Raw genomic sequence first — 487587 nt, forward strand, 5'->3', positions numbered from 1 at the left:
ATTTATCCCTTAATAGGTATTGAATCTCCCGGTATATTGAACAGACTTTGTGAATCGTCAAATACAGTGAGTCTCAAAACGATCCAACTATTTCAAGAGTGACTGAGAAGCAAACAAGGACCGGGGGAGATATAGCGCAGGGATGGTTCGCTAGCGCGTTCCTCAAATTTTTAGCTGCCATCATGTCGTACACGGGAGAGCAACGCTCGTTTTGCCCGCGCGCCTATTTCGAAAACAATCGATTACTTATTCGAGTTTGATGGTTGTTGTCTGCGCAACATTGCGAAAGCTCCAAGCAATTTTAACTTGTAATCCAGACATTCAATACTACTGGAAACACTATTGGAAACATTCAGTCAGTAGCAGATTCAGATTCAGAGACGAAAGTACAATAATAAAGATACTACATACAAATGATACCGTTTAGAATATGAAAGAGAAATTTGTTAAAGTGTATTATTTCGAAATTTAACGGGATTGTGGGGTGGACGAAAACTTTTGACCGGTAGTGTACATCTATTGCATATTCTTAATAAATTTTTGCTAGTCATGGCTCTAGGTCTACTAACTACTAATATTTTTCAACAGTGATTGGATTTAAGTGAATTGACAACAGCATTATTCAATTTCCAACGAGATTCGTTAAAAAGAATAACAAAAGAAAGATTTTCTTTAAATAGACGTGTCTGTAGACACTCATATAAACAGTCAATTATCAATTGGAATATTTAATAAAATGACCTTCATCTTCGAGACATAAACAGTATATATCTCATGGAACAATAAAACAATTAATTCACCTAAAAATATACAAAGTTTTGAAAATATTTTACTTTCTGCAGGAATTTTTTTTTGGCATGATGCTTCTGCTCGAGCCCCAGGAACTTATACATAGACTATTGATGATACGAGAAATTGATTATCATATCTAATTTATGGGAAAACATTTACTTCCGGAGATACCGGAATTGGCCATTATCTCAGGAAGGCTAACAGATATCGAACCGTGAATAACTTTGTTCGATAGATCTCATCAAGATCAATCTGTATGTAAAAAATGATGCCGATTTACGTTTCTGTGAAAAAGTGTCCAAATGCATCATTTTTATCACAAAACTTGACCTAAACTTACAAAAATTACTAAATTTTCATTGTATCTCTCGATTTTTCGTGAAAATAATGCATTTGCATACTATTTCCAAAGAAACTCTTCTGCACATGCGTAAATCATCATGACTTTTCACACACAGATAAAAGATTTTAATCGATAATTCACCTAATTTGAACGGAATTTTCATAATGATTTGAATTTGCAATGTACATAATTTTTTACTTGAAAAAGGAATTGAAGAAACTGAGAAAAATATTATCCCCATTTCATGGAATGATTTGTAAGTGATTTTCTGCTTTTAATAAACACATGTGAATATTTCCATCGCTTCAATATATTAAACTTGGTACACCATTACACCCAGGAACGAAACTACAGTCTCAACTGAAGAAATTTTGTTGTAGAAATAATGGTATGGCGAATGATAAAGGGAAAAAGAAAAGAAGTCAATGAACTCTTCGAGACAAACCAAATACGAAAGGAAACTTGGGGCAAGTACTTCCAAGAACTGTATCGGAATGAAAACGAAAATAGAAACAAACCAAACACGCCTCAAATAACTACAAACGAAGATCTACAGTTCGAATTTACAGAGGTGCAAATGGCTATCAAACATCTCAAAAACACATAAGGTCAAGTTAACGTAACTAACGAACTACACAAATACGAGGGAGAAACCCTTGCCAAGCAACTAACAACTCTTATTAACAAGATCGAGTCACATCAAAAAATCCCAGACGATTGGTTAACGAGTACTACGATTCTCATGTTCAAAAAAGGAAATTAGAAAATACCATCTAATTATAGAGGAATCAATTTGCTGGGTAGCACTCTGAAATTTACAACAAAAGTCATCATAAACAAAATAAACAGTCTCATCACGATGAGTAACGGGGATTCTATCAAGAAAGAAAGAATGGAACGAACGCATAAGTCGTATGGACAACAATAACAATAGACTGGTCAAGATAGCGCGCTATAAATCCCAATTGGGCCGAAGGAGTACCGGCCGACCCAGAACAAGGTGGAGCGACAACCTTGAAGCAGTATAGGAGGCAAGGATGTCGAAGACTACGTCTAATACACGGAAGAAGAAGAAGAAGAAGAAGAAGAAGAAGAAATGAACCATGAAAATCAATTACCTCCTAAATGTTATCTCTGGAATGCAGAGACACCCCGTACATCTATGAATTGATAACGTTGCTTTTCTTATATGAGAAGGAAACAATTTATCACTGCCCAACTTATCAAAGATTACGTTCCGATGAAAAACGAATATATAAAGAGGAAAAAAATAATTAAGAAAATTGTTCGGTGGCTATGTATCTGAAAATATGTGAAATACTGAAGTGACTTCGTTTTAGTAAGAACCTTCGAGTTAAATCTTCCTCCAAATAAATTTGGAAAACCTTTTATCGCTGTTTACTTTTCATAATGGAAATTGCAGATCGTTCCTTTGTTGGGATCTTACAATTTATCCCCTTGCGTAAATATTTGTTCCTTATTTCAATTTTTACGCCCGATCTAAAGGAGAAAGTAGAAGAGCATATTTTTGAATAAACATATATTTTTTAGATGTTGTCTTATTCATTATTATCGTAATATAGCGTTCATGTTATTCAATCATGAAATAGAGCAATTTCTAAATTCTAAAAACAACTACTACTGTTTAATTCAATGAATCCTAACACTCCAAACGATTCCTCATTCTGAACAAATCCAATACAACGTCAGGCGATTAATTTCTAAGACTAATTTTCACTATTGGAAATGTTAAATTAAACGATTATATATTTTCTGTTATACATAATAAACCTTTTTGGTTTTCCAACTGTACTAGCATGAAATAAATTAGAATCTAAAGATTTTCTTATTCCAAGATTCCGCATTGCTCATTCTACTTTCAATTCTTAAGTTTATCTAAATTTTAACGAAATACATACCTCCTCACTTAAGTATCTACAGTCCATGGATGATCTTGCTGTTTTTAACACCTCCACTCCATAGATCCCTTGTTTTTTCATTCTCTTTAGGTTTTTTTTCTGTGGTCCCTCGTAGAAGTCTTTGTTTTTATATTAAACTCTTCGATAACTAATTCAAAATGCTTCATTCGATGGTATCTACTCTAACATTTCGTAGTCATCCTTTGGTGTGCATTCACTTTACAACCCAACTCGCTTATTGATAGTCATTTCCTTTTGGACCATTCCTTCATCCAGCTTTGATGGCCAATAACTTTTTCTGAGGAAGTTCAGTGGCATCCACGTTAGAATTTCCGATCCCCTTCGTCTTCCTGAATTCTTTTCACGTCCTTAAACTGATTCATTTAATTCCCTTCAATTTTCTAGCTTATTGATATCCATTTCTTTCCGGGTTTTTTTCTTCATCTAGATTTGATCGCCAGTAACTATTTCTGAGGGACTCAGGGGCATCCACATTAATATTTCTAAGTCTCTTCGTTATCCCAAATTCTCTTCATGTCCTTAAACTAAATCATTCACTTCTTTTTGGACCGTTTCGTTTTTTCATCTAGGTTTGATCACCAATAACTATTTCTGAGGGACTCAGGGGCATCCCCATTAGTATTTCTAAGCCTCTTCGTTATCCTGAATTCTCTTCATGTCCTCAAACTAAATCATCTTCTTATTTTTGGGCCGTTTCGTTCCTTCATCTAGGTTTGATCGCCAGTAACTGTTTCTGGGGGATTCAATGGTCTGATCCGCACACATCCACACAGCTTCTGAAGCCATTTGTCATCCTGAATTCTCTTCTCATCCTTAAACCTGTCTTCTTCTACTGTCCTCGCTTATTAATATTCACTATTTTTGGGATTGTTTCGTTTTATTCAGATCCTTGAATGTAATTATTTACCTTTTTCTAATTTCCTCATTTACTGATTTGTTTTGTTTAGTTTTTTCAACTTTTACTTTGTCTTTTTCTTTATAAAATTGATTCTCCTTCAAATTAGTCAAAAACAAGTTCAGCATTTGTTATTTATGAGGGTTAATTGTTATCTCTGTCTATCAAAATATATTTAGGTTTTTCCTTACGGAATAAAAATCCCATAATCCTCTTTAATGCTTGGAGCTTTAGTGCTTTTGACATCAAGTCCTTTTAATGAGTCCTACCAATTTTGCATTTACGTCAAATTATTTAACATGTAATACAATTTTTCTCTATTTATATAAGGATATAGTTGCTTCAAATCTACAAAAAATTGATACAGTTTAATATTTTGTTGAAAAAACTTTTCCTGGACATTTCTTTTACTAATAATCTGATCAGCTGTAGACATCTTAGTTTTAAACCCATATTTAAAAGGGATGATCGCATCCACCTCACTGACTGAGGTGTTAGGGCTAGAAATTGCATGAATTTGTATTATATCAACCCGTAAAAAACCGAACAAGGCGTTCCCACATAAAGCTTGCCGGGTTGATTTTGATCACTGTCCTCAGTCAATACAACTTTTATATTCGGTCCAATATAGATATCCAATTTCCAATCAAACCCTTGTTTCCTTAAAGATTTTCAATCACAAAACTTGAAATAACAAAACTAAAGAAATGAATAAAATTCGAACTGAAAACAAAATATTTTCATTAAGCACTCATTAACATGAAGTGAAATGTTAAAAAATGAATTCAGGTCGATGGATGTTGCGTTCATTCTTCGGACATTCCTTAAATAATTTTCATTTCTTTCACCAGAACATATTCGCTCATTTCCACATCTGTCTTTTGACCAGATAATTCTTCTGAAGACCTTTGGGCAGTGATACTTTTGTGTTTGGGTCTGGCAATCGATGGTCCAGCTTCTCGGTGTGATCCAAATATGTTAGTTTTTGTGTCGTTAATATATTATTATAATTTCAGGATTGCCATTGGGCAATTTTCTTCAAACCTTCTGGGCATTCAGATGATAAATACCAGTTGGATCAATCTCATTCACTAAAATGTGTTTAACGTCACCCCGATTTACAGTATTCAAAATATCATTAAGAATCCTTAAAAAACTTTATCCTTCATGTCCAAATCTGTTCTGAAGGTAATTGAATTTTCTTTTAATGACGTAAAATTTTATAATGTTTCATATCACTTAAGTAGTCAATCAAACTCCAATCCTTTACTCAAGTGTAAACTTCTCTATAGTCTGAGAATGGTTATTGTAACTAACTCTATTTATACAAATTAGAGCAGCTAAGCATTAAGATTGATCGCTAAAAAGTTGGTTAAATATCTAGAAAATCTTCAAATTTAGTTTTTATTAATGTAGGAGACTTCTTTTCATCATTTCTAAATGATACATCAGGTTTTATAAATAACATCGCGTGAATAGCCATACACGACATTCCCTCTATAGACAATAGCTAAATATGACTATAAAATAAAGATAAATACGTCTGGATTCTTTTTATGGGAATTCAAGATGCCATATTTCAATTTTAGCCATCAAAATATCCAGCTTGGTAACTAACAACCGTCCTCACTTAAGCAGATGACAACATTCTTTTGAGTAAATCAAAATAAGTTCAACTGAACAAACTTTATATCAACTTTATGACATTTGAAAGATTTTTTAATTCATTTTGTAATAAAAAATTACGACGAGAATACTTCTGAAAAAGTTGTGTGCATCTACTTATACAGTAGAAAGGGAGAAACTTTCTATATCAGATAATCTGGGTAGGGGTAGGGCAATGGAACTTTTGGGAACCACAAATCAATTTTATTGCACTCTTTTATTTCTTCACAACATTTGCTATTGTTGTCCTATCAAATACTTTCAAGTGTTTCCTGAATTTACTGGAAATACACTTGAATAAGTAACTTTTTTGTTATTATACGAAGATGGTTCCAGAAGTACCTGATCTGACTTAGAGATGGCGGTAGTTACTTAATATCTGTTTATCAACAGTAAAAAATTAAGTAGTAGAGTTTAAACAAGGTCGTACGACCTGCGGAAACCGGTGTTAACGTTGATTGTACTCAGAAAGTGTTGTTATAGATTGCTATTTGAGTTGTTCGCAGTGGTCGTCCAAAATCGGCTGTTGTGCCAGGAAAAATGCTTCACAAGACGTTTGTGAGATCGTGCCAGGCAACGAATCTTGGATGTATACTTAAAATGGGTCTTTCAAGACGAGCCAAATCCAACAGAAGTTGTTCGTTCGTGAAACACTTCGAAGTACATAGTCGCCTGTTTTTCCTGAATTACTGGACATTAGGGCAACGCAGAATGGTGAATTTTGAATGGTACACTAGTCAGAAATGTCCAAAAAAATCATGGTTATTAATCGCAGAAGAAGAATAATTATCCACCACGAGAATGCGAGTTCTCACACGTCACGAAACGTTTTTGAACAGTCAAAATATCGAATTGATTGGTCATCCAACGTACAGTCCTTGTTTGGTACCCAATGATTTCCTCTTATTCCCGCAGTACAAAAATAAATCGAAAGGTCAACGTTTTTACACATCTGAAGTAGCGGTTAATGCCTTCAAATCACATCTCAATTGGAATGGGAAAAATGCTTCGACAATTGGTTCGCAAATTAAGCCATATTTTCTCGTCTCTGTTGTTTTTTTTTCAGCTTGAATCAATCGAATAAATGTTTCCGCATTGTGATATGATAAAGCATTTTCGAAGATTTGAATTATCCATTTTGAACCAGTATGTGACGTCTTAATAGAAAAAAATGCTGAAATTTGATTTTTTATGTGGTGTTATTTCTTATACTTTTCGTTTATAAAATTAGAAAAATTATTCAAGTATATAACATGGCACTCGTATTGAAAAATAGTTTTTGAATAGCCCTTGTATCGAAACCTTTTTGAATTCCATTAATGCGTATTTAGTTCGTTATAATAATTATGCCACAATTTCACTATTTTGAAAATATAAATTTTAATTCTCCATCAACAGTGGGATGTTTGCACAAATTTTTTTTTCATAAACAAAAAATACGTATTTTAATAAAAAGAAATATAGTAGTTGTTGAAAACAGAATTAGTGAGATATTTCCTGAATGCCTTCATCGGATTATTTTCAAATTTATTAAACTATTTTGCCTGTCGCTTAAACCAACATAGCTCTAGAAAGTGGTCGGGAAAGTAAACATAGTTGAACATGAAATATTTTAGAAAAACTTTGATCTTAGATTATCTGGGTATTGAGATCTGAAAGAATAATTAATAACTAGATTAGTCTGGTATTTTGTTTATAACCGAAAAAATATTTTATCTACTCGTATCACATGATCTATAGATCACTTATTAACAGAATATTGGAAAATCATGACAGTTTTTACTCTTGTCAATCGAATAATATTATCAATTCGATTAAATCATATCCAATCTTCATATCAAAAGGCAGCTACAGCTAAGACATTGGTATAAGTAGTTGGCCAACTGATAAATATATTTCTAAGATTCTTAATTTTACACATTTCGTCCATTAAAGTTATGTAAGTTGAAGGTTACACCAATGACAACATAAATAACAAGTTAAAACGAGGAGAAAAAATTCTGGAAGTAATTAACAACGATAAATGTACCATGCGATTATTTTGAGACTTGAAAGAATAAAGAATAATGAGATACGTAGACAGATAAGCATGAGATGCTATTGAATATATTTAGGAAAAGCGATTGTTATGATAAAGATAAATAAAAAGAGTTATCGACTGGATCTCCCTGGATAGAACGTAATGAGGAAGACCTAGAAAATCTTCGCGAGACAGTGTCGATGAAGCAATGAGGAAGGCGATTGGTGTGACAGATATAGATAAAAACACGATTAAGAAAAGCTATATACAGGGTGTCCCACGACGAGTTAAAACTATCTGTATATATGGCGAAATACTTATAGTAAAATCATGAAAATTTCATACAATCTTTTCAAATAAAATATTTTCAAAGACCGTTATTTTGACACGTTGATACAAGCACTAAGAAATAAGAAAGTATTTTTATTTATCTTGTCAAGGTTTGTAAAAAAAATCGAATCAAATTGTATTTGGGGTTTTAAATTATTATTGTATATTTTAATTTTTTATGTATACCTTTAGTAGACTGGGAAATTCTCTGCGAAATATCCAGATAAACCACGACGAAATTCGCATACTGTTAAAAGAATCCTCAACAATTTGAAGCAAAAATTATTCGAATTAAACCAGTTATTGGTAATAATTATGCCGAAAATAAAGTTATTGCTTATTTTACTGCTTATCCAGAAGCATAAATACGTGTTGTCGTAAGTGATCTTGGAGTAAGCATATAGTCGATTCACCGTATTTTACGAAAACATAAAATGCATCTCTATTATTACAATTTGTGTCAAAATTTAAAACCAACCGATTTTATTTAACGAGTAAACTTTAGGTATAGGAAAGTATATATGAGTTTGCCTTATTTTTTATCCTTGAATGTATTAAAATAGGAAAAACCGGGTGGTTCTATTTAAAAAAATAAAGAAATTTGATATTTTTGAAGTTGAACTTTGAACACTTTGTATACACACCCTGTATGAAATGAAAAATTTTTCAACATAGATTCAAATACTTGTACTCTTGCTTAAAGCAACCGAATAGAAACCAATTTCATATCTTTAAGGGTATCCTCGTAAAAAAATAATTTATGGGTCTGCAACGGTCAAATTTTATATAAAAAAATTAAAAACTCAAAAAGTCGGCCATTTTTGAAAATATTTTAGTTAAAAAAAACTTGATTTTACTATGAGTATTTTACCATATACAGATAGTTTTAACTCGTCGAGGGACACCCTGTATATTGGGAGAAGCCATAAATTCCTAAAGAAATTTGGTTGGTGAAATGATTAAGAAAAAAGTAATTTCATGAGATTTTTCTTGAAGCTATTGTTGTTCTTGAGGAAATGAAAATCCTAATTGATAAATTCACTGAGGATCCTGATTTATACTAATAGAAAAAAATCTTTTTCACTTGGTTCAGAGGCGCTGCTATAATTCCAAGTAGTCTATAAAAACAAAAATGATAATTTTCCTCTTTTCCCTGCTTATGTCGAAAGTGGTGTTCCAGCATCAATTGTTGGGAACGTATTCAAGTCATATTTTGTCACCTTTTAACAGTATCGGTTTTATCAATGTTTTCATTGTCCAATGGGAGACTTTTAATTGTGAAAATTCCATTGATTAGCATTTCAAGCACAATCTAAAGCTTCAACTAAACAATTTGTATTTAAATTGGATGCATCGGACCAAAAATGCAAAATAACAGCGCGTCGTTTGATTCGTGGCCTCGTTTTACTCCCGTTGATATCAAGCGCTACATTTTACTTACACAAATAAAGGCCCTTTGTGAAAAAAGCGAAGCCAGAGTTTGTTGGATTTTCATGAATTAAATAAATAAATTCACAAACTTACTTTTTAAAAAAAATTATTTAGCAAACTGAGGATTTAATAATTTAAATAAACAATAATAATTATCAAATTACACATTAATAATAATTAAAGAATAAATAATTGGGGACGATACCTTAATGGGGTTGAATGTTGAATATATAAAACAGACAGGAACAGTAAATACAGGCAATAATAATCGCCATCATTAATTTGAGGAAATTATTTGACTGCATCCAAACCAATTTCTTAGTTCTCCTAAATCGTTTTTTTTTTGTATTCTTTCCTTGTCCCTTATGATCTCATGCATTTTAATTTGAACCAAACCGGATTACACAGGTTATAATTTCCTGTTTCTAGGAATAGTTTCTAACTGATTTTATCAGAACTAGTATTGTTGTTAGAAAGTTCAACGCAATTCGAAATATTATCATCAACGGAATCGGTCCGCTGGAAATGTGTATATGCTGACTGGGAGCTAGTAGAAGTTTTACATAGGTTACCATTTACTGTTTATTTTCAATTGTTATTTCCCCTTTCTGCATATCAAAGTGAATTTCATAGTTTTCCGGTGAATAAAATTCGAATTTACAGTTTTTATTCCTTTCGGAAAAATCTATTTGATATTGCAAATGAGACTATCCGAGAAGGACTCTAAATAACAATTGGTCAAATGGTTTGTGCTTATGATAGACGTTTCAATTAAATTTTTACTACTTCTAGCTCATTCGTAATCAAGTACCAGGAGAATTATAATGACAATACTATCCATATGAAGAATTAAACGATACAACAGTGAAAGATGATAGCGATATGAACATATGAAATTAATGGATAACATATGCCAAATATAGAGGAAAAACCCTTACAAACTCAGCGTAAAAAATTTAAAACGACAGGATAAGAGAAAGGATAGAAGGAAAGTCGACTAGGTCTAACTTCATCTAACCATCAGAGCTACTGATTTGAAAGGAATCATATTAACAAAGCAGTCATTAACTCTAACTTTAATATAATTGAATATGAGAGAGCTTAAAGATAAGAGTGAATCTGAGAAGAGAAGATGAAGATTAATAAAGGAAAAACTAATGCAATACGACCGAGAAAAACTAATGAGAGGAATAGTAATCAAATGACGATAAAACATTGAAAACTAATAAGAGAATACAATCTGTACATAAAGCTTATTATGGATACAAACTATCCGTCTTTCAATTCCCAGTTTCCATCTTTCTCGATCTTCCCAAAGATTTTCTTCCAATCCTTTTTCTTGAATATCCTTCTCGATACCCTCCCTCCAACTTAATCTTGGTCTTCCTCTCTTTCTTCTTCCTCGTGGTGTCCAATTTAAGTTTGGGTATGCGGTCTTCAGACATTCTTTGGACATGTCCGTACCATCTTAATTGATTCACCCTAATGTCTTCTGTAATCTTATGTTGCACTTTCATAATTCTCTCGTTTCTTATTTTTTCACGTCTTGAGGTTCCTGCCGCGCGTCTCCAATAATCCATTTCTGTGGCTTCAGCATTTTTACTGTTTTTTCTTTTAGCGGCCGGACTTCGCTACTATATATGTTGTTATACTTTTTATTATGCTATTGTATATTCGATTTTTGTTTTCCTTGGACATTTGTTCGTCCCACAATACACTATTTAGCTGTCTTACTGCTTGTCTTTCTTGGTTATTTCTTTGTGCGATTGCTTCATCTAATCTTCCATCATTAGTGATGATCATGCCTAGGTATTTGTATTTTGGATACTAACTATAATTGCGAAATAATTAGCTTCAACATGAAAATATATAGAGCATCAATGATTACACATAAGAACATTAAGTGATGATGGATAATATTACTTTTAATTTTCCACGATTTGTAAACTATTCAACCACCCTCCTATCTTTTCCGGTTTATAGCTTATTTTTAACAGTTTCCTACCTAGAATAAAGTTTGTCACTTTTTCTATGCCTAATTATGCAATCTAGTGTGTCGTCCCCAGTATTTGGACACCGAGTAGATGCTCGATAGTATCTTCTCCTTCATCATACTCTGCATTAATTGTCTGTTGTCACTCTTCATTTCTGGACTCTTGTATTAATAATACGATGTCTAGTGATCGCTTGAATGGTGTTCTGGATTGATTCCTTCGTGAATTTCTTTTTCTTTTTCATTTTCTCTTCATTGATCCTTGGTCAAATACCTCAGGATATCTGTTTGACCATATATCCTGATGTTGGACTCTGATTATTGTATTAACATATTTTAACAATGACATCACTAGTAGTGTTACTGTTTTTTCGGCATTCCCTTCCCTCTATAGCAATCCTATCTGCATTGAAGTTATCTTCCACTTCATAGTATCCAGGTGTCCAGCAGAGGTTACGTAACAGCTCATTATCACTTTCAATTATGTTGTTTTTGATTTTTTTCTCATTTTTTTCAGTTTTTCTCTTGTCTGAATGTTTATTTTTATCCTTTCCTTGGAGTCCATAATTGTGATTATATAATGTATCATTCTATAGGCTACAGGATAAGGATTGCTTCTAGTGTTTCTTGAGTAATATTTCCCATGGCTCCGGTGATTTCCAGTGCTACCATTCTCTGTACTTTCGCAAGATTCTTTTTGTTTGTTTGTACTGAGATATGGATTATTATGGACCTTAAGATTTATGTTTACAACCAATTTACTACCCAAACATCTTGGTTTATGATGATGAAGTATCTAGCTTACTTTTATAAGCAAAGTTTTTGTACATTCAATGTTGGTATATTATATTTTCTGGTGAACAAAATTAGTTCAGTCCTTTTAGGATTATTATCCGTATAAGGAGATATCTTCAAATGCCTTTTTCAAGATGTCTCTGATTATTTGTGGACCTCTTCCTAAATGATCACACTACATAGATAGTATATGCAATTTTTTGATTGTTCTTTCCTCTAGAGTTTCTAGAATCTTTTAAATCACTTTTATTATAATAATTGTGATATCAGTTCTCCTTGTGGCGTTCCTCTAATAGTCTTGTGTTCTTTATTATTATTTTGCTTTTTAGCATTATTTTCATCCAGTTTATTACTAAAGGGTTTACTTCTAGGTCTTTTAGTACATCCACTCTTTGAGATAAAAATTTACGGTTCGATTGAAATAAATGAGGAAATTTCTGAACTATAAAACTATGAAGAAAACATTAGAGAAGACACGCTTACTAAGATAGTATGAACACATTCACAAATGAAATGTTTCAGACAGAAGAAACGATAAAAAAATATAAGGAAAGACGAGGTTACCACAAGCTTAAAGTGTTTCAATAGTGAGAAAGTATGAATTAAATGAAAAATGAAGAAATACAGGAGAAGGCTCCATGATCGATAGAATATTCCCTTGACATGGGACTACAATTCCCATTGAAAAGTAGTTGGGTATAAATCAATTACAGCTCATTTCTTTGAGGTTCGTTCTTATAAAATTGAAAATTCTGAGCTGCTTTTATTTGTATTTATGTTTCTTTTAATCTGAAAATTATCTTTTGAAATTAATTCGCTCATTAGTTTCTTTTATTATTTCACTTGTTCCACCATTTTTACGTTCTGAAGGAAAGTGAATCGAATATATCCAGTTTCTGAAAATATTTGTTCGATATTTTCGTCTGGAAAGTTAGTTTTCTCATTTTCTAAATGAGAAACGTAACGATTGGTATGATTGGAAGATATTAAATGGAAGATCTGCCGACTCTCATGGGACCAAAAAGATCCTTTCAGAAGGGGAAAACGTATATTAGTCACTTCAATGATTATTTAAAACCTACAATAGGGAGAAATCCGCAGAAAAAGTTACGATTTCGATGACTTTTTACTCAAAAATTTTGTTTAAATAAAAATATTAGAGAAATTATATCATATTCATTGAAAATGAGCAGGAAAAAAATATTCATTACGTATTTCCATTCGAACTTATTAAGTTATTATGAAGTTTATGTTAATATCTGTTGTTATTGTTATAAAAAAGCTCTAGAAAAGGAGAAAATTGTTTCCCCAGGAAGTGTGGTTTCTTCACCTACAGCCTACAGCTCCAAAATGCAGGAATTTTTGTTTTATGTACGCTAATGTTAATACTTTTGAAACACAATAAAGATACATTGGATTAGTGAAGAGAAACCCCAATAATGTCTTTAAAACTCTCTCAATGTATAATACTATAAACCATCTCAAACCTAATCTTTTAACACACGTACTTTGTACTTAAGTAATAAGGAAACGATCTTTAAGATTGTATAGCCATGGGTTGAGTTAGAGCACAGATATACCTCAAAATACTTACGAGTAACGGTTGACATATCTCTTAGAGTATGAACACCAAGTCTCCTCAGAAAACTGAGCGAATCCTAGTGGACAACTCACTACCTCACTACCAACTGGCACCAGCTCAGTTGTAGTGGACGTACCTCTTAGTAATATCAAGATGTCTCAAATTGAGTCCAATCGAATAATCTTGCCGATATTTTTCTGTTCGGAGAACAAGCGAAGAAAAAAAGTTGAGCGAGTAAGGGCACAGCTGTAATGTGTATATCCACACTAATACTGAAATACACTAAAAGCTTCCCAAAATTATTAGAGTCTGGATTAAATATTTGGAAGCTAAATCATGTCGTTCTAAAGTTTGCAAAACACCATATAACACTCGGAATATGAGAAGTAATGGTTAACGTGGAAGTTTATAAATAGGTTGAGATTAGAAGTTGAGGGCTAATATGTCAAGATGGGGCTATTGTACAAAAAAAAACAAGTTCGTATATTTGGAAATAAGGAGTTGAGAAGACACGAGCTTTGATTGTTCTAAACGTTTTTGTTTGAACTGACGTGTTAAAGCTGGTATTGTCGTACTGGAGAATGATTTGTCTTCTGCGATTGGTTTCTCTGATTTTTTCCAACACTTCTGGTAAACAAATGCTGTTGTACCATTCAGGATTGACCAATCTACGCTGCTCTAATGGATGGGTGGCGATATGTCTTTTGAAAAAACGCGATTGAATCATTTTAACATTTCTCTGCACCAATCGTAACGGTCTGTACTTTGAGCAATTGTCGAATTATGCTGTACCCAACATGATTAAATCTTTTTGACAACATGCGATATTTTACAAATTTCATCCTTCAGCAAAGTGCGATCACGATTGAATTCGGAAAACCAGCAAAACACGATGGATGCTTCATCACCAAAAGTCATAGCGAGTTGATCAGCATCTTGCTGTTGGTTTAATCCACTTCAAAAGTCATCGAAAATTATCGCAGGATTGACTCAATACTTTCTGTGTATGTTCACAATTAAAAATGTCAAAATTTGTGATGACAATGTCATATTTGAAATATTCACATCATTGTTGCCATATCTTAAAACTTAAGCAGCAATATCACTCACGTGTATATCATATCTATCATTAGTATGAGTAGTTTTTCTAAAATGGTTTCGATTCCCGAGTTTGTGTTTTGAAAAATTATCTTGTCTGGCGACATCCGTCCAAATCACAAAAATCAGTAATTTTAGCTAAACAACAAACGTTAAGATACCAATCCTAACCTTGGGAACTCTATTATAGAGTTGATGAAAGTTTTAGTAGCTAATAGCCTTTTATAACCTTTTTACTTCGTTTTCCATAACATAATTCACCTCGTTTTTTATTACATATCGTATTTTCAAATACATTTTCATAAAAATTATGTAATTTAGCATAACATAATCCACTTTCTGGATTCTCTATAGAATGCAGTTGTTGTGAAAGACTAAAAATATCTGTGAATTTCCACTGAAATGTAACTAAGTTATCAAAGAAATTAATTTTAGTTAAATGTCCGTTTTTCGGAACAATTTCTATTTATATTGAGTGACATAATGTTATTTACATTACCATCGAAATTCGTTCTCTCTCTCTGTATCCTATATTTCATTTGTAACCATGTAATTAATATACTTTTCGATGCCAATGATATCAAGCAGAATAATTACAACAAATGGAAATCTGATTATGATCATTTGTTGTTATCTAACTTCTCTTTCGAACATAGGACAGCAAAATGTCTATATTTCTATTCAAACTTCTATGTTGTTATCTTTAATACAGATATTACCTGTATCACTTCGAGAATAACAACTCTCCGGCAGCCTAGTATGGTTAGTTTTGTTGTGAGTTTTATCAAAATATATAAAATCGTATGTTGCTTCTTAAAAACCCTGTTTTCATATTATTAGGTTAATTTATTATCGATAAAAGAAGACTTATAATAAATTTTCACTGACCGAAGTTATTAGCCATCTTAAATTAACTGACATCACAAAGCCACTTTGGAGAAAAGTGGAAGGAGCTACCAGTTCTACAAGGATCTTATCAGGGAAAGTAGTTTCAACAGATCCACAAGGGAATTAAGTTGAACAAAACTTCTATTAAACATCCAGCCACCAAAATAAATGTTATTCATAATCAAACTATTATAGAGGACACATAATTTTGGTAGAAATATTGTATGACTTGTAACTCGAAGAAATCAGTCTGGAAGACAAGTCGCGAATTATTAATTCCTGTGTTGAGAGTTTGGATGGTTTTAAGGAATTGCTAACAACGACGTCCTCATCGTTGACAGTTCTAACACCAATACTTGCCAACTTCGCTATTGCAGATGAATATGTCATCGGTCATGTTGTCTTCAGTAATAAATCGAAATTAGTTTCATATATTAACATCATATTGTACGGACCTTGGACTTGGTAAGGATTGGAAAATCCTTACGGGATTGTATAACGAGACTTTCATAAAATCAATGTTTTTGTCAACCATATGTTTGGGAAAGCTACTGTAATTGTTAAACTACAGTAAAAGATCTTAACCAAGTTGAAAGAAGATATGCAGAATTTTATTTTCCAACAATATGGTGTCCAACTCCTCTGGTATTATCGTCAATATACTTGACAGCTGGATTGGTCAAAAGGATCCTCATAACAGAGCTTGCTTTGTATGTCTTAAACGTTTTCCATATCTTGATAGGTTAAAACATGGCCATGGCCTAAATTAATTTATGTATAAAACATTATTTGTAAACCTTAATGATGCTAACGATCCACGCAGTCTCTAGATTGAACTGGGTACATTTTCCAATTGCATTTATGCTTTAAAAATGCTTGGTGTGTTGCCCAGACTTTTAGAGTGTTTGGTTTTGGGACGAACACTCCTATACCAGTTCTGTATGGTGCCTTAGGTCCGTCCGTATACCATTTAATGGCATCCTGTTCATTTTTTGTATGGTGTTTTGATCCCTCTTAATTCTACAACTTAAACTTCTTCGATGTATTATCCTAAGGCGTGTCTGAGTTTTGGTCTTTATTCAGGGATGGTTTTCGTCTCTGAACATTCTTAGTGATGGTTTATCTTCCACGTTTTCCAAAGTTTTCAAAGTTACACGTGTTTTATACCACGTGCATTTGATTTAAACAAGTACAGTTATGCTGGGTATTAATTTCAACATATTTTGGAAGCAACTGCGACCGATTTGCTTTTGATCATAAAAAAAAATTGAAATAGCGTGTTTAAACATGCTCTTGAAATCCAATTTACCATCTACAATAAGTACAGCAGGCATTGTCCAGAAAAAACCAACAAAACTTCTTGAAGGAATCTCCGTACTTCTTCGAACTCATTTCGCAATAAAACTGAGGTAATGAGGTCTAGAAACCAAAAAATAACTTCACAAAGCAAATAAATCTATACATAGGAAGAATGGGCACAGATGATTTTGACAATTTGTAAGAAATATTCTAATTGTAAAATAAGTTTTATGCTTTAAAAATGTGGATTACAGATTTCAGGTAAAGTCCCATCAATATTGATTAATTTTAATTATATTATAGAGAAAGGAAAGTCATCTAATTTGAAAGAGGTAACACCCATATTTCGTCTAATTGCTCACTCGGTAGATTAACGCGAAGTAATTCCACTAACCCATCGGGTTGATTTACGATTCACACACCCCGCCTAAAATGGGCACTAGAACAATTTGTATTTAAATTGGATGCATCCATCCGTGCAGCATAACAATACAATGTTAAATTGATGACCTCATTTTTCTTGACGCTATCAAAACTTATATATTTCATTCTTGTAAATAAGAGATTTCTTTTAAAAGATATCCTTCCTGAAAAAGCTTAAGTTCGATAACTTCAGAGTAAGATGTCGATCTTTAAGATTATTTAAAATTAGTTTTCTGTTTGATGTCAGTCTCATCTTCAGAGTTTTATTGCGAATTCGACATTGTGAAATGATAAATTTTATAATTGTTTGGAGAAATTATGGCATAGAGAGAAAATTTTGCATACAAAACAATTTAATTTATTTAGTAATGATAGATACTAATGACTTGATTAAGAGGCGCAGTCATTTAGGATTTTATTTCCATATTTCTTTTTCAGCGATACCTGAATTGCTCATTTAATAGAAATAATTCTTTAATAGGCCGTTTTTTTTACAAATCACTCAATATTTTCTATTAAATCATTTGAAAAACATCATGTTGAACGAAAAATATAGAATTTGTTATATTAATTGACCATACGTGTGCAATAATTTATGGGGCGCTTTGACTGTGGATTTGATTGACTTCCAATATACCGATGAACAAAGTACAATACAGAAATATATTTAAAAGTATGACTATATTAAAAATTACTTACATTTATTAATTGAGGATTGCAGTGTATTGAAATTTTTTCTCATGAAAATTTATCAAGTTCATAAGATTTTAAAATCTATATTCAAATTAATTCAAATTAAACCGAATTGTTACTATGGATAAAACTTGCGTACATTTCTACGATTTAGAAAAAAAGCAACAATCGATGAAATGGCGACACTCTGGTTCTCCAAGACCTAAGAAGTTTCGTGTCCAAAAATCTGCTGGAAAAGTTCTTGCTTCAGTTTTTTGGGATTGGCATTGAGTAATCTTGATTAATTTTTTGGATAAGGGTAGAACAATAACAAGAGATTATTATTCGATATTACTGACTACTCTACGCAAAAAAATTAAAGAGAAAAGACTCGGAAAGCTATCCAAAGGTGTTTTGGACAACGCCCCTGCACACAAATATCATGCTGCCATGCAAAAAATTCGTGATTTAGGGTTTGAATTGCTAGAAAACCCCCCTTATTTACCAGATTTGGCTCCGTCCGACTATCATCTCTTTCTGCAACTAAAAAAAAGTTTGAAAGGTCGTAAATTTTCTTCTTACAAGGAAGTAATAGAAGCTGTGGAGGTCTGGCTTGGTACTAAACCGTTCGCGTGACAACAAATGAGTTACAACCAATTAATAGAGGAATCAGTTAAGGACGCATCCTATCTCCAATCTTTTTTAACCTCTACTTTTAAACCATATTGAGGCACTTAAAAATAAAGATACAGATGTTTTAATAGAAGACACTATTGAGGATTTAGAGCTTGATCGACCGACTGAAATGTATTGGTCAAAGGATTGAAGATAAACAACAAGACAAACTTTAGGATAATCAGTAGATGTAAATTCTCTTGTTAGATTGTGGTGCATTGGACTGGGTAATAGTCCAAGTTGTTTAGACGAGGAATGGGAGGTCAGAGAGAGAGATTAACAAATTGGAAGCGTCTGAGATCATAAGAAGAATGGGGAAGAACAGAGAAATTCTTCTGAGTATAGAAAGCTTAGTTGGGTCACACACTCAGAGGCTCACCGAGCAACGGAGAGTCGGGAGAAAGCAAATGTCTTCTCTGAAGAATATAAGTGAGTTCACACAGTGACGGACCGAGAAGCATACGAAAATGTAATCTCCAAAATCTAATAACAGTGGTTAGTTAGCAGAAGAAGGAAAATTAATGGTTGATTGGAGGATTTTTGTCTATGTTTCCATGTTCAACACAATCGAAGCCATTAACGAAATCACAAAAAACCGTATATAATAAAGATATAGGTTCGAATAATGGGGGATCCTAATGTTCATAACGAAAATAGAAAGCTACGTCGATATCTCAAACGGCACTGAAATGATGCCAAAGTTAGAGTGACTTAATCGAGGCGTTTCGTGCTTGAAACTCATTTTGTATTAGAAATTTTTTAACCGAAAAAGCTTCATTACGTTGATGCACACAACTATGATACTCGTAAAACTCGTCCTTTGTAACTCATTGCTCATTATTTAGTTCTAGCATATTATCTAGAATACACAATTTTCAGTTTTATATCACTAGATATGATATAATGACAATAGAGGAAACTAGATGTTTCTAAAGCGTTTCGTGGTCGATATCGTGTTTGAAATATTCAGTTTGTTGTTTCTCTGCCTTCGAGCCATCATCATTTATTGTGAAGTAGCCTGTTCGTTGTCTAATATTGCGGGTAACATATGTGTTGACTCATTGCTTTTTTGTTTGATTTTTATATGCCACATAATGGCCATTCCAAATATTATTCCAGTATAATTTAAATATTCCCTCCAAAAATTTTAATACAAATTTTCGGGGTCTGTTACTAGTGTTTAACTTCAAGCTGTACCTAACAGTAGAGAAAGGTTTGGACAGGCCAAAAGCCTAAGATTATTTTCAAAAAGTACCTATTTGCAAATAAAGCTTAGATTTTTCGTTTTATTTCAATTTTAAGGATCTATTCTCCACCAATTTTATTAAAAATACGATTCTGTTCTAAACTCTAGTGTGATTATATCCCAAAGAATAAATTTATACGAGTTTGATTTTTACAAGAGCTTGTTTCCTCCTGTTTAAATAGAGATTTTTAAAAATCGATATTTTCAAGCTACCTCGACTTTTGCAGTAAAATTTTTCTGTGAGAAGATATCCGTTTGATTAAGACGGCATTCACAGTTGGAAAGATGGTAGTTCAAGTGTAAATGAAGATAATTGGCTCGGAATATCCCTTTGAATAATAGCAGCGAGTTGAAAATGAGTGTTTTTCAGTCAGTTTTCATGAATTTCAATCGAACCTAGCGCCTTAACTGTTGAGGATTATACCCAAAATTGATGAATTAAATTTTGAATTGCTAATTCGCCCGATTTACGTCCCTCGGATTATTTCCTGTTCCCAGATTCGAAAAAATGGCGGTGATGTTGGAAGTTAATTGCTATTTTGAGGAGCTTGATGAATTCTATTATAACAAGGGTATAGAACTTCTTGGAGATGAAAGGATATTAAATTGAAAAATAAATATTTTTTTTCTCGGACCATCCTCGTAGTACAACATTCAGGAAAAAATTCAATTTTTTGGTGCATTTTACGTAAAATGTAGTCATTTTTTTCTAAATAAAACTTGAAAATTTTAAAAAGGTGATAAGAATATCGTTCAGTTAATCTTGTATTGTGTTACATTTGTTTTCTGTAATTGGAAGAATATAGAAACGTGTATGATGATCGTTCGTTACCACGATATCAATTTCATTTTGGATTAGAGATTTTATCATTAGTAAGATGAAACAAAACACAATTGAAAATCTTAACAATACTGAAACCAATATTCTTGTCTTTTAATCCGAAAAACAATCATAGAAAGATGTTACTATAAATAAATTAGTAAATAAATAATGTATTATTCAACACAATCTTATTAATTTTACCTGTATGTTAGTAACCAACTTTTTGGTCTCGATTTTGGCCTACTTTGAGCGATCATATTCAATTTGAACTTTCCACACTTGCTAAAGACTGACGGCAATGCAATAATTCGATAAAAATATCTGATTATTCTTAGATTAGATTTACATATTTCTTTTTGTGTCCTTTTGGCATAAGGTGAAAAAGATAGTGGGCGAACTACGTAAGCGCAGACTCAAAAGATCGAAATGCAACCCTCAACACATCGCTACCGATACCACACATCACCCCAATAAGTCGTATGACTGACTAAGAAAAACACAATTTTTTGATAAAAATCCATTCAATTATAAATGTGATCTACGTCAATTCTACAATTGCTGCTTCATTACCGCCGAGCCTTTTTTTAGATCAGCGAATAGCCAGTAGTCACTGGGGGCTAGATCTGTATTATACGGTGGATGAGGAAGCAATTCGAAGTGCAATTCGTTCAATTTAACCATCGTTGCCATCGACTTGTGAATCGGAGCATTGTTTTGGTGAAACAGCGAGTTTTTCTTCGATATATGAGGGCGTTTTTTCTTGATTTTTGCAATCAAACGGTCCAACAACTCTATGTAGTGTTAACTATTGATGACTTTTCCATTTTGGAGATATTCAATGAACAATATTCCATGCGCATCCCAAAATATTGAAGCTATAACCTTTCCAGCTGACTGTTGTGCCTTTGGACGTTTCGGACGTCGTTAACCGGTTTCAGATGATCGTTTTGATTCCGAAGTGAAGTGAAGGATCCACATTCCATCCATTGTTACATATCGACGCAAAAAATCCAAATAATTATGCTAAAACAAAGCTCAGAATCATCAACACGTTGTTGTTTTTGATCGACTTTGTCTAAATGTGGCTCCCACTTTGAAAAAAGCTTTCTCATGGTCAAATATTCATGCATAATTGTGAACAAACTGCCTTTCTATATCTGGACGGCGTTGTTGACTTTTTTTGATGTTTTCTGGAATAACTACCTCAATTGGACGACCAAAACGTTCACCATCATTAACAGACGAAATTATTTTGAAAATAATCGAAGTAGCTTCACTTAAATTGCTGTCACTTTTTTCTGACTAATCGAAATATCATGAAACTTTACACATAGTATCTTGAAAGCTGGTACTTCATAAACATCCTATGGATTTGAGAATGACTGCGCCATTTGTGTGTCTGTCACACGTATTATTGACTGATATAATGTGACACAAGTAGCCCCGATAAATACGTGGAATATATTTTCAATCCACCACTAGAAGGCTTACTTGAGAATATAGAATTAAAAAAGTATAATTTTGTAAAAAAGTTTCCAATTAAATGGCACTTCATGTACAATAATCGAATTCTTCAACCAATTAAGTGCATTAGTTTGATTATTGCTAGAAATGTATTTGTTTTTTTAGTTTCGTTTTCTTCCTTTATTTCGTTTCATTATAAAGATACGCCTATGATTAAAAACATACCAATAAAGTAGAAAATGAAGGATAATAATCATATTGGAAAATGGTACTTTGGATTTTATGCAATAAAATTTGATTAACGCCGTTTATAAGGGGAATTCGCCACTCTCGGCAGCGACATATTCTGAATCGTTATCGGTTTCAGAACTCGACAAACTCCTACTAAAATATATTCCATTCTAGAAAGTTCGACCTCTATAAATTATTTTCATTGGCAATTAGAATTTTCAGCTGTCTACAGATTTGATTTCATTCTTTTGTACGGATTATTGAGAAAATCTGAATTATTGTAGAAAGAAGAATTCCACAAATAAGAAATATACGTTATGTTTGCTTTTAAAACTCAATTTCGACTAGAAAATGAAGTTTACCAAAGTACTTGAAACTTATTTAATATATGTATCAGTATCTAAAGTCATTAAAGTTCGTAAACATAAAAGTAACGGTAAAAAAATATCTTTGACCTATAAATAAGTTTTTCTTTCATTAACAATCCTGACTGACTCCAAGGAATCTAAGATTGATGCTACAAGAAAAAGATGATGCCAATATATGTGTGATTGTTACCCAGATGATTATGTGAAATGGGAATATCCAGATGGTACTTTTTAGATTTATGTCTAAATCGAAAGTGAAACCGACGAAGAACAGGAAGCAGAAACTGAAATTTACAACCCACAGAAACTTCAAATCCATTCTTGAGAAGAACGAAAATTGCAGCATAGCGCTTCCATGGAAAACAGAGGCCAAGAGAGACGACTGCGGTTAAAAATTTTGTTGTAACATTACCTGGTTTTGAAGTTACAGCATCGATAAACGGAAACATTCTCGGCAGCAGTTCGAACCTTATTGGTTTCATATAATTGTCAGAATTAATCAAATCAAACCATGAGCACTTCAAAGCAACTACAGAAAGAAAAATCGCTGTATAATGTCTCTAACATTCTATCTGAGCCCTATGAATGGTAAAAGGCACCACATTTTACGGTTATAGAATCTCCGTCCACAAGAATTAAGTTAATATGTGCCTTGTAACCTATATCTGCTCAAACCACTGTTGAGTTCATTCTAACAGTAATATTCCATTTAAACAAATAATTCTCTTTGTCTTCTTCAGCTTATTTTGTTACTTTCTGGTGACCTCAATTAAAACCTGGGCTGATTAAATAATCTAATCCAATCTAAGTCCAGTTTTTTTATTCCCTTGCAAATTCAAATCAATGGTTTGGTCTTGTGTATGATAAATTAGCTTTATTCAGTTGTTCACTGTCCACATTCTTACATCCACGTTTCTCACATCGTTCAGGCTATTTACAAATAAAGTTGATGTCTATTTCTTGAACACAAAGAAACAAAAAAGAAGAATGGTGTATGGGTGTTGTTCTTTCTTATTCTGGCTGTCTAATTTAGTTGCCAGTTCGACTGTATCTCTAGATGGTTCTTTGAACTATACAGCCATTTATAGTTGGCACCTCGGTCACGTAATTTTAGCTAAAATCATCTTCTTCGACTTCTACTTAATCCTTAATTTCATATAGTAAATCAAATTTGTTACATTTGTCTTAACAGGTTGCAAAGAAATCGGTTTTTGTTACATTCTGGGCCCGATTTTGATGTCCTACAATTCCTCTACGACGCAACTCGTCATATTTTGGCTACACTACATGTCTCTACTCTGTATAGGTACTTATGAGGGACACCCTGTACATAATCGTCTATATGATATCCATAAATTATTATCCTCAAAGCATTGACCTGAAAGATATTTCAAAATGAAAAATCTTCCTCTTATATCTGCGAATCACTTTCAATTAACAACGGAACGCAAATTTGTATCTGTTCTTTAACAAAAGTCGACAGTATAAGTATTCTAAAATGTATACTGAAAGTATTTAATGAGTTTCAGAATAATTGAATAAGATGATAAGTTCATTAGTCAGAAAAATTTATCAAGTATCTTTTCGATGCACCGAAAATTCACAACCCGCTTATAGAACGACCTTCTACGATAATTAGTAAGTTCTTTTTGCCACGAATCCGGTTTTTTCTTTGGAAGGAATTTAAAAAATTGGAACGTGTTCCATTTCTACTTTAATTAAAGGGAAATGCTCAAGATACTTTTGAAAGCAGATGAAAAAACTAATTACATTTTCGACCAGTCGCATGCTTTCCCAAATTCACCATACCAGATAATTATCTCATAATTCAAATTGCTGGTTAGTTGAATATAATTCCCAAATCGATGAAGATAAAGATAAAATCCTTTATATCAAAAATATCCTCTACAATAAACCGTAACAAACACTTCAAAGTATAAAAACTGGATAGTATATAACGTCTTTTAAATTTAAAACATATATATGCTCTATCTGTATTAACATCATCATTTTCTGAAAGCCAAGCTTTGTCGTTTTTCATCCCTTTCTAACGATAACGGTTTTATATTTGTATTGCTGAAAATACTATTGTCTTGGGACCATCCCTTGACATTTTTTTCAATAATTTTCCATTCCAATTTATTTTTAATGAAACAGTTGTGTTCCATAAAAGTTCCTTATTTTCTTTTCCTGCTTCTTTCAAACTGGAGACTTTGTTTTGTTTCCTAATCATAATACTATTGTTATTTTCCTTAATATCCTCTTAGAGATATAGATTATGTCGAGCAAAATTATAAGAATCGTATTTCCTATCCTAACGACTATTTTTGAAAATTGAAGATTTAAAAACAGCACTAAATAAAGTTTCCAGGTAAAGGAGATGATTTTATCTAGATTACTGTCTAGATAGAGACTGCAACTGATGAATAAGAGGAAGCTGAAAACAGAAACTTCAAAGCAATTCTCAAGTAGAACGGGAATCATAGCAAAACACTTGTCGTCAAGTGATATACTGTGAGTTTGAGGCACACTTGGGCACTAGTTCCATTCAATATTGCATGAAAATTAGGATTAGATTTTTTCGCGTTGGATAGTACACCTGCATTTGTTTGCCAGAACAACTTAGAGAAACCACCACGACAATGCGAGCTCTGACACTTCAGTTCATACAAAAACATTTTGGAAAAGTCTAAACATGGAATTAATACATCACCCGCCTTGTTTTCAGATCAAAATTAAACCGCAAGTCAATGTTTTTCTACACCTGAAGAAGCGGTTGATTCCTTCGAATCACTTGTTTTAGAGGCACCTCAATCGGATTGGAAATAACGCTTCGACAATATTTTGAAAAATAATAAAGGCAGGCCATAATACAAAAGTTTGTTTTTATTTGTTCCAAAATTTGAGTAGCAATCCTCGTACAATCACCTGGTTTAAAAGTAACAGCCTCGCCAAACGGAAACATCTTCGGCAGCATCCAGATCTTTTAAATCCAAAAATAGTTCATTTGTTTATTGGTCTCATGTAATTTTCAGAATTATTCAAATCAGACCATGAGCAATTTGAAGCAACGGATTGTACAGAGAGAGACATCGCTGTACGGGGCCCATTAAATTCTATTTGATCCCTATGAACACTACAAAAGTTACCTTATAGAATCTTTTTCCACAAGAATTAAGCCAGTACGTGCATTGCAAGTTATATCAGCTCAAACCACTGCTAAGTTCATTCTATCAGTAATATTTTATTACGCAAATCGTTCTCCTAGTTTTCCCCAGGGTATTTCGCGATTATCTGGTGACCCCAAATAAAAACTGGACCAATAAGAATCTGCGTTAATTCCTGTTTCACTATTCTGTTGTTTATTCAAGTCGAACGTTGCGATGGCGATGGTTTGGTATTTTGAATGATGAATTAACTTTTTTTAGTCATTGAAGATTGGAATCGATGAAGATCTTCCTTTACAAATCCTCAACAACAACTCCAAAATATGAAAACTCAAAACAGTCTTTATATACTCTTATCATAATTTTCTAATAACTAAGCTTTGTTTTTTAAATTCTTTTTCAACGGTTTTGCTGAAAATGCTTTTTTCTTGAGACCATCCTATGTTTTTTTGATAATCTTCCATTTCAATAGATTTTTTTGTTCTTTTCCTGTTTCTTTTAAATTAGAGGTTTTACTTTCTTTTCTTTTCATAATGCTTTTGTTATTTTCCTCAATGTCCGCTTAAAGATAAAGATTATCCCGAGATAAACTACGAGAATGGTGTTTATTTCGTTGTGGTTCTAGTTTTTTTTTCTGTCTGCCTTCTGATGTTAACAATTTTCATTCAGTATTCACGCAATAGCGGATTTTCCTGTACTTTTTCTCTTCTTAATCGAAATATCTTCTTACTTCCTTAATGTGCGTAATTTACATTTTATCTATACTGAATAGAACTTACTAATGGAGTACAATGAAACTCCAGAAGAGTTTTTCAAGTGTCACCAACAGATATTTGTATAGTATAGAATATATTATTCAGATTTTTTCTACAATTGTTTTTGGAAATCTATTTTTCAAATCTCTTTTTAATTTTAATATTGTATTTGTAGAACTTTGAACAGTCATTTGTTTTTACTACAAAAAATTGAACGAGAAGAGCTGAGGATAAACTAATTTCAATAAACCAGTTTATTTCTGTTGACTTTGTGAAGCCAAATGGATAAATGTTTTTCTAACCTTTTCAAACTACCCTGGATACAAAAATTTATCCCGGGGTCTTCATCAAACTTTATCATTTATTCCATAGAAAATAAACTGGAAGAAAAATTGCAAATTTTCTTTCAATCCACCATAATAATATTATAACAGAATATTCGTTCGATTGAATCTCATAATTATGTATAATCATATACTAAGTATAGAAGCGTTTACCCATCCCTACTTCATCAACTATATCTGCTAAAAGGTTCCAAAGTCATTGTCAGAAATGGAAAACAGGCTTCTGAGCTTGATATGTAACAAATGACTCTCTCCAGGTAATAGAATCATTAATAGAAAAAAATGTAGAATACACCAAGCTTATAGTATTAGTATTCGTCGACTATGATAAGGCATTTGACTTCATAAACCACCATGAATTGTTTAAACTCTTGTAGAATATATGTTTGAGAAGACCGAACTATAGATTACACATAAACGAGAACGGAGGCAAGCTAATCATCTACGTATTGTACTGACTAGACCAGACAAATAAAATGATTTCACAACTATCTACAGTTTCCCAAAAAGTAGGATTAATTATCAATATAGCCAAGACGCATTTCATGACAAATTCAATCCCCAATCGTAACCTACAAGGAAAACCAATCGAATACGTAACACCCCAGAAATATCTGGGAACTAAGAACCAAATTGGAATAGACAAGAAAATTAAACCTGCGAAGTAAACAGAAGGATAGAACTTACTTGGGTTGCATTCGTCAAGCTGAGACCAACGCGTTCTTTCTGTGACTTGTAAAAATGGAGAGGTCAATGTTAGGAGTGCCATTACGAGATGGAATCTGCGCAGAATAAGAAAAGATACGGATGCAATTCAAAGAGTCCCACCTTTGAAATGGAACTGGGCTGGACAAGTAGCAAAATTTTTAGATAAAAGGAGACCATCGCCAACGCGATGGACGGACGGGTCGAAAAGAATCCAAGATGACCAAAACCGAGAGGCTTATAACCAGCAGTGGACGAGACAGGCTGTTAAATAATGATGATGATAATGCTAATTGATTGCCCAGTATCACAGAAAATTGATTCTCAATATATGATTTGTTGGAGCACGAATCTTATCTTATCTTATCACTCTCAATTTCATCAACTTCATCTGTTATTCCATTTTCCTGCATACCAGTTTATCCCTGAACCTATTGGAGGGTAACTTCATTAATATTGTCTAGATAATTTAACTTGTTCAGACATCCAATAAACGGGTTATGATAATGGAGCTCACAGCTCTATTGTCTACTCCCTATCCAACAAGATCATGATGTTTTCCTGTCAACAATAATTCCTTTCCAAATTGAAGTTTTCCTATTGAGTATTTACACTACTATTCCAGCTCTGTCTGCTATTTTGGAACGATTTTCGGTATTTCGTCATGAGGGTATGTCTCAGCTTTGATCATTTTCGGAGAGAAGTCTCGAATTATCCCTGTCTCTTTCTCCAAATATTCAGAGTGAAGTTTTTCCACTATGCTTTCCAGTAATACAAGAGGTGGGACATTTGGGATAACTTAGTACATCCACAGACCAAACCAGAGATTGTCAGTTGTTTGTGGCAAAGTTTCTACACACTATCAGTGCTTTCGTGGCACGAATTGAGCTTGAAAAAAAGTTGCTCTAAAACTAAGATATAGTCTAAATTTCGTGCGTGTGTGTTGTATTTATATTCAACCAATAAAAATTCAACAATTTTGACATCAAAAACATGAATTCAAGCCTGGTAAATGTACTTTATTTCTATGCTTTAGAATTAATCATTTGCATATTATTGTTTCAGCTTGTATACTTCTTATGAATTATACAAGAGCTGCAAAAACATACAAATTTCTGTAAAGTGGATTTTGTCACAATTCATGCGACGAACTCTTATTTGCAACCGGACGATAGATATATTTGCATACCTCTCAGCGTTGCGAAAAATTCATATCACGAAGACTATACACAAATAATTTCGAGACAAAATGAAACCATAACATCTTGACAAAAAAAAACTTTTTCCTCTTATAATTCCCATATATTTAATAAAACAGTTATCAATGCCACTTAGAGAAAAAAAGTCAAATTTTCAGAGAGCCGTTTTCATTCAGGCTGTTGTTTTTGAATAAATCGAAGACATTTAATCATTTTATGATACTAACACTAGCCGGAGAGGACAAATTACTATTCGTACTAAGTTTTTTGGTACATTTTCTTTGTTTTCCAACGCTTATACACATTAATCTAATAGCATACTTTGGATTTTGCCCAAAAATCTTCAAATTAATACTAATTTTTAAGGTTATGTTTTTTGTGATGATATGTTTTGATGCCTTAATGTATCAAGAAATCCAGCTTTTTCGTCACTACCTCCTTGAAATGATGCTAATTTTATTGAACATTTAATAAACATCTACTTTTGAACTGTAGGAAGTTATAGCATCCGAACTAAGAAAACCTCTTGTTTCATATATTTTATGAGTTTACTCTCAAAATAACAGTGAGGCTGAAAAGATTCATGAGTAGTCACAAAGAATCATCAGAAAACTGACTTCCAATCATTAGCTGCTCCATTTTGCGAAGACTGTATTGAAAGGCTTGTCCACAGATATGATAAATGCCTTAATGCAATCATAAAACAGTACTACCAGATGAGGACAATTACTGAACTTTCCCCACAACCCAGAGTGGTGCTATGGACTGCGCGACGTTTTTTATTACAAACTTTCTCCACGGTCCAGGGGTCCATATTTAAATGTACTCTACAGTTTGGTTGGATCGTACTGGATCCTTTAAACATTACATGAAACATAGGACCCCCTTGGCCCTGGGAAAAGTTTTAGCAGTAAACGTGGACCGCACATAAACAACATAATTTCTTGCCACATAAACACAAAAAATTTTTTTGCCCAGAGGAAAGTTCGTTAAGTTTGGTGGAGGCTCAATTAGTTTACAAAATGTTGTAAGGAATATTTAGAAAAATTGAAATCTCCATGTGATAGACTAAGACAACATAATTTGAAAGTTCAGCTTGACAAATCAGAACTTTGAAGAAAACAATTATGAATTTAGGACATATAATCTCACAAAACGGCGTAAAGCCTAACCCAGACAAAATTTTAGCCATAAAAAATTATCCGATCTCAAAAAGCTACACTGGGCATACATTTCGACGCTTTTCGTGGATTCCGGTGGTGATATAATTCAACTAAAGAAGAAGGGTGGGTGGAAATCCAACACAGTTGTGGAGGGTTACGTGGACGACTCAATAAAAAACAACATGGATTCCGCAGTGAAAATGTGTACCAACAACCCAATAAGTACTAATAGACGATGTTATTTCTTTGAACTCGTTAAATTCAAGTACCAATAGTAATGTAACTTCAAATTAATAATGCTTACAGTTGTACTTTTAATATTACTATTGCAAAATATACATTGATAAAAGTCTTGTCGAATTTTTTTAAGTCTACAGACGTAGAAAAACTCGTGAGTGAAGTAACTTTTCTTTGTGGTCAAACCGTCCTGGTATTGAAAAAAAGTATTACTTTACTCACTTGTTGCATAAATAACTATTATTCGACATTTTTTTCTGTTAATATAAATCGAAATATGACCACACTGTATATCGAGATAATGGGGGAATTTTGAATAACAAAAAGAACTTCATTAAGCACTGTCCGTATTCTCAACTAAAGCGTATTGTTGATTTAGGGTTAGATGGATTTCAAGGGTTGCCTGAAGGGTCAAGGACGGACGAGGAAAATTTATTTATGTTGATAAAGGCTATAGCAATTTTAGATTTAAAAAAAAATAGTTTTGGCATAAGCAGCAAAAATTTGTGGAAATTTAAATTGAATATCAATAAAATTTTTTGAAGATGAAGATGAAAAATTGAGGATGATTCACGATTGTGTCGGCTTTTCACTTAAAAAAAAATGAAACTATCGTGAAAGTCGTAATCTTTTTTGATATGTCAATCGCCGGACGAACCAATGCATTTAGTGGACATAGGACTAATATCAGGAATTTCGAATTTTCCCATATTCTTTCTATTTAAGGTATCATTGCCTATCGTGAGTTTTTTTATAATTAAAAATTTCCACATAAGATATATTATTAAAACGACCATGAAACATTTCCTATTTAAAAAAAAAGTACCACAACTATTTTGATGAACCAAAATTAATAAATCATCTTTTTAACGATAATTTAAATATATTATCATAATTTTAGTTTATGCAGCTTAAACTTCATAGAGTATTAAAGTTTTTTTTTTTAATGAAAAACATAAGAAAACTTTAAAACATTCACAAAGAAAATCGCTCAAAGTCGCTCGGAAATCTACCTTCACAAAAATTTACTATGAGGCTTGTAGTTCACTTTCCGTGTCGGTTTTCAAGAGAAAAAAATTTTTATAATTTTTTCCAATTTTTTTCCATTTAGTTCAGCTTTTACATTGGCCTGGGTAAGTCCTTTCAAAACGTTCACTATTGATGGCTGCCAAACAAATACTAAACTACGTGGCGTCTTCAAATTTAAAACATTGAAAACATTCTTGAAAGGTGTTATTTTTCAAGCAACTACCGCCATCTCTGGGTCAGGCCAGGTACTTCTTGGACCTTCCTCGAAATCCTCATGAATTGACGTCAATAAAGAAATAAAATTCACTATCGGGATAAAATTAATGGCAATACGTAAAAAGATTGCGAAGTTTTAAATTTTTTCAAGACAAGCTAAAAATTTATTGTGAATTGAATCGTACCCACCTCTCTTATATGGCAAAGGGGTGTTTTGGTTGCTCCTATCAAAAAAAGTGACCTTAATAAAAGTAGCTGGAAATAGGGTGTGGAATTAACTTATGACGTCAAGTAATAGGGTTCCAATTAAAAAAAATGAAGGATCTAGAGCTCGGCTGTAATTTTTTATTACGAACTCGTCGACAACATGGACTATGGAGCCGGCTCTGTTCGCGTATGATAGAAGTCTAATTTTAACGAATGCGACATCTTTGATATTGTTTTGCTAACATGTTCTTATCACAGTGACGATTTGTTTATATTGTTTTTTTTTTTAACAAATTTCTACGAAGGCATATTTATTCATTTGTTCGTTTGTTTATTTTCTAGAACTCCTTCCTGCTTGTTTAGCAGCGAGAGTCAGTATATAATTGCATGTCATAGTGAACGGGTAGAAATAGTGAATAGTAACTTAAATAAATTATAAAAGTAATGAATATTTGCTTATATAAGTAGTGATAAGTTAATTATTATAGTGTCTAGTGTAAGTGTGTGATTAAATTAAAAAAGTAAAAGGAAAAGTGTTACGTTTAACTTTTTTTCGTACGTCTAGCATTCTGGCTATAAATCTAAAATGTTAAAAAATTTGGAGTTTCGCTACAGTGTACGTTAATTAGAATGTTTGCGGAAAATTTTACATGAAACTTTTAATATACATGTGCAAAACTGGTGCCTAAAATCCTCACGTTCGAAATATTTGTAATGACAGTTTGAAGGCGATTGAATCTTAGATTCTAATTCTAATTCTTTCCTCTGCACTAGAAGTAACAAGAATTGAGTCGATTGACGTTGTGAATGAATTTTAGCAGCGCGCGTCCTCGGGAAATTAACAGAAAATGACTTTCCGCACTATTTCGAACAATGGAAAATTAGCAAAATAAAATATTTTGTATCACCAGTCTCGTTATTTGATAGCCATACCTCGTATCTCATTAAACAGCATATTATATGATTATAAGTGCTTATTAGTCAATATTCTCGTTAAACTGAACTTTTACGATAATGACAGTAATAAAGTGAAATGTATAAGTGATTCCGATCAATTTACGACGAATACATCGTTTTCACACGCAACAAAACGATTATTTCACCTATTTTATGATAGATAAGGTTGAAGTAGCTTTTAATACAAAATTTACTGTTGCTGTTATAGTTTTTATCAAAATGAGAAAGTTGGCTAAAAGTATGATGATTGATTTTCATCATATTTTCCATCTACTTAAGTTTTTTGAGTACATATATTTTGATGTAAGAGAAGCAGATGCGGACAGCGACCACTTAGTGACAAGAAAAATCAAAAGATCGGACGAAAAAGGAGACTACAGATGGGAAAAAGAAAATAGAAGGAACAGATAAAGATAAAAAAGCTGTATGAAGAGCAAAGATAAATAAAGAAGATAACGTGTAGAACAAAGAAGAGCAGAACTAGACGCATTGGAAAAAGTTTTCTAAACAAAGAAATGAAGAATTTCTATAAAGAAAATAAAATACGAAAAGTGGCAAGCTGAGCAAAACACTATTTATATAAAAAATAAGAAAGGGGAAATAATAATAGATGAGACCGAAATGATTCAAAGAAGGGAAGAACATTTCAAAGAAATATTGAACGTACAAAACGGAGGTGGACAATAAGAGTTGCTAAAAAACGGCGAATTCCCGGGAGAGGACGGAATAGAGCCAGAATTAATCAAGTATGGTAAAACTGCACTGAAGACGAGAATATATCATATTGTAACGAAGTCTTTGCCTGTTATACTATGAGCGGTTTCTTATTAGGAACGTGGCAATGAAACACCAAAGTGTCTGGGACTGAAATTATGATCAAATTCAATATAAGAAGTATGCATAAATGTATAAAATATATAAAGATTTCAAATTTCAACAGAATCTTCTTTCAGTTTTTCAATTAGTAACTAGATTAAGTCGTAGACTAGAAAAGCCAAATATTTTTGAATATTTTCAACATGAAACTAGCCGTGAAAATATCAAATATACTTTTCCTGTTTTCCACTAATAATTTGATCTGATTTAAGGCATCACGGAAGTTGAAAGTCGAAAGTTAAGCGGTCGGATTTTGTAGATTTATGTGGGGAAAATAGCTTTTCCTTTAAGAGAATAAATGTTTTGTTCGGAGAGAATAACCGCAAACTCTAGCTGTTACACTAGATATAGGTTTTTGTGTAATTTGGTAATGAAAATTATGGGGAGGAATAGATATAGGTACAATGAATAAAACATTGGTCCATATACTTGTGAATAAGGATAATTTCCAGGATTCTAGTCCCGAAAGGAGATAATTGCCGATGTTATAGCGTAGAATTTAATTTCATTGTTTAATTTATTGCAATATCGTATAGAAAATGATTTAACCTTACTACCATTGCTTTTATATCCACCCCAAAAAGATAAAAAAAATTATTTTTAGTTACGGGGGAGTAATAAAACATACTTTCTAACTCAAACCTAACATAAGCAAAGCTCATTTCGTAGATACTGCAATATTTAGAAGTGGACCATCCACGTGAAAGTTCTTCAAAAAGTACATGGACCCCAAAAAGTAGAACATAATTACAAGATAAGATTAATTGAAATTGTTTCAGTAGAAGTCCAAGATATCCGTGGAAGAGACTTTATCACAGTGATTCCAAGTTAAAACAAGAGGCTAAGAAGTGGTGAGGACTCGGAATTTGAGCTCGAAAGTGAATTAAGGTCCAGACATCCAGCCGGAAACAGTTAGCATCAGTTTTTCTGAATGCAAAAGGAATTTAGCCCAAGATAATCGTAATGGTGAATTTTTGGATCAACTGGATGTGGAAGTTTGTTAAAAAAACTTTTTTAGCACAATGAAAACAACGCTCATCCTCAAACAGCTGAAGAAGCTATTGTAAAAATTAGTGAATCTTTGCACGAACATCCACAGTATTTGCCAGATTTATATATCAAAAAAATTCATGTGTGGACAAAAAATATTGTGTATTTTCCTATAACGTTTACGTTAATTTGTGTTTTTTCTGTGTTAGTTTCTTAAAGATTTTCTTAAATTATTCAATGTATAAGGTGTACAAAAAATGGATGGAAAGGAATTTCGTGTGTTAATAAATCATCGCTTTCTGACGAAAAAAAAGTCCAAGCTCAGCTTAAAAACATTATTCTGACTTTGCCCAATAAAAATCAATTATTGATGAGTGGTGTGCTAAGTTTAAACGAGGCGGAATGAGCACCGAAGATGATGCACGCTGTGGATTTCTTCTGAATCTTCTGAATCCACGGTTTTCTCCAAATTTTGCCTATAGAGACTTCTACGTGTTCTCAAACCTCAAGAAGTTGGCTAGACAGAAATTTGCGCCTATGAAGAGGTTATCGTCCAAACTGATGCCTATTTTGAAGCCAAAGACAAATCGTTCTATGAAAATCGTGTCGAAAAATTGTATGACTGCGATAATCGATGACGGTAGCCACTATATTAGAAAGTACACAATCTATACAGCATATATTTCAAGATTGAAGACGTCACGTTTCTGTTTGACGACGTTTTCAGTGAATTTGTAAACATGAAAAAAATCGTTATTTGACACAATACTTTTATTTGAAAGGCATTAGCTCAATCAATATAAAATCTGAACTAGATTCTACTCTGGATGAGTCTGCTCCGTCGATATTAACAGTAAAATATTGAGTTTAAACGAGGCCTTACGACCTACGAAGACCAGGATTGCAGTGATTAACCAAATGAGATGACTGCTTCAAAAATGTTGAAGAAAATCCACAAAGCGGTACTGGATGATCATCGACTGAAAGTGCGCAAGATAGCAGACATATTAAGCATTTCAAAAAGTGCAGTACACGGCATGTTAACTAAAAATTTAGTCATGAGAAAGCTGTGCGCAGTCCACTTGTTGAATTTTTTCCAGTCATAGTACAACGAAACTATGACTTATTTTAACTGCCAATAATGAAACGCCTGATGTAATAATCAACAACCTAAATGTAAAAAAACTCATTACGTGTCATGTACAAAGTACTTATCTAATATTATTTTAATCAAATATTCGTATAATAAGATAAACATAAAACAAGTTAATGTATCAGTGTACATATAGAAACTGAAAATCGTTCGGTTTTACGTGGGGTGTTGTTGGAAAGACGTTGAAAACAGAAACTCTACGATGGAAACAACCGCTTTATTAGTTCTAAAATCATCCGGATGTCGCTGTTTTGTTTTAATTGTTCAAATAAACGGTCGGTTTATTTCACGTATATATTTGCTTGTTGAAACTTTATGTCCAGTTTGAAACTTAATAGCTTCTCAATAAAAATGAGTAACGATGTCATTAAAAGGATTTCACTCGCGCAATTACCACATTTTGAAATTGAACAAAGATATGAAACTCTGTTTGTTTTTTAAATATATTCGTAAATATAATTCGAACTTAAAAGACGGTAGTAAATTTTTTTGCAATTCTTTTACGATGTAAACACATCAAACTTCTAACAGACATTGATGTGAATTCTTTGTGAACAATAAAGATAATATATACTTTCTGAGCTCAATTCGTCTTTAATTTAATTTTCTGAAGAGCGATCTAGATTCTCCATGAGAGAATGCGAGTACGAGAGTGTGGATGATATAGTCGTCTCCATCAGCCACAAGATGAGTTACAGCACTCAACTGTGCTACATCTGCTGGAGGGGGATAATAGTTTTTACTGTAAATTGTCAATAAAAATACATATGGACAGCATTGTATATTTATTCTCTAGTGCTTTTGTAGCCTCAATATCTTTCGCAGTTGGACGATCTGAGCGCAAAAGATTTTCAAGCGTAAAATCTTCACAATTGAAACGATTAAACCAACTACAGATTGGATGATTGTCAAACTGTTCAAAGAAGTGAATTTAACTGAAAGTGATGGAAAGCAACTGTCTAGCATGGGTTTGTATCATCTCTATCGTAAGAAATATAATTCTACAATTACGCAACAAATATAAGCTTTCGGTCAATTGGAACGAATCTTGAAATTTAATAGTTGCGTACACCCGACCATATGCAGGTTTTGAGACAACTTTTAGGGTGTCAATATACAAGTATTTACAGACTCACAGCTGGGTATCTTGAATTCCGAGATTTTTACCTAATTTAAACTTAAATGACTGGACTATTAGTTTGATGACACAGAGAAATACTAATTAAATATTGTCAATGTTAATGTTTTGTCTCTTTGTTTACTTCCTAGATCATAGCAGTTCACACAAATTTATTCACCATCTTTGTACATCCCATATTACAAATCGAATAAACTTCTTTAAAATTTTGTTTTCTTAACATCGTTATTATTACGCGGTGGAGTAGCAATAATTTTGAATTCAGTTAAATAGCACATGTGTGAAAATTTAATCCAGACGTCCTTAGAAAGTTTGTTGACAAAGACAAACATCACGAACAGAAGACAATAAAGACCTTCATTAAAATTTTCCCGGATTAAATCGAAACACCAACATGTAGCGAATGTATGTGGCTGTTAGTGACAAACATTAATGGGATTAATAGTAGTTGTTGGAGAGTTTGTTGGACTATGAAATTCTACAAGTTTATAAATGCGGAATGAGAATCTACACTAAGTGGTAACGATACGTCAAGATCAATGAAACTGTACGATGCTTTATTGTAAGAGTTGGTATTATTGGAAACTAACTTGAACGAACGGTATCCTTTCGGAAAAAAGTTTTCAAAACTTCAAGCACCGTTGTCAAACAACTGACTGGAACATGCTCTCTGGTGATGTGGACAAAATTCTTTTCCCTTCAGGTGTATTGAAAAAAATTCTCGGATAGTGTCTTCTTCAAAAATTACTTGAAACTATACAGAAAAATTTATCATGAGGCAATAAAAGCTGCCAAAGATATTTATTATAATAGGAGAGTCGCTAATTCTCGTAATGTTTCTAAAGATTGATCTAAGAAAGAAGTTACTTCTCTATACCCGTAGTTTAAGCAAAGTTTCGTAGTAGAATTAATGAAATCAAAAATAAATACTCATCTGGAACTGATGGACTTATATTAAAAATGTTTTGGAGTCTCCCAAACTACACATTAAATCATCTTACCACTTCAATTAACTTCCCACGTTATATGTGATCATGGAAAGTTTGGTCAAAAGAGGTTTACAAATTGCAGTACTACGGTTTTAGGGCAACACCTCTTGCATGATTCAAGTCATACCTTACCAACAAAAGTCAGCTTTTAAGGGTTGATACAACGATGTATAGAATGTAGAGTGCCCCAAGACTCAGTACTAGGCCCTATTTTGTTTCTTCTGTTTATAAATAGACATCAGTGGTAAAATATGTTTATTTTTTAGCTTTTTTTGGAGCAACCTTACACGGAGCTTCATAGTATCATATCTAGTGACCTGATCACCCTTAAATAAAAAAAAAATAAAGCATTTCTCTCTCTTAACAGTAAATTCAATCGTATTTTTCAATATAATGATGGAATATTTTGTAGTTCGAAATTTGAGCAAGGAAAGGCCTTCACTTTGTCACTAGTCGACGAAAAACTAAAATTTATCTTGAATTGCATTCGAAAACACCATATCATCTCCTCGTATTAAGCAACGGTTATCAGACCTAAAAATATGCGTTAAGGGAACTAATATAACCAACAAAAAATTTTTTATCACCAAATCCCCATCAACCATATTGGATAAATCAAGGACAGCTTGCGGACATTTTATTAAGTTTGAATAAACCAATTATTAGAAATATCTGCAACAAACTCACATCCATTTATCACATTGTTTTTTTATTAAAATTTTTGCCACATAAGTTATAGATATCTGAGAACTTGGTGCACCCTTCGGGTAACCACCGATTGTATTTGATCCAGTCTTCTACTTCTTTTGTTACGTTGTAATTTTCATCACATCCTACGCAAATGCTGAATTCATCCTCAAAACTTGAAGAATCATCGTAGATAATTGCATCGTGTGAAGATTCACCAACTTTTTTCTCGAAAATTGCTTTTTTGTTCTTTTGATTTTTCGTATTTACAATTTTTCTCTTTCTTTTGTTTTGAAATCAACTTTTCTGTCTGTTGAAACAGCAGCAAACTGCTTACTACGTTTTCTTGTAGATTGAAAAGCACTGGAAATATTTGGTACAACATTTTTTCTGAGGAAGGTTCTTGAAGGGGCGAAACAAGTGCATACGAACAACTCGGCTGAGGCTTTATAGACTTATCTCTGGTAGTAAAATCAACTGCTGTCTTTGTAGAGGTTTGTACATACAAAAAGCGGCTGTGGTTATTCTTCTGATAGATAAGCATAGTTAGGATCGGACGGAAACGCACTCGTTGCTTTGAAAGATGATACTACGTTTTTTATAGTAGCAGATGTCTTCCATACAGTATCAAGTCCGAATTGGTCCAGGCTGCCAGTAGATTGATTTGAATGAATGACATCTATCTAATGGCTGCAAAAATTGGGTGTTATACTTGCCTTTTACTGGCATTTGTGATTCCTGCAAGGTTTTATTTTTTCTAGATAATGTACGTGAAGTTCGGTCACAAGATATATCTAAGTGATCTTTAAGGATCGTCACAAAAAGTCAAGTATTTTATTCAACGATACTATAGCTCAACAATTCAATTTTTCACATATGCGGGTTTGATTTAAGAGTCATGAATTGTTGTAACCGTCTAATTTGTAACTTATATTTCTAAGTTATTATTATATTTCTTACAATGGTAATTTACACTTCGAAGTTTGTGGTCATTGACTATGATTTTCTTGTATAGTCCGTGAATTTTCAACAGACCAATAACGTGTGCTTTGATGATTAACAAACCCATTCAAACAAATCGTTGCCTTGTCTGAAAATAAAACTTCAACATTGAAACTGTTATTTCTATTATGTTGGTTCAACAATACTGAATCGAACATTAACGGTTATGACAACGAATGAAAAAACAAATAGTAGATAATACCTACAAACAATGAAAATCTAAGTTGTAGTCAAGGGGCAAAGATCACTTCACAATAAGCGTGATCATTTTTTATTAGTTTTCTTATTATTACTTGTTATTCCAACTTACCTTCTCTTTCACGTAGCGATGAAGAAATAATACAGAGTGTTCCGGGACTTGACGCAAAAAATTCGGGAATGAGTAGGTGACGTGAAAATAATGCCGCGACATAAAAAGTTTATCATACGACTCCTCCGTTCTGAGTTATATGTCTACTCTCTGGAAATCGATGTTAATTCTTTGTTTGAATTGTACCGTGAGGATTTTCATCTGCCCATGGCAAGCACGGTTGTGAAAAGTGTGCTCCTGGAGAATCCTATGAAAAGTTATCGTTGATACGTTGAATTTGAGTAAGATTTTGCGTACGGATCAGCGTCAACTGCGTCTAAAGCTGGTGTATATTTCGGTTTTGACCTTCGCCTAACTTTTTGGTAGGACATTTGTCAAAATATCATTTCAAAAAGAAATAATGGAAACTAGTTCACTTAATTTATGTAGACAAACCTGTTTCCCACAAAAGTTTGACAGTCAAGTATAATTCTGCCAGGAAAGCGTTCAGTATACAACCTTCTGGCTTCTGACGAATTACCAGAAGCCAAACCAAACATCAAATTCATTTCGGAATATTCACTAAAGGTAGAATCTACAATATTGAAACTTCAAACACGATGTAATAATGATTGATGACAGGATTTGAAAAGATTGACTGCAAATTGACAAGGTTTTCCTCATGCCAGAAATATATTCTTCGATAGTATTTAGTACAAATGTTTATTTATTTATTCATTAGCTCTCCAAGAAATGATTGATTATGTTTTAATACCTCATGTGAGTATTTTCAATAAATGATTACAATTTATGATAATTTTCTTCAGAATGTCTCTTTATGGCGAACAGTTTCCTTGGCATGTACAACGATCTAAATATCTACATACCTCCTAAACAATAAATTTTATCGAATTAAGCAAAGAGTACATTTTTGTTAAAAAATTGATTAAAAAATTCATTTTTGTTATTTTTAGATTGTACAGGTTGTCCCTGTGAAAGTTACGGATTGCCGACAATTGGGCATGAGACAATTTATTCAGTTAAACATTAATAAAGAAAATATGCTTAAAAATAAGCTCCGATTTCGCAACTTTAAATGTCTATAGCGAGGGATCTTATCAGAAAAAATTTTCATGTGACAGGACTATTTTAACGTCATCAACTCACTCCAGAATTTTTTGCATCAAGTCTCACAACACCCTGTATCGAACTATTTAATGAAGCAAACGTGAACTTATTTGAAAAAAATCTGTGGAAGATTATGGAGATCTTGTTGATTGAATTAAATTAAAAACAAGTTAACTGAAATTTAGGCAATAGCTATGATACAAAACCAATAAAAAAACAATTTACTCTCCTTCTTCCTCGAACCAGCAAATTAACAACAAACGCGAGTTTCCGCAGAACATAAATTAAAATAAATGAACTTTTTATTAAACTCGGAAATCATGATTGAAACACTCGGATAAGTTTTGATTGAAATTGATGTTTGCTTATGTATCAATAGATACTTTTCTCCATGAAACTTTCTTTCCATGCATAGTTCGAATAAAGTATTTCAGTTGAACAGAACAAAACCTTCCGTTTCCGACATTAGTATTCAACTCCATAATGAAGGAAACATTTGCCAAGGATCCTATTTTGAATGCGTAAAAGCGAGGAATTTACTAGAGGATTAGAATTCGATATGTAAATCGCTCAATAAAAGGGGGCCATAGGTTGTCCCTGAACATACCCAACGTGCGTTCCGAGATTTACTTTAGTATTGTATGGAACGCAAGGGGCCTATATTTGGTAAAATCTGACATGCACTGATATAATTTTCTGGTTTAAAGTGAATTGATTTGATAATAGGAACGAAATTGCTTCCGTTTAATATAAAGGATGTCTTACATTTGGATTGGATCAAATTAGAGAATCTTCAGGCATAATGTAGCCATACAGACTATAAGTACTAACCAGTTTTAACGGAACGTGTTATTTAATTGACTAGAACTACACGTTTTTGATTAACCATGAGTTATAAGTTACCTTATTAAGTTTACAATAATATCAATCCAAGTTTCTTGAATAGATATGCTCACAGTGAACTTTTATGCGATTCTTTGTTTCATGATCCATCTTATTCACGTGTGACTTTAAGCTTTTGCAAAATTTTCAATGTATTCAAGTAAAGTAGCATCTTTCAACAATAGTCGATGATCCAAGAGGATATTCCATCATCCTAGATATCGATTTTTCATGACTTAAATTTCTGTTGGAATCTTTTAGCTTGTTCTCCGCAAGATAATTGTGTTCATAGTGAACTTCTTTGTTCATATTCCAATTCCAGATTCCATTATGTTGTTCTATCAGGTTTCGTAGAATTCATGTCAAACATACAATTATGGCACCATTGATAATGATTTGATGGTTCTCTATAAGTATTTTGAACACAAAACTTGAGGCATTCCCGTTTTCCATCTGTCTATTCCAAGAAGTATCCTTGTATTCCGGACTACAAGCTCAAAAGGCTTCTGATCCAAAAAGCCACGATAATCAATCGAAATTAAAGATTGCGGACAGGATTTTAGCGATTTTAGATTTCGTACAACCCGTCAGATCTGTCGGTCTGACCTTTGAGACAACGAAACATGACATGAAAAGAAAACCTAGCCCTTACCTTAATCCTAATCCTAACCAAACCCTATATAAATTTTTTATCGTAAGAGGTAAAACCTTATGTCAAAATTCTAGGTGGGCTGTGAATCCTTATGGAACCCTCATCTCACTAAATTACCCTCATCATTGCAGGCATCTGGGAGGCAATAATAAGGGAAAATCAGTAAGAAGTATTGCCTTCGTACGTCGGATTTTCATTGGAACTTAACCTAACCCTAAATTAACTTAACCTAGTTTAACCTAACCTAACCTTACTCTAATTTGAATTAACCTATTTGTTGTTCAAGTCAAATGTTCCTAGTCAACAGCTAGGCGTTGTAGGCTCTTGGTGATGTACTCTTTCTTCGCCTGTCATATTTCTTGCCTCAAAGGTCAGGCCTTATTTCATCATCGTCAAACATCAATCTGGCGGGGTAAATTCAAGCTGTACGCAATCTTGTTTGCAAAAGTCATCCGCGACAATCCTGGTAAATACAAGTAAGGATATTGGAACCTTCAAGAGACATACGGGGCTGGAAATCGATTATAGTGGTTGATGATACATTATTAATTTGAAAATATATGAATTTAACAAAAAGTTTATTGTGTTGTGAGAAAAAATATTGTACATAACTCGGTGGATACTCACGTTTAGGCACTCGGCCTGCAGCCTTATGCGTAAGCATTCCGACTCGTTTGTTAAATGTCATTTTCCACGCTCGTTACGTAATCTACAATTTCATAATCTTGTTTTGATTTAAAAGTTTTGGGTATCAAACTTTCTTTAGCTTCTTTCATTATTTCTGAGTGTTTTATTGTTAAACTGTGTGTTCTCTTAAGTACAGTACATTATAAGTGGTTAATCGGAGAATGTAATTATAGAAACAGTTGTTTTCATTATTAAATCAAATGTTATCATCACCTGTCATTCAATTATCCTTATTTATTACGAGAAAATGTACGTTTCATTGTAGAAATTATGTGATTTCTCATGTTAGTGACTTAGAATGAAATATAATCATCTAAAATGGAAAAATTTACATTCAATTTTAAACATCTATTACTTTTTTTGATCCTTCTTCGGTTTAACCAGTTACATATTGATAAATACATCAATCTAATCCTGCAATTCATTAAAACATACACCTCAAGCTCTTTAGTAATAATCCCAATGACTGCTTTGATCTACTTTTTCAATGGAATAATGACGGTGATCATTCAACAATGAGTTTCAGATCCGAAAACGGTAAAAATGGCTGGGAACGACGAAACGATCGATGATTATTCGGTGTCGGTTTGATCTTGAAAAACTACTTTCTCTTTCGCTATATTACAACGTGGAGACACGCACACACACACTCTCATGGCCTACTTGACTTCTCTACGCGTTCATTCACAAATAGATTTTTCAATATACCACCACTGTACAAGATTTGTATACAGAAAGAGAAAATTGAATGGGAAATTACCGTCTTCGTCGGCGAAGAAACAGTACCGCCTTAGTCGCAAAATATAAATTGTTCAGAAAATTAAAAAAAAAGAAAAACTGTTTAATATCAACAAAATTTCCGATTTTGAAACAAAAATGGTTTTTGCGCTTTGTGGGATTTATTGTAGTTAGGAAAAATGAATGACAATAAATTTGATTCAGCGGTTTTTTTTATTTCAAATATAAAATATATTGAAAATATAATATTGAATCATTTACTTTGAAAGATTACTGTCTTTAAAAAAGAAAATTTTCCATATTTACACCGCCTTCCTATCAAAGCAACGGAAAATTTTATGCAGGAAACGTCTAAAGTCATATTGATAATAATAATTCATCTTATTAAAGTTCAGAATCAACGGATCAAATCAACCAGCGTCCCATTGTCTGAAGAATCAATTGTTATTGGGGGTGTCCTTCACCCAAAAAAATTTACGTTCGGAAAACCGCACCCATGAAACTCACCAACCAATAGAACCATTGGAAAATCTTTCTCAAATTTCTACGGGACTCTTTTATAATTCTTTTTTGAGCACCAAAAATTGAACTGCAACCAGTCCAAGGTTCGTGTGTTAGAAGAAACATAACCTAACCTAACCTAATCTAACCTTTCGAAGACTTCGAGAATGCCAGAGACGGTTCCGTCAGCAAAACTAATATTGTTAATTTACTGAACATATTTTTTCATGACTTTTTATAAAAATATCTTTGTTATAACGGTTGTTATGAAATTAATTCAATTGCTATAAAAATTATGTGAGTTTATGAAAACAAAACTATTTTTAAAAGTGACAAATTGTTACAAACGACATTTCTATATTGATACTCTATTTTTGTATTAAAATAATAACTTCTTATTATTTCTATTAGTATAAAATTATATTCACGAAGCTATTAAACTATTTTTCAAAATTTATTTCATTATTTTCCTTTTTAATATCCTTCTTTCCTTAAATAGGCCGTATACGGTAAGATATAATATTGTATTCACTATTATAATATTAATATCTATTATTTATTATAATTATTAGTTAATATTAAATCTAAAACAATTATTTTAGGCTTGGAAACTCAATTTTACAAAAATACTGGTGTTTATGTAACAGAGTCTTGAAGTCGGGCGAAACTTCATCGGCGCTGGTGACGTAAGCCAGTCATTGGAGCGTTGCAAGAAGAAATAAGTGCGAAGTAAAAATATTACAGAAAATTTATATCAGCGGGATTATGAGTGCTACAGACGTACTGTAAATTTCAAAATTTATGTTACGGCGTGTCCATTCATTTAAAAATTTAAACCCGACATCGTTTTCAGTCCCGGTATTATTCAAAAAATTCATTCGGTATAGGTATTAGAAGCACCACAAGATACTTTTTAGGAAAAAAAATATTTTTTCGAAAGATAAACAACGATTTGTCAAAAATCTCAAAATTAGCTTCCTCAACGCCATCTAGCATTCCAGTAATGAGTACTGGGTCACGTCAATATCCAATCTAATTGACTGTACCCTCAGATGTTTAGAATTTCTCTATATTTATTGTTATTTTTTTCTGTCATTTTGTACGCAGTATAAAACTATTTGCATTTTTGAGGTTAGGTGCTAATTTTGAGGTTAGATGCTATTAATTATTCTTTTTTAAAAATGCCCCGGAAGCGGAAATCTGGTCTGTACAATTATTAGTCGCGGGCCCGTGCAGAAAAACTTCAAGTACCAAGAATATTCGGTTCGCGCAGAGATTAGAAGATTATAAGAACAGCAGGCAAAGAGACAAAGTGTTTTGAGAGCTGCTGAAACTCGTGTACAGGTACGAGCTTCAGCTGCAAAAACACTTAATGCGCCGACGAATTTCATGCGTAAAGATTGGTCGATGCTAGATTTCAATATGATCCTTGATATCATAATTATCCTTTGATTGTTGGCTCAATGAATAAAAAATGTCACTATCGTGATTATTGCAAATGGAAAAGTGGAACTGTTGGAATGTGTTGTTCCAGTAGTAAATTATCACTTCCGTTGTTCCTAACCTTCAAAAACTTTATTGTCAAGTGTTACAGATGAGTCAAAGTTATTTTTAAACAAATTAACAAAGTATAACTCTTGATTTCAATCACGAAAGAGACTTTTGAGTTTCTTTTGGTGGTAATCCTCTTTTATAACTTTCTATCAAGAACACGTGCTTCCATTTCAGTTTTTCTTTCCATTTAAATTGTGTTTTCGCATCGCTGCATGAAGACCTTAGTTTTCTTATTATTTTTCTTAGTATCAGAATGTGATTAATGGTTAATTGGAAAGATGATATTGGAATCTGTTAGAACAAATTGTGATCAAATGATTCACCAGATGCAGTTTAAATTAATTCGTAAAAAACTTTTTCTATTTCTTAGTTTTATGGCGCAAATTTCGCTCTGTATCTCCTAAACAAACTTAGCTAACAACTAGATGCATAATGATGTTGGAAAAGTTGATAATTGTAGATAATTGAAGCGACGCCGGGATGTACTTTCTCGAAAACACGAGTAACTAAAATGAAACTAACACTAACGAATTTTAATCCCCTTATTTAGCCGTTTAAATTCCACAAATTTCCCGCACTTATCGTTGCAGACATCTTAGCAAAATAATACTCGCGACCTTTACCCTGAAAATGGACTTCTGATGACCTTCCTTTGCCATCCAGACTATGCAACAACGTCCTTCGGGGAAGGAATTAGCAGAAACAAAGATAATATTAATGGGACAAGTTCACATTCAAGTTTAGCAGTTGAATTTATTCAATTATCGAAGATTAGTGTGAATCCACATATAAATTGGCTCTTTTCATGTATAATTCAGTTATCCTTCATGTCATCCTTTATCCTTTTGTTCATACTTTATAGTTCTTTATAGAAATATCTGTGGAGCATTGGAAATCATTTATTTGTGAAATATTTGGACATGTTTTAGTTTAGTAGTTCAGAATGGAGACATTGGGCAAGCTGTATATAAACGAAATACATGTTTATACAAACTACGAACATCCAAGCCTCCATAACACACATTTTTTCAATTGTAATACTAGAAATTTTTATTTTTTAATTTTTGGTAATCTATAAAACTCATCCTTATCTTGTCGCCAATCAAAAAATTCTTTGGGAATTGACAAATGACACTTTGTTTCCTTCCCATTTCTAGCTTCATACCGAGATATTTCGTCTCCTATTCATCCGATGATTTCCTGATTTCCAAATGTCACATTCCCGTCAACTTTCTCCCTTATTATGGAAGTACTGAGAATCACGATTCACCATCTCCACCATCATGTTTCTAAAATCTTTCTATTCAAATATGAATAATATACAAATTTGAAATATTAATTATATGAGGTTCCAAAGAAACGGAATTGAGCTGGCAACATTGTGTCCATCGACTTAAGTTTCGTCTGAGTTTCAATAGAAGCATAGAAGTTGTGGTTGTATAATTAAATTTTGTATACAACTTAATCAAATCGTCCAACAAGAGCTTATACAAATTAATTTGTGAATGCGGAGACAATAACGTAAACATTTCACAGTTGATTTGGATATGCGAAAGATTTGTTTCAAAATACTGCCGAAACAAATAAATTGAAAAAACATGTTGTCGTTGATCTTGTTGAGAAAATAGTCCATAACCAAGAATCCTGATTTGACTTCTGTTGACTTTTTCTTTTCCTTAAGTTAGAACGTGCTTACGAAGGAAATTATCCTTTAGATTTGAAGGATATTCAAAAGATTCTGACTCAATCCATTTGGAGACTTCCTGCGTAAATCTGTACAACTAGAAGTATTGTTGAATAAACAATTAGTCTCATTCATTTTTGAATAAACCACTTACAAATGTTCAAATAATCCAGAGATTTCCGAAGGTGTTATGGAAAAATTTCATTAATGCCTACTACGACGATTTATGAATCTAATTGTGCGAATTTGCCTTGTATCACGTAATTTCCTCTATCTTTGTGTCCATGTGGGAATTCTACCAAGTTATTAACTATCTGGGATTATGGATGGCCGTTTATTAAAACTACGTTGTAGGTTAACATTCCAGCTTCGTATTTTACTTAATATTCTTATATAAAAAAAATATTACATAAGCTATGGAAACACGTTTATTTATTTAGATAGATCCCTATACAATAATTTGTCGCACGGTCATTAGAATTTCGATTTAAGCGACTCACTGGCTTTAGTTAGAAATCTCATCCTCCGTCTTTCTGTCCATGTGGAAATCCCACAAAGTTCTTAGCTGTTTGGGATTGTGTTTGATCAGATAGTTTGAGATTACTATAAAGATAAAATTAGTCATACGTAATAGAGTCATCTATTTTCGTTTCTTCTGCTGTATTAAATAGTTAGTTGCTCTTCTATTCAGAGTATCAGTCATCAATAGCTTGCAAAATATTACATAACTGTAACTACATATTAAAATAGGCTTGTTCTGAACGATATCTTCGACTTTTACGGCTACCAAGACAAGGATGAACGTTGTGAACAGCTCATCGGTGCGGCAGCTGAGGGAAAGGAAGCCAAACTACACGTCAGTTTCGCCAAATCACGCCTAACAGCGTTTCTAACATCTCCAGCGTCTTGGGAAGATTATTTTATGGACAACCCTCGTAATACTACTTACTAAAACATTTTTTTAGTAATATTCTGTTCTCAAAACAAGTTTTACATCGTTAAGCTATTCAATTTGCACTGTTTTCCAAATACTTTCTTCTTCTTAAAAGTTTCCAACACTTTTTTTTAGATTTAATAGATTTATTTGGCCATTGTTCTTGTATGGTGCGATTTAAAGATGAAGTACATAAGTTTATCTGGAAATTCTAAGCGCGTGATAAAGTTTTGATATATCTTAGAATGTAAAACTGGGTGAACAAAAAGCATAATTCACGACATCTACAGAAGAAAATAAAAAAGTTTCGACTCGAAAAATATGTTGTTATAGTTGTTTATATAGGATTATGATAATGTAAAACACGATGTATAAACACATCACTCAGTCCATTTTATTCCGCGTCAAATTTGTCGAATATACGATGTCATCAATATTTTTCTAAATGGAAAGCCAAGATTTTTAAAATTATTTGATGAACTTGTTTTTTTATATATATATAAAAATATGTTTTAAGTAGAGATCATTCCATATCTAATCTGTTCCATCGAGTCTTCCAAAATAGAAGACTCGATGGAAGACAGAATGAAGAGAGGCAAAGAAAACAATGGAGGATGTGACAGAGCAAGAACTAGGAAGATTGGAGAAGATGACAAGAAAAAATGATGACTGCAAACAGGCATTAACAAAAAGCAAGACAGAGAATTTTGAAAGACCCAAAGGACCCAATTGAAACAGGAATAGGCACAGGAAAGGAAGAAAGCATAGAAAATATGCAGAGAGAGGAAATGAAAGCATCCGAAGAACAAGGATATTGTGATGAAAAAAATTATGAATAACGTATTTTTATAGGAATTTATAGATTTCGTAGATATTTTGCAAAAATTGTTATACTTAAAAAGGGGAAAAATATTTCCTGAAAATGCTTCGTTTAAAGTAAAGTAGTGTAGAGAAAAAAATATTTTTGCTCAACATTAGTCATATTACGAGAATTCTCATAACATAGTAACTCCAAATTCGGAATTTAGTGGAGATCATGATTAATTTACTATTTAAACGACGAAAACTAAAATTTTTATGGTTTTTTTTTAAACAGTCCTTGAAGTCTCATGGTAAAGCTGATACCGCCGTTGGATTAATCATTTTCGAAAACTTCTTATAACAGATTTTCAGTCGAATCGCAGATCAATTTCAACGACCCCCCTCATCCGGTCCTGATGAAATTTTCGAACTCAATTTTGACCACTAACACCTGGTTTTGGAAAATTTTCATCAACGGAACTGTTTTTCTGGCGGAAATTTCTTCTACCTCCCCTTCCTAACCTAATCAATTTCCAAGCAAATCGGAGCAACTTGAAAATTTGCCGGTCCTACTTAATGGACAACCTGAGCTGGGTTTTTGAAAGGGAAGGAGATCTCGTAGAAAAAAATTAAAAAGGGGTTTTATAGAGAATCAAAAATGATGGATATTCAGATAGATTTTAACCCCCCAAAAAATCTTGACGGGGAGTTATTCTGTTGCTTACATCGTTATTTCGGGGAGGTCCTCATTTATAGAAAATATGAAGTTAATTTCCTCAAAATTTATCCATTATAAAATAATTCTATACAGTCACAAATACCCAGTATTTTATTTCACTTTTTACAGATTTTTAAATGGGTTAACGAACTCCTTTTGTTTCTGCTTTGATTATCGTTCTTACGGAGGACAAAAGCGCCGTTCTCGCTATAAAATGATAAATGATAGTAGTAGCTGTATATAGTGAGAAAAAGAATGGATATAAATATCTTACCATATCTGCAAATGTGTATAAAAATGGACGTTGCTACGTAATTTCCTAGACTGGTAAAAACTTTACAGTATGAAACAGTTTATTCATCGCTTATCTGGTGTGATTATGAAAATTATGTCCTGAAATATTGTGGGCATGAAAAACTCGATTTTTGGCGTTGCAGATTAACGATTTTTCAAAATTATAAATGAATTTCCACCAGTCAAAACTTTAAATGTGTTTATCTTAATACTTTAAGTTTTTGTTTCCAAAAAAATTGTTACAATTTGTAGACAAAAGCTTGTAAAAACCAGATAACTAAATAAAGATGGAACAAATAGAATACAATTTCAATATATAGAAGTATTTTCTAGTACTTTCCAGTAAATATGCCCTCAAATGATTGCGGAATGTGGGAAAATATGATATCGATTTGATTTCAATTGGCAAGTGATTGTGCATTTTTTTGCATTGTAAAATATTAAGCCATTAACTAATACTGAACTAGGAGTAGGTAGGTAAAGGTCGTGTTCAGCGTTTATAAGTGGAATGCTGTGCAACGACCTTTCTGAAATTGGAAATCTTTTAAAGAAGTCCCTGCAATGAGTACTGCTGTTTAGACCGAGTAAATATTTAACAGATCTCTTTTGTACTTTGGAAAATCGCTAAAATTGAGTCGCACCACAAGTGCATGATAGACTGATTAAATTTTTTAGATTCCCATTTAAAAGGATTATCCACAAGAATTGTAGAGATTCAACGGCGTCAATTGTGATGTTATTTAATAAAAAAGGCTGCAAACTTTGGTCTTAGAAACCTTGAGTCAGAGAAGATTAGAATCGCATCATTATTTAAGGGTTGGCTGGACTCATAACTCAAACAATTTTGAACCAACTAACTTTTGATTATATCTTGGAAAATATAAAATTTTTCGGACATTCGGATAATCTTCGAAATGGGAATTAGACTAAGATTTATCGGTTACAAAACGTAAAATTAGTTTAAAAACATCATAATTTCAGTAAATTTATCCTTATATCAGAATTATTTTTACTTTGAATATTGTTAGAAGTACGGGTTTAGTTTTTGGACTATTGTTACATATTTCAAATCGTTCTAAGCAAACTAAACAGTTCCTAAAGTCACTGTACCTAACCGTGTACAACACGGACTACTAGATTTAAATCAAAATCTTAGTTATCTTCTGTACTATAATGCGGTACATAGGAAGAGCGCGTAGAATACGCTCGTATAACTCAGGAACATAATAATAGATCGTGAACGGGAAGGTAGATGGTTTAATCAAACTGAAGGTTAGCATTTCGTTTATAGATTCAATAATATATGAAATTACATATTTTCTTTTTAATTTTATAGACGACTGAAAAATATATTTGATAGTTTTAAAGTTATGCAGCAATTTTGGTGGAATACGATTTTTTTCTAAAACTTTTTGGAACACACTGTTATATCATATACGTGTTTTGAAAACATCGATTTTACGATCTTGAAATCTACAGAAAACATAATTTTTCTCATGGTACAACAGCTTGAGAATGTTCGCAAGCGAGGAAAGTGTCAAGAATCAGAAAAAATGGAGTTAAATATCTTTTTGCAGGATTTTTTCGGGAGTTCCAGAAAGTTTTGATGTCATTGTTGATAATCAGCTGGAATTCTTTCTCGTGATAAAGGATTGGGGAGAGTAGATTTATTTTGTATAATAAAGAGGGTATAAACTTGAGTTTTTTTGTAGATAAGTCGAAAAGAGGTTTCTTTGAGATTATTATCTGATACTTCTACCAAAAACTTTTTTGGATATTGAAAAATGCTTTCATAATGTAACAGTAGAGGTTTTTATATCGGAAATAAAAATTTTATAAAATTATAAATGTATTTTTAGATGTTATAGTGAAAGAACTTCTCAAATCTTGGAGAAATATGATGAAATTTCAGTTTCTACAGACCATACAAAACAAAATATAAGAAATTAAAACTTCATACCAGAGGTTTGTAGAACATCACATCAAAAAGATATGTAACTGAATTAAATCAAAGTTACTGATTACAAATTGAGTACACAACGTTCGCCATCGATGAATTATATTAATTACTTCAAAGAAGCAACCAAGGTAGATGGATATGGAAGAAAATTTCGAATAATATGTGAAAGAAGTGACTTATAACTCGATACTTTTTACTTGCACACGCAAATAAATACAAATAGGAATCGGGAAGTTATGTCTTATCTTAAATTGAATTGAAACGAATATGTTTCTAATCAATAATAATGGATCATATTAGTTATAAGTCTAAAAATCAATGAAAAACCGACATAAATTCATTAGGTTTTGAGGAAAATATCCCAAGATATAATATTCAACATCATAAAACTTTCCCACCAAGAAAATTTAGCGATTCATAAAAAACGCATTTTCAGTTGACATAGATTTGTTCTCTCGATTCAATTGTCTACCCGTTTTGGCAGTAGTTGGTGTTGATTTATTTCGAGTTCTATATTAACATATATAACGCATTTTTGGTCTACAGTAATAATCCTATCAAAACCTGGTTCTGTTTAATGCCGTTAGAAAAATAAGTTGGATATGATTATTCTGTAGGCCCTATTCTATTATAGAATAGATTGTGAGGGATCTAAACACCTGCTTAGCTCAGTCCAATCTACTACAAATTTTCTTGATTGGTCAATTGAGTCAGATCAAAATTACTAAACCTGAATTTAGAGCTAATGCAATTTGTTGAATGTCGGAAATATTTTTAGTCATATCTGCGCGTAAATAGCCTTGAGAAACTCAAAAACTATACAATTTTCCTGTACGTTTCACCCCCAATTGCAAACATTTCTAATATTCCATGATTTACAGGTGGATAAGTCACAATATCCTTCATGTGTCTTTGACACGACTTCGGAGTACAAAATAAGCTCACAAATGACAATCTTGAGTATTTATAAGCACAAAAACGACATTAGTATTCAATACCCCTGCTTAAATATTATTTTATATTTTTAGAGACTGTCTTTTGTATTAAAAAATCGTCATTTATCTTTAAGTATTGTCTGTTAGATAAAAATATTTCCGCTTTATGTAGAAAACAATAATAAAAATAACTGTCACTCTAAGTTTAGAAGCAAAAACTCATTTTTCAATATTCAAAACCACGTGTGAGAGTCTCTAAAAATTTTATTAGAAATAAGCGTAGTGTACTAAGGCAAGCGCTGCCGCCAAAATTTCAATAGCATCCACCATTTATTAGAATTTCTTGATTTTTAATCTTACTAAACAAACAAATCTCCAATGAATTTTATAAGGAGTAGGCTTTTATTACTTCACACTTATTGTGCAGTATTTCCATGCAAGGATCATCCATTTCATTTTCTAGGGAAAGTTATATCAAATTTTTACAAGGGGAGGTTGTAGTGAGACGCTAGAAGAAAACTGCAGTTTTCTTAGAGATTGGCAAGCTTAAGATGAACCACAGAAATAATCTGTAGGACTATAATGTTTCATGAAAGTTATATGGCAATACTTTTTATTATTTATAATACGTTTTTATTTTATATAACATACCTGGGAACTATATTCGAAGGTTTTTAGATCATTGCACACATGATTTAGTATTCTAATTATTATTATTATTATTCTAATTATTTCATTGTGCCGTTATTCCAATCGTCCTAATATGACTTTTTATTATTATTCTGCGAAAGACTTAAGTACCACTCAGCTTAGAGCCGGTATTATTTACCTATCCCGGATACAAAGTATCAAAGGGATTAGGCTCGGTTCACATAATGAACTTGCGCACTGTGTGTGTCAAATATTCAATATTACAGCCTTCTGGATGCCGGCGAAGGTGTTTTTTGGTAATTCCAGTATCGTGCAGGGTCTTGAACATAACGGACGCCAGTTGCTGACATAATAACTGGGACTATTTCCACATTTTCGCTGTGCTACATCTCAATTGCGAGATCCGCATATTTAGCCAGCTTCTTCTGGTCTTTGTTGAGAACATTATGAGTGTTCAGTATAACCACATCGACAAAAAGTACTGAATTAACTCTTCTATCAACCACCACGATGTCAGGTATCGTAGTAGAGCCTGAAATTGCACCTTCTGCAGTTGTAGTACGGTGTATACGTATTAAAAAGACCGAACCTGTTGGTCAGTTTCTAGTGGATGATGTTCCACACTTGGTTATGACGGTGTATATAGTCGGTATTAGCTAAAACACTACCAGCAGATGTTACGTGTTGAATGGTCTCTGATGTTTATTGGCACTTTCTGCATTTGTTAGATTGAGTGTTCGGATCCTTAATAATATTTTTCTTGTATTTATTCGTGTTGATAACTTGAACTTAGATAGCCTCCTGGAAAGAGATTGCGGCTAGTAAGCCATCTGTTTGAAGCTTCTTTGTCAACATGCGGTTGGTTGAGGTATATCTTGTAGTACCTTTCGTGACCACTGTTCCAGCTTCTCGGTGTCTAATACTATATTTAAGTCAGATTCTGGCGATACGACGTTGAGGGGTAAATAATCCTTATCCGCCGTGGATATTATCCGGTGTAGAGTTGAGATTTTCGGTTTAGTATGAAAGAATTCACGTAGTTTCAATATCTATTGAGAGTGCAGGTTAAAAAGGTCAATCAAGCCTCTTCCATCCTTTTTTTGGGGTAATGTTGTTCTAATAGTAGATGAATTCAAGTGCTAGTTGTTGTTCTTTGTCATCATCTGAATACCTTCTAGCTCTGTTTTCGTCAAAAATCTGCATTTCATCCTGTAAGGATAATCAAATTCATTCCACTAAAACCGATTTTCTCGTAATATGCGGAATAGTAGATCTTTCTCGTCTCGTATTTTTTGTAAATATTATCAGTATTAGTTTGATAGTTTTTCCCAGCTTCTGGAGTTAATCAAACATCGACATCGATTTGTTTAATATTAAAAATTATTTTATAAGGCATTTGCTCTACAATAAAAGTTTTCAGGCAAGTTGTACGTAAATCATTTTGCTAGAAAATAAATTGTCATTTTCAAGAATTATGTCCATAGAGGAATATATATACTTGAACAATAGAAAGATAAAAATGATGGAAGATAGTTTTTTAAAAAAATAAAAACTGATGAATCATCATCAAGTTTCTAGCCGGGAATATTCATGATAGCTGATGAATAATTCGTCCATTTACTATACCAAAAGTTTAAAAACTATTGAGCAGCATAAGTGATTTCATTGTAGTATTGAATTATTTTTAAAACTTGAAAAGTACGCCATAACATAGAAAGTATCTATCATCAAGCAGTTGAATAATTGTACAATGTATATATGAAGGAGGCAGAATTTTTTAAAAATTAAATACTTTTCTACTATTCATTTTGAGTTTCTAGGTGATATAAAATTTAAGAGAAAAATCACACAACGGAAACGAAAATATATAGACTTTCAGCTAAAATCAAGATATTTCATTTAAGTATACTTATACGGAATAGAAAGAAATCAAATTCTGAACCGTTAAATTTCAAAAACTTATTATTAACTATTATCACAACACCCAGAATCGTCTGAACCAAAATAATCATTTGCTGGCTTCATACAAGAATAACGAGACTAGTGATACTATTTTGTTATTATTATTTATTTATTATCACCCCTCGTTTATCCCTACATCGCTCCATGGGGATCTACCTTTGTTCGAAACAGTGCAGGAAGTAGTTTTTGTCAGTACCTTCAGGACGCGCGCCGTTATTTTTTTCACAGCTACAGGAAAAATAATCTAATCTAAATTCAGATAAGGTACTGAAACCTAGAGAAGATGCTTTTAGAAGTAGAGGACGTCCAGAGAGGTAAGAAGTTGAATGACAGTTACTAGAGACCGTGGACAGATTGAGGGAGGCCTAGATCCAGAAGCAGGCGCGACTGGCTGTTTGATGATGATATCCATAGTGTCAATCAAATTAATTATTCTAGCTCCCAAATGAATTTTGACTCTTATTTATTTTGTTCATTTCCAGGGCCAGTCAAACAGTTCACCATTTATTGCTAGAAACCAACCCCGTTGAAATATCTATTATTCACCATTATTATTGGAAAAATAACAGGTCGAGGTCTTCTTTCTTAATGAATACGGTCACGACAGGCTTTGTAATGTATATTAAAGTGCCATCTCTACATTTTATTTTTGAAAACTATTGTAGATCTTCTCTTAAATCGCGCAGTAGTAGCTGAACCCTTTGGGACCATCTAAATTGATTATATTGCCTAAAAGAAATTTTAAAATAGATTATTTGAAGACCATGAAGGAAATTATAGTTGTGCTGTATACTCTGGAAAGCAAACTACGATTTGGCAAGCACTAAAGAAAACGCGTTGATGTTATGAACTTTTTTTTCCATAATTTTTCTAATAGTCTTCCGTAAAATATTTCAACTACATTCCGTAGTTGTGCAGTTAATATTTTTAAGTTATTTTTCCTTCTAGCAACAATTTTCCCATCAAACTTTTCGATATTTTATTTTTAGGCTCGCATTTTCTGTTTTATCTAAAATTCGTCACAACTGTCCATCATCGAGCGATTTTTAATCGATTCAGCTTTGCCTTGTAGAAAATTACATTCAACTCTGCCTTATTTTCAAGCATCCAGGAATATTTTGACATGGAAATATTCTTTTTCCAATTTTCGGTTCTCTCATAGACAGAAACTGTAATCTCAAAAACCTCAAATATGGGAAGTTATGATTCCCCTTTTCAAACAGTACAATCCATTGGATCAATGCATAAGACAGGGACCTTTTGTTCGAAATATACATTTTTTCGCTATTGGATGCACCGGGTCAAGTCTCTATCTGATATAAATCTATATCTCAGAAACCTCCTAAAATTTGATTATCCCAAGTTTGATGTGTGGATGCGTTGATATTACTTTTTGCACATCCCAACCTAACCTGGGAAAAATATATTTTGGTTTAAATTTTCATTACAAATTTCTGTAATTTCGTATTATCTTGGGCCTTTTTTATGAGTTTCTAATTAAATTTCTAATCAGAAGAGACCTAAAATCAAGACAATTTAGCAACAAAAAATATTAATCGCATTGAATAACATATTTTTGAAAAATCAGGTATGTAAATAAGCTTCTCAGTTTATTGAAACTGACGAGTTTGCATTAGTTTTCATATGAAGAACCTTTGTTAAGGTGGGTGTTTGATTGCTTGATACTAATTAAAAGCTCTGTTACAAAAACATGCCACAATAGATGAAATATTATATCCAAGAAACAAAAATAGAGTCGAAACAATGAACTTCATCTGAGAAACGTATTTCCAAAGAAAAAAAAGCATTTTTTCGGCTAATAAGGTCAAGGGAAAAGTATTTTGGGATTCAAAAGGTGTTATCTTATTTGATTTAGAAAAAAGGAAAAAGATAATTGGCTAATATAACTTATTTTTAGACAAGTTCTAATACTACAAAAAACAACGGCAATTGTGTGGGTGAAATAACTTTTTTGTCGCAAAATTCTAGATAACTTTGTTTAATACAATTAAAATACGTTTATTCATTCATTAAGAAATTGTAATTTTATTTCTGCTGAAATGAAAAACGATAAAAGCTCTCCTAGCTTTAACATGCAATTCTGTTTTAATCAAAAAGTGAATCGATGAAAATCCTCTTTAAGGATTTTCTGCGGGATTCATAGAATTACTATTCCATTAATTAAATTCTAGGTACGAAAGTAAGAGCCAGGAAATTAGTCACCCACATATACTTTTGTCAAATATGTAGGGAAAATGGTGTAGCTGAAAGAGAAACTAAGAAAAAAATGATTGAAACTACAATTTGTAAAATGGTGCAACTTGGAAATATTATTATATCGAAAAATGGCTTATTAATTACGCAATATATACAACATGGGAAGAAAGCTTCTGTGACTTAAAAACCTAAAAGGCTCAATAACAACTCAACCATCTTAGATTTACATCCCTGAAGAGCTAAAAGAACTAATAAAGGCTTTCAATGCAGCTTACGTTGAAGCAGGTCTAAAAATGAAACAAGCTAAAACTAAAGTCATGTTCAATGAACTAGTAGATGGACGGGACATCTTACTGAATAATAACAAAACAGGTATAACAAAAAGGGGTCGTGAGAGAATAGAATGGAACGGGAATGGGTAGGATACTTGACAAGAAGGACTACCAATAGATGGACCACAAAAATTACAACATGGTACCCACGAGGCATCAAAACACCCAGAAGAAGACCTAATCTAAGATGGGATCATGGTATAAAGAAGTTGGCAGGAACAACTGGGAATCGACTAATATTTTTTTTGTTGAAACTTAGTATTAAGTATTTAAAAACATGAAATGTATTATTTCTCAAATGTTGATGAATGTTCAACTGCAATCCCATAAAACAAATGCAATAATTTCCAGGAGGTTACGACAGAGTAATATAAAAATTAATTCCACAATACGACGAAGTGGTACTGGTTGCCAATTGAAATTAAAACTTTTTCTTAATCAGGATTTGTCTCATATTTGAAGCAATTAAAATCAAAACTACGTACTGGTGAATAGTTGGATAATATGGATTGGGAGTCAGGTATGAAAAAGGCGAACGGTTCCTACAGTTCTGCATTGAAAATGATATGCCCATCATGAAAACCTTTTATAAACTCCCCAAAAGACGACTTTGGTGATGATAGAGAAGAGGTCCACTGGTTGGCCCAGATATAACAATAGATGGAGTTATTTGCAAATGCAAATAATGTAAAATCTCCCGGGCCTAATGAAATTCCTACAGAATTGCTAAAAACTCTTCAAACCAATTCATTTAGTTTACTAACTAAGCTGTTTAAAGCTATCTGTCACAAAAGCGCAATTCCAACGGATTGGCTAAAGAATGTAAAGATCACACACGATAAGTTTGATGAGTCATGTATTGAAAATATTCCTGCGAATTCTACATCAAAGACTATAGGGAACACATTAGAAGTATTCAATTTGGCTTTCGACAATGTCCATGAACTAGGGAGGGTTTGTTCAGCGTTCAGGTCTTGGTCCTGAGGTATAGAGATGTCAACCGTAAAGTATATTTATGCTTTATAGATTTTGAGACGGCATTCGACAAGCTCCGTCATTATAATCTAACAAATATCCTACAGACAACTGGAATTGATGGTGAAGATATTAATTTTATAGCGAATATTTACTGGAATCAAAAAGCAAATTTACGACTCAAAGATAAATTAACTCCAGATATCAACATTAGGAGAGGAGTCAGACAGGGCTGTATACTGTCACCACTACTTTTCAATATATTTCGAAGGTGTTCTAGAAGGTATAAAAATAAACGGGGTGACGGTACGCCGATGACACTGGCTCAATGGAAGGTTTACAAGATCAAATGGTTGAGAAATGTCAAGAGTACGGAATAAAATTTAATACCAAAAAGACTAAGTACATGATCATCAGTGAAAATTCAGTAAACGATGGTGACCTTATTGATGACAATCAAGCATTAAAACGAACGTAAAAGAGTAATTCTTTGGAAACAACTAATAACGATAAATGGGATCACCCAATAGAAATAAATTGTCGCATTGAGAAAGCTAGAGCAGCATTCAATAGACTAAAAAACATCTTGTGTAGTCAAGATAGATGTTTAAAGCTTCGCGTCAGTGTATTAAGATGTTACGTATTTTATATTCTTTTGTATGGTGTGGAAATATGGACACTGACGGCAGCAACTGTTGAAAAATTCGAAGATTTTAAAATGTGGACATATAGGCATATGCTCCGAGTCAGCTGGCAGGATAGAGTGCTTAATGACGCCGTTATGGTGCAAATGAGGAAGAGATTGTAAGATCTGTTAAAACCAGAAAAGTATCTTACTTTGCACATGTAGTACGCGATCCTGACAATTATATTGCATCTTATCATCCAAGGAAAAATAGAGGGAAAACGTTAGTGGTTCGGTCAGACAACTAGTTCACCGAGCTGCAGTGAACTAAATTATCGCCAACGTCTGATAACGGATTCGGCACTACAAGAAGAAGATGTTGCTTTAAAAAGCTCTACATTCTAAATTTTATGCTCGATTGAAGTTTTAGGAATAATTAAGCTTCAGTTATAAGTATTTGAAATGAATAGTATGTATGTCATTGGTCTTTTCGTAAGAGGAATTCCCTCCCTTTTTTGTCGTGTATATGTATCACTTTTTTTTCTCAAACTACTAAACCGTGCTATTTACAACTCTATCAAAGAAACTCAACACATCTAAGTTATTGTCTCATGTTCCAGCCAATCTCTATCGTTTCTAGTTGGAATATTTCCTCTTATTTATATCGGATTTGTCATTCAACAAAATTGTTCTAAGCAATTTAGCGAACCGGAGAAAGTTTTGTGATATTACTTTACTTTTCCTATAAACATAGAGATCTTCTCGGTCTTATGACATTAATCTGCTCCTTCTTAGAACAGTAAAACTGGAGTCGTGGGTACTTAAAAAAGATATATCGTTTTTTCTTATTCAGTTGTAGATTTTTTTCTATAAAAATAGGAATTCAATACATATCTCGCATATATACGATAAATCCATATAAACTTCCATATCCATATCATTGTTACATCAGGATTAAAAAAGTTAAACCGACATTATGCTTCTTCTCGTGAGATGGCAGTACCGTACAGTTTTGTCGTCGTTTAGCTCGGGGAATTATAGATAAGCAAAGCGGATGAAACTTGGTCCACCTGGATAATTTGTTAAATAATATGTATTCATTTGTTCGTAGGTTAAAAATATTTCACGTTGACCAAAGAAAGATGACACGTACTTATTTTGTCTCATAATCATTAGAAATTCAAGATAATCCAACTAACTAAGAGTACTTTCTAGTTACCAAGGGTTGTAATTAATAATAATTAACATATGATATAACATAAATATTCTGGGTCTGAATACGTGCCTTCCGATGAAGAAGTGAATATGATCAAAATTCCTAGAAGCTGTGTAAAGTTTCTTAGAAGTTTCAATAAATTGTATATTCAAACTGGCCTTTTATTTCATATCCTTCTATATATTTCTTATGGAGTGATTGAGGAAGCGTGGATCGGCATCTACGTTAATTTTATCATATTTTTATAAACAAATATGTATAACAAAGCGAAAATATTCGATAGACTCTAATTAAACTCTGAACTTATTATTTTGTTCAAATTATTTTTTCCTACATGTTTAAAAATAAGCTGTCTGCACAAGAACAAAAAGATAGATGAAGCTAGACACTATTTCTTATTCAATTGATCTGAAATAGAGAAGATTCACTAAGGATGGTCGGTGCTACTATTGGCACTTTCCACAGAAACTTCCGTGGCTCTTAGAGGCACGGAAAAATTCTTATAGGAATCACCACCCTCCACGGAAAAATCCGTGGCCATCATTTTAACCTTACAGACCCGCAAATTGTTATAGAAATGGATCAGAATCTAAATCTTACCATATGATCCAAAATCACAATCCTCCACGGAAAAAGCGGGACTTAATTTTAATCTTAGAAACACGGAAATTTTTAAACTAATCTAACCTAACCTCACCTAACCTAACCTAACCTAAACTAACCTAACCTAACCTAACCCAACCTAATCTAATCTAACCTAATCCCATCCGTATCCAAATGCCTAAAGTTATTCTTACAATAAAATAATTTATTGATAAACTTTTTGTATAACTCGTTCTAAATGAATAAAAAAAATATATTGGGATTAGAAATGGCATAGAAATATGTCAGATTTCATTTGTAGGTGGTATTTATCCGTGGATGATATTTATCCGTGGACAGTATTCATCCGTGATTTAAAACTTATTATTGTAACATCCACGACTGAAATTAGAGATACGGATAAAGCTTCATTCGGGTAATTTCTTTAAAAATTATTACTTTCAAATATAACTAAACTAGATTTTTTTTTTGATAAATTCTTGTGTTTTCGTTTCTACATCGCTGTCCGCTTTCCACGAAACATTTATTTTCATCAACTTCAAGTTAAATCAGGTGCTTCTTTTTCAGCGCCTTCTCCTTGTTGGAGATTTGAGGCCTTAAACCTCACAAGCGACAATAAAATACGGACTGTTATTTATTATATTTTGTTCATTGATGTCAAATAAAGGAAACGTGAAACACAATAAAACCAATATCAGAGTGTTATTTTGTTACGGTCCATATATTTTAAAATACCATCCAGTATGTGGTATAAATTTATTGGATTTTAGTACATTTTCAATATAGCGTGTACGAAGCAGTTTAATTTATGTTGTAGGTATCATTTGATTTAGGGAATACTTCCGGGTATATTTGCACTATTTTACATACGAGCTGTTATTAAAACTTTATGCAAATTCGTCATAGAAATATATTCTACTTCCAGCTATTATTCAAGTAAATGGGGTCATGAAATATGGACAAAACGTACAAATCTACAGATGAGAAATTTCTTGGAAAGACCTAACCTTGAAATGAATTACAAGAAAACTTTTAGAATCAAGTAGGATTCCCAAAGTCAACTGTCAAACACGAATCAGTGCTACCAACCAATCATCTACGTTACGGTGTAATTTTCCTAACAATTTTTCTATAAATAAACTTGTTGACCCGGCAGACTTCTTACTACCTCAATCGGTAAATAAAATACATAAACTTTTGTATTAAATAAAAACATATAATGTTCTTTGTACAAATTGGAGTTTTCCTGAATTACTGGCTATTTATGAGGTTTTAATTTGACATTAACAGACACACACAGTATATTTTTTGTTCTATTTTGTGGTGTGTAAATAAATAAAGATGACGGTTCTCCGACGCGCGAACACACGACGACACACGACAACTGGCCTTGCGATTTATTTATGGTCATCGCAATGGCCAGACGTACTGGAAATTGTAAGCGTTTAAAATCATCGGTATATACGGGATCAAGCCTCCTCTTCTTTGTATTTTCCTTCTATGATTATCGCCTCAGTGACGTTATTCATCACCATCTTTACAACCAGTCTTGATCCATTGCACAGTCCAGGTTGATTAATGTTACTACTTTTAACTGTAAACTGTGAGGTAGTAATCCAGGAAATTCCAGTGAATTTAAGGGAACCAACTGTCCCTGAGGGAAATTCCGATTGATCCCATTGAGATCTTCTACATCTTTACTTTTCGCTGCCAATATTGCTCATTCACCCAGCCAATTATGGTTATGGAACTATTATGCTAAATCTGGGAAAACACGCTGTGATGAATCCGATCGAGATGTCCACTCAGACTTTATTGTTTCCAATGTCCAACAACTGCTTCGCAAATACTTTTGCAGTTTAATCTTGTAGCAAAAATACTTGTATACTAAAGGATCACCGAAGTAAAAAAAGTTCTCGTGCATGTAGTCGTCACTCACAAGGATGCACTCTTTGTCGGAGGTATCGATCGACATAATGGATGGATAGACATATTAGTTGGTTGTCAAATGCCAAATGTCAAATATTATGGTTGCGTCATAAATTTTATTTATGACAGAATATCAAGAAAAAACTAAATTGTTTTATCTAATTTCGAGCATTTTCATATTTAATCACGTTTCAAGTCCAAGTAGTTGATATTTGATGAATATGCTCTTCTACCGACTGGAGTATTTTATTTGCCGTATCACTTTTTTTATCCCAAAATCCTCTACGTAGCTCAATCTTTCCCAAATTGGGGAATAACGCCCCTTTGAGAGCGCTGTAATCCTGCAGGCCTAAAGGGGGGTTGATTGGTTTATAATTTGATGTTTCTAGTACTTTGAGCTTTTTATATGTTTTTTTTGAACCCTCTGAATTTTAGAACTTTTTGATTGAAAAGTAGTTGAAAAAACAGGTAAAATCTGATGTTTTGACTTATTTCGGTCTATATTGAAATATTTTAACTGCGAGTAAGTATTGATATCATTGGAATCATCGAAGCTTTCGTCTGTATCACTATTAATCTTTATTTTCTTCTTATCCATCTGATTTTAAATATTTTGATTTTTCAATTTTTGATTCTACGACAGTTAACATATGTATAACTTTCTTTAATTTCTTATTTCTTAGACCTTCTGACATATTAATGTTTCTAAATGTTCTTGATTTCAGGTCTCTTCTGTTAATAATTTAAAATTTGAAGAAAAATAACGTTTGGGATGTATCAGTAAGATAAAATTTCAAATACTCCTTAACTATTGTTTAAAATTTAACGAAACAATGATTTTTCTGACAATTTTTGTATTTGCTACATTCACCATAAAACATATCAATGATCTAAATCTGTAATTTTCAGAGTGTATTTATAATATTATAGAACCAAAATAAATTATGTAATTGTCTAGATAATAAAAATTATTTGAATTTTTGTGAGGTCTACTATCTTGGTCGTCAGATATTCTACATCAGGAGCTTCGTTTGTGAAATTATTGAGTTTCTAACTACATGTTTCACTTATTGATGATTGATGATCCATGTTCATTCAATTATTTATCTTGAACGTCATTTTTAAGATAATGCCAAAAGTATATTTTCTGTAATTTATTATTCAATATTTGCACTGCCTCATCAAGATCGCTTTCTCATATTTCAACTAATTTTTATTTTTTTGTTATTTGCAGAGATCTCACCAGTAATAACATTTCAACAATCGACGAGAATTCATTCGCTCGCTATACACACCTCGAAGAACTGTAAGTAAATTTTTTTACTCAAATTTAATCATTTAATTACTTATATATAAAACATATTTTTTATGTGACATCCCTTAAATAGTTGGGGTGATAATGGCAAACGATGAAAGAGACGGTCGTTTCCCAAGATCGTTCTCGGGGCCACTCACCTTATTTAAGAACATATCGCAGACACATCACCGAAAATACGGTCCCTGTTTTCCGTCAAGACATTCAATCACTTTATTCAATATTCGCCTCTAGGATATTAGACTAGATTTTCTAGAATACTATTTTTCACATATTAGGCCAAGCAATAGATACATATTTTTGACAAAAAATGCACGGTATCATAATTTAAAAGACTTAATATAGTGCAATTTTGATATTTTTTGAACGAAAAATTGTTTTTCAGTAATTGTTTATGAATATTTAAATAGTTTTTTCTCATAAAAATTCCAGAAAACATAGCAAAAATACACCATATGATTATGCAAGATATTTTACTAACCAAGTCCGACACTTCGAAACGAATTGTGTGATTATGACGTGTAATTTTTTGCCATACTCTATACTCTTTTCCATGTCCTTTGTCTCCGCTGCTTTTCTTACATTTTTCCATCAATGTTTTTCTTTATCTTCCTCTATAATTTTTACCTGCTATTTTCGATTCGAAGGTTCTTTCAGATATTCTGTACACGAGAATCCTGCAAATATGTCCAAACTATCATAATTGTTGTTTATATATTTGATCTCTAACTTGTATTATTTTTATTTTCTCTACATAATCCATTTCTCATTCTATCTTTTCTCTTTTTATTTTCTATTGTCTAGAAAAATCTCATTTCTATTGCATTTGCATGGGATATTTGCTTATGATTCAATGTCCGCGTCTATACATTTTTGGTTTTACTAGCTTTTCCCAGTTTTTCTTTTATTCTGCTTTTACACTAAGCATTTAGGTATCTAACTCGAAAGGTTTCTCGTCGTCTTCAGTCTTTTCTCTAGATCGGTGTTGTCGAGTTGTTTTATGGTTACCTGACATACAGTGTCCATCTATAGGTCTCGATGAGGATCGTTGTTTGGAAAGTAAAAACAACAAGGCTTTTTAGCATTTTATTTTGTAATCTCTAGATTATTTGGATGTTGCTTTGATTGTGTTGTAGATCCATACCGATACTAGAATTTATTTAAATACAACAGTTTTGTATATTATTTAGGAAAGAGTTTGTTCAGTTTGTATTGCAACCAAAGTTTGTCAAATGCCTCAGATACCTCTAAGAAAACAGAGGAGCAGATCTTTATTTCTAATGATGTTTCCACGAAATCGGTTTTTATGTTTTGAGTATTGTTTTTCAATGTTTGGATCATTTTTGCAACTATTCATCTATATCCATAAAAGACTGACTGACTGATTCATTCACTCATCAACGCCCAGCCAAGGCTATTAAAGATAGAGACATGAAATTCTGAGGGTATGTTTGTATCGGTGTGTACAGGTGCGCTAAGAAAGGATTTTGCGAAATTTCGATTTTAAGGGGGTAAAACGGGGTATGTTTGCAAATTCGATTTTTTCGTTATTCTCGGCCGCTAATTGAGATATCAACTTCGTTTTTGCACTAAAACATTCTTCGTACAAATACCTAAAAACAAATTTCTGCGATTTTCAAAATTCGACTTGGAAAGGGTTCAAAGAGTTGAACAAAAATTTTTATTACGGAACCATTGGGTCCCGTGTGAATATCTAAAAACTAATTATTGGAAATTTCTTTTTGATTTCTTTTTACATGATAATGTGTCTTTTCTTTAAAACACTTCAAAATTGAATTAATGCATAGAATACATAAGTAAAACGACTGCATCTGTTGAGGGAAAGAACTCTGTTCCATCACGACAAAGCGCCTGACCTTCGGTATTCCATATTCAAAACTCACTTTGTATAATAATTATTGACGTCCTTCACGTCAGGCTAAAAGACTGAAAGATATAACAAACTCAACAAAATTGAATTACAATGAAACGTTTTTTTTTTAAAAACATTATCTACATCTTGTTGAAAATTTATGTTGGGAGTTACCAACACGCAAACTTTGAAATTTTATTCTATTTGGCATGCAGATCTTGATAGACATATAAAATGCAGTCAGTCTACATTATTTTGTTCATTATTTATCTAAGGGCCGGACAAAATGACAAACCCTTATCAATTTATCATTTTTTATGTCACTCAGTCGGGGAGAAAAGTGAGTGTAGAAAAGGGATTTGCTGGACATAAAACATGATTATAGCAAACATTTTATTAATAAAAGTAAGCGATTTAATATGCGAATTTAGTGAAGAATCAAATCAATTTATAAATAAATTATCAGAGAAATTAGTACAGAATACATATTGGGTTTTTGGACCCTTGTTGGTGGTCTCTTACTTTTGAAGTCCAGCCATCTTCAAAAGCTACGATCACTTTGACTGCTAGCTAAATATTGTAGCAAACAAAATCATTTTGATTAAAATACCTTAAGGGAAACTGATTGAGATAATTAAGCTCTTAAATATATTTAAGGAACATTCCCATATCGTAAGTACGCGAAACCGCGTTCAAATTTGATGCCACGCGAGTTAATCATCAACCAAAAACAAACGAATTGATGATAACAAACAAAAGAAAACAAATACTATATAAATAATATATAAACATATTAAAACACGGATCAGAAGACGTGTCAATTATAACGAAAGTGAGTGATTATTAAGTCGTTGTCAGAAATAAAGCACCATAGACTAAGTAACCTAGTGTAAAACAAAAGTCGCAATGGGATATACAGAAGATATGGAGGTAAACACAGAAATTTAGACAAGGTGAGTCCCTTAGTTCCTTCTTATTTAATTTTACAATGGATAAAATAATAGAAAATCTTTATAAAACAACTGGAAATGGAGATACTGTCTAATTGCCCATACTAGAGGTGATCTTCAAAAGCTACTACATTTTTTTAAACTAAAGTAAAACTGAAATTGCTCATCAGCACCGATAAGAACAAATGCTTAGTGAGGACCGAAGAACCGTTATGACGTAAGTTGGAAATCAATTCAAATACCTGGGAGAGGAAACTTCTTCAAGGAATTCAGAGAACCAAGAATGAAAGCGGCTAGAATTCCGGAATGCCTCGAAGATATCTTATGATAGAGTGAAATATCGAAATTAAAATCAAAATATATAAAACGGCTGTGAGACCAGAAGAGCAGAAGGTTGATGAGAGCATCAGAAATGAAAATACTGAGAAGTATATCTCTCTAAACGACAAAATACAAAATAAAGATATTAAACAGCAAAGTGGAATACAGGACATAGGAAGGTAGGTAAGACAGAGTTTCCAGCTTGTCATTCTTGAGATGTTGACGTCCATGAATCTATCCATCTTTTTGGAGGTCTTCCTAAAGTTTTACGGTGCAATCTTTCGCTGGTCATCCTGTCGATGTGTTAGTTCCAAGCTCTTCTACATTTACGTCCCTATTTGACTACGTCTTCCACCTCACATTCGTGTCTTATGTCTGTGTTTCTCTTTCCGTCTCTTAGTGTGTCCTATGTCTCCGAGTATTTTTATTTCTGTTGTTAGAATGATGTTTTTAGTTCTTTTGTTGTCCGCTATTGTTTCTATAGCATATGACGAAGACAACAGGGAAGATCACCTAAACCATGGCGAGAATACTGAACTTCGTCTTCAGAGGAAGACTTGCTGGTAATAAATTTGTAGTAGCCTACTGATGGGGTAATCCATTTCCAGAAAGAAGTAGAAAACATTACGTTTCTTATTGGTAATTTGATTCTTATACCAAAAATTATTTTTTTAAACTATAATTTTTAACGAATTACATTTGTAAATTAATTTGTTTGAAAACTGTTAATTTTGTACCTTTTTATTTTGCTGGGTTTATTATAAGAAAAGTATAAGGAGGTTCATGGTATTCATTGGGACTTTCAAGTGGAAATTCCTCACACAAATAAAATATATTTTTCACAAACTACTATAGATGATTAGTTGTTCAATCCTTACACCCATACAGCTATAATTGAAGAAGAAAATATCGATCTTTTTATATTTTTATAAAGGAGGAATTTACAACCCATGTTTATAGGAAATTTTTGTCATAAATTTGAACGATAAATGGCCTGGGTTACTTCGGAAACCCTCTTTTATTTTTCTCGATAAAATTTAATTAAAATTGTGACTCGAAAATAATAAAATATGAGGCAAAGATTATTTAATATTATGGAAAATCATTGTTGAATTGTTTTTGTTATACTTTTAGAAGCCGCATTTACATTTGCACGTTTCTTGAGCTACGACGGGGGTTAAATTCTTGTCGTATTAATAAAATTGATACAAAGATCATTCATGTTGAATGTTTCAATTTGAACCATATGTTAAAATAACAAAAAATTACTGGGCGATTGGAATCCCACACGTGACGAGATGTAGCTCTTGTCGTATCGGGAATTGGCTGAACGTGCACATTTTTATTTGACGTGTAATAGTGAAAAAAATTCAAAACTTTAGTCAGTGGCGTAGCGAGAAGGTGTCAAGTATGAGTGAATTTATGGGGTAGGTAAGGAAATACAGTAAAGAATACATTTTTTTTTCAACATCCGAAAGCTTCATGCAGACGCTACGCAGACAGAAGAGAGCGGACATGCGCTGTAGGCGACCGCGAAGCTTTCGCACTACACATTCCGCCATAGTCAGGCGTCAGTCGGCGTTGTGCTACAGCCACGTAAACATGTCCGCCATTATTGATGCACCCGCTAAGTGTGAATTGAATCCATCGGAGAATGAATCATGTATATGGGCAGTAATGATGTGCATGAGGGGGTTAAAAACGAAAATCTGTCGTTTCCGATGACCTGGTTCAAGGAATCGACAGATTGGTTGAAGAAAACGGAATTTCCAAAAGTTTCAAGGTCTGTTTTGTACTCTACTTGAATTCATTGGCGGCAACTTTCTTTGAAGAGAGTATTGAAAAGGTTTTGGTAAAAAAATTATTGCTTTATACGAACTTGTCTTTTATTTATAGTCTATCGGAGCTTGAAAAAAAAAACGGACCACGTATATAGCTCCTAAAGCATAAATTCAACGAAAAGTACTTTTTTGGTAAAAAATCAATTGAAATATTCATTTCTGCTATCTTGATTGTAAAGGTTGTCCCTGTAATAGTTACGGATAGTTAACCATTAGGAATGAGCCGCCTCCGGTCTTCAGATAGTAGTGTGGAATTATTTATTCCGTCATGGAGATACTGTAGATTTTTCCTAACAAAAAAAAGTGTACTCTAAACAAAGATGAACAATAAGTACCAGACGCGTCTTTACTATCAAAATTTTTTATTTTTTGTTTCGTGGTATGACTCCACTCGCTCCGCTTTTTTGCAAACTTTTTCTCTCATAAAATTCTGATTTTTATGTATTTACTGTTTATAAAGAATAAGGGAACTATTCTAACTAATGCTGTATGTACTGATAATAGCAAACAACTTTCAACAATAAATAAACTTGATAGTGAAATCAAGTATCTAACGATAAAATCCAGATAATCAATGTCAAACCTGGTAATAAATAGTTAGATAACGTTCAAAGGTTTCAGCAGGTTTTTCTTCTTCTCTAAAAAAATGTTCATTATCTCTCTATAGAAAAATTACTATCATAAAGTAAACGTTGTCCGTAGACACCGATCAAACAACTTCCATCTTCGTTTTGTATAAACAACCAACATTTTACACGGCATTTTTCTACAAGAACCACTGTAAATGCAAATGCGTACACTCAACAATGCAAGCCGTGCAACTAACAACATAGAATTAGAAATAAAACAGATGTGACTAGTCAACCAATGTACCAATGAAAATATAACATTGTAAAACTCATGTTTCGAAGAATATTTTGAATAATATAGAATATCAATGCAACCACTTGATATTTTCATTATAAATCAAGATACAAGAAAAATACGAGGCGTGCTACTTAAGTTTTGAAATACTGATGTGAACGTACTCGGTATTGCCATACGAGTGCTATTTGAGTTGTTTTAGATACTTCATCTTGGTCAAAAAATGGAATTGATTCGCAAACATTTTAGTGCGATGATTTTCGACGTGGATTAAACCAATCAAATCGCTTCAGCTTTTGGTGATGAAACATCCCCTCGAGCCACGGGGTTTCGGTGGTTTTCCGAATTCAATCGAGGTCGTCCAGAATCGGCTGTTGTACCAAAAAGATCGTCACGTGACATACTATGAGGTTGAGACATATTTGGATATTAATTCCACTTGCAAACATTCAATATTGCATGAACATTTGGCTGTCAAAAATATTTGTTCGCGTTGGATACCGTAAATTTTGACAATGGTTCAAAAAAGGCTCGTGACGATTTATACAAAAGAGATATCACACCGCTTCATTAGAGTAATGTAGACCGGTCAATTCTAAACGGTACACCAGCTTCTGTTTGCCTGAAGTATTCGAAAAAATCAAGGAAACCAATTGCAGTAGACGAATCACTCACTACGACAATGCGAGCAGTGAAAACAACAAATTGGTGGGTAATCCCCCGTACAGTTCTTGTTTGTCACTTAATTATCACTTCTTATTACCGCAGATCAATAATAAATTACGAGGTCCAAGTTTTTCTACACCTAAAGAAGCGGTTGATGCGTTCAAATGACATATACATGCAATTATAAATATTTCTTTTCAAAAGTTAAGTAGCAACCCTGGTAAGTCAATTATACAAACTTATTCCCTCTTGTGTAACTTTCTGGGAGATCAGGAGTCACTGCTTGAAGGAATTTGAAGTCAAATCATGAAGTGCATGGCGAGCTACAGAGTATATGCAAATTTATTAACGTTTTCTAATCGGTCTTAAGCCGGGTATACACCTTTTATTATTTTGCTCCGAGATTCTCTTCGCTGTTAATTGGGTAAAGATACTTTAATATACTTTATCTCGGATCTAACATTAACGACGTCTAGACATATTTTTAGTTTAAATAGGAATCTAGTTTATTTATTGTCTCCTACGTGTAAAATATAGAAAATAATAGACATTAGAATTGAGAATATCACACTATAAAGACCAAAAATAAAGTTAATATATGTTATTTATAATTTAAATAAAAAATGTTACGATGAGGATAAGAATATTTACTTCTACCCAGCTTTCTCATGAGTGGTTTGACAGAAGAATTACCGTATGGAAGTTGACAAACCATTAATATGATTAGGTATTCGGGAGCTGCTATTCAAGTTTTGAGATATGGCAACACTGATGTGAATATGTCAAATCTGACGTTGACATCATAAAGTTTGACATTTTTAATGGTGAACGTATTCATCTTGGTCAAAGAAATGGAATTGAATTTGTTTTTATTTGTTTATTTTAAAACTTAAGTTGCGATCCTCGTGTTGTCAGTTTTCTTTATAAAATATCAAAATCATTTAAATCTGTTAAATTTAAAAGAATTTCGAATATTATTTGCACAACGTGGTTCTGTGGTTTTAAAACTGACCATATGAGCACGGACTGCACGGACGATGATTTTTCGTTGTGATTTATTAACAGACGAAATTTTTCTTTCTCCATTTTTTTGGAACTAACCAGATTTGCATCACACATATTGCCTTAATTCAAAAACTAATTGTACGACAGCAGCACGTGTCTTTTGAAGGATAGTTCTAACTGAGAATCATATGGATTTAATACCAACAGCGTCATCTATACGTCCCCCTTATTAAAATGTGTTTTTACCTACTACCAATATGTAAGATCAAACATTACGATACTAATATGAGTTTCGTAATGAGATACTTTACCGCAACTAGTGGAATGAACTCATGAATAAAAAATTAAACCACATTTATTATAATAATTAAACACAACAACTGTACAGTTAGTGATGTTTATTCCAGCTGACGTGGAGGCAATCAGCGACACTACTGGATTTCCATCCACCAAGTCTCTTCAAAATGTGCATATCAACACCAGCATCAGCAAGTAGGGATGCTGATGATCTTCTAAAACAGTGACCTGTATATTGTGATGGATTTGGTGCTACAGAAACGTTGCTAGTTCTTTTGGAATGCGCCCAAAAGTATTGATACCAATTGGTTGAGAAAAACATTGTTTCAGTTTTACATAAAATAAAAGACCGGTCATGGACTATATATTTTAAGGTCCAAGTCGAACATATTTTCGGACGTTATTCAAGCAGTCAAAACCAGCGATGTTTCTTTTAGTAATAGCAAATTCATTCTCTTCTCATTTCGTAATATGAATCTTTACCATACTTATATCATAAATATCTATTACAGCTTACAAAAATCGCATTATAAATATGAAATACTAGACAATGAAAATAACTATTATCGACTTCACAGTCGAGCAAACATTTCAGTTTTTCATTATCGATTGGTAAAATTGAAGGAAATTTATCTTTCTTCCACTTGATCGACAATTCCGTGAGGTCCGTAGATATATAACAAAACAATATTAAATAGTAATTTAAGCGTCAAAATCATTTAGAAATTGTGATGATGTGTCGTCAGACAGGAAAAAACATTTGACATGACATTAGTTTCGCTACATTACGTGTTGTTTTCTTTGCTGACACGGATTTTCGGTTCATTTCACAAATTGAGCGAGACACTTAGGTATAAAGCGAAAAGATTTAGTAGCTAATACAAAAAAATATACAAGACGTGTCCGATGTTATTGGACCCACTAAAAAAGTTTATCATAAAAACTTTCTTTGACTGTGTGATTCAAAAAATTCATTCAATTAAATTTTTCCAACTATTTTTTCATGATTTCAAATAGCATGTACTATTTTCCTTTCATTGATATAGAGGGAGCATATGATAATACTCTATTTGACTCTATATGAGAAACAGCAAAGGATTCGAAATAGAGAAATCTGTCTTAAACTGGACTAGCTTTTACCCGCGGCTTCGTTCGCATCGAATCCATTAAATAAGTATCAGAAATTATTATAATAGAAAAGAACGAACTCTGTAGCTATATTATTACCTGAGATATAGATCTTTGAATGTAGAAAAATTGCCAAAAACCTACAAAAATCCATAACTCCACATTGAATGTCCGCGCCTAGCTCCTCTCCAACTAAACCGATTTAAGTGTTCAAAAACTCAAAAGAAAGAAGATATTTCAGCGAGTGTTGTTAAACCAAAACAAAGTCTCTATATTGAATAAAACCTTAGATATTGAGGATAGAACGTGAGTATGTGAAAAGCTCCCATAAGTAATGTACAGGGGGAAATCGCATTTGAGTATAACTTGAGAATGGTGAAAATTAGATGAAATCCGATGGTTGATGGCTGATCTGTGCATCAATACCTTTCATTGAAAAAAAAATTAAGGAAATCGGGTGGGTAGAACGCCTGAATGGACTCGGAATGCAAATCATCAATTTTTTTAATATATAAGATTCATTTCCTGAATTTTGTATCAATGTAAAAAGAGGATTCCTTCATGTGTATGATGACTACAGACAATCTGCTAACGTTGCAGTCCTAGTCCAAGGCCTCGACTTGGAAATAACGAGAAATAAGATACCAAAAGCTCTAAATCTTATCGAGGAACCCACAATAACCTTTAAGGCTTCGTACTGTAGACCACCGATCAGCAAAAATCCATTTCATCAGGGCAAAACTTACCCCTCGATGCGTGTGATGATGGGTCAGATTGTTATCTGTTAGAAACTTTTATAGTTATATAGTTTGGAAAATACGATTACAGGGTACAATGTATTTCGCAACTTGTAAAAAACCATGGCATCAACTCAATTAGCGTGGAAACAAGTATAATCTATTTTAATGAATGAGAAACTAATAAAATGATAAAGTCCGGAAAGTGATTTAGTACGGTACGAGATAGATTTTTATGGACGAGGCGACGAAGGAGCCGAGTCAAGTATATCTAATCCAGTACCTTAATAATAACTTCACGAATGTATATCGTAATATGTTTTTTTATACTGTTTTCGGTTTTAAATAAAAAGCAAAATTATATTAAAAAAAGAAAAATAAAAATTAACAGTAACAATAGTTGCACCATTACTGACTATTTCAAATGGATACCGGACTCAAATTGGTACTGTAGAGTCGACTTATCTTTCAAATACATCGATCCAAATGTTTGAGCAGATTTTCTGTGAGAACCCATGACAAGAGCACAGAAAAGACGTAATATCGTATTATCTCCATGCTCAGATCAAAGTTAAGATCATGCAAAGGATTTTTTTGAGTTTCATCAAACATGCTCCCGCCTTGGATATTCTTGTCCGGATCCCTACGCTAGGATTCCGTTTATTGTTTATTTCGGTTTCCGGATACTCACTATTTGATCTATTTCTACGTTATTTACCGTGATTTCTCCTTGGTAACGTTGAAGGATAACGCTTACGTCTTATGCCGAATCCGATGTATACAACTATATACAATCTACACATATTTTGTTTCATGGCGTCTGTCTAATACTAGTAGTAAATAATTAACGTTTTGTTTGATTATACATTTTTTTTGTTTACATAAATTCCTAAACTAACTTTTAAATGTTTAATATTAGGAACGTAGTTTAGTTTTTATCAACCTTGTCCTCGCGTCGGTTGAACTTAGTTCATATTAACTTTTTATGTCCTTCGGGATTAATAACCACCACACCATATATTTATTATTTTTTGTATTAAGTCCATAGCTCTGCCAATATATAAAAAAACAGTCTACAAACCTCTATAGTTCTTCAAACGATCTGCCTAATAAAAGAGTATCGTCAAGGTAACTTATATTGTTGACAAATTTTCCCAGACACCTTCATCAATTCATCAATTATAGAGCAATGAAGATAAAATGCAGCTTTGTCTTACTCCTATTCTTATTTCAACCTCAAAAAAATTTGATGAGCTACGCGAAAACAAGCGTTTTGAAGCCGGTAAAGATTACCTCAAGACACCTCCATAAGTCTATTACAAAACTTCATGGAATACCTCTTCAGAGTACAAATTGATGATAAATGAAATCTTGTCTTACTCCTGATCTTATTTCATCTTCAGGAGAATTTTTTATACATTTTGTTTAGCCACCATGTAACATGAAAAATTATGGATTGTGTGTATAGTGTAGTGGTAGCACTACAATGATGAATCGTTATTGTTCTACCTTCTATTATAAAGCCCGAATTATAGTTGACTTATTGCAGTAAACTGATTATATTACAATGATCTATTGGTCAAGCTAGTTCAAATCCCGGATTCGAGAGCATGTTACTGATATATTATAGATCAAATACTAATTTATTTAATGAAAAACGCTCGCACTAATTTGTACAATCATGTATTCGAAAAGTATTGAATGTTAAATTAAAATTAATGCTTACGCGGTGATAAAAATAATTTCACTGAATACACCTACACTACACCTACACCTACACTAAAAATTTTTTATCCAAACAGTGTGTTCAGTATGGATATCAACAATATTTCCAAAATTCCAGCTTAGTCACAATAATTTCATTGAAATACAGACGTAAATGTGAATGAAGTTACTATTAATTGTTATTTTGATTTCAGGACTCTCTCAGACAACAAATTGGAACACATCGATGAAAATTCGTTTTCCCACAACACATTATTAAAGAGATTGTAAGTATAACTATAATTTCAATGATAAAATCACTCAATAAGTCGTGTGAATAACTAGAAAAACACATTTTTTTGCTAAGAATACATTTCATTTATCAATATAATTTCCTTCAAGAGCAATACAATCATTCCAACGCTTCTCTAACTTCTCGATGCCGTGCCTGTAGAAGGATTTGTCTTTTGCCTCAACATAGGCTTCAGTTTTAGCAATTGCTACGTCATTCTAGCGGGCCAGCATTTTTTGAGTCAATAGTCACTGGGGGCCAGATACGGCTATACGGTGGATGAGGGAGCAATTCGAAGTGTAATTAGTTCAATTTAACATCGTTACCATCAACTTGTGAATCTGTGCATTGTCTTAGTGAAGCAGTGGGTTATTCTTCTTCATATTTTTCCCTTATTTTAGCATTCAAACGATCCAACATGCAGTATTCGCTATTGATTATCTCTCCATTTTGGAGATAGTCTATGAATAATATTACAAGCGCATCCCAATATACTGAAACTATAATCTTCCTATCTGACTATTGCTTTTGGACGCTTCAGACGTGGTTCATCGGCCGCAGTCCACCAAGATGATGATCGTTTTGAATGTTTATTATTTCTTCTTGTTTCCGCAGCGCTGATCATAAATAAATTGCGAGGTCAACGTTTTTCTATACCTGAAGATGCGTACAAATCACATGTTTTGGAAATACCTCAATTGGAATGGATGAACTGCTTCGACAATTGGTTCAAACGCATGCAAATGTGTCTTGTTCCATCTCAAAAGTATTAACCTTTATGTTCCCCAGCATAATGAAGTTCAACAAGTTTCTTTGAAATCTCATACAAGTCGATCTTCACATTACGAATGTCGAGGTCAAGTAACAAATTTTTAACCTGTAGTGTGTTCAATGTCTATCAACTTTTTGAAAACTTAGGCAAACTACGATATTAATGAGATCTATCTTTTTCGTTATGAACCAAAGAAATACAAACGTGTAAAAAACAAGTTGTACTCTCCAATGTCGACCTTTTTTTTTAATATGTTCACCACATAAAGCTCCAGGGATTCAGCGGTAAATCATACTCTCGGGCACTTTTTGTGGCAGTGAAGCGAATTGTGAGAAGTTAAAAAGCAGAGTGGGCTTCGTGAAACATTCATTTTATTAGAAACGTAATCAATCATCAATGATACAACTATGTCTTGACAAAAAACTACGATAATTGAAAACAAATGGGGATGTAAATATATTAAACCCTTTTTTGTACACAAAAAGCTTCACCATGTATTCTGTTTATTAGATATCTGATAACAATCCACACGAAATAAATTTGTGTTTATGTATCTCTCCCCAAATTAAACGATCCATATAAAAACTTGGTTTCGTTGTACAATCACTTTCAGAATCTTCTTGTTCTCTAGTAGTTTTATATCTAAAATTTTATCTATCGCTAAGCTATTCTTCTAATTGTTGGCACGAGGAATCGTTCAAGATTGTTGGCGACATCTAATAATCAGTCTAGAAAGTTCTAAAAACGTTTAGATCGCACATGTCCTCACAGACGATTCAATGGTTTTGATTTTCTTTCGATATTTATATAACAACAACTTATCAAGCAATACATTTAGTGAATTTAATCTTGTCGGATTTTCTTTCGTCTAGCTTTCCGATTTCCCGGATAAATCCCGATTTTCTTGTTATTGAGATATTATAGAGAACGTGTATATCACGTGATTGATTTGCAGAAGTATATCTGCATTGGATTTCAACTGCTTCGTTCGGAAGTTATTACTTGAGAAAGGGGTCATAAATATGCGTTTGCATATAAAACGTGCACGTTTCTAAGGCAATAATTTTCGATATTTAACGGTTCAACACCGTACGTTCGATTCATGCGATTCATGTGATTCATTGTGAGCTCTAATACCATAATTCAGTAAGTTAGACACGTTTGTATAATAGTACACATCCAAGACATTGTATGTTTCGGTGATTGTTGCATTTGATCTTCAAATTGACTAATACAACTAACATTTAATGTCATGCATCTAAATACGGATCAGAAGGAATTCCAAATTTTTTGATTTTTACAATTCGGTAACGTTTTGAGTCAGGAGAGCCAAAAATTACAATTTACCAAATTTTTAAAGAGCCGCAAAGTTGTCAATAATAAAATGTACACGCATAGTTTTTTGGTAAATTTATTTGTACGAAAATAATATTTATTAATTATTTATTTGTAGTGTTTTTTCACAACAAATTAGAAAATGTCACCTATCATTTAAGTACAAAAATAAAACAATCGTTTACATACAACCCTATCTTGAATTTAAATAACAAACAATTGGGCAAACAAAATCAATTGGAGCGTTGGTTTTACACGGTTCTAGGAAGTGTTTGGTAGGATTACAAAGGTTTTGTATTTTTTGAGCTGCATCCAAGGTACCAAATTATAAATTATGATGTTTACTGTCAACAATTAATGAAATTGGATGAAGCAATCAAAGAATAATGGCCAGAATTGTCCAATAGGGAAGGTTTAGTGCTCCACCATGATAATGCAAGGTCTCACACATCTTTAGCAACTCATGGAAAAATGTTGGAGTTTATCTAATTACAATTTCTTTCGAAGTTTGCAGAATTCTTTGAATGGTCAGACTTTTACAAATGACGATGACCTTCAATCGCATCTACTTGTTTTTTGATGGTGAAAGGTCATTGAGCAAAATGGGAAATTCATAATTGATTAAAAATTGTTAAAAAACAAACTGTCGCATTTCATAGTACAAAACCGAAATTACTTCGTCGCCAACCAATAATATAAATGGAAACCAATTTCTCTAGACTAGACTCGTCACTTACAAAGTATAATCCCTCCAATAAATCTTCAGTATGCTCTTATACAAACTTAGTATACATGATTCAATTACCTTCTGATCCGCTATCTCATTTTCTCGTGATAAAATACTGAAAAGGAAAATTTACATACAAGATATTCGCGTTCTATTAGAACAGCGAAGATTGCATCGGAAGCTGTCAAGATTCACCTATATATAGAGGACGATAGCTTCTGAATGCAGGTCATAGTTTGGCCCGTTTACGTGAAGAGGCGACGATAACAGAGTAATTTCATAGTTCGTTCGTTTACGAGGGTTATAGAACAAGTAACTGGTCTGTTACTTCCTCCCCAATTTTGTTATACGAATATGAGAGAACAAGGAAAATAAATATTTTGCAACGTGACATTTTAATGTGCTTAGTGACTTTGAAAGATTGTAATATTGTCGTTTCTTGGTTATATAAAACTCTTGAAACCGTTTTTGCCGACTATTAGATATAGTCTTGACAAAACCCATACTAAAGAAATTTGTATGAAATTTGAATTTTTTTACTTTGGAGTAGGATAATGACATACATATTTCAAATACAGGACTGCAAACATCGGGACTGAGGAATAACCTTATTTTCTTAGAAATTGTTTAGCTTTGGAAATATCTACACAAAAAAGGAATCCACACAAATATCCTTTGACGGCTGGATTAGACATACATTCCAGATTTATCATTTACGTAAACTAAAAAGTTCTGGCAATCTATTTCCTTGATTAGAAACCGCCTTGTTTTTCAATAGAAAGCAGATATGGCACGCAGCCCGTGCATACCAACCATTGAAAAATAAAGTAACTCTCGCTTTAAAACCAATGTTTAATATGTTTCAATTAGTTTCACATGTATGTTTGTAACTTTTGGACGGCTGTTAACCCTAACATAAAATGCGTTTCTTGCCTTGGCCGTTTCTGTAGCGAATGTATCATCACCCAGCTCAAGATTGTTGTAGTTGCATACTGAAGGAAATCATTTTCTTGATGAACATCCCGTCCTTTTCAACTGCATAGTTTAATGTATTTTAAAACACCAAGAAACACGGTTTTAGAATTAGTTATATTGGAAACTGGAATTGCAGTTTGGAAAATCTGAAAAACACGCTTCAAGTTATAATCAAACTTAAAAGTAGGGTGCTTTCTATGATATTTTTAAACTAACTCTGTGTTTCGGAATGAAACTAGTAAATAATTATAACGATGACATTGAGTCCTAAATTTCGATATCACCATTTTGAGTGAGTTAGGAAAATGGAGAATGAAGGGAAAGAAAAATCTACAGCGCTTCTCGTAATATTAAGAATTGAAATGAAATTTATGAAATTAGTACAACGCACTTGTTAATTACATATTTTCAGAGATAGAATTTGTACAACATCCTCGGTAAAAAGTAAATCTTTTGGCTTGGAGCCATTCACTTCATTTTGATCTGGTTATTTATTATGATAAGCGTAGTGCATGTTCCGGTTTCACTAGGTTTAAGTCCTTATGAATTTTAGATTTATATGGATGAAAGTTTACACAAGATGCAAGTAATGTCGAGATTATAAATACGATAGTTTAGTATGAGACGCGACAATGTTTTTAAATTTGAGATTTCCAATAGCGAAACGACAACAAACCGTTCGGATACAATCGAATTTAAATTCATATCGTGAATTTCGAGAATTGAAAACATGTTAGGTTGATAAAATGTAAAGAAATTGTTTGTTGCTGGAATGTTTACAATTACGTAGAAAAGTAGGTTCTATTCGATAAATTTGACGTTAATAATAGACTAGAAAAATTGTTATCAGTTCTTCGAGCTACCTAGATTAGATGAGGGCGTAAAGGTTTACCCTTTGAGTACACCGAACTGTTTATCAATCAGGTAGCAGCGAATTCGCAAAGTGACCTATCTGGAAACTTTTTTATTATATTGGGAAATTCTCAACGAAATTTCTTTCATATTTTTCAACACAGTTGATTTGTAAGCTGTTGAACCTCAATATTTTTTATGGTTTGTCTATAATTTTTACAAAACAGTGTGGATTTTATAATATTTTTTAACGAGCCTTTAGCCTGGTAAAATATATAGTTTGTAAGCTACAGTTATTCAATAGATGTTTAAAAATACAGAGGTTTTCCAAGAATTGTATATGCGCGATTATATTTTATAATAACCTACAAAATTATCATTAGAGCATTAAATTATTTCAAATTTTCACATCGTAGTATAATTATCGATCACAACCAGAAAATGCATATTTTTAAATAATTTATTCACCAATAAATTGAGAAAGAACCACAATTTATTCATAAAATTATACCATAATTCAATAATATGATTTTCTTTATTCAAAGTTTATTGCAAATTTTTAAATTGGTATTAATCGTTGGTATTAAAATAATATATACCACAAATTGGATTTTATTATTAATTTATGACGTAATATTCATATAAAAATTCTCAAGAATATTGTAACATTCTTAATTCTGGTTTAATGTATTTATCGTGAGTTCTTACAAGGCGAATGCAAACTGTGTAAACTGCTCATTTTTAACATAACTTGATTCAAAACAGTTTTTGATCACTTATAAATCACATTATAAAAGTCACGTGATAAATCTGATTTTCTTCACACAATATAAGCCCATTTCCGTTTTATATTGTTGCAACTAAAGAAGAATTGATGTATTACTATTGATGTCGAAGTCCTGTTCTTATCTAAACTATAAATTGTCCTACGTATAAAATCTTAAGTAGCTTTGTGAACTGATTTCAGGGTTTCTTTACATGTTTTTCGGTTTGGTGAATGATCCCCAGCAAACTCTTTCGTGACTACTCGATAAATAGAAAATTTATTCACTCTAGTTAATTCAGCAATTCTTATTATGATTTTATTATCAGATTGTTGCATATTTATGCTTCTAAAGGCTCTTGATTTTAGTTGAATTTTGAAACAGAAGAGACCTAAAATCAAGAATATTGAGAAATATAAACAAATCAAAAGGTCCAAGAAATAAGAAATTTATTTAAATATTTTTTTGTTCCAGAATTCTTCAGGGTTGCGGTTTAAAAGTAATACCTAGCGAAGCCTTGAAGCCTTTGAGCAAACTTATGACTTTGTGAGTACCCAACATACACTTTTAGATATTTTTATGATAGTTTATTTTTAAGAAAATTATTGTAAAAACTAAAATGGCTTCGCAACATTGTTTGGTGGATGTGATAGTACGAAATAATGTACAATATTATTATAGACCTGAAGTATTAGTAATTATTTTTAATTTGTTTTTCCAAAGGGTTTCCAAAATGAATTATTTGATAAAAAATTTTCAAATCCTGGAAATTTTCGGTATTGGACATGGTTATACTACAGCTCAAAATTAATCGAATGATCACCAACGTTTTGTTAGCCACCCCACGACGATCTTCATAAAACTCTATACATAGACTATTGATGAAACGAGAAATCGATTTATCACAACGATTTTATGCGGAGACTTTTACTTCTGGAGATACCTGTGAAAAAAGTATGCGAATGCATCATTTTTATCAAAAAACCTAACCTAACCTCACCTAACCTAACCTAACCTAACCTAACCTAACCTAACCTAATCTTAGAAAAATTACTAAATTTTCATTTTCAATCAAGGTTGTGAAATTAGTCACGTAATTAATAATTATTCGATACCTTTCGATCAAAGAATGAAGTCAATCCTTTGTTTGGTTCATATTTTTTTAATTCTAAAAATAATCAGCTCTGAAATACGATTCAGAAGCTCGGGTTCCATCCACTTTTAACGCATATTTTGGTGCAAATAGAGTTGTTTCTTATTTAAATCCGCAATATATCGCCTCAATAACTTCTTTTCGAAAGTAGTGTACCTTGGAAATATTTTATAGACTGGAAAACTCATTTTGGTCTTCGTTGGTGCTGATCGACCCCTAGAAAACAACTGATTGGACAGCTGTTTGTTCTCTGGTGTGTTGTGGCACAAATATCAACCATATAGTGGTTGGAGAACGTCAAACATTCTTACTAAATTGTCATACGATTGTGTTTGTAGTCGAAAGCAAACCATCTTAAGTAAAGCTTTCGAAGCTCATTGAAAATTTTGAGATATCGAAATAATATACTTTACAATCCTATTCAACATTCCTTTTGAAATTCTTGCCAACATTTTCTTCTCGTTTGGTCGCATTTTGTATTATTAAAACTGGGAGATATTTAAGAAGTCTAATTTGACTTAAGTTGGATATGGGATCTTTCTCTTAACTACGAGGAGGATCCCAGAAGTCCCATATGTTTCAAGTTTGAAGACGCCATTCAATAGTGAATTGTAAACATGGAAAATATTGGTGACCGACAACCAGCATCGCACCGGTCTACCTAATGAGGTGACGACTCCAGAAATGTTGAAGGAAACCCATAAAACGGTAATGGATGATAAAGTACGCGGACTAGCAGACATAGTAGGCATTTCAAAAAGTGCGGTACTGAAAATTTGGACTGCAGAAGGCTGTGCTCACAATTTAATGTTTAGAAATGTTTCACAAAAATAAAGCGGGATTTTTGCGTCGTTCCATATCCATGGAACAATCAAAACAACGGACTGAAAAGGGCAATCCGCTCTAAAGAATGCAAAAACCGTTTCTTGTGCAGGCTTGGTCATGGCGTCGGTTTTTTGGGATGCGCGTGGGATAATTTTCATTGACTATCTTGTGAAAAGAGAGACTATCAACTTACTCCAACGTTTAAGCGAAGAAATCAAGCAAAAACGATCGCATTTAGCTAAGAAGAAAGTGTTGTTTCATCCAAAAAATATATCAGCTCACACATCCGTTATTGCAATGGCCAAAATTAATGAATTTAAGTTTGAATTTATACCTCTTGTACCCTATTTGCCAGATTTAACCCCTCGGATTATTTTCTATTCCCAGACTTTTACAAATGGCTCGGTGGTCAAAGATTTTCTTAAAATGAAGAATTGATGTCGGCAGTTAATGGTTATTTTGAGGAGCTTGACGATTCTTATTATAAAAAGGGTATCGACCTTATTGAACATTACTGGGAAAAGTATATGGAGCTAAAAGGAGGTTACGTCGAAAAATCAATATAGTGGACATCTTGTAGATACGACATTCAGTAAATCACTTATTAACCAAGTAAATCGATGATGCAAGGGTCCCAACGGTATTCATGCTAATTTTCGTGAATAATCAAACAGAAACTACGCAGCTTGTTGATATTTTGATACGTGCAGTTTTGCATTTTCAACAAAGGAAATTTGAATCTCAACAGATTCATAGAACCGCCCTTGTAACAAATCTAAACTCATTAAAAACGGAGAAATAAATAAATTAACTATCTATTTAATACCTCTCTTTAAAACAGTAATGAATACAATATTATAGGTAATATTCTTTTTTATATTTATGTAAAAATATTAAACTTGGAGGAGAAATTATTTGCAATAAACTTATATTCTCGGAGATCTTATTAAAATATCAGGGAAGGTTGAGGCGATAGTAAATAAGGCATAGAATCCTGGTACAAAATAATCTGCAATTCAAATTGGATGATGCTTCGTTTAACGTTTAGTTTTTTTGGCAAATAATTTATACAACTTTGTTATTCGGTATTTTCACTTCGCAACATATACTTTGAATAATGAAAAATTGATTAAAACCTGTTTTGGAATACAATAAATTACCTAAAAATAGTGTCATAAATCTATAGTAGCTGTGTCCAAGTATATGTTAAAAAATCGGCTGGAGTTAAATCATGTTATTTCATCTGTTCTTCCATGATAAAAATTTTTTTTCTTTTATTTAATCATACATATCCCCCCATCAATTACCAAGAGTTATTAGTAGGGGAGACATTTACAACATAGTACCATAATTTATAATAATAAGACATTAGATTTTAGATATCAAATTTGTGTCTTCAGGATAACATACCACTTCGGTTCCGGATGAAGAGAGAATTGATTTCAAATTTTTTACTAGCTTGTAACATCTTCATTTTGAGGACATTCGATTAGTAGATGCTTCACTGTGAGTCTGGTTTGGCCGTTTCTTTTGTTAGAAAATATAAATGTGTGTCCAATTCTTAGACGATTAAGGATTACACGTTCTCTTCTTTTTTTGGGTAGTGGCAGTTTAGTTTTAATTTCGGGTATGATTTGTTTTAAATTTGTTTCGGTTTTTTCCCAGATTGATTGCCATTTTTGCGATCGGCGTGAAGAAATTTTGTAATGAGTGGTACGTTGAGGTTGATTTTAGGACTAAAGAATCTACTTTTTCGTTGCCTTTTATTCCCGTGTATGATGGTACCCACAGAAACAAGATGTTTTCATGTTGTAAGGCATAAAGTTCCATTTTATCGAGTTGATGGATCGGGTGTGATGGGAAAATAATTAACTATTCAAAAATTTGTTAGTCAAATACAGCGAGATGAATAAATTTCAAATTATTTGCATAAAATTTGGTCAAACTAGTATATACAGCTCATATTAATGACTAGAAGTGGAAAAAAAATAAACTTTTGGAAAATTGGAATTAAGGAATTAACAAAAATATTTGCTAGAAGAACTATAAGATCAAGGTAAAACCATTAAAGTAACTTTAGTAATATCAGACAAATATACATAATAATTTTATAAACTTTTTCATGAAGCTTTCTATGAGCTTCATTTGTTGTTTGAAACAATTTTCGAAAAATTAAGAGCTGAAATAGTTGTTTATGCAACAAGTGTGTGTCTTTTTCTACAACTGTGACAATCACACGAGTCGAAAAAAGGCCTTTACACACGGATTGCATACAATATTTTTTCGATTAGCGAAAATTTTATCAAAATACGTTTACGCACTAATGCTTAAAGTAAGTTTACTTTTTCATTAGAATAAACTATAAACCTTTTGTTGATTTCTTATAAAATATATATTTAATTATATATTGAACATTTAAATCAAGATTAGAACAAATTATTGAAACAACAGACGAATTCAGTAATTAATTTAAAGATTTACTTTCTGCGGTTATCAAATTTAATTGTAAATTCTTCTTTTCGGCATGCATAAATGGCAATTATTACTACACAAGTAGAAAAAAAATTGCAATGAGCGCGACTTGAACCTGTGACCTTCCCCATGTAAGCCTTGTACCCTAGTGACTACGCTACGGAGACCTTAATAATGTTAATGTTTACGCACTAGTGCTTAAAATATGTTTCTTCGCACACTAGTGCGTAAAAGTGTGTCTAAAGTTCGTACTTTACAAACGGTGATAAAAAAGATGTTGTTTCCTCATATTAGGGTATATGATCCTTACTAATACCACAAATTGTGGAAGCGTGGATGTTTGTTACACTATCACGCAAAAACTACTTGACGAATCATCATGAAACTTTGTACACATATTCTGGGAGGTACTAGAAGTAACATAGTATACTGTTTATCAAAAAAAAATATTTTTCACAATAACAAAAAAAAATTGTCAACAAATATCAACATTTTACTACTTCAGCGCCATCTAACATGCAGTAAGGAAGTTGAAACCCTAAATACTATATTATCAACGTACTATATTACCGATGGTCTAGTCAACATCTATTTAATCTATACATCCAATTCAATTGACTATAGTTTCAGCAGTTTGGAATTTTTCAGGTCTGTCCGGTTGTTCCTGGACAGCTGCTGATTCAGCAGCAATGTTTTCCATAAACGGATTCGTGAAAAAGTAGGTAAAAAACTGATACGGACTTTGCAGTTCCATTATAGATGAAGGTAACTCTTCAGACCCACCAAATTTTATGTTATTCGCATCAAATAGAAAAGACTGTTCTCTCCACAGCAAATTCACGAGAGATTCAGTCGGTTGTGCTTCCACTCGCTCCAACGAATGTGCGCCTTGCACAAGCTGCTCATCCTGAATCAATGGAGGGTCCATAAAATCTTCTGCATTGTCCTGTCCCGTAAGAACGTCTTCATCGTCCTCTAATTCAGCTGCTAAGGCTCCTACAGATGGGTAATAAGGAATATCTTCTCCATCTCCATGTAATGGAACAAGGCCTCGTATAACAAAATTTTGAATGTTATCATACCTCGGATTCCAATTATTTCAACTGGCCCTCCTTTTCGCGTGTTCACTTGTATCTAATTCCCGGAATTTACACATATTTGCACCCAAAGAAAAAACTTATGATATAGTCTACAAAAATATTCTAGATTGATTGATTTTATCTTTTCAATTGTTAGAATTTAAAACTATTTATTTTTGTTACAGGAAAATATATTTTAACATTTGTTATTGTATGTCAATAAAGCGTGTTTTGAAACTTCATAGTATGTAGTAATTTTGAAAAATCGATAATAGTAACCAAGCAATAAAATTGGTATAATTCTATTATGATGATTTCTGATTTTTTTTGTACAAACAAAAATTAAAGCGATAGAAAAGACTCAAATTTTGAGTAGCCTAGGCCTTATATTATTATATAATTCACGAAAATTATTGAGGTTCCACATATTACCCGTAATGAACAGGATACGCCGTCTCCTAAAAAACTAGTATCTGGTTTTGCTAATGATATAAAATTGAGTATCCAACCCAATTAGATACTAAAATGAAATTATTGTCTCAAAGGTTTAATGCCAATAAAGAGAAGGGAAATATATTAGACCACATCGTTCATTCACATAATTATATTCACAAAAAAATCTTTATAAAATGTCATTTATCAAAATAAAAAAATATATTAAATGTATCACAGACGAGTTTCCTCTTTCAGCACATCATTCTTGCCTCTTTTCAATAACTGTTGGATTTCTTCTAAAGTTTTTCCTTTGGTTTCCGGAATAACGAAAAACGATAATACCCCAGCTAAAGTATTACAAATAGCAAACACGTAAAAAGGTGCGAAGAAACCGAGAAGAGTATTTACGTAATAGAATATGTAGTTCGTGAGAAAACTACCCAAACCGAACGTCAATACCATAAACACCATCGCTTTAGCCTTAATACTGGCTGAAAATAATTCGCTCAACATCAAAGTTGGGATGATTGTGATGCCAACTGAAGCGAAAACTTGATATATAACCATAGTAGAAATAGGAACCCATTTATAAGCGCTTAGATCAATCTTGGTGTAGGAATCGATGTAATAAAACGTAGCCATCACATACAATATTAACGCTGTGCATAATAGAGAAACAATATAAGAGGTTCTTCTACTTAATTTACTAACAACAAATAGCAACACTAAGAAATTCAATCCTACTTGTAAACCAGTGTATATCATAGAACCGACTTCGTGACTGATATCACCACCCGATTTCTGGAAAACATACTGTGTATAAGTTATAAATACGATCATCCCCGACATCTGTTGGCTGAATCTCAAAAATATACCAGCAGTTAAGGCTTTCCGATTACTTTTAATCTTGAATAGATCTTTCCAAGTACCCGATTCCGACATCTGTCTAGCAACGTCAGCTTTTAGTTGCGTAAACGCAGCTTCTATATTAGTAGTTCTTCTAAGGAATATGAGTGATTCTCTAGCTTTTTCTTCTTCCCCGCGCATTAAGTAAAAATATGGCGATTCCGGCATCATCGAAAATAATACTAGAAACATCATCGGTAATGGTATACAAATGAAAGAAGTCGATCTAATTTCACAATAACTACCAATTACATTAATCAAAAACTCCCCTATATAATAGGAAATGGCTAATAGGTTTCCCCAACTACCCCTTACTGCTGGTATGGCGATTTCTCCTACGTATATGGGCATCGCCGCAAAGAAAACCGCGTCGCAAAAACCCGCGAGGATTTTCGCTATATAAAACACGTATACAGATTTTCCGAATCCCAAACACAACCAAGCGATTATTTGAGGAACGGATATCAACAATAATGTCCTTTTCCTTCCAAACGTATCCGGTAACTTCGCAAATAACGGCGATACTAATAGCATAGCCATAGGATGGATGGTATTGAAGTGTGAAGCTTGTTCTTCTGTTATGTTATAATTAACTTTATCTTGAGTGATTTTGATGAGGAAAGGCGAGGCCCAAGAATATAATAAGCCATTCGTTATGCCTGCAAAAGTACCTGAAACAAAATGAAATTTCATAAGTTGATAATTTATCTGATAAAAAGTTGATGGCAGAAAATATTCTAAGGAAGAATATTATAGAGAGAGAGAGAGAAATGTTCTATGTCGATTTGGCAAGTGATTGTGCATTTTTTGCATTGTAAAATATTGAACCCTTAACTAATTCTGAACGTGGAGTAAGTAGATAAAGCTGCGCGTTCCTAAGTGGATAGCCAAGCAACGCTTACGAATTAGGCAAACGGATTCGAAGATGAATAAGGAAGGAAGAGAATTTTTAATCTTTTAAAGAAGTCCCTACAGTAAAGATAGATCGTAAACGTGAAGGTTGGAGTCGTTTGAATTAGTAGATGCTAAACTTGCGAACTGGGCTGTTTCTCTGTGGTTTTATTCTAGTTTTTTCTGCAATCCAGTGAATATATATGTGCCAAGATGTTCGAGGAGAACATTAATGTTGACAGTGAAGTTATAAGCTTCTTTTAGAGGATCATTACGACCGAAAAAGTTTTTTAGAAAAGCCATCTCCAAACTTGATATTGAAAACTTTTCTGATGCAAGATTTTGTTTCATCAGTTATGGATTTGTTTTTCGGGGTAGCTTTGGGTTTTATGAAAGAGGCGATGGAGGGAGGTGAATGTATGTTTAATTTGTAGTACTACGAGACAGAGATCCTTCTGTTTCTTGGCCATTACTGATAGGTTAGGGATGATTGCAGGATTTTGACAGGAATCTGCAGTTTGTCTAATTCGCTTATAGAGTAAGTTTGTCTGAAGTAATGAAGATTCTAAAGCTTGTGTTTTCATATTTCTTGGTACATCAAAGAGTTCATTATCGGGTATTACGAAGATTAGACGTCAAAAACTAAAGGTATAAATAGTGGACATAGGACAGGCAAGCTGTAACTTAAGTCCATTCTTGAGGGCAGTTTCGATAATACAATTAGGGGTAGAAGGACAAACATTGGAAAGTTCCCGATTGTTTTAATGACAACGTTTGGAAGAACATTGCTTCGATTCTGCTAGGAAATTATGTTGGTGCTTAAACTTTCATGGTTACATTTTTAGTTACGGCATCGAAGCTAGATCCTGCTGATAGCGTTTGGTTGATCTTTGACATTATTTGGTGATAATATTTTAGGTATAAAAATATCTGAAGATTTGGCCGGTTCCACTGGCCCATTATTTAGTAGTCTATAAAATTCCAAAATAGTTTGACTCACTAAGTATATTTTAAGTGATAATACTTAAGGAAAAACATACAATAAACATTTACTAATTCGTATTTAATGTTTTTGTGATAAAAAACCGAGTAGGTACGTGTTGACTTGTTGATCAAAAAAATCGTACCGAAAAATTGATTTACTAGTAAAGATTTTGCCAAAAACAAGAACTATATTTAGAATAATGAAATGAAAACAGCACATGATACTTAAATAATTTTATAAATACTTGAAACCATCGATACGTTTTCATTGGTTGATTTAATTAAATACTTACTTATAATTATTGCTACAATTTGTGGCCATTGTTTTTCTTCGTTTTTCTTAGAATTAGGAAGACACAAACTGAATGGAAACGGGATTTCGACAACCATGTTTTCACTACACCAATACTTCTATCACAATTTCCGAATTGAAAGTCTAGTAATTTGAGTTAACAATTCCAATCGTATTTACAGAAATCACCGAGACTTTTATTTCACGCAATTATTTGAATAATGTATCGTTGAGAAATGATTTAATAAGAAAAATTGATTGGAATTATCTTGTGATAAGTACATCGAGTAATTATAAACTTTCGAGAATTTTCTTTTTATGTGTCAACCACTCACAAGACTGATCTTTTCAGGACTGATTGTACTAAACGTAATATATGAATTAAAAATAAACACATAACAGGTTTTCGGGTATACCAGGTGGAAAATACGTATTTCTACGATGTGGAAAAGAGGTTAATTCCCCTCAAGGTATAAAATAGTACTCAATGTGGGTAATTCCAACTTAAATATATTATATTGCACGCGATCGAGAAAAATTTATTTTACATTGTAAATGAGGTGATAGGACAATTATAGTCTTTCAATAGTTTTTTGTATGAAATTGAAGGTTCTCTTGGAAAAAATATGTCAGATAATGAAAACAATTGCATATGTTTTATCGTGCGTCATACCTGATGTAAAACTAAAGTGATAAGACAAAAAATACGTTGAATATTTCAAATATAATTATAGTTTAATACATTTATGTAATCCATTTTATTTCACCTTATTTAGTGAATATTTAGAAGTGCGAATCCACCCCAAACTTACTTCAAAAATTTTTTCGCGTATAAAGGGTTGTTTTTTAGTGCTTTGAAAGTACTTTAAAGGTGAAGGGGACACATATTTTCCGACATATGCATATTTAATGTCAATAATTATTTATTTATATCGATTGTATCAAATTTTGAACTGATTTTTCTGCTGAGAATTTTTCGGCGATTTGTTACTATCGGGGGTACATTCTAAAGAGCCTAACCTTAGGGTGTAGATTTTTTTCTATTTTAGGCAGAATTACCTTACAAAAAATTCAAAAAATCAAGTTTTTGGTTTTTCGATTATAACTTTTATAAAAAACATGTTGTTTCACGAAATTTGGTGGAAACTTACCTTTTTATGTTCCAAATATTCATTTCACCTTATTTTGACTTAGTATCGAAAAAACACCACAGTAGGCAAGTGAGGGGGAGTTTTTTAGGTAAGAAAACAGTTTATCTCGATTTCCATCAAAACTACATGTTCTATGGAAAAAAGGTGAATAGTAAAGTTGTAGGTAATAAAAAGATCTACAACTTTTGTATTCACATTTTTTTCACATAACCTCAAATTATATGGGAAAAATTGAAATAACAAAATTTTTCATTTTTATCATTACATTTTTTTACATGAAATTTGGTGAAAACGTTTTTATGTTTCAAACTGTACTGTAGTTTATTTGATTTGTAATACTTATTTTTTCACTTCGTTTTGAAATCGAAAAGCACTCTAATTTTAAATAGAAAATTCTCCCGTCAAAATATGAGCTTGTTTTAAAAGTCGGTCAGTTTTTTGATCGTTGAAATCTCTACTTTCTGATGGTGTAACAAATATTACCAACACCATGGTAAATTTTCTCAGAATAGGCAAAAAATCCAAAAAAGTCACATCCGAAATTTTTTTTAGATCATTTATAAAATTTTTAATTATTTATTAAAATTTCACACTCTAATTAAACGAAAAACGAAAATTAACATGCTGGTGCGGTTTTTTTGATTTTGTTTTTACTTTTACTTACTTACTGACTTTTTAAGAGAAGTTTATATCTTGACGTGAGAATTCTTGATTTAAAATTAAGGTGCTTTTTCGATTTTATGTTGAAAAAATGAAGTGATAAAATAAATATTACAAATTAAATAAACTACAGTGCCTCTGATACATAAAAACGTAAGTTTTCACCAAATTTCATGAAAAAAAAAATGTTTTTTGTAAGAAATAAAAAATTTCGTTATTTCAATTTCACCTTTATGTGAAATAAATGTGAATGCAAAAGTTGTAGATAGAATTTTATTACCTATTGCTTTACTAATTCCCTTTTTTCCATAGAACATGTAGTTTTGCTGGAAATCGAGATAAACCATTTTTTCCCCTTAAAAACTCACCCCCACTCGCTTTTCCGACCTTAGATCGCCCGTAAATTATTTTTCCATTTATTTTTATCACATTCTCCTCCTTCTCCAATATTATTTTTTTCACTTTTAATCATTTTTAAAATATGAAAATTTGAGTCCGTTTCCGAGATACAAGGAGTTAAATCGTCTCAAACTTCAAGACTAATGGATATTTTCTAAATACTGACGACATATGAATATCTAGGAACTATATTGAATGAGAACAGGAAGACAAAAGCAGAAATAACGAATAGGAAGAATGGATAAACATGTATTACACACTAAGCAAGAACATATAACACTGTTGCCTACCGTCCCGGATTTCCTGGAACAATCTCGATTTCCATTCACTTCTCCCGTGTCATTAGATCTTGCTCTTGAAAAGATTGCCCAAATGCGTTGCAACAACTGCTTAGATTTGGACCAAGATCAACCAGAAACATTTCATCACTCGAAACCGCTGTATATCTTCATTTCCTTGCTAATTATTGCTAGGAAAGAAGAACAATTATTTGGTTCCCATCTGAAGATGGCCAAGAAATTTGCCACAATTTAGATAAGAAGTTTGATTTCAACGACGATCACCTTTTGAAGAAAATATCTTATCTATACATGAGAATTTCTCTATCGAAGGTCACTTAGAAGCTGCAGCTGTACTAGTATAGAGAAAAAATCTTCATAGATCATCTATTCGATGATCATTCTATTATAAAACCAACAGACAAAATCAATTTTGAGAGTTCAGGAGAAACGAGGTTCGATTTTCGCTAGTACCAAAGAAGCGAATTTGAACGACCTAAAAACCATTGTGTCTTGCACACTACAACATTTGTCAATAGGGTACTTTCTCACATGCATTTCAACTGAACGAATTCCAAAAACCACTGCAGCCTGGATTTGATGAGAGTCGAACTTTTTATAATATTAACTTTATAGAGGACTTGTCCTGATTTTCTATCCATTTCTAAGCAAGATAAGAGCTTGATAAATGCTGTGGCTAGAAAAATATCAATGGAAAATGTAGTGACTGATGAAGAATGATAAGAATGCTGCACTTCATCCAGTCTTTTTTTGTTAATTTTCCATTTTATAAAATCTTATTTATTGATTTCTGTGGACCGGAATTGGCAACCTTGCCATACAAAGAGAAAAATCTGGAATAATGAACATGAAGATAATAGACTAATAGCAATACCGAAACACATTAAAAAATAGAAGAAAGAAGGTTAAAAATGAGATTTATGAGATTTATATTGAGTATTGATTCAATTCATTAAATGGATTCATAATACATAAATTGTAATAAAGCATTTGCAATGTTGGAGCATATAAATCGATTCTTCTTTACATTTATATTCTAAGAATAATAAAAAAACTATAGCACGTTTTGGACGGGGAAACACTTTTTATTTATATATGAAAATAAATAATATTTACCAAGAAAATATCCGTAAACAAATCGAATAATCGAGTATCACTCATGGCTTAAAGCCAATTTGGACGGAACTTTTCAATGTCACGACTCAACTTAGAAACAATAACAAAATTAATGGTCAAATATATTTATAACTTATTCAAATAATTATGAAAGTTTTCGATAATAAAAATTATTTAGTTGGTATTTAGCTGGTAAAATAATTTTGAGCTATTTAAAAATATAAAAAATCGAGATCAGAAAAGTTTTCACTTTGATTACATTCACTATAAATTAAATGTACTATAGGTATTCATATGATGAAAAAATTTTTTTATTACACTTGGCTGCCAGTCTTACTTCCAATACACACAGAGCAACTGAAAAGAAACAAAACTCAAATGTAACTGAAGTTACCAACCGGTTGCCAACTAATTAGTGGCATACACCGAAACCTGACTGACTCAGAAGTAAACAATAGTTCACATATTTTCAAATACATAATAAATAATTGCATATTCATTTCATCATTTTAACAAAGTGTCTAGTTTAACAATAAAAAAATAAATTACCTCACGTCGAACCAAACAAACCAGTCGAAATTTCTTTTGCAAATGTAAAAACTACCATATTCGTCCATCTTTGGAATACTGCTCGTACATATGGAGCTCAATCTCCAAGCATACCTTGAAGATGCTCGACTCAATACAGAAGATAGCAATTCGATTTATAAGCGATCCAGAGTTGGACTGACCTAACTGTCCAGCATAATCCCACCTAGAGCAATGTTTGCAAGACCTACGCGACAGGCAGACGTCAAAAATATGGATTTAGCCTGCAGGTACCCAGAACGTCAATTTATCGAATATCCTTTTCGTGGAGAGAAGTATGATTATGGAAGTAGCTACCAAGGCACGTCTATAATCTACAGAAGCTTAAAATCAATATACACTGGCACCTCTACACGGCAGAAACCATTCGAACTACTCGTCTTTAATAGGGTTCACCTACTTGTTTTTTACATAAAAAAATACCAAATATAGATCCAAGAAACAAAAATTAATGAATAAATAGATAAAATGAAGACAGTAATTTTATTAGAATGAGTGATCAGATTGAAGACAAAACAACCTTTGTCCATTGGAACCCTTGAGAGACGGGTGATTCACAATCAAATACAAATGTTTTTCACTCATTACAAACTTGATAAAAATAATAAATAAATATGCACATTTTCTTGTTAATGCTATAAAAAGATTAGTAATTATTAGAACTGTCATCATCTACGTTAAAAAGCATTTTGTACAGAAACTGGGAATTACATGTATCGTTAATTCAGTGAACGACATTGACTTTTCCAAAGAAAACATATAATTACATCGCTTGTAAGCCAAGGTAGATAATTACGTAGCTAGAATTACTGAATAAAATATATTATCATCACTACTAACTTTTGTTATTGAGAAGAAAATAAACGTCAATGAATAAATGTTTATTGAGATTATTGGGATTTATTATGTAAATTAGAACAGTAAGAAATAATGGAGAAATTTTACAGAAATTCAGAGGATAATTATATTTCTAGCTAGATAATTTCAAAAACTGAACGTCTAGATCAACGTTCCCAACGTGGATACCACGCCCCACAGAGAAAAATTTTGATTTTTAAGGGGGGGCAATAGAAAAAAGGGACTCCACACGAGTTCAGCTGGCTTTCGCTCCGGACCATTTGAATGCAAATTCCAATTATCAGGTATAATTTGGCTTGACGAAACCAAAATATCATCTGGGTTTGTTAGGCTCTACAATGTTGTCAGTTTTCCACAAAAATTCAATTCTCGTGACTTTTCACTTTTGAAGCAGTTGATAACGGATCAGAGCAAGCCAATTGTTCTCACTGAATAGAGTTTCGGTCTCTGAAGACGATAACTTGGTTATCGAAACGCGCGTCAGACAGTGTAATTGTCATTACTAGTAAAAAGTTTTTGCCCACCCTATAGTTTGCGCGTTTTATAGCCTCTCTTCGAAATTTCTTCAATTTGTATCAGGTTTCCAGTCGCTTCTCATCCAAAAACATTTTAAAACCATCATTGAGACATCGCCATATTTTACAGTCGGAATTACACATGGATCCCTCTTCTGTTGGAGCTAAAAACCTCCAACTTTGACTCGTCACTCTCTTCCACTCTTCATGTGCTCAATTTTTCTTCACTGCCACTCTTCCAATCTTTTATATTCATTGATCTCTCACCCCGTGAGTCGTCGATCACGTTTACTGATTAATACAATACGTTTATCTTCAGTAATTCGAGGTCGTCCTGAACGTTTTCTATCGTCAAAGCCCCTGGTGGATGCATATTTTTCATATTGTAGAATAATTACGTCGAAATATTTTTAATACGGCGACTATACTATTATGCTGTGCCATTAATGAATGAGCTTCAGTGGATAATTTCTTGGCTTTACCCATTTTAAACTTCACAAGTATGAATTTGTGAGAACGAAATCACAGCACGTTCTTACGTATCACAGGGCTAACTGGGACTAAACTACAATCATAAATACCCAAAAAATAATTATCATTTAAATAATAATAAACGTTAATGTGTATATTTTTTAAATTTAATGAATGGATTATGGAGTGGGCAAAGACTTCTGACTGGTAGTTTATGAATTCAGTCCAGTATCCAGTGCAAATAGAAAGTCATTAAACAACGGTGGTATATTACGAGTTTAATTATTTAAGTATGGTATAAAACTTACATAAAATATTAACTAAAACTACAGAATTGATTTTGTTCAATTATCTGCTTGAAGCAATAGTAAAAAATTAAAATACAAATTACAAAAACTCATACAAAAATTTCTTTCAGCTGTAGACGCTTCCTTTTTTTTTAAAGCTTGTTGAATCTATTTAAGAGAGTTTTCAATTATTGAAGTACAGTACAAAACATACATAAAATATTAAATTAACCAACCACAGAATCGATTTTGTTCAATTATCTGCTTGAAACAATAGTAAAAATTAAAATACAAATTATAAAAACTCATAGAAAAATTGCTTTCAGTTGTAGACGCTTCCGTTTTTTAAAGCTTGTTGAATCTATTTAAGAGAGTTTTCAATTATTGAAGTACAGTACAAAACATACATAAAATATTAAATTAACCAACCACAAAATTGATTTTGTTCAATTATCTGCTTGAAGCAATAGTAAAAAATTAAAATACAAATTACAAAAACTCATACAAGAATTGTTTTCAGTTGTAGACGCTTCCTTTTTTTAAAGCTTGTTGAATCTCTTCAAGAGTTTTACCTTTTGTTTCAGGTATAATATAATAAGACATTACTACACCTATCGTATTACAAATGGCGAAAAAATAAAATGGAGAATAAAACCCGATAGCGCTATTGAGAGCATAAAAAATATAATTATTAAAAAAAGCTCCTAATCCGAAAGTAACTGATAACAGAGCCATAGCCTTAGCTTTAATGCTAGCTGAAAATAATTCACCAAGCATCAAAGTCGGAATTGACGCTATACCAAATGACGAAAATATTTGATACCCTATCATAGTACCTATAGGCATCCATCTAAAATTTGTTAGATCAATATCTTTTCTACCATCTAAATAGTAAAAAGTCCCCATTATATATAGTAATAATCCGGTACCTGCTAACGAACTCATATAGCACAATCTTCTACCGAAACGTTTTACTATAAAAGTTAAAGCTATTATATTTAATAATAACGATAAACCTAAAAATAATATTGAAGCTTGTTCGTGGCTGATATTACCACCGCCTTTTTGAAAAATGAATTGGGTGTATACATAAAATACGTTAAATCCAGCGGATTGTTGTGTGAAACGTATAAATATCCCAGCAATTAGAGCTCTTCTATTGCTCTTTATATTAATCATATCTTTCCAAGACGCAGATTCTGATAACTGTCTCTCCACATCAACTTTTAATCGCATATAATCGTTATCTATATTATCGATTCGTTTCAAAAACCTCAACGTGTCTTTCGCTTTTTCTTCTTCACCTTTCTTTATATAATAATAAGGTGATTCTGGCATAAAATAGAATGTAATTAAAAATAGAATAGATATTGGTAGACAAATATATGATGTCGTCTTTACGTCTGTATAACTACCTATTAAGTTAATTAAAAATTCTCCTGAGTATATTGAGAATGATACTGCGTTTCCCCAAGTACCTCTAACTACAGGACTAGCTATTTCTCCTACGTAAATCGGTAGAGAAGCGAATAAACAACCGTCCGCAAGTCCAGCCAAAGCTCTACCGATATAAAAAACGTAAACACTTTTTGCTAAACAAGCACACAACCAACTTCCAAAGTGCGGTAACACTATTAAAAGTAAAGTTCGTTTCCTTCCAATAGTATCTGTAAGAATAGAAAAAATTGGACAGGAAATGATCATGGAAATGGGTTGTATCACGTTGAAGTACGATGCTTGATCTTCTGTTATATCGTAGTTTTCTTTATCTTGAGTGATTTTTATGAGAAATGGAGAAGCCCAAGCGAATGAAAGACCGTCACATAGACCCGCTATGGTACCTACAAATGTATGTTTACTTATATTAACCACGTTGAATCAAATAAATAAGTTTTAGCTGTGACTTCGATATAATAGTCCTCGTTTTATACTAATCGAGTTTGACAATTAAAAATTAAGAACAATTGTATTTACGTTTGCTATTTTTAATATCAAAATAGTCGCCAAAACCTCCAACGTCACATTCGTATAAAAATAATCACAAAACAAGTTTTAACTTCGAAAAAATGTTATTTATAATATAATTAAAACTATTATTCTACTTACCAATCAAAATTGCGAGAATTTGTGACCATGTTTTTTCTTTTTCTACTTTCTCTGTTCTCAATAAATTCGTGTCCATCATTCAAACACGACTATGAAAATCGTTTCATTCGAATAGTTTTTTGCCAATTATCAACGTCACTGTTTGGCATACAAAAATAAAGCGAATTCTCACAAAAACCATCCAATTCAGAGGCGTTTAATTTGTAGTAAGTTGTCGGTATTAGCAATGTTTCAAAACAATTAATTAAGTTAATCAGTAATTTTGAATGAGGTCACATTCTTACAAGAAACGAAACGTTAAAACGAAATCAAAATTTTGTTTAAAATGTTTTATATCCACCAGATTCCATATTTTTCATTCTTAATTCGTTTTGGTTAAAAAATTTGTCAAAACAAATCCTTTTCTTCCCGGATTTCAATCTTTTTAAATTCTTTTCAGAGGGATGCCTTAAAAACCCAAGTTCTAATGTCAAACCAGTATATGTTCTAGAACTAAAAAACTAGAAATAAGAAATGAATTTACGAGAATTTCACCTCAAGTTGTAAAAAATGAAACAAGTTTTCTTAGAACATTTCCGCATTATCTTTTATTTTCCAATACTAGTTTCTGCAACAGCTTTCTAATGCCACAAATTCTAACTATCCATTGCCTCACGAGAAATTGATTTTCTTAATTTCCATTACAGTCCAGTACTTCCATGGTTGTAAACTACAATATGCGGTGACATCAAAAGAGTTTCTATCGATTACCACTTGTGTTGTGGTTTGACTTCTGAGTTCCTCTTGGTAACGTGGTTTGCGTATTTACCATGTCTCGATGTCATGGTATGACACCGGCGATGTCGCGGCAGTGACATCAAATGTCTCGCTTGTTTCATCGTTTGAACATCGGCCATGGTCACAGTACTGAGAGTGCGATACTACAATACGTATTTTTTGGCGCGTATCTACTGTTTGTCATTCGATCATGTCTTCATTTGATATACTTACATTTCTGGAATGTTACCAGCAACACCCTTGTCTATGGAATAAGTCCATTTCAGCATTTGAGGATAGAATTGAAGGGGATCAAGCGGAAGAAGCTCTTTTGAACAGTTTTAAATTAGAAAATGTGAAAGCATCGAGGGCAAAAATTAGATGTTTCCATTGCATTGTTGCAAATTTTTCTGGAATTTCATCATCTAACAGTGCAAGCTTTTGACAGGCAGCATTATTGAAATTTCTATTGGAGCCATAATTATCAGTGCTTGAGAATGAAGTTGTGGTCTCCTAAAACAATTTTAGCGTACTCTGTATCTTCAACATCAAGTGTTAATCCATAATTTGACTTAGCTGTTTTCCTAATCCAATTATGTAAAGCACGGCACGTCTTCATGATTTTAACAACATTTTCTGGTTCAAGATCTATTGCCCTTAAAAATATCCGGAAACGATTTGTTAACATTTCGAATCCATTCTCGCTTATTCTTCTTTCTCGACACAATCTAGAGTCAAAAACACGTTCCGTAATACTCTGGTTGGGCCGCCTAGGATAAGGTTTCGTCTCCTATTATCTCCAATTCCCTCAGCAGTGTTCCTGATGCACCTAATGTGTTCCAAGGTCTAATCCACTCGTTGGTTACTTCAACCTCGAAATTGCTGGTAAACTCTTGAGATCTGTCATCAGTTGGCCATTCAAAAATTTCTTCGAAAAATTCCCGATGCTCTTCTGGAATTTAGGCTCTTAGTTTTTTAATATCTTCCATCTTTGCAGTTTTTATTGGCACTCGACCTTGGTAAGCCTTTACCGAAGGTGGGGAGAGAGAATCTTCTTTTGTACCATTTATTTTAGGGTAGGCTTTAACACATCCTTTTAACTTAAGATTCATAAAGAGAGTAATAATCTGAAAGTACATTTTATCCTTCTTATCTGTGTTTTCCCCTTTTGTTTCTTGTGATATACACGATGTTTTGTAAAACCAATTTTGCCATATCTTGAAATGTAAAACTATGTCAGTTATTTCATGAAAATCAAAAATGCGGTTATGTTTCTTTAAAGCCTCAGACATTATTTCAAAATCTCTGTCACTCGGAAGGAAACTGTGGCTGCGAACATGGAAATACTGAATGATCTTCTGGAAACGACCTGAATCTGTCAGGTGTAAACAGAACTTTGACATCGCTTGGTTTTAGTTTTGGCCTGAACAGATGAAGCTCAGTGTCTCCTGAACGGGAATTTTACAAATAGAACAACCGAATCCATAGAGGAAGTGGACTTTGCCTTAAAAAAAATTCTTTTGGACTTGCGTTTTTTTAATATAAGCCAAAAAATTGAAATGCTGATTTGACCCATTTCCACTCGTGATAAAATCGCTCTTTTAACAAAAATCGATGTATTTCGATGACTACAAAACCACCAAAACCTAAAAATCGAAAAAAATGGACTTACGTCCGTTTAAAACAAACCGATTCTTATATATTGTTGATCGTAGATTATCTTAGATGATGAATGGGAACAATGAAACACAAGATAGATTTTTTAGTTTATATATTTTCAATTGAGTATTTTCATAACAATTTTTAATTTATAATTTTTAATCCAGAGGAAATACAATATAAAAACAATTTGTAAAAATAGACAAGAATGTTCACCCGTATTTTTTTCAAAAAAAGGTTCAGATTCCAACTGATCTGTGTTTCAGGAACTAAAAACATTATACCACTATTTCTATATATCCAGTTGAAATACGTAAAAACCTTTTTTGCCATTTTTTCAATAACATTTCCATTATACGGCACAGATTAAATTCAGTAGCTTCATTATTTTTTTTAATCCTGAGGCGCATCAATTTCAAAATAACATAATCTCTGATAAAAATGTTATTATCTCATTGTAGACGACAGTTGCAATCAATATTTTCAAATTGGATGTTGCAAGTTTCATTACTGAAATGAACAAGAAAAAATTTACTGAATACAAATTTAAATAGCAAGGAAGAATCGCAGAATGAAATTGAAGACATCTTAAACGAAACTCAGGCGAGTAACCAAGTGGCAAGTACGTCGAATATTGTATAAGACGAGAACAAATTACAGAAATGTTCCCTCTTTCAAAGGCGACAACGATTTTACTGAAAGGAAAAATGGAAAGACTGTTATCATTAGCAGCACGTCAGATATCGATTAAATTAAGTCCATCAAGGAAGCATTAGAAAAAATAAGAGAAGGAAAACATCCAAAGTTGACAGAAGAAAAGTTGTAAAACAAATAAAAGAAGATAGTGATGAGGAAGTTCTGCATGAACAGAGCGATAGTGATCAATCTGATGCAGCAGCGTGTCTGTATTGCACCGAGATCTCCCTATCGTTCTAAAGAATTCTTGCTCAAATGTTAGAGTTGCAACGGTTTTAAGAAAAAATTCATTTCCCTTTCTCTTTTAATAAGTTTGGGTACAATGTTTTAGGTGTAATATGTTTTTATTGCTGTAAACAAATCTAAGTTCTTCATTTTAAGTATGTTAGAAATACATAAATTATTTTAATGCAACTTTTTTAGTTTTAAATGTCTTTTAGTATAAAATTCGACTTTCTATAATTGTTATGAAGGAATTTATTATGCCTATGAGTTAATATAATTTGATAACAAAATTCCTGCTAAAATCTGGTAATTATATTTCAATTAGTTCTAAAGTTATATAAAGAAATAATAAGGGAGGTCATCACAGGTTACTTTCCCCTAATATTGGATGTATTCGACCTTATCGCAGGAATCGTTCTTTTTTGAAAGTTATCTACATCGTCGTTTCGGGTTTATTTATATAGAAAAATCAAATTCGTTTTCCAAACATAGTTGAATACCCGACTAAATTGATCATACATTCATAGAAATAGATTATCAAAATGAAGTTTTTTTATAAAAATCCTCATTTTGTAAGTAGTTCTCGGATTATAAATTGATGTGCCATCAGGGATCATATTTAGAGGTGTAGTGTTCTCAAAATATTTAATCATTATTTGAGATTAAGTTGGGGTTCAAGATTTTGAACTGCTTTAAGAATTGAATATACTTTTTTATATTAAAATATAGTGATCAAATAATAAAAATTTCTAGAGCTGAATTTTAGAGAAGAGTGGATAAGAAATAAGTACCCTAAAGTCGCCATCGATTTCATGTGTGCTATAACAAAGCGATTTAAGATCAATAATACAATTTTTTGGATTTTCATAGTAAAAAGTCGAGTTGTATCAAACAAATAATTCAAACAAAAATTGTAAATTATAAAGTTATTTACGAATACACAATTATGAACATCAATATTTCCATACCTATACCCAAATTTATTGAAACACAATATTTTTTGTAAACCAAAAACATTTTCTTTGTAAATTTCATTATTTGGCATCGTATCTTGCATTTTATCTTTTTCCGCAATGAAGTGAAATTTTTTCTACTCAAGAATTGGTGGACATAATTTGTATACTTGTGAATGTAATAAAAATTGTTAACTTGCATTCAAAATTTGACGTCAAATATTTCAAATCGGAGAAATCCTAACAAAGGAACATTTGATAAACTAATGAATCATATCAATCGCACTGGTGAAGTGAAATACGAAAACAAAAGACAAAAAACAGCGTTAACTAAGGAAACTTCAGTGTGAGAATTGTTTCACAACAGTCATTAGAGATGGCGCTGTTCAAAGAATCCTTAAAAAATATAGAAAATGCATCCTTATATAATTTTACGAGGATGGTTCCGGAAGAACTTGCCATGATCTAGAGATGGCGGTAGTTGCTTGAAAAATACCACTGTAGTAAACAGTGCACAATTTATCCTGCATATGTTTCAAGTTTGAAGACGCCACGTTGTTTGGTATTTGTTTGGCAGCTATCGATAGTGAATTGGTGGAATGGAAACAATTGATCATCCTTATGTGATACAATACTTTTATTTGCAAGGTCTTAGCCAACAAAAATAAATGCTGAACTAGATTCTACTCTGGACGAGACTGCTCCTTCGTTACCAACAGTAAAATTTTGGGTAGCAGAGTTTAAAAGAGGCCGTACGACCAAATGAGGTGACGACTCCAGAAATGTTGAAGAAAATCCAAAAGTGTTACTAGATGATCGTCTACTGAAAGTGCACGAGCTAGTAGATATGATGGGCACTTCAAAAAATACGTTACATCACATATTAACTGAAAATTTGGACATGAGAAAGTTATGTCTTGTTTCGCGTTTGCTTCGTGATGATATCGAGGGTTTGACAATGTTTCACAGAAATAAAGACGTTTCATAATCATGGATGAAATGTTTGTCCATCCGAAACAAAGGAACAATAAAAAAAATCGACGGAATAGGAAGAACCGGCTCCAAAGAACGCGATGATCGTCCTATCTGCAGGCAAAGTCATGGCGTCGGTTTTTTTGGATGCGCATGAGATAATTTTCATTGACTATCTTGAAGAAGAAAAAACTATCAACTGCTAGTAGTGTTGTGTCATCAAGACAATCACATACTCGTCATTGCAATGAGCAAAATTAATGAATTAATGTTTGAATTGCTACCTAATGCACCCTATTCCCCAGATTTAGCCCTCTCAGATTATTTTCTGTTCCCAGACTTAAAAAAATGGGTCGGTGCTCAAAGATTTTTGAACAATGAAGAGGTAAAGCCTGCAGTAAATTGTTATTTTGAAGAGCTTGACGATTCTTTTTATAAAACGATATCGAACTTAAGAACAATGTGTTAACTGAACGTATTCTTAGTTGTTTTTTGAAGAACGGCATTGCATTCTATTCATCTGAAGACGCAATGTCTTATTTAATAACATTTTACCACATAGCTCTATGTATTGCAACCCAAAATTTTGACCTACGACCTTTTTTAGCACACATGGAATAGGTAAGGATTTCTACAAACTTATTTTTTATGATAAACCCACCAAAATTGTGGTTTTGGAAATTTTTGTTATTGAATCCGATAATCTCTGAATTATTTTCTCTTCAATAGCTGCTGAATTTCTTCTAAAGTCTTTCCTTTTGTTTCTGGTATAACATATATTGCAATGAACATAGCAATTGTACAACATATCGCAAAGAAATAGAAAGGAGCGTAAAAACCCACCTTGGCGTTCAAATAATAAAATATGGTGTTCATGATAATATTGCCGATGCCGAATTCGGCCATCAATATAGGCATAGCTTTCGCTTTAATACTAGCCGAAAACAATTCGCTCAACATCAAAGTCGGTATAACAGCGATGCCAAACGATAAAAATACTTGATGAGCTATCATACTAACAATAGGTATCCATTTCCACGAACTCAAATCTACTATATTATGAGAATCTAAATAAAAATAAGTACCCATAAGATAAAGTACTAGAGTAGTCAAAGTAAGTGATACGACGTAACAAGATTTTCTGCCGAATCTTTTCACAATACTGAATAAAGCAATTAAATAACAAACTAAACTAATGGCGAAATAGACGATAGAGGAAGTTTCGTGACTTATATTTCCGCCGGATTTTTGGAAAATGTACTGAGTATATACTAAAAACACACCCATACCAGAAGTTTGTTGGGTGAATCGTAAAAACAAACCCGCGGCTAAAGCTCGTCGGTTACTATTAATTTTAAAAACGTCAGACCAATTACTGGATTCGGAAAGTTGTCTTTCCACGTCGAATTTCAATTGCGCAAATTCGTTATCCAAATTTCTCTTCCGTTTCAAATAATACAAAGATTTCTTGGCTTCTTCGTATCTACCTTTCATAACGTAAAAATACGGAGATTCTGGACAGTAACAGAATAAAATTATAAACAATACACATACTGGTAAACATATAAAAGAAGTAACTTGTACTCCGAAATAGCTACCTATTATATTTATCAATAATTCCCCTAGACACATTGATATAGGAAGAGCGTTTCCCCATGTACCTCTTATACTAGGATGGGAAATTTCTCCCATATATATTGGCAAAACTGAAAAGGAACAAGCGTTGGCTGCGCCAGTTAAAAATCTTGCTACATAAAACGCATACACGCTAGTTGCGAATGCTTTTATGATCCACGCCAAGATATGTGGAACCGAAATCAGTAAGAGAGTTTTCTTTCTTCCGATTCTATCGGCGAGTTTGGAAAAAATCGGACAGCACAACGCCATTGCCAACGGGGTGATGGTATTGAAATACGAAGCTTGTTCTTCAGATATGTCGTAATTTTCTTTATCTTGAGTAATTTTCACTATAAATGGAGAAGGCCATGAGAAATGTAGACCTTCCGTCAGACCGGCTAAGTTGGCTGAAAAACAAGATAGACAAATTAATAAAAGATATACTGTATGTACATAATTCATTATCTATTATATATACAGTGACATAAAAAAATCTCGCAGCTGATCGATTTTTATTAACCTGTTGTTGAGCTAAAATGATTTTGCCAATTTATTATTTACAAAAAAATTGGTGAGAATGAAAGCACATAAATTAAAAAATTCAGTAAAAATGTTTTTTTTAACTTTAAAAACTATTATAGAATGAAAAAATTGCACATTTCCCAGTCAGACTTGAGCCTCCGACCATTTGACTGCAAGGCTACGACCTAACCACGCGACTTTCAACGCATTTTTAATATAAAAACACTTTCTATAATTTAATTCGTGCGAATATTACATCGTTCCAATATTCCCACTAACAATAATTTTTTTTCACTCAAATATGTCGAACTTCGTTCCCGAAAAGTGCTTTTGCGGGGAGTTCATCTTCATTACTTTAATATGAAGGAAAATGCAGCTGAGAAAATGCTCTAGCTGAGCGAACGTGCCAAAAGTAGTTTGCACGATTTAAAATTGGGGATTTTGGCTTGGAGGACGATAAACGTCCTGGGCATCCAAAAAAGTTTGAACATGAAGAACTGGAAGCATTACTCGATGAAGATTGTTGCCAAACACAAGAAGATCTCGCAGAATCTTTGGATGTGACTCAAGCATCCATTTCAAAACGTTTAAGAGCAGCAGGATATATTCGAAAGAAAGAAAATGGGGTTCCACATGAAATCGAGCCGAGAGACGTCGAAAGTCGGTTTTTCATGTCCAAAATGCTGCTCGAACGCCACATTTTTGCATCGGATTGTTACTGATGATGAAAAATGGATCCTTTACAACAACCCCAAGCGTAAAAAATCATATATGAAATCCGGCGAAGCAGCCAAAACCGAATATCCATGGCGCGAGGATAATGCTCTTTATTTGGTGAGATCAGAAGGGTGTGCTGTATTATGAGCTGCTAAATCCGGGTGAAACTATCAGTGGAGAACATGATCGACCACAATTAATCCGTTTAAAGAGAGCAGTAGCCGAAAAATGCCCCACGTTGCTATTCCGGTTAAGAACTAATTGAGAAACAGTGGATTGGAAGTTTTATCTCATCCACCTTATAGCCCAGACCTTAACCCTTCTGACTACCATTTGTTCTGGTCGATGCAGAACGCCCTCACTGTGGAAGGAATCCACAAATTGCCAGTAAGATGGGAAAACTATGAAACTTCTTTTAGAGCTTTCAGAGTATTTATTCTAAACGAGTTTTGATTCGAAATTTCACTCTTTTTTATATTATCTATCAACAAATATTTACCTCTATTTCAGACTAATTAAGTAGATCGTTCAACAAAAGATATGACAATTTTCTTACCTTAATCAATTTGATTTTGTTGTTTTTTTTTTTTAATCAGTTTATTTTCAATCAAATATTCTCAAAATATCCAATCAGGCATCATTCTTTTATTCTAAAACAAATCCTTGCAATCATATATGGTCAAGTGAAATAATGGTACTCAGGTACTCTAAAACAGCACACGGTAAATTATTTGGAGGGGGGCTCATTCATAATATATACCGCGAACAAAAAACAAAACATTGTCAACATTTGAATAATTTTTATATTCAGTGAAAAATTGAACACACCTATTAAAATTGTGGTTATTTGAGGCCAATACTTCTCCTTTTCTGTATCCGGTTCCTTGATTTTTAAACGAACTAGAGTTTTCTCCTCTTCAAACAATACTTGGACTACACCATTGGATTCCATTATATTAGAAAATGTAATATATCTTCTATACTAGATATTTTGCTGCAACAAAAAACTATAGTCACGAAATTATTAACGAAATTATTAACGTACATATCGGTCAAAAGTTTTTGCCATCGCAAAATCCATTTATTAAATTTCAAAATAATACACTTTAACAAATTATTTTTTTTACGTTATTCAAGGCATGTTTATGAGTGGTAGGTAAAAACCGTGAGATATTTCTTCAGTGTTTATGATTGTATTTTAGTCCCAGTTGAACCAGCCAAACGTGCTGTGATTCATAATTTAACGCCAAGATATTTTTTTTTTGAAGATCGTATATGAATTGTTTTCGTTCGCGCAAATTCAGACTTGTAAGTTTTGAAAACTGGTTCTGGTTCTGGCAGAAAATTTATCTTCCAGCGTGACAACAATCACAAGCATTCCTCGAAGTAGTGCATAGAGTTTTTGAAGTAATTGGAAGGGATTTATTTGGACGTCACTTCAACACGATTGTCAGTCAAAATGATCTTACACCGCTTGTTTAATTTCATTCCTTAATTCTGCCCTCAGCTTTGCGAACAAAAAATAATCCGACGGGGCCAGATCAGGGCTATATTATGGGTGTTCACTCTCTGTGAAGTTACGTTCGAGAACAGTAGCAGGACTAAAGCATTGTCATAAACACCTCGGCTGATTCTGTCGCATTTTTTCATTAATTTTTTGACAGAACTGCCTTTCTCACTCAGAGTAATATACCGTGCTCGAGATTGTATTCAATTTCATAAAGTCACCCAAATTATTATAGCCATCACTTTTTTGGTGCTTTTCGTAACCTTCGATTATTTTGGCAAGGGCTCTGCTTCCCGATGCCACTCCATTGAATCTACTTTGGAAGACTATCACCCGTTTTAATTGATCGGATTACAGTTTCTTAGTCCTCGCGGCAAAGCTTTAAAAATCGCTCAAAACATTCTACTTGACCCCGACTATAGAAGGGCGTTGCAGTGAAAAAATTAAGACAGCATAACTTGCATAGATTGTTTTATATAGTCTTAACATCCAACGAGAACGGTAGTCAGATTATTGAAACCACTTTATTTATTTATAATTCAAGTTAATAAATAGTTTTTCAAAGTTGTGAATTCAGTTATTTAATTGGCGCAGTCAGTAGGATTTCGATAATTGTCGCGTATCGAACGTAACGTTTCAACGATTGTTTGGGAATCGAACCCGGTGATTTGTGAGTTGATGCGTTCACAGTGGAGAAGTTCTCAAGAATTCGAAAATTACATCCATAGAGAACCACTACGACTTTTCACAACGTCTATTGTCGAAAGTTGAGACAAATATTGCTCAATCTTTGAAAGAAGTGAACAACCAAGAAAAGGTACTGTTCACCCTTATATTTTAGATGGGGAAATGCTGAAATCGTAAGAAATTTTGAATGAACTTTGTCATTATATGTCTATTGATTGATTCAGTGATTTTGACTTTGATAACTTAATCGATCTTTCTAGATCAGAAAGAAAGCAGTTCTAGATTCAATAAAAGATTAGAAAACAGAAATATTAAATCCAAATATAATTGTAATATTATGGCAAATTTCACACCAGAGTTCGGTGGTAATCCTAATTTTTATAATAGAGAACAACGAAATCATTTTCAGAATTTATATTTGATTAATTCCTTAATTTCTAAACTTCATGGTAATGCCAAACTGATCGTAAATATTCCAAACGTTATTTCTTGTACATCACTTAAGGACACCCTTTTTAGAAATATAGCAAATCTAATATATTTTTTTTTGTCTTTCAAATATGTCGAGCTTTGTTCCTGAAAAAGAGTTTTTGCGGGCAGTCTTCTTCATTACGTTTATATGAAGAAAAATGCTGTCGGAAGTCATCGTATTTTGGTGGATGTTTATGGCGAACATGATCTAGCTGCCAAAAGTACTTTGCACGATTTAAAAGTGGGGATTTTGGCTTGGAAGAAAAAAGTTTGTTCATAAAGAACTGGAAGCATTACTCGATGAAGATTGTTGCCAAACAAAAGAAGATCTCGCAGAATTTTTGTTTGTCACCCAAGCAGCCATTTCAAAACGTTAAGAGCAGCTGGATGTAATCAAAAGCAAGGAAATTAGGTTCCACATGAACACAAGCCGAGAGACGTCGAAAAGCGGTTTTGTATGTGCGAAATGCTGCAGGAACGCCACATTTTTGCATCGGATTGTTACTGGTGATGAAAAAATGGATCCATTACGACAAGACAACACCAAATGCAAAGCCAAATATCCATGGCGCGAGGATAATGCTCTCTATTTGGTGGGATGGGAAGTTTTACCTCACCCGCCTTATAGCTCAGACCTTGCCCCGTTTGACTACCATTTGTTCCGGTCGATGCAGAACGCCCTCACTGGAATACGGTTTACATCGGAGCAAGATATCAAAAATTGGCTTGATTCATTCTTGTCTGCCAAGCCGGCGCAGCTCTTTTGAGATGGAATCCACAAATTACCAGAACGATGGGAAAAGGTCATAGCTTCAAATAATATACTTTGAATAATACTATTGTATAGAAATAAACGTTCAAATTTTGGACAAAACCGCACGAATTAAGTTATAGACCACAATACATGAAACAACACATCATAATAAATTGTTAAAGAAAGACTAAAACAATTTAGCTTTGAAAACCTTCTGGTCAGGTCTCAGAGAACCGCTTGGAACAACAATAGGTTGTATGAAGCCTGACTCTGTAAACTAAGCCTTACCATATGTTTTCGATGAAGATAAAAGGTTCGTTCCAACCTATCAAAAAACCGTCCTTGGTAGGGTGACGATTCTGCGCAATAAAAATTACGTGTTCCAACCGGGCAGTTACCGTTATACGAACGATTCTGTTTTGCGTTCTAGATGACTCATGTATAGTTTGTGAACTGGTGGTTGATAGCAAGTACTGTTACAAGAACCTTGCATATCCGTAGATTGCGCAGAAAATATCTATAAACGCTTCCGATAACCGTTCCAAGTATGGTCCCGATTAGCAGGTTGGAACAAACCTAATATTCAAAACTTTCAAGATAAAAATATAAATAAACAAAACCATGTCATCATCATGTCAATTATAAAAGATACAATTCAACAAATATTTATTAAGAACTGTTTTCGTAATATCATCGAGAGCCTGCCTCAATTAAAAATAACGTGACTTGTTTAATAGCGATTAATTTGGTTGAACAAAAACTTACAATTATATCCAATTAGTTATGCACTTTAACCACACACTACGCGATTAAAACTGTCCGTTATTGCTGCTTATCTTACTGAAGACTAGTAAAAGAATCCGTATCAACTCAACAAGGGGTTGGGAAACGGTGTAATAATCTAAAACAACCATCTCGACTGTTGCCTTCGAGGCGCCGTGCTGTTAAAATGTTTCTGTATACCTACTCGAGATAAAACATATAATCGTAACGATGATGTACGGATTTAAAAATCGAGATACTTTAAAAAATAGGTTGAGTGAAATCGAAGCCAATAAACTGGATCAAGTGTTTTCGATGAATTTAATAAACAATTTTTAAATTAGTCTCACCTACTTTTTGTGCAAATACTTATGTTTCAACACAGTTTTTTCAATTACATTTAAATTTACGACATTAAATATTACGAATCCGCAATAATGAACTTGATTTATGATACAAGAATTAATAAACCCAGCGAGAGAAATATTGTAAAGATTATTGTTTTCTAATAAGTTTAAAACATTTCTTAAGTACTTAAAAATCATGTGGTTAAGTTCAAATATAATAGATATAATGTACATTACCTTCGACAAAATCAACAATACTGTTGAAATATTATATTTATGTTATACATTAAACAATTTTTATAATCTCATCGAGATATAAGTCAATACTTGGTAGTATATAATAACAAGTGAAATCACAATTTCCATTTCAAGAAGCACTTCAATGAATAAATGGTAGACAATACTCGGAGTTTACAAAAGCACTGTTGATACAGACACCATATTAAACAATGATTTACGTTGAATTGTTTATTAATTCATTTAAGCGACCTTCGTTTAAAAGATAACCTCAACGTTTTTTCCACGTAAAACTAAGTACCTATATATATATATAGTATATTTTTATGAATTTCGAACTTTAGCGATGAACTCTGTGGTGCCAAATCCCACTACATCGCGTGTCAAAGCCGCGCCGTTTTATTTTTATCGTTCACGCAAAAACAGTTTCATATTTTGTGTTTATTAATTATTCTTTTCACATACAGTCGACTCAAAACACTTATCGGTAACTGAGGAATTCTTTTTACTTTACATGTTTCACTGGTACATGGAGTAGGATCGATAACTAATAAATTCTACTTAATTGAAAGGTTTTTTCCTCGCCGTTTGTCAAAGGTAATTATTTAGTTGTGTTGGCAGAGGGAAAAACTTGATATCTATGCGAAACTATAACAAACTATCAATGAACTAGAATTATCGTGTAAATCGACCAGATTATAATTGGTCTCCAACAAAAACTAATTGTCTCTAAGCATGACTTTTATTAAGAAACATAAAGGCCATTAAAAAAAACATATCTTGCAAATACTGCTCTAGGTGGGATTATGTGGGACAGTTCAAAAGAAAATTTACCATGGAAGAACAGAATCAAGTCAAGGATCTTGATACTCTAGGCTGTTTCTGGTCTTGAGTCTAGCATCCTCGGTGTATGCTTAGAAGCCAAGCTCCAAACGAGCGAGCAATATTCCAAAGATAGACTAATCTAGAGGACTAGAAGCTGTTGCCTCTTGAAGAGCAAGTTCTTGTAAATCTATCTAAGCAAATTCGGTCACGTAACTATGCCAGGATGTATTGCCTCAATACCCTATAAGCGAATTTGCGGTGATGATGGTATTTTATGTCCAAACAGAACCAAATCCTGAACCGCAATGCTAACCTTTATAAAAACATCAGCCTTGGATCTTTGCTGTATCAAACTCAGATAAAATCAGATAGCTTCCAATCCAGAATGTTTTCAAGATCGGTATTGATGGTGGAGATCTGTTGCTGCCTACGGGAGTTTGTCGAGTTTATCGGATTTGCAGTTTTGTGGAGTAGATCGTTGATATACAAAAAGAAAGAGATTATGGGACAGAATGCATCTCTGAGGAATACCAGCGTTGACCTCAAACCTTTCTGAAGTGCTTTCAGCGATAACCAGCTGGATGGATCCATCTTAAAGAAAGCTACTAAGTCAGTTGATAAGTGGGGACGACAAACCATACGATGTTAAAACTATAACCAGTAAAAATTGGGCAGTAGATCAAAATACATTGTAACACACATATAAATGTTTGGGAAGATCTAAGCTTGCCTGTGATGCCATAATTTATGCTACCACTGAATCTAAATTGGTAACCTTAAAGACCATTCAAAACCCAGCTCTACATGCGCTTATTGTACAATCCCAGATAAAAGCTCACAATGCCAAATAAGGGTACCATATCTAATTTTGCATTGCAAACATTCGTATCCGTACAGAGTATCCAACTTAAAGGAATACCTTCGCAGATCGTTTCCAAAAGACATACAGTACTGCCAGATTGGTGGACAAATAATAATTAGGTTCACAGTCAAGATAGAAGAAAACTATTTACTTCAACAAATGTTGTTTCTTGAATTCGACATCTAAATTATCACCAAACCAGTTCAATATTGGTCTTTGGAATTCCAAAATACTGTGGAAAAACGGTTTTCGTTTTCTTGGAACCACAAACAAAGTCTATCTGATATATTCTTAAGATTTGGTTTCTGCGACTATTGGCTGTATTAAGACCGAGCAAAAATGCCTTAGAAGGAATATCCATCAGAAAAAGTATTCCGAAGGCCTATGTAATCTCAAAAAATTGTCTAATGAAAATGGCAAAGAAAGGACGAAAAATCGAAAATTTAATTAATGTACTGAAAAAACTTTAGAGTAAGAAAATTTTTTTGCATACTTGGTACATAATATATAAGATAAAATCCAAAATTATGCGTTACATTATATAATATTACCGCAAATAATGAGACTGGTTTATTTTCAACAATGATCTGATCAATTATTATTTATTGACAGTATTATTAGCACCAGAATCAACATTTCTATTAATGTTATATTCATCAAATATAGACAACAACATTAAAAATTAAAGCAACGAATATAAATTAGCTATTTACCATAATTGTCTGCGTATTGAATGAACTAGCAAATCAACCAAAGAGAAGACAACACATACTGATCAATTTCAATAAAACTCGCTTAGAGAATATGGTTGATGTCGAGATGGTAGAAGTTAAACTCTTGGAATCTTAATTACGTGAATTTTTACGCCGAAGAATTTGTTAAAAAAATAAAACAAAATTATAAATAAATTGAAACAAACATTTAAAACTTACTCGACGTAAAACACTATAAACGTAGCATATGCTGATCGACTGATAGTAAAAATTTTTTTTTGAAGCCGTAGTTGTAAGATTATGAAAAATAATGTTGGTTTTATACTAAAAACATATAGTTTGAATTATAATATCATGAAACAAAATACACAATTTTTTTTATCTATTTGTGATAATAAAAAATATTTTGATAAAATTATATTAAAAGCATTTAATTCTATTAAAGGTCTACGTCAACCCGTTTTATTCACAATTTTATAATTAACAATAAGAAAAGATGAAGGGCACGAAAATTTCAATCGAGTTTTCATCAATTCTAATTCCATTTTCTTGTAACTTCTTTCAGGATTCAGGCGTAATCGAACATTAAGTAGAATATGATTTGGTAACTGTTATATAAAAACTGGCGCAGCTCTGGCCTCCTTGAAAGTACGATGAACGATGAACTAACTAATCAGTTAATGCCAAACTCGTATCGAAAGAGTGATTACTTTAAATGGAATTGATTTTACCAGTCTAGTGTGCAAAAACCGGTGTTATAGATCCTCTAGTGATGTTTAGACTGCGTCGTATTGTCTGATTTAAAAAAAAATGTTGAGACTAGCACAACGAATTCATACGAACAGAGCTGGCTTTTGGTTGAAAATTATAAATCCCCATGGAATTTGTTATGTTTTATATCTACCAAACAATATTTTAATAAGTTATGAAAAAGTAAAAAAAGGTTTAAAATTATATTATCCATCCAATATACAGATATCCCTCGTTCATACATATCGGGATGATATTTTAGAATCAAGCAAGAAGAAGCTTATTCCGATCTTTAAGAAATGAAGGCTGGAGTGCCCCAAGGATGTGTTCTAGGACCTGTGTACACATGTGATATTCCAGAGTTAGAAGACAACACGTTCATTCTAGCAATAGGAAAGAGCAACGAAGAAGCGTTCAACAAGCTACAAAAAGCTGTCCACCGTATCTATGACTGGACGAAGAAATAAAAAATTGAATGAAATTTAATCAGTAAATAACCTAAATCCATACTCAAACTCAAAAAAATATTTAGGCATTATCTTAGAAGACAAACTTCGGGGGTAAGCTCATGAGAAGAACTTGGACTCAAATACAGAGAAATGTACTGTCTAATGGAATGAAACTCCACCCTGTTTCTAAATAATGAGCTTATGCTTAATAAGCACATACTTAAGCCTGTCTTGACTCATGGTATCGAACTAATAGTGACCTGGAAATGAATACTGTTGACCAGATCATTTAGAAATCAGCCAAGAGTCATGTCATGAAGAAGAGCTCCACTTGATGATACTCAAAGAGGACTCAAGAGTTTGCTCAAGACACCAATAATGTACAAGAAATCTAAAAGTCTCTTTGCAAAAATGATTCGATTTATGTTTAAAATAATCACCTACTTAATAAACTTTTCTTCTCTAGTTCGTGACATCTCTAAATATACAGAGTGACTCTGAATGAACGGTATTAATAAAAATTATTTACCTTTTTACGTACACGATGGATAAACTCACGAAACAACTAAATCAACAACGACGAAAGAATGTTTTAGTTGAAGAGACGATGGAAGTTGAGTAAAATAAAAAGCCACTTTCCAATTCATAGCGACTGCTTACCCGTATGATTAAATATAGTTAAACTTTTTAACTTTTATTAGTGGGACAATTTTAATAATATTATAGGAATCAGTCAAAATTATTGTCGTAGGTAATTGAATATAACATCAAATAAGGGAAAAATACATATACATTTACTAATTGATATTTTCATTGACATAGAAAATGGATATTTATAATAAAAGTAGTAATATTAAAGCATAATTGGACTGTTATTATCTTGTCAATGTAATTACTGGACTAGCCGGTTTTTTTAGATATTAGAATATAGTGAGTTTTGAAAGTTGTCTTACAAAAATTATTCTCATAATGCCCCAATATGTGTCGATTTATAGGAAATCTGCGCAAGTGTAGATACTGCCTAAAATGCCAAACAAGAATAGCCAAAGACACAGGAGAAGTGAATGTAAAGGACAAGATCTTTGCTCTAGTGCTTGAGCTTTAAAAGATCGTTCATCATCAATTAAGCTAACAGTATTTCATTCTTTTTGTTCTGCTTTAGATGCCATCTCCATTTAATGAAGGCTGGCGACTATTTCGGATACTTATTTCGATCCTGAGTGGTGTTCATACCAGTCAAATCGCGTATGTTTTTTAACGAAGAATGATGTCTGCGACCAGGCTCACGTTTTCCTTTAATTTTTCCCACTTAATCGTTAGGTTCATGATATTTTTAGTAGTCTACAAAAGATCCACATTTCAAAAGCCTCGACTCTGTTCATGGTATCTACTTTTAATGTCCATGTTTCTGCTCAAAACAAGAGAACTGAGTGTACGTACGGTTTAAGTTCAAGGCTGCGCTACAGAATAGGTTTTTCCTTTAATGGCTCTAGCTTGTTCTAAACGTGATTTTACTTCGACATCAGGGTCCACATTCGTCGTTATACAGCTGTCAAGATATATAAATCTCTTTAATAAATAAATATCTAAAATATCTAAATTTCTAAATGCGGTTTTCATTTTAGCGTAAAAAAGGTGATTTGTATTAGACTTTATTGCAGAATACGTTTGAAGGGGTGGATCGTTGATATTATAACTGCTCCAGAATAATTAGCAAACATTATGAAACTAAATAAATATCATGGAAATAACAACGTACAAAAAAGTAATAAAAATCAAAAGTTATAAACTGAAAAACTGAGCCCACGTTATAGATACCGATATAAGTAATTAAATATTTTTGTGTGGCCACCAAACAATGTTGAAACCATTTTAGTTTAGTACTACTGTATATATAAGAAACACTTTTTAAGAATTATTATAATTTAGTTGATGAACATAATTTTTGTTATATATTTAAAAAAATAAAACTTCAGGTAGATATGAATATATTTCCCTGTTGGGGTTAAATATAAATATAAGGGTAGAATCTATTCCATGGCATCTTATATATTAATTGGAGTCTAGTCACTTTTTTAGATCGTTAAAAATTCAAAACCATCAAAACCGTTATATCAAATTTCATTAATTTATTATATTTATTTTAAAACAAATATCACTTACCAAAATTTAAGTCTAGCATTCCAGATAATACCCAACTAAAATTATCACCACTACGTGACTATATGGTCAGTCACGTAGTGTATAAAAAAATATTGGAATTTTCGAAATTGTTTCCTTTTAAATCGTTATTTAGTTTTGTTTATCTAATTGATATCATTTATCGAAACCGCTGATAAAGCGAGTTGGTAACAAAATAATTATACATACATAAAAATCTGAATCTATTATAAAAGTTCTATTTGACAATGTGCAATTTAAATCATTTACTGTGTATGGATCCCACAATTTTCTAAAAAGTGCCCTCATACCCTGCGTGTAGTTTTTTTATCGAAATTGATAGGAATTCGATAGAAAATTGCATACCCTTTCAGAAAAAAATTACGCAAGCCAAATTTTTTGACCAAGAGTCAGGCAAGCCCCTTTTTAAAGTGTGTGTGATGAGGGAGAAAATTTCTCCCTCATTACGTGACATTTTTTGTTCTTTTTAATGTCTACTTTAAGATGATCTTGACTCCAAACTCTTTTTCAATAACTAGAATTTTGGCCAATGAAAATAGTCTGAAATAAATGTTTCTCTATGGCTTTCAACAACTTCATTATGTGTAAGTATGAGAAAAAGTATTTTTTGAATATATATATTATGGAACAACAGTCAATGGATTTTAAGCTGGTTTGCTTGACATTTTCGTCCGTTTCTGAGCCGAGAAATTTCTTCCCTCATCGCGCATTTTAAAAAAAGGTTTGCCTGGCTCTTCTGGTCAAAAAAGTTGGTTTGCGTTTCAGCTGCTTCTTCATTATTCCAATGTTGTCATTTAGGATATGTGTGGATGAAAGATCTGTTCTTTTATTCCAGTTGTAGCAGGATTATAAACTTTTGGATGGAAAGGAAACTGTGTTTGTTGGGATTTTGGCAATATCCCCATTTATTGATGAGGAATTCTAAAATATCTCCAATATATCTGCACTATGAGTTAGTGAATTGAAACTAGATTTCTCTGACGTCATTATATTTAAAGAATTTTGTCTAATATTTTTTCGTACACGAAACTGGAGTACTAGTTATTTCAATAATTGATTTGGGATATTTCTAAGGAAAATATGTTTGCAAAAAATTTATCAATTTAAGATCACAGGCTTCTTTGTATACATTTTTGGGTGCATTGGATGCAGGATATTAATTGATATAGAGGTAGCATACGACAATGTTAACCAATTCTTCCTAGAAGATGAAAATTCTTCCAATCCTTTACATTAGGTATCGCTTACCATAGAGACTTTTGAATAGTCAAGTACAAAAAAGAATAAAATAAAAATGTTCATACTTCAAATGTTATTGGTAATCTTATATATATATATATATATATATATATATATATATATATATATATATGAATTGAATCGATGTTGTCTTTAAGTCGATAAAGATGATTGATTCAATAATACCAGACAGACTTTTGAATAGTAATGTATAGAGAAGTCTATAGAAAGGTTGTTACGTCAATTTGTATTGTTAATCTTATAAAATCGAGTATAAAATAATTGTCGATCGAAATTGACAATGACATATAATAGTTTGGAGCCAATTTAATAAAACAAAAACGACCCAAACATCATTCACACTCTTATCATAGGTACATTATTCATTTAACTAACTCTTGTACTAATGTTTGTTGTTGTTTTTGCTATATTGTGACTAAGCTGTATAGTTCACGTTCAAATCAAAACCTCGCTTTGATTGGAGATGATATAATTCAATATTCGTCGCGGCATTAGCTAGTAAGGAAGTTGTTTTCTCCCCAAAGAAAAGACAGACCACGTTTTCGAATTATATAAATTCAAAACAATAAATGGAAAGGTAGTTCAGTTCATCTTAAATTTCTGTTGTAATATTGATGCTTTTTTTCAATATTAGTTCCAAAACATTCAATTTTTCGATCAGCTCGCGTTCTGTTTCTTCTCTCCACCGATGTACACAACCGGTCAAAAACTTTTGCTCATCCCATAATTCATTCATTAAATTTCAAAACATAACTCGATCACTGTATATGAGCGCATCTTCAAATTTTGTTGGTGAGAAGTTAAAGCTTGCAAGTATCGTCTGATTTATTTATTATACATCAGCTTTGAGTTATGTCTTTGGCGTTTATGATTGTAGTTTAGTCCCAGTTAGCCCTTCAAGAAGCAATTAAGTGCTGTGATTTATACTTTCTGAACCAAGACATATTTTTGTAAAGTTCTTGTACTCGCAAATTCAGACTTGTAAGGTTCCAAATGGGTAAGACCAAGGAACTATCAGTCATAGTATAAGCAAAAATAACCGTACGAATGCCGTGGATTTAAAATACTTCGAAGGAACGTGGACTGGTAGACACCAGGAGCTTTGATGACAGAAATTGTTCATAGTGGCTTCGAAAAACCACAACTACTGAAGTTAAACGTATCGTATTGATCAGTAAACATGATCTACGAGTCACTAGCTCAGGAATAGTAGCTCAGATCAATGAACCTTTCAGTACTTCTACAGCAAAAAGGTTATTGAGAGAACCTACCCTTTTTGGAAGGGTGGCAAAGAAGAAACTTCTTAAAAGGCATTAAAATAAAATTGAGAGGTTACAGCGGACTAAAGAACATTGTAACATTTCTGCATGACAACTATCCCAAGCATTTCTTGAAGCTGTGCAAAGAGTATTTGAAAGAATAGGAAAGGAAGAACGTACTGAAGATAATGATTCGGCCCTCACAGTCGCCTGATTTTAACCCGATTGAATTGTTGTGGGATAAATTGGATAGGAAAGTCAAAAAGAATTGTCTCAAAATCGATCGTATTGTTTTTATTTGTTGTGTACCACGCAAACTATAGGGTGGGTAAAAACTTTTGACCGGTAGTGTAGATCTCAATCTTTACACGAACTTTGTGTAAGTATTTGGTATATATGACAGATTTTCTCATAGTATTTCGTAAAAAATGGAAATAACTTGAATTTCATAGAAAAAATTCCATAACAAGATAGGACCTTTGGAATACAATTATGTCGAAAATTTTGTTTCCATTTAATGTTGAAAAGTAAGTAGGTTTAAATATTGACGGAAAAAAACATTTCCTGCTTAAAGAAATATGTTGTTACTGACAAATATCGCTATACCTATTGGGATTTGTCGGGAAAATTATGGTTTTCAATTATAATCAAACAAAAAGCAAATCCCTGAATAATTTCGGTTTTTGAGTGCGATCAGCAATCCAAAAATGATTAAGATTTGTACATAGATTGGTTATTTCTGAAATACCATGAAATCATAATTGTTTTCATAACAAGAAGAAGAAAGAAAAACTGAAAAAACTTTTTATTCATTTATCTCAAACATTCAAGAAAACTAATGATTTTATTAATACTTTCACACTATTTCTCTTGAAAAATATGATGTTTTCTTTCTTCTTCTTTCTTACAGCTGTTCATACATACATACGAGGTGTGATCAAAGAATTATTTTATTGAAAACAAAATCTAAATTCATTATTAAGTATCACTGTCGTTTTCTCAATACTAAAAATGATGTAACAACGCCTATTTTCTAACAAATTATTTCTTCTACTTAAACTGGTGACTTAAACGTATATTTTAAGTCATAACAGATAAAAAGCCCAATCTTCCAGGTCTCCTTTTTGGCGTATCGTTTCGTTTCTAGTATCGGTTTTTGATTTCAAAACACCATCCGAATATTTATGGTTCTTTATTGACTCATTTCATTTTTTAAATACCTTATACCACTTGTAATTTTTTTTCTTTTGTCACCTTTCTCCACATTAGAAGAACAATAATTACAACAACGGTTATAATAGCAAATTAACAAGCTTTAACGGTTTTCAATTGATCTGTATTTTTTAATCACACCTCGTATATGCATTTTCATTTCATTAAACATTATGTTTTCTTTGTTTCTAATTTTGTGCGATGACCGTTATCATTTGTGCCAGGCAAGTTGGCAGTAACGAAATCTGGCGAATGGAAAGAGACACTTTTCAAAACGTAGCTTTGACACTGCGCAGCTTGCGCTTAGACGGCAATCGACTGCGCGCCGTACCTACCGAAGCACTAGCCCTTCTTGCGCACCTAGAGGTCCTGTGAGTATCTTCTCAGGACCTTAGCATGGTAGATGTTTTGATGTCTAGTGTATCTGTTTTATCATCATTATAGTTGAAGTAGCGCTTTCGAAATTTTATATGATTTGTGTCGCGGGACTATAATTTATTTTTCGAAAATCCATCAATATTATAAAAGAAGGATAGTAGGAAATGAAAAATTTAATAACCATAAGCGATGATGTGTCACAGAAAAAATTTAATGAAGCATATATTAACAATAAATGTTTTTGATTAGAAACTTTCAACTTTGAGTACAAATTTTTTTATGCCGGGTATAATTTTTTTACAAATATTACAAGTAAAAAAAGTTACGTCAAAAACAAGGTAATGTCATTTTCATTTGTTTTTTTTATAAATAATTCATGATTTTGGTTATGGTTTTGTGTTCAATTGAATAACATATTGTCACTTTCCTATTGTATACCTAATCACATATTGATAGATTTTTAAATAATTTATTATCTGACTTATTAATATGACATATTAATATACACAATACGTCTAATTTGCTTACTATTTTTCTAATTAGTCGTACGTTTATCACTTATTCACTCAAGCTTTTAAGAGAAACGATAAATTGGTGTTAGGAAGAAATCAATTTTAAATTGACAAATTGGAAAATACTCGAATATAAAGACAAACTACATTATCAACGGATTCTCACAATGTTCTACGCGTTCAAACGATTTTTTAAAATCAATGAAAGCTCTAAAATCTTAAATATGTACACGGGCGGTTGTAAATTCCTTCAGATAGTATGTAGATGACTTCTTGGTGTGGTAAATTCGGCCAGAGAAGTTTGAAATGCAATACATGGAAACTCCGACAGATGTTAAGGTGCCATTTTAAAACATAACCTAACTTAACATAACCCAAAGGTGTTAGGAACATTAACAAAGGATACTATTTTAGAAGAAGGTTATCTAATGTGTAAAAATATAATTTAGGGATATTTATAATTAAATTATTGTATTCCAACGCAAGTACTGATTCAGATCAGAAGAAAGATGTAATTTTATAAATTACGAAAAAGCAACACCATAAACTCGTTCAAATACTGATACTTGACATAGACCAGAAAGAAATACGATGTATTTAAAACTTGTTTTAAAATTCACATGGTGTTAGGTAGGGAATTGGGGAGTGGACCCCACTCCTGCTTAACCTTTATTCGAAAAGCTTCTTTCAAGAAGCCTTCAATGTCCAATAATTGGTTTGAAAGTAAATGGCACATGGATTAACAATATACGATATGCAGATGACACAGTTCTGATAGCAGGTAACTTGAATGACCATAAAAGGCTCCTGGAATACAAAGTCGACTTATTTGAGTCAATATCAACAACAAAAAGACAAAATTCCATCCGCAAATTAGATGAGTTTCTTATTATAGTTAAGAAGGATAACAAAGTTTAATTATATGGAAACTTATGTGAAGACTGGTAATCAGACGTAGAGATTAAGTGCCGGAAATAAAAAGCAAGGAGGTCATTCTTGATAATCAAAAACGTGTTTACGAACTCCGATTTTACGAACTTTGGTCCGTGCATCTGTAGATCGACCGAAAAAAATTCTGAGGATAATAGGAAGATAACGTGAAACGCTGAGCACGATAACAGGAAAACAGCATACCTGGGACATGTGATACGGAACGAGAGGTACCATTAGGTTCAACTCTTGATAGAAGGAAAGATAGAGAGAAGCAGGGATTTGGGAAAAAAGAGGATTTCGTGGTTCCATAATATCAAAACTTGAACAAGGATTAGAACCATAGGAGAATTAATTCATACCACCAGAGACAGGATAAAATGGTCAGAAGAATAGATAGCAGAAGTAGAAGAAGAAGAAGTGAAAATCTTTGTTCCTTTTGTATTTCCGGATACGTAACTGCCTCCTATACTCATGTACCTTTGACACCGAATTTACCAGTGAATTTGGAACAAATGAAATCTTAGATCAGGTATTTAATTTAGCCGAATTTAGCGGGAATTGTCTGGGACACTCTATTTGTCGATATTTTTGCAAAATATTCTGTTTCCTAGGAATATTCCATTTTGAAAAGTTTGTTAATGTTGTAATATCACCAATTTGTCAATTCAAAGTTGGGTTAAGGTCGTAGGACAATAATTCATAGGTTTAGAAGAAGTATTGCATAACCCACTCGTAGAATGTTTGCGTATGTAACAAATTTAACTTACAAATAATGAAATCAATATATTTACATACATAACTTTGGTTTAAAAAGTTTCCAACTTAACCTGAAGATGATAGAACGTATCGCGTTGAGGAATTATCACCAAAATAAATGAGGAATTTTTCTAAACATTGAATCAGTTGAGCATTGAGCTGGTAACGGATATTTGTTTATGATGATCAAAAGCCAATTCTAAGGGACACTTTCCAGACTTAATGACTTGGTTTAAGCAAAATTGGTAGGTACTATCTCTAGAGAAAGTGTATAGAGATGAAAGAAGACTATGTAGAAAAATAAAAATGATTATAACCAAAAAACATTTTTTAGTGTCTAAAAAACTGAAAACCCGGAGAACCGCGGCTCCAGGTGGGATTAACAATGAACAAATGAAGACTTCGAAACATTAGCTTGTGTATTTACAAAATAAATAAATGGTAAAAATATACCTGAAGACTGCAAAACACCTAACATAACATCTATACGTAAAAAGGTCAACAATTATCGGTAACCAGTGCAATAAGCCATGAGGGATTTGATAGAGAAGTACCCTAATTACGAGAAAGAAGAAAAGAGTGAGTTTAGAGCTGGAAGATCCTGTACAGGCTACGTGTTCTCTTTAAAGCAATTGGTAGAGAAGAAAACATAGAGAAATAGACCAGTACAAACAATGTTCATAGATTTACAATAAGCATATCAATATCAAAATTATGGGGAGCTCTTCAGAATACCAAGTCAATACAAAGTAAAAATCGGTCAACAAAAGCCTGAGGCATGGGTGCTGCATCACTCCAACACTTTTCAATATATGTTTCAAAAGCTTTGATAACTTGGAAATCGATATTCAAAGAAATGGGGTTCCAAATCGACGATGAAACCTGGTGTATAACCTCCAATTTGCATTTAATCATGTACTATGTATAAACGACAGAGATAACACGCAAACTAAAGGAAGAATACGGGAGATAGGGACTGCAGATGAACCAAGAAAAGACACACATTTCTATAGGAGAGGAGACACCACTAGAAAACAATGAATTTATAGCGAGATATGAGAACTAAAAATATCTAGGAGTAAAATGTAGAATGAACAAACCATTAACAACAACTAAATGGAAGACTGTGGAATATTTAAATAGGAAAAAAATAGAATGAGCCTGAAATAAACAATTATAGAACATAAAGAGGAAAAGCAGAAAAACTGCAGCGAGAGACAAGAGTGGCAATTAGGCATCGGACTATATCGTAGGAATTTAAATTTTGCCACAATCCCACTACGAAAACGCTCGTAATCTATCTTCGTTCCAATTCCCAATAACTCTTGTTCTTGGTTAAGTCGGAAACATTTCAGACAATGAAATTCCTAAATTGAAATTACTAGAATTTGAAAATAAACTAATAAAATCGGATTAAATACATAAATTCAAATAAAGAGATCAATTATTTTGTAGTATGTATGCATTATATGGACCAAAATTTATCAAATTAAGCTTTTTATAAACAATCGATTCATTCCAAGGTTAAAACTAAGTATAACTGTTTACTCAAACAAAGTGTAGCGCAACAGTTGGGAAATTTTATTAATCTAACTTCACTACTCTAATTACTAACTAATTTCGCATCATATCACAGACAACAAATTACTAACACACTATTTTGTACATTACATTATTTCTCACAGTACACATTTTACAATTGGCATTGAAATATTGTTATCGAAATTATTATTTGGAAAAATTCATCTAATTCGATCGCAAAATTATTATTGGAACAACTTATATTCTAAAAGACGTTAAATTATGTGTGCTGATTTTGTTAATGAATGTGCTTTTAATGATAAAACAACAATATAATAGAATAAAATACGTTTTTGTATGTTTTCAAACTTTAAAAATAGAACTAACGATTTGATATTCTGCAATTTATGTACAACTTTACATTCCCGGTAGAAAAAATCTTCACAATGATAGTTTTTCTATTTAACAATGACCCCATATTCTGTACACGTTATTATATGAAATTTCCGGATAAGAAAATACTAATTGCTGGGTCTGTACAGTTTTAAAAATGAAATTAATTTATGCGAAGTAATAGAATCATAATAAACACTTGTTTTTCTATTTATCGAGTTCTAAAATGTTGGTAATGAGTAATTCCAAAAAAAAAATATCATGTTTCCGAGATAATCTAACCTAAATTAAAGTAAACCTAACCTAATCGAAGCTAAAGTGAACATAACCTAACTTAACCTAACCTAACCAGAATATTTATTTATTCCTGGAAATGATGTACATCAAGATAATATTCTCAATTCGAATGTTGATAAAAAAGACAATTATTTTTGTTTTTTTTCTGCATAACTTTTTTTCTTTAGCCAAGTTCTTTTTTCTTAAAAATTATTTCCCTAAAATGAAATTATAAATTCAGTTTAAAAATCAATTATCAATCATAACAAATCTAAATATTGGTAAAAGTATTAACTTTTGATATCTGAGACCTCGATAAATGGATTCTATTACTTCGAAAACGCTAAGATAAAGTGTTATCTTGTCCTATATCTGAAATATACGCCTAATTGGATGGATAGCAAACTGAAAATGATATTTATCACTAAAAGCACATCATTATCAATTATATATACGTTTCTGTTTCAAAATCTCCAATTTTTTGTTCTTAATTCAAATTATTCCTTCGATTTTGCTACAGTACGTAAATGAATTGTTTTTTATTAAAAATTCATAATTTGATATAAGAAATACAGGGTGGGCCAGAAAGCTTTGCGTATTTAAAAAAATAATAAAAAATCTTAATTTTATTTGAAATATACATCTGGGAAATTAATTCCTTAAAAAGAACATCATCCAGGTGTGCACCATCGCACTGCATTCTTCGAATTTAGTTCTCAAATTGGTCAAAACTCGCTGGCACATTGCGCGGGGAATAGCTGCTATTTCTTCTCGGATGTTGGTACCTATTTCAACTGATTAAACGTGGCTGGGTTATTGCAGTAGACACTACTCTTAGGTATCCCCACATAAAAAATCCGGTGGTGCTAGGTCCGGACTTCTAGGCGGTCATGCAATGTCACCTCGGCGAGATATCAGTTTCCCAGCAAACATCTGGTGTACGACCGCCAAAGAGGTATTCGAAGTATGACATGTCGCGCCATCTGATTGAAACCATATCGTACGATTATAGGCTTCAAATTGTTGATTGAAAGAAAAAATCCCTCAACAGGGCTATGTATCGTTCAGAATTTATAGTGACAGATATGAGAAATAGAGTCCGATAAATCCGTGCGCTAATATGGCCGATTACTTTCAGCAAATGCAGAGGCTTTTGATGTTTTTGGGTTCTTTGCAGCCCAGTAACGGCAATTATGTCTATTGACATGCCCATTTAAGTGAAAATGCGACGCAAAGATGTTCTGGATACCACAAGTTCGATTGATCGCTTGCGAGTCGGTAGACCAGGATAACCGTGAAATGAAGCTTTAGCTGACTTCTGTTATTGTTGATCTTGGGCGTCTCGTAGCTTTCTGATCGAAAGTCGAACCAGTAGCTTCGAACCTTCTGACCCATGATTGAATCACACCTTCCCTTGGACACTGATTTATGTCATGTAACCCAAACTCCGGAGAAGTGATCCATCGCGTCTAAATTTCCGAGAAACGAGCTACTCATCCTCACCACCTGCGCAGCTTCCTCTCATAATGTTCAAACGCAAGAGAGTTTGTAAAATACGCTTTTTTTGGTCCACCCGTTATTATCCAAATACGAAACATTGAATCTCGAAATAAAATTTTCTTGACAAGTTTATGATTTATTCGTTTTTCAGAAACATCGGCAACAACTTTATAACAACTTTAACTTCCGACGCATTTCCTCTGATGGATAATTTGGTTGTGCTGTAAGTATATCTATTGAATAACTTTCTTAAATACAGTGATTTTAATTTCTAAGGATCGATACTCTCTCCAAAGATTTTCTGTGCAAATATTGAATTTTAGAACAATAAATATTTAGTGCAACTTTCTTGCACCAAAAAAACTGGATTGCCTGTTTTATAAAAGAAGTAAAAAATTGAATCTAACTTATTGTAAATCACAAAAAAAACTATTACAGCTTCATTTATATGAGGTTCAGCTCTTAATCTTCTTCTTCAAGTACCATACACTTTTCAGCGTGTAGGTCTAAAACTTGTAATCTACCATCTGAAGGCACCCTCCTCCTGCACGACGAAAAATTGTTGCTGCACCCTGAATGCCACACCAGTCTCTGTTTATACCCTGGTCCTCTCCTTCCATCGATCTTTTCCGTCAGTATGAGCTTGAAAGTTGAATATCCGGTCCACGCAGGAGGTGTCCCAAATAAGATACTTTTCGTTGTTCAGTTCTTAATAATATATCATAATTAATCTTTTTCATCAGCCGTTTTACATTTCCCCTGGACATAGGCCGCTCCAAATGTTTTCATGATTATTCTGTCTTGGTCGTCGGAATCCAATGTCGATCTGCTAGTCTCCGTACCCAGAGTCTTCTCACTTTTATTCTAGTCTATCTTGGTCGCCATGCTGAGATCTTTATATTTCTTTCTCTTTTCTTGTCTTCCAATATGACCAATTATAACTCTCTCCATCACATTATTTGTTGTTTTTAATCAAATTTCTTTTTTTGGTGAGGTAAGATTCTGTCCTTTAAGATATGACCAAGCTTTCGAAATGCTGCCCAAAGTAAACCATTTCTTCTGACAATTTCGGCGGTCCGGATTTCTTTGGACAATTGTAGATTGTTTTGCTCAACTCCCTTTCGACATCAAGAAATCATCATTCTATATAACTTTCATAAAATTAGCCGTTTTCGATGAAAATTCTAATATTTTGACTTTGACCTTGGATAACTTTTGTACTACATATTGGAACATGTATTGGTGTATCCAAGTTCGCTACGAAAACTCGTCCCTGTTGGATATTCTGTTGTTTTCCCACTATTATAATATATTAATTTGACCGGAAAACGCAATGAGAAAATCTCTGATGTCATAAATTCAAGTGTACTAAACAAATTCTGAAGGACGTTTACCTAACCACTAGCAAGTACGATACACCAGATGTTTGAAGCAGTGAACGTATAAATAAGAGATAACGGTATCTCATTATGACGTACATATTTGGTTGCGGATTACTATAATACTATTTGAACTCTGAACGATATGTTGAACTTGATTACATGCCAAATATGAATCGATATTCAAGGAGACCATTAAAATCATAACAAACTGATTAAATGAAGAATGAAACGTTTAAAAGCGGCGTCATCGTGTCTGTTATTTATCATAACAATTAATATTGAATTGATTGTATTCAATATACGGTGTGTAACGAAAAAAGTACAACTCTAGTAGATCAATAAATTTAGAACCTTGTAGAATTTGAATATACAATGAATCTGTGAAGCGATAACTACCACATACAGATTTCGTTTACTTATTTCTTGGTACTTAAACCCGATTTTTCGTACACCCTATAAGAGGGTTGATAACAAAAAAAAATCATACAAAATATTCGAAATTATTCAAACATTAAACTGACCAGACTGTTACCAGGGTTGCTACTTAAGTTTTAAGATATGGCAACACTGAAGTGAATACGTCAAATCTGACGATGACGTCATAAAGTTTAATATTTTTATTGGTGAACGTACCTACAACGTGTTGTCATACAAGTGCTATTTAAGTTGTTTACAGATACTTGAAAAATTCATTTTTGTCATAAAATGGAACGTTTAAACTTTTGATTATGAAGTACCATCTCGGGCTATCGTGTTTCGTTGGTTTTCCGAATTCAATCGTGGTTGCAATTCGCTACGAGATGAATTTCGAGGAAGGTCGTCGATTTGTTCGAGTTGGATACCGCATAGTTCGACAACCAGTGGCGATTTGTGCACAGAAATGCTGAACAAATTCAATCGCAGTGCTTCAAAAGATCGCGACAGGTGTCGAATCATGGATATATGCATATGAACACGATAATAAAGAACAAACAACGGTATGGGTCTTTCAAGACGGGACTTAAATTGTTGGCGCACGAAGCACTTCGAAGCAAATGGTTGAATTTTGTTTGCAAATGACTGGACTTGACGCCACCGTTCCATTAGAACAACAAAGAACGGTATATTCTAAATGGTACACCAATATTCGTTTGCCAGAAGTGTTCGAAAAAAGCAGGGAACCAATTGCAGAAGACGAATCATTTCCACATCGACAACTCGAGCTCTTATATATTAGTTTTTGAACAGTCAAAACATCGAATTTATGGGTCATCCGCCGTGTGGCATTCAATGATTTCCTGTTATTCCCGCAGATGAAAATAAACTGCGTTGTTAACGTTTTTCTACATCGGAAGTAGCGGTTGATGCATTCAAATCACTTGTTTTGGAGGTACCCCAATCGGAATGTATAAAATGCTTTGACAAATTGGTTCAAAAGCATGCAAAAGGATATTAATCTTACTGGAGAATATTTTGAAAAACAATAAAGCCCTATCAAATTACAAATATTTGTTTTTCTTTATTTAAAGGTCTCAAAATTAAAATTAACAACTCTCGTATTGAAGTTTTATTTGTGAAAAGAAAATATTTTCAAAAAGATACTTTGGAAGAAATAAAATTTGAGGTAGATAACTTGATATCCTTTAATACGAAGAAATAGAAATAGTCGATATGGAAACAAATTTGGGTTTTTTGTGAAGAATTAAAGTACATGCTTGGATAGAGAAAGAGAAGCTTTATTGTCAAAAAATTGTTACAATTTGTACACAAAAGTTTGTAGGAGAAGGAGAAGAAACATCTGAAGTAGAGCTTCTTAGAATTTTAGAAGATTGGAATTCACGTTTTTTTTTATTAATTTGCATCGTTTCTTCGGTGAACTAACTTTTTTTTCTTGATATCCTTTCAAGAAAATCCGTTTTGTGTCTAATTAAAAGGCCTGTAGTATTATTATTAGTGATGGAGAGTAATAGTGAAGAAAGTTTTAACTGCACACCAGAAGATGTTGAATCGGCAACTGCAGTGACTATAAATCTTCTCCCTAGGAAATTCAGGGAACAGTATTTGAAGGAATATAATTCTTTTATGGAGTGGCGAACTAAAAAGTCACAGAAAGAGTGTTACTAACTTACTTTGAAACTAAATCCAAAATGTGGAAGTCTTCAACAGTTTATTCCACTTATTAATAACTTAAAGGCGGCCTAATCGTAAATAACGACGTAGACATCAGTAAATACTCGAAACTCATTGCATATTTGTTGCATAAATAACTATTCAAATATTCTTTAGTTTTTTTCATATATATGTATAGATTGAGTCGTTGGATTTAACATGATGCAACTCTTACAAATTTTATTATCTGATCTAATTCTTCTGGACTTTTTCTTTAGGGGTTTGGAGTAATATTTCATTATGGTAATATGACAATTTTCCGTATGACACGGTTTCCTATAAAGATTTTTTATTCGAAAACAAAATTCTAACGTAAAAAATACAGTTCGAAGCAATAAAAACTAACTGTTTTTGTAAGACGACGAAATTTCATAAGATATCTTGAATCGTCGCATATTTTAGAGAAGCAGCCAGCATTTGCACAATATTTACCAACGGACTGGTTTAAGAACCAGTCTGAGCAGTATAAAGTATGTGTATCTGACCCTTCGATTAACTATTTTCCCGTAACTCGATCTACCCACTTAATATTTTTAAAAAGAAATGCTTCTGTTTTATTAATAACAAATATTGGTTCATACACTTGAATTATATTGTGAAAAGTGCAAAAGGTTTTCAAAATTAAAGTTCTTAACCAACACACTCATATAGGTAAGTCTTCTTTTTTAATATTATAATGTATAATTAATATTGTTTAATTAATTTTGATGAAGTTTTCGAGAAGTTTTGATAAACTACAATTTTAAGTGATAATACATCGTAATCAAAAAAATATACTAGAAACTAATCTATAAAAAAATTTATAGTGATGGCAGCCCCGTGTTTCAATGTAAATCTCATACATATATAAAAAATAATCACAATACTAAATAATATTTACAAATGAATAACATATTTCAAAATTATCTACAAACATACAGGGTGTTTCTTAGAAGCGGACCCCAATCAAACTATATTTTATTATATTTTCTTATATGTATGTAGTCGAATCTTTGAACTCGATTTTATTCTTTTTTAAAACGTCAGATTATTTCAAATTTTTGCACATTTGTTAAGTACCGATGAAAATACAATTATTTAATAAATTCATACAATTATCTTTCACAAGTTCACCAGGATATAGATCGATTTTTTACCCAATGTAAACGCTCAGATGAATTAAAAATTTTGCGTGTGAATTTCATCAATTCGTCCATTATCCTTGCTGGGATAACCAGGAGAAAATATGACGGATTCTTTGGACTAGTTTTCAATCCACTCGATGATAATTGCCGATGATAATACACCAATTTAAAAACTCAGTCTTATAGACCTTATAGAGATCATCACTGATAACTATTTTCGTTCAGCAGACTAAGATTGTCTATCATGAGATCTAAAATTATTCGATTGGAAATTGTCTGATTTTAGTATCAACAGTCCACAAGATGCAAGGTTGATTATTTTGTCATTTATTTAGGTTATTGGCGTTTTACTTTTGTGTAAACTTATGTAGTAACACCTAGCCGCGAACTTTAACACGAAAAATTTGGTAGTGGCGTCCCATAATTCCATGAAATATTGAAGAGAATGGTTAGAATGCGAAAAAATGTGATTCAACAAATAAATTATGGTGAATAATACTAAAAACTTGCAATTAATGGGGAAAAAACTAAAAAGTAATAAATAATTCTTATAATAAGAATAAAATTAATTACAAGGTAATTGATATGACTGTTTTAAAAAGGTACGACACTTTTCTTTCAAAACTAATTTTCCATTTTAGAAAAATGATTAATATGAAGTAATTGATTCCTAAAACATTCGAAAAATCAGTATAAAACTATGTTTTCAATGTTTATATTAATGAAAAATAATAAATTTAAATTATGAATTCTATCAAAATATATTTTAGTGATAGGAAGGATGGAAGAAATTGATGAACCTGTATACGGAGTAATAAAATTAGGTTTTGATTATTTATTTTTTCATAATAAGTAAAACAAAATTTTTCTCAACGTAGTTTTCTTTTCTTTCTCTGTATATAGATTAGGAGGTTATATTTTTTGTAAGTTTTTATCGGGGTCATTTTTGTCATAAATTTTTTTCTGCAACTGTACTACAAACAGTTTTTGATATATGATCGAGAGCTAAGAGAAATTGGGACAACCGGTACATAATTATAGAAAATTTAACAAGTCAACGATATAACACTTTGTTTTTTAGAAAAAATGAGTGTTATATTTCCAAGTTAAAAGGAAATATCACACCAACACGTTGAGGAAAGTATATTTTTAAAATTTTAATTTAATTCAGTTTTTTTGGATATTTACAGTTAAGGAATTAACAGATTTTTATCATTTTATATTTTACAATACTGGATAAACATGTAGGCAACCAAATTTACATTAGTAAATATTCGTAACGGTAATCGATTTTTGACATTAATAATCAACGGTCCCCTCCGTGCTAAAGAGAGGTAGGGAATTTTTTTTGAAACTGCAACCCAATTAGTTTCTGAGTGCGATATCAGTTGTTGTTTTTTCGTATTTTCTCGACTTCATTAGAAATTAATAAACGACATAATATTAAATTTGATACTTTTGATGAGATTTTGAATAAATAGGAAACGTTGGATAATCGAATTAAAATCTAAATGTGGACGCTGTCAAAAATGATGGGAATATTGTTTAATTTCAAATTTTTCACCAAGACACAAGAAGAGCGCGAGTGGCCACAAGCGCTGGCCATTGTAACAGGTGAGTCATTCATCAATATATAATTTTTTCAAATCGATATATAATCAAAATTTGATTATTTTAAACGGACACTTTCGAAGACGTTTTAAAAATCATTTTATCACATAATAATTCTTCATATCAACGTCAGCGGGTTTTCATCAGCTCTGATCTATGTGTAATGATGGAAATGATTATAAAGTGACAACTTGGTTAAATTGGGCCTATTGAGGCCAAGGTAACTCTACTGGTTGTCAGCGATATGATTCTTTTTAGTTTTCCTCCAATCTCATTGCTACTATTCATAAAGAAACTCAGATAAATGAACAGTTCTACCACTTGAAGATTATATAGAGCGTGTCTCATAAATAATATCGATTTCCAATGCTCACTTTGTTTATTAAATAATCATAGAAAAAGAAAGCGAAGTATAGCCCATACAAAATCATACATCATACAAAATCATACAAAAAGACAACCTTAATGATACAAATATTTTGTAATCAAACTTGCAGCAAGCTTGTGACATTATGTCATATTTCCACTTGCAGATATGCTTTTTTGAAATGCCCAAGAGCGGTATCTGCAGTAGGAGGTAAAGACAGTGCTTTCAAGCAGTTATTTTTACCAGTTGCTTGTATAAATGAGTTATATCTTAATATATTTGGATCAGCATTTAATATATGATTGGACTTGTTGCATTTATTTTTGAAAACTATGGCAGCCTTCTGTAAGTACAGACGTTTCTCGAAATTTTTTGCTAAATTTTTTTTGCCACGTTGTGAAAAAGTGACTAATACGTCAGCACAATATTCATATGAATCAAATCAATATTTCTGACAATATTCGAAAGATTGCTTTAAACTTTTGTACATTCATCGCAATTCATACTATTTATTACAAAGTTGCACTGCGTCGTCAATAAACAAAGGAAGAATTATTAAAAAACAGTAAATCAATAATACTCTTGAAAGAATTAGATACTGCACATGTTTGAATTGAGACTTGAGAATTTTCACCTACGAAAATCGAAATTATTTAAGAGACGTCCTCTGTACTTGTCCGTTGTCATGTTATATCCTAATTCTTTGTTTGAATTCATGACTTTACTATGATTTCGCTTCCGTTGACCTTTTTAATGGCAGTCCATAATTTTTTATATCCATATTTTGTATTTTCGAGCATCTTTATCCGAAAGAAGCACCATAAAGTCTGGTTTTCATGTTTTTATACCCATGATCATGTTTTATTTCCATAGTAAATTTTTTCTATTAAATCGAAAGGTTTTGTATCAAATTCTAAATTATAGATTAAAATGTCAATTTGTTTAGGAATTCGACGTAATTGTTTTTTAAATTTCGTTCATTTTTTTATATACGCGGTGGTGAAACAGAACGTGCAAATTAGTGAAGCTCCGAGTGCTAATTTCATCAAAATATGTTCAACGTTTAAAGAACAACAGAAAGGTCCTCTAAGAACATCTAGGACCGAAAACACTGATCATAATCTTATGCAGCCTATACAAGAAGATCCAAGATGGTGTACCCGCAAGAAATCGCAACGAAGAAACATAAGAATTGAAATAATGTGACTTTTGAGAAAGTCTCGCATTTGTTAATGAAATGTATCATCGATTTTTTTTTTCTATCGAAAGTGTCGTTACTGAAACAGAAATAAATCCAAATTCAAGCACCAGAAATCACTGCAAAGTCCTAGTTACAGTATGAGCTGCGATCTCGGTCAGAAATCATTTTTTTTTTCGAAAATGTGCGGAACTAAAACTATCACTGCTAATACCGAACGTTATGTTGATTCAAGAACTTGAAACTTCAAAAATTCCAGGACTTTATTTCAACAAGACGGAACTACCAGTCACTCAATGAATAACTTCATGGTAGTTTATGAATCACTTCTTTCCAGGTAGACTGATTTCCAGAAGAGGTCCACCGTCCTCTAGTAGTCTATTTTTGATTGTTTGAAGGGATACTTCAAACAAAGTCTACGATAATAATTCTAGAAGCATCGATATAACTGTGATAAGTTTTCGATAATTTCCGTTCGAGTTTTACTTTAGGAAACCGAGATTAGACTTGATTAGAAATCTCTTGATCTACCATCCGGATTTAGCTTGTTTTGGATTGGATTCTATATCAATTCCTCCGAGTTTGGCAGCTACTTAAAAAACTGAAGAAAATGAAATATACGGCTATACGGATTTGTTTACATTAACAAGAGGCATGGTATTAGCTCTCGTTTAGCACATGATTACTTCTACTGGAGCATAGCTAGTTTTATCAATTTACTTTGAACTACTTGTAGTTTGGAATAATTTATGCAGAGGGTTTTTCGTAATTCTTTCAGTGATGAGGCTCGTTATCATCTTTCAGTTCAACTTTCGTCAAGCTAAAGCCCAAATATCTGTATCCTAAATTATTGATATCGTAATCAAATCTAAATTAACATAAATTTTTGCAAGTTTTTACTGTTTATCATAGCTCATTTTTCCTTCAATTTCAAATTTCGAAAATCTCGAGATATTTTGCTTAAAAAGAGAAACAGAAACTTACTTCTTATTCCATTTTTGTATGGAATTTTCGTTATTCAAAATCAAGGGTGAAAACTGATATAAAAACTCGTAATACTTATGTTTTCCTAGAAATATATATTATAAAGATTGTTATTGAATTTTTTTTCCAGCTAGTATGGCAGCTTTCGTCGCTGGATTATTAACATCGTGGTCATCTCCGTTTCTCATAAAAATCACGAACGACAAAGTGAGTTATAACATATCAGAAAAAGATGCTTCTTATTTCACGATTATCCAACCAACAGCCATGGTTCTAACCTGCGTGATATTTTCAATACTATGTGATAAAATAGGAAGGAAAAGGACCTTGTTGCTTATAACGGTTCCGCATTTATGCTCCTGGATTCTAGCTGCCGTAGCGAAAAATGTTTATGTATTCTACGCTTCCAGATGTTGTGCCGGTATAGGGGACGGTTGCTTATTCGCGGCGTTGCCGATGTATATAGGAGAAGTAGCGTCACCGAAAGTTAGAGGAACTTGGGGAAACTGTTTAGTATCGTCTATGTATTTAGGCGAATTTGTGATACAAGCTATGGGTTATTTTTTAAACGTTAAACAAGCCTCTTACGCATGTATGCCAATAAGTATATTATTTTTCGTTTTATTCTGGTTTATGCCCGAATCTCCTTATTATCTAATAATGCAAGATTGCGACGAAGAAGCGAAACGAGCTTTGGCATTTTTGAATAGGAAGCTAGATGTAGAAGATGATTTTCAGAAATTACGAATGGATGTTAAACGTCAAATGTCTGAAGCTGGTACTTGGAAAGATCTATTCACGATAAAAAGTAATCGAAAAGCTTTAATTTCCGCTATATTTCTAAGATCTTCTCAACAACTAGGAGGAACTACTGTTTTCATCATGAATATTGAATTTATATTCGAGAAATCTAAAGGTGGAGTTAGTCCTCAAGTCTCGTCAATGATTTATTTAGGACTTTGTCTTATATTAAATATATTAGTAATTGTTTTCGTTGTAGAAAGACTTGGTAGGAGATTATGCTACATATTATCGCTTTCTTTAGCATCCATACCGTTATTAGTTCTATCTGTATATTTCTTTATAGAAAAATACGTGTCTGATGTTGATTTGGGATTTTTGAATTGGATACCTATCGTTGCGATGATTTCTTATCAAATTTTTAATTCGTTCGGTATGGCAGTTATACCAACTTTGATGTTGGGAGAATTATTTTCTACCAGCGTCAAATCTAAAGCTATGACCGTACTGATGATAGATTTTGGATTGATGATATTCGTTACGAACAATGTATTGCACGCTTTACAATCTGTTATAGGTTTATGTGGACCTTTTCTACTTTTCGCTGTTTCTAATATAATTTCGGCTTTCATGACTATGTGGTTGGTGCCTGAAACTAGGGGTAAAACCTTGGAACAAATTCAACAATTGTTGAAAAAAGAAGTGGACGAGAAAATTGAAGTAGTACGGATATAATTTGATTAGAAAGACGGAATTGCGATGTTTTATTTGAGCAATGGAACGGCTTTTATACTTTTATTTTCATGGTTACTTACAGGAAACGCAATAATAATGTAAAACATAACATTTGGCGACGAAGATGGGATAAGAAATGACGCCTTTTTCATCACCCTGAGAAATGACATATTGTAGTGTCTAAAACACCCAACCACGTGTCTACAAAACACCACAATATAGATTAAACCATTCTTTTCTCTATTAGTCTTCTCCTAAAGGTTATTCATCATAGTTTTGAGTTAGTAATTCAGCTTTCTACTAGCTCACTTTCTACGTGTTAACTTTTTCCTGTCTTCTTTATTGTGTTTCGGTTTTCCAAACTATTCAACAATAACAACTTCTTTGAATTCTCAGTTCTTAGATTTTTCTTTTGATTAAAACCTAAATTGGTCTATTATTTTGAACTGTCATACATCATAAAATATATGCGGTGCTTAATTTTGGCCTTTATCCCATTTTAATAACCCTTGTATATAAATAAATAGATCACTTGCTACAATAATATCAAAATAAGTACTGCTTCAACCATTCAGAAACAGTTTTATTTAATTATGGTATTAATGATCTTTCAATCCATTTTGTAACTATTGCAGAGTTTGTCCCATGTAACACTTTATTTATAGCTTTTTTTTGTTGTTTTAGATTTCAGACTACAAAAATAATCCTTTATGCATCATTCAAATTCTATACGACGTGTAGCTAAATAAGGAGACTGGTTACGAAAAAAAAATTATTCGAATGCTCTCCTTCAATATACTCCCCTCCCGTCGTCTCACACTCTTCTATACGTTTTTACCATTGATCGAAGCAGTGCTGGAAGTCTTCTATGGTGAGTGCCTTTAGGAGCTCTGCCGTTTTTTGCTTTACCGCTTCCACCGACTTAAATCGGATCCCTTTCAAAGCAAATATTCTTCTAAGCTTTCAGTCAGAGTCAGATTTTTTGGCACCAACTTCGCACAGACTTTTGTCATGTGTAATTCCTCGCGTAAAATTTTTGTAACAGTTTACAGCCTCGGTAAAAATCCGTATGATCATTCGACGATCTGCACGCATAATTTGGTTGATTTTGGTCTCTGTTTCTGGAGTTTCTGGGCGCTGGTCATCTTCAGTGCTTTCTCGGTACTCACTAAAGCGCTTACATCACTCAAAAACACGTGCGTGAGATAGAGAATTGACCCTATAGGCCTATTGCAACAATTTATAGCAGTTAGTCGGAGTTTTTTCAATTTAACGAGATTAGTAAGATTGATACGTTGCTTCTGGTTTTCGCCACACATGGTTTTCAGCACAGTTTCGTTTCAAACTGCTACAACGTGCATAGACAAGATATCTAGACACCCAACGCACTACTTGTTTTTTATCCCACCCGTCTAGGGTGCCCTCTAGGTGCGCAGTCTCGTTATTTAATAGCCAGACCTCGTATTAACTGGAATTATTAGATAACTACTTACCAAGTCTTTCTGTTTGTCTATCAATTATATATCTTTTTTTATAATACTGTTTATGTTTTTGTTGAGAAATTACAAATATCTAACGTAAATCTGATTAATTGTTTCAATAGATTCTCAACACTGAAAAAAATTTTAATTTATTCAACTGACGTATCGAATGAAAAGAATGTTTAAAAATTCACTTTCATTAAATGTTCTTTACCACTACACTAACTAATAATGATAAATAAAAGTATATTAGAGTCTTAAAATTTCATTTGAACATTATTTTAGTTGAATTTAGCACTATTTATGCAGTTGAAATCTTTACTTATATTTTTCTATAAGTAACAATACTAGCGGGTTTTCCAATAAGAGGTGTTATTTTGATATTCAAAGAAAAATGCCATTTTTTGAGATAAATAATCGGATGTTTATTTCATTATAAAGAGGAAGGTATGCCGTTAATAATGGAACACAACATCAGCCAAATGGCCGCCACGACTGCGCTTACAGGACCATATCCTTTTCATGAAATTTTCCGCAACCAAATTGCAAAGCGGCTGCCCTATGTCCTCGATAGCCTCACGAATTCCATCTTTGAGGTCTTGATTCGATTCTGGACTGTTGGCGTAGACCTTATCTTTCAGGGTGGCCAATTGTGATCACCTCTTCGAGAGATAAAACGGTCCGGAAATTTTTCCCGTAAAAGATCGATGGTTTCGTTGCTTGTGTGCGACGTAGCGCCGTCTTGTTGAAAGTAAACGTTGTCCAAATCAATACCATCCAATTACGGCCATAAAAAATCATTAATCATCTCTCGATAGCGCAATCCATTCACCGTAACTGTTGCTCCAGCCTCATTTTCGAAAAAGTAAGGTCCAATGACACCGCCAGACCATAAACCGCACCAAACAGTCACGCGTTGAGGATGGAGAGGATTTTCAACAATAACTCTTGGGTTTTCCGAGGCCCAGATTCGACAATTTTGTTTATTGACGTAACCACCAAGGTGGAAATGGGCCTAATCAGTTAAGATGATTTTTCGATGAAATTCCGAATCATTTTCATGCATTTCAAGGACCCAATCAGCAAAGACTCGACGTTGTTTATGATCGGCCGGCTTGAGTTCTTGTGTTCACTGAACTTTATAGGCCTTAAGACCCAAGTCTTTATGCAAAATACGGTGTAATGACGTTTGTGGAATGGCTAATTCCAAAGAACGACGAGGAATGGACAATCCTGGGTTCTCTTCACCACTTTGGGCTACAGCAGCAATATTCTCAGTTTTTCTTGAGCAACGTGCACGGGTTTCATTCTTCAAATCACTAACTTGTCCCAACAGCTCAAATTTTTCCACCAATTTCTGTATTGCGGTCCGAGAAGGTGCTTCACGTCGACCCAAAAATGTTTTAGTTTTACGAACCGTCTCTGCCAAACTTTCACCATTTTTGTAGCTAATTTTAACAATTTCAATGCGTTGTTGATGCGTGTATCGTTCCATTTTCATTAATGGCGTAGTTTCTACTTGTCAAATGTCAAAAAATGACAGCTTCGAAAGTGACATTTACCGAAATAGCGGGCTGTTCAAAATAACACCTCTTATTGGAAAACCCTTTATTAACATTGAAAAAAAAATTATTATAAAAAAATTGTTATATTAACAATTGATTTATAATGTATCTATACTATTTATCAAATTACAACTGGGCTGAAAATTTTTTAAGGTAGCAATAAAGAAACCTTTTCTTTTTATCGTATAGTACAATTGGTGTTAAGCCTCAAAATAGGCTTAATTTCGACCATTACATCTTCATAAGTGCAAAATTTCTGTCCAGCGATTGTCCTCTACAAATTTGAGAAAAATCTCTGGGGGCTAGATATGAAGAATACTGTGAATGAGTGAACAATTTGAAGTCTAATTCATGCAATTTTTTATTGATTGTCTTGATGATTCGATCCTTTAAAGGCTATGTTATATTGGCTGTATATGATTTATCCCTTTTAAATGTTTATTATACCATGCTCAACTCAAAATACTGATGCCATAACTTTCCCAACCTGTCCACGCTTTGGAATCCACTTCGCCGACTGACAATTGGACTCTGGTGTGAACTGATTATTGTTTATTAACATTGAATAGCTCCAAAGGCTACTCAGAATCATCAATCCGTCGTTGTTTTTAGTCGATTGTAAGCTTGCGCGAAACCTACTTTAAAGAGAGTTTTCGCATATCTAAATATTCATTAACGATACTTCCAATACTTCCAATACTTCCATCACGTTTCCGCTATCTCAATCAGCTTCTGTGAAATCATTTCGGGAACTGATTCGATGTTTTCATCAGAGACAGTCACTTTGAGTCGTCCTCTGCGTGCATCGTCCTTGGTGCCTCCTTCAAACACGGCAAACAACACACCTCAATGGTTAATTTTCCTGAAGCAAAGTCTGAATAATGATTATCAAGCCGAGCTTTGGTTTCAATGTTTTTTTGCCCAAAAGTGATGCTTTATCAACACGCAAAATACGTTTTTATTCATTTTTGGAAACTAAACTTCCTTCACTCCAAAATGCTGTACAATTTATAACGTGTCTTTTAATGATCAAAGCTAAAGAACAATCAATGAATTTAATACTAGTAGCGCCATCTTACATTTTCAGCCCGCATAATATTGTGCAATTTATTTAAGTTTTGTTTTTAGATACATTCTGTAATCTCATACTGATTGTACGATAAACGAATGCTCTAGAATAAATATAAGTTTCACATTTGTATTTTAATTGTATTTATTTTTGATCTATACCTCCAATAGTTCCTGTTTCGTAAAATTTTTGATTCAATTTGTAAAAGTTAATAGAAAAATATATCAAATTTTACTACAAATATAATGATCTTTGCACCCATAAAATTCATCTATTGACATTTTGTGAATAACTCAGATTCCTATGTTTTGATAAATTCTTTGTATACTAACCTTAATTACTACACTAATTACTACTTGAGTGTACCACTTCACTTTATATTTCATTTTGTATCGCCTGCAATGAGCTGTTTCGTACCCCTCGTATATTTAATATTTCTCTAACTAATTTAACTGTGAGCTTTTTAACTTAACTTAACTTAACTGCCTTTTACAAGTTTTGCGATATTCCAAAACATTGTAGAGCTTTTTATGTCTAGTTACATCTACCTTCCTCTCTCAGAAATATTTAGGATAATAGTTCAACGGTTACCAAATAATAGATGGAGCCACGCACTAACTTTTATGGTTCCCATTGCATTAAACTATGACAAACACTGTTAGATAACGTGAGGCTGTGTACCCGTCTCAATACTTGTGACACTTCTGTCGGTTTGCAATCCAATATTTTATAGTGTGCTCCAAAACCCATCAGGAAAAGCAAAACGGAATAAGAACGAATCGAAGAAATTTTATTCTTATTACATTAACTTAACCCAAAAAGTCTTTTCATACTGGACACTGCCCGGTGAATGTCCACTGGAAAAACATGACAAAAACTCCCGATAGCTTTCGTGGTTTCTGAAAGAAAAAAAAAAGGAAAGAACCAAGCCATTTGGTGCAAATCTATTCAGGTGTTTAATTTTTTTATTATTACGATCCGGGCAGGAATAATTTTATCTGACAAAGTTAAACCAATGGTTGGTGTAGTGGTAGAGTTTATTTCTTTCAATAAATTACACTAAGTACATTCAACAGTTTTTTGGTGAATAAAAACAACTCTGATGCGGAAGAAAGTTACGGCTAAACTGATGTGTTTACAGTCACAGAAAGCTTCATGACAATGGGTGGAGGAATTGGTACAAAATAAGAAATTTCATAGATGCAGTACCACCTAACGAAGTTGGAAATTGCTTGTTGAAAATCATCAAAAATCACAACCGTTCTTGGCGTCCTATTTTATTTGTTATTGCTCTGGCATGATTTCATTTTGTAGCTTAGAAAAAATAATTTCGAGTGTTTCCACAGACAGTATATATTTCTTTTATTTTGACGTGGTTTCCGATCAGTGCAATAACAACAATATGTCGATTTCGCGTCCTGTTTAAAGTCGTCTCTTACCAAAAATAGTCTTTAGCCGTATGACATCTTCAATAATTTTGGTAAATAATGTTCAGGAGGATCGGGAGATGCAATAAGAAAAAGGTCACTCCATTAAAAAAATGTTTAATAATCTATTTTATTAACAGCTTTCATGGAGAAAATTTTTTATAATTTATACAATTTTTGAAGTAATTGGATGCGGTTTGCTGCACACATGAGGTTGAAGAAGTTAACATGAGAATAGATTTTGAAGAAGTCGAATCAATTTATGTCAAATAGATAAGAAAAGAGATACTAATAGCAATAGCGAAGGAGTAAGTAGAAGTGAGAGCTGAAGAAAATAGTCTATTCTCATTAAACATGTACATTAATGAAAGCAGATAAAGATAGATGGAAAACAACAAGAGAAATCTATGGAAAAAAGTATATATGAGTGTAAAGAAGAAAACATATACATAAGAAACATAGATATCAAAGAAACAGACGAAGACATGTCAAACAGAGGAGAAAGGATGGTAGCAATAAAAATCTACTGAAGAAAAAAACTCGTATAAGAAGTCAAAAACGAATCCATGTGAAACGGTACCAAAAAGAATATACTGAAGATAGTATTAATGAAAGCTAAAGAAGATAACATATAAAATTGAAACATGGCTAATTAGGAAGGTAGATGAAGACACGTCAAACAGAGGAAGGAAAAATATACCAATGGGAAAAAGTATAGATAAGGGTTGAAGAAGATAGGAAAGAAAAATAACAAATAGAATCTACGGAGGGAAAAGCATAAAGAATTGAAGAAACTTTATTAATTCATAACCTAGTATGTTTATTGAAGAAAAAAGTTGTTGAGAAACTACGAAAAATGAAACGCCTTAATTAAGGTTACAAAAATAACCAATAGATAAAAAGAGTGCGAACAAGAAGGCCCAAAAAATATTCACATTGGCAATTTGATATAACGCTGTGAATAGGAAAGAATGGAAAACCATCGTGTGGACAATTGAGGCTTTACAGTAAATAGAAAAACATTTTGTTTGTTTTTGTTTTATGAAATAAATATATTTATAGGTTATGTATAGTGCTACAAAAATCAATTGTTAGCGAAACGGTCTTAATTGAGAAATAAAAAAGGAATCTGATAGAAACAAGTAACGTTGCAGGTTTATAAAAAACAATCAAGCAAACGAAACTTCTGCGCTGCATTATTCCATAATAATACCACAATATTTGGATATCGTAATCTTGCAATCATTTTATATGACCTTGATCTAGTTTATTTTGCTCTATAATGTATAGTGCGAGTTGTGTCAAAAAATTATCGAAAGAGATGCGGCAAAATCAACCGAGGTGTACGCTTGCTTCATTACAACGCTCCAGTCCACAGTTCTTCGCTTTCCAAGGCTACTCTTTACGTATATTGTTTGACAGAGATTGAACACCCACAATATAGCCCTGATCTGGACCCGTTTAGTTAGCAAATCTGAAACTAAAAGGTCTACGATTATTTTGACTGTATCATATTTTCATAGTGCCATAGAAGATTTAGTCATACGTTGTGGAGATGGAAATTAAGGGAGAATGTAGTGAAAAGCACGATTATTTGAAATAAAGCTATATATATATATTCATTGTCACCGATAGTTTTTAATTATAAATATTGTTTGTTCTAGCTATCTCATGTTTTCTTTAATAAACTATTTGATCCCGTTCGATATCAAAGTAACATCTATGATCGGTTTAGCAAATTTGTTTACTCAGTTTTTTCCTATTTATTCGATCTTGTATGAGATATAGAACATCGCTTCGTATTGTTGGGATCTTAACAATAAACCGATACGATGTCAACTTCTTTACATCAAAATTTTATAGAAACAATCAATTCTCAAATTCTATGTTGATTTAAAATCGGAAACTCCAGAAAACGGTAACATAAATTTGATCATTTTCTCTCGGTAAATTGTTTCTATTCAGATGAAGTTGTAAATCATGATAGAGATACAAACAGAGTGGGACTCAAAACATCGTTTCTTAAGAAGAATTGTACCAACGCTAGTGAATGACTTTTTATTCCGGCAACTTTCAATCTATGAAATTTCAAACTAATATTTATCCTCGAATTATTATGCTGAGTTCCTTGTCTGTTTATATGACGAACATCCATCATATCTACCTGATCTGGCTCTCTCAGATTACTTTCCATTTCCAAACTTCCTAAAAAGTCTTGGTGGAAAGAAATTTCAGACAATTGAAGACATGAAATCAAATATTCCTATCGGAAATTCCATTTCTTAATTAGTCATTATTTTAAGAAAGGGTACTTGGAATTTCCTGGGCCAGGTATCGGTCAGTTAGGGGTGAACCTCTTTTCAGTCCCGAAAATATATTTGTATAGTGGTGTTTATATGTGTGTACGTATGAATGAGTGTGTGTGTTCACGAAAAACCGGCTAAAATTTTACGAAGAAGAACCTCAGTCGTTTGAGCTCAGTTCATCTCTGAACGATACGTTAGAACCTCTTGGGCCAACTATAACACTGACCCAATATATTTGAATATAAAGTTGAACTAGTCTACTGTTTCCCAGCTGTTATTTGGTAAAAGCAATCTGTGGAAACGATGTATTTCCAGTTTTATTAACACGAATTAAACATAGGGAGTCCAAATTTTGTTGGAGTGGAAATGTTTGAAACAATTTTTTGGAAATAACATTATATTATATAATGGTATATGAAGGAATTGATTATGACGAAGAAATCAATTGAAATTCATCATATCCGTATTTTTAGAGCTCTTATACAAGTTCAGAAAAGGTAAATAGAGAGATTTTTATATATATCAGACTTGATTTTTCACGCTTCTCATCTTGGATATTTTTTTAGAGTTGGTAGCTCTATATACAAGGAATATGAAGATCCCTTTCTTATTCATATGTTTATAATGTATCCGTAACAAACTGTTATATATATTATTATATAATTCCAATAACTTAGTTTAGAACTAATAAGGACAATCCTAAACAGAAATAGCTATAATTCATATTATTTCATATATTTGCACAAGTATCTATGAAAAATATCTTTGACGTGAATGACACTTCCAATTAAGAAATCTAAGAAAACAACCGATCTATGTCAAAATGACGGCCGTGGGGTAAACAATCGACTTTCTCCTTTGTATCTGTATTGGCTTTTCATTGTTTTTTGTAGCCAGAGTTTTTGGTTTAGTGATGTTATGAAGTTACTTTTTAGATCTATTTCAGTGAACTAATACAGCTGAAACTGCATATTTTTGAGTTTTTTGTTCGGAAATTAATTTTCACTGTTGAGTTTTTCAAATACTTTTTAATGTTGCAAAGTGATAAACCAGAGGAATCTGAAAGGTACAAAGACAAACTTACAGCTTTAGGTGGAATTTCGTTAGATTAAAATGGCTTTGGTACAGAATCTTTCACACTATATTTACCGCTTATCTACACTAAGCATTTGTTTACCCCACGGCGGCCATTTTTGAATGGATTCATTAAATTGTTCGATTGATGTAAATAAATTTTTTGTTGTAGGTTAATGAAACGCAACCAAATTACGTATATAGCCGAAGATGCCTTCACCAACGTAACTTCATTACGAGTATTGTAAGTGAAAAATTTCTATTAATAAATTAATTTCCAGTTGAGTTTTAATCACAATAACTAATATCTATGTTTCGAACCGCCTCAAACCGATTAAATCTTGATCTTGGTACGGAAAGGCTTCTAAGTTGACCAGAAAGCGATTAGCAGAAAATATAAATTAAAGAAAAAGATAATTTTTAGCAGAAAAAAATATTAATTTGTACAAGGATCAATAGAATGTTGGGCGAAGTGAAGGTGAACTCAAATGATACTGAAAGCTAAGTTCTCATTGAAGGCATGATGAATTCTCTGAAGCACATTAAAATCTTACGCCATTCATAAAAATATTCGTTGAAATATCTCAGCATGACTTGACCTCTTGTCGCAATCTTGGAACGTAAATTAAAAGTGTTTGATTGCTCCGGTAATACCCCAGACCTGAATCCAGTTGAGCACAATTATTGCATACTTTTTTAGAGATGGTTTACACTACAAAAGTGTGATTCCAAAATGGTCGAGTCAAGAATATATGCGTTAAATTCCACTTTTACTATTTCCGTGTTTTGTAAAGAACGACTCTTGAATGTATGTTTCCTTTTCTTCTCTAATAGTACCATTATCTAACAAAGTACAAACCTCATTTTTCTTCAATTTTTTCGTCCAACTGCTAGTCGTGGTACCAAATATTTATTTTATACTGTATATTCTATCAAGAATCTATTCAAGTATATTCTGAATAAAGTTGAGGATAATCATCAACATTTGTTTTTGTATATATACATTTTAAAAGCTTTGATAAAATTTTTACTGATCTATAGATTTTCCACTATTTTTTTTTAAACTGGACGCTTGCTCCTCCATATCAATTAAAGCAGTTTTCGTTTATCTGTTGTCTTCTATCTTGTCCATGCAAAAAAACTGTTTCGAATCAAATATAAATTTCCTTGTACAGTCTAATTTCCTCTGAGAAATTTTGAGCTTAAATGTCTCCGTTGAAATAATGTTCATTATAAACAAGAATTCTTAAAATAGGTCATTTTTTACATGAAATTGATTAAAAACAGTTTACACCCTACTACATAATCTCAAAGTTGTAGTTTCCAGCAATTCGACAATATATTTCAACTATTTTCCAAACCTAATGACCCAAAAACAAAAACTTTTTGTTTCAGAGAACTGGACGATAACTTCCTGACACAAATACCCGCTGCAATCGCAAAGCTGTCCGACCTGCAAGAATTGTAAGTAAAAAAACAACTTTCTTTATCTCCTTTCCCAGTTTTACTGAAATAGAAACACCAGCGGGATCAATGGCGTTGAACTTTTCGAAAAGGGTTATTACATTTTTGAAAAGATACGTTTTTCTATAAATACTATCTTTTGTATTGGTTGTCAATTTTGCTTGTTCAAATTAGATCATAACGTGTGTGAATTGTATTTTATTTAAACGTGACTTAGTATTCAATAATTTTAATTTTTTTTTTTTTTTCAATAAATGCTCTAACTAATGTTTGAAACAAACTGCCCACGCTATCATGGCTAATTTTTTGTTTAGAAAACTAGTAATCTGATCGTCAATAGTATCAATGAAAAATTACAAAAATTTCGGTGTTTTATGTGTTTTGAGAGCCGATAATCAAGACCAAAGAGATGGTACGATAGCTGGAGTTCAGCTTCTCAGTCAGGAAGAGGGCTAAACGTACAGGATTGAATAGTACCTGGTCCTATTGAACAAGAAAAAAGAAGAAGGCAGTCTTACAGTGTCTATCTCTAGGTAGCAAGGAAATTACTTGATTATTGTTTCTACAGGTACATTTAATTCCTGGTTTAAGGATTTTTTCTTATATACTGCCTTTCAAAAGTTTTTGTCCACAAATAATCGCCGTCTATTTGGTTCCACACGATATTTAGGAAATTCCAAAGATGTGAAATGGAAGTAGGATAGTGCTTTGTGACTTCCCAATCCTATTTGTCCCACAACAACTCAACCGGGTTGAGATCGGGCGATTTTGATAGCCAAATCATTACTTCCAGTACATTCTTTCAAATACTCTTTGGCACTCAGACGCTGGCCAAAACTTATAACATTCTCAAGCCACCATCGAACCTTCACGACATTTTGAATTCTAAGTAAACATGGATCCGTTCTTCCTTCAATCTGCGCTCAAATACTTTTCTCTCAGATCCAAAAAGCACAAACTACGACTTATCAATCTATAAAAATCTGTTCCAATCTTCAAGCGTGTATTTTCTATGTTCTTTAACCCACCACAACATCTTTAATTTTAGAATCTAAATTCATTGATATCACTAACAAAGGTATTCAACAGAGGTAATTGAAAAACTTATTTTTCTTTAGTGATTTCAATCATTTAGTCTTCGTTGTTTGTTACGATACAAATTGTGGAAAAAATTATACGTAACCTCTAAACGAGTAACCATGACTTTGTGACTAGTTGCGAAGTTTTCTTTGTCAAATTATTTAATAAAATATTGTGAAGTTGTAAGGGAACTTTTCTCCATGCATTTTTCATATCAGATCTGTGGCGAGAAACTAGTTAAAACTTTTATTTTGTTACAACTTTTGATATAGTATTAGGGTTTCTTAAAGAAGTTTAGTGTCACTATTAGGAGTTGATTTATTAGAATATTCGTAGTTTTACAATTAATTTGAATAGAATTACGATTATTTAGTACTTATTTCAACCAACTACACAGAAATTGCAATGAAATTCATGAAATATTGGTTTTTACGGATAAATTCAATGTTGGTTTGAATCTATTGATTCTTTCCTGATGCCGTGTTTGCTATACATTAATTTCTTAAACAAATCATAGTTAGTTCGGAAAAGTAAGACTGAAAAATTAACCTTAAATAAAATGTTTGACAAACTTTTGGCATCATAAACAAATACACGCTAAATGAAATATGGCGCTCAAACTTCACAAAAATATCAAAAAAAGTTTGTCCTGCCATTCTAAGATTCACTCAGGCAGTTTAAATGCACCAGTGTGGGTCAGAACCATATATAAAGGTTAGAAATTGTCACACAAATACCCAAAACCTTTTCATTTCCAAAGAATTTATAATTTCTAATATGGCGTCATTTTTCGAAGAGCTATTCCTATCTCTAGGTTAGAAAGTTTACTTTTGAAACCACCCAATCATTTTTGAAACAATTATTGTCTGTTGTTGGTAATCTGTCACCAGGAAATAGGGATTTTGGATGCCTAAAGATGAGAAAAGACTAGTAAAAACCCCAATGTCTTTAGAGACATGGTTTTTCAGTTTATTGGAGGCCAAATCCATAATTTGACATAGAGAAGCTTGATTTAACCAGAAATAATTGTTCTAAATGAAAACCTATACCTCGCATCACATAAAATCGATAAGAGTTTCATAATAAATATGAAATGAGGAAGTGGTTGACAGAATTTGGTTCGATAAAAACGACTACATTCGGACATATCGAATTTGAAATCTTTTACTGGAGGAACAGGATGATAAGTCCAGATAGAACAACGAAAGAAGGCAATCTATACGACAGAAGGAGTAATAAAAGGCCCAAAAGTAACCTAAACTGATAAAACCTATACTAACTCAACCTTATCTTACCTTACCTAACTATAAGTTACCTAACCTTAACTAACCTAACCTTACCTATCCTAAACTAACCTAACTTAACCTCACGTAAGCTAACCAAACCTAACCAAATCAAATCAGAATTAACCCGACATTATCTTAGATAAATACTAAATTTTTCTTGTAAATCTTTACTTTCTCCTTTTAATTTTCAATTTAGATTTTTCATTTATACAAGGTGTGACAGTTTATTTATACACATTTCAAGTAATTTGATAAGCTCGTGTGTTGAGACAAGCAGTGGCACTTTGAACCCGTTTCGACTTGTCCATCTGCTCCTTCAAACGATTTAGTGAGATCGTATACATGACAGTACTTTTGAAGTATTATATTGAATCGAATGAAATAATTTCATGCCTTATCACACCTCGTATACTCTAATTGTTCATATAACGTAACATTAAATAAAAATTTTCAATAATCTCCACGAAGAAACAAGCGAAATATGATTGATTACACTTTCAACGGTGTCATAAATTTGATTTCTCGTCATTTTTTAAGCTTCACTTCACTGGAGATACGAAATATTGTGAACCGTCTAAAAAATAAAAGCTCGGCTTTCCCACGTACTTATTTTTAAGTATGTTATGATTGCCTTCACGAGAAGAACCCAATTAAATTGTAACTGAACTCTGAATTGTTTTTACAGCTCGATATCTGGTAACCGCATCAAGTATATTGGAGGAGGGTTGTTGCAGAAAACTCCCGCTCTTGCCCTTTTAGAACTCAAAGGGAATCCTTTGGTTGGAGTTGACGCCCACGCTTTCTCCTTTCTTCCACGACTACGTAAACTGCAAGTATTATATTACTACCATTATAATTGACTATAAATTGGAAATTTACTTAGTAGTATATATAAGAAATTTAATTGGAAATAAAGAATTTACTAAGTAAAACGTTTATTTCCGATAAAAAGGAGTAGTAGTAATTGGCTTTAAATAACTAACTAATTAATTCTATGCAGCTCACAGATTTTTTGGTACTGTTTTGTTGGGTAATACGAGGATGGTTCCAGAAGTACCTGGAAAGACCGTTCCATCTGCAGGCAATGTCATGACATCGGTTTTTTGGACCGCGCGTGAGCTAATTTTTGATTGACTATCTTGTTAAAGAAAAAACTATCAACGACGAGTATTATGCAAGCTTATTGCAACGTTTGAGCAAAGATATCAAGAAAAACGGCCGTATTTGGTTAAGAAGAAAGTATTGTTCAAAATTGATCCAAAATTGATGAATCAAAGTTTGAATTGCTACCTCATGCCCCCTATTCACTAGATTTGGCACCCTCAGATTATTTACTGCAACCAGAATTTTCCGAAAATGAGGAGGCAGTTAATGGCTTTTTTGAGGAGCTTGATGTTTCTGATTATAAAGACGGTATCAAACTCATTGGGAATTGTATGGAGCTAAATATAGATTGAGTCGAAAAATAAACACACTTTTTGGGCCAGGTACTTTTGGGACCGTCCTCGTATAGTATACTCAGTTCAAAATACGTTATAACCTAACCAAACCTAACATTAAAATAAATTTGTTCTCATTATTAAAACCAATTATGATCATTTAAGATATGCACAGCTCAGTAGTTAACGACAATCGCTATTTTCAAAAAACCTAGTTCAAATCATATTAAAATAGATGGATTATCATTTTGAACACAAACTCTGATCGATGGAGCTCAGCAGTTTGTGCCAATCACAACCAATTCTCTTTCATTCATTCGAATAGATGCATGAATTTTATACAACTTACGAGTGTGCTATTTCCAAAAAATCTAGTTCGAAACGCTCGAGGACAAAAGTCTCTACCAAAAAATCTATAGATCTCTGATTTTAGCATCTGAAAGCCAGTTACCCCTAATTAGCATTATTCTAAACAATCATTTAAAGTGTGGTTACCGATCATAACATATTGTTTGACTGTGAGAGCAAAAAACACCTTTAGCTCTGAGATTTCTATTAATTTAAATACTTTTTCGTGTTTAGTTTTTTGAAAATTAATTAAGAAATTTCCAAGGTATCGCCTGAGTCGATTTTTTTGTTCTCGATTCTACTTATAGCTCCGTAGTCGATGCCAATCACACAAATTTTCTTTCTCTTATTCATTTTATAAAGTGCAAATATTTTTCGGAAGGCTATAGCTCTGCCATCCAATTCAAAATATATACAAATAAATCGATTTCCATTTCTATTATACATTATATCAACCGGGTTATTTTTGATTCCAGTCGTACCCTGTATGAATATCAGAAATCCCATATTTGTTAAAACAACTCGTTCATGATAAGCTTCTGCTGTAGACAATTATACGAAGATCCACAAAAGCATTCCTGTTCCTTAACGTAAATTAATTTAATAAAAACTTTCCTTTAATAAAAAAAATCCATACGTTTTTGAAATTAAAAAAAAATCCTTCGTGGCCCTAAATCTTGTCTCGCACAACAATACGAAACAGCAAAAAACAAAGTAATAAATCACCGCAAGAATGTAATAACCATAATAATATCTAATTTGTTTTGATTTACGATTCTTTTTTTTTTCAATTCAGAATCCTTTCGGATGCCAGGGAACTATCCACGTTTCCGAATCTCAACGGAACCAGTGCCCTGGAAATATTGAGATTGGACAGGGCGGGAATAACGTCAGTGCCGGAATCGTTATGTATCACTTGTCCACGCTTAAAAAGTTTGTAAGTTTCTACAAAATATATTTTTATAGGACTCTGATGTGCAAATTCCTTTATTAATTGATTCAAACCCAAACCTAAGGGTAAATTATTTCATTATAGAGGTAAATAATATCCTATATACGATGTTTATACAATGATGTACCTCAGTTGAATCCAAATGGGCTCAATATAAGAATGAACCGACGAAGGTTTCTTAATCGTGCATTTATGTTTCGAAGAAGAATAATCATGAACTGTCACGATGATATTTGCAATTCATCTGTCGAAAATTGGCGTACCCATTATTCTTCTTCGATACATAAATCCACTACGAGTTTGCAACGAAACCAAACGTTCAGTGAAGAAAATGATGAACAATGTTATCGAGGTAACTTTGTTGTGACATCGAAAAACTGCTTTTTGAACGTATCCATTTCTTCAAATAGCACTTCTCTACCATCGACATTAATACCTACGTTCTACAAAAAAAATCAATAGCCGCTTCGGATTGGATATTTATGAGATTCGGATTTCTGATTAACATTTAATACATTCAAACGCATTTTTCACGTCTTTCCCGTACAATTATGCCTGCAAAAATACTTGTTCTTTATTTCGTGTTATGTATAAACTGTTTAATAGATTTGGATGAGAAACGTTACAAAGAATCTAATAATAGTTTAGTATTAACTTTAGTAAAACTTGAGTGAAGTCAATTAATAATTTTCACAATGTAAACGTTAACTTTGACACTCAATTTTCCCAACCGTTTCTGTACCATCTTGAAATGAAATGCCGGAGAAGCGTTAATTTGTTGTTCATATTTTATAGAAGAGAACCTTGAAGATGTACTTATCGTCATTGTAATTTGATCATCATCTGCGCAATCAATCGGCAACTTTATTCTATTCTAAATTACCATAAATACATTAAAACCAATAATTTAGAAGTAGTAATAAATAGGCAATAGGCAAGTAGTGAATGTTATTTCCAAATCGTCTCGATTTTGTATTATTTGTTCAAGCTTTTCTTCACTTCCGTTGGCTCAAAAATTTGTGCAAATCTAGTTGTTCTCAACCCAGCTACCATTGGTGGACTCTGGTTAATGGGCCTCTTTAATCATTTGATCGTCATTTATAGTGGACTTATTCACGAACTTAACTTCAGGACGCACGGCGCTTCTTCTTTCACTGCTTCACCAAACTCAAATAATGTTTTTAGTAATACAGATTTGATTCCGCACGTGTTATTACCTCTCCTAAGTCATATTCAAGAGCTTTTAAAGTGTCAATACAAATATTTTTACGAGCTTTTTGATGTGCAAATTTGAATTGGCAATTTCTTTAGATTCATTATGGACTTTTTTGATGTTTTCATCTGTTTTTAAAAGGCGACCCGAACGTGAATCGTATTCAACATCTTCTCGACCATCTTGAGAAAAATTAAACCACTCAAAAACCCGTGAACGCGACAAATATTCATTACCATACACTTGTTTGAATAAATTATAAATTTCAGTTGTAGTTTTTTCAAGTTTCATGTCAAATTTCACAGTTAATTTGTACGTCGATAAAAAAACAGCCCCCATACAAACGAAAGTCACGGATATACTGGTTTGTCTACAGACATGGTAGTAATACTTGTTAACTTTTGACGCATGCGTTTTTTTTCTGTTTTTAATAATAAATTAAATACAATTTACCAGTTTTCCAATATTCTTTTCCCAACTAGCTTTATTTTTAAGTCTTACTGAGAAATTGATTTATTCTTTTTGAGCATAGTTTGGAAATTATGTTAATCTGTTGACTAAGCTTAGTGGGTTTTTATTTTATATTTTCCCTATTGTTTCCGAATATTGTTTATATCTCAAAGCGAGTTTCTTGAAACAATATCCTAAGGAAATATCGATATTTTCTTTTAAAATCTAAGGTATATAATCATTTTATCGGCTCGCATTGTACACATACAGTAAAAATGGATGTTTTTCTTTTTATTTTCAGAGACTTGAAATCCAACAAACTGAATGTAGTCCCAGATCTGAATAAATGTAAAGATATGAGGGTACTGTAAGTAGTAAAAAACATACGAGAGCGGCTCAATAATTCTGTGACTTTTTGAACGTTACAAGTGGTTAAAATGAAAAAATCATTTCCAAAACTGAAGTTTATTTGTGAGATTATTTCATTGTCGGACTCAATTTACAACGAGTCGTTTTCATAGATGAGAAAGAAATTCGTAGACTGGTTTATTGATGTTTACCACGAAAAATAAAAAAGTGCGCACTTTTACAAATTTCGGGAAGCTTTCTCATACTTAAATGAACATTTAAAATTCAAACTATCGAATCATGTGAGATGCCTAGAGCTTTCACAATCTCTCACACTATAGGTTTGTTCCGCGAGTCAAATTCCCAATCAGTTTAGTGACTGATCACATGCGCACTTTCAAAATTGACGTTCAAGGGTCGCGAATAAAAATTTTGAAAATATGTATGCGATCGGTCACTAAACTGATTTGAAATTTGACCCGCAAAGAAGTCTTGTCATGATATTTTTCAATTATTTCGAGTTCAAAATCTTAAATTAAATTTTGCATCTTCCGTGCTTGCAAATCGTCAATTTCTATTGAAATTGATGGTGCATACTTCCCGTAGTATTTAACTAAGGTCACAGGGGTCCGCTCAAACTGCTTGACAACCTTGTTGAAATTTTGACAGGGGACAAATATTTGCGGTCTTTTGAAATAAGAGGCGGGACATTCAAAAAGTCGCTAATTGACTCGCTCTCTTTGTTCTAATCATTTAATTTTATTTTCTTTGCTATTTTTAGAGATCTAGCTAGTAACAGTATCAAAAGTATTGAAGGAAAACCATTTAGAGGAATGTATCTAATGCATGATTTACTTTTGGCTCACAATTTAATCGAGTACATACCACAGGATGCTTTTTATAATTTATCGAAGCTACAAGTTCTGTAAGTTTGAATATTTATTAGTATTTATAGAAATAATTGAAAAAAAAAATTGTTTCAGAGATCTCGAAGATAACAAAATATCTTACATTCATCCGGATTCATTCATGTCTATTTCAAAAATTGAAGATTTGTAAGTTTTCGTATTATTTTGCTTATAAAATTCAATTATATCATATTTGTTTGTAAATTTTCCTTTATTCGATTATTTACTAGTTTACACTTCGAATTTTAAATTCCATTAAAATACTTGAAGTGCTAAAATTCTGAATATTAAATTAACAACAATTTACTAGTAGTTACCTAATCCAAAATACACAGATAATGAATTATCATTGTATTCTAGGAATTTGGGAAATAATATTTTTCCCCATCTCCCATCGGCGGGTTTAGAACGACTTTTACATTTAAAAACATTCAACAACCCTTATCTTCGAGAGTTTCCACCTCCGGCTGACTTTCCTCGAATTCAAACATTGATACTCGCTTACGCCTATCATTGTTGTGCCTTTTTACCGCTCATACCATCCAATCCACCGCCCGCCAAAGCGAAAGATATCATAGTATTCCCAGACATCGAAGACATCGACATTAATTTTTGGAATAGCTCTGTAGATCTATGGCCGTCACAACGTAAGTATCTATCTGGTTCGGTCCAATTACAATACACAGAGTATCACTTGTTATCAATTAAGTTGTGGAAAACATACAGAAAACAATGAAAATTAATAAACTCGTGTTCGAAATTGATGAACTAGCATAAATTTTGTGAATGTTTGCCAATTAGCTACAGAATACTTGGCGGTCAAACTCAGCTATGAGCTATCACCCATAAATTGTATGAGTGCTCTTGAATGAAGATTTCTAGTTAATTAGTTAGTTAGAAGTTATTCTTATTAACAGGCAATAAAGCCCTTTATTACTAGTAGTTGTTTGATTGACCACGAACCTTAAAAGTAAGTTTATAAAGATGCAATTTAGAGTATCCTACTAACGATTGACTATTTCTGACATTATTAGATGTCTGATAGGCAGAAATATAACGATAAAGTGCTATCTTCATTTTGAGACCCTCCCCAAGGGTTGTTTTTAGATGATTATCTGGTTTTTTCCACATGCCAGTTCTCCCTAAATAGTATTTGTATTTTTCTAACAACGATATATAATATCATTCAATAAAGTCGTGTGACTAACTAAGAAAAACACATTTTTTGCCAAAAATCGACTTGTTATCTCCTTCAAGTGCAATACAATCATTCCAATGCTTCTTTCACTTTTCCATGCCGTGTTTGTAGAAGGATTTGTCTTTTGCCTCAAAATAGGCTTCAGTTTTAACGATTTCCTCTTTATTTGAGCTAAATTTGTTACCGGCAAACATTTTTTTTTAAATCAGCGAATGGTCAATAAACACTGGGATCTAGATCTGGACTATACGGTGGATGAGGAAACAATTCGAAGTGTAATTCATTCAATTTAACAATCGTTACAATCGGCTGATGAATCTCAGACGACCAGATATTGTGGCTGAGATGTAAGAAGAATGAAGAGATAACAATAAGAAGAGTGTGGTGAGGTCATCCAGAAGAGAGGCGCTCACTGGGAAGACCTAGAGCAAGATGGAATGATCTAGTGAATGAAGATATAAGGAGACTTGGTGGAGAAGTAGACATCGCTGAGGATAGAAATTTATGGAGGCAACTTGATGGCGAGGCTAAAAATCAACTTGGATTTGAGTGACCACAATAGTAGTAGTAGTAGTAAATAGTAATAGATTGTATATAGTTATTTTTTCAATGGTATTCTACAGTTGCATTTTCTTATTCTCTGGCTGTCGACTTATACTAAACCCTCTTAAACTTAGATAAAATCTAGATATTCATAAATAATTGCAGTACTCTAAAATGTAGTAACATTCTTTTTTAGAAAATATTACTCAAAAGTTTGGAAAGAAATTTAGTGAAATGTGGGAAAACATTCGATCAGATTTCACTTATCCTGGCAACTTTCCATCGTACATTGAAGAATACGCCGCCGAAGATGATCCCTCGCTTCGTATCCCAGGAGAAATAAATACTGGACAACCGGGAAAAATTCAATGTTTGCCTTTACCTGGACCTTTTTTACCTTGCCAAGACCTTTTCGATTGGTGGACGTTGAGATGTGGTGTATGGATTGTATTCTTATGTGCAATGTTAGGAAATGGAACTGTGGTATTTGTATTGATATTTTCCAGAAGCAAAATGGACGTTCCTAGATTTTTAGTTTGCAATTTGGCTGCTGCGGATTTTTTCATGGGAATATACTTGGGTAAGTGTACTATATCAAAAATGATGATAATGATCTGCTATGCTCGAAATTTGTTTCCGATCCTATGCTTTGGGTAGTTAAGACGTTAAAACTGTGGCATTGAAGTCCCAAAATTACCGGTGCTGATCTTTGGCTTTCCATCAATATAAAAATTTTTCCAAAGCGAATACTAAAAGATGCTTTGTTCAAACCTTGTCTTCACTTCGTATTTTGATACTATAGAACCAATCAAAATTTCAAAATATTTTATTACTCAACATATTCTCCTCTTGATTGGATACATTACTTTAAAAAAATGTTTCTGCTTGTTCTGTAAACCACACCTCCACAGCTTTTATTACCTCCACGTTGGAAGAAAATTTACGACCTTTTGAACTTTTTTTTCAGTTAAGTAAAGAGATGATAGTCGGTCGGAGCCAAATCTGGTGAATAAGGGGGGTGTACTAGTAATTCAAACCCTAAATCACGATTTTTTTTGTATGGCAACATAAGATTTGTGTACAGGGGCGTTATCCTGCAAAAACAAAACACCTTTAGATAGCTTTCCGCGTCTTTTTCCACTAAATTTTTTCCTGTAGAGTGATCAATAATGTTGAATAGTAATTTCCAGTTATTGTTCTACCGTTATCCAAAAAATTAATCATGATTACTCCACGGCAATCCCAAAAAACTGAAGCAGATTTTTGGACACGAAACTTCTTAGTTCTTGGAGAACCAGAGTGTCGCCGTTCCATCGATTGTTGCTTTGTTTCTGGATCGTAGAAATGTATCCAAGTCTCATCCATAGCAACAATTCGGTTTAAGAAGTCTAAAATCGAGTCCAGATCAAACGCGATTCTTCTTCTACCCTTGCACGCTTTTTGTCGACATTCAAACATTTGGGGATACAGTTTGCAGCAAATTTTCTCATGTCCAAATTGACGTGAACTATATGATGAAATATTCAGTGCTTCAGATATCCGTTTTATCCCAAATCGACGGTCTGATAAAATCAAATCATGAACTGCATCGATATTTTCAGGCACTGATCCCGATCATCATCTTCAATGGAAAATTTACCTCTCTTAAAGGTTGCAGTCCAATTTTTCACAGTTGCATACGAAGGACATTGATCATCAAGGGTATTAAGTATAACTAGATATCAATACACCCTCGTAATTCCAATTGATTGAAAATCCCTTTCGAAGTAACCCCCTTCTGCATAATTACATCATCACCAGTGATTTTTGCTGGCAGCTTAGCAATTCTGGAAGTCTGATACCTCTGACTGCACCTAAATTAGAGTTGTTTGCATGTCAATCAACATAAAATTAACTTTTATGACGAGTATTGATGCGATTGATTACTTTCAATCTTCTGCGATTGATATTCTTTTTGCTTTTCCGTTTTCCAAAAACTTTTTGCACAAAACTTTCTCATCCCATCTCATCATTCTATATTATACGAGTATATCTCAAGATTGAATTTTCGTAACGTTGATATATCAAGTGAAAAAAAAAAGTAACCATCACCACTTTACAAAAAAGATATTTTATGAAAAAGGTTACGAATACCAGCTATATATCGAATGCGACAATGTTCCAATAACTTTTTTTTTAATTTTGATTTTATTAAAAGTAAAAGCAAGTAAAGTCGGTTTCAATAAAATCACCATTATTCCGATATATTGATTATGTTTTTTTTTATGTTCAAGGGTTTTTAGCAGTGGTGGACGCATCGACGTTGGGCGAATTCCGCATGTACGCCATACCGTGGCAAATGTCGGCGGCCTGCCAACTCTCCGGTTTCTTGGGAGTTCTTAGCTCGGAGTTATCGGTGTGGACTTTAGCGGTGATTACCCTAGAACGGAACTACGCTATAACGCACGCTATGCATTTAAATAAACGCCTATCGTTGAAACACGCCGGATACATCATGATATTCGGTTGGAGTTTCGCTATCGTGATGGCTATAATGCCGATTTTCAACATTTCCGATTACAGAAAATTCGCGGTGTGTCTCCCGTTCGAAACAAGTGATAGCGTTAGTTTAGCTTACGTGGTGTTTTTGATGTTCATAAATGGTATAGCTTTTTTAATATTGATGGGATGTTATTTAAAAATGTACTGCGCTATTAGAGGTTCGCAAGCGTGGAATTCTAATGATTCGCGTATAGCCAAACGCATGGCGCTATTAGTTTTCACGGATTTTTTATGCTGGTCGCCTATAGCGTTTTTTTCCTTAACAGCAGCGTTCGGACTGCAACTTATCTCATTAGAGCAAGCCAAAGTATTTACGGTTTTCATACTACCGTTAAATTCGTGTTGCAATCCTTTTCTATACGCTATTTTAACAAAACAGTTTAAAAAGGATTGCGTTATGATATGTAAAGCTATAGAGGAAAGTAGAGTTACTAGAGGTATCGGTAGATGTAGGCACAGTTCGAATTTCAGTAACAGACAGACCCCAGCAAATACTAATAGCTTAGCCGATCGATCTTCTAGAGAAAAACAAGAACATCACATTCCGCAATGTACGTGTAATGCAAAGCTACTTGGCGATAATCAAAATCAACCCAAAACTAAAAAAGATAGAAAAACGACGACGAGAGAATGGTTACTTAATAAAGCAAGGTGGTTGTTGTGTGTTAGAAGACCGACCAGGCATCGACCCAGGGATGATCAATACACTTATCAGATAGCTGAAATACAACAGAAACAACATAAGAGAGCGTCGTCGGTATCGTCAAGTGAAAACTTCAGTTCTTCGAGGTAAGTTCTTTATGACATACATACTTAAATTCTACACCAGTAGAGAATTTATATATTTTCCTCCTGTAAGCTATTCATCTTTTATCCGTCTGCCCCTGATCCTTTTTTTTTTTCAAGCAACTAATTTACATTCCATAGTTCTGTTACTGCGAAAGCTCATACATCAATATTAAATTCATCAATAGACAATTTACCGCTTCTTGATATACGTCGCCATAGGCTTCAGCCTACTTAGCCTGCTGGTGAATCCACCACTGTTCTAAACCTTATTAATTATATGAAAGAAACGAGGCAGGAAATGCTGCGATCTAAAAATCGGAGTCGGATTTTTCCTTCCTTAATTAATTGATCTTACTTAAATTGAGGCCCCAATAAAATGAGAACACCTTGGTGATCTTACTAGTATTTGTCCCTGAGTGGCTCTACTCCTTTCGTTTCTAATTATGGGAGGTAGAAAGAAGAAGTACCTGTTATGGGAGAAAAGTTGAACTTCAAAGGAGCTTTTGATATACTGAATACAGCGGAATTATCCTTTCGGGAGTCCGCTTGCATTCACAGCTGCACTCAGCAGTTAGTCCAGTCATTTTAGGTAGATTTAAGCAAGAATTTCGGAAAATCGAGATATACAGCTATAAAGTCGTTTAAACTTGTTCATTTAACATCCTAAAACTCTTCTAAACACTCACATATAATTCGATGTGAGCAACTTCAAAAATCGGAGTCAAAAAAAATCGTTTTTTGCAAATAACTCGTTTCCTATAGGTTTTACGCTATTTGCATGTATTATAAATATTTCAGAGGATTAAATTCTGTACAACTTTTATTTGAAAAATTTTTTCATACGGTTGATCGTTTCTGAGATATAGGGCTAAGCGCGCCCAGTTTGAATCCCGTTTGAAATCAAAAGGTTGTCCCTATCAAAATAACCTCTTATAAAGTTTATAAATTATTGCTAAATATATAATTATAACTAATTTTTATTTTTTATTAACAATTACATTATATTTAAATATTTTTTGCTTGATTATTTATTTCCGATCAACTATAAATTCATTTAATAGCACTTACCTGCTCGTAGAGAGAAAAAAATTAATTATTAATTAAAGAATTCAAACGAGATACACTAAATTATTTTTTACTTAAAATGTAATTAGCATAAACGAGAAAACAATTAAAATGTAGTTAAAGTATGTCCCTCAGTGATTATTCAATGACAGAAATAAATTAGAAGTATTTTTGAATTTATAGATAAGTTCATTACTGAAAAAAATATTTGAATATAATGTAATTGTTGATAAAAAATTAAAATTATTTATAATTATATATTTAAAAATGATTTATAAACGTATTTTGATCAGGACTACCTGTTGATTTCAAACGGGATTCTAACTGCGCGCGCTCAGCCCTCTATCTCAGAAACGATTAACCGTATGAAAAAATTTTTCAAATAAAAGTTGTAGAGAATTTAATGCTCTACAATGTTGATGATACATATAAATAGCGTAAAACCAATAGGAAATGAGTTATTTGCAAAAAATGTGCAAAAAATCGATTTTTTTGACTTTTGACCCCCGATTTTTATTTACACCAACTCTTAACTTAAACATTCATCGCAATTGTTGCAGTTGTTTAGTGTGTGTAGCGATTGCGTACTTTAATTAAGAGCCCGAAATTGAAATAAATTATTCTACCTTCTCAAAATGAACTTTTACGTTTTTTAAAAACTAACCTCAATCAAGATTGTATAATCATTTTAATGGATATTCGCAGATCTGATTCGTGGCGACACAATCATCATTGTGGTATACCACTCCGCCTTCTGGATCCGAAAAGACGAGCTTCCTCCTGGCTAATTACCCGAAAAACTTCGCAAGATTCAAATTTATCCAGCTCGAGAAACGATTCATCTGGATCGGCTACAACAGCCAGTACTAGTACTTGGCGCATATCTAGATCGAGTAATTCTAGTGACCCTCCAAGAGGCAGGGTAAAACCTCGATTGACACGTCAATGTGCTATACAAGACGAATCCGAACCACCAGGTATAATTTCAACGAATTTATGTATAACTATTACTTCAACTACTTCCCATTTAATATCTTATCAATTATTAATTAATTAATATTATTTGTGTTTAGGTTCACCAGGAAGACTGACAGTAAGATTTCTCACCACCATTCCTTCAGCAGCTGAAAACAGCATGCAATTAGAAGATGAACAACCTTCGGTATTAATAAATCCTAGTCCTACAATTCTAGTTAGTCCTGCCAAAGAACGCGAAGGACCTCTTTATGCTATACTGCATTCGACGCCAGTAGCACCGGTCAGACGGCAATCCATCGTTACACTACATCCCCTAGAAAGTATCAGAGATTCCCAGGAGAACGAGAAACTCACTCAGAATAATTCTAGTCAAGCGAATAGCAGCAATTCGATAAACAACAATAATTTTAGATAATAGTCTGTTTCGTAGGTAGCTTCTTACCAAATGACACATCCCAGGTTATGAAGCACTATTTTGAAAAGCTTAGAAAGATTTCAGAAGCATTATCAATGTGTCCTTGAAGACTATAGTGCTTATTATTTTCTTTTCTGTATTCAAATATTCTTAAGGGGATCAGTTTGCTTGTTAGATTGACTAGTTTAATTTGACAAACTGGTTTTCAATTAACTTAGGTCGCAACTCCTTAATTGAGAAGGAAGTTAACTAAACTAAAGGTCAAAATACCACATAACTTCTTCAAACAGTTCGTGAGGTGAAAACTGCAAACAAGTTTTGTGATTTTATTTTCATTGATTCTAATGAAAGCAACTTACGCGTATTTTCACTTCTAGTATTATCAGTATAATAAAGTTTTTGAAGGTTTTTTTTCTGGATGGATGGACTGTGTCAATGTAGATTGTGGTACACAAAGTAAACAAAGCACTATTATATATTTAACCCACAGCTTGCGCTTAAAGGTTCTAAAGACGATGTTGGCTCTTCTTCAAACACTCTGTATACACTTTTTTGAAGTGCATACACTGACTAAACAAATATTTCTTTTGTTCTAAATAGCACTTGTTGTATAAGCGCCAAATGAAACAGTGATATAAGAAAATTGACATTTTTAACAGTGAAATAATGGATTTTCGATCAACGATGAACTAAACTTTACCCACTTAATTCCATAGATGCAAGCAGCTCGATAATTTCACAGTATATTATTTAATGAACTAGTAAAAATAACTATTACTCACGAAGATTATTCTAACACCATTATCGTCGAAATGATGGTGTATTTCATTCGAATTTGCTTCAATGTCACCCAAGACGTAGAAGTAAACGGACAAGGCTCATAAAAAAGAAGTAGAGGAATACCTGAGTAGAATAGAAATCAATAGATAGGAAGGAAACACCAAGAGCAGGTTCGCATAAAGAATACTTACCGATAGATAAATACAAAAAGAAAATGGGGATGCATGACGAAGCTCGACCAAAAAAAAATGCTTGCGCTGAGACAATCTGTATTCTTTTTCTCTTTCCACTTCTATATGTTTTTGGTTTTTGTTGTTTGACATTCTTGTTTGTTATTTTCCGTTCTTAACATCTTTACATCATATATAATCTACCAATTTGTGTTATGACATATATTTAGTTTCTCATTATCTCCATTGAAGTATTCGTATTGTCCATAACCTGACCCCTAAAACAGCTGCGGTTTGTCCAAAATTTGATTATTGCAGATTATATTGCAGAAGTCGATTATGGAGTAGCCAACATACAGTCCTGCCATAAATCTTATAGAACATTTATGGGATGAGCTGAAAAGCAAAATTCCAGCTAGACTTCCTACCCCAAGTCGATCCCAGAGCTTATAGTTGCAATAGAATAAGAATGGATTAACATCCCAACATGTCTAATCGCATGAGAGATGTTATTAGGGCAAATGGAGGTCATACCCATTATTAAGAAACTAAATGTTAAGTTTCAAATTGTCTATAACTCTATTTATGTTAATAAATAAGTTTTCATAAATTAATACTCACATTAAAACATATTAAATTGTGTTTCAAACAGTACATTTGTTTTTTGATCTGATGAATAATTTTAAAAAAATATATAGTTAAAGTCAGAAATTCCTTAGCAAATTTTGAAATAACAAATTTAGATGGAGAACAGATTATATATATAATAAAGTTGTGCTTAGACCTGGGATGTAACTACCAAATCCGTTATAACTTAATTTTATATAAATACGTTGATATTTTTTGTAAGTATATTTATTTATTTGTATATACGATAGGTAAAACATTGCGTGATATGTTTAGATTTAAGTGGAAAAAACTAAATAAAATAAGGTGATAATTTTTAAACTGAAATTATATTAATAAAAATATTTATACAGAAATACGTTCCAAAATTCAACTCATGAAATATAAGTATATGATTTCTTTTAAAATTCCGGTCTTACTACAAAAAAATTAGATGAGATAAGGATATTTTTAAAATTTTTCAAAACATTCCAATTCACTGTCATATTTGAATCATATATTATAGAAATATCCTTTTGCTTTCAAATTATTGTTGGTACAGTGTATCGCAATTAAAATGATGACAGTTATTTGTAAAAATCAATTGAAATTTTTAATTTATACCTGATGTACTATAAGTTGACAAATAAAATTATTATTTCAACCCTATATATTTCCATGACAAAATTCAGTTATTTTATTATTTCGATCTACACACACAATTTTTTTTATTTAATTTGATATTCAGTATGCCTTGAAAAGTAATATTTTAGAATAATAACATTTCAATACCATTAAATGTCAGTCATATTGAATATTCTTGATATCTCATTATTGAATTAAAAAAAATCTACAGGACTTAATGAGAAAATAATCTGTTATTATATATATTTGTGGAAGGATTCAAATCAAAGCAGTTTTCATTTTTAAATTTCTTTGTTTTTCTCTTCTTCTCCCCAAAACTATTTGGCCTTTTATGGAACTACTCCACAGTAACCTCAATTATATTTCAGCTACATTTCAAAGTGATTAAAACATCGAACTTAGCCTACATAGTTCTAAGTATTATTGGTAAATTAAGCTTCGACCATACCCTTTGAATTTATCGTAGTATACAAGTGTTTAACGAGAACTATGAAGAATATTAATCCATCAGAGATGATTCATTCGTTGAAAAACGCTATGTTATATTGTACTTACATAAGTGACAAGAACATAAAAAAGAAGAACGACAGTAACCTTAAGTTCATTTGTTTTGAAAGTAAACTTAACAAAATTATTGCTTTTATTTTGTTCTTTATAAAAGAGTTAAAATAAACATCAAATATGAATAGTATTTATATCTTAGAACCTGAAAAATCAGGAAAAATTAGCTATAACTTTGAAAAAGCAATTAATTAAAAATTTTCTAAAACTTAATATATTTAGTTATTAGACTATATTTACTTCTAATGGGGTTCTATTGTCTCAAAACGGCATGTAACTAAGCCATTGAGTTATTAATTATAAAAACCTCTCAAAAAGTGAATATATGTAGTGGAATTTGAAATTTTGTTTAATGAATCAATGAATGCTGATTATTTAATTTATCAGACAAGTGCTTCGATTTATAGATAAAAAAAAGACTATTGTCTATAGACTATGATAATATATTAAGACTCAGTTCATGTTCGCAAAGACAAGGAAAGAATTTCGCTTCCAGTGAGGTTTTTGCTAGAGCTCTTGAGATCCAGTATCTAAAATACATAGCAGGAAGTTCCATATGTAGACTAACAAGTGAAGGTCCTCGTTTTTCGCACACGTTTCGTAATTGCGAAATCATTGCCAGTACTAAATGAAATCGCTGCTGTCCGAGGCGATTCTTATACTTTCAATATAGATAGGACACTTCTGGGTTCTTTTAAGCTACAAATGGATTACGATTAATGTATAAATGAGCATGGAATCAGCGTTGAGTGGTTGCATGAATACTACTTTGATAAGATACTTTCACAACATTTTGAAGAAGGGAGATTAATAACCATTAATAGAAGCAACTTTCTTGACCTCCCTCTTTTTTCAGAATTAAAAATTTGAATGATTTACACAAAATCTAGATTGAATATTTCAATATTTTTTTATATATATATTCCTTAAGTATTATTTATGATAATGACGATTCATTGGAACCAAATCTAAAATATTAAAATATTGTTTGAAGCTCAAAACATTTTTATTGTGGTAATATTCACCTTAATTCTTTTCTAATTTTCTTGTAGTAATTGTTTACCATATTATTGCTAATATATTGTTTATTGTATACAAATCTACCTCCTAGTTCAATACAAAAATCTTAATAAATACTTTTAAAAAACGTTTGCTTCAATGTAACCTCCATCCATAGTTTTATTACATTATTTTAATAACATCTCAACACAAAATCGTAAGGATTTTTTTAGAATACTCCTGCTAGCATTAACACAATTTACGTTTGAGTAGAATGTAGCTAAAAGCCATTCCTCTTAGTCACTTTCATGAGATATTCGAGAAAGATATGGTGGTACATCCAATACCTATCAACTTACTAATAGCTGGACACTAAGGGTCCTTGTCAGAGGAGGTACCGAAATCAGGGAAAACCCGCTGTAAATCAGCGTTATGTAGTTTAACACTTTTGGGACAATCTATTTACTAGATATGCATATCAGCATTTCTGTTAACCATAAACTAATAGATAAACAAATGAGAAAGCTTGTAGTTACTTCAAGGTAAGTAAGCATTTAAGTTTAAATTGATTTAGACACTAATAGCAGTTTTTTCTCTATGCAGAAAAGTGAATATATGGAAGTACCGTACAATATGTATTTAAACATGTTTTTAGAACATTTGCACGTAATGCAAAACACCAAAAACGAAAATAAACACCATAACGCTATATATTCTCTGAGTTATGATGTGTAAATGAAGCCTATGTGGCGATAGGCGATTAGCTGCCTAGTATAAAAAGATCTGTATGCTACACAGCATCGTAATCAGACTGAGCAGCTACTGGTTGCCGAAACGGGGCAACCAGTGGCTACGCGACTGCCTGCGTGTGATAAGATCCGTAAAAACCAATATCCGGTGACGGGGTGAGTCACTGATTGCACAACTCGGTTCTCTCGTCTAGTAAGGGCCTAAACCTAACGTAACTTCGCTTTTATACGACGAATAATAGAGAAATATGTATCAAAATTGAATTCACGTTCCTCAACAAGCCTTTCGAAATGATCTTCATATACTTATATAGAGAAATGGCATTGGGAAGACTACATAAAAGAAGCTAATGGAAAACACTTGAGGGATTTTTTCACATAACCTCAATTTCTTGAAAGGATTAATAGTTTTTAGGTTATGTTATCCTTACGATTTATGTGAATTTAACGTATACAAAACACAATATTACATGTACATCTAAACTAATTTAGCTTCAATGCAGTACATATATATTTACATAATGATAATTATTGTACTAAAATTACTGAAGCGTTCGTTCTAACTCTATCTAAAATCTGTCGTGAAAGCTGTTAAAAAGATGGCCGCGAAGGCAGCCTACCTATTGATCTGCATGTTTTTAAAGGTACACTAGCTTTTGGATTACTTGAAACTTGATTTGAAGCATCTGTTATTTCTTCGATTTTATCACTTAATATGAAATCAATGTCTCTAGTTTTTTTAAATTCTTCAAACTTCCTATTCATTATCAAACTCAATTCGGATTTTGATGTCGATGAGTCCGGGATGGTTTCTTCCGCTACGTTTTCTTCATCAACTTCCTAAACAATAAAAGAATCAATGAAATTTAACAGGTAGTGTTAAGTACTGAGAAAATTTATGGAAGCATTATCTATCACTAAATCATCACTATCTGTTTTAACGTGATAGTGTTTTCACTTATCTTGATACTAAGACTTTTTCTTTAATTGTGAGATATGTTGAGGGCTAGTCTCAAAATCATTGTTTAATTTTATTTTGAGGAATTCTTTGTTACAAATTTTAATGCTTTAAAATGCTTTCCTGTTATTTTTCAGATGAAGCAGCTTATTTATTATCTAAAATAACTCAATTGTAATCTTTTGGAATAATAAAAAAATTAATATAACATTTCATATTATAAGGTTACCTGAATTTCTGAAAACGTTACTGGTTGAGTACGATATCTATGGGAACCACCTCTCCTCTTCTTCGGGATGACTCGCCTATTTAATCTTGACATAGGTTCTGGATAAACAGTGTCCATAGCTAAAAATAATAGATAAATATTGATATTATAGAAATTCACTCAGCAAATTGACTTTCTAAACGGCGATTCATTTTTAGAAAATGTCATTTTATTATAGACATAGAACAACGCCAATTTGCTGATTATTTACTAAAATTGGGCAACGACAAACTGATCCTTAACACTATGAAAGAAGTTGAATTGCCACAGAACATCATTTGAAGCATCAATCTATCGATTAACAGTTTAGCGAATGGTAATTATGAGGGGATGAAAGACAGAGCAAATATCCATCGAAAGGAGTAGTTGAATTTACAACAGAATTTCTCATTAGTGGCAATAGTTTAGGCAAGAAGTACATATACCAATGATAAACTTTGACTTATCAAAAGGACAACTGGGATGCACCATGTAGCGTCACCAATTTCCCGTTTTGCGTTTGCCATGACAGTCAATCTCAAGGGCACACTTTCGAATCTGTTGGGGTCGCACGCCGCACTTATTAACCTCGCGAAATTTGTAATACTATTTCAAAAGTACCCGCCGAGACGCAGCGCAGCGCATGCACAAAGTGAACAAGGAGGAACGGGCCCGTTTGACATTTATCCACTCGTTGTTATATGTGGCATTTTCTAAAGTTAAGACACCGACTACGCTAAAAGTTTATCTTCCAAATGGAAATCCTCGAGTTACCAGCAATAAAGTATGGAAAGAAGTATTAGATAAAGACCCGATTTCAATATTAAAACTGTGATGATATTGAAGTAAATGCACTCGTGATTTTTCATTCAAATGACCAGTCCATATATTTTTTTTATTATTATGTAGGCAATACAAATACCGAGCAAAGCTTGGTCATCCAGTACTAGTTATTTGAAACTTGTTTATGAAATAAAATATATTATTCAACACTTTCGCTATTTTCAGTTTTTTTAATTTTGTTTCTCGAATTAATGCTTACAAACAAAATCTAGCTCTGTTATTTCCACTCTTCTCCATAGAATAAACATGGTTAGTCCAGACAAGGATATAAAAATATTTTTGAGATAAACACCAACAACTTAACTAGAGCAAAACAAAAACATCTTTTATAGTTTATAGAGACAAAAAAATTCTATTTTAACATACTGTAACAAACAAAAAAAGAAATTAATTAGTTACTTTCATTACTATTTATAATAATTAATAATTTATAAAAGAAAAAAATCAAGGGAGTTATATGGATAGGAATCCTTCTCTATCTTTCGTCCATGAACAATATTTCTTTATGTTACTCGAAAAACGTGCTTTTCAAATAGAAGGGATGGAAAATTCTCCCTCTAGAAATTTCTGGAACCATCCCAAACATTCGAGAACATTCCACAACATTCTGGGATATTGTTTTATCTCCCGTTCTAAATTCTGCCCTGTAGAAATTTCGAGAAGAGTTCAGAATATTCGAGAGCATTCCACAACATTCTGGAATATTATTATTTTTCCAATAACATTTCTACTTGAAGATAATCCTTTTAGAAAGTATCAAAATTCTGCACTATTAAAATTTCTGGAAGATTTCTGAATATTCCAGAGGACTCTTCAACATTCTAATGTCAATGGAGAAGGTTTTCATTTTTACTTGAAAGGTATTGTAAAAGCTGGATGTTTCGTCTTATAGAAATTTTAAGAAGCAACATTTTAAAACATCCGGGAATATACTGAAATATCCCAAATTATTTTAGAACATTACAGAACACTTTCGATTGTTCTGGAATATTTTGGAATATTTTGGACTGTATGGGTCGAGCCAATTATTGATAGAAATATGAATCGTTCCAATTAAATTAAAAAAATCCATTTTTGAAAACATTGAACCCACAAAAGGCCATTTTATGACTAAATTAAATTCTGATTGGACGTTGCTCGTTCCTATTTATTTAAGACCTTTTATGACAAAAAATAACAGATAAACTAATCAATAAAATTCAGTTTAAGTGCAACTGAATTTAAAAATGTAAATTTTTGACCTACCTCAACCTTTTTTGGATAAAATTAAATTCAGAAAATCCTTTCATGTTCCCATTAAATTTTGAGTTTTTAATTTACTAACAAAAACCAATTCTTTACCTGGAAAATCAAGTTTTTGACCACTACTTATACTATTTACTATAATTAAATGAATAGAAGTCAAAACTGAGATTAAAAAAGAAATTGGACATCACTAAGAATAATTTTGAAAATATAAGATTCGACCACAAAAAATTTCTAATAGACACATTCCAGACCATACTGAAATATTGTTGGACACACATTCCCGGACACTCTCGAATATTGTGGCTGTTTCTATATTATTATGGACTTTTTTGTATGATAGGAAACCCATAACGTTCTAGAATATATCGGTTTTCTATATCCCGTATCTGAAAACTATCATTCGTAGGAAAAGTTTCAGAAGTCATGTGTGATATCAATATTTTTTTGTAACTTTTAAAAATCATTTCAATAGAAAACTGAATATTAAACGATGTATCTGTAAGCTTGTTTTCTTTGCAAAAATCCATAAATTTATTTTTGTTTTCAACCTACTGGTGCATTCAATTCAGCTGTTCAATAAAATATGATATTGCCAAAAAATACTTAATCTAGGTTAAACGATTCGCGGTTACTAAAATCACATTTCCTTTTTTTTTTTTTCTAGTCTCTCGAGTTTTTTTATCCAACGATTTGGAAAAACCAGATGTGTTTTTCAGTTTTCATCTTAATTGTGCTATGACTCAGGTCAAAATCCAGCTAAGAAAAACAGTAAAACCAGGAAACAGGACCGGTATGTAAAATATTTCTGACCGGAAAAAAGTGTGACAGCAACCACACCTTAAATTCATCATTTTAACTGAATTTCTGAAAAAACAAAATAAACAAGTTATTGATCGGTAAAACGGTACAATAATTTGAAAAGAATCTAACCATAATTTTGGCAACGAATCGTATTTATCGCCAAAACCACGTGGTAATTTGTTTTTGAAAACAATGAGAAAATTTTACGTTTTATATTTACACTTTCGGAGAATATGAAATCGTTGTACAGCCAATGAACTATGAGCCAGTAATTTTGAAGGATAAGTAACCTACATATACATTTGTTTTTGTTAAAAGCTCATACTCTAAAATATAAATATGGATTCACCGTGAATTGTTCCTAAAAAAAGTTCATCGTTCCTTCGCAAATTCATGGAAACTATTTTTCGTATTTGTGAATTCAGATCAACAGGAAAGTAATTATGAAAAAAGTTAGGTTATTGAAGGTCAAATTTTTCATATTGAAAGGATAAAAAAACGTGTTGATGATTGTGTTTTCGAATAAATATTGTCTAATACTTGTGTATGCAAATAAAACTGAATCATATTCAACAATCATTTCATTAACTTTGTGTTCTGTCGTTCGGTCTCACGCAAGGTTACCAAATAACCAAGAGATATTTATTATAAGAAGCCATAAGTAGCTTAAATAATATTTTGACTGAAATTTTGGGTTACAGAAAGACTAAATGGGTTTCGTATCGACACATTTGGAGAGGTTCAAAACGTCGTTTTATAATTTAAGTTAAAACATTGGTTAGGTTATGAATCAGCTCCACAAGAGTTATATTGCATAAAGAGATCTATTAAACAGAACTTACTGAAGATCTAGGTATTTGGAATATTTATTAAATCAGATACTTGAGAATTGATTTGAATTATTATCCTAATTCATTTCGTATATAATTTTTGGGACGTTAGTTTGACTACGGTCGCGTTTGTTGGAGAAAAGAATTTTGTACCATCACGACAACGTACTATTATTGCAGAAAAATTAGCTACATCTGTTTTATATGATTTCCTCCGAAAATAAATAGTAAGGAAACAAAAGAATACAAAGAAAGTAACGGACGAGTAGAAATAATGAAAACCAGAGGCAATAACATATACTAAATGTGTCCAAATGGAATTAATAAATATGGGAATCATGTCACAAGATTAAAATTTATTATTTATATGTTATATATATAGTTATAGTGATTTATACCTTTTGTCACACTTGAACTATATTTATAAATGAATACCTGATGCCGGTTCTGACCGTAACCTTAATACAAAATTAAAAGTAGCATCGTTAGACTTTGTTTTTCTACGAAATAATTTTTGTGAGCAAATTGTATTAATACGTTATATAAATATTTGTGTGTATGTTTTGTATCAACAATTTATAGATTCCGAAAATAATTTTCGAGCCTAATTATGAAGGATACCCGAAAAAAAAAATGTACGCAATTTTTGCTAGGAGATTTATTTTGGTGATATCATGATTTACGACACTTTTGTTGGGAAATATTGTTACTTACATTGCGTGGGTGATGACAACGATGGCATTTTCCAAACAAAAAATTAATTAAAATCACAAGCACAACGCAATTTTTTTTATTTTATAATATAGAGTTGACACTTTTACGCTTGAGTGAAATTCACAATCGGATTCGATACAGATTAAAATGAGAAGAATTTTATCTAAATTTAAACACTGGAACGAAGTTTTGCTCAAATCGACTTGCCGCGTTGAATGTTTTTTCTTTTCTTTCAGATTTCAGCGACTAGCTTTTTCAGTACAGAGCAGCGTTGTCGGGTTTATTATAAATCTGTTCTTTCCGGAAATAATGATATTTTTTATTATGGCTCAGATTATATTATCCATATTTTTGCCTATTGTACTTTTTTAGATTGGTTCGCATATTGGCATGTGGTCTGCATAATTAGACATATTTTCAAATGTTGACGATTTAATTTGTCCCACTGACCATTAAATTCGTTCAAAGGTGCAATCATACATGGAAGCACTTTCAGATGTTTCCTTGCCTCTAATGTTCGATAAGTTTTATAATAAGAATCGTCAAACTCTTCAAAATAGCCATTTTTTCAAATCTGAGGTGGCTAAATCTGGCGAATAGGGTGCATGACGTCGCAATTCAAACTTTAATTCATTGAAATTGGCATAATACACGCCGTTAATAATTTTTCTCTTTTCCAAAATAATCAATGAAATTTATCTCACGCGCATCCCAAAAAATCGACGCCATGACCTTGCCTACAGATGGAATGGTCTTTGTCTTTTTTGGAGTCGGTTCTCCCTTTTCAGACCATTGTTTTGATTGTTCTTTCCTTTCGATTATGAAGTGATGGACCCAGGTTTCATCCATGGTTATGAAACAGCGCAAAAAATTGGCTTTATTTCTGTAAAACATTGCCAAACACTCAAAGGACTCTTCAGGACGCTGTTTTTGATCTATTTTAAGCAAACACGGCACTTTTTGAAACGCTTACTGTGTCTGTTAACTCGCGCACTTTCAGTCGAGGATCATCGAGTACCACTTTGTGGATTTTCTTCAACATTTATGGAGTCGTCACCTCATTTGATCAACCATTGCGATGCTGGTCTCCGCAGGTCATACAACCTCGTTTAAACTCTGTTATCTAATATTTTACTTTTGATAACGAAAGAGCAGTCTCACCCAGTTCACGTTCACTATTGATGGCTGCCAAAGAAATACTAAACAACGAGACATCTTCAAATTGTATAGATTGTGTACTTTCTAATACAGTGATATTTTTCAAGCAACTACCGTTATCTCCATCTCCAGTTTAAGGTAATTCTGGGACCATCCTCGTATTGGAAAACGAGGAAAATGTAGTGAAAATGGAAGGAAAAATAATTTACCGGCAATCTGTCGTCGGGAATGGGAAGGGGCTGGGTTTTTAATAGTAAAAAACGATTTATCTTGATTTCCAGCAAAACTACAAATCCTATAGAAAAAAAAGATAGCAAAGTTGTAGGTAATGAAAAGATCTACTACTTTTGTATCCACACTTTTATCACATAGCCTCAAAATTTAGGTGACAACTTGAAATAACTCAATTTTTCGTCTTTATTTTCAATTTTTAAAAAAATATTACCTTCACTATTATAAATATCTAAAAATTGTACAGTATGTTTAAATTTTTGATAAATAAATTTGGTCTATTCGGTTTATACAGAACGTAGTTTTTTTATGTACAACTTGTGAAATCGAGAATGTCGAAAAATATAGTTGTAATAGATAAAAATTTGTTTTTAATACTTTACATGTTTATAAATAGGTTAATATTATGAGGGTGAATAAAAAAGATTTAATTTATTGATATTTTGTTCCATTTTGCATATATTGTAGCATATTTTGCCAAAAACTCGTGCATATATTTGCGCATATTTCAAGTAATATCTTTTGATTTAAAATCGAGCCTTATTGACAAAAACAAATACATTACGTACCTATAATTTTCCTTCAGTTTATTCACAAAAATGAACAGGAAGTACTAATGGAATCATAATGAAAAGATAAGTTGAACTTTTTATTTTCAAAGCGTATAGTGGTAGTATATCAATAACCTACTAATTTACATGTTTAACGGGAACTACGATTATAATATAGGGAAATTAAGATAACGAAAATAAACAAATTCTGTACTAGTTAAATCTGTTCTTGAACTCTAAAAAATGTTAAATGCTGTTCCTTAAACTGAAAAAATTCTATCAACATTACATCCTAACGTATACACTGTATTACCGACTTGATCTACCTCAAGTTATCTATCAATGTACGACGAAACAACTTAAAAGTAAATTTCCCTATTTAAAATGGAAAGAACAACATATTTATTAACAACAAGTACAGAATATCCAGCACCAGAATTATGTCACTTGTCACTTGCCATCTGTCGCCTGTGAATAAAACCAGCGTGCGATAGTTCTTCGTCGTTGCCAAAACGTCCACGGGAGGACAGAAGTTTCTTGAGGTACAAGTAAAAAACTACTGGAAGCAACATCAAAACTGACGACCATACAACTCCCAGCTGCTGTGCGTCGTATATAGAAAACCCTTTTCAACAAGCATTACACGCATATTGTTTTAAATGGCACGTCAATATTTCCGCAGTTTTCCACAGTAACTGTCAGCGTTTACTGTGTCACCAAGTCGATGGAATTGAATAAGCAGATTATCCTACCTATCCCAGATTACTGTATACATCAATTTTCAACAAGCACGCCTGTTTGAATCTCGTTCTAGCCGGAAATTCACCAATGCATACAGTTTTTTAAAGAGCAGACGCTTTGTGACAATCCGTTTTCCTAAAGCTTCCGAACAAGCTCAATAAGATCATCATTTATTGGTCGTCCAATCTTCATCAATGACACCATGATGATGCATACACCAGCGACATATCATCTGTTGTTCAGCTCATAAACATGACGATTAATTCCAATAGGCGTAATGATTTCTGTAGTCAAGTATTCTAACACCAGCTGGACCTTGCAGCACAAATAGCCATCAAGAGGCGATTTGCTACTCCCCCCGCATTCGTCAGACACGCAGGTATTCATCTGGAGCTTTATGGCTCTAGTTTAAGAGAACATAACGTTTTCCTATCAATGAGATTGCAGTTTCGTCATAAACTATCAAAAAGTATTATCTAACAATTATATTTTTTGGTAAGTAAAGGTCCTGCTTCATGTTAACGTCTTCAAACGATTTGAAGCAATATCTTCGAGTTAATTTTAAGCATATTGCTGGTAATTTTCTTATTCCTGAGAGTATGTTCTCTTAGAAATCGATGATTAACTTGATTCGTACAACGTTTTCCATCTTGCTCTTGGGTTCGATTATACGATTTCCTTTCATATCGTCCCACCATAAGACTGATGCCGAAACTAATGACAAATTTTCTTCCACAAATGAAATTCTTAGTATATTACAGATTAAACACTATCTAAGATTTTTTTGAATAAATTTTGATACTGGAATTTACTTTTAATTGAACTCTTACAACTCCGATCTTAAAATGAAGTCATAAGCTATTTTGAAATCGATAAATAGAAAATTATAGTTGTGAAAGCCATTTTAATAGTGAATATCTAGTCTGATTCAATAATTTACCAAATTCAAAGGTAATTTTGATTGATGGCTAAATATTTTTTTATCTTTTTTTGAAACTATCATTCAAAGCAATTTAATTATTTTTTAAGAAGATTTCAGCGAAAATTATTGATGAAACGTAAATAAATAGTCCGTATCAAAAGTAGGTTGAGACCATAATTTAACATCGGCAACATCTTATACGTACGTCATAGTTCACATGAATTTTTCATCAAATATAAAGCTCTCGAAATCATTTCATTTCATAGAAATTTTATGTTTAATCCACACCATTTAAAAAGTGATTAAAAACAAAGATATTTACAAGAATTTGGAAATAGAATGACTATTAGAAAATATGTTTTTATATTTTCATTGTCTTCGTATTGAATATTGAAAATTTAGCATTTTTTTGAATTTTGATATAATTAGACATTAATTGTGAGGTACTTAATTGTGTCACACAAGGAAGTAGAAAAAATAACCATTCTAAACGGTACTGTATCAACTAAAAAATATTTTGGCATATGAAAAACTGTAAGTAAACTTCCGTATGATCTGAGAAATTTCATCATTTACCGTATTTATTAATTGGGTTGAATATTTTTAACCTAATAGGTTCAATAGACTTACTGTCGATATGAAAAACAGTCTGAAACGATACTTTAAATAACTCATTGTTTATTGTTATTTTTTTAGAAATTCAACTTCTATTTTCTTCAATTTTATAGTTTTTTATTGTATATTTATGTCTGTTAAAAAATAATGTTCTATTTATTAATTTGGCTGAGCATAAACAAAATCAGGCATTTAAATAGTTATTACGAACGAACGATTTCTCACTAGTATAAAAATCAACTAGAAAATCTAAATAAAAACTCCATTAGATTGACATGTACGTTTATGTCATGACTCATGACCCAAGGAGTCAACCAAATCTGTCAGACTGTCATCTGACGTCACAAATTTAATTCCACAGAACATAGCCTAAGAAGAAATGCAAACTTAGTTGTTATTCAGTGGAAACAACATGGCAGATTTTCGATGCCAGTGCTCTCGATGGTACCTGGCAGAACTAATCTATTTTCGCGGTTCATTTAAATTTACAACAAAGAATATCTACTGTATTCTGTTATTTATTTCCATCCAGTTCCGATATCATACTTTAATGGATTCACGTTAAAACAAACAACCTAGATCTGGGACACGTTTCTTTTCAACATAATATTTACATATATTTTCAAGTAAATTAGTAGACATGATATTACTTTTAAAATAAGAACTGATTTTTCCTTCCAAGTTGTCCAAGATCTACTTATCCTCAAACAGAACTTCTATGCTTTTAATAATGAAAGTCTGTAGACAGAAAAATACACAGTGGCAATCAAGTTCATCCATTTTATTCACTTGGAGCTTGAATTGTTTCATGATAGTATCAGTTTCAATAGGTTTTCTAGACAACATTCCTTTCATTGTTGAAACTGAAGGTAACTGAAAATAATTTGATAAATAATACAACATTGGACTTCTTGTGCACATAGAAAGAATATAGTCCATCGTTTTCCTGTACATTGTCTACGAATATTTCTTGACTGTGAATAAATGAATTCTTTCGTGTCATTATTCAAACTTTCTTCTATACGTACCAGTGTTCCAATTTCACACCTCTTCTTCAACGTTTTTCACTGCTCTTTGTTATTCTTTAGATTTTTTATCAATTTTAATATTTTGGCTATTGTATTTCGATGAACCTGATACATTACCATTTTCCTAGGTTTTAATTTGTTCTTGCTAGTTCCAGCTACAGACAAAAAACCTGATTTTTGTTTCTACTACTAATTTCCTTTGCATCAATGCAATCTGAAAATTTACTTGAAAGGCTCAGATTTCCTTGAAAGGTTGGAAAAAAATCTGCTTTTAAAGTGACTCGATTTGAGTCGATGGAAGCGGTAAAGCAAAAAACGGCAAAGCTCCTAAAGGCGCTCACCGAAGAAGACTTCCAGCACTGCTTCGATCAATGGAATATGTTGAAGGGGAGTATTCGAATGTAAAATTCAGAAATTGATGACGAATGATATATTGACATTGACAGTAATGACACATTTTTATTCCACTAGCGTCACTATTGGTAGGTTGCAGAACTAAATTTGTGTTGCCAAGATTTACATAACAAGTTGACCTTCTTTTTAGTATATTCCGTTTTCACTTCACTATATAGTAAAATGTAAACGAACAATCATAGAAACCATTTTTTCATTTTCGTTTTGGTGACAAAGGAAAATAAAAAAGTCAATTTTTAAATCATATATTTTATTATTAATAAAGTAGTTGTTTTTATTGGGTATCAAATGTTTATACTAAAAAATTATCACTTCTTAAATATTTCACTGAAAATACAAAGAATTGCAATTGTTACAATTTAATAAGTTAGTTATTTAATAGTATTTTTCAGTATAAAGAAATTTAACAATCCCTTTCTCCTGTTTTTACAAAAACATAAGCGCAACATAAAATTTTGACTATTCTCATAGGCCATAGATTTGATAAATGTGCTGTAGAATTAATCAGAAAAAAAAGAAGAAGAAATTGAAAACATAAGGGGGCCGCTAGAACAGCACTACCTGCAGCTCTCGGTTGAATAATCAAAGGTGATGCTATTTCAAAAAAAGGAAATTCCCGATATTAATATCAGAGGTAAAAATTATTGTACGATTTTGGATCCATTTTATTTAACAATGTTTCCCAAAAAACTTGAACTTGACAAAATTTAGTTTAAAGCTCTGCGTGTTCAACTCCAACAAATTCATTTGAAGACGAGTGTGGATTGCAGAAAAATATTCATTAAGCAATTATTCTGAAAGTAGTAAAAGTGTCAAATTTTAGATACCTAAGGATCAAGACGATTTAGAAACAGAAACATTATTACAACAAATGCACTCTAGCAATTGTTGTGGCTTTCAAAAAAAGTATAGAACAGAAAATACTTGAAGTTTTAATTTTAAAGAATTCAAGCAGTGCAATACAAAAAATAAAGATTTAGGCTAGATGCCAATACCGACTTCTCATAGCTAATGGCAAGACAACGTTTATGGGAAGCCAAGCAAATGGGTGTTCACGGAAACACGCTAAGCAAAGTCTTAATGAAAATAATATTAATTTCAATGTAACTATTAAGATTTATTGCCTGTCATCAAAAAAAAACATAAGGCACCTTTAGAATGAGGAATGGACTGAAATTTGCAAAATCTATTTAAATTGAAAAAGAAAATTAATCAAAATTCTTGGTTTTGACCACCAGAATCACCATGATGTACATAATGAGATTTTAGTAATTGAGAGCAACTTTACAAAATTGAAGTGATCGATTTTCCTATGTGTATGTGCAAAGAAGTGGGCAGTTTGAGACATAAACTATTAGAATGCAGCTGCATAGGAAGAGACATTAGAAACAGATTTTATTTCAGTATTCTCAATTGCTTGTTTTATGGCAGTCTGCTTATGTAACTGTAAAATTTGATAATTTCGGATAGCTGCAAAGTCGTGATTATGAGTAAGCCTGACGCAATTTTGGGCAGTTAAATCAAATTACATAAAAATTTAACTTGACTTGGTTGATAGTCTACGGATTGAACCCATCACCACAGAGAAGAAGAAAAAGATCTACAGCTGACAAATAAATTTAAACTTTAGGTTAGTTCTTGGTAGCTGCACTAGAAGTGTACTGAACTGGACCAGTGCAGGCTAGTTTATGAGTGTATAGAATTAGTTCGATCTGATACAAAGAAAGATATAGTGCAGAGAGCAATGGAGCATTTGATTGATGTATTTGAGGATTTAGTACTTTTTGATATTTAAATTCGTCCGATGGCGAAGATGTAGCGCTACCCTTTCCAGATTACACTTATTGTACTGTCTTGCACTGCACTGGCTGAACTGATTCTAGACTCAGTGCAAGCAGTACAGTGAACTAGCGCTGATTCTGCTATAAATAACGCTTTAGTGTACACTTCCTGAACTAGATCTGCCAGTGCAGCTACCAAGAACAAACCTTCTAATAAAACAAATTAATGGAGATGATAGATTAGTCCAATAGATATTAGGGGAAGCTGTAGATGAACAATGGAAGTGTGGATAAGAAATAGTATGACAGAAGTAATACTGAAAAAAAACAATTAATGGTCGAAAGAAATGGAAGCGAAAAGATGAAGGAAATTATATCACAGCACTTACAAGAAAATATTGATAATTTTATTATGAGTATAAAAACTGAAAATGAGTATTTCAAGAGTTAAGGATTGTGTATTGACATACAATTAATTACAAATTTCAATTACGCTCATATTCTAATACCCGGTAGCTATTGTCTCAGATACATACAAAACGGTTTCATTGTACATGACTAGTTTAAGCTTTCACAGTTACGAAATGAAATTTTATACAAAAAAAATCCACAATTTATTTCTTTTTAAAATGTGTATTTTATTAATTATTCTATTTACAAGAATTTAGATCCAATATGTGCCTTTGGCACTGGACTACGTGGCTCTGATTATATTTTGGTAATTATTACATAAAAATAAACCATTCTTTTTGTTATTTATATACACCGAATATGGAAACTTCCTTCACAAAACTTTCGAAGTAATTCTGAAATGTATAAAGGTAGTCATGGAGAGAAGAATATTGGAAAAAAGATTAAAAGAAAACAAAGTTTCAATTTTTTTATTATTAGAAATGGGGTTGAGCATTTTAGAAACATAAATAAGATTGGAATTCTATTTTTTCCACATAGACAAACAAATTGACGCCAGCTGTAGATACTAAATAATAGAAAAGATACAGTTTGTAGAAGTTGTTAATCACAAACTAAACTGGAGAAAATTAAAGCACCACTCATATTTTTCTACATATTCTGTTATACTAAATACTGTCTAACGCGCGTTTCGATAACCAAATTTTCGTCTTCAGAGACAGAGAGTTTACCTTTGATAAGGGAGGAGGCAGTGCGAGCATCGACTGTCCTGAATGAAGGATATTCAATTCGATATGTTGCTGGTTTGTTAGGAAGACATCATTCCAGCATCAGCAACATAATAAAACCGGTTCGTACCATCGGAGACCAGGACAAGTAATACTTTGACGCTCGGAATGGTATGTAGAGAAGAAGAACTTTTGACGGTCCAAAACTGGCTATAAAAGCAATACCCGATAAGAAAGTTGTTGTTGAAAATAGTCATAAATTCAGGTATGAAAAAAGAGAATATTGTCGATCACTTATTTAAAATTTTAGTTCAAAATTCTATTTTGTTAAGAAAGTTTCCTGAACTAATATCAGAACCTATTAAGTTGGAGTAATTTACAGAAACAGAATTTTTCTCTGGGTGCGAATTTATGGATGTATTGGTCATATTAAAATTAAACATACTGTTCACTACAACTACACTGACAATCAAAATTACACTGTCTGGTCTTTCGAGCCGGATCGTGAGGTTCGAAGGACCAAATAGTGTAATTGTGAATGTCAGTTAGTGATAGTAGTAAACAATGTCTTCAGTTCAACTTTTTACATCAACACATTTTCCTTCTTTAAGAAGGGCAGCATATCACTGGCTCAACATAAAAAATTACTCTATTATCTCAGCTGTGATTAAGTGAAGAAATATTTTACGGAAAACAAGCTGTAATTGTTTTCATTTTTAAATAATGAAAGTAGAATTTTGGAGAATATTGGGAGTATTTTTTCAGTTAGTAATATAGCAAACTTTTATGTTGTACATTGAGATGCTAGATAAAAATGGCCTCGAACTCGAACAAATAATAACAAATTTTTATTTACAACTCGCTCATAATAAATATCTCGCTATATATACATTATCCAAACGCTTTTATGGCAAAATATAATGAAAGAAACTTTAAAATCACATTTCAAATTAAATCGCAATTATTTTTACGCTAGGCCAGAATCGACGTGGGTCCTACGTTTGGAATCCGATCTTTGAACGCCGTGATCGGGAGTCGATTTCAAAATATCCGGTTGACTTTGATTCGCTATTGTTTGACTAATGATCGATTGATTAACTGATACCATCGTACCTCTGCTGAGCGTTCCTAACAGCGGAGTACCGGGGTTGTTGATCAATAAATTCATATAATCCGCTATTAATAAAGTCAATTCTAATATTTTCGGTTTACTTAATGAAAATATCAATTTTTGCGAAGGTTGTTGATCGTTTTGTGTAACAACCAACATAAAATCTTCTTGACAACCGCCGAAAGTGAGAACGTTCGTATAAGGGTATTTGACACGTTGTTGCATCGTTGCCAGATCTAGGACCGTTACTGCATCTTCGTTTACCGCCAACCAACTCATAGGTGAATCTGGTTGACGTAACCTCGCCTAAAACAAAATTGCATCGTGGCAGAATATCAAAAAGTCACAATATAATTGGAAGAAATAAAAAAAGAAGAAGATAATGATCAAGAAAGAATATTGGTTATCCCCCCAGAAGGACTAAGATACCGATAATGTTCAACAGATGAAGAGCACTTGGAAAAGATTGCGTAAAAGAGGACGTGGTGAATGCAGAAAATAACTTGAGGCACTACACTATTATGCACCCTATATGTAAGGGTAATGGGTGAAAAAATAGGAAGTACCTGTGTTTCATAGATCTTAAGAAGGCTCTCAAATAGACAGGAACGACTTGTGGAGGATCTTAAAAAAATAGAGGAGTTGACGAACAAAAACTTCTAGGTTAAAAAACGAGGATGAAATAAAGGAGAATTGAAAATCCCTTCCTGACAAAGAAAGAGATATCGAAAGAAATGAAAACAAAATTTTTTATAAAGTGGTCATCTCTATATTCACTTTTGTAGCAGAAATATAGACTATAATGAAAAAACCAAAGAAACAAGATACCGAAGATGGAGATTAGATTTCTGAGGAAGAGATAAGGTAAAATTAGAGTATGGTTGGGATAGAAATTATATATAAATAAACTATAGATAGCAAAATTGCAACTAAGATGGTTTGGGTATGTTAGATAGATGGTAGAAGACAAAATAGTTATAAACAAAAACAGCGATAAAAAAACGAGAAGGGAGGCCTAGAAAACCATAGAATGAAGAAGTTAAAATAGCAAAAAAACGAAAAGAAATACTGAAAGTAATAGATAGAAAATAATAGTTTGGAGATGATAGTACGTTGTAGCTAGACTCTACACACCATTTATACCTGCAAGGATAGAAAGGTTTTAAATTGAATGAGTAATTTATGATATATCAACCTGGAATAGAGTAGCTCCAAAAAATGGCCATTTTCTTGTCGAATTAAGATACGCTCTAACACAATCCCCTTGAGTTTTTCCTTTCAAAGCTATCCATTTCGCTATTAATTTGGTTTGAAGTTCTGCAAATCCCTCTGGACTCAGTTGAATCCTATATCTGAAAAAAATTTTGAATATTAAACAGTGTGTTCGAAGAAGAATTGATAAATCTGTACTGTCGATATAATAATGTGACAGACTCTAAAGAGATTATCAAAGTTCACTGGTGAAATATTTACCTCTGCGGATAAAACTTATCAATGGCACTTAATACTTGGTTGGCAGTATTCAAAGTACTTGAGTTTTGTATGGAACTGCAATGTTGTAAAGAACCAGGAGGACTTAAAGTTCCGTTTCCTGTAGATTTGGGACCCCTATGATGATTGGAAGCACCTTGCTGACTTAAAGTGTTACTAGGACTTTCGTTTGAAATTAATGGACAATCACCTATTTCCATTTGGGCCATTAATGAAGCAAATTCCAAAGCTGCTTCTCTGGTAACAGGAAACCTTCCGTTTACAATCTGTTTATTGGTTTGGTAACAAAGAAGTAATCGTTCCTTTTCGGTTTCTAATTTGGCGCTGTTCTTCCACCAAAGTCTATTAAAAAGATAAAGGATCAAATGCAAATTCACGCACCAAGAAAACAGACATATTATAAGTTGTTTAATTGGTTGTCCATATTATAACCCAATTATCGAATATTCTGTGACGTTCTCTTTGAAGAACCTGCAAGAATATTCGACAGAGAATTGGTTACACAAGCAGTGTATTAAAGGGGAGAAAGAAGGTAACAGATTAATATGAAAAAATCGTTAAAACTTGATGTCTGTTAGTAGATAAAGTAGAATGAATGAAAAGCAAAAATAATAATAAGAGATACGAAAATATACGATGATTTTGATTAATTTAAAAAAAAAAATAAAAACAATACGAACCTATTTTTGTAAGTCAGCGTAATAACTCTACTATTTTCGAATTTTCCCAGTCCTTTTTCTCTCAGAGCAATCTCCCATTTCGATATTAAATCACACAATTTCGCATTCGGATCTAGCGTATGTTCCAAATCTTTTTCGATTGGATCGTCGCTAAAAATTGCGAAACCGTTATTAGTGCGACAACCGATGTCTTGTACTAAACAATCTTGAAATTCCTTTATAGAAGTTGAACCATCAAAACTTATAATGCGATACGTTCCGTTGGCCAGATGAACGGGCATCGAATGAGGCAACGAATGATGTTGAGGATTCTTCAAAAGTATACTGAGTACTTCCATTCTTGATGGTTTCAATTCGCGACCACCTACAAACGGTATCAATTCAGACTTTGAGTTCTAATGGAAACCCCGTGAAGAGTGGGTTGAAATTGGACCTCTGGATTACTATATGTACAGGGGTGATTCATGGGGAACTTTACATACTTCTAGCTTATATATTGGTTTAAACAAATTGTTCAATTCCTGCCATATATTTTTTATTTGTAAATAAAATCGATATTATTGTATAAAAATATACAGTGTGAGTGAAATATTTAACAAATATCTGTTTCTTACCTGCCATAATGGTTCTTTCGAGCGCTCGTTCGCAATACGCCGCATATTTTCCGCATTCGGTTCTATTTTCAGCATTCCTTTGTAGATGTAATTTTAAAAACCACAATAACATGGAATTCTTCGGTACGAATAAACTTACTGCTAACGCTAAAAGTTGCCAGCCTTGCAGGAGTGTATAAATAGGTGGTCCTTTGGGATCTTTATGTTCTTTGTAACAATCTTTATGTTCCTTATATTTTTCTTCTTGCGATGCCTGTAGATTTGACAAGGCGATTTGTTGATCAGAGATGGTGCTATTTATGCTCGGAGTGTTCGTTTCGCAGGTAAATAGGCTTTGCGTTGCGCAAAGCAGCAGTTGCTGAAAAGAGTATTGGTGTTTCTTTCAAGTCTACCGTAAGACTTTAAACGATTTAATTCAACAGGAGGTCGAAGCCGTTTTTGTATTTTATTGTAAAAAATATATGAATCATTGATAGTGTAGTAGAGCAATGAAGGAGTAGCTGTGGATCCAGCGAAATTTGCCTCCATACAGCGATAACCACAACATAGCGATGAACATTAAGTAAGAAGTTTTCTTGGACTTTGCACTTACGATCGAGGATTCATAAGAAAATTCGGAGATATTGCCAATATAATATTTTGATATCAAATACCAGAAAGAAATTTATTCTGTACACGGATGTAAGCAACGTAGGGATTGGGGGAGTGCTCTCACAGATCCAAAGAGTTCTAGGATACTTCAGTAAAGTTCTCTCGAAACCAGAAACGGACCTACTACGCCACGCAAAGAGAACTTTTGATGGTAGTGAAGTCTGTGGAAAACTTTCACCAATATCTTTATGGAAGGATTGACCCTGCAGCACTCAAGCTGTTAATGCAGTTCAAGAATCTCGAAAGCCAGATTCCTAGATGGATTGAACGCCTTCAAGAGTGTAATTTTTATATCCAATATCGAGCCTACTCCCTATCTAGATGACCGTGTCCAACAGACTGCTCCCACTGTAATAAAGCCAAATCGAAGGAAGCCGTAGTTTCCAGAACTACAGTAGTCATCGAGGAATGATCAATGAGATCAGGAGAATGATCCTCACCTAAAGTGAGTGTCAAGTGAAAGAAGTGTCAAGATTTTCACCGGCATTAAAGGCATATTCGGCTCAGTAGGACTCCCTTGTCCTGGAAGAAGACCTTTTACAAAGAATCCTTGAGAAAGATGATGGTTCCGAGAAGAGAAGACAGCTAATCATTCCAAGAACGAAAATAACCGGGGTACTGAAGAAGTTACATGTTAGTCTATCGGGAGGTCATCTGAGAGTGAAGAAAACCCTTCAACAAGTTCGTGAAAGGTTTTATAGGATGAACAGCTCCGACTATATGAAGGAGTAGTGTAAGAAATGTACGAGTCATGGACCACATCACAAGAGAAAGGCACCCATGAAACACTAAAAACTTAGACCTCGATAAATGGATTCTACGGTCTCGAAAACGATAAACTAACGTTTAACTATTTAGAATCTCACTCGATAAAGATCCTTGAGAAAGTATTTTCAGAGAAAGTCGAAAAAATCTGGAAATAGGAGGTGAGATAAATTTCCAAAACAGTAGCTTACAAATTAAAAATTGACTCTATCCTATCAAGATATAAAAGGCTTGTCAATTTTACAATAAAATACGAAAATATAAATTATACGCGATCTTTAATTACTATTTTTGTTGATTTGAGATGATTATGAATTATAAATAATTAAGCGAAAAGTGATATTTGTATGATTTGTTTCTGTGCATGATTTATAAAAAAGATCTGAAGAATCGTGACATGAAATTAGTCATAGTGAGTGTGTGTGAGTTTGTATAATGTTGAATTTAGAACCAGACTTGTTTTTAAGAATAGCTACAATGTAATTTTTGAATGTATAAAAAATTGAGTACATCAATTCTGAGAAAAGGAAACAATGGAAGAAGAAATAATTTTTTACCACAAAAAAATGAGAAACTTGTGATTATTGTTGAAGTGGTGTCTTCAGTATGAATATTCTGATAACATAAGAGATCCTAAGGAGTAGGAATGGGAAAAAAATTGAAAATACTAGTTTGCAAACCAGTAGACAGAAATAAATTTATAACAGAAATAAAAGAAATGATTTTTCTGTCATATTAATGATATCTACTTAACAGTAGAGTTGTTCAAAGTGTTTGCTTACGAAATAAACTATTTGAACGGAAAAAATCGAGTAGTTATTATTTTTGGTGTGAAAACTGTTTCATAGTGGAACTATTTGAAGTTTTTTATGAGAAGATAAATCAATCTACAGTCTAAAAAGTAGGTTTCTGAAGTAGTAAGATAAAAAATAGTACATACACAGGCAAAATCTATTCTAAACTATTTAAAAAAATGAACAAGATTCATTAGGTACGTAAAGAAAATGAGAAAAAAAAAGGAAACACCAACAGTCTCATCAGTTGCAGAGGGGAAAACACCAAATATGAAGTAAATGTGAAGTTAGAAAGCATGCAGAAAGGTCAAATTCAATATTTACAGTAATGATTAGAATAATTAAGCATTAACTACTGTATGATTTAAATATTATACTTAAATGATGTTAAAGTAAAGTTAAAATGTTCATAACATGATACAATTTAATGAAATTAATATTTAAACAAACAATGTAACATTATCTTTGGTATTATCTTGTAAAAATGCGAATAGTAGAATATATACAGTGTGGAACATCAAAATTGAATAAATTCAGTATCAAATTCCTTCTACAGAGAAGTTTATGTTGTTGATTTTTGACATAACATTCAAAATCAAAACAGTTTTAAGTAGAGAACGAAAAAAATTTCACTGTATCACAAGACTCAACTAAAATTTTAAATTTGAAGAGGATATTTTCAATATATATACACGGTGTCACACGTATCCCACAGTATCGGGACACAGTCAAAAAATCAGCCATTATGTTGGATGTACGCAATTAACTCTCCTCAGACTCAACCAATTCACTCAGATTAGATCTCAAATGAAAGGGCTTCATTTACTGAGTGTTCTTAGACCAAAACGAACAACTTTCGTCAATTAGAACTCGAAATATGCAGCAGTGAGTGGAGAAACATCTCAGAAACATTTAAAAGTTGAACGTCCTCGCTTAAATCAACTCAGACTCAACCAATTCACTCATATTAGATCTCAAATGAAAGGGCTTGATATACTGAGTGTAATTAGTCTAAAACGAACAGCTAACCTCAATTAGAACTCAAAATATGGAGCAGTGAGTGGAGAAACATCTCAGAAACATTTAAAAGTTAAACGTCCTCGCTTAACTCAACTCAGATTCAACCAATTCACTCATATTAGATCTGAAGGGCTTGATATACTGAGTGTTCTTAAATCAGAACGAAGAACTAACCTCAATTAGAACTCAAAATATGCAGCAGTGAGTGGAGAGAAACATCTCGAAAAAAATTTAAAACCAATTCACTCATATTAGAATGACTTCGAATGGTTGATGACAAATCTAGGCATAAATACGGCGGTCAAAAAAAAAGAAGGAAATCGGCCGGATAGACCAGCCGGACGGACTACCATTAGATTTTTATAATTCCTGATAGAAGAAAAAAGGATCAATTACTGTCATTTTTTCCAAAGGACAGTATTTTGAAATATAAAATGACAGAGAACTTGTTAATAGCCTGGGAACATCCTCTGCTCTGTAACTTAGTTGTCCATGTATTGGATCTGCGAATAGAGCAAGTTTTGAGTCCTTCAAAGAATCTACAGAGCACATCAGTGGTTCATGCTTCTCCAAATACTTCCAGTGAATTTATTCTGGAGTGTAGTTTCTGAAGAAAATTTACAATATTCCAAAAACATCGAAAAACTTGAGACTTGAATATACAGATATATCTATATTTTAACCTTGAATGATTTCTTCAAAATGCTTTGCTTGGATGAACATTATTTTATTCCTTCATTTTTTTTGTAGCACTTCGTCAAAAAGGGTTGAAAGATATAAATATAAAAGGGCATTTTCGATATTTTGAATCTGATTAGTACAATTCCGTTCTCTAATGGTCTGTACTGTTTGTTTTCATTTTGTACTAGTTTATTTAAGTTCCAAATTCAACTATCAGTTAGTCCTTGTAATTTCGGTAAAAATGAAAAATCTAAGAAATTATAATTGAAGTTGCGTTGTTATGAGCAAAAAAGTAGATATCATTATGATTGTTTGAACAAATTAAACTTTACTTATCCCAAAGGCGATTAAAACTAAATAAAATATTTGTCATACAAACCTTATTGATAAAATTTTTATCAAATAATACGTGCCGAACAAAAGCACCGAGCATGTTAGTAAAAACTAAATATAAAGTAGATCTCATAATAAAATATCACTTTTTTATAGTTTTGAGATTAATGGTATACTTCAATTGACAAATAATTTTGAGTAAAAGGTCAGAAATTATCATCAAGGACGAAATATGTTGATAAATCAATAAGGGGTAGAAACATTTTCATATAAAACAAATGTTAAAAATATCAGTACCTAATTTTCCAAAAATACAAAAAATAATCGTTGTATTGGGTGAATAATAATTTATTAATCAATGGTTAGATAATATTATGAATGATTAATCCCTTAAATTTGTAGGGATAGTTGCGCGTATGTGCTGGGGCCCCCAAATAACATAAAGGTAAAAATTATTAGTTAAATTAATCTGTGGTTTGGTTTTTAAGAAGTCAATGTAATTTTTTACCACAAATAGTAATAGTCTTCAGTTGAATAGGAAACTTGAGAGTATTTAATTTAAAACGAAGCTCACTTGGAGATAAAGACTATTTAATAAAATATTACTAGATGTAAACAGGAACATTGGAATAGCCAATGTTAACTTTGAAAGCTAAACCTCATCAGACGATGGGTTTACATACTTTCTTGAGAATAATCTCCAGCTGGGGACTATAAGGTTACAGTTTAATAAATAATTCCATATATAATATTTTTTATTTGAATCACTATGGTGTTTGTTCTATTGAAAAATTCCTAATAATGATTATTGTATTATAGACATAAATTATTCATTACAAAAATATTTATTCAAAGATCTACATAACAAAAAGTCTTGATTGTTGAATATATAATAGTTTAGACAACAATGAAGACATTTTCAAATCAAATATAAAAACCAAATAAACCAAGCACACTTACGCTCTTTTTTAACAATTTTTGAGTGGATACCTGGACTCCTAGTTTAGGTAAAGGCGCACTCTTACTGGTCTGTTTTACCAAAGCGCAAATCAATTCGGATTGTAATTCTGGCATATCTAAGCATTGTTGTAATGCATTTTGAGCAAGTACTACATGGTAGTCTATACCAGCTTGATCTACGGCTGCCGACATGAACAACTGCAGGCATTTGAACAATTTTATAGCCTCAGCCTAAAAAACAGAACAGCATTTATTAAACATCAGACCAAACCATATTTTAGTATTCATAAGTTTATGAAATTGATAAATATTCTGATCTTTGAAACTGACAACAATGCACGAGTCAAATAGATACTAAATTAGGGTCATAACCCATGAATAACTGCAGACATCCTGAAAAAGCATAACATTAATTGAACATTAGAACAAAACATTTTTTAGTTATCATAATTTTATTAAATTTGTCCCGATGTTGCACTGGTCTTAAATCTTGTCATAAATTTTTATTGTTATTAATATTTTTCAAGCATCACCATTTCCGTGAAAGGATTGAGAAAGACGAAAATTTGATATATTTAAAGAAGCTTGAGGAAAATAGCTGCGATTCAAGACAAAACAATCAAGTTTACACATTGTATGAGTATCTAGAACTTTGAGACTCTAAAATCGACCAGTTTTAAGATAATATGATACCCAATGATTTTTATATGTATATTAATAAAAAAATTTCAAAAATAACAAACAATTCTTACTTGAAGGGCTTCGGTCGGTAAACTTGTTAGTGGAAAATAAGATGGAACGGCTCCATCTTTGGTACAAGGCACGTGTAGTAATAAAGGATGTCTCCATAAGACACAATTTGGATCACCATCAACCTCCATCAATTTGTGTACGAGTTGTTCGTATTGAGTGCCCGTGCTCGGTCCACCTCCGCTTGCAACTGTTAAGTGATACAACCACGCATCTTTTTCCTAAAACAAAATTTTTCTTGGTCATTCAAAGTAAGATAGAAGTTAAAGTTTTATTTTGAAAAGATGGTGCCACACCTAATCGAAGGCTTAACTTATGGCAATATTTTGTGTGAATCGCGGAAACCACATTGTTGATTAGGAATTTCATTTAGAATCGAATTTATTCAATGTATTCGGAGTTTCGAATTAGGACAAAGTACTAATGGGTCGGTAGGAGGATAAATGGATTTGGCTTGAGAACCGCTATAATGTCTGCCATTTTTAGTTATTTGGGCTATGACTGAAGTCCAAGTACACCATTAAATAAATAGTTTAGCATTATGATATCTTTTTTGGAGAGTATCTTTGCTCTTATTTGATCAGGGTCTGGCGATTTTTTGTTATTTAAACGACATTTTCCTTTTTTATTTTGCTTAGGAGTCAACAGCTCTGTCAGCTCTTCAATGTCGTAGTTGTGAGTAGATATTTCATTATGTCTTGGTCATATATATAATAATTAGGTGTGAAAACTTCAGTAAAGTGTAAATCCGCCATCTTGTCGTTGTTCTTTGCCCAGGATCCGGGAGTGGATGTTTGTTTTCGAAAGCGGGGTTTGTAGTGGTTAATTTGATTAAGCGCCTTACAGAATTTTCAAACAGTAGAGATTTATAACATAGTGGTGGAATGGAGCGGTTTGGGATTCTCTTATTTTTCTTCCCAGTTTGTTGATTAATGAGTTTTATCCGTTGGATTGTGGCTTTGATACATTTCGTTCTATCTTTAAGTTTGTCTATTATCAAGTGTTTAATTTCAATACGTATATTTATCTTTTTAATTTCATAAGTGGGGCTTGTTTAGCAGCTTCTTTTAGTGTTAGAATTAGTTAATTCATAAGATTATAAATTATCATGACTAATTGGAGAATGTTTTTCTGTTCTTTCCCAATAATATTATATGGTTATAATCTTATTAGTCGTTTTATGGGAAATACTATAATTTACACTAACCTGTTTACCAGTAAAATGTAGATATGTAGGAGCTTGATTATTAGGAAATATTCCTACTGTGAATTTAGGTTGATCTGAATCCTGTTCTTCTGAATCGGAATCAGATAAATGTTCTATTTCTTCAACTTTGGCATCTCTCATATTTATTTGGCCATGTGGTGTCTGAAACATAAAGAACAGTATTTTCACGCTTTTTTGCAAGTAGATGTTACAAATTTAAAATAAACGTTAATGCTTGAGACTACTGAATCCACTAATGGTAAAAGGTTACTCAGAAATTTATACTAAACATATATTTAACGAAAGTAATGAACGAAGCTTGATGTTTTTACCAAAAGAATTGTTGATTATAATCACAAAAACTTATTAATGGTAAAGTGAGTTGGATTATTTTAGGTTTGTTTAAAAATTTTTGCTTTATTTAAGTCAAAGGAAAATTGCATAGGACCTGCAACACCGACGATTATTATTTTTGAGTGTAACTTTAATGAAAATAGGAAGTATATCTAGTGTCTTATACTTTTGGTGTCGCCCCGGTATCAAGCGTTTCACCTTCACCATCAAAATGTATTGAATATTTTTACTTACTGGATCTGTTGATTTCTTAAAATACAAAAACATTTTTCCAATTAAAACACACCAACATTCTCGAGGAATGCCGTTTTTCACTTTCTTGAGGACACCTTGTAATATAGGTTTATTTTCATCTCTGCTTAATAATAATTTTGTTGCATTTCTTCGTTGAACATTTTGTAAAATTCTAACCTACAATTATAAAATTAGTTCATTCACTATAAATTTATCAACTTAATCTCAATATGCACATTAATATTCATTTTTTGCTGTGTCCATTATAGGATTCCAGGATTTCTAATTGATTATTCAAATTGTATAGAGAAAAAGGATAAAAAGTGGATAAATAAATCAACAGATTCATGAGACTCTGTTTAGCATATGTGGGATAAAACAACTAAACAGTATACAAAGGTTTTACGTCCAAATGTAGAATCAGTTTGTAATAACGAAAATTAAAAAAAAAACTATTAAGAATCCAGTATCCGTGTACAAGCTGCCTTAAATACTAAATCTTATCGTAGACAAAAGCTATATTAAGCATACGATAAAAACTAAATCCTGGTAGACAATATAAGACAAAAATTAGGTAATCAGGGGACTATACTTCAATGGAGGATGAAATAAAGTACAATTTGTTTCACTTAACTATTATTAACAGATCCTATTGGTTCCCGTTAGGAGTGGTGAGATAGTTCAGATCAAAAAAGTTGTCAGCATTGCTTATTTCACATTCTTATATATGAAAGTAGTCAGTATAATATGTAGTAAATTGTTTGTAAAGAAACGAAGATAAGAGATGACCTCCCTGGGTATGGATTAACTTTTTTTTAGAACCAGTAATCAACTAAGATGTCTATTTGAAGAATATTTATCATTTTTTGAGAAAATGTTTATAATTTATGACTGAGAAGTTAGTAGTTAGTGTGAGTATTTTATTTCAACAGTGATATAATACTCATTGGGCCTGTATCTGAGATGGTACTTACCCAATCTTCCATCGCAGTTAGGGAATCAGCTGTTAAATAATAAGTCTTTTTCCCCGTATCAATTTCGAATGTATTAGATCCTTCGGCACGCGTTATTTTACAAATTTCATCTAAAATTATTTGACCTTGAGGTTTTCTATTGATATCATTCTGACTTTTATAATAAGTTAGTACGCCGTTCTTCAGTACGAACCATTTTTTTCTCCACGTCTTCAATTTACCTCCTATAATAACATTCATCAACAAACACGATCACAAGTAAATGAAACTGATGTTCAAAAAATTTCGCTCGCCATTTTGGAATTTATACGATACAAAAAATTGTGCCATAACGTATTTTATCATGCACGGAGAATATTAAAAATGTATTATAAATACTTATAAACAAACAATAAATTTCTGTATTTTGGGTTCAAAGTTGATGACAAAGACAAATTTGTGCTTCTCGACTCTGATTTGTAAGTTGTATTTTGGCACTTGTTCAGTGTATAAAAGTCGAAGAAGGAACTACACGCCATTTGTTGTCACTATGATGAACCCTCAAATCATTTTGATGATTTTGTTTGAAAGAAGACTATTTATTTTAAACTTGGTTTACATGGAAAATAAAAACAGTTCAAAAATGTCTGTTTCGTATGTGTGTTCATTGTTGACTCATTCCCCACCGCTGCCATCTCGTGGATGTCGCTAGATTCTTGAATGGAATCGAAATCAAAGATCGATTACTCTCAGGCCACCAAATGTGGACTGCAATCATAATTAACTACAAAGGCCAATCACTGAGTATAGACAAAGACTGTAACTTCTGAATGTCTTCTGCATTATGACCTGATTTTCTTATAGCATTCTTTAGACTCCTATCGGAGTTTCATAGAAAGCAAGTTCGGTTTGTGTCTGTTCTGATACAGATGGAGTGATAAGGCATCTAGGTATTCACCAAGAACCATCCAAACAAACCATCTTCTATGCCAATTGCTTATTCAATTTATGCGAAAGAAACATTCATAGTTATAGGTTGTTTTTGTCATAAAATGTTGAGCTACATTAGATGACTAAAATGAACATAAAAAACGTCGAAAATTCCAAACATTTTAGGTCACATAAAATCATCTTTGGTTTCGTCTTACCTAATTTCGCTAGAGATCCACATTTTTCTAAACTTTCTATTCTCTTTGGACTATCTAGATATGTAGAAGCTCTAAGAAGCATCGAGGATTCCAAGCTGGTAGTATCACAACTTAGAGCATCCGGTGGAACTGCATAATCATCTGACATTCCCGATTCGAAGGAAGTATCTGAAACACCTTCAAGTCAATCGTTAATGGTTAAAATCAAACTAAGGATTAAATATGAATTCAAATGATATATTGGTGTTAATATATTTGCCAATCAATTACACTAGACAAGAAACGTTTGACTATTTAGAAATTTTTCAGTTTTAAACAAAATTCACAAATATACTTGTCTTAATTTTTAGAATGGGGCAGTTTTTGAATTAAACTCCATCAACATAACCTCTAAAATCTAATTTCTACTTTTTTAAGAACAGACTTAAATATCCAGTGTGTGGCAAATAAACATGAACAAATACTAACATACTAATAAATAATTTGTTTCATTAAATTTTTCATAGAGTCTGTAATTAAACATTAAATAAACTTCTATCAGAATTGATATTTCTCTCTTCACACCTTCCAGTATCAGATCCTTCCGTAGAAAGAAATCTATAGATGCTAAGTTAGGCGATCTTGTTGGCTCTTCCATTGCACGTCTTCTACGAATTCATATCACAGGTTTATATCCTGTGACATCTGGTATAATTCTTGTAAATTCAATGGACAGCACCAAGCATTAGTACCATTTAAAGAAAATTCATTTAAATTTGCAGATTTGATATAGTTTCCTGGCCATATCGCATCATGTTATATAAGGTATAAATAAAAAACGATCGATGAATTATTTTATTCAAAAAATGGCATAAAATTCTAATGAAACTCCTTGAAAGTATTGTCCTTGGATAGAAATGCTCATTTTAACTTTTAAATCAAAACCAGCATCATTTTTCGACTGTTTTATTCAGAATTGTGTTAAAACATTTCCTTTTAAAATATTTTTCAATCATCCAAAAATATTCAAAATCTCATGGTATTAAATCTGGTTAGTAATGAGGATCTGAATAGAGAGAGGGGTGATCAAAAGTGACTCATGGCATGACGCTTTGTTATGCCGTAGGAAACTGCCGTTGAATGACTTTTTGCATGTTTTTTTTTAAATTGAAGGACGTTCTGAACATTCCTCGAACATAACCGACCCATTTACGCTTTAAAATTACTCAACCATTCATAAACAATCTTCAAAGTTATTAAATTATCAGTTTATAACATTTCATCAGCTTCTTTGGCAGTTTTGTTTGCGTTTTCATTGTTTTAAAGCGGCGACAAGATGATTTACATGAAATTTATTATTTTGTGTAACCTGAATTTATTAATTAATATTTGTTATATTCTCAAAATAAAAAAATCAAGTACCTCTAGTTTTACTTTTGCTTGGTGAACCGCTGCTACTGGAAGCCGTTCTTTTTCCCGGACTAGATCCTGATGTATCCCCCGAGCTTCGACTATGTGTATTAGTACCATCGACAGCCTACAAATTCATTCGAATTTCAATTAACGACTATTATAGGATACAGTGAAGACCAATTCCATTTTCACTAATATCATCCATCGATGTTTTATTGATTTAGATGATGATTATCAACATAATATTCACTTACCGTCGTGTTATTCCCTTCACCATCACTGGAATCGTCAGACGAATCACCTGTAAATGGCATAGATCTAATTTGACTAGCTCTTCCCTTAACTGTAGCATAAACAGGTACTGGTATATCTTGGTAACCGGCTTGTTCAGGCCCTAAATCACTTGGTGTGGTATCAGTTAATGTTAGACCGTCGGCAGCTACCTAATAATAGTACAAATGTTAATAATATCATTCGCCAAATAAATATTATGAAATCATTAGAGTATGACAACATTTCCGCTTTTCCAGATCCATTACTACATCTAGAACTCAACTTTTTTCTTTTTTTATATATATAACAGTTTTTGTATAAACAAATTCTACATAATAAACATTTTCTCAACGGTGTCATAATTTTTTCATTCCGTTCTAGATGTGTAAAGTTGGACGAGCCTATAACCAGTTCCGCACTTAATCTCTTGCCTCCAAGTCCTTCTTTGAGATCCTCAATCGTATGAAAATCAAATCACAATAAGTCTGTACTATAAGATGGATGATCAAAGTGTTTTCCAGTTGATTTCCACTAGTTTATGCTGGTGTGAGGCTTGGTGATGTCGTGGAGTAGCAATCTCGTCTTTTGCGTTGATATTGAAGCTCAATTTGATCCTTTGGGCCGCAGTGGTAGGTTGTGTTAATGGTCTGACGACCATGTAAGGAATCTAGCATCAGGATACCCTTCCAATCCCAAAAAAACACTGGTGCAAAGACGACGGGAATGCCCTTTATCCGCGTTACATTTATGACCTAGCAGTCTACGGTAAATTTTGTTCAATATCACGTTTCCCAGAGGAATTTATTATGCGTTGCTCATCAGAGATAGAAACACTCCTCTTATTCATCGTTACTAAATTAAGTATATATACAAACCGACTGATGTGGCTTTCCTACTCTAGATATCCCTATCCCCATCAGATTATTGGGCATAAAGATGGTTACCTGATATATTCGGTCCTCCCAGCTTGGAAACCTATGAAGAGGCGGTGTCGGTGCTCTAGGCCACGTAACTTTTTCTCTGCTAGGCGTATAAATTTCAGCATAGTCGTGTGCTATGTCGGGATCACTGGCACTACTACTAGGTATTCTTCCTATACTAAGATTATCTACAGCTGCTCGTAATTCGTCGGTAAAAGGATCCATACTGGAAGTACTAGTACCGAAGTTGACGGAAGTTACAAGAGTACTAGGTATCACAGGTTCGAAATTGGTGTTAGTTGAAAGACACACCGATTGATGTCTTCGATGTTTTTGAGTTAGCGAACTGCTTGTCGTCGGAGGAAACTAGAAAACAATAATAAAGATAAAAATAGTTAAAATACGGTTGAATTTATTATTAACTTGTCTTCCTTCCGGCGAACTACTTTCTGATCTTCTCCTTTCGGTTAAGGCAAGATGATTTCGTAGCAATTCCAACTGTTGATTGCATTTGATGTTTTGTTCCCGCAGGGTTTGGTTCTGTATTTCTAATTCTTTCAGTTTATTTGTTACCCACTCTTTGATTCGAGCAGCTTTAGCTTCGACTTGTTTAGCGTCGTGTAACCTCAGCTGTCTTTGTTCTTCAACTTCTCCTTCTAGCCGGTTGATCTGGGCGCTGTTGGCGTCACTCTGCACAGACCACGCCAGCTTCTGTTCCATTATTCGTACCTTAATAAAATAAATATTTAGTTTTAATCGAGCTCGTCTTGTGGATTCATCAAACTAGTTTTTCCTCTATTCTAGCAGATATTTATTGTAGTATTCGATAAAATTTCTTATCTTTTTCTAATTTTGTATTAATGGCTCTTATAAAGTCTAAGTAGAAAAACGTATTCGATTTACTTTTAAATTAAATTTATGAGTAATTTGTGGAAAGGATTACAAAGTGAGATCAATACATCTATACATCATGTATGAGGGGTGCTGAAAACACTCCCCTAACTGCTTGAATGACACCGAGGAAATTAATAGGGTCTACTCAGATTTCGGTCCATACCCCTAGGGATGAGTTTGCTTAATATTGTAAGATTTAAGCTCAGTTTAAGTCCCCGTAGACGTGATTCTTTTTTGAAATTTTAAATGGCGTAAAAGATTCAGTACTAAAATATGATTTAACAAATTTTCTGTAACAAAGCTAGTAACAAAGTGTGTTTTTTGTCTTTTGTACTCTATTTTTAGAAAATATATTGACAGAAAGACTCTAAAGATTGCGAAAAAATCGAAAAGATCTTGAAAAAATTTTGCCTAAGACACAACTGCGTGTTCATTGCTTTTAGTCCAGCTCCATGCGTTATACACGGTGGGTAGATGTCATGTAAATAGCTTTTTTCGCTGTCTCGTCGATTTTGATTGAATAACTAAACACTAAAATAGTGTATGATTTTGTGTAATATGGAAGTTGTTTCAACTCAATAAATTCGAAAATTTTTTTTAAATATTCATACATTAAAAAGGTAAAATCGGAAATTTGCTAAATAAAAATTTATTAATAATTTACAGAGTTGATTTTTTTTACAGTTTTTCTCTCCGATACACTCTACACACTTTGGCCACCTCTCCGGAAGCTTTTGGATTTGTTTTGTGTCAAAATTTCTCGATTTGTCAGATACCTAATCGCACCCAAAGTATTCTAACTCCTCATTGCTCTCGAATCTCATTCCGCCAAGTGCCTCTTTTAATAGAGTGAATAAAAAATAGTCGCATGGCGACAAATCGGGACTATATGGAGGGTCTTTCAGGGTTTCCATTTCCCAATTCGTTCAACATTTCCATCGTAATCCAAACTATATGCGGTCTGCCATTGTCTGCAGTGAATGTTCATTTTCATATCGCAGCAGGAAACGACTTTCCGACCATCACAACTTCTATCTCAATTTCATATCGTCAGACAAACTTTTGGCATCATAAACAAACATACAAATTGAGAAATGGTACTCAAAAACATCTAAGTACCAGTCAAATTTGATATGACAATGTATGTGAAACTTCTTCGAAATGGCTTTCATCTGCTCATGAGATAGGAAGATTTCAAATAGACAAAAAATCTATCAAAATTGAGTTGTAGTATGGCGTCGGCAGATTTTTCAAGTCTCTTTTTTCACGCATTATTTCGTAACCGTTCCAACATCTCAATCGCTTCTTTGAACCAACAGATTTGTTCATTTTTTATACATTTTCCTTGGGAATTTGAGATCGAACGACTTCGACCCTAACTCACTCACTTTAAATCGTTCGTACCACTATACATATATCTCATGTTCCAAACTCGAAGTTGTTTCTAAATATACGCAAATTAAGTAAAAAATCAGCAATTTATTCGGTGAAAAATATCTATAAGGACATCAAACACAGATAAAGTATAATAATTTTCGAATATTTTCTCGTAACAATTTTGAATTTTCAAAGTAATTTTTATAATTGTGAACAGATATGTTATGCCTCATCCGGCATCGCTTTCGACATAACCGATCAGTTGTCACCCTCTTTCGGAAGACATCAGCCACAACAGCACTTAAAGAAATTAGAAATAACATTTCTATTTTTACTGAAGCCATCTTCAGCGTTACAACACTTTCCTACTATGAGCACTTAACGACCGTAGACAACTATTTCGGGATATGGTGGAGGAGGGAAGGAAGCTATTATTTTTAAATCATTTCTTTTTATTGCAGAAGATTCTCTAGATTAAACTTGTGTTGAGATAAATTCAATGTTAAGGTTTCATATGATCAAAATATAATTTCACAGAATTGTTTTTTTTTGAATTGATACGGAGATTTAGTATTATAAAACTAAAACATATCGTGCGGGGGATTTGAAAATGAGAGACTTCACTTTGGTGTTTTTTTTATATTCATTAGAATCTAACATCGATGTTGCAACCATTTGGACAATGCTATAGACAATAATATTGATAGCATCCTTTGCAACTATATCTGCTCGGTGGCTACGAGGTACCACGTCCAGTGCTTTTCTGAGCTGAAGAAATAGAAGACATGGGAATGAAATGATTGCTTGAATCGATATCCTGTCTTAGGGAACTGTGCTAAATCGATTGTATTGTAGACATGTGGTACACAGCATCGATGTATATTGGAATGACAATCGGTTTTCGTCGACCTTATTGATATTCATCACTGACGGACGTACAACCATGACGAAATTCTGCGAACCAATTGAAAACAGTCTTCTCTGATGATGCTTCATTACCAAAAGTTGCACGAAACGATTCTAAGTATTATTTTTGAGTAAGGACTTCTTTTAAATCATAAGAAATGATCAAGACTAATAATAATAATAGAAAAGCATGAGTATGGAACAGAACTGAACGCGAGAATTAGAGAGATGCTATCCTTGAGATTTATATTCATTCTTTTGAAAAATTTTTTACATAAATGCTTGCTGTGCGACCTACAAGGATGCTTCAATGTGATTGGTGCGTTCAAGGACAAGTTGCCATTCCCTTCCACAGCAATTCGCATGGATGACGTTCGGTATCTGTCATTCCGTCCATACTCCAGTAGCAACTGAATAAAGATTTGATTGCAATTCTGTCATCTGACTCCCGTGTTGTAGGACCCACGAACAACATCTTAAGCGGCATGTTCTCGAGAAAGATTGGCTGCATAATCTTTTTATAATTCAATAGACAGTGGTCTTAGCTTTATTGAGCATAGGAGGTAACCTCTTTGTTATGTGCTATCGACATTGACCGCAAATTAAATACTTATTCTGTTCGTGGCCTCAAAGAATTGGGAAAACGTGAATTCAAAAAAAAAATAATCATAGAAAAAAAAATAAGAAAGTGCTACTACTAAAAAATGAACATACAGACGCGTTTTTTTATTTTTTTTTAATAGAAATATCGTCTTCAAATATACGAGGTTAATTTAATTGAAAAAGTACTTTTAAAACTTTTGCTATGGTCAGTATATTGTTATTTTTTGACATATTTCTGATGTTATCTTTCAAAATTAGTAATATATGTAGAAAAAATTAATTTCTGGTGTTAATTAAACATTATTTTTTACGTGAAACCAAAAAGAAACTGAGGAAGAGTTAAATGGATATAATTGAAACAAAACAAAATTTGAATGAATGAATAATTAATTATATACCCCATAGAACTGGTGGAATCCCCAAGAATTTAATACCGAAGTAGAGAAATATCACAACCTCGTTTTGCGTATTTGATTTCTAAGAATTTTTTTACTGATTCATTACGAGACTGCCCGTCTCAACAAATGATATCATAGTGAGATGACGTCAATCACTGATAAAGGTCTAATTCCTTAAAATAAAATTATTTCGTTGTTTTACAATTTATTGAATATCTATGATGATTTTGAATGAACAAAAATACGAAATATACAGGTGACAGGTGACTGTTGTCTATATAATTTATATTTTTAAAATTGGTTTAGAATGAAAGTTGAAAAACTTCTTGTTCCAGTGACTGGAAATGTAAACTTTCATAAGGGGTTTCTAACTATAGGAACAAGAAGGAATATTTTCAATATTTATTGATCTAAGAGAAGCCTTCTATATAGTATGAAGAACAAAAGTATGGAAGTCTCTAGAGGAGGATAAAACAAAAACTTGCTTACTATTATAACTATTATTTATATTAGTTAATGGCTTTAATGGCAAGTACCAGAAATAAGTTGCAGAAACTAGTGAATATATGGAATAAAGAAATAGAAAACACGAAAACGGAAGTGCTTATTAAGAAAAATAAAGAATAAAGAAAAAAAATAACAAATAAGTAGAATTAGTCAACGAGTTTATGCCGATACTACTACGGCAGATGCACTTTCGAGCTGTACAACATAATCCGACTTAGAGTGGATCTAATCGACAGGCAGAGTTGGCCTGCAGACGCCCAGAACGTCAATTGTGCAAATCTGTGGAAGCAGCTACCAAGGCACGTCTTTTCTGAACTCTACAACCTACAGATCAGGATCAAGATTTACAGGTATCTCCATCCGGCAGGTTCCACTCGAAATACTCGAATGTAACAGGTTTTATCCTCTTGTGCTTGCTTTTTACATAAAGAAAACATGCTATGCTGCATTCTTAACAGAACCATATTGGCACATAGAAATCCACAATACAATAAAGATTATAGTATGTGTACGTGAAAATTTATTATTGAAAAAGAAGGATGCCAAGATGAACATAATTGAGATGAATCAAATATTATGGAAGTAATGTCAAGAGAAAAAAAGAATATTAATAAGAAAGGGATAAGAAAAGCGTTAGATAAAATGAAAAGATTAACAGCGGACAAGAAAGAGATGAACCGTAGCCTGAAATCTCGTACGAGATATGAAAATTTATTTTAACCAAATCAATTGGTACAAATAAAAACTTTAAAATTAAAGAATGGTTCGAAATAAACACAATTAGACATCGAAAATGATGTCACATCCTACCACCTTTTAATGTTCATGAAACAGTTATCTTTATTTAAATTTGATAATAAAATATTTAAACTTAATTTCAGTCAGTACTTTTTGGGGGAGATACATAGGAAAGGAAAGTGAATTTAATATTGTTAAATACTAGTAATTACCTCTCGAATTTTTTTTAAATAAATTTGAATATTGAGGAACTGAAACATCCCAAATCCTCCTCAAACTTGAAACGCGTACTTAAAATGTATTTTTTCGGTTAAAAAAGCTGACTTTAGCCTCAATCATTAATTATAGCGAATATTGTTTGCGAATTAGGAATATATTCATTAAGTAAACAGAAAAAATGGTAAAATAATGAGCAAAAAATAGTGTATGCATAAGAGCCTAAAAATTTGAAAAAAGCCGCGTTGCAAATGGTTCCACAACTTTCATTTTGAAAATCTAGAATAATAGTCTATTATTATATATGAAACTACATTTTTCCTAATAAAAAAATTCCAAATAATGTATAGTAAACACCATAAAATGTGTTTTTACAACCTACCCATCTTTCCGCTAATGTTATTCACTGTCAACAAAAATAAAACTGACCAGCACCAAGTTGAGTTATTCCACCCGAATGAAAAAAATGAAAATAAAATGAAAATGATGAATAGAAAGAAGTAAACAGAAACTAAAAACGATTCGTATCTGGCGCGATGTCACGTTTTCACTAACTGTTATTGTGTAAGTAGTAGATGCGAGAGTGGTTGGAAACCGTTTTAATCCGTTCATGCAGTGCGGCGTCGGAGGAGGAGACGCGGACGCCGCCGTTATGTCTCGGCGCCTGCCGTCACTAAACTTCCCCAAATGTATATATACGCTATCTGGTGCAGGGATCCACGGTCATCGTCCATGAACTAACAAACGTTATGTCGATTATTATAGAAATCCAATGGCTAATCGGTGATTATGATTTGAACGAATGAATAAATCAAAAAAATCCGGGAGCTTATTTTTCAAACAATAAAAATCATATACAAAAATTTTTACTTCCAAGACTATTTTTATATAGTTTTAATATAAATCGTCTTAACTATAGATAGAAAAATAAATTTTCCCCAAATTTTTTAATCATTATTAGCTTTTTCGTTTGTTTGTATGTGAACCATTTCCAAAGATTCTGTTTTTGTATTTGATTTCGTATCAATAATTGTTAATGCAGTTTAATTTTTTTAAAGTATTAATGATCTTTTAATCTACGTTCGAAATACTGAGATGTCTGTCCTATGTAAATAGCGTCGCAATTATTGCAAGGTTTATGATAAATCACATTTTTTCTTTTTTTTTTGATTGTTTTAGATTATAGTTCAGTGAAATATTTCGATAATGTATTCTGTCTTTTATGACTTACACTAATATCGTATTTATTGAAATAATTAGATAGTTGTTGCGAAAGCCTTTGTACAGATGGTGAGTAAAAATTATATATTTTTCAAGATAATTATTTTCTTTTAATGTAGTTTTTGCTTTTTCAATAGCTAAGCATCTGAATTCAGGATCTGAAACTTATAATCACTGATTTTTTCGTGACAAAGGACGACAAGCATTGAATTTTAAATATCTAGGGGACCAAGTTGGTTTTGTATACCATTCTCTTTTAATGTAATTATTAATTTTATATAATATTACATCAAGAAAATCGATTTTATTTTTTGTCCGATTTCAATTCTGAATTGAAACTTTTTATATTTGAGTTATATTCTCACTTTCATTTTTTTGCAATAATTCAATAATCTAACACATCACTTATAATTCGTGTGAATAACTAAGAAAAACTTTTTTTATTCAAGAGGAATACAATTAATTCAACGCTTCTCTAACTTCTCGATGCCGTGCTTGTAGAAGGATTTGTCTTCTGTCTCAAGAAAGGGTTCAGCTTCAGCAACTGATTCTTTATTTGAGCTGAATTTCTTACCTGCGAGAATTTTTTTAGATCAACGATTAGCCAGAAGCCAGATCTGGACTATACAGTGGATGAGAAAGCAACTAATTCGTTCCATTTAACGTTACCATCGATTTGTGAATCGGTGCATTGTTTTGGAAAGAAAGTGGGTTTTTCTTGAACATATGAGGTTGTTTTTCCTTGATTTTTGGATTCAAACGATTAAACAACTCTATGTAATATTCGATATTGATTATCTCTCCCTTCTGGAGATAGTCTATGAACAATATTCCACGCGCATTCCAAAATACTGAAGCCATAACCTTCCTAGCTGCCAGTTGTGTATTTATACGCTTCGGGCGTGGTTCACTGGCTGCAGATCACTCAGATGATGATCGTTTTGATTCCGGAGTGAAGTGATGGATCCATGTTTCATCAATTATCACATATCGACACATAAAATCTAATTCATTACGTATAAACATAGCCAAACACTGTTCTGAATCATTAACACGTTGTTGTATCTGATCGACTGTGAGTAAACGTGGCACCCACATTGAAAAAGCTTCCTCATGGTCAAATGTATAATGCATAATTGTAAAGACACTGCCTTCTGATATCTTCACGGCCCAAGCTGTCTCACACAATTTTAAGTTACGATTATAAATAACCAATTTGTGGAGTTTTTTGGAGTAACCACCTCAATTGGACGACCAGAACGTTCACCATCATAGGTGACTGTACAACCACATTTCAACTCAACCCACCAATAACACATGGTTCTTTTAGATGAACCAGAGTCTTAATAACACTTTTGGAGCCATTGCTGAGGATGTACAATATTTTTTTTAACAAGAAGCAATGATAAATTAACACGCGAAATTGTTTTACTTAAGTGACTGTCACTTTTTTCTAACTAATCGAAATGTCACGAAATTTGACATATGATATTTTGAAAGTTGGTACTTCATAAACGTCATATGGATTTGACAATGGCAACGCCATCTGTTAGTCTTTATATTAGGTTTGGTTAAGACAATTTTTTGTTATTCTCGATGTAGGTAACCTATTAATTGATATAATTATGCAATTTCAAATCATATTTTGATCGAAATAGGTTCAAACGTCAGTGTTTCTTAACACTGATTCTTCATTAAAAGAGATCTAAAATCGAGACGATTATATACGAGTTATTATAACCTCAAAAGGTCTTCTACGCGACTTGGGGTGTATAAGGAGCGGCTAAATGACAATCAAATATTGATATTTGCAGAATAGACCACTTTCCGGTCCTCCTATAAATTGAAGATATATTATGTATCCACTCTTTAGGAATGCAACTTGATAACTCTGGATAACTTTGCTGGATATTAGAGAACTAGTATGTGATGGAATGCGCTAGAGAATGTGAATGAAGTTGGGCAGATTTGTCGAGAGAATTCCAGAAAACAGACGTGCAAAAAAACAGAAACGAAACGCACTTATATCATTATTAGTATTAGAGCTGGAGCTCAACGTTTCAATAAAAGCTCGGAAGAAGGCTAAATATTTTTTTTAGGTTTTTTGATTTTTATATAGATTTTTTCATGTTTGTACAACAAAATTTACCATGTTTCAGCATTTCTATGGGAACTGTCACACGTACGGCCTTAGTGTAACAAAACAGAACTGTCTTCTTCAGTAACCTGAGTTTCTTCAAAAAATTACTACTAGTAGACACCAATTTTTGTTAATTATTCAACTAAAAAACGTTTTATTATTGATATTCGATCATTTTAAAAAACTCAACATTAAACGTAGTAACAAAACGTTGATATTATTTATTGTTGAATAAAGTGATGATGAGTCATTTAATTCTCAACCCAAATATTTGAAAGGGGAGTTTAGTACGAAGTTACGCACCCCATTTTAGACCTGCTCAATGCCCATTGTTACGATTGACGCATAAAAGAGAAGCAAGACCTACATATTATATATACTGACGGTATATATGCGTAAGCGCAAAAAAGGGAAAAGAATAGTGATTCACTGAACTGTGTCTAATCATCATAAGTGAAACCCTATTCTATTTTGGGATGAATGCGTAATAAACAAAGACAAAAGACACAAAAAGCGCAATGCACGGAAGATTAAAATTTCCATTCAGGGGATTTAAAACAGAAGCTTCGATATTGAATGCTGAACTTTCATAGTTACGAGGGGGTGTTAGCTAATACGAAGACTGTTGACCATTGAGAATATATTGAAATAAAAAAATTTCAGCTTTACCAATACTAGTGTTTGTGTACCAAAAATAGAGCAGGTCTTAAAAGCCTCACTTTCACGAACGTCCCAAGTAAACCTGAATAATATTCTAACGAATCTGTTAGGAGTTATTGGAAACCTTTTTTGAGGTGTTTGTAGCGATTTTGAAGCTATTCTAAATCTTTCTGGAGCCATTTGTAGCTATGGCTCCACTATTGAAAAACTTGTTGAATATAATAGCAGCTAGATATTTTAAGAGGTTAGAAAGCTATCTGTGGATATTTGAAGCTATTGGGAATTTTTTTGGAACTTAACTGTAGCAATATTTTAGTATATTGAAGCTACTGGGGAATTTATGAAGCTATTTCGAGATTCTTAAAGCTACTGGGAAGCTTGAAGAAGCTTATTATATCTATTATGAACTATTTCAAAGTATTAAATAAATGTCTAAGCTATTTGCAGCATTTCGAAAGCAATTTTAAATTATTTACAATCTTTGTAAAGTTATTTTCAGCTGTTATGACTTATTTAAGGGTTGTAGAGAGCTATTTTGTATATTTTCATGATTATATTGAGAAAATTGTTACATGTTACATCTGATTGTAGCTATAAGAACTACTTTAAACAATTGAACGATAATACTGCCTGTTTGAAGCTATTTGAAACTGTTTAAGCTTATCAAGACATTTTTCGAAGCTGTTATACTTGATTTGAAGCGATTATAAGTTAAGAAAAAACTTGTTAAAGCTTATTGTGTTTATTATGAACTATTTAAGGAAATTGTATAACCTTTTGGGTACTATTTGTAGTTAGTGCTAGTACTACTTCTATTTGAGGCTTTTAGAGAGGAATTTTAAGTGACTGCAAATCTTAATGGACTATTTATAGCTATTATAGTTATTTACAGCCAGTAGAAAGCTATTTTGTATATTTTCTGTTATCGAAAAAATTTTTGGAGTGATTTGTGCTTACATTGAGATAATTGAAAGCATGTCACAGCTAATTGTAGCTATAGAGAAAGCTATATATTTTGAAAGATACCTATTTGAAGTTATTTACAACTGTTTAAATGCCAACTGTAGCTATAAGAAGCTATTCAAAGCGTTTGGATAAAATATTGAGGCCTATTTGAAGCTCCTTGAAGCTGTCTAAAGGAAGCAGGAGATTTTCGAAGCTAATTTTAGCTATTATGAGCTTTTTTAAGTTACTTAAAAACTTATTAAAGCTAATTGTACTTATTATTGACCCCATAAAGGGATTGGATAAATTTTTTAAATCTATTTGTAGTGGTAATATTTTCAAAGTATTTGAGTCCCTTTAAATCATTTAAAATTGTTTGAAGCTTTTGAAAAGCATTTTAATTTATCCAGAAACTTTTTGTACCTATTTGTAGCTATTTTGAAGCTATTTGGTAGTATTGGGAACCTTTTGGACAGCCCTGTAGTTATTTTGAGCTATTTGAAAACTTTTTAGAACTAATTGTAGCTTTAATGACGATATCAAGCCAGTTAAAGAGATTCAAAACTATTTGAAGCTCGTGGGAAACTTTTTGAAGCTATTATTATTGATTGGGAGCTATTTGAGATAATGAAGAGCTATTTGAATCTATTTTTTGATGTTATTGCAAAAAATTATTACTTTATTCAAAGCTATTGGAAACTGTGTAAATATTAATTGTAGCTATAAGAAACTATTCAAAGCTTTTGGAAAAAATTACGGCCTATTTGAAGCTACTTGAAATTGTCTAAAGGAAGCAGGAGATTTTTCGAAGCTAATTTTAGCTATTATAAGCTACTAAAAAACTTATTAAAGCTAATTGTACTTATTATTGATCCCAAATTATTTGAGTTCCCTCAAATTATTGTAGCTATTTTGAAGCTATTTGGTGGTATTGGAAACCTTTTGGACAGCCTTGTAGTTATTTTGAGCTATTTGAAAACTTGTTAGAACCAATTGTAGCTCTAATGAACCACGTCAATCACTTAAAGGGATCTGAAACTGTTTGAAGCTTGTGGGAAACTTTTTGAAGCTATTATTATACATATATAAGCTACTTAATATAATGAAAAGCTATTGGAATCTATTTGTCTGATGTTATTGGAAAAAATTATTAATTTATTTGTAGTTATTTGATGAAAAACTGCTTAAAGCTTCTATCAAACTCTGTATAAAACTATTTCTACCCTATTGGACTGAATCTCATTGATCTGGGATCAATTTTCGATCAGAAGTCATTTAGTTTGTGTAAAAACGTTCTAAATAAGAAAAACAGGTGGAAAGACATGCTATTCCACCACAAAAATCTCACCATTCATCTCTTGGATTTGTTTGCATAGAACTAGATGCTCAAATTTGCCAGACTTCTTATTGGATTTAATTTCATCTTTAATTAAATTCAGTATTACATAAAAATGTAGTAGAATATGGTCTAGACAAACAATAAATAAAAGCATATCAAACACAAAAGTTGTTTTGTGAAGTTTTTTTTTTTTATTTTAAAAGGTACGACCCGGATAAAGCTGTCAAGTAAGTTCTGACTTTGTGAAATCTATTGGAATATCGCCAAGCTGAAAACTCAGAGGTTTCTCATTGTTATAATACTTTTATTTCCAAAACGGTAATATTTCTTATGAAATCACAGTGCATGCACGACATAATTCAAAATTAAATTCTGGTAACATTTATTTTCCTTATCATCTAGACATATCATAAGACTTGGAACATTTTATCGCTAGATTGTTCAAATTTTATACGAGTCTTGTGAGAATATGATGGATATGAATTTTAGGAAAATTTTGAATAAGGACAACTACTTAAAATAGAAATTGGAGTCATTTCTAAATTGATTGAGCCACAGATAACAATCAGTCAAGAACGAAATCAACGTGTTTTAATGTCAATCTTAATTGAAAATGCTGTTGCTTCTTAAATCAGATCTGTGATTCGTTTTATAGTTATAAAGAAAGTCAAACCAAGTAAAAATTAATCAGCAAATCTGTCAGTGAGTGATTCAATGGTTAGAAGATTGATCAGACAGATCAAGTACAAGATTGAGAGCGATCTGGACGCTCCTGTTTGGTTACTGATGAATCAGTTTAAGCAATCGAAGAGTAGGTTAAGCAAAACCGTAACTTTACAATTAGTTCTCTTGGAATTTCCGCAAATCCCACGAGGACTAATACATCTATGACGATGATGACGATTTGAAAGAACACGGTTGAAAACAAGGCGACAAAATTGTATGACGAAGACATAAAAAACTTGTGTCATGCTTTAACAAGTGCCTATAATATTCCATATGAAGAAAATCATGTTGCAAAATGGCCAGATGCAGAAGACACTACTGAGCTATAATCTCATTAGGACCCAGCTATTGTATCTCAATATTGCAGACAAACTAGGAAGCTGTTCTGTTCTGTTCTGTTCCAAATCGCGTTTTTTCCCTGCCCCAAGAGCACCAGATACATGATTGAGCTTCATGAGCTTTCAGCACAAAATGTAGGATTGAGGTTATGTAGGCTTTTATTCAGATTTGCCTTGGTGTTTTTAGAACTGCTGCTCAAAAAAATATTTTCTTACATTATTACGTAAATAAACAATCATTGATAACTCTCAGTGTATAAAAACCGTGAAAACTTAATTTAGCGATATCTACAAGATTTCGATTGAATAATTTCCCTTTAAAACTGTAGTATGTTTATTTATTTCGTTACAGTGACATCTGTAGTTAATCTATGCATATGTCGAGTGTCATTAAATATTAATTTTCTAATAAATAATGAAATTTGTCGTTACTTTTTGTTATTATTATTTAATCAAATATGCTAGTTGTCTTCATATAGTATAGATTTCTCTGTTAATATTAAATTGAAGCTGAAACTATAAGATCTAAATGGAATTACTTTGTGACGGGATGCCTTTCTTTGCACATTCTCGAAACTTTTAAATTGTTAATGCAAACATCGATATTTCATCGTATATTATGTACAACTACGTGTTAACTATATAATAAAACTATTTCGAATAAAAAATCTGGTAAATATCAATGGAAAACAAAACTTTTGATTGAAAAACAATCCGATTTAATAAAGCAATTTCTACGAGAGAACATAAACGACTTACATGTTTCAAAAATTGGCCCACCAGAATAATAAACACTGTAATAATTTTTTCATCATAAACACGGTTATAACAAAACAGAGAAAAACAACATAAAAGTAGAAACAAAAATCGCTGGCGCTACTCTTGTTTTTCTGTCAGCTGAAAGACGCCATGACCGCCAGCAGCGTCGAGACGAAAAATAATCAATAAACGCACGATAGCGAAAGTTAGAAACGGTTGCATAGCAACCTCTCAACTCCATGCTCTTTGTCGATTTAACAGGTCTGGATTAGACCATAATAATCTTTTTAAAACAATTTTTTAAAGTACATCAATAAAAAATTCATCTTCAAATCAATGTGTAGTTTATTCATCAATTTGTAAAAGTCATAACGAAAAATGGCTGGACACCAAAGACATGAGAAAGTACACTGAACAAAAAATACAAAGAATAAAAGAGCAAAGTAGAAAAGAAATAACGGGATCCGATATATCAGGTTAAGACATATTTTGGGGAAAGAAGATGTATCGAGGCTTGGAGATTTATTAAAAATGTAAAAACTTATGAAAAACACTCAACAATTTTAGCAGTTAATTCCGACAAAGGAATTGAACACCACACAAACCTTCTAACAGAAGGTTCTAGCAGCAGAACCAGGAAGAGCTACTCAAAAATTGAGCTGAAAAGCTGTGTTCCCCTCTGGATCATCTATTTACAAAATGAAAAATAAACTAGAAGAATGGAAAATGGCCTTTATAACATCGATACCCAAGAAAGGTGACAAATTAGACTGTAACAACTATAGACATAACTAATACCATAAGTAGAATATGTGGAAGAATGATGAAAGATCTATTAGGAACGGAATACAAAAATCAAGAAGAGGTTTTGCCTAAAACAAGCACATAGAGAAAAAACTAGAAAGAAATAGGGCCACACGTTTTTCATTGACTTACAAAAAGCTTACGACAACGTACCATTTACAAAATTAGAGGATCCTTTTATCAGTCTTCTTAACAACATCAACAGACCGTTCCCAATGTTCCCAAACATTGAATAAATAAAAACGTGGACAAAAATGGTAATGACAGTATGTCTTTCTCCTAAAACCATTCACTCCAAATTAAAACTTTTCGTTTCATTCATAATTCTAGTTCAAAAAGTCAAACAAGAAGTCAACCAATTCAATTATTTGTGGCAATTTCCGACATCTGGGAACTTGAATCTCTTGATATTTATCAGGTTAAAAACATCCATACTACACAATATTTCACACACATGAATCATGAAAATAGCGCGCAGAATTTATTCTTATATTCCAGATAACTAATGGTGCCGCAATATATATACAACCTTGAGGACGGAAGAGGGTGTCATGGTTACGGAACGTGAGGCAGTGGACGGGTATACAAGATATTCAGACATTGATCCATATCGCTAGAGATAGAGAAGCCATGAAAAATGTGGTCGCGAACATCCATTAATGGATAAGCATTAAAAGAAGAAGAAGAATGGTGCCGCAAAAGCGTGAATCGGAAGATAGGTGGATTATTTAACTGGGGCGACTTCACTGAGTTTTTAATCAAGCTATTCCAAAGCGACTTGGAAGAATTCCCATTCTCGAAGCTCGGGAAGTTACTGTGCAGATACAATTTGATTATTGTAAGAATTATTCGATTGTTTGTGACATTTTATTTCATAATGTCGTAATTTTTTTGGTCCCACTGGCAGTGGGAATACAGGATCTAATGTCGGTTTCCATTATTCGCTTCGTTTATTTAATAAGCATGCAAAAAGAGCCTTAATATTCGAAGTATAGCCCATCGTATGCATCGTCTGCAAGCTCTTTGATACCTTGGTAAAACCATTCTTTGGGATTAGATGCTCCTTTGGATTCAAATTTTTCTCATGCGATCATGGAAGTAAATAAATAGTAAGCTGACGATGCAAGGTACGGATCAAATGCTTCATGTAGAAGGGCTTCAATACCACCAAGTTCATCGATCCTATTCCGCGCAATTTTCGCAGTATGTAGTTTAGAAGTCTTATTATAAGAGAACCCGCTTTTGGTTTACTAAATCTGAATATTTATGTGATAAAATCTAATAAAGTCGCATCAGATGTCCACTATGTACTCGACCGTCTGAAATGATTTCGAAGTACACTAAACCTTCATAACTCAGCAAGACTTTCAGCTCGAGTCGACCTCTGTTTGCGCCAAGTTCTGGTAATTGTCCTTTGTTTAACTACTGATTTCCTGTTCGGGATAAATCCTTCTTATCACAAGTGAGATTTCGGCTAATAATCATCTTTTGGTAGAACACCTTTAGTCGATGGTTTTTGCTTGAATATAGATCAATTTGTGTGGCACTATTCGACAATTTTCATAAATCTTAAATAATGGTTTTTAGAAGGTCAAAAAAGTTTGATAATTGGCGAATTTTGGTACTAGATTTGTTTTCTATTTCTTTCCTTGTAGCCTCAATATCCCACCCAGGTAGATACCCTTATTAAACCAACGCTGTGCCGTACAATCATTATTGTGTTTTCCCCTTCAATTTCACATATTTTCCTTGCTACCACGGCTGCTTCAAACTTCTGTTTCCAATAATTTCTCACCAATACACGAATTTCATATTTATCGCACTCGATACTATTGAAACTATGAAAACTTATGACCTCAAAGAACGTGTTTATATTATGATCGGAAGTATATTCGAGTGGCTACAAACAAAATCTGAACCATTTTTTAGAGTACGTCAAATATTTTCATACTAAACCACATGAATGAAAAAAAATTTCAGACCGTTACGTATAAAATATATTCCGTTGTTTAGTACTGGAAGCAAAACTAAGGGGTGCATATATTTTAGTATCTAATTTTTAATAAAGGGTATACCGACTCTGTTTATATACTGTTAAAGCAAACAAACTTCATTGCACCGTTGCCAATGTTGTCAATTAGAGCTCATACAACGTTTTGTCTTGTTTTGGGCCAATTAGAACGAGGGATTTGTAAAATTGGGGCGTTTTTTTGAAAATAGAGATTTCTGAGATAGACGACATGTTTTATTTTATTATAAGGCGCAAGAATAAATAAGGCAGATGGTCTTCCGACCCGTGAACATTATTTGTTAAAGGGAATGCAAGATGGATAGGAAATTGCAGAGTTGCTGACGTTTCTCCAGAAGTCTTCAATCCTCCACAATAGTCACTTTGTAGGAGTTTGTATGTGGACGATATTTGTACGATTTAATTTAAATTTAATAAACGCCTCATAATTATTCTTGACCGCAAATGACACGTCCTGGATTTATTGAGGTTCAAACACGGTGTTGGTTGTTGATTTTATTGTTATTGAAGCGTTTTTGGATTCTGACTATTCTTCTGACATTTTGGCGCCAAAGGAGTGAAAGCATTGAACTGTTTTTTACAACAATACAAACATTTCATCCTTGTTTTGTCATGTCTCTGAACTCTATTTCAGGGGTTTCATTCTAATAGTTTTCCAAGCTCACGCACGATTTTTCAACTTTTTCAATGACTTCTATTTCATCAACCATGTAAAAAACAATATCTAGCTTTGATAACCTCTTCTAAGTTCATATTTTCATTTTTTTTTGTAATATTCTCTTCTTAATCTATTATTCCTTCCTTTTGACATGTTTTCATATTTCATTTTCCTATTATACCGAATAAATTTATCTATACGCGTATCTGTCTAATTTATTCTCTTTTCGTTTCTATGATCTTATTTTCGAATTTATTAAACTTTCTTCGATATCATCATTATTTTCAACATTTCAATATTAAATTTTTTCACGAGTAACGAGTCAAAATTTTCGTTTGATCTCAGAATTAATACAGCCCCACGTTGGGAAGAATTATTAAAAAAAATTAATGAATGTAAAATGTAATTTCTCAAACTACAACATTCTGTATTCAAAAAATCAATTCTATTAAATAATTTTACTAAATTTTATAAAAAATACCAACACAGTAGCTTTTTTTTGAAAACACCTCGTATCAAGAAACTACCACACTTGTTACATTATCGAGGAATCAGTTTTAATCATTTTCTCATGATATTAATAGGTGAGAGTTTGTCAACTTCCTAATCCATCAAATTGATTTAGTTTGAAACTCATTTCAAATATTTGGGGGGTGAACTTACTTTGTCTTCCGCCTCTTCTGCTCGACCTTCCGCTTCCAAAACCCTTTGTTCCAACTCGGAAAGCTGAAAACAAAACAAAACATTAATTTTCCTTTCATAACAACTCCAAGTTTTCGTAAAAATAAAGCTTGTAGCTAAACCCGCTTCATTTCAAATATTTTCGTTTTACAGAAACATACAAAGCGTGCCCTCTGGTAACGTTGGTTCAAACTGTGTTAGTAAAAGCTTCGAGAGTCTGGTTGTAGATGTCGACACAAACACCAAAATGGATTTTATGTTTTAAGCGGTGGTGTTTATGTAAACGGGGAATTAATAACGTTTTTCGAATCGAAGAATCGTTATATTATAAGAGAAATTGAAATATCTATTGAAATTATGTTACCAAATAAGAATATTTAGAAATTAACAATCCTAGTTTGAATTCTGAGTATTAAATATCGAATAGTGAAGTGTTTGGTTTGCATAATTTCGCCCACTGAGTTTCAAAGCAAAAGCGTATACATTATTCAAGAATTGCTGGTATATATTGAATATGTATACGAGGTCTGGCTATTAAATAACGAGACTGGTTACGAAAAAGAGTTTTATTATAAAAATTATTCTACATTCGCCTTAAATATACTCCCATCCCCTCACCACACACCTTTCCATACGTTTTTTCCATTGATCTAAGCAGTGCTGGAAGTCTTCTTTGGTGAGGGCGTTTAGGAGCTCTGCCGTTTTTTGCTTTACCGTTTCAATCGGCTCAAATCGGGTCCCTTTCAAAGCAAATCTTTTTCTAACTTTTCAATGAAATCTGAGCAGACACTTTGACGCAAGAGCTTTTGGCTAGGAGATTTTTTGGCACTACCTTCGCACAAACTTTTGTCATGTGTGTAAAATTTGTCTAACCGTTTCATTATCGGATTTTATAGCCTCGGCAATCATCCGGATGCTCATTCGAGATCGGCACGCACAATTTGGTTGATTTTGGTCAATGTTTCCGTAGTCACACAGCGATCTGGGCGTTGGTCAACTTCAGTGCTCTCTCGGCCTTCAATAAATCGCTTACACCACTCAAAAACACGCGCACGAGATAGAGAATTGTCCCCACAGGCCTCTTGCAACAATTTATAGCACTCAGTCGGAGTTTTATCAATTTAATGAAATTTGAGCTTGATATTGCACATGGTTTTTGGCACGAGGAAAAAACTCGTTCGTTTCAAACCGCTACTGCACCAATACTATGATAGTGACGGAAAAGTGTTTTGGGACGTGCATAGATAAGATATCTAGATACCCAACGCATTAGTCTTTTTTAGCCCACCCGTCTAGGGCGCCCTTTAGACGCGCAGTCTCTTTATTCAATAGCCAGACCACGTATTGTTTTGAATACTTCGCCTGTGAACGTTATTTGTTTGACTTTTTGTTTGTTATGGCACTTGAAAACATAAAAATTTGTTTTTTAATTTAAAACGGGTCTCAAAGGGATGTGCGATGTATTCATAACGTTCGGAAAAACCTTAAATGATTTCTCAAAATAATGAAAAATCTGTTATCTTGAATGCAGAATTCTATACTATGAGTAAAAAATCGACTCAGGCGACATCTCTGTAATCGCAAGTCACTAACAAATAAACTGACCACGAAATTGTCTTTTTCTTAGTAAAATCTTAAGACTAATGACATTAGCTTGAAAATGATATAAATTTTTGTAATGTTTCTTGCTCTCACAGTCCAACAATGATCTGTAATTAGGAATAACTAACCCACCACTATCCGCTAACAAAAAACGAGAATTCTACCAGTAAATGGACACAACAAGTGATAAAGCTGCTCAAGCGGTACCCCATTGCGACAAGAGTTAGCGAGAAGTGGTCAGTGCGCTGAACATGAGTCAGTCTGTCGTTTCCAAAGTTTACCGCTAACAAAAAACAATAATTCTATCAGTAAATGGTAGCTGATAAAGCTGCTCAAGCGGTACCTAATTTCCAGCAAAAAGGTCAGCTACAGGCCCCAATCCACCGAACAGGTCTACGTCTACGATTGGCTACGGCTACGATTTCACTGATGAATAATGGGGCTCCGTTCTCCCGTTCTCTTCTCAGACGAAAGCAAAGTGTGTCTGCATGGTAGCGATAGATGAAGATAAGTTCATAGAAGACCTGGAGAATGATTCCTGAATCGTTCGAGCGGACATATAAATAATTTCCATTGAAACTGGTGGTGGAGCCGACTCAATAAGAAGATAAAACTCATTATAAAGCTAAGCGTAATGGCATTTACATGTCAAAATCAGAAAAAGAATGGTAGCTTTGGATTGTATTGCTAGATACTTTTGATCGCGAGCGTGCGACTTGAGTCGATTTTCCGCTTACAAGTGTATATACAAAATAGAAAATGAAATACATAAACACGATGATAAATATCCATAATTCTTTTACAAATATGGAACATAAATAACATTCAACTGGATATATGAAAATATATGAAAAATTTTCTCTTCACTATTTTTTGTTCATTCGATATTGTACAAACCTCGTCCTGCCATCTGGTATGATTTATCAGAACTGCATATGACAGTCGCGTACCATTGTTTTCGAACACGTGTTGTTTCTAAATCCCGCAAAGAATAGAAATTTTATTGAGAATGTCTGAAATAAATATTATTGGATTGCTCTAGGGTTAATTCCGAACAGAATTTATGGATAGACAATATTGTTTACGATACTTTAAACGAAAGCTGAATAAAATTTTAATGGAAAAACTTCTTTACTATGGAAAAATAAATAACTAAACACTTGAACAAACAATATAAACCCCAGTGTTATATATTTAAATAAATAATTATGAAAACTGGGACGTTGTTTTATAGATACAGAAAATGAATTTGGAGGTTTTGATAGAACAGAAGAGAAAACCATTAATCATATTAAGAAGAGGTAAGACAAGAAAAAATTATGAGCTTAATCGTTTTGTAGAATCTATGGGATAATATCAGCAAATTACCTAAAATAGGCAGCAGTTTTGTGGGCCGAAGTAGTGTCTTTGAATTGGTTATTGAATGATGGTGCTAGAGAAAGGAAAATCCATTTCTATGTCCGTACTGGCCTAACCTAGAGATGGCGATAGTTGCTTCAACAATAAAACTGTATTAGAAAGTATACAATCTATAAAGTTTGAGGACGCCAAGTATTTGGCAGCCATCAATAATGAACGTTTTCAGTGGGTTTGTATACATGAAAAAAACTTTTATTTGAAAGGCATTTACTCAACCAATATGAAAGCTGAACTAGATTCCACTCTGGATGAGATTGCTTCTTCATTATCAACACTAAAATATTGGGTAGCAGATTTTAAACGAGGCCTTACGACCTACGAAGACCAGGATTGCAGTGATTGACCAAATGAGGTGACAACTCCAAAAATTTTTAAGAAAATCTTCAAAGCGGTACTGTATGATTGTCGACAGAAAGTTTTTTCACTATTTTCCTGAAACGAAACGTCAATTCATGCAAAAAAAGCAAGAGAGCCAAAAAAAGGTCTAATAAGCAAAACAAAATCCGAAGCCACGATATTTTTTTTTTAAATTACCGGGTTATGGAACTTAATTATTAATGAACATTACTACTCTCAAGTTTCTGCGGAAATTTATAAGAAAATCCCACCAAGAAAATGAATTGTCTCATATCGCATTGTTTATCTTTCCAGCCAATTATTCGCCTTATTTTGTGCCGTGTGATTTATATATGTTGCCCTAGGTAGAACCTCCATTCAAATGAACAAGATTTGTTGATGTGTTGATATAAGAAAACTTCCAGCACTGTTTTAAGCATGGAAGATTCATAAGAAGCATTTCCTGAACAAAAGTTAAGAATTCAAATCAAATTTTACACCGTTAGTCTCGTTATTTATAAGCCTTACTTTGTATTTGATCTTTTAACTATATTTTGAATTTTTCTACTCACTAAAATCAAGTTTCTTTACACTCTGTATAAAAAGTATAATAACGTTGTTTCTTATTGTATACCTACGAACGTTTATTCGCCAATTTCAGAGGTGAATTAGTAGAAATATCAACCACATGTTACTTCTTGTTTTAAACAAGATCTACATTCGGTTTCTCGGCACGTACGGATTTGCGATCTACCCCTGGGCTCAACTGAAAACTCAGTTTTCATGACTCTCGTAAAATAAAGAAGTATAGTATTATATTTTTGGGAAAACATACGGTTTTCGAAATTAGAATACACAATAGCGTTGTTTGTTACACAGGGCGTTTGAATAAGAATTGTCAATATACTAATCAGATGAAACAAATATGATCAATCAAAATTAAATTATGCAAATTGTTCATCATTTTATCCCCTTGCTTTATATGTCCTATACTTTTGACAGAAGCTTTATAGCATAGATTTATTTTTCAACTTTTGCCAGCGATGATCAATAAGTACCATTTTTATAATAAGAATCGCCAATCAATAACACACTGAGCCATTTTTTCAAGTCAAAGAGCAGAAAATAATCCGAGGGGACTGAATCTGACGAATAGGATGCATGAAGAAGCAATTGCAACTTTTTTTGGCCAATGCAATAACGGATGTGTGAGCTGGTGCATTGTCTTTATGAAACAACACCAAATGCGGTCGTTTTTGCTTGATTTCTTCGCTAAAACGTTGCAACAACTTCGCATAATACTCGCCGTTGATTGTTTTTTGTTTTTTTTAAGATAGTCAATGAAAATTATCCCACTGGCATCGCAAAATTCCGACGCTATGACCTTGCCTGCAGATGGAACGGCCTTGCCTTCTTTGGAACCTGCTCTCCGTGTTAAATCCACTGTTTTGATTGTTCTTTTGTTTGGTGTGTGAAGTAATAAAGTTACGTTTCATCAATGGTTATAAATCGGCCAAAAATTTTGGTTTTCTTCCATCGAAACATCCTTCACGACGCTGTTTTTGTTCCATTGTGAGCAAGCGCGGTACCCATCTTGCGCACAGCTCTTTCAAGTCGAAATTTTCAGTTAATATGTGCTGCACCGCACTTTTTAAAATGCCTACTTTATCTGGTAGCTCGCTTACATTCAGTCGACGATCATCCAGTACCGCTTTTTCGATTTTCTTTAACATTTTTAGAGTTGTCACCTCATTTGGTCGACCTCTTTGATGCAGGTCTTTGCAGGTCGTTCGGCCTCGTTAAAACTCTGCTACCTAATATTTGATTGTTGATAACTAAGGAGCAGTTTCACCCAGAGTAGAATCTAGTTCAGCTTTTATATTGGTTGGACTAAGACTTTTCAAATAAAAACATTTTAAACGTTTACTATTGATAGCTGCCAAACAAAGACTATGCAAACCACCGCCGTCTCTAAACCAGGTCAAATATTTCTGGGACCAGCCTCGTAATTTCGCTTTGGAAAGAACATTAGTTTAAGGAAAGTTCTTTCCTTCAAGAATCTTACAAATCACTTATGACTTTCAAGACTTTCGATCTTGTGAAGTAAAAAATTCTTAATATGAACGGGAGTTTCTGAAGATGAATTTCGGTGATTTGATTTATTATTACTCTTTCTAATACCGATAAGCGTTTCCGCTATGCCAAATTTACGGAAAGGAAATCGAATTATGTGGTAAAAGATAGGATTTAGAATAATCCTTAATGGTTTGTTGTCTACCGATCGGCGTTTTCCACTCTCCCCTAATTCTCATTCAATAATGGAAAATTTAGTTCAATGCTATCTTCTCCACTTCCCTAATTTCTTTTGGTTCATTCGGAGTTCTTGAGAAAAAAATTAAAAACTCTCAACAAAGTTGGGAAGCGCTTGTTTTCCAAGATAGAAAAAAAAACATAATTCCAGAATTATATAAATCAACCTGGATCTGAATGTAAGAGGTACTTATTTATCTGTTGAGGAGTAAAAATTTGTTCGTTGAATTTAAACTTTTTCAAATTAAATTCTAAGCGTTGCGAATAAACCACGCCAATGAACAAAAGGAAAACACAAATAGTCCTTGATTTACTGCTCTTGTCGCTATGGTGGTTACAAGAAACTTTCTTTTATAAGTGAAAATGTGATATAATTTTAATTTTCTAAAACCGAGCGTACATTTTTTTTTCAAATTATTTCACGAGAGTTGTTATTCATATTTTTGTCACATTCCCGTAAATCCGTAAAACATTATATGTGTCTGATATATTTGAACTAAGTTTGCAACTTTCAAAAAGTTGTAAAGAATTGTTTGCACAAGAAAACCAGCAAAATTTTCGGGTTTTTTTCTAAATTATGCTTTTTATCTCCTAGTCCATACATTTTTTATTAAATAGCAAACTGAAATTTTGTAGGCCAATAGAGGTTTTTTTTCAAAAAATCGAAAATTTTAGTTTTAAAACTTTTTTGAACCGAAATTTTGTCGCCACCGTTGATTTCACGGATAGAACTTGTAGAATATAATTTTTATACAATTCGATTAAGTTTATGTCAACTGTAGATCAAATTCTGCGAATCTCGTGGTTATTTGAAAAATTCTCATCGAAATTATACAGTGTAAAATCACATATTTTCAAAATTGTTGATTAAAAAAGCAAAATTTTCAACAATATACCTAATTAAGTGGTACAAATAAAGGTTTTTTTTCAAAAAATCGAGAATTTTAGTTTTGACACTTTTTTGGACCGAAATATCGTCGCCACCGTTGATTTCACGGATAGAACTTGTAGAATATAATTTTTATACAATTCGATTAAGTTTATGTCAACTGTAGATGAAATTCTGCGAATCTCGTGGTTATTTGAAAAATTCTCATCGAAATTATACAGTGTAAAATCACATATTTTCAAAATTGTTGATTAAAAAAGCAAAATTTTCAACAATATATCTAATTAAGTGGTACAAATAAAGGTTTTTTTTCAAAAAATCGAGAATTTTAGTTTTGACACTTTTTTGGACCGAAATTTCTTCGCCTCCGCTGATTTCACGGATAGAACTTGTAGAATATAATTTTTATACAATTCGATTAAGTTTATGTCAACTGTAGATCAAATTCTGCGAATCTCGTGGTTATTTGAAAAATTCTCATCGAAATTATACAGTGTAAAATCACATATTTTCAAAATTGTTGATTAAAAAAGCAAAATTTTCAACAATATATCTAATTAAGTGGTACAAATAAAGGTTTTCTTTCAAAAAATCGAGAATTTTAGTTTTCACAATTTTTTGGACCGAAATTTCTTCGCCTCCGCTGATTTCACGGATAGAACTTGTAGAATATAATTTTTATACAATTCGATTAAGTTTATGTCAACTGTAGATCAAATTCTGCGAATCTCGTGGTTATTTGAAAAATTCTCATCGAAATTATACAGTGTAAAATCACATATTTTCAAAATTGTTGATTAAAAAAGCAAAATTTTCAACAATATATCTAATTAAGTGGTACAAATAAAGGTTTTCTTTCAAAAAATCGAGAATTTTAGTTTTCACAATTTTTTGGACCGAAATTTCTTCGCCTCCGCTGATTTCACGGATAGAACTTGTAGAATATAATTTTTATACAATTCGATTAAGTTTATGTCAACTGTAGATGAAATTCTGCGAATCTCGTGGTTATTTGAAAAATTCTCATCGAAATTATACAGTGTAAAATCACATATTTTCAAAATTGTTGATTAAAAAAGCAAAATTTTCAACAATATATCTAATTAAGTGGTACAAATAAAGGTTTTTTTTCAAAAAATCGAGAATTTTAGTTTTGACACTTTTTTGGACCGAAATTTCTTCGCCTCCGCTGATTTCACGGATAGAACTTGTAGAATATAATTTTTATACAATTCGATTAAGTTTATGTCAACTGTAGATCAAATTCTGCGAATCTCGTGGTTATTTGAAAAATTCTCATCGAAATTATACAGTGTAAAATCACATATTTTCAAAATTGTTGATTAAAAAAGCAAAATTTTCTACAATATACCTAATTAAGTGGTATAAATAAAGGTTTTCTTTCAAAAAATCGAGAATTTTAGTTTTAACACTTTTTTGGACCGAAATTTCGTCGCCACCGTTGATTTCACGGATAGAACTTGTAGAATATAATTTTTATACAATTCGATTAAGTTTATGTCAACTGTAGATCAAATTCTGCGAATCTCGTGGTTATTTGAAAAATTCTCATCGAAATTATACAGTGTAAAATCACATATTTTCAAAATTGTTGATTAAAAAAGCAAAATTTTCTACAATATACCTAATTAAGTGGTATAAATAAAGGTTTTCTTTCAAAAAATCGAGAATTTTAGTTTTAACACTTTTTTGGACCGAAATTTCGTCGCCACCGTTGATTTCACGGATAGAACTTGTAGAATATAATTTTTATACAATTCGATTAAGTTTATGTCAACTGTAGATCAAATTCTGCGAATCTCGTGGTTATTTGAAAAATTCTCATCGAAATTATACAGTGTAAAATCACATATTTTCAAAATTGTTGATTAAAAAAGCAAAATTTTCAACAATATATCTAATTAAGTGGTACAAATAAAGGTTTTCTTTCAAAAAATCGAGAATTCTAGTTTTCACACTTTTTTGGACCGAAATTTCTTCGCCTCCGCTGATTTCACGGATAGAACTTGTAGAATATAATTTTTATACAATTCGATTAAGTTTATGTCAACTGTAGATCAAATTCTGCCAATCTCGTGGTTATTTGAAAAATTCTCATCGAAATTATACAGTGTAAAATCACATATTTTCAAAATTGTTGATTAAAAAAGCAAAATTTTCAACAATATATCTAATTAAGTGGTACAAATAAAGGTTTTCTTTCAAAAAATCGAGAATTTTAGTTTTCACACTTTTTTGGACCGAAATTTCTTCGCCTCCGCTGATTTCACGGATAGAACTTGTAGAATATAATTTTTATACAATTCGATTAAGTTTATGTCAACTGTAGATCAAATTCTGCGAATCTCGTGGTTATTTGAAAAATTCTCATCGAAATTATACAGTGTAAAATCACATATTTTCAAAATTGTTGATTAAAAAAGCAAAATTTTCAACAATATATCTAATTAAGTGGTACAAATAAAGGTTTTCTTTCAAAAAATCGAGAATTTTAGTTTTCACACTTTTTTGGACCGAAATTTCTTCGCCTCCGCTGATTTCACGGATAGAACTTGTAGAATATAATTTTTATACAATTCGATTAAGTTTATGTCAACTGTAGATCAAATTCTGCGAATCTCGTGGTTATTTGAAAAATTCTCATCGAAATTATACAGTGTAAAATCACATATTTTCAAAATTGTTGATTAAAAAAGCAAAATTTTCAACAATATATCTAATTAAGTGGTACAAATAAAGGTTTTCTTTCAAAAAATCGAGAATTTTAGTTTTCACACTTTTTTGGACCGAAATTTCTTCGCCTCCGCTGATTTCACGGATAGAACTTGTAGAATATAATTTTTATACAATTCGATTAAGTTTATGTCAACTGTAGATGAAATTCTGCGAATCTCGTGGTTATTTGAAAAATTCTCATCGAAATTATACAGTGTAAAATCACATATTTTCAAAATTGTTGATTAAAAAAGCAAAATTTTCAACAATATACCTAATTAAGTGGTACAAATAAAGGTTTTCTTTCAAAAAATCGAGAATTTTAGTTTTGACACTTTTTTGGACCGAAATTTCGTCGCCACCGTTGATTTCACGGATAGAACTTGTAGAATATAATTTTTATACAATTCGATTAAGTTTATGTCAACTGTAGATCAAATTCTGCGAATCTCGTGGTTATTTGAAAAATTCTCATCGAAATTATACAGTGTAAAATCACATATTTTCAAAATTGTTGATTAAAAAAGCAAAATTTTCAACAATATACCTAATTAAGTGGTACAAATAAAGGTTTTCTTTCAAAAAATCGAGAATTTTAGTTTTAACACTTTTTTGGACCGAAATTTCGTCGCCACCGTTGATTTCACGGATAGAACTTGTAGAATATAATTTTTATACAATTCGATTAAGTTTATGTCAACTGTAGATCAAATTCTGCGAATCTCGTGGTTATTTGAAAAATTCTCATCGAAATTATACAGTGTAAAATCACATATTTTCAAAATTGTTGATTAAAAAAGCAAAATTTTCAACAATATATCTAATTAAGTGGTACAAATAAAGGTTTTCTTTCAAAAAATCGAGAATTTTAGTTTTCACACTTTTTTGGACCGAAATTTCTTCGCCTCCGCTGATTTCACGGATAGAACTTGTAGAATATAATTTTTATACAATTCGATTAAGTTTATGTCAACTGTAGATCAAATTCTGCGAATCTCGTGGTTATTTGAAAAATTCTCATCGAAATTATACAGTGTAAAATCACATATTTTCAAAATTGTTGATTAAAAAAGCAAAATTTTCTACAATATACCTAATTAAGTGGTATAAATAAAGGTTTTCTTTCAAAAAATCGAGAATTTTAGTTTTAACACTTTTTTGGACCGAAATTTCGTCGCCACCGTTGATTTCACGGATAGAACTTGTAGAATATAATTTTTATACAATTCGATTAAGTTTATGTCAACTGTAGATCAAATTCTGCGAATCTCGTGGTTATTTGAAAAATTCTCATCGAAATTATACAGTGTAAAATCACATATTTTCAAAATTGTTGATTAAAAAAGCAAAATTTTCTACAATATACCTAATTAAGTGGTATAAATAAAGGTTTTTTTTCAAAAAATCGAGAATTTTAGTTTTCACACTTTTTTGGACCGAAATTTCTTCGCCTCCGCTGATTTCACGGATAGAACTTGTAGAATATAATTTTTATACAATTCGATTAAGTTTATGTCAACTGTAGATCAAATTCTGCGAATCTCGTGGTTATTTGAAAAATTCTCATCGAAATTATACAGTGTAAAATCACATATTTTCAAAATTGTTGATTAAAAAAGCAAAATTTTCTACAATATACCTAATTAAGTGGTATAAATAAAGGTTTTTTTTCAAAAAATCGAGAATTTTAGTTTTGACACTTTTTTGGACCGAAATTTCTTCGCCTCCGCTGATTTCACGGATAGAACTTGTAGAATATAATTTTTATACAATTCGATTAAGTTTATGTCAACTGTAGATCAAATTCTGCGAATCTCGTGGTTATTTGAAAAATTCTCATCGAAATTATACAGTGTAAAATCACATATTTTCAAAATTGTTGATTAAAAAAGCAAAATTTTCTACAATATACCTAATTAAGTGGTATAAATAAAGGTTTTCTTTCAAAAAATCGAGAATTTTAGTTTTAACACTTTTTTGGACCGAAATTTCGTCGCCACCGTTGATTTCACGGATAGAACTTGTAGAATATAATTTTTATACAATTCGATTAAGTTTATGTCAACTGTAGATCAAATTCTGCGAATCTCGTGGTTATTTGAAAAATTCTCATCGAAATTATACAGTGTAAAATCACATATTTTCAAAATTGTTGATTAAAAAAGCAAAATTTTCTACAATATACCTAATTAAGTGGTACAAATAAAGGTTTTCTTTCAAAAAATCGAGAATTTTAGTTTTCACACTTTTTTGGACCGAAATTTCTTCGCCTCCGCTGATTTCACGGATAGAACTTGTAGAATATAATTTTTATACAATTCGATTAAGTTTATGTCAACTGTAGATCAAATTCTGCGAATCTCGTGGTTATTTGAAAAATTCTCATCGAAATTATACAGTGTAAAATCACATATTTTCAAAATTGTTGATTAAAAAAGCAAAATTTTCAACAATATATCTAATTAAGTGGTACAAATAAAGGTTTTCTTTCAAAAAATCGAGAATTTTAGTTTTCACACTTTTTTGGACCGAAATTTCTTCGCCTCCGCTGATTTCACGGATAGAACTTGTAGAATATAATTTTTATACAATTCGATTAAGTTTATGTCAACTGTAGATCAAATTCTGCGAATCTCGTGGTTATTTGAAAAATTCTCATCGAAATTATACAGTGTAAAATCACATATTTTCAAAATTGTTGATTAAAAAAGCAAAATTTTCAACAATATATCTAATTAAGTGGTACAAATAAAGGTTTTCTTTCAAAAAATCGAGAATTTTAGTTTTCACACTTTTTTGGACCGAAATTTCTTCGCCTCCGCTGATTTCACGGATAGAACTTGTAGAATATAATTTTTATACAATTCGATTAAGTTTATGTCAACTGTAGATCAAATTCTGCGAATCTCGTGGTTATTTGAAAAATTCTCATCGAAATTATACAGTGTAAAATCACATATTTTCAAAATTGTTGATTAAAAAAGCAAAATTTTCAACAATATATCTAATTAAGTGGTACAAATAAAGGTTTTCTTTCAAAAAATCGAGAATTTTAGTTTTCACACTTTTTTGGACCGAAATTTCTTCGCCTCCGCTGATTTCACGGATAGAACTTGTAGAATATAATTTTTATACAATTCGATTAAGTTTATGTCAACTGTAGATGAAATTCTGCGAATCTCGTGGTTATTTGAAAAATTCTCATCGAAATTATACAGTGTAAAATCACATATTTTCAAAATTGTTGATTAAAAAAGCAAAATTTTCAACAATATACCTAATTAAGTGGTACAAATAAAGGTTTTCTTTCAAAAAATCGAGAATTTTAGTTTTGACACTTTTTTGGACCGAAATTTCGTCGCCACCGTTGATTTCACGGATAGAACTTGTAGAATATAATTTTTATACAATTCGATTAAGTTTATGTCAACTGTAGATCAAATTCTGCGAATCTCGTGGTTATTTGAAAAATTCTCATCGAAATTATACAGTGTAAAATCACATATTTTCAAAATTGTTGATTAAAAAAGCAAAATTTTCAACAATATACCTAATTAAGTGGTACAAATAAAGGTTTTCTTTCAAAAAATCGAGAATTTTAGTTTTAACACTTTTTTGGACCGAAATTTCGTCGCCACCGTTGATTTCACGGATAGAACTTGTAGAATATAATTTTTATACAATTCGATTAAGTTTATGTCAACTGTAGATCAAATTCTGCGAATCTCGTGGTTATTTGAAAAATTCTCATCGAAATTATACAGTGTAAAATCACATATTTTCAAAATTGTTGATTAAAAAAGCAAAATTTTCAACAATATATCTAATTAAGTGGTACAAATAAAGGTTTTCTTTCAAAAAATCGAGAATTTTAGTTTTCACACTTTTTTGGACCGAAATTTCTTCGCCTCCGCTGATTTCACGGATAGAACTTGTAGAATATAATTTTTATACAATTCGATTAAGTTTATGTCAACTGTAGATCAAATTCTGCGAATCTCGTGGTTATTTGAAAAATTCTCATCGAAATTATACAGTGTAAAATCACATATTTTCAAAATTGTTGATTAAAAAAGCAAAATTTTCTACAATATACCTAATTAAGTGGTATAAATAAAGGTTTTCTTTCAAAAAATCGAGAATTTTAGTTTTAACACTTTTTTGGACCGAAATTTCGTCGCCACCGTTGATTTCACGGATAGAACTTGTAGAATATAATTTTTATACAATTCGATTAAGTTTATGTCAACTGTAGATCAAATTCTGCGAATCTCGTGGTTATTTGAAAAATTCTCATCGAAATTATACAGTGTAAAATCACATATTTTCAAAATTGTTGATTAAAAAAGCAAAATTTTCTACAATATACCTAATTAAGTGGTATAAATAAAGGTTTTTTTTCAAAAAATCGAGAATTTTAGTTTTCACACTTTTTTGGACCGAAATTTCTTCGCCTCCGCTGATTTCACGGATAGAACTTGTAGAATATAATTTTTATACAATTCGATTAAGTTTATGTCAACTGTAGATCAAATTCTGCGAATCTCGTGGTTATTTGAAAAATTCTCATCGAAATTATACAGTGTAAAATCACATATTTTCAAAATTGTTGATTAAAAAAGCAAAATTTTCTACAATATACCTAATTAAGTGGTATAAATAAAGGTTTTTTTTCAAAAAATCGAGAATTTTAGTTTTGACACTTTTTTGGACCGAAATTTCTTCGCCTCCGCTGATTTCACGGATAGAACTTGTAGAATATAATTTTTATACAATTCGATTAAGTTTATGTCAACTGTAGATCAAATTCTGCGAATCTCGTGGTTATTTGAAAAATTCTCATCGAAATTATACAGTGTAAAATCACATATTTTCAAAATTGTTGATTAAAAAAGCAAAATTTTCTACAATATACCTAATTAAGTGGTATAAATAAAGGTTTTCTTTCAAAAAATCGAGAATTTTAGTTTTAACACTTTTTTGGACCGAAATTTCGTCGCCACCGTTGATTTCACGGATAGAACTTGTAGAATATAATTTTTATACAATTCGATTAAGTTTATGTCAACTGTAGATCAAATTCTGCGAATCTCGTGGTTATTTGAAAAATTCTCATCGAAATTATACAGTGTAAAATCACATATTTTCAAAATTGTTGATTAAAAAAGCAAAATTTTCTACAATATACCTAATTAAGTGGTACAAATAAAGGTTTTCTTTCAAAAAATCGAGAATTTTAGTTTTCACACTTTTTTGGACCGAAATTTCTTCGCCTCCGCTGATTTCACGGATAGAACTTGTAGAATATAATTTTTATACAATTCGATTAAGTTTATGTCAACTGTAGATCAAATTCTGCGAATCTCGTGGTTATTTGAAAAATTCTCATCGAAATTATACAGTGTAAAATCACATATTTTCAAAATTGTTGATTAAAAAAGCAAAATTTTCTACAATATACCTAATTAAGTGGTATAAATAAAGGTTTTCTTTCAAAAAATCGAGAATTTTAGTTTTAACACTTTTTTGGACCGAAATTTCGTCGCCACCGTTGATTTCACGGATAGAACTTGTAGAATATAATTTTTATACAATTCGATTAAGTTTATTTCAACTGTAGATCAAATTCTGCGAATCTCGTGGTTATTTGAAAAATTCTCATCGAAATTATACAGTGTAAAATCACATATATTCAAAATTGTTGATTAAAAAAGCAAAATTTTCAACAATATACCTAATTAAGTGGTACAAATAAAGGTTTTCTTTCAAAAAATCGAGAATTTTAGTTTTCACAATTTTTTGGACCGAAATTTCTTCGCCTCCGCTGATTTCACGGATAGAACTTGTAGAATATAATTTTTATACAATTCGATTAAGTTTATGTCAACTGTAGATCAAATTCTGCGAATCTCGTGGTTATTTGAAAAATTCTCATCGAAATTATACAGTGTAAAATCACATATTTTCAAAATTGTTGATTAAAAAAGCAAAATTTTCTACAATATACCTAATTAAGTGGTATAAATAAAGGTTTTTTTTCAAAAAATCGAGAATTTTAGTTTTCACACTTTTTTGGACCGAAATTTCTTCGCCTCCGCTGATTTCACGGATAGAACTTGTAGAATATAATTTTTATACAATTCGATTAAGTTTATGTCAACTGTAGATCAAATTCTGCGAATCTCGTGGTTATTTGAAAAATTCTCATCGAAATTATACAGTGTAAAATCACATATTTTCAAAATTGTTGATTAAAAAAGCAAAATTTTCTACAATATACCTAATTAAGTGGTACAAATAAAGGTTTTCTTTCAAAAAATCGAGAATTTTAGTTTTCACAATTTTTTGGACCGAAATTTCTTCGCCTCCGCTGATTTCACGGATAGAACTTGTAGAATATAATTTTTATACAATTCGATTAAGTTTATGTCAACTGTAGATCAAATTCTGCGAATCTCGTGGTTATTTGAAAAATTCTCATCGAAATTATACAGTGTAAAATCACATATTTTCAAAATTGTTGATTAAAAAAGCAAAATTTTCAACAATATACCTAATTAAGTGGTACAAATAAAGGTTTTCTTTCAAAAAATCGAGAATTTTAGTTTTGACACTTTTTTGGACCGAAATTTCGTCGCCACCGTTGATTTCACGGATAGAACTTGTAGAATATAATTTTTATACAATTCGATTAAGTTTATGTCAACTGTAGATCAAATTCTGCGAATCTCGTGGTTATTTGAAAAATTCTCATCGAAATTATACAGTGTAAAATCACATATTTTCAAAATTGTTGATTAAAAAAGCAAAATTTTCAACAATATATCTAATTAAGTGGTACAAATAAAGGTTTTCTTTCAAAAAATCGAGAATTTTAGTTTTCACACTTTTTTGGACCGAAATTTCTTCGCCTCCGCTGATTTCACGGATAGAACTTGTAGAATATAATTTTTATACAATTCGATTAAGTTTATGTCAACTGTAGATCAAATTCTGCGAATCTCGTGGTTATTTGAAAAATTCTCATCGAAATTATACAGTGTAAAATCACATATTTTCAAAATTGTTGATTAAAAAAGCAAAATTTTCTACAATATACCTAATTAAGTGGTATAAATAAAGGTTTTCTTTCAAAAAATCGAGAATTTTAGTTTTAACACTTTTTTGGACCGAAATTTCGTCGCCACCGTTGATTTCACGGATAGAACTTGTAGAATATAATTTTTATACAATTCGATTAAGTTTATGTCAACTGTAGATCAAATTCTGCGAATCTCGTGGTTATTTGAAAAATTCTCATCGAAATTATACAGTGTAAAATCACATATTTTCAAAATTGTTGATTAAAAAAGCAAAATTTTCTACAATATACCTAATTAAGTGGTATAAATAAAGGTTTTTTTTCAAAAAATCGAGAATTTTAGTTTTCACACTTTTTTGGACCGAAATTTCTTCGCCTCCGCTGATTTCACGGATAGAACTTGTAGAATATAATTTTTATACAATTCGATTAAGTTTATGTCAACTGTAGATCAAATTCTGCGAATCTCGTGGTTATTTGAAAAATTCTCATCGAAATTATACAGTGTAAAATCACATATTTTCAAAATTGTTGATTAAAAAAGCAAAATTTTCTACAATATACCTAATTAAGTGGTATAAATAAAGGTTTTTTTTCAAAAAATCGAGAATTTTAGTTTTGACACTTTTTTGGACCGAAATTTCTTCGCCTCCGCTGATTTCACGGATAGAACTTGTAGAATATAATTTTTATACAATTCGATTAAGTTTATGTCAACTGTAGATCAAATTCTGCGAATCTCGTGGTTATTTGAAAAATTCTCATCGAAATTATACAGTGTAAAATCACATATTTTCAAAATTGTTGATTAAAAAAGCAAAATTTTCTACAATATACCTAATTAAGTGGTATAAATAAAGGTTTTCTTTCAAAAAATCGAGAATTTTAGTTTTAACACTTTTTTGGACCGAAATTTCTTCGCCTCCGCTGATTTCACGGATAGAACTTGTAGAATATAATTTTTATACAATTCGATTAAGTTTATGTCAACTGTAGATCAAATTCTGCGAATCTCGTGGTTATTTGAAAAATTCTCATCGAAATTATACAGTGTAAAATCACATATTTTCAAAATTGTTGATTAAAAAAGCAAAATTTTCTACAATATACCTAATTAAGTGGTATAAATAAAGGTTTTCTTTCAAAAAATCGAGAATTTTAGTTTTAACACTTTTTTGGACCGAAATTTCGTCGCCACCGTTGATTTCACGGATAGAACTTGTAGAATATAATTTTTATACAATTCGATTAAGTTTATTTCAACTGTAGATCAAATTCTGCGAATCTCGTGGTTATTTGAAAAATTCTCATCGAAATTATACAGTGTAAAATCACATATATTCAAAATTGTTGATTAAAAAAGCAAAATTTTCAACAATATACCTAATTAAGTGGTACAAATAAAGGTTTTCTTTCAAAAAATCGAGAATTTTAGTTTTCACAATTTTTTGGACCGAAATTTCTTCGCCTCCGCTGATTTCACGGATAGAACTTGTAGAATATAATTTTTATACAATTCGATTAAGTTTATGTCAACTGTAGATCAAATTCTGCGAATCTCGTGGTTATTTGAAAAATTCTCATCGAAATTATACAGTGTAAAATCACATATTTTCAAAATTGTTGATTAAAAAAGCAAAATTTTCTACAATATACCTAATTAAGTGGTATAAATAAAGGTTTTCTTTCAAAAAATCGAGAATTTTAGTTTTCACACTTTTTTGGACCGAAATTTCTTCGCCTCCGCTGATTTCACGGATAGAACTTGTAGAATATAATTTTTATACAATTCGATTAAGTTTATTTCAACTGTAGATCAAATTCTGCGAATCTCGTGGTTATTTGAAAAATTCTCATCGAAATTATACAGTGTAAAATCACATATTTTCAAAATTGTTGATTAAAAAAGCAAAATTTTCAACAATATATCTAATTAAGTGGTACAAATAAAGGTTTTCTTTCAAAAAATCGAGAATTTTAGTTTTCACAATTTTTTGGACCGAAATTTCTTCGCCTCCGCTGATTTCACGGATAGAACTTGTAGAATATAATTTTTATACAATTCGATTAAGTTTATGTCAACTGTAGATCAAATTCTGCGAATCTCGTGGTTATTTGAAAAATTCTCATCGAAATTATACAGTGTAAAATCACATATTTTCAAAATTGTTGATTAAAAAAGCAAAATTTTCAACAATATACCTAATTAAGTGGTACAAATAAAGGTTTTCTTTCAAAAAATCGAGAATTTTAGTTTTGACACTTTTTTGAACCGAAATTTCGTCGCCACCGTTGATTTCACGGATAGAACTTGTAGAATATAATTTTTATACAATTCGATTAAGTTTATTTCAACTGCAGATCAAATTCTGCGAATTTGTGGTTATTTGAAAATTCTCATCGAAATTATACAGTGTAAAATCGCAGATTCCTGATCTTTTATCATCTGTTTTCCCCAATGTTTTTCATTAAGTTCGTAATATATTTCATAACCTGGCCTTTGGATCTGGTACTATAAGTGGTATTGAAAATCCCTGCGTGTTTGATTGTTAATTATATCTATCTATCGTTGTCGATTGAATCAATTTATCATAAAAACCTATATTACATTTTTTGTTATTGAAATCGATAAAGGTAATAAATCAAATATGTTGGGAAAAGTGGAAATACGTTAAATTTATAACGGAACTAATTCATTGAATGATTTATTTCAATCTGATATCAAATAAAGTGAACAATTATTTGAAGTTGCGTTATCGAGTGAAATTCAAGCTTAAATAAAATCATCTTTTGTGTGAATTTTTATTAAAATATAATCATGAATTGTCGATAGTTCACTGCTTTTGTTTTTCTATACCTATGACTTAAATCATGAAGAAAAATTCTGAACTTGCTGAATTTAAAATTAGTTGATGTGCAAGAAATAAATACACGCTGTGATTGCGCTCATAAGATTGTGAGAAGTTATAACCAGCTTTAATAATACGAGGATGGTCCCAGAAAGATCTGGCCTGACCTAGAGATGACACAGATGACAGTTTGAGGACGCCTAGATCTTTAATATTTAATATACAAAATTTTATTTGAAAGGTATTAGCTCAACTAATATGAAAGCTGAAATAGATTCTACTCTAAGTTCCTGTTTCTTCGTTATTGACACTAAAATATTGGGTAACAGAGCTTAAACCAGGTCGTATGACCTGCAAATACCAGCATTGCAGAAGTCGACGAAATGAGGTGGAATAAACTGCACGAAGCGGTGCATGAGCTACCAGATAAAGTAGGTATTTCAAATTTTGTGGTACATCGTTTATTAACTGAAAATTTGGTTATGAACTAGCTGTGAGCAAGATGGGTGCCGCGTTTGCGCACAGCGTCGTCAATATGTTTCCATCGAGTGTTTGGAATTTTTTCCCAGAAATGAAGCCGTTTCATAACCATGGATAAAACGTGGGTCCATCACTTTATACCCGAAACAAAAGAGAAATAAAAACAATGGACTGAAAAGGGAGAACCGGCTCCAAAGAAGGTAAAGACCATTCCATCTGTAGACAAGATCATGACGTCGATTTTTTTGAATGCGCGTGAGATAAATTTCATTGCTATCTGGAAAATGGAAAAACTATCAGTCTTCCGTTCTATTTCTATAATTATTAATTGATACACCTACTATTAGAGTTATTTGACCATCTCAAACTCAAATATTCAAAATTTCACTATTCTTTCTCTATTCATACTACATTTTGTCTTCTGAGCATTAATTTTTGGAATTATTTCGTTGATTTTTCTACTAATTCTTCACATTTTGGTTCTTTGTCGCTATATCTATATTGTTTTCTTCTATCTCTTGTTGTATAATCGAGAGTTAAGTTCAATAATGCTGCTCATACTGCATCGTTTTGCCTTATCCCTTTATTTATTATCAATTTTTTTTGTCACCCTATAATATTCTTACTGTACCACTTGATTTTTACATGGTAATTTCTATTAGTTTCATTAACTTGGTTCGGATTCTCATGTATTTCAAACCAATTGTGTCAAACGCAAAAAACTACAATTTCTACATAGGAAATTCATGATAGATCGACTTGTACATTAGAAAATCTGTTGAAACGCCACCAACATCTTATAAACAATGATCCTGTTTGTTTTCTAGTCTATATTTCTATTCAAATACCGCAAATCTTATCAAATACCAGTATCAAAACCTCTCAAAGTATTATTCGGGTAAAAATACCGAGGAAATGTTAGGAAACAAACCAACACACGCATTTTGTGTATGATGAACGCGTGTCTACGTGGTATATCCGCAGAGGTGCCATAAATAACAACACGTCGACAATTCCTGTGAGATTCGCGTGATATAGGACATGTCAATTGGTACAAATGTTCAAAAACGGGCTGGCATAACAACCCCACGCGTTATACAAATATCGATAGCATGAATACTAAATCGACTTTCCCTTTCGATAACATCTTGTTTGTTTGCTTACGTTTTGTATACGTTAAGAATATGTATACGTTCAAATTGTTCCGTGGAAACATCCAAAAATAAATTCCTGTTTCATAAATTAACGAAGAAATTTTGAAAAAATCGGGTCAATCGCATGTATTGTTGTTATACAATGTATGAGACCATATAACACCATATGAAAATGAGATTTTTAAAAATCTAACAGGCGCAATATGATTCGTAACCTGAATGGACGCAATTCATTTGAGAGATCAAGTACATTTCTTATTATGGTTCCCTTTGTGAAATATTTATGAGGCATTGTGATGAAAACCCAAATTATCTAAATACCGTAGTATTTTAAGACGTTTTGTTCAAGTGGTACACAATTCTCCCTACTGTGCTTGGGAAAACCCCCACTGGATTCGATCAAAACACACCCAGCGCCCCGAAAAATTGTTTTTGGATAGGGAAATTTATTGGTCTATATATGGAGATTTAACAGCTGACCGATATTTGGAACAACTTTGTATGGAAGTGTTTCTAATTGCGTCATTTCCAGCTCCAATAGGGAAAATTTTATCTAATTATTTACAATTGATTGGACCATATGGTGGACTTCCAATTATTCTTGAGTTCTCGAAGTTGGAATTTCTGGAACCGTTGGCGATATTTATACTGTTACCACAACCACTACACCAACACTAACAATTATACTGTCTGACGCACGTTTTCTTTTAGTTTACCTTCAGTCTCTGAAGACGATAACTTGGTTATCGAAACGCGCGTCAGACAGTACAATTGTTAGTGTTGGTGTAGTGGTTGTGTAAACAGTATATTCAGTACCTCGAGTGCACGTCACAAGATTTATTGTCTTATAATTAATGAAAACGTTTCACTCAATACCCATACTAACCTCTCAGTTCTTCCAAGGATTGCCGATCATTCATTAATACCTCAGCCAGATAGAATAATCCGACAAATTCCTTGAATTCGGCTACCTCTGTAGGTTTTGCGTCTCTAACTCTCAGAAAGCGATTGGGAAGATAGCTGGAAGGTCTACTCGCTGTTGTGAAATACAGAAACTTGGTAGACCAAAATATATTCTACTCATTTTATAGATTAAAAGCGCCCGAAGAAAGGCTAAATATTTTTATCTATTGATACATGTAAATTTACAGTAATACAGACATTTAAGGCTCATAATTTCATCGTCATCGATCTTCAACTGATTTCACAAATCTTCTTGCGCTCCAGCTCTGTTCTACCTTCCTAATATCCTTCAAAACTGTATCCAACCATTCTTTCTTTCCCCTCCTTTTATACCTTCTGTCCCAATAATTTTACTCTAGTAGTGTTGGGATACTTGGGACTCCCCCACCACTCCACCGTTCGCTGACGTCAGCGTTGGTAAACAAGAAGTGAATTTCTTTATCACAAAACTGCAACAATATTTATTATCAGGTGGGTGACGTAATCACTCAATGATTGGATATTCTATCATCTCTCTTCACATTTGTTTGCAGGCGGGTTCTGGGACGGAAGTGACGTAGTAGTATCGGATTCCTAACCGCAGCATACGGGGTTGGCTTTTAGGTATCTTGTTATTATTAGGTGTTAATACAAATCCTCCAGTTCCGTTAGTTCTTCGTTTCCACAGTCCACAGTCCACAAAGCATGAACATCTTAAAGTTAAATAACTGACCCGTTTTTCCTTTTCCTTTTTTTGAAACCTCTCCTCGGTATTCTTCCAATATCCTTTTTTGAAACTCGTTAGTTCTGTTTCATTCAACTGTAGCCAAAAACTTTGTACACTTAGTTTTATCAAAACATTTTTAAAATTAGAATTCCTGTTCAATGAATTAATGTAATTGCGCATTTTATATAAATCCGGTTTTGACGTGGAAGAGCGAGCCAAACCTAAATAATCTTCATCATCTTGAAAATGCTTAAACCACTTAAAAACACGTGGACGTGATGAACATTTAATGCGATACACTTTTATCAATTATAAGTTTCAGTTTCAGAACATCCCCTATACCAACCACCGCCACGGCTACACTGCTTTGTCTACAGATACAGTAGACATCGGATTGGAAAGAGTAGGCTTCACTCTAAACAGCTGGCAGTAGTTAACATTTGGTGCAAGCGTATCTTTTCTGTCTCGTTACTTAATAGTCATACCTCGTAGACACTTTTTTTCCAAATTAAACAGAACTGATAAGCTGCAACGTATTTCAAGATGACTTTACTTGTCTTAAAACATGAGAGTATACATATTTTATCAAGTTATCCGCGTACATTATTGTCAACTCTAGTTCAACAATATAATTAATATGGGATTAAGCGAAGGAGAAATACTTAATGTACGTAATTTTATCACTCAGATCAAGTTGCAGTCTTGTTACCGATACGCCATTAGCTTCGTAACTTATTCATCAAAATGTAGACAGTTCGCGTATCTTCGTACATCGAGGGTTGAGTAATTGACTGACAAACCATTCCTCTACTTACCACGCAGTTTATCTTCATTGAAGTATGGCAGTAGCCAGTGTCGTATCAACAAAAAGAATAAATAATAGAGAATTATAAATATCAGGTGGCGTGGATTCGAGTAACTCTTCATCGCTGATGTTTTCTTTTTCATTATCATTCATTGTTATTCATTTATTTAGAAAAAACTTCGAATAAATCAAATAATTTCAGAAAATTAAAAATTTAAGGTTATGCAAAATCATCGAAGTGAAACTGTCAACTGTCAACATTGAAGTGACTAATGTCACACTTAAGGAAGTTGAAGTTGTGTACTCCAGAGCGTCCCGAAAGTGTTTTGCAGTACGTAACTGTCACTTTCACTACATGGAACACTCAAAATTAAGATCGATGCCAGTAACGTGTTTTTACTAATAAAAATGTAAGTTTTCCAATACAATTATTCATCTTGAATAATTCTACTTGTCTAAATATACAAAAATTGAGTATTGGAATTGAAAAAAACATCGTTGTTATACGGCGATAATAAAAAGTAATAGTTATCTGAAGACTCGAGACAGTGAGCTACGACTTTTCAACTTTTTATGTTGACAATATGGAAGAGGGTCAAATAAGATCACGAAATGTTGAAATTTGTCTTCAACTATGACTCTAATTTTAAAATAACAATAAAAAAACCTCGTCCTATGAAGCTCTATTAGTCGAAGTAACTCAATTTATATTTGATTGCAGTAAATGTTAGATACAATCCCAAAAACAAAAAAACGAGATGGAAAAAAAAGAATTCCTAGTCACCACGTCGATGTTCTTTCGGACTGTTGTGATATTTGTGTCTCAAGAAATAGTTTCCGTTTTAGAAGAAACAGCCATAATTTTATATTTTTGCGACCCCCTCGTTTTTTTGCTTTAGAAAATCGAAAAATCATCAGATTTCGATGAATTTTTATTAAAGGAGGATTTATCAAAAAACTATGGGAAATATCTCACCTGGATATTTCATATAGTTTTATGATTTTAAATGAGATCACCTCTTCGGATTCAATTAATGCAGTTCATATATTTTTTTGTTAAACTACACAAAAAACAACGGAGGAAAAAATAGAGAGAATTGGAAGTGGGGCTGGGGAGTGTGCTAAATATTCGGAACAAATGTTCACATTTGGTCTGCTTTTCAAACAAACCCCCGCTCAAGCCACTCACCCCACACCCAATTCTCTTTCACAGTCAACCTTAATAAGATGACATTTTTTTAAGGGTAAAAATTTTAAATTTTTGAAAGTTAACTTTTAATATTGTACACTCGATTACAATAAATTATTTTAAGAATATTTTTGTTCATATTTGTGATAAGGATTCAGATTATCCTCGAGTAATTTCAATTTTATGTCACTATTGCAGCATATACTTCAGCTGGTGCTTTGGAAGTTTCCTTGTGAATCAAGATCCAAAGATCAGTCCAAGTAGAATAGACATTGTCAAAGCAGCAGTCTTTGAATGTATTTGTGATAAGGATTTAGATTATTCTTAATATTCGAAGGAAGAATTCATCGAGTAATTTCAATTTCATGTCACTATTGCAGCATATACTTCAGCTGGTGCTTTGGAAGTTTCCTTGTGAATCAAGATCCAAAGATCAGTCCAAGTAGAATAGACATTGTCAAAGCAGCAGTCTTTGAATGTATTTGTGATAAGGATTTAGATTATTCTTAATATTCGAAGGAAGAATTCATCGAGTAATTTCAATTTCATGTCACTATTGCAGCATATACTTCAGCTGGGGCTTTGGAAGTTTCCTTGTGAATCAAGATCCAAAGATCAGTCCAAGTAGTATAGACATTGTGCAAGCAGCAGTCTTTGAATGTATTTGTGATAAGGATTTAGATTATTCTTAATATTCGAAGGAAGAATTCATCGAGTAATTTCAATTTCATGTCACTATTGCAGCATATACTTCAGCTGGTGCTTTGGAAGTTTCCTGAATCAAGATCCAAAGATCAGTCCAAGTAGAATAGATATTGTCCAAGCAGCTGCCTTTGAATGTATTTGTGATAAGGATTTAGATTATTCTTAACATTCGAAGGAAGAAGCTAGTATGTATTTCAGCTGGTGCTTTGGAAGTTTCCTTGTAAATCAAGATCCAAAGATCAGTACAAGTAGAATAAAGATTTTCGAAGAAATTATCTTTAAATGTAAAGGATTTAGATTATCCTTGATATTCAAACTAAAATTGAGTATCTACATTTTTAAAATTATTGTTGAATTGAGGTGGTATTGCACCGCCACTGTATAACAGTATTTACAATCATGATGAGATAAACGTTCTGTCGATTATTATGACATATGTACTTAGGGGAGATTCGAAGGGATGTAGTCTTAACCTCGGCCTAATATGCTTCCCTAATTCGGTATTTGTTTTCCGCAAAATCCGATTTTGCTAAAATATTGATAGGGCATCTTGTACAGAACATATATCACTGTCTAGTTAAATTTGCTTATGATAGCCAAAAGGAAAATATTTATTGGGATGATTTGTTTCTAGCAAAATAAGGGAGAAAAGTAAGTAATGGATTTTCTTTCTAAACAATTTACATATGAATGGAGTTGATTGCAATTTTACGTGTTAGCTTTACCTTAAAAATATTGAAGATTGTTTTCTGGAAAGTTCAAATTTTAAAATTAAATTAACGGGGGTTCTTTCACCTGCACAATTTAATAAACTTCTAGTTTCTCATAAAATGGGATTTTAGCGAAACACGACAAGAATATTAATTGCTACCGACTGATTTAATTTCAGAAAATAATCACCGTCGGCTACTAAACAAGTATTATGAAAGAACGAGAAAATTGTTCTGGCAAACACATCATTAGTTTGTTTTAAAGGTTGGTATCACAAAAACTGTTGATATACATAATCTGATCGTATTTGACTCGGACTGGTGGATTTGAACTGCTCGAAGTTAATCGAATCGATAACATTTTTTTTCTATAACTTCTTTTGATGATTATGTGAAGTTTAACCGTCATGTCTCAATTAGTATGTGTTTGTTTATGAAACTAAAAGTTTTTCTCGCCATACTGATTGTGGAAAAAACGTTGTTGCTTCGTGTTTGCTCGAATTTTTTCTTCAATGATATTACGGCTATGGAATCATCGGACATATTACAGAACATAGATACTGAACACACTGTTTACACCACCGCTACACTAACACTCACAATTACACTGTCCAACGCACATTTCGATAACCAATTTATCGAAACTAAAACCTATTAACTCGACTTACCTGTTTTATACTAAATGTTCTCACCAATAACCTTCTCCCGCGAAAATTAATTCCAACGGGAAAACCTCCTTGGTGCAATCTTGACTACTAATATTGGAAATAGTTTTGTTCCATAGATTCCCAGTACAACAATGAAAACAAGATGAAGGATCTGAACTGTTCATGAGTCATTTCAAAACACAAATCAAGAGTTTCAGTGTTTTCCCAGGTTATGGTTCAGGTATTTGGATGATATTTTTGATATATTCTATACGAAAAAGGCAAACGTAGAAGAATTCATTTTGGAACTAAATTAAAAGTATTCATCTATAAATAAGATTCACCTTTGAAATGGAAAATAATGGAGTTACCATTTTTAGACAAAATAGTAATAAGCTAGAATTTGATTTATTTAGGAAAAACTCCGATACGTCTAGGTACAACCCGGCTGATTATTTCCATTGTATCCAACATAAGAAGGCCAGTATCCATTTCCTGGTGCATTGTTTAATTTTGGTGCATTGTTATGATGGTTAAGTAACCGTCATAGTTTTAAGGAATCTCTATGTGAAACCAACTTTTTCGAAGCTCAAAGTGATAAACAAGGAAAACCCTGCCCTGGAAGGTTTCAATCCTGTTGATACGAATGCGTGCATCGAGCCCACGGTGGTCCGAGCGTACAGATCATATAGGAGGGTGCATCCAACGCAGGAATTTTCACTCCCTGTATTTAGCTTGAAATATTTATTTTCGTAAATAAAAGTAGAAAAATTATAAAAGAGTAAAAAAGAGTTAATACTTTCTTATCAATGCGATTATAGTCATAGTCTCCCTAACCTAACCTAACCTCACTATTCTTAAATTAAGAGGGTTTCTTGTTCCACCCTTTTTTCAAATTATTTTGAACTTAATATCAAAAATGAATTCATTCTCAGGAAAAATATGTTTTTCTATCACTTTTTGTTCAATATTTTATATAATATTGATCACTTGATAATTTTGGAAAGTTTTGAAAGCTACTGATGGTTTTTCGTTTTGTTTTAATGATAATAATTATTCAAAAAATCGTATGTTCAAACATACATTAAAACAATTGTTGGGTAATCCTATAGATGAAATACCAAATTTTGAAAAGAGTGATATATATGAAATTATCTGTGGTGATTGTGAAGTATATTGGACAAACGAAGAGATTAGTTAATGCTAGTCCTAAAGAGCACATAACTCATTTAAAACATGATCAGACAGAAATATTGAGCATTGCCGATCACGCTGCCACTCATAATAATAACACAAATATTAATAATGTAAAATTGTTAAAAAATGTCTCCAATAATAAATTGTTGGAAAAGATTAAAATTGCTAAATGTAAGAACAGCTTAAATAGAGACAGAGGATCAATTCCTTACAGCCCACTGAATACTTTAGTAATCAAGGAATAAATGTGAAGAATCCTGCCAAGAAGGTTTTTCCGCTGGAATTAATTTCCGCCGGAGAAGATTTATTGGAGGGAAAATTAAGTATAAAATAGGTTTAGGTTTAACTCCAATCGCTGAAGACGATAACTTGGTTATCGAAACGCGCGTCAGACAATTTAATTGTGATTCCAACTTGGCCAAAGAAATATTAGATGCTCGAAAATCTTCTTATGGGTATCTGAGATAAGGCGGAGGTTCTTAACATCTTTTATGGATCAACTCGACATATTTTGGTTAATTATTTGGGTATAAAGCATGCAATTGTTAGAGTCGTACCAAAGGAACTGAATCTTTTGCAATAATAACGTCGAGTAGAGTACTACTCAGACGTTTTGATGCGTCTTCGTGAACCAATTGGTCTTATTGTTTCCATTCTCAAGAAGAGAGACAAGATGGAGGTAGGATTACCGAGGCATAAGTTTATTATTTGTAGTAGTATTTGTAACCAATAGATCCGGAATCAATATTTCTGATTGCCACTTCGTGGACTGTCCGAATGTTTTTTTCGATTACTTAAAATTTAAAATGTCATCAGTAATTTCATTTTTATACCAATAATTATTTTTTAATATTTTATCGGAATAACGATAAAAGTATTTTTTAGTCGGCTCGTGTTAATAATAACAAATAATTAACGTTTTTAATGATTGAGAGTATTAATAATTAAAATTGTATCACAATCACGTGTCAACAATTTCAACGGGAAAAAAGTAATTAACTGTGGAAATATTCTGCTTTTCTAGTTTATTTCTGTAAAATGTGACATTGATTAATAGAAACAAAGTGTCTGGTATTTATTCAGAAACGCGATTGCATGTAATTTCTGTTGTTTTTTGTCATGTTATTTTCTCCAGTAACTTTATCTGCATATGTATTGTGTAAGCGATCGATGTGTTTTTGTTTTATATCAGATTACCGAAGGGTTTGTTTTTCCGCGGGAAGGATTTGTTTCTGTTATTTTTCAACATACAGCAGTGGATTCTGAAATATAAGGAAGCGAAGGTAGGAAACAGAAGAAGAATAATACAATACCTATCGAGGTATATACTTGGAAAAGTAATTGAAAAAAATTGTGCAAAACGAGACGTACAAAATGCTGTGTATATTTTATTATATACATGACATATTTTCCATCAACTACTAACAGCGATTAACACTATTGGATCAGCTTCATGCAGCTTCTACATCCGCTGTATCCTTTAGATCTGATCTCTAGCGACATCTGCTGCTCTTAACCTAAAAATTTTGTTGTTCTTTTTGACGTGTGTACTGCTTCCTGTTTTCGTCATATTTTTGTGGTTTTCTTCGTAATCCGGTATTTGTGGACGATATTATTAGGCTAAGTCACGTGACAAACGAAAAACTTCTTAGGGTCGATAGTATCAAAGAGATTACATAAAAACTTACTGTATATACATATATCAAAAACATATATACTGGCATATTTAAAAAACGTGAAATTAGACTAAGTCGCACGTGCCTAATCACTAGGAACAGCGTTAGAAATAGGAGGGGGTGTTATAAACAGTATGGAAGGTAGAGGAATGGTATTTTGGTTTTTGATGAGGATTGAGTTAATTCTATGCTATTAGGAAATTAGATGGCTTGGAATTTCCAAAGAAGGACAAGTTGGCATTCACTGGGCTAGGCACCGGTCAGTCAGGGGTCAAAGTTGTTCGAGGAAACCAGTTGGTCATGGCTGAAAGTGTACCTGTATTATGTAATAGCGTGGTTATCACATATCTGAAGAGGGAATATTGGTTATCGAAACTTGTGCAAGGCAGTCTGTACTCACCAAGTTGGTGATAATCATCTGAATACACTGTTCCTGCTACAACTGGGTATTGGTAGCGCAAAATATAAGGATGTTTCAAATAATTTTATTCAATGATACACCGAGTCCGTCTCTGTATTCTGAACTCCCCGCTGCGGGAGAATAAAAACAGACATTGGCAACTTTCAAATCTTCTCATTTTTTTAACGGTAGCGAGAAAATAGTTTTTAAGGACGAATATTCTAGTCCCGTAAATGGTTCTAGCTACGATAAAGCTTAATGGTACATTTTAGATGAGACTGAGAACTAGGACAGGTTCAAGTGGAAGGAATAGTTTTGTTATGTAAAGAATTTCATTAAAACTTGAAATGGTTTGAGGACTTGATTACATAGCTTATGAAAATTTAATGGAACCGTTAAAAATCCAATGATAATTTTAATATATTCAAATGTGAACGTTATATAAGGTTTAAAAGCATTTAAAAAAGCGATATAAAGACAATTTCGAAACGTTGTAATATCCAGAGCTCTCAAATGTAGATATTCCACAACTCGGTAAAGATCGTTTCTATAGCTTTGTTAGACAGAGCGTCTGCCTCTTCTTTCCAGCGGTGATTTTTATTTATTTAGATGATCTGTGCTTCAATATTAATCAAACAAACATTCAAGTGTCGAAAAGGACTATCAGTAGCAAAATATTTAGTTCTATTTCAACAGGCTCGATTTGTTTGTTATCAAAGTACAACCAACGTTGATATCGAAAGCATTTCTGGAAGGTTTCTTTCGGAAAAGTTTCCACGAAGTCTCGGGGCCAAATATATTTGTGAATCCCTATCACTTGTCAATTCTTTGTGAAATTTTTAGTTTTAGAACATGAAAACAGTAATTAGAACGAACTCTAGTTTCTTTTTAAATAGTTCAGCTTCCACGCTATCTTCCTTTTTTGGTGATTTAATTCAATATTTGTAAAAATATCAATTTCAATATTAGTTTCAGTAGATTTCGTTGAATGTAGCTTAATCATAATCGGTATCATATTCAACCAGCATATTTGCATTTCAATAGAAAATGACATAAATTCGTGGGAACTCTGGGCGTACCAAACTGCCATCCGCTGTTTCACCTGCTTCGTTGTAGCCTTCTATGTCTAAACTTCACTTTTAGTACATTTTTTATTAAGTAGAAAACTTTTGATGACTACATTAACCAATCAAAAGCGAGTTGTTATGATGGAGAAGATAGCTTGCACCAGTCCAGTCCAATCCAATTCCTTCTTTAAAAATTAGAGTTTAATTTGGAACGATCCTCGATCGTACTAATCAGAAAGGAGGAAAACCATGATAATGACCTTGATTTAGGTCACTGTTTTTCTTTCCAGGATTTTCTCGTATTTGAAACTGAGCTTGATGTGAATGCTTCGAACAAAGACCCCGTAGGTACTAAGAAGTTGAAGCAGTAGCATACTAACAAGCCGGTTCAGTTCCAAATTAGTGATTTGAAACATTCCTTGCTGTTGTTCGATAATAAAGAGGCGTTTTCATAGTTTGGAAGAGATTTTAATATTTTATGTGCACCTTGAAATTTGTTACAACTTTTTTAAGTCTCATTTTTTCATTGAAGGATCTAGAAGACTCTAAATACGCTTTCACTGTTGCTACTAGTTCTTAGTTCGATGGGAATCGTTTTCCATGCAAGCAAATTTTTTGTACAAGTAAAAATGTAAGAGGAATTTATTAAAGAAGTCAAAAAATGATTAGAGTTCAAAATATTTTCAATTAGGAACATTATACTCAGTTTCCGAAAAAAATGACCTGGTTTTCCTAAATTTTCAAGATTAAATAATGATCTCCGTTCATTGTTTTACTTGTTCTTTTTATTTTTAGAACATACTACGAAAAAATATGTATTTGAGTATTTGAGTAACAAGGATTAAATAAAGTAATCATCGAATTATTTAACATAGAAAATATCATGGAGGTCCTCACGTATTTAAGCGAGATAACTAGTTCAGGACGGAAATGATATAAAATGGAATGTCACACTAAATCTGAATTTCTGACAAGCGAGAGTATTGTCCTTTTATTATTTTGACAATTTTGCTGTGCCGGATTGTTCGCAAACTATTTGGAAGCTATATTGTTCGCTTTTATTGTCTAGATTTTCATTCGCGTCTGCAAGAATTTAAACACTTTTAAAACAAAAACGCCTATTCTTTCACTTCATATAGAAAAACTGAGGGAGTTTTTATAGGATGAAAACGAGGTTTACGAAAATTGAATTCCCATTAAGGAAAATTCGGAGTTTACTAATCAAATTGAACACAACGGCAAAAGTTTCAAAAATGAAGATATCTTCAGCAAAAACGAAATGCATGACCACCTCAAAAACACCTATCAGATGCAAACTGGTTGTAGATGATGGAATTAAACAACAAGAGATGATATTGAAGAGACCAAGCGGCAAAAGCATCTCGAACCTCAGCTTACCTGAACGATACAATCTTCCGAAACAAATACATCGGAATCGAGACCAAATCTCGAATCTACAAGGCTGTCATCCGGGCTATATTAACATATACAGCGGAAACCAGACCAGACACATCGAAGACAAAGAGAATATTAGAAACCACCGAAATGAAAATAGCGCGCAGGATCGCTGGAATAACACTTTTTGAAAAGGAGAGAAGCGAGGACATTAAAGAATATGTTGAAGGAAAGAAAAAGATAATGGAACGAACACATAGATCGAATGAATGACGATAAAATGGTCAAAATAGCTGGAGACAAGTCGCGCTTAGGGTGCCAAAGCGTTGGGAAACGATGGAAGAGATGAATTATTGAAAACGAATGAATGAAAATAACAAATGTATGGTTTAATAACAATTGTAGAAGCTTAAAAACGCTATAGTTTTAGTAACATATACAAAGAATATTAATATCTTCAAATATTCCTACGAAATAATCGGTTATGTGGGCGATAGAAAAACTTAAAGGTCTGCGAAGCGGTCCTCCTGGGTGTAGAGTATCTTCAGATTAGCACCAGCATGCAGTTTACTAAAACCAAACAAACATGAAATAAATCTATTAAGATAGTACGAACCCGACCAAGTCAGGATCCAGCAGATGTATCAATTTCAGATTCAAGATCAATCTACACAGCAGGAAGGAATCGAACCGAAGTAAAGTCAGTTTGCTTCCAGATGATGACATTTACTACACGAAAGAATCTAAAACTACGAACTAGCTGAAGAAAGAGTATACAAAGGAAATAAAAAACGGAAGAAACTTTAGCAGATTATGAAACTCCTAAGATAAAAAGTTTTATTTGAGCGTAAAAAATAATGATTCGTTTCCCTTTCGGCCATGAGATTAGCTTATCAAGTTTTTTGTGTTTAAAACCACAAAAATTTATTCTAGATAATCTGTCAATGATTGCTATCTAGCTCCCAAAGTTGGAAAAAGGGGGGAAACAAGGTTGAGATTGATAGATATGGTGGTAGACTTGATGAAGGGGATGAACTTGAATAGATGAAGAGGAGTTATCGACAACAAACATGGAGATTCATTATTGAGGTCTCATCTAGAGCTGCAGTGCAACTTCATCACTGCTTTGCATAATTTAATTTTCTAATAGTTGAAAAATGCTGTAATTACCAACGAATGTTTCAATGATAATATTTTTCAAGCTTCTTTATTTAATTGGTACAATAAAGAAAGTTTTGCATTTTTACGAATCAATTCTCTGAAATATACCGGGTGTTCCGCATAAGAATCGTCACGCAGAAGCTTATAGGGGACCCCAAAATTTGATAATTGGGGGAAATTTTGTGCTCTACTCTAAGACTCTATAAGTCCTCAGGCAAACAGCTTGGTATAGAGGGAAATTTCCTCCCTACAGGAATCTGTACTGTGTTGTTTTACATTACATATACCTAGCCTCGTGTTTTTGATTGCTGTTTCGATTATAGTATGTGAAACTTCTGTATGATTTTCATCGTTATTATACAATATTAGTTAATAAATAAAATCGTTGCTGTTAAACCAAACCGTCATATGTGCAAAAATTGAGCTTTAGAATTTATTTCACGTATATTTCGTATAGTTGAGACAAACTCGTCAGATGCGTTTAGCAGGTATGCATTTACGTGGAAATAGCTACTTTGAGACGATTTAACAGCATCGCATAGAAAAAAATCACTAGTCTTAGAGGAGTTAAACCTCTTAGAAATTAGCTAATGTCAATAGTTATTTCAACTCTTACAATATTTGTTCTTTCGCACCAAAGAAAGATCAGTGCGATGTTTGTCTCATATACCAAAACGCGAATTCAACATACGATAGCATATGAAGAAAACATCTTCTAGAAAAGAAATTATCTAGACTGGAAAAAGAGAATACTACGTGTTTAACCATTGTTGGCAGGCAGTCCTACAAGTAGAACCGTCATGTCAGTAGAAAGAGACTTTTCGATCGACGTACAAGTGAATAAAATTGTGATTTAAATTGGAAACTATTTTGTAACGATTTAAAAGAATCACATGGAAAACATCACTAGTATTAGCTACAGATCTCGAAGTTCTTGGTGGTATATCGATGGTGAAAAACCTACCATCGAACTTACCAAATATTATCTAAACGAAGAAGTGGAGTTAAACTTCATAGGAATTAGATACTGTCAATACTTATTTCAACTCTTACAATATTTGTTCTTTCGCACCAAATAAAGATCAGTGCGAAGTTTGTCTCATATACCAAAACGCGAAAGAAAAGAGCTTATCTTGACTAAACCTACAAGCAGTATCGTCATGTGAATTGAAAGAGAAATATTCCTACGACTGCAAGTAAAAAGATTTGTGATTTAAATTGGAAGCTATACTGAAATATCTTTAACGATAAAGCTGACTGTCCAATAGACGTCGTCTTTTATAATGAAAATTGTTATAACTTGATGAAAATCATCTTTTTTTTTGGTCTAAAATAAATTCCAAAAGAAGTCCCTGAGATATTCCAAAACTTCAAAGTACTTAGGTGAAAAATACGAATTTTGCAGGTATGCCGGTTTGAATTTATCTGTGTACTAGGTATAAAAAATTATGATAATGATAATTATTAATTACCTTCCGTAGCATGTCCTCGAGTGAGTCCATGTCGGAGCTTCCGTTGTTGTTATTGCTCGGTTGGACCATGTGTGGAAGTTCGCCTTCTTCTGAGGAGCCCCCCTCACTACACTCTTTGATACTACCGATCTCAAATTTCCAAACTCCCCCCAAGGGTCTTTTAACACGTGATCTTCGCACTTTTATTGTTGTCGACGCCACGTATGACGTCACTCAATTTAAGTTATATTCACACTCATAATATTACATACTGGTATGGAAGAGACGAAGAGAATTTCATATTTATAAAATAAGTAGAATGAAAATAAAATTTTTGATAAATAATCGATAGCAAGTAGCGTAGATTTTTTATTTGTTGGCATTGAGCTTAATCTGCATGATAAAAGCAGTGTTTCTCAACCAGATTCTTTACGAGTCGCCTCAGCTTCTTCATAAAATAAAGTTGTTTGATTCAGACGCCAACAACTTCGTTGTTTAGCGAGATTTTAACGTCGGGGGGCCCACGCGGTGTTTGCCGCTTGGAGGTTAACTTGATGACGCCAAAAACCCAGTTGATACGTTAGTCTCGTCAAACGAATTTATGATATTTATTTGCCGAATATTTTGCTATGTTTATTTCTAGCCTTGCATTAAATGGCCGAGAGCAAACTGATTAAACTCGTGTAGAGTCTATTCTCGAATTACCCCCTTTACAATCAAATTATCCAATTACTGAGAGATTATTAACATTTTTTTCTTCCAACATCGATAACATCACAGCTATGAAGAAACTAGCAGAGTGAATATTGACTGCGCTTGTCGAAGATTACATCGACGACAATATAAAAAACAAATTGTAACGAGAAAAAAAATTGTGGAAGTTATTGATTAGAATATGACGCTTGATGAAAATCCACTTTTGGTAACTACTCGTATATTAACGCAGTTCTAAAACGCGGAATATCTAAAATCCGTTCTTATCCTAATTTTTAGCTTCTGTATTTGACACTAGATGGCGACACCATATAGAACGATAGCATTAAGTATATGTTTTTATAAAGTAATTAATCTTTTCTTTATCATTATTTTATAAATTTGTTTTGGTGCAGTCGCGATAGATAGCGCCAGCATAAATGCCATCAAATTTTCCAAGTCTCGATAAGAAATCAGAATATTTATCATACTTTCACGAACTCGTCCACGACTAAGCGACCGAATCGTTTGATGTTTGTCGGCGCCTTTGATGTATGATTTTATGAACAGCAGCGAGTTGCCTATGTTATTTTTCTTAAAATTCATGTCTAGGAAAGTCTTTTTACTCATTTGCATTTTTGTTCACTTTCTAGAATTCTAGAAATGTCCATTCTGTTATATATTCGAATTGGTTCAACAGCAAGAGTTAGTTTATAATAAATAGTCCTAGTAGAACGGATCGAAATAGAAAAGTATATAAGTTAGTTAAGTATTACTGAATAATTAATTATTGTATGAGTTGATTTAGTTCAATTTCAGTGTTTATATAAATAAATCAAGTGAGTAGAAGACAGTGTTTGTAAATTAATTCCACCGGTAGAAACAGTATAAATAAATGGAAAAAACATTACATTACTCATTTAGAGAACCGTAGGGAAAAGTATGGTTAACTTATGATAAAATATGACAGAGCATATTAATCTTGAGTGTTCGTATAGATCACATCTCGTAAAAACACATTTAACTTCCAATTTCCAACTCAAAAATTGTTAAATGTTGAGTATTAGTATGTTTAGCGATGGTGAAATAATAAATAGAGCTTTTTCTCATGTAACATTTTATAGGTAAGTTATTAAGATATTTCTCAATTATTCACATGTTTAAATTTGAGCCTGGAAAGTTACTGAATAGTATAAGTTATAGTCATTCGAACTTTTAAATAAATTTTTTGCTTAATCGCTTGTGGGGCCAGGTTAACAGCCTATCTCCCAGAAAACAGATAACTAGTTCACACCTAGCACTGATTGGAGGCCCCACAACTTCAATCAACAGATGGAGATCCTGCCAAAACCCACTTAACGCACTACAGGCTTCACTTGTATGCGCCCATTAGCTCCCTTACCTTTTCTACTTCAATGATTTTACCATACCAACGATTTAATTCTACATTTGAAATTTTTGTTGAACCATAAATCGCAAATGCGAATGTATCAGCTGATTAGAGAACTTAATCTTCAAAGTAGAACTAATTTCAGTTTAGCAAGATTTATAAGCGGTATTTATCTAGAACACATCAACTACTTAGTCAAAACTTCGAACGGTATATCGTTAATATTTATTACCGACTGGTTATTAATTTTGTACACATGAACTTTAAATCTAGTAGCTGCCTAGTCAAATGATAATCAAGATTAAATTTCCAAGTTTGTATACCAAATCAACATCTTCTTATCTCTATTCCACGTCCCTAACACCGTCAACATACGTTAATCGCCGATCTCATTAACGAGATACAAACAACGTTAACTAACGCCAACAGTTTCGTTAACTTCGGAACTCACCTGTCATAAATAAGGGAAATACATATAAAGTTGTGATTTTAAGTTGCCTTCTATATTATAGAATGAATAATTATCCGACGATTCACAATAATAATATTGATAACAATAATGTAAAACCTACAAACACTTGGAATTTCAACAAACTAGATCATTGGACCACAAGCAGGCAACAGTCAATCAACACCTATGTCATGCCTCTTTTAATGTACTTTTTTGGAATCATAAAGTGGACGAAAATAGAACTAGAGGGTATTCAGAACGAAGAACAACGAAATCATCCACTATAATAGCAACATCACCCCGAAAAAGGAGATGAAAGAGGCTTAATTGACATTAATCAGAAACCTAAGTCCTACATCTGCCTTCAAGTTAGTATTAAAGGGCGAGAAGCTGAAAAAATCCTATTCCCAAAGACCGAGGGCTTCAATATGACCAAGATTAAGATTAACTAATGACCACCAGAAGAACGTGATTACGGATCCGACCACTCAATCAAAAGTGCAACATCATTCACCAGAAACTGCTCAATAAGTTTGGTTGCCTCAATACTTATACGTCGTACTATAGGTACCAGCCGCAGATGGTTCTTCCCAAAACTTATTAAATTGATAAAAAGTACCAATAACAACTCTAATACCAAAATTGTGACAGAAAACGGGCTAACAAAAGTAAATACAATAGAAAGAAGTGTTGAATAGAAGGACGCTCTCTCAACGACTGCGTCCAACATAGCAATTGACGGATGAATAGAATTTGGAAATATATTATCCCAAAGTAGTAGGATGAGCTGTTGACCTGGAGCTTCTGGCAAGGGATAAGCGACGAATTTTAGTACCACACATAATGAGAGGAAATAATTGCGACGAGTATAAAATTTGAAGGAAAAGACGAAGAGGATATTCGAATATTAGATACTGGAACCAATCCAGATAGATGGACGATAATTGAGAAGGTGAATGAATCACGAGATCAAGAACAAGATGAATGAAGATAATATAGCGATAAAATCCAAAAGATTGAATGGTTTGGACATATGCGAACAAGAGATCCGAAATCCTTGATACGGAAGGTTACAGAGTGGAAGCCAGCCATGTGACCGCCGAAGCACGGGGGAAACAACATGTAATGCAGGATATTTCACTAGTGGAAGTAAAAAACTAAAGACAAACGTGTAGGATAGAAAGGTAAATTCACCCCAATTTCCATGTCTGTTATCAAATTTTCTGGTACTAAACGAAACCTCTGGCTTCGTTATATTGTATGCAATTTCTTAATTTTTTTAGCAGCATTTATAGGGTTCGAAAACCATTTATTATTAATCGAAAGAACTACTCTAAGCGACCATTATGTACTCCATAAAATGAATCATAGATTTGAGCAAAGCTTGTGTGAGTCTTTTCACAACGGAATAACGAAGCAAACTTAATAAATAAGCAGCTAGCCGATGAATGAATTTTCAAATAGAGCAGTGTTGATAAGTTAAATTTGTAAACCTCAAAAAAACCTTGTATGAAGAAAAATTATTAATCAAACTGTTCCCACTCTCCTTAAAAGCTTATTATTCATTCCAACCCATAGAAAAACACTATCGATTTATGTCACGAAAAGGTTGAATTATAGTTTTCAAAGGTACTTCAGCAGTAGTAGAATTCGGACAAACTTATTATTTAAGTTAAGCGAACTGATCGATGAATTACGTTTTTTGTAATTTACAGAAATATACAGAATTGGTTCGTAGAAAAGTAAGAAAAACTGAAGGTATCGTAAGTATATGAAACAAAAAGAGAAAGGAAACAGCAAAATACAAAGGAAGAAACTTCTCATTGAAGGTTGGCGTCTCTATCCCTCGCAACATTAAACAATTCTCCGACGCTAAGATTTGTCCATTCTCTTATGATACGGAGCCAGGATTTCTTCTTCCTGCTGATCCCTTTCTTTCCCTCTTGGTAAGATGTGTCCTATGTTCTTCTTATCCTAATAATTGTTAACAGCTTTCTATTGCGACCAATGCGTCTTAGTATTTCGTCGTTATTGATTCTGTCAGTTCAGGGTATCTTCAGGTTGCGTCTATAGAGCCACATCTCAAAGTTTTTTCATCATATGAGCTTTCAAGGTCCAAGTTTCCACTCCGTACAGCAGTACTGACCACACATTTCTTGGGCTATTAGATCGTCGTCGACAATAATTATTATCTGATGTTTTCCAACTACTAGGAGTGATTCTTACTGACCTTTAAGCAACAGAAAAGCAACCATTCTAAAGCTGCAAGCAAACAACATAAACAAAATGATAAAATTTGATATTTTGACCATTAAGTATATCATTTTTGTCACCCATAGCTCGTGTTTTTGATAATAAATTGTATGACTGCTTTTAATTTTATTCCACTGATAGTATACATTTTTTTTTTCTGACCTAAATACCCTCCAATGAGTTCGTGGACACACTGGAGGAAATATAAATGAAATACTTTACGTACTTGCTAAAGTAGAGGCGGTTAAACCCTTTATAAGATTTGAGAACTTTTTGTGGAACCAGTTACAGAACAATAAAGAAAAAGTTGAAGAAGAAGGTAGAGGGATAAAAAACTAGTTACTGGAAGAATCTAGGAGGAATAGTAAAGGTGAAAATACTCCTGGAAATAGATGATAGATGATGATAGGTTTAGCAGAGAATACAACGTGCAGATTCTGTTAAGCTGGGGGACGACACCTATTCATATTTTCTTGAAGTATTGAGCACCACAGAGCTCCAGAGCATTGAGCATATTGAATGCGATTTCTTCATGTTCAGGAAGAAATTCCATTTGAAGACTGAGACAGAAAATGGGGACGACACCTTCATTCATATTCTCTTGAAGTATTGAGCACCACAGAGCTCCATAGCATTATATCTACAAGACTTTGAACTAGGAGACGAAGATCTCTAGCAATTGGAGCAATTCCACATTTCGAACTTTCTAAAAGAAGTACCAGCTGAGTATCACCAAAACCACAACAAGAGAAGGGGACAATCGAAAGCACAATGATCGTCTGATGAAGTTTTTAGACTAATTAACTTGAGAGTCCACCTCGTTGGACTTAACCAGACCTCGTCTCGTAAGCTACAGGCGCCAGAGATCGATACGCGTGGGTAGACGTTATAAATAATCTTTCTTATGAGTACAGAGCCTTAGAAAGTTGAGAATACACAAAACAGGACTTAGACCAGTTATTACATATACGAGTAGAGCCGAAAACATGTAGCTGTCACAGAAGAACGGAGAGGAACTTCGAATATTGGAAAGAAGGATCTTAATGGATCGGCGAGTGAGATGTAGAGTGTGTGAGTCCATACAATAGTGGTTATTGGTTAACTTTTTAGAAGTCGGTAAATCGGAACTCATAGAAATAGAGGGATGAAAATATAAATTTTGCATTTACGCATTTGTTATAAATAATTGTATGTTATTTGTTTCAGTAACTTAAGATGTAGGTTTTGTGTACTAAATAGTGAAGAGTCCATATTATTGAAGACAAGTTTTTCCACTTTCATTATAATGAAAACCCACGTTGTTTGTTACTTCAAAATAATTATTATGCAACTACTTACTCATCCTGTTCTGGTACTTTTCTCTTTTGTAGTTTCGTAAGACGAAGTGTTATATTACGAAAGCTCTTATATTCTCTTTTATTTGTGTTCCTTTTTGGCTACAAACACATCTTTAGACTGTAAAATCAGTCTACTTTAAAATCCCACATAACTCTACGCCATAAGTAGACCAGTGAAGTAGAAAATACGTTATTCGACACTCTTTCTGGTTCTCCGTGGGGCTAAATATTGATTAGAGAGTGTTGAGCGACCCACATTCGCTGTCATCAGGTCGTCAAGCAAATTCGGGGTGACTCTTTTGATCCCTTTTTACGGGGGACACATACGAATATGTCCCCTACCGTTGACGACTTTCAATATCGAAAAAAAAAACGAGATTGTGATTTGAATGATTGAGTGAGTGACCATCGACGTGGACTGGGTAAATGTCGAAGAAAATTTATATTGAAAAGTTTTTATACAGAACGAATCCCGACGCCTACTCATATATAAAATATCAAACGAAATTATCTTTATCGAGTGTACGTTTTTAATGAAACCGTAATTTCTAGACCCTAGAAAACTTTTTTTTTATATTTTTTTCATACATCTTCTGTATTTTTATATTTCACGTAAGTTTTGTTATTATTAAGTTCCACTTTTCGTTCGTGATAATATCAAAATTTAACAAGTAAGGATTCATGTTTCGTGTCGATTTTGTTGTGCAAAGGACTAAGCCTCTATTCACATCCTTTGGAACTTTGAGACACTACGGAACTCACAGCCCTACACCTGGGAGTATATGAAATAGAAGATGAAGTACTTTGGCAACATACATCCATAGAAAAACGGATATATATATATATATATATATATATATATATATATATATATATATATATATATATATAAATAAGGAAAAATGACATGCACAAGGAGACAAACACGTACCTAAGTGTCCTTAAAATTGAGATCAAGAAGATGAATGATGACTCTAATAAGAAACCTACAGTTTCCTGAAGCCGAATAAATAATTTGAGACAAAACGAATGGTCATTGTCTTCCTCGGGTATTTGTTGGTTCAGCCACTTACTTAATCGACCTTTTCAGGTGTAAATCTTGTTGGAGGTTAATTATAAAGTGATATCTTTGAAGTTTAAATTGTCTTCATGTTATGGTTTGTTTTATTCTTTATTTTCTCCTTTCTGTAACCTGTATTTCGTCAACTGTCGATAGGGGTATGATTACTTTTTAAATAATTCAGTTTTTATTTGTTTTGGGTTTTTCTTTGTAGCTAAAAACTGTCTTAATTACGTTGAATAAACTCATACTTGATCCACCCTCTTTCTTGGTGTAATTATTCCCACTTCTTAATCTTCGGGCGCTTCTCTTCATCACATATTTCGTTTATTATAATTTTAACTCTTTCTGTTATTTCCATTTCTGCATTTGCTCCAGCTTCAGTGCCTTTTCTAGTTTTAGTTTCTGTATTATCTGTTGTTTTTCTTTTGTACTCATTTCACCTTTTGTTGCTTAGGTTTCTGCTACTTCTGCTTCGCCTGCTTGTCCCTTTATTTTTCGCCTCCCACAACAAATCCCAACTTCTCATGATATCATCTTCGTTTGTTATTATATCTTATTTTGCGTCCTTAATGTTTGTTATCTCTATGTATAATGGTCTTATAAGGGAAGAATTCGTTACAAGCTTCAATTGATTGATTTCGTGAATGGAAAGTGGCAACGTTTTATTGTAACTACGTTTTAGAGTTGAAATATTGAAATCCTGGTGACTCTAAACTTACTAAAATAAAGACCGACTATGTCTTTAGCATACATAACGGCTCACGAAATACCTCTGAACTATATAAGAGGTCCTCATGTATTCATTTTTGATTCTTCCTGTCCGGTCCTGTATAGAGATTTCTCAATATAACTGTACGATTGAAAGCTTGTTTTTTACCAATACATTCGCCCTTGCCCTTGCACCAATTGAATTTTGTACGCTTTTAAATATTTTTCTTCAAAATTGAATGCAAGAATGATTTTTTAATGATCACTAATTGATTTAGCTCGCGAAATATGTCCTTTGGCCGGGCCTGTCTAGCTACAATGAAATTCTAAAATTCGGCGAATTCATGCGGCGCCTTTCATCTGTTTTTTATAAATGGTGGACGCGCCTTTGATATTTCCTTTTAGAACTTTTTATTATATAAGGCGATTTATTACAGTATTTCTTCTAAATAATTTTTAAGAAAGTCTATTTATTTATTTCTTTTGTTTCTTTTTGTTCTAGAATTTTATTTAGGTATATAAATGATTTGTGAAAACGCAGTTAGTAAGTTTCAAATAAATAGTCGTAACGAAAAGAACGAATTAGTAAAAGTAATCGCAGATATTGTTTAAGTGATAATTATTATTATTATAAGTTTATATGATTTTTTTATTGATTAAACTTGGAACTATAGGAACAAAAAGATATAAATTGAGTGTCATACGACCTTAATGACATTATACATTTTGAGTTGGCAATGTGCGGGAATTATAACAGCCGCATCGAAGAAAAAAAACTCACGAATGGAATTATTTATTTGGGTAGAAGGTTCTCGCCGCCACATTGACAGTTTAATCAAAGACTGTTACGTCCTTGCTAGCAATAACATATCGACCAATTTCCTCAGCTATAAATCGTAAACACTGAACGCCAGCCGATCAAATGAAATGGTTCTTTCTGTAAGAATGTGTTGCATTATTCGTCTGAATAAGTAAATGTACTTAGAACGATTGGTTCTGCTTTCCGAAACATTTTTCATCGTGTCAGAACAATCTTTTCTATTCTAAGATTGTCTTTAAATTCTCTATTTTGAATTTTACTTGTTGCAGTTTATACAATATCGAGATATTATTTTAATATTACACCGGGGCATTACGCTCAAACACACCCAAAATAATTATATTCATTCAGGACAAATTTTTGTTCTGAAATTTACTTATTTTATTCAATATTTTTACGAACTCGTCCCCAATAAGGGCCGTGAGGCCGGCCCTGTGAGGTTATAAAATATAGAATTTGGCGAAATCGGATTCGTTTGAAGTTTTTATAAAAGCAGCGAATTTTTTAATAATAATAAAAGTAAATTGAGTGGAAAATAATGGAGATCTAAGAAAATTCATAATAAATACTGGAAATAACCACTTCCAGCCAAAATACAGGAGCGTAACGTACGTGTCATTGATTTGAGGCGTCCACGCTATTTGAATATCAAATTTTTGATATCAAATATGGGCGTCTTGTAGACTGATGATTTAAGGTAACCCCATAAACAGAAATCGCAGGGATTTAACTCTGGTGATCGAGGAGGTCAATGTTGGAGCTCTTCTTGACCGGTTGGGATAAGTTTACTATACATTAGAGCAAGAACCACATGTTTTGTCTGATATTGACAGCGGTTTCTTCATTTGCAGATCATTTTTGATAAAACTGGTGTTAGAAATTCCATTTGAAGAATGAGGCTGAAAATGTGGCCCAATTAAGTTATACCCTACAATACCAATCTATACGTTGACTGAAAAAACATTTTGAAAATGGTGCTCTATAATCTCATGGGAATTATTATATAATCTGAACAAGCAAAACTTCACTTATGAATTACCCTATATATTTCGAAGTAGTTTTTTAGTTGATTCGTAAAAATCGTCTATAAATAAGAAAATCCGTATGATGTTTACTTCAATCTGTAGATGAATTTGTAATTCTACAAGATTTTCAAACAGTTTCTCAAACAAGATGTTGTCTTTCCATTGATTTACTTTTTGGGTTAAATGACACGTGAAAACAAAAATAACACTAAACAAACATAATTTCCGTGGAAACCTCTCGAAGAAACAACTCCGCCGACCCTACGTTAGATAAATTGTACAAACAACAATTTCCGAAAGTATACATCTAACGAAATACAAGCATTTTTTCCTCGGGAAAAGAAAATTCAGCCTTTTTCCGATTCCTGTCGCGTAAGAAAAATTTCACCCGCTAAGTAAACATCATTAATAAAAGCAATTTAGTGCCGTGTCGCTTTTCTCTAGATTTCCTTTAAATTGTCGAAAAAGAAAAGAGGTGAATGCGCGCTACCCCAAAGTTCTGGTCGGAAAAGTTTACACACTTTGAAAACTTTTAAATTCAATATTCATGATCTGACGTGGAAAAGAAAAAGGGTTGTTCTGATTTATCTGCACTGAGAGAAAGTACATTTAATTTCGAGAGTTCTCCAGATAATAAAATACAATGTCTGGCTTTCCAGTCTTCCTGTCTAAGTCACTTCATTCTTCTTAATTCATGTACAGGGTGTCCCGGGAGTCGTATAAAATGAAGGATGGTCCATAGTAGAGGATAAATATACCGATTGAAACCTTATAAATAGACATTATTTCAAGTAAACTCTGTTTTGTACATAGAACATCACGTGTAACTTATGTTCATATTAGTCTGGATTACGTATATAAATATAAGACTTCAATCTCTTGACTATTTATTGCAAACCTTAATCACCTATTACCAGGTGACCGTGCTAGACAAGCGGCTAAAACCCATCTGGGAAATATATTTACGCATGAGTTGAGAGACTCTCACTAAAATTTTGATCATTTTGGACGCTTAGTTTCGGCGTTATACTTCGAGGTGTCAGGTGTCAGTCGGCTGACGGCAGACGTCAGGCGACGAGTTGCAGACGATGATTATGTGTTAATGTGATTACGGATGAAATATTTACCAATTGAGATTAGTATTATGATGTCGTTTAGAACGCATCGAGCAATTTTAGCACCATAAGATAAAATGGAATTTATGCAGATATCTGTTGGATTATTTGATTTGAATTTTATTAAGTATCATAATAAATCTATAGCGAAGAAGGAATTGCAAGATTCCAAACTTTTCTGAGAGGTTATATGAAACTGAGATAATATACTATGTACTCGCCCTTATCCGCTAGGATCCTCCGATTAATGGTCCTAATGGTAAAAGAACAACGAGATATCAACCTCGAAACATTAAATAAACTTTCTAGGCTCTTAATCCAAAAATCAGCTCATTACACTACACTATACACTATTGAAGTGTTTCCTACTATCTCTTGACGAGATTTTCAAGGTTAGACATTTTTCTAGTCTCTTTTGACATTTAGGTATAGTCGGGAACAGTGATCAAGATTATTTTAAACGACACGCAGTCAGTCTTGATTCAACACTGATAATACCTGATGATAATAAATAAATGAAGTTAATATTTACAACAATGTTTAAATTTCTTAAAGGTAGTGGAAATAAGTTTCTACTACCTTGATTTCAATCGTGATTTCGTTTACTCAGACTCTTCTGACTCAGAATATTTTAATAGTGCAGTGATTTTCGTTTCGTTTTAATCATTTTTTTCTTAGCTTTTGTAGACAATCATTTGTGTCATTAATTTACTTGACATCAAGTTATGTATGATTTAGTTTTCGATGAAATAAAGTCTGATTCATACTCGAGTGGCGCTGCTTAGCGGATAAAATCGAATTTTCAACCAATATTTCCGTTTTTACTTCATTGAATGGTTTCAAAATTAATTATATGTATTTGTAAATTTGTAATTCTTATTCTTAAAATCTTTTTTTGTCAAAATCTGGAAAAATGAGTGGCTCCAATGGAATAATTCGTGTATATTAATTTATGAAAATATAGAAAAAACATATCGTTGGTGAAGTTAATAGAAAATTTCCCGGTGAACGCTTTGAATTGCCCGGAAAAACCCTCCAACTTCCATTGATGATTTTGAGAATTCAGAAAAAAGGCCTACCATGAAAAGAATCTTAGAAACAGTAAAAAATGAGAAACTGGGATGAATTTTACTGGCAAAATAGATTCGTTTGGAAGACTGATTGAAAGAATGAGATTCAAATGGAAAAGAGCCGAAGATAACAGTTTTAATGGACGACATAAAAGCAAAAGATTTGAATATTTAAAAAATTTGAGAAAATATACAAAAGGGACGGTCAATTTTATATACTACTATCTGTGTTGATAAAACTAGAACATTTTAAAGTTGTTTCAACTTCCATATAGTGATCCCCCAACCCCAGTACACTCTTCCAACATCAATCTGAATATTTAATAAAATTTTACGTATTTTTTCACATTCTGGATTTTTGTGCCGCTCAATTTTTCGTTGGAAACCTCGTATAATAATTTATTGTCGCTCTTATGTAACGTATTACCTGCTAAATTAAAATTTTCTTTGCATTTCAATAATTTAAAAGGAAAACTTATCTATAAAAATCAATTTTCGACGTCTGTCAGTGGGTAAGACAAAGTTTTTTTATTTCGAATTTAAAATTATATACAATGAGCTATTCAAAATGTCCTTAAAACTCGAAAAGGAGGCACTTATCAAATATTCAGTTACTTTATAAATATTTCAAATATTTCTGTCAAAGAAAACAAAGAACTGCGGAGCTCTGTAACGATAAAAAGCGTATAGCTAAGAATATTCTCCATTTTCTTGTGAGGTACAATGAACTGTACGTTGTCGTCGGAAAAACTCAAAGAAAAGCTTCGACGAGAAAAATAACCTAGCAACGCTACTCACAGGTAAGTACTCCAAGACAAATATTTAGACTATTTTAATAAAATTTCGCGAAACGTAATTTGAAACCCGACGACATTCATCCGATTCTATTCCCTTGAATATTTTCTTGGAGGAACTGAGCTGAATAGCTTGATTAACTCCTTACAATGGGGGGCTGATCGTCGACATTATCTCTTAATTTTCATGGATAAATCTACATTTTCTTATCCTATGTTTGAACAGTGAAACCGGCGGTGATGGACTTAGTTTTACTGAAAATTATTACTGGAATAATGGTTAGCGTTTCTATAATGAAGATAATATCAAAGAGAAATTTTACATTTTAACGAAAATCACAGTATTACTATATTAAATAAGTTTTCAAACATACTTTTCTCCCAAAACGCCATTTATAGTTTTAATCCTCTTATAAAATGTCTTATTACTACACAGAATAATTCTGTTTATAGTACAAATAGAATTATTGTTCAAGGAATTAGTCTTCAGTCCCATATCCAAGCTAAAATATCAAGTTATAAGTACGCAATGGTATTTCCAAGTATTTTGAGCTTGAATAGAATTTGAGTTGTTCAAGTACTTTGAAATTTATAAGAAAATTCACTCGAAAACAATCAAACGAAGCAACGTGAAGAAAAAAAAATGTAATAGGAATGAAACCGTAGCATATACACATTGTACTCTCATTAACTGTGTCTTCCCCTCTAATTTTACATCATTTTCTGGTTGCCACTGTTGCTCGAAGGTGGATGACCTGAAAGCGAACGATCTTCAAGCTTATTGCACCGTTTGCTCACTCCAAACTAAGAGCGCAACCTCGAGACCAGCTCAGAGCAGTGTTTGCCGTTGTTTAAGAGCAATCTGAAGGAGTTTCTGCGTTGATCAATATCAATCGCTAAACCATGGATGCACTGGTACACATCAAAGATCAAGGAGCAATAGCAACAGTGGAATTCAAACTGAAAAAGTACTCCAAATAAGTGAAAGAGCAGAAAATGGTATGACCATCGTATTTTGGGGTTCGCTTGGTGTTGTCTACATCTAACACTTGTAGACGAGCAAAGTAGTTATGGGAACGTACTATATAGAATTATTGGGCCGATTCTATGTATATTTGGAATGAAAACGACTCTATTTGACTAAAAAACAGTGCCCCCAAGATAATGTATATCTATACTCGCCGTGACCAAATTCGTCGAATGGGTTGCAAACTGCATATTCAACCAAATTTCCAGATTTGGCTTCATGTGACTCTTTTTGTTCGGAAACTGCAGAAGCACCACAACTCCGCAAACAACTACAAGAAGTATTTTTTAAACTTAAAATTTAGAGAAGTTGGAGCATCTCTGGGTCAATTGTATTGAATTGAAAAGAGACTTTATTGTGGAATATATTGTCTTTTTCTAACATTTTCGTTTTTATTTGGTAGGTAGTTTTTATCGCAGCACCCTCGTATGTATATATCGAATCGGTATAGAAGACCAAGTAATTAAATAAATTTGGCAATGATCAATTTATGATATAAGTATTTTAATTGGAAATATGTGTATATCTTCATTTTTTATTGTTGTTTAGATATTTTTTCTTGACACTATATTTTCCCCAACCACGTTTAAACTGCGCAAAACTATTACAAAACGAATTTTTGATAATTAATTTTAGTAGATACCATGAATTCTCGTTTGTGTCCTTAAGCTTTTATCGTAGTTTTTAACTAATTATATAAGATAAAATTAGATAGAAATACAATAATTCTACTATACTATTTTTTTTTCCACACGACTTTGACGATGCTAATTTGAGTAGAAAACGTTGATGACTACGCACAGGTAAACAAATATTCTACCCCATACATATATTAATTAATTTTGCTTCTGTTGTACAAAACAGCAAAATTTTATAGAGACTTTGTTAAAACAAATTATATGAGTTGAGAAAACCATATGACTAATGAGTCTTGACGTGGATGTAGAATTAAAAAAGCTTTTTAATTAATCATTCATAGTAAACTTTTCGTTATACCATAATGTCTTCAGTAAATTCAAGTATATTTTCTTTGTTAATGTTCAAATATCGATAGAGCATTATATAAATTGTAAAAAAAGATCAATAATACATTATAACTTTACGACATTTTTATCGAAATGGTGACAGGAACGAAAAGAATATTCCCTATTTTGATAGGATCGTGATAATCATATTGCCCACGAATAAGGTATAGCGAATTGAATTTTTTTATCAAATTATTACTTTTTCCAAAAGTAAAGTTTTCTCTTGACACAATAAAAACAATGGTATGAAACCTTTTACTCCAATTTTAATAGATAACGCTACAAGAATCAAAAGAAATTTATAATTACACCAGAAGATGGAATAACTAACAATGGACATGGTCTTGGACTTGGATGTCTTATAGATGCTCAAGATTTTGATAAAGTATGTCTGCTGTATAAACATATGAGTATGATAGCTCCAATTGCAACAAAGATTATTCCTTGTAGAAAATCACTCATAATATACTAAAAAATTGAGTCTGGAGTACCCCAAGGATGCCGTACTGAGCCCCTCCATCTTCACAGACGACATAACAATGCTAGCCTTTCACCGCAACCCAGAAAAAAAATAATTTGAATAATATAGAAGAAATAGAAGTCAACGAATTAGAATTACACCTAATTAACTGCCAATTTACAAAAGTAGAGAGTTTGAAACATCTAGACACACATTTAGACAAAAAATTACGGTGGAACATATTATTTTTTCAATTTATATTTATTATAAAATTACAGTCTCAAAGACGTAGATTCTAAATTGTTTTAAGTAATCTGTGCCACAAAAATGTTTCTTCCGAGGTCTACCCTGTACAATATCTTCAAAAATGAGATTTATGAAATAATTTTTTTTTATGACTACTTAGTCGCTTCTTTTCTCTATCTAATGACGTAAATTGAGAATCTCTATGGACTTACATAAATTGGAAATCTCTATGGACTCTAGTTTAGAAATTATGAAAATTTTTATGTAAGCAAGTAAATTTTTTTAGAAATTTTTATAATTGAAAACACCTCTAACTTTGGTGTCTTATAAATCGATTTATACTAATTTTTAAGAACCTATTCAATTTTTTAATGAATATATGACAATTATTTTTTCAATTTATATTTATTATAAAATTACAGTCTCAAAGACGTATCTTCTAAATTGTTTCAAGTAATCTGTGTCACAAAAATGTTTCTTTCGAGGTCTACCCTGTACAATATCTTCAAAAATGAGATTTATGAAATAATTTTTTTTTATGACTACTTAGTCGCTTCTTTTCTCTATCTAATGACGTAAATTGAGAATCTCTATGGACTTACATAAATTGGAAATCTCTATGGACTCTAGTTTAGAAATTATGAAAATTTTTATGTAAGCAAGTAAATTTTTTTAGAAATTTTTATAATTGAAAACACCTCTAACTTTGGTGTCTTATAAATCGATTTATACTAATTTTTAAGAACCTATTCAATTTTTTAATGAATATATGACAATTATTTTTTCAATTTATATTTATTATAAAATTACAGTCTCAAAGACGTATCTTCTAAATTGTTTCAAGTAATCTGTGTCACAAAAATGTTTCTTTCGAGGTCTACCCTGTACAATATCTTCAAAAATGAGATTTATGAAACAAAATTTTTCATGATTACTTAGTTGCTTCTTTTCTCTATCAAATGACGTAAATTAAGAATCTCTATGGATTCTAGTTTAGAAATTATGAAAATTTTTATGTAAGCAAGTAAATTTTTTTAGAAATTTTTATAATTGAAAACAACTCGAACTTTGGTGTCTTATAAATCGATTTATACTAACTTTTAAGGATCTATTTGATTTTTTAATGAATATATGACAATTATTTATTCAATTTATATTTATTATAAAATTACAGTCTCCAAGACGTAGATTCTGTATTGTTTCAAGTAATCTGTGTCACAAAAATGTTTCTTCCGAGGTCTACCCTGTACAATATCTTCAAAAATGAGATTTATGAAATAAATTTTTTTATGACTACTTAGTCGCTTCTTTTTTCTATCGAATGACGTAAATTGGGAATCTCTATGGACTCTAGTTTAGAAATTATGAAAATTTTTATGGACGCAAGTAAATTTTTTTAGAAATTTTTATAATTGAAAACAACTCGAACTTTGGTGTCTTATAAATCGATTTATACTAACTTTTAGGGATCTATTTAATTTTTTAATGAATATATGACAATTATTTTATCAATTTATATGTATTATTGAATTACAGTCTCAAAGACGTAGATTCTAAATTGTTTCAAGTAATCTGTGTCACAAAAATGTTTCTTCCGAGGTCTACCCTGTACAATATCTACAAAACTTAAATTTAGGAAACAAATTTTTTATGACTGTTTAGTCGCATCTCTTCTCTATCAAATGACATAAATTGAGTGTGTGTGTATTCTAAAATTTCGAAATAAGGCAAATTTTTATGAACAAGAAACGATTTTCCTTTCAATTTACACTGAAGCTCCAGTTCCATAAGAAAAGATACTAATCATTAATATAAGTATTTAGCCAAATTAGATTTAAAATGTAAAATAGCTTTGATAGCTTTGATAAAATGTGATTTTTAAATATTTTTCACATATTTTTAATTGAAAATTCAAATATAATACATAAGTCGAAAAATCAAACTATCGAGTAGCGAACTTTGTTTTTCACTTTTTGAAAACTTACAAAGTTACCGCAATAGTTATTATTCACATGAAATTGTAAGTTTTCAAGCACCAATGGTGCAAAAAAGGATTTTCTAATTTTTTGACTTATGACACTATTTGAACGCAGGTGGCGTAATTAGATATAAGCGATAGCTGATGAATTTCTTTGCTTTGGTCATTAAATTGAAATTTATACCCATCAAATGGGATTTTTTTTATGTAGTAATGTATAATAATTATTATTTTATTATTGAATTTGAATTAAATAAAACTCAATACCAACAATAAATATACATACACAGTACGTTTTGTCGCAAACGTGCCATATTTTCAGTACTTGCTATTAAAATGAATTATTAAAAAAACCTTCCACCTTTTCCACACAATTTCATGATTATATTTCGGCACTCGGAAAAAATATCCACCCACCCATAAAAGAAGAAAATTAAATATACAAAAAGCGCACAGAAAATGAAACAGTAAAATCGCGACTTCCGTAAGCTTCGTCAGAAAGTACGCGGGACACTGAAAGCGGCAGGGAAATCAGCCGAAAAGCATGAAGCTTGAAAGCTTACTGGTTCGCTGGCGAGAGAGAGCCGAAAAACAGCTACACGGCTACGGCGGAAAAGCTCAAAGTTCGGCAAACACGCCGGCTTGCGAATTGGCATGCGCCATATTCACACAAATCTAATCTATAACATCACATCATGTTCTCTACACAATTCAATATAAGAACGGATGGACAGGTGCTAGGATGGATAGGGTGATGAGTTTTGGGAGAGATTTTCGGTTATGGGCGATGCCGTTAATTCCATTCGAAGCAACAAGCGGATCAACTAGATTAAAGATTTCGGTGACAGACTTAAAATTGCTCATGCTTGTGATTAGGATCAAAATGAAAAATTGAATATAAATCAATTCTCAAAATCATCAATTCATTGTGAATTCGGCGACAACCATTTTGAAAAGAGATTTCGTATTTTATATCTTCATTGTCTCAGCTAACTAAACAGGTCTCATTTTACGGTTATCCGAAATTATTTTGTGGTTTTTCTCAATGTTTTCATCGGTGACTCTTTGGGGAGTGCGCTGCGTGCATCTTATTCGGTGCTCGTTTCGCCTCGTTTAAACTTATCAAAACCACTTTTCGATGGTTAATTTTCCTGGGGTAAAGTATCCATTTTTACCAATTGAACCGCTTCATTTAAAATGATATAAGGCACAGAAGAATAATAAGACAGCTGTCAAATTTATACACAGCTAATCTACGTCAAAATGACCGCCGTGGGGTAAACAATCGACTTTCTCGTTAGTACCTATGTTGGCTTTTCCTGATTTTTCCCGATAGTGAGGAATGTTTTTTTATACTTTGTAATGTCAAGAGGACTACAAAGATGATTTTTACATCTATTTCAGTGGAATTACTACAGCGGAAACTCAGTAGATTTGCAGTTTTTTTTAGTCAGTTTGTAAGTAAGCTTTTAAGTAATTCACAAGACTTAGTTTTTTTGGAAATTGATTTCCATTGTTGCGTTCACGTTTATGAAACATGAGTTAGTACTTTTTAAGGCTACAAAGTGATAACTTAGTGACAGTACAAGGACAAATTCAAAACTTCTTTCACTAGATGAGATATTTAGACAGAGTTCTGCTCATTTTCCACAAGCTTCCAATAAAATTACTTTTTGAAAAGTCATTTCGCAATGAAACTGGAAATAATAACTACACAAAATCTATAGAAACTGACGGTAAAAGCATTTGTTTATCCCACGGCAGCCATTTTGAAATATACATCACCTGATTTTGACAGTTTCTTAGATTGCTCAATTTAATACTAGTAGAGTCATCTACGTGTCAGCCTACGAGCTTTTTGGTCTACCTAATGTGAGAATTTTGAAATTCGGTCAACACCTACATAATACGCTGCCGAGAACATGAAAAACTACTATAGAACTGGCGACATCATTTTCCGGCGATGAAAAATAAATATCATAACACTCTTTTGAGAGCCAATCAACATTTGAATTGCGCTCATATTAAAACACTTTCTAAAAAAGTCTGAACTAGAGTTTTCTTTGGAATCAGTAAGATAGAAGGAATCTACAATACCTTCTAGGCATTCGTGAGATTATGGACATCACATTTTCAAATAGATGGATTGGAAGAAGAAGGACTATCGAGTGACCAGCAAATTCTTTGGATTTAGCACGTCTAGACAATTTCAAATAGCTTATTTCTAAAGAAAACTAGATGTAAGCAAGTCACAAGGCTTGAACAAAAGTTTATTATGAATTGATTTCTATTTCCAAAGACAAGTAGGTAATATAGAACAAAGTAACATAACTGCAGGACAATATTGTCCTGTTTGTATTTGTAAATTGTAGAAAATTCGAATTTTTCATTTCTTTGTACAGAAAACATATTTCCAGCATATGTACAACGTAATATATTTTCTATGAGAAATTTAAAAATCTAATAACATTCCAGGGAAGCTTTAAGAGGTTCTGGTACTGAATCCGAAATACCGATTGAAAGGGGTTACGCGTTGTATAATTAATAAAACAAAAAAAATTTTAAAAAAAGAAGTGATAAAAATATTCGCAATCTCCTTGCGGTTTGTGTACTATGAAGCCGATTTGTTTGTAGTCCAGACTCATATTTAGGCAGTAGAAACACTCTTTCAATAACCTAACCTAACTAACCTATCATAACCTAACCTAACCTAACCTAAACATACTTAGACAGTAGAAATACCCTTTCAACAACATAATATATTTCAAAATATGTAGACATTTATATTCCATAACTGAATCAGTCATTAGGTGGGCTGAAAAGTTCGTAGGCGTTCTTAGTATTAAATCCATATAATTCTCAGTTGACTGCAACCTTCAAAATACATGTGTATAAATTTGACAGCTGTCATAATGTTATTTGATCGTCAGTGCTGCAGGTTTTCCGCGAATTTCATGTGTCTTGAATAATTGGTTCACCAGTCGACCATAGGGAATGATGCAGCCGCAGCTTTAACAGCCTACTCCTATTCTGCGAAGAACCGTTTATTTGTCGAGCGTACCTTTGTTTTTTTTCCTTTCTTCTGTTCTTTCCAATTCTGTTCTACCCAATTCCTAAACTGCAGTTGTCTTAATTCAAATCACAAACAACCCCACGTACCTCTCTCACTATAACTCTATTATTAGTTTTTGAAAATAACCTAAAAATGTAAACGTAGCGTATTCGACATGATGATTCCGATTAGTGTCAGCCAAATGAACTAACTTCCCCAAATTGTGGAAAGCAAAATTCATCTGCCAAGGACAAAAAGTATTTTGGGATGCACATGTTATAATATTTTCTTTAAAAGGAAAAACCCGTAAAAGGCGATTCCTACGTTGCGATATTTGTAGAAAACGACAACATTTCAAGAAGAAAAATGTGTTGTTTCATCAAGGTGCCGCAAATTCATAAGAAGGTGATGAAATTACAAGAATTGGATTTTGAATTGCTTCGAATCCACCGTATACTCGAGATCTAGCCCCCAGCGACTTGGTATCGTAAAATCATCGTATCGCCCCCGAAATTTTATTAAAAAAAATGTTTTTTCCTATGATAACATACGAAATATTCAGCCCACTTGTTGGATTGGTATTTATTGCGATTTTGATATAGTTTCAAGCGAAATTCATATGAAATTACAGTTTTTGTTAATAATATTTGAATTAAACAACATACATTTATTGCCAATCATTTTTCAAACAGGGTAATTAATATTTTTGTTTCGAGTCGGAGCCTTTAAAAAAACCGATGAAGAATCTCTTGCCTGTGAACGTACTTTCGACAAAACAGCAATAATTGGAATTCTTCGGAGAAAGCTTTCACTCAGATTGCGATGAAAACATAGTGAAAATAGGAAAATCCTCGAATGCGGTGCGGCAATTGAATTTTTTTGGTCGGCAATGCTGTTACGTTTTATCAGGATTAGAATCATGGATGCAGGATCAGGAGCGCTTTCATAATATAGATGTAGTGTAACCTAATTTGAATCGCGAAATACGAATTTCCCCACGAGAAAATGTGTTAATCTATGAATAAAATATTGCAAGGACGATTTCAATTGAAAATTTGAATATACAGTAATCCAAATTTTATACTAACAGCTGCAATATAGATTTAACTGGTAGCATTTTCCACTGCAATATTTTCAGATCTAGTTTGGTCTTCTAAATCTAGATTACGTCCTAGACTATCACTTCTTACGAAGTCTATTAGGTTAAAGATTGAATCTGTAATGTAGTATTTCATCAGAGCTTTTCCAAGGACTAGTACCATGAATATTACCTTTGTTAAACTAAAATAACGACAGTTCTCTGTAGTTTTTTCAACTCAATTCCTATTGGAATTACAATGACAGACCGTTTTGTTGTCTTCACTTATTAGTTCTGCCGTAATTTTGACGATTATTCCAATATGAACAGTTCCGTTTTCATCTTTTATTTGCCCAGTAGCTATTTCCATACTTGAAAAGTTATTTTTCCTACGATTCTCTCCATCAATAATTCTGTAGCTCTCAAAATAATTATCTTCTTTATTTCCCTCATTTCTCGTTATAACAAGGACTTGATGAGATCATTTACTGATAGCTGGGATTGCTTTGATCTAGTCAACCCATTGAAGAGGTGATGTACTTGGTCTATGTCGATCAATCTACCCCTACATGCCTGATAAATCTAGAAAATGCTTTCTTCTAGCTTTTTTTCAACACCTTATTATCAGTAAATGATTTTTTGTATCTATTTTACCCGTCCAGATCAGAATCGCCAGTGTACTAAAAAATGTAGAGCTAATAAGCAACGTAAGGGCGCAGTTTCAGACACAAAATCGAGATGATGAAGAGGAAATTGGATAAAAATATATGATAACAAAGTGGTTTGCTTTCTATGACATTTTCGGGGAGAGTACGATTTCCATGGCGCTTCGGTTTGGCTTAATTAGGCCAAAATAAACCGAAAATGAATCATGAAATTTTTTGATATCTCGCTTCGTTTTCGAGATATCGATACTTAAATTTATAACTAAACGTTAGTTCAAAATTCGCTTTATTGAACAGATGGCGTTCAATACTTCGTTTCAAATGAATATTTTATCACTTCAAATTCAATATGAATCTTGTAATTCGATAAATAAAAGATTTTTTATTTAATTTTTAAATTATTTACCTTGATACTCCAAAATAATATTAAAAAAACAGATTTTTATAACAAAATGAGCCATAACAACAAAAATAATAATAAAATAAAACTAAATAATCCTCATGGCGAAGAAAAATTCTTTTTAGACAATTTTGGCTGTAAAAAATTCACGATTCTTAACACTTGAAGTGCACCACGTGTAGGTGAGGTTAGGTTAGGTTAGGTTATGTTAGGTTAGGTTAGGTTAGGTTAAATTGATATATACAAATATTAAATGGAAATACATTTTTTCCAAAAACGACGCGAGATATCGAAAAATTGTATTCTTCATTTTCGACTTATTTTGTGTCCATTTACAAAATGGCATAGTCAAATCCAGCCACGGAATTCGTACTCGTGCCACATTTTTATACCGATTTTATGTTTCGGAATGGAACTAGTAAAAAATGTTATTAGGTAGATTGGGAAATAGAAAATAAAGGAAAAGGAAGACCTACATATGGTCTATTTTTATGAAAGGAAGAGTATGAAAATAATAAACCATTCGTAATCTATAATCGTATTTATTTACAACTTTTTGCATCGTTATATCTCAGAAATGGTGGCTCGTAGGAAAAACACTATTAGTGCGTTTCTTGTAAATAATTTCATGATCTACAGTTTTTGTCTGAGGTATTTTTGTGGTAAAACTTACCGTTTTACTGATAATCGCGAAAAACTCCGTTTTTTGATCTTTGACTTTGAATAAAATTTTTTCCATACGCGGAAATGATGGGAAACACTCAAATGTTATTTTCAATTGTGTATTGAACAATTTTACTGATTTTCAGCTCGATGAGAATTTATATAGCTTCACTCTTATTTTTTGGTCCTATTTGACCGGACTATTATAATCAGATAAAAGGAAGCTAAACGTAAAATAGTGAGTTGAAAATATTTGACATTGTTAGAAAAAATATAATAAAGCATAACGTTAATCTGAGCTATTAAATCGAGCGAATTTTATAAAAAAATGTGAAAACAAATCCGAAATTCCCAGATTTTCAGTTAAAACTAAACTTTTAACAACAGATATTTGTGTTTAATAACACTGCGGTATCTCGGCAGTCACTTTTCTCCCATATCCCCTCTCTTCTACCTGTTGTATGCTAATTTAAACTCGTCTTTTGTTTCTCGCCAAACCGCCAACTTTAGTTTGGAAAGAAACTTTTAAGTCCCTATTTATTTGTCTTCGCGTTTTGAGAAAAGGGCGATAGATATTAAAATTTAATTTCTCCTTCCAAACTTTACACTCAAACCATTATGTTAGCGGCGAAGTTTCCAACAATCCAGATAGAAATTTTTAATTGGAGCAAACAATAGTGTTTGTATTAGAAAAACATACATTTCCAGTTTTATGAATGCAACTTTGATTATTCACAATGAACACACTGTTTACACTACACCAACACACTCACGATTACACTGTCTGACGCGCGCTTCGATAACCAAGTTATCATCTTCAGATATTGAAGGCGAACTGTCTCTGAAGACGACAACTTGGTTATCGAAACGCATTTTGAATGAAGTGTGATTTGCAAAACTTTTTATTTACTTTGTTAAGAAAATATACACACACACACACCTCGTATGAAATATGGGTGAAAATATTGAAGCATTGCTTTCAAAAAAGTTTTATATTGAACTTTTTTGTTGAAGCTATTAATGAAGTTGAAAACTTCACCTGATTCGATACCTACTTCAAAAGAAAAGTTTCAGCTAACTCAGCGGAAAACTTGAATATATTTAAATTGTATTTAGGGATGCAACGTCCCCTAATATTCAAAAAAATATAAAAAAAACTATTTATCATTCATTCGATATTCATATTTTACGCTTTTGAATTCCTTAGCAAAATCATTTTTATCGTTTTCAATATCTGGCTGGTTTTATCTGCGTTTTCAATATGGAATGAAAAAAAAAATGGCACACAAAGCAATTACCTTTTGAGACTGCGATTCTCATTTCCGCTAGGACTGATTTGCGAAGTGAGGATATGACATTTTCGTACCTGAAACAAAGGAAAAACGTTATTTACGAGGAAAAATATTAAAACAATATCGACATATTGCAGGATTTCAGATAGGATAAGTTTTTCACTCCGTGAAACTGAACTAGTAAATAAACAAGTCAATTGATAATTTATTTATGCTCAAATTTGTGTTTATCGAGAAATATGATTCGTGCGCTTTTATTTGATGTCGTTCCTATAATTATTTCTCTTAATTAAATCATTGGTCATGAGCCAATTAAGTCTTTAAATCGTCTACTTCTGCTTTAGAGATTTTTTTCTCATCGTTGCATGATTCTGGAAGAAATTTGGATGATCTTAGGGTACAAACTTGACTTTTCTGAAAATTAGTAACAAGAATGAAGCAAACCAAACTGATTATACGATTTGTTCTGAACAAAAATTGAGATTTTGTTCAAGATGAAGCTGATGCCAGTAATAGTTCTTCACAGAAGGCAATCAAGAAGTTATGAAGAATAACTGAAAATTAGAGAATCAAATATTCGACAACTAAGTTGGAATATTCAAAAAGAAGTGAAAATATTTGAAGTTGAAACTGGCTACCACAACTATGGCTAAATGTTAATACCACTACGAGGGTTGTTACTTAAGCATTAAGATATGGTTTTAGGATCAATACACTATGCATGCGTTTGAGCCGATTGAGGTATCTCAAAACAGGTGATTTGAACTCATCAACTGCTTCTTCAGGTTTAGAAAAACGTTAACGAAAATGATTCGTCCTCAGCAGTTAGTTTCCAACACTTCTGGCAAACAAATGCTGGTGTATCATTCAGAATTGACCGCACCAAGTTGCTCAAATGGTATCCAATTCGAACAAATCTTTTTGACAGCTATATTGACGGTGTGCGAGTGGAAATAATGCCATCAATCTCACGGTACGATCTTGAATTTACGCACAGTAACCAAAACTTTATTTTCCACTAGTACTGATTGAATTTAGTTACATTGATATAAATGATATCCCAAGTGCTACTTAAGTCGCAATAAACTGGTTTGTGCGACTGGCGATTTTCCCGAAGACTGTTCCATGCTACTTGTTGACAATTGTTGCTTTGGTATAGCCGGCTCGAGTAGTATTTGTTAATAAAATGTATTAGATAGTTAATTTAACAATATTTAGATAATTTAAAGTTAAAAAACCGTCCCATGAACTGGAATTTTGCGCTATAACACGTACACCTTCGCCCTATAAACCCCTAAAACGGTTGAGCGAACAAAAATATTTGTAGAAAATTTCAATCCCTACAACTTTTGCGATTTAAATTCACAGTTTCACATTAAATATATAAGAACGTTTTGAAACATTATTTGCAGTATTAAAATGAAAGTTTACACAGAATTTTAACTTTTGTTTGATTATACGGTAAAGCCCTGATTTGACTGTACTATTATATGCTTTCTATTGAACATTATGAGTGTACATTTTCATTGCAGTAAACTAACTTTGAAACAACTCTACGTAAACTCCTATATATGCAGTCCTATAAAGCGCATAAATATTGACATTGTGAATTAATTGCAAACTAAGTTCATGAGATTTTTGTTTGCTTCATTTTCTCTATATTCGTATATATTATACAACAATTCGAGCGATTATATGCTTATTTCATGAAAAAATTGAATATGATTTTCTTCCTTTATACAATGTCTTCTTTGCATTTTATTTCTTTTATACTCTCCCTTTGTTCCAGTTGATATCCATGTTCATTCTTTCGACTTCTTTATTCCATATATTTATAAATTTTCGTACCTTAGTTTTTCGCATACATTTTCCTCTAGCTGTTGGTATTTAGATTTCTTGTCTATCTATTGTGTCAAAAGCCTTTCTCAGATCTATGTAAGCTATATTTAAATCCTCTACTTCTTGGATTTTCTTTCCTATTAGTCTTGTGACAAATATACAAACTCAATTGAACCTAACCTAACCTAATCATTTACAGTAATAAAAGCTAAAGCTGCGAGAAGTCTCAGAATCGGCGTGGTAGTGCTTTTGAAGTCCACAGCTCTGGATCTGCCTCCAGATACATTGGCTGTTCTCCTATAATCCATAATTATTGAAAACGGATGGCAATAAGTTTTCCAATGCAGCAAACAGTCATCGATAGGTTTCTATAGGTAAATACCCGCAAAAAAGAAAACTCTGCAATTAATTTATGTTGAAATAACTGAAGTTGCGATAATTTTGACTATTTTTTAAGCTTCTTTAAATATTTCTTAACGCCGATTCTTTCCTTTCTTTATCCAATTTTATTTTCTTAATAAATGTTTCAAAGTTATGCAGAATTTTGGTTATTCTTGAAAAAGTTTCATTCAGATTTTCCACGTCAACGGTTGAGCAGTGTATGTAAATATTATGCACTGCTTTCTTTTCCTCCCTATGTAATTTTTATGATAGCCTCGTTTTTCCGGAGTCACTTAGATGTTTGTTTAGCTGTTCAGTTTATTATTTTCGATAAGCCGTTTTCTCGGAAAAACTTTTTTCAAAAGTGCTTTTCTGTGCGTATGAGCTTAAGTTCGGCTCCTTCTACCAAAAATCCCTTAATCTCTTTATGATTTCTTTAAGTACAGGACCGTTGGCATATATACACTTTACAGAATCGATCAGGTTCACTTTTCGTGAAAGTGCTTTTAGTATCTTATAATACAGGGTGGTTTAATGTTGAATTGAGAATTTCCGTAAAAGTGCTTTCATAAAATCTATGCTTCTGTTCGAAAAATGATTGTGGAAGAGAAATAAAATAGAAAATGGAGAAATATTATACTAATGATAATCATATCGAAGCTTAGACCGATTATTAGTAACTTGCAATACAGGGTGGTCTTAGAACGTCGAATTTAGAATTTCCGTAAAAGTGCTTTGAGGAATTTTACGCCTCTGTTAAAGAAAATATTGTGGAATTGGAGAAAAATTATACTTATGATAACAGTATTGAAGTTTACAAGCGATCATTAGTGTCTTATAATACAGGGTGGTCTCAAAATGTCGAATTAAGAATGTTCTCAAAAGTGATTTTAGGAATTCTATGCTTTTGTTTGAAAAAATATTGTGAAATTGAAAGAAAATTATACTTCTGATAATCATATTGACGTTTCGAACCGATCATGAGTATCTTATAATACAAGGTGGTATCAAAAAGTCGAATTGAGAATTTCCGTAAAAGTGCTTTCAGAAAATCAATGCTTCTGTTCGAAAAAGGATTGTGGAAGAGAAATAAAATAGAAAATGGAGAAATATTATACTAATTATAATCATATCGAAGCTTAGACAGATTATTAGTAGCTTGCAATACAGGGTGGTCTTAGAATGTCGAATTGAGAATTTTCATAAAAGTGCTTTGAGGAAATTTATGCTTCTGTTAAAGAAAATATTGTGGCAGTAGAGAAAAATTATACTTATGATAATAGTATTGAAGTTTACAAGCGATCATTAGTGTCTTATAATACAGGGTGGTCTCAAAATGTCGAATTAAGAATTTTCTCAAAAGTGATTTTAGGAATTCTATGCTTTTGTTTGAAAAAATATTGTGAAATTGAAAGAAAATTATACTTCTGATAATCATATTGACGTTTCGAACCGATCATGAGTATCTTATAATACAAGGTGGTATCAAAAAGTCGAATTGAGAATTTCCGTAAAAGTGCTTTCAGAAAATCAATGCTTCTGTTCGAAAAAGGATTGTGGAAGAGAAATAAAATAGAAAATGGAGAAATATTATACTAATGATAATCATATCGAAGCTTAGACCGATTATTAGTAACTTGCAATACAGGGTGGTCTTAGAACGTCGAATTTAGAATTTCCGTAAAAGTGCTTTGAGGAATTTTACGCCTCTGTTAAAGAAAATATTGTGGAATTGGAGAAAAATTATATTTATGATGACCACATCGAAGTTTAGACTGATTATTAGTGTCTTATAATACAGGGCGGTCTTAAAATGTCGAAATAAGAAGGATTTTTATTAATTTTTTTTTCTTTTTGGGAAAAATGTATTTAAAAAGAGAAAACTCTACTCAAGACAAAGAAGTTGAAGTGTAGACTAACTATGGAAGTCTTTATATACAGAATAATCTGATTAAGAAATTTCGTGGAAGAGATTTTATCAATTTTATATTTTTTTTAATAATAAAAAATTTAATTTAATATTAAAAATTTTATATTTTTGTTGAGAGAATGTTGTGAAATTACTCTTTTATACTCATTTATATTGGAAATATATTTTACCCAAACTTTTTAAAATGTCTTTATGGTGTTGTATACATTCATTTTCTAAATGAATATTCATTCAATATGTGTCACAAAAAGTATTTTGTATACTATAAAGCATATATGAAAAATATTAAATTGTCTTTTTATCTAAGACCCTTAGGTCTATTAGACCTTTAACTACTAAATGCGGAATCATGGAATCATTTTTTTGCGGTAGCCTGCAGGGCAGAAAAACTGTATACTATCGTTCAAATTAAACACGTTTATGGCCAATTAAATAAAATTTAGTTGACATTTATACGTTTTTTTTATAAGTAAGTCCTTTAGTAGAATATATCAGAACGCCTCAAAATTTCCATATTCTCATTCCGAACACGGAACTGGAAAAAAATATCCATTATGATAATGTCCAATCTAGCCGATAAATTCCTTACTATCACGGGTTATGTGCACCGCCCGAATTAATGGGAATTAATAGATTGTGATAGAAACTACAGTTAATTAAATATCCAGAGAACACGCAATAATACCTTATGTCATTCCGTTATATACAGGTAATACCAGTCAAAACTAATCCATCCGATCATTATTTCAAGCAATTTTTGTAATATCTTCGGAATATGTAAAAAAAATAATGATTCCTGTTTGATTAAGCCTAGAAACCATATAGATTCACAAAAAATTTGGAACCTGACGATCTTTTAGTTATTTAAAGAAACCACGTGTCAAATATTTTTCTTCGTATACCCCAAGCACCTATTCCAACGATTTGGTTTATTCACCTTCACATTTTCGTCTTCAACTGACACATTTCCATTTTTAGGATCTTATATAGCTTCACCTGTATCTGGGTTTGTTTGTAAATCTCCTTTATGGATTATTACTGTTAGTATATCCCACTACTTGAATTGCGATCGCTAGCAGATCGGGCTAAAGCTTCCGGAAAATTTTTTGTTACAAATTATCAATGAAAATTTTCTCTTTGCATCGAAACAAATTTCACAACTCTCTGTTGATGATTTACAACACTAATGAATAGAAATTTTATTTGATCAAACTAAAGGAAAAGCTGTATTCAAGCTCCTTATAGTTTCATTGAGGAAATTTGAAAATTTAGAGTCAATATATTTAGAAAGATCAATCTAATCATTTGCTTAACAGTTTATGAAATTTGGTGAGCTTTTGTGTAGAGAAAATCCTCACAAACTTTACTTTACAAGGTAATACAAATTCGTGAAAACTGCTTCATGGTCAGCCTGAATTACTGAGTGATTCACATCATGGGGTAGAAAATCAAAAACTATGTACTTTAGAATTGTTTTAGTAATTAGAGTTGTAAAATCACGTGCATATTTAGATGAGTTGACTTTTACCAGAGACTTTCGAATGGGTCAATCTATATTCAATAATCACGGCATCAAACTTTTTTGTTCTTAATAGGTAGATCGTGGAGTAAATTTAGAAGGTTCTCGTAAAAAGAATGAATATTTGATTGAGGAGGTCTATAAATTCACTTTATATATAAATCGATGGTTTTGTTGCGAAAAATCATAATTTAATAAAACCGAGAAGTATTCGCCGGGTGCGTTCCACCGTGAGCCGAACGACCCCTGTTTGAAGTTTAAAGAAAACGATCAGTGATTTTCCAATGCCAATATTAATAATTTTCCATTAAGAAAGGAAGAATCGAACTGGATACTTTTTGCAGACCTTGTTAGTTAAGAGTTTAGAGGAAAAACCAGTTCATTCAAAATTTTTATAAACCATTTTTCAAACACCGACGAATTTAATACTTCATAACAGAAATTTTTTTGTTTTAGCAAACCTTTGAAACGATATAGCCACTTCACGTAGAATCCACTATATTTTCTTGAGTAAATCTAGAAGGTGCTAACGTTTCAACTTCACACTAGGCATGTTTTTTTGTTAGAAACATCGGCTTTTACCGCAGGAGTGAAAGAAGCGGTAATCGTGTTTATTCTGGAAATGTCCGCGCTGATTTCCTATTGTGTCAGTTTAAATTCGAAATCACCACTTTCTTGCTTTTCGCACGTCGGTCAAGATGTTTTCTTTTAAAAGAGATTCAACGGACAATTGTCGAGAATATAATAGAGACAAGGATTGATGATGGACAAGATTTTTTTGTGAACCAATACCAGTGGCATCACTACAATTATTCACTATTTAGAAAATATACAATGATTAGAAGTTGTAGTAAATGTTAATCAACATTTAAAAATTGAAGTGTCTGATAGAAAATAGACTGTAAATTGATTCTTTGTAGAGTACAACCTTTTTGTGTCGATAGAACATGGTTTTTGACGACCATAGTAACATTACAAGAAGACTTAAGACTCCCTCTGATGATATCTCCTAATTTTATCTTATCATAGCGTTTTTTTGTTTAAAATAAATGAGAAATAGATGGATGGATACTGTAAAATGCAGTTCAAAATAACGCCAAGATTATTGAATGTATTTGGTGACCTGTAGTTTGAGGTACACTAATCGAAAGATTTCTTAGTTTGGGCAAAAGTATCCGTACCATTACTTCGACGTACCATGAACTACACGGTGAAAAAATATGCATCCACCAGGAGCTTTGTACAAGAAAACGTTAGCATCTCAGATCAGAACCTATGGATCTGCTTTTGATAATTTTTTGGAAGGGTTTAAGTGAAGAAACCTCTTCGTCAAACGTCAAATATAAAATTTAGAGGAGGCTCGGTGTTGGTTTGGGGATAATTTGGAGGAAGGACGACCCGGTAAAAATTGGAAGTATTTGAAGATAGAAGGCTATAAAATTATTACAGGAAATTTATTTTCCAGTATAACAACGATCCCAAGCATTCCTCGAAGCTGTACAAAGAGTTAATAAATAGAATCAACACATTTCGTGATAAGTTTGTGGGAGAGGAAAGTATATTAATTGTATATCTCACGAGTGTAAACACGACACGTTGATTGTAGAAAAATAGACAGTAGAATCAATTTTACAGGCATCATTGCAAAATTCAATACAGAAGTTTTAGAAGAGATTTCTTATTTAAAAATCGCGAATGAGATAACTATTATGCGAATATTTTTCTTCTTATTCTTCTTCCTCTTTTAATAGGACCAGGTCCTGTTCAATCCTGTACGTTCTGCCCTCTTTCTGGATCTTCCTGAGAAGATGAGCTCCACCTCTCGTACTATCTCTTTGGTTGTCTGCCTGCAGGTCTGCCTGTGTTAGGTCTCTGAGTTTTAGCCTTATCTGTCTTCTGGCATTCTTTCTACGCGATCCTCTTCTTATTCCTGTATCTTGTACGTTCGGCCCTCTTCCTGGATCTTCCTGAGAAGATGAGCTCCACCTCTCGTACCATCTCTTTTGCTGTCTGCCTGCAAGTGTGCCTGTGCTAGGTCTCTGAGTTTTAGCCTTATCTGTCTTCTGGCATTCTTTCTACGTGATCCTCTTCTTATTCCTGTATCTTGTACGTTCGGCCCTCTTTCTGGATCTTCCTAAGAAGATGAGCTCCACCTCTCGTACTATCTCTTTGGTTGTCTGCCTGCAGGTCTGCCTGTGTTAGGTCTCTGAGTTTTAGCCTTATCTGTCTTCTGACATTCTTTCTACGTGATCCTCTTCTTATTCCTGTATCTTGTACGTTCGGCCCTCTTTCTGGATCTTCCTAAGAAGATGAGCTCCACCTCTCGTACCATCTCTTTGGTTGTCTGCCTGCAAGTGTGCCTGTGTTAGGTCTCTGAGTTTTAGCCTTATCTGTCTTCTGGCATTCTTTCTACGTCATCCTCTTCTTATTCCTGTATCTTGTACGTTCGGCCCTCTTCCTGGATCTTCCTAAGAAGATGAGCTCCACCTCTCGTACCATCTCTTTGGTTGTCTGCCTGCAAGTGTGCCTGTGTTAGGTCTCTGAGTTTTAGCCTTATCTGTCTTCTGGCATTCTTTCTACGTCATCCTCTTCTTATTCCTGTATCTTGTACGTTCGGCCCTCTTCCTGGATCTTCCTGAGAAGATGAGCTCCACCTCTCGTACCATCTCTTTTGCTGTCTGCCTGCAAGTGTGCCTGTGTTAGGTCTCTGAGTTTTAGCCTTATCTGTCTTCTGGCATTCTTTCTACGCGATCCTCTTCTCATTCCTGTATCTTGTACGTTCGGCCCTCTTTCTGGATCTTCCTAAGAAGATGAGCTCCACCTATCGTACCATCTCTTTGGTTGTCTGCCTGCAAGTGTGCCTGTGTTAGGTCTCTGAGTTTTAGCCTTATCTGTCTTCTGACATTCTTTCTACGTCATCCTCTTCTTATTCCTGTATCTTGTACGTTCGGCCCTCTTTCTGGATCTTCCTAAGAAGATGAGCTCCACCTCTCGTACCATCTCTTTGGTTGTCTGCCTGCAGGTCTGCCTGTGTTAGGTCTCTGAGTTTTAGCCTTATCTGTCTTCTGGCATTCTTTCTACGTGATCCTCTTCTTATTCCTGTATCTTGTACGTTCGGCCCTCTTCCTGGATCTTCCTGAGAAGATGAGCTCCACCTCTCGTACCATCTCTTTTGCTGTCTGCCTGCAGGTCCGCGTGTGTTCAGTCTTTACGTTTTAGCCCACTTTGTCTGTCTTCTGGCATTCCCTCCAGAATCTTTGTCGTGCCCTGACCCATCTTACCACATCCTGTACGCCCAATTCTTCTCGTATATCATCACTCCTTATTCGGTACCCGAGGGTTACTAACTTGATGGTTCGCATCATCTCTGTGGTTCTCATTATTCTTTTTGTTGTTGATGTCTCGGCTCTGGTCTTTGAGGCATATGTGAGGATAGGTCTCACACACGTTTTCATCGCTTTCATCTCTTGTTTTCGTACCTCCTCTGTCAGGTTTCTTTCACTAGATATATTGACTCCTAGGTAATTGAATCTTGATACCTGTTGTATTATTCCGTTATCGACTGCAAATTTGGATCTAGTAGGATTTTCACATTTATTTACGAGAAGTTTTGAGTTAAGACAGTTGATAAATAATAAAACATAACCAGTTTATAATAATTTTGAGGTAAAAAAACTATTTTGTAACATATATATTGTGTTTTCTAGTAGTTTACTTTTAAATAACACATAGATTCAGCGTATAAGCATATTAAAAAAAAAAAACTTCATTTATTTCGAGGATAAATTGAGTTGAATTCAATCCTGAAATTTTATAGAAGGAATTCAGTAAATAATAGCATCAAATTGTTTTTGTGATTGTGATTATTAAACAAACAAGATAAACAAACTTCAAAGAAAGATCACTATATACAGCGAAAATAAATTTTTAATAAAAACATTCCTTGTTTGTATCTTGGATATTTTTCATCCCAACATCAATGTCCTCAACTTTATTTAAAAATTAGTCAAAACGACAAAAATCTTTTTTTCCAAAAGTTTGAGAGATTTATATCCATTCAACCGGAATTTATGTTTATAATCGGCTACCACTGGATGGAAGAAGGGATTTTATGGTGCATTAAAGTAAAGTGGTGACCTTAAGTTATTTTTTCTTTGTCGCAGGACTGTTGGTCAAGTTTATTTATATCTGAGCTTTTCTGAAAGCAGTAGAAAGGATGTGGAGAAAATTTATATTTCAAAAGCTATTTAATGCCGTTAAATATAACAGAATCGTGATATTAGAGCAGTCATGTTTTTGAAAACTATTCAATGTACTTTTAAACTTATTGTATTACATTCTAGTCGGTGTGTGAAAAACATCTTTTCTTATTACGTAGCTTCATTCGATCGAATCTTTTCGATACGATTTGAAGCTACACCGTGCCTTCGATTGCGTATCGAAATGCCTAGCACCAGGTCTCATCCCCTGTGACGATGATCCCATATGGTAATTAAATCTCTTTGTTTTCTATTCGTCTGACAGCATGTGTGCCACAAATGTGTCCGTAGCCGATTTTAGTACCATTTTTAAACAGAACTTGATGTTCCATTGCCCAGTGACACCAGCGCTTACACTGACTACGTTCGATTACCGGAAAGTTTTGGCTTGTAAATCACGAGGCTTTCTGCTAGGTGGTTTTTCTTGGTGTATCTCTACGAACGGGTGCGCTTAGCACATGCTGCTGTTGAGATATCAGACCCAGCAACCACCGGAACACCGGATCCATCCATGATTGTATTAAAACGGCAACACTGCTCTTTCGATTGCCGCTTGGATTTCGTACCGAACTGCTAGCACCAGGTCTCATCCCCTGTGACGATGATTTACATAATGGATGGATCACGATCACACATGGTAATGAAATATCTTTGTTTTCTATTCGTCTGTAAGCATGTGTGGCACAAATTGAGAACAGATCTTCTTCTTACCCGAATGCTTAATTCCTCTGCAATCATGCAGTCGCCGATTTCTTACTAGCATGTTTCGTACTCGAACGTGTGTGCGTTCCATTGCCTGATGCAATTAGTTCTTATATTGACTAGGTTCGATTCCCGAAGGGTTTTGTCCTGTAATCCACGAGGCTTCTTGCAAGGTCGCTATTCTTGGCATATCTTTGAGATATAGTATATTTAGCAATCATTGAAACACACTTTTCCATGAAAAAATTCGTTGCGAGTTCCATAAAAAATTAGATCATTCTTTTATTTTGTTTCGTCGATACTGTATATTTTCTTACCAGGAATATTTTCGATACAAACAGTCATCCATCATATATTCTTTGTACTGATGGTAGTTTATTGCTTGTTTCTATCGCAAATATAATTGAAAGAAACCAGGAATCAACTGTTTTCTTTTGTGGCACAGCCAGCTCTTAATTATAAGACGAATTTTACCCTCTTATCGTCCTTCATCACGTATGAGATAGGGGAGGTTTTCAATTAGAAACGGCGCGATCTAATGGCCTACAGAAACTGCATTTTGTTTTGTTATCAGTTAATTTTCCATTTTTTTTTACTTGAAAGCGCAACACAAATAGGTGTTATTAGTTTGAATGTTCTTCTTGATAGAACTTTTAATTTTCTTTTAATGCATTTTCGGGTAATAATTTACTAAACAGAATGAAAGCTTCTTTTATTAACAGAATTTTCCTCAAAATGGTACATAATTGAATTCCGTTATTAGTGCTGCCACAAAAAAAGGACGCATGCGCCAAAAGATAGCGACTGTAAACCGTGTCTGTAAACAAACCAGTGTAGCTGCATCCTTCGTTTGTGTACGAGCTTTTTTTGTTTTGCTGTAGAAATATTAGACGTGAAAATCCATCAACGGATTTTTGTGAAATTTCACAAGAAACTTAATAAAAACAGCAACTGTAACTTTGAAGTCGAAACAAATGTATGCAATTAATTCTTATCGCGTCCACGGGTTTTTTATTGGTTTAAGCGTTTTCAAAATTACCCAAAATTATCCAGTTATTAATTTCCCTTAGTTTTAAGCGAATTTGGTATAATGGTTTCCGTGTAAATTTGTATTTTCTATTTATTTTATAAAATATGATTTCAGTTCTTCTATATGTTACAGCATAAGTCCTTTTTTATACAAATCTGTTCTACCTACTCGTTTATTCTTTAGGAATTTCCATCTCTGCTCCCGTTTCCTTCCTTATTCCATTTTTTCCGCAGTTTTACAGCTGACCGGTTGGGAGTTAAACCACACCTAAAGTACTCAACTGGTACACCACAAACAAACCAATTCAACTCAACTCCAACAACTGGGAATTCAGTCGAGGGCTGCAGCCATCCCGGATTTTCATAGATCAGTCCCACTTTTCTCTTTAGTATATAGAAATCTGAGTTTTTTTTAAATTTATAACTGTTTTCATTCGTTGTGCTCTTGGATACAGAGTTGAATTTATAATTTGTTGCTAAAACTTTTTTTATTATTCATAGCAGTAAATATCAGTTTGGAGCATCGTGTTCGTGGATAGTTTGTTAAGTTTTTATTTATTTAATTCATGAGGTTTTTCCAGCTTTTCCACTTTAAACGTCGTTCGTTAAAAACCTGGTGTATCATACTTTACCTGATGCCGAATAACACTTCCTCAGGAAGAGGTTACATGGTATAACAAAATAAAAAAGTTTATTATTAATATATTTGTTTATTACTTCAATCATTATTGTCAGACATTTATTTTATTTTTTCGAGATTGAGCCAAGCTCCACCTTTTACGGACGCGATGAAACCTATATCGTATTTGATAGGCAGCTGGGTTTTTTCGTTCAAAGTAACTTTGTAATTCTTCAGCACACTACATAATCCTACTTTCGCTTGCAGTTTGCCAAATCGTAAACCTAGAATATGATATAAATAACTATTAAAAATACCGTGGAAAGTCCTTCTAGAGCTTTGAAGGCAATTTTATCAAATAAACCTACTACGAATCTCAGAACCATATTTTTTAAAGTATGATCAATCCAAGTTATCGTCTCCAGAGATTGAGTTTACCTTCAGTCTCTGAATGCGATAACTAGTGTTGGTGTAGTGGTGGTGTAAACAGTATATTCAGTCTGAGAAGATCTTCACGAATTCGTGGGTTACCTCAACGTTTGAACTTATCTCCAATAGGAGATTGTATTGAAACAATCAATTCTCACCTATACACGTTCTGGGTCCTTCACCGAACGGCATATAAGCGAATTGATTTCTCTTGCTTTTGTTTTCTTCGTTGAATCTTTCTGGATCAAAATTTTCCGGATCCGGATAATATTCTGGATCTCTTTGGATACAATATACGGGAACGACGACTCTAGTACCAGCTTCTAATACTAAATTACTATTTGGAATTTTATACGATTTAGTACAAATCCTGGGTAATGTAGTTAGAGGAGGATGTTTCCTGAGAGTTTCTGCAACATGTTTTTGAAAAATAAATCAATTTAATTGGGCTTTTCATTGCTGGAATGTTAAGTTTGCTTTACTCACCTAGTACTACTTTCTCTAAGTACGTCATTTCCATGATGGCTTCGTAAGTAATTTCATTATCATGCCGTGCAAGTACTTCGTTTATATCTTCTCTAAGTTTATCTTGGATATCTTGACGTTGAGCTAATTCTAATAAAGCAAAAGTCATTGTAGTGGCTGAAGTTTCAAAACCAGCTATAAAAAATACGAAAGATTGAGCTGCTATTTCATTCAAAGTCAAAGCTTGTTGATTTTCAGTATTTTTGTGAATTAGCGTCGGATCGTCATCGTTTTCACTAATTTTTCCAATATTTTTCAGCTGTATAAGTAAATGCATGAAGTCTTTTCGGTAAACGTTGTTTTTTTCTCTGTAAGCTATAGTGTCCTTAACGAGATTCATATAAAAAGTTTCTGTATCTTTTTCGAAAACTTTTATCTTCAACATTGTCGTCAACCATTTTGGTAGTAAGCGGAGAAGAGAGAATTTAATTATTGTTTTCCATGAACTGGTAAATATCTTTTTACCGTATTTTCTGAAATCCGAATCGGGGTTTTTCATGCTGTTTATTTCTATACCGAACGCTACTGATCCAATAACGTCGGTTGTAAAGCAAGCTAGCGTTTCTTTAATGTCGACCGGTTCTTTCTTGCGTGCAGATTCTACTAACAGTTCATTCAAACCCTCCGTACAATCTAGCATGGTTTGGAACATCATCTTCATTTTACCTAAAAAAATTCGATTGTTCGGAGTTTAGGCGTGAAAATTAAGTGTTTAGACTGATCTTTCAAAGTAATTTTATTCCTTTGGAATCCAGACAACGCTGGAGAAGTGCCAAAATAAGTCAAAAAGACTAAAGTCAAGTGAATAGGGATGCTGAAGATTCACAACAACTTAATGCTGATGAATGATGATGAATATAGTTTGGTCTTCACCTTTAGCAACATCTTACCTAGAGGAAACACATTCAAACTAAAAGAAGACAGCTTGATTTCCAAAAGTACTGGCTCTTAGGATGGAAATCGTAGTTGAATATTACCAAATTAAAATCTATTCAAAACTACGGACTCATCATCCACATATTTGATTCCAAAGTGCTTCTTTTCATCAAGGACTTTACATAATGAACGAACCAATCACCACGCAAACAATCTAATAGAGGAGCCATACAACAAAAGTATAGGTTCAAACGTAGCCCCAAGATGTGCTTCAAAATTAAATCAATGTAGAATAAAGTGACAACTTTGGGGTAGTGTCAGTAAAGCAACGATTACTATCGTTCTGAGGTATACTTTGTGCAATAGTGAAAGTATCTTGGTACTCTCCATAAAGATCTTAGCGTATCGTACATCTCAGAAGAAATAGAAGCAAAGCACCGAACGGTAAGACGCAAATAAGAACCTTTCAATACAACCATCACTAGAGCCCCAAAGAAACAGACGACTAAAAAGACGAATCCCTATACATCCGAAATAAATTATAGGAAGAAATCATATCGAGTCATTGGTGAACTTGGAGATATTGAGTTTATCAGTACAATGATATGTTTCTGTATAAAAGCAAAATGGTAATGAAGGGACGTGAAACGAAGATGTTTTTTGAAGTCCGTTGATGAAATAGAAGTAACTATAAGTGAATTATGATTTTAAAGGATTCTGATGAGGATAACCAGGATGAAATACAATTTTTGTATGGAAACGACGAAATGAAATGGTCTATTAATAAATGATTATGATAAGTATGATTAATAAATACATAAGGATACTTACCCGAAGTGAACGTTGGCGTTAGTTTTGCTCTAAGATTTCTCCATTTTTCGTCTTCCAAATTGAAAAGATGTCCACTAAGAGGATCGTTCTTTTCGTCAATTAACATACCGCGGTTCGGGAAATGAACAAAATCTTTTTGCATGATACATTTGACCAAATCTAAATCGACTGGTATAAATTGCGGTGAAAAGAACGAATACATTCCACCAAACATCTTTTTACGAGATTTTATTTCATCGTAAATTGTTTGAATAAATTCTATAGTCGGTTTTTGACGTTTTATAACCGGTCCCACATTTCCGAAAGGAAATTCCGGTTCAATATAATATACGTTTCGATCTTTCCAATAAGAATATTTTCGTTTTGAATAGAAATAGATCAAAGTTATTATTGTTGTGATAAGATACACCCAAATACTGATTACCATTTTTATATTCAAATTCTAAAAAACAAATACCTGTTTAAATATGAAATAGAAACGTAGAGACGATGAAATGCAATAAATACTAGAAAATCAAAGTTGGATAATAAGTAAAACAATAACTAAATAAATAATAACAATATATATATACGATGAATACTCAAGGGCGAAGTAGTAGGTTAAATTTAGAGAAAATTGAGGAAACACAAAGATATTTTCATATAGTGTGATCAATAACAAAAAAATATGAAAACATAACTAACAAATTGCATAATATTGACAAAAAAAAATCACAATTATTGCCATATTTTTTTAACTAACAACTAAGAAAATCGAAGTAAAAGAAAACAGATGAGGGTGAGAAACAAATAGAAGACAAGAAAGTGTGTGGTAGCAGAGGTAATTGAATAAAATGAAAACCTGGACATTACATTGAGAAAATAGAAAAAGACAAGATTTAATGAGAATAGCACATCAGTGATAGATTACAATTCGTAGATAAAAGCTTGCACAAACTAGAAAACGAACATAAAAATAACTAAATAAAGATACAAATAAAATAAAATTTCAATATACAGAATAAAACCACAATGAGTTACAAAATTGTATGTACAAAACCCATATGATAAAGGATTCTAAAAAAAATGGTATATTACGTAAAATTATAATAATCAAATGGCGAGACATGAGTTTGTGAGACTAGGGACTTTAAACGACAAAAGATAAACTCGAGGATTCAATTACAAAAAGACAACAAAGAACCAGTTCCACTGTTTATTGCTTTGTAATGAACAGCTCCTCAAATTTAAGTACCTATATTGATTGAATTCGAATTTGAATGTTAGAAAAATAAATTTATTGGTATCACTTTCCGTTTTTTAACTGTTGAATACCAAAAAGGGATCATATAATATTATTTTGCTCTCCTTAGGATACTGAAATTTAACTAAATACAATAATTTCTAAAATAAAATCGATAAAATATTTTATCACAGTTATTATAGGATAAAAACTATTAAAAATTATCGACGAAAATGCTTTTGGTTTCTGCTATGATTACCGAGTAATTTTTATTTTAAGAAAACGTCAAATTTATTCAATAATTTTGCTTGAAATGTCAATCTATAGCTAAAAAAATTCAAATTCGAGAACTAGAAAAATATGTTAATTGGTATTTTCCGTTTTTCCAAAAGGGATCATATAATTTTATTTTTCTCTCCTTAGAATACTAAAAATTGGATAAATACAATAATTTTTAAAATAAAATCGATAATATATTTTATCACAGTTATTATACGATAAAAACTATTAAAAATTATCGACGAAAATGGTTTTGGTTTCTGCTGTGATTACCACGTAATTTTTATTTTAAGAAAATGTTAAATTTATTCAGCAATTTTGCTCGAAATGTCATTCTATAGCTAAAAATTTGATCAGTATGTTATTTAGGTAACAATATATGGAACAATAAAGTCAAGACCTCGCATAACCTTTCCAAAAATTATCAGACCTATTTCTGTTTCTTCAAAACAGGAAACTCTGAACGAAATTTGAGTCTATTATCTCGTACAAGTGCAGCGCCGGATTAAGATTTATAAGGCCCGGGGCTAAAATAATGACGGGGCCCCCTTAAGGAATTTGAAAACCCGGAAAAATTCACAAAATAATATCAATACGTTAGATTTGTGGTATCAACACATCAAAAAATACAAAATGATTTCCAAATGATGGCTCCCTCTTGGACCTGGGGCCCGGGGCTATAGCCCCCCAAGCCCCTAGCTTAATCCGGCCCTGTACAAGGGTCTCGATTACACCCAGGCGCAGCTATACCAAGATATTAGAGCCTCGTTAATAGAAGTTAAATCCTAGGAGCTTGACAATTGGAAGAATTTTGTCAAAAGTTACTTGGGATTGTCAAAATGAACAAAACCTTTATAACAACGCTGGAAATTGAATAAACTATTGTCTTCATGAAGATAAAAAAAATATCATAATCATATTGTTTATAGTTGAAAAGGGAAGTCCGCTGTAAGTGTTGTAGATTTGTTTTCATGTGGTAAAATGAATTATTAAATTTACGTTTAATTAAAATTCAGACAAGTAAACATGTTGGGTACTTCTTGATATTCAACTGGAAGTAGTTTACACTTTATTATTCATACAAAATTAATATATCAATATCAAAAATTGATAACTTCCTCATTTTTCAACATATTATGCAATCGAAAAAGTTAAAAAAATTTTTTATAGTGTACTTACATACTTAGTTTTTATGATGTGATGATGAGTAGAAGGTTTTGTCTTTTTCAACACATTTGTTTATCAAAGGTTATATATTTGGAATAAGAACAATGATAAGCACTTGTTATCTCTATGATAAACAAACTATACAATAGTGTATATTATACGATTATAACAAGATATATAAATAACGAAAACAGTATTATATATGACATACAAAATGCAAGTTCTTAAATATGTATCATTACTTGTTATTCTAACATAATTATAAGAATACCAATCAAAAAATCATTTTTAGTCAGTTCAAGTCGTCTTCTTTATATACCATTAAAGTTGCGGCCCTAAATATGTCAGATGATGTGACGTTATATCATTTTCTAAGTCGATATATTCTTCCCTTTCCAATAGATTTATTTCCTATAAAACTTCTCTGAATTAAGAGGTGTAGGATCTCATATTTTGGGCCCCTCATAATGTTTTTTTTCCTTCATGAAGAATGTTTACATCCTTCTTTGTTTTCCTCAAGACATTGGCCCATTATATTCTCAGCATCCTACGGTAGGTATAAATCTCGAAATCTTTTAGATTTCGCTCACAATTTACGTTGAGTGCCCAATATCCGTTTTCTTAGCTCCAATCTCAGATCGCTGCTACAGAGGAACTTCTTGATTTTCATAAAAGTTGTACAGGCTTCTCCGATTCGAAATCTTATTTCTAAATGGTAATCCACGAAGCAGTCAACACTTGTACCCAGATAATCATATTTCTGGATTGCCTACATACTGTTTTTCATTGGGCACTTCAGTTTGTTGACAATTCAGTCTTCCTAACGTCAAGTGGAAGACCATTTTCTCGACTAATGTTGGTGAGTTTATTCAACATTTTTGTAGATCTTGCATGTTTTTGGCGAAAAGTAGCAAATAATTTAATGGAGTACCGGTAATTTATTACGAGGACATCATTGTTGAGGGCTTTGGTGAAGATTTCCTCTGAGGGGACGTTGAAATGCAGTGGAGAAAGTACACATACCTGTCTGACTCCTCGTAGACTTCTGACAGACGCAGTTTGTTGTTGTCAAAATACCCAAAATCCCATGTCAAAAATGTCTAAATTCAGAAATGATGTAGGCTATCAAGTTAACAAATAATCTTCAAGGTTAATTATAAGAGCCATTGAATTCCTTTGGAGAAAAACATTTGTCATCACTCCAAGAGAAAATAGTGATTAGGAATGGAATGTTTCTGATGAAGATGAATCAGAAACCGAGGATCTCTAATCCCTAATACGAAAAAAGATCTTTTAAAATGGAAATTATATTATTATATTTTAATAACACTTTGGTTTTTCTGATATTTTTACCATATATTACAAATTTGAACTGATTATTAATCTACAAGTCATGCAGAACTTTTTTTCAAGGATATTTTTTTGTGGAATGTAAGATAGAGTTTTTTCCATTTGTAGAAAACTTTTTGGGACACACTGTGTACCATACCTAACCAAAAATCATTCCTTCATCAGTCATTAAATTGTTGTGTCAGTTATTTGAAGCTCATTTTTCTAAATATACTCAAAAATACTCAATATCATTATGATCATCCACATATTGACAACATTGTAAAAATTTTGATATCTAACTAGTGATCGAGCGTTCCACTGTACTTTGTTTTAATGGATAAACTAAGAATTTTAGTTTTTGCAAAATGTATTGTTGAAAAATAAATTTTAACTTTGATTTCGTTAGGTTACTATTTTATATTTTGATATCATATATCATATTTTGATGAAGACTTGAGGAAAAGTCGAAACGTCAAATTTTATCTTTCAAAAATTATTAAAAAAACTAATTTTAAAAAAGAAGAGACCTATAATCAAGAATATTTAGATGCATTAATATATCAAAAGGTCTAAGAAATCAATTAAGTTTATTTTGACATATTGTATATGTTATGATATTGTTTTTATCATTATCATTATCATTATCATATCAATTTCCAACAGCCAAAATCACGTGTCACTAGATGGCACTGATTTTGGCTTCTATAGAGTGTTTGATGCTGTTTAATTTTGTATATTTTTCCAGTGATTTCGGTAGGGTTTTCTTTATTTTTGTGATTTCCGTTATTTCCTAAACCTGTTTGGGTGGTTAGAACCAAGTTTTGTCTTTAAGAATCGGTGTAAAAAATGACTCTTTTTAACATCATATTGGAATCAGAAGCACACCACTAAAAAAAGGTGAAGCGGTTTTTAAAGAACATATAGTAATATGTATTCTAGAAGGTACAAATTCAAAAACCATTAAAAGTTTCTGTCTACAGACGTCAGGTCCAAATTTCCAGCCTCATGAGATAACAATTAATCTAATTGATGTAGGTAAAGTTTGGATATGCATTTTGTTTATGTAAGTACGCAAAGGGACTTGAATATCTACACGAAATTACCAAAAAAGTACACAAGAATTTTATTGGCCACTATAATGGGATTTTAATAACTAAAAAATATATGACACTACAGCTTCGCCACTTTTTTATTGTTTTCAAAACGCACCTCATAGATGTGTGGTTGTTTTTACCTCAGAAAAACACTTTGAACAAATATATTATTTCACTATTTGGACTAAAACTTCAAACACTTTCTATTGTTTACAAAACAACAAAATCAGTTCGTATTCTGGATCTGTTGTTGAAATTTCTTCGTAATTTTCTTGAATTTTAGAGGATGATCAAGTAAGAGTGATCAATCAGTTGTGCATTGGTTTCATAGATAAATATTAAATGCGTTTTCTATTAAAAATATAATCAACTCATTAGAGTTATGAAACTTAATATAAATATACATATATCTCAACATACCTTGAATACGATGTTTGTCCTACATATTAAAGTTATTTTTCAATCTTATTTGGTTTGCATAAAGATGAATGTTGTTTTATTTAAATGATTATTATGTTTAGATTCGATCTATTAGTTCGACCTTGTCTAAACTCTGAATATCTTATAGTCCTCACCAACTAGTAAGTATACTTATTATTATATATATTATTGAATTGAATAAATAGTGATTAATTGATATATCAAACTATTATATTCTACGTGTAATTTACAAATTTCAAACATGCTGAGTAATTAATATTATCAATATCAAAAGTTACCTTGAATATTCACGATATAAAGCACTCGAAACGTACAATGATTATTCTTAACAGTTATTTTAATAGATAAAACCGTTAAAATTCGCGAACAGATAGAACTTTAATCCCAATTTTCATTTTAAAAACATTCCTCAAGCTATTTCAACATTAATGACTAAAATGTTTACTTCCTTTCAATCTACGAGGTACATCCACAAAGTAAGTTCCGTTTGATTGTATAAAAAACAAACGCGTACAAATTCAGAAAAAATATTTATCGAACAAATATCTACAACTATTAAACTAATTTTTTATATAGCTTCCGAAATTTTGTACGCATAGCTGCTGCCTATGATTCCAAATACCTTTTGATAGTTCTCATCGCTGCTTGGTGTTGCGTATTTCCTCAACGGTCAGTGTACATGTGCTTTGATTTTTTGGCCTCATCTTCTTTTTTCTAATATGGAGTATATTAGTATATTAATTCCCAACATATTATTCACACTACCACTACACCACCAGTCACAATTACACTTACTGACGCACGTTTCGATAACCAAGTTATCATCTTCAAAGACCAAAGATCAACGACTTAACCCTTTAACAGATGCCCCATTGTCTTTCTCTCCATAGGCACGCGTTTTTCTCCTTCTTCTTCATATCGCTGCAGGAGACACGTGTAGACTTCCCAACGTGTGAATTACTGCTCAAAATTCATACCACTGGGCACTCAACTTAACGCTGATGCTCAATTCTTCAGCCATATCGCGTTAATATTTGAACCACTATTTATAAACATAAAATATGGATAAAGTGGTTTCAATAATTTGACTACAGTTGTCGTTAGATGTCAAGACTATATAGAATACTTTATGCGCATTTATATTATCTTAAATACTAATTCTATTGTATACAAAAGTTATAATTAATTATATTTATGGTCGTCACGTCACATCAATACAAACATAAGGATAAGTAATTTGATAATTTGATGGATCTTCAATTGTCTAAGGGACATATGGAATCGCTTAAGTACGACGTTGAGGACTATCAGTTCACAATAAATCTCAACGAATAATTAGTAGAAGTTAAGTAGGTAGATTTTTGATTATTCAGAATCACATTAATATAAGACAAAAATTAAGTAATCCGAGACGATAGGACTATAGCTAGACTTCTGTATAGACTATTGGATATGAGTGCATTGAACGCTTACATCATTCAACAGAGTCATGAAAGAAAACCTAAAATGACACTTATATGAAATTGCGATGCTAAAATCAAAGACTGCCCACAAAACTGCGAATGAGCATTGCAGCAGCTCTAAAAATTGAGTTGACAGAAGCGGAATCTTCTGGAGAGACCATAAAATTAGATAGAAAGAAAAGAAAGCGATGCTCATTCTGTTTACCTGGGAAAAGAGCTAAGACTGTGCATGACTTGCACAAATATCGTCTGTAATTCATGCAAGTAGGTGTCAGATTTTCCAAAAAAAAGTTTGAATATTTTTTTGTTGGTTTTATGAAAAAAGATACTTTATTTAGTAGGGAGGAAAATAGATAAAATGTGGAACTTATTTTTTTGTTTTTATTTAGATTGTTGTAAGCCAACTTATTCTGATGGTGACAAAAAACCACTGATATTGTAAGTGCCATTGTGATTTTGATAAATATAGATTCCTTGTAAAACAAAATATTAGTTTTATTTAAAATAACCTTAAAAAATAAATATCATTCGATTTTCTAGCCATTTTAAAATACAGGGTACATTGGACCCTTGACTATAGAAACGTAAGAATTTTCCACCACTATAGTTAAGGGTTAAATGTTCCCATCAGGAGTGGCGGGATAATTTGGCACTTGGAGATTTTAAGAAAATAATAAAAAAGCGTTTCATCTATCCCCACTCTACGGTACTCTCCAATATTCATGAAGCAGAAGATGAATTCTTGTTTTATTCATTCAGTTTATTTGATATGGCAACAGTGTTGAAATCAGTTTGGGTGTAAGCGACTGTATATATCTAATTTAAACTTGTAATTGAGAATAAAGTGCGTAATAAAATACCGTAGGTCGATAACAGAAATGAAATGTGTTTGTTTAATAAACATAAATATTTATCAAGAAAAGAAGGATGAATAAATAACTACGGTGAAATGATAAATCAGTGAATACAAAGTGAGGTTATTGCTTTCGTCCGCTAACAGGTATGAGGAAACGAGACTTTAGTCTGAACTTTAATTGCGGTGTTGTAGTATCGTTTCAAAATTCTTTTAATTGAATCCACATTATTTCAAAAGAAATTCCCTATTTTACTAATACTCTGAGCTAGAATAAACGTTACGAAATATAATTAAAATAAAAATACAGAATTATGATCTACTTACCACGTAATTCAACAATAATATTAAAAAAATATAGATAAGATATGACAATTACGGATTAAATAAAATTATATTTCAGTGAGTGCAAAACAGAATCTCGTACAGCGATGCTTCCACTATTAGTATTAATTGTAATACTAGCAGTTTATTTATACATAAAATGGATTTATTCCCATTGGAAAAGAACAGGACTACAACAAATAGAACCAAATTTTTTATACGGAAATGTTAAAAATACAATTTTGGGAAGAATTAGTATCGGCGATTTGTATAAAAACTTTTACGCTGAATTCAAATCAATGGGATTAAAACATGGAGGCGTTTACGAATTTCTAACTCCGGCTTACGTACCAATCGATACGGAAATTATAAAATGTATTTTACAAAAAGATTTTAATCATTTTATGAACCATGGTGAGTATGTTAACGAAGAATTAGATCCCCTCACCGGGCATCTTTTAGCTTTGGAAAACGAAAGATGGAAGAAACTGAGAGGAAAACTCACACCTACATTTACATCAGGTATTACATTCTTTTCCAGTTCTGATTCGTACTCTATTCTTCTGTTTTGAATTACACAATTCTACTTCTGTTTATTTTGGTAATATTACAAGTTTAAGTTGACTTAATCTTCCTCTTTTATTTTCATTGTTAGTTATATTGGGTGATAATATATATTCAAATGAAAAATCGAACAATAAGTGAAAATATAACTTGTATATACAGCGTGTCGCATTTAAGAGGAAGGAATCATTTACATTTTCATTATAATGTTCTTGATTTTAGGTCTTTTCTGTTTTAAAATATTAAAATTCGTTTTTTTTTAATAATTTTTGAAAGATTGATAAAAAAATTAACATTTCGACTTAACTTTAGTCTTTACCAAAAATCAAATATCAAAAAGCTCCAAGAAATTAAAGAAATTTTCATTATTTTAACGAATTAAGATTTGAATTTTTAAAGAATCTAATAGGATGATACTACTAATAAGTTCTCAAGCCAAAATAAAAAAAATATGATATTGAAAAGTAATATTTTTAAGTTTTTTGAGCTATAGTGAATTGGCTATCTCAAAATTAATATTTTTAGATAATGGTAGTTGTTTTAGAGTTTGTATATAAACCTTTTACATATAGAAAAGCATCTTCTGTGATTTCCATTCAACCATGAACTATTTTTTTTTATGTAAAAGCACAAGAGGGTAAACTCTTTTACACTTGAGTAATTCAAGTGGTACCCTGCCGTGTGGAGATGCCTGTGGATATTGATCTTGAACTTCTGCAGTGTTCTAAAAAAACTTGCCATGGTAGCTGATTCCACAGATTTGCACTTCTCCATAGGAATCCCGATAAATTCAAGTTTTGGACGTTAATATCAGACAGTCGTCTACATTCTTTTGTCTATGCGTACGTAGCAACCAGTTGCCACCATTCTATCTTGTACATCATCACTTGGACAATATAATCTGAGATTATGCTGCCAACAGATTTCTCTAGTTCCTGTCTGAATCTCTCCAGTAGTTATACAACAAGAACGTGTGTCTTGTATCATTTGGTTTGTGATCACAGTACGTAAACTCGGGAATCTGTATGAAGATACCGTTGGAAATAGCCATATCACGTCAGGAGTTGGGTAATGTTAAAGGTCACATCTCCGATCTTCCTAGCACAAATTGCTGGGAATAGGATTTTTCCGTTAGCCCCACAGGAAACATGTAACGAGCTTTCGTTTTTTGCTTTTGATTCCTTTATAGCTGTAGATGTGTCCAAACGAAAGAAATTTTGCGCATTATTGGAAAAATTGATCAAATTAAGTAAAATGTAATCCCATTGACGTCGATCGACAAAAACTGACGACAAATGCCATGAATTGATACGAATTGACATCAATCCACGGTAATAGAAATTCTGTTGATGCGCTCTAGTCTCTGTGGCTAAGTATCCAAAGTTTTGAGAGGATACAACCTAATTAGTATTGATACTTTGGATAGTTAGCCACAGATAATCTCCAGTCACAAGTATGTCACCAGAATAGCTCAGACAATCTTAAGAGGTTTGGATAATGAAGCCATACGCATTGCTGAGCAGTACACGATTAAACTGCACACATTACACGATTAAACTGCACACAGTACATACTGATGAGTACTTCCATATTGAAGTACTGAGTACTAGAAAAATTTCGTGTGATTTTACAGTACCCAGTTGACAATTAGAGAGATAGCCAAGCCAACACTCGTAGACAAGAAGTCTCAGCAATTCTTAACTTGTGGCTTGAACTCGTTTTGTAAATAGGATTCTAATTTATATTGTGAAATCTAAGTCAAGGAAGAACGGGTTTAGATTGGATAGACAGTGATAATCTCGTTTAATGTCCATTACCATTAATAGTTCCAGTCACTAACTGAACTTTCTTCTTATTTCGCTCCTTTAGTCTCTAAGTAGAATTATTTAACTTGTGTGAGGTGAAGTACTTATGATTACTTCAACACAGTTCTTGCCCAACTTTGGTGAATCATGTGATGAATATTCTGTTGTAATTAGGTCAAGGGATAAACAAAGAATCAGCCTTCATGTATCTCTATGCCTCACTTCGAAGTTTACTTTTACTATGACTATTTTTTAGGTAAAATGAAGATGATGTTTCCAACAATGGTAACATGTACTGAAGGTTTAATAGATATCCTTAAAGATTATGCTAAAATTCAAGATGGTGTAGATATCAAGGACGTGCTACAGAGATTTACGACCGACATAATAGGTTCAGCAGCTTTTGGTTTGGATTGTAACAGTTTGAAAGACCCCAATTCCGAATTTATGGAATTTGGCAGGAAAATATTTAGAGGCAGTAGAATTAGGAGTTTGAAACGAATGATTTGTAATAATCTACCAAAAAGTTTTTTGTCGTTTATAAGATTTAAACGAACCGACAGATCTATAGAAGATTTTTTCATGGGAGTTGTTAGAAGTACGGTCGATTATAGAGAAAGCAACAACATACATCGTAGAGACTTTATGCATTTATTACTGCAGCTCAAAAACAGAGGAAAAGTTACTGAAGATGAAAGTATTTTTCCTAATGGAGACGAAAAAGGAGATCACTTTCTAACGTTCAACGAAGTTGCTGCTCAATGTTTCGTCTTCTTTTTGGCTGGTTTCGAAACTTCTTCAACAACAATGACGTTTGTTCTACTGGAATTAGCTAAACGTCAAGATCTTCAAGATAAATTGAGAGAAGAAATAAAAACCGTCATCCAAAGACACAATAACAAAATAACTTACGAGGGTATAATGGAAATGAGTTATTTAGATAAAGTTGTTAATGGTAAGTTCATGTTGTTTTTACCCAAATATGTCTTTGCTAGGTGTGCCCTAATTTCCTCAAAGTGGTATTACGTCTTTAAGAACACGTGTGACTATTCATATTGTTCAAACTATTAGTTCCGGAAGGAGTAGCAACAAAACAAATCCAAGAACCATTGTTGAAAGTATATACGGACTTGTCATCTTCAATTAAAATAGTATAAAGATGGACAACTGCATTTAAAAGTAGTCTTGGGGATGACTTATGTCCAAAAAGTACATCAACTTCAAAAATTATATAAAATCACATCCCTTTGGATCAGATTAGGCAGTGTAAGCAAAATTTTGATCAAAGTTTGGGGTTAAACAAAGATCTGCTCACAAAATGAATGGTTCAATGAAGAGCATGATTGAATAGAAGACGATGCACGCTCATTCGATCTTGATCCGACCTTCGTTGATAGATGACTTGAATACCAACAACAAACTGTCTTCACAATGTTACAAGAACTTTCAATCTGTAGAAACATTTTCGTGAAGATGATACCAGATGCGGAAGGCGATCTGTAATGATTTGTTGTTTTACATTCGAACTAGCATAACCTGAATAAGAAAATATTTTAAAATAGCGGTTGAAGGCAATATTTATCATTTTCATCGATATCGTCATCGTGCATATGTTCCTGTTGGTTAAACAGTGATTATACAGTTTTATTTTAACATCCTGGATAATCTAAAAGCACAAGTTTCTCTATGCGAACCTAGCTTATCACTGAAACAAGCTGAATGTTGCACCATGACAATTACTTATTGATTTTTCGATGAAAAAAAAAAGAATTCGAACGACGTTAGACCCACTATTTACTACTATATACTTAACTGAGGATTATTGCGGACATATTTATTTAAAAACTCCAAAATACTTTTATAAACCGGTTCCAATAGTTTTCAATCGTCTCAACAATTGTTTACTAACTTTTTCTGTTTCTTAATGCATTTTGAAGCTTGTATTTTGCTCAATGCTTTTTTATAAAATCTAATTTTCTTGTACCACAGGTGAATTTTTGATCAGAAGGAAAAATTTTTATATCATGTTCAAACTGAACAGTTTTATTTCTAATTCATTTCTTCCTAAATCTGATCTCTCATCAAGGTCATCGTATATGATTCATCTCATCTTTTTCTTCATCACCCGATATATTTCCACTCTGATACAATCTAAAAAACAAAATTTTCCTTTTTGCTTGATAAGTATTAAATAACAATTAACATCATCACTTTTTTGGATGGAAATTGACATTTACATATTTGTATTAGCGATGTTGCTAAACTAATAAAATCCCATTTCAATATGTTATGGTTGCTTTGTTGACCTTGGTACCACATATTCCTCATCTTTTGTAAATAATTACTAATTAATAATAATGATCCATTAATTTAAGAAACGTTACGTCTCCATCCACCTGCACCACTCACCGGAAGAGTATGTAATGCTGCATATAGAATCCCCAATACAGACGTCATCATTCAAAAAGGAGATAAAATAAGAATTTCCATCTTGGGTATTCATAGAGATCCCGAATATTACCCGGACCCTGATACGTTTGATCCGGAGAGATTTAACGAAGAAAATAAAGCTAAGAGACCAAATTTTTCGTTTTTACCGTTCGGTGAGGGTCCAAGGATTTGCATCGGTGAGTTTATCATCTCTATTAAAGGTAAACAAGAGAAACGACATCTCCAAAATTATTTTCGTCGTAAAAACTATATTGATAGTTTAGAAATTGATGACTTAATTTTATATTTAGTCCAGAGGTCTTTAGTTAATTCGATTAACCATTTTAATGAAACAATTTATCAATAATCTGGGGTAGATGAAACTTATACGGAAACGGAGACGTTCCTGATGGACTGAGTTAGTGTAGTCTTAAGAATTAATAAATAAAACAGATTATACTGGTACTTCTTTCACAACAAAAAAACTTGGAACTATAATATTACCATATTTGACCTTTTCCAACTTCTTTTGAATCAACAGCATCTTCATCGGGCTCACAAAAAAAACATCATTAATATCTCTACCTCTAAAGGCGATATCTTTCGGCCTTTCTAGTCCTCTGTTCCAGTTGTGTCTTTACCGGGTATCCAAACCCCAAGTCCACGGTTCCTTCATGACCTTATCAATTAGGTATTTCACAGGTGTATGATCTGGAGATACGTTTACTGCATCCTCATCCACCGTAGCTTCATCTTACTATCGTTTAGGACCTTCAGAGGTATGTGAACTGCAGATATATTCAGGTGCATCTTCATGTATCCAAACACCAAGTTCACTGCCGCTCCGACTCACTGCCAACTATAATCTTCACAGATGTCTGACCTCGAGATGTATTCAGCTGTACTTTTACGTCACTTTTTTCCAAACACAAAGTTCATTGTTGCCTCGTGACTCTATTAACTAGTGCCTTCACATTTATCAGACCTAGAAATACCTCCATCTGAATCTTCATTAAGCTTGCCAATAGTTAGGACCAATACTTCCTTTCTCTTCAATAGGAATGACGTCTTAATATAATTTTATCAACTAACCTAACTATCGAATAAGACCCTGAAGGCCTGAAGATATCACCAGCTGTATCTTTACTAAGCTTGCCGATACTCAGAACCAAAACTCTCTTTGTCCTTTGTCCACAACCACTAATCCTGGAACTTTAGTTGCTATTGTAATTCATAAAATCGTCATTGTGTTAGTACATTTTTCTGAAACCATGGTTTTTAATGACATTAATAGAACGCTGCTTCTTGGAAATGGATCCATATCACTGTTGTACTTTCTCAAACGGTCACGTCCTTGGTATACCTTGTATTGTCTTTAACCTAAATATCAAATCATCTCTAAACAGGTTGAGCATAGTAGTATGCCACTCTTTGAACCATTATTAATGGATTTGTTGTTTTCCAGTTGTCTTCTGAGCTTCGTTATCAACAATTCACTTGATTACTATTCGGGTACGCTTGTTGAAACAAATCTACACTAATTTGTGACTTATGGCAAAAGAGGTTGTTTATTTATTAAAAGAAATCATTATTAATAACATTCTGTTCTTTGACTTTTCATTATCATCGTCTAACTTTGTTGTCTCCTTTGATGTCGTTAACTTCTTATATAGTTAATCTGAGGTACCGACCAAATTTTTTTTTAAATAATTCCATAACATTCCATCACAATATGCTGAAATATCGAATTTTTTACTTTGAGTTTTGTTGAAACAATATAATGAAATGTAGATAATGTCTATAAAGATTATATTTGGGATATCGACAATGCGGAAGTTTCTAAAATTCTATTTTAGAGTTTAATCTTTACTTGCAATTTAACATCTATATTTTTTTTACGTTTTTAGTACGAATATATGTAATTTTTTCATAAATTTAGGTGCAAGATTCGGCCTTCTACAGACGAAAGTGGGATTAGTTTCAATAATTAAAAATTTCAAAGTCACTTTGAACGAAAAAACCAAACTTCCAATTACGTATATGCCAAAAGCTATTATTTCTAGCGTTGCAGGTGGCGTATGGTTAAATGTGCATGAGGTAGAATAAATTTCGCAAATTCAAATATTATTTGTTTAATAAATGCATTTATTTTAATTAACTGTGTTTTATTTCATTTGGAATAATGCAAATGTAATCAAAATGGCATGATTATTTAAAACAAAACCTTCCAACAATTTCTCATAATGTGGTCAGAATAATTACAAAAATTATTTTTATAGTCCAGTCAAATTATACGAAATAAAATTATTTTTCAATTTTTGATCTCGTTTTTACTGAATATCTCATAAAGAACAGAGCAATACATTGCCTATACATTTTGCATAAAAAGTTTCTTTCTGTAACCAATATGAACCGTGGTACAACCTACCAAATACAGATCGTACCAAAATTATTGAAAATCTTGAAATATTCGATAAAACTATATTCAGTGAATTTTATTTCGTGGTGTCAAAAATCAGCACTCAAAATAATCGACAAGAGAGCTGCTTGTGCTCAAAATCACAAAATCGTTCTTCTTAAAGCCTGGAAGAGATATTCATACAGGTTTGATTCTGTCAACTTGTAACATTTTCTTTGCCATGTTCGGACCAAAGTCTATAACATGATAGAAAACACCCGATATGAAGGAGGCCGTAGTGGTCCTCAATATGAAATTCACGACAATATTTAGAGAAGCTTTTGATCGAATCTAGTTGTGATTGGATGTTTTTCATGTGGTAGGACATTAGAATCAATCTTCTTGATCAATACTACCGAAGATTAATGAATTTTTATATAGTAGGACATCAGCATAAATTCAATTAATGATTTTATGCAGTGGGACATTAGAATCAAATTTCTTGATCAATATTAGTGAAGATTGATGAATTTTATATAGTGGGACATTAGAATAAAACTTCTTGATCAATAATAGTGAAGATTGATGATTTTTTTATATTGTGGGACGTCAGTATAAATTGAATTAATGATTTTATGTAGTAGGACATTAGAATAAAACTTCTTGATCAATATTACTGAATATTGATTAATTTTATCTAGTAGGACATTAGAATCAATCTCCTTGAGCATTATAATCAATCTTTTTGATCAATACTAGTGAATATTGATGAATTTTCTACATAGTAGGACATCAGCATAAATTCAATTAATGATTTTATGTAGTGGGACATCAGAATCAAATTTCTTGATCAATATTAGTGAAGATTGATGATTTTTTTATATTGTGGGACGTCAGTATAAATTGAATTAATGATTTTATGTAATAGGACATTAGAATAAAACTTCTTGATCAATATTACTGAATATTGAATAATTTTATCTAGTAGGACATTAGAATCAATCTCCTTAAGCATTATAATCAATCTTCTTGATCAATACTAGTGAATATTGATGAATTTTCTACATAGTAGGACATCGGCATAAATTCAATTAATGATTTTATGTAGTGGGACATTAGAATCAAATTTCTTGATCAATATTAGTGAAAATTGATGAATTTTATATAGTGGGACATTAGAATCAAACTTCTTCATCAATAATAGTGAAGATTGATGAATTTTTTATATTGATGGACGTCAGTATAAATTGAATTAATGATTTTATGTAGTAGGACATTAGAATCAATCTCCTTGAGCATTATAATCAATCTTCTTGATCAATATTGGTGTGGATTGATGAATTTTTTATTTCGTAGGACATCAGCATGAATTAAATTAATTATTTTATGTAGTAAGATACTAGAATCAATATTTTTGATAAAAAACAGTTAAGTTCACACGATTGGCAAGTGGTAGTACTTTATAATCAACACTTTCAATCAATAATAGTCATGTTTAAACGATGTTTTTGACCTTTTGAGCTAATAAATATTCAATAAAACGGTATTTTGGACAAAGTTAATCAGTCTCTGATTCCGATAACATCTGATGCCGCTAATATTCATTCACCTGGAGCTTACCGTTAGGTTGGAATGCGTACAGAAACCATCTATAGCACTAGAAGATAAAAAACTGTTTAAAAGAGTCGAGACTAGTTTACCTTGGTCAAAAATATGCAAAATATGCAAAGGTACAGAATGAAGTACTTAATAGCAAAATGAAGGAATTTTACGCCATATTGTTTGAAAGTGATTGTACCATAATTTGAAAAAGACCAAACAGCAGTAAAAATAGTAAGTTTATCGAAGTGAATCGATGCCAAAGTTGATTTACCAACCAAGGAAGTCAATGCGACAATTTTTGTGATGCTCATGATATAATCCACCTTCAAAAGGGTAAAACAATGAAACGTGTATATTATTCCGTATCATTGAGTCGATTTAGTGAAGGGGTGGAAAGAGAAACTACAATATTTTACCAAGAAAAAAAACTTTTGTACTAGGAGAATGCAATGTTTCGCGTCAAGCCCTCGTATACAATATGCTTCTAAAAATACACTATGATTATGAATTTTATGAGATCTCTATTAACTGTAAACACTATATTTGTTATATTGCTCGACTAGACCTCAGATTTTAGTTGTTAGTTAACATGTTTGTGTTGTTATTTCAAACCAGAGGTTAAAAGTACACGGTAATTTTTTTTCTTTCGTACCAGCTATAGTCGAAGGCTATTCTGAGTTTTGACGAGATTAACTTGTTTGAATAAAGTCAACAAACTATTTTCTCTATTTATTTATGAAGTTAAATAAAGGCAATAAGAATAAGATTAGATATGGTATACCAAATAAAGCAGTTCTTTTATTTGTTGTAAGAAGTCATTCGATTCAGTCATGTTTCTGTTAGCAACATCATTTTTAGTAGTTTTAATTTATCTGTACATACAATGGATATATTCCCATTGGAAGAGGTCTGGATTGGAGCAAATAGAACCAGATTTCATATACGGGAATATTAAAGAAATAGCTTTAGGAAAAATTAGTAGCGGCGAACACTTTAAAAATCTTTACAACGAATTCAAATTAAAAGGATTGAAACACGGTGGTATTTACGAATTTCTGACTCCCTCTTATATACCAACAGATTTGGAAGTTATAAAATGTATTTTACAAAAAGATTTTAATCATTTTATGAATCATGGTGATTATGTTAATGAAGAACTAGATCCGCTCACAGGACATCTTTTAGCTTTGGAACACGAAAAATGGAAAAAACTGCGGGGAAAACTTACACCAACTTTTACTTCAGGTACTGTAAATATTTCATTGTGAAATTATTAAAATTTCCTGAATATATCTTAAATGTAGATAACAAATAATGAAATTTGAATTTGAAATTATTAAAATACCTGGATTTTTAAAAGATGCATCCCAATTTATAAAAAACTGAAAAATAATTGGGGAAATGATAAGGATGAAGGGGGAAAAAAATTAAATACATTTTGCCAAAGCTACTGGCAACATTGGAATGAAATATAATACGAATATGTTTTGAAAGTTGATACATCCAATGAATTTGTTTTTATGTCTGACTCTCATAGAGGGCGCTAGTTACACGGTTCGTACCAAGTAGTTTCTAACATAAATTTTTGAGGTTAGATTTATTATTCAAATTTTCAAGTGAGCTTGAACTTTATCCAGTAAGGTAGTCTTGGTAAAACTCGAAAATGATGTGCAAAATGTATCTTGAAAACATCAATCCATCAGGAAACCTTTTTGGTGTGAAATTAACTAATGCTTGAGTCCAAGTGATTTTGATTAACAAATATAACACTAAAAAAGTTATATTAGATAAAACTCTATGAGTATCAGATATAAAAAAAGTATAGGATTCTTCAGCTTCCAAAATATATTCGTATGAAATTTCATTTCAATGTTGCCAGTAGTTTTGGTAGAATCGTGAAAAATTCTATACTTTTCTACCCTTCAACGCAGTTTATCTTGATAACAGATGGCGTTATACAAAGCTAACCCTAATTATTTTTTAGTTTCATCATCATCATCATCTTTTTTTAAGCAGTGTAATGGAACCGAAACGATTTGCTAGACTTGAAATCCTGGAAAGTTAACCCAAGACTGTTTCGGAATAGAATACTTGAGATTCAATCTCCCCAATCGCATGTTTCTTCTTGTCTCAACCTGGTTCTAGGTTGTTACTACATCTTCTTCGTGGTCGACATGTACTCCGTGTTCGAGATTAAATCAATTATATTGATTAGATATACCACAGAATTGTTAATAGTGCAGAATTACCAAACAATAACTTTTCCTTCTTTATCTCTTGCTTTATTTCGTTTGTGAGCAATTTCTTCCATAGTCTTTTATTAAGGTACTATGGTACTACCTGGTCAGGTTCATCCAAATTTTGAAACTACGTTTCCTCGCAGAGGTGACTTCGTTTATGTTTGTTTTCTCTTATTATTGAGAAGTGTCTTCCATTCTGTTTTATTTGGGTACCAATTTTTATGCTGACCATGTTCAGATAATATTAGAGACCTCATAACCATCCGCTTTTCTCAATTTGTTCTAGTGGGTCTATCAGTTATGCAAATTCGTTCATTTTGTGGTTTCCAACAAATATTTTGTTGTAATTGAAGATCCACCCGTCAATTTGAAACTAGGGTATAATTTTTGGATATAATAAAGCGATTTTTGTAGGTAAAATGAAAATGATGTTCTCAACTATAGCAGCTTGTACGGAAAGTTTGAAAGATAACCTTGAGGAGTATGCTAGGATAAAAGATTGTGTAAATATAAAGGATGTGTTGGTAAAATATACTACCGACGTTATAGGGTCGACAGCTTTTGGATTAGAATGTAACAGTTTCGAAGATCCCGATTCAAAATTTATAGAATTTGGGAAAAAAATTTTTGGTACCGGTCGGAGGAATTTCAATCGAATGGTCACAAACAATTTACCGAAATGTATATTGAACCTTATAGGATACAAGCGAAACGAGAAATCCATTGAAGATTTCTTTATGGGTCTGGTAAAAAGTATGGTTGAATATAGGGAGAAAAATAATGTTTATAGGAAAGATTTCATGCATCTTTTACTGCAGCTTAAAAACAGAGGAAAAGTTACGAATGATGAAAGTATTTTTCCCAACGGCGATGAAAACGGTGATCATTTTATATCGTTTAACGAAGTAGCCGCTCAATGTTTCGTCTTCTTTTTGGCTGGTTTTGAAACTTCCTCAACCGCAATGACTTTTGCTTTATATGAATTATCCAGAAATCAAGAAATTCAAGACAAAGTTAGAGAAGAAATGAAAACCGTTACTAAAAAACATAATAATAAAATCACTTATGAAGGGATAATGGAAATGCATTACTTAGACAAGGTCGTCAATGGTATGTTTTTATGTAAATAGTTACTTATCTAAACTTTAACAAACAAAAATTGAAATTAGTCAGCAACTATTAGAATTTGTATTTTGCCTATTGATGAAGCGGTAAAATAATAAATATATAATAAAGTTGAATCTTTTTAACTCATGCTTCATATTAGTATGGTATACATGGAATATACGAGGGTTGTCTAGAAATTTCCGACCTCGACCTGAAGATGTCGATAATTACCAGCACTTGTTACAAGCCTCTTAAGAGAATAATTGAAACTTTAAGCGCATTACTTCTTCAAGTTTCATGTATGTAAATGTTCATTCTTTGTATATGTAAAGATTCTAGTTCATAGATGTCACAAGGAACCTTGAAATCTGAAGTTCATATTAGGTTCGTTCCAACCCATCAAAAAATCGTCCTTGGTACGGTGACGATTTTACGAACTCTATTTGGTGTCCTAACCAACTTATGTAACGTTTGTGAACCGTTTCAGGGACGGTTGGTTCGATACTTGGTCTGTAGCAAGCAATAATCGTTCTAATAACGGTACAGACCAGCAGGTTGGAACAAACCTGTTAACTCAAGTTCACTGAAGGATTTTTTCTAATCATGATATTAAGAGTTGATACTAAGTAAATTTTAGAAACGTTACGTCTTCATCCACCTTTACCAGTGACAGGAAGAAGATGTAATGCAACGTATAAAGTCCCCAATACAGACGTTATCATTCAAAAAGGAAATAAAGTGAAAATTTCAATTTTGGGTGTACATCGAGATCCCGAATATTATCCAGATCCTGATACGTTCGATCCAGAACGATTTAATCGGGAAAATATTCTGCAACGCCCACAATTCGCTTTTATGCCTTTTGGAGGAGGACCCAGAATATGTATCGGTGAGTTTATTTACAAGTTTCGACCGTTTCATGAGAAGTGACAATTATTATTAGTTTATTTAAGGTGAAAGATTCGGATTGCTACAGATAAAAGTTGGATTAACGTCTATAATTAGTAATTTTCGTGTAACTTTGAATGAAAAAACACCTCAACCGATTACGTATATGCCTAAACTCATAATTTCTGGCGTTAAGGGCGGTGTATGGCTAAACATACACGAAGTAGACGAAGAATAAATAAAAGTATTGAATGAGCAGTGTTTTTAGAGATAAATAAATATTATATAACTTGTAACAAAGCGTTTTATTTTTATAATAACAAACGAGGAAGAAAAAGGATTATTTAACAGAGCCGTATTCAGGTTAACACAATCTTATTATTTATCTATATACCCCCGGATAGTTAGAACGATTCTTATAAGAGATAAAACATTCTCAACTTCATTTTCCCAATCCTAAAATCCTTCCTGCAAGACAGACACTTTTAAGTCAAAATTCAAGACCACAACCCACATGCTGCAGACAAACTTGTACGCTATTTTCTTGGGGCTAAAAAGGAGGAGAAAAGTTAATTGAATTAAATCTATTATTGTTAACTACCCCAACAAACCTGTCCAACTGTGCCAAAAGACCTCGGAATTCTTCTGGATCGACGACTAGCCTGTAGAACATGCATACTAACCAAAAGAAAGCAATTGGGCCTAAAACTCAGTAAACTGTACTAGCTAATAGTTCGAAGATACCAACTGGCAATCAACAACAAGCTGCTAATATATAAAGTCATATTTAAACCTAAATGGAGTTAAGGTATTCAACTATGGGGCACTGCGTCCAACTCAAAAATGGCAATTCTGGAAATATGTCAAAAATATTTGGAATTATTTTAAATGCTCCGTGGTATGTCAGTCAGAAACATCTCACAAATATGGTCACTACGTTGAAACTCATCCTAAGGTATTGACACAACCTCTGACGAGGCCTCTCACCAAGAGAAGGCTTAGAAGGCATCTTCTTACAAGATAACTTATAGTTTACTATTAACCATTTGTTCATTGTAAATTATAGATAAGAAAGAAGTTGTTGAAAAAAAATCTGGTATAATTCAAGTTTTTAAAAATCTAGTACGTCTCTCAAAAAGCACCAAAAAGCACATTTTTCTGTAAAGAAGAAGAAAAGGAAATTTCAATTAGAAATAACTAAATAAAAGTAAAAATAAAAGTGAGTTGAAAATCTCAGAATTAACGTCAGGCTTCCCTAATCCCCTTCTTATATCTGCCCATTTTCAATTCGTTTTCGGAATCGTCTAAAAGCTGTGCCTGTACGGGCAATAATAAATTCGGCTAGATAAGAAGTAGATGGCCTTCTGGCGTGGAAAATTCGGCCAGAGAAATTTAGGATGCATGTAAACTCGGTCATACTTTAGGATGTTATTTTGATTTCAGAAAAACTGAGTAAGATATTATGAAAATATTTCAATTGAATAAGGAAAATTGTTTACCACTATCAAATAGATATATGTGAACTTACAAATCCACACAAATACAAAACAAAAACTGAACATTTTGTAGTAAATAACAAATTATTTACGCAGTTTAAAAGCCTGCAACCGATTTTATGACTTGAAACATGACCTAATTTAAGACAACCTACTTAATCTAAGCTAATCCAGGCTGTGACGCTTTTTGGTCTAACTTATTAGTGAATATAGAGCGACTGAATACACTTTTTACAAACCACTACACCAACACTTACACTTAAAGTCCATGTCTTTTCTGTCTAAAGTCTGGGAAAAAGGTTTTCGACAATGTTGTCAGGCTTTAAAGAAATTATCTTGGGCTGTGGTTTCAATGTCTCCAATTTCTTATTTGAAGCAGACATCTTCTACTTTAATTTTGAATCAATGGCTCTAAGCATGTTGCTTTGAAACCACATCAGCTTTCATATTCTGAATTGGTTGATTTAAGTGTTGGTTTTAGCTTCTATTTTAAGGATATTGAAGGTACAGTTATTTGATTTCTAGATCCAACCTTTTTTTGCAAACCAAATATCAGCACTTACACATATGATTTTAATGCTTTTTGTGTGTTCAATATGAATATCACCAAAAGTTCCAGAAATTCCAACTTAATTTAAAACGACCTTTGCGAATTTAAATCCCCAGGGCTGTACTTGTTTCCTAGTATTAGATCGAGCTGCGCAAGTTATTCACAATCATTTAGAATGTATTTTTGAGCAGCCCTTCCATAGAAAAAATCATCATTGTAATGTCAGTTGATGCAGTAGGTCCATATTTACACTCATTCTTCCAAACCTCTTTCACCAAACTGATTTCCGAATCAATAGTCCTTTGTATGGAATGGAAAAGGTAACAGTTACATTGACATAAATAATTTTGCATGAATATGTGCCTTGTTCATATCATTTAACTGATAGGGTGTGTATTATTTCAATTTATAAACAATAAAAGTGTATAAACACCTTGGAGATATGAAGTTTTTATTTAAATATATTGCTTTGATTATTAAGATAAAATCAAATCGAGTGCCAATCTTTTACTAATGAAGAGATAAACTGGGTTTTTCTAATACTTCAGTAAATAAAAAAAAATGCATAATACTAATATCTAAACAATTTTCAATATTTACTGTCTGGTACAGATCGTTGGCGTTTAGTTTACTCAAGATTTATATAAAGGTATGTTGAACTTGAGATTTTTAATGAACAAATTTTGAAATTGGAAAAAAGCATCCACAGTAGTTGTGGTATGGACATTTTTATCTCTAAATTTTTGTTTATTATTTGTGCCATTGTTTTGTGATGATATTAAATAACCATAAATCTAAATGACTGATGTCTACAAGCTTTTTTCGTATTTTGTTCGTTCTTCTTGAATTGTGCTAGCTGGATAATAATACGTGTGCAAAATAAATCATCTTAAGGATTCCGGAAGAAAAATTTTCTCATTATTGATAATATTCAATAATTTAAACATTTTATCGTGTAATTATAAACGTGCGAAGCGGTTCGGTTAAAGCTATTTAATTCTCTTTATTTTGAATATTAGTGCATTAATAATTCCATTATCTTGCGGTTACAGAATATTTATTATGAAGTTAGAAAAAACATAACAATTTAAAGTTACATCCAAGGGATCATTACAAAAATAAATTGACATTGTAATCCCTGGATCTCTTCCTGCACTTTTAATATTGTGAGTACGTGAATAAATTTCATCCACAAAGTACATTAAGGCACTATACACCATTTATAAGTTTTAAAAGACATCGTATGATAGAAAAACACATAAACACTAAATAAAGCTGTTAACTGTTTGCAAGATTACCATGTATTGAAGTCTCTGCACCGCCATATTGTTAATAAGCATTTCAGTAAGAAGCTTAAATCGAAAATTTGAAAACTTCAGTCCAAATTTGATGATAATATAAAAATTATTATGATAATTTTTCATGTTAAATTAGGAGTATAAATTGTTTTGGTGTTTTTTATTATTGACAGCTTTCTCGTTCCTATGTACGAGAACCAAGAAATTTAAACCATTTTTTTAAACTTTATCAAATATCCTATTGTCAACCCTTTTAATTTTTTCCCTTGGTCTAATTTTTACCAATATAAACAGTTTTTAGCTTATAGAAGATTTTTGTTTTTCATAACTTTTATATCAAACGTTGCAAAAACAAAAAAAAACTCAAAAACTGAAAAATAAAACACAAAAAATAAAAAAAAAATAAACAAAAACATTTTTCCAAGATCCTAGGTTTACTCAAACAAGGGAACACCCCCCCTAGACACGGTAACTTCGCATTTCTTAAGCACACACATTAAGACGTCCAGAAAAAAAGTCGTTAAGGCTAAATCTTAACAAAAAGATATTCCAAGAAACTCCCATATAACTCAGGAGAGAGGGAGGAGTCTCCGTGTGAAACTGTGACGCGAATGAGGATGAAGACCTGTCAAAATGACAGGGGGTTAGTGGAATGTCCTTCCTCGCACCCATCCGTGGATTTATTCGGGGATGGATGCTTAGAGGGACGGGTTTTCTCATGCGCACGTAAGTGTATGTGTGTGAGTGGTCATCACTGCAATTTTCTGCGATTTTCCCATACTGAATTGAAATTTGTTTGGTAAATTTCCAACGCATTTCTGCTCAAATTATCTAATAAATTTTTAACAGTGTGTGTGTAGTGTTTTAGACACACTTCCAATTGCGTAAAAAATGCTTTAAGTAGTAATGCTTAGAAAAACGTATTATTAAGGTCTCCGTAGTCTAGTGGGTGGAGTACGAGGCTCACAAACCAGAGGTACCAAGTTCAAGTCGCGATGATGATTTTTTATTTTTCTACTTGTGCAGTGGCAATTATTTGTATTCATACACGCCGAAGAGAAGAGTTGACAAAAATAATAATAAATATACAGGGGGCTTCGCAAAAGCATTCCAATCTCTCAGGAAGTGATTCTATAGGTATACAAGGTAAAAAATTTGTATAATAAAACTTCCAAAAAGCGATTCGTAAGCGAGTTATAGTGAGAGATAGATTTCACCAGGTTTCCTGATCCACCAAAAATAGGAAGCCATATTGAACGTCTCGGGTCTGAAATTATCACGCAAATTTGTTTGGTGTATACGTATTTTGGCCTGAAAAATTGAATTAAATAAGTTTCAAATCTGTAACATAGAGCAACATCGTTAAATATAAGTTTATTTACATAATTTGATCATTTTTGTTTTGAATTTTATTCAGTAAAATAAAGATATTTTTAACTTGCATTCACTCTTAATTGTGTTTATATACATAATTCTCTTCGGAATTAATTTTTTCACAAGTTTTATTTGAAAGTTTAATGCATTTATTGGGCATTTAACGGAGTTATTTTACTCCAATCGTAAAAAAAGTGTATTTTGGAATTGAGTCTTTTGTATTTTACGTTATTGAACGTGAAAACTATTACAGTTACAGATCTGAGACCTATTTTATTCAATTTTTCAGGTCAAAAGACATTTTGTAAGGAAAATTACCATTAAACTTGTGTATTTTGATGAAATGTTTGCTTTTTCTAGAAGGAAAAATATTGTATGCAATTTGTGTGTAAGGGCCTATCAGATTCGTTGAAAAAAGGCCACTTCACACATTTATTATAAATAATTATTTCTTATTTCTAACTTTAAGATATTTTAATGCAACTAACAAATCAGAACTAGTCTAACTAATGTCAAACAAATAATTTTGTGTTCATAAAGCCCCTTATTACAAAAACCTATTTTTAACTTTAATTCGAATGAATTGTAGTTGATTTCAGATTATTAATATGGTTGTATGGAACGTCGTTCTATCAATAATTACATTAGCAGTTGTAGTTTATTTATATTTGAAATGGCATTACAATTATTGGAAACGGAAAGGTTTATACCAAATAGAACCAGAGCTATTCTACGGAAATATCAAAGAATTCGTACAACAACGTTTAGCGTTTGCAGATCAATTCACTAAATTGTACAACCAACTGAAATCTAAAGGTTTAAAACACGGCGGTATATATCTGACTTTAAAACCGACATATATGCCAATAGATTTGGATATTATAAAAAATATTTTACAAAGGGATTTTCCTTATATGATGAATCACGGTCATTATACGAACGAAGAAGCGGATCCGCTAACGGGACATCTTTTCGCTTTAGAAAACGAAAAATGGAGAAAAATGAGAACAAAATTAACACCTACTTTTACATCGGGTAAGTAAAATCCTTCACATCGTACTATTTTCTTTCGATTATATCGTAGAGAACGCGGGGATGTGATTAAGTGATTAATTTCAAAACTTGCTCACCAATCTGGGAAGCGCAACGATTCTGATTACGAAAAATTACGAAATTAGTTATTTGTGAACTGATTCAATTGAAAGCAGTCGTAGATTTGATACAGATTATACAAAAATGGATTTGTAACAATAGCAAAACCAGGATACACAACTAAGGACAATTATCCCAGCAAATCAAAATGTGTTGTACCGCCAACCCAGTTCGGCGTTGTAATAGATTGGATCATGAGAAAAACAGAGGATAAAAGGTCATAAATCAACTGGAATCTAATCGAAAGCTTAAATCCGCGTCTATTGAGCAAAAATAGAAATCACATGAATTGTAAACATTTCAAATTCAAACATTTGTTAACAGGTGTCTAAAAATTATCTACAGCGCTTTTGGGACACAATGGAAGAAGAGGAAATAGACGAAACGAAGCGAAAATGAAGATGGATAGGTCATACACAGAGGAAATCAGCCAAAATAACCACAAGTATTTATAATACAACAGGTAGAAGAAAAATAAGCACTTGTACGAACGTGGTAAAGAATTGTCGAGGAAGAACTGCAATAGATAAACTCAACACGGAAAGAAGCTACAGAAATATCCAAAACCAGAATAAAATGGAGAGCTCTCGTCAGCAGAATTGAACTAAATCCACATAACGACGACGACAGTGACCTAATTAGTAGCTCCACACGATGATGATAGAAAAATGGATATTAGGAAATATTTCTAGAATATTGAAAGTTTTTCTAGTACCAGCGAAAAGAATAGAAAACAAACAGCATAAAAATCAGGTGACATATAAGAGGAGAGAGGAAAGTTGGCTATAGAACCAAACTCTGTAAAAATTAAAATGAAATAAAACGGAAATGAAAAATAGTACAGCAGCTATTAATTTTGCTACATGTAGACTAGATTTTGTCTTACCCTTAAGCTTTAAGGCAAATTTGGACCCAATGCTGCTTGTCGCTACTACAGGAACATTTGTCGTCAAAATATGGATTTTGAACACTATATTGAAATCTGTCTATGGTGATAACACATTGTCCGGGTAAATGGTTAATTATTTCCTTTCGATAATTGGTGATATGCATCAGAGAGTTATGTAATAAAGCCTAGTGAACATCAGCTGCGGCTAGGTGGGTGGGATAAGCGGTAGTAGCCTTCCACGCATCACAAAAAAAAAGAAATTCAGTCATTTTCTCCCAGCTGAAAATATGTAAGCCGATTGTTAATATACTGCTGTGATATATACAGGATCTTTCAAAAATATCGCATCCGAGTTATATCACTGCATTGAGCGAAAAAAATCGATTAAAAGTCATCAAACAATCACGTTTCTATAGCACATAGATTAATCGCAAATTAACACTAAAGTTTAGCCAATCAAAGCTTGTGGAACGTTTAAGTTCCTCCCTTTTGCTTAGAGGAAATGGAAAAGGAGGATTTTTGCGTCGTGTGTTACAAAAAATATCAAAAAAAATGTTTTCTGTCGAAATTGATACTTTTGATATTTTCCATTCCCTCTTTCTAAAAGGGAGGAACTTTTCCACAAACTTTGATTGGCTAAGCATTATTGTTAATTTGCAATTAATCTATGTGTTATACACATGTGATTGTTTGGTGATTTTTAATCGATTTTTTTCTCTTAATGCAGTGATATAACTCGCATGCGATCGTTTTGAAAGACTCTGTATAAAAAATCAGCTAGCAGTGAGTCGAAGAAAACCTGGTCCGCTAATGCAATAGATGATTCCGTTTAACTAGTACGTAACAACTTCCAAAGTATCAGCTGACGGTTTTTCAAACGAGATATAGCCAGCTGTTGGTCTTCCCACCGAGATATAGCCAGCTAACGGTTTTTCCACCGAGATATAGCCAGCTGACGGTTTTTCCACTAAGATATAGCCAGCTGATGGTCTTTCCACCGAGATATAGCCAGCTGACGGTTTTTCCACCGAGATATAGCCAGCTGACGGTCTTTCCACTGAGATATAGCCAGCTGATGGTCTTTCCACCGAGATATAGCCAGCTGACGGTTTTTCCACTGAAATATAGCCAGCTGATGGTCTTTCCATCGAGATATAGCCAGCTGACGGTTTTTCCACTGAAATATAGCCAGCTGATGGTCTTTCCACCGATATATAGCCAGCTGACGGTTTTTCCACTAAGATATAGCCAGCTGACGGGTTTTCCACCGAGATATAGTCAGCTGAGACTTATCTCATCTACATATAAGCTGATTAATTTGTTTCCTCGAGATATTGGGATGGTTACAGTTACAGTTTCGCAAATTTCTAGTTGGAAGGAAATGATGAAATGATGAAATTTTTACTTGTCATCCCACCCACCGAGCCGCAGCTAACGTTCACTAGGCTTTATTATACAACTTTCTGATGCATTCTACTAATATTATCTCTTAAGAGGAACTTGGTCGTGCATTTATGTTGGCTCCCGGACTAATAGTAACTTGAAGAGTGTGTTGAGGATACGCATGGCAGACCGTGGACTTTTCAAGTGGCATCTAGGTGCGAATAATACCTGGAAAATGGTTCCACAGCATTTTTTGGCACATGACAACATGACAGCTTGTGAATCCGAAATTTTGGTCACAAAATTCTTCATATTTACTAATACTAATCAGATTCAACACTACTTCTAGCTCCAACCGAAAAAAAAAAAATAAATAAATGTGCTTAAAGGGAAACCTTTAGATACCAGTCCAGCAGTGGCGGCTCGTGTTAAAACATTTTAGGTGTTTTGGAAGGTTTGTCGTGTTTGTGAAATTTCCATCGTCTTCCGTGGAGAAACATTATAACTTACCAAGTATACTTTAGGTCTTTACAGAGGTATTTACTACTTTACTTTCATTTTCTTTGGAGGAAATTCTTTCAAATATTCAGATGTTCTGAACAACAGTTTGTTGTTAACTAAACTAAGGTATGTATAGGACATATCGATTGAGGTATTGGGAAGTCTTTTCTACGTTCGTTTTGTATCGTAATCACTTTGTCAGTCAGAAAACATGGAAGGAGCTCAACATTGAATAGGTCCATTAAAACCCAATTGCAAATTCTTCTTCTACTTTATTATTCCAATAATTTTTCAGGTAAGATGAAAATGATGTTTCCCACAATGATAGCTTGCACTAAAGATCTAGTAGAGGTACTCGAAGATAACGCTAGAATTCAAGATCCTGTTAACGTGAAAGAAGTAGCGTCAGGATTTACAATCGACGTCATAGGATCAGTGGCGTTCGGTATCGATTGTTGTAGTTTGAAAAACCCCGATTCGGAATTTAGAAAATTCGGTAAAAAGATTTTTATGGTATCTCCAATGAGACGAATTAAACATATAATCAGTACAGCTGTACCGAGATGGGTACTGCTCAAACTTGGTTACAAACAAACCGAACAGGAAATTGAGGATTTTTTTATGAGGGTTGTAGGTAATACAGTGAAATATAGAGAGGAAAATAATATTTACAGGAAGGATTTCATGCATTTATTGTTACAATTAAAAAACAGAGGTAGAGTTACCGATGACGAAATAATATTTAATAAAGAAGACGAGAAAAATGATGCGGGGCATTTTATTACGCTCAACGAATTGGTGGCACAGTGTTTCGTTTTCTTTTTAGCGGGTTTCGAAACATCAGCGACGACTATAACGTTCGTTTTATTAGAAATAGCGTTAGCGCAAGAGGTGCAAGATAAATTAAGGGATGAAATTCGATCTATACGGGAAAAACATCATCAAATCACTTATGAAGCAGTGATGGAAATGCATTACTTGGAGATGGTCATACAGGGTGAGTATATATACGAAGAATAGCTAAAAAAAAAACGATAATGACACTACTAAATATTTTATTTTAAAATCTTCCAAGTTCGATATATTTTTAATAACCACTTTTTTGAAAAATCAAAATATCAGATTTCAATTTTTCATTAAACTAATACAAGATTTGACAAAAATATAAAATATAATCATAGTTATAGAACTCTATACAGGGTGGGTCGTTAATATTTATACTTTGGTAACCGATATAGCGTAGGAAACATGTGAAGGGAAAATTGCTTTTTCATTTCTTGAAAATTTGGTTATAATAGATGGCTCCATCGCGTTTTGTGTGTAAAAAAACTTTCACAAAAACTGATTCTTACGTCTTTTCTGATCATATAATCAATTACACAAAATTAATAAGTTTCCAGGTGTAAAATTAATTGAATCATGAATTGACACCTTCGGCAATCGGTAGCATTAATAATAAAAAACAAAAATGACGGCCACGTGTCTACACGCAAAAGTTTACGTCGGATATTGAAGCAGGAATATGAAGTGTATCTTCTCAGAGATACATTCAGTGCAAAATTAGGAATATTGATTTAATTTTAAGAAATATTGAGCTTATTGGAAATTTTAGTAACATCTTCTAACTTCCACTCAAATAGACACTAATTTATAATACCAAATACCTTTAAATTCTCCTAAAATGACGATTTGGGCAAAATTTGCAGTGAAAATGCTACTAGAATCTTTTAATCACAGTTACAATATTTTGAGGATTACACCAATAGGTGCAGCAAGAGAACCAGAGATTGCAGAGTTTATTTTTCGAAAGTAGTGCGTAATATAATAATACTAAGGTAAACACGAGCGCACCATAGAACATAGACACATAGAAACAAACCATATTTTGAAAAAATCTCCAAACCGATCGCATTTACTTTTTAGAAACGTTGAGGAAACATCCTCCAGTTCCTAGCGTACCAAGAGTTTCTACAAAAGAATACGCGGTTCCGGGAACGGATATCATCCTACCTACCGGAACTAAAGTTCATATTCCTGTTCACGCCATTCAAAATGATCCAGAATATTATCCAGAACCTGATAAGTTTATTCCTGAACGGTTTACAGAAGAAAACAAATCAAAGAGACACCCATTGTCATTTTTACCTTTTGGCGAAGGACCTAGACTTTGCATAGGTAAATATATAAGGATAATAGTATAGCAAATGTGAGATCAAGGGTACTAGTTGACTATGATTAGTTTCAGTTAGTTACGAACTGGGTATAATTCTTCAAAATTTAAAGATATCCACTCTCCCGTCAACGCTTGTTTAGGGATACTACAGTGCACCCATTAATTGCTTATTCTTCAACCTTTTTAGTACTAATTTTATCATCATCAATTTTTGCCACGACCTATACTTTGGGAATCGCTGGGTTATTCCATTGATGAAAGTTGGAGGGTATTGTGTACATTTGTCAAAATTTAATGTGTAAATGAGAAAAAAAGTAGAGAAATGGATTGCATGGATTGAGAATTTGGGCTTTAAAAAAAGTTTAAGCTGCTCTAAATCCTGGGGATACCCAGGGTATCAACTGGATTGTTGAAAAAATATATTTACAATCCTCAAGACTTTTTGTGGCACATGAACACCTCCAATCGTTTTCAAACTTGAATGGATCTATTTTATTGGAAGAAAATTTTTTTTAAAAATAAAAAATGTTTTCTCCATTGTAATCACAATTTTTTCTGATGGAAGCTCTTTAAGCCATTCAATTTTTTTGATCCTATTATTCGTATTTAATTGAAGTGATTTGCGAATTTATAACATTTTATTTCAATTAGGGTGGCAATATCAAGGGTAGATTTTTTCCATGAAATGAGTGGATTTTATCTTATTTTCATCATAACTCCTTTATTTTATGTATTACGAAGACTTATATAGTCTCATTTGAATAATTTTTCAAAGTTCTTTAGAAAAGATTCGATACATTTTTCTCGTAAAGTTGACCGTTTTCCACCTATTCAATTTGAAATTTTTCAAAATCTTTGGTTCACATTTAATTAATCATAACTATAAACTAAAAAACATTCTAATTGTTTTAAAGCTACATTTAACCTCCCCACAGTTCTTTTTTTTCAAAAAATCTAAAGTTTTTGAATTATTTGTGAAAAATCAGTTAAAAATATGCTTTTTTGTAAAAAAAATCAAAAATTCAATTACAAATAAGTAAAAAAAAGTCCATATGATAATTTGTGTATAGAATGCTTTTTATACCGATTTCTATGGTTAGTTTCAACAAAAAATTACCACCCCATTGTTGGTCGAAGGGTAGATTTTGCTTTTAAAGTTTGTTACTTTTCTACTGTTGAAATTTCAAGCAAATAGAAGTGTCTTAATGGAAATTTGAATTAAAAACTGTTGTCCACTGGACTAATACTTTATTTTGAAAAAAATCACGTTAGACACAATATTCTTGTTATGTTTAGAATTAATGTTACTTTGAGGCAAATTTCATCCATTTAACTGACGCATTTCATAGAAAGAATTTGTTTCATATGGTGTTTAGTTGAATGAAGCGAAGGAACTGTTTGAAACAATGGATATTGTTTTTTTAGGTGCCAGATTTGGAATGCTTCAAATAAAAGTAGCTGTTGCTTCTATAATCAATACATTCAAAGTAACTATTAATGATAAGACTAAATTACCTATTCGTTACACAACAAGCACATTTGTACCTACAGTTGAAGGAGATGTGTGGTTAGATTTCCATAAATTGAAATAGTTATTTCAGTTGAAATTATAATCATTATTAAAAAACGTAGAACGCATGATTTTTTTTTACCTATTCACCAATCCAAAAACTTGTCTATACCAGCGTTTCCTTGCTATTGTAGCAAAGATAAAATATGTTAACGAAGAAAACGATTTTCATCAGCTGAAGAAGTTATCGAAGTTTTTAAAATCATATTTCTACTTCTCAAATCAGTTTTTGATGGTTTTAAAAACTACAAACTAAATAAAGATACAAACGATACAAAATTTCAATATTCAGAAGAAAATCACAATGAATTACAAAATGTTAGACATTTTGATATGATACAGAAACGTTGAGACAGAGAAGATTAGAATCCCTCCATGATTTAAGGGTTATTAGGTCACCAGATATGGTCCTATGGAGTGTTGTGAGATCAGGGTTGCTCCAAGACAAGCTGGTATCTTTTGCAAAAAGACATATGACGTCTAGATAGGCAATGTCGTTTATAAACACAAGAAACTGAATGGGGGATAATACTGAGCCCTGGGGCACTCCACATTCTATTTGCTTGCAAGAAGACATCGTTGTATAAACTCTTACTAGCTGACTTCTTTTGGTAAGGTAATGTAAGGTAATATTGCAATTTTTTAATCAAAATATTATAATCAACCCAATCGAAAACCTTAGAAAAATCACAAGAAGTTGTTGCAGTGGGGTGATGGCTGTTGAGGCTAGAGTAGACATTATTTAGGAGGGAGAATATAGCATCATTTGTGCATGCAAAGAAAGTGAAAATAAAGCACGACTACAGCTTTGCAATATCCCAAATCAAACTTTTTGGGTTTCGTATTTTCTCAAGCTATCATCATACACTTCCCAGTGAACGGGATTATTGTAAAACGTGTAACGGTACACAAAGTACAAAAAAGGGGATTTGCAAATTACATATTAGCATCGTCAACAGAGGATGGTCTTTTATACGGGTCCTGAAAGATTTTTTTAAATAATTTGGGCTTCAATTGGTTACTAGATACTCTATAAATTTGTCTATTGTTGTAAAGTTGAAAGGATATCAGTTTATAGTGAACAATTAAATACTTCATCTAATATTTTCAATAAATTTAATATTTTTTCAAACCAAGCTTAACTGAAATTATTAATTTCTAATATAGCAATTTTATGAAGCTATTTATTGAACAAATTGTTTTGATACATCGCTAGTAAGCATGTAAAAAGAGACCTTTTCAACCTTAAAATAGAAAAAAATAAATATCATGTTGAAAATATTGAAAATAAAAGGAAACTTGTCTATCTGCATTCGAATTTGACCCCAAACAATATACAATGTTTCCCAGAATAAGAAATTGTTATATCATAGTCACAATCAAGTCAACAAGTATGATTGGGGTCATTTGATACTACTTGGATACAATAATTATCAATAATAACAATTATGAAAAATAAGCAAAAGTGAATTAATCAGTTTTTGGGAGAAATTTAAATTGATAGGACTCGTTATAAATTTATTATCAACATAATTATATGAGACAATACGAAAGCAAATTATTGAATCTGAGCAAATGGTGGTTGTCCATTTCATTCTTTTAGTTTTTGTACAATGTAATCTCCAATATTTTTAAAGTTTCCTAAATTTTTGTTCAGTAATAACTTTTTCAAATTTTTTTGCGTTATCTTTTGATATCGGAATTTTGTTTCAAAAGTTTAAATCTTATGGTATACCCAATAGTTTCCTTTGGATTCTCTTGCATTGCAAGGATTCCATTCCATAAGTGCATAAACTATGAATTTTTATAGTGTTATTTCGAAAAAAATATTCACTTAAAATTCAACCTTGTATAATTTCTACAAATATTAAATTGGAGGACTAAAATAGGAACTTTAATTTAGATACAAATTTTTTTCATTAGTGTACGCACAAAAGCAATTAATATCTTAGCTTTAGCTTAGACTTTTGGTTATGAAGGACCGTCTCGGGCCACCGTGTTTCGCTGGTTTTCTGAGTACATTGAATACATTCAATATTACACCAACATTTGGCTGTCAAATAGATTTTTTCGCGTGGATACCGTATGACTTTCAATCGCTTGAAAAAGCTCGTGTCGATTGTTGCAAAGAAATGCTGAAAAATTCAATCGAGATGTTTCAAAACAACAATCGACTGTACGGGTCTTCCAAGACGAGACAAATGGTCGGATGTTTTTTCGGAATAACTAGACATATCGCCACCGTTCCATTAGGGAAACGTAGACTGGTCAATTATGAATGGTACACAAGCATTTGTTTGCCAGAAGTGTTTAGGGAACAAACAAACAAAACCGTTTTTGAAGAGCCAATCATCGAATTGATGGGTCATTCGGCGTGTGGCATCCAATTATTTCCTGTTATTACCGCAGATCAAAATAAACTGCGTGGTTAACGTTTTTCTAAATCTGAAGTAGCGGTTGAAGCATTCAAATCACTTTTTTTGGAGGTAACTCAATTGGAATCGAATTAGAGGTAACTCAATTGGTTAAAACTCATGCAAAAGTGTATTGACCTTAATAGAGAATATTTTGAAAAGCAATAAATCCATATCAAATTATAAATATTTGTTTTTTTTTGTTTATCTCAAGTAACAACCCTCGTATTTTGTATCACTTTAATGCATTTACTGCATATACTTTACGAAGCTAACAAATATCTTCGATTGACATGGTTTTTGAGAGATAAGAATTTATTTATTGTATGTATTTAATTAAAAACAAGTTAGTTTACTGTATTTGTTTGTAGAATGAGCAGTATCGATGACAAAAGAAATAAATTAACACTTTACACTTAAACAGAGTTCAAATAAACAGTTTGTGCTTTATTATAATAAACAGGTGATTATTTTTTAAATATTCACTTTCTCATTTATACTTTTATTGTTTAATTTCACTTTTATTTTCAATATTCTTAGATAATCCATTAGATTTACATCGTCTATCAATCAGTTTGCTTGAACCCTATCTTGATATGTTATTAGATGTCTTTGTATGTATAAATACCAATAATGCTAATATGAAAGACCAAGGAGGAATTTTCAGTTAGTTCTACGGGAAAAGATCGTGTAGAGATTGTATTAGAGGAATAGTTTGCAGTATTTGGTAAAAGATAAGTTGATGTTACTCCATGTGGATGTTTGTCGATCAAGTATGAGATGTTGTATGTTGGAAATCTCCAATGGAAAGTCTGGAGGAGATATTTTAGAAAAGTGTGATAAGTTATTTCTTTAACTAGAGAGAAAATTAGCTTTGTAACATAGAGTATCCGTTGGGTTTGTTTAGAATACTCCTCAGCTCATGCCCAGAGCTGCATTTGGTAGACTGTTGAAAAGCCTGAATATTGTCTTAGAGTTATCTAAGAGAAAAATTGTAATGAATTTATTTTAATTTCATTTTTAGGTATTGAAAATGGATGATATTTCATATGTTACTACTTTTTTGATATTTATAATATCAGTTATATTAATCTACTTGACATGGTTTTATTATGAATCATTTCAATATTGGAAACGGCGAGGTATTCCTTATATTACACCAATAATACCACCTTTTGGAAATACTTTGAAAATCTATCAAGGAAAAGAGACGTTCGGTGAAGTTTTCGCAGATGCTTATTCAAATCTAAAAAAAAGAGGTGAACGGCACGGCGGTATGTACTATTTACATTCGCCATTCTACATTCCAGTAGATCCAGATATAATAAAAAAAATTGTCATCAGTGACGCTCATTATTTTGTTAATCATGGGATGTATATAAACCCCGAAGACGATATCCTGTCAGGACATTTGTTTAATATGGAGGATAAAGCTTGGAAAGTTTTGAGAACTCAAACACCATCGATTTTCACTTCGTCTAAGATGAGGAATATGTATCTAACCATGCAGAAAATGGTGGATCCTTTTCTTATGGTACGTGATGAATATTTTTTAAAATAAAATGTTTAATAATCAATGGCCCCATTAGTAAACTTTCACTTAATTTGTATACAGACCGCTTCATATAGTGCAAGACGACGTGTACGTCAAGTAAACAAACTCCTAGCCTCAAATTTTATTTGATGTTTTGTGACTTGTTCTAAAATGGAAATAACAAAGTGGTGAGTGGATCACTGACACTAAAAATACCTGCAGCTGCTTTGCTTCTGGAGCCTGATGAACAGTAAATGTTGCATTTAATATTGCGAGTACGAGATCTTGCAAAAATAATCGATCCAGTTGAACTCCATCTGCGCATGCTTCTTATCAAGAAATATTACGTTTTGCACGTTGAATTACATTATGTCAAGCGGCCTTTAGCTCCTGGAACGTGTCCTAATTGTTAAATTTACTTTTCAGTGTTTAGATAAATATGCAGAAACCCAAGAACCTGTAGATATAAAGAATGTCCTGACTCGTTTCACGACAGATATTATATCAGCATGTGCTTTCGGCATAGATACGAATACCCTAAAAAAAGAAAATGAAGATATTTTGTACCATAGTCGTAAATTTTTCGACTACCAATGGAGTTTATTTAGAAACACTATAGTTGTAGCAATACCAAGACACATTTTGCAAGCGTTTAAATTTAGAATATTTCCTAAAAGCACCGAAAAGTACGTGGTGGATATGTTTACGAATATTTACAAATACAGAAAACAGAATGGTGTAAACAGAAACGATTTAATGAATACTTTCATGAGATTAACTGAAAAGAATGAAGATTTGAAAGATTTTACTGGAAAAAGTAGAATAGAGCCGCTCGATATGAATCAGTTATCTTCTCATCTGTTTCTATTTTTTTGTGCTGGATTCGAAACTTCTTCCAGCACGCAAACTTTCGCTTTGTACGAGTTAGCAAAAAATCCAGATTGTCAAACTAAATTGAGAAACGAAATCAACATTGTTCTAGCTAAACACGACAACAAGATGACTTACGATGCCATAATGGAAATGAAATATTTAGAACATTGCATTGATGGTGAGTATGAAGAAATATCCAATTTTAGAAACTCTATAATCTTTAATAAACTAAAAGTACAGTATCAAACACTAACCAATGTATTGGTGGTTAATATCTGGTACAAAACTATATCGAACAATTAAGTGGTTCCCTTGGGAATCTATTTTATTGAAAGTTTAATAGATAGAAGATCTTGAGGCAATATTTTGAACAGGTAGGTGGAAACTACCAGCAAATTATACACCAAAACTTTCTCCAGTGCTTCATCCAATTTACTAAAGAACAATCTAATCCAAATCAACCAAAGCTGATCATCGAGTTGATTACTGGACACTGGTATACTTCAAAGCAACTCACGGCATAATACAAGATGCTCGATGTCCAAGATGCAAATGTGAAAGGGTAAGACCACTCCACGCATTGTTAAACTGCGCATCTCTTCGGGGTGTTCGATAAGAATTCTTGAGAAAACACATCGAGTTTTCATTATTTGTGTTTCATAGGATCTGGATACAATTGCTGAATTGCTGAGTGTCCGGCTCAATCAGAATCAAATTCCATATCAAACAACTAGAGAATTTTGTTCGAAAGATAAAATATAATGAATAGTATCAAGGAAATTAATTTAATCTTGTTGTTTTTCAATTTTATTCACAGAAACCCTTAGGATATATCCGATTTTTCCAATCGTTCTAAGACGCTGTAGAGAAGATTACGAAATACTTGATACCGGTTATACTATAGAAAAAGGTACGTACGTTATGGTTACTAATATGGGTATACAAAGAGATCCAGAATATTACCCCAATCCATTACAATTTGATCCTGAGAGATGGACTTACGAAAATAGTTTGAACAGACCTTTTGTCGCCAATCTGCCGTTTGGAGAAGGGCCTAGGATTTGTGTAGGTAAGTACACAATATAAATCGTATAAACGGAAATCAAAGTGATTTTGGTTGTTAATTTAGAACGTTCTTTTACAGGAAAACGTTTCGGTCTTTTGCAAAGCAAATTAGGTATAGCTACGCTCATCAAAGATTATGAAGTCACTTTAAGCGATAGAACCAAAAAAGGATTTAAATTCGTTTCATCGGAGCTAATTTTGAGAAAAGACGGAGATGTATGGTTACAGCTCAAAAAAATTTAACAATTTAATTAATAATAATGTACAAGGTGATTTATTGATAACTGTAAGATATGATTAAAATTACTCAAAATTGGTATTTTCTGGGATACAAAGTGTTTTATTTCAAAGTACGAAAGTTGTAGTATCCTCTATTTATCCAAAGAGTAAAACTGAGTCAAGGGGGGTTCATTCTTAACTGAATTCTACGCCACTGGCGGATTGTTTGATTTAATATTTCCATTTCTTTTAATTAATTACCAAAAGGTGTTTTTACTACAAGAACTAGACAGAAACTAAAACTTCTTTTCGATATGTAGTAATGTGAATGGAATAATTGTCGAAATGGTTAGTATTTTGTAATTAATCTTCTCAATGGGTTTCAATTCGCTGTCCCAGTGCAAAACAGTAACATCTCAAAATTTTGACATTTTGATTTATTACAATTTTGATTAAAAACACCGAACCACGTTCAAAGCAATATATTGCCTCAAAATATTATATTTTCATATTTTTATAAAATTAGTTTTACTCTTAGTGCATCCTGAGTGAATGGTTTTGATGGGTCACACAATAACAACTCAAAAAAAGCGGTTGCAAACCTTGATTATAGTGCAATAGTGTAATATCACAAAGTTTTTTCGTATTTATGAGCTGTTCATAACAGCCTTTAGTTTGTTTGTGAAATTGTCAAGGTAGTTTTGGGAGGTTTATAAAATTCCTGAAAGTGTATTAGTTATTAGTTTCTGGAATGAATGGTGTATTGAAAATCTCAATGTAGCCAGAGGGAAAAAGATGCTACAGATATTATTTGTGGAAGAATCCAAAGAGAATCATAAAAAGATGAGATTTAAGTTTATTATTTAACAATCCCGAACGTGTAGTTGAGAGAAAGCCTAACTTGTTTTTCAGATGAAAATCCGGCCTCAAGTTGACAAGTTGAGACTCGACAATCAAATTTTATTGAAGATGAGACCGATTCTGTACCAGTTCTGGAAGTGGCGCATCCAAATTCAGAAAATCTTTACATTTTAACGGCATCTAATAATGAAAATATTACAGGTGCTGATGTTTTAAAAGGCGAATTTTTGTTTGGTGAAGTAACGGAAGCTTGTAAGAGAAGACAACAATAATAATCAGAAATATGAGGAACAGGAAGAAGTTAAAACATATGATAAAGAAATGTATACAGCAAGTTATGGCAATGAGGACGATGTTTCTGATAAGATTGATGATTACATACAAGATAAAAATGGTAATAGTTCTAATAACAAGTATGAAAAGAATGAAAACCTTGAAAATAACGTTCAACGGCAAATATTAGAATTAAAACAAGTACAAGAAGGACCTCAAGATCAAGAAATCATTGAACTAATTAGAGGAGCCAAAAGAAGATTGAAAAATGATGAACTTTGGGCAAGAAATGTGAAAAAATTCAGGTGAAGATTATCAAACAAAATCAGGTAAACTAAAATAGACAAAAAATGTAAGAGAAGTTTGGGAGACAAGTGTGAATTTAAGTGTTATCTGATATTCTAAAGCTTACTGACATTAACAGAAAAAAAGACTTAATCTCAAAGTTAATGGATGAAGTAAAACCAAAATAATCTTGAAAGAAAGATCAAAAAATCTCGGAATTTAACTGTTTAACGACAAAAGCGAATTTACTGTATTTTTACGACTTTGCGAATCCTACTGACTGCGCCAGATAAATATTTCAAAAATTCAAATTCGTCTTTTAAAACAAAACTAGAGCTAAACAGAAACTAAAACTGGAAATAACATCTCTAACAATTAACATAAAGATAATTGTACAATGCTGTGTAAAGTGTCATATTATATTTTATATTTGGCAATAATGATGGTTTTGTGTGAAATGCTTAATCCAATAGACATCAAAAACCATGACATGAACATAATTAATGTTTTAATCCCAGGAAAATCCGATATATTAATTTGAAAAATCATTGAAAGATTTTCAGTTTCTGAAGATATATTACTAGCAACCTGTAACAAATCCCTGCTGCTATGCTTCGTAATTCCTACTGTCGAAACATTACTTTCAGTATTTTCAGCACTTTTCCTTTGAAGTTCATAATCGACTCAGATGAAAGTCTGATGAAAAGGGAGAATTAGCTACTGTCTATTCCATATTGAACGTTTCAGTATTCTTAAAATTGCTTATAAGCAGTGGCGTGAGGCTACAAAGAAATTATCCTTTATTCAGTGCAGAAAAAGTTATATTCTTTCGAAAATACCAAATTAGATACGCTGTTGTCAAATATTTGACATTTTCCAAAAGATAAGTAGCTTTATTATTAAAATATGTTTATCGAAAAGACATTTATTCAGACTAAAGCTAAATAATTTATTTCTGAACCATAAAAACGATTTAAGATTATTTTGAACACAGGGAATATGGCATCGCACATATTTGTGTAAGATCGTTTTGTACGTTAGTCCTTTTCGATGTTTTTCGCCCTAAATGAAACTGTATAGTCTAAGGCTGAAATAATTTTATTCATATCCTGTTCAGTCCGAGTTATACAGATATCGTAATGTAATCCCTGTACAAGTTACAACATGTATAAACATGCGTTCGTATAAAGTGGACAAATAACGTCGTACACAATTATTTTTTGTTTGTAATACACCGTTTTTCATATTTTATGACCTCTTGAAAGAAGAAACGGTCACTTTTCAAAAAAGAACTGTTCCAATTTTGAAATGTACGCTACTGTCCTCCAGAGACATTCACGAAATCGACGACAAATCGTCTAGGATGTATATTTTGTACTCCCCAATGGTTCACTTTTTACACTGCTTTTCTGTTTCCTTAGTTATCTTCTGATCGTCTTATTTCATGGTTCGCAAAATCCAAATGTTCAAAAGTTTCCATTCCTCTTATATCTCCTAATATTTTACACGAGTTTTTGTAAATAGAAGGAGCTCTTTGTCCAATGTACTGAAAAAAAAACTCGTTAAAAATTCTGTATTTATTTTCTTTATAGCTTCGCCACCAGACGCTAGATTTTGGTAATTATTGAGATATAATTTATATTCATAAATATGATAAAAATTATGTACCGGGTGTCCTATTTACAATGGGATTGTTTTTACTATAGCTACAATCGTATCAAATGAGACATCGAGAAAAACTTGTAGTTTTACAGGAGAAAAAAAAACTAAATAATAGAGATAAAAGGACCAATCATCGGATGTTTCAAAAAGTTCTGGGTACTTATATTTGCTGCCCTTCACACGTGTTCTATCCATTCAAATAAGGTTTTTACGATAATTAAAACTTAGTTACGAAAAAACTCTGATTTGATATTCTTGAAAATAACTTTTCTGCGCCAACATAATAATAATTTGCACTTTCGAATAATTTCAATACTAGCAAGATGTAGGAAACACATTTATTTACCGAGATATAACTTTTTGTCGGGACTTGATTCTAATGTATGAAAGACTTCTTCTTTATCAAAAGTAAAATGCTGGGTAGCAGATTTTAAGCGAGACCCTACGATTTGCGAAGACCAGCATCGCAGTGGTCGACCAAATGAGATGACAACTCCACAGTTGCTGAAGAAAATCCATAAGCGATGATGAGTGATCGTCGATTGGAAGTTAACAGACATAGTAAGTGCGATACATCGCATATTAACTGAAAATTTGGATATGACAAAGATGGAAACCGCGTTTGGCTCATAATGGAACAAAAACAGCGTCATGAAGATGTTTGCTTTGAGAATTTGGGTTCATGAAAAGGGAGAACCTGCTCCAAAGGAGGCAAAGATCTGCAAGCAAGGTCATAGCGTCGGTTTTTTGGGATGCGCGTGGGATAATTTCATTGACTATGTTGAAAAAGAAAAAAACTATCAACGGAGAGTATTATGCGAACTTTTTCCAACGTGTGAGCGAAAAAAATCAAGCAAAAATCGGCCGCATTTGGCTAAGAAGAAAGTGTTGTTTCATCAAGACAATGTACCAGCTCACACATCCTTAAATCTTCTTAGGACACCGAGCTAAAGCTCTAGCTCTCCATTTGTTTGGTTTCTGTTTTTCTGCTTATTTTGCTCGCCGGTCTGCTTGCATTCTTCCCGCACAATGTCTCCTATCTCTAACGAATTCTTCGACTTCGATGGTTTTTTCTGATTCTATCCATGATGACATTGAATAGTGTGGGGCTAAGACTGCAAGTCTCTTAAAAAAAGTCAGAACTTCTTTAAATTAGCTCTTCAAAAACAAAACTTTTACATTTGTCAAATATAAAGTAAGCGTAAAAACTTGCTGACATTTTCATCATCTTCAGATTGAGGTGGAAAACGTTTCAGACAAACCTCGTGTAACCTCACAAATATGACAAAATAAAATAATTGGTATCTTATAATCGAGATCACACAAATAACTATTCAAAAACTCTGGACGTTATTTAAGAATCTCACTGTATGAAATTGAAAAATATTAACTGAAACTAACGGTTTAAAAAATAACTAATACATGGAAAAATCTTCCGTTTGCACTTTTAAGGTCGAATTATTTAAAAACTTGTCAAGGTAGAGCAGTCTTGCATATTTTAGTAACCTAACGACTGGTTCGCGAATGTTTTGTCATAAATTTCGTCACATCTACGCAGAATTTAAATGAACCCGACCCTAATTTCTTAGCCTAATTAAAGAAGGCACCTTCTATTTAATTTGTTCGCGTAGGTATCTATAAAAGTATTACGTTCGTGTTTTATCACTGTGTCAAAAAAATCGTCGTAAAACTCTTCAACGTTGACAAAAAAAATTGTTATCACCTCGCCTTCTCTGAGTACCCTTTTATTTATGACAGGATGTAGAAAAATGTTCGACTTAAAAAGGTTTAATTTCCAGAAGAGCCTGCAGAAGACACCGATTAAAAGTTACGACACAGTTTTTACGATTTTGCACAATAGTTTTTGTAGTAATTGTACACGAACCGTGTTAGAGACTTTAGAGGCAACGTTCGACGTAAATCATTTCGTCTGGACATTGCAAATAGAAAATTGTAAATAGTACAAGGTCGAACTTAAAAAATTAAATTATATTCATATTTAGATAGATATACGACATATATTTAATGATTAGAAAAGTACGAAGTGTAATAAACAAAATAGTAAATTAATAAACTATGTATGTCCCAGCCAAAAACAATTTCTTTGTAGCAAGTGAATTGTTTAATGTTGATATCTTTTTACTGTCCCGAGAATTTTTCCTCAAACGTCTAGTATTGATTTCCAGTCATTCAAAGCGTGAAATATAAGTGAAAAAAATCTCCAACTATCACAGTACTTGTTATCAATGAAGTATTGAAGACACCGTCCCGGAAAAGTCGGTTGGAATACAAAACAGAACCATTCCTTTAAGGATAACAGTTCGGTGGAAACCGTACCAAGGACGGTTTTTTGATGAGTTTGAACAAACGTATAGTAATGGTAAAGTGAATGTCCATAATATGCACTATTGGTCCGAAACTAATCTCCGTTAAATGTAGAAGATCCTACATCATGGTCTTTGGACTGTAAATGTTTGGATTCTAGCCGGACAAATAATTTTTTTTCGACGAGTCAGTTAATGAAGAAAGATATATAAACTTTTCAAGAAATGAATTGCCACTTCTTTTAGAAGACATACCCTTATCCATTCGTCGTATGATGTTCTTGAAACATGGTGGTTGCCCTTTCATATTATTTATACACTTTTCCTCATAAATCTCACACAGTTGACAGTAAATGTTCTTTGGAGGAACGTTTTTCACACACCAAAAACGACTCAAAGAGCGTAATTCGATCGCGTGACAATCAAATAGAAGCTCCATCTTCCAAGGGAGCCAAACTAAACCCAAGTATGGCCCAACAGCGTTTCTAGTATCCGCAGCTCCTGGGGAACCTTATTTTATGGACGACCCTCATATTTTATGTAGTTCTCTTAACACAACCATTTTTCTAACCAAGCAGTTACAAATTAAAGTTACAATACTGAAAACTTATAATAAAAAAACTATTTGCTTGAAATTTTTGAACAAACTCTACCAGGAAAACTCTCTAAAGTGTTTGTTATAAATAAATGACTAAAAATCTGAATATATTATAGGAAATTTTGGTAACCACAAGATTTTATTTTCTTATATTTCCATTGCTGCAATGAAATATTTTTGAATAGTTTATAATTTAAATTTGACGAATTATTACACATCAGTTCAAACAAAAACGCTTTTGAACATTCAAATCATCGAATTGATGGATCAACAGCCGTAGAGTCCTTGTTTGACACTAAATGCTTTCTTCATATTTCGGCAGATCAAAAATAAAATAAACTACGAGGTCACGGTTTTCTACACCTGCAGAAGCGGTTGATAAGTTCAAATGTTTTGGATGTACCTCAATCGGAATGGAAAAAATGCTTCCACAATTGGTTTAAACGCTTGTAAAAGTGTATCGATTATAAATATACGTTTATAATATATTTTGTCAAGTTAGGCATTACCAGTATTTATAATTCAAATGATTCTTAATGACCAATCGTGTTCAAATTTACACCAAAACTTTTAGATTTTAAAGAATTTTCAATAAAGTGTTTTCTTTTGAATCATCCACTTGAAATTTCATTATATATAAAATTCCTACATTGCAGAAGTGACGTTCATGCGGTCGTAGACCATTCAGGCTGACCCACAGCAGCTGTTGGTAGCCCAATGCGTCAATCAAGTTCCTTCACTTCTAGTGTTACCACAAAGGAGCGATATACATTTTGGGAAACGACGACGGTAGACTGTTAATGTTTCTTTTCCTTGTTTTATTGTGACACGACATATGTGTTGAGATCAACAAACTTTTTTTTTTATCACCAACATTATATTTGATATGTTTTCGTAAATCCCTAACGCGGAATTTCTTTTCATTCACTTTCACGATTTTATTAATTGAGCGGAAATTTCCATTAAATGATATCAAATTTCGTAATCAAACTAATTATTCTTTGCAAAGAAGTTTTCGCGCAAATTAGAGAAAGGAAAAATTGCTCTGAAATAATTACACGAAACTGCGAGTACAAAACTTTGGTTGAAATTTTGTGTTTTATTCTTTATTCGTCCAGTCTTCCATAGCTCTAAAATACCAGTTACGCACTCACCTCCTAATTTATATGACATCCTAACAGATGCAGAAGACTCAGAAATGTTTGCTCCACAGAACGAATCTAGCTCAGATTATTCAGTTGACAAGGAACCTCAACTTTTTCTCAATAACCTAGTCAGAGGGTCTTTCAAAAGAAGCAGCTCAATTGATAGGTAAAAACAACGCTTATCAGTTGGGATCTCATTTTCCTGGTACAGGCATCGAGAGAGAGAATTTACACTATATTTAATTATAGAAGGCAATCTGGTTTATTGTGATGATGTTTGTTGTCTCACGAAAACTAGTCTCAAAGCAATCTTGCAGCATAATGGAAATATCTTTGCAGTTCATATGGAAAAAAACTCCAATGACAATTCTTGTGAAATCAAATATCAAGAACAGCAATGGATGGTTTGTGGAGATTTGGAAATACTGACAATGTTGTTAGGTCAACAATCAGGTTGTTTTCTATGTTTGTGGGATAGTATTGCCCAAGAGCTACACTGGACAACAATTGACTGGTCACCAAGACACGGTATGACTTCTGGCGTTTCCAATATTAATTCTGTATGTTAAACTGGGGTCAATTAAACAATGTGTAAAATCAATGCATAGAAATGGAGATTGTTTTAGATATACATGATCCAAGTTTCCGAAATTGTCTGAAGCAAAGTTGAAAGGAGGAGTTTTCACTGGTTCCTACTTAAAAAAACTTTCGTCTTTTCTTGAATCAATTGAAGAAATCAAAGGAGGAGGATGGGAATATTTTCCTGAAGTGCCTACAGTGAAGAACAAGATAAAAGATTTCACCAGGATGTACCTGACATCGAGAGACGTTACCCAGGAAGATGAGATTTCAGTATGTTTGCGAGACACCAAAGAAAATAAAACAAAAACGAATTCGGAGAAGCATCAAAGAAAAGAAGAAAACGTTTCAATAAGAAAAGTAATAGTTAGGTTAATGGGTTTTAATAAATGCTTTGTCACTTGCCAACCAAGCTAATGTACTCACTTCAGTACCATTCTATTTCAAACTAATTAGTTTGTCAGATAGAGAGTCATAAACGATACAAAATCGAAACAATTTTTTCATAATACATGGTTTTTCCAAAAAAAAAACTAGCAACCAATAATTCTTGTTAATACCCCTCATGATGGAGATGGTTGATAATAGTATTAACCAATTAAAAGACGTTATGTTTTCTGATGAGTATAATGTTCACTTAACGGTTCTGGTAATCGGCAAAATTGTCAACTAGATGAGAGAAGAGCATCCTCAAAAGGTTAATGTTTGAGCAGGGATTGTTGGGAACCATATAATTGATTCCATTTCAATTGCGGGCAAGTTTAACAGCGATCATTACTTGGAATTACTCCAAAATGATGTCATTCCAGCTTGGACAAATTTATATCCAGTTCTAGAAAGCACTAAAGCTCAGTTAATTGAATGTGATATGATTTCAGCCAGATGGAGCATCACCAATGGAGTGTCCGGCAGTACCTTAAAGGAATACTCCGGAATCGACGGATAGGGATGATTTACATTATTAGATTTCCCTTTTTGGTTTCATGTGAAGGGTATTATGTGAAAATTAACTGAAAAGCTAAAAGATAGTTTTATTTAACATGTTAGTGAACATTTTGAACCTTGATATTCATAGTTCTTTCTAGTGGGATATTACTTTTTTTGTGAGATAAGCTTATCAAATGTTTGAGAAACAATGCGAGGAAAAATAAACTGGGAATATCGTATTTTTGGTATGCTGTTTCAATTAATCAGAAACTAATACTCCCAAACAGCACGATATACAGAACCAAGAAGATTTAGTCTCTGTAAATCATGTTAATCCCGATCCTTACATTTTGTATTAAAACTATATGGAATTTCTCAACCAAAGACTGAAATATAGCTCAAGAAATGGATTAGTAGCAGTCGCCGTTCTTTGAAATAATCGCTTAAAGTTATATACCCTGTACGTGGTTGAACTATGAATACAATGCAACTACCTAAGTCAGTCAGACTAGTAAAATGCATTTCTTTCTGGCTTATGTCGCCGCAGTAACAAGGAGCTATGCAGAAGTCATTAATCTTGTGTTCATTAGTTAACAGCCGCACAACCATCTGACGGCCACTTTACAATACGTTTGTTTAGTATAATTAGTTCCCAGCATGGTGTGCGAAAGCTTTAGAATTTAGTTAGTCGTTTTATTTCGCTGGATTAAATCTTTTTATTCATTTGCTCCGAGCCGTAGAAAAGACATTCATTACCATATACAGTAGATTTTAAATTAACCAAACCAAACTTATTATTAGATGCATTTCAAATCAGCTCTCAATGAGTATCGATTCATTTTATCATGTTTCTTCGGTAGAGTTCGAGATGTACATTTATTTTGAAAACTCTTATATTTACTTAAAAGATCTCGATGTAATATTAACGTGTTCTGTTCATAGTTAAACTCAGTCAACTTCATACATGTCACCCTCGTGTAACAATCTGTTTTCATATGTATCATCGGCGCATGATTGACCGTCTCGAAACTATCGATGTAATAAAATTCATCACTAGATACAAGATTTCCTCATCATAATTCTCAATTCAATCCTCTGCAATGAGGAATAGTTTTCAGATAAAGTTCATTCCTCGACTTCGTACACGTTTACCGGTCCTCTCAATTTATGCGTATTCATTACATTTGTCATCTTATTAAATCCATCTCCACCTCATCTAACCAACTTGCCCTCTACCCCAGTTTTCTGTTTAGGTCTCCAAATATGTCCTAGTAATCGTATTTTTGGTTTTTTATTCGTATTAAGATCACCGTTTTTTCTTTCTTCAGCACTGGTTTTATTTGCGCATTTGTTTTTCTGTATACGTTATTTTGAGCAGCATTTGGGCATTTTCCTTTGTCATAATAATTGTCTTTGCTGTCATTACAGTCCTATCATTGCTTTATATATTTACCAATCACTTATTCATCGATCGAATAAAGTTCTTTACTTGATCTTGTTCGATGTTATCCCATTCTTCAGTGTGCGCCATTTTGACGTCCGATTTCGTGACTGGTGCAAGATTGCTTCATAGGATTTAAGTTAAAGGCCAATCCATAGCGGCAATTTCGACATCCTATAAATAAATGAAGTTACCACCAACTGAGAGGAAGACGGAGCTTCATCGTTCGTCAGTTCAATGAACGTGTTCTCTGTCAAATCGTGGATGGGCTCATCGGTGCACTGGGATCAATTTAAGGCATTTTTTTAGCTCTAGATTAGCTACTTTGAATCTTCTTCTGACTGTTCAGTCACTCACAGTCACTCCTCGCGTTTCTCTGCGCCCTTGGTGGATTTGAACACCAGCGAGGGCTCGATTGAATCGGTCATCTCTCTGGAACGTGCACCATTTCCTTCGACCGCGCCTTCGAGAAAAGTTACCAGTCTCTTGATAAGGATTTTATACGCTGGAAACAGCAGAATGACTCATACTCAGCGCACTGACCCCTCCTTGCTGACTCTGGTCTTGTTGCAATAGGGTGACTGCTTGAGTAGCTTCATCACATCTATTTCCATGTAAAAACTCTTGTTTGTTGTTAAAGGGGATACGTATCCACTGGTGGATCCGGTAGTTAGCCTTGTATAAGGGTCAGTTACCCCTAATTAGCACTATTGTAAACAAAGATAAAGAGGGTAGTTAAGTTATTTTATTTTGAAGCTACTTCCTAATGAGTTGCGATTGCTGGGGTATCACCTGAGTCGATTTTTTTTTATCCCGAGTTTATATGAAACCCATGAAACACTAACATTTTAGATCTTATCCGTGAAACAGTATCACACGTTCAAATGAACCCAATATTCTCACCGTTCGAACACAATATAATTTTAACAATATCTGGTTGTTTGATGGCATGTTGCTTATGGTGACGTGTCTAGAAATGTGTTTTGCATGCATGCCATTACGATATATAAGGTTTTATGAGAATTTAATTATACAAATAATAAACTTCTGGATCGCAATGCTTTCATTATAACAACAGTAAAAACTTTCTATAAATGTTAGTTTTATGGTTTATGCCATATATAACGTACACGCAAATCACGTTATCAACGTTCACAATCATCCGGCCATAAGCAATCGAGTAAATTGTTCGACATAATTTATTTAAATAATAATTTTCTTCACACAAAATTGCCTGAATATAATTGTGAATTCTTGAGTTCAGCGTCAAAAAATTAAAGCTGTCAAAAAGCAAAATGTGTTAAAATTATTCTTTTTTTAACGATCTATTTGTTTGTCCAATATATATTTCAAAGAAAAGAACAATGTTTTGATCATTCTACATAAATTTTCCATTTTAGAAAACACTCTAAACTCAATTTTCATTTTGATAAACCTTACAATCCAGATAATAGATATGATCTAACTTTCCATAAAATTTATCATACTAGCAATTCCGCAACATCGTAAATATTTCCCAAATCAGTTTTAAAACGATTTTCACACTTTCCAGATGGAAGAAAGTTTGAAGTTATACCTCAACTGTATACTTGTTTGTAGTGAAAAGTTCACAAAGTAATCTTCCCTTTCCGCAAATGTGAATTTGCAAAGATGGAGAAATAACTTTTCACAGTTGGAAAACAGTGCACCTGTTTAATTTATTAGCCGGAAAGCAGCTGAGACAATTGAAAAATACCGGAATTTTATTTTCTGAGATCTTATTGACGTGTTTCGAATAACGAAATAGATTGAGCGTGGTTTATATAACTAATTTATTATAAAATAGAAATTAGATTATATGGTGAGCTGAAGATCCAAATCTTTAACATGGAAAACAAATAAAAGAAACAGAATTTGAGATTATGGGATTGACATTCAAGTGCTAACCGTCGACTAGCCTAAAAAGTTTTGGCAAATCCTCAAGATATCTAGAAGCTAATTAACAACTCCCTAGAAAGTTAACTAAAGTCTCAATTTGATATGAATATCAAGTTGAAATTGAAATTTGATAAAGTTGAATACCAAAAATTTTAATTTTGAAACAGTCATATTGGTACATGAAGCGTTATAGAATTTAGGTGCTTACCTAAAAGAGCAAGTCAGATCTGAATGGTCTCGAAGAATCCAAGAGTATTAAGAAGACACATTTGGACATCAATCAGCCGTTTTCACGAAGAATTTTAATAAACGATGTGTTTTACGACAGTACAACAGCATGACTGTTAGACTTGAAGCTATACTGAAAATTGACCGCGATAAAACATCATAATTTTTTTGGGGCATCGAAGTGCATGCTGCATGATGTTCAACGACTTCCTCCTACCTCATTTTTTAGTTATATATTTGCTGCGATTGTCAGTTTAGGTGCTTAGAACGTTTTTCCTTCCAATTTTCTTATTTTGATACATTTAGATCACGTATTAAATGTATTAGCTCATTTTGATCGTTATTTCTGAAGACATGGAACTTACTTTTCGAACATACATCTTAACGTTTGATTAAGAGTCTACTAGAAAGAAATAGACAATAACAGAGTTATACTTAGGATCAATACAAGCATGGATATACCGAAATTTAGTCCAAGACTTTTTTTTCTCTCCCAAAACGTGCTATTCGAAGGCGTTCTAAGTACTGGTAAGTCTGAATTATGAGAAACAAGTCTTATAACAAATTTCCACGTGTTTCTCTGGGCTACTGTTGTTCTATTTTTTTTTCTCTGAAGCTGAAATAAATGCGAAGAAAAAATAAAAGAAAGAACATATTGAAAAGTCCGTATTGGGACTTCTTGAAATCTTTTCCATTTGGAAAGTATTCGAACTGTGTTGTAAAAATTCTGTAGACCTCTGTAATTAGCTTAATGATATTTTAATACCGAGACCTTAAAAACACTCATTCTCGATACTTTTTTTTCGTTTTGTTTTGATTCAAAATCCATTATCTAACCCTTTTTTGCTTTATATTTCCCCCGGGAATATACTCTCTTAATTACTTTTCCAGTGCTCTCAGCGCTCGCATGGTTTCCAGTCTCTAAGAACCTAATTGAAAGGGTATTAAACGTATCTGTAAAACGTTTTTGCTAAATTTAATATAGGGATTAAAATTTTGACGTAACCGGAGCCATTTAATGCGCTTTTCTCGAGATGAAATGATTCCACGATATCAGTGGAGTGGACATAATGTACCACGTCCGCTAGAAACAGTAGGGGTTTATTGATATTTCGGCCCCCTTTCAACCACACGATGTTGTTAAGTACTTGAATAACAGGACACACGTACGAAGTTCATTTGAGCGTCAGGAGTTTCTGGAGGAAAATATTTTTCTAATTCTATGAATTGCTCCAACTAAACCGACATGACATTGAACATAAATTGAACAAATCGCTTGTGCAAGTGCAGGAGACATCTCAAAAATTCTTATTCTGAGAAAGCAGTCATTAAAAATTTGATGGTAGAAATTTATAGAAAAAAATTTTTAATCAAACCATGTTTTGCGGAATATAACTTCATTCTTGTATATAGAATGTTTATGAAAACAAAAAATGGAAATATAAGTTTTATAGGGTTTATAGAACAAACGGAAAGAAATTTGAGAGAACTCATAACGCACTATATCTCAGAAATCAGAGAAATCTTTTTTTCTGTCGCTAAATTTTTAACGGATTTCGGTGACTAGATTTCGAGATATTTCTAGGAACTAAATTCTTAACTCGTCTTGAAAAACTTAAGACTTTGAAGGGCTGATCTTCAACATAACTGTTTTTATAAAAAAACCTTTCCATAATCTTATCGTACCTCAATTATTTCTATAGAATATGGATGAGATATCCAGGGTGTATTATTCCTCTACTTTATTTATACGATTTTTATTCGTGGAGTGAATTAATAAATACTGTTTCTCACGATATTAATTTATTTAAACACTATACACTACACTAACTTAATTTACTTTTCACTATCACTTAACTACTTAAATACTTCGATTTCTTTCTATTTCGGTAGGTTCACTATGACTATTTATTATAAGGTAGACTGCGCTACGTAAACTCCTTATATATATTATTTTTAAGACCTTTTGATTTGTTTATGTTTCTAAATGTTCTTGATTTTGGGTCTCTTCTATTTCAAAATTAGTTTTTTTCAATATTTTTTTATAAGAAAGATAAAAATTGACGTTTAGACTGATTTTAAGTCTTTATCAAAATATTTTGATCAAAAATCAAGAACATCTAGAAACATAAACATATCAAAAGGTCTATGAAATAAGAAATTAAGAGAAATATATATATCCCAAAAGAATTCTAGACAATAAACTAAAAAAGAAGTAAATGAATAGATCTTCCTCGAAATTATTCAAAAGAAACAATGTAAATAAACCGCCTGCTAAAATAAAAACTTGTATAAAACATAAACATCGAAGGCGGCGCGGTCGTTAAATTTTAGAATTCCATTAAATCCAGACAGGGCCGGCTTCAGAGTGGAGACGGGTTCGTAACAACGGAAAATCGATAAAGTACAAGACTGGTACCAACTGGCCCTTTCTAATTATTCAAAAAATATTCAAGTTCAATAAGAGTTTTGAGAATAAAGAACTATTATGAAACGATATATATATATATATATATATATATATATATATATATATATATATATATATATATATATATATATATATATATATATATATATATATATATGATCACAATATTCCAAGTTTTACTAGAAATTTAATCATAAAACCGTTCCTGTACAAAAGATGTTGATTTCACTTCTTTTAGAGAGGTTATATCTTCTTGCCCATTATGTTGGAGTACATTCTCTTGGCACTATCTCATTTCGTGATGTCTTATATGGTTTTATATTGAATTTGTTATATTTTTATTTTTATGTGATGGAGAACTTTGGAAATTCTAGACTGTCGCGCATCGAAATAATAGAGACCATAAAATTATACAGCGTTTTCAGTATAAATTGAAAATGTTTGGCAGTGTTTCAATATCGAGCAAATATTTTCAATCCACCAAACTTTTAGACGCTTTATAAGTAGAATCGTTGGAAATATATTTATGGGTATTTACATCTTTTATTCATTATTTGGCTTAAGTTTGACAGCAATCAACAATGATACAAATTTCTGCAAATGCAACATGAGATGAAAATAAGATCAATCAAGCTCAGATAATTGTTTGATGCAAATACTGACTTCGTACCATTTTTATTTTAGGAAATTTCAGATTAACAACCAACCAAATGCCAGTTTTATGAGTTAATTGTCTGAAACACTCATACAACACACACATTTTCGTCTCCTGTGGTGAACTTTCCTGTCGGATGCTACGATATGGTCTGTTTGATGGTCAATGTTTTGTTCAGGCCTAAGTGTTTAAATTTGCTCATATTTTTCACAAATAATATCCTGGTTTACATTCTTCTTATATTTTGATAACTTCTTCACACCGGCGAAGTTGATGTATGAACTTAGAGCAGCATCAGGAATAGCTGGGAGAATAGAACTGAAAGTTGATTGGAAAATAATGAAAAAAAAAGGATTAGTGGCAGACGAAAAAAAGATGAATAGCCTACAGGCGGAAAATATATAAATTCGCCACTGCTTTACTCCCAGTCTTTTGTCTCAATAACTCATTGTTAATAAAATTTCATAATATGAGATTGTATCTGAACGATTCAAGAATTTTCTCCTATTTAAACCGAAAAAAAAAATCAATAATTTCATAAATCTGTAGCTTTATCCTTGTAAGGTTCATTTATCGATATCAGCTGTCTTGTAATTAAATACCTTTACGTACTTTTCAGAAACATTACGTCTGTCTGGAACAGTAATCAAAAGAGAATTTCTTGTTGACATTCTTTCAGAATTGGTAAAAAAGATCAGTTAATAAAGTGGCAATCAATAACAGATATATTCGAAGTATGAAAGAACGATTATATTTTTTCAACATAGATAAATACAGTTCGTTCTGAAATGAACGGAGGATGTAAAATAAAAAGAATTAACTTAAAACTCTAATGCCAATCACTAACCAGTTTGCAATGAGTAACAATTTTTGTATTTGAATTGGGAACTACAGACTGGTTACCAAGCAGTCTTCAACGCTTTGACAACCGGTTTTTTGAAACTCGACCAGTTAAGTCTCTGGAAACTTGTATCACCCACCTCTTAAAGGTTTTAATGGACGAAGGTTATTTCGTTTTCAATCTGATCGTGTCAACACAAGTTCTTCAATTCAACAGATGTTAAAAGCAATCACTACAAAGTGAGTAGGTCGAGTGGTGCCTGTTAGTTGGAGGTTGTAGGGTTCAGGAAAGCCGTGCCTTGGAAGCTGATTTCAGAGGTTTACACTTCTCCCGATAAATTTACGTTGTGGGTATCTACAGGAGGACTCGGTGTTCATAAACCACGTCCCCTGTCGAGTAGATCTTGCAGCTTTAGGTGGAATTATGTTGTACAACTCTTAGGAGTATTTGCCGTGGTAGTATCGGTACTATGCTCTAAACTGTCCAAGTTTCAGGTCAACTTTGGATCACCTCTAAGTCGAACTGCTCTCTTCTGCATTGAATCTAGCATCTCCAGGGTATGCTTTGGAGCAGAGTTGTTTCAGGTCAACTTTGGATCGCCAAATGTGCGAGCAATACTCCAAAGATAGACGAATCTTGGCCGGGGTCGTTGCGGGGTATATAGCTTGTTGGTTTTGCAAATAACGAAAGTGGCTTAACTTAAATGGCTGTTAATGTTTTGGGACTAATTGAAATATTATGAAATTTTACACATAGTCTTTTGAAAGTTGGTATTTCATAAACGACAAATGGATTTGATCAAGGCAGGGCTATATTCGGTCAGTCACACGACTTTGAGTGATGATATAGGTTAAGTATCATAAAAAAAAATCTATGAAACTACTGGAATAAATAATGCTATTCTCATTTTTTATGAACTAGAATTGAAATTTTTCATTATATTCTAGTTAGTTTAATTATTCAAGAAATATTTATTAACCAACATAGCTATGAATATTTGATTCGAATTTAACGACGTACATAACGAACATAGTTGAAATATTCATACCTGTTTGTTAATGCAGAATTCCATTATGAATCTTCATTGCCGCCATTCCATAAAATTAAATGAAATGTTACCCCCAATTCATACTAATCTTCCATGTCAAATTGCGAATATTGATGATGTCTGCTAGATTATAATAAGGGAAGTGCAATACATTCATAACTGTAGACTTATTTACTGAAACTATGATTCATTTTTGAAGTTGTTGATTTCAATTTAATATAATTCAAGGTAAATTGTGTCCTTTGGAGACGATTGCCTGCACAATATTACTTTTTAACTGATCCAAATATTATTAATATTATTAATTCATCCAACGTCTAGACAAAATCCGGCAATTACGTCTATTCACTTCACCGTTGAAGCGCAACGAATATTGTTTTCTTCTTTTCTTCAATCCACGGTCGGAGTTGTTTTACGAGGATGGTCCCAGAAGTTCCTGACCTGACCTAGAGATGGCTGTAGCTGCCTGAAAAATACCATTCTCTTACAAACAATTGACGCCGAATATTGTACGAACTTATTGCAGCGTTTAAGAGCAGAGATCAAGAAACAACGGTCACATTTGACTTAGAAGAAAGTGTTGTTTCATCAAATAATACACCAGCTCATACATCCGTCATTGCAATGGTCAAAATTAATGAATTAAAGTTTGAATTGATACCTCATGCATTGTATTCGACAGATATAGCCCGCTCGGAATATTTTCTGTTCTCAGACGTGAAAAAATGGTTCAGTAGTCAAAAATTTTCCAGCAATGAAGAGGTCATATCGGCAGTTAATTGCTACTCTGAGAAGCTCAACGACTTTTATTATAAAAATTGTTTTCTTTGTTGGACTAGGTACTTCTGGGAGCATCTTTGTTCTAGTGAAGTCTTCAACGCTAAAATTCTTAGAACTCCATTACAACAGACGTCTGAGCGACTTTATGAATTATCTCCAATAAATTGAAGAAACCATCAACATTTTCAGTCTCTATATATACATATTTCTTGAAAGCTCTTTGAGCGGTTTAATATTGAATATTCTCTTTCCTCATCACCAAATTAGTATTTGTGTGATAAAACTCGATTGATATCCATTTATGAGACATTTTATATAAAATCTATATCTTTCCAGTCAATGCGACGTTGAGGAACACCCTATATGTTCTATTAATGTGTTAATCACGTATCAAAACCCAATGTTTCCATCTTTTTGGGAGCTCTTCAGTTTCAATACTTCAAACTGTCCCTGTATAATGAAAAGGACATTTGAAATTCAATTTCTATAATCAATTCCCGTAATGGCTTCTAAGTGTTAAGCCCATTGAGCTGTAGATGAATTTCGTCGTAGGGAGAAGCGAAAACAAATGAAAATCATCATCCTAAAGATAAATCAACAGTCACATCCACCCACAAAGATTTATCTAAACTCATTAATTAAAATTATTTATTCAAATGTACAACGTTGCACAAAACGCCATAAAGAAAAGCGCATGTGTCTTCTCCTCTATTATGTTTCAGTTCTACCTTGAGCAGGGGCTTATCAAATTTATCTCCAAAGGTGTAGAGCCTTTTGAAATAAACCGATACAAAAATTTTTGTATATAATATTAAACAACGGTATCATTAGTTATAATAAAGTCGGAAATATCTCTACTATTTCCCGGTTCACAATCAAAATAAAATCAAGTAAATTTGGCGTTTTCTAGGTAGCAGAATGTATGAATTTATTTATGGAGGTCCTATATATATCCGGATTTACCAATAAATGAATTGGTTCATTTCCATTTCGACTTTTTAATTGGATTTATAAATCGGTAGCTTTATAAAAACATGTTTCTTTCGATTTATCAGCCAATTAATATAACCTAGCATATGCTAAAACGAATCTAATCTAATCTAAAGTTAACTCAAACTAATCGTAAATAAAGTAAACTTAACCTAACCTAACTTACGTCCCAATAGTTTCGTCACAAAGTTTAAAAATACATACTCATAGTTTGTAATAATACAATATTAGAGTCGCTTCGTAAAAACAATTTTTTCAGCTTGAATTTAGCAATTTATTTGGTTTCTCTAGCATTTATAGATTCCTGAAAACTAATTATCAAAATTCCTTTTCTTCCTTTGTACGTCATCAGCGCCGATCACCTAACCAGAGATTGTCTGCTCAAAATATTCAAATTTTTCAGAATTTTATAGAGGTACCTACTGAAAACAATGATGATTTCGATCAATAATACTTTACAGAAGTCGGAGCTGGTTTTCGATTCGTCGATGCATTCAAGAGACTTCGAGACACAGATATTTCGAGTCACTCATAATTGAATAACCGGAGCTACCAATTTGCAACAAATATCTCGTTAAATGGATTCTACGAACTCGAAAAGGATAAACTACCGAGATTTTATATAACTTAAATTTAGCAGATAAGGAAGTATAGTCGAATAGATATTTATCATTAGTTTTTTTTGAAAATTTTCAATATAATTTTTAAAAATTAGTGATGGAATTCATATTTGATAAAAAATATTGGAACAATTGTGGAATCACTCCTTGTGATTGCATAAAATGATTGGTATTTTGTTATATATGTACGCCGCTGTTTCTCGAGGGAAACAAGTATCGCCTTTGAGTGATGACCGTTTTTCCGAGGATCAAACTGATGTAGGATGAGAGACAGGAACACCTGGGTACCTCACGAGTAGAGCGGCATGTCCTTTCCAAGACGAATTCGAACACTTAAGGATGTTGACATTTCACTTAGGGTCGCATCTACTTGAAGTGTAGGGAAGAAAATTTTATCGAAATTACCGCAGATCGTATAAATTGAGTGGATTCAAATCATTCGGTACTCGTAAATAGAGTAATGGATCTTTTTTCGAAAACATGATCCAGGAATTTATGAAGTAGTGAAGTGAGACAACCAATTTTTAGCTTCTAAATATTATTAATACAAAATAGGCTAATTAAGGCTAGATCTAGAACGATCTATAATGTTTCATAAATATCTACAGCATTCTGGAGGTACGTGAAATGTTTCAAAGTTTGAAAACAATCTTTGATGTTCAATAATAATAAAGAGCAAATTGCAATGTGTGAGATTTCGTTTTAGAACTGTCTACAGTAATATATAATGTTCTAAAACAAGCAAATTTCAAAGTTCAAAAACAAAAATAATCTATGATGTTCAATAATCGTTTGGAGCAATCTACAACGTTTAATCATGATTAAACGTATTCCAGAGCTATTTGGAATGATGTTTAATGTTCTAATATAATCTAGAATAACTTTTAATGTTCAAAATGATGTTCATGAATGATCTAGAGAAATATAAAATGTTTGAGCATGATTTAAAGTGTTGCACAGTTATCTTAAATAATTTATAATGTTCTAAAACAATTTAGAACAAGCATTAACGTATCAAAATGACTTAAAATGTTCAAAAACAATATACAACAATCTATAATGTTCTATAATGTTTGAGAAGTCTTCCAGAGCTATATTTAATGAGTTGTAATTTTCTAAAATAGTTTTCGAAATATAAGAATGATTTTGAATGTTTCTAAGGCATCTAAAATCACCTTTGATGTTCAATAATGATCTAAAACAATGTTCAATACTTTGGAAAATCTACTGAAAAAATCCGGGATTACCTGCGATGTTTTTGAATCTACAGCAGTCTCATTGAATTTGAGATTGATCCAGGATTTTACGCGAAACAATCCAGAGTGATCTGGAGGTCTATCAAAGCAAAAAAATAATCCAAACTTTTCCAAAATGCGCCAGAATGATCTATAATGTTATAGAACAATCCAAAGCAGTCTAGATAACAAAATAAAGCTTTCTTACTGAATATAAACTGATGTTTAAGGATAGTCCACAATGTTTTATAAAGATCTGGAATGATTCAAAGAATAATTGAAAGAATGTTGTATAACGCACTTGTATAATATTTTAGGATGTTCCAAAAATTTGTAGACGCCTTCAAATGATTCCAAAAATGTACTTAAATGTTAATATTCGACTTTAATTGATTCTGATAGTTCTTTATATTCGATGTAAATAAGTTTGGGAATTATTTATAAAGATTTATGAGAAATATGATAATTGGTGTATGATAAATGATATGCCAAATCAATTAGAACAGTTTCTGTATTTTTTTTTTCAAATTTCAGAGCTTTTAGATCCTCTCGTAACGACCCAACTGAAATATTATCAAGGGTGTATTCGTTTCCCATTTTCTTCGGCATTATTGATAATAAATATATTAAACTGCCCGAATTTCAACGCGGTTCATTTATTTACTGACAGTAACATATATGATTTCGCCGTTGACAGAATTTTCCGGCGCGCATTTGACGTCACGGCGGGTGGAGGTAACACTCTAGTGGCACTGTCGGTTGTTATGACCACCGGGTTAACGAAACTTGTTTGATGTATTTTAGAGAGATTTGATTATTGACAATTTCCAAAGTAAATTACGTTCAGCAGGATTTGTATTTGCGGAATAGTTCATTAATGTCATGAGCGAATTAATATTTGTTTCTAACTTTGCTGAATATATTACTTTTGATTGTTTTGGAACGAATTTCGTAAATATATAGCAGCGTACGTTCAAAAATTGCGATTCAAGCAGAATAAAATATTGAATGGAAATGCGTCGGGGTAAGTTAGTCAAAACGCCAATAAATCACTTTGTACAGTCAGAAGATGTATAAGAAAATTAGAGATGAAATTAGTTAGATACGATATGGGTACCAAAAATATTTTTACACGCTTATATTAGCTTCAACTGTATGTGATTTATAACTGTTAGTTTATCCCACCACTTTAATTGCGTTCTTTAGCTGAGTGGGCTGAGGCGTTTCGGATTCGCTGGTCGTACATAGCCACAATGTAAGTGACTCCCCCGTTTTTTCTTGTTTTATATTTAAATAATAGTCTATCCCAAAAAACGTCCAGCCGATGAAACCATCTTTGCCTCTTCCGGAGCAGCTTCGCTCAAATGAAAAACTTTTGCAATTAATTTTGCCATTTATCGATACAAGGTTCTCCAATAAGTAATTTTTAAATCAAATATATTCAGATATTGAAATATTCGATGCATTTTATATACTTTGTTGTCTTATTATCGTTTAGTTGCTATTTTATACCAGCGGGAAACGGCGTATTTAACAATATTCGCAGAAGGGAATTTCATTAGTTTCCCGTTTAACGACGAGGTTGTTTAATGAGACTTTAATGAAACTTTTACTATTTTGATTCTTCGTTTATTTGTAGTGCTTGATGTTTGTACAGGATGTATCCGTTTTAAAATTTGAATATTTCTAAACTAATTCACCTGTTTTGAATTATACCGACACTAGTCTTACATATTTGACTTGTCCATACTATGTCACCTGTGGCACCAGATCCAAATCAGGTCGGACGGGATCAAAAGCCATCGGATCGAAAGCAGCAGTGTCGCCTTGACCTCAGATGGACTTTTGTTAAAAATTTTGAAATCCTGCATCACATCGTTAGTCCAAATTGAGCTCGCCCCTTTCTTCTCAACGTAATGAACGTCACAAATCGCAAAAGATTCATCAACTGGCTTAACATGATAATCTTCTAGTTCTCTACATCACATCCACGTTCATAATTTCCTTGGAACTCACATGACTTTCTAAATCTAAATGTATTCTTATTTTCTGCAATTCCACAACGTTTTGAATGTTTCGTGGAACGGCCCTCGCTTACCTACGACATTTTATCAATTATGAAAGTCACACATTCAATAAGAGCAATTTTTACAATCTTTAAATGAAAGTTTGGATACTAATTCACAATTTTGACTTTCTTTTTCTTTAAACAAAGCCCAAGTCATACCCAAAACCTCTTTGGGCGTCGAAGGCGGTCCAGCTGGCTACCAACTATGGTACCAACTGTGGCAATAAAAAATGAGTCCACTCGTTCACATGTACTTGCCGTGTCGATCTGTCAACATTGTCGATCAACATAGTGCGGACACAGCTTAAGAAATTAAAACATAGATGTCATACCAGTCGAAGATATTCTAATAGATAATTGATGAGCTTAGACGTCTGATCAAATCAGCTTCTTCTAAAAAAAACAATATAACGCCCTTATTACGCTGATATAATCAAAATTCATTTTATTCTCTCTTGAAAGTATGAAAATAAATTGTGGAACATTACTACGACTAATTTTCTAATAAATATACTATAAATCGCTATAAAATCGTTTTATTAAAATTGAATAGAAATAAGACTTTATATGCCCTTTCAATATCATATTTTATATAAAACTATCCTCATTTCTCTAGAGCTTACCCTATAACCAATTAACCCTATCAAAAATACCTTTCTGTGTCCGAATATAGCACTAATGTTGCGTCTATATTCCCCAGAAGCCATATAATAAAATGTATAGGTAAATCCCGTTTGGTAATGGAGGCAATATAAGGTTATAAACCTCACTGGTGCTTGTGGCTAGATCCCCAGCAATAATACAAGCAGAAATTTCAATAATGATTATCCATTAGTTAACATTAAGTGAATCCTCTAGGACCGCGCCATGTAGAAAGCAGTGAGGTTATGTCACGGATATTATCGTTACATAACAATGAAATTACCGACTAGGTAGCCGGATACGGTGTTAAACATTGAAACTGTTAATGGTTACCTACCGTGATAGCTTTCTCTTATTCATTCTATCAAAGTTTATTATAATTATATTCATGTGTGAGCTCTTTGCTGACATTTCTATTTTTATCATGAATTTTATTGTGTTACTTATCTGTTGCATAAATAAAACGTTTGTTAAGTAATAGTTTTTAAAAAAATAATTAACATTATAGTTACCATATTTTGTATATGTTTTCAGTTTATTTCAATAGTTTTCCATTCAAAACGTTCACTTAAAAACCATTATTTTCTTGGTAGCTTCGATGGAAAAAGCAAATAGCAAGACATAGCTTCAATGTTTACATGCTCACTGAATGCGAGCACCATCTATTAAAACTAAATGTGTTCTTGTTACTAAATAGGAAGATGGTCCCGGAAGTACCTGGCCTGTACTAGCAATGGCGGTAGTTGCTTGAAAAATATCACTATATTAGAAAGTACACAATCTATACAGCATATGCTTCAAGTTTGAAGACGCCACGTTGTTTAGTATTTATTTGGCATCCATCAATAGATTTGGTAGTTGTTTTCAGTGAAGTAGATCCTACTCTGGATGAAACTGCTCCTTCGTACCACTTGCGAAGACCAGCGTCGCTCTGGTCGACCAAATGAGATGACGACTCCATAAAAGCTGAATTAAATCTACAAAGCCGTTCTGAATGATCATCGACTGCAAATACCCGATCTAGGAGTGTAATATGGGTGCCGGGTTTGAAGACACCACGTTGTTTAGTATTTATTTGGCAGCCATCAATAGACTTGGTAGTTGTTTTCAGTGACTAGATCCTACTCTGGATGAAACTGCTCCTTCGTACCACTTGCGAAGACCAGCGTCGCTCTGGTCGACCAAATGAGATGACGACTCCATAAAAGCTGAATTAAATCTACAAAGCCGTTCTGAATGATCATCGACTGCCAATACCCGATCTAGGAGTGTAATATGGGTGCCGGGTTTGAAGACACCACGTTGTTTAGTATTTATTTGGCAGCCATCAATAGACTTGGTAGTTGTTTTCAGTGACTAGATCCTACTCTGGATGAAACTGCTCCTTCGTACCACTTGCGAAGACCAGCGTCGCTCTGGTCGACCAAATGAGATGACGACTCCATAAAAGCTGAATTAAATCTACAAAGCCGTTCTGAATGATCATCGACTCCAAATACCCGATCTAGGAGTGTAATATGGGTGCCGGGTTTGAAGACACCACGTTGTTTAGTATTTATTTGGCAGCCATCATAGACTTGGTAGTTGTTTTCAGTGAAGTAGATCCTACTCTGGATGAAACTGCTCCTTCGTACCACTTGCGAAGACCAGCGTCGCTCTGGTCGACCAAATGAGATGACGACTCCATAAAAGCTGAATTAAATCTACAAAGCCGTTCTGAATGATCATCGACTCCAAATACCCGATCTAGGAGTGTAATATGGGTGCCGGGTTTGAAGACACCACGTTGTTTAGTATTTATTTGGCAGCCATCATAGACTTGGTAGTTGTTTTCAGTGACTAGATCCTACTCTGGATGAAACTGCTCCTTCGTACCACTTGCGAAGACCAGCGTCGCTCTGGTCGACCAAATGAGATGACGACTCCATAAAAGCTGAATTAAATCTACAAAGCCGTTCTGAATGATCATCGACTCCAAATACCCGATCTAGGAGTGTAATATGGGTGCCGGGTTTGAAGACACCACGTTGTTTAGTATTTATTTGGCAGCCATCATAGACTTGGTAGTTGTTTTCAGTGACTAGATCCTACTCTGGATGAAACTGCTCCTTCGTACCACTTGCGAAGACCAGCGTCGCTCTGGTCGACCAAATGAGATGACGACTCCATAAAAGCTGAATTAAATCTACAAAGCCGTTCTGAATGATCATCGACTGCAAATACCCGATCTAGGAGTGTAATATGGGTGCCGGGTTTGAAGACACCACGTTGTTTAGTATTTATTTGGCAGCCATCAATAGACTTGGTAGTTGTTTTCAGTGACTAGATCCTACTCTGGATGAAACTGCTCCTTCGTACCACTTGCGAAGACCAGCGTCGCTCTGGTCGACCAAATGAGATGACGACTCCATAAAAGCTGAATTAAATCTACAAAGCCGTTCTGAATGATCATCGACTCCAAATACCCGATCTAGGAGTGTAATATGGGTGCCGGGTTTGAAGACACCACGTTGTTTAGTATTTATTTGGCAGCCATCATAGACTTGGTAGTTGTTTTCAGTGACTAGATCCTACTCTGGATGAAACTGCTCCTTCGTACCACTTGCGAAGACCAGCGTCGCTCTGGTCGACCAAATGAGATGACGACTCCATAAAAGCTGAATTAAATCTACAAAGCCGTTCTGAATGATCATCGACTCCAAATACCCGATCTAGGAGTGTAATATGGGTGCCGGGTTTGAAGACACCACGTTGTTTAGTATTTATTTGGCAGCCATCAATAGACTTGGTAGTTGTTTTCAGTGACTAGATCCTACTCTGGATGAAACTGCTCCTTCGTACCACTTGCGAAGACCAGCGTCGCTCTGGTCGACCAAATGAGATGACGACTCCATAAAAGCTGAATTAAATCTACAAAGCCGTTCTGAATGATCATCGACTGCAAATACGCGATCTAGGAGTGTAAAATGGGTGCCGCGTTTGCTCAAAATGGAATAAGAACAGCGTCGTTCGTTTAGCAATGTTTTACAGAAATAGAATTGAGTTTTTGCTCCGTTTCTTAACCACGAATTCTTCCCTTCACACTCAAAACAAAAGAACAATCAAAACAATGGACTTGGAAGAGAGAACCGGTTGGAAAAGTGTATGGAGATAAAAGGGACCATCCTCGGTCCCCCGCAGACCATCAATGAACTCCAACAGGTAGAAGTGACTTCCACAAGAAACAATAGACATTGATGCAGTTGTGCGAAGTTCCTTCTGATCTTATGGGTGGCGGCGCTGTGTCCTTGTAGTTTTTTATCTGTTCCCTTTTAGTTTCCTTATTTAATGCACTTCCTCGTGTTTTTCGATCTGAGGCGTTCCCTGAAGACTTCAACACTGGTCTTACCGAGATAGATCATTTGAGATTTTAATTTCTTCGTCTTATGAGCCCGTTCTTCAATTGACAGTGGGTATATCTTCGACCAATTTGAATATTGGTTATCCTTAGCCGTAGTAGATCGTTAGCGACTTTGTCTCTTCTTCTTCCTTTCCGTTTGTCTTCAATAAGCCACGTAAGAGCTTTGACTTTGACCAATTTAAATAGATTTGCTTCAACTCTTTTTAAGAGCGGTAAACGGGATCGTAAATTGTTCAATATGCATATAATCCTTAAGGGAGAGGATATTTGGAGCCCAACTAATGAAATTGACGAATACAATTAATTCCCTACTGTCCTTAAAATTTCATTATTCAAACGGTCTAAGCTCAAAAACTTTTAGCTTTAATTGACTCGACTCAATCAAATGACGAAACACGTTTTCCCTGTTTCAAACAAATGATAAATTCCTCATCGTGCGCCCGCCTCTATCTTGTAGACGCAATCGGTTAGAAGACCACAAACAATGAGTCAGTGGCAAAATGGCGTAAGTGAACGATTGACAAACACTGATTGTGACGTTCCGGAGCTTATTTGGGATTTATCGGCATGAAACGTACACACGCCGTAGGGGACAGATTATAGAGATGAATTGACGCCGGTAGAATTATTTATGTTACCACCCCATTACATTTGTTTATGTTATTTATTGGTTATGTGCAACCCTACAGGTTCATTATTTAGGAGGAGTGCGGCTACGTTAATATTTAAGAATCCTGTCAGGAAAAAAAACTGTCTTCCATTTGCAACATTCTTATACAGGGAGCGGCAGCATAACTTCCTTTTTTAAAAAGTTCGCCATTTAGTCGGTAGATGTCGTAACGGAGTGCTAGTGGTCTCGTTCGAGAGGGGGGACTATTCAGTCGCCATCATGCGTTGGAACAGTGAGGAGCGTGCGTTTGCCGTTGAGGTTTACTTTTCGAGCGGATGTTCTGTGATCGCAACCCAGCGCGCCTTTCGGAATCGCTTTAATTTAGCCCCCTTGGCCCCTGTCCCGGACCGGAAATCAATTGTTACGTGGGTCACTACGTTCAGACAAACTGCAAGTGTGACAAGACGAAGAACTGGAGTCCCTCGGCCCATTAGATCACCGGAGAACATTGAGTTAGTTAGAACTTCAGTGTTGCGATCACCACGGCGTTCTGCGCGCAAACATGCGTCTGCCCTTGGACTTTCCGATCGTTCTGTGAGGAGAATACTTCATGATGATCTTCATTTCCATCCATACAAGATGGCAATTGTGCAGGAACTTTCTGAACGTGACTTCAATTCTCGGAGGAACGCGTGTGAGGTTTTTCTGGAAGTCGTTCCTGAGGACGCTATTGTTTTTTTTAGTGATGAAGCCCATTTTCATTTGTGTGGATCCGTAAACAAACAAAACATGCGCTACTGGGCTGATACCAATCCTCGACAATTGCATCAACGGCCTTTGCATTCACCTAAAGTCACAGTGTGGTGTGCAATTTACTCACGTGGAATTATTGGTCCCTGGTTCTTTGAGGAAAATGAAGTCACAGTGACAGTGAATTCGCACCGGTATGTAAACATGTTACAGGAATTTTTTTTCCCACGGCTAGATGAGTTGGACTTAGGGGACACTTGGTTCCAACAAGACGGAGCAACGGCACACACTTCAAGAACATCGATGGCTGTTTTGAGGGAACACTTCCCAGAGCGCCTTATCTCAATTAGGGGCGATTTGGAGTGGCCAGCCCGCTCTCCCGATTTGACCCCTTGTGATTATTTCCTATGGGGTTTTTTGAAATCCCGTGTGTATGTGAACCGTCCAAGGACCCTACAAGATTTGAAGACGAACATCCAGGAAGAAATTGCCAACATAACGCCTGCTATGCTGGCAAGAGTCATGACAAACGCCAGAAATCGGTTTACTCAGTGTATGGAGAATGGGGGACGTCACCTAACTGATTTGATCTTCAAAACTCAGTAAAACAAAACTTTATGTATGTGCCTGTATTATAAAAAACGAATAAAAATTTTCTGATTCATACAATAAGTTTTATTAACTTTTGAAAAAAGGAAGTTATGCTGCCGCATCCTGTATTCACATGAACTGTTCATCGTGGTCTAGACTTTTTGCAGAATTAGCACAAGGGATCTGAATATTCTCTATCGAGTTTCGTAGACTTGGTCTAGGATTGATTGGTTTCTAGCAAATACAAACTGATGTACTGAAACTAGATTATTTTCGTCCATGATAGTTTTTTTTGTAATATCTTATCATACAGTTCCGAATTTACAGGAAGTAGTAATGCAGATCTTTAAGATTTGATCTCGTAGGATGGGTCCCTTCTGTTGGAATCATAATAACTTTCCATACATTCTAAATGGTGCATTTAACAGAATATTGTAATGTAATATTTATTCTAGATTTTCTCCTATAACTAATCTTCCTTAGGCATAAATATATTTTCAATAATGTTCAGCGAAACTGTTAATATTTCGAATATTATTTGGTTTCTAATTAGTACATTGTGAAAGGTAAGTCTTTCTAATCTCTGGATAATTTTCAAATTTACAACAATTTCTAATTTAACAATAACAACAATAAAAAACAGTTACCCGGTATCGAAATATATAATTGGCGCAGTCACGTCAATAGGATTCACACATTCCGGTGATAAAAAACTCGATTCGATATTATAATACTGAAATCGACGAGAGAAGAAAGAAGTTCCTCATTTTTTTACATTTTTCTTTCCACTTTTTATCTGACCTGAGAGCGAGGAAAAGTGCTAATTTTGAATGCTCAAAAATTTTATGAACGAACTTTGAAATTTATTAACAACATTCAATGAATTAAATATTGGAGGAAATATTATTGGTAATCCAGATTTATTTGATCAAATGGCTACTGTAAATACTTATTTAAAATGTTTAAAGAAAAATTTATTAACATATGTGAAAGATTAATTAACTTATTTAATATGAATTCGAAATTCTTTCAATGAATAATTATATTAATGAATTTGATAATTTCATTTGGTAATGAGTTGATGAATTTAGTTAATTCAATCGTTGAATTAAGATAGTTCATTCGTTGTAAAATTATGATTGAATTATTATGATTTATTATGATCCCAATGAGCTCTAATTTTAATCATCAAAAAGGATCTAGTAGTTCTTCGAAAGACTTTGCAAAAGAATGGATTCGGTCAGAAGATAGTATTTCAAAATGGACACTATATTGTCCTGGCCTGAATATTATAGAAACTGCTTCAGGATCGTACTCTAGTGAAAGTTATAAATTAGACAATATATATGAATCCAAAGAGTTTTATTCAGAAGAATGAAAACAACTTCGGGAGAAATTTTCCCTCCAAAATCTTTTTTTTTTTTTTTGAATAAATATCGTAATTAAGAGGATACATTATACCTAAGTGAGTCAAAATGTATATTGAAGCTTCGTTCCTATTATTCGAAAGTTTCCTCAAAAGTTGGCATCTAATCTCTCTTTAATCTATGCATCTGTGATCTTTGGAGTACTGAAAACTCAACTTATTTAATTTAAAACTTTACATTTCGCTACCGCCGTCTCAGCTTAACCTAAATTTTTAACAAATATGTTTAGCTTTATATACTCAACTAAGAAATTGCTAAGTTGAAGTTTTATGGGAAAAGTTTCAATTAAATACACGGATATGTATGTTTCAACAAAGTAAACTTTATTCCAATCTTGAAAAATTATTTTCACCAACAAACGAAACGGAAAATTTGAAAATAGAAACCATTTTCTTATATTCTTGTGCAACAACTTATATTCTCAGTAATATTTTTCTTCTGGAAACAAAATTTCATTTAAATTAAAACCCCTATTGAAACGAATACGCATTCAGAGAAAAAATCAACGTACAGTTTTGCTTCTTGTCAGAAACTATTGAACGTGGTATTCTTCTTAAATAATTGGACTCACGGAATAGGCAGTAGATGTTTATTGTTTATTTTTTAGTATGTAAATATTATAAGGTAAAAATTTGTAATCTGATTAAATCTGACCGTCGGTTGTGTCTTTGTGCGATTGCTGAATCCGTAGAAAATAATGAATTTTGACAAGCCAAAAGTGTGTGTCAAATTATCTATATAAAACAGATCAAAAGGCGTCATTGCCACATCCTTCTTCTTACCATATCTTCTCTGCTTTCTTGTATCCATTTTATCCGCGGATGTCCTTTTTTCCTATCCGCTCTTTCTCCCATTAATAACGATCTTTCTACCCAATTATCTTTGTACGTCCCACCTCAGCTTCACTACACAGTGCTTTAATCTCTGCATTTTTCTTCTCTTTTATTCCTGTTGCTTCTGTAGTCCTCCAAAAATCCTTATTAGTACCTTTCTCATCCATATGTTTATTTTGTTCATGGTCCAACACTCCTTGCAATGCAACAAAGTGCTTGGGTTAGGGTAGGTTAAGTTGTTGGTTGTAGTCTTGTAAAGGCGTAGCTCAACGGCTCAAAACGATTGGATACCTATCGCCAGTCTTTCATTGATATTCCAGGTTTCTCTAGATCCTTTTTCGTTCTACTTAGAAGTACCACATCAACTGCGTAGACAAAGATTTGTGTTTTGTTGTTGTAAATTATCCCTTGGGCTCGAATGCCACTCACGATCATTTTTAGTGGAAGGTTGTAGCACTGTTGGTAGTGGGTCTGAGTGTCGCTAGCATCTGGAACGAATATTTTATACTTATTGAATCAAACGCTTGGTTGAATTCCACAAAGAGGAGCAGCATGTTTAATCCTTAGTCATAGTTACTAATCTGGATTGTCTTCAGAATGAAAATTTTACTTCCCATTTTTGGAATATCTCCGGTTTTCACCCAAGTATTTGCGTAATATATTTCTCATGATTCTACCGGCACTTGTCGATGGTGTTTCCTCTACCAAGACTGGTTCATCCACTGTCTTCTCTTCTTCAAACTTGTCTTCCACGTTCTCTTATGTTTCAGCAAATAATTGAAATTGCCTCTTGATAAAATTTCCAATATCTAATGTGCCAAATTCTCACAAAATGTTTGTTATTGTTGTTTGCTACATTTTGAAAGCTATTGAAAATATCTTGACTCTTAAATTTGTACTAGAAAAACGGCACGAGTTCTGGAAAAGACTTTAAAGACTTCACGAAATATTTGAAACAATAAAATTACCATCGAAGATTAAATTCTTTATCCTCTTTGAAAAGATTATTCAACTACGTTTTTGAAACAAGAAATTGTGTATAAACTTACAGATACTTATTTCCATCAGTAAATGCTACTGATTATTATTATCTTGAGTGTAATATCAATCAATTTAACTTAAACAAGAATTTTTGGTTAGTCAATAACGTGCAGGTATTCGAGGTCGTACAAATGCCGGATTGTTAGAAAAAATATTCATATTAATTTTTTTCAAATTGAGTTGTTTGGTTTGATGAGTTTTAACCACGAAACGATTTTTTTTCGTGAAAATATGTTCTTAACGAAAAAATACCGGAAAATAAATATTGTGAAAAGAGATTCTGGCATGTGAATTATTTACGAGGGTAGAAATGAATGATGCAATAAATATCACAGTTCCATATTTTACTGAAACAGTAATAAATGTAAATCGAAAGATTGAAATGGTAAATTGAAACGGAAATAAGGATTAATCAATTATTGTTACAAAAAAGACAATAAAATACTTAAAATAATGATAATCAACAATGGTTCTGTTGCCCTTGAAACAAAATTGATGTCAAACATGAACATAATATAATATAATCAAGAGACTTCATAGTTTTCTGCTGCTAATATAAACCTCCAATATTTACTGTTACGATCTCTTCCATGATAAGAACCGTGAGGTAGGTCCTATTCGGTTATAATAGAAGTTCAAAGTTTGGCGAATGCGTTTTTGATATTGCCTTGGATTACATATTTTTATCACAGCGGCGATTTGTTGATATTTCATGATTTATTTGTTTGTTTATTTTCTAAAATTATTGAGAAGGGTGTAAATAGTAGTTTGTTTATGAGCTACGAAATTATGAAAGTAGTGGACACAAATTATATTAAATAGTTAACTATTAGTCAGTATAAATGCACCCCACCGTTTTTTTTTTCATAAAGAGATATAAAAAACCACGGACAACCAATCGAAGTATGTTAAGTTCGTTATTGCTACTGCATTGTGTGGTGTCTTAAGAGGTAAGAATAACGAATCACGTATATCGGAAATCCAAGGAAATCGGGTATAAAGAAAACATTGTTGTGGCGTTTCGAATGATTAAATCGTCAACACGTACAACAATTACATTGTTATCTCGTTGTCAAGCATAAACTAGATAATAGCGAATCGAATTGTCTCTACTTTCAAAGAAACAATGCAGTATTCGGAATGAAACCGATACAACAAGAAAATTGAACGGTTGCGATAAAAGGAAATTATTTCTTCACTTAAAAAAATTATCAGTTTAATATTGTAATGTCTTTCTCATTTCATTTAATTTATCACGTTGGAATGAATTCATATAAACGTTTCACACTCAGTTATTTATAAACTAACACTAATCTATACACTAAGATTTATCACTACACTTATTTAATTTATTTATTTAAACACACTAATCATTTGTTTATTTCGATATGATAACATCAAATTATCTACAGATCTTTTCGCTGATAAACATACCAGTGTTTATACCAAGAAGAATTTCTCGAATAATTCTAGAAAGTAAACAAACAAACAAATAAATGAATAGCTCTCCGAAAATTGGTTGTAATATATAAAAACATGTAGAAAAACAATATTCAAGGCTTCTGCCTCACTTCCACGATATCCGCGCACGAAACGTCCACCAAATTTTCGATTCTATTAAAATAATCCAAAGGGACCGGCTTCACGGTTCATGTTGTGGACGAGTAAGTTGTTAATAGTGCACCTTTAAAAAAAAAGGAGAAGAGTTTAGTTGAATGATCTCCTATGCTTTGGGACAACTCTATAATAGAATTTTCTTCTGAAATACATTAGAATATCAGGTCTTGAGATGTAGTCTTACTCAAGTTAGTAACTTCTACTTTCCAATAGGATCTGGGCGTTATATTTTCCGTTTTACCATGATTTTTGTTCATTACATTGAAGTAATCATCATCAAACTCTTTTTATCAGTTTTATCAGTAAGATTACGAAAAAACATCAGTTCAATATTACTTTATACAAATTGAAATTAATTTTCTGGATTAAAAGATCATTTTGAGATAAATTTGCCGAATTTATGATGATATAGATACTGTCTTGGTCTATTACAAAGTTGGAATCATCGAGATTATTGGTTATCCTTTAAACTTTAATGAATTGTTAGCAACCGCTACAACAACTTCGAATAGCTCGTAGGAAATATTGGAATGAGTCGAGGATACCAAGTTCGCTTATTTATCTGTCGACCCCTCGGTCAACCGCGTTGTTACGGCACTAAACAAGCTAATGAATATAAATGGAGTGGAGAAACTTGTAGTAAAAGTACTTAATCTTGCCATATTTTTATTAGATAATTGAAGGCAACGCACAGCAGTTATTAGTACTAAAAGCACAAGAAAAAATAATTAATAGTTGAATCCGAATTACAACGAATCTTAAGCAAAAAGAATTTGCGTGGTATTCATTAACACAAGAAGATATTGAGCATGAAGAAGATGATAATAACAGAATGATATACAATGAAGTTGAAGCGATAAACGGGAATGCAATGACATAATCAACAAAACGAAGAACAAAAAAGCGGAAGAGTTAGACCAAATAATTAATAAGCAAACAAAATATGAGGGAGATAACTAACAATATCCTATAGAACAGATTCTCCCTCAACATAGAGAACTAGAGTATAGTAGAGCTCTGATTAATATACGAAGATGAAAATGTCTGCTTGCTTTTTGCTCAAACTCAAGGGAGAATCGATAGAACAAAGCTATTCTATGGAAGAAAAGTTCCAAGTTATTTTTTGGATCTTAAGGCTAATTTCACAACTTAGGATGAAACTGAAGATAAAACTAAAGTTTAAACTATGGTTTGAACAAGATTGCTATATTTTACAGGTAACAGTTAAACAGATATTTTTCTGCCAATTGTAACAATTTGAAAAAGGTGTATTAACAAAAACATATTTATGAAGCAATGCTCTTCGGTTAACCTTGTGAAAAAATACGAAGAAACAATCGAATCCAAAAAGTGATAGAACCACAACAAGTTTTAAAAATGTGGGACGAAGATTCCCTCTAGAACGAATAACTTTTTGTTTCCTCGGCTCGTCGATAATGTTAATAATTTCTTCATCATCATCATCATAGAGTTTATAAAATCTTCAATAATTCCATCAGAACCCTTTATTTTATTATAAAAGTTTAAACTATTTGGACAATTTTGTATCCTCCATTTCATGTTAAACTGAAGTTTAAACTATCACCAGACCGTCGCTAACATTTAAACCAGATTACCAGAAAGCTTCAACACTTGGATGAACTAAACATAGATTTCAACAAGAGATTTGAGGATTACAAATTAAATGAACTACAGTTACAAAAAAGTATCGCTTCACTGTAATTTCTGATCAATGTAGTAATTCACATGCTGTTGAAAGCCAGCTGGAATCAAATCTTTTGATTTCACTCTTCTCTAAATACTGTCCTACATATACTCAATAGGTTTCAAGTCCGGGCTGTGTGTAGGTCAATATGAAACTAGAATATTCACATCTTGGAGATTCTGGTGTACTATTCTAGTAACATATAATATAAATAAAAAGTAATTACTTTTACGAAACAACATGCGGCTCTAAAATACCGATGAGCAGTTGATGATCCTTTATCTAACCATTCCAATTCTGTGAGCCCTTAAGGATATTCCAGCCCACATCATACTAGACTCTCTTCCAAAATTTGTTGAAGGACAATACGTCTTACCATCTCTTCTGTAAACAAGTAGTCTCCGACCTGAAGTACATAAACGAAATTTTGAAGTTACTCATACATCGGAAGCTTCAGCAAACTCTTGTTGAAGTTGTTTTGCAGTTACATGTGTTCTTCGTAAAGCTTACAGTCTCAAAAATCTACTGTCTGCTGATTGCGAGTCTTCGCTGGCCTTCTATCATATCCTCCGGTCTCTCGACCTAGCGTGACAAAAATCAAATTCCACTAACGCTGGTTTTATAAGCGATGTTGCCATTTTATGATGTCATACTTTTTTGGCGGGACGCATATTATCCGTACAATATAAGTTCTTATTGTAGCGCAATGTTGAAACATATTATTCTGAATTGTTGACACCTTATTGGTTTTAAATCATCGTATCTTTCCGTAATATAAATTAGTGTCATTATATATGTTTAGATAAAAAAAAAACATTTGAAAATCACCCAAGAGTTTATTCAAAGCTGGCATCAATAATGAATCAGATTTACCCAGATTTATAGTCAAAAGTTTGATCTATCTCATTCCAGTGATTTTTTTATCTTTACTTTGTCATTTTAGAGTTTTGTTTTAAATAATCATCCATTACTTTCACTTGAAATTGACTCTATTTACTGTAAGAGGCTCTTTATTCATTTAAGAAATTACTTTGGTATCCGACCTCGTTATCCTAGGTGAACAGCTTCATTTTCATCAATTATTTGTAGTTGATTAACAAAAAATTATACTAAAAATGGGTAGGATTCGTTACCTTCTCTATTAACAATTACTATTATTTCAGAAACCTCTCTACCTAGGGAAGTTATGGTAAATCAGTGGTCAACGAGCACATCCCCGCTTCGACTAATAAATCTTTTGACAGCCGTAGCTTATGTATCCATACCTAATTCAGGATATATCCTTTTAGTTAATAGGGGAAATCTGTATAACGAACGAGTAGTTTATCGGTAAGATAATTTGTAGATATCTCAGTTCCATGTCTTGCTACTTTATACACATTAGAGCTCGGTGGATAATTTCAAATGCTCGTGACTCATTATAAAGGTTAGCGGAAGAAACTATTATAATCGTCAATGATCAAATTGAAAAATAAAAAAAAAAAAGAGAAAAAAATGCAAAAGAAGCCAATAATCAAAAAAGAGAACAACGAAATGCAAAGTAAGATTAATACACTTAATAGAGAACTAGAAATAATGGAGGAGAAGAATAATCCGGTAATAATATGAATAGAAGTAGACACGACAAAGAATTGAAAGAAAACATCAGAAATTTCATTAAAAATAAATAAATGGTATGTCTAATAGAAATGTATGTGTCAGATAAGATAGAAGCGTTAGATAACAAAAATAAATGAATGTGGATATGACGAAAAACGTGATGAGAAATCAGAAACATATCCGAGAAAGAATGAAGAGAAACCAAAAGGTAAACAAATATGAATAGATCATCAGAAGCTTATGATAAAAAGTAGGAAGTGCAGGATAAAACATAGCACGCAAAAAATACGCTCAAAAGAACATGAAGTGTTTGCATTTTTAGTAATACGAAGAAGCTCCCTTTCTATAGTTATTTTCTAAATAGTTTTATAATTTTATCTAACATTCACTAACTTTTGTCTGGGGCTTTCCATATTCATCTGTTATTGTTCTTTTCAAAGTTATAGGAAGAAATCTAGAAGCACCAAGTAGGATAATCATGGTGGACATACTCTTACTTCCATTGTAAGCGAGTGCGGCACCCATCTTGCCCACAGCTTTCTCATGAACAAATTTTCAGTTATTATGCGATTTTAAAATGCCTATTCTATCTGCTAACTCGCGCATTTTGAGTCGACGATCATCCAGTATCGCTTTGTGGATTTGCTTCAACATTTCTGGAGTCGCCACCTCATTTGGTCGAAATGCTGGTCTTACGGCCTCTTTTAATAATTATAACGAAGGAGCAGTCTCACCCTAAATAGAATCTAGTTAATTTTTCATATTAGTTGGGCTAACGCTTTTAAAAAAGTATTGTGTCTCATGGCGATGAACAAATTCACCGAAAAAGTTCACTATTGATGGCTCCCAAATGAATTCTAAGCAACGTGGCGTCTTTAAACTTGGAACATATGCTGACACCATCCTTGTAGGTGTCTTCTTCTTCTACTGCCTTGCACCAATAGTGCCTACGCCTCTCTTTCCTTCGATCTTTTCTTGTATGATCAATTCTCAGTCCCCGCTCTTCTTAGTACATCCTCGTTCCTCAATCTGTCTGTCCATGGTATACGAAGGGTCCACATTTCGAAGGTAATTGATGGACGATATCTTTAATGTCCATGTTTCCATGCCGTACAGTAAAATTGACCACACATAACATTTGACCATTATATATCGAAGGTCAAAAGAGAGATTACGGTTTAAATTTAAAGAATGCCTGTTTTGAGTGTTCAATGCGGCATTTAATTTCCTGCTGAAGGTACTGTATAATCATCCCTAGATATTTAAAATTCTTCACTAGCTCGATAGGCGTGTTATCTATATGCAGTTGGGCACTTAAAATTGCATTTCTACATATGCTTTTGATTTTTGTTGCATTTAGTCTTGTGTGTTGATTGTCTGATTCAGCCTAACCCGTGCTTCCTGGTTACAGTACAAGTTTTGAATAATTTTTGTCGCTATGCAGCGTTTTTATCAAAGTGTCATGCCTGACGGTATCAAACGCCTTCTCGTAGTCGATGAATGTATAGGTGTACACCTTGTAGGTGTAATTCTTAGTAATTAGTAAAGGCCTTTACAGGTCCTCGAAACGCAACTAGTGTGCAGCGCTTCAGTAGACTCTTAGAGTTCAATTCTATCACTAATACCGGAGAGAGTTGCTCAAGATATGTGAGCCAATAAGTTCTTTCGACCATAGACTGCTAGGACTAAACTTCGCGATCTTGGATACTTCACAAAGAAGATTCCCAAAGTACAAAATAAGTTGTATTCTGGTTCACTATTTTCTTTTGCTTTCTTCGGTTTAAAAACTTCATGTATGTATTTAACGAATAAGTTTGAAATATTTTCCTAACTTCGTACCAATATCGTTGCTCGGAATATCAGCTTGTAATTGAGTTTCAAGTTTGTATTCTTCATCCACTTTCTATCCACTGCAAAGTGGTAAAGAGACCTATGATATCAAACTAATTTAACGGTTAATGTTTATCAATTTTCTCGTTGGTCATTTTAGGCTTAAATTGAGATTTATTATCTATCTCAATTTTGGTTTTATCAACCATAAAAGCATATTCATTTAAATTAAATTTCTTTCGGTGAACTTCCATTTTATTTATACATAGCTGGATGATTTTTTCATTCAACTTGATGACATTTTTATTTAAGTCTAAAAAGCTTACTAATAAAACTCTATTTTTCCATTACTGTAAGAAAACCATCAACGTTGAATTCCCAATTTAAATAAAATCTTTTATAAGCTACTTTCGTGCAATACAATCTACTCGAGTTAGATCATTACATTTTGTTGCGCAGAAAATCTTGCATACAAACTGAATTCTACTGGAAAATATCGTTTAAAATAAAGAGGAATAGAGCCAATTCCCGTTCTGGCTTGAGCAATTTTAGTTTTACTGAAGTTATTTTATTGAAATAAAAGAAGTGATGATAGTTATTTTCTTATTTTGAAATAGTAGCTCTGATAATAACACTTTATGCAATGTGGAGTAATTCCGCTATAACATCAAATTCCTGCTAATTGCTCAATCATCACGTTGAGCAGTCTCATTTTACTTGTCACCTGAATGATTTTCGGTCTTCTTCAAGTATATCTTTCTTTGTACTATCGGAAGCCTTAAGTATAACTAGTAATACTCAATTTCAATTCCGAGTCACACCTCAACGTCAATTCTTTGCCCAGCTTTGTTTGGAATTTCTTCGTTTGAGTCTGTAGCACCAAATCGGATCTGCAGGATTGCGGAAGCACCTGTTCATGCTCGCCTAGTTCATGAAAACATTGCTGCTGTTCTCGTGGGTGTTCTAGAAGAGTCATGAACCTCGTCTTGCTGTCTTGAATATCTTACGAAATTACTGATGCAAATTCTGTACTAAGAATTTAATTTCAATGGTTACAAAGCTAATTCAAGTCGAGAACCGTAACCTACTGATCATTAGGAGTGTTGTTAAAGTGTCGAATAGTTGTTTGAACAAAAAAAAAACTGAAACTACGAAGAAAATCATCTCTAGCGAAGTGGCTTTCGCTTCGATGAATTTGTTAATTAGCAGAACTGCGGCTTTTAATCAAATGATATGGATTATGGACTGACAACTTCTCCTAAAATTGGGTTAGTTAAGCAATTACCGAGAATGGTGTTATTACGAGGTGATAACGGACCTTCTGTGGACAGAAATTGAGTATATGGAGCTGGATTGAATATGGTTCCAACTGTACAGTGCCACTTGCCAAATATTCAACAAAAAAATGGATCTTTAAGCGCGAGAAATCCAATAACTCAATTCGTGGCAATGTTAATAGACCGTTATTACTTAAATGGACCTTTATAATCTTTAATTATCCGTCCTATTAAAATTATTGTTGATTTAGTGATAAAGCTTCATATATTTATTTGCTTATTACTTTAATTGATCCTAGTTTATGTGTACTACATATCTATTTTCTTTATACAATAATATCGTGTCAGCTTCATTTTGTTCTAATACTAAAATTGTTATCATTACCAAAGAATGCTTAGGACAAAGATACAGCGAAATAATAATATATATAATCGGTTTGGCATAGACTGAAGGACAGATTTATGGAGATATTCAGATATTCAATAGAGAAACTAGTTAAAACTTCTCTCTGAATGATACGAATTCAAGTTGTCATAGTAAACATGGAAATCTTGCCGGGATATTAGTGAAGACGACATCTATGGGCTTTTTAGGGGATATTTTGAAAAACTTTGCGGTAATGCGCCAAGAGCATTTCAAATCTAGTATCTATTTTAGGTATTAAACTTTCTTTTAAGTTATTATGGATCTCAGTTGGCTAAAGTTGAAATATTCGAGCTGATTCTTTTGCAAATGAATCAGAATACTCATGTTCCCAATTTAGATTCTGTTTATCCGAGTCTGGTCTCTTATTTTTTATTAGTTCTCATATATATTTCATCCCCTCTTAGCACCCTATTATTTTTTAATTTTCTATGGCTTCGGCATTGTTTAAAATGGATATTTCTATAATTTTTCAACTCGTGTCATCGTTCCTATTACTTCTACTAATCCTGAAATATTTCACAATAAAAATAAAAATCCCGAAGGCTCAAAAAGATAAAACGTTTCATGTTTTATACAAGTATAACCTGATACGATATTTTTTAGTCATAAACATAATTCCGGTCGTTATATCATGAAATGCGCGGAAGAACCACCTCGAGGGATATAAATAATAAATTTATCTTATTCGTAAAAAACGTATACTAGGGCACAGGATAAAATCCCTTCCTCAAAGCGCACTTTACATATTCAAAGCACTTTTGATAATTATGTTAGACCGATTTTTAATCGGTTGCTTATTTTTTCTTTTTTTCGTTGGAATAACTTCGTTGCTTTTGTCTTCGGCGTGCAGTCGAGGGAAATTTTAACCAACTTACTTTGCTTTCGAGGATTATTTGACTTTTTAGATGAAGATATTAATGAATATCTTGACGTTGATAGCTCGCTCGTTTTCAATGTTTCTATTCCATTTTAGATCAACCGATTCGTGTATGTCCAATTCGTGATTTTAGCCAGAGCGGTCAACGAAGTGAAGGACGTGCGTTATTCTGTTGGAAAAGCACTTTCTTGTCCTCCAAATGCGCAAATTTATGGGGGTAATCCTAACGATAAAATATTTATGAAATTAAATATAGTGATTGTGACAGAAAGTATGTTGGACAAACTGCGAGATCTATTAATATCTGGTTTAAAGAGCACATAACTCATTTGAAATATGGATGAGACACTCTATATATTGACAATCATTCTCATATATATACCCATAATATATATATAATTAAATTCCCTTCTTCATACAATTCACATTTACGATGTATAATAACTTAATTGTATACAATTTTCGTGCAATTCTTCTTTGTTTCGTTCCAAGTCAGCTTTATCACGTCGTCCCATGTTTCTTTTGGTCTACATCTGTTTCTTTTTTGTTTTTCTTTGGATTGCCACTAACATACTTCTATTTAGGTTTTTCTTGACACTCCTAGTCTGTTTACGAATCCATTCTCCAGAGCACGGTATACTTTTTTGACATTATCAATTCTCCCGTTTATTTCTGTTTCTTCTTCTGAGTTTGTATTTTTAGTTTCTCGAAATTTATCTTTCCAATTGTTCATTACATTCTTTTTTTCTGTAATAACTTCTTCAATTTCGTTCTTAATTACCATCGTCTGAGTTTATTTATCTCCTCGTAAATTTTTTAGTACTATATAGAATAATTTTTGGCTTCCTTTACTGTCAAATTCCAATCTCTTTCCAAATTTTTTCTTCGATATTTTCACCAAATCTTTCATTTTCCTGCTGTCCCCTGATAATTATTTACGAAATTTTTTTACATTATCGTTTTTCGCATGCGACCTATTTCCGTTATTCCAGTTCAATGAAAACCCGTGGTTTTGGTAGTATTCCGGTGACAGAAACACGGTTAAAATAAAAGTGTAGAGCACAGGGGTAAACGCCATGCTCGAGAGGTGTCTGGGGACAAGTGAGAGTGGAAGATATTTATGATCGGGTGCAATGGTGTGCATCCTGAGGATATTCTAACATGCCGAGGTGATTTTATACATTCCGCTAACACACACCAACATTAATGTTAATTGTTATATACTCCAATTGCCTACTCTACAAAAGATACAGGGTGTATCTAGAGATTATATATCATATCCATTAAAACTGTAATCGTTGTCAATGAATTTATTGATATTATTATTACATTAACAAAATAACTCTTAGATAATTTCATAACTCGATAACTAATCATGAGAATATTGTTTGGATAAAATTTATCTACAAAGCGATGTGAAAAACCTTCTACAAAACCATAGGGTTTGGTTCAAACTCATTCGTTTTTGGAATTTCGTTCTTTCAACTTCATGATTCCGCGCTCATAAAAAATCTGGTCCTTATCACCAAAAAAATGCACCAGGTGCGATTAAAGGTCATAGTCAAGTTTGACCATTCAAATAATTCTGCAAACATCGAAATAAATGGTAATCAAGTGGTGCCAAATCAGGGCTGTATGGGGGATGTGGCATTACTTCCCAGACAAACTCCAATAGTTTTCCACGAGTTGCCATATATGTGTGAGGCCTTGAATTATCATGTTGGAACACTAAACCTTTCCTAATTGCCAATTCTGGGGGTTTTTCTTTGATTACTTCATCCAGTTCCATTAATTGCTGACAGTAAACATTATAATTCATAATTTGGTTCGTTTGTAATCCCACCAAACTAACAGCATGAGTTTTTTTTAATTGTTTATCAGCTTTCGATGTAGTTTGTGCTGGTAACAAAATTAAATTCCGACCTTCATTCTAGTTTTTTTGAAATCATATATTTGAATCTTAATCCCACTCTTACTATTAAATTGAAGTGAATTTCGACCTGTGAAATATTCTGATTATAAAAAAATTGATTTTTAAGTATTAAGAGACGCCCAACAACGAACTGAATAGTAAATAGCTCAGAATTTCATTTCAGAATCGGCGAATCATCTAAATGTGTAAATAAACATTAAACAAAAAATTAATCTCTTGGACTTCCTACATAAAAGTGGTAACTTAATCGAATAATATTTAAAAAATAATGAGCTTAAATAGGGTATTATACATAGTTCGAAATATTTTTGTATAATCGTCAGGTAGGTATTTTTAGTAAAGTTTCTGGTGAATAATAAGTAGTTAGTTGTAAGCTGTGAAAGTTCGCGAGGTATTAAAGATCAAATTATTCTTATATTAAAGTTTGTTGAAGGATAAAGCAACCTTGGCTTCAAGATCCACCATCTACAAGTCGATTTCCAGATTCGGTAGAGCCTAGCACAGAGTGAGCCCAAACTGTTTTTAACTGTCCAAAAACATGAACAATATTTTTAACAAACTACACTCTAAAATCAAATCTGATAGGTTAACTCCAAAGAATCTTCAGTATAAATCAAACCTAATGCCATATCTTCAAGGTATTCTTGTAGAATTTAATAAAGAATATATCCTTGAGGTAGATGGGAAATTTTTTAGATAACATGGTTAAAATTCCAGGAGTATCATAAAGAAGGGTTTGAAAGCCACGATAAAGTAACTTAAACATTCAAGAGTTCACCAGGGTGTTGACCTTTTTCGAGTCTTGGTTCAAAAAAACTGGTTCTAGCATTACATTAAAACGATGTAATTGTGATAGATAGAACCAAAAGTAACTCATAGAGGTTTTAGAAACAAAAATAAGTGCAAAGAATATACTGTAAACGATATGGCCAAGAAGAATGTTGTCAAGATTACTTTGTTTTAAATCCAATCGAATTATTACTGTCCCAACTAAAAAGACAGACAAAAACTAATTAGAAAAAACTAATAATTCTTCGTTTTGAAACTGATACGGTAAGAATGTCTAAACATTAACACCAAGAATTTACACTTCAGTTACAAACAAAACTTTTAAGCAAAAAATCAACCTTTGTTATATTAAGTACAGCTCTGTACAATTCTCAATTATGGATTCCTTATCTACGTTTTTAAACCGATGTTTCAAAAGTGAGATAGCATTTTCGCTATTTGCTTTATTTATACTTTTAATCGACCGGAATATTTGTTGTAACTAACGTTTCTTTGTGAATACAATATATAGATTTATGGTGAGATATAATTTTGTCAGATAAGTTTTTTTTGACAAATGTTCGTTGATCCTTCCTGTATAATCCGGTAACCAGATGTTACACACCCTTTTATAACGTGAATGTAGGTATATGAATATGGAGAAGCTGTTCGAGCTTAATGACATTATGATGTTTTAAAACTCTCGCCCTCTAAAATGTACGGATTATTAAAAAAATCCAGTATATGAAAAACAATCCGGAATTGGATAACAACATAATTTCGATCGGAAAATATATTAATACCAGATAATAATTAGTGAAATAGAGTAGAAAAAAAAATCCATCGGGACTACCGATCCGAGCTACTACCTATCTTAGATCAATTAAGCTAGACAAACATTATTCATCATTTCCTCTCGTTAAATCATGAGAAGTGCCACGATATTTCTTCCATTTGCCAAGCTGCCGCTTGGGATTTCCAGCTATTCTAGGCGTCGGAAACGAATCAGAGTTTTTAAAGAGCTCTTCGCCAATAGAAACCTTGAGTTTTATATTTTACTGCCTTTGAAGCACTTCGGTTTGTGACATCTCGTATAATTGTATACTTTGAAGGAAAAATAAATTGGCCGTATAACTGTTTCGATTGAGATGATTTATATTAATAACGTGAGTTTAATAAATAGAGAATGTGTGGAAAATATCGATTTAAATCAGAATTTGAGTTCAAAACAAAATTTTTTCATATTCTATTATTTGATAAATGCCCCAGTATAAATTATAGTACGACAAAACTAAAATAGTTACTGATGGGTAATTAACGTCACTATTATAAAAACTTGACCTTTTTAAACTAACGTTTTGTATGCGTTAGATATTTGAGTCTGATTCCAAGTCCAAGGATTCATGAATGAATTTTCAAATTACTAAAAATTGTTGACATAATAGGACTAGTTTTTATTATTCCTCACTTTCCAGTTGTGTGTCTCTAGTAAATCTTCTCTCCTCATAATTTTTTTACAAGTTTCATTTTGAAATACAGAGTTAGTTTATGAATTCGCAAAAGGTGAATTTCTTCATCAGTAATTTATTTCTCATACTAGTTTTATTATTGATAGAACCGTGTTTGTTGGGTCTTTTAAAATATAATTTACTTTTCTTTATTTTACCTTGTCGAATATCCCAGACCATTGTGAAAGATTCCAGATCATTGTGGAATATTTCAAAACAGTGTGAAATATTCCTGAAAGATTGAGTATTATTGTGAAAGATTTCAGATCATTGTGTAAGAATCCAGATCATTGTGAAATTTTACACATCGTTGCAAAACTTCACAGATTATTGTTGAATATCTCATATTCCAGATCATTGGAGATTAGAAAGATTCCAGATTATTGTTAAAGATTCCAGATTATTGTGAAAGAATCCAGATCATCGGAAAACTTTACAAATAATTGTGGAATATTCCAGAACAGTGATTGAATATTACTGTGAACGATTTTAGATCATTATGGAACATTACAGATCATTGTGTCATTGTGGAATATCCCAGATCATTGTGAAACATTCCAGATCATTGTCGAATATCCCAGATCATTTTGAAAGATTCCAGATAATTGTGACAGATTCCAGATCATTGTAAAAGATTCCAGACCATTGTAAAATTTTGCAGATCATTGTCGATATCTCATATTCCAGATCATTTGTTGAAAATGTCTGATTATTGTGGAACTTTAGACATCATTGTAGAAGATTACAGATTATTGTGAAATAATCTAGATCATTGCAGAACTTCACAAATCATTTTCAGATTTCAGATCATTGTGGAATATTCCAGATCATTGTGGAAGTTTACAGATCATTGTCGAATATCCCAGATCATTATGAAAGATTCCAGATCATTGTAAAACTTCACAGATCATTATCGAATATCTCATATTCCAGATTATTAAAGATTACAGATTATTGTTAAAGATTCTAGATTATTGTGAAAGAATCCAGATAATTGAGAGAATATTTCAAATCATTCTGGAAGATTTCAGATTACTGTGAAACATTGCGGAAGATTAGAGTTAACATACCAAAATAATGGCAAATATCATTTTCAAAGCTTTCCAAAAATCAAACAATCAACAAGAGATCAAAACAAGGTTTATATACTACTGTGATCTTTATTTATTCTATCACCTGCTCGTTCTTTCTTTCTTGTTTTTGTAAGTTCATGCTTCTTATATCTACCATATGAATCGTTCTTCTCTCATTTTCATAGCGTGACCAAGTCATTTTAGTTTTCCTTCCTTGATTTTGGTTTGATTTGATTTTAGGTTCAACTTTTCTTAATCACTCTCGAATATTCGAAACAAGGTGAATTTAATAATAAAGAAAGATCATATTTAGTTAATGATAGTTCTAGTGCGAGTGCTTTTCAATCGTAATACTTGAATACTTCATTTAATTATTTTTTGAATGATTTGCAACTCATCGTAATCGACAAAAATGTGTATCGACGTTTTCCAATTTAAATAATACTGTCGAATATCGGGTTGATTTATTTCGTACCTTAAAACAAATAAAGCGCACCGAATATGAATAGGCCTCAACAATAATGATTCCCGTAGAGAGATGACGGATCCAGATATTGTATTAGTGACAGTGGAAACTCGAGATCGATTTTTGGCAGAATTGAGTCAAGTTAATGGTTATGGCGTTAATGGAAGCTGTCATTCGAACGTTAATGACGTGATTAAGGATGGGCTTAGCTGTTTAGTTCATGTCCCAGTGAGCATTTGATATAAAGTTATACAAAATTTCTAATGAAGTTTTGAGATCATTTAACTAGTACCTCCCAACTTAAGACATACACTTCAGTTAACTAGCTCTATGAGAGCGTTTTGATAATACGTAAGAAATTACTAAAGTTTCTAATGAAGCAGAAATCAATCCTTCTGTTGTTTTTTATATTATTCACGATAACTGCTTTCTTTGTACTAAGAACCAACCAACTAAAGCACGGCGTCATATCTAGCACCGATTTTCAATTAGGTAAAGGTGTACAGAAGGATATGATTGTATAATATCCTTTCCATATCAAATAATTTACTAAATATATTCTGTTTTCTATATTGTTCAAGTTTCTGCTTTCATCACACACGTTTAATACAGAATTCATATCTTTCCAAAACACTCTCGCAAAACACTTCCGAGGAACGTCTCGATTTCCAAAGGATAAGTAGTTTCAGTAAATGAAATTTGTCTCGTAAATCGTATTTTGATTTCCTCTGGATGAATTGGATTATGGTTTTTGAACATTATTGATAAAAAAGTTAAAACATTAGGAACAATTAGAGGATGTGTGAAGTTTTTTTTTGTTCTCAAACGACAAATAGTTTTGTAACTCATAGAGGAGTAAGATAAATAGCTGAAGAAGTGAACAAATATCTGGGTGAAGATAAAATGAGGAACGAATTAAACGTAATGGCTATAGTGCAAAAAATCGAACAACAACAATTAAGTTTGGACACAGTAAGAATAAAGAAGGACAGAACAGTTAAAGAGATATAAACAGAAGAGAAGAGGCGGATCTAGAAGGAAATGGAATGAAGAAATAGTAAAAAACATGAAATGAAAAGGACTGAACAGGAGACGGGATAAACGGAAAGAGAAAGATAGAATTAAATGGAAAAGAAATATCACCTATGGTAGAAGATGTTGCAAAAATAAACAATGGTATGATAATGTGCCCATTGGGAGAAACAGGATTCAATATTGGACGAAAACGTCTGCCGAAACGATTGGTTTGAATACAATGAAAAAATAATTACTCCAATCAAATCAGTCCAATAGATCGACAGAAGTTACTCGGTTGGCTAAAAGTGCTGTACAAGAGCAAGAACTTATTAAAATTTAGTCTCACAGCAATGCCAACTCAAGAAAACTCTACTTGAATATTGACTAAGAACATGATGATTAAATTATTAACTAACACGTCTGGATCTTCTCTTAACTTTTCGAATTATTATTTTCTGAATTGTATTTCTATTTTTATAACCCTAGAACAATGATAAATGCTAAAAACAATTTTGTGTCAAGCTTGTCGCTTATAGGTAACAGACCTCCGCCTACGACCATTCAAAAAGCTTTCGAAATTTGTTATAAAATTTTTTCGAACAATTTTCAAGTCCTTGGGTTATTACTACTGAAATAAAAATGTTTTTAATTCAATTCTCATTCTTTTTGCGTTATTTTCAGATAAATATAATGTTTTTAATTCCAGATTCCTTATCTAAAAAAATAAGTTCCTCCTGTTTGGCGCTAGAATAACTTTCTAAACAACTGAATTTATCCACTTCGTTAACGGTTCATTATGCCCTTATTGAGTCCCATCTCCGATATGCCCTTCCCTTCTGAGGTACGTGTGGTGCGACTTCAAATATTCAAACTACAATAGAGGACTGTAGGACTAAACAGCAGGGCTCACTGCAGTGACTTCTTTAAAAGATTAAAAATTCTGATTCTTCCTTCCTTATTCATATTTGATTCTGTTTGACTAATTCGTTAGCACGCTTCTCCAATTTCAGTAAGGCCGTTGCACGGCTATCCACTTACCTACCTACTCCACGTTCGGAATTAGTTAAGGGCTCAACATTTTACAATGTAAAAAAATGCGCAATCACTTGCCAATTGAAATCAAATCGATATCATCTTTTCGCGCAGTAATTTGGGGGCATATTTACTGGAAATGGTTTCTGTTCTAATAATAATATTTAATCCCGGACATGCTGCATACTTATATACTGATTATTACCTATAATTTTGTTATTCATTGTGGTTTTCTTCTGTATAATGAAATTTTATTGTATTTGTATCTTCATTTAGTTATTTTTATATTTTTACAAGCTTTTGTCAACAAATTGTATCAATTTTTTGACAATAAAGCATTTTTCTCTCTATATATATATTTAGATTTCGTCTGTGTGTTTATTTTGTACTTCTCGTCTTCTTCCATTCATAAATCATTAATTGAATGTATAATTAACGAGAAATCTCATGAAATAAACACTAAAATCGACCGTTTTGCCACATTTTCGACGTCGCTGGAATATCTTCCCTTCCATGATAATGAATGCCTATCAACAATCTCTCTTTGTTTCGAAACAACGAAACAGCCACTTCAAAACGCTCGTAAAATCTCGTGCTTTATAGTTTAAGTACGAATATGGGGCAGGCTTTTGAATTTGATGCGAATTTTACTGGTAGAACGACAGTTTAAAGGACTGAGCACACAAGATAAGCCTACTATAATATTTATATCGTAAAATCAAGAGACGAGACTGTTTTCTAGGAAAGGTGCGTCCTAATTCAAATTTATTTCACCACGCACACAATTTCGTTGAAACTAAAGTTTATAATAGTTAATTACCTCACTATCTATAGATAAAAGTATAAGATAATGACATTTTTTATACATTAGTACTAATATAGTTAAAAATCCTCAACCCTTACAAACCTCAAGTAACATGTTATGGAGTTATGTAATAAATATGTTTGGAAAGTTTCCATCTGATCTGTCGCCCATAGGTGAAATAAGAAAAGGCGCAAAGTTGCATTCTATCTTCATTGCACTATAGTTTGTACTCCGAAGAAAAGTCGAAGAAATTTTAGTGAAAGTTGATGAACTTGTATTGGTTAATGGAAAACTTATCATCAATGATGATACTCCTTATTAGACAGTTCGTTTGAGGAGCTACAAAGGCTCGTAGAAGTTCTTTTCAAAGTTTGACAGAGCTGCAAACGTAAGCTTAAGAGAAAGAAGTTTATGGAAGCTCAGAAAAATTCTTTGTAGCTTTGGTCTGAGATTGAGGATGGTACGTTGTTACTTCTTTCTACAGAACAGTTGCATGGACGATGTGATGTCATGTGATGCGCAGCCATGGAAAGTACGCTGTTCCTCACTTGGATAATCAAGAAAACATATTGGTTAGGAGATAGTGCAATGCAAAGCTAGTAAGTACGATAGCCAACATGATCGGTTACAATCACAGCTCGCGAAGAAGATATCCAGATCATTCTTTGTTCAAAGGAATATGAAGATACGAGAGATCATGTTCTTGCTTGCAAAATTGTTTCATTCAGTGGGTTAAAAGAAGAATAAGTAGTAAGTGGTCATCAAAATTCATATTAATTCGACAACAGAAGGGGATTAACTTTGAATTCCCATAGGTAGTGATAAGAAACCACCCTAAGACTCCATGGAGAGGTTATTGAATAAGTATCATCTCTAAGATACCTGGGCAGGTTTGTCAACTAGCAATGCGACCCAAAACTTAAAATCAGATCAAGCATTGGACAATGGACGCGGCCACAGAGAAGAAAATTGATGCGTTCGAAATGTACGTCTACAGGCGAAAGCCGCGGATATCTTTGACGGAATATAAGACAAAAATAGAGGTTCTACAGCAAATAGAGAGAGTCAAGGAGAGAAAGTTGCAGTACCTAGGACATATAATGAAAGGCAAGCCATATGAGGTTCTCCGCCTTATAATAGAAGGAAAACGGTCAGTCGGCGGAAGACAAAATTCATGGCTGAAAGACTTGCGCAGATGGTCTACAGAAATTTTAAGAGCTGCGGTTTCTTGTGCGACAATAGCCAATAACCATAAGAAACGCAACTTTCAAATGATTACCATTTAAATCTACTTTAAATAACACTAAAGAAAATAATCCAAAACTTGTGAATCATCCTCATCCCAAATGCTACAATTCTGTTTAATAGGAAAACAAAATTTTGAATGTAAATTTAATATTAATTTTTCTTCGACCTATTCATCGTAATGGCAGCACATCCGATGGTTGTTTAGCTTTAATTATTGAACAAGTTTAATCCTGAAGCTTTCTACCAACGATTCTTTGGTAAGATCGTCCATATAGTGGAGGTACACAACCCCAGTTACTGATAACGACGATATGTTTACTAATTTGTATCTTCTTCAATACTTTTCTGTGCAAGGACTACAGCTTTTTCATTGCACACTGTTTAGCGTACATTAATATTTCAATTAGATAGTTTGAGTCGTACCTGGTCTATCCATAATGAAATGTCGACCAAATCTAAAGAAAAAGCAGTTAAATGGATTGTCAAATGAGACGGTACTGCCAACACAAAGTTTTAAACCTCTAAAAGACTACCTATTACTACCAAAAATTCGTATATTCGGTGTTAGTAAGAGGTGAAGGTCGACGAAAAACTTAAGTGATTACTAAGTGTTAAATTGAAACGATTTTCCTCGCACGTACCAAAATTCTAGGAGCTAGGAGGAGTATTTATTATCTAGAGTCGACTTAGATAGTGTCGATCAAGATGCGTTTGCTCAGCAATACTTAGAAAATGTGCTGGTGTGTGGTATGAAACGGTATGGAAGGTAGAGGGACGTAGTTATGTTGGTTTTCTTGAAACGTGCTACAAGGTATATTGGAGAGGATTGAAATATCAAAAATAGGAATTTATTGGATCAGGCATCGATCAATAAGATGCCGAGGAAACATTGTTTTATTAAGGTAGTTTGCGTGAGTGCAAAATTACGACTTTGATATCAATTTCCGTGGTATTTGTGGATATAGTTCACAGTATATTAGTTTTTATAGTAGCAATTAATCACTCTGCGCATTGCAAGTCAAAGTTATAACTTAATTGTGTGTAAAATAATTAACTGTTTTTTATAATATTATTATAATACAATAAACGAAATAAATTAAACATTTTGGAAACAAATTTTGCGTTGGTATTAAATTCTTTATTGAAAAACCGCCGTTGTTAATGTTTATGTGGAAATGTTTAGCAGTAATTCCTAATAAAATCTATAAATCAATTGTTTCCCCTTTGTTCTAAATAACGTTTTAGTTGGTTAAGCTCAACTTCCAAATAAACAGATTATGGAGATATTCATGACCTGTCACGATTGCCGCAGTAAATCGATATCCAACAAGGCGGTTATTGGATAAACCACCTACAGAATATTTTATCTTGCATTTGTTTACATCTGACATTCATGAGAAAAATCATTGCATCGGTTATGTAATACATAAACATATCGGGATTGAGTAGTTCCCACAAAAACGCCTTATTTTGCAACATGCACCGATTAAATTGATAAGCTTCATATCAAATGCACAAACATGAATATCGATATTAACGCGGTATTGTTTTAATAAGGTCAAGATTTTAGAGAAGAAGGCCATTTTAATTCACGGTACTTTTGAAAAAATGAACTGAAAGCCAGAATAACAGAAAAAGAACAGAAAAATTCGTAAGGAATCTACGGAGGAGTACACACAGAAAAGGGCTAGAGGAGAAGAACTAATAAAGAATTGGAGGAACTTTATGGAGAAGCTACAATAAACTTGTTTATTAAAGGACAAATAGTGAGATGGTTGGGAGATGTTGAGATACTACATAGAGAATACAAAATTTGTACTGCAAAGAAGACCAATAGGAAATGTTCAAAATACAGTGCGAATCTATGAGGTTTAATCGGGAAAAAATCCAAGTGGGTTCTTTCTTATCGATACATTTATGTAGAAAAGATCGAAGACCCATGGCAAAATTCTGAAATTTGAATCTAAAGGAGATGTTGAATATGCAGTGTGAAAATTTTTTGCATGCAAGTGCAAAGAAAGGTATAATCAAGATTTCAAAATGGTTGTAGGTAAATGTAGGGTGAAAATAATAGAATACGTTGGAGCTATACCTCGAATATCTAGAATTTTTTATGTTTATTAAATAAACATAAAGAGGGCAATGAAAGCCGACATTATTTTTAGAACACAAGGTAGAAAAGATTTAAAACAGCTGTCGAATGGTTCTAATCAATAAAACAATTACTAAAAGGTAAAAAGGATTGAGTTAATAGGGAATTACAGGAATGGCGATTTTTATAATATCGATTTGTGACATATCTTACTGGTACGGACGCGCACAAGGCGCCAACAATTGAATGCTTTTAACAGAATTAGAAAGCTCTGAGTAGTTGGACTACCAAAATAATTGATATAGAGGATAAGTCCCTAACAACTCTATTTTGGGCAGTCGAACAAGTTGTTATAGCTTGCGACAGGAAAGAGAGATGCAGATTATATAAGATGCAGATTATATAAGAAGCAGATTATATAAGATGCAGATTATATAAGATACAGATTATATAAGATGCAGATTATATAAAAAGCAGATTATATAAGATGCAGATTATATAAGAAGCAGATTATATAAGATGCAGATTATATAAGATACAGATTATATGCTGCAAAAATTGGACGACGAATGAGCAAAATAAAATTTGAGTATGAATATGTCTAGAAATATCTGCCGGTAGGAAGTACATGAGGAGACTCCGAACGGCAAATAAACAGAAATAGACAATTCAAATACCTAGGAAGCATAAATTAGGAAGATGGAAAAAAGGAAAAAGCTACACAAATTCTCAACAAATTGCTGTAGTCAGAAAAAATCAACCTAAACACAAAATTGACAATATACAAAGTCATAGTGAAGTCTCACATAGAGATGCGAGTGTTTGTTGTCAATTGACGGATAGACAGGAAAAAACCATAAAGGCTGTGGAGATGGACTACTTGAGAAGATTGTGCAGGATATCCAGAACAAACGGAATCAAGATATACAATGAGGAATAGGTCGAGTTTATACAACTTCAGAGAGAATACACACTAAACAACTGCTCCGGTACTGACATGTGATGAGGATAAAACAGTATAGGTGCCGAATTAGAAAATAATTGATAAAGCAACCGCAGAATAAAAGTAGATGAGTAACACACTCAAGGACGTGGAAGGAAGAAATGACAGACCAAGAAAGACAGAGCTATCCAGGTAAACGAGTGGATAGATAGAAAAGCGTGGAGTACGAAAAACGGGATGAAAGGAAGGATGTACTTTATAAAATTTGAGGTTGGAGAAACCAGTCAGTTGTGTAACATGCGACAAATTTTTAATGTCGATTTTATTCAAAGTAAAAACAAGTAAAATCGACTTGATGTGGCAAATCTAATTAATTCTTTGTTCTTTTCAAATAAACAATAATTTTCACTCGTTCTACACTGTAATAAACAATTGTAGTAGTTTTTCATTATTTATCCACTTGATATGTTTTAATTTAGCTGTTCACCAGCTATCCTATAAATCACGTTTTTTTTTCAATTGAATTTGTCATAACTTCTCTGTCATCAAACATAAAGTTCGAATATAAATCATTATTTATATGATATGATTTTTGATGTCTTTTTCTTTTTAAAACAAAACACGAAGCCCTGTACTGTTGAACTGTAGTAATATTTCATAAGAGCGACATTATACCAAATATAAAATAAACTACTAACTACCTCCTAAACTTTGTTAGTACGACATTTGTGTTTTATGTTACCACAAACGGCATTTGTCAATGATAACTGAAATAAATGTACTGAATCCACTGCCAAATGCTTTTGTTTGGTGCATAATTGAATATATAACTTGTATAAACCGATGGAATTCGTGAATTAAGCGTTTTCATAAATAAATGAAGACGTTGGCCACAATGTGAATATTACCGTAGATAAATTTTGGGTAATTTTATGCTTTCGCTGTCCCCTCGTTTTTTTGGTACTAGGAAATCGAAAAATCATCGATTTTACGGCGGATTTATGAAAAAAATATGGTACATATCTCACCTGAAGATTTCATAAAGTTTTAAAATGTGATCATAAACGCAGTTCTTCGTATATAATTATTTATAACTTTTTTTTCAAAGCATCGAACGCAGTTCATGTATTTTTTTGTTAATCTACACGAAAAAACGAACATGTAGGGAAAAAAATTCAAAAATGATTATTTATTTATTTTTTTATGTCACTTAAACATTTCATATGGTTTTCTGACTTTAAATGTTATCAGAAACGCTCGAAAAATCCGGGGCAACAAAATTATAAGTATGATTCACTGTTAAATGAATATGAACCCTGAAATATTTATAAACAAATTGATAAATTGTACAGAACAGTTAGAGAAACAGTGAGAAAAGGGTTTGGTTATGTTAGGTTATGTTGGGTTATGTTAGGTTATGTTAGGTTATGTTGGGTTATGTTAAGTTATGTTAGGTTATGTTAGGTTATGTTAGGTTATATTAGATTCATATAACTTTAATGATTACTTATTGGAAAAGGTACAAACGATTGTATGTAAGAAAAGGTCAATTTTAAGAGAAATTTTCATTATTTTTAATTGTAAAAACATGATAAATCAACATTTTCGTGTAATTTTTTTTCAATTTATTCGTTTTTTGTTGTGTAGATTATGAAAAAAAATATAACATCTCCATTTGTTTATTTGGAAAGAAGTTTAAAGCCCTGAAACCAATATAAGTTTTCATTCTTTGTATTCCCATAATTTTTTTCGTAAATCTGCCGTTAAAACGAAGATTTCAAAAAAACTTCATCGAAATCGGAAGATTTTTCGATTTTCTAGAGCCAAAAAACGAGGAAACCACGAAAGTATAAAATTACCAAATTTTTATATGAGGGAGAGATAAGGCAGAAACTATACAAGACAAAATGATCGAATTTAATTATACGATTTAAATTCAAACATAAAATTCGAATACAAATCATATTTATATGATATTTGTCGAACTTGCAATGCAAGGCGAAATGTTTCTTGATAAAAAACATGCAGTTGATTGTTTCATGATCTCGCATTTGCAACATTATCGGTTTGGTACCATTTTTATTGCATGCAAACAGCAATTGACAAACCAACCTTCCTATCAAGCTCCAAAAGCAAGGCAACAGCAGATATAATTATTGGCAGCGATCTACAAACTAGTTTTCACTTCGTTGCATTGCTTAATGTCACACCACGTGTAATATTCATATAAGCAATTTTTTACCTTAAAAGAAATTGTAAGCAATTTCTTGCACAGTGTCTTGCACCATGTAAAGCGGCCTTAAATATTTGAATTACACTACACGAAGGACTGTATTGTAGAACTGTAGTAATATTTCATTATACCAAAATATAAAACACAAAATGGTCGGAATCTATTATAAGCCTGAAGTCGCAAAAACCGACAAAATAAGAGTTGAGGAAACTTGAAAGCAAATCAGAACATCTACGGCAAAAATGAGTTAGTTAAGAAGACAACCAAATTTATGATTGGAAATAAAGAAGATGGGAATGACAGGAAACTGTCGAAAACAAGAATGTCGAACTCGTATGGGAAAATGGTTAAGAAGAATATTAAACAAAAACAAACAATCAAACTCGGTGGACTGCTTTGATTATAGTTCAAATGTTGAAGTAGATAGAGAAATTAAATATACTACACAAAAACAGTTAGAAAAATATACTCAAAATTTGAATGAAAAACTGTCAAAAATACCGAATAATTGAATTGAAACGTGCAGACGACATAAAATATAAAGAAGATACTGCAAAAATGAATTAGAATATTTTAACAAAAATTTTATAGAAAAAGATTGATAAAAGTGTGGCTATTAATTAACGTTACTACAGAGTACGCATGCGTCAAAGATTAGCGTAAAGTGTCTGTAGACCAACCAGTGTAGCCGTCGCCTTCGTTTGTATAGGAGCTGTTTTTATATTTTGCCGTGAAAATTCCCACGAAACTCATACTTTATTATAAAAAAGTGTATAACAAAACGATAATTTATTGAATTAAGTATTTGACAATGAATTATTATCTCGTACACGTGTTTTTGAATGGTTTTTGAGTGTTTTCAAGATGACCGAGAAGATGATTTACGTTCGGGTCGCCTTTCCACGTCAAAAACGGATGAATATATCTGTAAAGTCGTTGATCTTGTTCGAACTGACCGTCGAAGTATTCCTAAATCTATAAGAAGTGAAAAATCAGAATCGAAATATATAGGGTGTCTAAAATTAGTATTCAATAATTTATTTTTATTAAAATTACAAATATTCTGTTTATATATGTGGTAACAAATAGTTCAAATGAATCTAATGTTTTTTTTAACACTCATTCACGTTAATAATTTTCCAATGTATGTTTGAATGAATATGGGTGACGCAACGTTGAATTTTTTCATTCGAAACACGTTTGTTTGTGGGCTTATTGGTTAGGATCTTCGATTCCAAAGAACCCCATAAAAAGAAATCCAACGGTATTAAAAAATAACACACTCGAGGGGAGCAATGTTTATCACCAGAACGGGAAAGTTGTTACAAAATATCTCATGCATGAAACTAGACTTATAAGTTTCGAAATATTAGGTATGATTTTGCATAGCAAAATTCGTGATTATCATATACATCAATTTCGTATGCTTGTGTGATTTTGACTAACTTTTCAACGGCTACCAATCCAAACACAAAACGGGTTTCTTGCGTTGGTAAGTTATTATCACCGAAGGTCCAGTTTGGCAATAATCAAACAAGAAAGTAAAAGATAATTCTCGGCATAAAATGACATTTTCAAACTAACTTTGTGCCTCGGAAAGAAGCTAATAAAAAAATATAACGAGTGATATCGAGTTTTTAGATTTTCCTATTTAGTCCTAGTCTTGGCATTTTTCAGATACTTATAGACCTCCATATCTTTGTATATATTGAGTATAGTAAAAAAATTTTAAAAGCATTTTCATCCCAGCATTTATACCCGATAGCTTTGAGTAATGATATTCAGTTTTTTTGCAATTTGAATGTAACAATTTGTTTCATTCGTTTATTGTAAATTTATTTTTGGAAACAATTGTTTTTGTTTGTTTCTAAGATAAAAAAAAACAATTGAAATCCTTTCGACGATCTTACAAATACAACAAATCATAATATTTTCATAGTTTCTAGTAGTTGAAGTGATTGAACGTAATCTTACTTGACGATCTAAAAAGAAACTACCGATAGAAGCGAGCTCGAAGGATTTTAATTTACTTTCGGGAGCAGATTACATACGAGACGGCTCATACTCATAAACCTTACTACTATTTCACAGGCACGCTCTCTAATTTGCATGTGAAAATTGAGTAGTTCACACTTAGTCTCGAGCGAAAGCATTTGAACATGATGGCCTGTCGGATGAAAGTGGTTTTATTTTTCGTGGAGTGAATTGGGACGTAATTTTATTAGCGTGAGTTTCATCACTGACTTTGCGATGAAGATTAAGCATGTATACAAAAAAAATTTAGAGCCATTGCAATCCAACTGCTCAATTGAGGAAGCAGTTCTATAAGATGCTTAGTTGGTTACAGTCTATAGTACGAAATAACATCATTCGATTACTAATTTTGACTAATACAAGAAACAACTGTCGCTTTTTGTAGTACAGACTCATAAAAAATTATATATAGTACGCAAATACTTATCATTCTTCAATTATGAATTATTATTTGATGTTTATGATTGTAGTTTAGTCCAAGTTAACCCTGCGAGACTCAAGAACGTAATGTGAATCATACTTTTTAGACCTAGATATCTTTTGGTGAAGTTCTTATATGAATTATTTTTGTTCTCGAAAATTCGGACTGAGTAAAACCAACTATCAGTTGAAACTCTAGTAACCGTACGATTGCCGCCGATTTAAAAGTACTTCGACGTACCCTGGACTAAAACGTGAAAAAATATGCATCCGCCAGGAGCTTGGCGATAGAAAACGTCAAGACAACCTCGAAAAACCACATCCGATGAAGTTGAACGTGTTGTATTGATCACTATGATCGACGACTCACAGGCTCAAAGATAGCAGTTCAGATCTATTAATCAAGGGATCTAATTCCTTGGTGGAAAGACGATTGAGAGAAGCAGGCCTTTCTGGAAGGGTGGCAGTGGGCTATGGAACAAAAATTGGACGCGTGAAAAGTGTAAGACAGTTTCATGAAGTGATAGAGGAAGTACCTGGTGAAATTGTGGATTTGAAGAAAGTAGGCAACAAAAATGTATTAATGGGAAATGTGGTACGTTCTGGCCAGCGCCTAATCGACAGAAAATTCATTTTCCTGCAAGACAACCATTCCAAACATTCCTCGAAGCTGTGAAAAAGTTATTTGAAAGGCTTGAAGAAGTAGACAGTCACAGTAGTCCGTTCTCAATCCGATTGAGTTGTCGTGGTGTAACTTTTGATTGATAGTGTACGTTCTCAGGTGATACCAGTGAGAAAATAATGACTTCTATTGATAGATTTGTCGTTTCGTCTTCTATTATTACGTTTAAAATTATTATACTGGTTAATATCGACTCAAATCGGTTGGAAAATCGCAATTGAGTCATTGTATCTATATAACATAAATACGGACCCAATTGCTCTAATTCTTACTGCTATCCTCATCAATCACTTCCTGACAGAGATATACGTCATCCTCAAACAGAATCGCGAGGATAAATCCTCAACAAGCCTACAAAGATAATCGAGAATTACTAAGAGTGTATACACAGTAAAAAAAAATTCATTCGGAAAAATTCAAGTTTGATAAAAAATAGGACATAGTCAATTATCAGGTAATAATTTGCAAATAATGTTTTCTCACAAGGTTGAACTTTAAAATACGCCAATATAATCCTTTGTTATGCAAGGAAATTTTCCGAACCCAAAAGGGTCCTGCTCAATCGGCTTCTTTGGTATTTTATCTAGATTGCAGAACCTCCTTTGCCATTCAATGATTTCAACACCTACAGATGTTACAGATGTTACAGCACATGTAACATCCTCAGAAAGGACGAAAACGACAGAAAAATAAAAAAGTTACAAAGAAAGCAACATGATACTCTGAATCCAGACTCTCCACGAGGGAACGCGTATGCAAGAATACGCAATCGAGAGTGTGGATGGCTAGCACGAAAAGTTTTTTACATAATTTACTGCAGCATGTTAAGCTAACCAAGTGCAAAAGATTTATCTCAGTTATTCGGAAGGTCAGGGTCCACAGAATATCCTTTTAATCCAGAAGCATTTCCAGACTAGGCGTTTATCCAAAATTCAATTGGTGCTTCGTCTAATACTTCAAGGAATACAAGGGATTCCTCAATGTATGTCTAGAGGATAACGTAGACGCATCTATTCCAGATTGTTTCAATAAGGGATCCAGGTCACAGCCCTGAAATCTCACAGTGTCCAGTCAAAGACTTCACAAAAATTTCATCCGGTTACATGTCGAATTTTACAGAAATAACAATTATTTCACAAATATCAATTAGGACTCGTAATCGGGCAAAAAAAATTGGAACGTTACTTACTTCAGAAAAGCACATCAACGCCAGAAAAATTGCTGCAGAGAAAATTGTAAAAAAAGTATAACAAGAAAGCTATTCGAAGACTATCAGATAGTAGTGAAGATATCCCATGAAGAATGTTCCATATTTATTCGAGTTTGTTACATATTTAATGAAATTTGTGAATATTTATGATTTTTTCCAGTATTTTAAATTCTTAAGTAAAGATGGAAACTGCTTCTATTACAATGGAAAAGTTTAACTTGGAGTGATTTAGAATTAAGGCTTGGACATATTTCGTCATTTTGATACAGATTTTTTTCGCAAATGAAAAACCTGCATGACATTGAACTTGTAAAAGACTTTTTGCTACCATGACCTCCATTTGGACAAGTTTAGAAAAAATTAAGACATATGAGCGAAGAGCAGGTGGAGCATATACACTTTTTTGGAATTTTGGAATACGAATATGATGTCTTACTTTCATTTGTCTCTGATACGTGATTTTCCAAAGTTTACACAGAGAAAACTTTAAAACAAAGTTCTCTAAAATTCTATAATCCAATTTTAAGGTTAAATTTCTCTTAGTTTTTTCTGTTTTTTACATTATTAGTTCAGAAACTATACCTGATAATGATCTTTTAATTGAATTTTTTAAAATAATAAAATATCTTCGCAACAGATGTACTTCAAACTAATATAATTATTATATGAGTAAATTAATTAATAAAAAATATTGTTCATTTGAAATATTTTGTTGAGAAACTGATGTATAGTTATAGATAAAATATAGTATTCAACACGGGCAATAAGGCTTCTAACCACTAAGATCACGCTGCAACAAAACCTGTTGAATAATATGCTATCAACATTTTTGAATTTATTCATCATTTTTTACAATGTATAATTATCTTTAAATATATATATATATATATATATATATATACCTCGCTTAATTGCAACCTTTCCTGGGGGAAAAGAGAGGGCGAAGGACTAAAAAAGGTTGATGGGTGTTGGTGAACTGAAAGCAACCCGTTTCTCTGTGTAATTAACAAATGGATTATATAGCAAATGGGGCATGGGGAAAGATGCGGTTAGACTTCTAAGGATCTCTCTAAGGAACTTTGAGTCCTCTGGGCTCGTATCACCACTACAAAGGGCACACATCTAATCGTAACATATTTTCGTTAATAAGTCATGATTTGTTTAATAAAGCAGAACGAAAAATTTCTCACTGGAAGTGAATATTGAAAAGAAATTCTGACTGCTATGTATTAAAATAAAATTTATTATCTGGTTTTGCTTTTTTGCCAGAGACATCGATAAACTACCTTAAAGAAAAATGACCACTATCGTTTCAACTCGTAACGAAGAGCTTCTACTTTAGATTTATGCTCCATTTATTTACGTTCGCGATTAATGATATAATAAAAAATTGAATCGAGAACTCGATTCCAATTGAGTTCTGACAGAATTTCTCCGGAAGTATTTGGGGATTTATGACGAGAAATCAATCATGAAAAGTTTTTTGTTGATTAGATGAAATATTGTAAATAAATTTTGAAGAAATCTGTATAACTACCCTTAGTAGTTTCTAATGAAACCACAACAAACTAATATCCACTTTTTACTTTATTTGGCATCATTATTGAGAATATAGGGTGTTTCATTTGAAGTTAAATTCATTTATCTACGACAGTATAACATAACCTCTTCAGGATCATATCTTACATGAGACTGCAAGTATCTTCTTCTTCTTTTATTGATTTCTTCTTCTTTTATTGAAATTAGGAATCTATTCATAATCCCAAAACAAAATAAAAATAAAAAGAACCCTTCTGATAATGGAAATGTTTTGAAAACGAAGTCAAAATCTTCTTTAGCTTTCCCTATTTGATTGTTTGAATTTGCTCCCCAGTATCTTCTCTTACTCAATGATGGCCATGAAATGGTCTTATAGGATGCCTAGTGTTTCCTTTAAATATCTATATTTTTTCACACTATATATGATCTTGGTGTATCTGGTTGTCAAATTTTAAAAACAAGCTCAAGTAGTACCTGCAGTGTTGAGATGATTGTGGATATTGGTTTTGACTTTCTGTAGGTTATAGTATTCGTAAAAGACGTGCCTTGATTTGCCAGATTCAAAGGCTTGCCAAAAAGGAAGTCTTGAATTTACGTTTAGGCATCTTAAGACCAGCTTGGTGGTTAAGAGCCAAGTCTGCCTATTGAGTAGATCTTCAAAATAATGGTCCAGGTGAAATTATGTTGGACAGCTCAAATGAAAATCTGTCATGATCATATGGTTCTAAGATGTCAATAACTTTTGTGCTATGCTTTAGGCCGCCCTCCAAAAATGGACGAATGTTTAGCCTTATTACTTCAGATTGCTTCTTCCCCATTACAGATTGGAATATCGGGTTAGCAGTTTTGTTGTTTAGAACGTTATGGCAAAAAAAAAAGATAAGTGACAAGATCCCTGAAAAACATCAGCGTTGACTTCAACCTCTTCTGAATAGGCTGAGGGGCTAGATGCATCCCTGGAGAATATCAGCGTTGACTTCAACCTCTTCTGAATAGGCTAAGAGGCCAGATACATCCCTGAAGAATATCACCGTTGACTTCAACCTCTTCTGAATAGGCTAAGGGACGAGATGTATCCCTGGAGAACATCAGAGTTGATTTCAACATCTTCTGAATGAGTTGATGGGCGAGATGCATTCCTGGAGAATATCAGCGTTAATTTCAACCTCTTCTGAATAGGCTAAGGGGCCAGATGCATCCCTGGAGAATATCAGAGTTGATTTAAACCTCTTCTAAAGATTGTAGGTGACAAGATGCATCCCTGGAGAATATTAGCGTTGACTTCAACCTCTTCTGAAGAGGATAGATGATAAGATGCATCCCTGGACAATACCAGAGTTGAATTAAACTCTTCCGTTGTGTCAATCGAAGACGACCTGGATAGATTCGGTCCTTGAGAAAGTGAGGAGGAGAAACTGTATTTATTCAGAAGTTTGACATGCCAGACCCTCATAAAAGCTTTCGATATGTCCAGAGAGATTGCCCGGGGTATACTCGTAGCTTCAGTCCATACTTTAGTATGCGAGGAGATTCGCGTTTGATCTATGTTTACGGAAGCCCTATTGATGGTCTATGATGATGCTAGCGGATTCAAGATTTGGTGATTAACTGCTTACCGCATTGGCAATCTCTGGGACTAAAGTAATTGAACGTAGTTATTGATGATGATTGATGAATTGATGATTCCATTTTATTATTATTTTGTCGCTCTGGAGTTTCGTAGTGTCTCAAACTTTAAGAGAATGTTAATGTTTGTCCTGTACACAGAAAAATCTTTGTTAACCCCGGGGTCTTCAGATGTCTATCGAAGTAGCCATGTTTCGATAAAACTCCTGTTGGTATTAGTCTTTCTTCAATATATTTTCTTGGTTGTAACTTTCCAGAAGTATCTTTGCGTGTCTCAATATTGAGCATACATACTTGGAGTTTTCACCAATCTATAGAAAAAGTGCATAGTAGCATCGTAGCATCGTTGTTAATATAAAGAAAGTGTGTTTGATGCGAAAAAAAGTCGACTAGGACGAATATTGTTTTTCTTAAAAAAGAAAATACACTGGAACTCATCGACGACAAGATTTATGGTTCAAGTTATAGAGCGAATCATTCTAAGCACTTTTTTTCGATGTGTATGAGCTCTGAAAGAAACCTTCCACTAAATCATGGATTGGACGAGGGGATATGTACATTGCCTGCCAAGTGTAGGACTTTGAAGAGGATTAATTCAATTTTCTTACTTTTTCACTTTGTTATAAAATGAATCATTCCCGTACCTAAATGAAACATCACATATTTTTACTGTATAGTATCATTTCGTATAATGTGAGCATCATCAGCTTCTCGTCGCCTTCCTCGAGATTAGAAGAGACGATATCGGTAGCAGTACACAATCTCGAGTCGGTTTACAAATTGCTTCCCTTTTTGTAATAAAGATAAATGGCGTCGGGCATTGCGAAATTCCGACTTCATTTTTTCTTGTTCCTTCAATCAATCAACGTATTCTCTCGCGGGATGACTTCCGGAAAGGGGGTGAAAACAGTGACGGAGCTAAAATCGTATAGATTATTAAAAGGTCAAAGACCGCTAAAATGATTTTTCCATATAACACCTAATCATCTGAAAGAATTTAGAATTACAATTTCTGGAAATATAATATTTTCATTATAAAACAACATAGCATGAATTATATAGTTTACTAAAGGAATTATTTCGGTAACCTGGGAATTTAGTCGCTATGGATCATGGAAAATGGGTCGAGAAGTTTGGTACGTTTAGTACGAGCGAGAATTAAAGTCTCTGGTTACTGGTCAGAGGCTAGACTTCGTGAACGAGATGATTGAGAACTTTCCAAAGTTTACCAACGTTTTGTTTTCGGATAAAGTTCATTTTCATCTTAATAGATACGTCAACAGTCAAAACTCCGGCTTGAAGTGCACCCAATTCGAAACACAAACATCAGGAATCCCTATATTCGCCTAAAGTGACCGTATTGGCTGCGATGTCAGGATGAGGAATTATAGGCATTTACTTTTTTGAAACTGACAGTTTCTTTTGAGATACCTTGCAAGAGTTACAGCATGTTGCATCTTGCAATAGATATATATTCCTATAGCAACTATGCATAACTAAAAAACAGTTTTACCTTGACGAAGACAATTTAAGGACTCGAGGAAGTGCTACGATTAAATTTTTTTGCAAATTGAGAATTCGCGTCATTCCTGGAATAGCTGGGTTATGTCCACCCATGTTGGAGGCCTGATGTAATTTAATTGAAAACCAGTCAACCGCCTGGTTCCCTTAAAAATAATTGTTACATGACTTGGCGTATTTTTGAAGTTTCTACAGGGATCAAAATATATAAAACAAACATATAGATCGAATTTTACAATTAAAGTGTTTAAAAACTGTATATTCAACATTCAACAACCAAAATATTATACACCATTTAAATCCCAATGTATAAGTAATTTTTTTAGCTATTAATTGATCAAAATTCATATCAATATCGTATACAAAATAGGACTTTAGTCAAAATACATTAAATACGCCCTCTTTTCTGTACGTTCCTGTCGGGAAACTTGAGTATGATTCCAGGTGTCGTATCTAATCATTTAACAGGATCTTCGTCAGTTCTCGCACGTTTATAAGATTAAATGAATGCGTGAAATATTTAAGAAATGTGCATCACCAAGATATCCTCTTCCTCTCCTTAAAGTTTCGTCATTTATAGATAGAATTTAATTATGAAACATCTCTAGTAGGTGGTTCCTAAAAGATCTTTGATTTGCCGAACTATTAGAGCTTTTCACAATACTAATTTTGACACCAACAGCTGTTGGTTTTTGACATTTTTTTATAAACTTCCATCTACAGTAACAATTTGTATGATGACGTTGTTTCAATTCCATGCAATTAGAAACGCGAGTTCTTCTCGTTCATGAGTTGAAAGTTCGTCTCTGCAAATCATCTGCATTTCGACTGATACTATGTCTTAAGTTCTTCACCAAGCTCTCGAGCAGTTTGAGCAAAGAAGTTCCTTAATTTTAAACGTATCATACCAATTAAAAACAGTCTTCGTAGTTGCTATAATAGCAGAATGACAAAGCAAAACGGAGACAAACTTACAAACTTGAAATTAGTAACTCGTGTAATTCAACAAGCGTTCAGACAAATTAGGTTCTGACTTCCAACTGTTAGTAAGTTAATAATTGAACACTAATTGTTCATTGATTGATATTATTCATAGGTTTTCAATACAACAACCTTATTTATTATATACGTAAACAAGATACGACGTTTTATAATTCAGATTTAAACCTGAGAAAATAAACAAGCCTACCAAACGCGTTAACCTTAATACCAACGTGACATATCTCGTATACAATCGTGAATTTCCATCGTTTGGAACGTTCAAAAGGGTCAAAATCAACCGACAACGTAAAGTATGTGTGCGTGTTCTTTATTGTGGTGCTTCCATCTTTCGGCGTTAAAGTTAACGTTAACGCCGACGTCCATTACTAAAGCCGTTACGCAAAAGGAAACGACAGAGAATTTAGCAGTAAATCTATCCCGGCGTTTCGAATGGTATATAATGTTGCAGCATCAGAGTAATAGGACTTCTAAATAGACTCCGAGATGATTGTCTTGACGATATAGAGAGTGAAAACGACTGCTTGTAAGAAATGTCGTCTTTAATTGTTTTTCCAATGACAACATTATTACATGGTAAAATTGGAAATTGTCTAAGACAATAGAAATTTTAACCTTGACCTCGATAGAAAGTCAACGAGAATTTCGAAAAGACCTCAACAAATTTTGTGTTTTAGTTTTAACCTGAAATGTATGGATGGATGTGTGGATGTAGGAAACTTAAAAATATGGAAACATTCTTGAGCTTGATAGATGACAAAAAATAAAAGTTTTTTTTTTAGAGTTAATTAATTCAAAAAAAATCATGGAAATTGAAATAATTATATTAACAGTAATTTCTATAAATTGCAACCGTATTATAATGAGAGAAACTCTTCATTTGTTTTCTATATATATTTCCAACTGTTATTATTTTCCTTCTTCATCCTATTCCAACATTTCTGGTATAATTCCATCCTTTTCATTCAATTTATTTCTTCTCTTTTCATCTTTATCTTTATATTTTTGCGTACTATTATATTGATATATTTATCTTGTAATGGTTATCTTTGATTTTATTCATTCTTATTCTTTTCTTTCAATATTTTCATTTTTACTCAATATATTCTGTAATCCATTTTCTGAGTGGTATTTATTCCTTTTTGCTCTTGCATCTCTTCCTTTGCGCATTCTTCTTGTGAAATTATTCTTACTGTGATTTAATTTGTTTCCCATTCTATTTTCCTTTATCATCCGCCACACTTCATTGTTCTGTTGTGCTTATTTTATTCTGTTTTACCGCATACTCACCGCTCTTCTAGCGTCCTTTATTTCTAAATTTGTTTCGTCTTCATATTCTGTTTATCAGTTGTCGTACTTCATTTAATCACCTATCAGCTCTTTTGATGTGCTTATTATATTTTTTTTGCTTCCTATTCTTTCTTTAAGCCAATCCCATTTCTCCCACTTTTGAAAATTCAATATTTGTTTTGTCTTCGTATTTTTAGCCCGTTTTTCTGTTCGAGCATCCCCATCTGTCTTCTATTGACTTTATTTTTATTCTTTCCGTTTCTCTTATTACTGTTATTCTCGTCAAAAAATTTCTACTGTCTTTTTTTGGACTTCGCTTATTACTTTTTTGAATTCTTCCCAATTTTTTGGATCTTATAGTTCTATCTGTTGCTTTCACATTATTCTGCATATCATTTTATTTTCTATTATCGTATGTCGTACTACATTGTTTCTCCAAACTTGCTTTAGTCCTCCTATTTCTTTCTGTTTCCAATTCTTATTATTTATTTTTTCATTTACTATTCATTTCTGGTTTCATCTTGTTTCTGCTTGTTTACATATATTCAAAAAATAAATTACAGAAATGTGGAAAATTTGAATTTACTATAATATATACCAGGTGTGTTTAGCACAACTTTTTACTTAACTTTTAATTCCATATTCTGGCACAGGAATCGTATGTTTGGTATCAGTAAATTCGTGTTTGGAAACTAGAAACCTTCACCGCGATGTCGGTTGAAAGATGTCGGTTATCAAGCTTGTGTGTTATGAATGGCTCGGCACTTACAAACTTATGGTTTTTCCTTTATTTCAGTCGACCCTGCGGGCCTCGGGGCACTTTTCTCATTATATCAGCCGGAATTAAACGATGAATTTTTCGAGGCTTTGTTTGCCAAGATTTATGTCAGTCGTTAAGTTTCGGTCAGTTTCCTGCTCTTTATAGAAGTACGGCCTGTCAGCTTTATAATAAGTTCTTATTAATATATTTTTTTCTATTATGAAAATCCGCTTTTCAAACCCCGAATGAATGGATTTACTACTTATTAGACTTCAAATGAAATCCATATTTTTTAGACGACGCCTTCTGAAAGTTGTTCGTTTTGTATTCATTTACATACTGCATTTTGAGTGTTCCATGTAATGAAAGTGACAGTTCCGTACTGCAAAACACTTTCGGGACGCTCTGGAGTAAACAACTTGTATTTAGCCACTTCAATGTTGACAGTTGATAGTTGACAGTTTCACTTCGATAATTTTGCATAACCTTAAATTTTTAATTATCTAAAATTATTTGTTTGATCCGAAGTTTTGTCTAAATTAATGAATAACAATGAATGATGATGAAAAAGAAAACATAAGCGATGAAGAATTACTCGAATCCACGCCACCCGATGTTTATAATTCTCTAGCAGTTTCAGTCCTTGGCATACAACAAATAACTATTTCTTTCCTTTCCTGTATCGAGTAACCATCAAACTAAACACAATTTTAAAAAGAACTGAATTATGTTATAAAATAATTTCCAACCCTTAACAACTGAACGTACTAATTAGTAAAACGAATCAACAGCTATTTGCAACAAACTATTATGTTGGAGAAAAAGAGCTTTCCTGGAAACAACTTCTGCATAAAAAGACGGTCGAGAAAAGACGGTTACTGAAGGATAAAGGGGAAACGAAGAGAAGGGTGGAACTAATTGTTTTGATCTCGTTTTCTCGTTAACCGGGAGCATATTTTGCCGGACATTGCGATGAACTCGAGCGTAAAATTACCTTCGTATCGAGGCCAGGTGAAATGGAGTTACACCTCACCCTCCCCTCATCTCGTTCCCCGGTGTTATTCGCCTTAATCATTTTTGTTTAAAATGGCGCGAGTTTTTGAATTATTCATGGAATCGAAAGCGATTTAACAAGATGTAAATCCTTTTGAATTCATTTGTTTACACATTCATTGAGCGTTGAGAAGATAATTGGGTAAATAGGGTATTTGTTAGCGATACTTTTGTCGAAAAACCATGCGGTTAAAAGATTTGAGTCAGGATATTTCCATAAACGTAAATTGAGATGAACAATTTAACTCTTTTAGTTTTTCGGAACGAGGACTTTGTCTAAAGAGTACGTGACATATATGGACTCCCTAAAGGCGCACCGGCACTGTCGATTCTGTCGTCATATTAGTCCAGTCATTTTAGGTAAATTTAGGCGAGAATTTCGGAAAATAGAGATAGCCAGCTATAAAGTCGATTTTTTGCAAATAACTCGTTTTCTATGGGTTTTACGCTATTTGTATTTATTATCAATATTGTAGAACATTAAATTCTGTACAACTTTTGTTTTAAAAATTTTTCTATACGGTTGATCGTTTCTGAGATAGAGAGCTAAATATATAATTATATTTTTAATCAACAATTACATTATATTTAAATACTTTTTGCTTGATCATTTATTTCCAATCAAGTATAAATTCAATCAATCGCACTTACCTGCCCGTTTCAAAATTGTACAGAGAAAAATTTTAGTCATATTATAATTCAAATCTTAATTATTCTTAAATAAATGAAAAATAATAGGAAAGAAATAAAAATGTATTTAATGTTCATTAAAAAATGTCATTCGATACATTTGTGATTGTTAAAATTAGAAAAACAAATAAAAAATAACTATAAGTTCTATTTTCAATTTTCTTCTTTTTCATCGTCGTCGTCTTCCTGCTGAACTGGACAGTTTTCTTCTTCAAATGCTGCTGTCAGTTCATGCAAATTATTATTTTTTGATCGGGACTACCAGTTGATTTTAAACGGGATTCTAAGCGCCCTCTATCTCAAAAGCGACTCACCGTATGAAACAATTTTTTGAACAAAAGTTGTAGAGAATTTAATGCTCTACAATATTAATACTGAATACAACTAGTGTAAAATCTATAGGTAACGAGTTATTTGCAAAAAATGTGCACAAAATCGATTTTTTTGACTTTTCACCCCCGATTTTTAAAATTTTTCACATATATGTGAGTTTTGAGAGAAGATTTAGGATCTCAAATGAACAAGTTTCTCAATTTTCCTAGGTGAACTACCTTAAATGACTGGACTACATCGTCCAGTAGAAAATACAATGTTTCCGAATTGGTAAAACGACTCTTGCAAGAGATAAAAACTCTTCATATTTGCTTGACAAAAAATTATATTATAATAACTTATTTTGACTGTTTTTCTGCTATATTAAGCTCAAGAAAGATCTAACATTAAAATCCAACAAGGTATCTTGAGTTAAATGTTAAATTTTATAACTAATTTTGCAAAAATTTATGTTACGACTTGAATTATTATGCTTCTGTAACTAGAAACTGTTTTACGATTTGGTGTTTTGAAAGCCAATTACCTTATACAAATATTCGAGACTCAAATAGTCTTTGGATGGAATGAGGCTGCTTTCTTTTGGAAATTGCTTTAGAAAATTGAAGAACAGTAAATGCTGAGTGGTATAAACAAAATTAGTACCGGGATAATAGGATCACAATGTAACGATTTTCGTATTTATTTACACTCTTTATATTCGCGGGGTGGATTAATAAACACTTATGTTCTTACTTTATTTACGCACTATACAATACACTTAACTTCTAGTAATTTACTTACAAATATCACTATCACTGTCACTACGACTATTTATTTAAAACTAAAGTAACTGCGATTAAACAACTCCTTATATAGCCTAAATAGATTTACACAAACTTCTAGAACAAAAAAAAGAATAGACTAGAAATTATTTGAAAGAAATACTGTGAATAAATCGCCTGCTATAATGTAGAGTTCTAAGAGTTTTAAATATCAAAGTCCGCTGTTTATGAAAAGTAGATAATAGGCGCTGCGCGAATTCACCGAATTTTAAAATTCTATGGTGCCTAAGGACTCCTTTCGCGAACAATATCATAACGCTGCTTCTGCTGACGCTGACATTATTGCAAGAGTTGTCGTTTTTTACGGAATATTGAGATCAATTGGTCTTGGTCTTCGGCCAAGTACTCCAGGGACCATCCTCGTATTGGATAGTTTGAAAAATGGAGTTCCTGATGATCTCTGCAAATCGCTCTCTTGGTCTTCGACTAGATACTCCTGGTATCATCCTCGTATTGCACAATTGAAAACTGGAATTCCTGGTGATCTCTGCAAATCGCTCTCCTGGTACCATCCCCGTAGTGGACAATTTGAAAACTGGAATTCCTGATGATCACTGCAAATCGCTCTCGTGGTCTTCGACCAGGTACTCCTGGTACCATCCTCGTAGTGGACAATTTGAAAAATGGAATTCCTGATGACCTCTGCAAATCGCTCTCCTGGTACCATCCTCGTATTGGACAATTTGAAAACTGGAATTCCTGATAATCTCAGCAAATCGCTCTCCTGGTCTTCGACCAGGTACTCCTGGTACCATCCTCGTAGTGGACAATTTGAAAAATGGAATTCCTGATGACCTCTGCAAATTGCTCTCCTGGTCTTCAGCCAGGTACTCCTGGTACCATCCCCGAAGTGGACAATGTGAAAAATGGAGTGTCCCATGATCTCTGCCTGGCATTTTTAGAAACCAAGAATCAGACGCCGCCAAGGCTAGCCAACTTTTTTGACATAATAACGAATACTGATTTTTATATGATACATATTTGAATAAAAACGAATGAATGAGCTCTTTAAATGAGTTCAAATTCACAAAAACTGTATAAAACTTAAAATTGTAATGAGTAAAACTGCAAAAAATATTTTTTGTATTCTTTCGATTAAATTCGATAAGCATAATTTTCTGCTCCTACTCGTTTTGTTTTTCGCTTGTATTGGATCGAATATTGCAGAGGAAAATTGATTTCCGCTTATGAAAGTAATAAATTCAAACAAACATATAGCGAACACTCTATCATGAATCTCATAATCCATTATTATTCAAGGGAATATTCATAGAACGACGTTATCCTATTCAACGTACGACATAGTGACATTCGCAAAATTGGCTGAAATTAATCAACGTTCTGGATCACAAATTGGCGTGTCTTTTTCGAAACTATCCATATTTAGACCAGGAAATGAGATATTATATAATTAATAAGAAATTCATAGTTTGTATACACTTTCGTAGATTTTGTATTGCAATTTTCTTTTTCTCTGAAACTAATGTTTAGTTTTATCAACTTTATTGATTTTTTATCATTATTATAATTTTTTTATATAATTTTATCCTTTCCTATATTAAAATACCATATTTTTGTTTTCGTTTTGCCCATTTTAGTTTCGAAATGGGCAAAATTATAAGTAAAAAATAAAAATAAAATGAACCAAATTGTGCATTCAGATCGTCGAATGAGCATCCGGATGATTGCCGAGGTTGTAAACGCCGATAAAGAAACAGAAAAATTTCACACGAGGAATTTCACACGACAAAAGTCTGCGCGAAGTTGGTGCCAAATAATCTGACTCTTGACCAAAAGCTCTTGCGTCAACGGGTCTGCTCAGAGGTTAGAAAGGTTAGGAAAATATCTGCTTTGAAAGGGACTTGGTTTGAGTCGATTGAAGCGGTAAAGAAAAAAGCGACAGAGCTCCTAAAGACCCTCGCCAAAGAAGACTTCCAGCACGTCTTTGATCAATAGAAAAAACGTATGGAAAGGTGTGTGGCGAGGGGAAGGGAGTATATTGAAGGGAAGCATTCGAATGTAGAATAATTTTTATAATAAAACCCTTTTTCGTAACCAGTCCCGTTATTTAATAGCCAGACGTCGTATACCGAATTGATTGCCTCATTTTAATACACCTACTAGTTTACAAATGAAGGAAAATTTATAAAAATGTCTTTTTGCGCTGCTGTACATCTTCAAGACAGAACCGGAAATGTGTAAATACTGAATTTCTTCACGGATTCTTTGTCTTAACTGGTACAAATTTCTGGAAATTGTTATTTATCATTTTCTTCAGACAATCTCAAAAATCCATGGGAGTTAAAGCGGAACCTTCTTGGTCTCGGTATATAGGAAAAATATCAGGTTCGATCCAGAAATAACTCCGTACCACTCCACCTCATCCGACAGAGTCTTACGTCATCTCTGTTGCTTAATATCCTTTTTACATCCTAGATTTAGTGAAAACGTTGCCTTCTACTTTTATTTTTCAATTTGTTCCATGTCCTGGTGATTTGTCGCTTGCAATTCTAACCTTACTTTTCTCTTTATGTCCAGTTTTTCTCTGGACTCCTCTCTCTTGGTTGTTTCTCGTATTTATTTTATTTTAGTCGTATGAGCTCGTTGGGTAAATTCTACTAGAACTTGAAACTATCGAAATTCGGCTTTTTTGGGTTCAACAGATCTCCTAGTAGTGTACATCTTCTTCTTTTTGTTGTCTTTGTTGCCTCAAATAATTGAAACTTGATTAATCGTGAAGCCGGTCCTGTTCTATTATGTTATTAGAAACTTGAGTTAGGCGGATACGGAGAGCAGCTTCCATCTTTTTATATACGGCGGCAATTTGTAAATAGCGTTTCTTATAACTTATTCACAGTATGCCTTGGTCAATTTTATGGTCACAAATTCAAGAAAGCCCTTTTTGTTTATTCACATTCTAGAACCCGAATTATCGAGAAATCCGTCGTCTATAAATAGTCGTGAAATCAAATAAATTATATAAGTTAGTGAATAGATAAGGCTTAGTGGATAGTGTAGTAAATAGTAAATATTTTAGTGTTTAGTGTAGTAGTATAGTGTATAAATAGATTAAGTGAGTAAGAAACGCATCCCAAATAATAAAAACATTACAATATCATATTTATATTTCGGGTTTCTGTTTCAGGTAGGATTTGGTGGTAGTTCTAGTTGCTACAGTAACAAATACAATTAAACTCTCATAATATAATGCGAAATGTAGAACAATTCGTCATTTGTTCTGTATACATAAGATTCAGAACCGGCTGCTTTTCTAGAACGATTTTCTACACTCGCTATGAGCACGTGGCGGGAATTAGTCAAGTTAGGTCGGCATTTGGGAATAATGGCCGCGACGACTGTCATACAGAATCGCATAAATAAGTAAATAGATGGTAGAGCCAGGAGACGGGAGAGTTGGTAACGTTCGGCCAAGTTATGGCGTCGAAGGTTTCTGTCGACGACTACTGAAAATGACGAATGATTCCAACAACAGGGACGTAATTAAAGGATTTCAATTGTACAAAATAAATAACAAGTTTCTTTTTTTAAACCGAATCAAAGTATAAATGAAAGAATATTTCTGGATGGAATGGAACCAATACGCATTCTTCAAGGATACTCAAAGAACAAGGTTCTTGTCAAACATTACAAGAAAATGGTACTCGATCCAAGTTTTTGGAAATAAATTGTCAAAAAGAAACAGATATTTTGAAAAATTTCGTTCGAGACTTGAAAATCTCGAACTTCTTCTTTCTCTTTTCTTATGACTTAGTCTTGTATCTTCTCTTGTCTCTTGAGAAGTAGGTAGATGTCAATCTTTCGTGCCATCTCTTGGGAAGTCGGCCAGGAGGTTTCCTTCAAGTTGGTTTTTTCATAGTTTGCCCATTTAGCCCATTGATCTTCCATCATTCTGTCGATCTGGTTAATATTTGATCTCTAGGCTCACTCCTTCAACAATTCTCAATGTTTTCACCTCTGCTACCTTCATTATGTTCTTCGTTTTGTATATGTGAGTAAAGGTCTTATATGATTGTTGTTTGGACTATCAATGGGCATATATATTTGTTTTTCCGATTCAGAGATTCTTAAGAACTTATCTACTTGTAAGTTTTTGCCGCTTGTGATCTCGACTTCCAAATATATACATTGCATATACTGGTAAATTGGGTTATCGTTCACGACTATTTTACATTTCTGTTGATTCTACAGATATCTGCATATTAAGGTTTTTGACTGTCAAAATTTCTTTATTGTCTTTGTTTTTGTTCCATCTTGTATTCTCCAGAAACTTCTCTTACGCTATTAATTATTTCATCCATAATTAAATAGAACAATAATGGGCTCAGACTGTCACCTTGTCGATTTTCTGTTACTATTGGAAAATTCCAAAAGTCAAAAAAGATGTTTTTTCTTTTGAAGACAGTTTCAATAATCGCACGATGATTTGAATTGGAAAAACGATGATTTGAATTAGAAAAGACATTTTCAGAAGTAAATTGTCAATTTGTTTATGAAAAAGAGAGTTTCAAAAGACAACACTTTTGGAAAAATTGGTGGAAGGTTTGTTTTCGAAAATATAACAATCTAGATTTGAACACCAAAATAACTTTTTTGCGATCCTTTTGACTGCGCCAATTATATTTTCGTTTCCTTTAAGCAAATTTTATACGTTAAATTTAATACAGATAAAGTAATAGATATTTTCTAAAAATTTATTTGAGATTTAGAAATCTCGAACTGCGGATCTGTCCATTGGCATGATGTAACTGCGCACAGTTATTAACTGCTTCATTACTCTGATTGTACATCTCAACCAACACAATTACAAGGACTGGTGTTCCTGCTTCTAACTAAGTAAAACTGTGCCGGCGAAAATGGCCAGGGTAATAAAAATTCTCGGTGAATAATAGTTTGTTCTAATTAAGTTCTGGATAGAGGTTTGCACCAGCATACGTTTATGCACAAAGTAGAATAAGAATTTCTGCTAACTTGGAAAATGGGAACGCGCGTAAATTCTCGGTTTGGTTGAAAATAATTTTATGGGATCATTCTAAAAGAGAGGTCGTTTTTGAAATTATTGTAACAAGACTGTGAAACAAATTTTCTTAAAGAGAATTAAACGAAGCTAAATAAGGGTAAGAAACAATTGAAAGAGGTTGAAATGATAAATATGGTAATTTTATTATTCCCGCTAGAAAAATATTATAATAAATGAATCTGCTATTAGGCTCCAAATTATATACTGGCATGTCAAAAACTGAAAAACACTTTCTTCATTAAAAAAAACCAAATATCGAGAGAAATTATTTGTTGAAATGAATGTGTAAATTAGAAAAAACATTGTAAACTATTTAGAATTATATTTTCAAGATATAATTTGAAATGAAAGTTGTTACGAATATTTTGTTTTCAATTCAAAAAATTCCATTTCTTCTATTTGAATTAAGAAATTCGTAAAATTTTTTATGTTGAAATTACGATATAAACACTATTTGGTTGAGTATTAAACACAGATTTCCAAATGGCGCCATCCTAAGGAGCCACATGGTTTAATACAATTTTACAAATAATTAACTCGGAATTTTAAGATTTTTCTTTCTCGTTATTGAACAACACTGGTTTCAAAGGTATTCAATCAAAAAAATACAGTTTCTAAAGTCAAATAACATTCTGATTTTGTAAAATACAGTGTCAAAAGTCAAAAAATATCTGCTTTTGAAGAAGACAGTTTCAGAAAACAGGTGACAGTTTGTTTTTAAAAAGACAGTGTCAAAAGTCAAAACAGATTTGCTTGCTTTTGAAAAAAACAGTTTCAAGAATCGATTGACGGTTTACTTTTGAAATTGACAATTTAGGAAACCAAATGACAATTTGTGTTAAAAAAGGCAGTTCCAAAATACGGCTACTTTTTAAAAAGAGAATTTGAGAAGTCAAAGGGTATTTGCTTTAGAAAAATGCAGTATCAGAAGTCAAATTAATATTTGTTTTTGAAAAATACATTGTCAAAAGTCAGAACATATTTGAGTTTGAAGAAGCCAGTGTCAGAAATCAAGTGACATTTTGTTTTTAAATAAAACAGTTCCGAAGTCGAATCACAGTTTGGTATTTGAAGAAAATAGCGTCAAAAGTCAAAAGAGATTTGCTTGCTTTTGAAAAAGCAGTATCAGAAGTCAAATTAATATTTGTTTCAGAAAAAGACATTGTAAAAAGTCAAAACATATTTGATTTTGTATAAGACAGTGTCAAAAATCAAGTGACATTTTGTTTTTAAATAAAACAGTTTCGAAGTCGAATGACAGTTTGTTTTTGAAGAAGACAGCGTCAAAAATCAAAAGAGATTTGCTTGCTATTGAAAAAGACAGTTTCAATAGTCGATTGCTTTTGAAAATGACAATTTGAAAACCAAATGACAGTTTATGTTAAAGGACAGTTCCAAAAGATGGTTTACTTTTTAAAAAGACAGTTTGAGAAGTCAAAGGATAATTTGCTTCATAATAATGCAGTATAAGAAGTCAAATAAATATTTGGTTTTGAAAAAGACATTGTCAAAAGTCAAAACTATTTTATTTTGAAGACGACAGTATCAGAAGTCGAATGACAGTTTGTTTTTGAAGAAAACGGCTCCAAAAGCCAAAAGTGATATGTTTGCTTCTGAAAAAGACAGTTTCAATAGTCGCTTGCTTTTGAAAATGACATTTGGAAAACCAAATGACAGTTTATGTTAAAAGACAGTTCCAAAAGATGGTTTACTTTTTAAAAAGACAGTTTGAGAAGTCAAAGGATAATTTGCTTCATAATAATGCAGTATAAGAAGTCAAATAAATATTTTGTTTTGAAAAAGACATTGTCAAAAGTCAAAACTATTTTATTTTGAAGACGACAGTATCAGAAGTCGAATGACAGTTTGTTTTTGAAGAAAACGGCTCCAAAAGCCAAAAGTGATATGTTTGCTTCTGAAAAAGACAGTTTCAATAGTGGCTTGCTTTTGAAAATGACATTTGGAAAACCAAATGACAGTTTATGTTAAAAGACAGTTCCAAAAGATGATGTGCTTTTTAAAAAGACAGTTTGAGAAGTCATAGGATAATTTGCTTCATAATAATGCAGTATAAGAAGTCAAATAAATACTTGGTTTTGAAAAAGACATTGTCAAAAGTCAAAACTATTTGATTTTGAAGACGACAGTGTCAGAAGTCGAATGACAGTTTGTTTTTGAAGAAAGCGGCTCCAAAAGCCAAAAGAGATATGTTTGCTTCTGAAAAAGACAGTTTCAATAGTCGATTGCTTTTGAAAATGACAATTTAGGAAACCAAATCACAAATTTTGGTAATAAAAGACAGTTCCAAAAGACGGTTTACTTTTTAAAAAGACAAATTGAGAAGTTAAAGGCTTTTGGAAAATAGTTGTCAAATTAAAGTTTGTTTTTGGAAAAGACAGTGTCAAAAGTCATAACAGATTTGCTTGGTTTCTTTCGAAAAGTACAGTGTCACATATGAAAAGTCAAAAAATATTTGCTATTGAAAAAGACAGTTCCAATAGTCTAAAGATGATTTCGCTTTTGAAAATGACAGTTTAAAAAGTCAAATAACAGTTTGTTTTTTAAAAAGACAGTTCCAAAAGACGGTTTATTTTTGAAAATGTCAGTTTAAAAAGACAACGATTTTATTTTAAAAAATACAGTTGCAAAATTGAAATGACAGTTTGTTTTTGAAAAAGGCAGTATGAAAAGTCAAAGATATTCGCTTTTTTTATTCTCTTCTCCATTCTCAATATTTATTATAATAGAAAATGTATGATAATGTATTTCAATTAATATGCTCAACAGGAATCCAGTGGTTACTATATCTTAGAGCTAACATTAGTGACTAGATTGATGAGTTTTGTGTTCTTAGAATTAGTATCGTTTAAGTCTATGCTAGGCTGCTGGTTGTACTCAATTTGTTTTTAAGCTTATGAATCTGTTTTTCATATTTACTTTGACCGATACCACAGCTTTGACCAAATTTGGCACGAACCAAGTGGAATAATTTACAATAATTCTAAGCACTTCCGATTGGAGTCACTCCAGGATTTCAATAGCTGCTGATTCCCACAGTAGGATACCGAAAGTTTAATTGGTATTGAGGATTCCTAAGTAGATCAGTAGTTTATTTTTTATGGGTAATTGATGTTTCCGACCTATCAGTCAGTATAAAGCTTATATTTAGATCGTTTAGAAGAAGATAATTTGAATAATCGACTAACGGTTTACTTTTGAGAATCACAGTTTTAGAAGTTAAGACTGTTTTTGAAAAAGAGATTGTCAAAAGACAAAACAGCTTTGTTTTTGAGGAAGACAGTTTCAAAGGCTAAATGACGATTTGCTTTTGAAAAAAAAACAGTTCTCAATCACAAATGACTTGGAAAATCAAGTTTTAGACGGAATTTTTTCCATTAAGATAATCTCGAAAGTCAGATAAAAATTTTCTTTTCAAAATTACGATTTTCAATAAGGAATGATGGTAGGATTTGAATATCATGCTGCAAAAGTCTTTTTAATAGCTTTATTTTAGTTTTTTATAGAAACCGTGTTATTTTCACTTTGATATAATCCATCTAAATATATTTTTTCATATTGGAATAGCTTCACATCTTTTTTTAGTTTTTAACATGATTAGTGAATTCTATATCCTAGATTTTATTTTGTAACATCGAAAATTTGCGATTGCAAGCTCAAAAATGAGTTTTCAATTGTACCCAACAACTTTTTTTACGTCAAGTAAAAACATCCACAGTTTTTGGATTGAATAACGGACACGAATTAACTGACAGTCTTTAGAAATGTCTAAAACAAATTTCGCGTTTAAAAAAGGTCAAATAGTAAATGAACAACTTCCTTTTTACTTAAATTGAAATAATTAAGTTTTCCATAGCTTTTTTTATCTCGAATTACTGATTCTCGTTTCATAAACGGTATATTTATACAAGTTGAATTTCTATAAACGTTCAAATCGTATTCATCTGAAATTGCATACTGATACACCTCATTCGCAAACAAAATTGCGAGATAAAAAAATCCATCAACGCCGTCAAAACTTTCCAATATCGAATTTTCCTTTTTTTTTTATGTGTATAGATGATACACCTACTTTACATAAACAGAGTCATCGAAGGCTACGTTTACCCGCCCCTCACGTATCACAACAACATGAATATCTGATCAGGAACCATTCTATTATTTATAAAGCGCCACCGACGCCGAATTCGACAAAGGGGTTACGACACCTCATAAGAAACTTTGTAACATTCTTTAAATGAATTGATCGGTAAAAAAATTTGGGCCGGAAGTTATATTTCTTTATATACAATGTGTCAAAATCATTGACATGAACCTGGACAGAAAACAAATCAGAGCAGTTAAGAAAATACCTGCCAATATTCAAGATTTAGAATATAGAATTAGCACATAGATAAAAGGAATGTAGCTGCCTTCTTCTAAATATTTAGTTAGTAGTTTTTGCATGATTTCTGCAAACATGATTTGAAGAAAACTTTTCCCCCGTCCCATTTGCTTTGACATACCAATAACATGTTATTTGAGACATGTTTGAAAGTCAGTTACTACCAATAAATATTTAACCGTTGTTAAGGAAGGTTTTTACGTACAATTGAAGAATTTTTGAATTGGAATAGCATTTTATATTTAAGAAAGACGAAGCTGCATGTCATTGAATACTATATTGAAATGATTTATTTTATCCAGAACTCGTTAATACAATGTCCAGGCGAAAGTTGTTCGTATGAAGTTGGTGGTAAACTAGTTTGTAACTGTTGATAGGAAGCTTGTTGGGAAATGAAAAAAAACTTATGAGAAATTATGAGAAAGAATCTGACATCCATGTATATACTATAATTATATTATTAAGGGAATCACAAATCAAAATATCCATATCTGTACTAATTAAAATTAATTGTTGACATCGTATTCTTGGAGGTCGTGAATGTCGTCACATAAATATATCTTTAAGTTAAAAAGTAAGCAGAAATCACAAATGGCCAAATCAGGCTAATAGGTTGATATGCGTTGATCCTCAAGCTTATTTGCTTTCACTAATTCTGAACTATGAAAGGAAACTGCCTATATAACTTTTTTGATAGACAGCAGATCAAAAAGACAAATAATGGTTTATTTTGTAAAAAACTGTTTCACAAGACAGAAGACGATTTAATTTTGGAAAACACAGTCAAAGGTCGGTTTGCTTCAGGTAAATCACGTTTCTAAAGCAAAATGACAGATTGTTTTTGTAAAACACCGTGTAAAAAGCCAAAATATTAACTTGGTTTTGGGAAATACAGTTTAAAAAGTCCAAGAACGGTTTGCTTCAGGTAAATAACAGTTCCAAAAGCAAAATGACAGATTGTTTTTGAAAATACCTTGTAAAATGCCAAAATATTAACTTGGTTTTGGAAAAGACAGTTTAAAAAGTCTAAGAACGGTTTGCTTCAGGTAAATAACAGTTCCAAAAGCAAAATGACATATTGTTTTTGAAAATACCTTGTAAAATGCCAAAATATTAACTTCTTTTTGGAAAAGACAGTGTAAAATGCCAAAATATTAACTTGGTTTTGGAAAAGACAGTTTAAAAAGTCTAAGAACAGTTTGCTTCAGGTAAATAACAGTTCCAAAAGCAAAATGACAGATTGTTTTTGTAAAACACCGTGTAAAATGCCAAAATATTAACTTGGTTTTGGAAAAGACAGTTTAAAAAGTCTAAGAACGGTTTGCTTCAGGTAAATAACAGTTCCAAAAGCAAAATGACATATTGTTTTTGAAAATACCTTGTAAAATGCCAAAATATTAACTTCTTTTCGGAAAAGGCAGTGTAAAATGCCAAAATATTAACTTGGTTTTGGAAAAGACAGGTTAAAAAGTCTAAGAACGGTTTGCTTCAGGTAAATAACAGTTCCAAAAGCAAAATGACAGATTGTTTTTGAAAATACCTTGTAAAATGCCAAAATATTAACTTGGTTTTGGAAAAGACAGTGTAAAATGCCAAAATATTAACTTGGTTTTGGAAAAGACAGTTTAAAAAGTCTAAGAACAGTTTGCTTCAGGAAAATAACAGTTCCAAAAGCAAAATGACAGATTGTTTTTGTAAAACACCGTGTAAAATGCCAAAATATTAACTTGGTTTTGGAAAAGACAGTTTAAAAAGTCTAAGAACAGTTTGCTTCAAGTAAATAACAGTTCCAAAAGCAAAATGAGATATTGTTTTTGAAAATACCTTGTAAAATGCCAAAATATTAACTTCTTTTTGGAAAAGACAGTGTAAAATGCCAAAATATTAACTTGGTTTTGGAAAAGACAGGTTAAAAAGTCTAAGAACGGTTTGCTTCATGTAAATAACAGTTTCAAAAGCAAAATGACAGTTTCGTTTTTGTAAAACACCGTGTAAAAAGCCAAAATATTTACTTGGTTTTGGAAAAGACAGTTTAAAAAGTTAAAGGATGGTTTGCTTCAGGTAAATAACAGTTTCAAATACAAATGACAGTGTGTATTTGGAGGAGACAGTATTAAAATTAAAAAAAAACAACTTGGTTTTGTAAAAGAAAGTTAAATTTGACATGCCAGTTTATTTTAAAAGACAAAGACAGTTAACTTTTGGTATTGGTGAATCTTCTTGAATCCCCAGACGGCTCCTATGATAGATACTACTTTATAATGAAACCTATTTCCACTTCTAACCTTTCCTGACCGATTTTTACTCTTTCTGCTTCTTAGAATATGTTAACCATACGTAGCAATCATTGAATAATCAAATTTACTGATCCGGATCCAACACCAATAGTGACCTCAATCTCATCGATCTTAAATCTAACTCTCTCAATATTTGTAGCACTAACTGAAGAAAAGGGGGCTACCAGCACTTGCCTCATCACCAAACAGCACAAATATTAAACTGCAAACCGCAATTGCAAGAACACTAAATTAAATAGATAGTTCGATTGAAGAGGTCAATTAAGTTTCTCGTTTATTTTGTTTCAAAGTTATTGAAGTCTTAGAAGCTGTATAATATAACTGGCCACATCTGCGCTGGGTCAATGATGATCAAATTTCATTATGAAAGCATATCAAATCAGAAAAAATTAAAATTTCGTTTTGGTGGTTATTTTTATCATCATATCAAACTTGTTTTGTGAAAAATAACAATCGAAGGTCTCCACATCCAAATTTCTGCTAATGCATACTCTTCTGTTGGACGTAACCGTATCTTATACGTATACCATAGCATCTCACAAAAAATGTAACACCATAAAATACCAGGCTATCTTCTCTCTTTGCTGTTACGTATATCTAGAAAAAAAAGGGCATTTATCCGTATCATTTCTCATATCGTTTTGGTCCGAGCAGAAGGGATCAAAGTTTTTAAAAAATACACTATAAAACATAATCCCAACGCGCCATACGTCAAAAATTTATTGCCCTCTTCATTCTTGTGACAAAAACTCACCCGAAATTTATTTAGGAACGAGACGGGATTTATAGCTAGAGATACACAACGCACGGGATACAAAGAATTTTATACATATAGGTATATACTTTCTGACGATTTAGGTTTTGCAAGTTTTATACGTCGTTGAGTGGTAGTATCAGATAAAAGCGTTTTTCTTCCATATTTCCCTAAAGGAAAGGAAATAAAAGAATGATAAAAGCCTGAGTACAGAACCGAAAATACTACGACAAATTATTTATAACGACAAGAATTTTCAAGAACATGTATATAAAGTTTTAAAAACTTTCAGAATATATAGTTTGGAAATGTTCTGTGAAATAACATAAACTCAGTTTTAGAATTACTTTTTGACTTCTTCGGACTGGAAAAATATCAAAAGTATGGACAAATGAACGAAGACAGTGATGATGGTATAGAATATGAAGATGACAGTGCTGTAAATCCTGATTATCGATCTGAGGAACAAAAGCAAATTCCTAGAAATGAAAATAAAGATGATCAAATTAACATTTCATAGATTAGAAGACAATAAACCTGATCTATCTCCATCTACTTCTGTTGTTTCAACTGGAGCACAACAAACTGTGGGACAAACTGAAAAGCCAATAAAACCCAACCTGAGATGGAAAACAACAAGCATGCTTTTGAACGAGCATCAGTTACGTTTTTTTCGAAATGAAAACTTATCAAAAAATATTTTAGAACTTCACAAGCTTCATTTTCTAAAGATTTAATTGATTTTATAGCAAATCAAACCAAGTTATACGCTTTTGAAAAGGGCCTCAATAGTAATTTTTCGGTTTCCATAAGACATCCAGCCGTTTATTGACATAGTGCACATAATGTCTTTGGTTCAGCTTCCTCAAGTTATCGATCATGGGAATAACATGATGGTAATGCCGGTAGAGATGTTTGATGAATTCAAATTTAGAGCCTGAACCTGATCTTAGCGCTACGCATACCTCGTAGCCAAAACTATTTCTAATGCTAGAATTTTGAACAAAAAACGGTATACTGAATCTTGGTACGAAGAAGCATGATTTCCAGACTGCAAATTAACTACCGATAATGAAATTTCCAAAAATGACAGAGGTTTATTCTGTTAACTATGTTGCTAATGTTGTTAATGATGTTAACGGGTGGATGTAGCAATCGTAGCTTGGAAAGATAAAAAAATAGAAGAAGACCACGCAGTATATAACAATTGATCGTCCAAATATTTATCATTGATAGCATCATGGGATGGCTTTGTAGTAAAAGTTGGCAAAAGTATACATAAAGCAAAGGGCTTGAAGGAAAAACATTTTAGCTCGGCTGATTTTCGGCTTGAAGTTGCTACAACTTTATGTAAGCTTAGTGCAGATTTATGGAAAATGACCTTCAATCAAAGGGACACAAAGGTCCAGTGGCAGAAAAGAGAATACGCTACAAATTTTTTGACTGCTCTTGTATCTCGCAAACAATGCGGAAAAGTGTGCCGTTTCTTTTTGTTACAATAAACACAACAATTGTTTCAAACAATTTCACTTAAGTTAATGTTACCAGTGCGGCATACATGTCATAAACTGACATTGAATGAATGAATGACATTAACTTTTATAGGTTAGATTACCACCTCATATTTCTCCTAACTGTTGAAGGAGAGTTGGATTTTTATATTGCGAGGTTTTCATCAAACAATTACACATTCTTTTTTTACTTAATATCTCCTACGGGAAACAACATCAATATTTTCCTCGCTCGATATAAAAAAATTACCATTCGTAGTAGTGAGTCAAAGTTAACTTCAAAACGGTCCTTTTCTAGTCCTAAATTCGTCCATCAGCGCGTATATCCAGAAAAAAACTACACCCGAGCGACTACAAAACCCCATTATGCAAATCTTCCGATCGTGATCGGTATACTATTAAAACCATATGCGTATGCAGCTATTCTTTTTTAGTTACCTCCCCAAGTAAAGATTGGGGTTAAAAACCAAAAAAATGCTTTATCAGGTATGTAGCCAGCCAAAAAAACATTCTTTCTCAAACGAAAATAAAACACAAATACCTTATTTAGTGTTAAAGAAACCCAAGTAGTTTTTATTTTGAAAATTTTCCACTCATGTTTTTCTTAAATTCTTCTCAGGTAGCATTTACTTTATGCCCACCAGAGGCACTAAACAACAAAATAAATTCATTAGAACTATTGTGAACGCCCACGCTCGTGCCCAATCCCATCAGCGAAACATAACTTGGGTAAAGATGAAGCGGAGAACAAAAATTTGGGTTAAGGTGTTAAAATAACTGTCCACCTCGATGCCTAGATTTATAAAAACGTTTTGAAATTATTAGAGTAAAAGTTTTGTGCTCAGCGAATAGTCAGTAGTCACTGGTGTCCAGATCTAAACTATACGGTGGATGAGGAAGCAATTCGAAGTATAATTCGTTCAATTGAACCCTCGTTGCCATAGACTTGTGAATCGGTGAATCGGAATCGGTTTTTTCTTTGACATATGACGCCGTTTTTGATCAGATTTTAAGAAGATTTTCCTATGAGGTAGTCAACCCCATGAAGTGCGATCCAGTCTCCGAACTTAGTCGGGTACCACTACTAAAAACTGACCTAAGGATATACCCCCACATGCAGTTTTTATCGCTGAAAAAAGAAAAGGGAGGTTTTATTTGAATTAAACGACCATAAGAAGTTTATACCAAAAATGAGACTACTTCACATTTATACTAGATGACGCTCGTTGCGATAGCCACGTTATCGTCTTGAGGAACCGAAGAATAGTGTAATCGTCCATTAATGGCTTCAGAAATTACACAACAGGTCTATCCTCAAAAGCCTACAATCGCATTAGTGATATAGATCATCATCCGGGAGTGATCTAGAACAGTTTTTGGAGTTGCCTCCAATCTTCAATCTCTATGACATTGAGCAGATGTGTTTTCAACGGTATTTTTAATGTGAGGAAGAAGAATATCGACGAAGTCCAACGACTGATTGCTTTATTTATCACAATCAAAAATCTTCTTGAATATATTTTCATCATTGAAATCCATTTCCAAGTTGTCCTGAACGATTTCAAAGCGTATTGTTTGCTATAGCATCAGTAATTTTGGAATAAATTTCGCAAGCTGTTCCTAATTCTCTATCAAAATTCTTCACATGGTAGTTTGGTATTCCAAAATCAGACCCTAGATCACGCACAGTCAATTGCAATGGTGACCTAATCCAAAACCACGTGCAGCCAACTCTAAAGTCTTCTACAACCTTATTATTTTGACTTTACTCATGTACTTGACTGTAAACATAAAAACTTTGTTGATTTAATATTTATTTTACTAATATTTATCACAATAATAATATGCGGCTAAGAGAAAGAAGATAATTTAACAACCAGCATACCTTAATATCCATTTCAACCACACAATCAACATCTCCAAGTTGATGTCGTACTGGAGATGCTCAAAGTTCCCAGCTGATTTATTAAGCCCATTCTTGTCCAAAAATACAAGATGGAGATTAATCTAGTTGCCAAAAGTATTCATTCTCTATTTTTTTAGTTTTACCCTTTAATGTTTTCTCTATTGTCCTGTAGCCGACTCCACAGAATGATTCAGGTCCTACAAAGGATTTATTTTCTTCTACTTTCTGCTATGTCTTTTTCTCTGCGCTTTAATGTCTTGGAAAGGATAATTTCACAGATAATAATCCACATGTGGATTACATAAATTTGAATTTTGTTTCACGTAATACTTCATGCTCATACAAAAAAATATTTTGCTACTATTATAAAGATTACTACTGTAGAAAATGTTTATTAATAATATTAATGATGAATTTTATATAATAAATCTTTTTTTATTGTGAAAATTATGAGAGAGTTAAGACTTCATAAATCCAATTCTGTCTTCCGTGAAGTTCAATTTTCTCTTGGAGAAAGGCGCTACGGCACACCGGCTGTGGCAAATTACAAACCGAAAATCACAATCGGATCTAGATTTTACTATATCGCCGCATTTAGTAGGTTTGAAATAGGGATAATTCCCTTTTATATTGGGTATATCGGCTATCGAAATGCCTCCCAAATTTACTCGTATGAATAAAAAAGTCAATTGTTTATTATGTCTACATTCTTTGGACATACAGGGTTGTAATTAAAAAGTCATAATAATTGAAAAAATCCTTCCAAATGGTTGCTTGAAATTAGTTTATTCCAAGAATCCCAGTTAATGGTTTCCACAAAGTAGTACTTATCTTTGCCTTCCATTATATTGACTCACCATCGAAATTGGAATTATTTGATGGTATTTTCCTAGTTGGGACTTCTTTCTCATACGAGTCAAAAAATCTTTTGCCCCCTAATTTGAATCAGCTGAGAAATCGGAGCCTGTATCTACGGAAACAATCGTAGAGTTAAAAATTGTCTTTTGCGTCAAAATAGCCTTCAGTTTCAGCCATAGATCCTTCATTTGAGCTGAATTTTTTGATATCAGCTAGTAGTAACTGGGGACCAGATCTGGACTATACGGTGAATGAGGGAGCAATTCGTTCAATTTAACCATCGTTGCTATCGACTTGTGAATCGGTGCATTGTCTTGGTGTCTTCGACATATGAGACCGTTTTGCTTGATTTCTGCATTCTCTATTACTCAAATGATGATCGTTTTGATTCCGAAGTGAAATTAAGGATCCATTATCATATATCGACTCAAAAAATTTGATTTATTACGTGTAAACACGGCCAAACACTACTCTGAATCATCAAAACCTTGTTGTTTCCATAAAAAAACCAAAATCGGGTTTCTCTTCAGCAGTTTTCGATGTTCCAAGTACTCAATAAATAATTTTAAGCAGTCACTATGATTTTTCTAAGTACGTTCCTCGTAATAAACTGAATTTCGGTTATATGATCCCTTTGCGTACACTTGAATGCTTCTTTAGATCCCATTTAAAGTGAAAACGGCGCGGAATATTCTTGCTTGACAGGTTATAAGTAGTAGGGACGTTGGAAAAATTATATCTGAAAAGTAAACAACCGATTCGGTTCACAAAGAAACCACTCCGTCTTGAAATTTTCTCTATTTACTTTTTCTAACGAAAATAAACAATTTTCAAGCAGTGGAGTTCTTCAGCAATATTCTCTAGCTTACATGTCAGAAAATAAGTAAATAAATACGTTTTTCGTTTTCTTTCTTGGAAATTGCCTCACATCCACAAATTATTCCGTTATTTTAAAATTCAGGTTAGTGAGAAATATTTTCTTATGTAGTGGTTGGGTTGGAAATTTTTTAAGGGTTGTTTCGCGTGTCTATATGAGCTTAGTTTTATTTATAGAGCTACGTACTTCTTTAGAAAAAATATCTATGCCTAATACTTTTCAAAATTGCACTAAAATTGACGTTTCAACTTTTCTTTAAATCTTTATCAAAATATGATATTGATACTGACAAATTACGTATTAACATTGATCAATAGAAAAAAATCAAACTAGAACTTTGTTCTAATAAGAAAAATATGTTTTTCCCTAGACCTTACATCTCAAATATTAAATTATTTGTAGTTTTATTAGATCCTGAAGTTAAATAGTTAACTATTAAGAAAACAAAAACTGCATTGAAAGAAAATAATTATCCGGAAGAAATGATAAATAACATATTCAAGAAAAGGATAAACAGGCACTACAATCAATTAAAAAACCGAATAGAAACTAAACATCAGAACATAAAACATTTTTCCTTACCATAGTATGTACAAGGATTTTCCCAACAATTATCGAATTATTTGTGCCTTGTACTAATTGGGACGCTGTCTACATAGGGCAGACATCTCAGTATTTATAAAATAGATTAAGAGGTCATCAATACGATAAAAAAAATAGAACTGCATTAACGAATCATAAATTCAATTCAATTCAATTATAAAGATTCAAAAATTCTTGGGACAGAATCTAATACACGGAAAATAGGATTTTTAAAAATGGTTCACATTGATAAGAAATTGGAAATTCTAATAAAACTACAAATAATTAAATATTTGAGATGTAAGAAAAATTAATTTTTCTTATTAGAACAAATTCCTATTTTGATTTTAATCTTTTAAATACGCAAATTGTCAGTGTCAATATCATATTTTGATAAAGAAAGTAGAAACGTCAATTTTATCTTTCAAAAATTACTCAAAAAACTAATTTTGAAACAGAAGAGACCTAAAATCAAGAAGATTTAGAAACATGAATCTATAATATATATAAAAAGCTTTGTTAGTGTGTAAAGATACGGTTTTCTCTACCTCTGACCTTTCTTAACCCATGAGGACTTCTGAAAAGATCTAAAATTTCTGGAATTGTCTAGAAAATTCAACTATTATAAACTATTTAGAATGTTATGGAAAATTCTAGAAATTTCCCGACTGAAAAGTTCCCAAAAGAGTGGAGTTTACAGCAATTATTTTAGTACAAAAAATGAACTGGTCGAAACTATGTAATAGTACGAGAATCTGCATCAGCTACAGTACAATGACTGGTAGAGGATAAGATAGTACGGATACCTTTAATATCATTACTTTTAAACGGTCATAGTTTCCAGTGAAGTTAGCTTTCAACATGACTATTAAAAAAGTAGGAGCATACATCCCATGTTTAATTCCAACCCAAGCAACGCCGGGTTTTGTTGCTGGTTTTAATATAAAAATCCACCAATATAACTACAAATCCAAATCAGAAGATGAATGAGGAGCTAGATCACATCATCAGTAATATTTTCCAACTTACGTATTTTGTTTTTTTTTCTTTTCACTGCGCAGTTTCCATAATGTGATTCGATTCAGTTTAGGGTAATGCTCATCACCTGGAAACATGGCAAGAACTTTTTCTACGGTAGGAAATTTTTTTCTAAAGAAAAACGCATGATTTTCGTCGCCTTATTTGTCTTCTTTAATAACTCTATAAATCATAGGTTTCCCAACATCACGCCTACTGTTAAAAATACACACCTGGACCTCCTTAGTAGATGCAACAACCTTAAATCGTATTTTTGGTGAAGTTTGTTTTGAAGAGATTCTTGGAATTGGAATAAAACTAAAAAAAAAAACGAAATATCTAGCCTTTATAGGTAACTAGGTATTTATTGAAAAAAATCTTATGATACGTCTATGTAATATTTAATACACAGGACTTTTGGCCTGTTTAATCCCTTTTCTAATTATTTTGCACTGTTTATGGTGACGAAAAACCAATGAAAGACTAAAGACTATTAGATCAGATACATTTATGAAAATTTCAGGACTGCATCTTGAGTAGAAAAAGACTTTTTGTTCGTGAGTTGAATTCTCATCATAAAACTCGATTTTCTTTTTTTTACGTTGCGGACGCCTCTGGATTATAGAATAGTGAAGATTGTAAAACCAGAAAAATTCACATATTGCATTTCCATAAGGAAATTTTCCTACTTTTTAACAGAGAACCGTTCAGAATATTCAGTATCAGACGTGATTTTTGGGGTTTTCCCGAGACGTTAAGCTCTAAAGGAACAACGTACTCTGTGTGATGATTTGCAATGAAGACGACTGGCGCCTGAAAAGAGGCGTCTCGACGCGTCATCACATACCATACATCAGCGTTTCATCTCGAAATTGATGATATTAAGCAATATAGAGTCGACAAATATCGAAGAACGGAGTTTTCACATCATCCGATAGAAAATAAATGATGAAGCGACGCTTTCAAATGATAAATTTATTTTGGAGATTATTATTTCAACAGCAGAGTATGTGTAATGGATAAGTTGAACTTTAGATGTCGTTGTTAATAATGATCGTAATCAAGTTTGTGTCTGATTTTATTTTAGAGTTCTAGCCGAGAAATTTAATACAGGTACATGTTAATATACATCAATTTGATTCATTAAATAAATTTAATTGCAGATATTTGACAAGTGAAAATAAAACTCGCCTAAGTTTGTTAAAAACTTTGCAATATTTTCAAATGTATCACAAGTAGTTGCCAAGGTCCTAAGATTATTTTACAGTTGAGCTTGGAAACGGGGGAGCCGTACATCATCAAACGGCATTGCTGGCACTCTACAGGTCTGGGCTGGAAAACCTCATATGGTCCGAACCTCAAATAAGAACGCTGTAATAACGCCACAAGTTTTGGAGGTCGGAAAGCCTCGTCAGAAGTGACCGAAAGTGCCAGAACATTCGGCCGAAAAACTCGATATGGTACACGAGTGAAACCTTTTGGAACGTGATGCCGGACTCTCAGCTAATACCGGGAATATAGTGCCAGAAGTCTTGCAGGTCAGGAAACCTTCGCCAGAAGCGACCAAAAGAGCCGGAAAATTCATCAGAAAAACCTCACGTGGTATACGCGTCAAACTTTTTTACTTGACTTTTGGGAGTAATAACGCCAGAAGTTTCACAACTTTTTTTTAAATGTCTGGAAAGAGTTGTATCTTTGCGATAAGTCCTTCAGTAATGTTTATCGGCTAATGGTGTCTCAAGAAACTTTGAAGATCGTTAGAGTAAGATGATGCTTCGCTATTACACCGCTACTAGTTGAGAGTCTGGCCTCACGTTCCACAAGGACGAATTTTCACTTCTGGCGAGGCTTTTCTGACCTCCAAAACTTCTGGAGTTGTTTCAGCGTTCTTATTTGAGGTTCAGACCCCACGATCCCACAGTTTTCACTCGTGTACCTTTTTTCGCCCGGGAAAACTGGCTGGCATTTTCATATCCGACCTGAGTGCCAGATATGCCGTTTGGTGATGTACCAATTACGGGCTCCCCGTTTCCAAGCTCAAACGTCGTGTAACTTATCGATACTGTTTTATGTAGCCAACTCCCCGATTATATATATATTTATGGTTTGTTCTGGATTACTGAACACAGCTTGCGTAGAAGAGATGACAGCCAGAAGAATTCACTAATAATTCCATATTATTTTCAAGATGATATTTCTAAACTTTTCCTCGATTTCTTTGATTATTTCATCTTGTAAAAATGTTTGAATTACTATCGAAACTATATTTTTCTTCACGTCAACTTAATAACGAAAATCTTTGCAAACTTTGCAAACTCTGAAAAATCATATTTTATCGAAAGCTCTGGTATTTATTCGTCAGCTCGGCTTTAAACATTGTTCATTTATTCTTCAAGTAAATGTTATTATTTGAGTTTATGTATAACATGGAAAACCAGCGTCTCAAGCCCATATTAATTCCACTTGCATGACCATTCTCGAGTGATTCTATAGGTTCTATTCAAAATGCAAGATAGGTAGCCGTATATTTCATCCGGTGGTCTCTTCCCTTTTACTTCACATGTATATTAAGTCAGTTAATTACAATAGTTGCTTTTCTGCGCTTCGTTGTGTGTAAGTATAATTCACTAAAGGGAACGACGACATACGAAGGAATGGCGTTAAATTAGATAAAACCCTCAAACCCATTCGATTAACCAGAAGTAGTATGTCCGATTTAATAGAGAAGGTCCGTGTAATGTCTTCCAAATACTTTTGAACTCTTTTTGGTGAGAGATAATTTGGTAAAACTTTTGGTTTAACACTCATAATATAATCATCTTTTATTTCACTACTAATACTAATTATCGTTAAACTCTTGTAGAATTGTAGGTGAATGTAAAACTGTTGACTACATTCTTCTGTTTAATCTTTTTCTTCAATTCTATTAATCAGTCAAAAAATGATTCTTTTGAATGAAAAATGAAAAACTTTATATCTATAAATGTCTTTAATTATTTTATCCACTTTTCAAAAATTATTGAAAAAAACTAATTTTGAAACAGAAGATTTAGAAACATGAATGTCTTTAATTTACATCTGCTAAATAAATATCCTTAGCTATGGATGTATCCTTCGGGACGTCTAATGTTTCTTCTTTATTTGCTTTCCCTCATTTTCTCTTCCATACGACTTCAGCTGTAATGATCCCTCCAGTGCGTACCAGAACCAACGCAGGGTAACTTCATTCTTTTTGCCCAGCATTCCTAAATCAACTTGGATCTTATGGCAACGGAGCTCCGAGCTCTGATAGTTGCTTGGACAAGGTGAATTACGATATTTCCTTTCCAAGGTAAACTGAAAGATTTGTCGATTGTAAATATTTTTGCACGAAAGATAATTTGTGTTTTCTGGGTTCGTATTCGAATTCAAATTCTGTCTGGCTCTTTCTAGGTCGTTCCAATACCATTTTCCTGGCTAATATTAATCAGCAAAATTCCAAGTACAAATATATTTCAAAAAAGTTCACATTTTTATATAGTATATAAATATAAAAAATTTTCTGGACGATGATTCATGTACTTATTAGAGATTTAATATTTTCCCGTTATGGTACATTGTCCTGTTGTTTTTGTATCTTTAATTAACCCTAAGAGGGTTGTTTCAAAATCATTTACATCGTCAAGTTCAAACTGAATCTCTCCAAATGAAGTACTTTGAAATATAAATATTCAATATCTGGGGCTTCAAACTACAGAAGAGAGCTGTTAGATATTTACTCGGACTAAACAGCAGACCTCACTGCAAGGACTTCTTTAAAAGATTAAAAATTGTCACTCTTTCTTCCTTATTCATCCTTGAATACTAATTCGTAAGCACGCTTCTCCAATTACAGACAGGACGTTGCACGGCTATCCACTTAGGAACTCGGAGCCTTTACCTACCTCCTCCACGTCCAGAATTAGTTAAGGGCTCAATATTTTACAATGCAAAAAAATTGCACAATCACTTGCCAATTGAAATCAAATCGATATCATTAAAGTATATCAATAGAAAAAAACAAGTATTAACAATGAAGGAACTAGTATAATCGTTCATAAAACGCTTTCCGCTTTATCCAATAATTGAAAAACATTTTCAGTTTAATATGTTAGTATAGTAACACTAAATCAGTGTATCGTTATTTACCGATTGGCCTCGTTTGTTCTCGTTTACCAACAAATAAATTGAACCACGTCGATGTTCATCAATAAAATCTGATCATTTTAATCTGCGTCCTTTTAGAGTGGATGGCCGTCCACTTTTTCAATTAAACTCCGCAATATGCGAACGTTTTAATAATTTCATTTTATTCAAAACCGAACTGTAGCGATGCGGACGTCCACATGAAATTCAATAACAGTTTCCGAGCAAGTGCTCGGCTCGATTGAATGGAAATTCGCAGGTCGCTCCTCAATTTTTTAAATTCCACTTTAATATATTCAAATAACTTCCTGGGTTTTTATTTAACATGTAGACTCAGTTTATTTGTTGCACTATCGCTTACCTTCATCAAATTATATCCAAAAAAGTTATGGATACATGATATTCTTCACACAAATGTCTGAGGTGGTGCAAACACTCTTTAACATATGTATTTCTAAATATTTGACAGCTTGGAAGAAGAAATACGAAGAAATAGGGATCCAAATCAATGGTGACTATACACCTTTCAGTTTTCAGATGAACCGGTAAATGACAAAAATGACGTTTGTTCTAGCTTGCTAATCTGGAAGTTGGTTACCACACAAAACAAAGTAATAGAAATATATCAAGAAAAAGTAGTTAAGAATGGATCCCACAGGAGAACAGATAGTCTTTGCCAACTAGTTTCTGAATATTATTATTCTGGGACTCGAACACCAAAATGTACTATTTTTGAAATGTCTTCCAGGCTTACGAATAACTATAAATTCATCATCAAAGACTGAAATACAAAAAACAACCTTCAAAATAACAGACATAAATAAGTTTATTGATTTTGGTAGCTATCCAATTGTTTTTTGAATTGAAAATTATTTAGGTTAATACGAATGATGTTAAATTTTGATAGGTTATGTCGTTTATAGAGTTCGATTTTTCTTTAAAAGGTATACAAGCATGGATTACTACTAAGGTTATTCAAATCAGTTTTTTAATTAATACAATGATCATTCTGAGAAATATTATTATTTTCTTTCTAGAATCACGCATTTTTGTAGTTATTTTCAGTTGTTAAAATGGCAGATTCATAATACATAGAATGAACTTCATATAAAACATGCTCAGCCAACGAGACTTAAACAGGTTATGATTTGCTGCCACTTTTATGAAAGGATCATAAGAAAGAAGAAGCTAAAAATAATAAATAAAAAACCTAAATAATTTAAGTAAAATTTATAGCTGTATTTTGTAAATTTGAAGACTACTACATATTTTTGAGATGAAAAAACTAAGGAAAAATTAATTTTTCTTGTTAAAACCGATTTCTATTTTGATATTCAAATGCAAATATGCAAATTTTCAGTGGCAAATCATATTTTGATAAAGACCGAAACTAATCGAAGCGTCAAATTTTTGTCTGTCTTTCAAAAATTATAAAAAAAAAACCAATTTTAACACAGAAGAGATCTAAAATCAAGACGATTCTATTAGAGTAGTGAAATTCTCGTGAAACTTACCATAAACAAAGAACAATACTAGACAACAATCCAAAAACAGCAACCAGAAACCTTCGGAATAATTTAGGCAAAAAAATAACTAACAGATCATACAAACGGAGAACGTGAGATATTTGGGCATGTATCTATGCAAAATACTAACAGAGAAAACACAAATATTCAATAAGAGAAAACAACTGAGCAACTGGGATTTAGACCACAAGATATTTACTGGGTGATTGGTAGAAAATCACAGTTGTAATTTCCAAAATTTCAATATTCAAGAGTGTTATCCCCATTTGGAAATACGGCAAACAGTTATATTAGTTATGAGGATCTACCTCCCAAATATTATATTTCTAATTTCATCGAATCCTCACCATTGATAAAGTACAAGGCTGCAGTGAAAATGAAAGATATAGAGACAGGGTTAAATCACATCTCAACCTCAACACAACAGGTGAAGTGCGTCATCTAAAAAGCTTCAAACCGACATACCTTTTAACTATTTATTTATTTATAAATGTTTACAAATTTCATAGTATTTCAAAAATAAAATTAATAATATTTTCTCAGTTCCACACCAAAGTCAAGTTTGTACTAAATACACTGTTTACACTACCACTACACTAACACTTTACAATTACACTGGCTGACGCGCGCTTTGATAACCAAATTATCGTCTTCAGAAACTGAAGGCAGTTTACTTTCAGTCTCTGAAGACCAAAGTATCGACTTCAGAGACTGAAGATGGTTTACTTTGAGTCTCCGAAGACTAAGTTATCGTCTTCAGAGGCTGAAGGCAGTAAAGACTGAAGGCAGTTCACTTTCAGTCTCTGAAGACCAAGTTATCGTCTTCAGAAACTGAAGGCAGTTTACTGTGAGTCTCTGAAGACCAAAGTATCGACTTCAGAGACTGAAGATGGTTTACTTTGAGTCTCTGAAGACTAAGTTATCGCCTTCAGAGGCTGAAGGCAGTAAAGACTGAAGATGGTTTACTTTGAGTCTCTGAAGACCAAGTTATCGTCTTCAGAAACTGAAAGCAGTTTACTGTGAGTCTCTGAAGACCAAAGTATCGACTTCAGAGACTGAAGATGGTTTACTTAGAGTCTCTGAAGACTAAGTTATCGTCTTCAGAGGCTGAAGGCAGTAAAGACTGAAGGCAGTTTACTGTGAGTCTCTGAAGACCAAAGTATCGACTTTAGAGACTGAAGATGGTTTACTTTGAGTCTCTGAAGACCAAAGTATCGACTTCAGAGACTGAAGATGGTTTACTTTGAGTCTCTGAATACTAAGTTATCGTCTTCAAAGGCTGAAGGCAGTAAAGACTGAAGGCAGTTCACTTTCAGTCTCTGAAGACCAAAGTATCGACTTCAGAGACTGAAGATGGTTTACTTTGAGTCTCTGAAGACCAAGTTATCGTCTTCAGAAACTGAAAGCAGTTTACTGTGAGTCTCTGAAGACCAAAGTATCGACTTCAGAGACTGAAGATGGTTTACTTTGAGTCTCTGAAGACCAAGTTATCGTCTTCAGAAACTGAAAGCAGTTTACTGTGAGTCTCTGAAGACCAAAGTATCGACTTCAGAGACTGAAGATGGTTTACTTTGAGTCTCTGAATACTAAGTTATCGTCTTCAAAGGCTGAAGGCAGTAAAGACTGAAGGCAGTTCACTTTCAGTCTCTGAAGACCAAAGTATCGACTTCAGAGACTGAATATGGTTTACTTTGAGTCTCTGAAGACCAAGTTATCGTCTTTAGAGACTAAAGGTAGTTTACTTAGTGTATTTAGCATGAATATCGCCAACGTTTCCAGAAATTCCAACTTTGTAAATGAGTATTTTACAATTCAATCCAGTTTCAACATCAACCAGCGCTATCGCCCTGTAAAAGAAGCCCATTCATTCAACATTCCAATGTTTATTGCATGACGTAGTAAACGATGGCCGTCCAATGTGAACACCGTTATGCATAAGCCAACTTGATTATATTGTCCCTAGCATTATGGACTCGTGTACGTTTCCCCTATTATGACGACAAACAACATCATCCCGGTGTAACGTAGCTAAGGGCAACCTCAAATTTTCGTCCCTTTCGTTAAATTTAATGACGAAAACGAATTTTAGAATGAATTTTCGAACGTTCTTTTGTTATAATACGTCAGTTAAATCAATTAATTTCGCTTTTGAATAAAATTAATCCTAAATCATCTACATCAAGTGCAAAATGTGAAAGGCTCTATATCAAGCATCTAAAGTATGTTTTTTTGTAAAAAATATTCATTATGTGGCGTTTTTTCTCTATTTTCCGGGATTTAGTTGGCAATAATTATTGTGACGCTACTTCGGCTACTTCTACTAATTCCGTTGGGATTAAATAAAACTCGAAATCAGACATTTTTTCTTTATAGTATTGATAATAACTTCTAAACAACCATTTAGTTCACAATTTTGAAAACAAATCTTAAAATTAAATTGACAGCTTTTCGATTACTCTAAAAGTTTCCTTGTCTCTTTAAGTACAACATAATCTACTAATTTTCAAATTCAAATTCTACATCGATAATTTTCCTTTAAAGAAAAAAATGTTTATCATACACGGGAAAAATAGTAGACTTTAGCTCTCATTTTTTTGTCAGTACTTTTTTCATCTGTAATGAATAATGATGTCTTCTTCTTCTTCTTCTTCGTCTTCTTCTTCTTCTCCTTCTTCTTCAAAGTATTGTAGGCATTAGTTTCCAGCTTGTCATTCTTCAGATGTTGATGTCCATGAATCCCTTCATCTTTTTGGAGGTCTTCCTAAAGGCTTACGGTGCGATCTTTGCTAGTCTTTCTCTGGTCACCATGTCCACGTATCTCCGATAAACCTTTACCTTCTGGGGTACGTATGGTGGAACACAATTTGAGCGAATCTTCAAACTACAAAAGAGAGCTTTTAGATGGTTACTCGGACTAAACAGCAGGACTCACTGCAGGGATTAAATTCGTAAGCACGCTTCTCCAATTTACCTTTACCCACGCTTTACTTACCTACTTCACGTTCAGAATTAGTTCTAGGGCTCAATATTTTACAATGAAAAAAATGCACAATCACTTGCCAATTATGTTTTTCGTCTGTATATTGAAATTTTACTTTATTGGTTTTTTTAATTATTTTTATGTTTATTTTTTAGTTTTTACAAGCTTCTGTCTACAAATTGTAATACTTTTTTAACAATAAAGCATTTATTTCTATCTCTCAATTGACAAATATACTTATTTCACCACGTCGGGTAGTTGAAAGAAATGATTTGGTTGAAAAAAAAATGGAAAGTGATAATACAGTAATTCTGCTTTTATACATTTACAAACATTGTTTGGAGGTCAAAATGTGTAATCTAAAGTCACTTTGGTCAATAAAACTAGACTGTACAATACTTATAAACATCAAAATCGTTTTCTTTAACCGATTCCTATGAAAATCCTATAACCTTAATGCTATTTCACCCTGGAGGAAATCAACTCCCAACCACCTAAAATCAATTGGCCGTTTGCTGAAAATTATTTCATCTACTCATCAAATATTCAAAGCACGATTTTCGTCGCGTATCTGACAAAACTTCAGTGTTCGTGTCCGACTACTACGTCGAGGAAATAGATACCAACCTTATGCAGGGATGGACCTAAGGACAAACGGTCCTTCGAAATAATACAGGAAAGTTATAAGTTAATTTGATACTTGATTTTCGGATTGGTAGCACGAATATCACTCATAGTTATTTAATTACACAAAATGAACACACAAAAAGCAAAATTTTAAATCTTTTCTAATATTTGAATGACCTTAACTTACTAACAATAACAAAGAAAAATGTTGATAGATGACATTTGAAACATGATGGAAAGTAAAAAAACGAATAAAATCCTTCGGAGATCCTGTTAAGAATGAATGGTGATGAAATTTTTCTATAGACAAGAACCTAGTAACAACAGAAGGTTAAATCAGCTGGATACAACAATGAAACACGTTACAAAAATAACTACCAAGAAAATTAACTCGATCACAACACTAGAAGACTATTAGCCAGAGGAAATTAGGTCGCGAGATGTCTTCTGAACGTAGTATGATACATAAGACAAGAAAAGTAAGAGTTTACAATCAGACCTATACATCAGAAACAAGGCCAGGAGCATCAAAAACGAAAAAACTTTTGAATACCACAGAAATGAGAATTATCAGGCGGATCTAAGCGAAAACATGGGTGTCACAGCGCAAGAAACAACATATAAGTCGAGTGATTGAAGATAACCCAGTATAAATGGTGATTGATGAAGTTTGATTTGGAACACGGAGTACATGTCGACCTCGAAAAGGTCTTGCTAAATGACTTGAGGCAGGCACCATCTACTGATGGGTTTCCATAGATCACTCTAAGAGGTCTTCTGACCAGCGCCTTTTTAATCTTCTATGTTCCATTGGATCAGTGTAAAGTTTGGATATTAGTGGATTTTGGTGGTTTTCGTTGCGGTTTTTAACCTAACCTAACCTAACCATGGAGCGAAGTATTTTAGATTGAAAAGTTTGCAGTATCTTGGTGTTCGATGGTTTACTGCAATATAAACAAGTCATAGAAACTCCATTGATGTTAACCGGTGGTTGTGGTGCTGGTTCCTAGCGTTACATTCTCCATGACTAGCCATTTATGAAGAGATTTTATTTCGATAGAAATTAAGGATCATCCCCTGGTCCAATAGTTGCAGTTTAGAAGTGATATTCGGTGGAAACTAATAGTTTTGTTTTGGATAATATTGAAAAATTGTTGTGGATAGTACAATTGTTTAAAAAGAGTGAAATTTTTCATTTTTTTAGTTTCATCTTTACGTTAACTATTGAAAACCAATCCTAAAATAGTTCTGTAATAATTATCTAAACTTTTTTTAAGCGTGATAAGCATTAGGGAAGGATTTGAAATACATATCGGGGTTGTATTTAATTTAATTGAGAAAATTCTTCTTTTTTGGAATTTGTGAGCAATATTTTTGATACTTGAATGGACGGGAAGTCTTTTGCGTTTTATTTTAACAAAGTTTCTTCTACGCTATCTCAGCTAAATGACTAGGCTTTCTTCCAAAGGGGAAAATTCATCTTTAGTAGCTTTTTTCCTCACTTCAATAGTTTCAGTAGCATAAATCTTCTCCTAATACTTTATTCTTGTTAAAACAGTACTAAGAATAATCTTGAATCCTGTTGGAACAACAATTTTTCAATAAAATCAAATATCAATCGAAATAATAATCGAAACATGAGTTTTATCAAAATTTACGTCGTGTATCTATACGAAGCCTTTGAGTTCAAATTACCGAGTTGTTTCGATACGTGAAGGTGTTTTTTATTGGGAAATATCATGTAAAGAGTTTAAAGAACTTATGACATCTTCAATTAGAGAGATATGGATCGATAAAAATCGACTTTATATACAGACGATTCTATTTAACTCGAAACTCGAGGGACTTGAATTATCGAGTGTTAAAAATATCGAATTGTGCGAGATTTTTGAGGCGAAAGAAAAAAAAACGAATTATTGAGTGTTGATAATCAAATACCTATTACTTATAAACTGCTATTCTTAACTATGACAAAAGTTGAGAGGTAGAAACGTTTACATATTCATATCGTGCTTGGAATGTGCTTTCGTTTTGTAAGGTGACTTAAACTGACATTTCTACCAAAGGTTCTGATGTATCTTTCTCATCTTCATCGTTGATTTTTTCATTTGTATCTTATTTGTATCAGTAACATCTTCGTCAACTCGAACAAAGTCAGAAAAACTCACAACGCTGATGTCGACTAGAAGTTTTATTGCTGATTCTTCATCATCCGTGATTATTGAAAGATTTTCGTTTATAAAACCAATAATTTCTCTACGAAATTAAGTATTATAATTATGGATGATCCATTGCAATTTGGAAGTTGTATTCGGCGAAAAGAAGTATAGTTCTACGTAAGAAAATGTAGGAGGACTGTTGTAGACAGTGCAATTATCTAAAAAGAATAAAATTATTCGTTTTTAACGTTTCGTGTCTCCATTAACTGTTAAAAGCCAATTGTTAAAAAAATTCAGTCGTCATCCAAGAACGATAATCAGAAGAAAATGATTTTACTCCTTTGAAACATCGCGGTTTCATTGCTTTTCCTTTCACTAATGGTTTTCTTGATGCGTCCTTATTCACTGCAAGTAAAACTGTCAAACTCTCTTCACTATGTTTTTCCCCGTGACGTTTTTCATCTTTAAAAGTAAGCGTCTTCTCCGGTAAACATTGTAAAATGTCTTGAGCATCATAGTTTTCAATTAAAGTCTTCACTTGTCGCAAACTTGCAAACTTTTTGCAGCCTAACATACACGCGAACTCTTTTTCTTTTAAAAGGTTTCCTCTAATAGACACTTTTGTCCTCTAGACTGTCTTAACCAAATGATCAGGCTTTTTTCCGGACGAAGAAATTCACCTTCAGTAGTTCTTTTCCGTACTAGAACAATTCGAGTAGCGTAAATTTTTCCCTCGTCCTTTATTATCGTTGAGAGAGCACTCCTTCTACTTTTTCGATTAACTTCTTCTTTTTAGCAAACGTGTGGAAGTGTATGTGAAACCAATCACGACAAAAACACGTCTCGTCCGTGATGATACAAGTTTGTTTAAGTTGGACTTATTTATAAGAGAATAAAGTGACTTATTCTTTACGAATTGTCTAGCGTCTCAACGCCGATAAGTTCGAATTACCAAGTGTGTATTTGTTTGAAAATTTTCATTCGTGGTGTCCGAGTTAAAACAGATTCTATTCATCCGGAAAATTTTCTACAATGTTGGAAACTGTCATTTCAGCGAGTCAAATAGGACCGGAATTGTTAATTGAATAGGGGGACTTGGATTATATTAATAGTACAGTGAAAATGTGAAATGACTTACCGAACCGATGTTTATAAAAATTTAGAATCAATCCTGTATTTATTGAGTAGATATGAACTTGATGAATTCATTAAACCAGTTCGTCTATGACCTAAGAAATAAATCTGGCAATATTGACTTATTGTGAAATAATAAGAAACTTTTAACTAATAATAGTTATTTCCAATATTTCAACCCCAAAAGGGGTAGCTTACCTGCACAAAAGCAGATCATAGCAGTTATGGTGTGCTTTCGTGGGCAGTCTGAATACTCTGATGTACTTTACAACATTAAAGGAAGGTGGCTTAGTGCAAAAAAGGTTTTTGGAAGAGTTTGGGATCTAAAAGACTTTTATGGAAAAAAAGAACTTAATTAGTGTGAACATTTGAAAGATATTACCTAGCATTTGGACTTTTTTTACAGATCTTCTCGGCCACATCAATAGATTGAATCTTATACTTCATGATAGAAATCAATTAACATCTAATACTTGGGATCACATCGAATATTTAGAAATTCAATAGTTTTTTCAAGACTGAAAACTATTTTAGTTATGGAAGACAAAATAACGAGCTATGAGAAAAACATGAAATGTCTTCATGAAGAAGTTGAACGTATAATCAAAGACTTCAAAGTTATCGAACTGGACCTGGACCTTTTCAGGATGCTGTCTAATGTGAATTGTGAATCAGTTAAACCAGAATTGCCACTTGAGCTGATTTAGTAGCAAATTAACTCTGAATTTATGCAATTAGTTCTCAAAGTTCCTAAAATTGAATTCTACAAGGCCTCAATATCAAAATCGAGTTTCCGAAAACTGAGATCCCCGAAAAAGGTATTTTTTGTCTGACGACGATTTGGCTCCACTTCTGCGAATAAGCTCATCCGAATTTCTACCAGATTACGAACAACTTTTATATAAATAATCAATTTTCGTAACTTATTTCATCAACTTTCTACCATTGTAGCATATATAAGTTGTGTGTGATGTAAAAATCTAAAATAAAGTTCATATTTTTTTCCTGCCCACGTATTTTTTTTTGTTTTATCTGCCATTATCCCTCTTAGCCCTCCATAAATCTTATTTATTGTGCTTTCTCTTCCTTACTGTTCAAATTCAAAATTTGATTAGACTAATAGATTATAATACCTTCATTCACTGTACTATTGATGTTTGACAAAAGGCAAAAAGATAGAGAGGGAGGAAAGGACATTAATAAAATGGTATCCATACATTTGAGTTTAATTTGGAAGGTTCGCAATTGAATATTACAAGATGGTACTTTAATATGTAGATTTGGAAAAAGTGAGGTTATTAAAGCAATTTCTCATTTGACGAGAAATTTTTAAAAGAGAGTTTTTTCTACAAGAAGTGTTTCTAAAAACATATTGTACCCCTACATTAATATTTGATTATATTCTGCAGAGAGGTTTTCGATTGAATATTAGGGTGATTTTTCACAAACAAATCGAATAAATTGTAGTATATTTTGGATAGGTTAGGTCAGGTTGGACATAAAAAGATTTTGCCAAACTTGTATAATTTGCTTATTTAATTTTTTCACATAAATTTTGAGGTTATGTAAAAAAAGTGTGAATACAAAAGTTGTAGATATTTTCATTACCTAAAACTTTGCCGCTTCACTTTTTCCATAGGACTTATAGTTTTGCCGAGAATCGAGATAAACTGTTTTTTACCCGTAAAAACTCACCCCATGTCCTTTCCCGACATTGATCGCCAGTAAATTAATTTTTCTTCCATTTTTGCTTTATTCTCCACCTTATCCAATGGATTTCATCCTACTATTATCTCTATTTTGACTTTTTCTCATTTTCAAAGTCTTCTACCCTGGTCTAATAGGCAATAAAAAATTATCAATTTTTTCTTCGTGGGTAAAATTAAATGATTCGTGATTCTTGTAGAAGAATAAATGAGGAAAGTGAAAAAAAATTGAGTCACTTCATAATTTTGGGAGAAATAAATTTATTTTTTTGAAAAATCTCAAGTATTTATGAAACACCAGTTTCATTATCAGCACTGAGAAGACATGTTTTCTTAGAACGTTTCATATTTCTCCCATTTTCGGAGTCCGGTCTGTTTATAATTGAAGACAAAGAATAATCTGCAAGCATTGCTGGTTCCCATTTACCTAAGTGGCTTTCAATTTTGGCTATTCACTTGAAGCACCCAAATAGTTTTCAGTAACTTTGACAAACACCATCCAAACTTCTCTTTGTTTTCATTTAAGGTGGTAATGAATGCCGGATCGTCCATTGAGTTTTGGACAAAACCAACAGTATTTTTCGTGTATCCAATTGATTGGTCCTGAAGCTGAAGCAACAACTTTCAAATCTGCACTGCACTGCATTGGTGTCTTCATTCCTCTGACCTATATTCATAACATCAAGCCCTCAATGTCATTGCAGTACACAAAGTCGTCCTCTCTCAACATATGAACTGTGACGTTTATGATACAGGCTAACTTTAACTGTTTCAGTATTGAACTTAAAACTTCAGCTTCTTCTTCGGACAAATCCAAATCTCTTATGACACCGATAAGGTGCGTCTCCATTGAACAAACAATGGGGAAACAAGTTTGTCAAACACCTTGATTAAAGTGCAGTTTTAACAAACATTTCTTATTTCAACGAACAATTGTTTGACAAACATTTTCACTAAACAATTGCGATTCGGCATGAAACATTAGTTACTTAGGTTTTGTCAAAAACCTCGTTCGTTCTAGTCGATGGTGGCAGAGACAATTGTTTTTACGGCGTTATGAATATAGTGGTCATGATTTCGGACATTTGACAGCCGGGTGTTTGTTTACAAATTTTACGAGAATGTCCAATGGGGATTTTGAATTGTTAATATCGATGATAGGACCAGTGATAAGTAAACAAAATACTAATTTTCGCCAAGCAATCAGCGTTCAATATCTTCTGGCTATAACACTCAGGTTTTTGGTTTGCGTTGATGTATTTATTTAAGGAATCCAAACAAAACATTCCAAAAATTGTTCCGGAGGTTTGCCCCGCAGTTGTAAACTGTTTGAAAGAGTACGTAAAGACACCTTCAGCACCCAAATTTCAATTGGACAATTGGACAAAAAATTAAAATAAGTTAATCCACACCAAGGCTTATTTTTTTCTGTGGTCCGGACTTATAATTTGTTGCTAGTAACTTTTTCTCTCGTCTATATAGAACTAGAAGAGTTTCAATCTTTCTTTTAATCTCGTCGACATTATTTACACTTAAATCTTTTAGGTTAGGTTCGTAAACGTTAATCAACCTCATCAAATTCTCCTGGCTCCAAAACTCTTTATTCATTTTGCGGAAAAACCACACACATACTTTTCCACTGAATATTGTTCGATCTAGGACTGGAACATTCTAGACAAACAAAAATGGCGGCCTTTTTCCTTCCATATATGAAATGTTTGGTGTGGATAGCGTCCACACCGAAAACACCGGTGAACATTGTTTGTCAAACAAAAAAGTTTGTCGAAATTTTCGACAAATGTTTGGCAAACAATGTTTGTCCACTAGGGACGCGGCTTTAAGCTCCAATTGTTTGTTCAAATGCGGCGCTTGAGCTGCAGATCCTGTTCTGATTTCCTCGGAATGATATTGGCCAAGCGAAAATAACAGTCCTTATGTGATTGATGGATTCGCGCCATAAATCTGGTTTACTTGAAAGCAGTGTTGAATATTGCCCATTGAACCAACCAACTTTTAAACGTGACTTGATGGTAACTTACGGAATTTAACGGTAAGGTTAAAATTTGGTAAAAAAATTGAAATGATGTTTGACGTGAATAACAAAAACTGATATTTTTCAGTTTACTTTTATGGCTCTACCAATATAGATGCACAACAGATTTAGTTCAATAACTTTAGAGTATTGCTAAATGTAGTCCAAAGGCAACATCAAAAATTACCATCAAGGCGTCATACTATTCTCAAGGTTAAAAATTTCCTTTTTATAGCTTGATAAGAATGTCAATTATAATATTGTTACATGCCAACAACTAGAAAGAATCTTCCTTTTTATTTGATATCCACTAACCTTATCTCGAAGCATATCTCTTGTTCTCGTAGCCTGCGTTCTACTCCTGTGCAACTCCAATTGGAGTTCCAGACATCTCTCCTGCCAATTGACACTTCCATTGTTACTGCTACAACTTCCGTGACCACTCGCGTCTACGACTTCGAATGCCGCCAAAGATGGCGGTAACACCGAACTCGCGTCGCGTAATCTACGAGGTAAGAGTCTGGGTGACGAGGGGGTCGAATGCGATAACCTAGAATAAAACAATTAGGCTAATAAAGAGATAATTAAACGAAAGATAAAACGAAACGTATCAATCAAAACGATAAAGAAGGATTTTCAAACAAAGTTCATTTATCTTTATAACTCGATTATGCTGACTAGACCATACGTATTTTATTGCAAATGGAGAGGAAAAAGTCAAGAGAAGCTCACCCTAATAATATATTGATATTGGTATTGCGGCGGGGCTATCAAAGGGGGAAAGTAAAAAAAGAAATCGGTTTTTATATCGTTTTTGTTTAGCGAGATTATAAATGAAAAATATGCAATTAACAATTTTTTAGAGCGGATTAAGTTACTGAAACTAATTATTAGAAACTGATAGTTTCTAACTAAAGGCCGGGATCCTTCTCATCCGACTACGATCATTTGAGTAGCTTAGTTCACACTATGGTACGAAAACTGGCGCTGGAGGGGAAGATTAACCGTAGCGTCCTCTCTTGGTTCGTTAGCCCAACTAATACGTTTATCTATTTGTCGATAGGTAACACTAGGAGCTATGACATTTGACATAATACAGTGCATGCGTAGTTGATCTGGGGCGGATACCAATCAATAGCAACTCAGTTAGAAAGAAGCTTTTTCGTTTTAATTACATACAGAATTATTTTGATTGCTGAAATGGGTGTATAAAAGTAACAACTATGAATTTCTTTTTTGTGATAACCATGATAAGTTTGAAAAGATAACTGACTTGTTAAATATTATAATAAATAAAGTTTTATTCAATTATCTTTGCACTGTCGTCTCAATGGACATCTGAATCAAGACTTAGCGAATAATGAGCAGCATGAAGGACGCAACCTCTATCGACATTCTCTCGAAGTGTGAACTCCCGAGCACTACATCTAGGGGCGATAATATCTGGTTGCTAGAGCCATCCAATATTCTGAACTTTCCAAGAAAAGGAAATTTAACAGATTAGCTGTAAGCACTGAGGATCCCTAGTATAATGAAAGTATATTAAGATCTACTTTCGTATAGTAACTTTTCTAAGTAATTCAATGGAGTTGTATCCACCAAAACGATCGTGATCGAAGAATAAGATAACAGGAAAAGACACAGGTTAGGTAAGAATGGAAACTGCTATGGAAAAGGGGGCTCACGTAATGACTTAATTCCAACATTCCTGAGACCTGAAAAGATAGAAAGGCTTCAGGATTAAGTAAGTAAAGGGAAAATATTTATGGTTCTGTTTGATACTCTTAGTGATCTGAGCGAGAATCCTGAAATGAAGTACCTGTTAACAAATGATGCTGAAGGATTCGTGACTGATGTAATCGATATAATTGAAAAACTAGATAAATTAAATAAGTACTATGGTTCTAATCTAAAAACTCTCGATCTGCGTCGATTATCCCATTAATATTTATTCAAACTTCAATTTTATAAGCAATTATCAATTAAGCGATTAACGTAAAGGAGTTTTTGAACAACAAATATTTATAATCGTATACATACCTTGTTAGTTCCCCTAGTCGAGATAACGGATCAAAAACTTGACTCGACCTCCTCGGATTTTCCTCTCCCATTTTGCCTAGTTCTTATTCAAGTTACCTCCATAACATGAACTCATTCGGTAAACTACTTTGTTTAAACTATTGATTCGTGGGAAAGAGAATGATTATAAGATAAATTTTTACTTGAAACAACAATGATAATTATAACGAATAAATATGGATGGAAGTCACAATCACAACCGCGTTTGTATATAAACGAAAACAATGACACGTGCGCCCAAACTTACATCACGATCGTCTTAAGACAGAGTCCCTCTAATAATACTAACGTAGAGTAGTCTGGTGGGCGTTGACCCGCCGTCAACGTAAGTAAGGTCGTTCTATTATTTTACTAAGAAAACAGTTGAACGGCGCTCACTTTTTCATTCATTTCTACGGTACAAGATTCCACTGAATAATCTACTCGAGACTTTTCAATTTCCTTTTTATGTCCTTAACAAGATAATTATATTCTACTTGACACGTAATTAAACTATAATTTTATTAACTTCGTTAAGATATAAATAAACGTTTTGTTTGTTAGAAGTAACGAGTGATATATATTTATTAACAATTAGATATATTAATATATATTTTTTTTTTAATTAAATATGATTAGATAATTTCGTAAGTTACGTTTCTTTGGACTTAGAAGACTGCAATGGACGACTAGGAATTGGAGAACCTGTAAAAAATAAAAAAATAAATGTTAATAATAAAACATTAATTTTTCGAAGGTACAAGAAACTGAAACAATTATCGAGTTTACAAGGACGGTTTCCCCAAACAACTTTCTCAATAAAACAATAATCCCGCAACATCTGACTGACCGATACCTGAACTAGGGAAATCCGAGATAACCAACCGAAGCTGATGGACTTCCCTGCAGAGAACGACGAATTAGTACAACCAAATTACGTTTTATGAACGAAGTGCTTCGAGACCTGGATTTCGTTTTCGTTAATCTAGATAATATTTTGATAATGATGCTCAACAACAACAACACGTGTTTAAAACCACCAAGAGACCGCCAAGCAGCTGCGTAAGTCACATAACGTGATGGCAACATCTTCTCAGTGATGACCTTAAACAAAGGTTTAACGCGGAGTTAAACACGAGTTTTAGGAGTTAACACCACGAAGATGTAAGTGAATTTTTATGGCACCGTTTTGCTGCTTTTAATCTCCCGTGGAAGCGCTGGATCATCCCGTTGGCTTGTTGATGATACACCGTCGTGTGCAGGTGGTTAGTGCCCGTCAACCAGTTGAATGATCGGAATAATTTCAGTCTTCCCAGAAGGCTTGACCTGCGTAGATCGTTTTTCTCGCTAGCCAGTTGCTATCCCAATTATTGATCAGGTCGGGATATTCTACTAGAGCAATTTAGAACGGTCCATTCTGAATAGTACTAACAGTTGTTTGCCGGAAGCGTTTGAGAAAATCGGGGAAACCAATTGCAGAAGACCAGTTATTCTCCACCGCACTAACCTGCTGGTTATGTTGTCGAATGTATAGGTAGCTTAAGGTATTACTATGTACATTTAATGTTTAACTATTTTTTCATGCATTACAACTATTTTACTTTGTACCATATTATCTATCATCATTGATTTCAACTTTACTCAATAGCACATTTTTCAGCTAATTATTATTTAGTAATAGTTTCAATATGACCCACTTTTTTTATATTTCTGTATCTATGTTCACGATATACTATTTCGACTTTGTCTTCATCAGCATTATATGATTTAAATCATTGTTAAAGGCTAATTATATCAAGATTCAAGGTAAAAATGTTTTTTTTTACTTTATTTTCTGTCAGTTATACATGGGATATAAACACGCGGTATTCGGTTACTCGATATATACGTTTCGTGTTGTTTGGTAATAAGTCCTGAGAAGGGGCACACATTCCTCAACCATTCATATATTTGTGAATTCTACGCGTTAATAAATCCGACGGTCAATGTATAAAAATAATTTTACTTAGAAATTATGGTAATGGTTATGTACCACTGACACGAAACTACTATGTCCCAAAGGATAATAGTTCTTTCTAGGAAAGATAATTTTTGAATTGGAAGATTTATCCATAGTAAGTTTGGTTATATTTAAAAAACGCGTACAGATACAGTTAATACAGCTCCAGAAATTGTGTAGGCACAGCTTTTTGCATGTCTTCTTCATTCAGTTCGCGGTGTTTGTGAAGTGTTGTCCACAGAGAAGAGATGGAAGTTGTTACGAGCTAGGTTCTGGCTGTACGTCTCAGCCAAATTCCTCTAGTAGCTTTTTTGTCATGTTTATGGTGAGAGTAAGTTGGAATTACTGAAACCGTTGGCGATATTCATACTGAACACACTACCACTACACCAACACTCACAATTACACTTCGCTTTTTTCGATAGTTTACTGAAGGTAAACCATAAATAAAACCGAAATATGGATAAAATAGAATTAAGATGATAGAGAATTGTTCGACTTGCTTAATCAAAAAACACCAAAATTGTCGAAAACAATAAATTACTGTAAACAAAACTGAAAATTGAATAATAGAAGACAATGAATTTCAGAAACCTACAAAAATTTTAGAAACAACTTAAAACTATTTTTTACGTATTTGGATATTAAAATAAAGAGAAAAGAATAGAACAGAAAACACAAGCTAGGAAAATAACGGTTATAGTATACTAACATTAATGGTACAGTCCATACGAACTTGTACGTTCGGAATTCAATATGTCGTAAACGGCTTAAGACAGCGAGCAAAGTTTCTTGTTGTTCTCCGGTAGGTGCATCCAAATTATAACCATACACCTAACTTTCAGTCTCTGAAGACGATAACTTGGTTATCGAAACGCGCGTTAGGCAGTCAAAACACCTTTTGACAGTAATCCTTAGCGCATTAAATATTTGCATTGATTGTTTGGCCTGGTGGTAAGAAATTAATCGGCAAAACGCCTTTTCTATCTCAAAAAACGGTACACATGAGTTTTTGGAGATGAAGTGTGCCCCCATTTCATTGATCGCCATTTAGTTTCAACAGTTTCTTGAAATTTACTGTTAGTATTTATAACCTTTTTCAAAATCTACCCTGTGTCGAAGGTTGCTTTAGCCCTGGCGGTGAAAGCCACGTAGATTAATAGAATGATTAGTTATAAAATACTTTTATTCTAGAAAATTTTTTCTAAATTTAGTACTTTTAGTAATAAAAAAATAAAGAGGTTCCTTTTTTAAGGACCTCTGTAATTCAATAATAACTGAGTTATTGCTTGTTAAAGGATGGCTATTTTTGGGGAACCCCGAAATTGAAAACCTTTAACCTCAAATAACCTAAAATTGATGAAATTTTTGAAAAAAACTCGAGAGATCTTTTTCAAAGCACCTAGAAAAACCTTTAAAATGAGCAGTATGAAAAGTCTTTTGCATAAAAGTTGACTGATTTATAACAAAAATAAGGTTTCCTCTTTTTTATTTTTCAAAAAAATGTAATAATTACACCCTCGTCATTACCACCCTAATTGAAATTAATCATAATCCACTTGCAATAAACTTTATTTATGTATTATTGATTTGATCCATGTAATTTGACCGGTTTTGAATGCTTATTTTAGAAAAAACAATTCATTAAATCGTACACTGTATTTCCGTAATCTTTTTATTACATAAACCAAAAACTATTCATGTTATGAGAAAATGTTTCAAATATTAATTGTAGGGTTTTTCCTGCCAAAAATTTTGAGCCTCTTTAAATCTATGTATCATAAAAATTTAAGGAGTTACATTAGTTCAAAGTTTGCATTCGCGTACCAAATGTGCAACCTCTTTGAGCTGCACCTTTTTCTAAACTGGGGGTTGAAAACAGTTTTAATTGATGTGAAGTTGAAGTAATTGAAATCTTCTACAAAATGCTTTTTGAAAAAAGATTCTAGTTTGAAAATTGAGCGATTTATCGTCGAAAAACCAGATGATTTTTTTTCAAAATTTTGGAATTTTGAGATTTTTGTTAATTTAAGGTGGGTTTTATAAGGGTTGAAATATTTAAAAAGCAATACTTCTTAAAAATTCTGACGAAATAATCTCGATTCAATATAAATACACTTTTGAATAATTTTTAATCATAAAAGAATTGTTGAGATTATTTTATGGCTTTTTATATGATTAAGGGATGATTTGGAGGGGTTGCATGAATCCAATTGATCATAAACGTGTTTGAGAATGTCCACAGATTTACGAATAATACATTAAAACTTCATTTCACCCGAAACATGCGTACAATCTGAGATTTCAAATTTTTTTGCAATAAGGGGTAGTTTACACCCCTCAAAATATAGGGAATATTTCATAGACGTGGGTAAGTAGAGCTTGAAATCAAATTTTCATGAAAATTGTGTCAGATCGTTCTTTTTGATGTACTTCATTGTCCTTTCTGACCCATCTTCTAATCATTAAATCACTGATACGATTTTGTGGGTAAACCCCGCAGATTTGTCAACAAATTTCACTTCGTTTTAATTCGCTGTATTTATTTATACAGTTTATACAAAAGTTACATTGTGTATGCACCTCGTATAAGCAATATAAGAACTCAGAAAACTCAAATGTTTCAATGGAAAAAAAATATTTCTAATATGACTGAATTTGAGGGTGAAAATATGTCATTTCACAACAATTTCCCTCAAATTTTCCTGGATATTCTCCAGCGGGTGTGAGAGATGAAATGTCGATGAAAACCGGGCTAAGAAATACGATATAATAGAGGTGGAAAATTCTTGATGTATTTCACAACATAACTTTTCTCGCTCAATCAAATTTTCTTCGCTACATTTTCCCTTATTATCCTAATTGTAGGTCGGGAAAAATCTACTAAGGGTCGGTATTTCGACTGACAATTATAAGATTTCATTATAAATAATTTATAGTATATAAAATAAGTTTAGGGGAGCAAAGTTTTAATAACGGAAACAATTTTTGAATGCGAATAAGCGCAGCGTTTAAATTTGAGAGTCATTAGAAAAATTCTTACCTACTGTATTCGGAAAGTACGTAAATTAATAGAAAACGAATTTAGAAATAATTGGCGCAGTATTAGTACCTTTTTAAATTAACAGCGTGTGTTTGTAAAACCCAGGATAATATGAAAGTCAATCGATTTATAATTCCATTGGCGTTCAGCTAGTAGTTTTTAAATAAAAAGTGAGTTTACCTGTTTTCAGTTTTCTGAAATTTCCGGTTATACCGGATGTGGACCCAAACTTCGTTATTTTGAACGGAATGCTATGGTTTTTATTAAATTTTTGAAATCTACGCGACATTTCAATATAACTTTATATAAGGCATCGTATGTCTAAAGACCACCATTTTTTAATTATTTCACATTTTCGAAATTTTTGGATACTTACAACCATCCACTAAAAAAATTATATTTCTAAATTTAAGTGAGTCAGGTCTAATATTTTTGGGATTCGGACAAATAACACTTACAGTTTTCAAAATCTGTGAAAAGCTTTGACAAAAATTTATATAGGGTGTTCAGGAAATGGTGCAGAATTTCGTTATCTAAAAACTGGGGAAAAGTTAATTTTTTCAAATGGCAACCCCAATTTTTCTCTTTACCATTGGATTCTACGCCTTAAATTAAGGGGACTTTGTTAGTAAATTCATATATCTCAAACTAACGGTTTTTGTAGAAACTTGAAAAAACTGAAATCATCAAAGTTTTTAATTGTCGGTTGTCTGCAGGGACCGAAAAAAGCATATCAATGAAAACAGCTTGACGTTTAGCGTTACAAAAGTGTTCATCATGTCCCGTTTGGTATTTATTAGTAAAGTAATAAGTTTTTTCAAGTTTTTCAAGTCAGATTAAAGCGAAAAATGGGGATTGCCATTTGGAAAAATTAAGTTTTTAGATAGCGAAATTCGGCACCATTTTCTGAACGCCCTATATAAATTTTTATCAAGGTTTTGACATATTTTGAAAGCTGTAAATGTTATTTGTTCAAAACCCAAAAATATAAGACCTGACTCACTTAAACTTAGAAATATAATTTTTTTAGTGAAGAGCTGCATGTGTCTAAAAATTTCGAAAATGAGAAATAATTTAAAAATGGAGGTCTTTAGACATACGATGCCTTATATAAAGATTGAAAAAGTTTGGGTCTATTTCCGGTATAAACGGAAGTTTCAAAAAACTGAAATTATTTTAACTGAAACGAGCATTTCGGAAAATCCATGCAAGCAAACTTTCACAACACTAGTCGCAGTACTTTCCCAAATACATATCATTTCAGCTCGTTGTGAAGGACTCTATATATGTATAGAAAAATAAATATCATTTCCCAGTTTAAGGAAAGCAATATCTACAAAACTTAAATACACAACAAACCAAGACGATTGAAAACGTCATGAGTTTATCTAAAACATAAATTTAGGGAAAGAAAATCAAGTTGCAGCTTTTTGTAAGCTTCTTTATATCCCATTGAACAGAATGATTTCCAGTAACCTTAAAAGGAAATTATGATATCCTATACAATTCCAAAAGTGACATACAACATAAAAATAATGACACAAACAAAAGCTTGAGTTGATAAGCTCCGAATACAGGGGAAATTAGATGTACACACATCATAAAGCATACAGTTGAATTGGCAGTGTGTAGGTCAAGTTGGAAACCAAGAAAAATAAAGTTGGACTATAAAAACCACAACACGGGGACCAAGAGAAATCAAAAGAGAAGTAGGAGTGCTGGCTTGATGATATTAAGGCCGAAACTGGATGCAAACGATATAAGACAGAATAATATGGAAAACATTAGAAGCGGCCCATGTTCGGGAGCGAATCCAAGATGAAATAGAACCGAATTTGTAATATTTTGGTCTTAAAATGCTAATGCTAATTCATCCTTCACCAGGGGCAACAATATATTTATTGTCGTGATAAACGTTTTTTTTTCTTTTTTCTACTTTTTTACGTGTAGTCCTTACCAAGCCCGTTTTCTGTTTCTCGGAAATTTGTATTTCCTATTTATTTGAGCAGCAGAACAAATAGAGTGAAGAATAGATTTCCACCTATTCTATCTACTGGTTTAGTTCTTCATATCCGGATTTTATTTTCCATTCCACACCAAAACCTGCTAGACCAAGGACTACATCATTAATACTCTTGTTTTCAGCAATAGTTTTATTTAATTTAACGTTAATTTCTACGATTTTATACATTTTTTTTATTATTTGTAAATTTCGATCCTTTAAAAAGTTGCTGGCTTCAAATTTAATATTAATTATTCACGTGATCTCAGTACGAGATATATACGAAAATTTCAATCTAATCAGTGTCCTTTCAAGTTTATACACTTACGAGGATGGTCCCAGAAGTACCTTACCTGACCTAGAGATGGTGATAGTTTGCTTTTGGTCATCGTTATGTCATACAATACTTTCATTTGAAAGGCTTTAACCCAACCAATATAGCAGTTGTACTTAATTTTACTCTTTCTACAACCCTCGTATACTTTTATTGAGTTTAAATACCATTTACTGGGAAAAGATCTCCCGAATGAGGTATTTGGCCATTATGGTAAATAATTTATTGTTTCTTCATCTTATACCTTCGGTTAATCTAACCTAACTTTTTATACCAAAAAATTTCGGATCCCCATGTAAGTAATTTTTAAAATATTTTCGTTTATTAATGTATAATTTTTTGACCACTGTAAATTATACGTTATTATACTAAAAATATCTTATTACGAAAATAGCAGGCTGTACGTTACAGCGAAACGAAACATCTGAAGCGCAAAGTCAGCAGAAAAAGCAGAAAAATGAAATTGTAAAGTAAATTAAGAACGTATTTACCTTTTCGTCCAATTAGTCTCGTAGGACTATTTCTACTAAATTTTAATCAGAGGCGTAGAAGACTAGACACTGATTCTAACAATTAAAATAACTTATAACCATTTCTGAGGTTGAACATCATCGTAGCTGTATTGACTTTAGCTGCGATCTAAAATAAGTCAAATGATGTGACGTTCGACCATTTTCGAAGGTTCTTGAGCCAAAATATTCTTCTCCTTCCGATAGATTTTTTTCCTACAATGTTTCCCTGAATTCCGAGCTGTAGGATTGCATATTTTGGACTTGTAACCATGTTTCCTCCTTTTCACTTCATGAAGGATCTCTACGTCCTTTTCCATTCTTCTCAGATTATCCACATTGGCTACAGTAGGACGAAATTTCGATGGCTGCGCTCGCCATATGCGTTTAGGATCCAAGCTTCTACACCATACTTGGAGCTTTGAGCTTCAGTGATCTCAGCTCTAAACTCAGGAAAGCTTCATAAACTATGCACAGGATTTCTAAAATCGAATCCTTATATCTTAACAGTTATCCACAGAGCAGTTAATACTTACACTCAGGGAAAGATACCTCTCGATCTTTCCACATAGAGTTGATCATTGGGCTTTTTACTTTTTATTAATGGCTATTTTGAGAAGCTTATCGATTCTTATTATAAAAAGGATATCGAAGTTATTGAACATCGGTGGGAAAAGTTCATGGAGTTAAAAGAAGAATAAATATATTTTAGTTCCAAAATTTTTGTATTTCCTTTTTTGGACCAAGTACTTCTGGATCCTGGAGTGTATCTAGGATTGTTTTACGTCTAGATTTGTCTCATTTTTTCATAAAATAAGGATTAAACGAATTTTTTTCGGAATTTTTTCCTTAATCAAATTGTTAGCGTACAGCTTTGGTGCTACTCGACATCATAGGCAATTTAAATGAAATGTTCGCAGCTGCATTTGCAAAATCGAAAAACGAGAAGTGCAAATGAAAAATGAAATAAATAGATATTGACGAACTTTGTCTGTTCCATCTACGAAATTGCTCGAAAGAGATAATCCATTTTCATTCAGTAACTTCTGACTTAAAAAGTATCAAATAATTCCGACTAGAAAACTGATATACCGGGCAAGTTTTAAGGAAGCGCTTATAATATCGATTAGTACGACGAAAATAATGAAGTTTTTTTATTTTCTTAGCATCTCCAATGGATACGCGCGCCTGGAAGCTTTCAGATGAAGAAATGAATGAAATACTTAACTTGTAATTCTGAAAGACCATCAGTTCAATCTCAGGACGAAATTATATCACAAATTTAAGGAAAAAACGCCCCCGATAAACACGTGGAAATTGTTTTAAAACTTTTAGACCCACAATTAAAGGACGTATTTGAAAATTTAAAATTAAGAAACTAAATATGTTTAAAATTTACTCAATGAAGTGACACTTTATACACGATAATCGAATCTATCCACAAATTCTGCAATTTAGGAATTCTTTTCAAAAGTAAACTAAATTAACATTGAAATAGGGAAATCCCGAGATTACACCTGCAGTAATTTAAACTGTTGCTGCTAGATTTCGATACCTAAATAAACCATGTAACAAATCTAATAACTAACTAATTGTGGCGCCGTAGGTTTCCAAAATGTCGTCCACTAATTGGTGGATAAGGCAGCAGTTTCAACCATTTCTTGTTGTTGTTGTTATTCAAAATATAAGTAAGTTAGATCTGGAGATAAGGGTGGCCACCTATCAGGGTATGTTCGATCTAAAAAAATGCCAAACATTCATGGAATCATGCGCCGAGCAACCATCATGTCAAAACGAATGGCTTAGGGTATGTCTTTTGAAAAAACGGTCCTTTCTTGAGATAAGGCCGACGGTTGTTCTTAATTTCCCACCCAGAGATTTGATATACTACTTGTTCATAACATAATACTTAAAATAAACTATCAATGGATATAACATTGTCTAAATCGCATCGATATTTATTGAATGAACCAAATTAACTCAGTTGAATTGCTGAAAATTTCACTGTCTATAGAAAGACACGAAATAAATGATTCCCTTCCAGTTGGCAGATTGTCGCAAAAGATATCCCATTAAACCCTTTCGAAGATGTTTAATATACTGAAATTCTCTCTAATCTACAAAAGGGACCGGATAAAAATACTTCCGGTTTAGGTAAATAATGCGGCAGATTACGACTATCGCTTATCTTCCATAGAAAAAAAAAAGGGAGTTATTTTCTGGTAGACAGAGTTGTTTACGACATCTTTTTATCTCCTACCTCTAACAGTATCTTTCCAAATCTCGACTTCATTAAAAAATAAATAGTGAATATTTTTCTGAAAGGTTTACGGCCAGTTGGGTTTGTTTAAGCCTTTAGAGCACTTTAAATAAGAAGAAACGGGAAGAGAAATTTCAAATACACTGTTTATTAATAGGTTGTTATGACATGTTTTATTTTGCTCGCGTGTTTTTAATAAAAGGTACGAGGAAATCAAATTACTCAGTCGTATGAAATTCAAACACACATGAGAGCAGAAAATTTTATTAACGATGTTTTGAGAAACAGAAGTTTTATAAACCTGTCATATACATTCACTTTTTTTGTATATCGTTGATTCCTCAATCAAAACTTTTAGAATATATCAAAACAAATATGGATAGAAGTACATTTAAAGTCAGTTTTCCAAGTAAAAAACCGATCCGATCAATTCCAAACTTAATAAAAGTTGGTGTATGACTTTTCCGGATTTAAAATATAAAATTTCATTCGTCTCGCCTTGCGATGACACACGAGTCAAAAATTTATATTATATCCAATAACTACCCGAAATAAAATAAAAAGAAGTTATATAACTTCAATAAACTCTGTATATATCGCTTTTCAATGTATATCTTAACTTTTGGAAGTTGATACGTCAACTTTTTAGTTTGATTTTTGGGTGGTTTCAAGTTCTGTTGCAAATAGTATGATGCATTGAAGATTGTAGTCCTTGGATTCATCTACTATAGTTCATTATATAGTTCAGTATATAGTTCATTAGTTCTTTTAGCAGACAGTTAATTTTTGTTAAGTTATACCTCGAGTATTTTCGTATGAAATAACATTTGTACAAATATAATAAATATATCAGATGTACATTAATATTTTCACCTAAATAACCTGCTTATAACTTCCAAACAGCTGGAGGTAAGATAAAAAAGTGTTCATCAGCAACCGCTTCTTACTCGCCACCGGTCCACCGACATTGGCAATCAACCTGCTCAGTGCAGCAGCTGCAACTTTGCGGCAACTTGATATTCCAAGATACCAAGCTATACTTATTCAAGTTGTCTATCTCCCATACTTTTTTCGAAAATGGCAACTTCGCTCATGTTTAGGGCTAAGGACAATCCATGACATTCCATCTAGCTGTTGACCACCTGCATCACCAGCTTCAAGTGCCGCTACATCATCAGTATATCCTACTAACAACTAGTCTTCGGGCTTCCGTTGTCGAAATAGTTCATGCTATGCCCAACGACGTTGGCAATCTAAGCTGCTCGGTACAGTAGCTGCAACTTTGGGGGCCTCAAGACGAATCTGCTCCCAGAAGCTCAGCTTCATATCGATTGCTATTTCAAGATACTAGGTTATACCTATTCCAGTTGTTTATATACCATACTTTTTTCAAAAATGGCAACTTCGCTCATGTTTAGGGCTAAGGACAATCCATGACATTCCATCCAGCTGTTGACGACCTGAATCACCAGCTTCAAGTGCCGCTACATCATCAGTATATCCTACTAACAACTAGTCTTCGGGCTTCCGTTGTCGAAATAGTTCATGCTATGCCCAACGACGTTGGTAATCTAAGCTGCTCGGTACAGTAGCTGCAACTTTGGGGGCCTCAAGACGAATCTGCTCCCAGAAGCTCAGCTTCATATCGATTGCTATTTCAAGATACTAGGTTATACCTATTCCAGTTGTTTATATACCATACTTTTTTCAAAAATGGCAACTTCGCTCATGTTTAGGGCTAAGGACAATCCATGACATTCCATCTAGCTGTTGACCACCTGCATCACCAGCTTCAAGTGCCGCTACATCATCAGTATATCCTACTAACAACTAGTCTTCGGGCTTCCGTTGTCGAAATAGTTCATGCTATGCCCAACGACGTTGGCAATCTAAGCTGCTCGGTGCAGTAGCTGCAAATTTGCTCCCGGAAGCTCAGCTTCATATCGATTGCTATTCCAAGATACTAGGTTATACCTATTCCAGTTGTTTATATACCATACTTTTTACATGAATGGCAACTTCGCTCATGTTCAGGTCTAAGGACAGTCCATTACCTTCCATCCAGCTGTCCTGGTTACCGTTGTCGTAATAGTTCATCCTATGCAGAGTCCCACAGATCTGGTTGGAGTATTCAACCTTGAACCACTTCTGCTGTCCCTTCGTGCTGTCATATACCAGGGTTTGGTTCCTTATGTAACATTAGTTACCAAAACATTGTAATTATAAACATTTATATTGTCTATCGAGGCGATTTTTGATCCACAATGTAGCTAATAATAACGTGTGATAAAAACTGAATATTATGCACATTTTTATGCTATCCAACTGCCGTTTCCTATGAATGACATAAAACTGGTTACGAATTTCAGTTTAATAAAGCAAAATAATAACAGCGATGATTATGGATACTGAAACGATAAAAACAAAATTCTACGATATCCCTGACAATCCCGATGGAATTTTTACATTTCTAGCCATAAACCATAAAACAGAATTTATTCGTATTATGGATGGAATCTAAGCCTCGCAGATGGTCATTAAATTTTACGTCGAAATTACAACAGGCAAATACCATTTGCAGTTAATTTTACAGTTATCAATATAACAGTATACAACGAAATGGATAATTTGATTTTGAAAGTACGTTTATTGGAGGGAAAAAGATTGTATTCTTCTTCTGTTTGTGTTATTTCAAACCACATTTAAAGCATAGACGGAACGATTATTTTCCACATTGACATTCAAAATAATGGCTTCATATATCTTTTATTTTCTAAATTTCGTGTTCCGTGACACTTTTGTTGTTCTATGTCATTCGATACGTCAATCTCCCACAAACCAACTGTATAATTAAGACACAATTTAGATCTATGGTGGATTTACCAGCAGACTGAGTAGGCTGTAGACCAATTCTTCTTCTGGTGTTAATTTTTCAACTAGATATATTTATATCAAAAACTTTGCGAAACAGAAGAAGAACTAAAATATCCACAGAACCTACAGACGAACAACAAGCTTATACAGAGGTCGGCATAAGTCAGGCAAAAGATTAAAACGAAGCATGTTCGTGCTTCAGACAACTGTGTCCGTGTCATGCTCGTCGAGTAGACGCGTTTTCCGAATTAATAATCGATACAAAGTTTGTTTTATTACGTAGTACCTACCTGACGCAGATTACGAAACTGTTTACTAAAGTTCAACAACAATTTCCGAATTCTCCGCTACCAAATCGTTTAACAGTGTAGAGGACGTAGTAGAAATTGAAAAAAAGGCTTTGTTGTCGACGCGCCATGTTCCGGTTGGATAAAACTACCTTCAAGCTGGACGGTCTTCATTAAAGAAGAATTAAACCTGCTTGGGGTGAGTATGTGGCCAGGTATCCATGCGGGAAGTGTCGTCGGAAATGTTCGAAGATTTTCACCTGTGTAAATGGACAAAAGTCCAACCTTCAAGAACATCATTTCATACAGCACTTGGCGTTATGTGTTCGGGAGTACCTTAATGTTCATTTCGGAGAATTGATAGACAGTCATGTGACCTGACACCAAGTGATTTCTTCCTGTGGGGTCTTCTCAAGGAGAACGTTTTTGCAAAAGGATCACGCACCTTTCCCGACCTCCTCTTCGCAGACAGCCGTAAATGCATTGATCAAGATGGGCATCCATTAGAACACTTAGCCTAGCTCAGATCTTTTATTTGTTCAAAACTGGACCCACGCACAACATTGTACATAGATCGCTTTTAGTCCCATCACGTTTTGGAAGAAATTGAAGCACAGACTACGTAATCAAATTGTAATATATGTGGTAGGTATATAAAAAAAGAGTTATATAAAAACTCATCAAGGCAAAAGCTAATAGTTATGGGCGACTCAAAATTAGAACGTCAAAGAAGCATCAGTATCATTATCGAGTTGACAGACCATCCAAAAATACTCGTTTTAGTGGCTCTTGAATAAAATAAAACGTAGAGAAGTTCCAATCGAAAGGAATATCCATTAAATTTTTCGAATATTTGCTTTTCTTTACACAGACACTCGATTTAATACCTTCGAGTGTATGAATGGAAACCGCCCCCGAGAGACTTTCGTCATTTACTTTGATCTATTTCTTTGAAGTGAAGTTTCATTGTTCCCATTTAAAATTTTAATCAAAAAAAAATCTGGAAGCCGCAAACAAGACTTGATTAAATTATGTTGTTGAGAATTGAACGCTAATTAAAATTTAATCCATTTTATATAAGGACCCAAAACGTACAGGCAGCAACGTCTCAGTTTTCTCGGAATTGGCTGAAAATAATAAACTTTTGGAATCCCTAGGAAATACTTGTAATTTTGTAGTCTACATTTTTTGTTATAGCAGTTTTTTTATCGAATTCCTCATAGTTTTCGAGTTATTCCCGTTTCAAAATTTTTTTGAGTTTCAAAATTTCGGAAATCCGCGCCCGTAATTTTATTAAGAATTGCCAGACTTATTCAGTAACACAAAACCTCCCATAATCTAGAAAATCAAAAGCGCCCAATTTAATTTTAGCTCGAAATCGCTTAATTTGCTTGTACTATGTTTTAAAAACTTATCGTCCATTTTCTTGGACTATAATATTAGATGGTATATCTAGAAATATATCAACGTAATGGTTCATTGAATACGTTCCTAAAACGTACTATATATATACATCAGCAACAGTGTATTGTTGCAAACGGCCGTAATATCCCCGTATCTCTTGAAATCGATGTCGAACGGCCATTTGCATATACACATCGTAAAATTTCCTGTCGTAACCAACACTCCGTGTATATAATGTGCAATAACTCAGAGACGGTCAGAGGGGGCACGGTATCGGAATTGTGCCGAGCAGTAAATTAAATGGCAACGGAAGTGACGTATATCATATAGATACATCGGTGCAGGAACGTCAAAAAAAAACATTTCAGTAAATACGAGCCTATAATGATGGATATTATTCACCGGGATGGAAATTATTTGTATCTAACGATAGAAAATTAAATAAAAAGTCGAATTAGTTCTTGAAATAACTGATATTAACAATAAATATACGTCCAATCCAATAATTTCCTAAAAACAAACACAGTTAACAAAGCTCACGTCAAAATCAATTTTTAGTACGGTCAATTATATCGTTGTATCTTTATACGATTACTACTTTAATTTTAGAGAAACTATTAGTCTTATAAAGAAGACAATCCATCTTATTGTATGTAGAAAATATGTATTTGATAAATTGATTCACGTGAAGGAAGACTTTACACATATTGGAATCAAGTATCATTTTATATTAGAACGATATTTATAACTAGACATTTTTTGTTCTTATCGAAAAAATTTTGACTCCGTCTCTGTGGAAAATTTCTGTTCTGTTGTCGCCGGTCTAATGTTTAAGAGTACGTGTGCAGAAGATGGTTTTCTTCATGGCTAATGCCGCATCAGCTCGTAATCTTTAGTCACAGTAAATTTCACGAGATCGGATTTGGTTTTGATATTCGCGAAAACGGAAAGGGAGCAACCGAATTTGAATTTCTATCCATAAAAAAAACAGTGTGGAGTTTGTATGAAATACATGAAATGCGAATAATTAAAAACAACAACAAACATCCACAAAAACAGCACAAAGAAAAAATAACGAATCGAATATTTAAATAAGAATAATTCTAGGCCATAAAGTGGAAACTAAATGTAGTGTTTCGGTCTGAATTTTGCACCATCAATAATCGCTGGGCAAAAGCAGAATGCTTTATATGGTGAAAATATTAACAACCAAAGTCTAGTTTGATCCATTTTATTACAATAGAGCAAGAACGACCACTCAGTCAAGTTATTTTGAACAATGTCTCAATTTGAGTTTCGCACTGTGAAATTTTTAAAGAAGGATCAACACCAACAGAAATCAAAAACTGATTGGAGGCTATTTTGTTGACCTGAACGATTAAAAATATGTCTAAGTGATTTCAGTGGGGACGAGAATCGTGCAGTAGGTCCAATGGAACAGATTTTTCTAAGTTACCGACGCCTAAAACAAAAAAAAAATGCTGTACAAACCGGTATTTCTAAAACAAGTGGGTGCCTCAAATTCTCAGCGTTGACTGGAATGTTGTGAGTCATTTTTAGAGCTTTCCCACGAGAACCAAGAATATGTAATCCGATAAATTGTCACAGGTAATAAAGCTATGGATTTTGACTATGAATCGACATCCACGGAGTACTAAAAAAAGGAAAACAACAAAAATGTGGTTACTATATTTTGGGGCTGCGAGGGTATCTTTTCGATTGACTTCAAGTAATCAAATAAAGCCGAGAATATTAATCTGACTAAGTTAAAAAATTATCTAAAAACCTCTGGGCTAAATCAGATGGGGCTTCGCAGAGATTGAACACACACCGTCAAAATATTTTATATTTTTCTTGTTGCTTTTCGTTATGTTGTTACCAAATAGTAATAATAATTCATTTGCAAATTCAATACCGTGTTAAGTCATAAAAATAATTTTTTTTTTGCACTTTCCATATACTCTGGAAAACGTTGAAAACTTATTCGTCATAAAAAAGCTGAAGAGAAGAGAGAGACCCTATCGATAGGGTGGTAAATCGAGAGAGTAATATGTAAAACGGGCTTTTGTTAGAGCTCCTGTAATAAATTTGGCTTTTTCAGATATATAAGCGACGCCTTATCGGTATGTCCTGTTTTATCACTGACATAGCGTACGGAAAATGGTTGATTTAATGAAAAAATGTGAAGTGATCCACGATATAAAATGGGCGATCATTCAATTACCCAGCATTTTACAATTTTATCGTACAGTAAATAAAGAGGAAATTGATTTTTTAGTGTTAAAACCGACCGTAACCTATTCATACATTTTTTATTAAAGTTAAAAATTGTCAAAAGGAAACCGGAACGGAATTAAATAAATTTTCAACAATGTAAACTGTGTATTTTAAAAAATAACATCAAACGCAGTGTGTAAGGTGAGAAGAAAACCAGGCCTTAGTGGAAAGAAACTATTATTCAAACGGATCCAAACGTGAATAAAGAACAATCTATATTTTGAATTTTTCTTTGTAGATCACTGAATAACTCGGCTACCTTCTAAACGAAATTTACTATGTTTGAAATATGTGCAAAGTATGTAAAGAACCAGAGGGTGAACCCTTTTACATTCGAGTCGCGCCTGACGTGTGGAGATGCCTGTGGATATTGATCCAAACTTCTGTAGGTTGTAATGCCCGAGAAAGACGTGTCTTGGTGGCTGTTTCCACAGGCTTGCACTTCTCCAAAGAAATGAGTCCTATCAAATTGAAGTTCTGGGTGTTTGCAGGCGAACTCGGTGTCCATGAGTCACGTCTCCCTGTCGAGTAGGTCTTGCAACAACTGCTCTAGGCGGGATTATGTTAGACAGCTCGAAAGAACATTTGCCGTCGTGGTATCAGTAAAACAGAGTCAAGACAGGGACCTTTTTTCTTTTCTCTAAGCTGTTCAAGTTTCAGATCAACTTCGGATCGCCTCTAAGTCTTACTGCTCCTTTCTGCATTGAGTCGAGCATATTCAGGGTATGCTTGGAGATCGAGCTCAAAATATACGAGCAATATTCTAAAGATGGACTAATCTTGTAGAAGATTAGAAGCTGCTGCAGGATTTCTAGCCTTTTAGTCCCGAAAAGGGGTTTCAATGTTTTATGAAGCTGCTTTGGCTAAATCGGCCATTCTTGTAAACAAGAAGTGCGATTCATTTACCGAAATTTATGGCCATTGAATTTGTTTGAATGTTTTTCGTTGCTCAATGAACAATGAACAATGAACAATCCATTTCAAATATCTGTGAAGGTCGCCGCAAAATGATTTATTCCACAAAAATCTGAATTTTGGGGTGTCAAATATTTGCTTTCATTGATTGAAAAAGGCGACACGAACAATTTTTGAAAATAAAAAAAGTGAAGGGATAGAAAAAGATTAAAAACTACTGATTTAATTCAAATGAAATATTTTTCTATTAAGTAAACTAAAGAAAACTCAAAATTATTTACTGTATATTAATGAATATACAAAAAAACATCAGTTAAGTTTCCAGACTGGTTTAGTTTGGCTTTAAATAAATTTTCTTGAATTCTGCATCGATTCCACCAGCTGATATCATACCATAAACAACCTTAATGTAATCAACAAGACCAGTTCGTTTTCGGAAAGTGGCAAGTTATTCGAAATACTATTTCCTCGGTTCCATTTCATTTTGCGGAAAACTTTTCCACTCCACGCCTTTTCTAATTTGGCAAAAAGTATACGGTCAATTTTGGATTCTTTTTATATACCTGAATCGTTTATTATGTTGCTTGGCACGATGTCGAAAAAACGCATACAAAAAATGTAGAGGCCCAAAACTAAAGCTCCGGAAAGTCATTTATGACAGCATCGCGGATAACATGTGCAATGATGGAGGTAAAACAGATCCGTAACGAAAAATTTAAAACTATAATAGATTCATTCATATCAATAAAATAAAAAAATCGTCATCTATCGTCTTGGTTCTTCGTATAATGGAATGAGTGCAAACACGATCCATCCAATTTTATCTTCTCTGGTATGATGTCTTTGTGAATAATTGTCATCCTCCTTGGAGTTTGTCTTTGTCTTCAACTTAACCTTTGCCTTCATCTTCGTCTTTTCTTTTGCTTTTTTCTTTCTCTGTCCAGTTCTCACTTTTTGCCTGTGTATTAGCGTTGATATTTGTGTAAGTCTTCCTTCGTTTATATTCTTACATTATTCTTTGTTATTTCTGGATTTTTGCCTCTTTCTCCATCTTTGATATTGCCTTTTCCTTTGGGTTGTTCTCGACTTAGTTATGCGTTTGACTCAGTCTTATTTTTCTCTGTTTGTTTTTGGCTTGTTTCATCAACTTTTTTGAACATTTGTCTTTGGCTTTATCCTTATCTTTATACTATTAATATCCTTGTGTTCCTTTTTTTCTTCTTTGTCTTGATCTGGGGCTTGACTTTGTCTCAATTTTTGTTTTCATCTCTATATTTATCTAGGCCCTTATCGTCAACTTGACCTGTGTCTTTATTTTTGACTTTATCTTTTAATTCTCATTTTTATTTATCTTTGCTTGGAAGTCTATCTTTATTTTAGCTTTTGTGTTTATTTTTATCTTTGCGTAGGTCTTAGTCTGTTTTTCTTTGTGCCTTTTGTCTTTATTCGTATGGATTTGTTTATATATTTCCCTGTGCCTTATCTTGATCTTTGTCTTGGACTTTTCCATAGTCGTTTTTGTCTAAACCTTTAACTTTATATCAGATTGTGCCTTCATCTTTATCTTTTCTCCTCCTTTTTTATTTTTATTTGCTCACTTCTCGATTTTATCTGTGTCTTTTCCTCGATCTTTGTGTAAGACTTTCTCTATTTTTATTTTTTTTTGTATCCTCATTTTTTTATTCTTCGTTTTAATATTTGTTTTTTCTACTATCTTTGTTTTGCTTTTAGTCTTTATCCTGATTTTTCTTATCGTCTCGATCTTTGATTTTTCATTTGTCACATCATGTTTGGATCTTTCTTCATCTCTATTTGTCTTGATCTTGTCTTTATTTATCTTTTTCGTGATGTTTATATTTGTTTCTGTGACTCTTAATCTGTGTATTCCTATCTATAAAATCAATATGTTCTATGTTGCAACGCGTGTATTTTTATTTTCTTCCTTAACGAGTCCTATTCTGTGTTTTCATCAAGGTTAGAACATCAGAAAAACCGTGATTTATGTGCTTGATTGTACGGATTTTTTCGCTTGTCTGGTGTAGTATTTGATGTAAAAGAGAACTGACAACAAAAGATACGAGAGAATAAACCAGATTATTTACTTTCGTTATACGCAGAACGTCTTGTGACGTATCATATTATTTTTGAATTTTGAAATTCTAAACGGAGAATTCTCAATGATATCCGTAACTAACATCAGAAAGAAACCAGTAGCAAAATTATTATACTAAATATAGACTCGTGAGCAAAAAAATCGACTCAGACGACAGCCCAGCAATCGCAAGTTGATGGCAAAAAAAACTGACACGTAATTATATATATCTTACTAAAATCTTGAAGCTATTAGTATTAACCTCAAAATATTGTATGTTTCTTCTTCTCCCAGTTATGATCGCCAGCCACTTTTCATGGTTGTTTACAATAGTGCTCAAGAGGGGTAACTGACTCTTATAAAAGGTTATCTTCCTGAACCACCACCATCGGTTAACCATCAAACGTCAATCGATTCCCATCTTCACAACAAACAAGAATTTAACCAGTAATTGGACACAACAAGTGATAAAGCTGTTCAAGCCGTTATCCTATTGTGTCAAGGCCAGAGTCAACCAGTGCGCTGAACATGAGTCAGTTAAGACTTCGAGGAAGTGATTCCGGAAGAAAAAGGTGAACATCCGAGAAACATGACGATTAATTGTCAGCACATGGTTGAGATATCAGGACCTCATTGGTGTTCAAGGCAACCAAGAACTCAAAGAAACGAGAGGAGTGGCTGGATAGCCAAAAGGGAACTAACTTTGAGCTAGAAAGGCCATGAACTAACCCTAGGCCGCCGAGCAGCTCGTCTACGATTCGCCTCGAAATGGAACTGACGGAACTGAAGCTTTTGCTAGAGACTTCTGGCCGCGAGCATAGTCTTGATGCAATTTTTTGCCCACTGTAGATTGACAGGGTTTTTCACCATATGTATACAACAATTTTGTTGATAGTAGATACGAAAAATGTTCTATATCACAAAAGTTGTAGAGAATTGTCGATTTTATTCGAAATTATTTCACAAGATGGACAAAGTACTAAATTTGATGTTGCCCATAAAATATCCAGTACATTTTACTATGTTTTTATTACTCTCACTTGGATTAAAATCGTTCCATTCACCCTAAATTTGTTAAAATATAATATAAACGTATTTCTTGTTGATACATGTGGCTACCGCTACCATTTTTTTTTTAGATTCTTCGTTGTGTATATCTGTTTAAATCTGTTTGAACCAAATTATGCCGTACGACTGTTATATTTAAAAATAGAACGATGGTTTTTAGAACATAGCGTTTGCGTTTTTCTTCTAATTCTAATCTTAATATCTTAACACAACAGATGCTTTTTATTTAATAGAATTAAATTAAAAACATCCAAAAAATTAAAAACAGGAAGATGATATCAAATAAAACAAAACAAAAACATTTTCGTTTATTTCATAACCTAAAAACTGTCAACTATGAGCATTTGAACAACGTTGCCAGTTTTATGAAACAGTATGGATATTAAGGAAATATAAAACAATGTTTTTTGTTGATATTCAATGACTGCGGATGAAATTTGTATTTTATCTGATTTGCATGTCGTATAGAACGTAACTATCTATTTACATATTCATACATCTCCACACCCTTATAACCAAATGGATAAGAAAAATATAAACAATGAATGGAAAAAGTCGTATGTTACCCCAATCCATAAGAAAGGTATTGGGAAGGATTAAAAACAAATAAACAATAAAGAATAAGAAATAAAAAAGGAGAAAAATTGATATAATATTTATGCAACCTGGAAGAGGTCACCTAGAAAACTATTTGCAATATCTACAGGACAGGCAGATCTGACTCAAACCGAATTCGCCTGCAGACGCTTGGAACGTCATTTATCGAGACACTTGCTTCTGTAGAAGGATCAATTTGTGGAATCAGCTATAAAGACATATCTTTCGACCTACTTCGCCCCGTCTTTGTCTACGATAAACCTCGCACTCGCAACCGATGTCTTCCTTACAGAAACTCTAATTTAGTGTAGTGTAGTACATCGAAAAGTGTTCAATAAGTATACCGATAACTTTTCTTTGTCCATCTTTGTGAAATAAAAGAATCAGCTAGTATAATAAAATTGTTTCCAACTCGAAGTTTCATTTCATATTTCTTGTATCTTCTCGTTTCGCCACTTTTTATGACCATGAAGTTTGGGAAACCTATGAAAGGTTGTGGTTTTGTGAATGGAATTGTCACGCCTTGTTTCGCCAAGTGAACATCTTGTTGTAGGGCTGCTCTGCTGTTTGATAAACATTTCTGCATTGCACATTGTACGCAACGAGCTTCTATAGAAATATGTTTCGGCCTATAAAATGGATGGTCCTGAGCCCATTGTAATAACGAGTCTGGTTTCTGGGCCATATACTCCTGCTCCTACTTGTCTATTTTCCAGCCCAGTCAGTTCGTCGAGCTTTGGATTCTATGCATTTATTAACTACTTTATTGCTTTATTTTCTATGAAGTTTTTCAAAGCACGTAAATATACAATGACTTGTAGTGGTGCCATGGGATTTGAACGTGTCGCCCTTTACAACTTATCTAGGATTGTTTCCCAAAATTTGGTTTTCTTTTGGCTACCATAAGATTTGTCCCTTCGACCAAACTGCAGCAGTTGTATAAAGTAATTCGTGCCTTTTGACTTATGTTTTCTCCATGCACCTATGGTAAATTCTTACTTCAAAGACAGTTTTACCAATAGGAAAAAAGCTTGAAGCATCATTACAATTGCCATTAGTTTTCAAAATGAACAGATATTTTCAATAAAATACTAGACACCAAGAGTATACCATCAGAATGGAAAAACTTTTTACTAAATTTTTAGCGGAGGATGTGAAGTTATCTGGTATCTCTGAGGAACAGTGGGGATTCAGATTGCTATAGATGCTATTTTTGTAATCCGCCAAATTTCGGAAAAGGCTATAGAGTTCAATAAGTCAGCCTAGATGTGCTTCAACGATTTCACCCAAGAATTTGATAGTGTACGAAGAGAAGGAGGACTCAAGAAGGTTCATTCAAGGTTCAGGAAGACCTGACCACCGATAATTACACATATGTCGAACTGGAAAATAATCTGAGCAACAGATGTGACAACCTCAGCCTCATCTTGTCCAGCATCGTAATGGATGAGATTATAAACGAGGTAAAGCAAGCTGGAAGAGGACGCCGGATAGGTTTGAACAAATACAAGACCTGTATGAGACCAGAGCAGAAAACACCATGACTAAACGCCTTTTAAGAACTACTGAAATGCGAAGGCTGAGTTAAATAGCGGGACACACATTATTTGTCCACAAGAGAAATGATGTAGTGAGATGGGCGAAAAATCGGCGAAGGGAGTGGAGAGGCCGCGTGGAGAAAATATCAGATGAAAGGTTGGCAAAGATTGTGAAGGAAGAAAAGCCGAATAAATCCCGACCACCTACAAGATAAATAACGTACGATGAAGAAGAAGATATATTTAAATGAATAGGAATCATATCTGAATGAATATTAGTAATTAGGAGTTAAACTTGTTAATGGTCAATTGAAAACAAAAACGTTTATGGTTATGGTAATTTAGAATTAATAAAAAGCAAACACCCACGCCACTGAATACTAAAGAAAATCCATCAGATCCTATTCTCCAGTTAGTAAAAAGTCGGAAAAGGATCGAATTCTCTACTATTATATTTCTAAAAGGCATATTATATTTCCTACGACTCATAATATACGTTGGTCGCAACGCTTAATAGAATGTCAAGAAGTCTTCAAGTTCACTCGTAAATTCTGAAATGCGAGATATTCCCCTTCAAACTTTTTTCGCTTATTTAAAATGGCTCAACGATCTGAATATTACTTTTGTATTCTATTACTTTTTTCTTTTATGCGTCTCCGGATTTCCATTGGATAAGGAGAACTTGTGTCTGTAAAGATACGTCTGCCATTGACACGTAACATAAAAACTGAAATCGCTGATATCAATTTAGCATTTCATTGTTTTCAAAAAAAAAACCCTGTCACAGCTTCAGTTTTAATACACGAGTAATTTGTGTCATCAAGGAAATAACATGAAGGATGAAATCTGAGTCCCTTCTATTTTTTTTTTAATTTTTTGACATAGTTTTTGTTCGGTGCCTCTTTGTGTCTCTTTTTTCTTAGTCTTGCTTTTCTTGATTCCAGGTCTACTTCTCTTTCGTTTTTCATTTTATCGTTCTCTCCGTATAACTTCAACTGGTCTCTTATTCAACATTTCAGCCATGTGTCCAAACACCGTTTAAGCTTGTTTTCCATCGTTTCAGCAGTTGATTCGAAATTCAATTCTTGCTTACTGCTTCGTCTCTTATTCTTTCTATGATATTATCTTCATTTCCATTGCTTGCTAATCGTGTGCAAGGATTGTTGTGATGGTGGTTTCGTTTTAGGCGTGTCATACTGAATCAATGTTTCATCATCTATCACAATAGATTTCAAAAAATCTTCTCCATCAGTATTGTAACATCAAGAAACTCTAAAGCGACACCAATTCTGCAAGTTCCAGAAATTACATCGATAGTTCACTTATGGTGAACCTACCTGCTTGATCTACTTTTGAACAATGTCGTCTGTTTGTATATACCGATGATGAAATTGATTAAAGTAATGACGTTATTATATTAATCAAACTTCTTCAATAATCTTCATCTAAGCAGTTCTAACTTCAAGCTCTTCTTTACCTTCAGCGTTTACCAAAAGCATCGATAACAAATAATATGAGATTCAATTTTATATATGCTGGTGAATTTTTTCTGGATAATTATGTGTAGTGCCTTTTCTTACTCATATTATATTTAGGAAACACAACAGATTTGTATCTGGTTATGTTTTAAAAGTATAAATTTAGTTTTTGTATGTGTTTACTAAGATCTATTCTACCTACTCGTTTCTTCTTTAATTATTACCGATTTCCAGTTTATTTTTCCGTACTTCTGCTGTCATATTCAGGCTACAAACCAAACAACACCGCTAGTTATATAGAAGAAGCATTCTGCTGAACCAACAGCCACATCACCATTAATCTAGACTAAAGTTTAAAACTGCAACCAACCTGGATTTCTCCAGATAAATTTCCTAATATGTTATTTTATTTGGATACAAACTTTTTTTAGAAAGTGCTTCTAGCCTTTCAATCTTTTTTTCTCCTTTCTAAATTTCGTTGGTGATATCAAATTTAATATCAATTATTCTTTCAGAGCTTCAAGGTTACAAGTTCAATGAGAGCAATTGAATTCAGTCACTTATTATTGTGGAGTTCAGAAAAACTGTTTCCGAGCAACTGGGTTTGTTTTATCGCTCAATATTTCAAGAAAAAACAATATTATAAAATTTTTTGGTAATCAGAAAGTCAATTCCCAATAGTATCATTTTTTTATAATTAAAATGAACTATAGATACGACCCTGGTATCAAATAATTTAATGAAAAATAAGCTGCGCCTTTGAAGGAAAAAACCAATTTAAGATGTTTTAGTATAGGCATTTCTTCGAGACATAATTAAATTTAATCACCAAATGGGGTGTAAAGAAGACCTAAGAAAATTTATAATCCGTTGCTTTTATACAACTTCCATGCTTATTATTCCTCGCTCGAATTTTCGTCAATGATTTCAGTCGATTATAAAAAAGAAGGTATTAGCTCACAGATATAGTGAGTTTGAGTTATAATGAGATCTAGGGAATACGACGTTAATGATTATTTGACTTGGAAATTATTTAACAGTTCTTCTTTCAGCGCCGTGCCTATCTTCAAGCGCGGGCTATCTCCATGACATGGTTGAATGGGTTGCTATCTGCAGCCTCGATGCCACTTATTTATCTTCTGCCTTCAACTTTTCCCTGAGTTGCGGATGCATTATTCTCTATCGTAAGTCATTTGGCTGATGAGATGGTTCACATAGTTAATGAAAAATCGTATACAACTTGTAACACCGATGAGATGCTCCAAAATAGTGATAAACGCTGCGTTTCTAGCCAGTTCCCATTACTAATGTTATAATTCGTTGGTGACAAGGTTTACGAACTGTTTTCCATAGAATGTAATTTTGTCTTATCCACGTTTTGGCTTCAGATGCAATCACCAAGTTCATAAATATCAAATATCTTTACATTCTAGCTGAAAAAGTATGTGCGTCGATAAAACCAAATTCAAACAACTCGAATTGGCTAACCGAAGAAGTAAAAACCAAGAAACCTTTATCCTGATCGTATCTCTTAGACTTCACGAGTGCTCGTTCCTCAAATATCACTTTCTCTTTAGTAATGCACGAAAATTTTAGTCCATACAACATTATTTTATTAAAAATATCACTCGAGCCCACATTTCTGTATGTACCTAACGAAAATCACTGATGAGGATGAGGTTGTTTCATTCACAAAACAAGTTATAGTGTTTTCTCAAAAATATTGTTCTTTACGAGGTTTGTTTGCAAATTTTCTGACCTTACAAAGACACAAAACTTTTTCCCACAATCTCTTCGACATAATCTGTTTTTAATCTATACACTTAGTCCAACGACGCATTGTTAACTCTTTATAATAATCGGCGGCGTTTTCCTTGAAATATTTCTCCTGCAAGTGGTTAGGATACAGGAAAAAATCATCGCTGGAAGTCAGATCTGGTGAATACGGTGGTTGGTCAACCAATTCGAATTGTAATTCGTGATAATAGCCGCGATAATGAGTGAAAAGGTGCGATGTCGTAACGGACAAGCACTTTTTTCAAATATGGTCGCCTCTTTGGCAATTCCTCCCTTTATTTTATCAAGCAATGATGCATGTTAATCTCTCGTTATTGTTTTTTACATTTTTCAAGATAATTGATATACACAATTCCATGACTATTTCAAAGAACGGTTTTTTCGTTTCAGGTGTGTTCAACCATGTTCAATCTACGGTTATGAGTCGACGTGGAGAAGCCGACTCAATTTACTAACCTAACCAAATCAATAAGGCCTGAGAAATATCTTGACTTATCTCTCTAAACTTAATCCGGTGATATTTTCGTACCATTTGGTGATCTTTTTCAATTATAACGCTGTTATCATAGTTTCTGGCCTACCCAAGCGCTCGTTGTCATTCAAGTTGAATCCAACTGCCTAGTGAATCAGTCTCCATACTCAGGGTCTCCTCTTTCAATTCCAAGTACGTCGTATTCTATATTCCAGTATAAACTAGGACTGATAATTTATGTTAAGACCAAACCAAATGTGCACTATACATGATTTGATATCATCGTGTTTCTATGGCTTGCTCAAAGCGACAACTATTTGAAGTACTGATCATGCTCTACGTGATTCACATACAAGATTTAGTAGCAAAAAATCCAATCCCTCGATTATTTGTTCAGGCGAATAAGAGAAAATGACAAATTTTTTCGCATTTTAGTTCATTTTGCATGTTGCTTGTCAAGAGGGTCTCGCTTAGCAGCTATTTTTGAATATATTTTGGAGTTTTTACAAAAATAAAAGTCCAAAAACTTATTATAAAACAGAAATTCATAACTTAACTTATATTTATTTTTGAAGAGGGACCTTGCTATCGCTTTCTTCTTTAAGAGATTTATCACTTGGTCCTTCTTCGATATCATTCATCTTCCTGGCTCTTTCGTGATCGACCTCTACTTCGTGTTCTAATTGGAAATTTCTCCCTGGCTATTTTTAGTCGTCTATCATCAGTCATTCGACTTTTATATTGGTTCCATTATTTCTCACGCTGAGATACACGTGATTTCGTTTCTTTTTCGATCTAGTAATATTTTTCCCGCTTGAGAATTTTAATTTTTTCGTGTCTCCAAAAGTTGTTTCGTTTTTTATGCCTCTAGCCTTGTTTCTAATGGTTCTTGTACTCGTTTGTCTAGGATTATTTTGTAATTGTGTGAGATGTCGACCACCACACTTTAGTGGTTCATTATAGAGTCTTTCCTGCCTATCGGCTTCCTTATTTTTCGGTTTTGTAGATAGTGAATCAAAGAACAACTAAAAACCGCATAGGATCTTTGAAAACGCATTGGCGATCTTAACGATGATCTTTTAGAACAGCAGTTTCATAAATTCTATTCTAACAATGGCCAAAGTCCATTCACGTTATATAACAGTAAAGATGACCAAGTAAGATATAAACTCACGCAACTTCCAGCGTTTCCTGTTTGTGATGAATTCTTTCGGAACACGATGTCCGAACACAGACATTTAGGAAATTAGGATTGTTTTTTCTTTTATTGTTCGGAAGATATTTATACGCTCGATGTTACAAAAAAAAATGAGATTTATCTGTGATTGATTTCAGAATTTCATCGGAGCGATTTCTAAAATATATTTATTTACAGAATCAGATATTGCATCTATATAGTAAATTGAATATTTAATAGTCATTTTATTTACCATACCATACCATACGGAGTTGTTATATCGAAACGCTAGTTCTAAATTATCGTATTTTGGCTCTAATAAGTTGCTGATAAATGAATTTTTAGCTTAACAAGAACAGTCACGAATAATAAAACTGTGATTTCTTTTTCAGTATATTTTCACTTTATTTCATCACACTTTGCGTCGCTGTTAAATCTTTCACCTCTTAATTCGGCCTTCAGCTTTGCGAACAAAAGATAATCAGACGGAGCTAGTTCGGGCCTATATGGTAGTTTCTGTAGCCGCATTCATGTACGTAGCCTTGGGAAGCGAAGGAGTTTGGACAAGAGGTTGATTCTGCTGCATTTTTTTTTTCTATAATTTAAAGCAACTTGAGTAAGTTTTAATCTAGAAACAAAATTAAATTCTGTTCCTTTAGAATATTGCTTGCATATTTCTTATAGTTTTCGTGAGCCGCTTCACCCAAACTTCTCACTTCTTTTTTGGCATTTTTTTTTGCTTTCCTGTCCGGCACTGACTTTTTTTGAATCGAAATACCTTTTCAACAAGTCGAAAGATATCCGTAAGCGATTTCTACAGATCTTGACTTTGTTCATAAAACTTTTCTATATTTTTGACATTTGACATCTGTCAAATTAAGAGAAACAATAACATTTTCCGTCAAAGCCTACTTGTTTTACTAAACTGTCTGAAAATGCACGGATTTTTTGTCCCCTCGCCCTTAGACGGACTAGATACCAAAAAAGAAATATTTTTTCGTGATGATTTATGTTTATTTTAGGTAAGTATTGTTCAAATTTTCAAGCGATTTTCTAGTTATTCTTTTTTTCAGTGTATATATTCAGTTGTATATTTGTACGCGTAACTTTAATAAAATAAAACAATTTAAATTCGCTTTAGGTATATTTTACGACGCGGAAAAGAACAAAAAAACAAAAGATAAAAGTTGTAGAAGCATTAAAAAAATATCTCTGAATTATAGTAGTCGCTACGTAAACCACACACATAAATATTCCTCCCCTTCTTTTTTTTTCAAATAAATCTTCAGTGGAAAATTAAAAGCCGAAAGGGTTGATAAAAATAAAAAGGTAAACGCGAGCCCATAGAAACAGTCTATCAGTACTAGTTTAATTTATAATCCCATCTTTTGAAAAAAAGGCGGTAATCGAACAAAAATGGAGGAAAACTTAATTAAAATTTTCATTTGATGCCTGATTCTGATTCTCCATATTATAATTAATATATTTCGGAAAATTAAAATGTATTTGAGGTAAAACTACAATTATTTATTTAACGAATGATGAAATTATAAGTTATAGCTTGATTACTACATTTTATCTACGACTGAATCAATAGAGGCTTGTTTAGATGGAGATATTCAACTCGTACATGCTACACGTGCTGCGTGGCCATCCCCATATTGAGACACGTGTTATCAAATAGGAAATGGTGGGGTTTGGATTTAGATTGGCAGTTCGCGACTAATTACCGCCTCTATTGACTTTTCTTCTGTCATTTTGTCGTAAAAAAATTAACTAAAGACTTGGTTGTCGCCCACAGCAAACTGTATCTGATCTACAACGGAACACGTGTGTATTCAAACTTGTAGTTCGAAAAAATCGAGGAAACCAATCGCAGAAGACGAATCATTCTTCACCACGAAAAAAAATGCTTCGATAATTGGTTCAAACGTATATAAAAACATATTTTGAACAACAATAAAGCCATATCCAATTATAAATATTTGATTTTTTTCATCTCAAAGCTCAAGTAACTTATATTGGAAATAAAAGTGGTTTTAGCGAAAGAGATTCGTTGGTTAAAGTTTGGTAAGATAAGGAGGATTTTTGTAAGGAGGCGGGTTTATTGAAGTAGGCCCCGATGTAGGAATAGCTCCTCTGCGGGACCGAAGTTGTGGTGGTTGCGTTGAGTTGTGTTTGTCCAACTATTTCTGAGGGGAGATTTTGACAAACAGAAAACGAAGCTTGAAAGCTTCTCAGTTTGGTTTTTTTTTATTTTCTTTATTGGTTTTTAAAAAATTTTGTGAGCTTTTCTGTTTATTTTAAATTTAAAAAGGGTGGATACAGCTGTGGCTGCATTATTCCCTATCGTCGGCCATTTGGTTGTAGAACCAGTTCACCAGGTTTGCTAGAAACCACAGAAAACCTACAATATCGTCATCGACGACGAAGGGTGTGTAGGGCGAGTGTTATGAGTCGGAGTTTATCTGATTGAGGTAGATTTCAGGGAGGTCGCTGTTGCTAGAAGTCGAAGGGGCGGATAAGAGAATTTTTTCTTGGGTTTTGAGTCTAGGGACTGCATATTGTTGACCCAGAGGATGTAGCGGAATAAGTTGATTCGATGGTACGAAGTTGGAGTTGATTTAGACGGCTTGGAATAGGGATTATATCAGTATTGACATAAACGGTATTGCAAGGGCTAAATCTACACTTGTATTCGATAATGGCGTGAATGTATGTTATATAAATATGAAATAGGGTAAGAGGGTGGTGTTTGATGTTTCCAACAGTGAAATTTTGCCAAGGTGACAATTTATTTGATCCACAAAACATGAATCTTGTATTATTCGGAAAACAGCGATTTCCAAACGATGATCCAAGCGAGACATTTGATGCCACTATTAAAAAATTAGCGTCACCACATCTAAACACTCAACTCAAGATGCCGGAACAAATTTGATAACGTTGTAAAGGTCATTAATATTTAAAAAATCATTACAGATATTTGCGTGGTTTACATTTTTAATAGAATTTCAAAAATTCATTTCCGCAAAATTGGTTTAGGAACAATTTTAGTTTCAGGCATCGTACCGAGTCTCATATTTTAGTTCAGCGCTCCGTGTATCGTCTATTAGCCGTAAAAGGGTAATTTAAATTTTGTAAACTGGCCAGTTCATCAGAGACCGGAGATGGAGATAGCGTCCAGGGAGGAAATTGAACCAACTTTAAAGGGTATTACTTTACTCCCCTCTGCGACAATTCGAAGCGATCATGGACGCCCCGATTTAAGGGAATCATAATTCAACTATAGAAAATAAAAATCAATATCAATATAAAAAAAATTGGATATTGTTATAGTTCATTCAATAACGCAAATCAAAATAAAGTAACGGTTCGAGTACACCTTCAGAGTGCTCGGTCAAGGCCACGAACTTGGCCAGATTGGTCGCTAAGAATCGATTTAATAGATAAATTGTTGTGGTAGTGATGATAAACAATGAGGGTGGAATCAAAAACAAGGTGGTTCGAAGACTTTTCTTCCTAAATAAACAATCGTCAATGTATTCTAGATTGATTCTTGAGGTTTTCAGCTTCTGAGGTTGCTGTGTACTAGGTATAATTCAGACATCCTCAAATACTAGTTCGATCTCTGCTCTGGGAAGTATTTTGATATAAATAAAAGTTCCATTCTATTGGAACAACTTACAACAGTGATTTCCATTGGGTCCACGGGAGACTCGACAATAGTCAATTCCAATTATCACAGTTGCAGTAGATGAAGGTAAAGTGGTCAACGAGGAATGAGCTTTAGATATTTCTAGTTGATATATTGATAAAAATGATATTCATCCTATTCCGAATAATTATGAAATGGATCCCTCTAAAATAAATATTCGGTTGCCTCTGCATACGCAATATCGACTTTTCTCTGTAATTTGGAAAAACGAATTTTTAAAAATCATTCACAAAACTCCGATTGGTTTACGTAGAAATGGAAAAAAAAAGCCTACAAAATAAGTAAATCGATACAACAATGTAACAACGTTTGAATTTGGAGTCGTTGTTATAATAACTGCAACCCATTTTCCTCGTCCCCATCTATATCGTGAATATAAAGGACAGATTTTTTTCGAGTGCTCCGATCCGTTCTTCACACATCTATTTAATGGATAAAATTTAATTAAATATGTTTAGAAACATAAATAATGTCGATATCCAATGTTTATATTGTTTATTGAATAATCATACAAAAAGAAAGCCTTTGCGACCTTTTAAACCATCTTTTTGATTCAATTTTTGTCTCACGCATTAATTTCTCCATGAATCTGAATAAATAATAATCTGACCGTGCAGAATCCGGATTAAATGCTGGATGTGGTATTTCGCGTCGGCTTTGACGCTTTGATCTAACAGTTATTTAGTGGCAACGCAATTTTCTTTTTTCCTGACAACTTTTCCAATAATTTTAGAAAAATATCAATAGCTTCTATCCCAAAAATACCTGTTTTTCCACCTAGTCGGCCAACCATCTATTGCAGAAGGGTTTTCAATATTAAACTGTTTTTAAAATTATTCTGATAGCTTAGGGAGCTTGAAACCACTGATGAAGAGCTTCCTCTACACTTTTAGGTGTTTCCAATTCTTTATCATTCTCTTCCTGTAAGTCTAGAACTTTCAGTTTTGCTATTTAAAAAATACCACACACAGCGGTAGTCAGAAGTCTCACGGTGATAAATCTGGTGAGTGAGGCGGACTCGCTAAAGCTACTTGTGGCAGGGCGCGTTTTAATGATGAAGAAGGAAATTGTTTGTTCAATTTTTAAGCCTCCGTCTAGGCACTTCATTCAAAAAACCTTTCATTGAAATCTTAGCTCCTAGTTCTTTCCCTTAGAACCAACTTTCATTGTACTACATCCTCGATATTTGCATCGTTTCGTTTTCAATGAAACAGTCAATTAAGCGGTCAGTTTATTTGAATAATCAATAAAGACTACACTTTAGAATCATATGACTATGAGTTTATTAGCTGTTAGAACGGTTCTGCTTTCATGGGAGCCCGTTTTTTGAACAATGTCTATTATTTCGACTAGTTTGTTTAACTTGGATCATGTTTGACTATACCCAAACATAATAATAATAATTTACTTGTATATGATAATGTAAACCTTCAGTTAAATAAATCGGACGACGAAGTATTGCTCATATTATCCATTTATCATATTCTATGACTAACGACATCAACAACATTCAACAATAGTTACTTAGAAAGTTCTTCAAATTCAATAAATTCATTTATAATGAAGCTTGATGCCAATTGTTTGTAGGTACATTGTTCACATTGTCGACAATAATATACAATGCTTTTCCTGAACCCACTACGTCCCCTTAAACCTTTTGTGGTCCTAATGTTTGCTTTTCATATTCTGCACAGTTATATATTGCAATCTTATACAAAAGGCTTTTGTAAGTACGTTAAAAGGGTTAGTTTCGATTGCTTTGCATCGTCAAAGAAACGAATCAAAATTCAATTTGGATCAGAGTCCAGGAGACTATCTTCCACAAAATTATACTGCTACATAAAACGATAATTATTCGATATACAAATACAATTATTGTCGATTTGTACCGATATACAAATCGTAAAAATGCCCAACAATAGAATTCATATAGCTGTGTACTCTAGAAGCTCACACCAAGTATTTTACAGGCAGAAATACATGCAATCGAAAAAGTATCTAGTTCAATTTGAAAAAAATCATTTTATCCGATAGCAAAGCGATCATTAGAGCTCTGAGCTCCAAATAAGTTTGGAAAAGCTTGGACAAGTTAACCAAGCTAAACAAAAAGAATAAAATTGCCTTCAATGGGTTCAAGGACACTCTACAGTGGGGGAAAACGAATTAGCGGATAGACTTGTTGAAGTTGAGGCGGATAAACCTCAATCAGCTACAAGACAATAGAGAAAACACTAGAAAAGGGAATAGGTAGAAAAAAACAGAATTACTGTAATAATCTGCTGGGGTTGAGATAGGCAAATATATTCCTGGGAACTTAGAACCAAAGAAGATTTAGGAATATGTACAGGAGTCTTATAAAAGCATTGCCGCTTCAATGGATATACGTACCTCTGTACTTGCCCGAAAATTTCACTACACTAGAATGGAACGAAGTATCCAATGGCTGCACTACATGTAGTTCATTTTAACAGGTTGGTCCTACTATAGAGGAACACATTATCTAGCTCTCTTTAACATAAACTTTGGAAAAGAGAGCTGGACAGGAAGGACGAGAATTCGCGACTATAAATAAGCACAAACAAATTTTGGATTTTTATTAATTGGATTAACTATGAAATTAGTGCCTTCTTGAACAGAACAGCGACACCAAAAGCAAACGAGTCGACGAAAACGAACTTAAAACAAATTATGTAAGTCCTGGTTATCAAAGACGACGATGACTAGGGAGGAAATTTAGAACCAAGGATGACGAAGGGAAGTAAGCAATTTGGAGCAGTGAATCCAATAATAAGTTCCAGAACGGCGAGGCTGAATATGCTAAACAAAGAAGAGGAATAGAAGTTAAATATATGCGAGAGTAAAATAGAAAAAGATAAAAATAATGACGAAAGAAAAGATGATACGTAGAGGTGATGGAAGAGAGGATTTTAGAACTAAAAGCTCGGCGATTTCTAAACTCAAGCTGATAAAAACCTATCTACGATCGTCAACAGAAAATGAAATTGTTAAAAACATCAACTTTGAGAACTTAGTCACATTTCATTGGTTTTTTTTTGTAAATAATGTAAAAATTCAGTGTCCGTGTGTATGTTCCGAATGAACTAAAAAACGGATCAACTGATATTTATGAAAGTTGCCATATATATGTAATTTGGTCCAACTTAAATGATAGGATAGTTACAGATGGCGCCTTAAGCGAATTTCTTTACAGAGAACTGTAAAATTTTGTCCTTTACACCTCATAGATGGCGCCACACTTTAATGTGATATATTTTCTTAGACTACACACTATATATGTCTTATTTTGCCTATACCACTTAGCATCGCTTCTTTCAAATCATTCTTAATTTTGTCTTCGTTGCGTACATTACTTGGAATATTTTTTTTTTCACTTCTAACTTACAGTTATTCAGAGAACAGCGAAATTCATTCACATTAAAAATTCAATTACTGTTTTTAGTAAAATGCCACCCAAAAAATCCCATCGTAGCAACAAGACTCGATGTGCACGTGTTGAACGTCGTTTGGAGCATCCAAAGTTTGTGATTTGTCACCTGATGGTCGTAATTTTGGGACAACATTCAAAATTCAACGCTAGGTATATCATAAAATTAGATCGTTGATGCCAATGCCAAATGAAGATCCGAAATTTCTTCGGATCTATTTTGTGTGTAATTATTTCAATTATTTTTTGGTACAGTTTTGAATAGCAATCAAGGCGAAGACCGGTACGGACCTTAAGCACCGATTCTATTGCAAAATATATGGAAAGAAAGATTGTTTGAATTAATATGTGTGTTCCGCCCATTTCAAATATTGTTTTTTACTAACAATATTATCATTGTTTTGACTGGGCGCATCTAGAACTTAAGTTTACATTAAGCAATTTAAAAATCGTGTAATTTCTCTGAATACACCACTGACTTTACACGTGTTTTTTTTTTTTAATTTCGAATAACGAATCTCCCTTCATTATTATTTTTCCACATAAAGAAGATTCATTTGATAGCAGGCCGAACCTCTCTTTTTCTTTATTATACTTTCCTCTAATTTTTCCAATTACCAGTTCCGAATTGTGTCATTACTGTCATTAGAAACACTTGCTGACCATTTACCCAAAAATTATTATTCTCCGAGAATTAATGGAATTCGTGGAATTAGTTTCTTTGTTTGAAACTTCTCGGCGGATTTCTACTTATTTAAATTTAAATGGTAGAAGAGGAAAAAACGCGGGGGCGTCGATTCCGAAGTAATGGAAGTTAATTGAACTAAAGTTGAAAATGCAAATCCGATCTCATTTCATTTTAGAAGTTAAATCGAGCGGCGCAAGTATTAGAACTTGATTAATAATTTGTTGAGACGATTATTTCCATTTTATCAAATCTTGTACGATCTCGAAAATAATAAGAATGTATTTGGTAAATTGGATTAAAACAATTTTTTTTGCAGTTTATTGTACGTATTATAACTAAGTATTATTTCTAAGTAAGAAACGAATTCAATTACATTAATTAGTATGATGTGTACCTACAGCTTATACAATGAATTAAATTAAATAACATAAAAAGTATTCCGAATTTATTAATTTATAAAATATTTCAAATAAAATCAAAAGTTGAGAAAATGTATAGTCGGAGACAATTTTAGGATACGTAGGGAGCCAAATAAATCGTCCCATTATTTAGGCAAATACGGAGATGTGTCTTTTCGAGAACATATAGAATAGAAAAACCTTTTTTTATTGTATCAATAAATCTTGTACACAATCCCTTGCTAACCTTTGTCGCAGATCGTTGATCTGTGAAATGCATCTAATATCGAACATCCTTTTAAAACCATGCATTCAAATCCAGTACTTTACATTTTTTTAATAAATATACCGATAATTATTATTTAATCTGGGTCAAATATAACCTATAAGCAAAGTTTAACCACTAATTACTTTCATTCTAAGTCAAAAAACGAATTACAATGTTGGAAAAACTAATAACATCAACAATATTTATCCATATGACAACATTTTTTTTTTTTTTTATAAACAAATAATATGAAATATTACTTACGATTCGGGAGATTTATCGTTAAATAACAGCATGTTAATAAAATAAAGAAGAAAATCGAACGCACATTAATTACGGCGAACAAAATTTCTGTTTTTATTCACGAAAGGTGATATAGAAAAATATAGTTTTTGTTATTGAAAATTACCACCCTACACACCGCCTTCCATGCTCATTTTCAAACTGGAACACACGCATGCGCCGCCGATCAGCTGCAATAGATTTATGAAAATCGACAACTATTTTTCATACTGATCATTTTCCATACCAATAAACGAATTATTAATTAAAAACATCTTCTTTATCATTTATTTATATAACTTTCTCAATATTCTAATTATTATTATTTCCTTATTTCAAAATGAAAAATAATACAGTTTTTGAATGTTGGAATGGTAATTTATTTGTTCTAAAATCGTATTATATACTATTGGTGTCTACATAGTATGCAACCATCATTACAGTTATGCATTTGATGTTACAGCACAACAATATAATGATTACATTCTGGATTTCATTTTCAAAATAAATTCTGTCATTAAAGCAATGGATTTGAAAATAATTTAACTGATGTATAGAGTTGATTGTTTAAATAAAAGTACAAGATTCATAATTTTTTGTTTAGCTTATGAATGTTTCTCAAGATTTTTGCTTATATAATAATATTCTTGAGATATAGAAAATAAAATGACCAACTATTATTTACATGTTCCTTTTCGCTATGCATTGATAGCACAGATTTAATATTAAAGATAGAGTAGTCTCAAATTGCTGACAGAAGGAGGGAGAACATTGACACACTCTTCTCTATCACTCTCTCAACTCTATTCTGATTGGATCGCCATGACATTGTAGTTTCCAATAATAGGAACAGCAAATGAATTAAAGAGTGATAAAATTATGCTCTATCCTCCTCAATTTTTAATATTTAGTCTATGATTGGTCGAATTTTTGGCAGATGGTAGAAAAGCATTTTTGAGCATTTGTTCGATCATAAATAGAACGTTTTTTTCAATTGTAATGATACGAGGGGCAATTAATATTTAGAAAACTTTTATTTTGAAAATAGACGAGGTTAAATTGTGGCCATTAACTGACCTTTTTGGCTCAAGGTTAGCTGCCCTATGTCTTCTTCTAACTATTCAGCCACTCAGAATTCTTGTTGGTGGGTTAGGTAGATAACCTTTTATAAAGGTCAGATAACCCTAATTAGTACATTGTATCATGTCAGGCGGCCTTTAGTCGATTTCTTGCTCACGAGTATGGTTGCGAAGAATGAAATAAGACACTTGATATTTTTGAAAATTTTATTGAAAAATATATATAATATTCGGTATATACATTACATTCTCCCCTACTAATTCGTAAATTAACGATTTTCACTGATGAATTTTATGGATTGTTTTCTTTTATTGGCAATTGGAAAAAGTTATGTTATAATGAAACACATGTAACCAGATAAATTTCGGAACGAAATGAATATTTTTCGGAAATTTTTTATAAACATCTGATGACTAAAAGAAGGGCTAAGAAAAATGGGAAAGAAAAATCATCTGATAAAGTAAATACTGTAAAATCTAGATGACGAATCTGAACAAATCCTGTTAACAAAAAGGAAAGATCATTATAGGTGACATAAACCATGATAAAGAGACATTTTTGATCAACACAAATGTCCAAGTGAAAATTGAAAATTAGGGGAAAATATAATTATGTATAGTAAGTAAAAAAAAAGCAAAACATGTTAATATACACACTTTGAAGAATAAAAGCAATTCAATATTTGTAATTCACATTTTTATGAAAAATATTACAATCTAGAGCAAAACATTAAATCCGAAATACTTATTTTCAAAATCAGTACAAATATATGTTGTCAAAAGTGATAAATGGTTTCCCTGTTGCTTAACCCATCAACGACCAGCGTTACTTATATGTAACGCTGAAGAAATAATGTTAAACGCGACAACTGCATATTTTATCAAATATTTTGCAGGACGAAAATGATGAATCAGAAGAGATATTAATGGATTTTAATCCCTACTGATGACAGTTACGATACAGATAGAATTTTTCCTGAACCTGATTGTGGCAAATGCAAGAACATTAATTATGAGTCCATGGTCAGTAATTCCATGAGAAAACTCCTGAAGATAAATTGTGGATGCTACGGCGGCTTATGGATTTGCTAATATCCAAGAACTGGATTATGATGAGTCTATGATTAGATATTATGAAAAACAGTTCATAAGAGGCAAACCTATAAGATTTGGGTACAAGATATAGTGCTTGAATTCTGCCTCAGGTTACTTGACAAATTTTAATTTGTACCAAGGAAATAATCCAAAAGCAAACAAGATCTATGAGATAAATTTTGGAAAGTGTCTCTATTGATGTGCATGATAGATAAGTCACCGCATCTCATGAAGAACCTCCATTTTAAATTCTATAAGCTGCACACTGCCACAGAAGAATCAGATTGCTAAAATCAATGAACTGTGAATCAGATGTGTATAGAGGGAGATACAGAGTGGTATGGGAGCTATTTCAAATGGTCCTGAACTGCTGATAGAGAGAGAACAAACCACTGTTTACTCTATTCTAATTGGATTCGCATAATGTCGAAATTTTAAGTGATGGGAACAGCAAAGGAATGAAAAGCAAGTAGAGGGAGATAGGAAGTGTTAAACTTATACTCTTTCTCTAATTTTCTATAGTAAAATTCCACCCTCTTCAATATTAACTGTATGAATATATTCCATTGCTCCATTTTTTTTTTCAACAACTGACTTAGTTTGTATGTAATTAATATTGATAAAGCAATTGTAAGAAATGTCAAAATATATTACAACAAATACAATTATTTTTTGAAAAGAAAAATGGGTTTATATGGACTATATAAATAAATGAAGATGTTTTCATTAAAACAACTCTGTAGATGATACAAGACATTAAATATGAAACATTTTGAGACTAAAATTAATTTTGAACCCCTTCTAAAATGTCTGACTATTAATTAACATTGAATAATCTTTTATATATGGGATAATTATGTTAAATAATTATTTTTCATAGAATTTTATTTGAAATATTACTCCCACTTTTTGTATTTTCCATTAGCATTGAAAACCTTGATTATGAAGATGATTTGAGTATATAACGGTATTGTTTGTAAAAATGTTGATGAAGATTTCTGTGAAACAAACAAACACAATAATTGAAATTCTATAAACTAATTATATCACTTGGAGTAGTAAGTCTTAAAAAGTGTTACCGTAATTTAGTATGTCTTAACAGGTATCCAAATCCATAACATTTATACCAGCTTCGTTCATTTCATCCTCTTTTGCAAGATTTTCAGATTTATCATTGTCAACCACATTGTCTTTATTATTGTTTTCATTCACTTCGTTGTTTGGTACTGGATCAATCAGCCTAGTTGGTGGTTTCCAAAGTACTAAAGCAGTACATGGTCTTTGAATTGGACCTGTTAAATAAGATGGAAGAATCGATTCCATTTGAAATTTACGCATTTCCTCGCACATATACAGTCGTTGCATACGATTAGTCTCGTTTTCTTTCGGTTCTGCCGTTTCAGAGTTGATATGAAGTCGTGCCAGATGTTCCGCCACTTTCTCTTCTGTTATTAGCTGTTTGGCAGGCTGTAAGCTAATGAAAAGTGTTACAAGTGATAAACTATCCTTCATTCGTTAGTATTAATCTAATTAAAAGGTCAATTTTATTTTTTAAACATTATATATCGTCTAAATAACAAATAAAGGATAATTCGCAAATTAATTTACTATTATTAATAATAATAACTTACGATGGTGAATCAGTTTTTCTTTTACATCGAAATTCTCTAGTACCAAATCCCATAGTACTGCTACTAAATGGAAACTGCACTATTTCAGGTGTAGGTCTTGGAGTACCAAATGTGAAATTATTAAAGTGTTGAAATTGAACTGGATTCCTTTGATCTGATAAGGAAGACCTATTGAACGATTGAGATGATAAACCCGAGTTGATATTAAACATATCATTTTGAACTCGTGGTATATTTGGTGATATATTACTAGTAAACGGATTTGTCTGATTCCAATTTACAGCTGAGAGCGGTGGATAGGAATCAAAACCGAAAACCGATGTTGGATTTTGTTGGTTAGGTTCAACCGTCATTCTGTTCGGGTTCATGCAAGCAATTTATATTTTACAGCTTTAAATATAGCAGAAAATCATCCGACAGTCGATCAACAATCGTTTTTTAACACCTTTACACAGTAATTTTATACAATCGTATAACGAAATAACTAGAACACTCTAGTATTATTTTGTATATTTGACATTAGGTGAATGACATGTGTGTATATACAGATGACTTTCTACTTTTTTAGAATAATGGACTTGATAGGAGTAAGTCCAAACTTTCTTTATTTATTAAACAAATATTTTATAAAGACTAATTTTCCTTGTATTCATTATGCTTGAAATTATTTAAATATTGTCAAATGCCTTTAGCGTATTATTTATTTTGTTGTTTATGAACTAGAACATAGAACTATATTTACTCCATCTTACAACCATAAACGCTAGATAGTGTAGCTCGGAATTAATGAAAATAATGAATCAGTTGGTAGCAATGAAAGCTTTCATTTCCGTATTATAGAATGTAAACTCTTTCATTTATGGTGAAGATTCAGTGCTGGCTGGTAACAGCACATTTTTTAAAAAATGACGTAAGAATAATCTTTGAATATTAACTCAATCCTTTTCGAAAATCACAATTTATTTATGAAATTTTGCTAACTACATTATTTTAAACTGTTAGAATAGGATAGTTTTCAAAAAATACCTTTTTTATTTCTAGGTCTAAGGTATCTCGTGATACGTTGTACGAATGTGTGACTGCTGTTTTAGAGAACTCTAAAGCGAAGAAAAGAGGATTTTTGGAGACAGTGGAGCTTCAAATCGGTCTTAAAAATTATGACCCTCAAAAGGATAAACGTTTCAGCGGAACCGTCAAGTATGTAACCTGATTGGTAATATTTTTGGGTTAGAATTTCGAATTAATTGAATTATTTTTTGAACCTAAAGATATGTACTACATCAGGAAGCCGTGCAAACGGCGGACCTGCACCCAGGGTCTTAAAATAATTGGGGAGATGTTAATTAAGTTCACTTAGTTACATCGATTATTTTTATTTCATTATCACATAGGGGTACAATTAGTATGGTACTGGTAAGTTATTGTGTATATAGAGATTTTAAATGAATAATATTAATGTACAAATGATTTTTTTCCTCTAATCTAATAAATTTATTCTTAGGTTAAAGCACATTCCTCGTCCAAAAATGCAAGTCTGCATTTTGGGTGATCAACAACATTGTGACGAAGCCAAAGCAAACAATGTGCCATTTATGGACGTGGAAGCTTTGAAGAAATTGAACAAAAATAAGAAGTTAGTTAAGAAATTGGCTAAAAAATATGATGCTTTCCTCGCTTCTGAAGCTCTCATCAAACAGATTCCTAGGCTTTTGGGTCCGGGTTTGAACAAAGCTGGCAAGTTCCCTGGTCTTCTTTCCCATCAAGAATCTATGACTCAGAAAATTGATGAAGTCAAGGCTACCATTAAGTTCCAAATGAAAAAAGTAAGTAATTCTAATACACACTTAATTTCAAGTTAAAATATTTATAAGTGTAATTTGAAGAATTTGTTACTAGAAAAAAACAATAATTTATAACAAACTTTATCTGCTTCACATGGTTCTTCTTTATTTTATACTATCACTGTCCCCTTGTTTTTTTTTGGTTCTAGATGGATGAAAAATCTTTTCAATAGTTTTTTTTTATAATTTTGAAGCATTTGTTTACTGGAGGTTCAGATTGATGGCATTTCACTGTGATTGTTGAAATAATTTTAAAATGATAGTGTTGCATCATTAAGCCAACAAAAGAATGTATACCAATTTTTTTTGTATGGAAAAATGGTGCTAAATTATTGTATAATATAACTACTATTTTTACCCATGCTTGGTAAACTTAGCTTTAAATTTATACAACATATTTTTTAAGTATCAAATTTTATGACATGATAGTGTCAAATTAAGTAGGATATTCAGATTAATATGTCCTTTGTCTAATCTTCAACTCTGTACTCCAATTCAGTGATATTTACCTTGCAAAAACATTTGCATGGGTACATAAGAAATTTGGTTTTCAAATTTTTGTAATCCTGGTGAAAGTTTTTACTATAAAATAGAAGATTTTTTTGCAATCAAAATCATAAAATTAGGTCCTCTGACAATGTTGCTAATGCGTTAGATTATAACTGTTTCCTTCTCTAACTATTTTTTTTTATATCTAAAGCATATTTTCAAATCCTTAGTTTTCTTATACTTTTTGAAGTAATCAATTCTTGGTCTTTCGTTGCCATTTCCCCGATTTTTTCAGTCCATGACAACTAGTTTTACTTTATATTGATCCTTATTCATATTTATACCATATTTACACTATGTGCTAGTTTCTGTTTTCTGAAAACAATATACAAGGTGTTATTGAAAAGTGGTGAATTACATCAAAAAGGTAAAAAGTTTTAATTCATCTTCTTTCCTATACTATCTTTATTAGCAATGCACTTATCCCAATGTTGAATTGATGACTGGAAGCGTTCTTAGAAAGCATAACATTTTTAGCACGTGTACGTTAAGCGCTAGAGGTTTCATGGTGCTAAATCTGGTAAATGACATACTAAAACTTCCGAATCAAAAGCAATTTTTTTGGTACATTTACAGTTGTCATCATTGGAGGCGAGGTGATTCACAGCTTTTCCATTGAAAATCATAATTTTTGCCTTGGATTCTTTGCCATAGACAGACTCCCAATGTTTCTCATGATGTTTTGGTACAAACAATCTCAAATTTGTTTCTTTTGTTGCTACAGCCACAAATGCCTGTTTGTATTATTACCGAATATGAAATGTTTATACATTGAAACCTATTTCCATATTTTTAATTTTCCACACATAAATGTTTTGTCGAGAGGACTCGTATTTATTTGTATTTTCTTTACAGGTACTTTGTCTTTCCGTTGCCGTTGGACACGTAGACATGAATTTAGATGAATTAGTTCAAAATGTACATCTTTCAATAAATTTCTTAGTGTCATTGTTGAAGAAACATTGGCAGAACGTGAGATCTCTGCACGTTAAATCGTCGATGGGACCGCCACAAAGATTATATTAGATATTTATTTACTTACAAAATGTACGTATTTAAATATATTTAAACGTTTTAAAAATGTGTTTTAATTAAACCTATTTGAATCTCTGGGAACACTCCAGACACCTCCAGATAAAATTGCAGATTTGATTATTTTCCTTGTAACTACTGCTTTGCCTGTAGAAGTATGCAGTTATCAAATATGGTGCTGCTTTTGGAGAAAATCGAGTTGGATGTAGAATGAGAAGGGTAGTAGCTAGAGATGTAGGGAAATCTATAGAATTAGACATAACAGGTTAAAAGGGTGTAGTGGAATTATAACTGACAACTGTATGAATGTGAATGCACCACTACGAACACATAAAGTGGTCTTATGACTAAAACCGGTATTACACGATATGTCCAACGTTCTATGAAATCGTCAATTTTAGATCATTTATTATAAAAACAGTATGGGAGCTACCAACTTAGGGTTTCCCCCCAAATTTTGTGGGATGGGGTATTAAAGGGATTTTTATAACTTCATATATATTTTTTTATATTTCAAATTGAGCAAAATAAGGTGTAATAGTTTGAGAATATTTTTTGCTAATTTATGAATAAAGAATTTGAAAAAATGATGTCTAGATGAAATTATTTATTGTTTATTATCACTTTATTTTATAAATAATAAAATATTTTGAGGGAGAATCCCTAGTAATTGTGGGAATTTTAGGGATTTTTGTTTGGAACTTTAGGGAAATAAATTTTTAAGAGTTTGGAACACTGAACAGTATAGGTGAAGTTGTTTGGTAATTGAAAAAAAATAACGTTACTGTCGATTACCTTACAATTCACTGGTCAAATTTAAAATAATATATCAATGAAAAAAAAATGGCAACTGTGTAAATACAAGAAAGGCTAAAAAACAAAAACAATTGAGATACAAAGTGATTTTCAAAACATAACCTCGAAATGTGAAACTTTTCCATTACTTCTCGATATGTCTTCTTTTTTTTGAATTAATGGACTTTATCCATCCATAAAAGATTATTCTTTATCCCATATATTGAACGTAGCTTTTGATCAATTAATTCATTTTCTTCTTGAAATACATACATGTATATCAAAATAAGCTTTCATCTTCTTTTCTTTTGGACTTAAATTTCTGGTGACCCATTATTTGATCAAAATGGTAGTAGATATCGATCAATATTTATCTGTCAATAGGAATATGGTTATTCTTTTTTTGAATTTCATGTACTAAACCTTCTTATTATCCATATAGGATTATTTTATTAATACCGAACAATATGGAACGTACTAATCGATCGGAATTTATCTGTCAAACATAGAAATAACCTTTCAGTCTTCTTCTTTTTTGGAATTTATGTAACAAACCTTCTTTTTATCCATATAGGATCATGTTTTTAATACCAAACAATATGGAACGTACTAATCGATTGAAATTAATCTGTCAATCATAGAAAAAACCCTTCAGTCTTTTTATTTCTTGGCATTTGTGACGTTGACATATATTTTTATGAAAAGTACAAAGATTAAAAAATATTTCTTAATGTACAATAAATAGATTATTAACAGTGTTTTGATCACATGAGTAATAAAATTATCTACCACAAGTCTCCGCAACGACTAGTTTCAGGGACATTCTTATCTGACGACTCAGTACAGTGAAATATTTATTTTCACAAAACATACCGTAAAACGTGAGCCATAGCATTTTTGTTATCAATTTCAAGTCAAAAATGATTCAGAATTTATAAACTCCAATAAAAGTTAATTGTTTGTTCAGATATAAAAATTATACATAGTGATCCAAGAAAATAATTCGATCTTTAGTAGAATAGGCCATTTCGGGATGACGTTACTACCAACCGCCATACTGTCTTTGGGACAAATATTACGTCATTTATATCAAATTTATTATTAATAGAGCTGTTTCATTTTCGTTTTTAAGGCGAATATATTTTAATGAAAAACTCGCTCGAAACAATCAATTCTCTGTACACAAATAAAATAAAGTCTTTATTTAAAAGCTTCTCAATTTTTATTTTCAATCGACGCCACAGCAACACAGAAATTTCATTTGGTGAGAAATGATTGCAAGATCGATGCCCGGTTACTTAGGCAACGATGAGGCGGACTCACTCGCCATAATGGAATCGCCGAAATCACCGATGGGACCAG

The 487587-nt window shown here is 32.7% G+C and overlaps 13 protein-coding genes across 32 annotated transcripts; 6 read left to right on the forward strand and 7 right to left on the reverse strand.

The window, feature by feature from the left end:
• The first annotated feature begins 77035 nt into the window (after window positions 1–77035).
• On the forward strand, window positions 77036–165145 carry LOC130449772 (follicle-stimulating hormone receptor). The gene is made up of 15 exons (XM_056787770.1): window positions 77036–77042; window positions 82947–83018; window positions 128773–128844; window positions 148006–148077; window positions 149229–149297; window positions 152349–152492; window positions 154247–154387; window positions 156367–156432; window positions 157195–157338; window positions 157397–157468; window positions 157682–157968; window positions 159259–159642; window positions 161336–162392; window positions 164163–164434; window positions 164531–165145. The coding sequence occupies exons 2-15, from the start codon at window positions 83011–83013 to the stop codon at window positions 164848–164850; spliced, it is 3108 nt and encodes a 1035-aa protein (XP_056643748.1). The 5' UTR covers window positions 77036–77042; window positions 82947–83010; the 3' UTR covers window positions 164851–165145.
• On the reverse strand, window positions 88553–92132 carry LOC130449773 (facilitated trehalose transporter Tret1-like). Its single transcript, XM_056787771.1, has 2 exons — window positions 91511–92132; window positions 88553–90013 (listed from the first exon to the last, which is right to left on the reverse strand). Exons 1-2 carry the CDS (start codon window positions 91605–91607, stop codon window positions 88668–88670), a joined length of 1443 nt encoding a protein of 480 aa, XP_056643749.1. The 5' UTR covers window positions 91608–92132; the 3' UTR covers window positions 88553–88667.
• On the reverse strand, window positions 97808–100365 carry LOC130449776 (facilitated trehalose transporter Tret1-like). Its single transcript, XM_056787776.1, has 2 exons — window positions 99960–100365; window positions 97808–99694 (listed from the first exon to the last, which is right to left on the reverse strand). Exons 1-2 carry the CDS (start codon window positions 100036–100038, stop codon window positions 98370–98372), a joined length of 1404 nt encoding a protein of 467 aa, XP_056643754.1. The 5' UTR covers window positions 100039–100365; the 3' UTR covers window positions 97808–98369.
• Window positions 105076–118706, reverse strand: LOC130449774 (facilitated trehalose transporter Tret1-like). 4 transcript variants are annotated; one of them, XM_056787773.1, is made up of 3 exons: window positions 118604–118706; window positions 108905–109070; window positions 105076–107244 (listed from the first exon to the last, which is right to left on the reverse strand). In XM_056787773.1, the coding sequence occupies exons 2-3, from the start codon at window positions 109026–109028 to the stop codon at window positions 105932–105934; spliced, it is 1437 nt and encodes a 478-aa protein (XP_056643751.1). In that variant the 5' UTR covers window positions 109029–109070; window positions 118604–118706; the 3' UTR covers window positions 105076–105931. The 4 variants fall into 4 exon arrangements, with proteins under 4 accessions (XP_056643751.1, XP_056643753.1, XP_056643750.1 ...); XM_056787775.1 differs by lacking the exon at window positions 118604–118706 and adding an exon at window positions 115461–115479; XM_056787772.1 differs by lacking the exon at window positions 118604–118706 and adding an exon at window positions 112842–113396.
• Window positions 165146–167663: 2518 nt separating the features above from the next.
• On the reverse strand, window positions 167664–175215 carry LOC130449520 (uncharacterized). Its single transcript, XM_056787399.1, has 3 exons — window positions 175002–175215; window positions 170548–170666; window positions 167664–170200 (listed from the first exon to the last, which is right to left on the reverse strand). Exons 1-3 carry the CDS (start codon window positions 175027–175029, stop codon window positions 169952–169954), a joined length of 396 nt encoding a protein of 131 aa, XP_056643377.1. The 5' UTR covers window positions 175030–175215; the 3' UTR covers window positions 167664–169951.
• A 5679-nt stretch (window positions 175216–180894) lies between these two features.
• LOC130449337 (uncharacterized protein CG43867) lies at window positions 180895–478374 on the reverse strand. Of its 8 annotated transcripts, none has more exons than XM_056787086.1 (19): window positions 478186–478374; window positions 441264–441986; window positions 439539–439773; window positions 217834–217896; window positions 200336–200641; window positions 199937–200278; window positions 198974–199162; window positions 198729–198843; window positions 197328–197504; window positions 196201–196424; window positions 195227–195403; window positions 194639–194800; window positions 193434–193652; window positions 192682–192912; window positions 187478–187835; window positions 186864–187227; window positions 186166–186525; window positions 185888–186044; window positions 180895–184998 (listed from the first exon to the last, which is right to left on the reverse strand). In XM_056787086.1, the coding sequence occupies exons 2-19, from the start codon at window positions 441332–441334 to the stop codon at window positions 184549–184551; spliced, it is 4200 nt and encodes a 1399-aa protein (XP_056643064.1). In that variant the 5' UTR covers window positions 441335–441986; window positions 478186–478374; the 3' UTR covers window positions 180895–184548. The 8 variants fall into 8 exon arrangements, with proteins under 8 accessions (XP_056643064.1, XP_056643065.1, XP_056643067.1 ...); XM_056787087.1 differs by having other exon boundaries at window positions 180901–184998; window positions 197328–197495; window positions 478186–478367; XM_056787089.1 differs by having other exon boundaries at window positions 180901–184998; window positions 187478–187730; window positions 192712–192912; window positions 478186–478367.
• Window positions 289734–300591, reverse strand: LOC130449339 (probable cytochrome P450 6a14). 5 transcript variants are annotated; one of them, XM_056787100.1, is made up of 5 exons: window positions 297838–298015; window positions 292324–292765; window positions 290578–291282; window positions 290250–290501; window positions 289734–289946 (listed from the first exon to the last, which is right to left on the reverse strand). In XM_056787100.1, exons 2-5 carry the CDS (start codon window positions 292748–292750, stop codon window positions 289783–289785), a joined length of 1548 nt encoding a protein of 515 aa, XP_056643078.1. In that variant the 5' UTR covers window positions 292751–292765; window positions 297838–298015; the 3' UTR covers window positions 289734–289782. The 5 variants fall into 5 exon arrangements, with proteins under 5 accessions (XP_056643078.1, XP_056643082.1, XP_056643080.1 ...); XM_056787104.1 differs by lacking the exon at window positions 297838–298015 and adding an exon at window positions 295004–295062; XM_056787102.1 differs by lacking the exon at window positions 297838–298015 and adding an exon at window positions 300502–300591 and having other exon boundaries at window positions 289754–289946.
• On the forward strand, window positions 300066–307451 carry LOC130449342 (cytochrome P450 6a2-like). 2 transcript variants are annotated; one of them, XM_056787108.1, is made up of 5 exons: window positions 300066–300321; window positions 300578–301020; window positions 303124–303822; window positions 305243–305494; window positions 307237–307451. In XM_056787108.1, exons 2-5 carry the CDS (start codon window positions 300606–300608, stop codon window positions 307401–307403), a joined length of 1533 nt encoding a protein of 510 aa, XP_056643086.1. In that variant the 5' UTR covers window positions 300066–300321; window positions 300578–300605; the 3' UTR covers window positions 307404–307451. The 2 variants fall into 2 exon arrangements, with proteins under 2 accessions (XP_056643086.1, XP_056643085.1); XM_056787107.1 differs by having other exon boundaries at window positions 300073–300321; window positions 305243–307451.
• Window positions 309834–313832, forward strand: LOC130449343 (cytochrome P450 6a8-like). Its single transcript, XM_056787109.1, has 4 exons — window positions 309834–310542; window positions 311952–312647; window positions 313282–313533; window positions 313598–313832. The coding sequence occupies exons 1-4, from the start codon at window positions 310128–310130 to the stop codon at window positions 313768–313770; spliced, it is 1536 nt and encodes a 511-aa protein (XP_056643087.1). The 5' UTR covers window positions 309834–310127; the 3' UTR covers window positions 313771–313832.
• On the forward strand, window positions 316077–325986 carry LOC130449338 (probable cytochrome P450 6a14). 5 transcript variants are annotated; one of them, XM_056787096.1, is made up of 5 exons: window positions 316077–316227; window positions 318840–319285; window positions 322471–323172; window positions 324099–324350; window positions 325774–325986. In XM_056787096.1, the coding sequence occupies exons 2-5, from the start codon at window positions 318859–318861 to the stop codon at window positions 325938–325940; spliced, it is 1548 nt and encodes a 515-aa protein (XP_056643074.1). In that variant the 5' UTR covers window positions 316077–316227; window positions 318840–318858; the 3' UTR covers window positions 325941–325986. The 5 variants fall into 5 exon arrangements, with proteins under 5 accessions (XP_056643074.1, XP_056643077.1, XP_056643075.1 ...); XM_056787099.1 differs by having other exon boundaries at window positions 316158–316227; window positions 318850–319285; XM_056787097.1 differs by having other exon boundaries at window positions 316200–316295.
• Window positions 328558–332133, forward strand: LOC130449341 (cytochrome P450 6a2-like). Its single transcript, XM_056787106.1, has 5 exons — window positions 328558–328795; window positions 329357–329866; window positions 330293–330917; window positions 331557–331808; window positions 331884–332133. The coding sequence occupies exons 2-5, from the start codon at window positions 329366–329368 to the stop codon at window positions 332045–332047; spliced, it is 1542 nt and encodes a 513-aa protein (XP_056643084.1). The 5' UTR covers window positions 328558–328795; window positions 329357–329365; the 3' UTR covers window positions 332048–332133.
• A 1101-nt stretch (window positions 478375–479475) lies between the features above and the next one.
• LOC130449753 (uncharacterized) lies at window positions 479476–482554 on the reverse strand. Its single transcript, XM_056787743.1, has 2 exons — window positions 482009–482554; window positions 479476–481851 (listed from the first exon to the last, which is right to left on the reverse strand). The coding sequence occupies exons 1-2, from the start codon at window positions 482374–482376 to the stop codon at window positions 481473–481475; spliced, it is 747 nt and encodes a 248-aa protein (XP_056643721.1). The 5' UTR covers window positions 482377–482554; the 3' UTR covers window positions 479476–481472.
• A 262-nt stretch (window positions 482555–482816) lies between these two features.
• LOC130449681 (60S ribosomal protein L10a) lies at window positions 482817–485479 on the forward strand. The gene is made up of 4 exons (XM_056787641.1): window positions 482817–482918; window positions 483050–483205; window positions 483510–483831; window positions 485254–485479. Exons 1-4 carry the CDS (start codon window positions 482914–482916, stop codon window positions 485422–485424), a joined length of 654 nt encoding a protein of 217 aa, XP_056643619.1. The 5' UTR covers window positions 482817–482913; the 3' UTR covers window positions 485425–485479.
• The last annotated feature ends 2108 nt before the right edge of the window (window positions 485480–487587 follow it).

This window comes from Diorhabda sublineata, chromosome 10, assembly GCF_026230105.1.
Source record: "Diorhabda sublineata isolate icDioSubl1.1 chromosome 10, icDioSubl1.1, whole genome shotgun sequence".
In the NCBI taxonomy this organism is placed as follows: Eukaryota; Metazoa; Arthropoda; class Insecta; order Coleoptera; family Chrysomelidae; genus Diorhabda; species Diorhabda sublineata.

Excerpts from the sequence above, each read along its gene's own strand:
- LOC130449339 (XM_056787100.1), bottom strand. The coding sequence starts at position 292,750 with ATGGTAATCAGTATTTGGGTGTATCTTATCACAACAATAATAACTTTG. Across the intron at positions 291,283-292,323 it reads AACGCCAACGTTCACTTCGG|GTAAAATGAAGATGATGTTC; the intron begins GTAAGTATCCTT and ends GAATTTTTTTAG. Across the intron at positions 289,947-290,249 it reads AGGACCCAGAACGTGTATAG|GTTTACGATTTGGCAAACTG; the intron begins GTGAGAATTGAT and ends ATCATATTCTAG.
- LOC130449772 (XM_056787770.1), top strand. Across the intron at positions 154,388-156,366 it reads TGTCCACGCTTAAAAAGTTT|AGACTTGAAATCCAACAAAC; the intron begins GTAAGTTTCTAC and ends TTTTATTTTCAG. Across the intron at positions 157,339-157,396 it reads TTATCGAAGCTACAAGTTCT|AGATCTCGAAGATAACAAAA; the intron begins GTAAGTTTGAAT and ends AAATTGTTTCAG.
- LOC130449773 (XM_056787771.1), bottom strand. The coding sequence starts at position 91,607 with ATGGTTGTCGAAATCCCGTTTCCATTCAGTTTGTGTCTTCCTAATTCT. Across the intron at positions 90,014-91,510 it reads AATTGTAGCAATAATTATAA|GTACTTTTGCAGGCATAACG; the intron begins GTAAGTATTTAA and ends ATTTTGTTTCAG.
- LOC130449337 (XM_056787086.1), bottom strand. The coding sequence starts at position 441,334 with ATGGGAGAGGAAAATCCGAGGAGGTCGAGTCAAGTTTTTGATCCGTTA. Across the intron at positions 199,163-199,936 it reads GGGAGGACCGAATATATCAG|GTAGCTGCCGACGGTCTAAC; the intron begins GTAACCATCTTT and ends TACTATTATTAG. Across the intron at positions 193,653-194,638 it reads TACATTTTACTGGTAAACAG|GAAAAAGATGCGTGGTTGTA; the intron begins GTTAGTGTAAAT and ends ATTTTGTTTTAG.
- LOC130449343 (XM_056787109.1), top strand. The coding sequence starts at position 310,128 with ATGTTTCTGTTAGCAACATCATTTTTAGTAGTTTTAATTTATCTGTAC. Across the intron at positions 312,648-313,281 it reads CTTAGACAAGGTCGTCAATG|AAACGTTACGTCTTCATCCA; the intron begins GTATGTTTTTAT and ends AGTAAATTTTAG. Across the intron at positions 313,534-313,597 it reads AGGACCCAGAATATGTATCG|GTGAAAGATTCGGATTGCTA; the intron begins GTGAGTTTATTT and ends AGTTTATTTAAG.
- LOC130449341 (XM_056787106.1), top strand. The coding sequence starts at position 329,366 with ATGGATGATATTTCATATGTTACTACTTTTTTGATATTTATAATATCA. Across the intron at positions 329,867-330,292 it reads TGGTGGATCCTTTTCTTATG|TGTTTAGATAAATATGCAGA; the intron begins GTACGTGATGAA and ends TTTACTTTTCAG. Across the intron at positions 330,918-331,556 it reads TTTAGAACATTGCATTGATG|AAACCCTTAGGATATATCCG; the intron begins GTGAGTATGAAG and ends TTTTATTCACAG.
- LOC130449681 (XM_056787641.1), top strand. Across the intron at positions 483,206-483,509 it reads CGTTTCAGCGGAACCGTCAA|GTTAAAGCACATTCCTCGTC; the intron begins GTATGTAACCTG and ends ATTTATTCTTAG. Across the intron at positions 483,832-485,253 it reads TTAAGTTCCAAATGAAAAAA|GTACTTTGTCTTTCCGTTGC; the intron begins GTAAGTAATTCT and ends TTTTCTTTACAG.
- LOC130449342 (XM_056787107.1), top strand. The coding sequence starts at position 300,606 with ATGCTTCCACTATTAGTATTAATTGTAATACTAGCAGTTTATTTATAC. Across the intron at positions 301,021-303,123 it reads CACACCTACATTTACATCAG|GTAAAATGAAGATGATGTTT; the intron begins GTATTACATTCT and ends ACTATTTTTTAG. Across the intron at positions 303,823-305,242 it reads TTTAGATAAAGTTGTTAATG|AAACGTTACGTCTCCATCCA; the intron begins GTAAGTTCATGT and ends CATTAATTTAAG.
- LOC130449520 (XM_056787399.1), bottom strand. The coding sequence starts at position 175,029 with ATGCCATCGTTGTCATCACCCACGCAAT. Across the intron at positions 170,667-175,001 it reads GTTGTCATCACCCACGCAAT|CTATGGACACTGTTTATCCA; the intron begins GTAAGTAACAAT and ends TATTATTTTTAG. Across the intron at positions 170,201-170,547 it reads TAACGTTTTCAGAAATTCAG|GAAGTTGATGAAGAAAACGT; the intron begins GTAACCTTATAA and ends TTTATTGTTTAG.
- LOC130449338 (XM_056787096.1), top strand. The coding sequence starts at position 318,859 with ATGGTTGTATGGAACGTCGTTCTATCAATAATTACATTAGCAGTTGTA. Across the intron at positions 319,286-322,470 it reads AACACCTACTTTTACATCGG|GTAAGATGAAAATGATGTTT; the intron begins GTAAGTAAAATC and ends ATAATTTTTCAG. Across the intron at positions 323,173-324,098 it reads CTTGGAGATGGTCATACAGG|AAACGTTGAGGAAACATCCT; the intron begins GTGAGTATATAT and ends TTTACTTTTTAG.
- LOC130449776 (XM_056787776.1), bottom strand. The coding sequence starts at position 100,038 with ATGATGGACACGAATTTATTGAGAACAGAGAAAGTAGAAAAAGAAAAA. Across the intron at positions 99,695-99,959 it reads AATTCTCGCAATTTTGATTG|GTACCATAGCGGGTCTATGT; the intron begins GTAAGTAGAATA and ends ATACATTTGTAG.
- LOC130449753 (XM_056787743.1), bottom strand. The coding sequence starts at position 482,376 with ATGAACCCGAACAGAATGACGGTTGAACCTAACCAACAAAATCCAACA. Across the intron at positions 481,852-482,008 it reads AGAAAAACTGATTCACCATC|CTTACAGCCTGCCAAACAGC; the intron begins GTAAGTTATTAT and ends ACTTTTCATTAG.
- LOC130449774 (XM_056787773.1), bottom strand. The coding sequence starts at position 109,028 with ATGGAATCCAATGGTGTAGTCCAAGTATTGTTTGAAGAGGAGAAAACT. Across the intron at positions 107,245-108,904 it reads AATAACCACAATTTTAATAG|CCAACTTAGCCGGTCTGACG; the intron begins GTGTGTTCAATT and ends CTTGTTTTTCAG.